The sequence below is a fragment of the Emydura macquarii genome, unplaced genomic scaffold (assembly GCF_026122565.2).
Source record: "Emydura macquarii macquarii isolate MOO-44397 ecotype Brisbane River unplaced genomic scaffold, CSIRO-AGI_Emac_v2 contig_18, whole genome shotgun sequence".
NCBI lineage: Eukaryota > Metazoa > Chordata > Testudines > Chelidae > Emydura > Emydura macquarii.
The window spans coordinates 9,389,617-9,958,640 of NW_027130155.1; the positions used below are offsets into that span (position 1 = coordinate 9,389,617).

General features: G+C 40.5%; 6 protein-coding genes and 1 long non-coding RNA gene across 15 annotated transcripts; 5 read left to right on the forward strand and 2 right to left on the reverse strand.

The window, feature by feature from the left end:
• Nucleotides 1-318: 318 nt before the first annotated feature.
• On the reverse strand, nt 319-77,561 carry PLS1 (plastin 1). 2 transcript variants are annotated; one of them, XM_067540681.1, is made up of 16 exons: nt 77,430-77,561; nt 40,025-40,131; nt 36,592-36,755; nt 33,377-33,506; nt 30,756-30,888; nt 29,653-29,734; nt 26,400-26,565; nt 24,977-25,119; nt 23,284-23,379; nt 19,996-20,191; nt 12,589-12,667; nt 10,950-11,064; nt 9,054-9,187; nt 7,225-7,348; nt 2,049-2,173; nt 319-1,528 (listed from the first exon to the last, which is right to left on the reverse strand). In XM_067540681.1, the coding sequence occupies exons 2-16, from the start codon at nt 40,092-40,094 to the stop codon at nt 1,390-1,392; spliced, it is 1,896 nt and encodes a 631-aa protein (XP_067396782.1). In that variant the 5' UTR covers nt 40,095-40,131; nt 77,430-77,561; the 3' UTR covers nt 319-1,389. The 2 variants fall into 2 exon arrangements, with proteins under 2 accessions (XP_067396782.1, XP_067396700.1); XM_067540599.1 differs by lacking the exon at nt 77,430-77,561 and adding an exon at nt 51,185-51,328.
• A 1,743-nt stretch (nt 77,562-79,304) lies between these two features.
• Nucleotides 79,305-156,632, forward strand: ATR (ATR serine/threonine kinase). Its single transcript, XM_067543403.1, has 47 exons — nt 79,305-79,363; nt 81,091-81,182; nt 82,670-82,813; nt 83,745-84,622; nt 85,847-86,037; nt 87,174-87,362; nt 87,595-87,824; nt 88,407-88,559; nt 89,539-89,737; nt 90,348-90,607; nt 91,644-91,834; nt 91,948-92,048; nt 92,948-93,119; nt 93,889-94,059; nt 95,147-95,341; nt 95,733-95,918; nt 96,526-96,618; nt 99,983-100,113; nt 100,300-100,443; nt 102,562-102,655; nt 103,880-104,005; nt 113,604-113,810; nt 115,261-115,374; nt 115,645-115,760; nt 117,040-117,160; nt 118,276-118,413; nt 121,508-121,715; nt 122,241-122,419; nt 123,367-123,531; nt 124,555-124,646; nt 125,250-125,341; nt 125,795-125,972; nt 127,343-127,519; nt 128,197-128,356; nt 128,906-129,085; nt 131,632-131,774; nt 132,330-132,427; nt 134,102-134,334; nt 142,138-142,272; nt 143,019-143,219; nt 143,590-143,733; nt 146,939-147,089; nt 148,474-148,630; nt 148,860-149,013; nt 150,224-150,375; nt 152,457-152,562; nt 155,316-156,632. The coding sequence occupies exons 1-47, from the start codon at nt 79,305-79,307 to the stop codon at nt 155,487-155,489; spliced, it is 7,974 nt and encodes a 2,657-aa protein (XP_067399504.1). The 3' UTR covers nt 155,490-156,632.
• A 4,155-nt stretch (nt 156,633-160,787) lies between these two features.
• Nucleotides 160,788-223,776, forward strand: XRN1 (5'-3' exoribonuclease 1). Of its 3 annotated transcripts, none has more exons than XM_067557404.1 (43): nt 160,788-160,961; nt 168,802-169,034; nt 171,342-171,439; nt 171,848-171,957; nt 172,045-172,155; nt 172,395-172,477; nt 174,713-174,800; nt 174,883-175,051; nt 176,150-176,217; nt 177,343-177,477; nt 182,411-182,480; nt 183,157-183,262; nt 183,833-183,922; nt 184,085-184,241; nt 184,673-184,792; nt 186,135-186,304; nt 188,586-188,706; nt 188,807-188,905; nt 190,020-190,123; nt 190,686-190,817; nt 196,826-196,988; nt 197,448-197,561; nt 198,248-198,346; nt 199,633-199,748; nt 201,838-201,984; nt 203,398-203,487; nt 204,174-204,309; nt 205,278-205,334; nt 206,082-206,214; nt 208,953-209,022; nt 211,693-211,912; nt 212,743-212,844; nt 214,746-214,838; nt 215,168-215,282; nt 215,856-215,917; nt 216,450-216,560; nt 216,829-216,957; nt 217,250-217,406; nt 217,731-217,903; nt 218,183-218,296; nt 218,387-218,498; nt 219,380-219,540; nt 219,990-223,776. In XM_067557404.1, exons 1-43 carry the CDS (start codon nt 160,887-160,889, stop codon nt 220,287-220,289), a joined length of 5,313 nt encoding a protein of 1,770 aa, XP_067413505.1. In that variant the 5' UTR covers nt 160,788-160,886; the 3' UTR covers nt 220,290-223,776. The 3 variants fall into 3 exon arrangements, with proteins under 3 accessions (XP_067413505.1, XP_067413567.1, XP_067413647.1); XM_067557466.1 differs by having other exon boundaries at nt 216,832-216,957; XM_067557546.1 differs by lacking the exon at nt 212,743-212,844.
• Nucleotides 223,777-230,130: 6,354 nt separating this feature from the next.
• Nucleotides 230,131-320,100, forward strand: GK5 (glycerol kinase 5). Its single transcript, XM_067540818.1, has 16 exons — nt 230,131-230,556; nt 236,628-236,721; nt 238,046-238,121; nt 249,790-249,883; nt 259,203-259,334; nt 265,100-265,175; nt 274,467-274,528; nt 274,607-274,680; nt 275,034-275,094; nt 276,497-276,623; nt 282,986-283,090; nt 293,039-293,133; nt 300,401-300,504; nt 309,628-309,687; nt 318,237-318,370; nt 319,650-320,100. The coding sequence occupies exons 1-16, from the start codon at nt 230,305-230,307 to the stop codon at nt 319,802-319,804; spliced, it is 1,701 nt and encodes a 566-aa protein (XP_067396919.1). The 5' UTR covers nt 230,131-230,304; the 3' UTR covers nt 319,805-320,100.
• Nucleotides 320,101-330,967: 10,867 nt separating this feature from the next.
• On the forward strand, nt 330,968-480,183 carry TFDP2 (transcription factor Dp-2). 6 transcript variants are annotated; one of them, XM_067540912.1, is made up of 13 exons: nt 330,968-331,071; nt 355,534-355,629; nt 371,891-371,957; nt 416,281-416,384; nt 444,381-444,502; nt 449,124-449,171; nt 460,409-460,571; nt 461,985-462,131; nt 462,990-463,058; nt 464,859-465,010; nt 467,690-467,856; nt 478,394-478,499; nt 479,521-480,183. In XM_067540912.1, the coding sequence occupies exons 2-13, from the start codon at nt 355,561-355,563 to the stop codon at nt 479,705-479,707; spliced, it is 1,401 nt and encodes a 466-aa protein (XP_067397013.1). In that variant the 5' UTR covers nt 330,968-331,071; nt 355,534-355,560; the 3' UTR covers nt 479,708-480,183. The 6 variants fall into 6 exon arrangements, with proteins under 6 accessions (XP_067397013.1, XP_067397081.1, XP_067397172.1 ...); XM_067540980.1 differs by having other exon boundaries at nt 461,988-462,131; XM_067541071.1 differs by lacking the exon at nt 449,124-449,171.
• Nucleotides 480,184-515,413: 35,230 nt separating this feature from the next.
• Nucleotides 515,414-563,482, reverse strand: ATP1B3 (ATPase Na+/K+ transporting subunit beta 3). The gene is made up of 7 exons (XM_067557681.1): nt 563,210-563,482; nt 545,945-546,073; nt 530,163-530,270; nt 527,145-527,335; nt 525,920-525,970; nt 520,814-520,900; nt 515,414-516,316 (listed from the first exon to the last, which is right to left on the reverse strand). The coding sequence occupies exons 1-7, from the start codon at nt 563,316-563,318 to the stop codon at nt 516,146-516,148; spliced, it is 846 nt and encodes a 281-aa protein (XP_067413782.1). The 5' UTR covers nt 563,319-563,482; the 3' UTR covers nt 515,414-516,145.
• LOC137159449 (uncharacterized) lies at nt 561,888-562,722 on the forward strand. The gene is made up of 2 exons (XR_010921636.1): nt 561,888-561,962; nt 562,301-562,722. It is a non-coding gene; the product is annotated as an uncharacterized lncRNA (long non-coding RNA).
• Nucleotides 563,483-569,024: the final 5,542 nt, after the last annotated feature.

A 569,024-nucleotide genomic window follows, 5' to 3' on the forward strand; every position in this document is an offset into this window, starting at 1 on the left:
AACTAATTGGAGGTGTCCTCTTTGTGTCAGTATGCTGTGTAAGATATTAGACTATTGATACTTAGTCTATTCCTGTTTGTTCACTGTTCTTATATCTTGTTTTAGTTGCTTTTTGTTTTCATGTTTTGTGGGACATCATGGTTGCTTCCCCCCCACCCCACAATTACTGGGTATTTAGTTGAGCATTCTGCCTTATTTGACTGCCTTTTTAAAATAATTTTATTAAATGTTAAAGTGCCAGCAAGTGTTTGGCTAAAATTTATAGCTACAGAGAAAGGAATATAAATGCTCATTTCCAAAATCATAATCAGATAACTATTAGCCTTTCACCATGCAGAAGATACTACAATGTGTTGCTTTTTGTATGTTTCCAGGAAGACTGTCTTGCAGTCAAAGCACCCTTTCTGTGACACAGAAGATCAGTGACAGAAAAATAGATATACATGTGTTCATTTAAAATAAAATTCCACAAGAAAATGCAGTACATATAAGGTGAGTCCCCCAAACTGGACTGGCCAGCTCTCTTTATTGCTTTCTAATATAACATTTTATAAAAGTTCAGATATTTATTCCAGCTGCAAAGATTAATATAAACACAGATCCTCTAGTAATGTCAGTGGTACACATTTGCCTTACTATTAGTGTTTCTTTCTTAAATCACGAGCCATAAAAACAGTTTATTCCTCACTTTGATTAATGTCTTTTTTACAAAACAGAACAAACTATCTAAATTGTATATCTTAAATATACAATTTAAGCATTTGCTCCCATATGAAAGGTTCAACAACATTATGAATAACGTCACTAAATTCTAGACAACATGGTGATCATAGGTCCAAACTAGCTCCCATAGAGTCAGTGGCAAGACTCTCATTGACTGCAGCACGAGTTGGATCACACCTTCAGAGAATAAGGCAATAATGCTGATCTTTGTTCAGTTTGGGGAAAATATAGCAGTGTTGGAATGGACTTCCACACAGCTATGACTATATGTAAATAACACCCACAAAAATCAAAATGTATTTTCACAGCAGGTCCTGAAATAACATATTTAAAATGCTGCTCATCCTATTCACACTATGAAAACAGTATTAACCTGGCTTGATTTACAAGATTTTTTTAAAAAGCAATACAAGAATATAACCTTAATTTTGTAATGAACATATGCTGATAGAAGTATTAGCTTATAAATATGAAATACGTAATATGAAATTGTTTGAATGAAACCTTTACTAGTATAAACAAGTTATTAAAATGTAATCAATACATATATATCCATTCTTGTGCATACAAATTTATCTCTGGTTTTATGTCCACTAAACTTCAGAATCCTGTAAACGGTGAGGCATTCATTGGGTTTAACATGGCAGAAACTTTTATTAAATGTCTTCATTTGTTTACTTTGTTCAGTCCTCTTCCCATCAAGCACGCAAACACTGTCATAACCATTTTTGGCTTCACCTCTACCAGATCATCTGGCAGTGCATAAATACGGGCACCAATCTTTCGAGCAACTGAAATGGCATATCTTGGAAAAACAAGAGAGAATATAATATTATTTTACTAGCATCTATTCCCGGTGTGTTGAGACATACCATAACTATTTACACATTTTAATAAAAAAGGTAAAATACACACATCCAATCAATATTTCAATGTTAGGGGGAATGAATATAATTTACTGGAGGAAAATAAGTATTAACAGTTGCACTGAGACATTTATTTTGCTTGAAGTACTAACATTTGTGCTGTGACATGTATTTTGCTTGAATCTACTGGAGCATTTATTTTTCTTTACAACTAGGGGCCATGTCAGACTTTTAACAGAACACCTTCAGTGGAGTGTTGCCAGTTTATAGCAGCAGTGAATATAGCCCGGTATTTTCAATATACTAGAAAAAATGTCTTTACATTTTATCATTTAAAATGTAATTTATCCATATTTAAAACACAAATATATGTGAATATAATTCTCTCTTTTGATGTATCAGTAATTCAGAGGCTTGATTTCTGTGCAAGAAAATATAAGATATTAGTTAAAGACTTACTTAGCATTATTCAATTTGTCTTGTTCAGAAAGTTCTTCTCTCTTCACCATTTCTGGACGAATTGCTTTTGGTGCAATGGCATCTATTAAATCTAGTACAGGTAAACTAGTGCTTATAGATTTGTCCTAAAAGAAAGAGTTAAAGAATTAATTAATATTAATGAATAGGTTTAGTTTAATTCTCCTAATAATCTTTTTACAATGCAAACTAAATAGCTATAGCACCCACAATATTTTTTTAAAGATCGCATCATACTTTATTCTTCTACTTTATGTTCTCTTTCTCTTTCTACTACTTAAAGGCCCAATCCTACTTTCCTTGTCTGTGGAAAACTTATGGTAAAGTCAGCGGGAATTTCCGAGAATCAGACTAGTAATCCATGTAGTCTCTCTTTCAGAACTGGTACTGCTAAACAAATATAAACAGTTTATTTCATTTAGTGAAGCCAGCACTATTTTTAACAGCAGTGACTCGTTTTTTAGATTGTAAGATCTTCAAGACAGCCACTGTCTTTATTTTTATGTACTGAGCACATTAACTAAACTAAATTAATAATATTATAAATGTGCCCCCTCCTCTTTTGTAGTTTATACATTTTTGAGGCTCAGTCCTTAGGAATAGCACTGGCCTCATTAGCATAGCATTCGGGAGAGAAGGCAGTGATACTGGCAGATCAGGTTCCAGCTCTTGCAAGGCTCTAGACGTCAGCCAAGCACTGACAAATTCATAGCTGAAAACCAGACCAACTCATAATATGTTAGTATTGTTCAAGATAGGTATTAGACTTATAAGAAAGTGTTTAGACTGAGATGCTATGGAATGTTTGTAAGTTGCTGCATGCATTAATGTCACTTGTAATGTCTGTATCTCATTCTATAAGGTGATATGTAAGTTTTGCTTTATAATTGTAAAAATGCTTGTTCTGAACCTGTGAACCCAGTCCACCGCCCATCAAGAAGGACTATCAAAACTAAATGGGCCATTGCGGAACATCATGATACAAAAACTTAGTTAATGGCCCTCTCACACCCACAAAGGTGCTAAGTGCAAGAAAGCTCTTCCCATCAGCTTGCATTCTGGAAGAAGAAAATAAAGATCACTGACATGAAAAATTTCATCTTTTTGCTGTTTGGACTTTCATAGGGCTGGAGCTATGAAACAGAAGCAGAGATCTTTTAGGGTTAGCCCTAAAAGACAGTTAGTGCTGACAGATTACTATAACTCTGTCGCCTTTTGGAACCGTAGACTATAACTCTGTGTATATATATTTTCCTGCTTTAACCTGTAAAAATCTCTCTCATTTCTTTTTCCTAGTTAATAATCCTTAGTTAGTTCACTACAGGATTGGCTACAAGCATTATCTTTGGGTGAGCTCTGAGGTACAAACTGACCTGGGGTAAGTGACTGGTCTCTTGGGACTGGAAGCAACCTGAATCTTTTGTGATCTTTGCTGTGGTGACTCTCAAACTGGGGGTCGGGATCCCTCAAGGGGTCATGACGTTATGATGGAGGGTCGCAAGCTGTCAGCCCCTGCATATGCTGGAGCTGGGTGGCTGGAAAGCAGCGCAGAAGTAAGGGTTCATTGCATGGGGGGATGTGGCTTGGCATGGGGAGAGGGGTTATCATAGCCTGAAATATTTTCAAAGGGGGTCCCAAAAGAAAAGTTTGAGAACCAAAGTCCAGCTTCCCTGGGTGGCAAGATAGACTGGAATGTCCACATGGACTCTCTGTGACTCCACTGTAAGAATTGTTATAGTTTTTCAGGAGTTCATATTTGTTACTGGGTTGGTGAAATCTAATTACAGACCATACCACCCATTTGAGGTTTCTGTCCTGCCTTTTTGACACATGAACCTGCATTATAAAGGCAAAGGTGACCTCAGGGCTGCTCTAATTTGTGCCTGGCTGACAGCAGCCCTAAAGACTATTCTGGAAGCTAGGAGTTGATAGAGCTTAATGGCACTCAAGCCATGCCCTCAAGTTTATGTCATCTGGTGATTCCCTACACAGGGAATATCCGCAGTTAACCAGGTGAGCTAGCTTTACAGCCCTGTGATGGGATGTTCACCTCACACCATCCCTGAAGGGGTCAAAAATGGCTCAGAAGGGGCTACACCTGGGTGAGCTGTGAGGTGAGGGATATCAATCCTATTTGAACCTGAAGTCCAGCCAGGCAGGAAGAAGCTGGGATTGTAAAAAGCCAGTGAGAGGACAGCAGAAGGAGGTAGGGAGGGTGTCAGCGATCACTCTCAGGGTTGAGAGAAAGGAGTAGGAGGAAGCCTAGGGAAAACTGCAGCAAGGGTGAGGCTGTGTGGATCTTAGCTGCTGATTGTAGGGTCCCTAGGTTGGAACTCAGTGTAGAGGGTGGGCCTGAGTTCCCCTAATAGCCACTGGGGAGTGGCATGGACAGGGCAATGGACTGTGAAAATCTGCCAGAGACAATTTGTTTAGAAAGACTTTGATATCCCACAAGTGGAGAACTGTACTGACTTGGCTGGACAGCCACACCATGAAGAGGAAGCGCTGCAACTCGTGGGTGGCATGAGAGAGGCTGCAGAATGAGAGATTGGGATAAAGGGCTGAGAAACCCCAAGGGGAGGTGAGCTAATCCCCAGATACACCACAAGGAGGTGCCACTGCAGCGAGTGGAGCAGACAGTGACAGGCCCCTTGGTGCTGCCACTGAGGTGGAAGAGCTGGTCCCTAATCTTTTCTTCAAAGGTGCAACTTTCAACTTTATATTTTTCTATGGCAATTATATAGTGGAATAATCAGGGTCAAACCTCACTGAGCACCTACCACACTCACCAAGCTCAACCTTTCCTGTGCAGTTATCAAGTCTTCTGCTTCCCTCTGGAAACAATCTTATGCTGTGATATGTCTTCCCACCTACAACTGTGCATTGCTATCCATTCATTAAATATTAGCGCCATGTGGAGGAGTTAAAGCTTGTCAACCAACTAACATCTGCAGCAATTTGCAATGGCCATGATCCCCCTCAGTCCCAGGGGATCATGCCACATCAAGGTATTGTTCCTCACCAGCTAGCAGTGCCCCATTACAATGTTACCATGCAGATGAGGAAGCAGCATAGCTGTTGTCTCTCTCTGTCTAGCCCCACCCAACATACACCTCAGGTGCAGTAATTTTCTTCCCTCCACTTGTATATTAAAAGAACATCATTCCCCATGTTACTGTTTTTCCTCTTGTCCTACTTCTCATAGTTCTCTCCTATTTTCAGGGTAATAAGCTATTTTTCCCTATGGATAAATAAATAACCAAACTTTGAAAGCAGTCCAAATACTGTTAAGGTATCTTTTAAAAAATCAGAAAGTTAACTCTATTGCTTGAATAACATTTCAGTGTACATGAGTGTTTTCATCCTTCCCCCCCTTCTCCTAATGGAACTATTTCCTACTGCTAGTTTATTGCCTACTCTATTTCTAGAATTCAGATGGTACTTTGAGAATTTTGTTTTTAAAATGTGCTTCCTCTTAATCTTAAAATAGCAGGTGCCTCTGCTGCTGTTGCTTCCTTCCAACTGCTACAGCAAATGAACAGCCTAGTGCAAGATGACGCAAGTGATCAATCAGCAGGAGGTGCCAAAGCGGTGAAGCAGTTGGCTCCATTCCCTAAGAGACTCATCATATAATCCTGTGATGGGCCTGCCCTCACCAACCAAATTAAACCTAAGGTTTCACGTTCACTCAAATTCCCATTGTGTCACAAGAATCAGTGCATTTAATCATAGCACTTTGTTAGTTTATTTGAGGAGATTGAGCTGGTGTGTGTTTCTCCAATTCATAGGTCAAAAAATCTCTTTAATTCTAATTCCTTGGGCTGTTGCCGATCCAATATGGTTCTATTTTAATGGTTTATAATGAATTTCAGTGACCTGTAACCCTCTCTATTCTACATATAGATGCTATTTGATTCTACTGGAAACCCAACACTGAAGAAAATTTTCAAATAATAAAAGTCTAATTATTTTTACTGCTGTATGTGTATATAGAACAAGTCAGTATTTTTTTTTAAGTGGAGGGAAAAAAGATATGTCAAGTAATGTCTCACTAGATCTAAAATGCTACACTGAAAAAACACTTTTCAATAATGTTTAATTTTTCTGACTTACCATGTCAGACCAATCAATTTTTAATAAGATTTTATTAAGATGAAGATAATGGGCCAGATTCTTTTCTCTCTTACACTTGATTTACACCAGTATTATTACTGATTTACACTGATTTAAATGAGAGGACACCAAACCCACACAGCAGGAAATGATGTCAAGGACTGGATAAATAATCTTCCCTAATGAAAGTTGAGTATTTTGTTGAGCAAAATCCTTTCATAATTGTGCTGCACAACACAGTGAGATCTCAAATATTAAGTAGCTTGGCTTTGCATCTCCAACTGTGGCCAGTATAGATGCCTAATTGTTTGAATGTGTGCACTGAGATTTCATGTTCATAGTGGAAATATACTGGTGTGCAAGTGTGGTTATCAATCTATCATTTAAAAAAAGAGAGATAAAGACACTCTTGAGATGTGTGATTTGGCAGATGTGTATTAGATGCAGAAGGATACATTTTTCTATCAGTTTTCACCTTTTCCATTGGCAGATATATTTCCCCTGTGTTTTTACAAAATACAAGCTGACATTGATCTGTTTTTTTAGGTCTGTTGAGCATTCATAGTGTTGTCAGCACAAAACGGTGACTACAGTTTGTTCTTAACTTGTGCTCCTTCTGCTGATTCTGCTACAGCACTGGAGAAAATATTTCAAAAGTGCTGAGAAATTATATCAAAACAGGATACATTTTCAAAATTGTCCTCTTTTTTGTACCCAAGCTCCATTTCCACATGCAAATCAAGGAAGCGTCTAGTTAGCCACACTGGCACATGGAAAATTATTGACAAATTAAAAGCCCCTTTGAAAACAATTGGGCTTTATAATCTTACCAGCGGTGACTATCATTTGATTTTGCTTTTCATTTCTATCAAGAGAGTTGTGAAGTTTTTGAAGATAGGTAGAATCCCAAAGACATTCTTTTATCAGATTATGCCAATTGAAGGTAGAGCTAATGTTGAACCTAACCTGTTTAACACTGTCCCTTTAAAAATCCCACATTTGATTAATTTACTTGTCTTCTGTCCTGATATAGATTCTTGATTACCTTGAAACTGGTAATTGAGGTTTTCTTATTTGCATTTGCAAGAGTTTGATTCACCCATTTAATAATAATTTCATCGTTTACTTTTTCCCCCTCTCCAAGGTCTGATAGTACATTCAGAGTATACCTGTAACAGAAAGAAGGCAGTGTTTGACTATAACAATGAAATACAGAACTATTCTCTGTTCCTAATATTATGCAGTAAAAACAATAAAATATTTCTTCTGGACAAGAGGAGTATATACAAAACAACCATTCACCTTTACATTTTAATTTTACACCGTAAGCTATTTTTGTAATCTATTTCTCTATTTTTAAAATATTTTGTTAGCTGTCACAAAAATATAATCATATTCCAGATGTCATACTATCCATCATCAGATTTTCTACATATATTTTATTTGCCATATCAATTTAATTTTGTGAAATTAAATGGTATATCAACTTGATATCTAATCACTTTAAAAAGTAGTTTCAAATACTACATTGCCCCTGAATTTCTCTGCCAATTTTTGTGGTTTTAGAATCAGATTTTTCTTTTAAAAAAAACAAAACAAATGATTGAAATTATTATACAAGAATATTGTAGAATTTCCTACTAGATCTACTAGGAGGACTTTGATTTCACAAACAGAGATTCAACCAGGGGATTGGGCTAGATGACCATCTGAGGTCCCTTCCAACCCTAATTTTCTATGATTCTATTATTTCAATCCTGCTTTGGTATCCACCAGAGTTAATCACTGCCCCCATAAAATAAGGGGTATTGGGAGTAAAGTGAAATAAATAAACTACTTTATGCCATCAAAGCAGTCCAAGGATGGATTTTGGTTTAGTTTTTTCTCTTTTGAGACTGAGACATTTTAAAATTCTTGTCATTATTTCTCAGTCCATAAACTAGTTCTTCAGTGATGATGCACTGTGAAAATTCTGAATTTCAAATATGTAATACCTAGACTTTTCCAGATTTCGATTATCATCGAATACATAAAATTGCAAAAAAATTGAAAAAATTCAGGGATGTCTCTTTAAGAAGAATAGGATCATCTTCAGGAAAGATATCCAAGAGAACTATTCTTTGATCCAATAGAGAATTTTCATTTTATTCCAACAGTTGGTTGACTGTTGTCTAGTCAGGATTTTTGCAGTTTCAATTCCATAATAAGGGACAAATCTTTGGGTGATATAAATTGCCATAACTCCATTAACTTCTATTTAAGTAAGTATAATTAAAGGACTGTTAGCAGTGTTGCTGCTTTATTTCTAGGTGTTGATGTTTTCAAAAAACCAGTACAGAAGTACTTTATGGGATAGGGGAAATTTTGGACCTGTCATCATTGATGATGGCTCCTAGCTTATAAAAGGCCAAGATTATTCTGTTGAATTGAAATAATTTAAAATGTTAAGAATATAAAAAAGCTCAATACTTTTGATTTCAAAATATTAATTTGAACTGAAATTATATAGATCCTGCTTTAATCCATTAAAATAATTTTATTTGTTGTTAGTGAAATAGGTCTTGACTTAATGGTATAAGTACAAAACACTAGGTTTCAATCTTAAACAGGGCGAGTGCTACTGTCCCTCTTTGAGTCTTCCAGTAGCATTAACTCACATAGAACACAGTAACAATGAGTATTTCACTGCATACTGTATGTTTCTATAATTTCTAGGCCCCAATTAGTTCAGTCTTCACTCCAGACTGGAGAATTTAGCCTTTAGATTATGAACAAAGTTTGCAGTGTGGATGCAAAAAACTGACTAGCTTGTAATGGTTTTGTATGAATACCATTATGTTCTGCATGCATATAACAACTGTAAAAACTCCTCACCTTCTCATCAGCTGCCACACCAATGCCAAGGTCAGAGTTGGATTGCCATCATTTAGGTCCTGTCCAGCAATACCAACCAGGGAGAATTTGGCCTTTGTCTTCCCGATTTCCACTGCATAATTACAATTCTCAATCTAAAAATGAAATGTTTAAATCTTATAGGCATGAAAAATATTAACATTACATATAGATGTAATAATATTTTGAGCTATCTTGTCCCAAAATTACCCACTGAGATTGGGGACCATGTAAGGTCTCCTAACTCTTTCAGAACTACTCAAGTCATTATACTGCTGCATCATTTTTTAAGATAAAAATACAAATATGTAAGATTACCACGACAATTTTATTCTCAGTTGAATGAATGAAAACATTATATTTGAATTCTGTGTCTGACAGAGCTGAGCACATGGAGTCAAATGACATTTTGTATAAGCTGTTGCATCTCCACTGAAGTCAATGAAGTTGCACTTGCATACATCAAGGCTGAATTTGGATTATAGAGAAAATAAAGAAAAGACAGATCCAGCCTTAGGAACTTGGAGAGGGGTTATGAAATCCACTGTGAAATGTAACATCTTAATTACAGATGCTGAGATTTTAAAATATACAACAAATGTTTCTGTTATAAATGAATCTAAGTGAATGCATCCTGTGCTGTCATCTAAAATAGCCAATATATGTGTAAAAAAGGAGTTTTTACTTCATCATACTCTAATCATGGTCCTTTCTGCCTTAAAAATTAAATAAATATGTATCCTAAACAATTAGAGTGAGTCTTTTTTTGTATTTAGCATACAAAATCTTTACAGGCTTGTTTAAATAACTGTTAATCAATCCACTTGGTCTCCATTTTTGGCTTTGCCATAATCATATAACTGACCAAAAGCCCTAGATTTTGCAAGGCCTGTACAAACTCAGACAGCCTGATGTAAAATTGCAGTGTGAGGAAGCATCCCACACTGTAAGATTAACCTGCTCATCAAATATCTAGGGCCTGATTTTTTGACTTTTCACAAGGATTCGAATGTGAACAAATGTAAGTTTCCAAAGTAACTCAGGTGTACCACATTGAGCAGTACTCATACAGCATAGACTAGCATTAATCAATTAAATGAAATTTCCCAGCTTCTCATGCTACCAAAGAGTTATGTGTGTGTGTGAGGGGGTGTATCTGCCCTTCCTGCCAGAGGGGGAACCCTCAAATTCCTCAGGGACCAGAAAGGTCCCTCCCTGTCATGCATGCTGCACACTCCCTGGCAGAAGGTGGAAGTTAAGAGCCCAGCAGAGGCCCCAGAATGGGGTGGGACAATAGAGGAGAGAGATTCACTCCTACAGCCTGCCAGAGGGGTGCAGCCCTGCCACGCCCAGGGAAGCATCAGGACTGCTCTGCACTGCTGTTTTGTTGAGCCCTGCCATGCCTAGAGAGGCTTCAGGGCCATCTTACTGCCCAGTGTTACTGTTTGTGGAGCTGTGGCATGCTAAGAGAGGCTTCAGGACTGCTCCTGGTCAGCCCAGGTGAGTTGCTGGGCCCCACTGCACCAGAGAAGTTCTTTAATAGTAGCATGATAAGCAGCCAGAGGCAATGCATGACACTTTGCGGTGTGCATGGGATGGGAGTTGCACTAACATCCCCCCTTTGGGGGAGCCCCAGGCACCGTCTGTCACTGTGTAAAAACCAAGGTGATACATATAGCAAAAATACTCCTCCTTCCTTGGGAAAATACCCCCCGGAGGCCTTTCAGCAGGATTGTCTCAGTAAAACTGGAACATATGGCCAACTTAACTAAGGACTAATAGTTCAGGGACACTAGGTCACACAATTCATGATGATACAATACAATGCTGTAGTAGGTGGCCATTATAACTGGAATGCACCACAGAATATTTACTGACTTTTTTCATGTTACCACCAAGTGCAGGATATGGAGGTTTGTTGACATGGTTCCAGTCTACTGGCACACGAATCATTTCAAACAGCTGGAAGATCACTAAAGCATCAGCAAGGTCACTAGATCAAAGCAGCAGAAAAATAATTGAGAGTGCTTGTTAAGTACATTAACAAGAATATGAGACCCCTGAAAATGAATGGATGAGTGTGTGTAAAAAAAGAAATTCCACTCACATAAATAAAAAACAAAACCCTGCACCAGTCTTTGAACAGGTTTCTCCACATTTATACCTTCCATTTTATCCCTCCCAAAACTTAAATTAGTCCCACAGTTTTGTTATTCTCACAGTTCTCACTGGAATAGGTAGAATCACTGATTGTCACTAGGTACTGAATTTATAGCTGGTGTAGGGAAGCAACCACTAATAATTAAGGTTGCCAAACAGTTTCCATTAAAATCCTTCATTTTGAGTTGTTCATAACTTTCTGAAACGTTTAAGGCTGAAATTCTCCATGCTTGGTTTCTGTCTATAGGTGAATTTAGATTAAGCAAAAACAGTGTATCAGTCTTTGAGTAAGAGAGTTAAGAAAGCTTTTATTTTCCCCATTATAAATAGCATTCCTACAGTTGGAAATTAGTTATTAGTTGTAGATATTGTCTATTTTAAAGCAATCTATAGACAACCTCACTTTATATGAGTTATAAAACAAAATGGGCCAATGAAACCTAGTAGCATGAATACATGGAATCAGACCTTTACGAACAACAGTTAAATATATACACGTCACTATTGTTCCCTATATTATACTCTATTTGCTTAGATATGAACTAACTGCCTGCGTAGCACAATTTAAAAAATGATGAGAAATGTCAGAAAAGTGGATTTAAGCTTTTTAATCCCTTATATATGTGAAGATTTCCTGAGTACAAAAGTTCCTATTTAAACTCATTTAATCTAGTAATAAAATAAATATATAAACATTCTCTGTAGTTAGGCTCTGTGATAAATAGCAGAGGTAGGAAATCCTCATCAGTGTTAAGTGTACCTTCCAAGACTTGGTTCTTTTTAGGTGAATGTGAAGGTTTAGCAAATCAGCTTGGATGCAACAAAATATGAAAAAGCACAAGCAGCTCTTAACTATCTGAAGGAAGTCAGCAAAGCCTTTTCTGAATAGCTTGCAGATATTACTGTGAAATGAATGGAGATTAGCCTTGTGAGCCTACCATGATCACACCACCTCCAACTCTACCCAGTCTACTATGCCAGTATCTACATTTTCCTGTTAGTTCAGAATGGATCATAATTGCCTATATCATTTACTGAAACAATGAATAATAATACTTTACACTTTCTAGTTTTGTTCATCCAAGAATCTCAACAGTCTTTTATAAACATTAAGTCTCACCAAAATCCCTTTGAGATAGTTTAAATATTATTATATTCTTTTTATTGGTGAATAAATGGAGATACACAAAGAGTTTGTATAAGGTAGGCTTTTTGTTTAAGACTTCCTGCTGCATCTACTACCAATACAGATCCACTGGTGGTAACCGTGATGGAATGTCTGAGGTGCTGGAAACAACCACCCTTTTAATCATCATGTCATAGCATTGCCACCCACCTCACAACAACTACTTTTTACCTGTACAAGTGGTTAATATATGGGTTTACACCCAGAGAATTCATCCAGTTACGGAATGTCCTCTCTTCCTTACTTTCTCCTATAGTAATAGATATAATCCATATTAATGACTTGGGAAGACATTTTAATAGGCCAGGTTCAATCATTTATACACATACACCAACAAAAGTTACTCTGAATAGTTCCTATGCTAAATTTTTTTCATTGAACATGTGTGTATCTTCTCTATATGAGTGATCTCTACTGGCCAAGGGATGGAGAAAGTCCTCACACACTCAGGATCTCTGGATTCTGGGCACAAGGCCAGAGACATCACAGGGAAGACTATAAGAATATATTTTTCTATAAAAATGTTTTTCCATACAATACAATACAATACAAGACACATTACTGGTTTGTATTTTAAACATTTAAGATTTGTATTGTGGAGCAGGTGCTGAGGAATAATTGTGTTAAACGGCATGTTTAAATCTGTTTTATACAGCATTTGTCTGTCAAAGGTATTTCTAGAACAACTATTGTCATGGTATCTTAAGCTCTTAAAAACAGTACAACTTCTCTCCTCTCTGCAGAGAACCCCAACATTTGCTGCTTCTACATACAGTATTTCCCCAGCAGGAGCTCAAAGCCCTGGGGACACAATACTTTCCCTTTAGAGACTTCCCTAGTGCAATAGACCTCACCTTTTCAGTTTTCATAGCTGCAGATTTAATAAGACAGCAGTGCATTGGTTAAGATGTCTTCAAAACCAACTGGGCTAAATGCTTTTTTAAGTTTTAAATGGCAACTTTGTTTCCGGACAACTCTGAATCCAGAAAATTCTGTGGAAAGACAAATCTGTGTTTTCCACAGAATTGAATTGTCCTTATTTTCCTTGATTACTAGTGCCTAAATAAACGCCCTTTTAGGCTGCTTTTCCACTCTGGCAGAGTGATTTTCCTATGACTGTGGAGCTACCCTTCCCGTGTTGACTCTTATTTACCAGTTTTCTTTCTCACTCAATCTTGTTTATTGACCCCACTTCCCGGCTTGTAGTACCTGGTATTACAATACCTTTCCTTGTGTACCTTTTCCTTAAACATCTGAGTTACAGATCACACTATTTGTGATATGACATTTGCTTTTCAATAAATAGCACATTTAAGAAATAACAATAAGAAACACAAACTGTAAATGTGTGCCTGGAAAATATTTATTATTCTACTTGGTTGATGATCCACAGTACACAAGTTACACTTTTCTTCACTCTCAAAGGTGCTTTATTTAAGAGAAATGAACTGTCCTGAAACAGTGGAAGAATGGGAGTTACAGAACTTGAATGCAGCAGTATCTAAATGAAGCTTTGATTTGCTTTTTTGTTTGTTTCTTAATAGTTAATGTTACTAAATTTGTTCAAACTTGGTTAAACAAGGGCAGAAGAATCTCATTAGCTATTGAAATTAGAGCTGGCTGGAGGACAATTTCATTTTGCAACAACTTCTGAGGTTTTGAAATTTGTTTTCATTCTGCTTTGGAACAAGGCCAACATCTTTCAATGTTTTTGCAAAATGTAATTGTTTAATCTGATGATGGTCATTTTTACACAGGTCAGGTTTTTTTACTCAGGTGTCTCTCTCCAGTTAGCAGTAACAAGAGAATCCTGGATATCAGAAACCTTTCCATCAAAATGTTGTAAAAAATGATACATCTCTGTGAAATGTTTCCACTTCGATGATGCAGCATATTTCAAAAAACAAACATTTAGTCAAAGAGCTCTACTTGTAATTAGTATTGGGATTAATTTCAGACACATTAGAAATTTACAAGACTTTCATTCTACTGCAGATTTTTAAAATGTTGGTGTCTTTCAATCCTGTAATTCAGTATTCCTGGTTTTACTTTCAAACTGATATTTACTAATAAAAACAAAGCCCCCCAAAAGCATTTACTGATAAATATGTGCTGAAAAAAACCCAAAATGAAAACTATTTTAGGACTAAACCCACTCCATGCATTTCTGTCATCATTTCTTGTCAACTTCATAGTTGAAGGAATAGGAGGGAGGCTAAACAAAGCTAAAAAGTTGCCAGATTAGGCCTAAACAATTTGATTGTACAACAGGATATCTATTTAAAACTTTCCAATATTTTTCTGTTAAAAATGCTCAAAACTAGAAAGACTATATATTAAGAGTATAAGAAGGGCCATATTAGGTCAGACCAATGCTTCATCTAGCCCAGTATCCTGTCTTCCACAGTGGTCAATGCCAGGTGTTTCAAAGGGAATGAACAGAACAGGCAATCATCAAATGTCATCCACTCCCAGCATTAGGCAGGTTGACATATACTAATTTAAGGACAATAGAAATGATATATGCTGAATTTAAATCTCTTTTTGGATTAGTGGAGATTTTAAGACCTATTGATCTCTTGGTTAGTTTGGCGTAACTAAAAATCAATCCGACTGAAATGTAGGACATTGGTACATTCCCAAGACAAAATCCAAATGCTTCCAGGAAAACGTACTAAGGAAAGCATAGATACTAAAGGTTCAGCAACTCCACTCACACTGAGAATCTTAAAGAGCATGCTGAACACTGCCAAAAGAATCCAAACTAGACAAACAGGAGCAATAGCATGCAAGTTGAAAAGTACAGTTCTGACTAGTAGGAATTCAGGAACTAAAAATAGCTTACTATATTTAATATGCCACTCTAAACAAGATCCTTTATGATAAATCACATAAGAATTCTCAAGTTTTCCAGATGGCTGAAAACTTATCAGCCGTTTTTCCATTTTCTTGTTCAGAAGATACCTTGTGAACAACTGTGGGGGCATATATTCTGTTTCATGGTGCAAAGGACAGCTAAATCATGGAAAACCCACAGAAATGGGGCAGAGGGCCATCCAGAGGAGAAAGATGGCTATGAGGTAGCTTCCCTCATATCACACAGCCACCTTTCTCTGCTCTGACACAACTGTACTAGGCAGCTGAGTGAGGAGTAGCCAAGAGGATTGTCACAGGTAGAGCTCTGCAAATCCGCAGATATCCGCTTTATATCCCCAGACCATCTGTCTGGAGATCATAGCCTTTGAGGCTGCTTCCCCACCTTTGAGATCCAGGAGTGGGGGCTGGCTGCCGATCTGCTGTTTGGCAGGGCCTTGCCAATCAGCTGTTCCGCAGCTGCCTGGAGGGGGAGCTGATCAGCAATGGCAGCTGCGGAGGGGGCTGGCCTCTAAACAGCTGATTGGGGGTTCCAGGGCTGCAGGTGCAATGCGGGTGTAGACGCCTTAGAAAAGACAGACTGCAGATGGTGGGTCAGATATAAACTGATTCTCGCGGATGTGGATCGACTTTTTTTTATCCACACAGGGTTCTAGTCACGGGTGTCCAAGGAATAGCTATTTAGCTTGGTATAGTTCTATCTCAGGACAGCAGAAATTTTGGTACAATTTGCATCATAAATTACTATTGTCCTGAGTAGAAGTAATTTCCCCTCTGTGGCTTTAACAGCCTATGGAAGAAGTATGAGCTGCCAGTTCTGTGTGACAGCACAGTAGAGACAAAAAACATACTGGGGGGAACATGGATGGGCCATGTTTCATTGGATAGGGCTTTTATTCCCATAGAACTCAGCCTTCTATGAGAAATGGAAGCCCTGCCTCCAGTTGTTTTACTTTTCTGATAGATTCCCCTCCCAGAGGGCACAATGCAAAAGAGCACTAGCCTAATAAAGGCCAAGCAACTATGGGAATTAGTGCTTTTCTTCTGTGCAGTTTTATAGGGGAAGGAAAGCATTTGGTTCTAAGAGAGAACCTTGAAAGGACCCATCCTTTCTGCCTATACATGCAAATCACCAGAGACATTGAGCGTTATCCAATACATGCAAAAGTTCCAGGGGGTAGCCGTGTTAGTCTGTATACAGCAAAAACAACGAGAGTTCTATAGCACTTTAAAGACTAACAAATTTAATTTCTGCAGGCATAAGCTTTCGTGGGCTTATGCCTGCAGAAATTAGATTTGTTAGTCTTTAAAGTGCTACAGGACTCTCGTTTTTAATACATGGAAAGGAAGACAGAATTAATGCTCAATCAGCTTTCATTAACTTAAACAAGAAAGGACAGGGATGACTACACTGTGGTCTTTTAGGGGGAAATGATCACTGGTAGGAAGGGGACAAATTAAAAGCAGTAAAATGAAATCTTTCCTGAAGGTGTATAGTTAAAACTTCAACCACTTTTCCAGCCATCTTTCCCTAGGCTTTAGATCCTGAATCTTGAAAGGGTCCCACTGTGTGGGTAATTTCACTGAAAGAGGCTAAATTACATTTGTATTGAGTTGAGGAAGTCTTGCCCCACGTTATGAATGCATTATGTTATATCTGTGCTTTTCATGATTGTGACGGCATATTAAAGCAAAGATAGAAGTGTAAGAAAAATGCAAAACCAACCAGGAGAAAAGGACAGAAGTGGTTATAGTAGAAAAATCAAAAAGATTTCAGGATAAATACATTTACGGAGTATAGAAAAGTACTAAATACAGTACCTACATTAGGAGGGGTCAAATCTGCATTTCATGAAGCAAAATAGGAAAGTGTTATAAATTATAAGTCCGATTATGACAGCTAGCAATGACAAAACTTTTAAAAAATGAGTGTTTTATCTTTTACATAACAACGCAGGGGAAAAAAACAATAGTGGTATGAATGCTGCTCATACTGCAGTATTCAAGGGAAAATGAAGAGCAGAACAAAATGCTACCAATAACGCCTTCTATCTAAAATACAATTGTTATTTTGATTATGCAAATTTATGTGACTGCATAGTTCTATTATGAGAAGTTCTATAACAGAGAAGAAGAGAATTTTATATTATTGCCATGATATAGATAAGTGTTATGACTCTCCCCACATCTAAAATGGATATTATAGTTGCCTGAGTTAAGGTTGCCTGACACTTTCAATTATAAGACCATGTATTCAGTTGCTGATAATTTTTCCAAATTTTAACTACTTAGGCTGAAATTTTTGATGCCAGATCTCTCTGGCTTGGTCTAAATATTTTTTAAAGTTTCAGCAAAATGTTTCAACTGTTTCTGAGAATGAGATTAGAAAAAAAATTGTTGTTTGTCCATGTTAAAAAAGTTGATACAAACCATTCCAGTGAAAAGCTCAAGCATCTCCATGCTTTGGTACAGAGACTTGAAGTTTCCTAGAGGTGTCACATTAGCATGAGGGATGTGCCTTTTGCTATTTTTATGAAAAGCCACCTGAATTTGGCCAAGTTTTAAGCCCCTGAAAACTGCAGCACATTAGAGATTTGTTAGCGTTTGGCAGCATTATTCTCTGAAGATTCTGACTGCACTGAGCATATTCCATCCCCACAAAGCTCCTACATGCCAATTGTACTGTGCATGTGCCTTCCACACAAGGAGACTCAGCATGCTGTGTCCCAAGTCGTCAAGGAAAGAGAAGGACTTTTCCTGCAAATGTTCCTCCTGAGTGTCAAGAACAGTTATGGTGTCAGATACCAAAACTGAGAAGAGGGAGACTGTATCTCTTATCCTATCAGTGCCCCACTGTTGGCCAGCAGGCAGCCTGGAGGAGGAGAAAGAAGCAACCTGACTTACTAGAATTCAGAGGGTGAGAAGGGGGGAGAGATGGACAGAGGCAGCCTGAGACACAGAGGGGCAAACTAAAAAATCCAGGTTGTGGGAGACAGAAGAAATGAGGGACAGAGACAGGTGAGACATGACGGGAGCAGAAAGGAATAGGGACTGGTTATGGGAAGACAGGAGCAGAGAGAGGGATAGAAGGGGCAGGCTGGAGGAGACACGGCATAAGGGTCTGTAACCATTAGAATGCACTTCTCTTCAACCAGGAATAGAACTCCATATTCTCAAGCCTCAGTGTTCCTTTGCTGTCAGCAAATAGTTTTGCTACTTTTGTATATAACAATATACTATATTAATATTAGAGATGGACCTGGATTAACACATCCCCAAACTCTGGGGAAGTATGGATACAAATTCAGCCCCAGATTTCTCAGTTGACACCTATTATTATAATGGACTAAATCAAAACTCCAGATCTTGACATCCTCACACTATGGATCTGGATCAGAACTCTTTGGCTTTGGGCCATTTAATATACACATATTTAACCTCAGCAATTAGGAAATTGCCTACTGCCTATAACAATATATAACTGAGATGTAGCAGAATGTGATTTTATATCTGTGGACTTCATATCATGTTATAGATTGTGGCAGGGATGGGGTGGAGGATGACACTATATGACCAATCTATAGGCAAAATTAATTACTGAGTTCTATTCACTGGTGATTTATATATACCTGAGATTCATAATCTTGTTCACATTTACATGTAATTCAAGTTAAATACATTTCTTAATCATGTGGCACTTTGGGCCTTATTTTGCTCTTGGGTATGAGCAGCCAGCTCCAATAGATGTTAATAGCAGTTCTTGGCCCTTTGTTTTTAAAAGTGCTGGAAAATTAAATGGAATTCTGTTTGTGATGTGAAAGGACACTAGGACAAAAAATTAAGAATATGACTGTCTTTACTCTACCCTTTTAAGAGAACAATGCAGTTCTGCTATATCTATTGCCCTGTTCCTAAAAGAATGTACAATGAAATGTTTGTATAAAAAATCGGGAGTGTGCAGTACAACACCTACTGGGTAAGCGCTTCTTGTCATGCAACCCAGGCATAAAACCATAGAGGAAGCCACATGCCCTCCTTCCCAACCAGAGTATAAACAACATGCTCATGGTAATCTGATAGGAAGGGAGAGGAGGTCTAAAGAGCTCATGGGGGAAAATTTTATGCTCAGCAAATGAAGTGTTTGAAGGTTATTCAGTGTGCAGGGTTTATCTACAATACAGAGCTTTCGCTGCTATAGCAGTATCAGCAACACCGTCTAGTGGAGAGGTAGTGTATGCCAACAAAAGGAGTTTGCTGGCATAGCTACACTACCTCCCCAAATGACATTAACAATGCTGACAAAAGCATTCTTCTGTCAGTATAGTTGCATCTGCACCAGTAGATTGTGCAACTACTGCTGGCATAGCTAAATTGGCTGCGGTGTGGGATTGTTTCCCAATCCCAATCGACTAAGCTATGCTAGCAACACTTGGTAGTGTAGACCAAGCCTCAATCAGCCTTTAGTCAAGGCCAGCCACAATGACGAAAACCCCACATTCTGATATCTGGAATGAGGGAGGTTTCTATAACAAGCTAATACTTGAAAAACTAACCGCAGTGTTATATATCAGTGTTTACATAGGCACGATCACATGGAGAGTCTATCAGACAATCCAGTAGGAAGACCTAACTTTTATGTTATACCCACTCTCTAAAGCTATTATTTCTATATGCTCACTGCTCGTATAGATTAAAAGAGCTTACCTTCTAGTAAATTGAGATCATACATGGAACTGTCAGGCTTGTGCAGGGCTGGGTATGTGTTAAAGAGATTGGCAACAAAAGCCAAATTAAGTTTAGGGTTGCCTGCAACTACATCAGCTGGAGTAACAAACTGTTTGCAGCCCAGTTTGTCTGCTTGCTGAAGCATATATTCAGCCCTCTTCAAGTCATTTTTCTCCTAGAAAAGGAAATAAAAACAAAAAAATTGTAATGAACTTTGGCTTTTCAGGTTCTTTTTTGTTTTTCTAGACTCACATCTTAATGGCGTCATAATTAAAGATTAGGCCCAGCATACAATGCATGGATGCAGACCTTGTTCAGAACCAAGGTATTAGTATGGACCTTTTTCATAAAGTGACAATCTGGCATCCTTTTTTTTTCTGGAACATAATCAAACACTGCTGAATCCTCTTAATTGCCATACAGTTAGTGAACATAATCTGACTATTGAAAAAGCATGTCAGTAGTGTAACTTGTATAAGGGGGATTTTTTGGTTTGTATTATTCATTTACCTAGAAGAATTAGGTCTACCCAACCCACATCATGTGCAGCATGTAGCTGTACATATATCCTCAATAGTTACTGCTCATCTTCTATTCAGATCATAGCCAAAAAAACACCTGTACTGTATCAATTAACAATTTACTCTAGAATTGGTTGTGTTAGATGCCACGGATATTGGATCTTACCCAGCAGAAAATATTCATGGCCATCTAGGCTGGGCAAGACTCTGGAAAGCCATGGCAGCCACCCAAAAATCAGAAAGAAAATCAGGTCTCTCCATCAGAGAGCTTTGGCACAGGAGTAGCTTGACGGAGAAGAGAGCTCCTATAAAAAGTGCTGCGTATTTTTATGTCACTCTGGAGGTGGTTTTTTTAATTCTTATTATTTTATTACTGGATCCATTCTTTTATAACAGAAATCTTATAAAAGTTGTTTTATAACTTAAATAGCTTAAACTTAGTATATACACAATTATAAATTGGTCTATGGAAGTTCCTTCCGATGTACTGATGAGATCTGCTACCAGTCACTCTCTTCAACTTTGTGGTATGGATCACATATTGTAGTTGAGGCTTTTCTAATCTTCCTCTTCTGGCTTATCAGTTGGTAGTGTTTGTTAAAGTGCTTCATCATCTCATGTTTAGGTCCAAAATTCTGTTTGTTTTACATTTAGATGTGTAACCTGTTTATTAGTTGTACTACCAAACTCTGTGTGATATTAAGCTTTTCTCCTTTTTCCGCCTGTTTTCCTTGGTTTAATATCTTAATTTTTAGTTCAATATTCACTATTGTTGAAAGGATTTCTCCCTTCCTTAATATTCAAAAAAGTTTCCAAACTATCAGGTTTGGTGGGAGGTGATGACTCTTTTCCAGCTAACTTAAAAAAGTTCCTCCAGATTTCTAAGTAGTTATCTTTTTTCCTTCTCCTTTGAGGAACTCTGACTTGATTAATTTATTTCTCCAGTATAGAATTTCCCACGTTTTTTTTTTATACGAGTCAGTAGTTCTAGAGGAGTCACTCCTCCTCAAAGCCACCTTGCTATTTTAATTCTAGCAGCAGCTAGGAGATGAATGTTGAATGCTTTATGGCTTTCCTAAGACGCAAAGTTTACTAAAAATACTAAGGAGTTATTTGACAGCTGACACCCTGTTATCCCCTTTACAGAGACTCCATCTGCTTTCCAAAATGTCTCATTTTTCATTATAATAAATAATGAGATCCCACTTTCCATATTCAGCAACTTAGAACTCTAGGCTTGCTTGTGATTTTCTAAGGGGAGTCACTATATCCCCAGTATTGGAGTAAGCGCCCTGTATTCAGCAATGGAGTTGGTCAAAATATAAGAGGGGAGGCATGGAAAACATTCAAAATGTTGATAGAAATATGAATGTTGAAACTTTTCAGCCGAAAACAGAACTCGTTTGGTTTTCAGCCAAAATATTTCAGGTTTTGGGTGTTTACTTTTTTTGACAAAAAATAAAAATTTACGAAGAAAACAGACATTTTCATGAAAAATTTAATTTAGCTAAAAACTCAACTTTCTGTCAAAAAATAGTTGCAATGGAAAATTTTCAACCAACCTTACTCAGCAGCCTCAAGAGGAGAAATGTTCTGACTCCCAGCTGGGCTAAGGTTCTGAACACTCCTGCCTCTTTGCTGTTGTGGTCTGAAGGTTCCCACACCCTCCCTCACTGCTAATGAATGGAAGGAAACTTTCCTACTTCTTAGTGCCATTTGGTTTGAAGAAGCAGCAGGAGGCTACAAACCTTCACTCTTTCCCAGGCTGAATTCCAGAACAGAGCTGAGCAGCCCAGTTAGAATTCTTCAGCTGGGGAAGAACATCCCATAGGATGCTATGATGACATCCATATTTGGGAGACCTGACTGCAGAACAGTTTTCCCTAAATCAGTTCCACCTTATAAGGTGGAAGGCACTGTGACAGATATTGCAATCCCAGGCAGTTTCTTGGGGACCATGTTGTATTAAGTTTATGAATGGTTTATGTATCACTGTGAGCCAGAAATTGTATGCGCCGAGGGGGGGGGGTGTTATCATAGCTCCTCCAGGAACTAGAAACAGTGGGGGTTGTGATACCGACATGCAAGATATTCCCAGGCCAATATATTACACCTGTGTCTGACCATCTTCTCAATATTTCACCAAAGGTAAAGTGTGATCTCTACCGAAAGCTAAAACTTAGCTGATTGTCATGCTTATTGTGAGATGTTTGTATGGGAAAGAATTTTAGGATATTGTGTTCCAAAACTTCTGGAAGTGAAATTTGTCACCTTTATACTTGCTTTTATTTGAAACTGTATCTCAAGCAAAGGTCAGGTACTGGCCTTTAGGCAGACTGGCTTTCTGGGGATATCACAGTGTAAGCCAGGGAGCTGTGCAGCCTTAAAAACCCCTGGTCAGAAAAGAGAGGAACAAGGGTCCCTGCTCAGACACAGGTGATGGCTGGAGTTCTGAGACATAACTGGGTACTAAGTGGACCACGAAGGGAGGGAAGAATAAAGGTACAGTTTCCCTGGAAATTGTGACAGGTACTTAACCATGGTTTAACTGTATCCTGAAAATGTACTAATCCTGCAGAATTAAAAGTTTTACCATAGTGCAGGAATCTGGTTACGATCCTGTCTATACTACAAAATGGAACTGTGTTCTAGGACAATGATAATGTAACCAAGTCCCTGGATATGCAGATGGGGTCTCTCTCTATTAAATAGATGTGGGTATCTTTTTGACCCTCCAAATACTTACATTAAATCCTGAAAGGTCAATGTTAATGGGAATTTCATCATCTTTGTCTCCTTTGGGTGCAATCTGATTCAGCAGGTGGTAGTAAGCTCTTGAATCCTAAAACAAACAATACAGTTTTAGAGTATAAGCAAATATTTATCCATCTGAATATAATATACTGCACTTAGGCGTGTATGCAAAGACCATAGAAGTCAATAAGAGTTACACTGATTTCAATGGATTTTGGGTCAGGCCCTTAATCAAGATCTGCTTAATCAAGAAGACCACTTCACTGGAACATTTCATATAGAACCAGTTTAGCCAAATAATAGAAAATAGGAATGACTATTGCTTAATCATGACAGAATAAATTCTTCTTATCGGGAATGTACTAGCTAGTTCTAAGAGTTACAAGATATTTAAGGCAGGTGTTAAATAGGAGTGAAATTCTAGCTCCAGTCTTTTGATACAAAAGTTCCTAAATGAAGTTTTCATGAAAATAAAAAAAAAAAAAAAAAAAAATGAAATGATGTGGATCTCATTTTCACTATTCAGTACAATATTTTAGTTCATTATAAGTCTTTTCAGACAGTTTGATTTTTTTTTTAAATGGCCCTTCTCTTAATAGGCCATTTAATTTGAACAATAGACTATGGACCAACATGCCCCAATTAAAGGGAGTCTATTATTTCTTTTATCATTCATTATATTTATTAGATGCAATGCTCCATACATGTTTTTGCCTTCCCTGCCCCTTTAAAAACTAAAGAGGCAGAGAGATAAACCTGTCCTTCTGATAAAAACAGCTAATATTAAAAATCTTGAATACTTGTCCTGTATATTAAAAGACATTTTGATTAGATTTGCACTTGTTAATTAAAAGAAACTAGTAAATTATTTTATTTGAAAATACTCTTCACTAGTATTTCATGAAGAATACAGAGATAGCTACAAAATAATGGTTATTCTGAAATTAGCTGAGGAAAGATGTCCATGGAGTTCCCTCACTTTTACCCACAGGGAACATTGTCCCTTCACTTTTAATTTTAATAGTGCTGTCTCCAACTGGACTTAATGCAGCACTGAGCACACTTTATATGCATGGCTGATACTAGAGAAAGGAAAATGATACATCTACCAGCTGCCACAGTGGAGCCAGTGAATTGAATCAGCAGAATGGCCTTAGTATTGCCTCCTTTGTTGCAAGATTGGTTAGGACCGTGATTGGGAGCGATTTTTCCTTGGATTGAGAGGCCAATGGTGTGTTTTCTTTAGGAGTGATCTCTTGACACCCTGAGCTGTGGAGGAGGAATGATCACCTATTGTTACAGATGAGCCAGGTGATGGCTGAAAACCACATTCTCCTCCCCACAAGACAAAAAAAGTAAGAGAGGCCTTGTAGGGAAGGTTGCGGGGAGGGGGAACTCATCCCAAATAGTTGTAATTACTATTTGGAATTTTTGGATTCCTGAGTAAGGGCTGCTGTTTGGGCTATGTAGAAAGGATCTGGTTTGGATTGCATAACTCTAGTTGATACACAGTATCAGCAATGCAACAGTATAATGTGTGGTCAAAGAATGTGCAATGCTAGGAGACATTTAGTGAAAATGTACTTATAAAAAGCAGATCATTAATTCTGGTCTCAATCTTTTGTTTTTAAAAATGTTGCATTTTGGCATGACTGTATTCACTTATTAGAGTGACAAGTATATACCTTAATGTCTTGACTGAAGTTGTTGATTGTCTGCCATCCTGCATTGGCCAGATGATAGTTCACCCAGCGTAGCAAGAGCTCTTCTGGGGAAAGTTTCAGTAGCTGCTCTAGTTCTTCCCCTTCATTTAGCAAAGCAATAAGAGCTAAAAGCAAATGTGAAAGAAAGCTGAATTATTGCTATTGTGGTCACAAAACATTTAATCCCAAATTGTGTACTTTATAACACCTGACACCAAAACAAGTAGAATCTTATGTGTACCTAGGAAACTTAATCAGTGCCAAAGGTTCCATCAAGGATAAGGTTAAAAGGAGATGTGCCTTAGCCATAAGTGCTGCACAGAAATTGATGAAATTATGTATTGATAAAAATATTACGTTCATCAAATGAAAATATCAAACCAATGTACTAACAGTATAACTCTATGGTCTGGAAACAGCTGTATTTAATTAAATAGATATCAAAAGGCTGGAGGCAATAGAGATAAGAGTGCTTTTAAAGGTGGTGGGTATAAAGTGGAATGATTTTAAGACAAAGGAAGAAGTTAGAAGTGTTATGTTAAATCATTGGAAAGTACTTGTATTCAGAGAGAAATCAGCATGGAACACAGAGAGATGCAAATCCATGAAAAGTATTTATTGAACTACACTACAACCAGCCAGGACTGGCTGAGCTATCCCCTAATAGTCTAACTCTATTGTTATGGCAACAAGCTAAGCGCTGTTGCTATGGCAAACGAGGCAATAAGGCAAGACACAAAATACAGTTTTCAGTTTCAGTTTGAACCGTCAGTGTAAACAGCCTGGCCCCCAAAACAGCAAAAATATTTTTTTTCTTACATTGACTTTTACTTTTTTTGCTGGTGCATCCTCCATTGCCACTTTTGTTATGTTAAATCCTTGGAAAGTACTTGTATTCAGAGAGAAATCAGCATGGAACACAGATAAATGCAAACCCATGAAAAGTCTTTATTGAACTACACTAAAACCAGCCAGGATGGGCTGAGCTATCCTCTAATAGTCTAACTGTATTGCTATGGCAACGAGCTAAGCTCTGTTGCTACAACAACCTAAGCAATAAGGCAAGACACAAAATACACAACAAGAAGGATAGTATGATGTGAATTCAGGATATGGGACTGGCTGCAGTCAAAAACTTTCTGATGGTAGGGCACTGGAGAAGACAAACAGATAACGGGATGCCAAAGAAAATAATGCAAACACAACAAAGGTCAGTCAGATCTGGGGCCAACCACCAAGCAGCTGGCAGGACTTCGTACACAGGGACATAACAGGGCTGGGCTTAAGGGAGGAACAAGCCATCGACAGGAATGAAAGGTGACGCTCTGCTGCTCCCCCTGTCTGTAAAGTTGCTTTGAGATGAAAGATAGAGAGAGAAAAAACCTGACATTACTTCCTGTCTTACCTTCATTTCTGGAGATCTCAATATCAGCAAAAAGACCAACTTTAATGATCTGCCACAAGAGACCTAATACCAAGTGTGGTCTTCCTTCCTTTAGATCTTGTGATCCAATGTTGACCACTGTACAGCCAATAGCTGATGCAGAATTCAGAGCAAGATTTAGGTTTTCCTAATTGAAACATCAACATTAACTAAATTAGCGAGTCAGTTTGTTGGTTTTAAAACAGCAGTCACTACTTTTGTTTCTTTTGTGAGTTTCTAAACTTACAAAACAATACATTAAAAGAATATTCAGATTAGGTTTTTTAATTCACTAGAATGCAATAGGAAAAAAAGCACCATTGCTCAAAATCTCAGGGACTGATCCTGAGTGGACCCTTATTCCTGTTTAAGAGTGTTACTGATTTCAGTGCCATTCCATGTCGGACTAAATGTTTATATATGCCATCTCCTAGCAGTATCCAGCCTTTAGAGTGTAACTGCATAGAGGCCATCAGAGGACTACAGCAATGCAACTAAACTAAACACTAGACACTAGAACTAAAACCAATTGTCATTGCAATAGCATATTTCAGGAAAACAAACATTTACTAGCCCTCATAAACCTGTCCTTTTACATTTTCCTGCACCACACCTTCTTTAGCCACATAGACAGCATAAGGACGTGTACCAGAATCTTCATTGACTCAGATTTCTTTAAATAGCAGGGATTATAACACACTTTTGGTGAAGGATTTAGAACCTAGTATATCCTAATCTTTCTTATTTCAACTTCACATTCATGATAGCGCAGTTAGAGGTTCATCTTTTTCTTTCAAAGGATTTTAGCTTTTTTTTCCATTAGGCTGACAACTCACAGATTTACCTGCCTACTGCAGACCTGTCTTCTTCTGTCCAAACTAAAATCTCAGCATGTCTCTGACATCTTTTAATTGACATTTAGCTGTCAGCTAAAGCTCAGCATGACTAAAACAGAGCTTTAATCTTTCCCACCCAGTCCTCCACGCTACCCACAAATCCTTGCTCAATCACTATGGACAACACTATTAACCTGTCTGTCACTAAGGCCATAACCTGGACATAACCTTCAACTCAGTACTCTCGTTGGGGTCTCACAACCAGGCTATATCTGAATCTTGAATATTCTTTCTGCATAATAGCTCTAGGATAGGGCCTTTCCCATCCATCAAAGCAGTTAAAACTCATCCAGGCTCCCATCATCTCATGTTTAGATTATTGCAACATCCTTTTTTCTGGCCTTGACAAATGCTATCTTGCCTCACTCATATCCATTCAGAATACTGCTGCAAAGATAATTCTAGCCCATCCTTTGCCCATCTCATCCCTCTTTGAATCCCTCCTCTGGTTTCCTTTCCCTACTGCATCAAACATAAGCTTCTTTTCTTCATTTTCAAGGTTCTTTTTGGCCAATCCCCACCTTCCTTATCTCTCATTCACTATGGAGCTGTTGATGCTCACCTCCATTTGGCCCATGATGCCAGTCTCCATCGCTCACTTATTACATTTTCAAACAAACACCTTCGTGCTTTCTCCCATGCTGCCCTTGCCCTGGTGAGGAACTCTGCATAAACATCCACCAAGCTACCTCATTATCCTCCTTCGAATTCCTCCTCAAAGCTATCCTCTGCCATGATGACTACCATAAACGTGACAATTGTTAGGCTGCTGCTACCGGTGCCTTGCATGCTGACCAATATTGTTTCCTTGTACTCCTCCATCTGTTTGCATCCCTCTGTTGTCTCTTGTCTTATATTTAGATTGTAAGCCGTTTGGGAGCAGTGACCATCTTTTTTCTATGTTTGTTCAGTGTCTGGCACAATGGGGTCCTAGTCCATAACTGTGGATATTAGGTGCTATGTTAGTACAAATAATAATAAATAATAAACCACGTCAGGATGCTTGTTGTTTATCCAGAACACTATGTAAGCAATGTTTTGTCTCTCTGTTTTTCTATGGTAGATACTTAGGCCCTATCATTGTAGTAACTGAGCATTCAGTATGTAATTCAGAAGTACAAAAAGGTGGTTTTGGATAAGTTAAAAACATGTTCTAGTGCTAACTCTACCCCCACTTTAGAAACTACTGAAAATGGGCTTCCATAATGAATCCATCTTGGAAAAAAGATAACCACCCAAGGAACAATTTACTTTGCTGATTATTTTCTATGGCTCATTTGCTCCAGTACTTTGCAATGCAGAGAAGAACAAAAGCACAGAAATCACAAGGGAACTGCAGTGGAGTCTGCACAAGGGAACTGCAGTGGGAAATGTAACTATGTGATAATACCTCCCCCCCTCCGTTAGCACACAGGCACCTGCACCATGTAAACTTGCAACTCTGTCAAAATTATATGTATGCTTATGTGGTGAATTGCTGCATGAACAAATGCAGATAGGCTCTGCATTCATGCCCCCCACTGTCACTGCAGCTTTTCAAAATCTGGGATGAGAGGGTCTATCAGGCCTTCTCTGCCCATGCTGGAGACATGAGCACCGTGATGCCCTCTCTTGAGGCTGGGCTACCAGCAAGTCCTCCAGAGGCCTGGAAAGGCCAGGAGGAGACACTGATCAATTAGGAGCCATCAGGCCAGTTAAGAAGGCTTGCCTTCAGCTGCTCAGGGGGAGTGCTGGGTAAGATTGGGTGAAGGAGGAGTTCCTCAGTGCTAGCCAGAGGGCCAGGGTCTTGTTTCCAACCACTGCAACTAAGTGCTTGCCTTTGGAATTTTGTTTGTTTGTTTGTTTAAAAGTGCAGACAGCCAAATTCTGAGCTTGTTCTTTCTATTTAATTGTTACGTGACTGACACCCAGTTTACGGCACAGGCCACCCTGCTTCTAGCAGGTGGCCCAACTTAGCACTTAAGGCAGGGAGGCCCAGCAATACTCTGCTTGGCTGTGCAGAGAGTGCTAAGAAGCAGTTTCACCTGTGACACCTGGAAAGGGGAAAGACCAGGAAAGTAGAGAAGATAGGTAGCAGCCAATGAAAATATGAAAGGCCTAGGAGTTGAAAGGAGAGATGTCAGCTCTGTGTATTTCATCAAGGATCAGAGTTTCCTATGGATCCCAGAAAACACAAGCCGATGCAAGCAATGTCCCTTTGCCCTCTGACACTTTGAAATCCACACATAGGACTTGATCTGCTCCCATTTCAGTCCACAGTAAAATTGCCATTAAACAAAGCTATAGGAATAGCCTCCTGTAATTTAATTAGTTTGTACTAGAAAAGGTGCCATACTTACAGAAACTGTGAAAGGAGTGAGCTTCTTCTTATTAATTGCCCTTTCATCAATTGTATCTGGCTGGGATAAGTTAATCATTTTGCTGGGGAAGAAAAAGTCAGAATGTATTCCATCTCTCTAAACAATGGTAATCAACTTTATTCCATCTCTCTAAACAAAGGTAGTTCAAGCAAAACAATAGCATCACTTTTTTGTGGTAAATCTAAAAATGTTGCTTGATATATTGAAAGCACCAAGGGGAATTTCCCCTCCCCTCCCCCTTCAAAAACAACTTTCAGTAAAACCAGAAACCATAGAAGCTATCTGGAAATAAGAAAGTGGAGTAGTCCGATTTTATACTTAGGAGTCCAGCTCTGATTGTACTGTTGACAAAGTTCTCAAGAAGATTCAGACAACTGCAGAATTGAATATACTTATGCTGATAGCCTCTCTAACATGAGAGTGTAACTCTTGCAACTAATATATTGTACTTCTGTAGTGCCTTTCATAGAAGGGTCTCAAAGCCCTTTTCTATTAATTAATAATGAATTAAGCCCTCAATATTCTGTGACATGGGCAAATATCAGTTCTACTAATTGGGAAAACTGCAGCAGAGAGAAATTGAAAGACACCCTGCAAATCTGCAGCAGAGTCAACAGTAGAACTCAGATCTTCTGACTGCCAGTCATGTGATTTAACCACTAGACAATGCTTTATGATATTAGAAACTGCAGATACTTCTAATTATTTCTGTTAATGAGCATGATGCATGGTACAATGATCCAATTTGTGAAAAGTCTGGTTATTCCTGGTAGGTGCATTGATCAAGATATATTCCATTGGTTTGAAGTAGAAAACTTTCCAGCCAATCAGATTTATAACAAAACACACACAGTTATACAAACACATCATTTTTAAATAGAAGGACTCTTTAAAAAGGTTAGACTTAAAAATATATAGACACTAAAGAAAGAGGATTTTCCTACAGCTTGGTAGAAGTATTGATTAAGGGTCAAATCCTTGTGTTATTGAAGTCAACAGCAAAACTTCCATTGATTTCAATGTGAGCAGGACTTGACCTTCAGAGAACAACTTTCATATTCTTTCCTTAGTTCTTGACTTACCAAAGGAGGATGCCATCTGCAAGTGACTTAAAAAGACTGGCATCTGATGGATCCATTGGGAGGATATTCTTACAGTCAGGGTCATCTTTAAGAGCCTTATTTACCCAGTTAACAAAAGCAACCTTTTCTTCCTCTGAAAAACAGAAAAATTAAAGACTGAGTATTCTAAGAACCAGGACACCATTAAAATAATCTATTATTATTATGGTGTATAAGTATTATTGAACTGTCCATAGAATATCACAGTACTAGTTGTCCAGCACAATAATTAATAAAAGTATTATTAAAACTGATTACAGGAGTTCAGCATCTTTGTGATTATGTTAAAGAGGAGGGAAATTAGTACATCTGAAATATGCCAAAGCTGAGGACAAAGGACCCTGCTTAAATATGAGAATAGACCAGTCTGGCCTCTACTCTGCCTTTCAGAGGCTGGAAGCCCTTTTAAGAATTTGGTCTGAATTACTGTGTAATGTTTAAATTTAGGAGACTTATGGCATGTTCTTGTTTAAAACACTTGAAAAGAGAGACCCTTTCTCTTCTTCTCAGATGTGTACAGAACTCATTAGTTGTGTCTAAGAATGCTTATCAAGACCACAAACAATCAAACTACAATATCTGTATCCTCACTGGGTTTTCAATTTCCATATAGTGGGTGCCTGCTCCTGAGAGCTGAGCAGGCTTTGTCTGAGACAGGTTATATCCCATGCTGTGGAGAAATATTTAAACAAAGCAGTTGATGCTATAAGAACAGTACATAGATAGTATAGAGTTATCACATACAGAACTCTCAGCCAATACAGACAAACTATCCATGTCTAATATATAGCATCTTAATTATGATTCTGAATATCACAGGGAATACAGATTCAAAATTGCCATTCATTTCTTATGTTATGTAACTCCCAAAAATAATCCGTTGCTTGAGGACTCAATCCTGGAAGGTGCTGACTGCTGAGCATTCTGGATGTGATCCAGCAAACCATTTAGGCAGATGCTTAACTTCTATGGTACCACTCACATGAATAAAGTTAAGCATGTGCTTAAGCACTTGGCTGGATCAGGGCCAGTGCACTCAGCACCTTGCAAAATTGAGCCCTAAATGGAAACCATCAATCTAGAATCTAGTGAATTTTTAGAAAAGAAAGCTAAAACTCCTTTCAGGTATTCTACCTCCTGCGTCCCTCTCCCATTTTTTGTGATTTTTTACAAACACATTTTCCTATTTTAAAAATTTTGTCTCTCTTTTGCATTTGCTGTGTGAGAGAACCACACAAACAACAGGGAAACAAAACAGTAAACCGAAACCATAGTTATATGCACAAAATAATAATTGTACACATCAAGTAAACAGGTGCACAATTAATGCCAAATGTTGGGTCTGCATGCACTTATACATGTATATATATAAAACAGAGATCTCTTGGAACACTGAATCCTAGGTATCTGGAAGCCTCTGGTTTACATTGCCAGGATAGCAATATCCTGAAGAACTGACACTTATCAGAACAAGAGTAGTGCATTCAATAGTTTTGTTTTTTCTGCATTACATTTTCATTCCATGATCTAAAATGACACCAAAAAACAAATAGGTGCTGATGGGGCCCTCCTATTCCCAGGTAGAAAAGTATAGGTGCCTTGCTATCTGGATAGCTCCAGGATGGCTTGTTTTCTTATATATTCATACAGTCCTACTTTGACAATATATGGTCAGTGAATTATGTGGCAACTGGTGATAAATGAAGGCAAAATGTTGATAAACAGAAGGATATTGACAAATTGCAGGGAGTCCAGAGAATCAAAACAGAAATGACCAGGATGATAATAGTGAAAGACTAAAAGAATTGAAAAAATTGAGTATGTACAAAAAACTACTAAGCAGAGGACAGGATAACAGTCTATAAATATCGAGAGAGTGTAATCATCAAGCAGAGAGAGGAATTCTTCACCATAGGTGAAGAAAATTATAACTAAAAATAATAAGATTAAATTAAGAAAGAAAATGTAGGCTGAATACTGGGGAAAGCTTCCCAAGTATTAAATGTATAGGCTGTTCAAAAATCTCCCCAAGGGAAGTGGTTTAGGTGCCATTGTTTGGTTCATTTAGAACTAGATTGAACAAAGCATTAGAATTTAATATACTATAGAGAACAACCCCACATTGGCAGAGAGGCAGATTAGGTGATCTGCTAGGCTTTCTCCCATGTGAACTTTTTTCAAATTCTGGTTCTGCACCATGGAAATGAAAATGTGGGTTCCCTTATATACATCTCAACAGGAGTGTAAAAGAAAAAAACAACAATTCACAGAATGGATTAACAAACCAACCACAAACCATTACTATAAAACATGCTACAGAATTAAAAATAGAAAGCTTTTTTTCTTTCTTGTAATCAGAGTTCTCTTTTCACTTTCTGCTCTGGCAAAGAAGCTTGACTTACCTCTGGGAGCAGCACAGAACTATGACAAGCAAACTGAACAATACAATCTCTACAAAACAGAGTCCTGGCTCCTGCACTGCAGAAGTTCACCTTTTACTGGTTTGTTTTTGAGAGCAAATTTTTTTCCAGTTATGGTTTTTCTTCTTTTTTTTTTTCTAGTGTCAAGGACAAGTGTTTTACCTGAATAAGAGTGCTGTGTCCCCTCACTGGAAATTGATGAAGTTCCTCCAATCGCTGTAATACCCGGTTTTTTGTTTATTGATTTTCGGAATGATTTGCTAACATCTTTACTTTTCAATTCATGAATAACCTGGAATAGGACATAAAAGAGAGGATTTTATCAGTGATCATAACCTTAGTGTAACTATTAAACTATCAACTCACCTAACTACTGAAATATTGGTAATTATTTTGACTCTTTTTTTGAAGAATACCATATTGATTTAGTAAAATACAAACCCTTCCAGGAGATTAAGATACTCTAAGACACTGTTATGGAAGTCTGCTGGCTTAGCGAATAGCTAAGGCTTTAGCCTTGCAAAGCCACATTATTTATCTCCAAATGCTAGATACACAGCCCACAAATCTTTTCACAGATACTTTTATGGTTTAAAAAAAACCCAACAGTTTAAATCAAACAAACGTATTTTGGGGAAAAGAGATTTTTAATATTTCCCTGCTCAGTTTGTCTTGCTTCGTACACTATGATGTTACATGTCACTTAGGGAGATACATGTTATTAGGGAGATAGTTGGTACATCTCTCCATGTACTAACAGTTGTAAAACACGAACACCAACATTAACGTTAAATTTATGACTAAACTTCCCACCAAAATAAGGAAACTGTCAGATAAAACTGATACTCTGTCCTGTATTTACCCCACTGTGCCTCAGTGTAGTAGGGATCTCAGACATGGTTATGAAGTTATGTGCTATGTGGGATACAATATCGACACAAAGTTTTGATGGTTCAGTTATGAACCTAAGTAAATTAGAATCTCCTGTAAAAATGCCAACAGTCCCTAGCAAATTGTAAGAAATTGCTTCTTTCATTCATATAAGCAGCTGCAATACTGTTGATTCAAAGCAAAAATTGCTTGTAAGAAAATAATCAGTCTGAAGCTGTTTGATTCTCTCAAATGAAGCACTTCAGCCACTGACCCATGTAAAAAATGATGCTCCCCCTGCAGATTAAATATAATTTTAAAAATGAACACTTCTAAATATGGCAGAGTGATTCAGTGCAATAGTACAGGCATCTTGCATCACAAACAGGATTCAAAGGCTGGAATTTATAACAATCTGATTTTGTTCAGAGAAAGGGCTGAATTGAAGGTGAGGGGCAGAGACTGCTTCCTTTGGGGAGGTAGAAAAGGGGACTCATCAGAACTAGCTCTGAGTTCTCACACCTTGCCCAAATTTAAGCCAGTACAGGGGAGAAAGAAAATTTGAAATATTATCTCATCTTATGAAAGATCCCAGCAGACTATATGTAGGGATACTTCATCCACCACTGAAACAGCCAACTCCAGGATGAAAAGCTGCATTGTTATGTGAACACATCAATCTCTATTACTGGAAGCAAAGAATATTTATCTAATTGAAACTACAGAGAGAATTTAGAATCAGAATGTGATTACCCATGTTGGAATTTGGCCAGGATACCAAGTTAATACCCCTACTCTTATGAATAGTACCACAGGATCTTAAATGACTTAGTGATCAGCAGGGCCGGATTTACACCTTACGCTCCCGTAGGCACAGCATCTTCAGCACCTCCCTGGCCTACACCTGACCTTTGTGTTTTCCCTGTAAGGAGGTTAACGGGGGCTGGGCCAGCTCCACGTGGAGTGGGGGGAAGGCAACTGGCTCGGCCTGCTCCTGATGGGGGGGAATATGCTCATCTTTGGGCTCCAGCCTGGCCAGGGGGCAGGACCTCAGGGGGAAGAGGAGGAAAAGAGCAGCGGGGCCCTGGAAGAGAAGAGGAGGAGCAGGGGACAGTGACAGAGTTCCAATACTTGTCAGGGCCACCCAAATTGTCTGGGGCCCCTGGGCACAGGCCCCATTCGCCCATGCAGTAATCTGCCACTGTTTAGGCCCCCTTAGAACACCAGCACTCCAAGTCACATGCCTACCATGCCTAACTGGAAATCCAGCCCTGGTGATCGGGACCTCAGTTTTACATATTTTCTGAAAGACAGCAACTCCAATAATATGGTACTTCTTTGTACTGTTCTGGAGCATTCCCTGGGGTATGGATTTTCTTATACTCCGTTCCCAAAACTGGAACCCAAAGACCACAATGAAAGCTAGAGAAAACACTTGGTCATGCAGTGTAAAAATTGTATGCTATTTAAAATGTTATTTATTTATATTGCAGTAGTGCTTAGGCATCTCAGTCATGATCAAGAAGACCCCACTGCACTGGGCACTGCAGAAACATCATACAGAAAGATAGTCCCTGCCCCAAAGATTTTATAATCTAAATATAAGACAAAAAATGACAGGTGGGTACTGGCAGACAGGGAGCACAAGAAAATAGACAATACTTGTGAGCATGATGTAGGCTGTGGTACCAGCATACCAGCTGCTTCTTTGTTGTTATTTGTTAAAATAGTTATTTGTTCCCTTACAAAAAGGGTAGATGGAGACAGCAATTTTCCAGCATTATGCTAAAAACAGTTATTGAATTGAGGAAAAAATAGATATAAATGATTTTAGTATCCTTAAAAAGCTTAATAATAATATTGCTGCATAATAGTCAATCAGCTATAATGCTATTATAACTATCTTCCCATTCAGACATCAGTGAAGGTTTATAATGACTAAATATGCCACCCTCAAAATATTCTCCAGTGATTTAATTTTGCTACCTTACCCCATCATCTTAGATATTCTGGGCACTTTGGAGAGTTCCATCTCTTATTAGGCAAGATAATTGATTCTTCAAAGTTTATACAATACTTTGAATATGTAATATGCTAGAGAAGAATGAACGCTGGGATTTTCAAAGGAGCCCAAGAGAGTGAAGCTCCCATTGAATTTCAGGCTACACACTGTAATTCTCAAATTTTCTAGTGTCCTTTCAATAGTTGTGGTCCTTCCAGAACACTGAATACCAATGAGCAAATACTGGAGGAATGGCTTTCCTATACCCTTGAATAAATATTATGAACTGGTCATTTCCTACCCACATCCCTGGAGCATAATTAAATTGCAAGTCTAGTGCATACACAGAACCTGTGTTTTCTGTAAGGCAAACCCACACCATGTCACACAATATGCTCTTTATAATACAGTTTCATAATTATCTCATACTGCATGTATAGCCTTCTGGTACCAAACCCTAATAATTCTAGGTTAAAGGGTAGCCTGAAAGGACTGTCTTACTTACCGATACAAATTCTTCAAAGTCGATTTTCCCATCTTTGTTGCTATCTGTTACTGCTATAATTTTTTCTACAATCTCTCGCACTTTGTAGCCAGGCAAGGGAAGGCTTGCTTCTTTAAAAAGATCTTGAAGCTCATAATCACTGACATACCCACTATTGTCAATATCTGTAAAACAAAAACATAGTTTTTATTATTATTTTATTGTTTTTTGCTATAACACAAGTACCAGGCAACAATCAAGGGGAAGGAACATTTTAGCAGAGTTGATGGTCTAAAATGATCAGAAAGTGAGACACTACATCACAATCTAGCAGTACAACTTTTCTTTCTGAGAATGCACTAGTACATGCCAGTAATCACAAAGGAATACACATGGGTTAGATCCCCAGCTGGTATAAATCACCATATGGTGAAATCAATAGAGCTATTCTGATTTACACCAACTGAAGATCTGGCCCATATAGTTAAGTTATTGTTTGTATTGTGGTAGCACCTAGAGGCCAGGGCCCCATTGTGTTATATACATCTTAGGCACCTTCTTAAATTTTTAAGGTAAAGGCACACCAAAGTCACAAGCTCTTGCTAATGGCAAAACTTTGGATTCTGGCCAGTTTAATTTATATCCTGAGAATATGCCAAAATCCTCTATTAGCTTCCAAATAAAGTGGATGGTCTGTTATTAATTCTCATCTTACTTACATGATGTTGTTTGCATACTGTAATAGTTTATGGCCTAAATTCAGACCTGATGCAAGCAGTTTGAAAGAAGTAGCAACTATTTGCACTAGGGCTGAGTTTGGAGCTCTGCATTTTGTCTCTTGCCCCAATATCTGTTGTTTATTTCTAATGATAGTGGTGAGACTGGCCTCTGAAGAATAAATCCAATCTGGCCCCTGTCGCTTATATTAAAGATGACCTTGTTTAACTTGTTACCTAGTTCTGTTGTGAGGGATCTGTATTGCTGCATCCTCTTGTCCTTCTGCTCCAGTGAATAATATTATGTGTTGGGAGTTCTTTTGAATATGCTATATCAAAGTACTGGAAGTTTTTCTATGCAATGAAGGGTCTGAAATGTTTTCTCTAGGCAATAGAGTATATTTTATCATTTAAACCGACCACATTGTTACATAAGCAAAATTTATACATTGCTAGTGGCAGCACTTTCCTGACATGCAGCAAATTGTTTTGCTGTTGGGCATTGTTCCCTCAATGCATTATTTATTCAAAATATCAATTAATAAATATGGCATGGTTTTAAGTTTCATAGGTCCAGGGTTCGTGCGCTAAACTCCATGGAAAGAATCTTAATCTTTTTAGTTTGCTAAGTGCTAGCTTAGCAATTTTATTATGTATCCTGTCAAAATGTCCTTGTAGAGTAAGCTGAATGCAGAGAGGGAACTCCTTTCTCCTGGATGAAGTGAAAGACTTCTTAGTAGAGGCTTTCTCTACAACAGCATGGTGAGGGAGCTCGGATAAATCAAGGGACATGATTACTGGGCCTGTCATTAAATGTATCCATTAGCCAAAACTGATACAAAACAAAAAAGACAACAAAAAATATAAATTATAAATTTAAAATTACCATCTGTAACATACAGCATAACATAACATAACATACACATGCAAAAACATTTGTAACTACCTTAATATTAAACTGTAAAATCAAATGAATCAATACTTTACAACTAATGGAGGGAACAACACTGACAAAGCAGGGAAGGAAAATCATGGGGAAAAGAAGTTGGGAAATTGTCAAAGGAGAGGAAGAAGGAGAAAGGGGTGGAAAGAAGGTCTGGACTGGCAACTTGGCTCTTGGGTGTTCCTTAGTCAACTGTTTCTAAAAATGGAGCCCTTCAAACTTGTGGGGTTCATTCCTGGCCCCTGGGTTTGGACATATTTGTTGTATTCTGTGGATTGATTTACTTTTCCACCTCTATAAAATCATTTGCTTTGTGATCATGGCTGTTCTCAGAAATCACGGAAGCTGAGCTGATGAGAGGCCCAAATTCATAGGTAAATATCCCAATATATAGTTCTCAACTGATGTTTGGTTGCTAAATCCCCAAATCATTTTCATGCTAGTGTCAACTTTTTTCCACTTTATTTTCTTTCTTTATTTTGGATTCTGGGCCTGGGTTAGCTTAAAGTTAGTAGGGAAGGATCTATCTATTATTGGCTCTAAAACAGTGGTTCTTAACCTTTCCAAACTACTGTACCCCTGAAGCCTGAGTCCCACCCCCACGGGGCTGAGGCATGTAACTTAGTTTCATGGCGACCCTGTGGCTCCAGGCAATTGCCTTTCTTGCCACCCCCAATACCAGCTCTGCACTTGCGACCCCTCTAAACCCCCAGGTTAAGAAACACTGCTCTAGAACCTTATTAAAGTTGTTTGCAATTATGTTGGGGATGTATATATCTCTTTGCAGCACAGCAACAATTCATGAAAAGTCTCAGGCTCATCCATATATATTAGACAGGATTGTTTCAAATCCATTTAAAGTGACTCTGTATAAGAGATACCTACCCTGAGTATCCAAACTGTGGAATAATATTGAATAGGAAGAACAGAAAACAAAGTGAAACAGACACACTTAAATGTTCACAAGGGGATATTGCAGTGCGGAGGTAAGGGTCAGCTAGTATAGAACAAAATGATGGCTACACTAGAGAACTTACAGCAGCGCAGCTGCACTGATGCAGCTGCTCTGCTGTAGCATTGCAAGTGCAGATTCACTAAGCCAACCAGAAAGAGCTATCTCGCCGACAAAGCGCTGTCCACCCCAGTGCTTAGGTCGGTGTAACATACATTGCTTGGATGGTGGCTTATATCAACCTAAGCTGTAATGTAGCCATAGGCTTAGGCTTTACCTGTAGAGACGCTGCTAAACATATGAAATTATACTGAGTTATTTATTAGCATGACTTATTCTCTGCAAAGACAAGATCAAGGATCACAAAGTTCAGCTTAGTTAGAAATGTAAATCAGATTTAACTAGGTGCAAGAGAAATAGTTATTAATTCACTAAAACCTGTAACCAAGTGAAAAAGGAAATTGTCAGGAAGGAAAAAGGAAATTGATTTTAGGCCTAATACTAATATACTAAAACCTAATACTAAAATAAAAGTTTTCAAGAGGCATCTTTAGATCAATCATAATAGAATTTTATTTGCATTTAAACATTCCCCATTGTGTTTAAAACCTTAACATTACAGCAAAGTGCTAGTGCTAAAAAAAAAAAAAATAGAGCATGAAAATTCTTTTATTTTCTTATCTTCTTAGGTGTAATTAGCAACACAAGTGAGGAAATGTGATTTTTTAAAAAATATGATGTTTAATGTTACATGACCTCTGTAAGATATCATTTTTAAATAAACTGTATAGCTTCATATTGTTCATGGCATGATGATTATTTTCTTACATCTAGAAAACATACCTATTTTATTGAATGCTTCTCTGAGTTCTTCCAGCTCTTCACGAGAGATAGTGGTTACGTTGTTTTCCATCTTCTGACAGACAGCAATTGTCTTCAATTCCTTATACCTAGCAATAATAATTGGATAATGTTATAATGAACCATCAATTACAAATAGGCATTTACTTAAGTCACGGAACCTTATAACTAGGCATAAAAGGTACTGTATCCTCAAAGTAATCTCTCAGGATTGCCCCACCTATAGTGCTCTGAATAGAACTTTTGAGAATATCAAACATTTAGCACTTTTCTCTGTTGTAACAATGACTAAGAATTTACAATAGCAACACCTATTTCCACACACCCTGCATTTTCATTCTGCATAGTACAAACATTTACCTATAATCTGCATGCTTTTCATTGAGCAACTTTTCATTATGAAATAGGCATCTCAAATTTCAGAAATCACAGGCTACAGATAATTCATTTCCAAGTGCAACAGATTATCAATGTATATCAATGATTGGCAGTATGGGCTCAATCCTGCAAGGTGCTGAGCACTCTGACCTTGCTCCAAAAAGCACTTAACTTCAATGAGATATCTCATATCCTTAAAGTTAAGCACATTCTTATGTGCTTTGTTGCAGTTAGGGCCAGCATGCTCAGCATTCACATGATCAAGCCCTATAAAATGGGTTATGATGGATAGACTGTGGGAAAACAAATCTTAATCCAGATAATCCCCCCATATCCATGCACATGGGGACCTTCTGCATTCAGCTTTTCCCTTCCTGCATGGAGGAAGGTGTGTGTTGGCCTCTTCCATAAGCACCATTCCTCTCCCGCTCCAGACCCCATTAAAGGAGCTTGGTGTGGTCTGGAGTTCACACTAAAGAAGGGGGGCGGATTGGGCAGTTGTGGGGCAGGCCCTTTGGAGATCCCCTGGACAGACAATTCAGTGTGGAACTGCATTTTTTTCCTTCTCCCCCCACAACATTCCAGGGGTAGCTGCCAACATGGGGAGTTCCTGGTAGCCTGACTCCAATCAAGCTGCCTACCAGGTACCATGGGGTTTGCCATAAATCTGGGCAGCTAAACAGGCCCTGGTGTCCTGAGGATACCTAGGGATTGGGGTGGGGCTCATAGCCAAATTCCATGGGAGACCAAACACCATTCTCACAGGGAAGTACCGATAAACTCCATGAGGGATCTTCACTGAAAATTCCTTCCATTGAGCCCTCTCCCTTGGATTTTAACATGAAAAGGGATAATTTAGACCCTTGTTATTATGGCTACATTTTCAAAGGGGCCTCATCCTCTTCTCTCAATATGCAAGCCTATATCTGTACCCACAATTGTGCATCATACAAGCTCTATTTGTGCACACAAATTCAGGCCATTGGACTATCCATCTTCTTGTTAGCTGTCCCTACAACCCCAGCACAAGACTCACAAGCGTCCCTACAGCTAAGTATTGAATCTTCATGTTTATTTAAAAAAAAGAGAGAAAATGACAGATTTGTATCTTGGTCAAGCTTGTCCAGTACATCAAGGCTGCAATGCACTAAGGGTCGAATCCAAGTTTTATTTAGGTCACTAGCAATCTTCCCATTAATTTCAGTGGGACCAGGATTTGCTCAGAATAGTCAAATTCAGAGTTGCTATAAGCAAGTGCATCTCCATTGCAGGTGCAGAAAAATAATAATTAATGTCTTAACCTGTACTCTTTACTCAGAACTGCAATGTGATTAGTCCAGTGGATAGGACACTGGAATGAGAGTCAGGAGACATGGGTTCTCTGTCCCGCTCTACCACTGAATTACTGTGTGTCCTTGGGCAAGTCAGTTCACAACTGGATGGCTCTATTTTCCCCTCCTAGTTATCTGTCTTATCTATTTAGGCTGTAAGCTCTTCAGGATAGCAACTGCCTGTTTACTGTGAGTCTGTACAGTGCTTAGCACAATGGGGGTTAGGTGTTACTGTAATATAAATAATAATGAAGACAAACCCCCTGGTATAAAGGAATCAGAATTTGGTTTATAGAAAACATTCTTATCAATCTAAAATCTTTGTTTTGGCAATAAACACCCCAACTAGATCCTGCTCACTTTACTTGAAGAGTATTTCCATTGCCTTCACTGGAGTAAGATGGGATTTGGCCCCATGTGGACAGTGATTTAAATCTCTTTCCTAGCTGTCACTAGATCTCAGTTAAGAACTAGATAAAAAAGATCCTAGCCATTTAAATGTTATTCTCCGCAACTGCATTTTGCAAAGGTCAATTGCAATGTATAAACTCACTCTCTCTCTTTCCAGCCTCCCCTGTCCCTCTCCCCCAACCCATATGCAGGCCTTTCAGAAGTGCAGAGGAAGAGTAGCCTAGTTAGCTGCCTGAAGTAATAAATATATAAAACTGGCATTAAACTGAACAGTGGAAAACTGCAAAATATAGATACATTTTAAAAAACTAACCTTCACATTCAAGTGCCAAGGGAAACTAAATAGCTAGTGAAGTGGCAAGAATGGTCTAGATAGTCCTTTCAAGAGCAGGATCAGAGGACCATCAAAGCCAAGATTAAATATTTAGCAAGCCAGATGAAGAGAACAGCAACATCTCTACATCACTAGATTAACGAGTAGTCAAATCTCAACAAAAATAATTTTCACATAATCACTATTGGCTTCATTCTGTGTCTTTTGTTCATAATTTGTGTTCTATTTCAGATTAATTGTATTCTCTGATTCCTGGTATGTAGGTTACAGGAGTAACTAAAAATAGAAACCAATGTCCTTGAATGAAATAGATAAATTAGATCAACAAGTTTTCTTTCAAGAAGCAACCTAAAATACAATATTATAGAATTACAGATAAGCATGCTGATCAGTGAAATGCCAAAATGATTTAACTAAATTTCTGGGGTGCAGAAATTGGCTGTTCTTAGCAATCAAAATACCATTTTTAAAATGTGCCAGATTTTCCTATTATAAACAGCTCCAGTAATGGCATCCATCTAACCAATTAATAACTTACGCCTGCCATAATATGCAGGTTCTTTAGCCCCCAAAATTAGCCTTAAAAAATTCACAAGGTTCTTTTACACTAATATTTGCACTTGCTCATTAATCAGGTTTGATTTCTTCACATATTTTATGTTTTGTTTCTTTCATTTTGAAGTCTTCAAGGCAGTTCTCTCTTTGGTGTGTTTAGCACAGATTTGTTATGAATAAAATATTAATGGAAATTCACTCTTGTGAGAACATCAGTTATGGCCTGACCCCAAAGCTCATTAAGTCCATGGAAGTCTTTCAGTTGACTTCAATTAGCTTGACGCAGACCCCTTAGTCAGTCTAGCCAGTTAAATATAGTGTGAGTTGGAGTCCCCTATGTGCATCCTTGAAATAGGTCTTACTTTTTACTTTATTTCTCTGTAAATAAAGAATCAAGAGAGATTTCTGAGAAGTTATGCTATTGGAAATAACCTCTGACTCTCTGTAACATAGAGCTGTTTAAACCTTTATTTTACCTGATCCAAAAGTTTTTAAGTATTTATTAGTCTAGTATCTCATATAAAAAAGATTCCAAGCAACTGATGGCCAAATCAGATGCCTTTTGTAGTACTTGAAGCCAGTAAAAATACTGGACTTAATTTCAAACATAGGTCCAGATCTGAACACCTCACACTCCTGGAAAGTTCAGATCCACGTCTGAACTCTGCAGCAGGTTCTTACCTATTATAGTCTAAGCCAAAATCTCAATCCCATTGTCGCAATTCTGGAGAAATTTGAATCCAGTTCTGAATTTTATCCATTTCCACTGGGGAACGCAATAGTCCCCTCAGAGCTGTTTGTGTGGAAGGAGGAGATGGATTTGGGAGCCCAGTCATAGCCAGTTCTAATATCAAAACTCCTGATCTAATAGGGCTTTCAAAACTAAGTCTGGAAACGTGCATGAGTGTTCTGTCATGAGATGAGTGCACTTTTCATTGATAGACAGCAGTCCATTTGATGGTTGTTGCTTTAGTGCTGTGGCTGCAAACTATTTAATCCTCTTCGATTGGCATAATGTACCTCCACAATCAAGCCCCTCCTAAAGACTCACTTCTCCTGCAAACCCCACAGTAATTAACAGTCACTTTGGGTTTGTCATGTCTCTGGATGGTACTGGGCCTGATTCATAGCTGTCCTGTGGCCATTTTGCACCAGTTAGACTGATTCAAAGGAGCTATAGGGGCGGAGTAAGCCCCCTAGGAATACCTCTAATATGAGGTGACCAAGGCCAGGCAAAGACATGCCTCTGCAGGAGCCTCCACCAAGATTCAGAGAGGAAAAGGGTGGGAAGAGGCATGGCCAGTGTGACTCTGCACCTCTGCTATGGACTATGTAGGATGTTGCAACTGGAGTACAAGTTAGAGCTGCTCTGCCTGTGTTCCTATAGCTTCTGCCAGGGGCTGCACGAGCTCCTGCAGCTCCAGAATAGTGGAGGCACATATTGCCTACTCTTTGTCCTTGCACCAGCTCTAGTGCCAGTACTGGGAAGCATGTGTCCTTCTGCCTTATCCTGGCCTTTATACTCAGTAGGTAATGGACCTGGCCAAAAGTTCTACTGCCTGTACCTTGTACCCAGAGTGCGACTTGAGTGCACAGGGAGAGGCCCCTCAGAGGTACTTCCAGGATCTGTCCCTATATATATGTTACTAGGTTGAGAGAGAGTGCTGGTGGTGCCTCTGTGTTGTTCCTTTGGAGTGTCCTTGGCTGAGTGACAGCTGAGGATACAGTCAGAAGGCCAAACAGCACCTCCTGTTCTCTTTTCCACCCACCATTGAATCTGTCAGAAAAAAATAGAGCAGTGAATTGGCAAGAGGGCCCAATAGATTCCCCTCTTCCTGCAGGCAATTGGCAATTTGCTTTTTCCAGCTCTGCCCTTGCCTGTGTTTCAAATTCATCTGCCTCCTTTTCAAGCAGCAGCTGCCTTTGAAACTATAATAGACATGACAAATGCTGCCTGCAGAGCCCATTTTCTTTTGTTACTGTTCTTTTTGTCTGCTGTTAAAGACACACCTCTCCTAGGCCAGGTGCAAATATCCAATCTTCCTCATTATAGCTCTGCATTCTCCTTACAATTCTTATTCCAAATCAGAGGCAGGCTAACATAATTCTCTAAATAACTGCTCTGCAGAAAAATAACAGCTTCTAAATTAAGTATTGAATATTTTGTTATTGATATTTACAAAAGGCACAGAGGGGCTTCTGTATCTCTATTTTGTCGCTTTTAGACAGAGACTGTTGCATGGTTTAATACAAAATTAATGTACTTTAACCTTTGGCATCTGTGTTTCAGTTTACTTAGTATTCTTTAAATGAATGTGCTGAGCACAGGTCAGTCTTCGTGAAATTACTTCTCCTGAGTCAGAAGAAAAAACGATCCCTGTTAAGCTCAGGTCTGATTCAACTAGAGATTTTATGCTTTCCTTAAAAAGATAGTTTCTCCTAGCCAACAGTGAGATCAGTACAAAACCAATATTTGGAGGGATTTTACACTGATTTTGAGTACAACTTGTGCTGTTGGGAGCGAGGCAAACTAAATGTTAGTATTTAATATATATATTAAAGCTCTAGGGCAGTGTTTCTCAATTGGTGTTCCGCGGAACCCGGAACATTGTTAGGGGTCCGTGAGAAAGTGACATCGTGCCGCCGAGAGCAGCTGTTCTCCGCGCTGCTGAAAAAGGGAAGATGTCCCGGATTTTTCGGCAGAGGGTATCAAGTCTGAGTGTAATTTCCCCACGGACCCTAAAGGGTTCCGCGGGGAAGTTTAATTGAGAAACGCTGCTCTAGGGTGAAATCCTGGCCCCATTTAAGTCAGAGAGTATTGCCATTATCTTCAGTGGAGCCAGGGTTTGACCCCTGATGAGGATCAGAACTAGGCATTGTCCTACAGGAAGACAAGGTCAATGCAACAAAACCTTACAATCTAATTGAAAGGTGACCTGCAAAAGAAAAAAAGAGGGAAGTTTGTACCCTGTTTCGCTTTTATGTAGTGTGCAAATAAGGATTTTTTGTTTCAAAGAATGTTGCATTTTACATGAAAAACTTAGTTCCTATGTAGCCTGGAAGACTCTATGGGTACGTTTACACTGCAAAAAAAACCAAAACCCTTCAGCAGCAAGTCTTTGAGTCTAAATCAACTGACTCAGGCTCATGCTATGGGGCTAAAAGTAGTAGTGTAGGTGTTCAGGCTCAAGACCTTCCCCACTCAACAGATTTTAAAGCCTGGGCCTGAACATCTAACTCTAGTGTTTTTAGCCCCACAGCCTGAGCCCAAGTCAGTTGACCCAGGCTCTGAGACTTGCCGTAGTGGATTTTTTTTTGCAGTGTAAACATACCTTCAATAACTGAAGAGCTAGTGAAACAGTGACACAAGCGCCAAGAAAGTAAAAGTTGAGCAATCAAGAGAAGAAAAGATTTTGTTTAATGTTTAAAACTCTGTTTTGATTTTGTTAATGTCTACTTAACTTCAATTAAGTCTGTGTGAAAGATTCAGCACCTGTGTTCCTTAATGTAAGGGGTCAGAGCTAACAGTGCAGGAGCAGTGGAACTGGGGGAGCTGTGGGGGTTAGTGCCCCCACAATGGAAATACTGTGGGAGCCAATTTCTGTTTCCACCTCCACGTATCATTCTTCAGTGAGTTATTTCATGCGCTCAGACCTGAGGGGGCTCCTCAGCTGCTGCGGGGGAGACAAGTGCAGGACCGAGAGAGGCTGGAGTGGCCGATACAGTGCCGGGGAGCAGGTAGGAAGTGGGGTGATTGGGCTGAGCCTCAGTAGCTCAACATGCTCCCCACACAGAGCACTCATCCCCTTCTCTCCCTTCTATTCCTGACACCCTAACTGTCCCATGCTCCCTATAGAGAGCCCTCACCCCAACTCTTTGCTCGCTAGGATTAATATGGTGCTTAGGATGTTCAGGTTTCTTTATGAACCTTTGCTCTCTCATTCAAAGCAAATTTCTGCTACCTCTGTAACAGTACACATCCCTGGGATCCTACAGGAGGCCCTACAGCACAACCAGAGAAGCCTGGACTTATTCCTGTACTTTCTATAATAAAAAAAAAAAGCAAAAAAAGCAAAAAAAAGAAAGAAAAACAAACAAAAATTTTTCAGGCCTTTTGTGTACATCATAAAAAAGCAAAAATGCCAAAACCTCCAACCACTTTGCAGAAGGATCCTGAGGTTACATTTGAAGGAGAAGAGGGTGGTGGCTTTACCCATTAATCTGCAGAGGGCATTTCACCATAATTCATGACGTGAGAGTAAACCTTACAAAATTCCTTTTAGCTGTTTAGTAGTGTTAAAAGAACAGACACCAGTTATTCTTTTTAGACAATGAGAATAGAACAGGAAATACTACTACATTGCAGCAGCTGGGGAAATGATAAACATAGTAAAAATGCATGGGAACTATGAGAAGAGTTAGGTAGTGGAACAAGTTACCAAGGAACTTATGGAATTCTTACTATTTTATACTGGAAAAGAGACAAGAGTGTGCTACCAGCAACTGCGTCACAGAGAGATAAGACAACAAGGCTCTTGCTCCAATGAGATTATAGACAAAGGTAGCTTGACTAGAACTATTCAAGGCTCGACATAATACTCAAGAGGAAAGAATGTTTTAAGTCAACTAAGTCAATTTTTTCACAATGCAGAACTAATTGCTGCAGAAGAGTCACTGGAAGGCCGTACCAACCAATAGGATTCTATAAATAGCAAAGTTCATTTTTAGCACTGTGAAATTTTCAGCTTCTTTGACACAAATGGAGGACAAAGGTCGCCAGCGAGTTTATGAACTTTGCTGATAACACTAAAATAGTTTCAGTTTTGAAAAATTATTGAAGACTGCAGAAATTCTAGATAGATTTAACACACTGGGGGAATTGGGCATCATAATGGCAGATATAATTTACATTGGAAATAATACACATAATAAAGGATTCCTTGAAATCTCATAACATATTTATAGACTAATGGGACCTCAGTACTGAGTCCGATGAAGAAAAAACATCAGAGTCCTTGAAGAATATGTCTGCCTAAAATGCAATTGCACTTAAAAGAACAAGTAAAATGCTTGGGTGCATTTAACAAGAGAGAAAACCATATACAAAATAAATATATAATACTATATTTTTAATGGCATCCCTACCTTTGGTGAAGTGTGTCAAAATCTGATCAATTAATTTTAAGACAGCTGAAATGATCAGTGAAAACTATTAGATATATGTTGAGATTTGTTTATGAGAGACTGCAAACATCAAGGGAGTTAAGTTTCTTGAAAGAAAAGGAGATGTAGAGGCACAATTAAGGCACATTATCCTCAATTATTAACATACAAGTACAAACTGACCAGCTCCTCTTTTTTTTCTGTCTCATAGTACAAGAATAAGATGATATTCAATGCAATTGAAAAACAGTAAAATAAAGGCTGATCAAATGTGATTCTTCAAGATATAAATTCATCAAACATGGAATTTTCCCATACCCTCCATGTACAGCATTATGAAAGTAGACAAATACATTATTCAGAGGTGGAGGGGAGTTGATGTGCTTCTCTTTCTTCCAAATCACTATGTATTGATTTCTGCTGGAGGCAGATGAGCCAGATTAATTAAAATGATTCTTGACAAATGTATTTTCTGTCAATAAACCTTATTTCTTTTGCTGTATGAGAATGACTATGGAATTCACACGCAAGAGTTATTCATTCTTTATTCAGCATAGCAATTCTGTGATGTATAATATGATCAACATTTTCCATTGTACTGGTATGTTACCTTTAAAAGTAAATATGGGTGGGTCTAGAATTTACCCTTTGTAAATTAGAGATCACAGTTTATGGACTGATTCTGATCTCACTTACATTGGTATAAACTGGAAGCAACTCCACCTTAGTTAATGGAATCATTCCAAGGTAAAATTAATGACTATTAGATCAGAATCAGGCCCAATTTCTACAAAAGAATATACAATCATTTTAAAAAGCTAGCTTTTCACTCAAACAAAACACTTCGTCTCCTTTGCCTGCTGAGTACATAGAACAGCTATGCAAATTCATCAGTAGTATCAGTATCACACAGTTTCGTTAGCATACATCATTCAAGAGGATCTCAGCATACATATGCTTTGTATTGTTGTATTCAGAATCAGTAAGAAAAAACTGCAATAGAAAGGCTGAGTACTGCAGCAGGGCCAACACTAAGATAACATTCTTTCAGAATTACTATTATAGTCAGAGCTGGTAGTGATGACTATAGTTAAGATTGTCTAAGCACTCTGCATTATAAGATCCTGTTTTCAAATGCTTGTAACTTTGTCATTTGGGCTAAAATATTCCATTCTGGGTGTCTGCCTTAGGCTGAATTTTTAAAGGTTTCTGCAAAAGTGGTTTAGCTGTCTCTGAGAATGGGCTTAGGGAAAAATACATTGTTTTTCCACAGTAAGAAAATTCATACAACTGTTTCAGTGAGAAGTTTTATGACTTCCATGCTTTGGAGGATGGCTGGAGAGTCACTCTGGAGTCAGAAGTGCCTACTACTATCCCCATGAAAGTCCATCCAAATTTAGCTGAGTCTCATCAGAGGATGTTAGAGAGTGGCAGCAAAAATTCTCCAAAGATTCCATCTGCACTGAGCATGTTCTATGCCATGATAGCAGCTGCTTGGGAAAGTTCTCCATGAAATTGCTCCTCCTAGCTGCCAGGAGCCACTGAGGTGCAGAACATTAGAATTGAGAGCAGAGAATCTGTGACGGAGGAGGAAAGTAAACTAGAGCTCTAACCACTGGACCATTCTTCCTTCCACCCACAACAATCCCTCACATGCTACAATGCACATAGAAGATCAGCAACATTCTGAAATGGTGGTTCTGTCTGTGAAAATGTGGGTAGAGTAGTAGGAAATAATGCTAGGTAGTTCACATGGGTCTCTCAAAAAATATATCTACAAAAAACACTATGCACCTTACTGCTGTGAAAGGAAGCGGTAACTTCTGTAGTTTATACACCTGGTTGGTGCATAATTCAGACATTTTAGCTACCGTAAGATCACACAGGTAATATGAATAATGTATATTGCCTCCAGGACAGCAAGGGAATCCAATGTGTGTCATTTCTACAATACCACAGTACATCCTGGCCTCCCTGTCTGATACAGTTTTTGGATAAAAGCAATATATACCATCATGCTACATGAGAAGCTTTTTGCTCAGATCAAGATATTTTATAGTCAGACTAGTGTGCTCTACAAAATGTGTCTTTTCCCTGGGTCCTTTTGCATTATACAGCACAATATACTCTAATTCTGTTAAGCAGACTTTACAATTCATTACAGGTTTTCTGCAAAAGGGGACAATATGACCCTTTGTCTGAAGCAACTTCTTCACAAAAGACATTTCTGTGAAGTTAAGCTGCTGTACTTTACATTTACTTAATGAAAACTTTCACACAGCAAAAGTGCTCTGAATTGTTTTGCATTTATATTTATACAAAATGCATATAAATTATTCTTGCAACAAAAACTTGAAATAGCTAAAAAGAAACACAGAAAAACGACGAGTTTCTTCTACAAGCTAAAACTATTATTGCCTCAAACAGTGTGTCACATCCTGCCATATTCTATAGGAACTTGGTGTGAATAAAGCTCCTGGATTTACACAAGTCTTTAAAAGCAATTTCAAAATATCTGAATCAGTAACCATTTACAGGCCTCTTTAAAACTTTGAAGTTGTGACATTATGAAGTTACTGATGTTGTAAATAATCTGAACATATCTGATATAATGATAATAAGATATAGGGACTGAAGCTGGTGCAGGAAGGCTAAGTCGGTGAGGTCTCTTGTGCCAGAGAGTTTTAGTTCCTATCCCGAAGTGCCACAGCAAATTAGCAGGTGGAAACTACTGTGGTAATTAACCAGTTCTCTGGCTGCGCCCCTTCCTGGTTCATGCTGGCCACTTCTTGAGCTATGATGGCTCTTTGCAGCACCTTCAACTCCCAGCACAAGACAGGTTCCAACAAATTTGTGCCCCTGCAACTTCCTTCCCTGCTGAACAAAAGCCAGTGTAGGTAATAGGAGGATTACAACCCAAACCATTATCTTGGCACTTTGTGCTATAAAAAGATAAATTAATTAGCATACCTGTATCAGTTGACAGCTAAACACCACCGAGAAATTAATGTCCAGATAGATGTTAAAATCAATCAAATCAATTGTGAATTTTGTATGGTAGGATTCCAAATAACTCTTCCCCAAAGTGAATGTTTGAAAAAAGGAGTCTGCTAAAGTTTCTGCCTACCCTTGATTTTATCATAGAAGACCTTTGCCTTGGTAAAAGTCCAGTCTATTCTGTGGGTGTGGTATTTAACCTGTCAGTAAAAATGCACAGAAAGAAAATGAAAGTGCAGATGCTGGCTTGGGGTGCTGTTTTTGTTGTTGATGACAAAATGGAAAATAGAATGTTTGAAGTAAATGTTTCAGGTATTCCATATGTGGATTCATTTTTTCACTAACCTCTTAGAATGTTCTGGACCTTTGTAGAATCTTGTGGAACCTTCCAGACTTTCTGAGAAGGACATTTTCCTTGAACCTCCTAGACTGTTAATGGGTTAACATTCTAAGGCTGTCAACTAGTGTAACACTATTTAATACTGGTCCACCCAATGTTGCTGCACAGTTCAATTTCTTGATGTTAGTAATTTCAATTATTCTTAAAATTAAAAAGTTTCTATAAGCTTAGAGGAAACATTTTTTTTAATTTGCTTATATGTAGCATGAATAAATACAGATTTACAGATCCTAGTGTGCAAATTTATCATCTTATATGACAGGAATAAATCATGTATGCAAATTGTGCACTAAAGTCATGGAATGGGCTACAAATGCAATAAAAAATAAGGTATTTAAAAGTTTAGCAAATAGAGGGGCACCGAAGACACTCCTCGCCTGGTGCAACATACAAAGCCCTTTATACATGTAGTGCAGAGAGGAGCTTTAATTACATACGGTGATTAGATTAGCTACCACAATAGAGTAGATTTTCACAGTATAGACAGACCCTTATTAAGTCTGCAGGCTGACAAATTGAAGCAGTAATCTTAAACAGGGTATATCTACACTGTGAAGTTGATTTATTTTAAATTGACTTTCACCCGCCGAAGTTTAGAAGTTGCAGAAGCGTGATCACACCACGCTCATTGCACTGAGGGATTGCATCCCCACTAGCTGTGCTTGGGTCGACGATCAAAGCAGTACACCGTGGATAGCTATCCCACAGTACAACTACCCACAGAGGCTTTTGGGAAGGTTGTTGTTCTCCCATGATGTAATGTACTCCTTCCCCCCCCCCCTTCTTGTTCCAATCCAAACAAACAGACGATTGCCTTTTCGCACCATTTTTTCAAACCCTTTATTCTCTGATGCATGCACGCTATTGCCTGAGAGGAATGGAGCCCACTCAGCTCTGCTATTGTAAGCATCACAAATACCTCACAACTTATTCTGCAGTATTTTCAGGAGCGAGACAGGAGCTGCAGCGCTGAAAATTATGATGTGACAGAGACCACCTTGCTACAAGCCATAGAACAAAACAATTCCCGTTTGCTGCAGGCTGTCAGGCACCATCTGCAGTCAGTGGAGTGCTGCTTCTGGTCCTGGGAAACAAGCAGTGACCGGTGGGATGGCATTGTTATGAAGGTGTGGGATGATGAGCAGTGGCTGCAGAACTTTTGAATGCGAAAGGCCACTTTCTTGGAACTTTGCAGAGAGCTCTCCCCAGCCCTGAAACACATGAATACCTGCTTGAGACTTGCTCTGACAGTGGAGAAGAGAGAGGCCATCCCTCTGTGGAAGCAGGCAATGCCAGACTGCTACCGGTCAGTTGTGAATCAGTTCGGAGTTGGTAATCCACTGCGAGGGCAGCTGTGATACAAGTGTGCCGGGACATTAATAGACTTCTGCTAAGAAGGGTAGTGACTTTGGGAAATGTGGAGGACATAGTGGGAAACTGTTCCACAATGGGGTTCCCAAACTGGGGGGAAGGGGGAGTACAATAGATGGCATACACATCCTTATCTTAGTCCTGGACCATATTGCCACAGAGTACATAAATCGAAAGGGATACTTCTCAATGTAACTTTCTCTCAGCCCCACACCCTACTCCCAAACACCTAGAGCTATGAGCTATATACAGAGTGGAAGGGAGCTGGGCCAGTGTATCACACCCAGCACTGAACTTTGAGATGAAGGAGAGGCTGGTGTGGTACTAGTACTGTCCCAGACAATTTCATACATATACAGAGTACTGAAACAACAGGACTCGGGTCCATAGCACTGGATGCCAAAATCTGAACTCTGAACTCTTCCAGGAAATCCAGACTGGCTGTCTCTCTAACTAAACCTAAAGCACCATGTCATGCTGTCTGGAACGGTTCGTGACCATGAGTGCCAACCTTAGGGCAGACTGTCAAAAAGCAGGCAGACACCTCAAGCTGGTGGTATGTTCTAGAATTAGATTTCATCAACACAGTAACAAATGAGAACTCCTGAAGCACTACAACAGTTATACCAGGGAGTCACAGATAGTCCCCTTGGGCATTCTATCTTGCCACCCACGCAAGCTGGACTTAGGCTATGTTCAGACTGACAGCGGCAAAATCGCTGCCGCCAGATCGATCTTTCTTGATCAATTGAGCGGTCAGTGAGACCTGCTCAATCGATCAGGAAGTCGACTGAGTAAGTCCACCCCCTCAAGTAGTATAGCGCTGAGCCGACGGGAACTCTGCATTGTTTGCGTAACTCCCGTCGACTGCGGCCAAATCGCACGGTAAGTGTGAACCAGTTCTTAGTGACAAATGGTCATTTACGCTAAAGATTACAAAATATTCGGATTGCTCCCAGTCCCAGCAAGAGATCAGTCACTGACCCCAGGTCAATTTATACCTCAGATCTCATATTAAAGACAACACTCATAGATAATCCTATAGTAAACTAACTAAGGATTTATTAACTAGGAACAAAATGAGAGAATTATTTATAGGTTAAAGTAAGCAACACATATACACAAATGATTTACAGCCTATGGTTCCAAAAGATGACAGAGATACAGTAATCTGTAGCAATGAATGTCTTTTAGGGCTAGGGATCTCTACTTTTGTTTCCTAGCTCCAGTCCCATGAGAGTGCAAACAGCTAAGAGATGAAGAATTTTCATGTTAGCGATCTTTACTTCCCTCTTCCAGAATTCAAGTTGATGGGACAAGTTTCCTCGCACATAGTATCTTCATGGATGTGAGAGGGCCATTAGCCCTGTTGTTGTATGGCTCACTCAGTTTTTATAGTCCTTCTTGAACCACTCTTCCTGCCTGGGTTCACAAGTTCAGAGCAGGCATTTTTATAGTTATAAAGCAAAACATACATATCACCTAATAGTATGGGAAACAGATATTATAAGTAAGATTAATGTATGCAGCAACTTACAAGTATTTTATAGAGTCTAAACACTAAACACATCTTTACAAGTCTAACATCTATCTTGAATAATTCTAACATACAGGTGAGCTGTTCTGGTTTCCATCTATGAATTTGTCAGTACTCAGTTGATGCCTGCAGCCTTGACAAGAGCTGGCAACTGGTCTACCGTGTCACACACTGCAGCAAGCTTTATTATGCAATAAGCATGTTAGACACAGAATGTTTGATGGGCACGCACACACACAAAAAAAAAACCTGATTAAAAACCAGAGTAGGAAATGGTCAGTGATGTAATCCATTTGGTTATTAGTTTCTGTTCTGAAACAGAAAATCTCTATTCAAAATCCAACTTCAATTTTCTCATGACATTATTGAGATTAAATTAAAATGCTAAAATGTTAAATTAAAACGCTAAAATGCTAAAATATTAAGAGTTTAGCTTGTACTAACAAACACAAGGATGTTTTAGAGTTAACATTGCCAACTGTGTCCTCAAGTCACCCTTTTATGCCTAGGGTGATCTTACATATCAAGTTTACTGCAATAGCAGGAATGAGTAAAAGATGGAATGGCAGCCTTAACCCTAAATATCCTTGCTTTTCTCAGTTTAAATTAGATTTATGCAGATATTCTCTCATCATCATGAAGGTAGAATTATATACGTAACTCCCACTAATGTTAATAGGAATTTCCAGCATAAATATCATAGCTATATATCAGGTAAAGAGACATATCCTGAAATCTGTACTTAGTCATTAACTTCACAGAGAATTTTGCCCAAGGATTCAGTAAAACTTGAATCAGGAACTCAAGATTTGACCCAATAACTTCACTCTGCTCTCATATAACACCTTTCAAAGATCTTTCAGCACTTTAAAGACATTAAGATTCAAACAACTTTATGAGGTAAGTGTAAATTATTATACGCATTTTACAGATGGGTATAGTAAACTATAAAATGCAGCTCAGCACGACATAGCAAGTTAGTGCCAGAACAGAAAATAGTACCTTGAAGCAGTAATGGCAACCTCAAGTGTTCAAAATTCATGATTCATCCCCTCCCCTGCCAATCATTAGATATGCTTAAAGAAACATGAGATTTTTAAAAATAATAAATGCTGGGTTCTACTTGCCTTCTGTTTTCTGAGACTTGACATTACACTCAGTCACATTATCAATCTTTTGTCCACTATCACACAGGCTGGAAACATATTTAGTTTTTTTATAAAAACAAACAGAGATTCATACATAACCCCACAACTCTTGGAGCTGTGGCTTTTAGAAAAACATCAAATATTGTGAGACTCATGATAAAATCATGAGAGTTGGCAACACTGCAAAAAGTCTTGACGTAACATCTGCTGTTCTATCCAATAGACCACACTTCATCTTTAAATATCCCATGTCTAAAAGTGATAAACCCCCTTCATCTTAGTCAGTTCAAACACTAACCTATATCAGTCAAATATTTTCTTCATCCCAACACACACACATATATAAGAAGAAGAGGAAAATAATCAGAAAGGGAATAAGAGAAATAAAAAATGAAATAATTAGTTAATACCTTCCCCAGCATAACCTAATAGTTTCCTGCTTCCCCAGTAAGTGCTTATCATAGTACATTTTACCATCAATGTTTGTTGCTGCTTTTAGTAAATTATATTTACACACCTTTAGTGCTGTATAGATAATCTTTTCAGATCCCCTTACTGAACTGTGAAATCCAGAAAACTGCAGTTTACTTAATGGTATAGTCATAGGGTATCTGGCTATAAAAGTTTTTCTGTAATAAAAACATCACTCATATTTCATTAATCCCTTCTGCCAGGCAACAATCCCTTTTCCCAACATTCCCAAGCCTCTATTTGCTCTAGATTCAGTGCTGTTTAAGAGGTAGAACTGGTTGTACCCAGTTGTTTTTCACTGAAGATTCTAGCCTTCCATACTAGTTATAACTTCAGAAATTGTTTGTCCTTTAAGACATGAACATTATGACCCATTTTTCCTCTCTTTGGGATATGACAATACTAATGTGGTTAGCACTAGACATCTTAAAATCCTATGAATAAAGCAATCAGTGAACAAAGTAGCTTGATAGGCAGTGGGTGGTCTAAGCTTGGTGTAGCTGTCATCAGTCTCCAGGAAACCATATATTTCTCTCCCAACATGCCTGATCTCTGCTAGTCTCTGAAGTAAGAGTCCTTAGGTCACTACAGTCACTAGAAATCCTGCTGACAACCATGGGGCTAGCCCTCACTAATGAACTTGTTTTAAGGTCACCCCAGAAGTTAATCATGTAATGATCTTTAAGTATAGTAATACAAAAGTACAAAGGTCTCTCTCCAGCAGTACATCTGACATATACATGTATGGAAATCTAATTCATTTCAGTTATTGTTAACACATAGTACCAAGTAAATTTATATTGTCAGGAAGCTTTTTCTTATTAATTATAAGATGGAAAATGGCCTTCTGTTATCCTGCTAATTCCTGTCCAGCTCTACATGGTTCAAAAGATTATTAGAAGATTAGACTGATCGGATACTACGTTATGAGCAAACCAGGATTTTTCTTCATGGAAAATTCATTGGGATTTTTTTCATTGTGGAAGTCCCTTCTTTTCCCTCACTTTAGCAATCTATAACTGAAAGTTAGTGGAAAAGGCAGTACTTTAAATCCGTATGTCCTCTGCAGATTTGACAGATATAGAAACGTTATCCATTATTCAGTTCATGGCCTTCAGAAGATACATATTTGTTAAATTTGGGTTGATAAATAGTGTTTGGTAATGAAGAAGAGGCAGAGAAGTTTTATTGCTCGAAGCTCCAGAAGCCAGTTTGTTTGGAAACATATGAAGTTCACTTACTGGTACTGTTTCACATAATCAAACAATAAATTTAGTCCTGGCAAAAGGTTACGAAATCGGTGTTGCCACATCTGATGATTTTATTGTGAATGTCATGATATTTGATATTTTTCTTCAAAGCCCCAGCTCCACATGATTAGCTGAGAATCGCAGCTTTAATTTTTTTAAACAGTAAGTTTTTAGCCCTCATGGTTGTGGAGAAATACTTTAAAATGTTGCCCATATTCACCCAAAAGGTCAGAAACCAGAAGACAAATAAAATGATTCCCAAATTGTTCATTTAAAAAAAATCTCATAATTTTTAAGCAAAATTTATATTTTTTTGACGCCTGACTTGTGTGTTTTTTGAATAGTTAGGGTTTGGAAATACTGCAGACTGGCATTCCTCACTATTTATCAACAGAGCAGATATAACAAAGGCAGCAGTAAGGGAAACCTCCTCCAGATGAGGCCAAAAGTTCCTGGCTGCTGCAAGGAGGAAGTCTATATTACTCAAAGGATAGCAGGAGGAATGGGGGGCATTGCAGATGTCTCTTGCCACTGGCAGATCCCTGACATCTTGGGTTACTGGATACTGAACTGTTTGCCACTTCTGCAGTGAGGCAAACAGTAAATATTAAGAGGAAACTGCATGAGTGAAAGCTCAGCGAATATCTATTTCCTTATGTGTGCAGCACATAGGTACTGTGATGGGGTATACAAACCCCACACTGGGCAACATAGGGTTAATGAGCTAATGTGGGAGAAAAAGTTCAGGTGGCAGACCAGAGAGAAGAACAGATCTCCAGTCCTTAGTTCCTGGAGCAAGGCCTGGCTAGAGGCAAAGGCTCCTTAGTCAATTACTGCCAGGTGACCCCTCCTGAAGGAAGTAAGGGAGGGAAGACCTGTTGTGATGTGACTATATTTTGACACTAGCCCGTAAACCAAGTTGGGGCCTACTGCTTTACGGGAGCGCTCTGAGGGAAATGGACTCTTACCTCACCTGTGGGATGTTTCATTTGTAGTTACTTCATTTGTGTTTACTGACAAATCCCAGACAGGGCAAACTCTTTGGGTCACCTGGAGGGCTGAGCCTCTTAAGACTGGACTGAGGTTCTGAAACACCAGGACACCGCAGAGCAGAACCCAGATGAGTGCTGGCCCCTGACTCGGGAGTGTTCTGGTGTAGGAACCCTGGTGACAGCACTTTACAGTGTGTTACACTAAGGGCTGGTCTACCCTAAAAAATTAGGCTGACCCAGGTATGTTGCCCAGTAGTGAGAAAAATCCACACCCCTGTGCAATGTAGTTAAGCTGACCAAAGTCCCTGTATAGACAGAATTTTTCCGTCAACCTAGCTACCATCTCTTATGGCACTCTCTTGTGGTAGCATGTACACTGAAACGCTACAGTGTCACAGCTGCAGCAGCTGTGCCACTGTAGCGTTTATGTATAGACATAGCCTAACTGACATATATTAATCTCACACAATTTTTAAAATTGATCTTTTTCACTGTTAATAACTATTCTTCGTAAGCTTACATTGGGAATCTGTTCTCTTTGTGATTTTATTTCTTCTTCACAATGTGCTAAATTAAAAACAAAACAAAACAAAACAAAACAAAAAAAACTCAGTCCCTATTTAAGTGCCAAGATAAATGCATCTTTGAAAATCCAGCCATCAGTGTCACAATGGAAGCTACTAGGCAGTTTGAAAATCTGGTTCCAGTTATGTGTGGTGAGTCCTTTTGAAAACCTGGTTCCACGGGTTTGCTATTTACAGGGGTGCCTATGCGGGTGGAATTGTTAATTTTTTTTTTAAATGAGCATTGAAGTATTTCTTCTAGAAAGGGTGAACACACAAAGAATTCCATAATTTTACAAACAGGACAAAGTATAATTTTGGCCCATCTAATTTTGACAGAGCCCTATTATTTCTCCATGGTATGTGAATGTGTATATGTGTATTATTCCTGTGCTAACCTGATATGGGAAGTACAGACTCTTTTAACAATGGCTGGAAGATTGACTGGTTTCACTGAAAAGTCTGCATATTTTACTGAAATCTTCTTTTTAAATCCTCATCATTGGATCACAGCAGAAAACATTCAATTCAAGGATACATTATAAAGGCCATGCAAAATCCTGAGGAAAACTTACCAGCCTCCGACTCACAAACTCATCCATCCTTACCGTCACAAGAAAAACATCTAATATTTTATTCACTTGTGGCAAATCAGTGAGTAGAATTTTGCATGGCTGCATCAGAGGGATAATTTTCTGTTTTCCAGCATTGAAAAAACACTTATCTCACAAAACTGTATTGATCAGGGTATACAAACTTAAAATGACTTACAATTTTTAAAGACATTATTTGATATTTAAAGGTTTCATCATCATTCTTCCTGCACCATCAGGTATATAAGGTCTACTAAAGGTTTACTCTAAATTAATGACTTAGAATTCCACAATATGAAGAAAGATATGCCTTAAACTTCACCTCACCAATTATAGAACACTGTACTTATTATAGCTCAAATCCTGTAAGCCTGCCACTCAGATTACCCTTACTTTACATTTTGACTTTTCGCTCAGCTAAATATAGATTCCGAGTATTCTGGATATCAACATAAATTTATAATATACTTGTTTAAAAATAGGCTTTTAAAATGCCTAACAGTGAAATATGTGACAGTTTGTGCAGATTCATAGTCTGAATATAATGGTACAGTATTCCCCAAGTTTGCAAGACATAATAGTAATAATTACAGCCTTTCCAAGTTGTGATGTCTTTTTGCTTTCTATTTAACTATTAGCATTTCTAACATTGCAATATAAATCAATCAATCAGGAGTGCCCCCAATTTAAAGTGGAATGTTTCAGCCAAGCACAACACATTTTCCATTACAGTTCTTACACATTTTGTAGCACTTGAGGGAGCAAAGTTCCACACATGAAACAAAGCTAAATTGTATAAGAAGAGTTCCTCTCACTCATAAAGCAATAAAATATGCTTGTCATTGTCATCCTGTTGACAATTCAGCTTCCCTACAGAGATAAGATGTAGTTCTCGGAGAGAGGACTTTGAGATACAAAATTTCTACTTTCAGTTTTATGTAAATACAATGAAATAGGTGTAAATTTTAGACTTTCCATTTATAACATTCTGCCCTTAGGGGCTGATCCTGCTCCCACTGAAGTCAATGGGATCACTGCCATTGACATAAATGAGTGTTGGATCAGGCTCTTACAGAGTCCTTTTCATCTGAGGAGATCAAAACACTTTACATAAATGAGCATTACTATTGCCAAAATGTACAGATGAGGAAACTGAGCCACAGAAGTTTAATGACATCCAAAATTACATAGCCAGTTAGTGGCAGAGCCATGAAATAATTAGATCCCCTAATTCCTAAATCTCTGCTCTTGAAATTAGAAAATTATTATATTTTTAGTTAGTTCATAAAACATATTTAAATTATATTAGTTTATTTTAAAATAAACCCCCTTAACAGGGAGGAGTCCATAGTTTTAAACTTCACTGCAATGTATGTGAACTACTTACAATGTTACTTCTATCTACTACAATACTAAAACTCATGCTTACCTTTTATATATTTTACTTCAAATCACTGTAGGCCAGATTTTGCCACACTTATTCTGTACCTTACTCTGGTGAATAGTCCCACTGAAAACAGGATCTGGCTGTAAAATTCTGGTGCAACATATGTTGACAAGGTAGTCACACAATGATGAACATTAATCCTATTAAGTGTAATACCTTGATCTTAATTCATTTGCTTCTTAAAAAGCAATGGCCATGTATACTGGGAATAAGTTATTTGGCACATCACCACCATAAATGTTTATTGGAGGAAATTCTATGATGCAACACAAAGCTGTGCATTTATTTTTAAGCCATTTTCACAGATATCATCTCAAAGCACAGAAACAGTGAGGCTGTCAAGTACAGTCTTATTAATAAGGAAATTGAGAGGGCTGATACAGTCATCCAGTGGCATCATGTTTGATTGCCACTTAGAGGACTGGCTATGCTGAATTTTGGTCTCAGTTACTCTCTTAGGCTGGCAGGTACTGGTACTTCTGCACTGGCACTATGTTGAGTCACAGAGATAGTAGCCTCTTGTGTTGCTCTCAAGTTGCCCCCACTGACCTCTATTCAGAGCAGCTTTGATGGATTTAGTAGAGAGCTGTGTCTAGCCCTCCCTGGCCAAATTGAGAGTTGGTGTGATCTGGGAGCTCTGAGAGTGAGAAAGGGAAAAAATAGGTGTTCCTAGAGGAAATATAAATAATGACCTCAGGAATCCTAAGCATAATTTGAGATAACTTTTTAAAAGTTCAGGTAAAAAGAAGCTGTTGCATTTCCATTTGTATATATGTTTTACAAGAGAGAACATCTTAATCTATCTACAGCACATGCAGGCAAAAGTTGAAGTTGGTTTTGATTTATATTTTTGTTTGGTGTTGTTTTTTTGTTTGTTTAGCTTTTTTGTTTTATTTTGGGTTTTTACTATAATAATATTGACATTATGGGAGGTCTGCACTTACAGGAAAAGTAATATGCAAAACAATTAACCATTGGCTGACTGAACCAACGGAGCACATTAGAGACAAATTTTAGTTTTCAATATGAGTTGCCTATATCATGCTTTAATGGCAAGTTTTAGCCTGTAGAAAATGTTAAAGCTAAATTTTAAACCTCTGACAAAATGGGATCTGTGATGGAAATCTGATCTCTACTAATGTACATCACTAAATTAGACTCAGAAAAGTGTTTAGTTTTAAATTGGACTTATATTTGAATTTAGAAATTGTACTTAAAGACAGTTGAAACTTGGCTGTAGCCAAATGCGGTTCTCATATAGTTTTTATTTTTTTATTAGAAACAAGGTGAGTTTTTTTTTATTTTAATTTTTTAAATTTTTATAGTGAGGATAATTAACCATTGGAACAACTTACTTAGGGATGTGGTGGATTTCTCTACCACCTGAAGTATTTAAATTAAGACTGGATATCTTTCTGAAAGATCTGCTGTAGCTCAGCTAGATATTAAATATTTTAAATATCTTTTTAACTATAAGGATAGTTAAGCTCTGGAATAGGCTTCTAAAGGAGGTTGTGGAATCCGCATCATTATAGATTTTAAAGAGCAAGTTAGACAAACACTTGTCAGGGATTATCTGGTGTACTTGGTCCTGCCTTAGCACAAACGGCTGGACTGGATGACCTCTCGAGGTACCATCCAGCCCTACATTTCTATGATTCTATGAGTATGCATTTTATGCAGGAACCACTTGGTAAAGTTCTATAGCCTCTGTTAGGCAGGAGGTCAGACAAGATCATCATAGTGGTCCTTTCTGACCTTAAAATCTATTAATTCTCTAAGTATCCTATGCTGAAGGGTGAACACATTTAACTCATGGGCCTTATCTACAGTAAACTAGTTTCCCGAAAATGTCTTGCCATTGCTACTACCAGTAGACAGGCACTGTTGGTGGCAACATTGGAAAGTTTTAGGGGAAAAAGTCCAGTGTGGCCACTGCCATGGAGTCTTTCCTCAACTCAAAGCAGACCAAACATACCCCAGATTAGTGCAAGGAGAGCAATAGAACTTTCTTCAATATCTGGATATACTTTTTAACTAGATGACCAACCATGTAATATAAATTTTGCTAACAATCTGTGCTAAATGTGAAAGAGGATGCGAGGAACATTTTTCTACTAATATTTAATAATATATTAACTTCAAGATCAAGAAATTTCAAGTCGCTCTGTACCCTTTTCATGATGGTTGTGTGATCAAGCATATTACAGTGTATCATAGAGGCTAAGTCTGCTTTCACCTACACAAGTGTAGACTCATTGATTTCAGAGGAGTCGTGTGATTGTAGTTCAGGGCAGAATTTAATTCTATGTAATCTGTTCTTAATTTGCTATCACTAATCCCTGGTCTTGTTTTATAACTATGAATATTAACCAGAAAATATGTCATTTGGAAGGTATGAGCACATTTAACAATAGAAATCTTATAGCATCACTGGAATAAAACAGGTGAATGAAATATTTTCCAGACTTTTCATTTCAGTTGAATCCTTTCACAATGATTAGTTTTGATGAGCCCCACATGTACAAAAGCAAAGTCTCCATTATGTGAGGGCGTAGCAGGAACTACACAGCAGTTTAGGTTTATGTCAGTCCAGTTGTACTTGGTTTTATCCAAGGTAGTTATAGAGCCATAGCATAGAATCTGGGTGGTAGATACTCTCTCAAACTGTTCAATAGTATTTACCTGCATTTAAGTGGCAGTGAAAAAGATGTAAAATTCTTTTGAAAATTCTGAGAAAAGGAAATCCCTTTTGATCTGGTCCTTACAACTGAACATACAGTTCTTAAAATAAGAGAGGAGCAAACACACAAGCTTCAAGAACTTGGTTGTATGCCACAATCTAGTAAATCTCTTAATTGTGTGTAACTTTAACCGCATAAGTAGTCCCACTGACTTTAAGGGAACTACTCATAGGCTTAAAACTAGCTATGCTGGACTAACTAACTTTGCTGGACTGGGGCCAGGGCCATAGAGAATAATTTTTGATCAGTACAGCCAAATTGTTATTACAGATGGTGATGATTAAAACTGAATTATCCTTTATTTCTTCTATCTACATATTTATTCAGTTAGAAAATAGTAATGCTAAATAAAGAACTGCAGGCAAAATATAACATCAAAGTCCAAATCCTGGTCTTACTGAGCTCAATAACAAAGCACCCATACATTTAAATGGGACCGTGTTTAGCCCCAAATATGCTGGTATTTTGGAATCTCAACTCCAGGTTCTGAAATCAGTTCTATGCTGGTAGAGACTATGAGCATGGTAGAAACTGCACAGTGAACCTCTTGAGGAAAGGAGGACCTCATATTACTCTCCTAACCTACTTTGCATACTGTCAGGAGTGGCACTGTGCAATGGTATGTGTACCTCACCCAGGTCCTGAATGGGTTAATGTGGGCCTGCTTGTCCACTTTGCTATCTGGCTGCACCTGGAGGGTAGGCCAAACTTAAATGAACATGAGTCCCAGATGGCGAAGGAGCTGGTGGGTTACTATAAACAGAGGAAGTTCAAAGCAGGGGCTAAACTAATGGGCTGTCAGAAGGCTGAAAAGGCTGGGGTAGGATGAAGGGAGATGGAAGATTTTTTCACCCCAAATGAAGTCACTCTGGAAATTGAAAAAGAGTTTATTAGAGAAGGAGAATGGATATAAAGTAGGGAGGGGGAAGAATACAGTGCAAGCCAAATCAGATTATGATGATATCAGGAAAAAAATAAAAAACCCAAAACTGAGGAGGGAAACAAATGAAAATGTTATAATTGCAAAATCCCTAATCAAAGAAATAAGATTAGGTTATGTTAACACTGTGAAAATAGCTGACTAGATAAAAAAGCATACCTGATCTAGTAATAACCAAGAGGTTGCAAGATGGGGATCTTTTAGTTAAATGTAAAAATAAAAAGCATGCTGATAAAATGCTAGGTAAAGTTAAAATAAGTTGCCAGATACCAAGGTATTTGACTGAAAGAAAGGGTAATACATGGAGTGCCATTAGAACTTACTAGTGATGAGATAACAAAAAGCATAGGAGAAGATAAAGTAAGCAACTAACTAGTAAACAAGGAGAAGAAAGCAAGCCATCAACAGCAGTGCTTATTACATTTAAGTGAGGAACTCCACCTGAGAAAGTAAATACTAAGGTTTCAGATCTTTAGAACCAAGCCAAATATCTCCCATCCCCTAGGTGTTATAAGTGCCAGTGGTATGGACATGTAGCAAATGTTTGTAAAGGAAAAATGATATGTGGTAAATGTGGGAAGACATTCCTATAAAAATTGCCCAGAAGGGGAGGAGGTCAAGTGTAGTAATTGTGGTGGCACTGACAGTCCAGCATAGAGAGGGTGTATTGCAGTAAGACAAGCTAAGGAGATACAAAAGGCAAAAATTGTTAACAACATATTTTATATGGAAGCTGTAAAGAGACTCTCAAAATATTAGGTAAAGAAGGAGAAGAAAATCAGCACAAGAAAAGGGGAAGAGCAGACATAGCTTTACTCTCTGATAAACACTGCAGAAGGAATAGGCAATGATATATAAGTAGTGAAAAAAAAAGGTTTATTTCATTTATGATGGAAGAAATAAATTGCACATCACAAATGGAAAAATCAGAAAAAAGGAAAATTATAGCAAGGGCAGTGGAAAACTACTTGTATGTTAACAACCTGTCAAAGGACTATATTAATGTGATTTTGAATGAGGTTAATTGTGATCCTCACACTAGTCATATTTCACCATCTTTTGTTGGAGTGCACACAGTTTGATATCACGTGGTCAAGAACTAAAAGAAAATATCCTGGAAATGAAAAGTAAAGCAGATGTCATATGTATCCAGGAAACACATGGTTAAAAAGCTTGCTTTTAAAATTCCAGGGTATATTTCCTTCAGGCAAGATCAAAAACTAGGAAGAGGAGGAAGCATTGTACTTTCATAAGAGAAAGATTAAACTACATAGCAATGGATAATGAAGAAGTAAGTCTTGAATAGAATGCAGTTGAGATCCCAGTGCAAAAAAGAAATCTTTCTTTAAGTATTTATAATATCTATAATCCGAGAAGGAAATCAGAAAGCTCAGAGTTACAAGAAATAGTGAAGAATGCTAAAAGACCATATATTATATGCAGTGATTTAAATAGTCATAATAAATTGGGGGTGGTAAGACAACAGATAACAGTGGTCCATGTTTAGAAAATTTCACTGATGAAAATAATTCAGTGGTTTTAAGTGATGGCACCCCAATTAGATTTAATGCAGCAGACAGTAATTTTTCTTGATGATACTATACTGAAGATGAAGATACTATGCTGAAGAAATGGTTTTGTATCCATAAGCTTGAGAAACCTATTGATATCAGCAAGAATATATCCCCAGGTAAAAATAATATATGCAAGATATTTCTTAAATAACTCTCTGAAAGCAGCTTGAGGATTTTCTTGGAATAGCATAATATTCTGAGATGAAAAAAAGTGATAGTAGTAGGATGAAAGCATGCAGCAGTAATTCCAAAATTAAAAAACAGGCAAACTATCCACAAAAGTGGATGCTTATAGATCTATTGCCATTGCATTTTAATTTAATAATTTAATTATGGATAGAAAGTTGCATGTCCAAACATGAATTTAAATTTATTTTATAAACTTAAAGGTAAAAAAGAGAAAAATTAAAATAAAAAATTAAGTCTACCAAATGAAAAGTGGAGTCAGTTTTTTCTAATTTACAGATGGTCCAAAAAAGAAAAAACAGAAAAAGTATAGCAATTGCATACCAAAATTTTGAATTAGTACATCTAAAAGAATATCTAATTTTATAGCTTTCATGACAGCCAAACTAGTAGCAATTATGCTAGCACTAAACTGGATCTGGGATGTGTACGCCGAGAAGTGGCGGTCATTTTAAAAAAAAATTCAATCTCAGTTCTTATGGTGATAAAAAGAGTGTCTCAATGTGAAATAGTAATTTAATTAATGAAATTATATTTCTAATAACAGAGTTTGTACAGTTGGGGATATGGATAGCATTAGCTGGGATCTCAGTGCATATTGGGATAACGGAATGAAATAGCAGACAAAGCAGGTAAAATTACTGTAAGAAATGGAAAGATTGACATAGAAATATAGGAATTCAGAAGCCTAATACAGAAAAATTTAAAAGAATATTGGAAAAAAAATTGGATTAATGAAAAATGAAGTTATTTTTTAATTGTGCTCTAAAGTTGAGGATAACAACATACTTCAGGGCCTATATAGGAGAAATGAAGGGATTTTGTTTAGAGTACTAATTTGCCATCAGGATTGAATTTAGGGGCAACAATTTTGAATGGACCAGGCAAGATTGAGGATATGATGTTCCCAGTAAATGAACAAAAGCAACACTTCTCAAAGTCACACTGCAAAAGAGTGCTCATGAATGGTGAGAAACTGAATTGGCATTGCCTAATTTGCTTGAAATCAATGACAAAATATTTGACAAGAATGCCAAATCATTGCTTGCACTTTCCAGGTACAATTAGTGTCACAATTTAGCTGATGCTCTGTAGCAACATGAAAAGTCAACCGGCCATTTTACGGTCTAATCCAAACGGATCAAGGTTGAGTCCAGGCTCAAGCTGAATAAATGCATAAATGCAGAAAACCAGTGCACTATTAATGTAGAAAGCCAGTACTGGAGGAATGTGCTCAAGCATCTGATCTCAATTACCCTCTTCCTTGCAAAGAATAATTTGGCTTTCTGGGGCTCATTGGATAAGCCCTTCACTGAACATAATGGTAATTTCCTAAATTGGTAGAGCTCATCCATGACGTTGTATTTCCCATGTCAAGTAGTTTGTGAAGAAGCTATGGACCATTACTGCAGCGAAACAATTCAAAACAAATTGACTGACCTTATGGCAAGGAAGGTACTTGATAACATATTGATGTGGCTCAGCAAAGCCAAATACTATGCCATAATAATGAACTGACATTAGAAAAGGTCATTTATAGTAAAATTTGTTTGTTGTATCCAAGTAAAGGAACACTATTTGTTTCTGGTCTGTGGATGACTCTGCTGGAAAAGGCCTAACAGAACTGTTTATGAATGTTTTGAATGAGAATAAAGCTTCAGGACTGCCGCATCCAAGGCTCCCACAACGGCGCAAACATGAGGGGAAGAAATAGTGGCCTCCAGGCAAGGATCCTTGCACTGAATCCAAAAGCTTTCTTCATGCCTTGTAGCTTCCATTCCCTCAACCTGGTTGTGTCAGATGCAGCGTCATCTTGTTTAGATTCGGTATCTCTCTTCAGAGTACTGCAAAGGGTATATGTTCTGTATTCAGCATCTATTATCAAGTGGAAGATCCTCACGGACAATATTTCAAATCTGACCATGAAGCTGCTAAAAGGCCATTGAGGTACCAAGTGACTGAGGACTACGATGCCCTGATGGAACTAGTTGCGTAAAGCCGAAGCCGGAATCTGACACAAGACACAAAGCCTGGCAAAAGAGATCACTGACTTCAAATTTCTGGTCTCAGTTGTGGTTTGGCATGATATCCTGTTCCAAGTAAATGTTGTAAGCAAGGCATTGCAAACTGATTCAGTGGAAATCATGATCACTACTACTTTAATGAGAAGCTGCCTTGATTTCGTTGTGGCCTACAGAGACAAAGGATTTGAAGATGCCATCACTGATTCACAATAAATGGCAGAAAACTTAGGAGTTGAGCCTGTCTTCAAAAAAACTCATATTCATTGGAAGAAGAGACAGTTTGGTTATGAGGGCAGAAATTAAGTGATGGGAAGCTTGAAAGAAAAATTCAAGAGGGAGTTTTTTTGCTTGCTCATTGGCACTGCTCAAGTGTCCATTGAAGAAAGATCTGGACAAATGAAGCACCACAAAAAGACCTGGGAGTTTTTCTATGACCTTAGAAAGCTGCTGGCAGACAAGAAATCACTCTTGAACAATTCTATGAACCTTCACTAGACGCTGACACACGGGGAATGTTCGGATGTCAGTGATAAAGACCTCTATGTCAAATTGGACAACATCTGTCACATTTTGCCACATGGGAAGCACTCTCTACTCTAAGCTCTCCAATTCATTCTTAATGAACAGCTGAAGGACACTTTTCCTAATGTGTCGATAGCTTTGAGCATTCTGCTCATGCTGCTGGTCACAATCGCAAGTGGTGAGTGCTGCTCTTTGAAACTCAGGCTCATTGAAATATACCTTCAATCAATGATGGCCAAAGAGAGATTGACATCGCTTGCTATCTTATCACTTGACAATGCCATTGGCCAGTCTTTGGATCTCTCTGATGCTGTGCTTCAGTTTGCCAGGGCAAAGGCAAGAAAAGTGACTTTTTAAATTAAAGGATTCTACAGCTGTCACCTACTAAAACACTATTTAAAACTGGACCCCCCCAATGTTGGTATACAGTTCAATTTCTTGATGTTAGTACATGTTAGTACATGTTAGTACATTATTCTTAAAATTAAAGTTTCTATAAGTTTAGAGGAAACAATTTTTTTATTTGCTAATATATGGCATGAATAAACACAGATTTACAGATCATAATGTGCAAATGTATCATCTTATTATATGTAGAGCCTTGCGCAGATACAAATATGTGGATCCGCATTGGCTCCGCATTTGCAGGAATAAACTTTCACCACACCCACAATCTGCAATCCGCCCTCTAAAAGATTTACCCGCATCTGCATATCAGCTGTTTTGGAGCCAACAGCCCTCCATCAGTTATTGAGCCCCTGCTACCCCAAACAGCTGATGACCCCCACCTGCCTAACAGCTAATCAGCTGTTGAGCCCTGACAGCTGCCTAACAGCTGATCAGCCCCTCTCCCACCTAACAGCTCCTGAGCCCTCCTAGCTGCCCCTCCCACCTTACAGATGATCAGTCCCACCCTCCCGCCTAACAGCTGATCAGATGTTCGTTGCACCCTTGGTTTGCAGCTGCTCCAGCCCTGCCCCAAAAGTCACAGAGGTCAGGACCATCGAACCACAATCCACAGGAAATAGTCTGTGGATATCCACATCTGTGAATATAAAGGGGCTCTAATTATATGACAGGGATAAATCACGGGTGAAAAACTTGCATCAAAGTCATGAAATGGGCTACAAATACAAAAAAAAAAAAGGTATTAAAAAGGTATTAACAAATGGAGGGGGGCGCTGAAGACACTTCTCTCCTGGGGCACCATTTGGTCTAGGGCCAGCCCTGTTAGTCATTATGGCATGAACAAACATTTCTTTTGAATAAATAGACACAAAGATGGACTGTGTGTACTCTGAAAGGTGGAAGAAACAATTGGTTACCTTTTATGAGTATGTAAAGACTTTGATGAAGAAAAGGGAAAGCTTTTTGAGGAATTCATATGTCTTAAGGTAACAAGGTTAGATTATGTTTCTAAGTAAAATTATCAGGGAAATAGGGTAGTATTAGAAAAGTGTTGTTACATTACCTGAAGGACACAGGGCAGAGTGAGAACATAAACCACTAAGTATTTAGGAATTATAGCTGGTAACATCTATAGACTTTATTCAGTCAAGTCTACTTCACCATTTAAAAAAAAAGAAAAAAAGAAAAGAAAGAAAGGGGCTGCAAACAGGGTGAGCTTCTGCAGTCATTTTCTGGGAAGAGAGAGTTGAGAGACCAAGAGGCTGAAGGAAGAGACCCAGAGGAGAAGAGGTGGGAAGTGGCCTCACTGGGAAGCAGCCTGAAAAGAAGACTGAGAAGGAGAAAGGAAAAAGACCAGATAGGCTTTTCCAGAGGTATGGTGGGAGCCTGATTCAGAGGGAATAGACCTGATGAGCTGGAGCCTGCCTGACCTCTTGAGTAAGGGGACAGAGGAGTGTGCCAGCCTCTGAATCATGAGGTTGATTGAGGCACAAGAGGACAGCCTAAAGCAGCAGATGCATACCTGCGACAAGGTGGTTGCCAGCTGAGTCCTCCCAGGCTGAAGAACTGGTTTTGTATACATTTTTAATGGACTCTAGCAATGGACTCCATGGTGCTGGAAGGGACAGGAATCTGTAAAGTGGCCTAGTGGAAGAGCCAGGACACACTTTTGGCCAGAGTTGCATGAAGGACAGTGGGGGAAACTGAGGCAAAAGTGTGCAGCAATGCCACACCCGGCCAGAAAAGGATGTGTTGGGACAGCAGCTTTGATACACACTGACAGGCTCTGGAAGAAATTGCATCAAGCCCTCCTATGTCATAGGGAGGCAGTTAGTGGCAGAGAGAGACCTTTGAAGGATGTGAAAATGAAACTTGAATAGGGCGGGGGATAGGGCAGAGGAATGATCAGGGTTCAAAGAGGAGTTTGAAGGTTCCAGCAAGAAAGCAAGTCTAAAAATGTGAACCTCTTAAGAAAATTAAAACATGTAGAATAACATCTGAAAACTGTTTTGGCAGGTGTAAAGGGGGAGATGGGACATTTGACAGTATAATGAGGATATCATGAGCTGTACACCAGGGAGGGGAGGGGCAAAATCAGTCAGTCAAATTATAATTATGGGGAAGAAATCTGCCAAGAGAACCCAGAAATAATTTTTCCTCACAAAGAAAAATCATACATTTTAAGTACAATTTAGAGTTGTAGATTAATTGTACTGGCCAGATTTGGATTGCAAAGAAGAAACTAAAGCAGAATTTGGCTAGCAATTTGTATCATTGTACTGAATAAGCATGGTTTTATTTAGAGCATTTATTAACCTTGAATGTACTGAGGCTTTTTTTTGTTAGATGTGTTTAGAAAAGGAAGACTTGTGCTTTTCGCTAGCAGTGGAGCAATCCATAAATTACCTTTACTACTACAAACAGTAACACATAAATTGTGACTCTTTTGAAAATAATTTACTATGTAGTTGCCTAGCTGAAGCGAGTTGTGACACATAGTACAGATCAAAGTCCCTACCAACTCTTTGAAATCGACTAATCAAAAACAACTCAGTCCTGCAGCTCATACTGTGACAAATCCTTTAAATTAGTATTCAAGCAAATATAATCTTCCTGATAATGTAAAGCCTGGTAAATGGGCTTTTATCTCATGTCAGAGGTGTTACCAAAGGGTGGCTCATAAATCCAGACTGAAATTTACCAATGACTACAACAGGAGAAATGGGTTAGCTAATTTTAAATGAATTAATAGGCTAACTTTGATACCTGAGCAGATTGCTTTGGCTAATACCTGTCACTGATAAGAGAACATGCACAAGAGAACACCAGAAGAAAGCTGATAATCACCTCCCCACCAAACACATATATATCTCTTTTGCTTTATAAATAATTTATCCCTGAAGCTTAGTGATGCTGTAAATGAATCTACAGCAATCTCACTGATGAGCTGTTACAATGCATCATCTTTATTCCTTTTAGAAACATCTAACTAAAATAATTCAGAGCTGGAAAAAAACAGGAACTCATCCAATATTCTATATTTAGTAATATGAAAAACAAACAGTATAAGATGGTAGCTTGTGCATGGGTGTCTACACCCATTCAAATTAAATGGAAAACATCAGAAAGGTCAGTATAATCTAATGAGTCAATGAACCAAAGCTGAAATCATGTAATTAGTAATTATATCACACACAATATATGGGAGACCAAAAGAGGAGTCCCCTTTACTAAATGTTTGATTCTGTTCCCCCCCCCCCCCCTTTTTTTTTTACATGAGTAACTCCAATAAAGTCCAAATGGTCTCTCAATAAAATTTGACATAATGGAAAGACTTGTAGTCATCATATAGACTTCAGAGGTGGTCTTTTACATTAATAACCAGAACAACTCTTTATTTATATATAACTCCATCTGACTAACATTAGGTTTTTTTAAAATATCCTTTTCCATACCATAATAAGTGATGAGCATTAGTCAGGTGTGTAAGCTTTGAGGTTGAAGTGGATTGGTGTTATGACATTCTATAGGAAATGGTTTACACACCTCCCCAAATCCTCTATGCCCAAATGTCCTGGTGTTGGCTTAATCAGATTTCTTTTTTTAGTACTGCATGTAGAATTTACTGCTTCCTAGTAGCTAGTAAGGATACAGGGGCTCCTTAGCTACTGTGATTATTCTATTTGATAGAATGAGATCCTATTATTTACAGGTATTATCAAGTGTCGTTTTGTTGATCAGTTTTAGACTGATTTAGTTTTTCTCCCATAAGTATTCCACATGTCCTTCTCAGTGCTATGAAAATATTCTCTTTAATTAGTCATTGGTATAAAAAAGCAGGCCCTGGATGGTATTAGCATGTGATATGGGTGCTAAAAATATAGATATGGGTGCAAACTTTTGTATGAATTTAAATCTATTCTGTCCACTCAAAGCCCATGTATATTTGGCTTTATGTTGGTGGAATTCAAAAGTTCTGGAAAGGTGAAATCCACCCTTCCAATTCAATTAATAATCAAAACAGGTATGATTTATTGATTTAAGGACATTTACTTTGTATATTTTGACATATGATAGTTTTTGAAGTGCTAACTTTTAAAATCTCAGTCTCTACTGTTATTTACTAATTTTCCAGACCCACCTCCATAATTTCCAGCAACTATGAAACACTGATCTTATCCTCAAAATTATATATATATATAAAAATAATAATTTAAATAGGCTTGTCAGAATTCAATTTTTATAGCACCCAAAAAAGTATTAGATGCTTTACAAATATGTAAAACCCATCCCAACCCCAAATAACTTACTAATCATGCAGACAGTTATACACATGCCTAACTTAACACTGTGAGTAAAATCATTTAAATAAGTGGGACTTCTTATCTAAGTTAAGCAAGAGCAAAAAAATTTGGATGATCAGGGCTTACACAGACAACATATAGATCTAAAACAAAAGAGACACAAGAAACATTATTTGTTTGTGATGTGTTATGTTTTCTTTCCTTGCTCTATTGTGACCATTAGCTTTTGTCATATACATTAGTTGAATTTCTACTCACTTGCTTTTTAGTGGCCAGTTAGTTTGCAGTCCATATCCAATGTTTTATTTTTTAATCTTTTCCTCTAATCAATGTTTATGTATCTGTTATTCTGTTTTCAGTAATCAAACTAATATTACAATAATTGGATTCACTTTAAGGATTGGCTTTTACTTTCATTTAAACTTGTGCCATTCCATTTGAGTTTTATGATGTACAGGAAACAGTACAATATACAAGGCACACAGCCAGCAGTGAGATTGGTGCCATGATCATGACCATATATGGAAATAAACCTTCAGGTAATCACACAGGCTATCAGGTGTACTTGTAGCACCCATGCAACTGGTAAATTATAATCAGAACCTTGGTCTCACATACAATTAGTATCTATGTCGGAAGATATGTATATAAACATTGGAAATTATGTGCTTAAGATCTTTTAATTAAAGGCAGGTCAATCAAAGATAGCAGGCCTTGAGACAAACTTCTCTAGATAGTAGGTGGGAGACACTTATTTCCTCATCTAACCATTCTGTGTCTTACAATAGAAATCTATTAACATATTAAATCATATGCTAATTAGGAGCTTTCAGGGACTTCAAAAGAAAACTAACAGGAAGAGGTCAACACAGAGGGTGGGGGAGAGCTTTGTTTTCAGGTGAAGATCAAAGGTCTAGTCTGGTATATCTGGAGTGCAGATGAACTTCCAGGTATCCTTCAATCTGTGAAGACAAGCTACCAGAGGGCTTGATATTATGAAAGTAAGGTCGCAGTCATCCTGCCTGAAAACGCTGGGAATAGGATTGAGGGTAAACTAGCCTGTAGGAGACAGGGGAAAGTCTTGTGAGTTAAGTTTAGCAAGCATGTTATGATTTTATTTTATATGTAATCATTTGTTTCCAATGTCCTTTCTTACTATCATTTGAATCTTTGTTCTTTGATAATAAACTTTGGATATGTCTACACCTAAAACACTATGCATGCTTCAGGGTAGACATTCAGTACAATGACGGAGGGAATTTTGCCATTTCTATAGTTAAGCCGCCTCCCCCAGATGCGGTAGTTAGCTCGACAGAAGAATTCAATGTTTATAGCACTGCCTCTAGTTGGATCACAGTGCCTTAGGCAGAAAGATGTGGACAAGGAGGTGTGAGATACTGGGACGAGGAATGGATGGGACAAGATAGGAAGGAGAGAAATGTGGAGAGACAAAATGGGGAAGAAAGAAGCTGGAGAAGAAAGGAACAACAGGGGAGTGGGAAAGGAAATGAGAAAGGCAGCAGAGAGAAATAGAAGAAGTGATCATTAGCACAAAAGAAATTACTGAGCCATTTATTGTCTGTCTGGTCTTTGCTAATGGATACTGAAACAGAGATGGTTCTGGGTTTTGTGGGGCCCTGTAAAATGTAAGACATGTGAAACCTCTAGAAGACTTCCATAGCCCACATAGCATATTGGGATTTGAGTACTGAGCAGGTCATGGTTTCTTGCCATTATGGGAATACTGGAGAGTTTTAGCAATAGGATAGGGCAGACTCAGGGAAATTTGGCAATAGGTTACAACATGTGGAAGGAGGTGGCAGAGAGAGCTTTGATAAATGGGAGAAACTTAGACTTCCACAATTAATTTTTCATATTTTGTCAGGGGACTTGGTTGTGGTGGACTGTTGGGTAAGGCTATTTCATATAAGAGGCATTTACAGAAAAAGCAAGAGTATCATCTATTAATATAATTGGCATATGATCATAGCTGGCCCTGTATTAAAATGAAATAATACGTAATCCTGAATTTATGACACAGTGAAATGTTATAGAAATGCCATAAATGCATTACTGTGATTTCACTGCTGGACTGGTAGAGAAAAATAGACTTGTTTAAGCCTTCCTCTTTAAGACTTGTAAGCTTGTAGGGAAAAATACTTGTTTAAGCACTTCTGTGTATTAGTGGTGCTCCATGTACCCTATGACCTAATAAATGTGTGCGAAAAGTCCTCTTTGGGCCTGTGATGGGAATTAAAAATGCTAATACTCTATCCACATGGAAGCTACAATCCCAAAATAGCTAGATGTTTGTCCTAAAAGTATCAGCAATTAAACAGTTAATGTTGACATTTAAACTGCCACTGAGTACGAAGTGTACACTAATAGTGAAATTCAAACTTTTTCTATTATTTCTGCTTAGCTATAGACTCAGGAAAACAGTGCAGCATCAGCTTATATTTGGAAGGTTATCTTCACAACCCTAAGGGCTGGAAAATTGTTTTTTAAATGAAAGTTTAAATTCTGCAGAAATGTATATGCATACCAGAAAATTGCAAATCTGATCTCTGGTTTAATCTGATCTCTTTTCATTCCAAAATTTGATGCCACATGGCAGGCACCAGGCAAAGCTTAGGACTCCTGGTTGCACCATGGGAATGACATTCAACAGAATTAATATATATGTTCATTTAGCAGCAAATTTTGCAATAAGTAATTTTAAAAATAAAGGGAAATACAATTGTGTATTTGAAAGTATCCTGAAATATCCCAATTCGTTCCTATCCTATAAAATAGAGCTTTGATCTTTGAAACGGTAGAACAAACAAATAGCAATTTAAATTTAGCTGTGTATATATACATATCATGGGGGGGAAGTGTGACCAGTTATGAATGAAAAGTGAACTCCCAACAACTTTTTGAAGAGCATTCATTTAAAATGATTCAGAAATTGGAACATAGGCACATTCATTTCATTTATTTGCCTGTTTAACATGCAACATTCAAGCTTGAGAACTGGGGAGCTGGTACCAGAAGCAGAACCCATAGAGAGGATTTTATTTCAGTGTACGCTTACATGCACTACCATAAACAATGAAAGCAAGAAGTTTATCGGATTAAAAACAAATACAATAAAGATAGTGCGTCCCAATTAGGAACGCAAAATCAAAACTACAATCCCCCCTTGCATAGTCTCCTGGCTATTCATATCTACATTTAGACTCACACAGAGAAAACTCCTTGTTTCCATAGCCTGCAGACTGACTATGTAGGGCAATATATGATTAATCAGAGCTCCGTATTCTCTGTCATATCCTATTAACTCTCTTAAAATATACCTTTAATTTGCTGTCTAGTGTGAGGAAGCAGGGCGTTAACGTGAGATCTGATCAATCTTGTACCTCATCATCAACTTGCTGCAAGTGCCGTTTGGGGATTTTATTCTATTTCATACTTTGTGTTGAAGTCCATTTGTTTAAAGGGAATAAAATGTTAATTTAAAAAATAACCTGAATGTTTTCAAATATTTCGGACTATATCCTTCCCAATGCGAGCAGCAGCTGGCCGGCTAAAATGAATTGTAAAGAGCGTAAAGTTGATCAGTGCCGGAGATACCCTGGGAACCAAATTAAATACATCTTGTCAGCGAAGCCAAGGAGACCCACCCCTCTCTCCCGCGAAAGGTGCCAGGAGGGCACATTTAACACAAGGGTTTGTCCAGAATGTTCCTCTCCCCACCTTTACCTGCTGCTGGTCCTGAGTCACCGCCTCCTCCTGCTCCGGCTCCAGCGTCTGTGCCAGCCGCGAATACTTGCTGCGAGCTAGGAGACAGACACCTGCTGCCGGGAGCAGCCGCACATCCGCTGGACAGGCAGCTGCCGAGGCCAATCCTATTGCGTCCCTGGAGATGGGGCTCGGTTCCGAGTGGCGAGCTCCCTCCAGAGGGCTGGGCAGGACTGAGTGGCACTGCCAAGGTATCGGTGTCCAGTGTCTTAATTGGATAGTCCTGTGGCAGAAGGATTAAATAGTCGTTGGGAGATGTGGGGTACCTAGAACCCCTGCCTTTGCTGAAAGATGGTGGGGTACCTAAAATCCCTGGCCCTGAGCAGAGAGATGGAGGGGAAAACCAGGGCCCCTACCTCTGCAGGGCGATGTGGGGGTACCTAGGACCCCTGCCCTTGCTGGGAAATTATGAGGTAACCAGGAGGCTGGCGTGCTTCTCAGCGCAGGGGCATCATAGGGCAACAGAATTCACGGCTTTAAAAGCTTCTTGAAAAAGAAATATTGCCATGGGATGATGCAGGGCAGAGGCCACACGCCCCCCATTCCGGGCAGTGAGCAGGAGTGGGACGGCAGCCTCCCGAGTAGGAGCCCCCGTTTTGCGTATCCCCGCCCCAGTGTAGTGCGGAATAGAGAAAGCATCTAACAAAAACTGGCGTGGTCCAGGCCCCTAACACCGTAGCGCCACATGCTGGTCAGTTGGAGCTGGTGAGCCTATGGCCCTGCGACCCCTTAGATCTGGCATCTAGGGCCCAGGCTGCTACCTTCTTAGCCGCGCCTAAAGCCAACCCTTGAGGTTAGGACATTTCCTCCGCCTTAAATCTCGGGGGGAGAGGGGGAGCTGCTCAGACTTGCGCTGAGCTGTGACTCTGCTGTTGACAGAATCATCCATGAGAGCTAATTTTAGACCCAAGTTTACCTCAGATCTCTTTCCTTACTACACAGGAATGGCCAACAAAACAAAACAAAACAAAACAAAACGAAGCAGCTCACAAAGCAGAAAAACGTTATTGATCATTACAAAATATAACTTCCACCTCATGATACGCTTCCCGCGTTCTTGTTTTTCTTGGGACCCTACTCCGGTTTTTCCCCGCCTTCTTTTTGTTTTACCCATGTGATCCCTGAACAGTTGAGAGGTGGCAGTGACAAACCTCTCGAGCGCTAATTAAAACCTGAGATTGAAACTGCTTGCCTTTTAAACCAGGTGAACAACTAAATAGTCCTTGTAAAGCTATTGTCTGGACTGAACGGCTTCACATTGCCATTGCTTTCAGGGTATTTGAGATCGAGGAGCCGGGGCGCTGGCATCTCCGCGGTCATAAAAGATACTAATATCTCTGCATACTTGCCAGGGTGCTGATTTGCCCAGTTGGGGTGAACACACTGCCTAGCCAGCATGTTCTTGCTGCATTTCCACTTTTAAAACCTGAAGGTAGGACACCTGCCCTCAGCGCCCTGCTGATCTGCAGTGAATTATCAGGGTAGGTTACTTATGTATTTATTACAAAGTGTTTCCTCTCCGGCCCTCCCCGTCTGTGCAATAATACGTTCATCACGGCTCAGTCTCTCTCGTTATATTTTATTGCTCTTGGCTTAGGCTAAGCTGCAGGCAAGGGGTATCAGAGCAAGAGACAGTACAGACCTGCCTCTAAGCAGGGAGGAAGGAGAACGCGTTTGCTCTACGGCCTACGATGAACGGAGGTGTTTTGAGTTCTGCCGGGCACCGTCCAGACCTGCCTCTTCCGCCCCGGGGTGAGGGAGGGAGCAGCGCAGCGCGCGGACTGGCGGCGGGCTAGCCGTGGAATTGTTTCCCGGGCGGGTTCCCGGCCAGCTGCAATGGCCGAGCAGGGGCTGGAGATGGCTTCTATGATCCCAGCCCTCAGGGAGCTGGGCAGGTAGGTTAGCAGCGGCCCCGCACTGACACCGCCTCTCCCCGCTCCCTTCAGAGCCAGGAGCCTCCGGCTGCGCCTCCTGCTGCTGGGGCTCGCGACGGGGTGGGCTTGGGTGGCATGTCCCCTTCGTGCACCGCCCGGCCCCTGGAGGCGTCCTGCCCGGCCAGCGTGTGTCTGGAGCTCCGACATATCCCTTGGAAACGAACTCATTGAGCAAACCTTGGGGGGGTTGTCAGCGCTGGTCCCCAGACGAGCGTTGTAGCCAAGCCATAGCGTGACTTCCTTATGTGCAGGGACGGCCGGGTCCCCAGGTTGTGATGATGATGATTTGCATGCCGTGCTATTAAAAGCACCTAGAAATAACATTTTAAATGTCATTTGAAACGAATATTGCAAAAAATCTCTCACCATGATTGTTGAACTCCTCTTTTGCCTCATCCACTTTCCGTCTATTTTTAAATATTTCCTTCTCTTCAGTATCTGAACCCCTGACTGTGTCTCTGCTGCTGTTTTAATATTGACTTTGTCTTTGCATTGTTCAACTCTGCAAAGCTTTTTGGAACACTTGTTTGTTTGTAGTTTATCTGTGATGCTCACTACTGCAATATCTTAGCACCTCAGACACGCTAATGATTTATCTTCACAACAGTGATATGCTGTAAGAAAGTATTATTAGCATCCTTATATAGATAGGAAAATTAAGATGCAGTGAGGTTAAATTGTTCAAGGTCACATAACAAGACTGAGGGAGAGCTAGGAATAGAAACAAGGTTTGCAACATCCCAGTGCAGTACCGTAACTGCAAGACAATCCTGCTTCTCTTATAACTTGTATGTAAGATGTTTATATGAAATGTTGTTTAATTCTGCCCCTGTAGAAGTCTCACCTATTGTATGGGTGCAAAAGGTGAAGTTAGGTCTTGTCAATATAGTGAGTTAGTGGGTGATAAGCCTGGGTATGAAACTACAGTGCACTAGCTTGCCAAACACCAACTTGCTTTGTGGACCCTGCTACTGTACAGTGAAAGTCCTGGGGTGCATCTTAATATACTGTGCATGTTAAATTGCACTGCAGGACTTGCTCTGTGGACTCTGCTATTGCACAGTGAAAGTTAGTGTTGGGCAAGCTATTGTGCTGTAGGTTCACACCCTAGCTTGTCACCCCCTAACTCACTGTAGTGTATAGACAAGCCCTTAGTCACCTGAACACTTGGCATCACTACTCCCCATCCTGGACACAGACAGCTGCTCAGTTGAATAAGGGCAGTAATTCCTGTTAGGAAACAGTAACTGTAACTTTTTTCTGCTTCATTACCTCTCTGCACATGAACAGAGAAGTCAACATTTAGTGTAAATCAGCCCATCCCCACCAGACTATAAATATCCTCATGAGCCAGAGGCAGATTGCAAATATATCAAAAATACTTTTGCAGCAGAAATTAAGTAGTTCTTCAATACTTTGTAAAATCTAGTTCTTTGAAAAGTATGATTTAGTTGGTTGGACTGGTAATCCAGCAGTCAGCAAAACAGAAAATAAAAACAACCTTTTCTCATTTTAAAGACTTCTAGAAGGGCCCAATGCCAAACCTGAAATTCAGTGTATAATATTGTATTGCTCATACATTTTAAATAACTGGTCTTTTTTACTTTAAGATAAAAAAGTATCCTGGTGATAAAAAAGTATCCTGGTGATAATATACATTTTATAACTAGTTTTATTTTTAATTTCAGTGCTGGTCCAGAGGAATATAATATTGTTGTGCAGAAGCCAAGACAAATTCTCTGTCAGTTCATTGACAGAATACTTACAGATGTAGATGTTGGTAAGTAAAGCAGGTTTTTAGTGGCATATCACTTTCTTTCAAATGCAGTAGAACCCTGCTAATCTGCATTTTGTACATTCTCATCAAAAACTTCATACCCTCTTCCCCTCACTTCAACACAGATTTAGTAGCAGAATGAGGTCTCATGTTATCTTTACTTCATTATTTTTATAAAATATATAACAAAGTACTTACTAGTATAATATAAAATAATATATTTAAACCTAAACAATAAATTATAATTGTCAGAATAAATAAACATATAGATATTATGATGCATTAAATGAAGGCTTGTGTATTGTAAAATGTACAAAACCTGCAAACCCTTACTTGCAGGATAAAGAATACTTGCATAAAAAGGCTTTGCAGGATTGAGTTCCTATTTTGATATTTGTAGTTTAGTTTTTAATTTTAGAATACTGTAAGTATTATTTTAATACTTGTTAATTCATAGTGGGGCTCCTAGTTGTTAGTCTGAATTAATAAAGCTCTGCTGTTTCTGGAATACATGCTCCCCTGTGTTTTGTATTTATATAACAACTTTTCTGCAGATATACAAATAAATCTTTAATAATAGATTGTTTCAGGGACATAATCTCACCCAGTAGTTTAGATATGGCTCTGGCATTTTGCTTAATGAACTGATGACGTAAATAACACTCTTGTATGTGACACACAATATGATATGTTCGTTATTTCTTGAGACCCATGAGGAGATTGAGATCTTATACTATATCTCACTATTCTTCTGTTGGTACTTCATTAAAAAATCTGCTTTGACAGGTGCTTCTATATATATGGGCATTGTCACACAAATCCTCTGATATCTTAATTGCTGTCTGATCCTGAGAATTTTGTACATTAACTTCTCTCCTGTCTTTTTCTATCAACCATGAGGATTTATAAAAATCTGATATGATGTAGTGATGGGTTAGAGTTTTTTGGTTGGTTGTGCAAGGTAACTGTGATAATCCAGGATTTCTTCATTATTTCATTAAATTTATTGGATTCAATAGGCTGTGGTGAGTGGGATGGGGGAGGTGAGAGAGAGGTGTCTTACATTTCTTCCAGTTTTAGAACAATTTTAATGTGTTTTCTGCTTCGGTTTTTCTAACTTTCATCAAGTTTGGATTGGGAAAAACAGCAAGTCTTACTTTCTGCCATTTTCCACTGGTTGTATATATAGGTGGTATTAAAAGAATTGCATGTTAATACATGTTGATAGCACCAATAGGAGTATTTAAGCCAAATATCTTTTGTATATTTGAATTCTTCATATATGTTGATGTGACATAAATTAGAATATAGTAACTACAGTTGAGAACCTATATTGTGAGCATGTAATAATGAAATATTTTCCTGATTTGTAGCCATACAAAGCCATATTGTGTTGCACTACATTAGTTCGCATAGTGGAAATGTTTCTTTCCTTGAAGTTTGAAGTAGTTAAGGTGCAGTAATAATGTGAACATTTATTTTCTTTTCAGTTGCTTTGGAACTTGTCAAGAAAAGTGATTCTCAACCAAGTTCTGTGATGCTCCTTGATTTTATTCAACACATCATGAAATCTTCTCCCCTTATGTTTGTAAATGTGAGTGAAAATCACCAGGAAACTGAGTGCAGTTGCATTGGTGAGTTTGCTGAAACACTTTTTTACTTAATGTAATCACTGAAAATAACCTATCAAATTTCAATATTATACCCAGTAGATTACACAAAAGTCTGCTTTCCTGTTCTTGCTCTCTTTCATGTGCTCGCTTTGCATGCTGTGAATTAAATGAGTATTTGATAACCTATTATAATTGTAGGATGCATTAGATTTCTGTACATGTGGATTGCACAATACATATCCAAGGTCAGAATTTGTCCCTCTTGTCCATCACTGTTGCTTCTTGATTAAGACACTGGCCACCTCCTATCTGGGAGGTATCCTGGAGATGCGATCATTTCTTGGGTTTTGACAAGTATACTTGAGGTAGTGTGCCAAAGAGACAGAGGGAGGGTCTGTAGCAATTGGGAGCATATATTGAGTTAGGTGTCCTGACCCAAAATCAGTTCCTCCAGTTGGGATTCCCTTCCTCCTCCTGAGTCGTTTTCAGCAAAAGGCCTATCCCTAGAAGAAGCAATATGGAGGCATTGTGCACCTACAACAGAGACTAAAGGATGGAAATTTCCTTACATGAAGTCAAGAATGGCTGTATGCTGAAGAGCAGACTAGTTGCTGAAAATTGGTGGGCAGTGAGGGTAATGAGGATAGCCACTTGCCTAAGAGGAAGCAAGGATTACTTAGAGCATCTATAATGAAGAAAGGAAACTGTGCTGGCATGGGCTGTTATTTATGAAGCATGTGGAATGAGATGGATGTTTGGGACAAGTGTTCTTGGTACCCTAGTACAATTTACAATGGCTAGTTATGCTCATCTCATCTTTGGTGGAGTGTTAGGGTTAAGTATAGTTGTTAATGAAACGTTGTTTATATAGTTGTCTCTAAATAGTAATTTTAGCATCTTTAGCATATGAATCACAACATTTCCTGTGTGTGGTTTTTCTTTTTCTTTTTAGAATTTAGTAATTGGATTATAACAAGGCTTCTCCGAATTGCTGCAACTCCAAATTGCCATGTGTTGCACAAGAACATCTGTGATGTCATCTGCTCTCTCCTGTTTCTTTTTAAAACAAAAAGTTGCACTGTTTTTGAGGTGCTGACAAAAGATTTACTGCAGCTTTTCCAAGATCTAATTTTCTTGCATGAAAGAAATATACAGAGGAACTTGTCAATTTGGCCAGTGGTAGTAAACAGATTTTTAAGCAACGCAAATGAAAATCTAGGTTATTTAAGCTCAGCTACATTGCAATTGATGGGCATGCATGATGTGGAATGCTTGGAAATTACATTAATGACCATTCTGATTGACATTGTTTCTGATGTGTTTTTTGCAAGAGAGGACCTTATTCTGTGGGGGATAGGCTGCTCACTGTTGGAATATGGTAGACCAAAAATTAAAGCTTTAGCCTTGAACCTTTTAATAAAATTAATCCAATTAGGAGGGCCACCAGAACAGCCTGCCAGCATTTTCTTCACAGTCTTTTTTGGAATCTTACAATCAATACTCGAAATGGATGTTGTAAAATTAGAACTCTTTGAAGAACCACTGTCACTCTTGGTGAGGACATTATTTCCTTTTGAAACAGATTCTTATGTAAATATTGAACCTGTTTATCTAAATATGCTGTTAGAGAAACTTCGAGCACTGTTTGAAGCTGATGTGCTTAGACGTCTTAAGTCTGAAAAGTTGAAAGCAGCTTTGTGTCACATACTTCAGTACTTTCTGAAGTTTGTTCCAGTTGGATATGAATCTGCTTTACAAGTAAGAAAGGCCCATATCGGCACCATCTGTGGAATTTTTGTTGATGTAGTTGGAAGTCAAGAAGAACAAGAGGTAGGTTAATCTGAAAAAATATTTGCTGTTTTTATCCTCCATCTGCGTAAGGAAGAATACCTAGAAAATAACTTTGAGAAATGCATTAAGGTAGATTATTTGGGTTACAGTTACATCATGCCCTTCTTTCTGTTTCTTTAATTATATTCTTCACATAATGTCTAAATTCAGATTCTGATTCTGCAGTAGGATGTGTGTGGCTGACCCGTAATGCCTGCATGGAACCACATGAAGCCAGTAGGACTCCATGCAAGTTCAGAGTCTTGCCCACATACATCATAATGTAGAATTGAGGCTCAAGATTGTACCTGCCCTGAAGAATGTACAGTGTATCTGTATTTATACTTCAAAGTGCCTAGCACATTTTTTGCATTCTATAAAAATCAATAGATGCTTTTAATGAATGCAGATTGGTCATCTGTAATTGTGTGTAAACGATTGAGAAATTAGATAATGTTTCTTCCAGCCAAGTTGCTGTTGATTTGTTTGTATGGTGGTGCGCGGGAATCTTATTGAACTCATTTAAAATTTCTGTTAAAAAATTTGGGAGAGGCTATTGATATGCATGTGGTTGCAAAGCAGGGTAGGATAACAATATATAGGAGCAGATAACAATTTCTTACAATGCTGGTAAAATTGCTTGACTAGATAAAGACTACCTCAATAGCTACTGTCAGCACTGTAGGTTAGCAAGCAGGAAACTCATGCTGGATTTTCAAGGTCTCTGTGTGAAGTTGGTTTCTAAACCTGAGCAGAGTACAAAAATAAGTGGCATAGAAGTAGCATGTGCTTCCCTGATATTTATTAGATTGATAAAATAAGGGAATAAAACAGACTGAATGGATAATCCTGACTAATGGCTAAATAATGTGAATGAAAGAGAACTAGCAATAGCAATCCTCTCAGAAAAAAACACAGAAAGCTGCATTGATATATGAAAGCTTTTGACATATAATTGAGAGCCCTGCAAACACTTATTCAAGTAAGTAGTTCCATGAGTTCAGTGGGATTGCTCCGATAACTAAATTTTTCATATGGATAAGTGTTTGTGGAAGCAGCTTCTTATACAGGAGTTGTAGCCACTTTCTGGAGCTGACATAAAGTTGTGAAAGGTTTTTTCCTTTGCTATGTAAGAAATAATAGCACCTACCCATCTCTCTTGACAAAACGAGAAACAATATACATACTACTACTTTTATGTGTGTGCACATTTGTCTATCATAGTATCTGGTGAGTCCACTTTATGCAGCATTAAAAACAGAAGGGCTGGCGATCATTCAGGAGCTTCAGTGTCGGAACCGGCTGAATATCTCTGATGCAGATGGATGGAGCAGCAGCAGTGATGAAATTCCAGAAAAAAGGCAACGACTAAGTCTATCAATAAAGCATCCAAAGAAATCACCTATACCAGCAGGGTATGATATTTATTCAATAGCTGTTTTCTATAGCAATTTGGTTAGATCTTGCCAGTTAACTAGATGGTGAAATTGTGGCATTCAAAGCAATTCTTCTTGGCATCTCACAATACAATAAATGAATTGAGTCAATTTTCTTCAATTTTATTTTTCAAATTACTACTATCCAAAGATCATTTTATGGACTCAGTCATTATTTGCCCAATTTAACTTAAAAAAAGATAACTTTTTTTGCTTAATATATCAAAACCAAGCAGCCTTTAACTTTTTGTATATCTATAAATTAAAATAGCAAAATTGAGAGAATATATATTTTAAAATTTCTGTCTGTTTTATAGTTTGTATGCAAATTTTGTGTATGCCACACACAACATAACACATAATCCACTCATGTTTACTCTGGAGTCTCAAATACCTCATGATAATATGTAATCCACATGTATTTCATTTTTATTTAAAAAAATGTTTGTGTGTGGATATTCATAATTTTTAAAACTCATACAGTTTTGTTCCTATCTAAAATTACGCATTGTTTGTATAATTGAATGACCATGTTTTAGATCCTGGTCTTGTAGTTAGTGAACAAAAGAGACCACCAAAAAAACCCATACCACCAAAGGAGCAACATTAAAGCACTCGTTATTTGACCCATGATAATACCTTTTTAAAAAGGTGATTTGTATCTTCTACAGCAGCGGTTCTCAACCGGTGGTACCCGAAAAGGGGCAAACGGTGGCAGGGTTTCGAGGGAGGGCATTGTTCCCTCCATATAACCCCGCCGCCGTCGAAAGCCCCCCCCCACCGCCGCCGCCGCCAAGTCCCGTTTCCCCCCCCTCCCTTTTTTTTTCCCGAGTGGTATTCGGGGAAAAAAAGGTTGAGAACCGCTGTTCTACAGCCTTTCATGTGAGGCAGACTGTTTTAAGAATAATCGACCGAAGCTTTATTCCTCATGAATGAATATCAATTTGTGCTTCTGAAATTAATTTTTTTCTCTCTAAAGATAAGAGTTAAGCAAAGTCATTTTTCTATGGCTACATTCCTATCTCCAAAACTGGCTAGTTCTAGCATTCTTTATAAGGAATTGTATTTTGCTGAACTAATACTTTAAAAAAATAAAATAATATGTCTAATTACAGGCTTAGTCCTGTGAACATGAAAATGAAGAGCATGCTGTGGAATGCAATAAACAAGAAAGCTGCCTCCTTAGTATTTCTCCTGGAGCAAGATGCTCTGATGGTGGATATTCTTCAGATTGTAGAAGGGATTGCAATAATATTACGACTGGCTACCCTGTGTACGGTTCATTGTTCTCAAAATTCTAGCAGGTAAAAGTACCAAGTTGACCATTTTCTATCAGTCTTGCAAATATGTTATTACTTTGTGAACTTGTGTAACATCTATAAGGAGCTTACCTACGTACATGTTGGTGTGTAACTCTGGGAAAGCTGCCTGAGTTTTGAATAGCTGCATTTTTATAGGTAGACTTTTGCTTGTAATTTAGGGAAAAAGTCATAACGTTACAAAAATCACATGGTATTTAAATCTTTTCCTTAACAGCATGGATCATAAAGTTGCTCAGATGTGTAGCTTAAGCAGTCATAAACATAATGCTGCTTGGTCTTCAGATTCTGAGGTGAATGTACAGCTCATCTGGATTTCTTCTGACTTTGTCGTGAGAATAGTGACAGTCTGCAGGAACCTTTTAGAGTCTGCTGCTCAGATTGCTAACCTGGAGCCAGTGATTGACAGAATAGTGAAAATCTTTGATGCTTTATTTTATATGCAAGGTGAGAATTTGTTGAAATTAAAAGCTCTTTGCTGAATTCTGATACTTTGTAAACTTAAAAGTGCAGATAGAGATTGGTTGGTATATTGTGATAGATGAATTTATTAAAGTCTGAAGTTTGTGCCCGAACTGAATGCTCCACTTTTCAATGTACACAGTAGGAATCCTGGTTGCATTAAAGGCAGTTTTCATCAACTAGGAGGTTGTGGGGAGATTTTTCTCTGTGGAATGCATCCTTCTTGAAAATTAGTAAAGTGTATTTCCTTTTTCATTTATATGTGGTTCTGTTGCTGTCTCTCTTCTTCTTCTTCAGACAGAACCAATGTGTGGACAGTAAATATGCTTAAGAAATGAACTTTGTAGTTTTTTCACATAACTTTAGAATGTTTTGCTCTAACACATCATTGCTTTGCTGTTTCATTTCTAAAAGGCTGAATTCTGATACGTGGGTGGATTGGTACTGTACTTCTCTATAGGAAAATATAGTATACTTTCTTACTTAGCTACGTAGTAGAATATAATATACATCCATTTTGTAAGCCATATAGACTAACAAATACGGTTTTATGTGGGTTTTCCCTAGTAAAAATTCAGCTTAATGATCAGATTCTTGAAAATATATGTGGAATGTTATCTCTGCCATGGATTTACAGCCATTCTGATGACTCTTCTTTCAAGCTGTCTCCTTTCAGTTCTGATCTTCTAGGTCTGAACCAACAGATTGCAAATAGTTTCTGTAAGTATGGATACCATATTAGAACTCTTCTATGGTTGCACATTTGTGTATTTAATATGCTGCATATACATCGCTGCCCATTTAATATAGGCTTCACAAATCCATTTGCTAGTAATAAACAGGAGGCTTACCTTGGTATGTGCCAGGCTTTATCTATCAACTTTTTATTCAACATAAGATTTCACTGAAAATTCTAGCCCACATGGTTGTATGGGTAATCTTCTGACTGTGAATTGATGTAATGTTTTATCCCTGAATATCCAGTCAGCCTGACACAACAGAGAACAGTGAACTGACCAACCAAATCCTCAGATCTCTATCTCTTTCCAGCCATATGTTGCACTTGAAAGGAGATATTTAAAGTGTCAGAAAGCTAGCTGGTTTCTTATGTTTCTAAGGATTCCCAAGTCTATCTCTCTCTTTAGTAGTAAGTGCGTTAGTTATCTCTTTAGATACCAATCCATCACCAAACAACTTCTGCAAGACTGTGTCGCCTACAAGTATGGAATTATTAGATAAACACCTCTAAACATGTATAAATGGTTTTTTAAAAAAAGTTGATGCAGCGGAAAGATTTGGGGAAGAAGTTTTTAGCAATATTAACTTTGCCACATTGTATACCTTTGTTATATGGCCTACATTATTTGTGCACTAAAATTGACCTTTAACAAGAACACAGAAATAGAAAATATTACATGAGAACAATGTGGCTAGGGAACACTGCATGGGAAAAAAATTAGCTTATTTAAATGAGAGAGCAAAAGTTATTACAAAAGAAATGATGTATATAAACCATAGCATATTAAGTCTGTATGCAAAATATAAGAGACATGAGTATGCCTTGTATTAATTGCCTTAAAGAAATTTTCACATTTCTACAGTGTATTTTCTTTCCCCCAGTTTGTCTTGTTGACAATGGGGTAGAAACAATAAAAAAAAAACCTCAAAGCCTTATGTTGAATTTTGTTTTCTCCATCAGCACCTCAGACTCAGTCGCACTGTGTATTCCTTCTATCTCTGTTCCCAAAAAACATATGTCTGGATTGGAGAAAATGTGTTTACCATTGGGCATTACAGAGTTCCCATGAAGTCATCCGAGCCAGTTGTGTTAAAGGATTCCCTGTCTTGCTGCACCAATTAAGTGTGAAATCCTACAGCATAATTCCCCAAACTCTCTTGTATGTATTATTACTGCTTTCACTTTTCTGATTACATAGTTGAAAAAGAAAACCAGACACAGAATGTTAGTGTTGGTGGATTATTATTTTATTATTTATTTATATAGCATCCAAAATATACTAAACAGAACATATAAAAGACACATTCTCTGGTCATAGATCTTAGTCTAGCTAAACAAAAACAAAGATGCGGGAAGAGGATTTATTGTGCAACGAAATGAGAGAGATGTTATGCTTGTGTCTCAGCTTTTTATATGTTTTTCCCCCGATTCTGTGTTCTTTCACCTTGCTCCTTCCAGTGCATCTGCCTTACCCTCCTTTTTACCCAATTTTGTATGCACAGCCTGCCTATTTCTCTGCTAATATGCCAGATTAAAGATACCTTCTTTCTCCATTTACATTCTACCCTGTCCACCCACTTCATAGATTTAGCCCAGTCTGAGGTGGTGACAAAAGAGAAACAAACACCTATTTTAGAGAGCAACTATTTATATAAACACTTTAACTTGTTAAATATGTGGAAATTATTATTGAATGTACTGCATGCATATAAAATGCAATGATTCATTAAGTGATATACTGAAGATTTTTTTTTCTTCTTTCATTACAGAGACCAAATCAAAGATGAATCTGAGTTAGTCAAGAAGGCTTGCGCCAGTATTGCTGGGAAATTAGCTTGCTGTCTTTCTGGGACATTTAATTTAAGTCCTCATTTAACAGAACCTGATATTGAGCTTGTAACTTATGATATTTTATGTAGCAGCTTCACTGTGATCCCTGCTTATGAAAATACATGTTCAGTGAAAGCCTCCATTTTCAAGCCATTTTTTAATCTTCTTGAAAGCAAAATACCTAGTTCAGTAAAGCTAGGTAAAGTGATTTTATTTTTTTTCTTAACCTTCACATTCTTGTGTAGCATACTAAAATTACTTGTACTGTCCTTTTTTGCCACCTGACTTCTCTGTCATATCCTTCTATCAACCTGCAACTTGTACAATAGGTGAGAAGAAGAGTGTTTGCTCATGGTCTGACCTGGGATACCTCACCGCCGAGTGCCCTTAACTTCTGTTGAAATCAATGGGGATTGAGGTTGCTTAGCATTTAGCACTAAGGGCCTCTCATTACTATTAACTTGTATCTTCTATTTAATACCATTCACTAATTCCACTTTTTTTTTTTTTTTGGTCTTTTTGGTCTCCCATCCCATTTTCCCGTCTTTATTTGTTTTCTTTTAAATACGTTATAAATTAATACTAGGCCTCCTTCCCAAATAGGTCAGGCACTTGACTTTTGAAATGGTTGATAAATCACACAAGCTCTCTGGAAGCAAGAACATCTTAGAGCAAAAGAAATTGTGCTCATTATATTTTCCATTGGCTCTATCTGGCAGAAGCAAAAAAAAAAAAAAGATGCATGACATATCATACCAACTTCTGTTCCTCAACCCACAAAACAGACATCTTAATATTTTTATTGACTAACATACAGTCAGTATTCACAAAATAGTTTATGGTGATGCACAGTATAGGAAAACTACAGTAGCCATTTGTATAATTCTGTACACCGTATTGGCTCAACAAATATCATTATAGATAAATAAACATGAACTTTCAAACGTGGTTAGCTTAGTATCAAGTGTTGTTTTTATATATTAATTCTAATTAAATCAAAGATCTACTTTAGTTACTCATTCTGTATCTTTCAATAGAAGTCTAACATTTGATATACATTTGAATTAAAAATAGCCATTTTGTTTAACACTTTATTAATAATAGCTTTATGAAATATAGAACAGTCTGTTTGATGTTTTGTATATTATTTCATGATTAATTATTCTGGTACATTTTCAAAGGCATAAAGTGCTTATCTTTGTTTTCCTTCTCCAACCCATTCCTCTCTCCCTTAGCATTCATAGAGAATATACCTCATCTTTGCAGACACCTGGACTTTAGAGATGATGAATCGGAGGTGAAGATTCTTCTTGGGGCTTTACTAAATTTAATGGAAGATCCAGACAAAGATGTAAGAGTGGCATTCAGTGACAATATCAAGAACATACTGGCATCCTTGGACTCCGAGGAAGGATTCATAAAAGAGGTGAAACCCATGTTTTCTTTTCTAATGCCAAAAATGCAAAACTGTTTTTGTTGTAACCATCTTGTTTAACTAATGTGTTGAATAGTTTGTCCATTTCAAATTTGTTTTTCCAGCTTTTTGTTTCAAGAATGAAAGAAGCCTATACAAATGCTAAAATATCAAGAAATAATGAGTTGAAGGATACATTAATTCTAACAACAGGGGATATTGGAAGGTACCTTTTGGTTGTATGCTACATTTTGAACATTCATAAGTATTTTCAGTTTATAGTTCCGGGAGACCTGTTGCACAAGTATGAATACAAGAATAAAATTCTTCAAAGTCCTCATCTTTGTAGATGGATCCACACAGGCAGACCCTTACGTCTATAGTGAGCCTTGGTGTATTTGTTGGGGTTCCATGTGGAAGGGGTTTCCTTCTAGGTCCAATTGTATAGAGTCAGGGCCCAAGTGATTTTTTTTCTTTAGAAAAAAGTAGCATTATAATTTGGTTTGGAAGGATTAGATTTTTATTGGTAAACATTGAATTCACTATAAACACACAAACTGACAAATACTTCCATCTGTGATTATTTAAATTTACAGATGGGCAAAGTTTAAAAAAAAGGAAAAAAAAAAGCTGCTTGAGAACTAGAGCTTGATTTAACAATATTTACTTGGTATGTTCTTAAGTGATGTTGAGTTTGTGTTTTAATGGTTATAAATCTTTAATTTTTTTTAATCTCATCGTCTACTATCATAAGTATTGTCTGGCATTCCTATAATTTCCCACAACTGTGAAATTTTAAATTGATAAAAACAGAAAAAAGGGTTAAAAATTAAGATAATTACTTTTAAAAAATTGAATTCTGCCAAGCCTAATTATAATTAATAAAGACAAATCCATTCAAAGAGTAAGTCTTTATATTACATGATTAAATACTATATATTCATATTTGTTGAATTCATCTACTCTTTACCAAGGCATCCATTTTGTGTACAATAGAAGGTTATATAAAAATATAGTAACAAATTGTGTTTATCCTGGTAACCTGCATACGTTAGAAGTAGTCTCACTAGTTTTGTAACTAGCATCTCATGCCAACTAATTTTTTTCTGCTTACTTTTTTGAAAGGGCAGCGAAAGGTGATTTGGTGCCATTTGCGCTCTTGCACTTGTTGCATTGTTTATTGTCCAAGTCAGCATCCGTGGCTGGAGCAGCATATACAGAAATTAGAGCGCTGGCTGCAGCCAAGTCTATAAAACTGCAAGCCCTTTTCAGTCAGTACAAGAAGCCTATCTGTCAGGTGAGGAAAAAGAGTATTACTTTAGGAAGCATGCATTATATTGCTAGGTTGCAAAGGAAAACATTGCTTCACAGATGTTTGTTTTCCCTATTCATTTTTAAAAGTGGTGTTGAAAGTAAAATTTACAAAAGCTTTTATGTAGACTACAAGCAGGAGGAATCCTATTTGACATCATAATTTTCTAAAATAAATGAAACCTTTCAGGGAAGATTGGGACTCTTCTTTGACTTTTGTTAGCATTTGTGACACCAGCAGTGTAATTTTGTTTGTCTCTTTATGCCCCAGCTCACTAAGTATTGAAATAGTAGAACCACATAATCTTTTGTATTATATGACACATTTCCTCATGGGGCCTACTCTTAAAATTGATAATGCATTTAACCATTGTTTCAGGCATAATGGGACAATGATTTTTTTCTTTGCATTTTATTTAAAAGGTTAAGTTCTCTTCAAAATTTACAGTTTTTTAATATTTATAGAAGGAAATTGTATAACATCAATTTCTAGCTGGATGACATGACACCATTAAGGTCTCCAAAGTAAAAATTTTAAACTACAACTTGAGTATCATCAACTGTAATGATTCATGGTTTTCAGTTTCGGTCATCCACAGTGTAGTTTAAGTAGAAGAAAAATGTAGACAAGAAGATAGAGATGCTATAACTTTTTTTTGCTTAGATTAAGTTCTTGGCTGTATATCTTTGTTTGGTATGGATTTTATGTCCTGGATGTGGGAAACTAATATTTAAAGTTATCTTTTAATGTTTAGTTTCTAGTGGAATCCCTGCACTCCAGCCAGATGGCAGTACTTTCTAATACTCCATGCCAGAGTAATGAGCTACAAAGACAAGAGGTTGCTCATCAGAGAGAGATGGCCCTGGACACATTATCTGAAATTTCCAATGTATTTGATTTCCCAGACCTCAACCGCTTTCTCTCTGTGAGTTGATAGTTCTTTTTTCTTCTGAATTTTGTATGCTTGGATTTTTAGAAAAATGTAGTCCACCATCCATCTTCCTGGAAATCTTGTAACTCTGGATTTGTTTCCTAGCCCCCTCCCCTCCTCTAATTGTTGGTAGTTATAAATTGGGATAATTTAGAATTGCTGCTGCTGGCTGCTCAAGCAGGGGAGGAGATGTTCAATGAAGGTGCTAGGGCACATTGAGCTGCAGTAGTGGTTCAGAATGTGAGGGAGATGTACTACCCAAGTATTAAACAAGAGTACTCATTTGCTCAAAGCACTTACTGGCTTCTGAGTGGACGAGGTGTTCAATCAAAAGTCTGTATTTTGAGGCAATATTTTGAGCCATTGTTGGGGATGTTTTTTCCCCCTCCTCTCTAAATAACCTTCTATTCTTTGTTTCAAATAGAAAATACCAAGAAGCTCTGGTTAGCTGACATCTTCATTTGTTGCCCTCCCTAATATAAACACTGCTTATTTTCTTTAAGGTTATAGGACTTGTCTACACAATCCTGCAGTTTGGACTACAGTAGTATGAATAGCAGTGCATACCAAAGTGCTGCGCTGTAACTCCCAATGTGGATTTTCAGGTGCGAACTATAAGTTCCTAGTTTGCATTAATTTTGTCCTCTTCGAAGAGGACTACTTTAATGTGAATTAGAAATATAGCCAAAGTTGTTCTGCACATGCTGAAACGTTTTTTGATCAGCATCTGGTTTGTTGGTAGTTGGGAAATGTGGAACAGTTGCACAGTGCAGCTAGATGAAGTGTTCTGGCTGTGTTTTTGTTTTCCTCCAGATTTCCTTTTGTTGAAAGGTTAACTGGACAAAATTATACATTCACTTGCCATTTGTATGGATTCATATCTCCTATTATTGCACCCCTATGGAATTACTGTTTTTCCATTATTATTTCCATGACTAAGATGTTTTCCTCTTTACTAACCTTGTTAATTCACTTTCAATAAGTTAACTCAAGATAATAGGTGTACAGGTATATTTTCATATTGGTATACAGAAAAAATCTGCATTTATTTTTGGTAAGTGTTGTACTTTTAATTTGGTAGCGAACCCTGCAAGTTCTACTGCCTGACCTTGCTGCCAAGGCCAGTCCTGCAGCATCTGCACTTATTCGAACCATAGCAAAACAGCTGAATGTAAACCGAAGAGAGATCCTAATCAACAACTTCAAATACATCTTCTCCCATTTGGTCTGTTCCTGTTCTAAGGATGAGCTGGAGCGAGCACTTCATTACCTCAAGGTAATATGGGCATTTGCCAGCCTTACATGTGCAGATTAGGAGCAATAATGGATGACAAGCTGGGGATGTTTTTTCCTCTTTAAACACAATATATTAAGAACACGAGAACCTGTTACACTAATTTTTCTTCTTAAATGTATTTTTTGTACATGGAGAATAGTTTTGTCAGCTTACAGGTAGTCTCTTTTTGCTTGCGAACAAATGTCCAGAGCTTGTGGCTAAATTTAGAGTTCTTCTTTGGAAGGTTTGAATTGTCTGTCATATGACTGTTTTCAAGTTTTGTCTTAAAACTGTTGGATTCAAAGGTTCTTTCCATAAGCCAATCTACCTTATTGTATGTTTTGAGTATAATAAAAGTTGTTTTTTCTTTGCCATTTGTATTGATTTATAGAATGAAACAGAAATAGAACTGGGAAGCTTGCTGAGACAGGACTACCAAGGATTACATAATGAATTATTGCTACGGATAGGAGAGCACTATCAGCAGGTCTTCAATGGTTTGTCAATATTGGCTTCCTTTGCATCAAATGATGATCTGTATCAGGGATCCAAAGACATAACATCACCTGAGTTAATGGTAAGGAGAATATATTACATCTGTTTTTTGATTCAACAATCTCCTATCCACTGTGAGGGAGAGAAAGAGAAATGTAATATATTTTGAGCACCCCTCAAACATTTATAATATATTTTGAGCACCCCTCAAACATTTATAATATATAAAAACGTGAAGAAATGTTAATATTCCATCACCCTACATTAAATAGAACTTCTGTAGTGAAGAGAAAACACAAATAGATGTAAAAAAGCACAACCTGTTGAAGAAATCTTCTATACAATGAAGTAATAGAATGGCATCTGTGTAGCCAGTGAAATTTCTAAGTGCCTTTCTCAACGTAAATTATATATCAGGGAATCTTTGTTTACTCTTTGGAATGTGTGCTAAGTCATCTCAATAGATTCCCTTTTTATTTTACCATAAAGATGTGCTTACAGTGAAATGTCTTTCTATTCATTTTATTCAGTCAGGAAAAATGCAAAACCTGACATGCTGCTAAAAAACTATTAATATGTTGTGAAACTTAATTAAACAAGGAGCTATTAATGGATAAATTGTTTAATAATTTAAACACTAAATATTTCAGAATGTCTTATTGGTAAAGGTTTATTTTTAATTTTTTTAGGCTGATTATCTACAACCTAAATTGCTAGGTATCTTGGCCTTCTTTAACATGCAGTTATTGAGCTCCAGTGTTGGCATTGAAGATAAGAAAATGGTGAGTGAATATCAGTTTGAACAGTAAAATAAGAACAAGTATGCAGTGTTTTCAGGCTACATGATGGGCAGCACAATAGGCTGCCTTTCAGGGATTAAGTTGGTGCTATGAAATCGGTATAAAGCTCGTGGCCCAGTCTGAAAATTCTGAGGCAATACCTTTTAGCCATGAGAAATGTGCCAGGTTCTGTTTTAAGCAGCCCTCTCTGACAGATGAGTGGTACTGACAATTTCTGCCTCGCCAAATCTAAAGGTCACCTTTGCAACTCTTTCCTGCCTTTGATACTTTAGAGTTCTTGTTGAGATACTCTCATCTTTACATTATATGGGTCTGTGCTTGCTTGATTTGCCTCTTAGGTGAACACTCCTTCCATCTTATCCATATTGGCTCCTCTTCTTCTCCCTTTCTGTTCTTAGAAGTCTGTCCTCCCATGATCTCTCATCCTGCTTCCAGGCTGATGATTCTCAAATCTTCCTCTGTAGCCAGATGTTTTCTCCTTAGTGTGGGCTCACATTTCTTCCTGTCTTTCTCATATCTCCTGGGTGTTCTGCCATTCTCTCAAATTTAACATGGCTAAAACATCTGCTGATCTTTCCCAGCTATCTGCTTTTCCTCTGCCTTCTTCACCATAACCATTGACAACTACACGATTTTTCTAGTCATTCAAGCTCAGTAACTTAATTCCACCCTGTTGTTTTTTCCAAATAGTCTCTTGTCAAATCTTATTCCTCTCCCTCTATGACATTTCTCAAATCTGCCCCCTCTTCTATCTCACTTTTGATTTATGATATGGTTCTCTTTTTTTTGCCTGGACTGCTGTAGCCACCACTTTATCTGGCCTTACTGACTCTTCCTTCTTTAGTCTGTCAAACATGTTGCAGCTAAAGTAACCTTGTTTTTGTTGTCACCCGTTCATCCCAGCCACCCTTCCCCCCATCCTATCCCCTGAATCCTTTTTTTCTCATCCAGTCTATTTGAACCTCAAGTTTAAACTTCTTGTTCTCATTTTCTGGGTGCTGCATAAATCTGCCTCTGCTTACATCTCTGCCTTTGCTTCTCCCTGTTCTTGTGTCCTATGTCTTGCCTCCGCTCCCCGGGATCTTTCCACTCACATCTTTTATGGCCTTTTTTGTCTGGAATAACCTGTTTGTGGCAAGCATTTTTCACTCTGTCTTTTTAAATCCATATTTTAAAATTTTCTTCTTTCATCTAATTTTCATGGTTGTCCTCTGAAGTCATTTGATATCCTCCCTTGCCCTAACTTATTCCCAGATGTCTTCTTTTATGCTTCATACATGTTTAACATTATTCATTTATTGTAATCCTCCGTTCCTTTTCCATTTGTAATCATTTCCTCTCTCTCTCTCTCTCTCTCTCTCTCTCCTTCCTACCTTGAAGTGCTTACATTCTAAAGTAATCATATTTTTTTATTTCTGTGAAGTGCCATGCATATCAAGGGCACTATGTAAGTATTAAACAGTTCTCCAGCATGAGGACTTCTAGAGAGGGAGGAGTGGAATTGGGGAGCCTGGAAGATTCTTTTCCTGCTTCTTAAAATGTGAAGGGAAAATTCATTATTTTCTGAGTAGAACATTTTTATACAAAGGCAATTTATTACACATGGTTACAGAAGTGTTTAATGGAAGGATCACATAGATCTTGTGAAATGTAAAAAGATAAATGTTGTGTTTTCTGTTTTACCGTTTAGAAGAATAACCGTATTCAAAGTTTGAAGTTTTAAAGGGAAAAAGTAAAATGAATATTTACTTAATGATTTATATTTCCATTCTTTTATAATAGAAATTTGCTAGTCCACTGATTATTGTACTCCCAGGACTACATGAAGATGACTGTAAATTCTCTAATGGTGAAAGCTCATGTTCATATTCTTATTGTTGCAAACTTTCTTCTTCTCTGAGAGAAGAATTCATTATGTTGCTTATATAGTGACATTATTACAAAATCATAATGGTCTTCCAGAAAACTTGATATATGAATATTTTCCTTTACTAAATTGCTGAGAATTCTACAAAGTACTAAACTGGAGGTTGGGAGGTTTTGAAACCTCAGTTGCAGCTTTGTTCTGGTGTCCTGTGATGTGTGTGGGTCTCCCTGGTTCCTCACAGTTGGGTTGCTTACAGAGTCCTGCTGCTGTTTGTGGCGCACAAGGGCTTCTCCAAATAGAACAAAACAAACAAAAACATTCTTTTCTCTCTCCTTCCCCTGAGACAGAGGTAATCACAGTAAAAGAGAGACAAAAGAGGTCAATCTCTTAAGCAGTAATTTTCGTCATCCTTTTGAGGTTTGGCTTATCTGCAGGTATAGCATCTTTAATCAGGGTTAGGGTCTGCCTCCATCCCCTCCTTTTGGATCATTCCATTTATACTGGTCCATGAAGTCTCAGGATTGGCAAGGTTTGTCACTCTTCCTCTTTATTGATCTGTCTCCTATAGCTAGCAGTCCCTGAGATACAGCAGTCTCTTCTCCCTAATCACCACCCCTTCCTGTGGCAGGCTTTCCCTTTTTTAAGCTTTCTCTCTCGAGGCAGAGCAAACCTTATAGGTGTGTCTGGTTGGTGCTGGCTAAGCCCAGTCGAGCTTGTTAGCCTCCTCATGCTAGAGTAAGGGTGTGCCCCCTCACAAGTCCTAAAACGGTATTGGGCAGAGTAACCTCCATATGTGTTATGTAGTCATTATAATCATAAGCTGCAAGGAGGGATGATAGAGTAAAGCTTCTCTTCACCAGTTACAGTGGTCAGCATTGGGAAGACTATGATCAAGGTGGTGGCAACCTCTATATTACTTTGAGCAGCAAAAAGATATTGAAGAAAAGGAAGTTCTGAGATGGAAATTTTCTGAAGTCTTGGAGATAAAACTGTTGTAGGAGTATGAGACAAGCAGTACTAGGATGAATGCAAGTCCTTAATAATTAGCTGAGTAACTAGAATAAGACTGGATTTCAAATTCAGATACAAATTTTCTCCATGATGGCTGCTCTTCCTTTACAATCTACTCACTGAAATACTATAATAGTCATGTGTCATTGAAATCTCTTCAGATCAAAGAGCTCTTTACTTAATAGCCTTGCTGTTGCAGTTGATCAAGACATTATTGTATACAAATACAATAGGAATTTGGACGTTGCTTTAATGGTTTCAGAGAAAATTGTTTTTAATTTTGACCATAAGGTTTTAAATTAACATTAATTAACTTGTTAACCATTTAACAAATAAACTGATGTGTATAAAACTTTCAGCTGCAAATCATGAATAAAAGTTAACATCTAATAGTTAATTTCTTATTTCACTGTACAACTAATTTATCAAATATGTACTTTTGTTCAAGCGAGCTTTCCTTATTTCCAGGCCTTAAACAGTTTGATGTCTTTAATGAAGCTTATGGGTTCCAAACATATCAGTTCAGTGAGAGTGAAGATGATGACTACACTGAGAACAGGCTTAAGATACAAGGATGACTTTCCAGAGTTATGCTGCAGGTGAATTGACAATATACCCAGACAGCAACTTACTTCAAATTCTGCGTGTGGGTGTTCTGGTGTATACCTATAGCTCATGAAACTGAAATTACTTTAAATACTTAGTGTTTCCATTTCATGATTCACTTAAAATGCCCATATGCAGAAAAGAATATTTATTTTTTGATGTTTTTCTTTTTCATTTAGATCATGGGACTGTTTTATTCGATGCCTGGATCATGCTTACCTTGGCTCCCTACTCAGTCATGTGATAGTAGCTTTGCTGCCCCTTATACATGTCCAGCCAAAGGAAACTGCAGCAATATTTTATTTTCTCATAGTTGAGAACAGGTATTGTGACTGGAAATATTTTGCATACGCATTAGTGGCCTAAGTATGATAGTGGAAGTGGTATCAATCCCTATATTAAAGTTATCTAATAACGGTAAGGGTTAGGGTTTTTTTTTTGTATTGGAAAAGGTTTTTTTCAAGAGTTCCAACACCTCCATAACTTGCAACAGGACTTTGAATTTTGGCAGGGGATGGTCCCGTGAGGTGTCTTTATATTGGCCAAGCATTATCAAATTTTCATGGAAGTCAAGTTCCAAACTGTTGAAAGAGTGCCATTTTCCTGCCTGTGTATTTTTTAAAACAGCTTGTTCCTGGCTTGCTGCCAAAATCCATTGATAATTCCATTAGCACTGTACACACTGCCCCATTGTCTTGCCTCTGTCATTTTGTCTCTGACATGCTATGACAATGATGGCCACCACTGTTGAGGCTTTCCCCTGTCAAACAGTCCTTGGACTAAGGAGAAGAGGTACAGGGCTGGGAACCAAAGGACAATGCGTTCTAGACTTGTTTGTTCTAGTGACTGGTGTTAATAATTCTGTGCACTTCGCAACCAAGTTAATGAGTATGGCTTCATACACCACTGAGAGGTCATAAAACTTGAAATAGAATCCAGGTCTCTAATGTGACAGACCCATGTCTTAGTAATTAGCCATACTGCATTTCATAAAAAATCTGCCAAAGCTAAGTCATGAACTTATGTTGCCTGTAAAATGTGGCAGTTCTTGCATATGCAATTTACCTATTCACTGGGTTACACATTCTCATTTAGTAGCTGGTCCACAGTGGACAGCAGCTGCCTCTTCCTTTTGCCAGATAAGGTAGTTAATCCGTTTGCTCAAGCGGCACAGTTGTGTGCTCCGGCTGCTGTATTCCCTTTGCACTGTCTAATCTGTATGCTGAATGAAACAGGGTTCCTGTGGGGAAAAAATGTGGTTGTGGAATTAAAGACTCTAGCATAATGGTCCTAATTAAGATTGTATGGTCCTTATTTCTGTCAATTCCTAACTTTTGAGTGCTTAACTTTGTAAGCTTAATAACATTCCTTAAACATAGTTTTTCTTTGCATGTAATTATTTATAATATACATTTTTAAAGTATTGCTATTGTAACTTACTGTTGTGGTCTTTGGAAGTGGCAGCAAAGAACCTTCCCCTGACAATGATCTGCCCCCTTGCCCATGTATTTTTAAAGGGCTCCAAAAGGCTCAGCATCTCCGCTGAATACAATTGCTGTGGTGGTGTGCAAAGCAAGTGTAGATGTTTCAGATATGTAGGCCCATTTAGGGCTTTGTAGACCGAGATAGGGATATTGAAAGTGACGCAATATAGGTTAAGCAATCACTGGAAAACATTGGTTTGATTCACTTTGGGAAGGATATGTTTTGTGTGTTTTCCCAGCAGGAGAAGCAATAAGTGGCTCCAAAACAAAGCAGGATTATTCTCATTCTTCTCCCAATTCTCAGAAGGAGGAGAGCTGCACTTTGGAGTGTGCTTACCCGCTTGAGTGGACAGATGCATGTTAGCTCTGTTTGAGCTAATGTGCTAAAAATAGCAGTGTAGCCCACGGGTAGCACAGGTGGCACCTCAGGCTAGCTGCCTGCGTACACATCTGCCTAGTTTTCTTGAATACGTAGTTAAGCAGCTAGCCTGAGCCACTGCCCATACGGCTGCTGTCTACACAGCTATTTTTAGCATACTAGCTTAAGCAGAGCTAGTGTGTCTGTCTACCTGACCTGGGAAGCACTATCCCAGCTGCAGTGTAGATGTACCTTGAGAGGGATTGAATAATGGATGGAGTTGCTAAAATGCTCCCAAGGTTGGAAAGAATTGTCTTTGAAGTGATCAGGTCGATTGTGGGAGGGAGGACGAACACTGTTGTTTCACTTAAAAGTCCAGTAGCAAGAGAAGTAAATATTTTTAATTAGGTTATCTAATTAAATGGAATCCTATTTCCAACCTATTGAATGCATTTTGTCCTATTTTTCACCAGATCTCTGTTCTTCTATTGCTATTCATTTTATTACTTTATTCTGATGGCCGTGTAAAATTTTCTGACCCAAATTTAATTTGTGGCATTTACTTTCTTCGTAATATATATATATTTTTAAATTATTAGGGATGCAGTACAAGATTTTCTTCATGAAATATATTTTCTGCCTGACCATCCTGAATTGAAAGAAATTCAAATAGTCCTTCAGAAGTATAGAAAGGTAAAAGGTGCTTTAAAAGAATTCATGACATAAACCTAGGTGTGGCAATACAGTATTGTATATTATGCTGATAATATATTATGGGTGAGATTTTCAAAGCAATTTAAGGGATTTAGCCAACACATCTTCCTTTAATTTTAATTTAATGGAAGATATGTTTCTAAATCCCCTAGATTGTTTTGAAAATCTCAACCATTGTTTCTCTTTGAAGAGAATGTATAGTCACAAAATGATAGGCTAAGATGGTAAAAATCTAGATATGTGCATTTGTAAATTTCTTAATTGAATTGAAGCATTCTCCTTTTGTCAGAGGAGGAGACTGGAAATAGATAGACTACTGAATTCAGTTCCTAGCTCTGCCACAGATTCACTGTATGATGTTAGGGAAACTGAAGCTAAGTTACTTGTCCAGCTTTACAAAGAAGATAATACTTATATGCCTCCACAGATAAAGAAAACTTGGTAATATGTACCACACAATAGAGTCAGATTCTCATTGACATATTACATTCCCAGGGTAGTATAAGAGTTAAGATTTCTATAATTAACTTTTGGCATCTCTGTAAATCAATGTGTTTTGTTGACTACTCTTTATAGTCTTACAATCACATCACTCTTTATCATCTTAGCTTTTAACAATAATATGCTGTCAGCAAAACTATCATAAACTGATCATTCTAATATATCATCTTGTAATGATGAATGTGAAGAAAACCATTGCTTTTTTGGAATACCCTTTTGCCCTTGGTCAAAAATAGCCCAAATTTGTTACTTGCAGGGCACGCTGCATGGCCTGTTTGTTTTGTCTGGCCTTTGAGAGGAGTTAGAAGATGTGGAGGAGTAGTAGCACATGTATGAAGAGTTGCTGTTTGGTAGGAGGAGTGAGCTGCTTAAAATAAATAGTATTTCATTTAGCAATGTTAATACTTGGCAGGATGCGCAGGCCCTGTGTATGGAAGCTCTTTAGTGTGCTAAATTGAAAAAAAATAAAACTCAAATCCTTCTGTCAATATGACAGCTTTTATGAGAACAAAATTAATTTAAATATGTTTTAGTGAGCAAACGTAGTGCACAAACAAAAACTTATAGGGTATGGATATGGGGTTAGGAGACTTCTACTTTAAAAGGTGGCTGGTGTGTATTTTCTTGTGTTTTTGAGGTGCATTTTAACCATGTTCTCAATGTGGTTAATCATTGTGCTATATGCTGTATATTTTTGTTCAGGAGTCTTCCAAAAGCACTGACTTGCAGACAACGCTTCAGTTATCCATGAAAGCTATTCAGCATGAGAATGTAGATGTTCGTATCCATGCACTGACCAGTCTGAAGGAAACCTTGTACAGAAATCAGGTATAAAAAGCTATTACGTTGAATTGCAATTAAAGTTGAACTATGATGCTGTCTGGACCAACAGTATCATTCTCCTTATCTTGGAGTGCTATTTTTCTCTTACAATAAGGAGCAAGGTAGATGAGATGGCCAGTTTACCAGTATAGATATCCTTTGACTTCAGAATGGGTAAAATGGTAGGTTCCCATCTTACTTTCTCTTTTTAACAGGGTTTTCAAACCCTACTTTGTTTATGGGATCCTTGCTAAATGAGAACTGAAAGAGCAGTTCAGAAGTAAACACATTTTCTTCCACCGGTGCTAGCCCAGCATTGCAGGAAATAAGTCAATCCAGAACTGAAGGGGTATTTTGTAATGGCACTGTTACTGGGTAAAAGTAATCTATCTTTTGTTCAATATTAAGGCACTTGTTGGTTTAGCAGGCTGCGTTAACAAATCCATTATCAACCAGCATTAATTGCAGACTCTCAAGTGTAGATTTTTTTTCTCCCACATAATAAAAAGCTTTCTTAAAACCTAATATGAAAGTGTCTGCTCCTGGGCTAATCATAGAAATGTAGTACTGGAAGGGACTTTGATAGGTCATCAAGTCCATCCCCTGCACTAATGCAAGATTAAGTATTAGCTAGACTATCCCTGACAGGTGTTTGTCTAGCATGGTCTTAAAAGCCTCCAGTGGCAGAGAATCCATAACCTTCCTAAGTAATTTGTTCCATTGCTTAGCTATCTTTACAGCTGGGAAATTTTTCTTAATGTGTAACATAAATCTCCCTTGCTGCAATTTTAAGCCCATTACTTCTTGTTCTGTCCTCAGTGGTTAAGGACAACACTTTTATCACCCTCCTCTTTATAACAACCTTTTATATACTTGAAAACTATTATGTCCCCATTCAGTCTTCTCTTCAGACTAAACAAACCCAATTTTCTTCTTCTAGTGATTGCACATGTGCATTCCACTTTAGCTGTGTACATGCCCTAAGCACTGAAATTTTTCCCTCAGTGGTACCCATCGGGGCTGCCATGCACTGATAGTGCCAGTATAAAGTGTTCTCAATCCCATTTCCTGCCCCTCCACCCCCCGGCCCTAGTGCCTTCTTACCGCCCGTGACAGTCGCTGAAACTGGTATCCTTGCTTTTGCAAGCTCTCTCAGTGGTAGTCGTCGTCTTCTTTCTCAACATAGTCAGTCAGTTTTAGCTAATTTTAGTGAAGTTCTGTAACTTCAGGTTTTAGCAGAGTTTTTGTCCATTCCCTGGTGACGAGGCATGCCTTGGTCACTGGGCTTTAAACTCTGCACTCCTGCAACAAGGCCATGCCTCTGTGCAACCCGCAGTCAAGGTGCTTGAAGTGCCTGGGAGAAGCTCATGTTTGGGACTGTTGCCAAATCTGCAAGGACTTTAAGCCTTGCACAAAGAAGGCTTGGGAGGCCAGGCTGAAATTCCTCTTCATGGCAGTGGCACTGAGACCTCCACTGGAGCCAGGCTGATCAGACTATGCACCAAGTGCCTCAGTAAGGAGTACTTGTTCTATCGTACTGGAGTCCCAGCACTGATCACTATCCCGAGTATCTAGAAAAAGGCATAAGAAACAGCCTGCTGAAAGGAGGCGATCCCTGGCACCAAAGACTGCCAGGCATGGTAATCAGAGTAGAGTGCAATCTCAGCCAAAGCACTTTTTTACCTCGGTACTGCAGAAGTTGACACCGTTGGCTCCAGCACCTATGCAGGCACCGTCAAATCCAGTACTGGAGGAGACGACTACATCTGTGACACTGTGCGGTATTGATACTATCTTGATACCGACCACACTGGAGATGTTTGCTTCTGCCAGAGACCTTCTCTCGCTGTCAGTATCGGTATCGCCGGCAGTACAGGAGTCAGTGGTGTTAGTGCCGACGGACAGGAGAGAACCTACTGGATCCTTTCATCGTTTGGTGCTGTGACCTTCGATACTATCAAAAGGGAAGCCGACTATGCTTGTCATGGTGCGGACATCTCTGCCATGGCACTGGTCTCCAGTACCGATGGGAGCAGCTCCACTGTGGTCACCGGACAGAGACTCATTGTCTTCCAAGTCGGAGATCAGGTCTTACTTTACCTGCTGCTAATGAGAGAGAAAAACAGGGCGCAACCCCAAAATCAAAAGACTCAAAGAAATTAGACTTGTTTGATAGGAAAGTTTATTCTACCGGCAGGTTACAGCTCAGAATTGCAAACCAGCAGACACTGCTGGGCAGGTACGATTTTAACATGTGGGACACCATGTGGAAATTCAAAGACTTGCTCCCACAAAAGACCAGGCTAGTGGACGAGGAAAAATCAATGATGAGGGCCTCTTTACAAACCGCTTTGGATGCAGCTGAGGTCCATGGCTTTGGCAGTTGCCATGCGCAGGAGTTCATGGCTACAGTCCATGGGACTCTTGCAGGAGGTCCAGCAGACACTTCAGGATCTGCCTTTCAAAGGAGATTTGCCTTTTTTTGGAACTGACTGTGCAAAGCTTTGTCATCTAAAAGACTTGAGAGTGACCCTTAAGTCCCTTGGATTGTACACCCCAGCTCCTTCAAGGAAGCATTACAGGCCTCAACAGCCAATCTGGTACTCTGCCCTGGCTACCCATCAGGATCTGCAGAGGAAGAGAAGCAGGGGTTTTAGGCATAGGCCACCACTCCTGTCTACTTCGATGTCAATGTGTGCCCCACCCAGACATCCAGTGGGTTCTAAGGAGGCGTTTTGGTGGGACACTTGAGGACATCATGCCAATTTCCCTGATGCCATCCCCTGTTTCTCCTTTATTTGCAAACTGCCTTTCCCTTTTCCTCAGGGCATGGTCCCGTACCACTATGGACTGTTGGATGTTGAGCACAGTGGAAATGGGATACACCTTCCAGTTTATTTCAACTCCTCCTTCCCACCCTCCCTCCCCAACCTTCCTCAAGGATCCCTCTCACAAAGAACTTCTGGTCTGGGAAGTTCAGGCTCTTCTTCCGGTGGGAGCTATGGAAGAGGTTCCATAGAATGTGAGAGGGAAGGGATTCTCCTCCTGTTATTTCCTATTCTTGAAAGCCAAGAGGTCTCAGACTGATTTTTAGACCTGTGTCAGCTCAACAACTATCTCAAGAAAATAAAGTTCCGCATGGTCACCTTGGCATCCATTATCTCCTTGCTGGATCCCGAAGACTGGTATGCCAGTCTCCATTTGAGATGCACTAGTTTCATGTATCAATATATCAAGGACACAGAAGATTCCTCAGATTCATAGTGAACCACTCACACTACCAATTCATAGTCCTCCCATTTGGTCTGTCTGCAGCTCTGCGGGTATTCACAATATGTATGGCACTAGTGGTGGCTTTCCTGAGGTGGGTAGGGATGCAAGTCTACCCTTATCTAGACGACTGGCTAGTCAATGGTCAGTCCAGGGCTAAAGTAGTGTCCAACGTTCGACTAATTCAATTGATGTTCAAGGCTCTAGGCCTTCTGATAAATGCAGAAAAGTCTACCCTCATTCTAGGGCAGAGGATAGAGTTATTTGGGGTGGTTCTAGGCTCTACCCATACCAGGGCCTGCTTCCCAGAGGTGCAATTCCAATCAGTCAGGTCGCTGATAACATGCCTCAAAGCTCATCCAGTCACAACTGGCCGAAATTATATGAGGCTCTTAGGTCGCATGGCCTCTTGCACATACATGGTACAACATGCAAGACTGCATCTCCAGCTCCTCCAGATGTGGCCAGCCTCAGTGTATTTGCTAAACTGCCATTATCTGGACACTGTACACATGGTACGTCCATGGGTTCTTGTCTTTCTAAATTGTTGGTTTGATCCACTCATGGTTTGTGCGGGTGTCCCCTTTATACTCCCTCAACTGTCAATGCCTCTAGTCTCAGATGCATCAGTGCTCGGGTGGAGAGTTCACCCGGGGCCCCTCAGAACTCAGGGCCTTTAGTCTCTGGCCAAACTTCCACTCCACATCAATGTCAGGGAAGTCAACGTGGTTTGCCTTGCCTAGCCTATCAGACCTTTCTTCCCCACATTACAGGCGGAAACATTTGTTCTCACTGACAACACTGCAGCCATATTTCACCTCTAGGCAAGGAGGAGCTCACTTTTCCCTCCTTTGTCAAGAAGCAATACAGCAATGTGAATTTTGCATAACCCACTCAATCAACCTCGAAGCCTCTTACCTTTCTGGGAACACAAAATGAGCTGACAGATCACCTCAGCAAGTCTTTTTCCGGTCACCGTGTGGGGTCCCTTTACCTGGATGTGGCAAGAGACATTTTCCAGCAGTGGGGGACATACTCAAATATTACACCTGAAACAGCAAGGGTTAGCAATTTTCTCTGTTAAGGTTCACCTTGCAACAATATCAGCTTTCCACCCTCATGTGGATAACTGGTCTGGTTTTTCAAATGACATGTCTGTCTGATTCCTCAAAGACCTACAGAGATTATACCCTTAAGTGAGAGAACTCATTCCACCCAAGGACCTGAACTTGTTCTTATCAAAGCTGACGGGACCTCAGTTTGAACCTCTGGCAACGTGCTCCTCTTTTTACCTCTCCTGGAAGGTGGTTTTCTTAGTGGCCATCACTTCTGCCAGAAGGATCTTGGAACTCTGTGTGCCCTTACATTGGTATCCATACGCCATCTTTAAAGATAAGGTGTATTTATGTCTTCACCCCAGTTTCCTCCCGAAAGTGGTTTAGCAATTTCATAGCAGTCAGACAGTCTACCTACCTGTCTTCTACCCGAAGCCTCATGCAAATTAGGAATGAACGATACCTTCACTCACTGGACATTAGACAAGCACTAGTTTTCTACATAGACAGAACTAAACTGTTCCGAAGGTCCACCCCTCGGTTCATAGCTGTAAGTGACAGGATGAAGGGTCTCCCATTCTCTTCACAGACAGTTTCGTCCTAGATCACCTCATGTATTCACACTTGTTAAGATGAGGCAGGTGTTTTGCCGCCAGCTAACCTGACCGCTCATTCCACAAGGCTGAAAGCATTCTTAGCAGTATTCCTAGTGCAGATCCCTATTAAGGACATTTGTAAAGCAGCAACCTGGTATCAGTGCACACATTCTCCTCCCTGTATGCCATCACTCAGCATTCCTGAGATGATGCCAAATTTGGTTGAGCTGTTCTGCAGTCGGTGGTCCATGAATTATGATTCCTCCTCTTATTCAACAGCTTGGGAGTCACCTAAAGTGGAATGCACATGTGCAATCACTCGAAGAAAAAACAGTTACTCATCTTTCATAATGATTATTCTTCGAGATGTATTGCACATGTCCATTCCAAGACCCGCCCTCCTGCCCCTCTACATCAGACTTTTCCGGAAAGAAGAAACAGCACTTTATACTGGTGCTATTGGCCCATGGCAGCAAAGGGTGCTCAAGCCTCCCCAGTGAGTACTATTGAGAAAAAATGTCTGGCGACTGTGCTTGGGGCATGCATGCACATAGAGTAGAATGGACATGTGTATCATATCTTGAAAAACAGCTGTTAAAGAAGGTTAGTGACCGGTTGTTTTTTGTTTTCTAGACCTTTAATTGTTTTTATTGTTTTCTTCTGATCTTTCACTAATCTGTCCACATCTTTCCCGAAGTGTGGTGCCCAGAACTGACCACATTACTCCAGCTGAGGACTTACCAGTGCTGAGAAGAGCATAATAGTTACTTCTTGAATCTTGCTTATGACCTTTTCAGTTTTTTTGCAACAGGATTACATTGTTGACTCATATTTAATTTGTGATCCACTATAACCCCAGATCCTTTTCTGGAGTACTCCTTCCTAGGGAGTTTCCCATTTTGTATTTGTGCAATTGATTATTCCTTCCTAAGTATAGTACTTTGCATTTGTCCATATTGAATTTTCCATTCTGTTTACGGCAGACCATTTCTCCATTTTGTCCAGATCATTTTGAATTCTAATAGTGTCCTCCAAAGCACTGGCATACCCTAATAGCTTGGTATTGTCCACAAACTTCAAGTGTACTCTCTGTGCCATTATCCAAACAAATTATGAAGATATTGAATAGAACTGGACCCAGGATGGATCCCTGCAGGACCCCATTCTGTATGCCCTTTCAGCTTGACTGTGGATAGGTACTCTGAGTGTGTTTTTCCAACTAGTTGTGCACCCACATAATGGTAGGTTTGTCTAGGTTATGTTTCCCTAGTTCGCTTATGAGAAGGTCATGTCAGACAGTATCAAAAGCCTTATTAATGTTAAGATGTATCATATATATCTGCTGCTTCTCCCCATCCACAAGCTTTGTTACCCTGTCAAAGAAGGATGTTAGGTTGGTTTGACATGATTTGACACCAGGACCAGGTGGTATTCACCCAATAGTTCTGAGGGAACTCAAAGGTGAAACTGCAGAACTACTAACAGTGGTATGTAACCATCATTTAAATCAGCTTCTGTACCAGGTGACTGGAGGATAGTTAATGTGGTGCCAATTTTTTAAAAAGATTCCAGAGGCAATCCTAGCAATTACAGGCCAACTTCAGTATCAGGCAAATTGGTTGAAAATATAGTAAAGAACAGAATTATCAGACACACAGATGAACCAATTTGTTGGGGAAGAGTCAAGATGGTTTTTGTAAAGGGAAATCATACCTCACCAATCACCTAGAATTGCTTGAGGGGGTCAACAGGCAAGTGGCAAGGACGATAGTGTACTTAGATTTTCAGAAAGCCTTTGACAAGGTCCCTCACCAAGGGCTCTTGAGCAAAGTACGCTGTCGTGAGATAAGACGGAAGGTCTTCTCCTGGTTCAATAGCTGGTTAAAAGATAGGAATAAATGGTGAGTTTCAGAATGGAGAGAGGTGAATAGTGGTGTCCCCCAGCAGTCTGTATTGGGGACCAATACTGGTCAACGTATTCATAAATGATCTGGAAAAAGGGGTAAACAGTGAGGTGGCAAAATTTGCAGATGATACATAATTACTCAATATAGTTAAGTCCAAAGCAGACTGCAAGTAGTTACAAAGGGATCTTACAAAACTGGGTGAATGGCAGATGAAATTCAGTGTTGATAAATGCAAAGTAATGCACATTGGCAAACGTAATCCCAACTATACATATAAAATGATTGGATCTAAACTAGCTATTACTACTCAAGAAAGAGATCTTGGAGTCATTGTGGATAGTTCTCTGAAAACATCCACTCAATGTGCAACGGCAGTCAAAAAAGCGAACAGAATGTGGGGAATCATTAGGAAAGATAATAAGAGAGAAAATATTATATTGCCTCTTTATAAATCCATGGTACACCCACATCTTGAATACTGCTTGCAGTTCTGGTCGCCCCATCTTAAAAAGATATATTGGAATTGGAAAAGGTACAGAAGAGGGCAGCAAAAATTATTAGGAGTATAGAAAAGCTTCCATATGAGGAGAAATTAATAAGATTAGGACTTTTCAACTTGGAAAAGAGACGACGAAGGGTAGGGATGTGATAGACATCTATAAAATGTTGACTGGTGTGGAGAAAGTAAATAAGGAAGTGTTATTTATTCCTTCACATAACACAAGAACTAGGGGTCACCAAGTGAAATTAACAGGCAGCAAGTTTAAAACGAACAAAAGGAAGTATTTCTTCACATAACACACAGTCAACCTGTGGAACTTCTTTCCAGAGGATGTTGTGAAGACCAAGACTATAAAAAAGAATTAGTAAGTTCATGGAGGATAAGTCCAATCAATGGCTATTAGCCAGGATTGGCAGGGATTGCTGTTTGCCAGAAGCTGAGAATGGATGATGGGATGGATCACTTGATTATTACCTGTTCTATTCATTCCCTCTGAAGCAGCTGGCATTGGCCACTGTCAGAAACAAGATTCTGAGCTAGATGGATTGTTGATCTTACTCAGTATGGCCGTTCTTATGATTTGTTCTTATCAAATCCATGTTGATCGTTACTTATCACTTTATTATCTTCTAGGTGCTTACAATTTGATTTTTTTTCATTATTTGCTCCATTTCTGAGTACCAAAGTCAAGCTTGACTGGTCTGTAATTCCCTGGGCTGTCCTCGTTTCCCTTTTTATAGATATTTGCCCTTTCCAGTCTTCTGGGATCTCCGTCCTCCACTAGTTCTCAAAGATAATCACTAATGGCTCAGCGATCTCTTCAGCCTGTTTCAGTACTCTAGGATGTATTTCATCAAGCCCTGCCAATTTAAAGACATTTAACTTGACTAATTGCTGGTCTATATAGGAAATTAGATAGACTCAGCTGTGTTGCTTAGGGGTGGGAAAAATCCACACCTCTGAGTAATGTAGCTAAGCCAACCTAAGTCCCGGTGTAGGCAGTGCTAAGGCAATGGAAGAATTCTTCCGTCAATCTAGCTACTGCCTCTGGGGAGGTGGATTTACTGCAGCGACAATAGAACCCCTCCCTTCTGTATAGCGGGTGTCTACACAGAAATGGTACTGTGGCCTAGCCAGAGCTGCGCCATTGTCTCCTGTCGGTGTAGGTAATCCACCTCCCTGGAAGGTGGTGACTAAGTCGATGGAGGAGTTCTTCCATCGACCTAGCACTGCCTACACAGGGATTTAGGCCAGCTTAAGTATGCTGCTCGGGGGTATGGATTTTTCAAGCTCCAAGTGATGTAGTTAAGCCAACCTAATTTTCTATTGCAGACTGCTGCCATAGCCTAAGCAATTCTTAACTTGTTCTTTCCCTGTTTTAGCCTCAGATCCCACCCGTTTCACATTGTGTTCACTCTATTAGTTGTGTGTTCACTGCAAACCTTTTTGGTGAAAACTGAAACAAAAAATGCATTTAACACTTCAGCCCTTTGCTACTTTTCCTAATTCAACCATATAGTTAAAAATGGTTGATGGATGAGAGAATTTATTCCCACATATACTCACTAATGCCGGAACTATTTACAGATGGGCATGAGTAAAATCAAGGCAGTTCCTCTAATTTATGAAGCCAGATAAGAAATTGTAAATTATCATGTATTATGACTTTTGTTGTGCTGATACATTAATAAATGGCTGTCAGATTCGCTCTCTTTTGTGGTGGATTATTGGGCTGTGTTATTTCTCATTAGGACAAATCCTTCCTGTAATTATGTGCTGTGGCGTGGTTAGCAAGTAATTTAACAAAAATAAATACATAATAATAGGATATAAAGTAATGTAGTGTGGAACAATATCTGTTTTGTTTAATGAATTGGAGCCAGGCTTTATTAAAAGGTATTGGGCCTTGTGCAATGTCCTAGTCCTCCCACTCCCCCCCATCAAGTTTTTGTTTCTACAGTACTGTAGAAGTGAGTAATTCTTTATAGATAATGAAAGACTTCAAGGAAGAGACAAACTGAGGGCCAGATCCTGTATCTCTTATTTACATGCGTACTGCCATTTACTTGTGATGTGAGTAAGCATTGCAGGGAGACAACTCAAGAATTGAGCCGTGAAATAAACAGGACAGGCAGGGGATGACAAACATAAGGGTTATGGGATGGTGAAGTATGGAGGAAAGATGATCTTTACCGTTTTCACATAATATAAACTTCACTATATCCACAATTTATAATTATTTGTTTTCTTTCTGTTCCTCTTTCAATTTCTTAGGAAAAATTGATAAAATATGCAACAGACAGTGAAACTGTGGAGCCAGTCATCTCTCAGTTGGTAACTGTGCTTTTAATTGGCTGTCAGGATGCAAACTCTCAAGCCCGACTGCTTTGTGGAGAATGTTTAGGTGAACTGGGAGCAATAGATCCAGGTAGACTGGACTTTTCAACAAGTGAAACCCAAGGAAAAAATTTTACGTTTGTGGTAAGGAACATTACATTGGAGTTTATATCATATGATACTGTGAACGTCTGAAACTGCAGTCAGAAGAGAAGTGTTATATTGATTAGGTAGTTGCTTGGGAAGTAAAATGTTGCAGAATGGCACAAATTGAAAGCATCAGGTTTTATAAAAAAGCTATTCATTAACTTGGGGTAAGAGTGTCTCCCAATACTAGTCCCTAGTGTTTCCACAAAATGCTCCATTTAAGACATTTTAAAATAGAGTTCTTGAGAGACTAAATCGGTTTATAATTCAATTAAAAACAAAACTTGGATACTTTTTCAGATCAGTAACATAACGCTGGAGTCTCATTGTATGTGTAAACATTTCTGAGTGTTAGAAAACTGTTATTCTTCACAGTAATGTCGACTCCAAAGGATGCAGTTATAAAGTATTATGCAGGGACATAGCGATGCAGCTCTGGGTAACCTTAATTGGAGTCATGAGGTTCAGTCCCTAGGCACCATTTTGTAAAATTTATGTCTAAATATGAGACCAGTGGAGAATGTGGATGAACATTAATAATGTGGTTTAATCTAAGTAGAATGACAAGGAGTGTATTTTTTAAAATATGAATGTCTTCAACTTATAAAGTATATAATTTGTGGGTGGAGAAATTTTCTGAAAGTTAAGCTCATAGCACTATCTAGAGCTAAACAGTGCAGGCAGCTGTTGTGCAAGTTACTTGTAGAGAAATATGATTTCAAATATGGCCAGCAGTAGTCTTTCTTTGTCAGTAACTCACTTCTATGAGTAGAGATTTTGATTTGTGCTATATTTTTTGGTGATTGTGTGATGACTGATGCCATTAGTGAGGAATTGTTCAAGCACTTCATTTAGCGCTCATCCCTAAAAGGTGCTGAAATCATCAGGTGTGGTAAGAGCTCAGTAGATGCTTTGTACCTTTCAGGGTTTGACCATGAATTGGGAATGAATATGCTGCTCATGGAAGTGAAGGATTTATAGTACTGGCTTGAGTTAGTCATGGTGTAGGCAACAGTCATCAATATTCTCTCAAAGTACCTCAGGACTGATCTGCCTGCTGTTCCAAACTTGGGGCTGTTTCCTAGAGAGTTGCAAGTCTGTCAGTATTGTGATAGTCTTGTGATGTGTACAGTTTGGGTTTAAGAAAATGCACCAACTAATTTTCAACCCATGTTCCCAGAAACTGAAAAACTTACTATCCCACTGTGTGCTGCATAAGGCTTTTTTCCCCCCTCCAGACTGGGATTTTCTAAAGTGTCTAAGGGAGTTAGGCCCCCAGTTCCCTTTGAAAGTCAATGTAAGTTGCAGGCCAGATATCATCGAACATCAGCCTCCTTTCTCATCTAAAGCCAACTTGAAATCGGGCTCCAAAGGTGATAGACTAAGGCTCTTACTTGAGCCAGTAACTGGCCTCTTGAATAAAGTTGACTTTTTGTTTATTACCAAGGCTGGAGTAGAAGATCCAAATTTTGCCTATGGATTATTAATGGAACTAACCAGAGCATTCATGGCTTATGCTGATAATGTTCGTGCTCAAGATTCTGCAGCATACGCCATTCAGGTAAGACAGCATGTTTGTTAGATCATCTGTTTTCATTATTGAATTATTTCTTTTTTGCACTGAAATGCAGAATCTGTACAACACAAACATTTTTAAGGAACATATTTATATATTTGACCTTTCTAATATTTCACTTAAGATATTGGTGAGCTTGATATGTGATTCAGGATACTGTAAAAAAATTTTTAACTCCTCAAATCATATATGGTCATTAGAATTCTGAGTAATTTGCAGTTTAAAAAGAGGGTATTTCTGTTAATACATTTTTAGGAATTACTATCCATCTATGACTGTAGAGAGACAAACACTGACTGTCCAGGCTCCAGGCTTTGGAGGAGGTTTCCTGAGCATGTTCAGGAAATACTGGAACCTCACCTAAATACACGGTATGTGTCATTTTAAACAAACCCAGTTTAGTTAAAAATTCTTTGGAGTACAGCTTTTAAAATAAATCTTCTTCCAGGTTAGTAATAATTTGGTTTTGTCTATGTGCATACCACACTTCTTAACTTCCCTGGAAGCAGTGTGCATAGATATAAAACTCAAATATAGCCCTGTTCTTTCTACATAATGCTGACTTGTCTTTAACTTGAAAATTTTAAACCTTTAGTGACTTGTCAATCACAAAGAAAAATATTCTGTGCATAGATAGCACATTCAGACCTGTCAGTTTGTCCCCGGTGCGAGATTTTAAACACTGCTATGAAATCATCCCTATCTCTGTTTGTCATTAAAGTACAGTTACGAACTCCAATAGGATTCAATCCTTTTTACACACTGTATGTGTATGCTAGACATTTTATGATCCGTACAAAAACATGGAAGATAACTTCAACTCTTTCTCCATCCCTCTTCCTGTTCTCTTTTAAAAACAAAAACTCAAACTGATTTTTAGTACAAGGGAAAAGTTCACAAAACACAATGTTGCAGATACAAAATCTATAAGTTTAAGCGTTTTTTCTTTACAGTTTAACCAATCAAAAGGTGCCTTTTTACATTTTGTTTTTGATGCTTCCCCCCAATATTGCATTCTATAAAAGATCCAATGTAATGGCAGTTTGTATCTGATTACGTGCATTTGATAACTCTTTCTGGTTTTCAGTTGCAAAAACTTCTTATAAGCAGAAAGATACAGAAGTCCTCTTAGTGGTAATGCTAGCATAGACAATGTGAAGAGAAAGGTATTCAGATGCACAAATTTTAATTGGTAATATCTTTCTTGTTATCACAGACACTATCAAATTAATTAGTTAATAATATTTACTCATAATGGTGATGGACTCATTCCTCTCCATCTTTGTTTTTCATGTATAATTTACTTTTTTAGTCAATCTGTATTAATTGGAAAATTTATCAGAGGCTGCATGACTGTCATACTAACTGTAAACAACAGATTAGGACACACTTGTGATTTCTTGCAGCACCTGTGTGCCAGGTTGTTGGTAGTTCTTGGGTTTTTTAGAAGTAGATCTACTGTAAAGATGTGTTGTGTGTGACTTCTACCAATTGTTCTGGGTTTGTTTGTTTTTTTTAATGTCTTGGGAATTCAGAAGATAAAACCTAATGGGACTGCCATCAGCATACTGCTGATTACTTGTGGACTGTGTCCTTTTTTCCACCTAGGAAAACAATACTGTTTACTAAATATGGATTTTAAAATTACAGATACAAGAGTTACCAGAAGGCTGTAAACTGGTCTAAAATGAAGAAGCCAATTTACTTAAGCAAATTAGGCAACAACTTTGCAGAATGGTCAGCAACCTGGGCAGGTTATCTTATAACAAAGGTAATTACAATGAGTGTGCAGTATATATTTGAATGAAAAGCTGACTGGTGTGTCAGTACACTAGTATATGTGTGGAGCATTTTTAATCTTCATCAAATCCTGTCTGTTAAAGAAAGGGGGGAAAAGGTATGGGCAAAAACCTCAGTTAGGCCCAGTCCGATGAGATACTTAGAGCACTCAAGATCTATTGTAATCAACAGAGACTGAGGATACTCAGCCCTTTGATGGATTGGCCTTTTTGAGTACAGGCTTGGTTTTAGCAAAAATTACAGCAGTTTTTGTGTCACCAAGATCCACGCATATAACTGTCCACAGTTTGTTTTTGTGGAGGCATATTAGCAACAATATAGTTAAGATTCTTTCAAGCTTTTGGCATTAACAGGATTTAATACCTCTCTTTAGATTTTAGAAAACTAAAAATGTAAAACACATTAGTAGTACCAGGAGCACTAACAGGTGTTTCTAAGGTAAGATATAAACCTCAAATCATCTTCTTGGAAATGTAGGCCTTTTTCATATCCCAATAGGTAAACAATCCTAGTCCATGGAAACCACTTGTGTTGCCCTCCTTCCTCCTCCCCCATGCCATCATACATAGGTGATGCATTCAAAATTTTATTTTTAAACAAAGCACACCAAAAAGGAGCCGCTCTAACTCACCAGCTACAGTGGCTTTTTCTGGTTTCTGACAGAAGTATGAATAGATTTACGTCTCCCTCCCCTTAGCATCTTTGTAGGAGGGAGTAAGGGGGATTCTGCTTGTGGCTGCTTGAGGAGCAGGGTGTAGAGCCCCACTCTCCAGGCATTCTAATAGTAGTGTGTCAATACTGAAAACTTTCAGCACAGTAGCAATGCTGATGTATCTCCCTCTCATATCCATAGCTCCCACATGCAATAGTTCCTCACTTGTGCAAGTGTCAGTCTGATGATCTGTCTATGGTTCATTGGACTGAAAGTATCAGGTGTCACCAAACTGGATGGAATCATTTATCTTCACTAGTAACCAGAAATTGTATTTTTATACTTTTTATAAAACTTTCAACAATTCTGCTAGCCACATTTTAGCTACAAAAAAAAAAAAAGACTCTTCCTGAAAAATATAAATTTTGTTACAGGTGCGACATGATCTTGCCAGCAAAGTCTTCAGCTGCTGCAGTATTATGATGAAGAATGACTTCAAAGTGACAATCTATCTTCTTCCACATATTCTTGTCTATGTTTTATTGGGATGCAATCAGGAAGACCAGCAGGAGGTGAGATGGTGTTTTTCTGTACATTCTTCATAAGAATTAAAATTGAAGGAGCACAGTGATATATTTGAAGGACTCAATATAAGGAAACAATATAGGCATTTAACACTTTTCCATTAATAATATAAACGTTCAGCCAGACTTTGAGTAAGTATTAAAAGTTACTGCTGACAGGTGAAGCACCAGCTCCACAGATAAACTATTTCCTCTGGGTAGTGTAGCAGTGCTTTGACCCCAGAAGCGGGGAGGCTATGCGTCCAAGTAGGGCTGCAGCAGCATCAGGAGCTAGAGTGTTAGGAGGAAATAGGCATGCCACACCAGGTCCAGGGAGTAAATTGGATTAGTGCCTCTTCAGGGTGTTCTGACCTGTAATTTTCCCTGCTGTGGCCATGACTTCCACTTCAGCAGAAGAGCTGGTTGGCCATAGGTCCCTCTGCAGAGCAGACTTCATTGTACCTTGTGCCATAACCCTGTGTGTGGACTTCTTGTTAGTAGGAACCCACAACTTGGGTTCCATTTGTGTAGGGAGGAGGTTGGGAGTTTTGTTTTTGTTTTCCAGAGAAACTCAAAAGTGAATCTGGCCCTTAACATTGCTCTAGAATATATTGAAGGGGGAGGGAACGCAAGCCAGAACATAGAAAGAACGGGTTAAAGAATATTTAGATAAGTTAGATGCATTTGTCAGTGGAGGCTGATGAAATTCACGCCAGGGTACTAAAGGAACTAGCTGAAGCAATCTTGGAACCATTAGCATTTATACTTGAGAACTCATGGAGGTCCCAGAGGACTGGAGAAGAGCAAACATAGTATCAATTTTTAAAAAGAGGAACAAAGAGGACCTGGGGAATTGTAGACCAGTCAGCCTAACTTTGATACCTGGAAAGATGCTGGAACAAATTACTAAACAATTGGTTTGTAAGTGTGTATGGGGTTATAAGGAATAGCCAGCATGGATTTGTCAAGAACAAATCATGCCAAACCAACCTAATTTCCTTCTTTGACAGGGTTACTGGCCTAATTGATGGGGGGGGAAGCAGTAGAAGTGATGTATCTTGATTTTAATAAGCCCTTTGACCCTGTCCCACATGACAGTCTCATAAGCAAACTAGGGAAATGTAATCTAGATTAAATTATTATTAGATTGGTGCAGAACTGGTTGAAAGACAATATTCAAAGAGTAATTATCAATGGTTTGTTGTCAAACTGGGAGGGCATATGTAGTGGGATCCTACAGGAGTCAATCCTGAGTCTGGTACTAGTCAGTATTTTCATAATGACATGGATAACAGAGAGGAAACTCAACGAGAGTCCTGTAGCACCTTAAAGATTAACAAATTTCTGCTGGCATAAGCTTTCGAGGGCTGCAACCCACTTTGTCAGATGCATGAAGTGGAAACCACAGATGGGGGTATATATATACAGCCAAGGGTAAGAAACATAACAATGGGGAGGGCAAGTGCTACCAAAGTCAATTCAGATAGTGTATATGAGGCCTATTCATAACCATTGATTAGAAGGTGATTAGAAGATTAGAGAAGAAACTATGCTTCTAAAGTTTGCAGATGACACCAAGCAGGAAGGGGTTGCGAGCACTTTGGAGGACAGGATTAGAATTCAAAACAACTGTGACGAATTGCTCTGAATTAAACAAGATGAAATTCAGTAAAGACAAGTGCATAGTACTACACTTAGGAAGGAAAAATCAAATACACAACTACAAAATGGAAAATAAATGTCTAAGTGGTAGTAATGCTAAAAAAGATCTGGGTATTAGAGGAATCACTAGTTGAATACGAGTCAACAGTGTGATACAGTTGTGAAAAAGGCTAATGTTCCATGGTGTATTTATAGGAGTGTTGTATGTAAGACATAGGAGGTAACTGTCCCGCTCTACTCTGCACTTGTGAGGCCTCTGCTGGAGCACTATCCAGTTCTGAGTGCTGCACTTTTTTTAGAAAAAGGTGATCAAATTGAAGAGAGGGTCAAGAGGAGAGGATCAAAAATCATAAATGGTTTAAAAAATCTGACCTATGAGGAAAAGTTAAGAAAACTGGACATGTTTAGTCTTGAGAAAAGAAGACTGAAAGGGCAGCTGATAACAGCCTTCAAATATGTTAGTATGTATTTATAAAGTGACTGTGACCAGTTGTTCTCCATGGCTACTGAAGGTAGGACAAGAAGTAGTCAGGTTAATCTGCAGCAAGGGAGATACTAGGAAAACTTTCTAACTATAAGAGTAGTTAATGTGGAATAGGCTTCCAAGGGAAGTTTGTGTAATCCCTTTCATTTGAGATTTTTCAGATTATGTTGCACAAACATCTATTAGGGATGGTCTAGTTTACCTGGTCCTGCCTCAATACAGGCGGCTGGACTTGATGACTTCTCAAGGCCCTTTCTAGCCCTACAATTCTGTGATTCTATGAAGGGAATTGCAAATTAATCAACCTTAACCTTGTTTTATAATCTTAGTGTTAGTTTAAGATGTCCTTACTAACATGTTCCATTATTGGGGAAATTTCCATTGTTTTCTCTGTCATAAACTGCCAAATTCTTTGTGTGTGTGTGTGTGAGACCCTAAGTGAGCGAGTGGAGCGGGGGAGGATATTTTCTCATACATACACACACACACTTCTACATCTTAATCAACAGATCTTTCAACATTTCATTAACCCCAATAAAAGCAAAAATTAAATTAAAACTAGCCATCCCATAATCCACTAACCAATACCCATCTTGTTAATCTTGTTAATCATTTTACTTGTGTCTGACTTGCATGGAAGCGCCATTTACTTACCTGTATTCTGAAGACAGCTGTACAATATTCTGCTCTTCATAATGCCTTATCATGAATTCCTGTGTCTTTTTCCACAGTACTTATTGGTACACTTTTGTTTTTATCTTGTCTTTTCTATCTGTCTTTAGACCCTTAGGACAGGGATTCTATACGGCACCAAAAACATTGCCAACACTTAAAAAACACTGTTAAAATATCTAATATTTGTAGTTTGACCTCTCTTTTATCTGTTGTATCTTAATATTTTGCAGACTTTATGATACTAAAAACTTTTGGATTTTTTTCATATTAACCTCTTTGTAGGTTTATGCAGAGATCATGGCTGTTCTCAAACATGATGATCTGTGTACTAGAAGACTCCAGGATAGTGCATCAGATCTGAGTCAACTAAGTACACAGACAGTGTTTTCCATGCTTGATCATCTAACACAGTGGGCTAGACATAAATTTCAGATGCTTATTGCTGAGAAAACTGTTAGTAAGTCAAGCAAAGACAGAGGGGATCTGAAAGGTTGGTGATGCTCTTTATATTTTATGTATACATATATATTTAAGGAATTTTTGTATTCTTAAAATAGGCATTTAGACATGTCACTTCAAATTAGGACCACATAAAAATGAAACATCACTGCCAAGATGGTTAGACATTGCTATGATTTCTTATGACCATACTACTGCAAACTAATGCTGTATCCCCTTGCCATCCTCAAGTGTTTTCTAACTGATATTTTGAGAAACCTATGGATTCATAATGTAAGAAACAGATGTTCTAAGACTTCTGTTTTTATCTTGAATTAGTTTTATAGGCGATTTCTAAAAATAAGGTTGATATATATATGTATATGGTGCCTTGAAAATCTTAAGAACATGCAGCTAAAATTGATTGTAAGAACTTGTATTGATAGAGAACCTTTATTCTTAATTAAATTATTAATTTATTAAATTGTGGTAATGGATAAACTGAACTTTAATCTTTAAAGATAATTTTGTAAATGAAACTTGGATTACAAACTTCTTAAATTGTTTTATTCCATAGCATCAAGTGAAGATTATGGAGAATATAAAAATGTGACACATTTTCTAGACCTCATACCTCAGGATACATTGGCTGTCGCTTCCTTTCGCTCTAAAGCATACACGAGGGCTGTAATGCACTTTGAATCATTCATCACAGAAAAGAAACAAGATATACAGGAACATCTTGGATTTTTGCAGGTTTTAATTCATTTTATAATTTTATTTAAAATTAAGTTGAAAACAGAGAGAGGTCATGTTTAGAGTTGTCAACATTTAAGGTTTTCCCTCCCTTTGTCTTTTCTCAAAGATTGCAAATGTGGTTAGGCTGTTGCTGTCTGAAGCAGCAATAGAGAGTTATCTTTCTTCAAGCAGCAAGGGCTGCTCCCCCTGCTCATCATGTCTGCTTATGTGATATTAGAAAACCAAGAAAATTAAATAAAAATCTACAATTATCTCTAAAATGGCCCCTTTCTTCCCCCAAAAGAGCAACTTTGTCTTTCAGTGAACTTGATCCTCTTGTTAAAATAAATAAAAGCTAGTCATGATTTACATGAATAAAATATTACAATTATGAAATATCTTTTTGTAAAATGAAGTAACTTATGCTAAAATAGAGGAAGAGTGCACACCATGTGTTTTACAAAGATGAAGAATTATTTTCAAGTGGCATAGTTAACTTAAATGTTAGCTGAGTTCCTGTTACAGTTCACTTCTTCTCATGGCTAAAATTGCCTAATGATATCCTAGGTTGAGAAATAATCTAGAATACTCTTACTGTGATGTGTACTTTATTTTGCCCTTTGTGCAAGTTGCTTCAAATAAATTTGATATGGTACCCATTTATTAACATGAGATTGTGGCTATTGGACTATATGAAAATTAAAGAATTACTGAAGTTCATGTGGAAGTTTGGCCAGCAAAACCTTCTAAGTAAGATATCTAAAGATTTTATTGTTCAGTTATGTGATGCCTTAGGGTCACAACTTATGACTAAGAACTCTGCTTTGGAGCATTTTCACATCACAGTTAAGCAACATGCTTGATTCTTAACACATCATACAAATGTCTTGTTGTTGGCGTTTACAGCTGAACCACCACATTTGATTTATGTTTTCAATTGTAATATTTTCCATGCTCGAAAAAAGAAATTGTATGCTGCTATGCATGAACCAGATGGAGTAGCTGGAGTGAGTGCGATTCGGAAAGCAGAGCCATCTCTGAAAGAACAAATCCTTGAACATGAAAGCATTGGCTTGCTGAGAGATGCCACAGCTTGTTATGACAGGGCTATTCAGCTGGAACCTGACCAGGTAAATGAAAGACACATTCTTATTTCATCGTCCAACAAAAAGATGAAAAAAATATAGTGATAGAGGCTTAGAATATATATGTAAAATATGAACATGTACACTGCTGCAGGGGTTGCATATGAGTTACTATTAACAGAACTTGGTAAACTGGGGTAAGTCATTCTCTAGCTTCCAAATACCTTTTAATTTAAAAGTGAAAATGAGACGCATGTGAGTTGGTGTATTGGTGCAACAGTGTCTCCTTTGGCCAAGTGGAGCATTGCACCAGAGTTTGCTGTATCTGGTGGGGCAGTCAGTTCCTCTTGCCTGAGTCCCACTGGGGCCTGGAGATTTTCTGCTTATTCTTGGCTGGGTCATCTGGTCCTGGTGCCCAGGGGGTCTGGAAACCCCCCTCAGTTCTCAAGTCTCTCAGAGATTGGTAGGGGAATGCAGGCCCATCCATTTCACTGGGACCCGGCTCAAAGTCCTTAAGCCAGATAGGCAGAATCAGGACTCAGCATCCTGCTTGCCCTGAGCAACTTTCTTTCTTGGGTTGCTGTCTCTGTAGGTTTTTCAGCCTGTGGCTGGCAGTACCTGCATTAACCTCTTGGTTGCTGGGCCAGCATGGGGTATATACAGCCTATATATACAGCCCATGACTGTGTGTGTATGTCAAATCATTGTTCACAACTTTCCCTAGCAGTTCTCAAACACATGCACTAAAAAACCTAACCCAAACCCTGTTTTACTTTGTTCTGAAACACCTTAGAAATTACTGATATCAGTGGAGATTCTTTTCCAGGGAGTTCTGTTCAAATTTAATTGTGTGTCTGTGTCGGTGTCTGTGTAAATTTGGTTATTCTTTTGAGTGGTGATAATTAAATTATTTAATTTTTTTTTTCTTTTCATGTCATATTCATAAGAAAAATGTAAAATAATAATGAAAAAAACCAAAATTGATGTACATGCACCCAGAAGCTACCAACATGGTATCTCTTGATTATAAGCGATATATATTTTGATCTATTCTATCTGCATTTCTAGATCATTCATTATCATGGTGTAGTGAAGTCCATGTTAGGTCTTGGTCAGTTATCTACCGTAATCACTCAGGTGAATGGAGTGCTTGCCAACAGGTAATAATTTAATACAACTCCTGTTTGAGTAATAAGAAGTTTAAGTACTGCAAGTGTATCTAGCAGTGTGGAGATAGGATTTTATGGATAAAATGAAAACATTAAAAGTTTTTCTTACTTCAGGATTTCAGCACTGCCAGAAATACTGCTGCTTCTTTTGTGTATAATGCTCAGTGCAGATAGCTATGTGCTGTAAATTATTCAAGAAAAAGAATCTTTTATTGTTAGCTTACTGTTGATTGCTACATATTTGTTCTTTCTTTTATAAATGTTTTTCCAGTATACAGTTTTCCTGTCCAGTAGTGAATTTTGACCAGAAAGTTCATCTTTTTTATTATAAAATATGTTCTTAGTAAAGTATATAAACTACTTGCAGACTCAGTCTTTGGGTTGTTAATTTCAAATTACTATAAATTGATCAAGTTTTTTGTTTTAACATAGCAAGTTAAAATACTTCTGCTTTTCAAGTAACAAAAGGGTTTTGCTTTTTTAAAGATAATTAGTTTATATAATGTAGAACGAATGCATTTTAAGCCAAGAAAATATGATAGCTACAGCACTGGCTGTTTTTGTACTGTGTTCTGATTGTGTGTACTTTTATAGGCCGGAGTGGACATCAGAATTGAATACGTATAGAGTGGAAGCAGCCTGGAAACTAACACAATGGGATTTATTGGAAAATTATTTGGCTGCAGGTAGTAAACTGGATGTCAGAATGAGAACATTTTTGTGCAGTTATATATGTTCAAATTTGGCCAGCTTTAACCAGGAGGCATTTGTTGCAAATTTCTTGGTCTGTGTTAGCTTTACAGATTTTGTAAATTTATCTGATTCTTTATGACTGGAATTTTCAAGGGAGCTTTAGGCTAAACGCCCTTAGGCTCCTCTGAAAATTCCACATATAGGATTTCTAAAAATATATATTTGGCATAAATGGCTTGAAATCTCTTTGAGATACTAAAAATTAAAGTTGTACTCCTTTTTAAATTGTCGTAAATTTTTTGAAATCTATTTGGACCAATTCTGATGAAAGTGTATTTGATCAAGAATCTCCATTAAACATTTATCCAAATGTTACATTGTTGACAGGCTATGCTGTACTGTCTGAGCGTCTAATGAAATGCAATTTTTGATTCTTTGTCCCCTAGATGTGAAGTCCAGTATTTGGAGTGTCAGACTGGGACAGTTGTTGTTATCAGCCAAAAATAAAAACACAGCAGCTTTTTATGAGACACTGAAAGTTGTTCGAGCAGAGCAGATCGTACCCCTCTCAGCAGCAAGCTTTGAAAGAGGGTCCTATCAGCGAGGATATGAACACATTATCAGGTATTTTGTGGCTATTTCATTGTTTTCAAGGACTAAAGAACTCACGTTAAAATGCATGTATCATTCATGTAATCAACAGTAAGAACTCTTTATTTTCAATGATAAAATGGTGCTGACCAACTGGTGTTTTGTTCTTTCTGACCCTTTCTGTATAACAATCACATATGCAATACCAATTAGAAACCTTTCCTGATCAGCTGAGATTTTTGTGTTATTTCTCCTCTGGAAATAGTCATAATTTTTCTTTTTAACTATTGCACTCTCATCAAAAAATCAGCAAGCAAATCATAAATGCATGTCAGAAAATGAACACCTGCCCTAAAAACACAATAGCTAAAACCTGAAATTTAGTCCAGTGTAATAACTCCACTAATTTCAGTGAGATTTTGTATTTACACAGCTGTAACTTGAGAGCAGAATTTGGCTCTCTATTTCTAGACTCAACACATGTAGAGAATATTTTCCTTTAAAGGCAGTCTAGTGTAGCTGAAATGAAGTTTGACTTAAAATGCTGTAAAGTGTCAATGCATAAAGAAAAAGGTTCAGTAATATCTTTTTATATCCTATACATCTTCATGGCAATGAAGACATGGCTTCATGCAAAATATACATTTTAACTTGCTTACCAATTCAGTTTTTAAAAAAAATTCTTGTTTTATGTACCAGATAGTTTTTATGCTTATATTGGAAGATGCAGTTCAAAAGAATTCTCTTTAGCCATTTCCAAATGCTCTTGATTATTCACAAGCCTTCATCTCGTCACTATTTTCATGTCAGCTATATACATTCCAAACTTAAACTACTAGTTAATGAGAAATGAGAACTGTTTAAGTTCTTAACTTTAGAATTTCAACAGTGACAATATACATTAACATCCTCAGTATTTCTGAAGCAATTGAGTAGTTTTCTATTAACATTACTTTTATTGAAAGAACAGTGCAATATGTAATACCACCATCAGCATGCTATTTACAAAAATGGTGAAAGATCTTTAATAAGAATTATTGCTAAAAGAAAATGGCTGTAATTGTTTTTAAAATATTGCACTCATTTGCAATGAGGTGAATTTGCCATTGAAGTCAGTGAGAGTTTCCTTTTGAAGAGGGAATGCAAGATTGAGCCCATACTTTTCAAACTGCAATGCTTCTGAGCTCAGTTTATCTATTGTTCAGAGAGGAGGTAGTGAGAAAACAATGACCAGTTCACTAACTTAGATATTCTGAATGTATTTTCTTTTAAGGAAGCATGGCATTTTGGATTATTCATGTGGTCAGCTTTGGGAATTAAATGACAAATGAAAAATATAAGGTACATGTATCTGAAAATGGCAAACAATTTCTAAAGCACATTCCTGTATCCTTTCACCATAGGTTACATATGCTGTGTGAACTGGAACATAGTATTATACCATTGTTTCAGCAACTGGATGGTGACCAGGGTAAAGATTCTCTGAACTGGCATGCTCGTATAGAAATGACACAGAACTCCTATAGAGCAAAAGAACCCATCTTAGCACTCAGAAGGGCTTTGCTTAGCCTCAATAAAAGGTGAAGCTATGATTTTTTCTTGTCTTTCCATGTTGTGTATCAGTCGTATACTAGCTTTTCTCTTATAGTAGTATTTTTGCACATATTAGCGAGTTATGGTTAAGAATCTACTAAAATGTACATTGTAAACAAAAACAGCTCTGTTTAAATTTCAGTTACATCCAAATACAAGACAAAAGTGGTATTTTCCAAGTCAGGGTATGTCTACACTGACAGTGGCAAATTTGCTGCCGTCAGATTGATCTATCTGGATCAATTGAGCGGAAGTGAAGACCCACTCAATTGATCCGGAAGTCGATCTATTAAAACCACCTCCAAAAAAAAGCATAGCGCTGTGTCAACGGGTACCCATTTCCCATTGGTGCAGCACAGTGGAGACTGCGTGCTAAATGGAAGTTACAAAGTCGACTGTCCTGTCGACTGCCACTGAATTTTGCTGACAGTATAGACCAGGCCTTAGAATGGATGAGATCATCAGAGAAAAAATAATTTCCAAACTTGGGGGATAAACAATAGAGAATAAAAGTATTACAAATATTTTTAAACAGAGTTTCTTTTTAATAAACAGTCTGTTAAACTATTTGTGTTTATATTTCAATACATTGTGATATGTATTTGACATTGTAATGGAAGCACTCATTAATGGAACTTTGTGTTTTGGAAAAACATCACCACAGACAGGATTACAGTGAACTAGTTGGAGAATGTTGGCTCCAGAGTGCCCGAGTTGCAAGAAAAGCTGGTCATCACCAAACTGCATACAATGCTCTTCTGAATGCTGGGGAATCCACACTATCTGAACTGTATATAGAAAGAGCAAAGTGGCTGTGGTCCAAGGTAAGCAGAAAAGAAATTATTCAAATTAAGATGCATTCTTACCTACAAAAGAGTAAAATTAAGTATCTAATTTAAACAAAAGTACAGTAAATGTGTAATGTTAATTTATTGTAAGAGTTACGAATTGACTTGAGTGGTAGTGGTTTTGAAAAATGCATTTACAGTAAACTTGGTAAATTGAATGACAGTTGCAGTTGAGGAGGAGGTCAAGCATGCAGTAAATTAAAGTTTCTAAACCTGGTTCCTGGGCAAAATGGAGAGGAAAATTGTTAGGAGCTCTAACTTTTGTTATTGAAACCAGAATGCATCAGTGGCTTAATGGATGGCAGTAGGTGGACATTTCAGTACAGAAGGCTAAAGGGATTGTTGGAGGCTCATTTGTGCATCATAAACGGAGGCTTTTACTTATTTGCCCCCAAGGCGTTACAGCTTTGTTTCTAAACTATGGCTTGTGAACATAACATTGTTTTTTCGTGGTTAAGAAAAAATAAAACAAGAAGAAACAAACAAAAGATATATGTTGAAGAATGTTTTCCCTCTTTCTCTAAGGGTGAGGTGCACCAGGCTCTCATTGTTCTTCAGAAGGGAGTTGAATTATGTTTTCCTGAGAACAAAGCCGCTTCTGACACCAAAGGTCAGCTAATCCATGGTCGGGCTATGTTGCTGGTTGGTAGATTTATGGAAGAAACTGCCAACTTTGAAAGCAATGCAGTTATGAAAAAATACAAGGTGAATACAACACAGTTTTTAGTAATTGTATATTAATACATCATTTATTATGTATATTAAAGTAGAGCCAAGAGACTTCTATGTTAATTTCTGTATGAACATGTAATAAAAAGACAGTCCTTGTCCTGTGGCGCTTACAGTCTAAGTTAATTTAGTTTAACCTCTTGATACATATGGTTTGTAACTCAACAAGACGGAAACCTGTGTCTGGTGTAACTCTGTTGAAGTCAATGGAGTTATTTGAGGAATAATTTTGTGGCTTTTTCTAATGAATTTAGGGGTAGGAATTTTTCACTGGTATGTCTTTGGGTCACTATAAAGCAAGGGTGACCAACCCGCGGATCGCAAGCCGCATGCGGCTCTTTGCTCATACAAATGCGGCTCTCGTGAGCCGAATGCAGCTCTGTGTTCTATGAAATGTGGCTCCGCGCATTGTATAGGGTGCCAAAAAGTTTTTACTTTCAAATGTGAAATTGACCAGCTGCAAGCTGCCCTCAATGGGAATTGAGGGTAAGAGAGGAGGGGAAACTGAAAAGTGAAATTGACAAACTGCCGCCAAAATTGAGGGATCAGCTTGAATTTTCGGTGGAGGGTAAGGTAAATGTGGCTCTGCGGTATCTATAGCTATTTTTGGACTCTTCGTCTCTGACTAGTTGGCCACCTCTGCTATAAAGGGACAACTTGGCAGATAGTGCTCTCACACTGTTGTGTAGAGAATAATGTCTATTGATACTCCTCAATCTTACTGTGGGAGTGACATGGAGGTGATGCTACTGCCCTCTGGAGTGCAGGAACAGAGTGCAGGGGCTCATAACATCATGTGGGGACACTGGTTCAGTATTGGCTTGGAAAGAAGTGTCACCTACTGAATCAGCAGTTTGTCAAACATTTTTCTAATGCTTGTCTAAATACAATATATCCCTGCCCCAGGTTTTACACTTGAGATTTTCCACGTTCATATTGCTGTCTTACTACAGAACTAACAATAATATTCTTGTAGCTAAGTCATTTAGAAAAGAAAGTATAGAGAAAATCGCAAAATCCAACTCATGCTGTTCCACACATGGAAAATAGTGGAAACCCATTGGGTTATGTTTTTGGAGTTGCTGAGCTATTTGATGCACCTCAACTTTGTTCCACTCCAAGTGGCAGGATGAGCACAGCTGAATCCTACCTTTAATATCACCTTATTCCCGCAATTGCTTTTTAAAAAAAATAAAAAGCATATCAGACTTCACTGTCAAAAGCTTTGTCGTTCAGATCACAAGTTGTATGAAGTGCTAAATTGACTATGAAGTTAGTGGAATCCAGCCCTGTATATTAAATGTATGGAATTAACAAAGGAAAATGTACTGACAAAGTCTGTGATAGTGAAATCTCTTAGCCCAGCATGTCCCAAATTGTCGATCCTGACCCCCTATTTGAGGGGTACAAGACATTGAAAAAAGGGGGGGGGGGGGAGAAGGAAATTCAAGAAAGCCAGAATATGTCCCAGTTGAAGCCCTGTAAGGCTAGCTGGACTCTGCTCCCCATTCTGCACATTGCAGCCTGGTGCATGGGGTCACAGTGCCACTCACTTAAAATTTAGCCTGGCTGCCTCCCATCAGGGGCTGGGCCAAACCTGAGAGGCGCTGAGACACGAACCTGTGTGCCAAAGGCAAGGCCACAATGCCCAGAGCAGGGAGCTGAGTCTAGCCAGCCCTATAGAGCTGGAGCCACAGCTGAGGGGTGATTGGGGGTGGGCTCATTCTGTAGCCCCTCACACCCAGGCCTTCCAACTGCTGAAGGCAGGATCCATTTTTTGTGCTTTTAATTTTCTAACCATCCCCCCACCTCTCAGACCCTTTAACAGAGGTGAGCCCAAAAGGGGTCATGCCAGGAAAAATTTGTGAAGTGATGGAAGCTCTTTTGCCTGCAATATATAGAATGCTAGAAAATGTACTGCTGGGAACAGTTCAGCATTGTCGGACAGAAATTGGATGACTTAATACACCCTTTTCCCTCTAACTTCTGTTACATAATTCCCTGCATTATTTGAAATATATTCCTTTTAGAAAGAAATAGAGAAGTAATGAATAATTCTGGTGTTTCACTAGTCAAAAATGGGAGAGGAGGGAGAAGTTACATTCTGTCTGAAGATGAAACTTTTGGTTATGTTAGTTTTAACTAAACTATAATTTTCTCTATTGGGAATATCCTCAAAGATCCTTTTGGACAGACCTTGTTTATTTAATATCCTGGGACCAACACAGCTACAACAACACTGCATACAAGGATCCTTTTCCACTGTCTTCTTGTCACCAAATCGGGGAGGTGGAACAAAACCAGACCCAAATAATCTAATACTTCGCTCCCTTGTACCTCCTGTAGTAAGTTACACCTGTGCAGAGTGGATGTAAAGCACTGCTGTTTGGATGTGGTACTGTTTTGTACCCACTTTGCATAGAAGTAAATAATAAAAGTTTTGTGTTAGGACAAAGAAAAAACCTGTTGTATTTTAAATCTTCTTCCCAAAAAGATAACTTTTTTTTTCATTTTTGTTGTAGGATGTTACTTTTTTCTTGCCAGAATGGGAAGATGGACACTTTTACCTTGCTAAATACTACGATAAACTGATGCCTATGGTAACTGACAACAAGATGGAAAAACAGGGAGATCTGATTAGATATATAGTTCATCACTTTGGAAGGTTAGATGATACAGTAATGCTTTGGTCTCTTAGAAAGATAATTATACTGATGACAGACTCAAACCAATTTATTTTGTACAAATTGTTTGTGAAAGCTACAATTCAAGTATTTCTGTTTGACTTCAAATTTTTTTACAATAATTCTTAAGAGCATGGAACTGTAGAAAATTTAGTTTATTCCAACTCTGTTAATTATATCTGTATTAATTTTGTTATTAAGGAGAAATTGTTAAATTCTTATGTTTTCATCTATTTAAAATGAGCTAGTGTTTGCTGTCTCAAGAATGAAATCAGACAAGACTAGCAGTTACTAAATTGATAATTATCTTTGTGGTTTTGATTGGAGCAAGTTTTTAAGTGATAGATGCAGATAATTCCTGTGGATGTCAGTTTGTGAGTATTAGATGTTACAGTAACAGACGTTACAAATGCCTTAAATAGATATATAAACATCAGATTAAATATGTACATCACTTTAAATCTCTAAGTTTGTTTGTTCTTAATATATAGTATAAAAACAGAATCTTAATTACAGGTATGAATATGTAATTACAGGTCCTTACAGTACGGAAACCAGTTCATCTATCAGTCAATGCCAAGAATGTTATCTCTGTGGCTTGACTTTGGAGCAAAAGCATATGAATGTGAAAAAGGTAGAACTTTTTCATTACTGTTTTTCTGCTATGTTACATTTTCATAAAAGGGATATAGAAAGAGTTGTGAAACTTGTATAAAATTCTTTTGTTTCGGTGTACATGCCATTTATTTTGAAATGCAGCCAAAATGACCCAATCCACTATATGGACTAAAACAAGAAAGTACCTGAGGTTATATGCACAAAGTGTATAACTGCTGAACTTTAAACTCTTTCCCCAAAATTTGCATAATTTAAAGAAAATAAAGTAATAGATTACCTGATGTTACCTAAAACTATTTTTTACATGCTGTTATAACCCCTCCCCCCAAAAATTGAATGAATAATGAATGGCAAAAATTTGTTACACGTGCAACATTAATTTCATATTAAGTTGCCAAAAGTCAGGAAACAGGGAAAAATAAATGTGTTGCATGTACCCTTTCACCAACATCAAGATGGTTCACTGTGACAATCATTTGCAGTAAAGTGTTGAGTTTTTTCACCTTTGCAACATTCAATAGCTGAAGGAGTTTTATTCAGAGTTAAAAGCAAACCAAATCTCTTCATTTGGGCAGTGTCCAAGCATACAAAGTTTCTGCCTGAAAGTCTTTCTTTGGAAATTTCTGAAAAAATTTAAATTGCAGGCACAGCAGGCATGGGGTGAGACACGAAGGGGGCTGCTCTGATATATGTCAGCTGACTATGGTCCCCCCAGTGGCTACCTGTCAGATTGCCAGAATGCTGTAATGTTCCAACTACACCTTCTCCCATTCCTGATATGCTCTCTCTGCTGGGTGCTGTAGTGCTTGGGTGATATAGGAGCTGGCATGCCAGCTCCACACTTTCTAAGGACTTTTTCCTCCTCCTCCCTTTGCCTCACTCTTCATATACACACCAGAATTCCTGCCTGGAGAGATCAGGTGGCTTCCAGTCTCCTGTGCACTATTATGGGGAAGTAATCTAGCTTTGTGCATTAGCATTAATAGTGGTTTTATGGCCTTAATTGTAGCATTTTTTACTACCAAGAAAACACTATAATAAAATCCACGTTGGCAATCCAACCTATTTAGCAAGTATGCTATAAGTCACTTCTTCTTGCTCATACCCCAATTTAATGTATGCCATGTAGAAAAGATAGTTGCACACAAGCTAGTTAATTTAGGCCTTGTTTATACTGGCCGCGGATTTCAGCAGCAGTCGACGGGAGATATGCAAAGTACTGTATGTAGCTTGCATATCTCCTGTCGACTTCCTAACGTCTCCTTACCGAAGTGTCTGCGCTTCTTCCTGGGGTGGATTTACAGAGTTAACTTCCGGGTTCGATTGAGCAAGTCTTCACTGCCTCTCAGTTGAACCCGCAAAATTGCCGCGGTGCCACTTGCAGTGTAGAATAGCCTTAGTCTGTTTTCAGATACAATAAATGGGGCTCAGAAAAGCAAATAACTTTTCAATTTAAAGACTTGCTTATCTGTGACAATGGGAGTTACCCAAGCAAAGCAAATGTAGAATTGTGCCCTGAGTTTGTGTAGAATGCTCAGAGAAACTTTAGGGTGAAGGATTTTAATTTAAAAAAAAAAAAAAAAAAAACCATTAACAAATGAGTGTAGTTCTGTAGGTTTGTAGCTTTTCTTAATGAACTTGTATTTCAGAGAAGCATGACTATAAACTTACACTATTGTGTTTTTTCCAGTTGGTCGTCCTGATCGTTTACAGATGAGAAATGATTTAGCTAAAATAAATAAGGTGATTACAGATCACACAAATCAATTGGCTCCTTATCAGTTTTTGACAGCATTCTCCCAATTAATCTCCCGAATCTGCCACTCTCATGAGGAAGTTTTTGTTGTTCTGATGGAGATTGTTGCCAAGGTGTTTCTAGCCTACCCTCAACAAGCAATGTGGATGGTGACAGCTGTATCCAAGGTAATTTGATAAGGATAGTTGTATTTTTATAAAAATTCATGCAAAATTCAAATTTCTCTCTTGTAGATAGATTATCTGTTTACTGTATGTTTAAACAAAGTATTTGAATGTGCAGCTACTGGAGGGTTGGGATAGGATACAGAGTGATCTAGACAAATTGGAGGATTGGGCCAAAAGAAATCTGATGAGGTTCAACAAGGACAAGTGCAGAGTCCTGCACTTAGGATGGAAGAATCCCATGTACTCAATGGCATACCAAGGGTCCCCGGGGGCCAAGCCTACATTTGCACTCCCCAGCCTCATGCCTCCCCCCTCGCACAGGGCAGAAGGAGTCCTGGCGCTGCCCCCTCGCCCTCCCAGCTACCCCTGGGTGAGGGAGGTTTGTACCTGCTGGGGGCAGAGGGGTGTGAGGCTTGGGGGAGCGCGAATGCACACTTGACTCTGCTGCCTCCTCCTCCCTGCACTAACCTGCTGCACGGCGCCCGCCTCTCCTGCTGCCCGCAGCTGGCTCAGATGGGGTGGTCACACCCCCTGGCCTGAGGAGAGGGGTTGGGCCGGCCCTTCACGATGCGAGAAGTGGAGGAGGCGCTGAAGGGCACTCCTCAGAGCCTTCTCTGTCCCCTGCCTGTCATGAAGGGCTGGCCTGGTGCTTACCCGCTGCTTCAGCCTCGCAGCCCAGCGTGGCACAGCCACGGCAGCCTCATCCCCCCGGTCTGGGGGGTGGAACGCCAAGCCAGCCCTTCGCCGGGGGAGGAGAGGAATGGGGCTGAGGGGCACCCCTCAGAGTCTCCTGTGTGTCCATCTCCCTCCCCCCCAGGGTACGCCACTGCATGCACTGCTATACAAACGGGACTGACTGGTTAGGCAGCAGTTCTGCAGAATAGGACCTGGAGGTTACAATGGACAAGAAGTTGGGTATCAGTCAACAATGTGCCCTTATTGCCAAGAAGGCTAACGGCATATTGGGCTGCATTAGTAGAATGCAGCAGATTGAGGGAAGCATTGCCAGCAGATCGAGGGAAGTGATTATTTTCTTCTATTTGGCATTGGTGGGGCCACATTTGGAGTATTTTGTCCAGTTTTGGGCCCCCCACTACAGGAAGGATGTGAACAAATTGGAGAGAGTCTAGCTGAGGTCAACAAAAATGATTAGGGGGCTGGAGCACATGACTTAGGAGGAGAGGCTGAGGGAACTAGGCTTGTTTAATCTGCAGAAGAGAAGAGTGAGGGGGGATTTAATAGCAGCCTTCAACTACGTATAGGGGTGTTCAAGGGAGGATGGAATTAGGCTGTTTTTTGAGTGCTTGCCCATGTTGATTCCACTCTAGGTGTATGCATGGTTGCTGGAATTTTTTTCTTTAGCAGCACCCATAGGGCCAGCTCCGGTGCCTTTTGTAGCCTGATGCTCATGTCACGGCATTGAGGGGCACAGGGCCAGCAGCACCTCATGTTTCTTCTTTCCTCCCGTGATGGTTGCTGGAACCCTGTCACTCGTGCTATCGCAAGTACTCTGTTATCCTTTAGCAGTTCAAGTTTTATGTTTTAAGTTCTAGTAGTGTGACTAGTTTGTAGTTAGTGTAGTGTCCTGCTTAGGAGTTTTCCCCATAGTGGGGCATGCCCCATTCCCCAGGGTTCAAGCCCTATGCCACTTGTTCTGAGCCCTTTCTGCTCATGACTCTCACAACAGCTGCCTGAAGTGTCTGGGGGAAGAGCACAGAAAGGACTTCAGACCCCAAACAAGAAAAGACAGGGAGATCCGGCTAAAAGCCCTGCTTATGGAGGTAGTGCTGAGACCGGCTTCTGAACCCTTCCGTGCCGATTTGGTGCTGAGTACAGCAGCCTCGGTGCAGAGCACTCTGCTGGCACCGAGCTCTTTGTGGCACCGTTCCTCTTCCCTGTCACCAAACAGAGTTCAGAAGAAGGAGCATGCGGAGAGGGGCCACTCCCCGGCACTGAAGAGACAAAAGAAGGGGGCACTGGGTGCAGGACCCTTGCTGGGTTAGCGGCTTGGGCCGAGACACCACAGTCGAGGGTCTCCATCTTTGGTACTGTCCCCCCTCAGGGAGCCACCCCTGACACTGTTGGGTGTAAGAAGGCCCCTCCAGTTAAACATCCCGTCAATGCTGGAGGCGTTTCAGGCTGCAAAGGACCTGAGGGCCCTACCATTGTGACCAACCCTAAGGCTCCCTCTAGCGCCGGATAGAGAGAGGGCCCCATTGTCAAAGGCGAAGCTGGCAGTGGTGCCCCCGAGACACTTGCATTGGTTGGCCTCCACCTTCACGATGCCAGGCACCGGGATCGTGATCGTGGTCTCCAGCATTGAGATGCTCTGCCCAATCCACATAATGCTCACGTTCTTCGCAGCACTGGTCCGCGATCCACCGGCACCAGTTCCTGACCCTGGCACTGATCAAGGGGCTCCTGGCACCACTCAACAGTGTCTCACTCCCCGGCATCAGCACCACTATGCCAATGGTTCAAGACATTGATCTCCATCCCCGCGACGTCACTCCCTGGTGCCGCAATGCAGCAGGGAGGCACCTACAGCTCCTCTGTGGTCCCCTTGGGAGTCCTACTCTTCGGATTCCGAAGTGAACTACTCCAGAGACAGCTGCCACCAGCAACAAGGGACTCAAGCAGCGGGGCCAACGCTCCCTCCCACGGGATGGCCACAAGGAACCCCTTGGGCATTCCCTATGGCACCAGGCCCCAGTCATTCTGCTCCTCGGGCAAGGTCTCCGGGGTACCAGCAGCACAGGAGGAGGTTCAGGAATCTGCATCGGGCCCTGGCACCAAGCCCCAACTGCTCGCCTTGGTCTAGACACAGGAGGAAGTAGTACCCCCTCTGCCAGTTCTGCCATCCTCCTCTTCATTTCCAGACGAGGCAGTGGCCAGTGCAGAGCCCTCAGCCCAGCTAGATGATTTTAGGGCTCATTAAGATCTCCTGAAGAGGGTTGCTTCCAGTTTGGGCCTGGAGGCTGAGGCGCTTAAGGACACCTCTGACACCCTCTTCAATGTTTTGGCAGCTGCGGCGCCAGCTCTGGTTGTTCTGCCAGTACATGAGGGGGTGTTCAAGGTGGTTAGGGCCCTGTGGCAGACACCATCTTCGCTGCCACCAACATCTAAAAGGGCTGAAAAGAAGTACTATGTCTCAGCTAAGGGGTTTGAGTACCTCCTTTACTCACCCGCCTCGGGACAGGCAGGGGCAGCCAGGTTCCAGTCCAAAAAATAAAGATTCAAGGAAGCTGGACTTGTTTGGCCATAAAATGTATTCCACAGCCAGCCTCCAGTTTTGAATTGCCAACCAGCAGGCTCTGCTGGGTAGATACAATTTCAACCTCTGGAATTTGCTATAGCAGTTCTCTGAGGTACTACCGCAGGAACACTCCCAAGGTTTTGCCATCATCTGGGAGGAGGGTAAGGTGGTAGCCAGAGCATTGCAAGCAGTACTGGACGCAACTGGTCCAGCAGCAAGATCTATGGCCTCAGCTGGGTCCATGCACTGCTGTTCCTGGCTACAATCATCTGGATTGTCCCAGGAAGTGCAGCAGTCCATTCAGGATCTACCCTTTGATGGCTCAGCACTTTTCTTGAACCAAACAGATGCCAGGCTGTATGGCTTAAAAGATTAGAGAGCCACTCTTCCTTCGTCGGGCCTTTACATAATACCGGCCTCGAGAAAGCAATTCCTCCCACTGCAGCAGCAGCAACAGCAGCCGAGGTTCCAAGCCCTCGCTCCTCTTCCTACAGGAGAAGAGACAGAGGCAAAGGTTTCAAACGCCAACACCCTACCTTATCCTCTGTTCTGTCCCAGCCAGGGACCTCATGACACCCCAGTGGCCAACGACAGCTGTTTTGAGGGTATACCCAAGGGCAACACTCCAGTCTCCGTATAGGATCCATTAAATTCTTTCCTGAATTGCCTTACCCCCTTCTTCCCAGCATGGGTCCGTATTACGTCAGACTGATATGTCCTCAAGATCATCTCAGAGGGCTATACACTTCAGTTTTCCTTGCCTCCTCCCCACCATCCCCCTTCCCTGTCCCTCTTCAGGGACCCCTCTCATGAGCAGCTTCTTGTCCAGGAGATGAAAACCCCTTCTCAGGGTTGGAGCCATGGAGGAAGTACCTCCAGACATGTGAGGGAAGGGTTTCTATTCTCGCTACTTCCTTATTCCCAAAGCAGAAGGAGGCCTCAGACCTATCCTGGATCTGCGGCGTCTCAATAAGTATCTCAAGAGACTGAAGTTCCATGTGGTCTCTCTAGCTTCTATCATTCCCTCTCTGGATCCTGGAGACTGGTATGCCGCCCTCAACCTAAAGGATGCATACTTCCATATCTCGATTTTTCCCAGCCACAGAAGATACCTCAGATTTGTGGTGGGCTGTAACCATTACCAGTTCACAGTGCTACCCTTCAGCCTCTCTTCCTCCCTGAGAATATTTACTAAATGCATGGTGGTGGTAGTCATTCACCTAAGGTGCCAAGGGGTGTAGATTTATCCCTACCTGGACAACTGGCTTATCAGAGGAAGGTCCCAGTCGCAGGTACGCTTCAACATAGGTCTCATAAGATATACCTGTCATCAGTTGGGAATGTTGATAAACGAGCAAAAGTCAATTCTCATGCCAGTTCAGCAGATTCAGTTCATAGGAGCATTTCTTGACTCCACTCAAGCCCCAGAGCTTTTTTACCGAAGTATTGTTTCCAGGCTGTGTCTAGCCTCATCAACAGCATTCGTGCCATCCCGCCCATGACAGCCCCCACTTGTTTGCAGCTGCTTGATCACATGGCAGCGTGCACTTACGTGCTGAGACATGCTCGTCTAAAGCTCAGACTGTTACAAACCTGGCTGGCCTTGGTGTACTCCCCAAGCAGGCGCAGCTTGGATTGAGTGGTTATGGTGCCCCAGCCCATTTTGGCCTACCTGAGCTGGTGGGACGACCTGTGCTCGATGATGCAGGGCATACCCTTCGAAAGCCTCATCCCCCTCAGTTACCCTGGAGTCCAATGCCTCAGACTTCAGATGGGGTGCTTACATCAACGGCAACCTCAGCATGCAGGGGATTTGGTTGGCAGCAGACCACCACCTCCATATAAATGTCAAAGAGCTCAAGGTGATACACCAAGCCTGCCAGGTATTCCTCCCCTACATGGAGGGATGAGTGGTACAGGGTTTTAAAGGACAATACCTCCGCAGTGTTTTACATCAACAAGTAGGGAGGGGCACACTTGTCGAACCTTTGTCAGGAGGCTATGCTTCTGTGGGATCTAGCCATTCAGAACAGCTTCCACATCATGGCATCACACCTACCAGGGGCCAGAAATGCCATTGCAGATTGGCTTAGCAGATCCTTCTTACCTCACCACAAGTGGTCGCTCCCTCCTCAGATGGCCAATATGATCTTCCAGAGGTGGGGAACTCCCCGCGTGGACCTCTTTGCTTCTAGGTGGAACAAGAAATGCAACCTATTCTGCTCGCTTCACGGGACCGACGAAGGAGTGCTGTCCGATGCTTTCCTCCTCTCATGGACAGGGTTGGTCATGTACACCTTCCCGCCAACACCTCTGATCCAGAGTCCTGCTGAAGATCAAGAGGGAAAAGGCAGGCATGATTTTGATAGCCCCTGCTTGGCCAAGACAACATGGGTTCAGCACGTTGCTTGAACTTTCAATTATGCCCCTGCTGGAACTGCCCCATTGGCCGGATCAATTGTCACAGAACAACGGCCAACTCCTCCACCTGACAAGATGGAAGCTGAGTGCAGTCAAGCAATCCTGCTCATCTCAGGTCCAGCAGGTTCTCATGGGCAGCATGAAACCCTCTACCAGAGTGTCTTACGCAGCTAAATGAAAGAGGTTCTCCGGCTGGGCAGCAGATCAGAATATCCCGCCCATGCAAGCCTCAATTCAGTCTGTTCTGGACTACTTATTATGCCTCAAGGAACAGGGCCTAGTGCTCTCATCAGTAAGGGTCCACCTTGCAGCCATTTCAGCTTTCACCTGTCAATTCAAAGAAAGACTGTGTTCGTCCACTATATGATGGCCAGATTTCTCAAAGGTCTGGAGAGACTTTATCCCCAGGTCCAGAACCCAGTACCTCCATGGGACCTAAACCTAGTTTTGTCAAAGCTGATGAGCCCTTGGCAACTTGCTTCTTATTGATCCTTTTGTGGAAAGTGGCTTTTCTGGTATCTATTACGTTGGGGTGTAGAGTCTCTGAGATAAGGGCGCTCAACACGGGTCCGCCATACATGATATTCTACAAGGACAAGGTGCAGCTGCAGCCTCATCTGGCATTCCTGCCCAAGATAGTATCCCAATTTCACAACAACCAGGATTTATTCCTGCCAGTTTTCTATCCTAAACCGCATAATTCCAGCGAGAAGTGTAGATGGCATACCCTAGATACCAGATGGGTGCTAGCCTTCTACATCAAGAGGATCAAACCTTTTCGCAAGACTGCATAATTCTTTGTTGCAGTAGCGGAAAGAATGAAAGGACTACCTGTCTCCTCTCAGAGGATCTCCTTGTGGATATCTTCCTGCATCATGCTCTGCTGTGAGCAGGCGAACTTACCTCCGCCAGAGATCATTATGGCCCACTACACCAGGGCTGAAGCCTTGTCAGTGGCATTCCTGGCACAGGTCCTGATATAGGACATTTGTAAAGCTGCTATCAGGGTCTCGGTCCATACCTTTACATTCCATTATGCTATCGTTCAGCAGGCACGGCATGACGCCAGCTTCGAAAGGGCAGTGCTTCAGACAGCACATCCGTGAACTCTGAGTCCGCCTTTAATGGTACTACTGGTAAGTCACCTAGAATGGAATCGACATGAGAAAGCATTCAATGAAGAAAAGACGTTACTAACCTTCTGTAACTGTTGTTTTTCGAGATGTGTTGCTCATGTCCATTCCACAACCCACCCTCAATCCCCCGTCGGAGTTGACAGCAAGAAGGAACTGAGGGGGCGCAGGGCCAGCAGCGCCTCATATACTACGACATGAGGGCGGGCTCCAGAGGGTGCCAGAGCTGGCCCTATGGATACTGCTAAGAAAATAATTCTGGCAACCATGCATGTAGGTGTGCACATACCTAGAATGGAATCAACATGAGCAACACATCTTGAAGAACAAGTTACAGAAGGTTAGTAACTGTCTTTTCTCAGTGATGGCAGATGACAGAACAAGGGGCAATGGTCTCAAGCTGCGGTGGGGGAGGTTTAGGTTGGATATTAGGAAACACTTTTTCACTAGGAAGGTGGTGAAGCACTGGAATGGGTTACCTAGGGAGGTGGTGGAATCTCCATCCTTAGAGATCTTTAAGGCTTGGCTTGATAAAGCCCTGGCTGGGATGATTTAATTGGGGCTGGTCCTGCTTTGAGCAGGGGGTTGGACTCGATGACCTCCCGCAGTCCCTTCCAACCCTAATCTATGATTTTATATAATATGATATTCTGCCCCGTTTTGCACACCACAAAGATTATGGTTTCATTGTGTTCTAAAGTTCAGAGACAGCTTGAAAAATGTAGAGTTTAAAAATCTCGAGGCCTTTTTCTGTCATTTTAAGCAGTTTTGTTTCTTTGACATTCTTACTACACGGTACGAAAATATGAAATCTTGAAAAGCTATGGAATTTTTGATGAAATTTAATACTGAATATCTTTGATTTTTGCTCATTTTTGTTAAACTAACTTCAGATATCCTGCAAAAGATACAATTTGTCAATCACTTCAGGATTCTGGAACAGAGATTAGGTATATAGGTTTGGTAAAATTGTAACTTTGTCCTCTTTTGCAGTCCTCTTACCCAATGCGTGTGAACAGATGCAAGGAAATCCTAAACAAAGCTATTCATATGAAGGCCTCTTTAGGAAAATTTATTGGAGATGCAACACGTCTGACAGATAAACTCCTAGAGCTATGCAACAAACCGGTACTTGTCCAAAAAACAAAAGAAACAATATGAAACATATGAAAACAACACCTGCAGATCAGACATAGTAACTAATGTTACATAAAATGTTTTTAAATGTGTTATGCAAACTATTTTTCTGTAGCTTGCTTCAACTAATTAAGTTAAATAATCTCTGAGTAATTCTGTTAAATTGGAGTATCTTGTAAAATGTTGTATTGACATCTGAAGCCTATTAGGAGGAAATAAATAATGTTTTGGAGATAAAACTGAAACACAGAAGTAAAATGATTGTTTTACATGTTTATCTAGGAGGAGTGCCTGTTGAATTTTTATAGAGACTTATTTTTAAATAAGCATCTTATTTATATTCAATATATTTTTGTACAATGAGCCATTTTAATGTTGCTTGTATGTTCCGTTATTTGACCGGTGATTTTTTTCCCTGAATAACTTTTTAAAAAGATTTTAGCTTAAAAGAGAAGGCTATCTGTGGTGTTACTGAACATGTTAGCTTGGATAAAATTCAGCAACTACATTTAAAGAAACTAAATGGGAGAAGAATTAAAATATAGTGACATAATAAAATTTAAGATACTCTATTCTAATGGATCATGTTTTAGCACAAATAGAAATCCTGAAACATATTTTTTTACTATTTATTGAAAAGTATTCCATAATTAGAAGAGAAAGACAGTGATATTATTATGAGGATTTATTCTGTATTTTAAGCAAAATGTTTCTTGATTGATTGTTGTTTATTTTAGGTTGATGGGAACAACTCAACATTAAGCATGAATATTCATTTCAAAACACTTAAAAAGCTAGTAGAAGAGCAGACATTTAGTGAGATCCTCATCCCTTTACAGTCTGTAATGATACCCACTCTTCCATCGATTCCTGGCACACATTCTAACCATGACCCTTTTCCTGGACGCTGGGCCTATATTGCGGGCTTTGATGATACGGTAAACCTCTGCTCTGCTCATGGTTTAGATGTGATTTTAATAAACTGCAACTAAGTTTACTTTTCTACTTAATTAGTTAGAAGTGAGGGGAATGATGGGAGGTTTCTTAATTATATTTACTGCTCAAATAAGAGTGCATGCTAATTAAAAGGAGCACTGAGGACCGGCTTGATGACTAGCTTTTGGCTCTACAACCTGAAAGAGGCACACTGTGCTAAGATCAAATTTTGGCTAGGGTCAAATGATTTGTAAACCAACTAAAGTAGAAAGTGCTAGCACAAATGTAGCTATTAAGATTCCCTATTAAGCTATTAAGTTTATTTTGAAGAATAAATGCAAGGTTTAATGATGACTTCCATTTTTCCTTTAGGTGGAAATCCTTGCATCTCTTCAAAAACCAAAAAAGATTACTTTAAAAGGTTCAGATGGAAAATCCTATATTATGATGTGTAAGCCAAAAGATGACCTGAGAAAAGATTGCCGACTCATGGAGTTTAACTCCTTGATTAATAAGGTTTGAAGATGATTTTGAAAATCTTCTCTATGCTTATTGATTAGAAAAATGATGAAGCAATCAACAAACAAAGTATCTGACTCCCTACATCCTTGAGAAATAAATTAGTGCCCAATCTTACAAAGTGTTCAGTGCGTTCAACTCCCACTGATTTCCCATGGGAACTGAGGATGCTTAGAGAATTGGGACTTCATTCAAGAAAAAAAAAGGCCAAGTAAAATTTGGAGGAGTTACTTGTTATCTTTTTGCCCCTACCTACTCTAACCGTGTCTACTGATAATTTTTTCCCCTAATCTTGTTTCACCTCCCTCTTACTGAGAATTTCTTTATTGCTAGGCGAGGCTGGGTAGATCAACAGTGATTATGGCAAAACATTAACAACTATGGACAGAGAATATTTTTATCCTAATCAGGTTGTCTTTTTCTCTAGTTCATCTAATGTTAATATACCATATTTTCAATAAGGTCAAAGAAAATGGTAGTAGCTCTGGAATAGTCACCTACTAAACAACCCAGACATGGCTATTTAAAGGGTTTATTCAGCCAGTGCTCTTCATTGTAAATTTTTTTTTAAGGGCAAGTGGGGAGGACATTTGATTTACTGCAAATGTGGAATTTCTGAATTTAAAATCTTGATTATGGTGGGGAAAATTTAGATGTGGACGTAAGTGGGCATACTGGGTCAGATCAATGGTCCATCTGGACCAGTGCCCTGTTTACTGACAGTGGCCAATGCAAGGTGCTTCAGAAGGAATGATTAGAAGAGGACAATTTTGCATGATCCATCCCCTATTGTCCAGGCCTAGCATATGGCAGTGAGAGGTTTAGGGACACCCAGAGCATGGGGTTGCATCCTTGACCATTTTAGCTAATGGCCATTGATGGACCTATCATCCATTAACTTATCTAATTCTCTTTTGAATCCATTTATACTTTGACCTTCACGACATCCCCTGCCAATGAGTTCCACATGTTGACCATGTGTTCTGTGAATAAGTACTATCTTTTGTTTGTTTTAAACCTGCTGCCTATTAATTTCATTGGGTGACCCCGAATTTTCTTGTGTTACATGAAGGGATAAATTCCTGATTCACTTTCTCTACACCATTCATGATTTTATAGATCTCTGTCATATCCCCCCTTAGTTATTTCTTTTCTAAACTGAACAGTCCCAGGGTTTTTAGTTTCCTTATATGGAAGCTGTCTGTACCCCCTCATCATTTTTGTTGTCCTTCTCTATACTGTTTTCAATTCTAATGGATCTTTTTTTGAGATGGGGTGACCAAAACTGCATGCAGTATTCAAGGTGTGGACACACTATGGATATATATAGTTATATTATGATATTTTCTCTTATTATCTATCCTTTTCCTAATTGTTCCTAACATTCTGTTAGCTTTTTTGACTACTGCTGCACATTGAACAGATATTTTCAGAGAACTATCCACAATAACTCCAAGATCTTTTTCTTGAGTGGTAACAGCTAATTTGGATCTCATCATTTTGGATGTATAGTGAGATTATGTTTCCCAATGTGCATTACTTTAAGTTTATCAGCATTGAATTTCATCTGCCATTTTGTCACCCAGATATGCATTTTTGTGAGATCCCTTTGTAACTTTTCACAGTCCGTTTTGGACTTAACAATCTTGAGTAATTTAGTATAGTCTGCAGATTTTGCCATCTCAGGGTCTGTCTACACTGCTGGCGACTTGGGGATCAATGCAGCGGGATCAATTGAGTGGCTTGTGGAGACGTGTTCAGTTGATCCTGGAAGTGCTATCTGGTCGATGCAATTAAACCACCTCGCCTAAAGAAGTAAGGCAGCGTCGACCAGAGGGCGTCTCCAGTTGATGCAGCACAGTGAAGACACTGCTGTACGGCAATGTAAGTAAGTCAATGGGAGATACGCAAGCTACTTTACGTAGCTAGCATATCTCCTGTTGACTGCCAGCAGCAGTATAGACCAGATCTTGGTGTTCACCCTGTTTTCCAGATCATTGTATGTTGAACAGCACTGGTCCCAGTACAGATCGCTGGGAAACCCTGCTATTTACCTCTCTACCTTTTCAAAAATGACCATTTTTTCCTACCCTTTATTTCCTATCTTATAACCTGTTATTGATCCATGAGAGGACTTTATTTGACTTTATGCTTTCTTTCACATATAGTGCCACTCCCCCACCAGCGTGACCTACTTTGTCATTCCTATATATTTTGAACCCTGGTGTAACCATGTCCCATTGATAATCCTCATTCCACCAAGTTTCTGCAATGCCTACTATATCAATATCGTCATTTAATGTCAGGCCCCCTAGTTCACCATCTTAGTATTTAGACTGCTAGCATTGTATATAGGCACTTGTACATTTTGTCAATATTCAGTTGTTTGCCTTCATGTGTTATATTTAAATGGGCTCTTCTATGTTTGACTGTTCCTCACTAACTCCTACCTGTGCTTTACCAACTTCTTTCCTATCATATTTACTTTCAATAAATTTACTTTAAATAAATAAAGTTCCTCTTTCAATAAATTTTTCCCTATGGGATGTGTCTTCCCAAACCATATGCTCCTCCATAACTGTCAGCTTTCCCCCACCCCTTAGTTTAAAAAATCCACTACAACTTTTTTAATTTTACATGCCAACAATCTGGTTCCATTTTGGCTGAGGTGGAGCCCAGCCTTCTTGTATAGGCTGTTCCTTTTGCAGTTTGTAGTAAATCTAAAATCCTTCTCCCTACAACACCGACTCATCCACATATTGAGACCCTGCAGTTCTGTTTGTCTTTCTGGTCCTGTGCATGGAACTGGAAGCATTGCAGAGAATGCTACCATGGCGGTCCTGGGCTTTAGTCTCTTACTAGCAGCCTAAATTTGGCCTCTGGGACCTCTCTCTTACCTTTCCTTATGTCACTGGTAACTACATGCTCTATGATCACCAGCTCCTCCCCAGCACTGCACGTAAGTCTGTCTAGCTGTCTTGTGAGATCTGCAATCTTAGTACCCAGCATGCAATTTCCCATGTCATCAGAAACCCAACTATCTATATTTCTAATGATCAAATCCCCCATTATTATTACTTTGCTCTTCCTAATAACTGGGGTTCCCTCCCCAGGAGGACAAAGAAGTTAAAGTTATGAATTTATTTTGATCTTGCATTTGTGGTGATATTTGGTAATCTTATTTATTTTGTTTTATAAATAGTGCTTAAGAAAGGATGCGGAATCACGTAGGCGAGAACTCCATATTCGAACCTATGCAGTTATTCCACTGAATGATGAATGTGGGATAATTGAATGGGTGAACAACACAGCTGGCTTAAGAAATATCCTGATCAAACTGTACAAGGAGAAGGGTAAATAAACTTGTACATAAAAATTCTTGTGAGGGCAACAGATGGGAGGAAAGAATAAGGAGTGGAGATAAAGTGGGGATACATAAATCTGTCCTATAGAAAATCTTTTAGATTTATAAATTTTAGGCAAAAATGAGCTCAGTGATGTATTATCTTATTAGTCTGTACAGTACATCTCAAACCTTGATTTATGCTGCTTTTGTTTGGATGGAATTGTAACTTTCAGTAAATGAGACAAAAAGCAAATGATCAGAACCAAACTTCTAGACAAAACTGAGCTGTAGAAGGTGTGATAACTTCATTCTGATGCCCAGCTTCTCTTCTCATTCGTAACAAATGGGTATCAGCTCTCATCTGTGGAATTTGAAGATGTTCCAATGTTGATGCCAGAGGCTCCAGGACTAATCCCTGTCCTTCAGCTCAAGCCACCAGACGGAATTTCCCATTTGTTATTAATGAGGAGAGACGCTTCTAGCAGAAAGAAAATTACCTGGTAAGACGTTTCTTTATTCTGTCCTGAGTGCTGGGAAGATGCAGCAAATTGTATTTAGCCGTGATCAGCACACTGTTGGCAAATTTTTTGTCGTACTCATAAAAGCAAGAATATCTAAACTTGCTATTAATATTTTTCAGGGCATCACACAGATAAACCTAATGTGGCTTTCTCTATGAGTGCTGAGAATTTAATCTTTTTTAATCCATTCTTATGTCACTGGTACTGCTATTGATGCTTGTCATTATTAAAAGGAATATATTACTGTACTAAGCAATAAAATAATGCTTGGCTAGTATTTTGTCATTAGCTTTAGGTACATTCTTATTTTTTTGCCTGTCACTTTCATGAGACTTAAGTTTTTAATCTTAATCATTTTTATCATTTATCAAATTAACTGCCACAATGACTTTCCAATGAAAGGTCAAAATTCTTTGACTGTTTTTTCAACAAAATTAACCTTACATTGAGCAATGTAATAAAACCATAGTTGACCATTGGAAAAACCTTTTTTGTACTTCATCTGGGTCAACCGTACAGCACTCAAAATTTTCCGAGCTGCAGATGACAATAGTGGCTTTGTCTTTCACATCTGTCAACTGGCATGACTGATGAATCATAGGGATTTAATAGTGGAAGGCAATTTGTTTATTTCATGTAACTTGTCTGAGCTGCAGCTTCAGCCAAGATTTGAATTTGTGATGTACTTGCACAGCTGCCATTTTTTCCTGAGTTGCCAACACTTTTTTAATATTAATTTCATTAAAACAGTAGACCTGTTCTAATTATGGCATTTTAGGCTGCACTTGATGAACTCTAAATAGTAGTTGGGGAGGAGGGACGACCATGTGTAAGATTTGGTTTGTTATGTCTGATGGAAATCTTTTACAGGAGTCTATATGACTGGAAAGGAGCTACGTCAACATATGCTTCCAAAGTCAGCACCTTTATCTGAAAAGCTGAAAATGTTCAAAGAAACTCTTCTGCCCCGACATCCTCCTATTTTTCATGAATGGTTTCTAAGAACATTCCCTGATCCTACTTTATGGTCAGTTGCTGTGATCATGGTAGTTCAATAACACTAGTTTATTTTTATGTATTTAAGCAAAATATAAATGAAGATAAAGCAGATAGAAAATGATATATGTACTAAGCAAAATAAGACTGGAGCTCTTCATATAGAGCACAAAACCTGTTTAAAAGTTCTGAATTGTCTAAAAAGTCATGTAAGGGCAAATCAATCCTAGGCTTTTACATTGGATTCTTACTTTCTGTAGGTACAGTAGCAGATCAGCGTATTGTCGTTCCACTGCAGTGATGTCAATGGTTGGTTACATACTGGGTCTTGGAGACCGCCATGGTGAAAATATTCTTTTTGATTCTTTGAGTGGTGAATGTGTGCATGTGGACTTCAACTGTTTATTCAATAAGGTGCAAAATGTTTTGCTGATCTTGTTTTTTATTTTTTAAACGTGTAAGCTCAAAATCCACAAATCTCGCCTGCTTTTTTAGTATTTCTTTTAGTTTGAGACTCAGAATATCTATCATGATATCCATATATCATTTTGTTTCCTATTCAGATGCTTCAGATTATATAAGCCTATATATCCAGTGGGGAAAAAAATCTTACATAAAGGCATTATTGTCCTGTATGCTTTGATAATTAAAGCAATCTTTTGCTTCAGGCACTGTCACGAGCTTTCTTTAGATATACTAAAATATCACCACACTTCAGAGTACTTCCTTGATGTTTACAAAACATTCTAATTCAGTTTTCTTGATTTTGTTTGTTTTTCTTTCTTTCTTTCGATAACTGCTGTTGTCGATAATGTAGTTTTGTACATCAATAACTCAACTCAGAACTTGCCGTGGAAGAAAGTGGCATTTTCTTTTTAACTGTAGTCAGAGTGAGCTTTGAGATTTTGGTATTTCTATTGCAATATCTAGTTGGTGTTCTGTTTAATTCATAAATATGTAGTACGGGTCCTGGTCAACTAGTTCCCTTGTTACATCTTTAATGCCAACCATTTGGCCTTGTTGGTCCTCTTCAACCTTGTTTTTAAAACAAACAAAATGTACCTATAAATTATGAAAATAATGCGCATTTTAGAACTATCATAACTTGGCTGAGGTAGTGGAACAAAGATAAATATTTAGAAAAAATTTAAATCTCGAAAGCTGTTGTATGATTTAAAACAAAAAACATTAAGATACTGGTAGTTATGTCCGGGCTAATGGCATAGCATAGAAGACAGGCACATGCAAATGTTTTGCCAATTTTCTCATGAATCTTTCACCAAACTCACTTCTAGTCTGTGTCACCTTTATTATTTTATATCCTTTATTTATCTTTAGTCCTTTGCTCCTGCCAAATTTTCCTAGATGGTGATATGGATGTGTGATATGTTCAGATGTCTGCTAGCAGCTAGGATATGAGACCTCCAGAAGTAATGCTGAGATAATCCACTTCAAATCTATGCCAGAGGCACCTGAATTTGATGTACTCTAATGATGGTAGTTATGCAGGATTAGTTAGTTGTTTGGTGTGCAGAGGACTGACATACAATTTGGAAAAGAAACTCTTTATAAAAATAATAAATCTGAAAATCCCTTCTGAAATGAACTCTTTATTAATTTGAAGGGGGAAACTTTTGAAGTTCCAGAAATTGTACCTTTTCGCCTCACTCATAATATGGTCAATGGAATGGGTCCCATGGGGACAGAAGGTCTCTTCCGAAGAGCTTGTGAAGTCACAATGAGGCTAATGCGTGATCAAAGAGAACCTCTAATGAGGTACAGTAATAAACAACATTTAAGAAGTTTTTATAATAAAATTGTCTAGTTTATGATATAAACTTTTGAAATGGTAACTGCTGGTCCCTGAGCCAATTCTTTGGGGGAGGGGAAAAATCCTCTTTCAGTAGCACAGATTGAGTCTGACATGCACTTTGTTTATAAAACAGTATAGCTACTCAACATATTCTAACTAGTAGTAAGAAAAAGTGCCAAAGTTTACTGTGGATAGAAGTTTTACTGTCATAATTAAACTTCCAGTTGTTCTCAAAATATAACTTTGTTTAGCTTTTATTTACCTCAGATTGTCTCTGTTTTAACCCTCTTTTGCATAGTTCTTTTGAGCTAAATCCTTAGCTGTACTGCTCTTCTTAGGTACTGGGGGAATCCTTGGCTGCCTATTTGAGAAACCTGTAAGTCACCTAGTTCAGTGCAAAGATGATTTGAGCAGAACAAAAGACCTAACCCATTATCTGCTGCTACTCTGGAGTATAAAGCTGAAATGTTCTTCGCAGCTTCCTGACCCTGAACCTGAGTCCAATTTTTTTAAATTTCTAAAATTTTGGCTTGAGCGTATAGTCTTGCTCCACTGACAGACATCCTGAAGTTGCTTCAACCCATATTTCAGTGTGGACTGTGCAGGGTTTAGTTATAGATTGCAAGTTCAAAATAAGAATAAAATACCTTCAAAACAGATACAGTAAGCCCATCTTGCACCATCACCCAATGGAACAGCAAAAACAAAGTTACCTTGTACCAGGTGGCTTTCTGAGGAGCAAACAAAACTGTACTGGAAACCTTGGATAATGGTAAATGGTTGTAGATGTTGGAGTGGCAACGTTTCTTAATGCAGGCTTGATTGTATTATTATTTTATATATTAAACAGTATGCATCTCTGTTGCAAGTAGCATAAATATTTGCCTGAATGCTGACTCCCACATTTTTTCAAACTGAAGTCCAGCATGGGGGATAAATTGAGATGATGGATTTGTTGATAGGTTTTCTTCAGTTCTGTTTAACAAGTGTTAATTTTGTTTGTGCTGGTATTGTTGCATATTAAAAGAATAATTTGATTTTTCTCTAGAAAACGCTATGTCAAAGAGTTTCATGTGTTTTTTACAGCTAGCAACATGTAGTAATCTTATTCAAAGAAGTTTTGGGGAGCTATGAAGGGTAGCATTTCTCATTAAATTGGCATTTTTTTATATTTAATATTCTCTTGAAGCCAAACTGTGGAGTCCTTTATCATACAAAATATCCATTAAAACAATGGTACTTTTGTTTGGTTAAGGGCGCCAGAATTTGATCCATTGTGAGCTGAAGCAGTGATGCGCTCACTGGTGATGACAGGCATAGAGTGTATTTATTCCTTTGTGCTTGTGTCCCATTGCTGAATCTGGAGAGGATTTGTGATTCAATTGGATGTTCTATAATCTGCTTTTACTTCCTGGAGTTGCCACACACTTGCTACATGTTTCACCAGACTGTTCATAACAAAATTGCTTACGCTGACAAGTTTGGCATTAACTAGAGAACAAACTTAAGATGCTTTATCCAGGGAAATGTGAAAGATAGCTAATGTTCTGAAGGCTGTTAATTATATTACTGCTCCACTAAATCTACCCAGAAGAATAATAAAAGCATTATTTTTACTGTCTTCTGAAAAGCTTGCTGCTCTGTATTTTAATTTTAATTGCAAAATCTGCTGTTGGAGGATACAAGATCAGATTCAAAATAATAGTTGTGGTGTTTTTGACTGCAGTCATGGATAAGGCTAACTTTTTATGAAATTACTAGCAGTGATACCGTGGAGAGAACAATAAAGAAAATAGCCTCTTTAAAATAAAAGGAGGGTCTTCATTAATGTTTTTCCTTCCTTTAGGAAATAAGGAATTACAAGTTATTAATTATGAATGTTAAGCAGTAATATTTTATTTTAGCAAACAGAAAAAATCATTTGCATTTTATAAATTAAAGTTAATAATCGAAAGATTCTATTTCATTTTTCATAGTCAAAAGAAGTTTGTAACTCATCCTTTTCCACACAGTGAACACTTTTTGTTTGTTTGTATGTTTTTAGTGTCTTGAAGACTTTTATCCACGATCCTCTTGTGGAGTGGAGTAAACCGGTGAAAGGTAATACAAAAGCACAGGTGAATGAAACGGGGGAAGTTGTCAATGAAAAGGTCAGTTGCAAGAAGTTTGATCTACTCTACTACATTTGATTGTTTTATATTTCACAGTATCATCCATTGTTCTAATTTATGCAAAGCTTTACTTTCCAGGGTTTTTTTCTTTTAAGCCTATTCCAGCTTTTTTTAAATTAATTAACTCTCTGCTGTTATTCGATCCTTAAAATATGAGACTGATATTTCAACAGAAAACTTCATGAGACCTCCTGTACTTTTTTAGCATCATTATCTAAAATTGTGTCTATACTGGTAAAATTAGGATCCATAATTGCAGCTCCACCTGTCATGGAAGCTGTAGTATAGAGAGGGCTCCTGTGTTTTTACCAACATGTTATCCTAAGCTACTAGATGACATGGTGATGATGCCACTTGAATCCTGTCTGTGCTATGGATTCCAATGTTTCTACCATCAGTGTCTGTTAACCCACTAGAGCACAATCCCCTCCAGAGTCTGGAATGGAACCTAAGATACTTGAATCTCTTGCTGTTTTAACAACTTAGGAAGTTATACATAAAAAACTACATTAAAAGAACATTAACACGGTGTGCCAACTCTGCAATAGTTACAATTGAGCAGCACTTTCTGTGCAAAGATCCATTCTTCTAAGTACTGTAAAATTCACATGCTTACATGGATTGTCTTGAAAATTTCTATGCTTCATGGGTATGGTGGCGAGAGTACATTATCTAACTTTGGATAATTTAAGTAAGGGATTCCAAGATACGATCCCCTTCACCCACCGCCAAAAAACTGCAACAAAAGCCCAGAATTTTACAAAATCATGTGTGTGTCTGTGTGTACACATTGCACACCTAGGACTCAAACTGTGGCTCAAATTGTCCCTCAACTGATCTTGGTCATTTGACATTTATCTCACCTAGTGCATGACATACACTGCCTCTTTGAGGTAGCAATATTGAAAACCTTATTAAAGGGAGAGGTTAGCTCTCTAGAAAAGTATGTGCTAAACAAGATTGAAATGTCCATAAGCAGCAAGGCTAGCGCAAGAAGATTTCCAGACATCCTATGGTCACAGTAGCTGCGAAGCCCAAAGGGACAATTTGTGGTAATTGAGCCTGAACTACACCCAGGTTGTGTGAGTTTAAACCACTAACCTTTGCAGAAATCTGTGAATTATCTGGAGGCATGTTGCTACTGTCAGCCTCTGTTAAAACTTTATATTTTTGGGAAATGTGTCCTGCTAATTTGTACAGCTAATTTGGAAAGGTCTCTAACTAATGTCTCAAATTACATATTTTCTACCTAAAATTATTGAAAAGAGACTACAAGGACAAGTAAAGATCAGTGACAATCAGTTTGGATTTGTGCCAGGCAAGTCAACACGGGATACTATCTGTGCATTAAGATTATGGAAGACTATAGAAAAAAGAGGAAAACCCTGCACATAGTATGTATTGATCTGGAGAAGGTTTATGCCACATTCCAAGAGAAGTCATCCGGTATAAGAATGAAACAGATACACTAAGACTATCAGACTCATCCAGGACATATACATGTGTGCTATTGCCACAGTTAGAAGGCCATGTGGAGAAACTGAACAGTTTCTAGTGAGAGTCAGAGTCCATCAAGGCATGGCACTAAGCCCCTTTGTGTTCATGTTGGTGCTTGATGCACTTATGGAAAACATCCAGAGACTGGCGCCCTGGTGTATGCTTTTTGTAGATAATGTAGTGCTTGTACAAGAGACCAAAGGGGAAGTAGAAGAAGATGGAGGTGCGTACTTGAAAGAAATAGCATGAAAATCAGCAGAAATAAAACAGATTGTATAGTCTGTAGATTCAATGATACCTTGCAGGAAGACAACAGGATGGTGAATAGGGGAGGGTCAGCCACCATCAAAGGTACAGAAGTTCAAATACCTAGGTTCAATAATTCAATGACAAACTTATAAGCAGAACAGGAAAGGCCTGAACTGAAAGGAGAGAAGTGAGCAGAGAAAAATAATATCTACAAGACGGTAATTAGGCCTTCACTTTTGTATGGCTCTGAATGCTGGGCATTGCAGAGAGGAGCAGATCTCAAATACAGTGGAAATGAAAATATTAAAATGGATCCTTGGAGTAGTACAATACACGAAATAAATGACGAATGATCTTATTAAGGAACGTATAGCTCCTTTCAGTGTAAATTGGGAGTATGTTCTCATTGGTTGGTGATACAACTGATGATACATTGTGGTGTCCCTTTCTTGAGTATGTTTTCATGGTTGAGTATTAGTTAAAATACTCTCTTTCGCTCAAATCCAGTCCATACTTGCAGACTCATTTTTGACATCAGATGAAACTCTTCTAATGTTGGTCAGATTGCATCAGTCAAAAAAAAAAAAAACCCAACCCCACCACCAATTTCAGCTAAAAATTGCTTTTCTGAACTTAAGATGTCAGAACATTTTCTGGAACATACTTTTTTGGGTACAGTTGACTCTTGGCCTCTTTGTTACTGAGGCACATATATATTGTGATAATGAAAGGATTTATATGGAATAAAACACATTTCATTGCTACCTGTTATCAATCTTTGGTAAGTTCTAGTTTGCCCAAGAAGCAATCAGTTCTTGAGAATAATTTACTTTATTCATTTTCTTTAAACTATTTTCAGAAAAAGATAGTACATGCTGTATGTAACTGGCCCAAAATTTTTTTGGAAAAACAGGAACTGTTTCTATTAAAGATGTGACAGACATATAGACATGTGAATTTTATGTTTTCTTTTTCCTTGTTTCTAGGCCAAAACTCATGTCCTTGATATAGAACAGCGGCTACAGGGCGTGATTAAGACAAGGAATCGAGTAAAAGGATTGCCCTTGTCTATTGAAGGGCATGTTCATTATCTTATTCAAGAAGCAAATGATGAGAACCTGCTCTGCCAGATGTACTTGGGTTGGGCTCCATATATGTGAAATATTGCCTTCACAGCTTAAGCTGCTGTAATATTTTTTTTACCAAAAAGTTGATGAATTCTTTCTTAGTCACAGTAATATTTTCTGCAAGTACTACTTTGTTGATTTTTCATTTTGTGCATAAGTTTACATAGCAACTTAATGCACAGTCTATGTATTATATACTGTATAGTTGTAGTACATATGCTGTGTATGTTGTGTATATATATATAAATGCACTCATTGCATTACGTGCGTTTGAAGATGCATATATTTATATAGACTCTGTTTTATGTATACAGAATACAATGCATGAATTACTAAATAGTATATACAGTCAGTTCCCTGATGTAGATGTGTTTCCTATATACTTTACATTCATCTACAATATGTATGAATATTTATGTATACTCCCATATCAGAGCATGATCTAAATTAGCTTTATAAACTGTTTTTTATTTTTATATATATATAAATTTAATTTTAGGGAAGGAGAGAAACATATTCTATTTCTAATTAATTTATTTTGTAGGAGACAAGAAGAGTTGATATTAAAAAAAAGATTGTATATAAAATGAATTTTATATTAACATGGTTGAAATAGGATTTTTAGCTGTAGCTATATCCAAGTACCTGTTTCAGAGGGGTTTTCCAAAACTAGAAACTTTTTTGCAAGATACTCCGTCTAACCCGATTTATCTGAAGTTTTGCTATTACTGATGGGAGGCTCCAAGCATCTTAAAATACTAGTGGCACCTGTTTGATCTATTTTCATTCCATTAAACCACCCAATAGCACATAATTATAGAATGTCACCAAGAGGCAGGTTTATAATGCACAAATTCCTCCAGCTGAAGAGAATAGCATTTTCTGATTTAGCATGCTGAAGTGACTGAGATCATTCATGCCCTTAATTTCCTTTTTACTTTTACTTTCCTGTTTTATATCCTTCCCCTATGACAGAAAACATCATCTTGTGCATTTAACCCCACCTTACTTTGAGAAAAGTCCTCAGCCCGCACGGAAACACTTCTTTTTTTTTTGGATAGGCTTCTACCAAGAACCCAAATAGAATAAAATCTGTTATAGTATGACTATTATTGTCTCTGAGCACCAACTGAAAATAACAGTCCATCTCTGCTGTTCCCATTCCCTCCTCTCCCCCACAAAAAACAACCCCACCTGGAATTACAAGGTGCATACATAACCTGAATGGAAAATAATCAAATGGCCTGTATTCTAATTCCCTGCTTTTTGCACCTGTATAATCTAACTTAAATTGTAAGCTCTTTCGGGCAGAGATCTAGTATTTGTCTATGGAGTGTCATGAACCTCTACGGTGCAGTAGGAGTCATACATTATAATGGAGAGAACCATTTTTTGGGATCTGTGCACAGAATAGCCACTCCACACACAGATCTCCATTTTTCTGTATGTAAAGGGATTGAGGGGCCTTAGTGTTACTGTCCCTTCACACCATAGAGATCTTTGTGCTGGTGGGGAGGGGCTAACTCATGCCCACCACCACAACCTGCCAAAATGTTAATGTATCCTGAAGCTGCTCTAATTTCCTTCCCCCAGCCTGCTATACTGTGAAATCCAATTAAAGGGAAAGTTAGAGAAGTGGTCAGAGGAATCTTTAGCACAGTGACTGAATTGCAGCTGCTGTATGCTGGAGCTACAGAGGGAGCACCCCCTCAGAGTCTTTCCTCAGGCACAGGGGACGCTGCTTTTAGCATATACAGTTCTGGATAGAACTAGTTTCCTCCACTGTTGGCAAATCTTTTTCCCATTCCTTTCATGTAGGTTTTCCCATGTGAAGCAATTTTCCAACCCCTGTTATTTCTCACTCAGGTCAAAGAGAGAATTTTTCTAGAGACAAAAGCAGGCAATGTGTTTTTGGATGTATTCTGTTTTTACTAATGGAGAAGCAAATGTCCAGGTGCTTCCTAAATCAGTAACAAAAGAAAGTATTAGCTTTGCGCCACTGGGCTAGAAAAATATTGTGGGAAATCTAGTATATAAGTTTTGAAAGTTTCTTCTGTTAAGAGGCAGATGTACATGTGTAATAGTCCTTTATGTATGTATGCTGCCAGATTGAAATGGTCATCCCCAATTAATTTGAATTTCAAACAGGTTGGAAAGCACCTTTTGAATTTAAATACTGTGCAGAACTGTAAATGTCATTTTGCCATTGTTCTCCTGGGAGCCTGGAGGATCATCTAAAATGAGAGAACATTAAAGATGATGCTGAAATGAATTAATGCTGTCCTATGAATACATAAGCTTGCCCAAACCTGCTTCTAGGAATATTCAGTACAATTTTTAAAATGCCATCACTTGGATCCTATGCTAGGTAATTTTTGTACTAAAATAAGGTGATGTATGATGCGTCAAATTGAAATGTAAATAACACTACTGAGCTAAAGCTAGCTTGGAGTTCTTATATTGTTTATTTATATATTCTGATTAAGACCTCTACATTTGAACTAGAAACATATGTAGCTTCTACCCAATCCCTAATGAGCTCTGATTTTTCTAAATGCTTATAGCCTCTTCATTCTTCCTTTTTTAGTTGCTGCTTCTGTTTCTTTTCTTTTTCCTTTTTAATTTTTAAAGGACTTTCTATGTTTTTTTCACACCTTTCCTTCTCCAATCTTTGCTTCTTGTACACTCAGCCACAAAACCCTGTGCACAGCTGCTGGTTTCTTTTCTGTTCAATGCCTCATCTCTCCCTTGTACCCTCATCCTTGGTATTTCCTCCTTTCACTTTTAATTCCTATTCTGTCCTCAAGGTGGCCAAAAGAGAACCCTTCTGGGTAGGTTGGTGAAAGGGTAGCCCCTCCCTCGTCAGGGGAAGGGAAAGCAGAGGTGACCAAAAACTTTAGACCTGGTCTACACTAGAGCGTTTTATTGACAAAAGGTGACGTTTGTCAACAAAACAATTCTAGTGTACACACTGCAACAACCCTTTTGTGACAAAACTGCCATGTTTTGTCAACAAAATAAAACCACCTTGACAAAAGGCGTAGGGCTTTTGTTGGCAGAGGTAGGGTGACAGTGTCAGTGTAGATACTCTGTCCCCTTAGAGTGGTGGAGGAGCTGTCATACTTATCAATTTCACTGCTCTCCTAGAGCAGTGAAATTGGCACAGGTGGGGAGGCTGGAGTCCAGTTTAGCAAGCCACTGGGCTCTGGCTATGGGTCACAGCCAGGGCAAGCTGTGGGGGGCTGCCCCCCTGGGACGCCAACAAGCCGTGGGCAGGCTCACAGCTGGTTGGCAGCTGCCTGAGGCTGGCCGGTATCCTGGGTGCCAACAGGGCTGCAGCCAACTGATTTCGCAGCCAGCCGGCTGCAGTCCCATTGGCATCCTGGCTGCATCCTGCTGACAGCATCCCCCACATCCCGGGGCAACAGCCGCCCACAGCTTCCCAAGTGCCAGCGGGGCTGCAGCTGCACACGCCTGGGCTCGTAGCTGGGCGGCTGCCGCTCCACTGGCAGCCCAGCTGGCAAGCCATGAGTGGCTGCCACCTGGCTGCAACCCCTGATGTGGGCGACGGCAACCCACGGGCAGCTGCAGCCAGCGGCCCCAATGTGGGTGACTACCTTCCAGCTGCAAGCTGGGACCAGGCTAGCGGGGGGCTGCAGCTGGCTCCTGCCTGGGAGCTGGTTAAGTCCCTGCGCCCCGGCTAGGATCTGTTTGGGGAGGCAGCCGGGAGCCTGTGGGCTCCCCCCCACATTGCCCTTAGGTCGATTTAAGTCATCCTGATGAGGATGCCCTCCACCAACCCAAGGATAGCCATGTGGACATCAGCCACCTGGTGGCTGAAAGTCAACATCTTATGTCAGCAAATTTCCGTAGTGTAGACAAAGCCGTAGTGTGCTGTAGTCACTGCAGTGCTGCACAGCAGTATGGCTCTGCAGGACATTGAGCCCCTAGCTGGTGCCTCCAGAGCAATGTAGGAGCTGCTGCACAGCACTCTGCACAACCGTGCGGGTGGGGGGGAGAAGGATCTTTTGCACAGAGGTAATGAGCATATCCTATGATAGGCAGAAACTGGAAAGAATCCCACTTCACCAAAATTAGTCCTAGAGGTTGGGACAGTGTCAGCAAATCAAAAGGTTCCCAGTAAACTTTGCTATAGTTACCAGCATGATGTCCTTCATGAGAAATAAATTCCAGTTGCCAGTTAAACTCATTTCCTCCTTTCTCCCATCCTATTTTCTTTTGGACAGTGTAAGTAACTCAGTGATTTAAGAAACAATGGGTGGGAGCCATTCAATTCTTTGCTCAGGGGTCAGATCTAGCAGTTAGATCTGCCTTGCAACATTCTGTTTCGTAGGCCTGATCTATAGCAGGGAGATTTTTGAAAAGCTGCTTGATTGCTAATGTTCTTTTTAGCATCATGTTTATTAGCTCTTCTCCTAACAGAGTTAGATACCATGGTGCTGAGCACAGTGACTGCAACCAGTGAGGTACCTGGAGCTGAGCTCCCAATGCTGGTTAGGACTTTGACCAGACTGGTAGGTCTTAAGCCAGGAAACAGTTTCACACGTTTTCATGGTACAGGCAAGCTCCTCTTAGCCAGGGTGCCAGCGAGGTTTGCTTTTGTACAGGCATTAGAGGGAAAGGTGAATGAATGGTACGTGGGTTGGTACATTTTCATAACCGTTCTCCGAGACTCTCAGATCCTGACCCCACTGCAGCGCTGGGTTCATGTCTTGCTATGGGCCGGTAAACAGCCTTATCCTCTGTTATGGACGCAAACTCGTTACTCACTGTGGGGTGCCTGCTGCTGGAAAGGCTTGCTGTCTGCCCAGCTGCTCGTGGACAGCTGTCCACGCTTCACACGCTGCCATTGCGATTCACTGACCCCAGCTCCCCAGCCCTGGCAGTTTTGGCAGAGAAGGCAGGGTCTCTCACTGCAGAGGTGGCCCTTTGGCCTGGCGCGCCACCTGGGGCGTGCTGCCCTAGTCTGGGGTGCAGGGCTGCACCCTCCGTCTCCCTACCCCGGATGGGGTAACCCCAGCAGCTCTGCACCATCCATTCCCAGCGCGGAGCTCGCCCCGGGAGGCAGCCAGCGCGACGCCCCTCACGCCCTGGCAGGCTGCACTGGCTCTTTTCTCTCGGACTGCGGGCCGGCGGCAGGGGGGAACGCCTGCCCTGCACGCTCCCGCCAGCAGGCATGCCCCAACGTGACGTCGCTGCTCGGCTCTGGAGGACGCTGCTGTCAGGTAGGACGCTCTGTCTCAGCCTCTCTATGGTGGAGTGGGGTCGCTCTGCGCCGCTCTCTGTGGTGGCTGGGCGGCCTGGCTGTCAGTAGGAGGACGCGCCGGAAGGAAGCCGGCTGTGGGGGAAGGGCTGTTTGGGTCTGGTCTGGACTGGCCGGGCCGGGCCGGGCCGGGATAGACGGTGGCCATGGGGGTCCCCAAGTTCTACCGATGGGTCTCGGAGCGGTATCCCTGCCTCAGCCAAGTGCTGAAGGAGCATCAGGTGAGGGGCGCCGAGGCGAGGGACGGTGGTGGCGGGCTGGGGGGGCGCGCACCCGCCTGGCCCCGGCCGCTCTCCGGGCAGGGGAGTATGTCCCCTCGCCTCGCTACAGCCAGCTCGTCCGGGCTCGTGCCCGGCTCCCCCGCCCTGCGGTGACCTGCCTCGCCCCTGTGAGGAGCCAGGCCGCTTCGGAGGGTTCCCCGCACGCAGGATACGACAGAGCTCGGGCGCGAGCTCTGGACCGTGCCCCCGCCTTGCGGAGGTGGCCTCGGAGACACGGCTCCGCAAACCCAGCTGCTGGGGCTGGTGGCAGCTCTGCCGTTACGGGGAGAGCCGTGCCTGCTGATCGCCTTCCCGCTTCTGTTCGTTGATTTCTTTTTCTTTCCCGGAACACGTCTAGGGCTGGACCAGCAGCTTCTTAGTGGGATCTTTTAAAACACCGCATCATAAACTTGTTAGCAAAAGCTTCTGGTTGCACCAGCAACCCCGTTAGGTACAGTTGGAAGGAGCCTTTCAAAAGACCGAATGTGGCTGTTTTGCTTGACGGTGTTGCTTGGATGTAGAGAACAACGTAAGGGTGGGATTTTCTAAAGTGCTTAGCCTTGATCCAACTCTACTTCTGTGTAAGTAATTGGGGGTGATCTAAAGATAAATAAAGTAGACGTCTAAATACTAAATGATTAGGAAATGGGAAAAATATATTGCTGTAGTCAGGTGTTGATATTTATCGGAATAACATAAATTATAATTAAAATAATATGTAGTTTAAAGGGACATAGGTTGAAAATCTAATAGTTGGGGGTAGAGAGAATTCTTTCAGTATCCAACATCTTAGTTTATTAGTATTGTCAAACAAAGATTTAATTTACTTCATAGTACTTACTTTGCAGGTAAGGGGTTTGAATCCTGAACATCAACTGATCAGTTTCACTTTTGTTTCTGTTGTGCACTTTCTGTGGTCACTTTTTACTTTCTTCTTAAGCACTAGAACAATGTTGCAAAGTTTTGGTTACAAATAGCAGGGTTACCTTTAAATCTAAACAAGTTTGTATGGTGTTTTTCTTTTCTTTATGGAAATCTTTGTATTAAACTGTTTTGAAATCTTTTAACTTTTTTCTACAATATGAAAATGTGCCTATGCTGCCTAATGGCAGTCTTTATAAAGTACTTCTAAATGCCTATTTTTGTACTGTACAAAAAATCTGTTTTTAGCTGAATACACCAGCATATGTGTGAATTTTGCTTTCTCATCCAGTTAGTTTCAATGAAGAATTAAATTTAGGCTGTGTGTATACTACTGAGACTATACCTGTATAGCTATGCTGGTATAGCCCCCTACCATAATGCAGTTGGTGCTGGCAGGAGTTTTTCTGCCAGTATAGGAACAATGCCTCTCCAAATGATGTTAGCTATGTTGACAGAAGCACTCTTCTGTTGAGATAGCTGCATCTACGCTGGGGTTTTGATGGCATAATTATATCAGTCAGGGGTGTGGTTTTTTCATACCCCGATTTAGGTAGCTATGCCAATAAAACTTTACAGTGTAGGGCAAACCTCAGAGTCTAATTGGGACTAAGGGTTGGTCTTCACTACAGAGTTAGGTTGATGTAAGGCAGTTTACATTGACCTAATTATGTCAATCTACACACTACAGCCTTAGTCCGACTGATGTAAGTGCCCTACTACACCAATATAATAACTCCACTTCCATGAGAGGCATAGTATAGGGCTCATGTTGGTGTAATAGTTAGGATGATGCAGTGTCTCTGTGGGGTTACTTTCATCAGGTGTTGGCTGTCATTGTTGTCAATTTCACAGCTCTATGCTGGCTCTAAAGCTGAGGCAGGTGGGAGGCTCCACCTAGAACTTGGCAATCCCCCAGGCTTCCGACTCCCCACTTCTGGAGCCTTGGTGCAGCCAGGCTCCTGGTAGGGAGCCGAGAGCCCCAGAGAGCAGCAAACTGAGAAGTGAGGAAGGGTATCCTGGCTCTCAGAGGGAGGGTCTGCATGTGAAACTGAGAGCCCAGGTTCTCATCCCCCCACACTGCCCCTCTTAAGTCAGTGGAAGCACTCCTGGTGAGGATGCACATGACAGACAGGAGGGTAATGTGGACATGAACCATCACAATAATTACTGCCGTGGCTGTAAATCAACCTAACATAGGTCGATTTAAGTTTGTAGTGTAGACATGCTCTAAACCTCACAAAGGGATCCATACAAAAGTGAATGTGACAGTAGTGGGGAAATGTAGGCTTTGCAACTCCATATAACCCTCTTGCCCTTTGATATGCAGGGCATCTTATTTTAAGGATTGTCTATGCATTTAAAATAATCCAGAATAAATTAGGGTGTGAATTTATAGTGGAGTTAACTATTCCTGATTAGCTACATGTGTGGATGCAGTTACAGAATAAAAGTGCTTTATTCCGAATCATGTTAAACTAATTGAGAATAAGGCATTCTGGAATAAGAGTATCCACGTACCGAGTTAATCAGGAATAGCTATTCTGGAATAATTTTCCAGCCAGACAAGCCTTAAGTAGCAAGAAAGAGAAAAGAATGGAAAAGAGAAAGGAAGACTTTCAAAGACAAAAGGACAATTAAACCATTATTTCTTGTCCTAGGTAAATGGACAGTAATATCCTAGTCTCTGAAATGACCAGTCCATTCTGGATGCTCAGAGGGGTTGAGAGCATAACACAGTTTTTATTAACAATGCCTTGTCCCATTCCCAGTCAAGTGTTTATTCATTTTGGCTTTATCTGCCCAGAGCTGCACCAATTTAACATAAGGTGTGTTTTTAAACTGTTTAGTTAAACCAGTGCAGAAGGCTTTGTGGACACTCTTATTTTGGTTTTAACCAGGTTTGTCTACATTTGACATTTTTTGCTGGTATAGCTATACTGGAAAACCAGTAGTGTAGACACAATTATACCAGCAAATAAGTGCTTCTCCTGATATAGTTTATTGCAGTTCAGTGAGCAAAATAAGCTATACTAGCTAATGCACCCTTTTTAAAATCAGTATAACTGTTTATGCTGGGCCTTTTGATAGCATGCCCACAAAACTTTTAAGTGTAGACCTGGCTATTTTAGTTTAGCTTAAGTCAACAATTAATAACAGGTTTAAATTAAACTGAATCTGGCTTCCACATGGAGAAGTATGTATACTTGAGGCCTTTGATTTCTATTGCATCATAATTGTTGACACTTAAGCCTCTCCCCATTTAATGTGGTTCTGACTGAACCAATTTCTAATATGGTTTAGCCAAATTGGATAGACAGAGCCAAACAAAGTTTAAAATTCAATATGGTTCTTAAAGTAGTTCCTTAACAGCCTAGTGTAAGTGAATCCTTTAATTAAAAATGATTTAAAATGCCTTTTTAAAATAAAGTTGCATCACCAACTGTGGGACAAACCTCTTAGAAAATTAATTTTTAAATGGATTTTGTAGCACATCTAGATATTTCACTAAACAAGAAATTTTGGTTTCAGAGCAGAATTTCCAAAAGAAGTTCCCTGCTGAATGCAGACAGATAGCAAGGAACAAGTACAACACACGTTCTCTGAAAGCTGCCAAGGATAGGGCTCACATTCAGCTATGCATGGGTTTAATGGTCACAGCATGTCCTCTTGAGTCATCCAGTTGCTGTGACAACAGATTACCTAAAAAGTCTCTGGCTGTTGACTCTGGCAGAGTCTTGCTATACATGCGCATTTCAATCTCTTTGGGTCAGCAGTTGAGCACAAGCCGACCTGTAGATCTAGACTCTTTTTTTTAGTATTGCTTCCCCAAAGGAACAGTGAGTGCTGCGCACTAGCTAAGATGAATGTCAAGTGACTAAATCAGTTTGGTGATTATTAGAGACTTTGGCTATGTCTACACTGCCATGCAGTTCAGACTCAGGGGGGTCTGAACAGGAGTGTGTGGCAAAGTGCTGCGCTGTAACTCCCCCATTTAGATGTTGTGAGCATGAAGTAAGAGGTTTCTAATTTGCACTAATGTAGACTTGTTTGAAGAGGACTGCGTGAACTAAGAAACTTTTAGGAACTATGAGATACAGCAAATTTCAAGACTATCCAAGTAAGCATGCAGTGGATTTTAGAGCATTTAGAGTGGTCCACTTTTAAGCAGAAAATGAAGTTATGCCTTCTTTGGGTCTGGACTTAGTGTTAAGTTGTTTCTGTGAAATGGTAGGATAAAAAGTGTGTTGTTAGAAAGGGCTTTTAATTTGATCAGCTAGTAGATGTTGAAAATATACACTGCCTTGTCTGTGCTGGACTTTAAGAACTAGTGTTACCTGAAACATGCTAACATCAAAACTTCAAATCCTAGTCTAGACAACACCTAAAAAGTGCTGTTAAAATGTGTTAGTTGACATATTCTTTGTGAAAGAGAAGCTCTGTCTGAACTGGATGAAAAATGTTTTTATAAACTAATGCTTGAACTTTGAATTGTTAGCACAGTGCCCTGTATTCTACACAGCCATTCTGGTTATTTAAAAGTGATGTTTGTACCAATTTTTTTTCAGTGTCAAAGATGTTGCTTTTAGCTCAGGTCTTGCTGAAAAGAAGCAGTCAGCGCTGTTTATTACTTTAGTTATTCATATTTATATCAGTGTGTAAAATTTTTCATCTGATATTTTTTATGAAGGCCTTAGCGTCCTCCTGGAATAGAAACTCAGCAGCAGCCACAGCTAGCAGAACCAGGTGAATAGGAAGGGACTAGCTGAGCCTACCTGCTTGCCCACCCCTTCCCTTGTGGAGCCATATTGTAAAGAACTATCACAGTATAAAGTTGGTTGTAGGAGTACAGTCCTTTATTACCTGGGGAGCCTTGTTGATCTCAGCAGTTCTAGACTCTGTGGGCTTTTTTGTGTGGTTAGGAGATTGATTCTTAGTGGAGTCATCTTTCATAGACTGATTTGATTATATAACTTTACCACCGATCTTAAAGCTCTGTACATGGAAAAAAGTAGGAATAAAGGAAAACTTTGAGTGTTTTATCCATCATAAAACCAAGAGATAATTCCAGGCTGTTCAAGGAAAGAAAATTAACTTTTAGCACCCCACAATTCCTTATATATCCAGAGAGACTATTTTCGTCTTCTAGAAAATGGCGGAGAGAGTGGTTTATGAAGTGTCGACCCTTAGTCTGTTTTCTGGAACCTGAAGGGGAGATGGCTTTGCACTCAGCAGAAACTGTCAAGCTGTAGAAGCCAAGAACTGGAGCAAGATGGAATGTTAATTTAGGGCTTTAGTAATCAATAATTTGGCTCCCTCTGTACTGAATTTGCTGAGGCTTCGTGCATTACCAAGTGAGGACAGGTTGACAGAGTTAGTCTTATTGTGAAAGTTGGGGCTGTATCAGCCTAACCATGGAGTAGAGTGGAGAATTACTTTTCGTGTCTTGCTTACAACACTCATGCTAACACATCCCAGAATTATGTTTGCTTTTTTTGCGACAGTGTGACACTGTTGACTCTATTTAGCTTGTGATCCACTATGGCCTCCCTTTCCATAGAACTCCTTTCTTGGCAGAGTCTAATTGAATCTTAAAATTTATTTTATCCTTTTTTTACCATATAGCAATAACATTTTTAGTGTTAATGTTATTATTTGATTTTGTTTTTATTGTGGCTGCTTCCTCTTGAACTCTCAAACTAAAAACATTCTGTAGGAAGCCAAACGATGTCATGTTAACTATACCATAGTTTTCCAGCTGCATGTCTTTTAAATAATTGGCAAGTGCTATCTGATGATTTTTTTTCATTCAGTTCATCGTTGCAAGGAGAACCTGTTCTGTTTATTTCTTGAAACTATTCACATCTTTGTCCTTAACACATTGTACAAATACATTTGCCTAAATTAATATTATAAAGTGTTCTTCCCAGTATTTATCTTTATTGCAAAAAGATGCATTATAATTTGTATGTTAACATTTAATTGCAAAAACTATTATGAAACTGAATTCAAGTTGGACATGTTTCACTATCTTATATTTGCTACAGTCCAGCAGCTTGCTAGTTCACTTGCTATACAGTGTGTATTTTTAGTAGAGAATGAGCAGGTGTTGCATGCAGAGAGAAACCATTAAACATGAAGGGCCTGATTCTCCTCTCTTTTCGTGCTTGTGTTAGCCAGGAGCAGGTCTGTTGTAGTTGAAGGAGTCATATTGGATAAAAGAGGAAAGAATCAGGCAAGAACAGAGAGAATATAGAAGGAATTACTATAGAAAACTAAAGAAGGTTTGGTGGTGTTTATCAGAGATGAGTGTTCAATTTTAGAGCTGAAAGCAAAGAACTTTTAACAAATGTAAAATACTAGGAACTATATGCAAAGAATTTAAATGTATGTGAAGGTGAAACCTACTTTTTCTTGGTGGTTCTTTTATATTCAGAAGAGTTCATAAGTGAGAATACTAGAATGATGTAAAATATTTGGCCAGCTACTCAAATACTGAAGAAACAAGCAACATAGCGTTTGTTTTGTTTGAAGGAAGGGAATGAGGGCACTAGTGGACAGAGCCTCGTTGTTTTGTCTTCTATTTGCTCTTGCAGAAAATGTGACAGAGGATAAAGGGCAGTTCCTATGTAAATAATGATTATTTATAAATTGCACCATAGCATGCATCTTTATATGTAGAAAATGCCACCTGCTTCCCTTTCATATGTTCTGCTTCATGTGAAAAGGGCATCCAAATCACCAAGGTTTTGGAGGTTTTTAGAGTACTGTCAGTGCAACACACCATCCTCTTGGGACTGGACAGCTGGTTCTGTGTGGCTGTGATGGGCTTTGGGCATGCTGTTTTACTCAGACCACAAAATTAGGTCCTTTATTGGATAAACTAAATGCCATTCCAGGAAGTGTACAAAAATAATTAATGAGCACCATGCATTAGCTGCCTTCTAATGCATTGCAAATCCAGCTCCAAACACAAGAAGACATTAGATACTGCTACTAAAGATTTATTTGCTCTAAATCCTGCCTCTACCTCTTCCTTTCTTCCATGATCCCCAGTAATGAAACAAAACTCTGCTTCTTCTAAATCTAGAATTCTGGATTATCAACACAAACCCAGCAACATTCCCCTAGAAATTATTTGGTCCACATGAGAGGATAGTTCAGCAACAACACAACAGGTCATCACAGGAAATGAGGAAACTGTCCTACTGAAACTGCCAGGGGACTTTTCTGAGTAGGAGTACTTACAGAACAAACAGTAGATATGGGTATATGTTTTCTTACAAACTAACCTTGTCTATATTGAGTGTTTTTTGGACAAAATTATGCGGGTATTGTTGCCCCTTGGCCCAAGCAGTTAGCCAATATTTGGAGCCATGCTGCATTATTTATACAAGTCAGGTATTTCTTTGGTGCATTTCTGTTTATTTACAAAGAATGTACACAAAGTCCCGTTTTCCTGAAAATAATAGGAACAAATGGCAGACAGTTTCCTTGCTCACAATTTTCAAGGCTGCCTTTTCCAGACAGCCCTGTGTCCCAAGGAACTCTGTCTCTGCTCCCACTCAAGGCCATGGTCTGTACATATCTTTCATTGTCTGCTGGTTTTCTGGTAGCTTTTTTCTTCTGACACACACAGCTGGGCCGAATCAGCTGGCCCCAACCTCTATGTTTACAATCAGTCCACAGGAAAACCCCTTATTTCACATGGTTCAGACCCTGCTGTGCTGTCTCCTGCTTTGGAGGGCAGCTTCTATTGTTTCAGTTATCACTGAACAAAGGGGACTTCTTCTAGGTCTGTGATTGATGGGCGCTGTTAACAATACTAATATAACTTGATATCTCGGTGATATGTGACTAAATGTGACTTTTTTTCTAGATTCCAGAATTTGACAATTTGTACCTGGATATGAACGGTATCATCCATCAGTGTTCACACCCTAATGATGATGATGTTCACTTCAGAATCTCAGATGATAAGATCTTTGCTGATATTTTTCACTATTTGGAAGTATTGTTTCGCATTATTAAACCAAGAAAGGTTTTCTTCATGGCAGTTGATGGAGTGGCTCCAAGAGCAAAAATGAACCAGCAGCGTGGGAGACGTTTTAGGTGAAAATATTTTAACATTGCCCTGTTTATAAATCCATAGAATAGCACATTTTTGAGATTTTTTTAATGTACAAATTGAAATAAGTATAAAATATATGCTTTTAAATGATGATAGTTTTGATTATACCATTGTTTGGTTTTAGTTAAATAATGATAATTGGGCAGTCATTAAATAGAATTGAAGATTTTTTGCCATACAGTTTTAAAAAAAATTGTACACCAGGGAGTACATTTCATCCCTTGCTTTTAAAGTGAACTTGAGGTTTGCATAGCGCTGCAGAGCCTAGTATAAATCATCTCCTCTTGGAACCAATGGCTTAGAACTTTGAGCTTGTAAAGTTTGTGCCTTGGTCATTCAAAGGAGCATGGACCCAAGAATGGTGATGTAGCACAGCATGTATCTTTAGGGAACAGCAGTTATAGACATGGCTTTTTTTTTTCCCATCTTTAGGACTTTTTCTCTAAATCTACATACTCCATTTTATCACTGCCAGGAAGCAATAATAGGTCTGCTTTTGGAATCTGTGAATGCCATCTCTAAAGAGGCCTTTGTGGTCACTGTATAGTGAAGTTTTTCTTGACGGCCAGTGTGGAGGAGGGAAAGAGGCTGAGGTTTGGGAACTAATAAAACTCTTGTCTCTAGTAATGTTGGCCACTAGGCTAGCTAAATAATGTAGTTTACATCTAGATCATATACAGTGGAGATAATTAAAATCTTGATGTTTACTGTTTACAGTAGCAGTTTTTGTGAATTTTGGGAACAGCAGCCATGTTGATAGGGTATATTGGAAGTTGGAGATGAGGCTTGCCATTTCCTCATGCAGCTTGTCCTGAACAACTAATGCTACAGTACTCCTTTTCCAGTGAGTGCTATGGAAAGTTCCATTCGCTGTAGGCTGGGTTTCTCTTGGTTTCACCTGCCTCCTCCACCTCGTTGTCACTAGCCAGGAAAGGGAAGGAAGCCAGAGGCTTGGAGATGTGAGAAGACCATTTTGGGGCCATTGGGAGGACAAGAAAACGAGTTGGCAAGATTGGCGTGGGGGAGGGGGAGGAGATTAGAGAGACTATTTGGGGATAAAAAAGTAAATGTGGAAAAAACAAATAAGAAAGCCAGAAGGTTTTTTTAAAAAAATTAAAAATCGATAGAACAATAGCAGGAAAAAATATGAAGGGAAATGAGTGGGATGGGGGAAAGCATCAAGATAAAAATGAAGAGATACAGGAGAAAATAATTAGAGGACAATGCCCTTTAATTCTGTGGGGAAAAGATTAGTTTAGTCAGTAATTTGACACTTGCCATTTATCTGCTGCCAGTTCAAAAAGCATTTTAAAAATGCTTGACTGAGAAGGGATTTGACATGCTTTTCATGGAACCCATCTTCTTTGGATGCTATCACTCTTATTGTCTTTTTGAAATGTTGACAGATATGAGGTCTTACTGGAGACAGGACTAGAAAACAGTTTTTTTCTTCATTCTACTGTGTTATTCACCCAAGATTGATTTTGAAGACCATTGTCTTCAAATTTTTACGTCCCTGTCTCCCATATTGTCCCACCAGCTGGTTCTCTTTTCCTCCCAGTGGTCTTTTCAGCCCTCTATATACTACTAGTATATGTTCCAGAGGGGTAGCTGTGTTAGACCCTCCGGGATTCGGCGGCAGTCGATGGGAGTTACGCAAGCTACGCAAAAAACTTGCGTAACTCCCATCGACTTCTGGGCTACTCTTCTACTCCTCTTCACTGCACTGCGCCGACAGGAACTGTGTTCCCGTCGATGCAGCATTATGCCACTTGTGAAGGTGGTCTTAGTAGGTCGATTTCTGGATTGACTGAGTGGGTCTCCACTGACTGCTCAGTCGATCCAGAGAAATCGATCTGACGGCGGCGACTTTGCTGCCGTCAGTGTAGCCGTAGCCTTAGTCTGTATACAGCAAAAACCATGAGAGTCCGGTAGCACCTTAAAGACTAACAAATTTCCGCGGGCATAAGCTTTCGTGGACTGCAACCTGATGCATCTGACGAAGTGGGTTGCAGCCCACGAAAGCTTATGCCCGCAGAAATTTGTTAGTCTTCAAGGTGCTACAGGACTGTCGTTGTTTTTACTAGTATATGTTGAGCATACATCTTATCCTCGGTGTAGGAAATTCAAAACAGCGTCTCTGTTTTCTAGGTGCACTAAAAATGAAATTAAAACACTGTTTAAGAGTTACATTTCCTTTTTTATTTACTTTAAGAAGTAACTCTAATTATTTTACTTTTTGAGGAAAAAATAGTGTATATAAAATGCTATAAACTGCATTTTTTTAGGTCAGCAAAAGAAGCAGAGGACAAAATAAAAAAGGCTGTAGACAAAGGAGAAGTTCTCCCTTCAGAAGCTAGATTTGACTCCAACTGTATTACACCAGGTAGGAAAATTTGCTGGTTATTTACAAGAAAAGTACTTTAATTAATTAGTTTGCTTCTCTGTCATCTGAAATTTTACTCTTCTCCATCTATTATATATATATTTGCTTTGAAATGAAAGCATGGGATTTTTAAAAGTGCCTGAGTGAGTGAGGCACACAAGTCAAATTGATTTTCAATAGGACTTGTTCTCCTAAGTCACTTAGATATTTTTGAAAATCCCACCCAAATTTAATATTTAAAACCTGAAAACTCTTCAAAAGTACTCCATCTTCCACACTTTGCAAAAATGAATTATTTTTTTCTGTCACTAGTCACTAATATCCCTCATAAATGTGTAAATGGAATTTTGATTAACTGTTAAAATGACAGTGTATCAGAAGATGTAACTTACAGATTTCTGTTACTAGGAACTGATTTCATGGCCAGGTTGCACGAACATCTGAAGTATTTTGTAAATATGAAGATTTCCACAGACAAATCCTGGCATGGCGTAACAATCTACTTATCAGGCCACGAGGTTATTGTGTTTACATTAATGATTTTTTAAAATAAATTAGTATTTTGCAGAATAGTGTTTACTGAATTGTTCTGTCTTTGCATTTAGACACCAGGTGAAGGAGAGCATAAAATTATGGAATTTATCAGATCAGAAAAAACAAAGCCTGATTATGATCCAAACACAAGACACTGTCTATATGGTTTAGATGCTGACTTGGTATGTGCAGTTATAATATATACTCATAATGACAAAAGGCTATTGTGTCTGTGACTTGGGCATCTATTCACTATTTTGTGGGAATATCTTACTATAAAACATTATTAAACAAAAAACTTACTTTACATTTATGGCAAACTAAAAATTCACAATGAGGAACCACAAAACATGGAAATATCCTGGCACTGGTCACTTCTTGAATAATAATTAAAACCCTTCTGAATCTCTTCTTTCCATAGATTATGCTTGGATTAACAAGTCATGAGTCACATTTCTCACTCTTAAGAGAAGAAGTCAGGTTTGGTGGCAAAAAATCCCAGAGGTAAACTGCTTCTAAAAATCTTATTCCATTTTATAGGAAGAAAGGAGGTCCAAAAGATGCTGGGCTGCTTAGAATATTTTCTTAAATGACTGTATATTTAATCAGTCAGGTAATTGTTGTATTTTAATTTGATCATGGATGACTATTATAAACACTGATACATTTCTTTAAAATAAATAGTAAGGGCCTGAATCAGCAAATAGAAAAAACGTCTGCAATTTGGTGCTTGTGGAACCTAATACCAATTGAACTATTAGAAAATCCTGGAAGCTATAGTGCACCATATTGTGCCTCTGGCTTCATGTCCTAGGGCAGGCAGCTCACACTATACTGATGCTATTTCCCACAATAGTATTCTTGTTGTTGTTGATTTGTTCATTTAAAAACCCAAAAAAACCCAAACATTAAGGACTTATCTGCAAGGGCAAATTGACCAGAATGGCAATTGAGGAATAAAGTATTCCAGAATAGCCCCCCTCTGGTTGTTCTTATTCCAGAGTATAAGAGAACCTTTTCCCAATTTCATTTAATCCACAGATTAAGATAAATCAGAAGAAGAGACCCTTCTTCTGGCATTAGAGTGTCCTCACTGGGAGCTATTTTGGAATAGTTTATTCCACAATAGCTATTCTGATCAATTTCCCCATGTAAACAGGTCCTAAGCCTGCTTCTTGGTGGCAGGGAAGGGATGGAAGGGGAGAGAGAGAACATTCTGTCTTTTATGTACAAGAAAGCTCTCAGATACTATGGTAATGAGAGCCATGTAAGTACCTAGATACATAGCTCTTGTGTTCTTGGCTAGAGCATATCAGCAAAATAAATTCCAGTGGAAAAGGACTGGACCAGGACTTATAGAGTTTAAGGCCAGAAGGGACCACCGATCATCTGGTCTGACCTCCTGTATATCACAGGCTCGAGCACGCACACACTAAACCCAGCAACCAAAATTAGACCAAAGTATTATAGCCCACAAGACACTAAACTGTTACATGCCACAGGCAGAGAATAGGAAGGATTGAAGTGCACCAAGGTCTTTACAATGTCACAGAATTGATTAAATGGGGTATACCCAGATGATCCCAGCAAGTGACCTGCACCCCAAGCTGCAGAGGAAGGAGAAAAACCCCTAGGGTCACTGCCAAGCTGATCTGGGGGAAAATTCCTTCCTGACCTCACATATCATGATCAGTTAGACCCTGGCATACAAGCAAGAATCAGCCAGATAAGCACCTGAGAGAGAATGCTTGATGCAACCTTAGAGTACTAGCCCACCCTGTCCAGCATCCCATTTCCTTTTGTGGTCATTTCTGATGCTACAGAGGAAGGAGACCAAAAAAATGCCCCAAACCAACTAGAATTAATTGAGGAGAAGGGAAAAAACCCAAAAACCTTCCTTCCTGATTGAAGCCCTTCTGCATTTATTCCCCTACCATGGAATTTAGGTGTTGCATAAGGCCTTATTCAGCAACCTTGCATAGGGTTGGATTTCACCCAAATAAACTTCAGAGGGAGGCTATTTTATACTGATAGCATACTGCCGAGCCAAAATCAGCAGTGTCTCTGCGCAGGCTTGTTCATGATGAGGGGTCTCCCTCGCAATGTTAATACTTACAAGTTATGTTGCCCTTCTTATATTCAGAGCATTTCACAGATATTCTCTAGTTAATCTTATCAACCCTGCAAAGTAGGTAAATAAGGATGGGAAAGTTGAGACACAAGTTATATTGACTTCCCCAAAATCATACACTGGGTCAATGTCACAGCCAGGATTAGAGCGCAGGAATTTGCAGTTACCATATCTGTGTTGAATCCACTAGACCACACTCAGTCTTGCAAGCCAAGCATCTCAGTTTTCTTAAAGCAGACTTTCAGTTTTAGGCTCCATTCTGCCAATATTTATGTACTTAATTTCGAAGTCACTGGCTGTACTCACATGCTTAAAATTTAGCAAGTATGTAGTTGTTCGCTGGACTGGAGTCTGATTCTCTGCTGCTGCTTAGAACACTTCCTGGGTTGCCAATAAGGCAAAATTATATTATTGAAACTGAATCTTTGTAAAATGCAATTAGTATTTATTTACTCATGAAAAAAAATACTCAGACATCATAATCTTCTGCAATAAGGCCAAATATATAGTAGCTGAGTACTTATTTTTGAATAACTATAGTGGACTATTATATACACACTTCAGAAATATTTATAAATAATTGACTTCATGTTTTGAACCATTTACAGAGCATGTGCCCCAGAAGAAACCACATTTCACTTACTGCACTTGTCATTAATGAGAGAATATATTGACTATGAATTTTCACCAGTAAAAGTAAGTATTAATGGAGCCATGGGCAAAAGATGTTAAAACTTTGTATACAAACTGGATCATAAAGATTTTCTTATATTTTTAGGACAAGATTTCCTTTAAATATGACATTGAAAAGATAATAGATGATTGGATCTTAATGGGGTTTCTTGTAGGCAATGACTTTATTCCTCATCTACCTCATTTGCATATTAATCATGATGCACTGCCACTCCTTTATAAAACATATATGGCTATCCTACCAGAACTTGGAGGTAAGTAGTTTTTAAAAAAATACTTAAACAGAAACATACTTATAGTTCTGTAAAAGGAATTAAGGGATAGGTTAAGCTTAAATGTTGCCTGTATACTCCTACTAGTATTATAGTGTTGTTTCATAGTACTTTGCTGAAGTGTGGTCCTAGTCAATTTCCTTTTGTATCTGGTTCCATGGGTAAAAACGCTTTTTCATAGCATTACTGGTTGTTGCTGTTGGTCAGGCAAGAATTTAAAAAGACAGATCCAGGAAAAGGATGGGAAGGGGCAAAGACCACAATAAGACATGACTGACTTCTCATATTGCTTTCTCACTGATAAATTTGTGAGCTACCAAAATCTGTTGTCACTCGCCCCAGAATGCTTATGTGATACATCAGTGTTATTACTGACATCTTATTATTTTCAAGATTAGTTACAATGGGAGAGCAATATTTACTTTTTCCAATATGGCTGCCACAAGTTATGAAGTCTATACATAAACTGCAGTTTTTGAGCCTATTTGTTGAATGGGTAGCATGGAGAAACCACAAGTAAATATGTAAACTTTAGATATAGAGTATTGTATCCTATCTGTACTGGGAAAATAAATGAAGTATAGTATAGCATCTTAAAAATATTAAGAAACTGCAGAGGGTTTAGTGGAATTTCATGCCTGTAGTGGATTGGTAGATGGAAAAAACTGGATGGAGTAATGGGTGAAGAGAAGGTGTTTCCATGGCCTGCATAAGATAACTAAAATATGAAAGACTCTAATTTCTGGGCGTCAGTGGGAGAATAATCGGGTGGGAATTTTGAGTTTCAATCTTACATGCAATATATTTATCAGTTTACAAACTATTATGAAGAGTTTTGGCATATACATTAACTTCAGTTGTTTGAAAGTAAGAACATTTAACTTTGTTGCTATTAGATTTGACTGACATCCTCAGCCTTGCATTTGACTGTATATGATGTGTCCAGGAAGCTTAGCAATTTTACTGGAGATTTTGTTGGGTGTCTAAAAAAAGGGTATTATTGTACATAGAACTTAAAGTGAATTTTAGAATATTTCAGTGTAAGACTTTTAATACATTGATTTTTTTCCCCCTCAATAGGCTACATTAATGAAAGTGGGCATCTGAACTTACCACGCTTTGAGAAATATCTTACAAAATTGTCAGATGTAAGTAACCATTTTTTGTACTGTGTATACATTATAGGGCTGCCCATGACTATAGCGTCTGAATGCCTTATAAAATACATAATCAAAATACAGTCTTCATAGTGAGTTCAAGCCTCCTATTTCATGGACTAAAGCTAAAGTGCATTCACACAAGGAGCTAATTCACTGCTCTGTAGAAGATTAAATCAATAGAAATCAGATGAGCATCAGATGAGAATCTGCCCCTAAATCTTTTATCGAATGACACTGGAAATGTACATAAGTTGAGAATATGTCCCTTAGCTTTATATAAAGTGTATTTTTTTACTTACTTTTTACTTATATTGCTTTATATAAATTATATATTTAATTAAATATGCCTTGAACTGCTCAGAAAACCACCACACTTTAGTTCTGATAAACCACAAAATGGAGCAAATCCTACAGATGAAGTCTCTGCTGACAGTTGTAATTTTGTCACATGATCCAACAAATTGCCATCTGAGCTGATTGTCATAATAGATTGTGGGGAGAGAGGCAGAAATTTAATTAATTGGCTTTAGATTATAACCATTACCTTATATTGAACCTGAAATTAAATGGGGAATCAGTTTAGAGTATGGAAGTGTTAGATGCTCACAAAGATGGGCAGCAGAAATCTGCACAGTTCGAAGCAATCCAGGTGGCTTTCAAGGGCCAGCCCCATTACAGTATATTGCAATAATGCATCCTAGAGATGACAAAAGGTATGGATTATTTCCATGTGGAAAAGGTGTTATCTGCACATGAATGTTTGATCCAAAAACAACTGATATTTTATAATGTACCTACACTTATTGTAGGATGGATAACATCATTTGAAAATTGTCTAATTTTCTTAAACTGTTTCAGGTTACAAGAAAAAGAAAAAGTAGGTTTTCAATTTACATTTTCTGCCTCTATGGTAAGAGGTGGTTTATGTTAGACTGCCTCAGGTCTTGGGCTAAACATTCATGTGCAGATAACACCTTATGTATCTAATACAACTCTTACAGATGACAGAAATGGCTTGCATTTTCTGTTTCATATGCTGCACTGTTCATTTAGCAATAGATTACATTGCCTTTAAAATAATAGTTTTAAATTTACTTTAATCCCTATACACAGTTCGATCGTGAACATTTCAGTGAAGTCTTTGTAGACCTAAAATGGTTTGAAAGCAAAGTAGGCAATAAATACCTCAATGAGGCAGCTGGTATTGCAGCAGAAGAAGCAAGAAACCATAAGCAAAAGAAACAGAAGGTTAGTATTTTAAATGTAGAGCTCTGAAAATGTAGAAATACTTCGCTATTTGTCAAATATGAGTATAAATACATTATATTTTAAATCTCAAAGTATTAAATTTTGTGGGTTTTTATATTTTTATTATTTCTGGCTTTTTAGAAATCAAAAATGATGGAAAAACTTAATATTTGTTGAGTGATGTGTGTCTTACACACATTTATACATTCATACGCACTTTCCATTACCATTTTCTCTCAAATTAAGCAGATACACAGATTTCTGTCTTTTATTGTTTAAAAAAGTATCTTTCCATCAGCTGCAATGGAACATAATTCAGAGGGAGAGGTCATACTGTGAAAGCTAGTCTTGGCAGCTCAGAAGATAGGTGTGTCAGGCAGATGTCTGATTTAGGTAAATAATTTGCTCCATCAGAGCTGATACCTTAGATTTTACATCAAGATGGTAACTCTGTGTAAAGTCACTAAAAAGTACTACCTTTTTTCTCTTGCACTAACCCTTTCCTCTATTTTTGTCTCTGTCTCCTTCCTCACAACTCCTGTTTTCCATTCTATCTACCTCTCCAATCTGCCTTCAGCAGCAGAAGTCAACCACTCCTATTTTTGCAGAGTGGTATTTTTCCAGTGATATTGACAGTAGTAGTAGCAGCAGCATCAGCAGCAGCAGCACAAAACTCAGCTGTGACCAACTCCATCAGTGTACTTAACTCTGCCGCTGCCTAGTACTGTTTCAGTTTTGTAAGAGTAAGGCCTGGTCTACCCTGGCAACTTAGGTCAACATAAAGTCACTTACGTTGATCTCCGAACACCTGCATCTCCACTGGCACTATTATTAAGTCGATTTAAGTCACGGCAAAAGTTGGCTTAATAAGACCAGCTCTGCAAGTGGCGTAGCGCCTAATTCGAATTTATTAATTTGATTTAGTGTCAGTGTAGACACAACTTCACTTAAATTGACTTTATTTGGCCTCTGGAGGTATCCCACAATGCCCCCTTGTGACCGCTCTGGACAGTCGCGCTGTGCTGTACTGTGTTCACGCTACCAGGAAATGTTCCCTCCCCTCAAGCCCCAGGAAGATTTGAATTTTCATTTCCTGTGCTGCCAGTGTGGAGCGAGTACTCCTCATGGCTACTGCAAAGTCCAAACGCACTCCAGCATGGAGTCGACCAGAGGTCTAAGAGCTCATCGGCCTGTTTGGCTCTGGACACTTATGGGAAGATATCCCAAGGCATGCTGGAGAAGGGACACAAGAGGGACGCACAGCAGTGCTGCGTGAAGATCAAGGAGCTGCATCAGTCATATCAGAAAGCCAGGGAAGCTAACAGCCATTCTGGCTCCTCGCCCAAAACATGGCGCTTCTACAGTGAGGTGCATGCAATTCTCGGTGGCGATCCCACCATGGTGCCGCCCCACAGCATCGATACCTCCGCTAGGTCACAGTCCATGAACGATGAGGAATCCGTGGACGAGGAAGAGGATGAGCTGAGGAGAGCAGGGTGCATGAGAGCAGGGTGTCCGTTCTCCCTGAAAATCAGGACATGTTCCTGACCCTAGAGCAGTCCAGCAGCACACAGGACAGCACTAATGATCCCAGGAAGGCACATTTGGTGAGTTTTTCTTCTTCTTAGCAGTTCTGTCCTTTTACATTGTGGGGGAAAGGGATTTCAGGCGTTTTGGTGACTGTACTGGGGAGTTATCAAGAGAACAGTTTATTTCTGTGATGAGATATGCTCCGATAACCATCAGTTGATATCTCACGGAAACTTTCATATAGGTAGCCTGTTATTCTTTGCAAAAGTTTTCTGGGGAGGGCTGTGTTGTTCCTCCCTCCACGGTAGGATACTTTGCTGCACTACGCTCCAATCAAGGGAGCCTGCATCATGGCGGAACACAGCTGGTACCCCACTGCATGCAGCAAATCTTCCCTTTCCTTGTGCGTGACCCTCAGGAGACTGATATCGCTCATGGTCACCTAGGGAAGATGTCACATGTTTAAAATACCAGAGCTATACAGCAGATGCCCTGTACTTTGTATTCCCCATTGTCGTGTCCTACCAAGTCACTTTGATTACTTTTATTTGGTTTAAGCAGAGATTATAACAGCTCCCCCACCCCACCCTCCTCAGTGTCTGCAGATCCCCTATGTAAGGGCACAGTGAGCAGACCCCTCTGGGATGTCAGGAATGGAATGAGGGTCTGTGTTTGCCCTGTGCACTGCATGGGAAGTATTGTCTACATTGTAGCAGTTGTATCATTTTCTTCACTCTGCTATCAATGGCTACCTTGTGAATTTTTTTTCATTCTGTAGACACCTCGGCCTTGGCCCCACTCTCAAGAAATGTTGCAGAAAGACTATTGCAGATTGAAAGAGGGAAAAAAAAACAAAAAACAAGAGATGATATGTTTAGTGAGCTCATGAACGCTTCAGCAGCTGCAGAGACCAAGCTCAGAACGTGGCGGCTGACCTTGTCCCAGAATATGGACATGGACAGGGAGAGTTGCAGAGAAATGCAGGCGCATGATTGCAGTACCACGCAGGAGATGCTGCGAATCATGTGGGACCAGGCAGACATGCTCCCCCATGTCTTGAATGTTCATAAATAAAAGTTTGCATCATTTCAATACGTTTCTTTATTAAATAATATCTTGTTCTGGAGGGATTTGGACGGTACATATATCGATTGGGGGGGATGTTCACCAAAGGCAAACAACATATAGGAAAAGAAATCAGTCCTGCATCTCATTGCAGAACCTGGTTTTCAAAGCTTCCGTAATGCAAAGTGCTCCACGGTTAGCTCTCAGCGTACTGCTGGCATCTGGCTGCTCATAATTGGCGGCCAGTCTTTCTGCCTCCATAGCCCAACCCTGGGGGAACCTTTCACCCTTCGCTTCGCACACATTATGAAGAACACAGCACGCAGATATCACCGAAAGGAGGTTCTTTTCACTCATGTCCAGCCTAGTGAGGAGACTCCTCCATCTACCCTTTAAACACCCAAAGGCACATTCTACAACCATTCTGCAAGTGCTTAATCTGTTATTAAAACGCTCCTTGTCACTGTCAAGGTGCCCGGTGTAGGGCTTCATTAGCCAAGGGAGCAAGGGGTAAGCAGGATCCTCCAGGATCACTATGGACATTTCCACACCCCCAATGTGAATTTTTTGGTCGGGGAAAAAGTGCCCACCTGCATACTAGAGAACAGCCCTGAATTACGAAATATGTACGTGTCATGCACCTTCCCAGACCACCCCACATAGATGTCGGTGAAATGACCCCTGTGATCCACAAGGCCCTGCAGGACCATGGAAAAGTTCCCCTTGTTGTTTATGTACTCTGTTGCTAGGTGGGCAGGCGCTAAGATAGGATGTGTGTCCCATCAATTGCCCCTCTGCAGTTTGGGAACCCCATTGTGGCAAACCCATCCAGTCACTACCCTTCGTAGCAGAAGTCTATTGATGGCCCTGCATACTTGAATCCCGGCAGTGCCTACTGTAGATTTACCAACTCCAAATTGATTCCCAACTGAGTGGTAACAATCGGGGGTTGCCAGCTTCCACAAAGCGATGGTGACTCTCTTCTCCACCGTCACAGCTTGTCTCAAGCGAGTATTCACGCACTTCAGGGATGGGGCCAGCTCCGAGCATAATTCAAGGAAAGTTGCCTTTCGTATACGAAAGCTTTGCAGCCACTGGTCATCATCCCACAGCTGCATAATGATGCGGTCCCACCAGTCTGTGCTTGTTTCCCTGGACCAGAACCGGCGCTTCCCAGACTGCAGGTGACAGGTTACAGCCTGCAACAATTGGGAATTGTTCTGCTCGATGGCTTGTAGCAGTGCAGCCTTGATGGCATCGCTGTTGCCTGTGCTTCGGGTTCTTGCTGTACTTCGAAAATACTCTATGATAAGCCATGATGTATTTGTGACGCTCACAATAATAGTGCAGAGTTGAGCCGGGTCCATGTCTCCGCTGCAATGGCAAGCACGCAGAATAAAAAAACAGCATGAAAACAGTTTTCCTTTTTGTTTGGGGGGAAGAAGGGAGGGGGAAGCAGCGTTGCATCATGGGACGATGACACTCATCGCAACAGCCACCACAGCTAGTTGCACTGTGGGATAGCAACCCACAGTACACTGCTTTGAAAGTCGAAATAAGCGTGGTGAGTGTGGACGCACGAGACCTGCGCAAACAGCGTAGTGTGTACACGTTACTGCGACTTCTAAAAATCGGCTGCTGAAAGTCAACTTTAAGTAAGTCGACTTCATTCGGCAGTGTAGACATACCCTAAGATATATGCTTTAATGTGACCAGCTGTTCTCTTGGATACTTTCTCATCTGTAGCTGCACAATAGTAGATAATCTTCTTGACTGATCCATAAAATGTCAATGGCAGCTGCTCAGAAGGCTAATTTCTCAGTTACTATGGAAAAGCGGCCCAGGTTAGGGACTGCTGATGTAATGAAGAAAAATGTAGCACGTGAATGAAGGTGATAATGAGCCAGTGCGGTCACATAAATTCCGTCTGCCCCACTTTCACTCTAGTCATTTGGACTCTATTAAAACCTACTGCGGAACATTAGATCACATAATGGCACTATTACATTAATCATTTGAAATGCATAAAATATTTAAATTCAGTTTACAGGCTTTTAAATCAGACATCTATATTAAATGACATTTAAAGGTTTTTCTCATAGTTTATTTTAAAAAAATAAGTGTGTGTGTGTCTATGTAAAGCATTTTTGCAAAAAAAAAATTATAGGGCAAAACGAATGCTACTCTTTTGGAGTTTGTTTTAAAAAGTAACAAATTAAATTTACTTCAGCATCTTGGTTTTAAGTTACACATTAAATGGCAATGTGTTATATTACCTACATATTGCTATGTATCTCTTATTTTGTTTATCTCAACTGTGAATTCATAATTTTAATAGGTTCAGGAAAACGCCATGTGTTTGGCTGCTCTAGATAAAACTGAGGATGGAGTCATGACTTCTTCTAAAAGTAAGTGCAAATTGTTATGCAATATACATACAGCAGAACCCTGCTGATCTGTATAAATATTTGGGAACCCAATTATGAATTGGTAAGGAAGTACAAACAAATACAGTTAAAAATAAACAGTAATATAATTATTTTTTCCTAGTAACCTATGTGGGTGAGGACAAAAGAAGAGATTTACTTTTTTGCTTGTATGTTTGTGTTTTAAAATGTGTTGAAAGCACCTACATAGGACATGTAATTTTTTCATTTATAAATTGAAATATACTGGTCAATTTATAAAAACAATGAATTTTTATTGATATTGGAAGTCACTCTCTTTGCCACATTTTGGTACATATTGTAAGTGTGCAGATTAGCAAATGTTTGCATTATTTTCTGATAGCATTTAGCCTCCTTTTCTGTTCTGCTCCTATAAGTTCTTTTTGGTCACAGAGTCCATAATGGCAAATTGTATAACCTCTGCAACCTTTGATCATTTGCAGACTCTTAATTCAGTAAGGTTTTGGACTAACTGATAAATATTTTATTGTTCATTCTCTTTCTGTACAGAAAGGAACATTTCTTCAACTGTGAATTCAGGAATAAAACTACAGTAACAATGTCAACACTGAATTGTCTGAAATCTTTTGGCTAAGAAATGATTGTTATTCCAAACTCTTTATTGGCTTCATTTCAGATGCATTGGAAGATGAACAAGAAGATGAAGATCTGTTTGAGACCGAGTTCAGGCAATACAAGAGAACATACTATATGACTAAGATGGGTGTGGAAGTAGTTTCAGAGTAAGTCTATACTGAGCTTGCTTTAAGTTTTTAAAATACAGAAGACAAGTCTCTTAGGGTATGTCTACATTGCAATTAAAATCCAAGCCCGGATGGGGCTTGTTGGCTCGGGCTAAATGGCTGTTTAATTGCCCAACCTTTGGAACCTTCCCACCTTGCAGGGTTCTAGAGCCCAGGCTCCAGCCCAAGCCCGGACGCCCACACCTCAATTAAACAGCCCTTTAGCCCAAGCCCCGAGCCTGAGTCAGCTGGCACAAGTGTCTACTTGCAGTGTAGACATACCATCAGTATCTGGTACCTAAGACTGCGTATCCAGCCCTCAGGGAGGGAGTTCTTGTTGTTATACTGTAGCCATGACACTTTTTTTTCATATCAGTCAGATGTATTAGTCAAGTAAGAAGTTTGCCATGATAAGCCCTTCTTTGGAAGATCCATTCATATGACACCAAGAGGGTCCAGAAGACCATGTAGTTGTTAATTACTCAAGAAGCTTTCCCTTGAATCATATATTAGTAAAAAGTAAATACAGAAGGAAAAAACTCAATGCATAACATTTCTTTCTTTTTTAAGTGACTTCCTGGCTGATCAGGCTGAATGTTATGTCCAGGCAATACAATGGATTTTGCACTATTACTACCATGGGGTTCAGTCATGGAGCTGGTAAGAGAATGAATGTCAGATGAGAAATCCTGATTTGTGTTGGGATCAAGTGAACTTTGAGTCATATATTAGCACCATTTAATGTATTTTTGTTTGCCTTTGTACTGTGTATGTTGCAGTACTGAAATGAACACAAATTACTCTTTTTTTTTTCTTCTATAGGTATTACCCTTATCATTATGCACCTTATCTATCAGACATTCGCAACATCAGTAAACTCAGAATCCAGTTTGAGTTAGGAAAACCTTTCATGCCATTTGAACAGCTTCTTGCAGTACTTCCAGCGGCTAGCAAAGATCTGCTACCTAAATGCTACCAGGTAGGCTTTATAATCTTAAGGTAGATTCATCTGATCTTTACCAGTTTTATCATACGACTATTCTTTTTTAAATAAAAAACTTTCTTCTCCTATCTTTTCTGTTCCTGTTGTCAAACTGAGCTTGACATTTGGATGTAAATGATAGGATTTTATAGCATAATATTTACTAGATCGTTCTAATACAATCTTCATATATACTATGTAGTTTCTGAATGAGGCAGTTAACTGGAATGAAGTGATAGTTTTACTTTGATTTAACATCACACTTCATCTAGCCTGAATCTTAAATTATCAAATTTTATCTTATTATCAAAATGATCAGAATTTATCTTAAATTATTTAATATTATCATCCTAAACTGAATCTTAAATTATCTATGAAAATGTAGCCAGACTGAATTCTCTTGTTGCATTGTTTTCTGATTTTTTTAGCATTTGATGACTAGCGAAGATTCTCCAATCATAGAATACTATCCACTTGACTTCAAAACAGACTTAAATGGAAAACAGCAAGAATGGGAAGCAGTAGTATTGATCCCATTTATTGATGAGGTGAGTACTTTCAGTTATATGAAAAAAATGTGTAACCAAACCCAGACACAAACCTCTTGCTTAAGTTACAGTTAAGATGTAAATAGATAAGTTTAAATTAGCATATGATTAGGACATGGAAAATGTAAACATGTTTTGCCTGGAAATTCAAAATTAAGCTTAAAGTTTAAAATATAATGTTCTGAATTCAGAAGACTTGTAGTTAAGGTTACACAAGCAACCTTGGCTTTGGCAGGAGTAGTAATTTAAACTTGCCAAATTGGCTTTCTCTGATTGTTGGTGCTGTAAGTAGGTGTATTAGTGTTGTTTTTTTCCCATAAAGACTTTATTTTTTCATAAATATACCAATGTACAAAAAAAGCAGGTTGGACAAAGTCTGTATTGAATTAAAATCACATGATATGAACAAACAGTGATGGGTGGAAGACTTTAAAGGGAAATATTTAAAATTTCAATTTGGCTCAAAGTATTCGTCATTATTTGTAAAGTGAAGAAAAAGAGATAAAATAATCAGGTTTGGTTTTTTTTCGTGCAAGGTAACAATTGATGACATATCAGTTTGTATGAAATGAAAATTGAGCATGTCAAAGAGTGACAGAAATTATCATAATAACAGATACCCAGAAAGGAAAATAAAAAGTAGAGAAAGAAGCAGAGTAAGGTCATGAAGGTTCAGGTTCTACACTGAGAACTGCACAGGTGGACTCGTGCCCAGGAGAGTTTGTGTGGTTCTCAGAGCATGATTAGGGGCCTTGATGAGTTTCTAAGATATGGGGAGCAAATGGCTGTTCACATGAGGACTATTATATGGAAGACCAAGGGGAATATAAGAATGATACATATGAGTATTTGCATCTGCAGTAGTCATACACAAGCTCTGTAAACTGTGTGTAGTCAGTACACACAGCATGTAACCTGGCAGTTGTCCTAATCTGTTCAGGTTTTGTTACATGTGTTAAATTTAAATTGGAGGAGGATGAAGTGCATTTTACATTCTGACAAATTTGTTTCCAGTTTTCATGACCTAAAGAGATTCCAAGTTAATCATTTTATTTTATTTTATTCTGGACTGGAGCAGGATAAAAAGTAGGAAGCACTTACCCACTGTTCATGTCGGCCAGCAAAGTGCAGATATCCACCTGCCTTGGAGATAAATTCCTGAAGTGAGAGGGTTGGGAAGATTGACTTGAATAGCAGATGCAGTGTTTAAGTAGAGTGGGATGCTTGAGTCAGGGACATTATACTTTTTTTCTTTGAAATATTTTTGATTGATAATCTTACTTTGGCCAGGAGTGTTAAAATATTTATTGTGAAATTTAACTATCGGGAATTTTTAATTTAGAAACGATTGCTAAAAGCTATGGAATCTTGCAACAAGTGCCTATTGGAAGAGGAGAAGCGAAGAAATACTCACAGTGAGTGCCTAATGAACTGGTATGACAAAAATACAGAGTTCAAATACCTGTCACCATGGCCAGAGAAGTTCCCTGCTATACAAAGATGCCACACCAGGTAATTCTGTAGTAATTATTGTGTAGTGGATCAATCAAAAAAAATCTTTGGATACCTATTTTTAGAATTATTCAGTGGCGTACCAAGAGAGAGGCCTGTGGGGGCATGATGGGCTGGCCCTTCATGACGCACAGCGGGGGCAGGGGGCCCAGGCCGCCCCATCTGAGCCAGCACCGGGCTGTGGGGCTGGAGTGGGAGAGGTGGGGGGCCACGTGGCAGGTAAGTGCGGGGGGGCGGAGCTTAGCTAGAGCTGGCGGGAGGGCAGGGTGGCCCAAATGTAGGCTTGGCCCCTGGGCGCCAGAGATCCACGGTACTCCACTGGTATATTTTGATATTTTTCCCAGCATTTTAGCCACAGCATCTAACTATTGATAAGGAAACTGTAAAAAGAGACCATTATTGTTCTGCCCACAATGAATAATAATAGTCACAGTTGCTAAAAGCCAAAGCAGCCATATTTTGCAAAGCCAATTTACCAGACACTAAACCACATGCCTTACATAGTTCCCTGAGAGTCACCAGACCTGCAGACCATTAAGGGAAGCAGATTCCCATGGTGGGATGCTCTAAGAACCTTGCTACCAATCTTATGAAGGTAAGACCCAGGTAAGGTAAGACTCAAGAGCATCCCAGAGAATCTCGTCTGTGTCAGTGAGGTACAGGGTGAAGACTCTGAGGAAAGTTATGTAAATACCTGAGTAGAGGTAGTTCCTGAGCAGGCCAGTTCTAGAGCAGTAGGGTGCTAAAGATGATCATTATCATTTTGAATTGTGCTCCAACAGTTTAGAGAGTTGAGCACAGATATTAAGTTATTTATTTGCCTCACTCAGGAAGCAGACAGCTTTATTTATGAACTGGAGTTTCCAGGTGATCTTCAAGGATAGCCCTAAGAAAAGTATTTTGCAATAGTCTAGCTTGAAAGTAGTGAAGGCAAGGGTGTATTATTTCAAGGTTCCAATTAGAGAGGATTGAAGATCTGTAGATGATGTGCCACCTTTACTAGCTTAGAATTTTGCAGTAACAATAATTCTAATAAGACTTTGAGTCTGTGAAATATTTGGTTAAAAGGCAAGTATTACACTCAGTAAAGGATGTATATGCTGTTTCCACCTATTCCTCCTATTGCTTCCTCGGGGCAGCAGACACCACTTCAGTTTTATCTGGACTAAGTCACGGCAAGCTGCCTTTCCATATCCCTAATTTGGTCATGCACGGAGAAAGTAATGAGCCAGTAACCTCTCTTGTTGATGAGCAGTCAACACAGCGGAGTATCATCAGTAACAGAGCTGAATCTCATCTCTCCTAGTGTCTTTACATACTCATTGAAAAGGTGGGATACCAAGGTGGGATTCAACAAGTGAAGGCCCATAGGGAGGACTTTTAGTTGCCCAATAATACTTTATGGGACCTCAGTGTGTGCGCATACCCATTGAAGGACTACTTCATTCACTGTTACAAGATCCTGCAGGCTTGTCATCTGTGCATCAAGGTTAATGAAATCAAAAGCTATTAATAGATCTAATAAAATCAGCATGAATTCCATACCCTTGTCTATTGTTAGAAGGAGATCATCCATGGATGATAGTCTTTTTTCCAATCATAGTCAAATACGATTCCAGGTTGATACAGTTCAAAGAAATTGCTCGAATTAACTCATCACCACTTCTTGATAACCTTTCAAAAAGTCAGAGACGATGGCAATTACTGAGGCCTAGTCTACACTTACCCGGAAATTCGGTGGCAGTTGACGGGAGTTATGCAAGCTATGCAGAGCAGCTTGCATAATTCCCGTCGACTTCGTAACTTCCCTTTAGCGTGCCATCTCCACTGCGCTACGCCTTTTAAGGGGGTGGTTTAGTTGAACTGACTTCCGGATCAATTGAGTCCGTCTTCACTTCTGCTCAGTTGATCCGGATAGATCGATCTGACAGCGGCAAATTTGCCACCATCATCTATGTACATACCCTGAGGTTGTTAATGTCCAAAAATGGTTTCTTGAGGATGGGCCTAATCACTGCTTGTTTAAGCATGACTGGCAGTTTGCCTTCCTCAACAAAGCTGTTAATAATCATTATAAAACATTGTCTTAACATCTCTTCACTGACTTTAATTATCCATGAAGAACATGAGATTATGTTTAAAGAGAGATTTTTTTTAAGTGTTTGAAACCAGTTTTCTCCATTCCACATGTTGAAAACTAACTTTTCCTTGACGATATGATATTCTTTGGTGAAGCTGTTTTAGTAAATACATCATTTTTATTAATATTTTCATTTTCTAGGTATAAAACAATATCTTTGGATGCCTGGCATGTAGAAATAATCCACAATAAAATAACTAAAGTTAACAAGAGCGCATTGTATTTTTGTGGGTTTCCTACTCTAAAACACATAGCACATAAGGTAAATGATTACTATATTTTGACATTTTTCCCAACTATTTCACAAATTATTAGGGAAAGATTTGACATAGGCTTCATGTGCTGTTTTTTTTCTCATCTAGTTCTATCTTAAAAAAAATGGGGTACAGGTATTCCAGCAAAGCAGCCATGGAGAGAACATGCTGTTAGAAATCATAGTTAACAAGGATTCAAAAGAGCAGGTAAGTATCTTTCTTTCTAACGATCATCTTAATTATACACTGTATTAGTTAAATTGGCCCAATTGAAGTTAAGATTAGGTTATTTTTATCACCTTCTGTATAGCATTATCATAGGAGAAAATCAAAAGAGAAAACGTGAAACCTGCTCTAGGGACCACCCCTCATAGACAGCCCCCTGTCTTAAATAACCAATTTAAATCATTCCCAAAATTTTTAGTATAATTTTGTTCAGTCTGTCAGGCAACCAGTAATGGTTGACTTTTACATGGAGCTTTGGATAAATATGATGCACTCTAATTCTTGCAAAACCACCTGTGAGGTAAATAAGTTTCCCTTGCATTTGTACAGAGGGAGAAATTGTGAGGCACACAGAGGCTGTTACATGCCCAAGGGCAGAGAGTAAATTACTGGAGAAGCTGGAATTAGAACTCCTGGAGTTCTTGTCTCCCAGTTTCAGGTTCAGACCTTTAGATCATATTGCCTTCTCATTTCTTCTAGCTCTTCAGATAGTCTGTTGACAGGTTTCTCTGTACATGGAAATTTGTTACCTATATCAGCTCAGAGAAAAAAGCTTTAATAAAAGGCATTGTAGTCAATAGTAAAAAAGGTCACGAGATTCAATGATAAATGCTGGAGGGGGGAATTAGGGTGATTAAATGTACTAGGTAGTGGGAATGTGTTGGAGGATTTGGATTTTGTTCCAATTTCAAAATATTGGCGGTTACTCTCACTAGTGCTAACTGCAAAGGTATCTGCACAGCTCCTGGAAGTGAGCCTCCTAGCCTGGATCACAGACTTGGGCTCATGGAGCTTGCATTACTGCACTAAAAATAGCTGTGTAGCTGTAGCGGCTCAGGCTCTGATGCCTGGGGGAGGAGGGTGGGCTTCAGTAGTATACAGTAAGTATCAGAATACAAAGCGAATGTGTTAAGTCTCTTAGGAGTTTTTATTGTGTATCACAAGATGATCTGCTACTACTTTCAAATTAGAGTTTTTTATTATTCCATTTATTAAAATGCTTTCAAATTTGTGTTAATTTCATGTTTAGACAAATATAGCGGTAATTTTATTTGTTTGATAGAATAACTGAATCAGAGTAACTTTTGTTTTTCAGACTGTAGAAAATGTAGCCAGTTTGGTGCTTGGAAAGTCCATCTTTGTTAACTGGCCACACCTTGAAGAAGCCAGAGTTGTTGCTGTGTCAGATGGAGAAACTAAGTGAGAACAATTGCATAGAAAGTTGCCTGCCTATGTTGTTCATTTACTTTCCTAAATGTTCCAAAGGCTACCCAGTACTCATGCAGCTTTTTAAACGCAGTGTTTCAGAGTGCACTTAGGTTAAATTACTTATTTAAAAGGAGACAGGGCATCTCAGGGTAGCAGCTAGACAAGGAAGCTCTGTTTAAAATGGTTCTGGGTGCTTGGGTAGCTTTGTGGAAGCACAAATCTCCATTGTTTCCCTCAAGATCTGTGGGGCAAACTCCATGCTTATTTTAATAGGAGTGTTTCTCATACAGAAACCTGGACAGAGCAATTTGAGGGAAAGTGCCAGGGAATCTCTTTGCAAAGTTTTCCTCTCTCTACACTCCTTGCAGGTTTTTCAGTAATGTGGGGCAATCTGGCCTGTTAAGTGAGTTGATGTGGAATGGAAACCAACCTATAAATCTTCCAGTGTTAGAAAAAAGCAAAATATATTTTCTAACTAAAGTAAGTTAATTAATAATTAGTGAAATGTAGATCTATCTGTTATGGTTAATTATACACTTATAATGTCTTCAAGGTTTTATTTGGAAGAGCCACATGGAACACAGAAGCTTTACCTGGGAAACACTGTGCCACCAACTAAAGTGGCATACGTTGGAGAGAAAGAACAGAACATCTGGTTGAAAGAAATTCAGGGGATTTCAGAACAGTAAGTAGCTAGAAAAGTAAACTTGTAATTTTGCTGTTTAAAGCTCAGCTACTTTTTGTTGTTTTATTATGGATTCAGTTAGAAGAGACTAGGACTGTTGCATATATGATAGAAAAAGATGCCACGCTAGTGAATGAGGGTGCTGGAACATAAAAATTTGGGGTGAAACATTAAATACAGTCACTTTGTGTTTACTTTTCCCATAATAGCATCTAGCCTTCTAAATAGAACTGTTTTTTATTAGCAGTTTTGACTAATAATTCTCCTGACCAATCTCCTTCATGATTTGTTTGAAGGAAGAGTTGACACACCCATTCCTCTTCCTGTAGTTGCAGCAACACTCAGAGATCCTTCCAGAGGTTCCACCACTCTGGCTTCATTCCATTTTCACTGCACTCTGGGGCTCCCCAGGGCTTTCAGAAATGCATGCATATATTGCATAGGAGGGAAGTTGATACAAGGAAAATCTGCATGCAGTGCAATTTGAATGGATCCACAGCAGCAGAAGCCCCTCCAGAAGTTACTGAATCCTGCTGCCTATTTACTGTAAATAGTGTAGAGGGAAGAGGTTCATGATCTCCACCCCCTCTAAGGATCTTTGGAGCACAGTAGGTGTCTCTAGAAGGACTGTTGGACAGGTCTTTTGATTTTATGGGGTTCAGATGCCCACATAGTAGGAAGATGGTTAATTGTATATTGATATGCAGGGTGGATCAATGCCTGACACTTTTGATATCATATCTTAAAATTTTCCTTTTTCTGGAGTCCAGTGTCTCCCACAATTCTTGATGTCTGGGCTGCTCTCCTCTCTGAAGCTCATGGAGTTGGAGCAGAATGGTCTGGCCACGCACCCTCAAGTCTTGCTTGCTTCCAGTTTCTTTGCTTCTTTGTGGATGGCAGTTTTTACAACTCCCACCTTCACATCTGCCCAAGGGTTTTTGGTCAAAATTTGGGGGAATGGTGAGCAGTCCTCCCAGCCCCTCCTCTGCCCTGAGCCAGTTTTTTTGCTAGATGTTGGAATCCCCTGGAGCCTCAGCTGCAGCGCATCCCTCCTGACTTACCTATGTCATTGAGAAATGGAAGAGCAGTCTAAAAAGCACTGAATAAAATTCAAAGGGTGCTCCATCTTTGAGACTGCCCCTCCAGATTCAGCAGGTGGTTTCTTGTGCCCAGTCTGCACCCAGCCTTCTGTCCCTAACTCTGTTAGGTTCCAGGGCTATGAGCAGGACAGTCATGTGGGATCCCCTACCCACCAAAGCAGCAGAGACTCGGATGTGGGAAAAATGGACCTGGAGTCTGTGGGCAGAGCTGGGAGAGGCTTCAAGGAAGAGGAGGACCCCAGTTAGCTGACTCAAGGAGTAAGTCCAGTGGGGCCCCTGAAGAACTGAGAGGGCAGACTTGAGGGGTCACAGATCCCTATCCCAAGTCATAAAGTGGGTCCTGAGCACTGTGGGAAAAGAAGCAGGGCTCAGAGCACCCCCTTCCCAGTTTTCCCAGAAGTCTCTGGAAGCATTTTCCTTCTCCCTTCCCTGGGGGATGGGATTCAGAAGGACTCAGAAAGAGATGTTGAAAGAGGACTTCAGGCCCTCATTGAGTCTAGCTGCAAAAGGCTTCACTAAAGCTGCGATGGAGCTCATATATGCTCTAAGCAAGCTAAAAATGCCTTTAAAAAAAAGAGAAGAGAGAAAAGAAAGTGAAAAAGATTAAGAAAAAGCTTAAAAGATATCGGCGGTATGAGTCCTCTGACTTACTCTTCCTCCTCACTCTCCTCCACAGAGGATGGTGAATTGTTGGGCTTTGATTCTGATCAGGACCAGGGAAAGACTCTGCAGAGGTTGTTCCCCTCCCCCTGAGAAAATTGAGTCCATGTGCAATAAGGTTGTTGTATTCACTATTCAGATTCAACCTGAGCAAAATAACAACAGTAAGCCTCTAAGGAAATTTTTCCCCTTGAAATCCTCTCCTGATGCTGTGATTCCCCTACACTCCTTCAAGGAAGTAATCAGGGATAAATGGGATAATCATGGGAGACACATGCAAGCACATTAACAGAAATGACCTTAGGTTCTATAGGATCCAGGAACCAGAAGTCTCAATTACTGAGATAGTAAAGGTTGACACTGCTGTAGCATCCTGGCTAACGATATGGTTATCCCCTCAGAGAAGGAGTTCTATCCTAAGAACGCCACAGATAGAAAAATGGAAGCCACTCTCAAAAAGGACTTTGAGGCCTCTTCAGTCTCCCTCAGGGTCTCCCTAGCAGATACTTGCTTTGCAAGGGCATTTCTCTCCTGGCTGGAAGATCTCAGAGGCCTCAGAATAGATCACCTTGACTTTGCTCTATTTTTAAGAAAATTTCCCTGGGAACAGCATTCATTGCTGGTGCCTCAATGGACATGATGAGATTCTCAGCCAAAGCCATGGCCTCCAGCCCCATGATCAGGTGCATTCTATAGTTTTGTTCCTGGAAGGTGGATAGCCACTTGAAACAGATGTTGTGCTCTGCTGAATTCATGGACATCCTGCTGTTTGGAGAGAAGCTAGATAAGGTAGTGGCAGACAGTGCCTCAAAATCTAAACAGTCCCTTCTGATGCTATACCATGCCTTTGAGAGAGTACAGACTGGCCTTCTGACAAATGTTTGTTTCAGCCCTCATCCTGGCTGAAATATCAGTGAAGAGACAGCAGAGGAGAGCTGTGGAACTATGGCTCTTGAGGAAAGCCCTGAGCTCTGCCACTCCCAAAACCTCTTTATGACAAAAACCGCATAGGTCCCAGAGCAGAAGCTTGGAGGCACGATTTCCCATTTTCTTCAACCATGGGACAAGTGGGTCAAGAAGATTGTGGATCAGGGATACTCCCTTGAGTTACAGGGTCCACCTCATCCATTTTTTATCCAGTACCACATCTTGAATGACCCCATAAAGCGAGGTCTAATCCAGAATGAGATATCTCATCCCCTGGATATGGTGGTAATAGAGAATATTCCCTCACAAGAAAGATTCTCAATGTTCTACTCCAATTTCATTATTGTTCAGAAACATACAAGGGGTATCTAAGCCATTCTACGTCTCAAAAGGCTCAACAAGTGGCTGAAGAAAATGAAGTTCTGGATGGATACCCTAATCTCTATAGTGTTATCCCTATTCCAGGGGTTTTTTTTGACTTCAGTGAATCTGGCGGATGCATACTTCCAAATCCCAATCAGATCGCACCATCACAGGTTCCTAAGGTTTATCTACAACAGGAAGCATTATCAATATTGGATGCTGCCATTCAGTTTATCCTCCCCACCCCCTGGTCTTTCCAGAGGAAGTTGGTGGTAATCATAGCCAGACAAAGGTCACAGGGGATCCACTTGTATCCCTTCCTAGATTACCTCTTAATCAGAGCTCCGTCTCCAGCAACAGCACACAGAGCTACATCCCTGATCTTGAATCTCTTGAAGGCACATGGCTTTATTCTCCACATCGAGAAAAACTCCTTGATTCCATCTACACAAATAAGTCACTTGGGAGTGGCTATAGACACCTTGATAGCAAGGATATGTCTATCTCTAGAGGTTTCAGAAGATTCAAGACCTCCTCACATTGTTCTGGAACTGTGTATTGTTTATAGGGATCATTCCATGGGCACAGTCACACATCAGGCACCTTCAAGGCTGCATCCTAAAGATATGAGACTACTCCCTAGAATGCATGAAAGATTAAATGATATATCCAGTGCTGGTGATCAACTTCTTAAAATGGTGGTCAGCCCAGGACAATGTCAGCAAGACCATGCCCATATGCCTTCCAGATCCCTGATACTCACAACCAACATCAGCCTGGTGGAGGACTTGGGGGCAAGCCTGAGGTCCCAAACAGCTGAATGTGTCTGGAACCTGGAGAAAGGACTCACAGCATAAACTTCCTAACTATAAGAACAGTCAAGCTGGTGATATGACGCTTCCAATCCAGCCTAGAGGAGAACTAGACTCTGATTCAGTCAATTAACACAACCATGGTTGCATATGTGGACAACCAAAGGGGAACAAGAAGCCCAGCGCCACATGCTGTAGCAATGGAAATCACGCAGTGGGTAGAACATTCTCTCCTCTCCCTCAAGGCAGTTCACATAAAGGGAGACCTAAACCAGCAGGTGTAATGTGAACAACTCTGAGTGGTGTCTGAATCAGGAAGTCTTCGTGTTAATCATCAAATCATTTGGCCTGTCCTCCACTGACCTATTCGCAAATCACATACACATAAAGAGACCAAAGTACTTTACCAGGAAAGTGGACATCAGATCCATGGGGACAGACAGATGGTCACATAGGTTTATCACACAGATGGTTACAAGGCCTCCTCTATGTGTTTCCACCCTTCCCACTACTAAGGAAGGTGATCCAGAAAATAAAACGAGAACAGGCAACAGTAATATTTGTAACCCCACATTGGCCGAGAAGGCCCGGTTTTTGGACCTGATGATGCTGAAATTGGGATCATCATTACAGATCCAAAAGAGATAGGACATCTCCTCACAAGTTCGTGTGCCTCAACCGGATCTGAATTGGCTGCAACTAACAGCCTGGCTATTGAAAGGGAAGTACTAGTATCATTGGGTCTTTCCTCTTAAGTTATCAGAACACTTCTTTCTTCTAGAAGAGTATTGAATGTATGCTCCTCTATCTGGACCAAGTTTTGCAGCTGGTGCCAGGAAAGCAAATCCAAGAAATCCAGGCATTTCGGCTATCTTGGATTTTCCCCAAGAAGGCTTTGACAAAGGTCTTCAACCCAGCACCGTTATGTGTTAGGTGTCTGCCCTTAGTAGTGTAATATTCGCAGAATCTGTGGGTTCTTAGGCAGAGAACCCCTAGATAGCCAGATTCTTTTAGGCAGTCCAGGTGAGTCTACCAGGCGAGTGTTGGAGCTGTCGGTGCACTATATGCAGGAACTTTACTCCATGTTTCATGAATACAAGGTGGTGTTCAGAACTCCGGAATCATTAATCCCAAAAGTGAACTCTTTTCCACGTTTCTCAGGAGTGGTTCTACCTTCATTCTGTCAAGGTCATAACATCCCACCAAAGGAGAGGTGGCACGCCTTAGATGTCAGAAGGGTTCTGAAAATTCACCTCAAACTTTCAGAGTCCAATGCTGCCTCCTTTATCAAGCACTAGAAGGTCAACTTCCTGTATTCTGCAGCAGTGTCCTTTGGCAGGAAGGTGTTATAGGTGGTGGCCCAGAAATGATTTTGTCCTTTGAATAAATAAAGATGGGGAGTGATACCATTTTTCTATTTCTGACCTTTTCTATAACCTCCGTACATCTGTTCACTGTTTGCTACTTCCAAGAAGTCAAGAATTGTGGGAGACACTGGACTACAAAACAGAAAATTTCTTATCAATAATTTCCTTTCCGCTAGCAGCGTCTCCCACAGTTCTACCCATTCTGGATGTCTCATGAGTTACATGTCAGTTATTAAGTGGTGGTATTACCACATGACAGTCTTCCTTGGTCTAAGGTATGAAGTTATTTTGTCATCTCTGGAATATTTGTTAATGATGTCATGCAAGTTTTGCAATTTGGGAATAACTCATCTGGAAGCAAGCAGGAGCTAAGGGGTTATGGCAAGATCATGTGGCTCCAAAACTCTGATTCACTTCTCTGAGCTGCAGAGAGAGGAGAGTAGCCCAGATGTCAAGAATTGTGGGAGACGCTACTCACAGAAAAGAAATTATTGGTAAGATATTTTGTGAACTCAGCCCCATATCCTGGGGTTGTTAATTCTATGTGTTCAGAGAGTACAGTGAAAGACTCACATAGGACCTAGAATAACACTTTAGCCTCAGAGGAGTTAAGCCTGTATGTAGTTCTTACTTATAAAACAGAACACAATTATTTAAATATTTGTAATCTTACAAATAATTTGTTTGGATTTAAATTCATTAAGGCCAACATAAAAGTATCTTCTTTTTTTGTGTTATTTAAAATATATGGAATTTACTGTTTTCCTTTTTATCTTCAGCTACCAGAGGAGAAAAGGAATAATTATAAATGAAACCTCAGTAGTTGTGTATGCCCAGTTACTCACTGGGCGTAGATATCAGCTAAATCAAAATGGTGACGTTTATTTGGAGAAGCAGTGGTCAAAACAAGTTCTTCCTTTTGTTTACCAAACTGTTGTCAAGGTAACTATCCCAAATACTCCTTATCTTTTCTTGTACAAAATTTTCCTTTCCATTAGGAAGGATTGGAATGCATACACTTAAAACAGACAAACAATAAAAAAGTGTTGAAAGCTAGATTGAAGGCTCTTGTCACAAAAGTTGTGACTTTACTGCATATTTTAGTTTGATTGCTATCATCTTTTATGGTGACATTTTGAATGAGATACAGTAATCATCTTGGACTAGATGTAGCCAAGTAGTTTTATGTAACTTCACTGACAGTGTTACTTTCAAGAACTGAGTTGATTTATTTTTAGGTAGTGAGATTAGCAGGGAAGTGAATAGTTTGTAGTTGATGTTACAGTGATTGTTTGATATTTGGTAATAAATAACTATTTAGCAGAACTGTTTAAAGAACATATTGGGATTGACAGATATTTCATTTTAACACCATAGATTTTATCTTCTTATTTCATGTAGGATATCAGTGCTTTTGACTCTCGTTTCTCCAACATCAAAACCTTGGATGATCTGTTTCCTCCCGGAAGTATAGTCTTTATGCTGGGAACTCCTTACTATGGCTGCACAGGAGAAGTTAGTTTCAAACATTTTTTTTTGCAAGATTTGTTTTCTTACAAGCCTATACATATCAAGGGCCAGATTATCTGGTGCTGTGTGGCAGAATCCAGTTCTAGAATCAGTCTAATCAGCCCAGGTTGGATTACTCTGGTGGCTTAGTCAACATAGCTCTTCTCCTGCTTCTCCCCTACCATGTTGCTAGCATAACGGAAAAGGGAGCATATCCAGAATGGCTCATCAACAACATGATCTTCAGCTATGATTTTGTTTCTGTGGGGCTGTTTGCAGTCAACTGGAGAGCTTTTCTAACTTAGTGCAATGGCACTGGCCCTGTAAAGAAGCTTCTCCAGGATCCGAGGAGGGCAGAGTTAAGTTTTAATGTGTTTTTGCCCATCTGTACAGAGTATAGTTCCCAAGTTCTGGTCCCAAGTCTGTTTTTAAATGACATCTTTTTCTAAATGAGGGAGGTAGTGTTTGTCTGCCATCTCTCCTAAGTATATATCAGTATGAAATTGATCTCTTAATCTGTTTTTTAATAGGTAAAGATCGTATGTTAACTTTTGCAGTGTATTTACACATGTAGCTTTCTCACAGAAAGTATAGGTCTAGATTTTTTTACCTCAGTTATTTCAGCAGAGATTTGAGTGAAGAGAATGAAGAGAAGTGAATGAAGTTTATGAACTTACTTTGTTTTCTACCAGGTGCAGGATTCCTGTGATGTCATCACAGAAGGTAGAATTCGTGTAGTTTTCAATGTTCCATGTGAACCCCAGCTTGATTCCTTAATTCAGAACCAGCACGTATGTACTTTTGTTTTCCAGTAAATATTTAAATACCGTGTCAGATATTTTTGTCAGTGGCGAATTTCCTTCATCAATACCAATTGCCTTCTGTGTAGCAATCCATATCCTTCTGTAAAAGACTGAAGTACTAAAACACTCTCATTCATGGAAACTGTCTTAGTATTAATATATTGTAACGTAAGGCTGAATATAAGTTTCAGTTCAGAGCATTGAAATGCACTCTGACCATGCAATTCTATACCCAGGTCCCAGGGTTTGCATCCTCTGTGGGATGATCTAGTGCTACTAGAATCTGGCTGCCAATTGTACTGTTCCATTATGCGTACCAGCATCTGGTAACCAGAAACAGTATTTCCTGGTGGTGAGAAACTAGGATCACCATAAAAAACCAAAAAATTAGAGTTCTGTGGCACTTTAAAGACTAACAACTTTAATTTCAGCAGGCATAAGCTTTCATGAGTCACTTCCTCAGATGCAGTAGGTAGAAATGATACAGCAAATGGGTAACATATAGGAGGCATCATATACATGTACATATAGGATCACCATGTGTTTAACTTTTTTACTCAAATTATTACATTGACTTGGCTTTTATTTCTGGTTGTCATTAGCACCTTAAACGGCAATAGTTAAAGCATTGGTCTGGAAATCAACTGTTTAGGAGATTTAGTCCTCATGGCAGTTAAGGTCTGCTGGGAGACTCTGGCAGTTAGTCCCTGAATTTAGACAGTCCATGACAAGGCAGCAGGGTTTTTTCAGTTGATGATCCTTTCCTTTGGAACTAGTTCCTATTAATGATCTGTGAGAGCCTAAACTGACAAGTTGCAGAGCAAGATGTGAGATGTTCTTGTTTGGTATAGCTCAAGTGTTGTTCAAACTCATTGAGCTCAGGGACTGTATTGTATTTTATTACTCAATATTTATAATAGTAGCACCCCACGGCCTCATTGCCTCATTCTGTTAGACACTGTACCAACACAGTCTCTGCCCCAAAGAACCTTGTAAGTTCCTTTGGGCCTGGTATGGGATGGGGAAAGGGGAAAAGTGGATCATTTGTCCTCTCTTCCCTGAATCCTCAGACCAATGAAAGGGCCCTACTGCAAGGTTCTGGGAGCTGGTTTCTTTTCCCCTTTTCCCAACCCTCAGTGCAGGAATAGCAGAGAAATATGTAGGGTGGGAAGTAATTTTTAAAAGGAAAAAAATTGGGCTTTTAAAAATAATTACAATACTTTATTTCCTCTGTAATATCCTAATAGTAATAGTAATATATATTTATTTTAAAGAAATACTCTGTGAAGTACAATCCTGGATACGTTTTAGCCAGTCGTCTTGGAGTGAGTGGATATCTTGTCTCCAGGTTTACTGGAAGCATATTTATTGGAAGAGGATCCAGGAGAAAGTATGTTTGACTGTAATAAATTTCTTTGTAATCAAAACATTCAATTATGCTTGTAAAATTGTAGATTATCTACTATGGTAGATTCCGCCTAATAGCAGTGCTGATATTAGCAACTTCCAGTTAATGGGAACATTTTGCCAGGAACCAGTCCCCTCCCATTAACATCAGTGTTAATGGGATTAGGATACTGGCAACGGCATGCTGCTTATTAGCAATAATTTTTTAAAGAAAGACCCCACCTGCAGGCAGGTTTGCTAGGCTACAGCCAAGGAAGGAAGTGCTGAGATGTGCTGAGCACCCCCTGCAGATAGGTTTATGAGGCTGCGTCCAGAAATGGAAGGACGGGGGCGTGCCTTCCTGACTGCAGCCCTGGAAACCTGCCTGTGGCTAGTGCTCATCCTGTCCCAGCGCTTCCTTCTGGGGCTGCAGCCAAGCACATCTGTCTGTACATGGGACTGCATATGAGGTAAGAAGTTGTGGACTAGGATGGGAGGCTGTGAGCTGGGCAATAGCAGGGAGAGGAGCTGTAGCCCTTTAACCTTGCTGCACTTGGCACCACACAGGAGATAAAAGGTGCGGGCTGGGAGGGGAGGCTGTAGGCAGTAGCGAGAAAGAGGGCTGCAGCCTGGATGTTGGAACCACCTGGTACCTCTCCTTGCACTCTCCAGGCTGTGCCCTCCGGGGAGATTACACACAGGGAAGAAAGCACTGGGACATGCTAAGCCTTCCACTTCTTAGCAACTGCTGGATAAGAGCAACTTTTGTGGTCAACCAAGGGGTTGCTAATGAATGGAAGCTACTGTATACAGAATTTACTATATTCATTTTTCTTACATTTCATCCTATTTGACAACTCAGTATCAATAAATTCTAATGCGATCTGTGATATAAAATTGTATTTATAGCATATTTAATATAAGCAACGTTTTAAAAAAGATGCACTCTGCAAGTAACAGGAGCTTATTTTGTTAATTTTCTGAATTGGAGCTTTGTTCTGGTCGCTTAAATGTTTTTAAAAGAAACTAAGAATTGCTTAGATTTGCTAAGTACCAAAAGAATGGGTTGTTTAATTGAAGTAATAGTCTAATTGACCATTAGTAGATATTGCATCAAATTAAAAATTGAAAAATGAAATAAAAAATCCCATCTGAATCATGCAGTACTCCCATACTTCATATATTCTTTGCATTTTCCTCTGGGAGATAGGAGCTAGCATCTTCAGTATGTGAAATCTGCTGCAGCATCCAGGAGGATAGGCGATTGAAACTCTGTCATTCTAGAGGATGTTGTTCTGAGTTTATGCCCCACAATACTGTCATGATGCCCCTCCTGCCCTCAATTAGAAAATGAGGCATAGGCTGGAAACTAGTACATTTGAGATTGCACTTTTAAAATGTTAAGAAAAATCAATTTAAAAAAAAAAACCCTCAATTGGGGCATTAGTATAAAAGATTTTTCTGTCAAGTGAGTTTGGGGTGAGAATTTTTCTTTAAATCCCTCATCTGTAAATATCTTTCATTGTAACAACCAACTTCGAAAGCAAGGATGCTCAGAGAAGACTGTATTCAAAGCCCTTTAACAGTTCTTAATTGGCTAGAAGGATTATTGTTGACCAATCCAAGACACCATAGCTACTTCAGGGCAGGCAAAGGGCCTCTAAAGTGTGTCCAGCTCTTGATAATGTTGAGGACACCAGAGTGGAACTAGGACTCTATTGGAGTCCCCTCTTGTAGTAGGGAGCACTAGCTCTATGCCACAGGGATGACAATTTAACTTTGTTTATTTGTGAATTTATTAAATAACGGTTAAAAACATGCAGTTGCATAAAACTTGTGAGAAAGATAATCCAAAAGTCACAATATGCTTTTCTAAAATTCAAAACACCCGTTTCCTGGTACAGCCAACAGTGATTATATCCCAACTCTTATATAGCACTTTTCATCAATAGATCTCAAAGTGCTTTACAAAGTAGGTCAGTATCATTAGCAGATAAAGATGTTATCAGAAACAACTTTCCTAAGACTTAAGACAGATATCAGTAGTTTTTCCTGTACAAAACTTAATAATTTTTTTCCAACTCTGTTTGCAGTCCACATGGAGACCACAAGGCAAATGTGGGCTTGAATCTGAAGTTCAATAAGAAAAATGAAGAGGTCCCTGGCTATACTAAGAAAGTTAGAAATGAATGGATGTATTCTTCTGCAGTAGAGCAACTTCTTGCTGAGTATTTAGAAAGGTAAGAGTTGAATGATAACTTCATATTTCTGAAATTATGGTACTGAAATTGTCAATGGGTTTTATTCATTGTGCAAAAGTTTATTATTGATTACTTTGGGGCTAGAGGTAGGATAACCCAAATTCTGGTTTAATGAAAAATAAGTGCATCAAATGAAGTATTTTGAAGTTTCTGGCTTTTAGACTTAAAACAGACTTTAATTTAGCATAAAATAGCAAAGGAACAAACTCAATAACATTATTAAGAATGTCATGGACAATTCTTATAGCTAAGATTAAAGAAATTGAAAGAAATGATATTTTCCTCATGTTTTCAGTGTATGATCTGTACCTAGCCATGGGTTTTTCTTTGCTGTGTAGACATACCTTGATTTTCTTAGATTTACAAATTACATTGGAACACTTTCTACATGAAGAGAAATGATGGCTATAATGTGGGATCTGTATTTCAAAATCAGTAAGATATTCTCTGTGTGAGAGGTGTCTAAATTATTTCATTTTGTTGCATAAAAGATTGATATAGACACATACCTCTCCAGTGTGCTGTAATTTGAAAACACATTTTGTACTATCTATATTACCTTCTGGAACAACTTTGAAATCAGTTTATATCCCACTATACTCTCCTCTGATTGATGAGAAATTAAAATTAAAAACTGAAATGAAGGAGACTGGTGTATGGAAGTGATCTTGTGCAGGAGACAAATGAATTCAACTTTAATTTCTTGACCAATGGTGTTGTCATTCACCATGTAGTACACACGATATTTCACTGGTTTATATTCACAGTGAAAGACCATTTAGTCATTGTCTAGCCCTTTTGTAACTACCAGAGGCTGACTACAATAATGTAAAAGTGACTGCATAAATGGAAGAAATAAGCAGCTTAGAAAGCAAAAATATTAAACTATCATGAGGGTCTTTGGTAACATCTCAATCCATCTGAGTTCCCTTCTAGTAACTTGTCATCATTAGACTCCTTCTGAAATAGTCTGTCCTTATAACTTAAGTTTACTTTATGGAGAGGGGGAGGGAGCATGTGGATATTCCAATTTCTTCTTTATTCCTCTCTCTGAAAGCTCCCAGGTACTAGAGATCCAGCCTTTTAATCAAAGAAGGCTGGTCACAGGCCCTTGTGGAGCCCACCAGTACTGCTTCTGAGGTTGCGTGATGAGGTTGTGACATTCCCTTTCTCTAAGTTCACCTATGTTACTTCTAATATGTTCTGAGTCCTGAGATCTTGGACAGAACTCTGATTTTCTGTCTGTTGTCAGCACATTATACTGCCTATTTAGCCAATAAAATTCTATACATTTATTAAAAGCTACTGCACCCTGAATTCCAGATCGTTTTGTGTCTGTTAAGCACTTGTTTTTGACTGCTGAATGTGAAATTATACCTTTTTTATTATTAGGGTCCCTGAACTGTTTAGTTATATAGCCAAAAACAGTCAAGAAGATATATTCTATGAAGATGATATTTGGCCTGGAGAGGACGAGAGTGGGTGAGCAATGTTTTTGCATTTTGATTAAGTAGTATTCTATATCAAGAGTTCCAGATATTGACCTCAGTAAATTAAAAAACGATTGAAGTCGCAAAGCAAAGAAGGGTACAATTATTTCAGTATTTTTGGAATCATCCAATCCAAATACTAGGCTAGAAATTTTGCTGCAATAAAAACATGCAGAAATTCTTCAAGCACTGAAATATCTGCAGTCAGGGAGACTGCCCAACTTGAAGATTGATAGACAGGAAAATAGTGGCAAGAGGGATTTGGCAGTTATCAGAATATTATATATGTCATTTCTAAAGCCAGCTATTTATCACACCTATACTTCATATTTGTACAGTTTAATTCTCCATGGTTTTTAATTCTTGCTTTTAAAATAATCATCATTGGGTGGTTTTAAGGATTTTTATTTGAAAAGCCAGATTTTCAGTCTGGAAGATAGAATTTCAAGAGTTTGCACTTTAGTTAATATGTTTGAAGGATCATTCTATGGTGGTGAATTTTTTTGTCCCTATACTAAACTCTCAGTACATATCGGTGCTTGTTATTACTACATCCAGTTATAAGGTGTGCCTACTACTGTAGTATCTGGTGACATTATAAATCCAGGAACTGGGTGTAGCCCACAATACTATGTAAATCCTCAACAATTATGATCGGTTTGGATTTTTTTTATATAGTGCTGAGAGAGTTCAAGAAATTGTTGCCTGGCTAAAGGCGCATCCTGTCAGCGCATTATCTCGTTCATCTTGTGACTTACAAATTCTCGATGCAGCTATTGTAGAGAAAATTGAAGAAGAAGTAGAGAAGTGCAAGGTACAAATTTTTATAGATTTGACTAGTGATGGACCAAAAAGTAGTTGTTTATATTATCCAAGTACTTCATTCAGATAACAGAAAATGCTTTTTAGTGGCATGGCAAATAATACAGAGACTATTGGAAGAACTTTAAGTTCCTAAATTGCATCATAAGTTGTCATAGCAACTCAGAAGAGGGTATCAGCAGTCTGTCTATTCTTTGTCTCTTCTTCCTTTAGCTGGTTAAGCAGCTTTAGGCCAGATCTGCTCTTAGCTCCCCTGCCTATGAATGATTTTGGGAAAAGAATTGGTGTCCAAAAAGGTCCTGGACTCCTCACAATCTTTTCCAAACACAAACCCAATCTTCCCTTTTTTCTCCCAAATAGTTTCCATTTGACCTGCAGAAAACTAGGAGGCAGTCTCCGTCAGCCTCAGAGGTCTCTTGCATCAGATTAATTCAAGTAAACGAGAAAATAAAACAAAAGCAGGCCAGGAGGTATTAAGTGTCAAATGGGCTATTAAAAAAATCCCCATGAGACAAGTGGTTGATATTCTTACAAGTTGTGTAGAAGGCTCCAGAGACAAAAGTGGTATTAACTTTGAATTTTTTTGAGGATTGGTTAAATAATGTAAGCTGTGTAGAAAGACTATCCTGACTTCCTAGATCCAGTTATTTTGAAATATTTTTTAAAATATACCATTTTGACATGGTTCGAAGTCTTGAGAGCTGTGTGTCCTCCTTTAAGAATATCAGAAGAATGCCTGCAGTACAATTTCATGAAGCATATATATTTTCCTCAGAAGTCCTACTGTATTCTAATCCCTGTTTTGCTTACTTATGTAACACATCCAAAAAAAATCCCATCTGTTTTCCCTTTACACTGATAGAGGGCATTTTTTAATCTAAGACATTGCAAAACAATGGCATAATTTTTCAGAATTTTTACTAGTAGTTTTTAAAATCCCTTTTTGTCCCTTTACTTTAGCAAAGAAAAAGTAACAAGAAGGTACGAGTGATGGTGAAACCCCATTTGCTATATCGAGTAAGTCATTTCAATCATGTTAGTTTTTATAATAAAATTAAAGTTATGTAAAATAAATATAACCTGGATAAACTTCATCAATCTTCAAACATTATTTTAGTGCATTTCACTTAGTTGGGACAGGATTAATTGCAATGTTTCCTAGGAAATCACTTTAAGTCACACATTGTTACTAAATAACAATGACTGCTGCGTAAATGGGACAAACATTCGATTATAGACTTTAATTTGGTTTACAAGCATGTCTTTTGCATTCTTCTGTCTGTTTGCTGATTCTACAATTTCATTCCCTCCATAGTTGTAATATATGCTTCATATGTAATAAGTGCTTCATAAATGCTGCCCTTTGCCTGTTTTGCTCTTTCATGGTACCTGTACACTCTGGGCTGCTTTACTGGGTATCTCACAGATGCTCCTGCTGCTGGCATAAAGCAAGCTGAAACATTACTTCTGATTGTGCCTTCCCTCAACTCCGTGGGCCCATTCAGCAGCATGAGTAGCACTGCAGCTTCCTAGTTAGCAATATTATTAATAAAAGGATGTTTTCTGTGAACTGTAATACCTCTACCTGGTTGTTGTGAGAGCAATTCAAATTGTTTTCTCTGTGGCCTGAAAACAATATATTTTAATTTGTAATCATTTCAATGTCTCTAAGTTTTAAAGCTGTGATTCATTTGTTATTAAAATCAGAATAACTTATATCTTTATATTTTACTAGAATTAACATAGTCTTTTGGTTACTGTCAGCCTTTAGAACAACAGAATGGGGCTGTTCCAGACAGAGATGCAGAGTATCGACTGTTTGATCGTGTTGTCAATGTGAGGGAGAACTTTTCTGTTCCAGTTGGTCTTCGAGGTACCATTATAGGACTTAAAGGAGGTAATATTTTCCTTATAGTAATGATCATATGTTAGCTATAAGTTTGGCATGAAAACAAACCTCTGTAAATTTTTACTCTTTTTCTTTTAATTGTGAACAGTATTAATAAAGAGTCAGATTGAAAATGCGGCACAATTCAGAAATAGAAATTTGGTTTGTAATGTACCATGCAGTCATTTCACTTACTGTGCCATCTGTGGCTTCTCAGGCCCAGTGTAACAGCAAGTGCAGAAGTCTTTTCTGCTCTATTGCTGCAAAATATGGAGAGATGAAGGTGAGGATTGGAAAATGACCATTGGATTCAGGGTATAAAGCCCCTGTCCCAACCCCCCCAAGAAAAGAGTTATGGGAACCCTAAAGCTTTTTGCAGTGGGAGGCGAGGAAGAAGTTCCTCTAGGATTATATTCAGATATGATAGTATTTGGATTCAGGATCTGAATATTATCTTCTTCCCCCATTAGAGAAGGATCAGTTGTGCAGTAACTTTCATGTGACCCAGAGGGTCAGTAGCATTGTTTGGTTTAGATGTCATATGCTGTCATTTGAGCATGATGTTGGAATGCTCTCAAGAAAATGAAAGAGAGATATTTTGTTTTTTGGTTTTCTTGGGAGGGACTTAGGATGGTGGTTTCTCCACTCTTCAGGAGCATGAGAAAGTGGACTCCAGTTACATTTGGTCCTCTACCAATGAAGCTGAAGAGATTATTGGGAATTGAGATGAATATTTTGTTGACTTTCTGCACGTCTAATAAAGTCTTGTAGAGGAAAAAAGATAAAATGAGGAAACAGATAAAATACATTTGGAAACAATTTTTTTTGCCCCAGTTACATAAAGTGGAGAATTTAGAAAGTGTTATTTGTGGATAATATAGCTTCATTAGGATTCGTAGTGCTTTATAAACTCTTAATGGCATGGATTGGTCTTCATGTGTGTTTTGTAATCTAAAGTAAGTACACAACTTTTCTGAATCTTTTCATTTCATTTTTGGCTGACTGGGTGGGAAGGATTAGAGAAAGTATAACAGGTTTCTCTAGCCTTTCCCAGATTGGCCCTGGTTATAACAAGTGGGGAAGAAGACTCACAGAATTTGCTTATACTCCAGAGTTTCTGACAAAGTGATAGAAAACTTCAATCAAAAAAATAATTTGAATTTCTAGAGAGGAGACTTTCTAGCAGTATGAGAATGTTCAGATGCATTTAAAAGTTCCCCAGTTAAGCAGCACATCCAGTTTAAAGCGCCTAGTAACATATCTAGGAGATTGTCTACACGAATTATTCCAGAATAAGGTACAATATGAATTTGATACAGATTAGCTATTCCAGAGTAGCTCCATATCGGAATACTCTAATTCTGGAATAAGCATGTATGCACAGATTCTGGCATAACTCCATTTGTAGACAAGCCCTAAGCTTAAAATGTGGTTTCATTTATCAACCACTTTGTGTTAAGTAGCTCTATCCTTGAATGTGAAACTCCGTAGTCATTGGGCTTCCTTAATAAAGGACAGGCAGTAAAGCCAAAGAGAAGGAACAAAGAGTAGAAAATAGAGGAAGGCATTCAGAAGGAAAAACAAAATTGGGCAGAGACACAGTAGTGGGACTCCGAATGTTTTTATCATACTTAGGATTCCACTAAATATTACTCACCTTAAAGTAGGTTATAGGTTCTCAACTTGTGGTTTCGATCTAGGCTTCTCTTCAATGACTCTCCTGCTGAGTCACTTGCAGCCATTCCTCTTCTGATGCCAGGATCCGTATAAGCCAGTGGTTTTCAACCTTTTTTTCAAGGCGGACCCCTAAAACATTTTGAATGGAGGAAATCCTAGACATGGTCTGAAGACCCCCAGAAGTCCACAAACCATAGGTTGCAAACTACTGCTATAAACCATTGGCACCTCTTTTGAGGCATCTGGATGAAAGGACCCACCTACTCAGGCAGTCACTATGTGAAAAAGTTTGAGAAACAGTGGGGTAGATTATTCCTCTAGTCTGGCATTTTAATAGTCACTCATTAAAACTGTATCTAACAGGATTTCAGATAGGCCAAATCTTTGTAATCAAAGCCTTAAAATATGCCCTTTTTCATCTGCAATGACTTTATATTATTAATAATTACAAAACAGTATATGTGTCCATTGCTATACGAGTGATATCTTCTGCTGAGAGCCAGTTTCAAAGCTGTTCGTCGCTGGTTGCCTGTATGTAAGGATCCACCCATTGTCTTTTCTTCCAGATGGTTTTATATGCACAAAGCTTCTGTGCCTTTGACCATGGGATGTACAGAAAACAAACTACATATTCTGTGTTTCAAAAAAAAAAAAAAAATTGAAGAACAAAAATAAAATAAAGTAGGCCTGATATATAGGGTTAGCCACTAAGAGGGAAAGAATGTGTTCTCTTTTTATTATTAAATACCCAAAAAGAAAGTACAGTTGTGTTCTGAAAAAATAACAGAGTATTAGGTACTGTTATCAAAATTATGATCCTAGATTACTGCTACTTATAGTTGCTTATAGTATATTTACAGTTGATGCGTATCCTAAAGAACAATCACAAGTGACCTTCTTTGAGGAGTTTCCAAATAACTTTAATGCAGTTTTGTATATGGAGTAGAGGAATATTTAAGATATCATTCTAATAATTTAGTTTTCTGTCTTCTTCATTACCACTATGTGCAATTAATGGTAGACAGGCATGTAGGCTACTTTCTTACTGTGCATGTCATTATTTTCTACAGCGAACAGAGAAATGGATGTACTCTTTGAAGTGTTGTTTGATGAAGAATTCCCTGGAGGCCTAACAATAAGGTTTGTGTTTTCTCATACTGATTTCATATCCTTGTGAGACTGAATTGCTGGCTCTCTCTCTCTCTCTCTCTGAGTGTGTGTGTGTGTGTGTGTGTGTGTGTGTGTGTGTGTGTGTGTGTGTGTGTGTGTGTGTGTGTGTGTGTGTGTGTGTGTGTGTGTGTGTGTGTGTGTGTGTGTGTGTGTGTTTAACTGCCTCATGAGAACTTTGACCAACTCCATTTAGAGACCATTTTGCTTCTGTAATGCATGTTTTCTGTATTTTTGACCCTCTTTTTTTTAATGACTGGAGACAGTTTCATGAAAACAAAATCTGTCTCTGAAGAAGTGCTCATTACTTCTGATACTTACATCGCCAAATGATGCTATTATATTTTCCAAAGCAACCAGCTGTCATGCCACGTGCAAAGGACTAGAGACCAACATTATGCAGATTTGCTTGCAAATAGAACGTTTTATAAAACATACTACGTATTTGCATATCTCTAATCACACTGTAAATTGATGAGATTTTGGTTTTATAATAGTGTCTTTCATGCTCAGGTTACAGTATCTGAAAAGTCCTTTACAAAATAGGAAGCGACTTTGATACTGGTAGTGGGCCGAGTGTAGGTGAATACAGCAATCATTATAAGCAGTACCCTATATATTCTGAAGCAACAGAATTCATTGTGTCACCCTACCACAAAACTGCTCTAATCAAAGCTTTCAGTTTTAAATGGAATGGGCCAAGATATTCAAAACTAAGAGGCTATAGTTATGCTCCTGTAACATGATCTTGCCTCATTCATTGTCAGACCCTGCTGCTGCCTGTGTCCCTTTTTCTGCGGCCAAACTAACCAATGCAAACAGAGCTTCTTGTTTATTCTCCCCTTCTGTAGATTGCTTTATTAATATAAAATAAGTGTGCAGTGGAGCACACTCCCAGTTGGAGACCCCCTTGCATCCATGCTTAATGTCGCCAGAATCCTCAGTTGAAGCACCTCATGCAGGCTCAGCCTGTGGCTCAGCCCTTCCGCCAAGTCTCACATAAAGTTCACCTTTTGGGATAACTGAAAGATCCAAATGAAAATCCAAATAATTCTTCTGCTCCCTTAGGCTAGTGAAGTTTTCTGCTTCCCTTATCTCAAGGCTCTCTCCCCCAGGCGACTGTTGTTCTCCCTCTGGGTCTCTTCCAGCTGTGGTAGGTCCTAACTCAACTTTCCTCCCACCCCACTCTGAAGCCTATTCTTCCCCCGTGGGTTTACTCCATAGGTGAGTCCTACCTCCTCTGCAGTCTCTCCCTAGATCTTATTCCCTTTCCTGGGCCTGCCACAGGGATCAGTTATGTCCCTGCACCCTTCCTCAGGCTGCCTACTCCCAAGCCCTTCCTCGAGAGAGAGAACTCACTACTCCCTCTCTCCTGGATCTTCAGTTGAGCTCTGCTTTATTTAAGTTGTCTTCTGCAGCTGGCGTCTGTCGCTCTAACTCCATTACACCCAGCTGATATCACTAATTGCGGCTATGTGGCTAGATCAGGGGCAAGGCTGAGGGGTCAGACTGAGCCCAGCTTGTCCTAATGGGCTAGCCAACCTGTGACCAAGTGTCAGTGAGTAGAAACTCCCAGCCTCCTCCTACAAGCACAACAGTCTAGTATGCCCTTCCTGAGCCCCTAATTCATTCTAAAATATTTTGCTTCTTCTGCAGGTAGCTCCAGACAGGCCTTTTGTTTATGGCTGGTAGGGACAGCTTCTTCCTCCCTGACTCTGGGTCCCCTGCAGCTCTCTTCTCTTTACTCTTGTATCAAGCATCGGGTCCCACTCTGCCAGGCCTCTCTGAGCAGGAGAGTTCTGCCAGGCCCACTCTAGACTCTGACTCTTTATGGAAAGATCTTCTCTAGGTCTTTCCTATCCTCTGATGGTCTCCTACTTTGAGGAAGCAGGCATCCTCTTCCAGGAGTCCTTGCTCCTGGGCTACTATCCTGTGATGTCTGGTCACCCAATCCAACCACCAGCACAAACCATCCCTTGGAAAGCAAAGTAGGTATAGATGGGACTGAGTCCAATTTCCCTTTAAGGGCCAGCTCATTCTGTTATGGATCTCAAATTCATATTAAATCAATATTCTTAAATCAATAATCAGATTTTCAAAAGCACTGAGTAACAAACAGTTTCCATTTTAGGACACTCTTTTTTAGAAAATTGTGTGATACGGAAGTTGCTAGAAACCAGGACTCTGGTATTTTGTTTTTGACTCTGCTGCTGGCTTGAAGTGTGAGCCTAGGCAAATCACTTAAACTCTTTGTGTGTCAATTTATCCTTCTTTAAAATGGTTATAACAATATTGACCTCAAAAGCATGCTGCAATGATTAACTGATTACTATTTGTAAAGTGCTTTGAACTCATTGCTTGAAAGGGGCTATGTAAGATCAAAGAGGTAGATTATGTATTATATTTAACCATACAATGTTCCATCCTGCCTTCCTCTGGTGACTAGCCAAGTTAATGTCATAGCCAAAGAACATTATTGCGATTTTAATATTAGGTATGGTCCTGTGTCCTGCAATCAGTCTTGAATCCAGAGCCTTCTGGCCCCGAGGCAAGAGTGCTATTAACCAAGACATGGAGGCAGTGGACAATCAACAACATAATTAGTTAAAATAGTTATTTATCTTCTTTTTCTCCTTTTTTTAGATGCTCGCCTGCCAGAGGTTATCGTCTGCCAACAAGTGCCTTAATTAACCTATCTCATGGTAGTCGGTCAGAAACAGGAAATCAGAAACTGACAGCCATAGTGAAACCACAACCAGCTGTGAATCATTACAACTCATACGATTCATCATCTGTATGCTCACAAAAAGTGCATCTAGGAGGCCTCAACCATTCTCCTCGTTCCCTTTTTGTTCCTACTCGAGTAAGATCTTTCTCTTTAGTTTATATACAATCCTTTTCCCATAGAAGTGGAGTTAGTACTGTGGTTGGATTTTCATGAGTATTGACAGAATTTTGTATTTTTCCTGGTTATATTTAGACAGAGTTTAGTACAGGGGTAGTCAATGGGAGGACCACAGGCCAAATCCAGACCACCAAACGCTTTTGAACAGACCCTGAAATATTTTTATTTTCTTATTGTTATTTTTTATTATTATTTTCTCTGGAATCTGGACCTTGACTATACCTTGACAAAAAATAATTGACTACCTCGGTTTAGTGACTCAGTAATACATGGAGCCTTTTACACTAATTCACTACGGTACTAATTCAGATCCATCCAGAATTCAAATGGTCCAAAACCTTTGTCCCTCTGACAGCTGTTGGGTGGCATTTGTGAAAGAAGTTGCTAGCTTCAGTCCAGTTACTCGTGGGCCAGTGTCTAAAGTAGCCTTTCTATTAGCAATCTTTGCAGAAAGACAACTATCTTCTTCCCATCCCCCATCCTTAGTGATTGTTCCTTTGGATCAGGGTTGTATCCCTGCTGAGAATAAATAGAAGACTTAATTTTCCTGTGCTATCTATTTAGCACTGGGATGAGAATTCAGTTCATTTTGGAAATATAACACACAAGAAAAATGGCATGAATAAGACTGAGTTGTCATAGGTGAGTTTGAGGGATGATTTCTTCTTTTTGTAAATATTTGGGAAGGATTCTGTCTCCTTGTAAATCTGCAGAAGAAAAATCATTCTACAAAATAACTGAGAAACAATGAAACACCTCTGATCTACTCTTTTAAATCAATGATTTAGCAACTGAATGGAAGGCAGCATTACAATCTCAGGGCTGATAATCAGGGCAACTCCATTTTACTACAGAAAGGATCATTTTTGGGAGGCAATCAGAAACACAAAGTAAGTGTTATGATTTGTTTTTTATTGGGTATTAAAACATCCATATTCAGTTTATGTGCAAAGGGATTTAAACTTTTTGAAAACATTGGAGCAGGTAACACTCAAAATCAAATGGAAAATTAATGGTGGTGGTTTAACAAAGTATACTAGCTAAAAGGAAGTTATACACCTATCCAGATCATCACAGTGTAAAAAGATGATGATTTCAAATGAATACACAGTAAGATTCAAGCTGTTGCTGTGAATATGGCTGCATTTCCAGCTTGCTAATCAGTTAGAGGCTAATATTTATAATGGCTCACTATCTACAATTGTGTCCTTTTGCCATGGTTTTACAAATTTTTAGCATGCCAGGCTATCCCTGTCAAATGTGTGTTTTGTAATCCAGATTCAAATTGAGGCAGCCATTAATAAAACTGTAAGGAGGTGAGTGTATTAACCCATTTCAGGGTGGATTGATTTAAAGCAAGGGGATTTAAATAATTATTTAAATCCCCAAGTGGAAAGCCTGGATTTAAATCATCAATTTTAATCGCTTTTCCATTTGTACTTCAGTTATTTTTTAAAGAAAGGTGCATTGTCATTATTTGATATAACCATTAAAATGTGTTGATTTACATTTTCACTAGATTGGTACATCTTTGTGCTGCACTACCTGTATTAATTTATTTAAGCATTATATAGCTTAATATTTTCAGATTCTTATTAATTGTACATTTTTAGTAAGAAAATGGTGAAAGATATTTTGCTTATTTACTAGATAACTAAGTTTTTGCTCATGATTTGTGTAAAACTGCATTAGGATGGTAACTGGAATTTAATTAAACACAAACAGCATATAAAATTTATTTTATTCAACAAAACCTTCAATGTTTCGGATATATAAACTTTTTCTTTTCAAAATAGGTTTCACTTTTCCAACTGAATGGTTTATTAAACAGAGGGATTTACTGTAGTCAGTAAATTAAACTGATTGTTTCAGGTCAGCATGGGAAAATTTTCAAATATCTCTAAATGAAAGTGATTGGAGTTTATGTTCCTACTCACCTAAGTGTCTTGAAAATGAGACTATCTCCTAAGTTACTTAGGCTGACCTATTGTACAATATGTATAAAGCTTGACCTCAAAAGTTAGAATTTTTTCCCTGATTCTTTATATAGAAAAGCAGCCTTTAACTCAATAGAGGCTCCTGGATTCAGCATATTTATTTTTATTTCAATGATTTAAGAGATTATAATAAGTTTAGGCCTTAACGTATTTTATATTTAATTCAGATTTCATTTTAAAAAGAAAAATATAGTATAATTTAAATAACAAAATAAAAAAAATCTGATTTAAATAAAAAACTTTTAAATTTCTTTCCCTCCAAAAAATCATTGATTTTTTATCCACCCTCTCATTCAGGCCATAAGATCCTCTTAAAAATTGTTTACATATATGAGCACCATTCCTACACAAACACATGCATAACTTTACACAAGTTAGTAGACCTGTTGGATGAAGGTTTTCAAGATCAAGGCCTTATCAATGAAACAGATACTGGCCTTGGAACATGCCTTTGGAAGAAAACTTGAAATGACATCTTAGTTTAATTGCATTTTGTTCCACTTTTTTCACGCTAGTAAAATTTAGAGGTTAGTGGTGAAGGGAAAACATCAAAATAAACTAATCTCATTACAATTTTAGGGAAACACTTAGGGAAAGTTATAGTATAAATATTTGTGGCCTAGTTTTCAGAAGTTACAAATACCTACAAATTCTTTTGAAGTCATTGGGAAGGGCAACTACTGAGCACCTTTGAAAATCAAACCTGAAGAATTTATTTGTATCTCTGTCAATACAAACGTTGTATTTATAGGGTTGTTGTTGGTTTTGGTTTTATTTTTTTAATCTTTTGTCAGGCTCCGAGTAAACAAGATGATGAATTTTGCAGCATTTGGCAATCACTGCAAGGATCTGGAAAATCTCAACACGTTCAACAAAATATGAATGAGGTTAGTATATAAAAGACGTTGTGAATAACATTTTCACAGACGTTCCTTCTGTTTAGAGAGAAAATACTGGTTTGTGGGTATGTGTCATGTATGGACACTTGGGTAAAAAATATAAAATATAGAGTTACTTCTTCATTTTTACTGAATTCATGACATGATTGAACATTTTTAGGATAATATTAGAAATTAGACTAGCTAGATTTTGTAATATGATAAATCTTTCTTTATTCAGAACTGTAGAAAAAGGTGATGAACTGGTATAAAGATTTTAAATGATTGTGTGCCTATCTTCTGGTTAAAATTAAATGTGTGATTATTTCAATTCCTAGGGTGCAATTCTACCTCAAGAAACAAAGCCAGGGACTGGCCACCAGTGCTACAAACCAGGCTTCAATGAGAGTCCCCTTAAAGACCAGCAAAGAAAACAGGAGCCATTTAAAAAGTGTAAGTACTATAATCAGAAATTTAGTTTTGAAAAGCTGGCTTGTGTTTCTGATTGTTTATAGAAATATCTGCTGAGTTTCTTTGCCCATTAACATTTTATAAACAGAGGGTTTTTCCAAACACTGTGCTGAATATATTCTGGTCAGATCCTGGTCCAACTGAGCCCAAATGAACCAGCCTTGGCTTTTTTTATGCATATTAGACCGCTCTACAGTTGACCCTGCAATCTTTAATCAAGCAATTGTCCCACATGATCAAATTTATAGATTTTTTTGCATGTGCAACCTTTTGAAGCAAATGTAAACATTTACTAGACACGAGTAAAGCTGCATAAGCATTGTCACATAAATGTTTGTTTCTTTTATTGTGTCAAGAAAAGTGCATAGGAACAATAAAGTCGGAGTTAATGGTGTTTGATACATAAACTCAAATTTAGTTCTGATTTAATCTAACGGGATGTATAATGGTTTCTGGAGTCAATTTGATTATTTTCATAGCTTTTAAAAGCAGTAGTAAAAAAAAACAAAAAACATTCCTCTGCTCAGCTTATACTGTGAACTAATTTATTTGTAGTTAAAGAAGATTCTAAAGTTCCAAGAAATGAAAGTCAGGCACACAAAATATCAAATAAACAGGTATATTTCCTCTTGTATTAAGTGCATGTTTCCAATAATTATTGAATTGCTTTTTTTATTACTATTTTATAGTTTGTCATTTTACAGATTTCCTCCAGTGAGCAACTCAGTGAATTCTGCTTCCAGCTATCAGAAGGTTCTTATCTTTGTGGCAGTTTTTATCCTTTAGAAATTTTATATAACATTGTATCCTTGTTCCTGGAGCCTTTACAGGCAGAAAATGAGAGAGGTGAGGCTTCTGACAGACATGATACATAGGTATAACATGTCATTCTAAGACTATTTGCAAGAATGTTGGAAGTTTTTTTTTAATCTCTTCCATTGTTTTCATTTTTCTGGCTTCAGATGTTTAAAGCTGACACTACAATTGCAAAGCATAGATTTTATAATGGACTTCCCTGTAGGGTGTATTCCATTCTCATACAAGAATAACTTGTGAAATACTATTTACAGATTATGTTTTCAGCTGAACTACATTTTCAATAGCTGTGAGGTGTTAGTGTGTAATAATCAGTATTGAAAATTCTTTCAGAATTTTGCAGGAGCAAATAAACATAATGTTAAGCTTTTGAAGAGGAATGAAAGTCCAAATGTGCCTGTAATTCAAAAGGCTTCAGTAGATGGTTCCTGTATAGCTGGGAAGGTAAGAGATGGCTCATTAAATGTGAGTATGCTTCTGACTAGTTTGGTCCCTTAATACTTAGATACTTTCAACCTGGAAGCCACTCTGTGCCCATTAACTTGAATAGCGTTCGAAATGTAGAGAGCCGTTAGGATCAGACATTGACAAAACTAAATAGCCTGAAGTAAATTTAATCCTTTTTTAAACCAATTATTTCTGGTCATGGCATTTATTATTTTAAATACAGTGCTTTACATGCATTTTATATGTTATCTCTTTACTTCCTTAGAAGGATACTGAACTTGAAAGCCTTCTAGCATCTTTGAAAATCTCCAAAGAAAATGAAGGGCAATCATCTTATCCCAAGGAAGAAAGAGTTACCAATGAAGAACATCTGTCTCCACAATCTTTTGCTATGGTTTGTATATAGTGGGAGCCACTGGGTAACAATTTAGCATTTGCTTTCTTAGCTTCTAATACTTCTGTTTACAAACAAATCTACATATTATTTTATTAAACACAGTGACATTTTAATTAACTTTTCTTAAAGCAAATTAACATGCATAATGATTAATAGTAAATTATTACTGTTCACGCAAATCAAAAGTTGCATTTTTTTGTATTACCATTGTGCAGGATTTTTTTTATTCACTCTAAATAGTGCTATCTAAACTTCATTGGATTGTTGAATATTTTCTCCTTTCCTAAAGAAAGGAACACAGATGCTCAAAGAAATTTTGAAGATTGATGGCTCTGACACAGAAACCAAGAATGAAATGAAGCCACTGTTTAATGAAGTTCCTGCTTCCTCTGGTAGGCAGGATTCTTATGGGCCTGTCTTGCAGCATAGACAAACAAAAAAAATGGGTATGTACAGACATCAGTTAATCCTCAGCAAAATAATTAAAGAACCTTTATGTTAATCTACCTCTACAATTAATAAAAGGATTGGTGTTGATACTTGTTTTCAGGATCAAATAGTAGAATTTTCCATATTTTCTATCCCCTTTTTATTATTCAGCACAGGAAATCCTTATGCTACCTAAGTAATCTCTTGAATATCTAGCATTAACATCAGACATTCTGAAAATACCAGGAATGTATTCAAATGTACTTGTTTCTGTGTTGATGTTTTAGAATTGTCTTTTTATTTTATATTTTTGCCTGACACTAATTTTTTCTTTTTTTTAGCTGCTTACATGAACAAACCTCATAGTGTTGGAGGCCCTCAGGTTTTGGAAACTGGAGGTCACCCTCTCCTTGGCCCACAGTCTGCATTATCTACCCCAGTATCTGAACTCTCTCGTATTTGTTCCCTTGTTGGAATGCCACAACCAGATTTCTCCTTCCTCAGAACACCACAGGTAAGGCTTGTTTTATAGGTAAAACTATGGACATGTGGAGTAAGCTGCTCCCATGTAAATCATGCCCTTTTCCTATGAGTTTGCACTAATAGCTAAAATCCCAGTATAGATAAGACTTTATTGCCTCTGGTTTGGTTTGGTTTGTTTCCAAAAAGAAGATACTAAACTTAAAACTATTGTATTAATTTATGTTAATCTGTCTCAATTTTTAGCTCTTCTGTTTACTTGTATATGGTGATGACAAAAAACTTTCATGAAAAAAATATTTTATTTTCATAGACCATGACAGTTTGTCAAGTAAAATTATCCAATGGCTTATTAGTACATGGACCTCAGTGTCACTCTGAAAACGAAGCCAAGGAGAGAGCTGCATTTTTTGCATTACAACGATTGGTGAGGACAGAATGCTGTATAAACCCCTTGTATCTTTGTGTTGTTTTATTGCAGTGAGCCTGTTATAATAAATTATTCTCTCTCAACTAGAGCTCTTTAGGAATGAACTTTACTTTGCCTCCACCATTGTTTCCAAATTATCAGTCTATGGGAGCTCCTGTACCACCTGGATCAATTCCTCCAGGCTTCACCCAACCCACGGGTAAGTATTTGACTAATACACTTTTGACTAATACAAGTTTGAAAACATGACTATAATTCTAATAGGATTTTGTGACGATTGGTGACTTCTAGAGAACACCATTTTAGGTCCTGTTATATGGAAATGTACCTCTGAGGCTTCTTGAAAATGGGAATTCGTGAATTTCCTCTCATGGACACACAAATGAATTGAATATAAAAAAATTCCACACCTCTGTTTGGTTGTTCTTCTCAAGACATCTGCCAAAGTGCTATCTGTTGTTTTTTCTTCTGAGTAGCAATGGGAAGCAGTCTAGAACTGTTGGTCCTGATCAGCAGGAGGGAAGACTCATCCACTTCTACGAACTGGCAGAAAGCTTTGTTTTTGTGGCTTCCCCTCCATACCATCTCAACATTTTTCTTGTATTATCTCCAATAGTTAGTAATTATCTGTGAATTGGCAAGTCAAGGCTCTCTTTGCCTTATTTTTTGGAACCAGCTCTCTTGATTATTTTCAGTGCCTCCCTGTGAGATTATGTAGGAATCCTGTCACCCTCTGCCGAGCAGTGACGTAATGTAACAACCCAAGAAAGCCTGTTGAAAATTCCCATGGCACTGTTAATGCTCTACTTTTTTTGTAGTGTGCAAAAAGGGTTGGGTCAGTGGTGACCAGCAATTAGGTAGCTAGCAGTAGTGCAGGATTTTAGGTCCCCAAGTAGGCACTGCTCCCCCACTTATCCCCAGTCTTTGCATTGTTGCATTCTGCCCTCCTCAGTTGTAAAACAGGGCTTTGGTGGTGACAGAAGCAAAGTGAAAAAATATCCTGGAAATACCCTGGGTTTGGAGAACTCCCCATCCTCCTATAAGGAAATAATAGAAACGAAAATAACTTTGTTTTCACAGCTAATATGATGCCTCCATCATCTCACATGTTTGGTCCAGTGCCATGGAGAGCTTCAGTGCCTATTCATGGCAAATCTTACTATCCTGGTTCATATCCAGGGAATATGCCTTTTGCAGGAGCTATACCAGTTGGCACTCACAACCAGTTTATTCCTCTACAGGTAAGCCTGACAGGAATTGTCTTGAGGTCATATTTTTGTAGAAGATGTTAAAAATAGTTATATACAAGCTGAAAGCCCATGCTGTCACACAGATGTAACTTGTAAAGTCAAGTGTATACATAAGTCAAAAGTGGCTAAGAACTTAAAAATTGGTCAGTATTAGACCCTGAATCCCAGTGGTGTTTCAACCTGGTGATATTCTGAATAAAGAGAGCTCTCAACCATGCTTCTAGCTGTTTCTGTCGCTTCACACTGACTCAACAGATATTCTAAGCTTCAGAGTGACAATCCTGTAATCTTATTACAGAGATATGATGACTGCAAAGGCCCCCCATGATATATTGTTTAGTTTTAGAAAATTATTAAATTGCTTTATGTGCATTTTATAGAGGTATATTTGTACTTTTGTGAGACTACATTCTGTTAAATAATATTTATTTGATTTGAAGGTAACTAAAAAAAGGGCTGCTAGCAAGAAAAATTTTGAGTTCAAAGAATTCCAGAATTCCGCTCAAGCTCTACCACTAAAGAATGAACAGCTAGTGTCCTCTGACACCACCAACCTCATTCAACAAGATATTTCTTCAACTCCTTTAAAATCTCCTCAAGCTACTCAGTCTACTGTTTCTTTTCAAGACAATGGAGCTACTGCAAGCGTTCCTCATAACAAATCAACACCAAACATTTCTAGTAAACGAAAGCCAAGAAAACTGGCTGTCAATTTTGGTGCACCAAAATCTTCAGAATAAATACTGGAGCTAAATTGATTTTATCTTTCCTCTTCCCCCAGTATTTTTTATATATATATATGATTTATGATTTTTAAGGATGTAGAGATACAGATATATATAGATATAGATATATATATCCTTAACAAATCATGAAGTGCTATTTAGAACAATCAACCATTTTAAGTATGATTTTATTTTTCCTTTTACCCCAGTGTTTATATATGTATCTCTTTTAAAAAATCATAAAGGATTATTAAAAAAACTGTAAGTATAATAAAGAGTGAAAGAAATTTCAGTTGCTAGACTTTTCCAGGCTGTTGATGAATAAATACAAAAAATGATGTTAAAATTTGATTAAAGATCTTGACTTAAACTGATAAAAGCCAGAAAATCCTGAATTAAGGTCACACATGATCCATTGGTGCCTAGGTCTCTGAACAGTGGCTTACATACTATACCGGGTGAGCAGCAATAATATTAGAGTGGGAATCCTAATTCAGAATTGCCTTGCTTTTGGGGTGGGATCTGGGGCAGTAATAAGTTAGGCATCGAACATTGTTTAACACAGTCTTTTGTATTTTATCTCCCTTTTTATGGTAATGTAATAAAATAGAAAGAGAAGGCTTTTATTTACATGTAAATTTCATATTTATTGGGTTTCCAGGTCCTTTTGATCTGAAGCAGTGGGAATAGAACTTAACTATGGTGGCACTGCCAGATTTGCTGTAACTACATTCATTTCTAGGTTTCATACCAAAGGGTAGCAGTTCTAAAACTTTCAGAAGTTAGACATCGTTACATATCTAGAATTATTATTACAGGATGAATTTTACATAATGGCAAAGTAAAAGGGTTTCTGACAGAGAACCAGAGTAAATTAATGGTAGGTAGACAACTGGCTTCTAGAATACAATGACTGCAAATTGACTTGCAAACAGAAGTTCTCACTTAAAATTATATTAATAGAGTTGCTAGTTATGATTTATTTTTTAAATCTGACTCTGCTTTACTAGTTAACTAATATAGACCTCCACTACAAATCCATATGTACATCTGCATAGATTTCAAAAGCCCTTAAAATCCTGAATTTTTCTAAATTATAAAATGAATTTAACACAAAGATATTTGTATATGTAGCATGTTAATCAAACTCTTGCTCACCCTTTGAGCCAATTTCACCATAGAGTGAATGTTGTAAACTGGCAAATTCTCTTTTCTAAATTATTATTTTTTGTTTATCTGACTTTTAATAGATATTTTAATTTCATGATAATATATGGTGACAGAAGACACACTAAATTGTCATCCTTGGGTTAGAGTTCCATGCTTATTTCCTAATAACATCCAGACAAACAAATCTTGATTTACCTTTTTGGAGGAAATTATGTGAAGTAGTAATATCATCTTCATTCTTTATGTATCTAGTCCATCTAAAAGAAAGAAAAAACTCGAGGCCCTGTACTACCTTATGATCCATGCATACAATTTTCATTCATCATCAATGAAAACTGTACAAATCTAAAACAAAACTTGGTCCGATATCTCATTTGGCGTCCTCTGCAGATGTTGGCTGGCTCTGCACCATCATTCCCCCAAAACTTTTTTTGTCTTCTCTCTGCTATCCTGCCTTTAAGGAGTCTTTGATAGCTACTGCTATTCCTATTCTTCCCCTAAAAAATGTGTTCTCTCAGAAATTTTATTTGGTCTTTTTTAGCCAGATATTTGTCTTTTAGGCCTCTGATACTCCAACCCTCTGTATGTAATCATAAAACTCTTCTGGTTAATCTGGATAGACTGTCTCATAGAGAGAACAGATTCTGTTTGTGAATCCAATGTATTTAAACTCTGATTCCAGAAATCATGTAATTTCAGGATTATTTGTATGTCATGCCCTCTTAGTCATTTGAAATCCCTGCAGATCTCCAGGCTAGAATAGCAAGCTGCAGGTCTTTACACTGATTTAACTTTTGTACAACTTTTGTTAAGGAGATAGTGAGTCTCTCAATAGCATCTAACTCCTACTTAGTCTCAGAGATTCATCGGTGTTCTGCTGTGCTGTGTGCTTTTCCTTAAATCTAATGTTTTCAATGTGAGTTCATTCTTCACAAAGTGAATTTTAAGGTATCTAATTATTAAATTGATTGAAACAATTTCTTGTTTAAATTAACTCATCTTTATAAGGTTCAAAGTCCTGTTTCTCAGAGGCAACATCTATGAAAATACATTAACTCTGTCTTTGTATTTTTTGAGCTTTGCCTTTTAAAAGGTCTTAAGGTACATTCCACCAAGGAAAAGTTGATCTTCACAAAGTATCCGTATCTCATCAACAACATTAGACATGATGCTGGCATGATACTGATACTAGCATAAATATTTTTAAAATGTTGCTTCTTCTAACCAGATTCCCTGACCCTGAGTTCTCAGTCTCCTGTACTATTATTAGATCTCCAGAGAAGGGGAATCTTTTAAGAAGCTCCCATTATGGTGAAAACTGGATTACGTTCTGCTAGCACACCTACTAACCTTCCTAAGAGATTCTAATCTCCATAAAACCTTGTTTCAGTGTTATCCCCAAGATTACATGGCTAATAGATGCTGGGTGCAGGCACTAGAGACTCTGCTGAAATACTGAATTACATAAAGCTTATAATGTCCTTTTGTATCTAGATAGCCAGATATGCAGATATGTAAAAAATGATTTGTGAAGGAAACTATCAAAATGCCAGTATAAATAAGCCATTTTTTTCTCATGAACTGGTTACTTCTTTCAAACCTGGAACTGGATTTTTCCCCAGTGCCATTGAAACTGCCATACCAAGTTTCTATACATAAATTAAATATTTGGATCTATGTTTGCAGTGTATGGTATTAGTCCTTATTGTCTATTTTATCTTTCTTTATGGGTTCAATAATGTCCACTACCTGGTGCCCAGTTGACTTATTTTAGCTTTCATATATTTTGTTATATGTGATGTGTACCTTGACCTATGCCATATCATCCATGATTTCAGCTCTTTTGTTTTATATTCTATTTCAACTCTGTAATTATGTTTAATTCATACAGGTGTAACGTTAAACATTCATTTTTCTCATAGATAATAAAATATTTTGTAAGTACTGGAATTTTTCATTAGATCTTATACAGAGCAGTATTTTATTAAAAATCCAAAAGGGAAGACTTTTATGTGTGCATTTTTGTAGTTTGATTTTTTTAAAATAACTTTTCATTGTTTATCTGCCAAGTGAAATGTTATAAATTTGCATATGAATGGATATGGAATGTATTTTTTGTCCTGTTTAGTGTTAAGTTGTGCATTTGCAGATTTCTAGCATGTAGTTGCATAAAGGACTTTGCAAAGATATTTTAAAGTATGAATATAAGATACACTGAAGGAAAAAAATCATTCATATGAGTTAAAGGCTATATAGAATTTTAATTCAACAGAATAATTTTATAAATCTGTTTGTTGTCTGCATCTGCTTGGATTAAATATTGAAACTAGAAGTATTATTTCTCTTAAGTGTTTTCTTTTTAAGTGCTTAATACCTGAAAACAACCTTGCCCTTAATCCAAAATTTCAAAATTGGATTAAATCTGTTAAAAACCCAATTGATCTAATCCCAAAAAGCAGCAAACTTTTTACTGGAGCTGTTTCATGTCCCATCACCAATCATTCAGGAGATGAAAAGCATGAATTTTCAATGATGATTGCCAGTCAGTTGCAAATAAAATGCTCTCAACTGGCTATTGAGGATCTGTTAAAGATGCTTGATCTTCTGCTGCTAGTTAAGAGCAACAGTCAGAAGATAACACTTGATTCTGTAGTCAGGGGTGCTGAAACATTTTTTATAGTGGAGGTGCTGAGCCATTGAACCAAACTATAAACCTGTATATAATGGAAACCAACTTCAGGTCAGGGGGTGCAGTAGCCCTCCCCTCACCCGCATCCCTAGTTCCAGCACCTATGTCTGTAGTGGGACAGCATAGTGCATGGACCTCCATGTGAGCTGCTGTAGCCCTGTAGAGCCTAGAAGTAAATGAAAGGCCATGGGGAGACCAACAGCCAAGAATGTAGAAGTTAAAGATTTTTTCCAAGGAATATATATGAATTCTTGACATGAAGACACCTGGAAAAGTAAATATCAGTGACATGACATTCTGGTCTGAAGTCATTTCCCCTACTTGGACCTGAGAGCTCTGTAGATGTTTTCCAATCAGAGCAATGTAGTAATATTTCCTTTATCTGTTATGCAAACCCTTGAACGAAGCAGAAAGACAGAACATACACTGAAGGTACAAACTGTGATGCATGCGAACTCCATAAAGAAAGAAATATAGTTTTTGTTCTTTGAATAGATAACCAGTTGCTACATAAAATGATCAGTTTCTCAAACCTCAACATTTAAAAAAATATTTTAAACCTCAAAAACCCTAAAAGGATATTGCATTATTGTCTCCAATTCTTATTTTTGGGGGAGGGGTAAGAGACTCCTCTCCTTCGGGTGCTTGTCCACATGTATTTCATCCTTGGTACGTATGTGATCCATGCATTCAAGTTTGGATTCTTTTAGCTAGCAGTGTCGGTTGGAGCTGTGCCTTTGTCCTTGTGTCCCCATCCAGAGGCATAAAGTGTGGGGTGGGCTAAATATCCTTAAGTTCCTTTTTGCTTCCTGTGAATGCAAGTAGATCAGGAGGGGGCAGCACATTGCCTCTGTAGTGATGAGTAGTCAGGCCAAATCTGCAACCCTAGGCAGTTGCCCAGAAATCTGCCTCCCCCTAGGCACCTGCCTAGTTCACCTATAGCTAAAGTAGCCCCAGTCCAGAAGTGACTTCTCAAGAACCACCAAGAATGAACAGTTGTAAAATAAGTACACTGTTAGCATGAAATAGTATTAAGTGTGCTTTAATTGGGATCATATCTCTCTGAGAGATGTGTTCTGTATTTTTTAAAGCAGAGACAATAAAAGACACTAAGGGGAGGTATAAGTAAGGGGAGAAGAGGCTGGAAGAGAATGGAGAAAACAGAGGGGAACCTTTAGGGGTTCTGTGTAAATCCTCCCCTTGTAACTCAAATGATCAGACTGTTATCTATCCCTAAGGGTGAGGATTGGCCATAAATGGAGAATGTACCTTCTCTGGATTATGAGAGAAGTAGTACGAGTGTTCATGGGGGAGAAAATGGGGGTTCAGGGTTCAGCAAAGCACAGTTGTTTGGGGACTGATTTATATGCTATGCTGGTATTTTATTTTTGGATTTAAAGTAAAGGGAATGCAGGAAGGGAGAGGGAACTGGGGAGGTGGAAGAAAATTATTACAAGAAATATAGAAGTTTACAGACAAAAACCAAGCCATATGAAGGCATACAAACATAAATGCAACATAATTAGAAACGAGAGACATTGGCCACACAAGGCTTCATGCCATCAAGCAGCTAAAGAATCAGAGTTTCAAGTTTTTCAGTAAGTGAAAGAGTTATCTATGGTTCTTCCTTTTAAGTAACATCTTTGAATATCAAAGGGCTAAATAATGTCACTAAAAGGAAAAAAAGCCCTGGTGAAACTTGAAAATAAAACCACAAAACAGTCTCAGATTATTTTACTTGGAGAAACTCATTTTCTCATTAGCATGAAAGGTAATTAGTTTCAGCAGACTTTCTTTTTGCTTCAGCAAAAGAAAAGAGTAGGCATAATATTTGCTTATTGAAGGGCACAATTGCTGGGTTATTAATAACAGAAGGTTTAGTGTATGCTCTCAATCAAAAGCAAAAAAAAAATTGCTAGGAATCCTTTAAAAAAACTGCAATGCTTTGGGGAAGGGGAAGCTGTACTTGGAGAAAACTTCAATTGCACACCAATTCTTCACAAGGGCCGATCTGATTTTTTAAAAAAGCAACAAAATGAGGATATATGGAAGCAGGTGCAGCATAAACTTCTCCGTAACAATAATTCAATCTCTTAGATTGCTGGAGAGAATTCACCCAGGGGAAAGAGATCACACATTTATTCACACCATCCTCATTTATATATTAGAATAGATTTGTTAGTCTCTAAATCTTTAATTAAGATGACAAGATCTGCAGAAATTGGCACCATTACATCCTCAGATTATGCACCATTGGAAATAATCTTTGATAGCTGGAATGGGTCCTAAAGATCACTTTTTTTTTTTTTTTTTTTTTTAAATGAACTGCTTGCTTTTCCAAGACAAAGATCAGGTTGCAGCAATTAAAGAGAACATTGTTCAGTACTTTCAAATAACTTCATAGATTCCAAGGCCAACAGGGACCACTGTGATCATCCCGTATGAGCTCCTGTATAACACAGGTCATAGAACTTCCCCAAAATAATTCCTAGGGTATATATTTTAGAAAAACATCCCTTCTTGATTTAAAAATTGTCAGTGATGGAGAATTACCATGACCCTTGGTAAATAATTCCAATGACTAATTACTCTCTCTCAAAAATTTACACCTCATTTCCAGTCTGAATATGTCTAGCTTCAACTTCCAGCTATTGGATCATGTTATACCTTTCTCTGATAAACGAGCCCATTATTTAATATTTGTTCTCCATGTAAATACTACCACACTGTAATCAAGTCACCCCTTAACCTTTTTGTTAAGCTAAATACATTGAGCTCCTGGAGGGTAGCACTGCAAGGCATGTCCTGTAATCATTCTCATGGCTCTTCTCTTAACTCTCTCCAATTTATCAACATCCTTCTTGAATTATGAGCACCAGAACTGGACACAATATTCCTGCAGCAGTTGCACTAGGGCCAAACACAGATGTAAAATAACCTGTCTACTCCTACTTGAGATTCCTGTTTGTTGATCACAGAATCACATTAGTTCTTTTGGCCACAGCATCCTGGGAACTCATATTAATGTGATTATCTGCCACAACCCCCATATCTTTTCCAGTCACTGCTTCGCATGATATGTCCCCCATCCTGTAAGTATGGCCTACATTCTTTGTTCCTACATGCATACATTTACATTTAGCAGTATTAAAATGCATATTGTTTTGTTTGCACCCAGTTTACTAAGCAAGCCAGTTTGCTTTGAATCACTGACCTGTCCTCTTTGTTATTTACCATTCCCCCAATTTTTGTGTCAACTGCAAAATGTATCCATGATTATTTTTGTTGTCTTCCAGGTCATTGCTACAAATGTTAAAAAGTGTACGGACAAGAACCCTATAGGACTCCACTGGAAACACATCTGCTGAATGATGATCCTCCATTTATGATTACATTTTGAGATTTATCAGTTAGCCAGTTTTTAATCCATTTAATGTGTGCCATGTTAATTTTAGATGGTTCTAATGTTTTAATCAAAATGTTGTGAAGCTACCAAGTCAAAGGCCTTTCAAAAGTCTAAGTATATTACATCAACACTATTACCTTTATCAACCAAACTCGTAATCGCTTCAAAAAAAGATATCAGGCTAATTTGACAATCTATTTTCCATGTTGATTTGCATTAATTACATTACCCTGCTTTAATTCTTTATTAGTTGGATATCTTATCATTCACCACATTGTGTTGCCTGGGATCAATGTCAAGCTGACAGGCCTATAATTACAAAGGTCATTCCTTTTACACTTTTAAAAATTGGCACAATAGCTTTCTTCCAGTCTTCTGGAACGTCCCCATTGCGCTAAGCCTTATGGAAAATCAACATTAATGGTGCAGCTCTTTTAAAACTCTTGGATGCAAGTTATCTGGAGCTGCTGATTTAAAAATGTTGAACTTTAGTATCTTGTTTAAAACCCTCCTGAAATACTAGTGGAATGGAAAGAGTGTTATCGCCATGTGCTTAGATTATATCATTAGGAGGTTTTTTTGTTGCCAATTACAGAACAGAAATATTTAGTGAACATGTCTGCCTTTTCTGCATAATTATTGCTAATTCTACCATTTCCATCTAGTCATGGACTAATATAATTGTCATATTCTTTTTGTTCCTAATTTAAAAACTCCTTCTTACTGTCCTTGACTTTGGTAGCCATAGATTTCTCCTTGTGTCCCTTGACTTCCCTTATAAATTTTCTACAATTCCTAACTTTTCTGATTAATATATTATGATCAACTTCCCTTCTTACATGTATTTATTTATTTAGCACAGCTGCCATCACTTCCTTTAAATGATGCAGACAATACAAAAAGATAGCATAATTTCTGAGTTTCTGGCCAAAGCTGGCAGGACTCAGACCTAAGTGTTTGCAGCACTATTGGGCCGGGGCACAGCACTGTCCAGATTTTTAAAGCACAGTAGGTATGGCAAAAACAACAAGAGTTCTGTGGCACTTTAAAAAGACTAACAAATTTAATATTTGCAGGCATAAGCTTTCGAGAGACTTCAGCTCTCTTCTTCAGATACAGTAATACAGAAAATAGGTAACACAGAGGCATCTTATAGATATCCAGGTGCACTGAGAACAATGGGGGATGTGGACTTCGGAGCTTAAGACCGAATGACGACCACTGAGTAGGAGGTGAGAATGGGTGAGCAAAGTAATTTACCTTCGGTAGTGTTATATATGCCATCATGTGCCAGCAATGCCCCTCTGCCACGTACATTGGCCAAACTGGACTATCACTACGCACAAGGATAAATGGACACAAATCAGACATAAAAAATAACATCCATAAACCAGTGGGAGAACACTTTAATTCCCCAGGGCATTCTGTCTCTGACCTGAAAGTTGCTGTACTTCTCCAAAAAAACCTCCAAAAACAGACTTCAATGAGAAACTGCTGAGTTAGAAATGATCTGCAAACTTGACACATTCAAACTGGGTTTAAACAGAGACTTGGAGTGGCTATCTCACTACCGAAGGTAAATTACTTTGCTCACCCATTCTCACCTCCTACTCAATGGTCGTCATTCGGTCTTAAGTACCGAACTCCACCTCCCCCCATTGTTCTCAATGCACCTGGATATCTATAAGATGCCTCTGTGTTACCTATTTTCTGCATTACTGCATCTGAAAAAGAGAGCTGAAGTCTCTCGAAAGCTTATGCCTGCAAATATTAAATTTGTTAGTCTTTTTAAAGTGCCACAGAACTCTTGTTGTTTTTGCTGTATACAGACTAACATGGCTACCCCCCTGGAACAGTAAGTATGGCTGATTGTATTCTGGAGTTTTGGGAATTGGGGACAAAAAATGGCAGATTTAAGGCACCAAATCTGGGTATTTGTGAGACCGTTGGGTGTAGTAGAAGCATCCACACATTCTCTTTTTGTGGAGTAAAATTTTCACAGGTGCCATCTCTGGGGCTTTGCAGCACTTTCGCCAGCCACCAGGCTGCATTACTGTGAGGATTTACTGCAGCAGGAGTTTGCGAGTTCCGCTCGTCCTTGGATTATGCATTAGAAATTTGGGGAGAGGGAAGAAAAATTGGCAGGGTGGGGGTTTTACAGCAGTGTTGCGCTGGGCTGGGGGAGGCTGTTACGTTATTTATGTATTAAAGCACCCGCAGTGGCTAACCTGGTGCACGGAACTGGGTTGGGCCCAGAGCGGGCAGGATGCAGCGCCAACTTACCTTAGTTTGCCTGTAACTAACAAAACAGGCAGTTCTACCTCCCCCTAGCTCTACTTTAACCCCGCCCTGCCTCGTCTGCCTTCCACTTCCGGCGCTGACCTTAGGGGCCACTTGTAGCCAACCGTTGCCACGTCGCGCAACAGATTTCAGCGGCAATCAAATCCACACACAGCAGACGAGCAACTAAGCAAGCCCAACATGGCGAATTTGAACAAACGTGTCCGGTTCAAAGGGGAAGGGGGCGGGGAGCCCTCAACAAACATGGCCGATTCCGCATTTCCTGTTCCGATTAGAAGCAGGCAGTCCGGAACCGGAAGTAGAAGGGAAGCGGGTAGTGACAAACCCCAAACAAGCGGCGCCGGCGCGGCTAAGCCCCAGCGAACCTAAAATCATCTGCTCGCGCGGGCGAGAACGAGAAGTGACTGGATGTGTCTGGCGGCGCGAGTGCGCGTATTATAAGCGGACTTGTAGGCCGGTCCGTGATGCGGAGACGCCTCCGGGGCCGGGCTGTAGTTCGCTCGCGGCGTGAACAGAGGCGGTTGAGTCAGCGGCTCAGCGCGAGCTCGCGCCCGCACCCAACCGCCAGTGGGGAGTGGGGGACGCTGCGCTGCCAGAAAGGGGTGGCGAGCGCCGACCTCGCTATGTACGTGATGGGGGTGGATGTGGGCAGCACGATGCTGCGCTGCCACGTCTACGACGAGGCGGCCGTAGTCAGAGGCTCCAGCAGTAAGAAGGTGAATGGAGGGAAGGGGGGAGGAAGCTGCTGCTGCGGGTACTGGATAGGGAAGGCGGAAGCTTAGCCCCACCCTTTGTCACACGCTGTGGGGGGGCCTCTCCCTCGCCCCCTTTTGGGCGCAGTGTAAACCACGCATTCCCCCCACCCCCGTCTGCTTCTCGGAGATGGGGCTTTGCTCCCGACCCTCCACTATCCCATCCGCGCGTGTGGGCACAGGGCCAGCCGCCGCAGCCCGTCCCTCCACACAGGCGCTGCCTCAGTCAGCCTCCCCCGAAAGGGGGGGGGGGGGGGTTCTCCTCGCCTTTCAGTGGAGGTGGCTCGTCCGTGCCTCGCACACATCTCATCTGCTCATTCCCACGGCTCACTTTACACGGCTCCCACTTTACATAACAAACCACATGCATATGAAACACAAACGTTGAGTAGTGTGTTATAAAGATAGAGCTTGCTGGGATTTGAGTCACTGGTTCCAGAGAGTTGATGTTTAAAGCCAGAGTCAAAGCAGCCTTTTTAAAATTAAACTTTTGAGCCCAACCAGAAAACTACTAGGCCATCCTTACCAAAATGTAATTTTGCTCCCTCTGCTTGTTAGCAAAAGTTACTTGTGCTCACTCAGTCACTTCCCCTATTCACTTTCTTTACTCAAGCCACTCTACTTATTTAACTACCCTGAATTCTGCTCCACAGACAAACCCACATCTGTGGATTGGTATAATTGGTTTCTAGTTCAATTTTTTTTTAAAGCTAGTGAGTGCTAGAATAAAGTTAAAATTCAAGTGAGGAAGGGAGAAACAAGGTGATTCTCAGAATTAACTATTTTTCACATGTTAGTTTAACTATCGGGGCTAGAAACAAGTGCTGTATGTTCACTGGAAAGCTGATCCATGGTCCAATTGGTTATCAAAATGTTTTTGGTATTGGTCGAAGATTGAGTATAGCAAGTCCTGGACTGCAAACTAGTATAATTTTCATCTCTTAAATACCTTCTGGATATTGTCACAACAAAATATGGGTAGAGAATGGCTGTAACCATGTTAGTTCTGGAGCAAGAGTGGACAAGGGTGATCCTACTATATCGTACCAGCAAATATACTGAAATAATTTTAATGATGAAAAGATTCTTTCTTGAGAAGATGGAAGAAAGGAGTATGCACTTGTTGTAGGGAGATAGATTAGGGGTTCAGCGCATTGGGTTGTGGTCTCAACTCTGCGGATTATTTTTTTTTTAAACTCAATTTAGGCAAGTTACCTAATACCTATCTCCCTCAGTGTAACTCTCTGCATTATGGGTATAATAATGCCTACATAGCAGTGGTGTTGCGCAGCTTAATTAATGTTGGGAAAGTGCTTTGACATCCTTTGATGGAAAAAGGTGATACATAACTGCAAAGTAGCATAATTAAATTATACTCTGAATTGGTGACTACTGTTTAATATTTTCTTCATAGAAATAGTGCAGATATTATATTGGGCCCAGGAGTGGCTCAAAGGTCAGTGTTAGACATACAAAATGCCTATTGTTTTCTTTGAACAGTCTTACACTTTGGTGTAAGCCTTTTCATATTTTTAGTTTATCCTACCAATAATATACCAATACTGATAGAATTAGTAGTGAGAAGAACTTCAAATGTGTTAAGTTCTAAAGAACCAGAAGAGGTAATGCTGTTTGTCCTTGATGAGAAAAATGTTAACTACCTTATTTAGACTAATATCTAAAGAAGTGATCCTTTGGAACCTAATAGTTAGTATTTCAATTTGTATAGACATTGGCTTTGCTATTTAATGTTCAGTTTAACTCTTTTTAAAGTTTTTTTTGCAGTTTTCTTTAATACAAAATTAATTAGTAACCACTAAAAAAAACCAACTTCTGTTAGAATTCTGCAGTCCAGATCAAGGTGGTGACTTGGTAGCTATTTTCTAATACAATTAAAACATCTGTGACCCATCATACATGAAGAAACAGTTAGGTGGTAATTCAGTTAAACAGTTTTCAGCATAAAAGCACTTTCATGTGTCTTGCAGTTGAAAAAAGTGTGCTAAAGTTTGTTTTTAATTTTGCATGATTATAATTCAGCAGCACTCTAGTGGATTGTCAGTTCCTGTTTTAAGGCCACATCTATGATACAAAAACAGCCTGGCTCTTTTTTTTTTCTTTTCTTTCCTTTTTTCTTTTTACAGCTGGATTCAGCAAACTCAGTGTAGAGGATGTACCAGTCATGATAGGTTGGTCACAACTATCTTCAAATGAGTTTTAAAAAATGTTTTAGACTACTCTTGATGGTACTAAATGAAGCAACTTTTTTTTAAAAAAACTTGTTTTAGTGTAGATGTGGCTGTCACAAGTTCTTAGTGGTTTTTTTTGGTATTCATACTCAATTGTGTACATGACAGAATTGCCACAGGGGTTGGTAAAATGGGCTGGTTTGACACAGCACTCAACATGGAATGCCGAGCTCAAAATGGTGTTTCTCATTTTGGCGCCCATTACAGGAAAAAATACTGTAGGGACATTTCTCACTTCTTGAACCATTTGTTCCTACTTAGTGTGGAGACTGTAGGAACCACTTTAGTATATGGCAGGTACCACACTTCTGAATTCAGTGATTGCAATCTGTATGTAGGAAACATAGAAGATGAGGGTTGGAAGGAATCTCAGGAGATCATCTAGTCCAACCCCCTGCTCAAAGCAGGACCAACCCCAACTAAATCATCCCAGCCAGGGCTTTGTCAAGCTGCACCTTAAAAACCCCTAAGGATGGAGATTCCACCACCATCCTCTACCAGGAAGCTCCGGGCAATCTTTTAAACCTATGCAAACCTTTAGAAAAGGTTCAAAATGCAAAACTGACATAAGACTCAAGGTGACATAAGACTCATAAGAATGTAGGGTTTGGTTTGTCACTTCTATTTATTTCATATGGCATGGTTTTATCCTCCTGCCAAACAGCCTAGTTTAAAAAAAAAAAAAACCCAATAAGCAACTTGTTCTTAAGCCATGAACAGGTGGATCAAAATCAATGATTTAAATAATTTTTTTTTAAATTGGATTTAATTTAAATCAGATTTTTTAATTTAAATACATTTTTCTTTACAATTCTATGTTTGAATTTTTAATTGACAACCTGTTAACACTTAAATTTAGTATAATCTCTTAAAATAATTTAAATTGAATAAAAAACCTTAAGTGCACATGTTTGGTACTGAAGTTTGAGAGGCAAACTACTGAACTGGTGGAAGTCACTGGCTAAGCACCAGGAACCAGAGCTTGCAGAAGTGCTAAACAAGCTTTTGACAGCAGGAGCAACTTTTGCAGTGTCATGGGGCGTACTACTGACTGCTTGGGCACACCACGCACTGCTTGTGTCACCTCCTGCTGGTTGCTCTGGGGATTAGTTTATTGAGTCAACACCATCTTCCGCAATTTGCACACTATCATTCCAACTTTCTGCCCAGCCTGCAGTCCCTATCCCCGTATCAGGATCCGCAGCGTCCTCTCTGTGAATCAGCCCTCTGTCTAGGTCACTCAAAGTCCCCCTTCTGGGATATAGTGCCTCAGCAGTCCTAGGTAGTCTTCTCATTCAGTGCCTCATTTCCATTCCTCCAGTGGCTAGTAGGGGAACCTGGACCTGCCCTCTTCTCTAGATTCCAGCCCAGGGACTCTCTGCTCAGCAGTCCAGGCTTTTTCTCTCTACTGTTGCTGCTCTTTCCCTGGGCTGCTTCCTATCACTTGTTCCCCTTCTCATTCTTGGTCTATCAGTTCCCAAAGCCTCCTTTCTCTTCCTAGGGAGTGACTGCATCCAAACCACTATGCAATCTCCAAATACGCCTCACCTTCTGCTGGGAGTGTCTACCCTTTTGAAGCAGCCCTCACTGCTTCTAATTTCCTGTCTTTATATGTCCTGCCCAGCTCATCCCTCCACAGGTGGGCTCACTCAGGGGATTCCTCTCAGCTGTGGCCTGTGGGTTAATTAGTCTCTTCCTTGGCCCTCATTAACTCTAGTGACAAGTGGAAGCAGGGGGACACCCCATCATAGGCAGATATCCAAACAGTTTTAAAATGTTCTTTGTGTACATTTTAAATGAATTCCAATTCTATCCAAATACTGCTTAACACAAATCACACTGAAAATATTAATCTTCATCTGGTAAACTAGAGGTTGCACACTTTGTAGTCTCATGCCAAGCTCATTGCATACATACACCAAGGCTTCTTGCATTCCTCCATTTCATCCCCCAAGTTCCCTGTGTACCAGTTTTTTATTGCCCTCTAATTCAGGGACTTTTTGCGTCTCCTCCCATCCCATTGCTTATTACAGAGGCTTTGTTTGTATCCACTTCTTCCATGCCAATAGCTGTGTGCCCATATGTCCCCCAATCCCATTTGCTCTCATACCCCCCCTTTTTCCTCTTCTGCCCCATTCTAGGGTCCTCCATTCTCCCTCCACTAGGGGTTCTGTATAATTCCCCTTTCCCTCCAGTCCCAGGGGATCTGTGTGCACCCCTTTCCACCCCATGCCAGGGGGTCATTCTAGGGTCCCTCATTCTGTCCCCCATGCCAGGGGCTCTATGTGTCCTCACTTCCCACTCACCCCACATCCCAGGCTTCCCCATGCTTCCCCCACCTTCCATTGCTCAGTGTGCCTCTTTACCCCCATCATCATTATTTCTCCTCTTTCATTCTGGAAGATAAGTCATTCAGGCAGGAGTGGCCCTAGGCAGTTTGCTGGCCAGAGCAGAAAATATCTTCAGTGACCCCATAATGGTCAAGGGGATGGGGAATAAAATGGTCCAGCATCCCCTGGAAGTTGGCACACAGGGCAACTGCCCTGCTCTCCCGCCCTCCCTACCTTCCCCTCTTTGGAACCAGCCTGCATTCATGATGTAAATTTGTTAAACTCTGTTGGGAGGATGGTCTGAGTTGGAGGTATTGTTATGCTGGAAGGTGTTAATTGGTGTTAACCAGTTCTTTGATATATACCATCACAGAGGTGTTTGGAACGGTTAGATGGCAAGATCCATGTGTCCATCATTTTTTATTTTCCTCAAAATCAATAGGGTGTTTTGCCCATTGAGGCCTGGAACATTCCCTGAAATGTTGCAATTAATTGGATATGGTGTTCAAAATTCACCATGTTACAGACAAACAAATGCCATCAAGTTGAGTATAAGGCCTTGCAAGTTTGGTCATTCGCCATTTTCTAACACAAGAAAGGTAAAAGAAAAATTTAGAATCTGAATAAATGTATGTTAAGTTATGTAATTTAAATAAATGTGTACTGATATAGTGTATCCTCCTGGTTAGCAAATTGAAGTACCAAATTATACCAACAAATAAAAGTAAACCTTTCTTTAAGAAAATAATTTAAAAATACAACTACCAAACAAGATTAAAATAACTTATTTTAATTAAAATTTCCTGCCTGTTGGCTGAAATCAGTCTAAAATGTGGAACTTTATTATTTGCAGGGGAAAAATAGAAGATCCAAGATAATATAATCTAGAACAAAATACAAAGCATGTTTTATCTACTTTTCCTAATTTTATATGGGAGTTGTGAAGTAGTAGCATCATTGTGATAAATAAAATAAATGAGCAAACGTTAAGAAATAAAAAATCTCTTTTAATATATTTGGCTTTTTTAAAACATAATATTAAACTTCCAGCAAATATAAATTTCTGATTAAAGACTATAACTAACATCTTTTCTATTCCTTTCTCCTTCTCAGTTTTCTGAGCAGAATTTCCTTTCTGCTGGAGTGCAACAAAAACTATAATTCTTTCTGTTGTGAAAACAATACATTTGGACAGGATTTTCTCCTGCCTAGCAAGAAAGCTAAGAGATCCTACTTGTTCCACTTCAGCAAGCAGGAAGGCTGGTTAAAGCTTTGGGGATGAGCCCTTCTGTATTATGGGCATGTAAAGGTGCGAGATCCATCTCTAGTATTCCTGTAGTACATCAGTGGAGTTACAGTAGGGATGTATATTGTGTCCCTATTGTGTGTACTGCAGGAGTCTTGACAATTATAGTATTGTTACTGTTCATAGTAATACTATGCTTCTTGGAAACAGGTAGAAACACTTCATCCTCATGTTGGCTGGTTTGAATTAGATCCTGAAGTTCTGTGGAATCAGTTCACGGATGTAATAAAAGAGGCAGTACAAGGTAATCGTTCGTGAAATCAAAGAATAATAGCTAATGTTAACTAAAACCATTTCATCCATTGGTAATTTTTGTACTTATGCAACATATCATCTCCTGAAAACATCTTAATGTTGCTGATTAGGAAACTACAAAAATACCGTAAGAACTATCTAAAGACCTAATCCTGTAAACACTTAAGCATCTAAATAACTTCATGCATGAACATTTACACATGAGCATGTGTTTACAGGATTGGGCCCTTTTAAAGTAATTTTTAATGAAGCTTTCATTAATAATTTATCAGAGAGAGACAAGTATCTCCAAATTAGTACTAATTTTGTTTGACACTATCAGTTTAAATGGGGTTTCTTAACATATCCTTTGGGTGAAATTCAGCCTTTGGACATCTGGCATGCAAGTCACATTGAAATCAACCAGAGCTCCATTGAAAGTATGTGAAGACAAAATTTAGTCCTTAAACATTTGTATATATTAGGACGTAATTTCTGGAACACTAATTTTGAACTTAAACTCTGTTATCATGCAAACAGCATCATAGCAAAACCAGTAATTCACTGAGCAGATCCCAAAGTCTACAATTAAATTTAATGTTTTTAAATGTAAAGGGACACTGTCAACTTAAAAATTATATGTAGTAAACAAAGACATTTCTTACATTACTAATACTGTAATTAAAATTCAGTTTGCATGTTGCTAATCATGCTTTCTGTTCACTTTCTATGTTTTAATTGTTTTTTCTCAGCATAAATAATGAAAATTGGTGAAGTCAGTTGCACATTCAGGTTATTAAAGTTACAGCATTTGGGTTTAAACTCTGCAAGGAAAAGTTTGTTTAAAACAGCTGTTTTCATAGGAATTTAGAAAAGAAAATTGTGGAGATATTTCTATTTATAGTAAGTTTTATAAAAGCATTCATTTACAAAATATAAATTTTAGACCATATTTAGTATGAGTTTGCTTTTAATTCTAGAACTATTTATTTAAAGAGTTCTGCCTTATTGAGTTTGAGTGATTATATGAAGTTCCTATCTGTAACTCAAAGATCACTAATTATTATTTTTTTCTTAATTTGTGAACTCCGTGGGGCAGAAGTTGCTTTTGTAAAATACAGGATTATGTGTCCATATATTTTGGAACAAATTAGTCTAGCTCTGTTGATCCGTGCTGAGTACTTGGTTATTTCAGCAATCATGTCACTTGTTTAGCTGTTCAATGAGTAAAAATCAGTATTTAAGAAATTTGTTGAATAATTTCCAAACTTTGTCATGTTGTAATTTTAGCATAAAGTGATTTCTCAACTTTTAAAATACATTTTTACTTTTAGCTGCAGGACTACAAATGAATCAAATTGCTGGTCTTGGCATCTCAACACAGAGAGCAACCTTCATTACATGGAATAAGTATGTACAATGTGTGTAGGTTAAAATGAACATGTTGCAAAAGTGAATTGATTTGCACTATAAATTTAAGCGCATTGCAAAACACACACAAAAAAAAACCCTGAAGAGCTTACAATCTAACTTTACATTGGCACAAAGAGTGAAGGTAAACTATAGTAGAAATGGAGGTCAGGAAAGGAAGTACAAAAGTTACAGCAATAAAATCACACAATTACTCAGGCTGTGGCTATACTAGAGAGCTTACAGTGGTGCAGTTGCATCCGTGCAGCTCTGCTACTGTAAGCTCTCCAGTGTAGTTGCTCTAAACTGATGGGAGAGAACTCTCCCATTGACTTAATTAATCCACCCCCAATGAGCAGTGGTAGCTATGTCAGCAGGAGAAGCTCTGTGCCGCTGTAAGCTCTCTAGTGTAAACATGGCCTAAGAGAACAGTGTATGTGAATGAACTATGGATGCATCAATTATGTCATGAAGAGACAAGTGTATGAGGTGTGAACTTCTTTCATTGTGGAAAACAGAACAGGAAAACTCCTTTGGTGAGGGGGTAACTCCTTAACAAAAAAACAAAACAAAAAACTATTGCTGCAAAATCCAGACATAGATATTGCCATGGGAGATATTCATGGTAAAAGTTTGGAAACTGAGTCATACGTCCACACAATTTAGATTTAATCAATTTTTACCTTTATTTATGCCATTTTAGACAGAATTATTGTCACTTATAGTGTCTAGACATACATTTATGCCAGACAAATAGCAACTAACAAGAGAGAATTAGTAAATAGGCCCAAGTTACCACATTCTTGGGGCACTGGGAGGCTCTTCCACTCCCCATGATAGTAGTCACCTTCACTGATCTCTTGGTCTGGTCCTTCAGTCCTGTTTTTCAGTTTCTATTCCATTGTTTCTCCAACTTGGGACCATGTTCACTTAAGTCTTTTATACAGTTCTGCATTACAGATGATTTAATCTTGATTCAATTAGCTTTTAGCACATTAACCTTTAGGATTTTAGGTAACCTGTAGGTTACTCATGCACAAGTTTCAGTTACTCAACTTCTGTATTTTTCCTGCTAGTTTTGCAGTTTTTGAGTGTGACATATCCAGGGTACAATCTAGACTCATGAGTAGCTGTGTCATCCCGCTCTCTAACCTGGGATGCTCTTTATAATGCTTTTTTACTGTAGCCTTCCATTTAGATTGCTCACAGCCTCCAGTATGCAAGTCACTCCCAGCTCTGTGTGTGTGTGTGTGTGCGCGTGCGTGTGCTGCAGCCAGTCAGCCACACCTTGGCTCTTACCATATTTAGTTATATTGCAGGGTGACTCCAAAATACCATCAGTTATAGATTTTCCCGCAGAAATGAATGGCCTGTACTGCCCAGCCCACTCCTGGACAATACAGATTATATAAAGTCCGTTAGTCCATTCATATAAATAATATTCACATAACTTGCCACCACAAATGGAGTTTCTCAGACACTTCCATTTAAATGCACTGGATTAAATAAAACAAGTTTATTAACTACAAAGAGAGATTTTAAGTGAGGCATAAAAGTGAGAAATGATTACAAGAAAAATAAAGATAAAACAAGTAGTGTCTAATTTAACAAACTCTTAAATTCAAAGCAAAGTTTTTCTCATATGTGATCCCAACAGTCTTACTGACCACATTTCTTAGATCAGGACCCCTTTGTGAGTTCAATGACTGTTTCCTTTGTCCCTTCTGGTGCAGTGAATAGATGGACAGAGAAGGAAAGTCACTCCCTGGTACAACATAGGGAAGGGAGAGATCCCCTACCATCAACTCTGGCTCTGGCCCTGTAGTGTCTGCTGAGTCCAGTACCTATAGGGTGATGTCATCAGCTGTTTCCATGCTGGCAGTATATCAGGCAGCAGCGGACCTCCTGCCTTTCTGTCCCAAGCTCTCCCTTGGCCCTCGATTTTGCCATGGCTGTGACATTTACAGTGCCACTGCCTGTACAGGCTGCTGAATCTCTGGGTCCATCAGCACTGAATCCTGACATTCCCATGCCACAGGCTGTAGAAGTGAGGCTGGTACTGGGCTCAGCACAAGGGACCTCTTTGGTATCAAGAAGCTCTTCAGCACCATTGCACTTCATGCAGCTAATGCTGCTGTGGAGATATTCCACCTTGGCGCTGTTGGCTAGTTGGCACGCTATTGACTTCGGTACCAGCCTTGTCTTTGTTGCAGGTGGTACCATTTCCATCGCTGGCACCGGTCCCTCCTTCATTTGGGATATGGATGAGTCGGACCGGTTGCTTGTATCCTCAGGGTTGGCTCCACCCTTATCCCTGAATCCTGAGACTCCTTGGTGTCCAGGTTGGTATCCTCCTCCTGCTCTCCATCACCCAATCAAGAGCTCTTTATGGAGCAACATGGGTACCAATATTGGCACTCATCTCGCAGTAGAAATGGTACTTACTGGCCACTAATGCCTTAACCCAATGTCCCGTGGCCTTCATGGAGTCAGCAAGGATGCTCCTCAGTCGCAGATGTTGCCCTCCTCCACTCACTGCAAGGCGAGATTGTTAGGCAGGTTGGTGGCTGAGGCCATTGACCCATTGCAAGCTAAAGCACCAGTTAACCTTCCTCTGGCAGAGTCTCCAGGATTGTCTCATCCACGTGTGCCACTTCAGAAGTGGGGGTCCAGCTTTTGAACAGTTAAGTGACTTCTAACCATCCTCGGATGATTCAGCATAGCCCAGCTCTTCCTCCCCTCCAGTGCCTGAGGACTACAAATCATACCAGGACCTTTTGTGGCCCATTGGCTGCTTCCCTGGGTATTCAGGTGGAATTCCTGCAGGAAGTTGCTGGATATGCTGCAGCCATCTGCCCCAGGAAGAGTGGCCCTTCCCATCAACAAAGTGCTTCTGGAGCTTGCAAAGGCTCTTTGGAGCATGGCGGCTTCGGTGTCACCTCCCACAAAGAGATTGGAGAAATGCTACTTTGTTACTGGTGTAGGGATTTGAGGGTTTTTACTCTCACTTAGCCCCTAATTCCCTGGTTGTAACTGCTGTTAACAGCAGGGCAGGTTTAAGTCCACTGCTAAGGACAAGGACTCCAAGAAGATGGATTTAAAAGAGTAGAAAAATCTGTATCTCCTCTTCCCTGCAAATGTAGATTGCCAACCCAGTGGGCATTGCTGTCCAAGAATGACTTTGTAAATTCATCAGCAATGTCTAAATTTGCAGACCAGGTGCCTCAAATCAGGAAGGAATTTCAGGAGTTTATCGCAGAGGGCTGCTTGGTGGCCAAGACATCCCTACAGTCCATGCTAGACATCACAGGTGCCTTGGTATTGACCATGATAAGAGTGTCCTGGCTGCAGAATTCGGGCATGGCTCCTGACGTGCAGCAGGCAATAGAGGACTTGCCCTTCAATGGTCAGTTGCTTTTTTCAGACAAAACAGACATAATTTAGCATTCCCTAAAGGATTCTAGGGCAATCCTATGTTCCTGGGGTGTATATACACTGGCAGTGCAGAGGCTCCATTACGGTGGACAATAGCAGCAGCAACAGTACCACCCACAATGCCCCCTTAGGCAGTCTTTCTTCCAGAAAGAGGCTTAGGTCCCTACATCCCAGAGACAGAGGCATTCAGTTCCTGGGTTTGACCAATCCATACCGCTGCGCCGCCGCCGCCACCCCCCTTCCCCTGCGCACGCACCCTCTAAGTGCCCATTTTGACTCAATCCAGAGCAGTAGTCCAGTCATGACTTCTATTACCTCGTCCCTTCCCCTAGATCAGGGACAAGCTAGCTTGTTTTCTTAATGTTTGGGATTCGATTTACTACCAACAGCTAGGTCCTAAGCACTGTCAGAGCAGGCTATACGATCCAGTTCCTCTTCACATCTTTTCCCCACCCTTCCTACCCATCCCTCTTCAGGGACCCCTCTCATGAGATACTGTTCCTCTTCTGGCTTTGGAAGCAGTGAAGGAGATTCCTGTGGAGCACTGGGGTCAAGGTTTTTATTCCCTATATATTTTGTTTCCCAGATCCAAAGGAGGGATAAGACCTATTCTCAATTTCCACAGTCTCAACAAACAAACGAATGATCACACTATCAACTGACCTTCCCATGTTCACTCAGAATGTCTGCTTTGCTGCTCTGGATCTTCATGATACTTATTTCCATGTGGCAATTCTCCCGAGCTACAGACAGTTTCTTCAGTTCATCATGGCAAACCACCATTTTCAGTACACGGTCCTTCCTTTTAGTCTGTCTTCTGCCCTCATGGGTTTTTACCAAATATATAGTCATGGTGATGGTATATCTCAGGGATATCTGGATGACGGACTACTAAGTGGTAGGTCCAGAGAAGAAGTCCTTTGTCATGTCACTGTTCTTACTTGACCACCTAGGTCTCATCCTAAACACTGGAAAATCAAAGTCAAAGTTGGTTCCCACTCAGAAAATTGAGTTCATTGGGGCCCTAATAGACTCTGTGTGTTCAAGAGTGTTTTTGCCGACTAACTGTTCCAGACAATTTGTTGCCTTTGTCTCAGTCTCAATCTTCTATGTCAGATCGCATGTGCCTGTGTCTCTTAGGCCATATGTCCGCATGCACACAGGTGGTTCAGTTTGCAAGGTTGCTCCTTCACTCTCTTCAAATGCAGCTTATGATGGTTTACTGTCTGATCCTTCAACTGTTGGACAGGTTGGTCTGCTTCCCTCTGTTAATCCTGGACTTCTTGCTTCTGGCCATTTACCTGGGCAAAATGAAATGCTTTGTGGCTTTGCCTCATCTCTTTGTGTCGTATGCAGACTGTATGAAAGGACAGGCAGTTTCCTCACAGATGATCTCTAAGTGGATAACTTCCTGCATCAAGATTGCATACAGAACAGGGTGCAAGCTCATTCTCTGAGGGTATGTCTACACTGCGGAGTGAAGTTGGTTTAATTTAAATCGACCTTCACCCGCTGAGCTGCAGAATTCGGAGGAGCGTGATCACACCATGCTCATTGCATCAGGGGGTTGCGTCCCTGCCATCAGTGCTTACATCGACAGTCAAAGCAGTGCATCATGGGTAGCTATCCCCAGTGCAACTACCCTCAGGGGTGTTTGGAAGGTTTTTGTCCTCCCGTGATGCAACTTCCTTCCCCCTCCCCCCTTTCTTGTCCCAGTCCAAACAAACAGACTATTGCCTTTGCGCACCATTTTTTCAAACCCTTCACTCTCTGCTGTGTGCATGCCATTGCCTGAGAGGAATTGAGCCTGCTCAGCTCTGCCCAATTATTGTGAGCATCACAAACACCTCATGACTTATTCTACAGTATTTTCAAGGGCGAGACAGGAGCCATGGCACTGAAAATTGGATGTTACTGAGGTCGCCTTGCTACAAGCCATAGAACAAAACAATTCCCATTTGCTGCAGGCTGTCATGCCCCCATCTGCAGTTGGTGGAGCACTGCTTCTGGTCCTGGGAAACTGGTGGGATGGCATTGTTATGAAGGTGTGGGATAATGAGCAGTGGCTGCAGAACCTTTATGCAAAAAGCCACTTTCTTGGAACTTTGTGGAGATCTCTCCCCAGCCCTGAAACGCATGAATACTTGTTTGAGACCAGTTCTGACAGTGGAGAAGAGAGTGGCCATTGCTTTGTGGAAGCTAGCAACTTCAGACTGCTACTGGTCAATTGGGAATCAATTCAGAGTTGGTAAATCCACCATGGGAGCAGCTGTGATACAAGTATGCTGGGTTACTAATAGACTTCTGCTAAGAAGGGCAGTGACTTTGGGAAACGTGGAGGACATAGTGGAAGGCTTTGCCACATTGTGGTTCCCTAACTGGGAGTGTGTGATAGATGGCAAGCACATCCCTATCTTAGCACCGGACCACCTTGCCAGATAGTACATAAATCGAAAGGGATACTTCTCAATGGTCTTGCAGACTCTTGTGGATCACAGGGGACGCTTTGCCAACATCAGTGTGGGGTGGTCTGGAAAGGTGCATGACATGCGCATCTTTAGGAACTCAGGTCTGTTAAAAAGATGCAGGTGGGCACTTTCTTCCTTGACCAAAAAATAAATATTAGCGATGTTGAAATGCCAGTAGTGATCCTGGGGGATCCTACCTACTCTTTGCTCCCCTGACTAATGAAGCCATTCACAGGGCACCTGGACAGTGTAAAGGAGCATTTCAATAATAGGCTCAGCAAGTGCAGAATGGTGGTGGAATATGCATTTGAACGTTTAAAGGCACACTGACGCAATTTGCTCACTAAGTTAGACCTCAGTGAAAGAAACATCCCAATAGTTATATCTGCCTGCTCTGTGCTCCATAATGTATGTGAGACATGGGGGAAGAAGTTTCTGTTGGATTGTGGAGGCAGATAGGTGGCTGCAAATTTTGAACATGCCACTGCACCGCTGAGCCAATCATGGAGTGCTATGCCTCAGGGAAGCATTGAAAAACTGCTTTTTCAACAAGACACAACAGTAATGTGTGTTGCTTTATCTGTGCCGTACTTTCACTTCATATCCCCTACCCATCCCCCACCGACACAGTTCCCTCCCCCTCCCTTTATTTCCTTCTTATCAGTGAATAAACAATAATGAATTGTAAAGCAGTACTTTTTTATTGGTGAGCCTTGACAGAGGGGTGCAAAGGAAGATAATTTAATGTTCCGCATGCATTGTCTGTGGCCTGAGAGGGGGTACAGAGCCCCGTTTGGCTGTGCACACAAGAAAGAATCACATATTCCCACTCCTTAAAGGGGCCGTCCCCTCTTTCTGCTCCCCTCAACCGGTGACGAGAGGAGCACATACTGCACCCTGCTCAACCTTTTTTAGAACACTTGGGGATGGGAGCTAGGAAAAAGGCATTAGCTCAGAGTTTTGCAGGGGCTACAGAGGGAATTTCTCCTGCTGCTGAGCTTCCTGATGCTCAACGAGACGCCTCAACATGACTGATCACACATTATACATAGCATCTCATCTTGTGTTGAATGCTCATACTCCTGTGCTGCCTTCATGTTGTCCATGTCAATCCTCAGTTCATCTGATAATGAAATCCTCCATGCTCTTAGCTCTGTCAGCAGCCATGGAGGCATTCATTATCTCATTGAACATGAATATGTAACAGTGTAAAAATAACTGCCCTGAACGTTCCCAAGAAAGGCTGGAACTGCGTACCATTGTCTGTCTATTGCAGGGGTCAGAGTGCCATTCCAGCCATGGTAAGTAAGGGGCTAGTGCATCTATTTTAGTGAAATCCCCAGTGCCCATGGTGCACAAGTCCATGCTTCCCAAAGCAGCATGGATGTTGGGGTCCCATTTTCCTCCCTGAATCAGGCTTTTAAGAGGTGGTAAAAAGGGTGTAGGGTGTGTAGGTTTAACTGACTATGGAGGAAGAAAATGGGAACCCATTTGCATATGCCCGAGGCCCATAGCAACAACATCCTGCTTAGGGACTTGCGGTGTGCTGAACCAAGAAACCACCCTGGCTGCGGAATAACACACTCTTCAAACAACTTTCTTGGGTGGGTAATGTAATGTCATCTTCCCTAGGGAACCATGAGTGATATCAGCCTGCTGAGGGTCACACAGGTGGAAGCAGAGGATTTGCTGCAAGCATCTGACTACAGGCCTGGCCCTTATGCTGCTATGCTGTGTTCTGCAATGATGCCTGCCCAATTAATAACAGAATGGCAGGGGAAAGTGTCCTGTCGTGGTGGAAGAAATAAGGCTGCCCTCCCAAAAAACTTTCTGCAAAGGAGTGCAGAGTACCTACATGAAAGCTTCCTGGAGATATGTTTGGAGGATTCTCAGAGCATCCCTGTGTACATAAATAATCTTTTCCAGGGTGAACCTAATGCTTAAGCACACCAACTACAAGGAAGCACAGACCCACCACCACATACACTACTTTCTTCCACTGGTACAGGATTCTGGACTGGGGGTATAACCAAAGAAATGCAATTTGCAGTACATACTCACCAGATGTGCCTTCCCTGGTATCAAATCAGTCACGGTTTCCTTCATCTGGCTGGGCTGCTCCTGTGTAGCAAACAGCTCCAGGCTTTCAGGGAGAAGGGATACCCCACTCACCTGGACCCTGTTCTCATCCTCCTCCTTGTCCACAGACTCGTCCTCATTCATCCTGGTCTCGGATTCCCCCAATGTATCCACACTGCGAGGTGGCACAGTGGTTGGATCTCCACCGAGAATCGCGTGCAGCTCCTTGTAAAAGAAGCATGTTTTTGGTCCCTAGTTTTCTGATATGCCTGCCTGAGCTCTTTGATCTTAATGTGGCACTGCTACGCATCCCTGTTGTGCCCCTTCTCCAACATGCCATGAGATATCGTCTCGTAGATATCCAAATTTCTTTTTCTGGCTTGGAGTTGAGTCAGAACAGACTCATCGCCCCACAGATCAATGAGATCCGAGACCTCAGGTTGGCTCCAGGCTAGAGTGCATTTGGGGCAGGCAGTCGCCATGATCAGTTGTGCTGGCAAGCTCTCTCCAAGCAGACCTAACAAGAAATGGGAATTCAAGATTTACCGGGGAGGAGCTATTTCCTGATTATGTGGCCACGATGCAGCAGAGTGCGTATGTCTAGAGCAGTCAAAACAGAGCATTATGGGATAACTCCCAGAGGCCAATGATGTCGATTTACGTTGCGGTCTGCCTACACTGACACTCATTTGACCCACACAATTTGACCTCAGTGCTACGCCACTTGGGGAGGTGATTTTATTAAGTCGAATTTTACCACGATTTAGGTCGGCGAAACTGACATGCCAGTGGAGACGCATACTTTATGTGGTCGATGGAAGCCACATTCCGTCAACCTATATTATCAGGGGAGACCAGGCCTGAGAGTGTATGCTACATCAGTAGCATTCTTAAGTGACATCTCAACATTGGGTATTTGCATTTGATCAAGGGAATTCTGAAATACAGCTTTTCCTAACCTTGTCAAAATGTTAACTTTTTCTTGTGCACAGTTATTAAACAAGGCTGAGATCATTGCATCAGATCTTTAGAGGCTTGAGAGTTTCCCTAACAGAGATCATACCACCCACTAGCTGTTTGAGGGAAATCAGATTACAACCTTATGTAGCCAAAGGGTTTGGTTCTCTCTCTTCTCTGTTGCAAGCAGTTTTTAAGGCTCACATGCCAAATATATTACACTGTGTAGATAGAGGGAGAAAGAGGCTAAGAGAGTTGAAAGGAGGCTGTAACTCATAGGTTCAGAAGAGCTCAAGTGGGAGTGTTGCGGCCAGAGAATCTGAGCAACACAGGCACTGTGAGTTTACAGTGTTAATGTATTGAAAGTATTAATTTTTTATTAGTACTGAAGCAAATTTATTTTGAAGTGACAAACATTTTATGCCACTTAAGAGAATAAAAAGCTACAGTTTTTAGCCACTGGTGCTACATGCTAAACTTGAAGTATATGAATAGTCCTTTTGAAGATAATAGAATTATTCATATGAGTAAAGTTATGTACCTGCTTAAGTGTTTGCAAAAATCAGGGTGTTAATATTCAGTATTCTGTTTTTTGCTTATAGCTGTCTTATAAACATCAAATAAGAGACCCTATCAGTAGATGCTTTAACAAAATCAGTATTCATTTAAAAAAAAAATCTAAAATTGCAATAGCAAAAGTTTTAAAATTAGTTTGGTAAACCCTTTATCTGATTTTAATCAATGAATTAAAAAAAATCAACGGATTTAAATTGACTTGATTTAAAGTGCTCCATGCTAGATGCAAATTGATTTTTTTCTTTAATTTTGACCAAAGAATTTGAGTCACGCAGATGCCCTTTTTTTGCTTTCTGGAATCCTGTATTTCTTAACAATATTGTCCTATTGTTTCCTTCTACTGCCCCATCTGTCCATCTGTATCTGTTGTCTCCTGTCTCATACTTAGGCCTGGTCTACACTAGGAAATTAGGTAAACTATGTCACTCAGGTGTGAAAAATTCACACTCCTGAGTGATGCAGTTAAACAGACCTAATCCCTGGTGTAGACAATCTAGCTACTGCTTCTCGAGGAGGTGTATTACCTATGCCAACAGGAGAGCCCCTCCCGTTGGTGTAGGTAGCATCTTCACTGAAGCTCTTCAGCAGCACAGCTACAGTGGTACAACTGCCCTGCTGCAGCATTTTAAATGTAGACAAGCCCTTAGATGGTAAGCTCTTTGGGGCAAGGACTGTCTCTCTCCTTTTTCTGTGTTTGCACAGCACTTAGCATTGGGGTTCTGGTCCATAAGTGTGGCTTATAGGCACTACAGTAATACAGATAATACATTGAACATGTTTTTTTAAATCTGATTCCACCTTTGGAATAAGGTGTAAATCCAGTACAGTCTTGTTTTTTCTTAGATCCATGAGGGAGAGTCACTTAATCAGCTTTTTTTTGTTCATTGATATGGGGTATCATTGTGATCAGCTGCTATGGCTCTTTATTTTCATCTAGAGCAGTTTGTTCCTCCTCTCTTTTTATTGTGTCTGGTCTGTCTTTCTCTTTACTCATGGTTCTCATTTTCGCACCCTTGGTACTCAGAGCTGACTGGCATTTGGCAGATTTATACATGTCATACCTCCAACATGGCTTTCAAGTGCAGTTAGTCTATATGATAGGCAGGAAGAAAAACTACAGAAATCATAGAATCATCTAAATGTAAGGGTGGAACGGGCCTCCTAGTCATCGAGTCCAGTCTCCTGTACTGAGGCAGGACCAAGTAAACCTAGACATCCCTGCCAAGTGTTTGTCCAGCCTGTTCTGAAAAACTTCCAATGATGGGGATTCCACTACCTCCTTTGGAAGCCTAGTCCAGATCGTAACTGTCTTTATAATTAGAAAGTTTTTCCTAATACCTAACCTAAATCACCCTTTCTTCAGATTAAGGCCTTTACTTCTTGTCCTACCTTCAGTGGACATGGAGAAGAATTGACCACAGTCCTCTTTATAATAGCACTTCACATACTTGAAGACTGTTGTCAGGCCCTCCTTTAGTCTTCTGGGCTTAAAACTCAAGATACCCAGTTTTTTTAACCTTTCCTCATAGGTCAAGTTTTTGTTGCTCTCCTCTTGACTCTCCAGTTTGTCCACATCTTTCCTAAAATGCGACACCCAGAATTGGACATAGTACTCCAGCTGAGAGCTCACCAGTGCAGAATAGAATGGGATAGCTATTTCTCATTTCTTGCATATGGCACTCCTGTTAATACACCCCAGAATATTAGCTTTTTTTCACAACTACATCACAGTGTTACTTTCATTCAGTTCAATATTCAAATCCCCAGACTCTCCAGTTTCTGCCTCAGAACATTCAGCATCAGCCATATCCTGCTGTGTTTGTACAGATACAATTTATAACAATTCAGATCAGTTTTATGGCTGCCTAACTTTTGATTTGTTTTTGCTTATGCTTTGAAAAAGTGTGTTTTGTTTATTTTTTTCCTTCTTCCAGAGCTACAGTTCTGGCAAAGAACTCCTCACTAGGGTGTCTAAGTGCCTGTTAATTTCTCAAACCTACCAGAAGTTTATGCAGTTGTTTTAGAAATTATTGCTTTTGGCCTATTGTCAAACATTTTCTTAAAACACTTCAATGTAGTTTTGTTTTTCAGCAATGTATTTCCTATAGCTTCTAATGGAAATGTTCAAATCCTATTTTCTTATCGGTTTTCAGGAAGACAGGAAAACCATTTCATAATTTCATAAGCTGGCAAGACCTAAGAGCTGCTGAACTTGTAAATTCCTGGAACAGGGGTCTCATATTGAAGGTAAGACTGCTCACTGAGTATGCAACTTAGCTACTGCAAGTCTGTTTTTGTTCTCATTTACGTGAGGACCCAAATTAGGTGTGTTAAATATTGTGAGTGCCCTAATACGTAATTTCAATAAATGACTTTACATGTCGTTTACAGTTTAAAATGAAAAATAATAAGGTTAGCATACAAAATAACAGGACACAAAAGCAAAGAAATTAAACACTGATACTGTAGTTCGTTACAGTAAGAGCTACCTATAAAGCTAGTAAATGTCTATAACTTTGAATCTTCTGTTTTGTTAATATGTCACATTTCTAACACATGCTTTTTTGGCTCTGAATTTAATTTGGTTTTGGTTGATACGGTTTTTGAGATTTTTTTACTTAGAATATTCATTCTTTGTTCCGATTATGTGTTGTAAATTTGGAGAATATGTGTTCTGACAAACAGAGGATTAGTCCCTGCTTTATGTGGGAAAAACTGAAGCCAAGCTTACCTGTAAAGCTACTACTGGCATCTTCATAATAAGACATTAAATTCCTGGCTTTGCCACAGATTTCCTTTGTGACACTGGGCAATTCATTTAATCTCTCTGTCTCAGTCTCTCTCTGTAAAATATGACTAAGGCCATGTCTACACTACAGAGTTAAGTTGACTTAAGTTATGTCAATAATCATAAGTCACTTTAATAACATTGGTTGAACACGTCTACATATCGCTCCTTTTGTGGGCTGAGCACATCCAAAGTCATTGCTCTTGTGTTGACAGAGAGAACGTTGCATCATGGGTAGCTATCCCACTGTGCAACTCGCCACCCTCTGCCAGTGTGAGCTCTGGGAATGGATCACAGTGCATTATGTGGACATGCTTGCCATCCAGTGATACAGTTCTTTCCGTCCCATCCTTCCATGGGCTTCCAACTTCATTTTGCACTGTGTTTCAACAGCCTCTGTAAACTGTGCACCTGCCATTTCTGCCTGACAGTATGGATCCTGCTGACCACTGCGGTGATAAGCATTATGAGTACAACACAGCTGATCCTGCAGTATTTCAGGAGATGTGAGACAGAGAGTGAATTGGTAATTCCAGCCTTGCTGTCTGTCATGGAAACCAATAATTCAGGATTGCTGCTGGCATTCATGCAACAGCTTACCACAGTGGAATGTCGGAACTGGGCTTGGGAAACAATCACTGAGTGGTGGGATCGCTTCATGATGCATGTATGAGATGATGAGCAGTGGCTGTAGAACTTTTGGATGTGCAAATCCACCTTCCTGGAACTGTGTGTAGCGCTTGCCCCAGCACTGCGGTGCAAGGACACCAGAATGAGAACCGCCCTCACTGTGGAAAAGCGAGTGGTGATTGCTGTATGGAAGCTGGCAATTCCAGACTGCTACCAATCAGTTGCGAATCAGTTTAGAGTTGGAAAGTCTAAAGTGGGGTTGCAATGATGTAAGTGTGCAGGCCATTAATTGCCTCCTACTGTGAAAGAATAAGACTCTCAGTAATATGCAGGAAATGATTGATGGCTTTCAGGCAATGGGATTCCTGAACTGCGGCAGGGCAATAGATGGAATGCATATTCCAAATCTGGCTCCCGACTATCTTGAGACAGAGTACATCAATGAAAAGGGCTACTTCTTGGTCTTGGAGGAGCTGGTGCATCACCAGAGCTGTTTCACTGACATTAATACGAGGTGGTCAGGGAAGGGATGCATGATACACACATCTTTCGGTTACTGAACTGTATAGAAAGCTTTCTTTCCAGACCAGACGATTCCAATGGGGGATGTGGAAATGCCCATCGTGATCCTTGGAGCTTTATCATCTGCTCCTGCTCCTGTGTTCCTTTCATCCAGCCTGTGTCTCTGTTTGATTATCTCCTCCACATTCTTATTTCGCTGTATGTTGCATCCGTTGATTGCAGCACTTCATGAAACATATCCGCCTTATCTGTTGGAGGCGCTCTGTGGAGGAGTGGGTCTTCAAGGTCACATCTGCAGAAGGCAAAGTAAAACAATGAATAGAGACAGTATTGTGAGTGTGCTCAGAGCCGTGAATCACAAAAGTTACACACACTTATTTCTCACTGTCCCTTGGCCAGCAAACAGGTCACCACGAGTCCCAAATATGATGAGTTTGTGACGAGGGGGATGGGGTGGGCAAGGTGGAATGGGCAAAAAGGGATAAAGGGTGGTTTGGGAAGGGGGTTACTATAACTGGCTAAGGAGCCTATTTCCACAGGCTAGGGCAATCTAACCTGTTATCTCACTCCTAAGGGTAACCCAGGATGCAAGGGTACATCTCCTGTATGCGTGTGAATTCAGACCAGCTCCGTATGCCTGCGTGCTGCTCTGGTCGTTGCAGAAATAATTGCCAGGTGGCGCAGCAAAGTTTCCTCCAGCGGGAGAAGAAACAAGGCAGCTCTCCCAAGGAAACTTGAGCAGAGGATTACAGAATACTTATAGGAAAGTTTCCTAGAGATTTCTATGGAGGATACCTGGGACATCCCCATGTACATTAATAAACTTTTCCGCTGTGGCCCCATTGCATAGATGGACAAGCTCTGTTCTTAATTTCCATCCCTTATCCCTCCTGTACTATATAACAAAGTACATGAGAGCTCAATTTCCTCTCACCGTGCAGTATCAAAATAAAATGAGCACTTTTACCAGAGTTTCCCTCTCCTACATCCTGCACGCTAAAGCTGGAGTGCTGGGACTGGCTTACACTCCTCTGAAGTGGAAAAGCAGTCCTAACTTGTTGCACCACCAGACGACTCTGCCATGTGATCCGTATCGTCCTCCAGTTCCACTTCACAGTCCACCACTTCCTCGTCTGGGTTGAGGTCTGCTGCCTGCTGCTTCCAGTCCTCATGTAGTATCCAGGGGGCTCTTGGCAGTGATGATGGGGTTGCCGCCAAAGATGGTGTGCAGCTCCTTATAGAAGTGGCAGGTTTTCAGCGCCGCACCAGAGCAACGGTTGGCCTCCCTTGGCTTCTTGTGAGCCTGCCTCAGCTCCTTGATTTTAGCATGACACTGCTGAGTGTCCCTCTCATGCCCCTTCTCGTGCATGCCACTTGCAATCAGCCTGTAGATTTTGAAATTCCTACGGCTGATGCAAAGCTGCAACTGCACAGCCTTCTCACCCCATATACTCAGCAGATCCAACAACGACCGTGTGCTCCACATGGGAGAGCATTTGGTGTGTAAAGTTGGCATAGTCAGCTGGGAAGATGCTGTCAACTCTGCACGCCAAGCAAACAGGAAGAATCCTGGGCCTTTAAATCGGTGGAGGGGTGTGTGCATACCTGTGTACTTTCAGTGCAGCAGAGTTCAAACTGCTGACCAGAGTGGTCATGATGGGCATTGTGGGACACCTCCTGAAGGTCAATTAGGGTGACCCAACCAAGTGCGGTGTTTATACTGATGCTGCATTTCTCTAACTATGGGCATATCTACACTACAAAGTTAAGTTGACTTAATTTAAGTTGACATCCAGCCACCGCAGTTAATAAATTGGTTGGGCATCTCCACACAATGTTCATTGTGTCGGTGGAGTGTGTCCTCACTAGCAGGACTTGTATCAATGCAGAGAGCAGTACTCCATGGGTAGTGCACCGTGCAGCTAGCCACATGGGGTTTTGGGAAGGGCTTGTAATGCCTCATGGGACCAAAACATTGTTGCAGGGTGAAATGGGAGCATGGTTTCAACTTCCACAGTGCAGTTTCTTCCCTCCCTACCCTGATATTAATGGCAAACAACCCATATCTTTGTGCCTTTTTTTGAAAGCCTGGCTTTGCTATGTGTACGCCATAGTCCGAGAAGCATGGAGCTCACTCAGCTGTGCACTCTTGTTGCGAGCATCACAAACACCTTGTGCCTTATCCTGCAGGATTTTCAGAGCCAAGACAGGACGTTGCATGGATCATTGCAATGTCCTTCAAGCACCCCTGCTGCAAGCCATAGAATAAAACAATTCCTGGTTGCTGCTGGCAGTCGCACAGCAGTTGTACATAGTAAAGCACTATTTCTGGTCCCAGGAAACAAGCATTGACTGGTGAGATTTCATTGGTATGTTATGGGATGATGAGTAGTGTCTGAAGAACTTTTGAATGTGGAAGGCCACTTTCTAGGAACTTTCTACAGAGCTTTTCCCAGCCCTGAAGCATAGCAATACTAAAATGAGATCTGCTCTGACAGTGGAGTGGAGTGGTGATCGCTCTATGGAAGGTTGCAGCACCAGACTGCTACCAGTCAGTGAGGAATCAATTTGGAGTTGGTAAATTCACTGTGGGAGCTGTTACGATTTAAGTGCGCCGGGCCTTCTGCTAAGAAGGGTAGTTATTCTGGACAATGTGCAGGACATAGTGGATGATTTTAGTATGATGGGGTTCCCTAACTGCGGTGGAGCGATAGATGGAACACAAATCCTTATCTTGGTGTGACCCGTCCGTGCCTAGGGTAGCCACCTGAAAATGCCAAGGTCAGGGCAGGCTGCAAAAGGAGAGCAGATTCTCCCAGCACTAGTGTGTGGCATTGAAGTCAGGCTTCCCAACCAGCCACAAACAGTGCTTCTGATTCCCCATACTGGTTATCAAGAAGCCAGTAGACAAATACACACAGCCCCCTTTATTGCATTTCAGTCTCTGGCTCCCAATCAGCCACTAGGTCTAGTAAAGAGACCAGTTATTTAAAATCTATGCTCTTTACCAAAAAGGTTCCCTCTGACCCCCAAGTGTCAGCCACAGTACCAGATCAATATAAGTTTGGATCTTACCCAAAATACCATGCTGCCAGCAAATTCTTTAGTAACTAAAACTAAAGGTTTATTATAAAAAGAAGGAACAAACTATAAGAGAAATGTTAAAGCATTAAAACAATCAGATACATACAAATGATTTGAAAGTCCATATATATCAGGTTTCTAGGAGAATTGTGGAGTTTGCGGGTTTATATAGTCCCTCTGGTGCACATCCAGTACCTGGATGGGTCTCAATCCTTTGTTTCACAGCTTCAGTTGCAGATGACTTGATCCAGAGGTAGATGGGTGGCTGAAGCTGAACAGGAGTGAAGACTAAATGGATTCTATGCCCCTGCCTTTTTATGTCCTCTGGCCCTTGCCATGTTGCTTGTGGAATTTCACAGGAACCAAAATGGAGTCCAGAGTCACATGAGCAAGTCCCGGAGACTCATTAGGTATATCCCTGGCTTCTTCCCCTGGGCCCCTTGCACCTGTGAATGTCTCAATGGGCCATTAAGCAGGCTTTTGTTCTGCAGCCATTCTGTCTGGGGTGTGACCCAGACAGCACAATTTGAAAGACAGATATATCAAACATATCCATAATTTCCATTACACATATAACACATGAACATAAACATCATCATCATACTTAGCACATTATAGCCTTTCTAACAGTACCTGACATAGCATATCTTACATGAATTACTATGATTTTGACATACTGATGTCAAACAATATACTAAATGCCTGGCCCCGCCCCCAGTCCAGCCAGCGTGATACTTAGCGCCTGAACACTTTGCTAAAGAGTACATAAACTGAAAGGGATACTTTTCAATGGTGTTACAAGCGCTGGCTCATCACAGGGGGCAATGTGGGATGGTCAGGAAAGGTGCATGATGCACACATCTTTAGGAACACAGGTCTGTTCAGAAAGCTGCAATCAAGGACTTACTTTCCAGATTGCAAAATAACCACTGATGAAGTTGAAATGCCAATAGTGATCCTGGGAGACCCAGCCTTTCTCTCATTCCCATGGCTCATGAAGCCATGCCCTGGCCACCTGGACAGCAGTAAGGAGCGGTTCAACAATAGGCTGATCAAGTGCAGAATGGTGATGGAATGTGGCTTTGGACGTTTAAAGAGTCATTGGTGCAGTTTGCTTACTAAGTTAGACCTCAGTGAGAACAGTATCTGTGTTGTGATCGTTGCCTGCTGTGCGCTCCATAATATCTGTAAGGTAAAGAGAGAAAAATTTCCTCAGGTGTGAGGTGTGGAGGTGCTAGTTTTGAGCAGCCAGCTACCAGGGCAATAAGAAGAACCCAGCAAGGAGCTCTGCATTTCTGGGAGGCTTTGAAAACCTGTTTCAGTAATGAGCCACAGTAATGTGCACTGTTTATCTGCATTATGCCTTTCCATACCATCCCCTCCAGTGCATCATTTTCCCTGCGCCTGCTCTTGTCCCCCCAAACTCCCATGCTAGGAATAAATAAAGAGTATTTCATTCATGAAACATTGACTTTTATTGCACAAACATAAAGGAACTGAAAGACCAAGAAAATAATTTAACTTTGGGAAAACAGTGTGATAAAATTGGGATGAGAGAAACCAAGTAATCTTGTCTGTGAAAACACAGAAGTCTTGTCCATCAAAAGTCTTCGAATAGCTTTTTTTTTTTTTTTTTTTTTAAGTACCCTGCCCCAGTGTTGAGTGGAAGGGATGCTGTACCTTCCCCCTCCCACTTCTTGGAATGTTTGGGGGAGAGGAATTGGGAATAGGGTGATATTTGCTGGCTGTTCTGTAGGGACTGCAGAAGGAGTCTAGCCTTAAGCTACTTTTTCTTGCAGCTCAACCAGATGCCTCAACATGTCGATTGGTCCTTCATAATCTGCAGCATCTCATCTTGTGTGGCACGCTCATACTCCTGGGATGCACTCCTGCTGACCATGTCCAGTTTTTCAGACAATGAAATCCTCCAAGCTCTTAGCTCCGTGTCAGTTGTCTCAAAGGCATTCATTATCTCATTGAACATGTCATCACGCATTCTCTTTTTCCTTCTTCTAATTAGCAAAAGCTTCTCCGCTGGTGTATAGGATGTGCTGAAGGCCAAACTTTCCAATGTGTAAGGCATGCAAAGCACAAGGCATCCATTGTCAATGCCCTGGGTCTAGTACAATGTTGCTATTTAAAAATCACTCCCCTTATTACACTGAAGTGCAAGCAAGAACATAATTAATATCCCTAGCTATTTAATGAACCGGTTTGCTGTTCCAGCCATGGTGAGTATGGCCCAGCATTATGGGTGATGCTTGGATGGTACTTGGAGACCAGGGACCAGCATTAAGTCTCCCAAAGTGAGGTCTCTGTCTGAGGCAGCCCCAGGGGGAGAGATTGCAGCCACAAGAGAACACAGGAATTCCCCCCTCCCTTCCCTTAACGTTTCTGGTGGTAGTTGCCATGAGTTCGCAGATTCTAAAGTCAATGCCGATACCTGCCAGCCAAACCACTGCTATGATAGAGAAACTGTGATTGGGGGACCTGGAAATCACCATTGGTGGGGAGTCACATGTTCTATTGTTTGTGGTACGAGCACTGGTAATGGAAACTTCCACTGTCTCCCCTAGGGCACCCTATGTGATATCAGTCTCCTAAAGGTAACAGAGGTGTCCAGGGAGCAGATGCTGTATGCGTCTGGGTACAGACCTGGTCCTTATGTTGCTGTTTTGAGTACCACTATGATACAGCAGAATTAATACTGGAATGGTGTGGGAAAGTGTCCTACCATGATGGAAGAAATAAGGCTTCCCTCTCCAGAAACCTTCTGGAAAGAATTGCAGAGTACCTCCATGAAAGTTTCCTGGAGATCTCCATGGAGGATTCCTGGACCATCCCTGTGCGCATAAACAGTCTCTTCCAGGGGACACCCTCTGCATAGCTGGAGTGGCCACTGAGAAGCAGATATGCTCTGCACCTAACTTTTTTTTCATATTAAACATAAAACAGAAGAGCATGTAAATCCCTACAGTTTGAATGGAATTGCATACTCATCAGAGATGCCTCCCCCGGCATCACACTCGGCCACAATACTTTCCTGCATTCAGCTGGACTGCTCTGGGGTGAAAAATAGCTTCTGGCTCTCAGGGAGAATGGATCTCCCATTCTCCTCTTCCTCATCCAAATGTCCTCCTCATTGTTGCCAGAGGTGGCCCAGGACTCAGACTACTGGGAACTATCCACGCTGCGTTTGAGGGTAGTCATGGGGTTGCTGCCGAGAATCACATACAGCTCATTGTAGAAGCAGAATGTTTGTAGTGCGGAACCAGAATGACTGTTCGTCTCCCTTGTCTTCTGGTATGCTTGCTGAAGTTCTTTGATTTTCATGCAGTACTGCTGAGTGTTCCTGGTGTAGCCCTTCTCCCCCATGTAATCTTTTTGTAGATGTCTACGTTTCTATGACTGCATAAGAGTTGTGCCTGCACAGACTCTTCTCCCCACAGACCGATAAGATCAACTATCTCCTGTGTACTCCACGTTGGAGTGCGTTTGGGACATTGAGTCACCATGATCAGCTGTGCTGCTGAGCTCGCCACACAGATCAAACAGGAAATGGGCATTCAAAAGTTCCTGGGGCTTTAACAAGGGAGGGGCTGTTTCCTCTGTATTTGGCTTCTGTGCAGCAGAATTGAAAATGATCTCCAGAGCGGACACAGTGGAGAATTGTGGGACACACCTGGAGGCCAATTCAGTTGACTTAGGCTTGGTCTACACTGCCACCAATGGTCGACGGTAGATACACAAGCTACATAAAGTAGCTACATAAAGTCTTCTGGTCGACGCAGCCTTTCTCCTTTCGGAGGGTGGATTAATGGCATCGACTAGAGAACACTTCCAGGATTGATTGAGTGGGTCTCCACGACCTGCTCAATTGATCCCGCTTCATCGATCCCCAAGGAGCCGGCAGTGTAGACATATCCTTACACAACACTGTGTCTACACTGCCTCTCTGTCGAACCATCAACATCAAATTAAGCACTGTGCCTCTCGTGTAGGTGGAGTAATTAAGTCGACGTAACAGGTGAGTTAGGTTGGCGGAAGGGACCTCGTAATGTAGATGCATACATTATTAGATTGACGTAAGGCGGCTTCCGTTGACCTAAGTTTGTAGCGTAGAGCAGGCCTGTGTTGCAAAAAGCTCTGTGCTGCTCATCAAGATGGCTTTATTTTGTCAGCGCAGCAGGGGATTTATGTCGGCAGGAGGATCATTTCAGTGTGTACACCTCCACTGTTTTGTTGATGAAAGCTGACTTTTGTTAACAAAACTGTGTAGTGTAGACAAGGCCTAAGACAGCTTTTCCCCTTGGGTGTTTTGAGGCTATATTCAAGTTTATGAAGTGCCCAGATAATACATAAATATCTTCTACAAAAATTTGCAGGACATCTGAATTCATTTTTGCCCAAGAGATACTTTATCAGTGCATGGTGGATTTGTGTGCATTGTCCTTTAATGTGGTTTGATGAAAGGATTAAAAAAGAAAAGACCAAATGTGTTCTGTCAATAACATTTAAATAACTTCTCTTCTTTTGGAACAGGTAATCCATGTTATCTCTAGAATGCTTCACTTTTTGACGCGGAACGATCGATATTTGACTGCTAGTTCATTGACTTTCACACCACAACATGTCTCTTTGAAGCTGTCCTGGGTTTTACAAAACATAACTGAGGTAAGAAAGTTGTAGGGGGGAAAAGTAATACACTTAGTATATAATAGCAAATAGTGACTTTCCTTGATTGTTACCTTGCTCGGTTTTTATGTTCTTTTTTTCCCCTCACTTGAGTAGTTCTACAAAGCATAATCATATTGTCAGTTTGGTATTTCTTGATTTATCAATCTTAATGTTATATGACATCATTTTATACTTGTTTACTTTTGTACTTTATTTTAAAGCAAATTGCGCTTTATTGTGTAACAATATGTATATTTTTATTTTATCTCTGACAGTGTTACATTTCCAGTCTGCCTTATGCCAACACTTACAGATTTCCAGAATTCAGTAATATAATGCTCAACAAACAAGGATCTTCATTTACTCAGTGTTTATTTAATTTTAAAGGCTTGCTTAATGCTGTGTAGTGTCAGTTCCAGATATGTAAAATTAAACATTTCTGTGCATTATACAATGCTAGCACCAAACCTTCTATAGAACAATGAACTCGTTGTCTCTCCTATTTTGTTTCTTGACCTGGCTTTTTCCTTTTGTTTCTCTTTACTTAATTTATCAGTGTGTTTACTTTCAGATTATTTCAGAGAAATGTTAGGTGTCCTTTTTTCTTTACAATGAGTAAGGAAGACTTGAAAAGTTTTTTTTGTTTTTTTTTAAATCTATTACTTTGTTTGTTTTATCATAGAGATATCAGGTATGTCGAGTATGGTCTTGCCTGGATTTGTTTGTGGACTTGTTGACTCTTTCAGATATGGATTTAAAAACTTTTTTTTAACCTAAAATTGAAGGAGATGGAGTTTGCTGAATCTTCAATACCTATTTTCTCCCAAGAATTCCTCAGTTATTAGTATTTAAAAAAGCAAAAAACCAAATGCCAAACAAACAACTGTAAAACCCAAAGCTCTAACTAAAAAAAATCACTTCCCTTTTCAATAAGATTTGCATTGGTCTGTCTCATCATTCTGCAAGTTATCCAGTTGTCCTTTGAGTCTTTCAGGAAAAATAGGATAGGCAAAACTTGAATTTCTAGGTTTAAAGAGGGAATAAGGAAACATTTATTCAGGCTTTCGTTATATAACACGAAGCAAAAATGGACTTTCTTTGACAAGGTCATCTTTTTAGATATTATTTTATTTTAACATTGTCATTTTTTAATCTGCAAAACACTTTTTTACAACTTCTTCATACTTCTCCTTAATTTCCCCACTCTTTAAAAACTCCAGATTTCCCTTACTAGGGCTCTTATGTGCCACTGCTAAAGAAGGCTGAACAATTAATCTCCCCTGGGCAGCCACAAAGCATACAACACAGTGTGCACACAGGAGCAAAAAGGCAGCAATTTAGGAGCAGGCCATGTCAGCGCTACAAAGTTGGGTCGATACAAGTTACTTCAGCATAAAGCTACTGCAGTTAGCATATCGCTTGTGTACATGCGTATTTGGCTTCTTGTGTCGGCACTGTGTGTACTCATCAGGAGTGTTTGTGTTGATGCACAGTGGGTGCACCATGGGTAGGTATCCTAGTGTGCAGCTTGCCACTGTCCAGCACTGTCTTTTGGGAAGTTTTGGCAATGCATGGTGGGGCAATGCATGCTCAGGGGTGACTAGGACCAAGGGGTCAACTTCCCAGTATGCAACTATCTTCAACCCATAATGTCATCTATATCCCATAATATTCGTGCCTTTTTAAAAAATACCACAAAACTTCATGGCCTTCCTCGCTGTCTGCCATTTCTGACAGAAGCATGGAGCCTGCACAGCTTTGCACAATTGTCATGAGCGTTGCAAGAACAGGATGCACTATCCTCTGATATTTGCAGAGCTGTAAGAAAAACCGAATCAGTGTGGAACATGACTGTTTCTTGGAGGACAGATTGCTGTGGCACATAGCGAGAACCAATTCAAGATTATTGGTGGTGCTTATGGATAAACTGCAGTTGGTGTAGCAACATTTCTGGGCCTGAGAAATGAGCACTCACTGATGGGATTGCATTGTAACGCAGGCTTGGGATGATAAACAGTGGCTGCAGAACTTTCGGGTGTGCAAAGTCACATTCATGGATCTGTATGCCCCGCTCGCCCCAGCTCTCCAGCACAAGTTAATGAAAATGAGAGCTGCACTGACAATGGCAATTGCACTGTGGAAAGTTGCAATGCTGGATTGATACCAGTCAATGGGAAATCATTTTGGAATTGGGAAATCTACGGTGGGGGCCATTGTCATGCAAGTGTGCAGGGCTATTATTTGTCTACTGCTACGCAGGACTCGGACCCTACACAATGTGTGGGACATAGTGAATGGATTACAGTAATGGGTCCCTGAAATACAGAGGAGCAATGGATGGCATGCATATCCCTATTTTGGCAGCAGACCACCTTGCCAGAGAGAACATCAACAGAAAGGGCTACTTTTCTATGGTTATACAAATGTTGGTGGATAACCAGGGATGCTTCACTGACATCAATGTTGGCTGGACAGGGAAAGTGCATGATGCTCACATCTTTAAGAACACAGGACTGTTTAGAAAACTATGAGCAGCGACTTTCTTTCCTTAATGGCGGATTGCCATTGAGAATATTAAAATGCCAGTAGGGACCCTGAGGGACCAAGCCTATCTTTTGCTGCCCTGGCTCATGAAGCTGTGTGCAGGCCACCTTGATAGCTCTAAGGAAAAAAATCAACTTTCAGGCTCAGCAGGTGCAGAATGACAGTTGAATACACTTTTGGTAGACTGAAGGGACGCTTGCGTTGATTACTCACAAGTTTGGTTCTCCATGATAAAAACATCTCAGTGGTTATACCTGCCTACCGTGTTCTGCATAATGTTTGTGAAACAAAAAGGAAATGTTGCTCCCAGGATGGAGGGCAAAGGTGGAGCAGCTTTCTGCTGAGTTTGAACAGCCAGTCACAAGGGTTTTTAGAAGAGCTCAGCATGGAGCTATATGGCTCATGGAGGCTTTGAAAGAGCACTTTAACAGTGAGCCACAATAATGCATTGTGGTGAACTGTGCTCTATCTGTCCCTGCAGTTTAGGAACCTGTTAGGAATTGTGTGTTACATGGTATACATCTGTGAGTATAATACTATCAGTGCACCTATTAATTTTGCGATACTTGTTGTACAATTATGATTATTACACTGTTTGTCACTGATCCTATGAGTTGTCACACTCTATAGTAACAAGTGAGTGGGTGCTTTCAGAACTGCTAGGTGCTAATAAAGATAAATTATTTTTCAAATAATAGAATTTTATTCAATAACAAAACCAGCACAACGAAAAATCTATTTTGGCAATTTATAAGCCATAATATATTATGTTGTTAATGTATTTGAAGAGAACTTAACACGGGACAAGAACATTCATGTCTATTTTACCTACACATATAACAGTTGTGGCTTTCACAAATCGGTGTATGTGAAGCTGTGGTTCTCCTTAATGTCCCCTCAGGTTGTAGTTGTAGGGAGGTGCTGTAATGGAGTTCTCCATGGACCGCAAAGGGAAGTGAGCCTGGGATTGTTGAACCTGTTTTTCCACAAGAGGCTGCAACATCTGTGTTTGCCGCCAGAGAAGGCCCATTATGTCCTGGTACATCTCCCTTTCCTTTTTCTCTTGGAGATTTTGGACCTTTTTCCTGTCTGCTCTTTCCTTCTCTAGGCTGTCTGCAATGTTCACCTTCCACGTGGTGATCATGGTTTGATGCAGCACTGTCTTGCAGGATCTCATTGAACATGCCATCCCAACTCCTCCTCTTTCTCCTCCTTATCTGGGTTAGGCGTTCTGTGAGTGTGGAGGGGGAATCACTCGAGGCTGGAACGGCAGCAGCTGCAGATAAAACATGAGGTAACATTGTCAGTTTAGTCATAACACAAACCAAAAGTTAAGATTCAGAATTCCCTTCCCTTAAGTTTTAAACAAGACGTGCTTATTATCTTCTGCTTCCAAGTGCTTATGCACGGTACCATTCTCAGCACTAGCCATTGTGAGTATGGCTTGCCTGGGGTGAGGAAAATGAAAAGGGAGTTGCTCAGTTGCATAAAACTATGAGTATAGGGCAATGGCACTGAATACTGGCACCATTTTCCACAAGCGGTGGTGATTTTAGCTGGTATCTCACTCCTGAGGGTGACAAAACCAGAGAGCACAGCTGCTGCTGGTGTCCTGAAGCTACCAGGGGCCCATATGCTGCCACCCAGTGTACTGCAATGGTGCCTGCTGCAGTTATAGCTGACTGGCATGGGAAAGCATCCTACTGTGAGGAAGAAATAAGGCTGCCATCCCTAGAAACCTACGGCAGAGGATTGCAGAGTACCTTTATGAAAATTTCATCGAGATCTCTCAGGAGGATTCAAAGGACATCCCTGTGTACATAAACAAATTGCACTGCATAACCTAACTCTATAGCGGAATGAAATGCAGATAACACTACCTCTCTTAGTTGTACTGCTACCTCTTCTAGTACAAGTAACTTAATGAAAAGTAGATAGCTATGTCCTATTAAGTTGGGGGCGCCATCCCTGTAAGGGGAAATACATTTGCACAATTACCTGAGAATTCTTCCCATCCATCGGACTTACCTGCGCTTGACTGCTGGAACTGATTGAACTGTGGCATCTCAAACAGGTCTTGGCTTGTAGCAATGCTGAAGTCCCACTACACCCTGACCCCAGGTTGCATGTACCACATCCTTCTCCTTTTCCTATACTACCACCTCTTCATCCTCACTGTTCAAGCCAGGGGCTTGTGAGTCTGGCTTCTTAGAGATATCCATGTTGGTCTGCAGGGTGGAAGAGGTGTCTCTGCCAAGTATGGCATGCAGCTCTTTGTAAAAGCAGCAGGTCTGCAGCTCTGAAGTGGATTGACTGTTGGCCTCCCTCTTCTGATATGCCTGATCCAGTTCCTTCGCTTTCACTCAGCGCTGCTGTTGGTCTGTCAAACTCCTCCTCCAGCACCCCCTGTGCAATTTACTTGTAAATGTTCACGTTTATACAGCTGGTCCTTAGCTGTTCTTGCACGGTCTATTCTCTCCACAGGTCCAGGAGATCCAGTATCTCTTGTCTACTCCAAGCCCGAGTGCATCTGGAGTATGCAGTTGGTGTGGCCAGTTGGCAAGTTGCACACAACAGTGGGAAGCTGTTAGGTGTGCTTGTCAAGCTGAAAAATCAGGAAAAGGCATTTAAAAAATTCTCAGGGCTTTAAGAAGCAAGGGGGCATTCTCGTCTCTGTGACCCCTGTGCAATGGAGTTCATAGTTATGACCAGAATGGGTGAGTGTCAGTCATTTTGGGATAGCTGCTGGAAGGCTGGTAGGGTCAACGTAAGTAAGGCAGTGTCTGCATTGACATTGTGTTAATCTCAGTACATCAACCATGACTCAGTGACACTCGGGGAATTCATCTTACTGTGTTGCTGTAACAGGGTATTTAAATTTGTCTCCCACTGATATAAGTTTAGACACATGCAAACTAGGTCAATACAAGGTGGCTTATGCCAACCCAACTTTATAGTGTAGACCAGGCAGCAGGGGTATATGGGTTGGTCTGCTGTGCTGCAGAGGAGAAATTGTACTGTGAAGTGCCTGTCAGTAGAACTTCCTGTGATTGATAGCAGTTTCTCACAAGAAATATTGTCAATTAGAAAATTGTTTTCTGGGGACATGCATATTATTGTCCCCCAATTAAATATTTGGAAAAAGGGAAGGGAGAGAGAGAATGTATCCCTTTCTTTACATCTACACTGAACACACTTTTTATGTTTTTTGATTTTAGGTACAACAAGCTGCCAAAGAAAATAACTGCTGCTTTGGAACAATTGACACGTGGCTGTTATATAAACTCACCAAAGGTGAGTTTGACAAGCACTGGTTAAACAAAACATTTCAAATCTGAGAAAAGATGTTGAATGCATCTCCCTAACATTTTTCCCTAGAGTCCAACTGCCACTTAGGTGTAATGGACTTGGGTCTACTCTTTAATAACTAAGGTTAAGATTCTGTCACAGGTATTTTTAGTAAAAGTCAGGGACAGGTTGTGGGCAATAAACAAAAATTCTTCTTCGAGTGTTTGCTCATGTCCCTTCCACTATAGGTGTGTGCACGCCTCCATGCATGGTTACCCAGAACTTCTTTCCCCTTAGCAGATCCTGTAGGGCCGGCTCCGGCACCCCCTGGAGCCCTGTGTCCATGCTGCAGTATTTGAGGTGCTGTCGGCCCTACACCCCCTCAGTTCCTTCTTTCCGCCCGTGACGGTTGCTGGAACTAGCTATGCTCACAGCAAGCAGACTTCCCCTTGTTGGACTTGTTTGTATTCTGAGTTTAATTTTAGTTAGTTAAGTAAGTTATTAAGTGTTGTTAAGTGTAGTCAGAGATAAGGCAGTCCCTGCTGGGACTTTGGGTGTCTGGGCTATGTCCCGGTTGCCGGGCTTCAAGCCATGTGCCTCGTGCAGGAAGGCCTTCCCGCTCAGTGACCCCACAGGCCTTAAGCGCCTGGGAGAAGCCCACAGAAAAGAGAAGTGTAAGATCTGCAGGGCTTTCAAACCGAGGACTCAAAAGGACCAAGAAATCCGGTTGAAAGCCCTGTCGATGGAGGCAGTGCTCCGCCCGGAGTCCGAGCCGACCCGCTCTGCCTTGGTACCAAGTGTGACTTCTGTGCAGAGCACACCATCGGCACCGCCCTCGACTCAGCACCATGCAACTTCATCGGTACCGAAGAAAAAGAAGCAGCACACGGAGCGCAGACATTCCCCTGTGCCGTCGGTACGGGCAGGGTCGAGTACGGAGATGCACCAGACTTAGCCTGTCGAGACTTCTCCGTTGCCTGCATCTCCAGTCAGGGAACCTTCTCCGAGTCCTGGGAGTGGGAGAGTGCCCCTGCCAACGCCATTGACACCGGAGGCTTTTCAAGTGGCAAGAGCCTTGTTGGCCTTGCCTTCACCACCTCCACCAAGGGAGAAGGAGCCGGTGTCACGGGGGAAACCCGCGTTGGGTCCTCCTGAATGGCGGAGGAGATCCCCGGTATGGGGAGGAAGATCTCCCACCAGATGGTCTCCGAGGGTAGAGCAGAGCTGCTCCCGTAGTAGTCGCTCCAGGTCGGGGTCGTTGAGTTGATCTGCACTGGCACGGGATGTGGTCTCCCTCTCGGTGCCGACGTGCAACCCAGGAGGTCTGCCAGGTGGCGCTCGGACAGCTCCCGTTCCAGCTCCCTGGCACCAAGGAGTTTGCCCGTACCTAGACAGCGCAGAACCCGGTCGTTGTCGGAGGACCCAGCACCGATGAGTTCACCCGCACTGAGGCGGCAGACCCGGCACTGCAGAGTTCTAGGTGCAGAACCCGGTCGCTGGAGTCTGGCTTGATACTGAAGAGTTCGGGATGGCACTGACCTTGGTCACCGAAGGCGTCCACAGAGCCGCAAGGCAAGCGGCAGCGGAAATCATCGGTACCGAGATGATGCTCTGGTACCTCTAGCTCTTCGGAGCGTGCTCTTGCTCATTGGCACCACTCGTGGCAATGGAGGGCAGTGCCCATTGTCCTCCAGGTCGGAGGCGTTGACAGGGTGGTCCCCGGCATGGAAGGATGCCTGGGACCGGGGATGAATATGGTACTGCCGGTCCAGGGCCTCTGACTCCAACAATGCCTCGGGGTCTCCCAGGGGGGACAGTTGTTGGGTGAGTCAATGCCCCTACAAAGTGTCAGAGCCTGTGGCGCAGTTAGCCCCAGGTTGGCCCCAGGGACAATGGCCTTATTGGGCCCCATGGGGTATCCAGGTGGGACCAGGGTCCCAATCCATTAAGTTGTCAGGGGTGCAGTCCGTGCCTGTAGCACAGGAGACAGCCCATCGGCACCACTCCTCAGACGAGGAGTCTGACCCCCAAGAGGGAACCTCAGTGGGTACAACCCTTCTCCAGGAGGCTGCACCTCTGCAGTCCTCCTCCTCCTCACCTAACAAGGCAGTCTCCCAGAACTAATCTGTTCCACTGGAGGATTTCAAGGCGCACCAGGAGCTGCTCAAGAGGGTGGCCTCCAACTTGGGGCTGGAGGTGGAGGAGCTAAAAGAGGCCACAGATAACCTCTTTAACGTGCTGGCGGCAGCTGCCCCAGTGCGAGTGGCCCGCCCAGTCCACGAAGGGGTCCTTAAAATTGTGAAGGCCCTGTGGCAAACCCCTTCCTCGGTCGCCCCGACGTCAAAGGCGGCCGAGAAGAAATATTACATCTTGGCTGAGGGGTTTGTGTATTTATTCACACACCCCGCCCCGGGAACCCTGGTGGTAGACGCGGCTAAACCTCGGGATAGGCAAGGCCAGCCAGGGTCAAATCCCAAGAACAAGGGCAATAAGAAGCTGGACTTGTTTGGGAGAAATATTTATTCCATGGCAAGCCTTCAGTTTAGGATTGCCAACCATCAGGCCCTCCTGGGCAGATATAATTTCAACCTTTGGGACTCCCTCAGGCAGTTCACTGAGGCCCTGCCCCAGGACCAGGCTGCAGACTTTAACACTATCATGGAGGAGGGAACCGCGGTAGCTAGAGTGGTGCTCCAGGCGTCCTGGGACACTGCTGACTTGGCGGGCAGAACCATAGTCTCTGCCATCTACATGTGAAGGTGCTCATGGCTGCCGCAGTCCTCGGGCCTGTGCCAGGAGGTGCAACAGTCTATCCAGGACCTCCCCCCGATGGTTCGGCCCTATTCTCAGACCAGACCAATGTGAAGTTGCACGGTCTGAAGAACTCCAAGGCCACGCTTTGCTCCCTGGGCCTTTACATGCCCCAGTTTTCTAGGCGTCAGTCACGGCCCCAGGCACAGAAGCAACCAAAGCCTCTGCCCAGGCCTTTCCAACCCTATAGGGATAGAAATCAGGGATTTAGAAGAAGAAATCAGCCCTCTAGCTCATCCTCCACTCCCCAGCAAGGGCCCCCCAGGAAATTGGGCAATCAAAGAAGACAATTTTGATGGTGCACCCGAGAGTGGCCCCCTGACTGCTCTCCTGGATCTGTCCTGCCCCTTCCTAAACAGGTTAAGGCCCTTCTATCCCGAATGGGCAAAAATCACTTCGGACCATTGGGTTCTTGGGATAGTCTCAGGGGGCTATGCCCTGCAGTTTACATCTACCCCTCCCCCCAACAACCCTACACCTCCATCCCTCTTCAGGGACCCCTCTCATGAGCAACACCTCTTACAGGAGGTGGACACCTTTCTCAGTCTGGGAGTAGTGGAAACGGTCCCTCAAGGCAGAAGGGAGAAAGGACTCTATTTGAGGTACTTCCTCATCCCCAAGGCGAAAGGGGGTCTGAGACCCATATTAGACCTGCATCGTCTAAACAAATATGTCAAACGACTCAGATTTCGCATGGTCTCCCTAGCTTCCATAATCCCTTCCCTGGATCCAGGAGACTGGTATACTGCCCTTGATCTCAACGACGCACACTTTCATGTGTCTATCCTTCCCAGCCACAGGCGATTTCTTTGTTTCATGGTGGCTGGCTCCCACTACCAGTTTACAGCCCTGCCCTTTGGCCTGTCTTCGGCTCCCAGGGTGTTTACAAAGTGCATGGCGGTAGTGGCCGCCCACCTGAGACGAAAAGGTGTGCAAATATTTCCTTACCTAAACGATTGGCTGATCAGAGGAAGGTCCAGGTCCCAAGTGCAGGACAGCGTGACCCTCACTTGCTCCATGTGCCACAGGCTGGGACACCTTATAAACAAACAGAAGTCCACATTAATCCCCGTGCAACGAATAGAGTTCGTTGGGGCTACCCTGGATGCTTCCCAGGTCAGAGCCTTCCTGCCTCAGCCACGTTTCGAGGTGATGGTCTCTATCGTCTCCCAGCTGCACCAACGCCCCAGGACAACAGCCAGGAGCTGCCTACAGCTGTTAGGCCACATGGTGGCCTGCACGTACGTAGTGAGATTAGTTCGCCTGAGGCTCAGATCACTTCAGACATAGTTGTCCTCGGTATATGTTCCGAGCAGACACCCATTGGACCAGGTGGTCACAGTTCCCTCGCCCGTCCTAGCCTCCCTAAACTGGTGGTGGACTCCCCGGGCAGTGATGAAGGGTGTTCTGTTCAGGGAACTGGTCCCATCGGTCACCCTAATCTCCGATGCTTCGGACGTAGGCTGGGGAGCCCACATAAGCGCCAACCTAGGCACTTGGGCTCTGGTTGGGGGAGGAGAGGTGCCTGCACATCAATGTGAAGGAGCTGAGGGCCATTTGCCTAGCGTGCAAGATGTTCCTTTGATTCCTGACAGGCAGAGTGATTCAGGTGCTGATGGACAACACCACAGCCATGTTTTACATAAACAGGCAGAGGGGAGCATGCTTCTCAGCCCTCTGCGAGGAAGCTATCTGTCTGTGGACCTTGCCGTGAGGCACGATTTTCAGCTGATGGCCTCTCACCTCCTGGGAGAACGACGAGGTGGATCGCCTTAGCAGGTCGTTTCTACCCCGCCATGACTGGTCGCTACACCCAGAGGTGGCAGCTATGATCTTCTGGAAGTGGGTCATTCCCCAACTGGACCTATTCACATCGGCTTGGAACACGAAGTGTCCGAGGTTCTGCTCGCTCTGGAGTTGCGAGACCAGGTCGATCTCTGACATGTTCCTCATGGACTGGATGGGGACCCTCATGTACGCGTTTCCGCCCATTCTGCTCCTGCCCAATGTCCTGCTGAAAATAAAGAGGAACAGAGCAGACGTTATTCTCATCACTAGAGCCTGGCTGAGACAGCACTGGTTTAGCATGCCGCAGGATCTTTCGATCGCCCCACCCGTGGAGCTCCCAAGGCGGCATGACCTTCTCTCCCAGGACCATGGTTGCAGGTTGCACCCGGACCTGGACTCCCTGCACCTCACAGCGTGGAGCTCTGTGGCTGACAGAGGGGGAGAGAGCCTGCTCAGTGCAGGTCCAGCAAGTCCTTCTCGGCAGCAGGAAGCCTTCTACACAGGTTGTGTATTGGGCTAAGTGGAGACGGTTTCCCTGTTGAGTGGAGTCCTGGGGTATTCTGCCCAGCCTCTCGCCTATACAGGTGATCCTGGAGTACCTGCTCCAGCTAAAGCTCCAGAGTCTGGCACTGGTCTCGTTGAAGGTTCACCTGGCGGCCATTTCGGCCTTCCATCAGCTGCTAGAGGGGCTCCCATCCCGTGTCAGTCAGGTTCCTCAAGGGGGTGGAGAGGCTTTATCCACAGTCCACGACCCGATGCCTCCCTGGGATCTCAACCTGATCCTCTTGAGACTCATGAGGCCCCCCTTTGAACCCATGGCTTCATGCCCTCTGCTCATGCTTTCATGGACGGTAGCCTTCCTGGTGGCCATTACCTCAGCTAGGAGGGTCTCTGAGATTAGGGCCTTGACCTCTGAGCCCTCTTATACAGTATTCTATAAGGACAAGGTTCAGTTGAGGCCGCATCCAGCCTTCCTGCCCAAGGTGGTTTCCCAATTTCATTGTAATCAAGATATTTTTCCCAAACCCCACGGTTTGGAGGAGGAGAGGAGATGGCATTTGCTGGACGTGAGACGAGCCCTGGCCTTCTACATCTAGCATACAAAGCCATTCCGGAGATTGATGCAGCGGTTGACCAGATGAAAGGCTCACCTGTCTCCACCCAGCGTATCTCCTCGTGGATTACATTATGCATCAAGTTCTGCTACGAGCAGGTGAGGGTACCGCTTCCGGGAATCATCACAGCATGCTCAACCAGAGCTCAAGCCTCATCTACAGCCTTCCTGGAGAGAGTGCCCCTGCAGGACATCTGCAAAACCGCCAGCTGGTCATTGATGCATACCTTCATGTCCCACTACGCCATCATCCAGCAGGTGAGAGAGGACGCGGGATTTGCCAGAGCGGTGCTGAGGACAGGTCACCGGTAACTCCAACCCACCTCCAAAGGTATTGCTTGTTAGTCACCTATAGTGGAATGGACATGAGCAAGCACTTGAAGAAGAAAACAAGGTTACTTACGACTAACTGATGTTCTTCGAGATGTGTTGCTCATGTCCGTTCCACAACCCACACCCCCTCCCCCCGTCCCTGCTGCCGGAGTTGGCAGAAAGAAGGGACTGAGGGGGCGTAGGGCCGGCAGCGCCTCATATACCACAGCATGTGTGCGGGTCTCCAGGCGCACCGGAGTGGGCTGTAGGGAATCTGTTAAGGGGAAAAGGTAACCGTGCACGGAGGCGTACACACACCTACAGTGGAATGGACATAAGCAACACATCTCGAAGAACATCAGTCACTGGTAAGTAACCTTGTCTTCATGGAAGCCCATAACTTGTCCCTGGGGAAGGGGGGAAAATAGAGCTGCCAGGGCTTGCAGCTGCTTCAGCCCCACTGCTCCTCCAGCCCCTGGGAGGCAAGGCAAACTATTTGCTGTGTTATACAAAACCCACACTATTTACTATCTGCTGTGGTGCGCAAAAACTCAGATGCCACAAGGTTACTCAGCACTCTGTTGGTCTCTGCTAATTGTAAAAAGCAGTCAGGCTGCTGAGGCTAGGCCTCAAACAGTGGTCAAGCAACTCACCAGTGGTAAGGCAACTTGGTCAAGCAACTCGGACCAAGCTAGGGCTCCAACACTGACCCAACCTGGGTTGCTGCTCTACCGGGCCGACCACCGGTCAGCTGTTGGGTAGTGGCCCCAGGGCTGACAGCTGCTCCAGCCCTGCCCCAGAAGTCTCAGAGGTTCCAGAAAGTTATGGAATCCACAACCTCCGTGAGCAAATCGTATCCATAATAATGACTTATGAATACTGAATGATGGCCTAGTTACTGGGATATTTGCTGTATGAATATATTGATTTAGCTCACTATGGAGCTGTCCCAAAAAACAGGCAGAAAAGAAAAGAAAAGAGTTGCTCAAGAGAGCCACCTCTCAGCAAACACTTTAGAGTTGTTAAGGGACAGTGCCAAAACTATTAGCTTTGTTGGCAGGAAAAGCCCCACAAATAGAAAGGAACAAAACTGTAACCAGGGTTTGAAATGGGATACCCTGTCAAGAAAAGCAGACAATAGTTGTTCAGGGAAACCAGTCTGAGACATTAGATCGAACAGGCAGTGTCTGAAGATATTAGGCTTGTCTAGGATGCCATCAGAGGATAGTAAGACTTAGATAAGATAGACATGCTTGTACACTTTTTCATTTTAAAATACTTTTTATCTGAAACCTTTCTTTGTACTGCTCATGTAAACAATACTTTTGTTTTAAGAAGGCTGTGTGACTGGTCACTGGTCGCTGATTCCCTAAGGGAAGAAGTGCAGGTGCCTGAGCTCCGTCAGATCTGCAGGGTAAAAATGGTGGAAACACAGGGCACTGTAGCTCAAGGGCCAGTCTAAGAATAAGATAATTGCAAAATTCCATCCCAGGTTAGGTGAGGGCGTGAGGCTTGAAACCTGAGGGCATCCAGAGAGACCACAAAAGGGAGGGAAGTGCAGCTAGCCTTTCATAACCCACTAACCTTGAACCCAAGTCCACAGAAGCAGCCATGCTTCAACTCTCCACTTGGCAGCCTGCTGACCCAGGACTCAAAGCCCAGCCCAATTTGAGGTCCCAGTTGGTGGAGTCCCAGAGCAGGCAATTGGTCTACTGGCCTTACTTAAGCCAACAATAGGAACAGGAAGGTGTCCAAACAACTGGGATCATCCATCCTGCTCTGGACTGTGTGCCTTGTGCTTCCTACTGCTCTCCTATCTTGACTTACAGCGTCCTGACTTGGCTTGGCTCCTGACCTCTGACTTTTGTGGTTCTGATCTCTGGTTTGTCTCCTGCCTCTGACCCAGCCTGATTCTGGTTAATGACCTGTGGTCCTGATCTCCAGTTTGTTTCCTGCTTCTGATGTTCTGGTATCCTGACCCAGCAGACTCTCAATTCCTGACTGTGGACTACAGCTGTGACCACTAGATCTAGTTGCCCGTGACCCAGTCTTAACATAGTCCTATAATCATGACATATGGTAATGGATGGAATATGTAGGATTGGGCATTTGACTGGTCCAAAAATACCTGGTCAATTGACTGGTTAATATTGTCAAATAATGTCAAAAACAGTCAAATATTTTAAAGCACTAATTTATTAGAAAAGTAACAAAAACGAGGAGCACTTTATGGTCTCTATTAAGCTAAGTCTTAGACTAAGTTACAAAAAATGAGTTAATTAACTCAGCTATTTTAATTCAGAAAAAGATGAAATACAATTAAATGACGTTCTAAATTATGAAAGAATAATTATTACTACTTTTTTAGCAATGTTAGGTTGACATTTAAATGTGAACATTACTCAAGACTGAACAGTAACAAAAGAAGATAAAAATGAAATTAAACAAATAAACACATAGTCATTAAACTTTTTTTTTTTTAAATGAATTTGTTTTATCGGCAGCAAGCCAACTCTCCAAGCAGATTTATGGTTGTGCATCTATTCTCTTTGTGTTGGGTAGGATGTTTAATGACTATGAATCCTCATCTTCCAATGCCTTCTGAGTTCATTTCTGTAGGTTTGTCTAGTCAGGTTAGGTTGGAAATGCTTTGGGGTAGGGACCATGGTTTTAACTGCCATGCACATTGATGGCCTGGCATAAAATTATATGTATATGCACATACATAAGATCTAGAAGATTTTGTTCTAGTTTGATCTAGAAGATTCCAGCCAATCAAGATGGTCAGCTTTCAGTTATATCATCTTTTTCCCAGTTGGTGGCATTAGCATGTATTAAAGTGAGTGATCAAGACATTTAGATAGGCTTGCTAACAGATGACCCCATGATGCAATCAAAAAGGTAAGCTACCACCTGTCTCAGGATATTTTTGCTGGAATATTTGACAATATTTGACTTTTGTCAAATAATAGGAAGTCAATTCACATTATCTGCCTGGTCAATTAACTGGCTTGCCAAGCCTAGGAATATGTCATTGCATTTCTGGGCAACTGCATGCAGATAAAATAAAGTCATTATCTGGACACTTCAGAAGAGAGAGATAGAATCCCTCTCTTTACAGTGTGGTGGAATTAAAATGTCTTTGGGCATGCTGGCTAGTGAATTTGGGCTGAATAGAGGCACTCAAGCTCTTTACAATACATATATTTACTTCAAATTACTCTCTCGGAATATTTAGGCATTTAAAACCTTATTTGTTCCTTTGTTCATAGGTTCTGTGTACGCTACAGATTATTCAAATGCCAGTTCAACAGGGATTTTTGAACCCTTTCAGGTACGAATCTTTTAAGATAACGTTGTAGATGGTTCTTTGAGATTTGGCTAACTCTTTTAATTCTTTGTGTTATTTCAGATGTGCTGGAGTTCTGTTTTGAGCAAATTATTTTCAATACCGACATCTATATATCCTCCAGTGGAGGACACGAAGTACGTATGCAGTCAGAATCTGAAACAAGAATGTAACATCTAATAGCTAAATTAATTATTGTTGGAAAAAGATAACAAAAATCTGCAGACATTTAAAAAGTAATATATTAAGTGAAGCAAAAAATAATTTAAATTGTAAATATGTGTAGTTGTACATTTTTGTCTGATTCATAGATCCAAATTGGTATTTTATCCCAGAAAAATGTTAAAATAATAGCTTCCATGATTTCCATGAAATATATATACTAGTAACATTGAATTATGTGTATGTTGAGGACTTATTTTAAATTTTAATTTTTAATGTCTCAAAATTGTTAATTCAGTGCAGTGACTTTTTTAACATTTATTTTAAGTCACAGCTTTGGTTCAGTTGATGCTGAAATATTTGGAGTGCCTATTCCAATAGTGGCCTTGGTGAGTGAAAATCTTTAATGTTTTTTTTTGTACCTGAGTGATTATTGAATTAGTGAACTTTTTTTGTAACTATACTCTTTTGTCTATGTCTGTCTTTATAATTATTAGTTTATTGTGGTTTGTGACCTGTGCTTTCTGAGATTTATAACTGTAGAATTGGTTGTGTAACTTCGCTTCAAAATCTTTGCTTTCAGTTAGAACAAAGAAAAAGTTTCTCACCTTTTTGGTAGTGAAGCAAGCCAAAAAGAGAGGGAAGATATCCTTGTGGTTAGGCATTGAACTAGGTTTTAAGAAATCAGGGTGGTATTCTAGGCCAGTTACTTAGGGCCTGATCCTGCAATGAGTTCTACCTAGCATGACTCCACATGAGTGCAAGGTCTGTGCTAATGGATCCCCTTGCAGCACTGGGACTTTAATTTATCTGTGCCTTAGTTTCTCATACGTAAAATAGGGATAATATTTCACTATCTCCATAGGATTGGTGAAATCTATTACTGTTTGAGAGAGAACAAACATTATGGAAAACCTATATGTAAATAAAATATGAGCTGAATGTAAAAATGACCTCCAACAAGTGCTCCATTGATCTCAATGGAATGTAAACTCTGAAGTCAGTTTAAATTATTTTCCTTCTAAAAATAATTTGCTTATCCATCATTGTTGGAGACAGTTGTGGATATAATTGGAGCATTGAGGTTGGCAACTGGAGGTTGTTGGGGTCAGAGAAATAGGAATTAAAGACCCCCAAAACTGCAGCTTTCTCCCCACCCACAAAAGGGAACACAAACCACCACCTCTACCTTCCGGGATTCTACAAATGGGGGACTGTATAAAATAAATTGAAGAGCACTAAGATTTTAATTAAATTTAATATTAAAATAACTGAGGAGATAATGTACTGTGTGTTGTTCATCTTCATATTTAATTCATTGTGAAAACTTCCATTTTTGAACATTTACTTGAAGCTGTTGCAGAGTTTTCAGCTTGCTAAAGAATTTAAGTCCAGTAGACTGCTTAGTAAATGGAGCATTGGTTTTGGTGGAATCATCTTTTATATAATTTCAATTTAAAAGAGAGAACAAAAGTCTGAGAGAGAAACAAATTGAGGCAGAAAGCAGTATTTCAAAAACTAGATGAGTGGTTGCGGTGGCATAAAATAATTGCAAGTTGTCTAGCGTAGTCTGAAATTCAGAGATTTCTCCACTTTATTAAAAACGTATAATTAAAAAGTTTTGTAACCAAGCCTAGCAACCCTTATTGGGCTGATCTTATTTTCCCAGTAGGGAAAGGGAGATGGGCATTCTAAAGTATGAAATATACATTTTGAGAGACGGGGAGAAATCTTGTGCTTCAGAATGTCATTGTCAGCAGTGTTACACGCTTTCTTATGTTTGCATTGTAGGTAGCTGACCAGCAGTCAGCCATGTTTGGAGAATGCTGCTTTCATGCAGGAGATGTTAAACTGACCATGGGAACAGGTACCTTTTGGGATGTTAACACTGGGAACCAACTTCATGTGTCTAGGGCAGGTAATCTTTGTCATTTAAAAATATTTTATGGTTTTTTACCTGTTCTTTAAAGGTGACTGCAAAAGGGATAAAAATAGATCATGTCCCCTTTTTGCTGCTTTTGGATGTATAAAGAAGGAATTAAAGTAATTTTCTTCTTCCAGTAGTGTTCCTATGGGTGTTCCACTCTAGGTGCACTTGGGCTCCTGTGTCTTCAATGGGAGATTGCTCATAGCAGTGTTCACTCAGCCCGCATATGCATGTAACCTCATGCCTCATGCTGTTGCTATATAGCACTGCACGGGCTAACTTTTCTCAGCTCCCCAGCTTGAAGTTGAGCCTTAGCTAGTTGTCTGAGTTGAGTTTTGCCTCAACTGTGTTCTCTTAGTTTTGTAGCTAATGTATTATAGTAGTTAGTTCTTAGTAATAGTTGTATTAGTTGATTTTTATTTAAATAAACGGACAAAAAGATTTATAAAGAGAGAGAGCAAGCGAACATGCTTTTTAGATATTTCCTTCCCCGTCGCCCTGGGTGGTTTTACCCTTTCCGAGAGTATGCCCGGTTCTTCCAGAGTCAAGCATTGCTTGTTGAGCTCAATAGACGAGACTTATTTTTACCACCATAGCCTTTCCTAAGAATGCTCCTATCATTGAAATATGTAAAGCTGCAACTTGGGCTTCTGTGTATACATTCATTGAACACCATACAGTAATTTGCAGTTCTGCTTCTGATACTGTGTTTAGCTCAGCTGTACTTTCTTTATATTGGACTAGACTCCAAAGCCCCCTCCTTAAAGGGGAGCTGCTTAGGAGTCACCTAGAGTGGACCACCCCCAGGGACACTATTTGAAGAAAAAGAAATAGTTACTCACCCTGTGCAGTAATTGTGGTTCTTCAAGATGTGTCCCCCTATGGGTGCTCCACTGCCCCCCTATGGGTGCTCCACTGCCCACCTTCCTTCCCTTCTGCTTCAGAGTTCCCTATCATGGGTCTTCATGGTAGAGAAGGAATTGAGGACATTTAGCCCCGCAGTACTATATAGCAACAACATGGGCCACGAGGCTGAGTAACATGCATACATAGTCTGAATGGACAATGCTATGAGATGTCTCCAAGTGAAGACACAGGAGGCGCAAGTGCACCTAGAGTGGAGCACCCATAAGGGGACACATCTCGAAAGACCACATTTACTTCACAGGGTGAGTAACTATTTATTCAATACAGAAGCTGTGAGGAGTTTTAGTTTAAAAAAATCAGATCTTGTCTACCATGAAAGACACTCTGGGCATCTGATGAGCTAGTAAATTTGATATCATTGATACTAAGGAAATGACATTTGAGCTAGGCTTTTCAAAGACATCTAACTTCCATTGAATTTTAGTTGAATTTCAATAGAAGTATCAAAGGGTGTTTACCTCACACATGCCATGAAAGGGTGAATATGGGCCTGAGAGGCCAGTTAACCTGCCTGCTTGCACCTGGAGAGTAGGCCAAGACTAATTAGAAATGAAGTCTCTCTTGGGAAGAACAGGACTTTTTTCTGTAAAAAACTGACTGAGCCTAGCTGGTGAAAAGAAACCTGGAGGAGAGGAGTTCCCTCTCTCTGAGAAGCAGCCTGAAGGATGACTGAGAAGGAAAAAAGGGAGAAGATCTGACAGGCTTCTCCAGAGATGAGCTGGAGGCCAAACTGGAGCTTCACTGAACAAGGGGCTAGCCCTTGGATACTGGAGTGGATTGAGGCACAGAAGGAAAATAACCTAAGCAGCAGAAACATGCATGCTACAAAGTGGCTGCCAACTGAGCTCCACCGAGCTGCAGGTTTGTTTTTTGTATGCATTACTTTAGGATTTTGGTAAAGGACTCTGTGGCCCCAGAAACGGCAGGACTCTGTAAAGTAGTCTGATCGGTAGGCTAGGACTCTGCTACAGCCAGCATGGGCCAAAGGACAGTGGGGGAAACTGAGGCCCAGCTACTGAAACATAACTGGCCACAAGGGGTTGTGTTAGGTCTGCAACTTGCCACAGTTGGTTTGCACCTAACTTTTTTGGGGTTCTTTGAAAATTCCAGATTAATCATGATGGGATGTTATTTAGAATCAAACTTTAAAGAAGAAAGCACAGGTTCTGACTGGCATAGAGGGGGACAGGAGAGGTAAAGTTGGTCTGTTTATGCAGTCACTTCTGCTTCCGATACTGCTTCCAATCTCCCAGGAAACAGTTCAAGTGGATGGAATGGAATATAGAGTGCAGATGTAGAAATAACTTTACAGGAATGTGCAGGAATAATCTACATGATTAATGGTTTATATATATTATAAAACAAGTATCTGAAGATAGAGTAAATACTTGAATGTGTGAGATCTTAAGATAATTTTTTGGAATCAGTTGGCTAAAGAAATCAGATCCTTCACCCTTCTGTATGAGAATGAATATTGCACCATACTGTTTTAAACTTGCTTCATGTATTAATCCTGTTGCATCAAAGGAAATATGCAGTGATTTGTTATACCACCTTAGAACAAAGGTCCCCAAATTTTTGAAACTTCCCTTCAACCTAACAAATGTTTTGCAGTCCCATTGCCGAACATCACTAACACTAACCACAGAGAGGTAAAGTTAACCATAACCCCAGTTCCTAAAAGCAAAATAATAAAGTCCAAAATTGTAACTACCTTCACATTTCAGTTATAGATGTGTCAATCTTGCTTCCAAAAGAAACTGAATTGGGGGAATACAGGTTTAAGATATTGTTGATCAATGATGATTGAGCATGCTTAATTTTTATTGTCACCACCAAAGAGAAACCTGATTAGCAGAGACAGAGATGAAAATGAGACTGCTGAAGTTTCTGAACTAATGCTTGTTGTGACGTTCCGTCTGCAATTGAGACTGGTATATTGCTGTGTCACCGCAATCCCCCACTCCTGAAGCGCGTCTCACTCTGCTTTGCTGTGTAAACCTCCACTCCTGGGCAGCTCACGCACAGCCACCAGCAAGCAAGTTGTCGTCCCATCCCCGCAACTCAGTAAGTGAGTGCCTCTAGTCGGCCGCTCATGGGATTATGCAATGGTATAACCCCCCGGCCAATATCCCCGGTCCCAAATGCAATCCTAGGAACAGCCATCTTACAGAGTTCAATGCTGCCCACTGGACTCTGCAAGCTCTGCAAGCTGTTCGTCAATTTATCAAAGAAATTGATATGCACCAGCTCTGTCACTTTAGATGAAGTCTCTACACCCACCCAAACCACACACACTGCTTTAGAGAAAACAAACAAATAAGTTTATTAAGTACAGAAAGATTTTAAGTGATTATAAACCAGAAGAAAGCAGGTCAGATTTAATCAAAAGTAAACAAAGGCAAATCGCATTCTAAACTAAGCTTAACAGTTTCAGAGGTCTTAGTCTTAGATGATTCTCACCACAGGCTGGTTGGTCGGCCTCCAACCATGCTCTCCCCTATGATCAATGTTTCAGTTGCTTGATGTTGTTCATAGTTGGCTTATGAGAGAGAGAGCGAGCGCAAAATGTTCCCCCTTATCAACATTTGCTGCCCTAGGGGCCTCAGCCCCTACCCCCTTTCAGTGTCAGGTGACCAACAATATTCCTGGGTGGTCTTCTCCACATCCTGAGTCAATGAGCATTGTCTTATCAGGTGCTTGGGTTTAGTCCATTGTTCCTGGAAGAGCTGGGTTGTTTTATGCATGCCTTAGTGAGGTGGGAACCACCTCTCTGCTTTTTGTGTTTGTCTGGATTTGCCTTAAAACATGTGAGACACATATTTAGGAATATTACATAGCAGAGCTTCATAATCATACATATGATATTGCAAGAAACATACTACTATAACAACAATGTTGAACATGTCATGAGTATTCCAAAAACACTTTCCATGACATACTTTACATTAAACAATACAGTTACACTATAAGGTTGAACATGAATTATACACAAATCACACCATAAGGGTGTACATGGGTGCAGTGTGTCATGTTTGTATATTCCTCCTTCAGTGAAAGTAAGTTACAGAGGCTTGTCATAGAAGAGGTGTCTCAGTTTAATTTGCAGTGCTGAGTCAACAGCATATTGGATGAATGGGTTGGTGATCCCTTTTGTGAGTCATCGAGAAAGTATTTCCTAAACTAGATCTGAAATTACTATCTCAGATGCTGATTTATCAGTTTCTGTTGGTCCTCAACCTGCTAGTCCCTTCCCTTGATGAAGTCTGAAACAAGAAATACTGACTCCTAAGTTTCTCCTTCGCTCTCAGAAAGACCAATTTCCAAATTTTTGATGAATGCTTCTGTCTTTTTATACTATACATGGGCAGAACATTCATAATCTGTCCCTAGAGAGGAATTGTTCAGCTCAATTAGGCATCCAGAAATGTCAGCAAAATAGGTTGTTTGCCATCTGCCATAAATTACTGAAGCCATCAGCAAGAGGAGATTGCCAATAATTCTGAACTCTTGCTCTTAATTTGAAAAATTGGGTTAGCGCTTTATTTCCTGAGAATTGTCAGACTTCATTGTGAAATAGTTACTGGTGAAAGAATCATGTCATCGGGGAGGAGTGAAAAAAGTAGAGAATTCACTGGATGGTCTTTGATGATGTTCACTACTTAACAGCTTCATGAAAGACCTGAAAACATTTTTCAGACATCTTCTTAGCAGCAGGAGCTTGGCTATATATGAAAAAGTGAAACCATTAGGTGCAGTGTTTTGGATCTGTGAGACCAGGATGCAGTTGTTATCTGTTGCTGGATTGTCTCCATTTGTGCAGATTATAATGTTATAAAAGTGATTGATTGTAATCATTCCCACTGCATGTGCACATCTTCGACTGTCCTTTGAGTTGTCTCAAATACTTCACCTGTTTTGTGTTCTGGCACAACTTTACAAAAGAGTGTCAGTAAAAGCTATGCAATACCAGAGACACCAAATGAGTTGCTTAACATGTGGCTTGACAAAGGCACTGTTTGCAGTTTGGTAACTGCTTGAAGACCTTTAACATTTAAAACAATATCACTTGAAAAGGAAAAATGAAATGCTTTGCAATGTTTCGTACCTTATACTCTGCACAGTTTGTACAGATATCAAATGAGAGGCATTTCTGTTGACATTACCAGTAATCAAGACTTCTTAACATTTTTTCAAAGCTTCAAGCTTTCTCTGAAAAAAATGCTCAGGTTTATCTTCATTGATGTATGTTTACGTTTCCAAAAGTCACAACAGCCTTGAAGGCTTCATACTTTCAGCAGGCAGCACTTTGATACATATTACACACTGTAGTTCCAAATGAGCTGAAGTAAAAACCAGGTCATATTTGCCCTGGTATTTCTGCATATTCTTTGTTCTTTCTAAGCTGTTGTTAGAACAACTGTGTCCTTTTTACAAAATGATCCATCTTTCCTGAATCACTCCTTAGCTAGAAATGAATTCTGACTGAACTTTATGCAATATGATCATGTTGTGTGCATCAGTACCTGCTGTTTGTTTACATACATGTTTGTATACATAATTAATATTTTAAAATGGGATTTGTATTGTTTTGTATAAGGCAAATCACATAGTCCAGTGCCACAGATGGCTTGCAAAGGAACTCTGACATAGAAATGTATATTGAAAAATGAATTTTCAGAAATACTTTTTGTGACTATTTGAGTACCTTCAGTGAATGAGACTGTTTTTTCTCAGTTGGGACTGCTGTTTTATGTTTCAGTATCTCTGTATATTTTCCACTTGGAGGCTCAAGCCTCTTGATTTTTATTAGGACTAAGAAAATTAATATCCCTTTAGAAATCATTGTGTTAAAGTAACTTCTGTAATTTAAGAAAAGCATGTGTACAAGTTAAATAGTTTTAACTGTGAATGTGTATATTTTAAATTGTAGAATTTAACAGTTTTTAAACTTTGTATTGTTTCTAATAAGGATCTTAAATCCTTTTTTTTTTTTTTTTTTTTTTAAATCCTGAACTGCTTCATGAAGCTCTCAAAATAAGTGTTTTTTGGTGATTATCTTTTATTCTTTTAGTTGCTTTCTTTTCTTTGTAATTAGATATAGTGACTCTAAATTGATTTTAGGTTGCATTGCATTTCTCCTTTATTAAAAATAAACTATTGTTCATGACTGGTTTACTTTTGTCATTAATTTTTTGTGGAATATTTTCTTCTAAGGCCCCACAAAATTTTCAAGTTGTAGTACTAAGTTTTCAAGCTGTAGTACTTAGTTGAATTTTGTAAAATAAGTGGCCAAAGTTGCCATTACAGTTTAAGGGTTTTCTGTTAGTTATTTTTTTTTAATCTCTCTGTAAACACTTAGTGGACTTGAGTTATTTTCTTTTCTTTTGTGTGCATGCATATGCATGTGTATGCAAAATTTTAAGGTCTGTATCCACTGGTTGGTTGGAAGATTGGGAAAGAGGTGGTTTACTTAGCTGAAGGCAACACATCAGATGCTGGCACTACCATAAAATGGGCTCAGGAGTTAGGTAAGTAGCTTTTTAATTGTATAATGCTATAATACAATTTGGCTTGTAAGATGCTTCTTTATAGGGTCATCTAGCTGGCTTTTCTTCATGGTATTAGGCGTTATTTGTTCTCTTTAATACATAAGTAGTCTAGTTTCTCCTGGGAAATTCCTACTTATGGCAATTCTACAATCTCTTTAAGTAGCCTGTTTGCTGGGATTGTGGTGGTTTTTTTTAAATTACAGTAATATCTAATCTAAATTGTCTGTGTTGGAATACAGGCCCATTAGTTCCAACTGCTTAATGAAAAGGATTGATTCCTGTTCTCTTTATAACATTCCTCTTACTTATTTGTATACTATTAGCCTGGGTCCATTTAGTCATCTTTTCTCTTGACTGAATATGCTCAATTCTCTTAATGTTTCCTTTAGAGGCCTTTATCTTCCAAAAACATTTTATCACTTTATTTTGTTCTCTCCTGAAAGCTCCAACCTGTCTATTTTAAATCTGGTGCCCAAAATTGATTTTAGTAATGCAAATGAGGCCTAAGCAGAGTTTAGTAGAAAGGTACCATTTTAGGGTCTGTTTAGACTAGAGTTTTTGGTTGAGTTGTAATTTGAGTTAATTGATTACTAATTAGTTGAGATGACTAACAGGATTGTAAATGTTAATCTAGATGCTTCACAAGTGTTTGTTCTAGGATAAAAGCATTTACTCTTGGTTCTGGCTCAACCAAGATTGGCTAAGCCCTAAGAATGAGTCAGTTGCTTAGGGTGTACCATGACATGTTTTTTTGAGAAACAACCAACAGTGCATACTTCTCCTAAAAATGTAATAACTAATTTAAGTACTGTGACCACATTTCAGAGAGAGAATTGAGACTGCTACTTTTACAAGAATAATTATAGCATGTAGTCTTTTGCTGCATGCCCCCTTAATCTTTTATGAGATTATTACATAGAATGGTTAAATGCCTCAAATGTAGTTACTCTGAATTGAAAGGATTTCAGTATAGAAGTATCAGTTGTAAGGGGCTAAGATCATGCATGTTTAATCTACGAGTTGGGTGCTGTATTCCTGGGTCATTGGGCCTTTTTTGAAGAACTACACCTTTTTAAGGGGTATGGGAAAAGCTAACAAACTATTTAAGCAGTTGAAAGAAACAACACTATACAAATAGCTTCTCATCAGTACCAGTGTCTCTGTGATTTCTTTCCCTCTGTTTCCACTTAGGTCTTGTCTACACTCGCAATTATGCCAGCAAAACTTTGTTGCTCAGGGGTGAGGAAAAAACTACACACATCTCCCTACCTGAGCAATATAAGTTTTGCCGGCATAAGCGCGAGCGTAGCTGCATTATGTCAGCGGGAGAGAGCTCTCCTGCCGACATAATAAAAATCTAAACAAGTGGCGGCTGCTATGTTGGCGGAGAACCTCTCCCTTCGACATAGTGCTATCCACACTCATTGTTATGCCGGCTCGAGGGTGGGACAAAGAGAGACAGAGACAAAGTTATTTTTTGAGTGCTTGCTCATGTCGATTCCAATTAGGTGTGTGCACGCCTCGTGCACAATTAGTGGAAGGTTTTTCCCCCAGTAATACCTGTAGGGTTGGCTCTGGAGCCCTCTGGAGTCATGCATCCATATCACTCCATATAAGGGCCTGCCGACCCTCCGCCTCCTCAGTTCCTTTTTAACCACCTGTGATGGTTGACCGGAATTCATTGTCTCTTGCTCCACAAGAGTCTTTTTCTCCATCTGCAGAGGATTCTGCCCTCGTGCTCAGAAGGAAAGGAGTCAGAGGTTGAAATTCCTGCTGATGGAGGCAGCCCTTCGACCATCTCCGAGCCTGTCGGAGCTGGTACCCAGTGTGTCAGTGTCTGTTAGAAGCACTCTGGGCTCTATCTGTGATCTAGTGCTGAGGAAGAACTCAAGTAAGTTTGGAAGGACTCAGGAAGTTTGCGGATGACACTAAGCTGGGGGGAGTGGTAGATACCCTGGAAGGTAGGGATAGGATACAGAAGGACCTAAACAAACTGGAGGATTGGTCCAAAAGAAATCTAATGAGGTTCAACAAAGAAAAGTGCAGAGTCCTCCACTTAGGAAGGAAGAATCCCATGCACAGCTATAGACTGGGGACCGACGAGCTAGGCAGCAGCTCTGCAGAAAAGGACCTGGGGGTAAAAGTGGATAAAAAGCTGGATATGAGTCAGCAGTGTGCCCTGGTTGTCAAGAAGGCTAATAGCATATTGGGCTGCATTAGGAGGGGCATTGCCAGCAGGTCACAGGAAGTGATTATTCCCCTCTATTCGGCATTGCTGAGGCCGCATTTAGAATATTGTGTCCAGTTTTGGGCCCCCCGCTACAAAAAGGATGTGGACAAGTTGGAGAGAGTACAGTGGAGGGCAACAAAAATGATTAGGGGGCTGGAGCACAGGACTTATGAGGAAAAGCTAAGGGAACTGGGCTTGTTTAGTCTGCAAAAGAGAAGAATGAGGGGGGATTTGATAGTGGCCTTTAACTACTTGAAAGGGGGTTCCAGGGAGTATGGGGCTAGGCTGTTCTCGGTGGTGGCAGATGACAGAACAAGGAGCAACGGTCTCAAGTTGCAGGGGGGGAGGTCTAGGTTGGATATTGGGAAAAAGTTTTTCACTAGGAGAGTGGTGAAGCACTGGAATGGGTTACCTAGGGAGGTGGTAGAATTTCCATCTTTAGAGGTTTTTAAGCTGAGGCTTGACAAAGCCCTGGCTGGGATTATATAGCTGAGGTTAGTCCTGCTTTGAGCAGGGGGTTGGACTAGATGACTTCCTGAGGTCCCTTCCAACTCTAATATTCTATGATTCTAAGTACTCAAGACCTTCGGCACCATAAGGAGTCGCTGGCACTGAGGACGAGTGCTTGGCATTGCTCCCATTCACTGGTCCCCAGGAAGAGACATAACAAGTCGGATAGAAACCGGTTGCCCACTCCAAAACCATCAGGGCATAAGGGAGATCCTGCAGTGCGACCCATGTCGAGCCACTTGAGCAGTACCCCTAGATCAGAGTCTCTGGCCCCAGAGTGGGGCATGTCAAGTCCGGCACCGATCACTCCCTCCTCCAAAGAGTTGGATGAGGAGGTGGAAGACATCCAGTCATCCTCCACTCTGGAGACATTTGAAGCAGCCAGGGAGCTCATCGAGAGCATAGTGCCGCAGTAACCGCAGCCCTGGGGACGACCACTGGAGTCAGTAGCACCCGTGCCAAGTAAGCTGGTACTGTCCAAGAAGAAACCTGCTTTGATGTCCTGACAACCATCGCCCCGGCACCGGTCACCAGCACTGAGGGCCACTGTGCTCCCCTGGTCTCTGGAAAGTGGGTCTGGATCAGAGTCTGAGGCCAAATCCTTTGCCTCGTACAGAATTTGGTGCCAGGACAGGAGTCGGCACCAAGGTCAAGAGATACCTCAGCCTTTTTTGATGCCGTGGCTCCCTCAGTGGCAAAACCCATCCGAATGGCCATTCTGGACTCCGTGGGCTTTCCACTAAGCACAGGGATCCCAATCTGGTTGGTTGTTGTCCCTAGCATCGGGGAGCAGGTTCCATCAGACTAGATCAGAGACCATCTCTCAACCTGACGCTGACACCAATACCGAGCAAGATCTCGAGCCCGGTCATCACACTGATTATGGAGCCACCCATGCCGGTACCAAATCTGACACTGCCAGCACTGTGGAGGAGACGGATCACTCGATAACGCGGGATCCCCTGGGTGCCAAGGGACAAGAGACTGGCCCACTGAGGGAGTCCTCATCTTCCTCGCCGAATGAGGCAGTGATGGGTGCCACTCAGGCATCGTCAGCTGAGGACAGCAGGACACACCAGGACCTTCTCTGCCACATAGCCCAGCACCTAGGGATCCAGGTCGAGGAAGTCTCTGACATATTGTCCCCATCGGGGCTGTCCAGAGTGGCCTTACTATTAATTAAGGCTATTGATAAAAATATGAAGTCAATATGGCAAACCGCATCCTCAATTCTCCCAACTGCAAAAAGGGTTGTAGTGGAAAAGAATCACACTGCTACATTTTAAAGTTGGATCGGGTGCAGCTTTAATTGTGACACACACAATCACATAACCATAGCTATGGGGAATACTATAGCCATAGGGAAAACCCAGGTGGCTATAGGGAAGTCAAGCAGCATGTCTGGATGCTGGGCAAATGTACTTCACCTGACTACCAGATACAAAAGACTTATATAGGGGTTGCTTAGATTCATTTACATGTTGATCGTATAGTGGAATTTGATTAACAATTTATACTTAACAGAAAAGACAATCACAATGCACAGTGGGGCACACCAGATGCCCTCACAGGAATGCCCAATGAGTCACTTGAGTATACAATGTAGTTTTCAGGGACCCTGGTTAACTCCCGAAGATGGGTGGTGACACAATACTTGTTCAAATGCTAATTTGTATGGAGTAAGTTTCTGTGGGGCCAGTAAGACAAAGGAGGGCAGGTGCCGGTACTTATCAAAACAGGTGAAGTCTGTTCAGACTTCAATTAAGGCTCATAACAGAGACTTGCCTCTTGGGTGTGGTTCAAAGACCTCTTGTGGGATTTTAACATCTTTATCCTAATTTCAGTTGAGGCATTCTGTTAATGGTTTAGCCTGGGGCTTCTATTTCAGTTTCAGGCTACAACTTCAGGTCAGGCCTTCTATGACCAGTTTCAGATCAGGCATTCTATTAATCAATTTTATGATTAATTCTTTGATTCCACAGGGTTGAGTGCAAATACTTCATCCCATCTAAGGGTTACGAGTGTCTGTATATCATCCCCCCTCTCCCCCCATCCCGAGGCTCCCTTGTCGTTCCAGCTGCAAATGAGAGGGAAAGGCAGGGGAGTCAAGGCCCTAGACCTAAAGCCAAGGAGGCCAAGAAAATGGACCTATTTGGCAGGAAGGTGTATTCCACCGGGGGCCTTCAACTCAAGGTGGCAAACCAACAGGCTGTCCTGAGCAGATACTCATATAACACGTGAGGGTCCATTCAAAAATCTGCAGAGTCTATCCCTGCTGACTACAAGAAAGAGTTTGCTGTAATTTTGCCCTCCTCCACGAGGGCTACAAACTCTCATTTGCAGCTGGAACGACAAGGGAGCCTGGGGATTGGGGTGTGTGTGTGTGTGTGTATGTGGTATACAGACACTCGTAACCCTTAGATGGGATGAAGTATTTGCACTCAACCCTTTTTGCAGTTGGGAGAATTGAGGATGCGGTTTGCCATATTGACTTCATATTTTTATCAATAGCCTTAATTAATAGTAAGGCCACCCTGAACAGCTTTGAATACTTCCAGAGTCTTTACAAAATGTGTGGTGGTAGTAGCCACTTTCCTCAGAAAATGGGGGATACAGGTCTTCCTCTATTTGGACAATTGGCTGATCAGAGGGAAATCCAGACAGCAGGTAGAATCGGACATAGAGTTCATAAAGCTAACATTTACCAGTCTGGGCCTCTTGGTCAACCCACAAAAGTCTGTCCTCACCCCCATGCAAAGGATAGAGTTCATAGGGGCAGTCTTGGATTCAAACAAGTCCAGAGCCTTCCTGCCAGAGGCTTGTTTTCGCAACATTCTCTCTATTATAGAGAAGTGGAATCTCCACCCTATGGTCACAATCAGAAGATGTTTAAGACTCTTGGGTCACCTGGCAGCCTATATGCAGGTGATTCAGTACACCAGGCTACATCTCAGACCCCTACAAACCTGGCTGGCTTCAGTCTACTGTCTCTCCTGGGATTCTATAGGAAAAGTGTATTGATCCCGTCACCGGTTTTAATTTCTCTCAGATAGTGGCTAGACTGGGGAGTAGTCTGTGCAGGGGTCCTCTTCTTGAACCCACAGGCCACCATGACACTGGTAACCAACACCTCAGACTCGGGCTAAGGGGTCTAGACCAGATGCGAATCCAGGGTCAGTGGTCACAAGGGCACTTGTCTGCTCATATCAACATGTGAAAGTTGAGAGCAGTACGGTTAGCATGTCAAGTCTTCAAAGATCACCTGAGGGGCAAAAGCATCGCAGTAAAAACAGACAACACGACAGCAATTGTTTTATATAAACAAATGGGGGGGTGCTTGCTCCTCTAGCCTGTGTCAAGAAGTCCTTGACCTCTGGCACTTCTGCATAACTCACAAGATCTATACAGAAGTGTCAGACCTCCCAGGATCCCAGAATGTGCTGGTGGACTTCCTCAGCAGGTCAATAGCTATCCATGAGTGATCTCTACACCCAGAAGTGGCGAATGACATCCCCCAAAGGTGGGGAATTCCCCAAATGAACCTGTTCGCAATGAGGTGCAACAGGAAATGCATGAAGTTTTGTTCTTTCCAAAGACACAGCCAGGGCTCGATAGCAGATGCCTTTCTCATTCCCTGGTCAGGTTGCCTGCTCTACGCTTTTCCGCCAATCCTGTTGATACACAAGGTCTTTCTGAAAGTGAAGAGACAAGTTGATGATAATCCTGATTGCCAGAGCGTAGCTGCGCCATCATTGGTTCACCACGTTGCTTGGGCTCGCTGTGGAGACTCCTCTCAGTCTTCTGTTGCTACTGGACCTAATTATGCAGGATCGAGGCCACCTTCGTCACCTGAACCTGCAGTCTCTTCATCTTACAGCTTGGAAGCTCCATGGCTGAACCAGAAGGAACTGCAATGCTTGGAGCAGGTTAGGGAAATCCTAATGGAAAGCAGAAAAATGTTCACAGGAGCTACCTATGGGACAAAGTGGAAGAGGTTCTCCCTCTGGTCCTGACAGAAAGGGGTGTTGGGATGGTGCTGAATCACTATGTAGTATTACAATGGACAAGTTTTTGGTGAGCCTGAGTGCTAGAGGATTCTGGGAGCAGGGCCTCTTAGCAATAGGCAATGAAAAATCACTGAAAAAAACAAACTTGCACTTGGCATCGATATGAGCCATGTATATTTGTCCAAGCCCTGTGTAATCAACTGTGCTGATGTGGAAGACGAATGGTCACAGTCAGCCAATGGCCAGTTTGCCTGGTGTGTACACGCAGAGGTGTGTAATGGTGAATCTGCAACTAGCTGAACTGGGTCAAATGACCCTATAGAACAATGTGATGTCAGGTGCCTGGGGGGAGTAGTTAATGGAAAGTGAATATCAGCCAATCCCTGTAGCCCCTTCCCAAATGATGAATTAATTATATTATGTAGATGATATGCTAACAAAGCATATTTTGCATATTTTGGGGATGTGACAACTTTGGGAAGAGGGTATAAGTATTAGGAAGATCACATGGTATTTAGCTTTTCTATGCATATATCTCTATATACACGCATGTATCCAAGAAAGCTGGTGATACTGTTGGACAGAAGAGAGACATGAGACCAGAGGGCCTCAGGGTAACCTAGACCCTGTTACGAGGGACCATAGACCAGAGAGCTTTGGGGTAGTCAAGACCACACTATGAGGAGCTCAGAAAATAGACTAAGTACCTGAGAGAACCTACAGAAGGAAGAGACAGTCTTCACCTAGGAGTGGTAGCTATTCCTCACTTTGCTTACTTATCAGGATACTGTGTGGGGCCAGCATAGTTACTGAGGGTTAATACTTGTGAAATTGAGGCTTACTAAGGAGAGGCATTGTATAGTCCTTTCTATGTGTCTGTGATACCTGTTTTCAATAAATAGCTCTGCATTGAAGAGATTGAATCCTAGTCTTCACTGGTACAGTTATTGGGTGCCCAGATCTGGGTACATGAATTGATCTTCATTGATTCTCGGCCCAACAGGGAGTTTCTCTGGAAGCTTTACCTATATTACTTATCCTGGACTATCTGTTACACCTTAAGCATCAAGGACTATCAGTGTCCTCTTTGAAGGTCCACTTGGCAGCAATCTCGGCCTTTCATCTGTGTGTAGAGGGCTGTTCAATTTTCTCAAATCACATAGTGAGCCGTTTTCTTAAGGGTTTTGACAGAATGTTCCCTCAAACCCGTCAGCCAGTTCCTCAATGGAACTTTAACTTGGTTCTGTCTGTACTGATGAGACCACCATTGGCAACATGCTCCATCTTGTAAGTGCCATGGAAGGTGGCCTTCCTGGTAGCCATTACATCGGCTAGGAGGGTGTCGGAGCTGAGGGCCTTGACATCAGAACCTCCGTACATGGTGTTTTTCAAGGATAAGGTTTATCTGTGGCCACACCCGGCATTCCTTCCAAAAGTGGTCTCAGAGTTCCACTTTAATTGGGACATTTTTCTCCCAGTCTTCTACCCCAAGCCACACGCTAGCGACCAGGAGCAGCATCTTCATTTGCTGGATGTTAGGAGTGCTTTGGCTTTCTATATCGAGAGAACAAGGCCCTTTAGGAAGACCCCCCAGCTTTTCATGACGATGGCAGACAGCATGAAAGGCCTTCTGGTCTCCTCCCAGATGATATCATCATGGATTATGTCATGTATTAGGACCTGTTATGAACTAGCAAAGGTGCCGGCCCCTGCTTTGACGGCCCACTCGACAAGAGCCCAAGCGACCTCGACAGCCTTCGTAGCCCGGGTCCAAATCCAGGACAGTTGCAGGGCAGCGATGTGGTCTTCCATTCACACTTTCGCAGCCCATTATGCCATTACCCAGCAGGCCAGAGAGGATGCTGCAGTGGGCAGAGTGGTCCTGCAGTCAGGTCTCCGCTGAACTCTGACCACGCCACCTATGGGGATGCTTGTGAGTCACCTAATTGGAATCGACATGAGCAAGCACTCAAAGAAGAAAAGATGGTTATTAACCTTCTGTAACTGTTGTTCCTTGAAATGTGTTGCTCATGTCCATTCCAAACCCGCCCACCTACCTATCTATTGGAATCTCCCAGCAAGAAGGAACTGAGGAGGAGGAGGGTTGGCAGGCTCTTATATGGAGTGATATGGACACGCAATGCCAGGGGGCTCCAGAGCCAACTCTACAGGTATTACTGGGGGTAAAACCTTCTGGCAGTTGTGCACAAGGCGCACAAATACCTAATTGAAATTGACATGAGCAACAGATCTCCAAGAACAACAGTTACAGAAGGTTAATAACCATAATTTTTGCCGGCATAACTGTGAGTGTAGACAAGGCCTTAACTTCCAAATAGCCTATGGATTAATACTGCACTACCATAGAAGAGCCTTCTGTTCAGTTCTTGATCATAGGGCCAGATCCTCAGGTCTTAGCCAAGCTGTGCTTGGTGTGGGACCTGAGATTCAGGGAGCAAGAAGAAGAGGGAAAGGGTTCTAAGCCACAATTCCACTCCATCTGTTTGGTCTCTTTTGTAACTTGAGGCAGCCCTAAGAACTGTAGAGACTATTATCCCAGCTGAGAATTACCAAGCACAGGGCACCCCAGCCATGTCCCTTCTTCCCAGGATTTCCTCTGTTCTGGGTAGTTGGGAATGGATGGTTTAAACCTGACAAGGCCACTCAGTAATTCCCTACCACCAATGGAATCCTCAGCTGTCCTGTTAGTCCCAAGCAACCAGAAAGAAGCCCTATCTGAGCAGCACAGTGTAGCCAGAACAAGATGCCAAGGATCTGGCCTGTAGTCTTGTTGGATCTTGGCTGGCAGTTTCAGCTTATGGGAGAAGATATGGTTTGTTTCTCAACATCACCTTCTCCAGCTTACTTACAGAGTAGCATTATTAGCTTCCACAAGTCTTATAAATATTTCCTTGACCAGAAGGAATTATCCTTGATACAAGATCTTGAGAGTGAAGGGCTGTATAGTGGCAGGGATATATAAGGATGGTTAGGGAGTTGGTTTCTTGATCTGGATAGTTCTCTTTCATGGTGCTGATGGAACTGAAATTCAGAACGTTTTTGATTTCCTAATATGTGCCAGGTGGAGTATTTCATTTAGGAGTCTTGACTGTAATAATTTGTGAAGAAAAGTCAAAGTAAATAATTTAGTCATATGACATCTTTTGTGTACCCTTACAGATCTTTTCAGCAATGTAGATGAGACATCAAAAATGGCACAAAGTGTGGTTGATTCTGAAGGAGTTTGTTTTGTTCCATCTTTCAGTGGCTTGCAGGTAAAAATGCCATCCTTAATAACGTGACAAAAATTATTTATTGTGTCCTGCTTGAACATTAATATCTGTCAATTTACTCATTATCATGGTATCTATTCTGTTCTATTCAGGTACTTGTTCCGTGCCCATCACTGTGGTATCTGAGGGCCTCTGTGGTATCTGAACATCTAAAAACATTAATGAATATATCCTCAAAAAAAACACGTGAGGTAGGGAAATATTCCCATTTTACAGATGGGGAACCAAGGTATAGACAGATTAAGTTATTTGCCTAAAGTCACAAGAGCTGAACCCAGATCTCCTGCATCTCAGTCCAGTGCCTTGACCACAAGCTCATTTTTCTAAAGGACTGAGCTGGACTCAAGGTATTGGTTTTATGCCATTTTTTTTCACACCCACGTTACAAGAGAGCACTTAACTACATGCTGAAGAACTTTCCTGAATCAGGATGCTTTCCTGAATCGGGGCCTTAAAGCATAACACGGATTTAATTTTTAACTGTAGATTTCTCAGTTTTCTTGTAGTTCTCCGTGTACACAACTCAATTTTGTTAAAATATACTAGAGGGTTGCTCACTTGGTGACTTTGTAGGCTGAGCTCATTGCATATACCAGGGGTTTTTTGCATTCTGCTGTTCTTCCCACAAGCTCCCTGTGCATCACCTTTTTTCTCTCCCTGTATTTTAGGGACTCCCTGCAACTCCCCCTTTCTTCATGCCAGGGGCTCTGTGTATTCCACCCCCATTCTTCCCCTATATGCGGGTTCCCCATCATAGATGGCATGTGCATCCCCACTTCGGAGAGGCTAGTTCCTCACCTCTTCTGTCCGAGGCCGTGCCCCCACTCTGCCCTCCTCCTTCTTGCCGGCCAGCCTGCCTGCCTGCCAGCTTCAGTTGGTGGAAGGGGACAAGTAGGTCTGGGGAAGGTAACCAGACCGTTCAAGCTAAATACAAGGTGGAACAGATTGTTAAGCAAAAGAGGTCACACCTGTAGGAAACCACTTAAGTTTAAGTGGGCAATTAACACCTCTGCAGTTCTGGGAAAAAGGAGAGTAGAAGGCAGCAGGGTGTATTACAAATTGTTGTAAATAACAATGACACCAGAGTGTCTGTTAAATCTGTGTTTTTTAGGCCTTGCCTATGCAACAAAGATAAGTCGACCTATGTTAGGTTGACTTACAGCCATTGCATTAATTTCTGCGGTGGCTGATGTCCACATTACCCTCCTTGGGTCAGTGATGTGTGTCCTCACCAGGAGCATTTCCACCGACCTAAGAGGGGCAGTGTGGGAAGCTGAGAGCCTGGTCTCATTCAAAGGCTGACTTTTTGTCAACAAAACTCTGTAATTTAGACCAGCCCTTAGTGTCCAGGAGAATTATGAATTTAAGTTCAGGCTTGTCTTTTGAAAATGTTGTCATTTGGAGGATGAGGACTGAAAAGTCAGTTATGGAGTGATCACCTTTTGTAAAGTGTTCACCCAGCTGTGATAGGGTGTCTTTGCCTTTTATTCTTTTTCTGTGTGAGGTCATTTGAAAGTGTAGTGATCACGTGGGTGAAACCAATCAGTTGTTGTTGGGGCATTTAATGTACTGGATGGGGTACACCACATGTTGTGATAGGCATGTATAGGACCCAGGGATCTAGAAAGGTAGGGTGTGGAAGGTATTGAGCATTGTAACAGGAGATATGTCGGTATGCTTTGCATCTGTTGTTCGGGCAGGGTCTGGGTTGAGTTGGTGTGTCCTGGTTAATGGGGAGCTTGCTTCTAATGATGAATTTGGTAAGGTTGGGGGCTTGTTTGATGGCCGGAAGAGGGATTTCAGAAAAAACTTTTTTCAAGATGTGGTCCCCATCAAGTATGGGTTGTAATTGTTTCATGATATACCATATGGGTTCCAGTGTTGAGTGGTAGGTAACTAGGGGTATGATTGTGGGGTAATAGGTGGGATTTTTTTTTCTATATAGAAACAGGGTGTTTCTGTATTCTCTCAGGGTATTTGTGTGGCCCATTCCATGATGCAGTCTACTTCTCTGGTGGAATGTCCTTTTTTGCTGAAGGCAGTTTTAAGTGTGATAAGGTGTGTATCCTGGGCTTTCTCCCTGGATCATATTCTGTGATATCTGAGTGTGTCTCTAGATAACAGATTTCTTGGTATGTCTGGGGTGGTTATTGAATCTGTGAAGGTAAGAGTGGTGATCTGTGGGTTTCTTGTATATAGTTGTCTGTAACATTCCATTGTTGCAGCTGATCATGGTCTCTGGGAAGTTGATGTTAGTGTGGGAATGTTCTAGAGAGAGTTTGGTGGATGCATGGTGGTTGTTGAAGTTAGGGTATCGTTAGTCTGGAAGGTGTCATGGCTACCATCAATTGGTTCTTTGCTCTATAGACCATTATAGAGGCGGTTGAAGCTGCTGGGTCTACAAACCAGATGCAAAAAGCTCTGTGTCTCCCATTTTCCCCTTGCGGTTTTCCAGTTTTCACCACAATCAATAGGACCATTGAAACTGAGAACGTTCTCTGAAATTTTGGAACTGATTGCATGTGGCATTCAAAAGTTTTCATGTTGCATCCAAGTAGAAATGCCATCAAATTGAGCATAGAACCTTGATTTGCTTGGCCAAAAATGTTTCCCCATGTCCCTCAACTATCTAGTTTTTATGTGTTTATTTTGAAGTTGCATGGTAGCTTGTGAAGGTTTTATCACTTTTCTATCTTAGATCCAAAAGTACAGTACATAGTTTTGACAGGGGTATATGAGTCTGCTACACTCAATTATTGCCACACTGTTTTTTTAAAAGCAGAATCTCAGCCCCATCTCCAAAGCACTAATGATAAAAGGAGGATAAAAGGAGGTGCTCTTTGATTCCATCAAAGAGTCCACAAAATTTTGATCAGTAGATTTATTTTGAGAGAGAGGCTGTTAGTTAATCTAAGATGCCTTTGTTTGGTGGCTTATTTGAGTTCCTTCCATTATAGATAAAATAGCATGGTTTCTGGCTAAGTTTCTGTATTTGTAAACAGAAATCTGGAAGAGGACAAAATTTGAATTTTTTGGCATATAATGCTCAAGTATTGGAGATGTTGGGAGTGCTTGATTCCACAGCATGCCACTTTTCTTCCTTGCTGGTAAAGACCAGCAGGCAGATACTGGTCCACTGCTGGTGAAGATTGTCAATGCCTACATTAGGGACATCCTGGTGCCATCTCTTGTTAATGAAGCTGTTATGATGCAAGTTTTGGTCAGAAAATCCACACTTGACACTGACAGTCGGCTACTATCACAGCTACAATTATTTGTTAAGGTTTTAGAGAAGGCTGAGATGAGATGGTTCTCAGGGGATCTAGATACTTTAAATCTCCTAGACCCTTGATCTAGGTACAGACTTGGGTTTCGGATGGAAATGACACTGGCAACATTGTTATATTTCCTTTTGGCAGTGGGTGAAGATCTGGTGTGTGTTGATATTGTTGGTTATAGTCAATACTGTTGATCACTGGGTGTTGATAGTTCAACTGTAGCAGAAGTGGATGATGCTGCTCTTGGGTGACTCCGTTCTTTGCTGGCTGAATAGTCGCAGAGAGTGTTGTGGGGCGGCAGCTTCTCTTCCTTAAGGGCCCTGTCATGTGGAGTTTCTTCCCATTCTGTTCAATGTATGTAGGGGCTTGCTAGAAAGGTTAGTGAGGAATTACAGGACAGTTGTGTTTTCAGTACTCTGATGACACCCCACTCTATATCTTTGTTCTTTCTCACCCAGTCAATGCAATTGTTCACCTGGCTCAGTGTTGTTGGGGCATAAATGAGAGCTAGTTGGCTGAAATTCAGCCCAACTAAGACTGGGGTGACACTAATAAGTTAGGCGTGGAACTAGAAGATATCACTTCCTCCTTCAGTTGTGCAAGTGGGTGTGTCTTTTGTGACTTGGACTCGCAATCTAGTGGTATTGAATGGCTCTTCAGTTGCTGTTGCCCCAGAATGCTTTTTCAATCTACGTTTGATTTGCTAGATTGCAGCTGTTTCTTTTCGATGCAGAATTTAGTACTATGATTCATGCCTTTGTCACACTAAGACTGGTTTAATTAAGTGTGTTCTGTGTGGAGCTTCACCTCAAATCCACCTGGAAACTTAAGTGTTGAAGCATATAGACACCCTCTGAAGGTGGTATTTATCGGAGCACGTGACACTAGAATTCTGTAATCTGCACTGGTTGCCTATTGGAGTGGAGTTTAATTTGCTGTTTCTGACCTATAAAGTCCTCAATAGCTTGGGACTTTTTACCTGGGATACTAACTCCCTCCCTAGGTCTATAGCTGCCTAGTTAGGAGAGGCACTTGAGTTAGATCTCCCTCAACTTAACACAAGTAACTGGTGCTGGAGTGTTCTGTATGTAGTCCCTCAGCTATAAAATCTATTTCCCTCTTGGTGTGGAATTGCATGGCTCTGCTGACGTTCAGAGCATGTTACACACTTATTTTACTCAGTCTTTTGAGGTGAGAAGGGCTTCATGGAGGTTGACGTTTGTGTGGTGATTTTTGTGGGAGTTGTGTTGAAGGTGGGGTTAGTTTTTAGTTTAGATTTGTTTTATACTTTTATAAATCAAAAGAAATTACAAGTCCTTGTTTAAGATGGCAAAAAAGGTAGTACAGAATGACCTGCATGCAGATGTAATTAGTGTGATCGGAGCTGACAACCTACTTTGAGCAAGTCTACACTTGAAATGCTCCATTTGGCTGTACCGCTGGAGCGCTTTAATGAATACGCTCTATGCTGATTGGTGTAATTAACCCATCTCCCTGAGAGGTGCTGTCTACATGGGCAGTTAGGTCAGTATAAATACGTCACTCAGGGGTGTGGATTGTTTACACCCCTGAGCGATGTAGTTATAACAATATAGGTCTGTAATGTAGACCAGACCTTTATATTTACCCACTTGCAAAGCTTAAAGGGACATTGTCAGATAGTTTAAGGCCTAAATGTTACATGTCTTTAAAACATTCATTAATGTTCTTTTGAGGAACCTTGTTTTCCTATTCTCTATAATAGTACCATATAAATATCTAAAATAATTTAGATAGGACCTTTCATCCCAATGTTTTACTAACTTCTTAAATCAACTTCTGTGAGAACTCTTTTCTTCTCACAACATTTTTTGCAATTTCCTGTTTTCCCCACAAAATTACCCCTACCCAAGGCCCTCTCATCTTGAGAGGACTAGAAATGGGAACTTCTTACCATTGAAAAAAGGGTCCCATAGGATCCACAACTCCCAGCACTAGAAGGGCTTGAGATATCAAACTTCAAAGTTGTGACATTTTTCACTGTAGAAATGCTAATATAGGCAATTTTTAGAGCCTTTTTTAGAGCTCTTCACAAGCCTTATACAGATGGACTCGTGACTTTACAGAAAGAAATGAATTACCTTAACGACTCTTAAATGTTTCTAAAATATCTATTCTGTAATGTGGCATATACAGAATACATGATGATACAGATTGATCATCAGTTAATTGGGATGACTGAGATACTTAATTGGGCATTGCTATTTTTGAGTAAAACAGCCATCACAAATTTATCCTAATAGGCTTTTTATATCACATCATACAATCATGCATTCTTTATGTAGTGTATGTGTGTGGGGGGAAAGAGGATGAAATACTGAAAAGGTTTAATGGTGTGAAGTAAGTACTTGAAGTAGAGTAAGCACTTCTGGAGCTTCAACCATGACATGTCTGGTGTACTGGTTAGCTCCAACTGTCTTCCAGTAACCTAAATTTGATTGCTTGGTTAGGTGTCATAGACATCAGGTAGCAGGGGTTGGGCCTGTTATGTTCATTTCCTAGATAGAGCCAAATGTTTCTCCGACAGTTCCTATTGTGATAATAAAGAGAAGGCTTCGCCTGTCTTAACTTGGATGACATTGCTGTGATGTGGTGCATTTCTCACCATGGGACAGAAGCATTTCTGCTGAAGTACAAATTTAAAATATATATATTTCCTTGGCTTATGCTCAGTGATTCATCTTACCTGCCTTTATTATACAGTTTGTGTAAGTCAGACATGTATATTATGTGTGATGTTATAAAAACGCAAATAAATTTTTTAAACAAAGTGAATGAAATCTCTAGTTCTCTAGACATTCACCTTTGGTATATATCATGAGTCCTTTACTTTGTAGTTATTAGCTTATATTTGACAATCTACAAACTTGCCAGCAAGGAATCTTTTAGTATTAGTATGCTTGGATTAAACCATTTGATAATGTGGGCAAGGTGGTTGAATATGAGAAAACTGAATATATTCTTTACTGACTAACTTAACTCATTTCTGAATTGAGTCTCACTGTGCAACATACTAGCCTTCATCTGGGCAAATGGGCTGTCACCTCATTTACATCCTAATAAGCACTAAGTATCAATTACTCTTACCGAAGTCTATGGGAATAGTTGGGAGTTCAGAACCTGTCAGAACTGGGCTGTAGTGCATTCCCAGTTTTCCCCACATATATCTACTTTTATATTTGTACTCATAAGTACATTTATAAATCTTTGGGTTTTTTGTGTTTTGCATTTTTTTGTAGCCACAGGGCTACTTCAGAATTCTGTATAGCAGATATTTAAGAACTGGAGAAAAAAAAAAAAACCTTAGTTTTTAAAAGTTTTTAAAAATGTAGTGTTGTTTTTAAATTAAAAAAATGTTTAACATTATCTTAATGCATTTAAAGGCAATTAGAGTGACATTCTATCACTCAAATGCACCAAAAGAGTGGAGCAGAGATGCATGCAAAAGCCAATCTGCCAGTTACCCTGTGAAAAGAAGTGACTTTTTTTGAGACAGCCAGAATTAGTCTGTCTGCATCATTATGCCATTGAAAAGTGTCTGAAAAATCAGTAAATTCTCCCCCTCAAAACAACTTGAATAATACTGTATCCTATCTTAGATAGTTGTATTTAATTTGATTTGTATTCTATGTATATTTTTAAAGGTAGTACCAATGAATGATTTTTAGTTACAGAATTCAGGGAAAAAACGCAAATGCAATAATTGGAAACCTTTTTGTTATTGAAAGAAACTGATTTGAAAACATTCTCTGAAATATAGACAGCTAAAATAACACTATCCATTGCTTATGTATTGTCTTAATTTTCTTCTTCTCACTATGCTTCCTGTAGTTGTCATGTGTAAGTTATATTTTTCTTACTATTTGAATCCCTTCTCAAAAGACTACAAATATAACTCAGTCATTCATTTTATTGTCAAACCTTTATTTTAGGTTCCTGTGAATGACCCTTATGCATGTGCCTCCTTTATGGGGCTGAAACCTTCCACTACCAGAAATCATCTTGTACGAGCTATATTGGAAGCTATCACTTTCAGGTATTGAGTGCAGTTTTTCTTAATGAATTATCTTTAGGATTTCTATTTCCTTCTCTTTCATCTAATTATTCTGTATTTTGGTCACTCACTGGTCTACACTGGTGGCTTAATTCGAATTAAAGTCCCTTAATTCGAATTAATTACTCCCGCGTCTACACTTGCGCATTATTATTTCGAATTAAGGAGCCTTTTAAATCGAATTAATAAAACATCCTCTGCAAGTGGATTAGCGCCTGAAGTGCATCAGTTAATTCGCATTAGTGTGAATGTGGACGCAATGGGATTTAATTCGAATTAATTGGCCTCCAGACTGTATCCCATGATGACCCGTTTCAGTACCCTCCCCCAAAGCAGCCCAGGAAGATTTAAATCTTCTTTTCCTGTGGTGAATGGGTTTAAAATCCAAGCTGTGATCACCCCCCCCCCCCCCACACACACACAAGCCCTTTGCAGTTTGTCTCTTTAAGGGTTTGAAAGATTTCACCCCCCCCCCCCCCCCGCGTGGTGAGTGCATTTTAACTGCCCAGCAAGCACTTTGCAGTTTGCACTTTGCAGTTTTTCCCTTTAAGATTTGTCCCTTTGAAAATTTAGCCCTTTAAAGTTTGTCCCTTTGAAAGATTTCACCACCCACCCTCCTCCTCGCATGGTGAATGCATTTTAAATGCCAGCAGTGAAAGGAAATTCTTTGCTACATTGTTTCAGTGGCCAATCATGGAAATTTATACTTTTTTAAGAGTTTATTCACAGTGCTACATGTGAATACATTATATCATGCTTTCCATCTGTGAAATGGAAACATTTGTATCACTGTATTAATATATACTAACTGACTCGGTTGTTATTTATCTTACATTCTACAGACACCTGTAGAATCAAAATCAAAGGCAAGCAATATACAGGAGTTGGTAGGGGGAGCATAAAAGGCAAACAGCATACAGGTGGGGGGGTTTGTTTGGTGAAGAGAAAAATCAAAGGCAAGCAATATACAGGGGGTGGTGAGTGGAGCATAAAAGGCAAACAGCATACAGTTCTAAAGTAGTCCAGGATAAGCTGCGATGTATTTGTCACAGTCAAAATGAGAGCAAAGTTCAGCTGGCTCCATGTGCCTGCAACAATGGCGATCGGGGGAGTAAAAAAAAAAAACAGCATGAAAATCCTTTTCCTGTTTGTTTGGGGGTGGGGGAAGAGGGCAGGGGAAGCAGCGCTGCATCCTGGGATGATGACACTTGTCATAACAGCCTCTATGATTAGTTGGACTGTGGGATAGCTTCCCACATTGCACTGCTTTATAATTCGAATTAAGGCTGGCCAGTGTGGACGCAAGAAACCAGCACAAACACTGTAGTGTGGACAGTCTGCAGCGCTTTCTATAAATCGCTTTCTGTAATTCGAATTAAGCTAATTCGAATTAGTGCTGCAGTGTAGATGTAGCCTCTGTGTGTAAAGTCAGATAACACTTGTTACATGAATGCATGGACTTCAGCAATTTATAAAATGTTAACTGTGATAATTTATTTTATTCATTGACACTGACAGGAAGTTTTGTATATTTATCACAGGTCACAGTTTTTGTTAACAATTGACCAATATAACAGTTCTCAAATTAAAATGGACTTGGCCACTGTGCATGTGCAAAACCTGGCTTCTACCTGAGGTTTGCCCTCAGGCTTCCTCACTATCTTTATGTGGAAAGTAAGCCTCTCTCCACCTATTTTAACTAGACATGAAGCTGGAAGCTCCTGAGTTAATTCTTAGGCCTTCTGTGTTTATATAATGTAATGATAGGCATTTTAAAAATACATGAGAGACAGAAGATATGTTAGCTGCTGAATTGGGGTATGTCTTTTGCATACATGGAAAGCTGAAAATCTCAACCAAAGAGCTGGCAAAAAAAAAAAAAAAAAAGCTTCAAATATATCTTTTCCTTTCAGATGTATGTGTTTCTCTATAAGTGTTAGGGTGAGTTGAACTTCTTCGAGTGATGGTCCTTATGTGTATTTCACACACGGGTACGCATTCGCACCGTGCGCCCAAGTCCGGAATTCCTTCAAAGCAGCATCCGTTCCCCTGCACATGCGCAGTAATGTTTTTTGTGCTTCAGACCAACGGTATAAGAGGCAGTGCTGGTTTACACCTCTCCAGTTCCTTCTTAATGTCACATGACCTGAGTTGGACTCGTATCCTCTTTAGCTATTGCAGAATCTGTAAAAATTTAATTGTAAATAGTTTATATCTTAGTTTAAAAATTCTAGTTAGTATATAGTTTAGTATAAAATAGAATACTTCCACCCCCCCCTTCCCAGTTGGGAGATCATCCTCCCTGGTTCCAGGACTATGTCCAGGATCCATGAACTGCATCTCCTGTCCTTGCTCCTTCTCCAACAGTGATGAGCATCACTGGTGCCTCTACTGTCTGGGTAAGGCACATATCTTAGTCAAGTGCAGTATCTGCAAATCTTTTCCATTTAAAGAGGCCCAAGAGCTCTGACTGAAAAAGTTTCTGGTGGAAGAGATCCCGCTCTGACTCAAGTCCAGGAGACCCTCCTGTACTAGCTGACTAGCAGTGCCCCTCCAAGAACAAGCCTTGGAGCAGAGCCTTTGACATCAAAGCCCAAGGACTCATCACTCAGGGCTCCCCATGAGAGTAAGAGACATTTGCATGGGCATAAGGACTGATCCCCACAGCAGACTGTCCAAAAGAAACACATTTCCTCCCCAAGCTGGTCCAGGTTGGGTGAGATGTCGTGTACAGAACTGGCTCCACCAAAGAGCCACAGGCTGGAGGGTAAGGTGCACCTGTGACTGCAGTACTGGGGCGCAAAGATAAATGCTCTCCAGTCCTGTCCATGAGTGCAAGTCTGGATTCATGGTTTGTACCGCCTTATCAATACAAAGACCATCAGGCCACATCAGATAAACCAGGCCCTTTGGGTATCAGTTGGAACGCCTCAGACTCTGGGCTATATGGAGACATTTGTAATACCAGAGGATATCTTCCTCCTCTACCTGCTGTCTCCACTTCTTTTGGGCCCTGCCATCCTAAGAGATGTCTTTACCCCAGAGAAGGAACTGTTCCCATTATCTCAGGAGAGATTCCATCTTCATCTATTGGACAGGAGCACCTCAGTACCGACCAGTGGAAATGTCCTCTAAATCAGAGGAGATAGCTGCACCAGTATCTTTGCAAAGAAGCAGGAGCCCTGACAGACAGCCTAGACATTATTAGCTCTCTGGTTATGACACCTTCCCCAGGGACACCTAGCTTTGATTTGTGTGGGAGCCATTGCAACCGATGAATCCTTCATTTTGGCCTTATTGGGCTCTTCAGATCCCTATAGCAGGCGCTGGGACACCTCTCACGAGTCATTCCACTCCTCCCTAATGGGCTGATGTTTGGATGGATGTCAGCGATAGAACACTCATACTCTGTCCCTGTTCAGGAAATCCTGACCCAAAGCAGGAGGGATTCTACTAGACTCTGCTACTAAGCTATATGGCAGTGATTTTGTGGCCTGGATGCATAACCATCAACATTCACTTCATATTGTGGTTGATATTTCAGTTATCCTAGACTATCTCCTCTTCTTAAAGACTGTAGGTTCAGCCCTCAGTTCACTATGAGTACACCTAGCAGCAATTAGTGCCTTGTTCACCTGGTGGAAGGATGTTCTATCTTTGAACCCGTGATCACAGGTTGATTTATGAAGGACTTGATCAGGATCTTCCCACCTGTCATTAACCTGTGCCTCAATAAGATCTTAGCCTTGTCCTTTTAACACTCACAGTCCACCCTTCGAACTGCTGGCAACATATGCCATGACCCACCTGTCCACGAAAGTGGCATTCTTTAGTCATCATTTTGGTGAAAAGGGTCACTGAGCTGGGAGCCACGATTGCAGACCCTCCTTGTGCAGTATTTCACAAGGAGACGGTTTCCCTTAGATTATACCCCAAATTCCTCACCAAGTTTTTGTCTGTGTTCCACATCAATTAATCAGTACATTACCTGTATTATTTCCAAAACCCCACACTTCTTCCGAGAAGAAGAGACTTCACTTCCTTTATGTCGGGCATGACCTGGCATTTTACCTGCGGAGAACCAAACCCTGTAGACAATCTGTGAGACTTTTTGTTGCCTTGGCAGAAAGATAGCAGGGATAAACCATATCCTCACAAAGGATTTCTAAATGTGTTTCAGGATGCATGTTAGAATTCTACAAAATATAAAGTTTCCCCCTCCAGGCATATCACAGCTCACTCCAAATGAGCAGAAACTTGCCTCCACAGCATCCATGTCGGCCGTTCCCCTGCAGGATATCTGCAGAGCGGAGACTTGAAATTCCATCCATATTTTTATGTCAGACTATGCTCTAACGCAATGGTTCCCAATCTTTTTGGCTCAAGGGCCACAGATACCATTTTTACAACCCTGAAGAGCTACCAGCAGTCCCTCCTCTCCCCCCCACCCCCCCCAACTGCAGCCAGACAAGAGTTCAGTGAGGAGGCTGCCTTCTTGCTGATCTCCTGTCCCTCTGGCTGCAGCAGGGAAACTACACACATCCTATAGCCCCAAGCACTTCATCTGGATTCTTAGGCAGTGGCTCCCTTCTGCAGCCATGGTGATGGGAGATCAGTACTCCCCTCCTCTGGCTCCAGCAGGAACCCCAGCGCCCATGGACCCAAGTGGTGTGTTTTGCCGTGCTCCCTGCTACATTGATCTCCTGTCCCCTTGGCTGCAGCAAGGAGCCTGCACTAGTCTTGCGGTCCTGTGGCAAAGTGCTCTGCCTGAGTCCCTAGGCAGCGGCTCTCTTCTGCAGCCAGCAGGAGGGAAGCGGTGGGCCACTTTGAAAGATCCTGCAGGCCACGGGTTGGGAACCACTACTATAACTCAAGCAGCGGAGATGGATGCAGTTGTAGAAACTGCAGTAATACAAATATTTCTGCTGCCAGTTTCCTCACACCCTCCTCAGGTCAGAATGTTGCTTGACAGTCACCCATGAGTGGAATACACCATAGGGACCATCTGTCGATGACTAAATGGAGATTCTTCTTCGAGTGATATCCCCATTGGTGCTCCATTGTAGGTGCGGCAACACCTTTGTATCTGAAGTCGGAGATCTTAAATACAGTGCCCACTGGACTGCACATGCACACCTCCCCCCCTCACCCTGTGTGGGGACATATATATATAGCATTATGCAGTACGACTGCCCTCAGTTCCTTCTCTACCGCCAGTGGTCTGGAATGGAACCCTTACCAGAACCCCTTTTTCCTCTCCTCAGAAAGTGCCATAGCATGCACTCTTTTTAGATAGATAGTTCTTAATTCTTCTCTCTCTCTTAGAATCATAGAAGATTAGGGTTGGAAGGGACCTCAGGAGGTCATCTAGTACAACCCCTTGCCCAAAGCAGGACCAAACCCAATTAAATCATCCCAGCCAGGGCTTTGTCAAGCCGGACTTTAAAAACCTCTAAGGGTGGAGTTTCCACCACCTCCCTAGGTAACCCATTCCAGTACTTCACTACTCTCCTAGTGTAAAGGTTTTTTCTACTATACAATCTAGACCTCCCCCATTGCAACTTGAGACCATTGCTCCTAATTCTGTTATCTACTGCCACTAAGAACAGTCTAGCTCCATCCTCCCTGGAACCCCCTTTCAGATAGTTAAAGACTGCTATCAAATTCCCCCTCATTCTTCTCTTCTGCAGACTAAACAAGCCTAGTTCCTTCAGCCTCTCCTCATAAGTCATGTGCTCCAGCCCCTTAATCAATTTTGTTGCCCTCCTCTGGACTTTCTCCAATTTGTCCACATCCTTTCTGTAGTGGGTGGCCCAAAACTGGACACAATACTCCAAATGTGGCCTCACCAGTTCCAAATAGAGGGGAATAATCACTTCCCTCAATCTGCTGGCAGTGTTCCTGCTAATGCAGCCCAATATACTGTTAGCCTTCTTGGCAATAAGGACACAGTGTTGACTCATATCCAGCTTCTTGTCCACTGTAACCCCCAGATCCTTTTCTGCAGAACTGCTGCCTAGCCTGTCAGTCCCCAGTCTGTAGCAGTGCGTGGGATTCTTCTGACTCTGCTCTTGTCCTTGTTGAATCTCATCAGATTTTTTTTTTTTTTTTTGGCCCAGTCCTCCAATTTGTCTAGGTCACTCTGTGTCCTTTACCTGTCCTCCAGCGTATCTACCATTCCCCCCAGCTGTGTCATCTGCAAACTTGCTGAGGGTGCAATCTACCCCATCCTCCAGATCATTAATGAAGATGTTGAACAAAACCAGCCACAGCACCGACTTGTTACTGGCTACCAACTAGTTATCAAGCCATTGATCGCTACCCATTGAGCCCGATAATCTAGCCAGCTTTCTATCCATTTTATAGTCCATTCATCCAACCAACCCATACTTCTTTAACTTACTGATAAGAATACTGTGGGAGACCATATCAAAAGCTTTGCTAAAATATATCACGTTCACCGCTTTCCCCACATCCACAGAGCCAGTCATTTCATCATAGAAGGCAATCAGGTTGGTTAAGCATGACTTGCCCTTGGTGAATCCATGCTGACTGTTCCTAATCACTTTCCTTTCTTTCAAGTGCTTCAAAATGCATCCACAACACTAGAAGCTGAGTTTTCTCCTAACCTTGATTGTACCAACCTCCTTTTCCCCTCCTGTTCCGAGTCCTACACAAGATACAGGAAGACCAGTCTCAGATTATAATAATTTCTCCAATATGGCCATAACAAACTTGGTACACTTACTTGCTTTGTATGATGCTCTGCCGGCCTATCAATCTTCCTCTGGCATTGTGGCTCCTTTCACAAGACATGGGATGTGTTCTTCACTTCAGTCTGCAAACGCACCACCTGAAAGCATGACATCTTCGTGATTCCGGGATCTGGAAATAGCCTGTTCTGAGTCAGTAAAACATATACTATTACATAGCAGATGCAACACCACCAGACACACCTATACACGTAAGTGGAATAGATTCTAACATTGGTGTGATCCTCGGCAGGTTGAAACAACTCACACTCCATTGCCACTCATATTGGACTACCTCCTTCAACTCAAACAGGACAGACTAGCCAATAGTTCTATAAGACTACACATGGCTGCTATTACTACATTCCACTACCATATTAATGGACAGTTTTGCCACACTCCATCACTAAGCGTTTTCTAAAAGTCATTCAAAATCTATACCCATACATACGAGTCCCTACCCCAACCTGGGATCCCAGTCTAGTCCTACATTCTTTGAGTAGACCCCCATTTGAACCAATGGCAACATGCTCACATCTACATCTTCCAATAAAAACTGCCTTTCTTGTTGCCATCACATCTGCTCAACAAGTGGGAGAAATCTCAGCCCTTATGACGTACTCACCATATACAGTATTTTATAAAGACAAAGTGACACTTTATCCACACCCAAAATTTCTACCAAAAGTTAAATCATTCTTTCACCTGAACTAACCCATACACCTCCCCTCCTTTTCCCCCAAACCACACAGTAGTCAACAGGACACAGCCCTTTACATGTTAGATGTGAGGCAAGCACTATCATTCTACTTGGATAGAACCAGACAGTTCAGAAAATCTCCACAACTGTTCATATCCACCACCAAAAGGTCTAGAGTCACTGCTGTATCGAAACAACGCCTCTCTAAATGGATTTCACAGTGTATATGCCTATCCTACAAACTCCATAATAGGCAACCATCTACCTTGATAAGGACACACTCTACACAAGCACTATCAACCTCTATTGCATTCCTTAATAATGTTCCATCATAGACATATGTAGGGCTGCCATATGGGCGTCCTCAGACATGTTTGCCCAATATTATGCCATTGTGCAGAATTCCTCTGCAGACACCATTCTTTGACGTACAGTCCTATCCTCAGCCATACAAGCCACTCAGAAGCCCCAACCTCCATCTAGGGACACTGTTTTGTACTCAATGTGGAGCACCTAAGAGGACTTCACTCGAAGAGTCTTGAGTTACAATAAGTGAGAAAATGTTATTCAGCTTATGCAGTAACTGAGGTTCTTCGATATGTATATCCCAATGGGTGCTCCACTACACGCCCTCCTCCCCTCTGCTTCGGAGCATAATGTATAGACCCTATGGCAGAGAAGGAACTGAGGGTGTTTGAACTGCACAGCACTATATATATGTTCCACATAAAGTGCAAGAGGGAGAGGTCTGCATGTGCGGTCCATCAGGCACTGCCATTGAAGATCTTTAACTCCAGACACAAAAGCACTGCTGCACCTACAGTAGAGCACCCATACATCTCGAAGAACCTCAGTTACTGCACAAGATGAGTAACCTTCTCTTACTTACTGTAACTAGAGATTGTTTGAGATGTGTGGTCTCTATCAGTATTCCACTACCCACCCTCCATCCATTCTGCTTCGGATCCGGTTGGATTGTGGTAAGAAGAGAAAGTGGAGAGATATTAACCAGCACTGCCTCTTTTATCCTTGGTTGGGAGCATGAGGAGAGTTATTGTGCATATGTTGGTCAATGGACATTGCTTTGAAGAAATTCCAGACTCAGGTGCATGGTGCATATGTGTACTGAAGTCTGGAATACAGAAAGAGACCGTGCATCTCAAAGAATCTCATTACAGTAAGTAATCTCCATTTTGTAGCCTTGACAGTCACCCTTTAAAGAGCAGCTGGTGCTGGGTTTTTTGTTTTTGTTTTTTGTTTTTTGTTTTTTTGAAGCTGTGGTTAGCATTTTTCTCTACCTCCAGTTTTTAAGATTGTATGTTGCATCAACCTGCTGTACCTTGTCTTAAATAAACTGTAAGCTCTTTGAAGCATGAACCATATCTCCTTAAACAGTGCCTAGCACAGTTGGTCCTGATTCTAATTGTGCCACATGAGTACTATCATAATGGTATGCAATAGAAACTAATCTCAGTATATTTTTTTAATCATTCAGCCCATGCTAGGAACTTGTCAACTATCACAAGCAATTTTGACAAAACTGCTATCACACATTGTCATGTAATCTACTTGTATACTGTATAGATATTGAAAACAGTTTTTAGAATGTACATTATGTATAAATACAACATTAATTTCTCTATTTTTTTAAAGAAACAAACAGCTATATGATACCATTGTGAAAGACTTGCGGATTCCACTTACAAATATTCGGTACGTTCATATTATTTTTAATATCACAAGTCATAAATTTTGTTTGGTGTTTGTGATGTGGGTTCTAAATCATCTGCATTGGTGAGTATGAGTTGGTGGTTGAATCATGTGTTGAACTATTACTCTCTGATTAACTTTAATAGAAGTCAGAACGAATTTATTTTTATTAGTTTTCTCTGCAATATTCAAGGGGTGCAGATAGTGATGCCTATAATTGGAGTTGCCTGACACTTTCCACCATAAGACCCTTTTTTCAGTTGCTTATAATTTTGCTCTACAGGACAGGACAGAGCTCTCTCATCGATTGTAATAAAACCACCTCCACGAGCAGCAGTAGCAGCTCTCCCACTGACATAGTGCTGTGCACATTGCCACTTATGCTGGCAAAACTTACGTCACTCAGGGAGTGTTTATTCACACACTTGAGTGACATAAGTTTTCCTGGCATACGTGGTAGTGTAGACATGGTTTAACACTTACTTGCAAAAAGTATATAAACTAAGCTATTGAACTAACAAATATGAGTCCAACACCACTGGGAAGAAGCCTTTCAGAGCAAGAAGGGTCATTCCAGCAATTGTCACAGATGGTAAAAAGGAATTGAGAGGGCATGGGGCTAGTGACACCCCTTATATCAGCACATATATGTGCAACTCCAGAGGGCGCTAGAGCTGACCTGACTGATACCACTGAGGGAAAATCTCCGGCAACAGTGCACACACCCAGCATGGAATGGACATGAGCAACCACTCGAAGAACTGGCTTCTATCCCTAGATCATCCATATGGTCACATGCAGAAGCTGTGCAGGGCTGGAGCTACTATGTGATGGTGGGCAAGTCACCTTAATGTTCTCGGTTGCCCAGTAACTGTGTTCCTCATTTTCTGGGTGTCCAGCATGAGACACATGAGGGCCAGATGAGTGCTTGCATCTTCAACTTAAGTCGACTGAAGTTTGCTTTAAACATATCATATGCTGTAAAAATGCTAAAATGGAAAATCAGAGACAAGGTATCAGAAGTTGGGCATTCAAACTTAACAAACTTGACAATTTTAGCCTCTCTGTGCATTGGGGTATATCTACACAGGGAAATTAACTGGAATTAGTATACCAGTATAATTATACCGCTATACAATTTTCTCTTGTGGGGACACTTATTCAGAATAACTGTGGCCTCCTTTCAGTTTAGTTTATGCTGCTTTGAAAAGTTAAACCAAAAATAGGCCAGTTATTCCACGTAAGTGTCCTCAAGAGTAGTTACAGCAGTATCATCATATTGGTATAGTAATGCCAATAATTTCCTGGTGCAGACAAGCCCTCACAATTTCCCATCTATAAAATGGCGATAATACCACCATCTGTTCTCACAGGGGTGCTGTCAAGATAAATTCAGACTTGTTTGTGAAGTACATCAGATATGGTGAGAGCATCACAGAATCACCCAAGAGGGATTTAATAATTTTGTATTCAGTGCAGGTTTGAATGGTGTGTGATAAATAAGGCCTGAGGCCATACACAGTAAGCAGGTAAAAATATTGAATAATTATCTCACTCAGTGAATGAGGCAGAGATCCTATGGAGCAAATAGTAATTTTGTGTTTATGTAATTAAAGACTATCATCATATATACACAAAATATGGGGTGAATTAAGTTTGTGCAGGCAACCTTAATTATGGCATGTGGTGAAGCAGAGAAACCACACACTAGTAAGGAAAGGGTTAAAGAGAGCCTTTGGGCCCAGCCAACTCCACCCCATTGCACCTGCAGCCAATGCCAGGCCTGGAGGGAAGAGAAAAAGAAGGAACCTGGCTCACTTTGGGGCTGACTGATGAAGAGGCAGGAGCTGGCTGCTTCCGTACCTGAGGGAAGGATCAGCCTGCCAACTGAGACAGCCACTAGGAACCAAACACCATTTTCCTGGCCAAAGAAGATGGAGAAAGAGACCTAGGAGCATCCAGCCTAAGAAGAACCTGGGTGATAGAAGCACAGACACCTTGTGGGGATTCCGACCTTGCCAAACTGACGGCTATTCTACCCAGAGGAACCTGGGACTGCAGCAGGATCCATAAGGGGGCACTACTACAGACAAGCCACCACAGGAACTTCGACTATAGGGGCCACGCGCTAAACTGAAGTGGTAACAGTAGAAAGTAGTCCAGGGCAGTGGAAGTAGACTCTCCACTAGGAAGTCCCTTATTCAGGGGTTGACTTACACAGGGCCCTGGACTGGGACATGGTGGAGTGGAAGGGCCCAAGTCCCCCAAGCTCCCTGTCTTAAAGACTGAGGCACTTCCACCACAGAAGTAAGGGGTAGGAAGTCAAGTACACTTAGCATACCAAGAGTTCCTTCCTCAGATCTCAGGCAAAGTGATGCATGTCCTGACAGATCATGTTTTACATCAACAAACAGGGAGGGGCTGGATCTTTGGCCCTCTGTCAGGAAGCAATCCATCTGTGGGACTTCTGCTCAAAGTGCTCCATTCGTCTTCAGACATCACATCTCCCGGAAGCCCAGAATGTGCTGGCAGATCACTTCAGCGGATCCTTCTCTCACCACAAGTGATCCCTTCACCCAGAGGTAACCTAATTCATCTTCCAAAGGTGGGGGCCTGAACAGGTGGACCTGTTCATTACCAGGCAGAACAGGAAGTGCCAACAGTTTTGTCCACTCCATAGATGCAGTCTGGGCTTCTTCTCCAACACTTTCCTGCTCTCGTGGACAGGCCAACTATTTTATGCCTTTCTATCGATTCCCTTCATTCACAAGATCTTCCTAAAGATCAAATGGGACAGGGCAAGAGTTATTCTGGTAGCCCTAGACTGGCTGCGCCAGCATTAGTTCAGCACACTCCTGGATATTTCGGTGACAACTCCACTCTTGCTCCCGCTCCATCTGGACCTGATTTCACAAGACCACAGCAGGCTGCTTCACCCGAGCCAAGCCTCTCTGCACCTAGCTGCATGGCTGAACCCTGAAGAACAGGCCTGCTCGGCACAGGTTCAGCAGATCTTGCTAGGCAGTAAGAAGACCTTCATCAGGGCTACCTACTTGGCTAAGTGGAAGCGTTTCTCTTGTTGGGCTTTTGAACATGCTCTCTCTCCATCTCAATCCTCCCTTCAGTCTATCTTGAACTATCTGCTCTACCTAAAGCAGCAGGGCCTGGTTCTCTTGTCTGTTAAAGTGTATTTGGCAGCTGTCTCAGCCTTCCACCCTCCAGTGGCAGATCAGTGTTCTCTCACAAGATGATGGTTTGGTTTCTCAAGGGCTTGGAAAGGTTCTATCCTCAGGTCTACGAAACAGTTCCTTTATGGGACCTAAACCTGGTTCTGTCAAAGTTCATGGGTCCCCCTTTTGAGCTTTTAGCATTGTGATCCCTGCTACTCCTCTCATGGAAGGTTGCCTTCTTGGTGGCGATCATCTGAGATCAAGGCGCTTACATCAGAACCACCCTACATGGTGTTCTTCAAGGACGAAGTCCAACTGCACACACAGCTAGCCTTTCTGCTAAAGGTGGTGTCATATTTCCATAACAACCAACTCATTTTCCTGCCAGTTTCTTCCTGAAACCTCACAAGAATTCTGAGGAATGACAGCTTCACACATTGGACGTTAGGTGTACCCCTGGCCTTTTATATTGAGAGGACTAAACCCTTTTGCAAGTCCACACAACTCTTTATAGCAAAAGCGGAAAGGATGAAAGAGCTCCCTGTGTCAGCCCAGAGGATTTCGTCCTGGATAACTGTCTGTATCCAAGCTTGCTATAAGCAGGCGAATGTCCTGCCTCTAGCCATCTTAACCGCTCACTCCATTAAGAGCTGAGGCGTCATCTGCAGCATTCCTCTCACAGGTCCCGAACCAGGATATCTGCAGAGCTGTGATCTGATCATCGGTGCATACCTTCACATCTTACTATGCCATTATTCAACAGGCCTGTGATGATGCCGGTTTCAAAAGAGCAGTGTTGCAGTCAGCATGTCCCTGAACTCCGAGCCACCCACCTGGAGTATACTACCTGAGAGTCACATTTCTCATGTCCATTCCATGCTAGTACTCGAAGAAGGAAAAACGGTTACTAACTTTTTGTAACTATTGTTCTTGAAGGTATGTTGCTCATGTACATTCCATGACCCACCCTCCTACCCCTCTGTTGGAGTTATCCAGCAAGAAGGAACTGAGAGGGCAGGGGCCAGTGGTGTGCCTTATATTGGCACATTAGCACATGGCTCCAGAGGGTTCTGGAGCCAACCTGACGGACACCATTGACGGAAAAATCTTTGGTAACAGTGCACACATCTAGCATGGAATGGACATGAGTATGGATAATATTTTGTCATGGTAAAATTAGGCAAAATTCATGGAACAGTCAGGGTAAAGATGAACAAAATCATGGTATGGTCACGGCAACAAAACGTGCAGTAATTTAACAATAAGGTATTACATTATAACATTTTACATGCAACAAACAACATTAATGCAATAGTTTTCACTTCCTTGACACGATTTTATCATTTTTCAAACAAAACTAATGAAAAATAATAGAACAAAAATAACTGGTTCTTTTTAGTAAAATCCCTTTTGCAAACTGTTGCAATTTTGGTATAACAAGTTATACAGAGACAGGTTGTTTTTTGTGGCCTCTGTTGTCCCAACCACATTTTTATAAAATGAGAATGGGTGTTCGATGTTGGCAAGTTTCAGAGCAGCTGTCTGCCCACAATGCAAGATCACAAATGTCATTTGTGACTTGATGAGCCATCCATGGTGTCTGAGAGCTCCCCACAGATGACAGTTTTGGCCCCACCCCTTCAGGGCCCGGGGCTTAAGCTGAAGAAGATAATATCCTGGAGGTCTCTGAAAGTCATGGAATCTGTGACTTCCATGACCACTGTGACGATCTTATGCTTAGACATGAGCAAGACATCTTGAAAAACAACAGTTACGAAAGGTTCTCCACTGCAGCATTCAACTGTCTTAACCAGGAGATCGTCCTTTCTCTTCCTGCAGCCAGCTGTCTCATTCATTACGCAACTTCTGCAGTGATGAGGCAGGAGTCCTACAGACCATAGCCTACTTCATTATATAATCATGATTCATTTATAAAGTACCATTTATTCTATTCACTAAATAAGACAGAAGTCTTATGGGAAAATAATAGTATGTGATCATGTTATTAAAGACTGTATGTGTTATAATGGCATACGCACAAGAGGAATAAGTTAAGATTGCACAGGCTGCCTTCACTCTGGCATTTTCTAACATTTTGAGTGCTAGACTTTGCAACCTTACCTTAAAGCAACTTTTAATGTTTTTTTTTATGTAATTTCCTATTTAAAAACAAAACTGAAAATACATAAAGTGGGAACCATGTTGAGCCCTAACTTGGGTATTCAGCGAGGTTTGGATCTTTTGAACCACAGCACAGACATCTGCAACTTGTGCTAATGGCACAACTTATAGCGCTAGTAGATCAGGCATCACAGGGGAATGAGTCACACACTTTGCCAGTGGCTTTCTCAGCTATTTGCTGACAGCAGAGGACTGTGAAGCCTCAGGACATAAGGGTTCAATTCAGAGTTCTGACGGGGGGTGTATGCTCTTGTGGTTACAGATCCTTCTTCTCTCCAACCCCTCAAAGCCTGTGTCTGTCCATCTCTTCTCCTATCTTTCCTGTCTTCCTCCTTTTCTGCTCCTCTTCTCTCCCCATCTGTACCAATGTACTCCCAGATTCTTCCATTGCTGCTCTTCACCAGCCCCCACCCTGGGTTTATGCCTCCTACCCCTTCTCTTGTCCCCGTGCCAGCTTCTGGCTCTCACTGCTTCTCCCCTCTTTCCAGCTACAGTCTCTCCTTCATTCTGCTTCCTCTCACCCTCTGGTTCCTGTAACTTCCTACTGTCATGCTGGCTGGATTCGGGGGGAGCAGTTATGATATTGTTTGACATCAGTATGTCAGAATCATAATAATTCATGTGAGATATGCCATGTCAGGTACTGTTAGAAAGCCTGTAATGTGCTAAGTAAGATAAGGATGTTTATGTTCATGAGTTATATGTGTAATGGAAGTTATAGATATGTTTGGTATATCAGTATTTCAAATTGTGCTGTCTGAGTGGCATCTCAGACAGGATGGCTGCAGAACAATAGCCTGCTTAATGGCCCATTGAGACATTCACAGGTGCAAGGGCCCTGGGGGAGAAGCCAGGGTTATACCTGATGAGTCACCAGGACTTGCCCATGTGACTCTGGACTCCATTTTGGTTCCTGTAAAATTCCACGAGCAGCATGGCAAGGGCCAGAGGATATGTAAGGCAAAAGCCTCGGAGCCATTTTGTCTTTCAGTCGTCAATCCTGTTCAGCTTTCAGCCACCCATCTACCTCTGGATCAAGTCATCTGCAACTGAAACTGTGAAACAAAGGACCGAGACCCATCCAGGTACTGGATGTGCACCAGAGGGACTATACAAGCCTGCAAACTCCCCAGTTCTTTTAGAAATCTGATGTATATGGACTTTCAAATCATTTTTATGTATCTGATTACTTTAATCCTTTAACATTTCTCTCATGGTTTGTTTCTTTCTTTTATAATAAACCTTTAATTTTAGTTACTAAAGGATTGGCTGGCAGTGTGGTATTTTGAGTAAGATCCAAACTTATATTGATCTGGTACTGTGGCTGACCCTTTGGGGTCAGAGGGAACCTTTTTAGTAAACAGCATAGAGTTTAAATAACTGGTCTGTTTACTGGACCTAGTGGCTGATTGGGAGCCAGAGACTGGAATGCAGTAAAGGGGGCTGTGTGTGTGTGTGTGTGTGTGTGTGTGTGTGTGTATATATATATATATTTTTTTTTTTTTTTTTGGCTTCTTGATAACTAGTGTGGGGAATCAGAAGCACTGGTTGTGGCTGGTTGGGAAGTCTGACTTCAGTGTCATCCACCAGTGCTGGGAGAATCTGCTCTCCTTTTACAGCCTGCCCTGACCTTGGCATTTTCCGGTGGCTGCCCTAGGCACGGAAGGGTCTCACCTACCTCCATGTTCTCCTCACCCCTCTGCATTCTAAGTTAGTTCACTTCCTCCTCTTTGCTGACTGGTTGCCAGTAGGGAGAACATTGAGGAACTGGAAAGAGTCTTCCTGCTCTCAGTTGTGATGTCTGGAGCTATGTTAGTCCGGAGCAGCAGTTATAGGGAAAGTGTTGCTCTGCCCTGTAACCTCTATATGGAGCATGCTCACACTCTTTGGGGATGATTTGTGCAAGGTCTGGTCACACATAAGGAGCTATGCAGAGCTAGAGCATACTCGGTGTAGGGAGTCTTCAGAGAATTTAGTAGGCAGAGTCTAAGTAATTTCAAATGAGCATGCGCAAGCTCCTGGGGTTTTTTCCTGTGGGGTTCATCATTTGGCCAAAGTTGGGTGATTTTTAACAGGAATAGCAATTAGGTACATCCCTGATACCAGGAAGCCCTCCCTGGTATCAGGGAGCTTTCCCTGCTAAATTTAAGTCCTGGCTCCAAAGCATGGAGGTGCTAGAACTTTAAAAATAATAATTTTACAAGCAAATCGCTAACATGGGCAAAACAACATATTTCCCTAATCTCATTCTAGGAAATGGCTGAAATGTTTCAGAAATATTCAACCTGAGACGCACACCTTGCATGGAAAATTGATACTGGAATGGTTAAATTTGGGCAAAGTTATAAGCAACTGAAAAAAGGGTCTTTTAATGGTAACTATTGGGCAACCTTACTATAAGAATCACTAATAGGATAAAACAATGACTAACAGGATAGTGGCTAAGTAACTGGCCAATATGTCAATCTAGTGGTACAGTTATTCATTGTGTGACAGTTTGAAGTATCAGTGTTTAACTAATTGTTTATAGTTTAGTTATTTGTTCCCTGATCTCCTGGAGGAAGGAATGCCTTGTAACTCTAGTAACTATCTTCAGCTGATACGGGAACAGTGTTCATAAATGCCCATTTTCCTTGCCTGGAAAGCCAGGTCTCAGATATGGAGACATTTAGGAAAAAGTAAAGAGAGAAAATGGAGAGATATCAGCCTACTTCTCATGCTCCCTACTGAAGGAAGCAACAGTGAATTAATAGGTTAGAGTGCCAACAAAAATTCATAATAACTAGAAAATGTACCTCTCTAGCTCACTGAACTTACTGAATTGTCTAAAGGGGATGTTTTTGAGTGTTCTGTATTCTGGCTATGGCATGTAAAAACCATGTTCTACCATAAGTCTTAACATTTGAATTAGGATTATAGTTATATTGTTTTAGAAGGCTGAAATCAAAGTTGTGTTAAAATTTTTAAAATAGAAATTGCTTTTTCAAATTATATTTTCAAACATCAAAGGCAGTAATTTTTTATCCTGACCTCTAAATTTGCACTTGTAACTCTGCCCAAACATAAAACGGAATATTTATGCACAAATGTAGTAGACAAGCTTCTATATCTGTGTGCAAACCCGGACGTTGTTTCTGAGCATTTGATGTTAAATATTTGTAAATAAAACTCAACGTTTTACCTTTTTTTGCTCCCACACAGAGCTGATGGAGGTGTCAGTAACAATAGTTTTATCATGCAGATGACTTCTGATTTAATTAATAAGAAGATAGACAGGCCTGAAAACACAGATATGTCTTGTCTTGGAGCTGCTTTTCTAGCAGGTCTTGCTTTAGGTATGTATATCCTCTGAAAACCTTTCCATCTAAATATTTGCTGACTAGTTTTTTCTCATAATACATACAGTTGAAGACTACGAATAGATCAGTGGAACTTGTACATAGCTTTGTCATTCTTTAATTTTCTGATAATAAATTGTCCCTAAACAATCAATCAACCATTTTCACAGTTTCACTGTCATTGTGAAAGCCTAATATCCTAAAATAATGTTTTACATCCATACCTCTGTGTGTTAAGGAACAGAGGGGACAGAGGATGGGGTAAAATATACAAAACCAGATTAATGGGCCAGTGCATCTAACACAAACTAATGATCCAGTCTTGCAAACACTTAACCAAGTGTGTAAGTTATGTATATGAGTAGTCCCAGTGATGTCAGTTTAAAAAGTTAAGTTTATACATGTAAGTTTGCAATCTAAATGTATAAAATAAGTTTAGAAAATCCTTTTATGTTCTTCAGATTTTGATAGTAATAAGCAAAAGGGATGATATAAAGTGAATTTGACTGTTGGCAGAAAATGATTCAACTCCAGTAAAGTAGAATCAGTCTATTATTTAATTAACCAGACTCCAACAAAAACCCAAATTTGTCAGTTAAGCAATGGTCTTTATTAATGGAAGCTCATAGGAATATATTTTGTTGATAGCTTTTTGTGTTATTAAATGGCTTTTAATATGTGTATAGTACAAAACATTAAAATATTTAAAAATCATACATTGAGACTTATTCAGCAGCTAAAACAGAGTTAGGAAACAGCCCTGAAGTAGACAAAGGGCCTTTCAGGATATAATTTATAGGTGTGAACTGTTTGTTAGCATATTTTGCATAGACTTGTTGTAGGCAATAATAGGTATGATTTGCCATTTATTCTTTCTTTTAAGTAAGAGTGTAGGAAAATGACCAGTGTTGTCCTTAGTTCTCCTGGTCCCACCTAATTGAGAAGGCATCTCTGGCTGAGGCCTATTGTCCGCAGGTCATTTTCCTAATCTTGACAGAATCTAAATGAACATCAGTATAATGAATCTGTTCTTTGGAAACCATCACAGTTAAGCAGATGTACTGTTTGTCAGGATTCCAATTAAGTGGATTCTAGTGGAATTGAGTTTCAGTATGTACAAATATTCACCCATTTTATAAAGAAAGATACTGGAATGAATAAGGAAAATTCTAATTATCTTCATTGTGCTTCTAAGTTTAATTATTGTTCAATTGTATAGATTTGTTTCCAACACAAAGTTTGTAGTCAAGCTTCCGAATTAACTTTATACTTATAGGGTTTTGGACTGACAAAGAACAACTAAAGAAACTGAGGCGAACTGAAATGGTTTTTGAGCCACAAAGGAACTCTGGAGAATACAAACTTGCCATGGATAATTGGATTAAAGCGGTACAACGTTCCTTGAATTGGTACAACCAGACATCACACTAATGGAAGACTTCACATTTTTGAAATGACCATCTATTAATGAAACTTTGGAATTTACAGAACAATAAAAACTATAACAAACACTTTTTTCCTATGGCATTTACACTAGGTTCAGTTGTATTTCAGCAGCCTCTGCTGCTGTAAGATTACTTACTACTGCACTTTGAGCCATCATATACTTCTTGCTATACCAATTGATCAGCTGCATCAGCCATATCCCTTTGATGATCTCTTTAGGGTACACAAGATACTTGAATGCCACTGCCATGTGTAGGGGATTGGGTGATCAATCGGCGGTGGGGGCTTATCCCCGTCATGGTGAGCAAGAGTAGAGAGATGTGGCAAAGGATGCTTCTGATTTGCCTTTGTCAGATGGAGATTTAATTACTATAATATGCTCTGCATTGGGATACACTTTGAGGTCACTTAGAAATTTAACCTCTGCAGGATATAGCTGCCTTTCTTATTGCCAGGGCATTTTCCATGAGGGATTCTCTACTTTGGAACTCATTTCCCCTCCCTTGGTTTGAAAGCATGGATTTCTTAACCTTCAGGGCAGGCTGCCAGGCAAATCTATTTCCATTGGTATTTCTGTGAAGAACAAGGTGATTACTTGTGGGATTTTATTACTTATGGTGGTCTTTATTTTATATGAGTACTTGATGTATGGGTATGTGTTCCTGACTATGGTCCATTATATTACATCTTAATTGATTAGACAGAATCTATATTTGTAACAAATTTTTTGTCCATAGTATGTGTTAGTTTGTGCAGTGCCTAGAGCTTAAGCACTATATTAAGTCTAAATACTGTGGATCATTACTACATGAAAATGCTTCATTCCATGATTTTTATAGCTAACAGTTCTTATCTGATATGCAGCTCAACAGGCCTTTGACTTTTATTACAAAATCAATCTTGCACTGTTAATTAATGCAAATATTAATTACAAGTAATTACAAGTACTGTATCCTGTTTTTTCAAAAAAGTCTATTAATATTTTCAGAGCCATCCTTATTAAATTATATTGTGCTAAAACAGAGCCAAACATACTTTATTTTTGCAGACATATTTTACTGTTACTATTTTAAAAACTGGAATAAAAAGTGTAAAGCATATAACATAGTAAGTTATTTATAGCAGCATCTAGCTATAAGTAAGAGTCTTCATTCATTTTCACTATAACCCCTTTTTGTCAGGAGTAGCTCAACTGCAAAATGTATTCGAAACTTAACACTCTTTAAAAAATTAAAACTTACTAGATCTTGATCTATGTGGACTACTTGCTTTTATCTTCTTTTAAGAATAGATTTTGGGGATTCAAATGAATAAAATGTACATTAAGATACTTTAAACAAAGATAATTAATATGACTGTGGTGTTGCAAAGATCTATTTTACTTTTGTCATAAATATGTATTCATAACAAATTGCTATGCCTGTATATTAATAATAATAATAATAATAATTAATAATAGGACTGTGGGTTTGGAGTTAACTTCAAGCAGTCCAAGTCCAGCTACTTTTCCAGTCTATTTCCTTCGGAGTTCATTTAATTCATTTGTTACTTCTATAACAAACCTTAGTAGAGCAGTGAAGACATTATAGAAGCTCATCTACATCAACCCTCCTCTTCTTTTCCTTTATGGTGCTTTTCCTGGTGAGGGTTGCAGCGGCAGCATAGAGAGTAGGGAGAACCAGATCTCCCTTTCTTCTGGAACAGGTTCCAGCTTCTCTGCTAGGGGTTCCCATGCCAGCTGGGAGATATAATTCCTCCAGTGTGTCCTGGCTCGGCCTTGGAGCCTCCTCCTAGTGAGACATGCCTGGTATAGTTCCAAAGGAAGCTTACCAAGGGGCATCGTTATCAGGTGCCCAAACCACCTCAGTCAACTCCTTTCAATCTGGAGGAATAGTGGCTCTACTCCAAGGCTCTCCCGAATAGCCGAGCCCCTACCCTATTTAGGAAAGTCCGCCCAGCTGCCCTGCAGAGAAACCTCATTTCTGCTGTTTGTACCCATAATCTCATCCTTTCGGTCATTATCCAAAGTTCATGACCATAGGTGAGGATAGGGACATAGATTGATCTGTAAACTGAGAGTTTTGTTTGAAAACTTAGCTCCCGCTTCACTACCATGGATCGGTAAAGCACCTGCATCACTGCGGCCACCACACTAATCTGCCGGTTAGTCTCTCACTCCTGCTTACCATCACTCATGAACAAGACCGCTTGATACTTAAACTCTTTCACTGAAGGCAGCAGCTCCCCCTTTGCCTGGAGGGAACACTCCCCTTTCTTCCGGAAAAGATTGATGACCTCTGATTTGGATGTGCTGAGTCTCATCCCAGCCGCTTCACAGCTTGGCAGCGAAGCGTTTGAGTGCACATCAGAGATCACAGTCTGAAGAAGCAAGAGGAGGCTTCCGCACCAGCTGGGACCCAGGGAAGTGAGCAGGCAACTGATGCCCATCTTCAAGCTGGGGTGCTGGAGGCTGTCCCTCGGCTCGGAGCCAGGGCACAGGTGGCTGCCACCCTGCTGCAAGCCCAGCTCGTGAGACTCAGGAGGCTGCCACCAGGCTCCCACCTAAGAGCTGGGACCCAGCAGGAAGTGGGCTGCTGCCACCCAGCTTTCCCAGAAGTCGACAGTTGCTGCCTGCCTCTCCTTCACTTAGTTTTTCCCCAGGTACCCCCTGCCTGTGTCTCGCGCACCCCTACCACAGGTTGAGAAACTATGTTCTACTACAAGAGCAGCCTGTATTGATACTGCTTCTTTCACAGGTTAAGCACTGTTTTCAGAAAAACAGGGTTAAGTTCATGAATGTTAAGAAACATTAGCAATGGCAAATATAAGTTTTAAAGTTGGAAGAAACTGGGCCCTGCAAGTATAAACAGGAAGTAGGTTCCACAGGAACTTAACAAAGCTGTCAACAGTCCTTTCAGATACATCAAATTTTAACTTTACTCATCAAATAGCCTGCCAATTCTGACATGAGGATTTTTAGCATCTGTGGTATTAAAAGCCCCCTTAGATGCAAAAAGCTGTGATGGCACACTCTCATTATACTGTGTTCACAAAGAGAAAGTTTCTTTAGACGTACACCTCAAATTTATCCCTAAAGTTGTTTTGAAATTTCACCTTCACCAATCCATTCATTTACCTGTATTGTCCCGAAACTGCACACATCTGCAGAAGACTGTAGACTCCACTCCCTAGATGTTCAATGCATCCTTTTAACTGCAGGGAACAAGTCCATTCAGAAAATCCCAAGACTGTTCGTCATGATACTGGATAGGGTCAGAGGTCATGTCATCTCTACCCAGAGAATTTTCTAATGGATACCAGCTGCATTCTACTCTGTCAGTTTGAGAACCACCCTCACCCCCACCCATGGGGATACGAGCATACTCCACAGGAACCCAAGCCACAACTCTAGCGTCTCTTCAGGATGTACCCCTCATGGACATCTGTAAAGTGGGCACATAGAGTTCCATCCACACATTTGCAAAGCATTACATCCTAGTACAGGAAACAACTTCTGATGCCTCCTTTGGGATGGCGGTTCTGTGCTAAACTGTACCATCCTCATCTTTGCACCCTCCTACTTTGGTACTGCTTGTCAATCACCCACAAAGGAATACAATAGGGACCATCACTTGAAAAAGAAGAGGAGGTTTCTTACCTGTAACTAGAGGTTCTTTGATATGTGTGGTCCCTATCTGTATTCATCTACCCACTCTCCATCCCCTCTGCATTGTATCTCATCTGATTTGCAGTGGAGAAGGAACTGAAGAGGCATTTGGTCTACCCTGCCCTTTATCACCTCAGACAGGAGAACAAAGTGAACAAGGACACATGCACAGACCAACATACACTACTTTCAAATGTTCCCCAACTCTGGGTGTATGGTGAGCATGTGTAACTCTCAGTAGAATACAGATAGGGACCACACATCCTGAAAAACCTCCAGTTACAGTTTTCCTCCTCTTATACCATGCTCATCACTGTACTATCTAAGCACCTTCTTTCCAGTAGTGCATTAAGAGACAAGACTAAAATCTGTCATGTGTTGTTTGTTCTCTCATCCTCTCCCAGGATGAGAAGTGTGTCAGCGGAGATTTGGTATGGTGTTTTTGTTTTGTTTTTTGTTTTGTTGGGTTTTCCTGTTTGTTGCTATGTGTGTGAGAGAAGGCAAAATCAAGAAATTAGCTTTATGCTGGGAGTGCAAATTGTAGCTGATTGCTTTCATAGGTCAAAAGGCCACATTTTTTCCTCTAGATCAGCTCTTGATAAAATTAATTGAGCCTTGCCCATGTTGTTAATTGTTCTTTAAAAAAAAAAATGGTTGGTTGATCTGTCATTTTTACCCCCAAATTATTATGCTTGTAATATATGGTATACATGGTTTACAGTTGCTTACTAATACATCTCAGATAATGCTAATTTTTTATTTTTACATTAAAGAATAGTAACTTGACATTAAAATAGCTTGCACTGATGAGAATTTGAGCAAAAATGTGACAATGTTGTGATACAGTTTCTGTAGCATCATGATGTTGACTTTCCTGATTTTGGCCATTTAAAATATTGGTAAAAATTTGCATTAACTTTGTCTCTTGCATTTTAATAACTCATGTTTACAACATCTCTTATCCAATATACAGGTTCTGTTGACAGCCCACCAGTAGGATGGGATACTAGTTATTAGGAAGACAGCAAGTTGCACAACTGTGGAAAAGAGAAACACTGATTGGCTAGAGCCACTAGTGTAAATCCTTCTCTTCTAATCCATACAAAGAAGATAGAATCCGTGCTTTCAAGGACCTCAATGTACGTATGTTGGAAGGATTAGGACCAAGGTGATGCAACGGATTTGAATGTGTGATTCCAGGTATCTGTTTCAAATTTACTACTTAGGCCATATCTACATTACAAGTTTTGTTGATGCAAGTTACTTCAGCATAAAGCCACTGTGCGCCATATATGACTTGTGTGCATGCATACTTGGCCACTTGTGTCGGTGGTGTGCGAACTCACCAGGAGTGCTTGTATCAATTTATGTATCTCATTGTGCAACTCACCACCATCCAGTGAACTGTCCTTTGGGAAATTTTGGCAATACATGATGGGCTTTGACAGTTTGCAACTGTCTCCATCCCATAATGACATCGATATCCCATAATTTTCATGCCGTTTTTCAAAATCCCAGAAATCCACACAGCCCACCTTCCTGACCGCCATCTTGGACACAAGCATGGAGCCTGCATAGCTATGCACTAGTGTCATGAGCACTGCAGGCTCTGGGCACACAATCCTGCAGTATTTGCAGAGCTGCAAGAAGAACTGAATCAGTGGTGAACATGACAGCTTCTTGGAGGACAGATTGCTGTGGGACTTAGTGAGAACCAATTCAAGGTTGCTGTGGGCATTCGCAGAGCAGCTGCAAGTGATGGAGCTCTGCTTCTGGGCCTGAGAAATGAGCACTGAATCATGAGATTGCATCGTAATGCAGGCTTGGGATGACTAACAGTGGCTGCAGAACTTTCAGCTCCACAAGGCCACATTCCCGGATCTGTGTGCCAAGCTCACCTCAGACCTCTAGTGCAGGGACACCAAAATGAGAGGTGTACTGACTGTTGAAAAGTGAATGGTGATCACATTGTGGAAGCTTGCAATGCCAGATTGCTACCGGTCAGTGAGAAAACAATTTGGAGTTGGGAAATCAACTGTAGGGGCTGCTGTCATGCAAGTGTACAGGGACATTAATCACCTCCAACTATGCAGGATTGTGACTCTCGGCAATGTGCAGGGCATAGTGGATGGATTGCCGCAGTGGGATTCCTGAACTATGGTGGAGTGATAGTTGGCACGCATATCCCTATTTTGGCACCAGGCCACCTTGCCAAAGACCACATGAGCAGAAAGGGGTATTTTTCTATGATTATTCACGTATTGGTGGATCACTGGGGATGCTTCACAAACATCAGTGTTTGGCTCATCAGGGAAGGTGCATGATGCTTGCATCTTTAAGAACACAGGACTTTTCTGAAATCTGAAAGTATGCACTTTCTTTCCTGACTGCAGATTACTGTTGTGAATGTTGAAATGCCAGTAGTGATCTCAGGTAACGCAGCCTACCTCTTGCCTGGTGTATGGCTTCATAAACCAGGAGAGCATCTTGATAGCACATAGGAACGATTCAGCTTCTGACTCAGCAAATGCAGAATGACAATTGAATGTGCTTTTGGTTGACTGAAGGGGCACTGGTGGTATTTACTCATAAGATTGGGTGACAGCAAGAAAAATATCTCAATGATTATAGCTGCCTGCTGTGTCCTGCATAATATATTTGAAGCAAAGGAGGAAAAGTTTCTGCCAGGGTGGAGGGCAAAATATTAAGAGAAACGTGGAGTGTCTGTCTGCTGAGTTTGAACAGCCAGATACAAGAGCTACTAGAAGAATTCAGCAAAGACCTACATTAATGTGTTTTGTTGTATTTTGCTCCTATGTAGCCCTGCTCTTTTGTTGTGTGTTAGGAATTAATGTGGTAATCGCTGTACATGTAGGAATATAACGTTGTCAATATATCTATTTATGTTGTTTGTGGTGTATCCTGTGACTTATATCACTACATAAATAAACTGCTCCATGTGCTCCCCCAACCTAATTCTAGAGGTAAATGAAAAGTAGATATAAACTCTACCTCTCTTGTACCACAACTTCTTCTAGCACAAGTAAATGAATGAAAAGTCAAAAGCAGTGTCCTGCTATTTTGGGGATGCCATCCCTGTAATGGAAAATTTATCTACACACTTACCTGAGGTTCCTTCCTCTGCATTGGGCTTGCCCTAACTTGACTGGTGCAACTGGCTGGACTGTGATGGAGTCAAAATCAGATCCTGGCTCACTGTGCAGCTGGATCCCCTGGTCGCCTGTCCTCCATCCTCCTCTTCCTTGCTGTGCCTATGACTCAGGTCATAGCGGTATCAATGGTGGTGTTCTCCACCAAGTATGGCATGCAACTTTTTGTAAAAGCAGCAGGTCTGCAGCTTGACACCAGATCAATTGTTGGCCTACCTGGCTTTTTGGAATGTCTGCCACAGCTTCTTGGCTTTCATGCAGCACTGCTTTTGGTCTCTGTCATATCCTTTCTCCTGCATTCCTGGAGCAATCTGCTCGTAGATGTCCATATTTCTATAGCTTGTTTGGAGCTGTGCCTGCACAGCCCCTTCTCTCCACAATCCTATATCCAATATATTATATATATAACAATATCATGCAATATTTCCAGTCTACTTCAGCAGGAGTGTGTCTGGAGTGTGTGGCTGGCATGGTCGGCTGAACAGTTGTGCTCAACCGCGGAGAGAGCTGCTAGGTATCCTTGCCAGGCCAGGCAATCAGGTAAAAGACATTTTAAAAATTCATGGAGCTTTAAAGGGTGGGGGGCTATCAGTCTACATTATCCCTGGGCAGTGGAGTTCACAATGGTAACCAGAGTGGTCAGTGTGGGCATTGTGGGATAGCTCTGGAGGATTGTTAAGGTCCACACAGGTAACGGAGTGTCTGCACTCACACTTCGTCGACCTTAGTACATCAGTCATGGCTCAACGCCGCTCAGGGAGGTGGTATTGCTATGTCGATGTAACGGGGCACTTACATTGGTGGGAGAAACATTTAAGTGTAGACACATGCACAACAAGGTCAATTCAAAGCAACTTATGTCAATATAATTTTGTAATGTAGACCAGACCTGAGTCTACTAAGGGATTGTTGCTTGCTTTCATGTGTGGAGGGGGGAGGAGGGTTATTAAGATGGTCCAGAATATATAGTAAAGGAAGAAACAAATTGTGTCTCTTGCTAAATTGGGTATGATGGTTGTCAGTAACTGAAAAATGTTTTGTAGTTTGTTTCCATCTTATATCAATTTTCCCCCCTATCACAGAAACCATGGTAGTAGCAATAGTATTTAAAGTGTCAATGGTAGTCATGACTCTAGACACTACACTCAGTAGTGAGATTGAACCCTACATCTTTGACACCAAAACTATAACTTTCTATCAGCTGAACAAAAAATGCCCAGTAGCTGTGTGTTAGGTCTTGTTGTACACACACAAGTTGTATTGCTTTAACTATACCAGTACTATACCAGTAAAAAGGAAAAACAGTACAACCCCCTGAGTGTGGATGCAGTGTAGCTTAGTCACATATGGGAAAGGGAATAACTTAATGCTGCAAGTCACCTTTTATTTTGGTCTAATTGCATTCACACTAGAGGGTGTACCAATACAGCTCCTTCAGTAAAAAAAAGAATAAACCCACACACCCCCAACCTGGTACTAAAACTGGGTGTACTGCAGACAGTGAAAGGCTCTTCTAATTGCTGGAGGGACAGCTGCCTCTGCTACTGACTGACAGATATTTCAATCCCATGCAGTATCTTTGGGAGCCATTGTATTAAATATATGAATGGTTTATGTATGAATGTGTTCTACTCCATGGGGGAAGGTTACCACAGCTCCTCCAGGAACTTAAAATAGTGGGGGATGATTACCCTGAGGATTGTAAACAACTCAAGAAAACCACTACTCCCTGAGAGTTTTCATATACTGTTTCAAACTAGGTTTTCCAGAGACTCAAACAAAGAAGGGGCTTTTGGTATGAAAAGTTGAGTTTGAAATGACGGAATCTTCCTTTTGATTAAGCAAAAGGATGGGGGGGGCCCTCTGTCCAAAGGGGGTCACAATCCTTGTAGAAGGATTGGAAAGATTTAGGCTTACTTGGGCCCCATAAGACTGATGGGTGACCTCTAGTAAGGTTTTAGTGTGCATAAGAGAACTTTTATTGTGGGTTGGTTTTTTTGTTTTCCCAGACTGGGTGTTTTATTTTAAGGAGGGGAAAAAAAAATGTATTCTGTTCAGACAGAGCTGTAGAGTCACTTGTAAAAACACTGTCACTGTCCTTAGACATAGCACAGTGTAAGGCAGGGGGCTGGGTAGACTTAAAATTTCTGTTCAGATGTTAGTAGGAAAAGGGTCCCTGCCCAGAGACAGATGATGGCCGGAGACAGGGTTGTTAACTAGGGTGGGGCAGCTGCCCAGGGCACAGAGCCAGCGGAACTGCAAAAATGGGGCAGCGGGTGTGTAGGATTGGGTCCAGCGACGTCAGCCCCCACAAGATCAGGCCCAATGGCATCAGCCAGATCACAGGGTGCTCAGTCAGTATTCAGCACCCCCTTGTCCCTACAAGATCACGGGCCTAGTGACCCCATCTGGAGCAGACTCACCCCAGCACTAGGACTGTGGCAGGCAGGCAAGGGTGCTGAGTGCGCTGCTTGGCTAGTACTGAGCATGCTAAGTAACATCTGCTGAAGCCACTGCTCCTGCTGGGAATTAAAATCTGCTGCTGTTCAGAGGTTAAAGGGGGCAAATTGGAGGGGAAAGCTAGATACAGTTTGTGCAGGGGGACGGAAACTGACTGGCCAGAGGGAGTCAAATAGTCGGAAGCAGAGGGGCCAAGGAGCAAAATCAGGAACAAGAGGTAGGAGCTGGGGGTGAGCCAAGTGGTACTGGCAGATGGTGGCAGAGGGCAAAACCCTGGCACAGGGAGGGTCAGAGGGGATAAAACTTATCACAGCTGGGGTGAGCCACATGCCATGTTTGCAAAAATACAGTGTGGGCAGAGGGGCTTTTTTTATATCCCGTCCCAGGACAGAACATTTCAGCACATGCTTCCTGGGGCTGTGCCCTTAAAGGCACAGGACACCCCAATGCCTAGGCATGGCAGCTTTTGTCTATCTGATATAATGTAGCAAGGTGCTAAAGGAGACTTGATTCAGTTAAATATATTACATACACCTTCAAAAACTGTCACACATTTTGAGTGTTTAAAAGACTCCCTCATCAATTTGTATGTCTGCATAAAGTCTTGCCTGCTGCTGTGATTCCCTGAATTGTATTCCGTTTCTTGTAATCCATGTTAAATATAGTTTTGATCATTCTAATTGTTTACTTTTTAAAATGTTAGGACTCATTAGCATTTTATCATTTATCTTTGTTAACATTGTGCAGATGAATGTCATTATGCTATTTAGTTTCTATTTTAAAAGCAAATAATCATTGCAAATATTTAGAAGTGAATAGTTGCTAGTAGTTTTAGCAATTACCTCTATTTCTAGTATAGCACTTCCTATGTTTTTACTGTGATTTTTAATTTGGAATTTTTAATTCTATTTTTTTTTTAAATAGCACAAATTTATTCTGGTGGATCATGTGACTTCCACTCTGACTGGTTTTCTGGCCTGGTGTCAAAACTACTTCATTTTCATTTGATCCACCCATGGGGATTATCTTTCTCAACTGTTGTTTTTTCTCTCAATCCATCCCTCAGTGCTTTTTCACATGCCACTGTAACAGGACAGCGAAAGAGACTCTCCATCCATGGCAGTAACTGCTACTGCTAGTAAAATCTCTCAGTAGAAGTTTTTGATATTACACCCTGACTCCTTGCAGGAGGTGATGGTTCTGAAACTGTAAGATGCAGCCTGCGAGGGCGGTTTGAAAACATCTGTGCTAAATCGAAGGCAGAAACCTGAGGGGCTAGGGGCCCCTGCGTACCGCCCATGCAGTGTCTGTAGGGGGTGCAAATATGCTTGCTTGCCCAAGGTGCTAAAAGGCCTAACTGGGCACTTGTGCAGTGGACCATTGCAAGAGCTTACAGGGAGCAGTTAAACTGAAACGGGGCTACTGGCCATACTGGATCTACAGTATCATGGAGTGAAGAGCTGGGGCGATACTCTTGATGTGCGACTAAACCGCGGGCTGCTGTAGGGCAACTTTCTACAGTCAAGAGTGCCTGGGGGAGGGTAAGCACCCAGTCCTGGCTGACTCAGCAGCACCCACCTCCCGCCCTCTCTGGAAGTGGGTAGCGCCATCCCGGCGCTGCAGCTCACAGGTCCCAACGGGACCAGTTCTGGCTCCGTGTGGTCCCACCCCGGACGGGGAACCCCAGCTCAGAGACTGTTAGCCGCAAGCCCAGAGCCGCGAGGCTCAGTCTGTGCCCCGCCTCCCGCTGTCTCTCGGATTGGTGGGTGGATTGTGTACACACAGGGCTGCGCCAATGGGCGGCTGGCGGCACCTAACCTCACGCGGAGGGGCGGCCAATGGGAGAACGCGGTTGTCAGACGCCGCCAAGCTTGTGCGGGGGAGAGGGACACACACGGACGCGGCTGTGGTGGAGCCAGCGAGCCGGAGAGTGGGCCGGGCGGGCTGGCGACACGGTGAGCGGGGGTAGCTAGAGGTGCTCAGCCCCTGTAGGTCCAGAGTCGTTGGTTCTCGATGTAGCGTCGCCGGCGGCGCCGACCCCCAGCGGCAGCGCAGGGCAGGCCTGGGGTTGCTTCTCTCTGTGGGGCTGGGCGGAGCGGCCGGCTGCCTGCAACAGCAGCAGCAGCAGCTGGCAAGGGAGGAGCTGTCGCCGGCTCCCCTCCTTGTCTCGGCTCTGCTGCTGGTCCTGGCCAGGCCCAGCCCGCTCCGCCCCCGAGGCCTGTGGATGCACGGGGTGGAAGGGAGCACCCAGCTGCTGCGTAGGGGGGCAGCCCCGCTCAGTCCCCGGCTGTGGCGTCCCCTCCCCCCAACCGCGCGCACTGCTAACGGCCGTTTTGCCCTCCCCGCGCTCCTCTCGCCTGGGCGCTAGGGGCCTGTCCCGCGCCCTGACGTGGGGCCGCTGTCATGGGGATTCATCTCCCCACCGAGAGCCCCGAAGACGGAGGCCGTGGTGTCTGACACCTGTGAGCCGCTGTCCCTTTTCCCCGCCTTCGCGAGGTGGCACGATGTGCTCGGCGTGCCTGGCATGCAGGCCTGTGTCTGGAGCTGGGTAGTGCCTTGTGACAGCCGCCCGCTCCGTCTCCCTAGGACTTCTCCGCCTGTGCTTGACACCCAGGAGGAGGTCAAAGCATAGCAGCGTCCGCGTGTGTGTTGTGATTGACATCTCCCTCCGCCCGGTCTCTTTCCTAGAATTCTAGTTCCCAGGTAGATTGGAGTTTCTGAGGTAGGGGTGAGAGAGGACTCAGTAAGTGTGCTCTGTTTGGTCATTCTAGGAGTGTGGATGTCTGGTGTTGAATTCACTTTATAGCAAGGCTGTGGTCTCGCTGGCAGTTTAGTTCCTATCAGTTTCCTTACAAAATCCCCCAAACCCATAACCGCTAACGTCTAATGTGCAGCACAAAGTTAAGATGTTTTGCATTATACATTCATGCAACACTTTAAAAATGTTCTGGGCTGCTTGCAGACTTGCAGCTGCTTTCTTTTTCTTATGGGGAGTGATAGTTAAAGGTAGGAAATGTGAAATACGGGCCTCTTTCTGCTCTCATCTGAGGTTAATAGGAAGGCCCATAATTCATCTTTTAAAGATATAAATGAGGTGGAGGTGAACATAGACTTCACATTTCAGAATGCAAACCTTAGTAATCTAGAAACAATGCTGAAAAACATAATGTAGAACCAGCTAACCACATACACAAAGTAAGGAAGAAAAAAAGTATCTCTTCATAACTTTATTGAAATCTTCAGTTGATATCTGTTTTACTTGTAGAAGGGGGAAGGAAATAATATAAAACAGCGTAAGAGAGAGCTTGCATGGTCTCTTGGTATGCTTATTTGCTCTATAAAATGGCAGAACCAAAGCCTGAATCCTGTCTGACAATTATTACAAAGATTAAGCCAATTTAATAGAAACACTTGTATAGAAATATAAAAAGGAGAGAGAAGTGTTGATTACTGGGCTAGTTAACAATGTTGGAATTAATTGTATTTTAAAGCACCTCAAATTTTTAATAGCAACTGGAGAATAACATAGTCTCTAAATGATGTCATATGTCATCTGTCTGTCTGAAAGAAATTCCACTATGATTCAATGGTTTATGAATTAGTTTGATGTATAGCTTGGTAGAAATGTGTTTGTCAGTATATACTGATGTGGTTAAAGTGAATTAAATCAAGTTAATCCTTTTTACATCAGATTATGATTGTTAATACACATGATCACATAGTAATATACTTATGTTTTATATTAAAAGCACATTAGTTTTATGGGAGAGGAGGTCATTGGTGGTTTATTAATAATGTTATGATGCAAATGAGAAATTTTTACAGTTCATATATTTTTGTATATTAAACAGAAGTGCTTGCAACTTTTAAACAAGATATTTCTTAATAGAATATTGTATATACAGTTCAATATCTTGAGGAAGTTGGTTAGAGCTGGGAAAGGAAGATAACTTAGATAACAGAAAAGAAAAGATGGCAGGAGAGACAGTTGCAAGAAAAAGGTACAGAATTCTCTCCTCCCAAGACAGTTTATCTTGTTAAACGGGAAGCACTATCTCTAGAAGAGACATAAGAGAAATGGGGGTTTTCAAACTTTTTTTGCTGGGACATCCTTTGAAAATATTTCAGGCTGTGATGAACACCCCCCCCCCCAAAAAAAAAAAAAAAAGTGATGACTCTCCTCATGTCATACCTCCCTTACTTCTGCACTGCTGCTGGGGTGGCACTGCCTTCAAAAACACCTGGCCAGCAGCTGCTGCTCTCTGGCCACCCAGCTTTGAAGGGCTGTGGCTGTGTGCCATGCAGACAGCTCATGGCACCCCCCACATAATAATCTTGTAACCCTTTGAGGGGTACCAACCCCACAGTTTGAGAACCCCGATAGGTCAAGTGATTTGGGCCTACCCTAAAGAGAGAGGGAAAAAATTCTTAAAAGTTACTCCTATTTTGCTATTAGTGGGCACTGTCTTGTATAGAAAAACTTCTGAGATAAATCTTGTATTTTTTCTGTAAAACACTTATTTTTCTCTTATGACTACTTCCTGTCTGTGCGGAAATCATTGTTGTGCTATAAAGAATGAAAAGGAGCAGTTTGACTCAAGTTAACCTTCTGTAGATACAGTTAAAAATAGCTACAGAAAATGGTATACCATTAATATATGTACTACTTGTCTGAGCCTTCTCCTCAACTGTTGTATCATTACTTGTTTGTTAAGGTGGGCAGTAATTCTTGCTACAATATCTAATAATTATACACACTGGATTCCTTTGATGATTTTGTATTACATATTTTTACAAAAAGGTGTAAAATGATGATTTTACACCTTTATGTAAAAATATGTAATACAAAATCATCTGGTTCAGTTCTTCCTGGTAGGAGTTTGCATATGAAATTAATTCTATCATCTCATTGTAGTCTTCAGTGGATACTTTTCCACTTTGCAATTCTGCCACAAAATGTATAATGATTTGGTGTAATTGTCTGCTCAGCAAAAGCCTGTTGCTAAAAGTCCTGCAAGTTCTGATCCAAGTGAGTTGGGAAAAAGTGCATAGTATAGTAAGACAAATTAACATCATTTTGCAGACATATCTCATGCTTTCCTATGCCACTTTGTATGTTGAAAATAGGTGTATGGGAGAATCATGTCCAGAACAGAATTTTTGTCCAGGTGCAGTTAAGAGCAGCCACAGAGTCAAATTGATAACATCTTTTCAGTTTCTTTCTGCTGCTTAGGCTCTGAGAGCCTGTTTACAGGAGCAGCAAAAGAACATGCATGACATCCTATGGTGGTGAGCTGCATAAGTGAATCTTACAGTGCAAGGCAAGTTTCTGGAGATATGCACCAAATTCAAGAAGAGAAAATAGTGATGTGATATAGCTGGGAAAAGGAAGCTGTTTAGCCATGCTGTGTTTTATTAAAATCTAAATTGTGTGTCATCTTGAAGCAGAATATGGCTCTTTAGCTGTACCACCTGTAGTTCACTAGGCAGGAGTTAACCCCAGTTGTTTCATTGATACAATACAATCTTAAAACAGTGTTCTTTGCTTTGTCTTTAATGCTCTGCAATTCTGTTCCTTTGATTATTATTTGCTTTTTATATGTGCTTCTAGCTTTTTTGTTGTACAGTGTACAGAAGAAAAACCTTTAATTTTATCCTCTATTGACTACGTAGGTGGGTTAACAGTGAGTCTTACAGAGATTATCAACTTTGCTCCCTCTGGTCTGGTGCCAGGAAATGATGTGTTCTTGGACTTAGGTCTCAGACATGGCAACACAAGGCTGGTGCAAAGCCAACAAGCCACCTAAATCCATCTTGCTTTCAAATACACTTATCCTGAAGTTTATGTAAGTAATTAAATGAAAAATAAACTGAAATACATTAGGGGTTAATGTAAAGAAATGAAATCAAAGTTGACAATTTATGTTGCTGTTCTTAAGGCCAGGAGTCTTAACAGCAAGCAATTTATGTTTTGCATTCCCCTGAAAAGGTGGTGAGTGTTATGGCATGGCAATTTTATAATGTTGAACTTCCTGGTTTGGTTCCTTTTTATTTAGGCTTGCAATATTGGTAACTGTTACGTGTTTTTTATAGCTATATCCATTAGTAAGAAGGGATAAAGGACTGAACTTCATCTCTGATAATGCACAGTACAGCTATTTTGTAAAAAGATAAAACAGTGAAAGATCATTTAATACTGCCTCATTCCATATTTTTTTCTGAAATAGCACTTTTTGGCCACTTGCAGTAGGTTGGTATTTAGTAAAACCATGTTCAGGCATTTCAAATTCAGGATTATATATGCCTTTCACTATTGCAAATATAAAACTTTTGCAAGAAGTACAATCTGAGAAAATGAAACTAAATGCTTATCTCAATTCATTTTACAAGATCAGTACATAAATATCTAATGACCTTTGTTTTTGGGCCAATGTCTACTGTTGTACAAAGCTTTCTAGTAGGGCATCTTTCAATTCTTGTGTAATAAGTAGCTATTTAAATGAAAAAAGGGATGGAACTAACTTTCACTTGGTCAAATAGAGAGTTAGCTTGGTAATAGGAAGCTCTCAGACTTTTAGGACACACTTCATAAAAGAAATGTTTACCATGACCAATTCTGAGTTTTAGAGCTTGCTGAAATCAGTTCTGAAATCTTTCCTAATTAACAGCCATTTAATAAAGAAAATGAATTCAAAAGTGTGTGTGCCTGTAATAAGAGTGACTGAAAGCAAGTATGCCAGCTGTCAATGGCCACCTGTTAGTATAGCAACTGAAATACCCCCAATTTGAACGTCAGGATTATGGCCAGTGTGTTCTGTGCAGAAACTAGCTATTTAATATAGATTGTCAGTTAACTACTGAATCTGACTTTCAGGGTAGGCTTCTGCTAGGTGGTGACATAGTTCTCTAGATTAGAACATCTTAGTTTTGCTACTACGCAAATGCTATACTAACTACCCAGGATTTAGTATTGAGTATCATAGTAGGGATTCAAACCAAGTTAGTAAAAGACTTATTTTTAGCAGCTATACAAAATTTGATGGGTTGTTCTTAAATACCAAGAATTGGAATTCTCTCTTTCTTGGATCCAACCCCTGTACACACTGAAATCACTTAGGCCTTGCCCATGAAACTACTTACAGATTTGTGTAGTCCTACTAGGAGCTGTTCAATCATTTTTGTATATACATGTTGTTTGTAAGAGTGGGGCCTTAAATAAGAGTTTGGGTAGCCTCCATTTACTAAAGTAATATCTATAAATTCTCATGTGTTATCTTAATCAGATTAATTTATAAAATAGTGATGAAATTTCCACCTTGATGCTTTAAAGCTCTGACCATATGAAATCATTTCTTTATATCCTTATTTTTCCATGAGAGTAATTGCTATACATGCCAGAAGAAACCTAACTGAACACTAATAGGTGGAGTTGTGGTCCTAACGATTGAGTAGGAGGGGAATCTGGCCCATACTATGTGGCGGGGGGAATGAACACGATGCTAGTAATTTGTTTTAGGATACCCTCTTCTGCTTGTGTGACATTAGTTTACAAAAGGAACCTCACATGGTCTCTCAAAGTTGTTTTAAGATCAGGTCATAGAAATTGGTGGACTTGAATGTAAGTTTTGTAGAACTGCCTTTGCATGTCACTTTTCTTTTCAGTGTTATGTCTTATCTCAGGTAGCAGGTGGCTCCTTAACTTGAACAATAGACTCCAACTTCAGACACTGAACCACCCCAGGCCTGGATATCATATGCAATTCACTAGCTATGTAACAGAGAGAGATACAGTACATCTCTCATGGTACTGCTCCAGTTACTACTTTATTTTATGGAAAAAACAGATATTTTTACTTGAGTCTCCATAAATCTCGACTGTGGGGCTCCTCTAGTTTACCATGTGATTCAAGTAGGACAGTCAATCTGTTTCTAGGAATTTTGAGTGTGCCCTCTTTTGCTGATCAGCACAGCTCTTTTAATTAATATTTTTACCTTTGCAGAACTCAGATCTTTTATCAAATCTTCTAGGTAGAAAATGCTGGCAGCACATCCTCCAAGGATGAAAGGGAATGGTGTCTCACTTGGTGTCCCAGGCTCTCCACAGTGACAGTCCAGCCTGCCCCTCCTTCATCTAGGGTCATTACCTGGGACATGCGAGTTGCGCACTTCCTAGCAGGCTCAGGGCAGAAGCATCCACTTCCATGGAATAAGGGGCTAGCTGCAGTGGAAGTGTGTGCACGCCTTCTTTCTCCAAGCTCTGTCAAGCCCTAGTTTGCACCTTTTACTTTGGGGTCTTTGAGCAGGCTGCTTCACGGGATGAATTCCTTCTCTTACTCCCTCAGCATAGTCCCTCCTCACATACATGGTTCAACAGTTCCAAAACACTAGTGTTTCAAATAGACTTTGCAAACCCCTCAATCTCTATCACAAGGTAATCTCTACACCAGAAAAAGGATTCGGGCCATCAGTAGACTGGCTCCCTTTTGGGAGATGGTTTGTTGGAGGCCTTTCTGCATACATAGTTTCAAATCTAACAGGGATCTTCCTCCACCCCATTCCCTTAGGATGTGCTCAGATTTTCCTCCTTGAAGTGTCTGGCTGAGCAGTTTTTCCTTCTACTTTCCCAGCGACTGTTCCAGTAGACCCCTCAGTTTCTCCTCACGATTCATCTAGTCAATGCAGATTTGGTGTAAATCAGCTTCTCTGAAAATATTCCGACAGGATTCTCTCTCATCCACTCCTCAAAATTCAGGGTTATTTTAGTGATCCTGTGCTTGTGTGCCTGTGTGTGTATATGCAAGCATCAAAACACAAAATTATTTTTGGTTTTAAAATCTTAAATATTTTATTTTTGTCCATTTTTTATCATCTTGGGAGCTTTGCCCCTCCCCCCATGCAGTCAAAGGAACTGACTGAAATACTTGGGGGGCGTGTGTGTATCTATCCTCTGCCGAAGGGCGAGGAAGTGCTAGGTTTGCACTCTATCCTACTGTTCTAGAGATGTGGTTAAAAATATCTAAACTGGGAGTTCACATTGTGAAGCTGAGATCCCAGATTGAGAATCGTCAGATGGTTTCAGAGAAGTGGAGGAGAAGTCCAGTGTGCTTAATCTGACCCTATAGTTCTGCCCCCACTCAGTATGCTAGGCGGCACACTGTTTTACTTCTTGTTGCCTGATTTCTCACATCCACACCTCAATCTTGTTTGCCAGAGGCTAAGCCTTTAAGACTGTTTCTGTATTTTTCTCTTTTTGGTGGCCATGCTACTTAATGTATTCAGCAGCCCCTAGTACTGAATATGGTATAAGATGAACAACAAGAAAAGGAATAGTGGAGTTATGGTCGTTAGTGGAATTACTGAGTGAAGAAAGCAGAGAAAGGTCCTAGTACTGTACCTGTAATTCCTTGTATCCAGCCATCAGCTGAAATGAATTCACACTGAAGTTTATTTTAAGTGACGTACGCTCATTTGTTCCATTTTGATTTTAAAATAGATAATGACCTCTGTAATAGTCAACTATGGTGGTTTTGTTTCTTGTTCTAATTGCATCCTATTTATTAAACACATCTTTTTAAATTTTTTATGATTTATTTAAGCAGCTTTATTAATGAAAGGTAACAAGCTGGACATCATACAGAAATATCTTACACACTTGGAACATTAAAATATTGAATAGAAAGAAAACAAAGTAAAATATCTGTAATATATGAACAAATGACAAATTCAAAGTCTGTCCAATAAAACCTATTATCAAATATGTGGGTAATAACTTAATTTGTTCTACCACATAAGAGAATCATAGAATAATTTTGAAATGATTGAATAGACATTCCAAAGTAAAAAGTCCCCACTTACATTATTAAGTTTGCTAGCAGATTAGAATTTGTTTCTGTAGTACCAAATCTTAATTTTTAAACTGTATAATTTGATTGCTGATTCTAATAACAATTGGATACTGAACTATATTTATAAAATTTGTAGAAACAAGATGGCAACACACTTATTCCTGTGGAAGAAAGGATTCTGCTGAACAGTTGAGCAATTAAGAACCTGGTCTGAAAACAGAGAGACAGTTTAGCAGCATATGTGCAACAGGTGATCTAATCCATATAGACACTGTGCATAAATTAGTGGCTTTAAAACTGGGCTTGAACTAATTAATCAAGGAACCTTTCTATTACCCCGTAGCTTTACGTGAAACCTACTCTTGTTCTACACTGGGCTGAACACTAACATTAATTCTAGGGATAGGTGTACATACAATTTATTCTATCTTTCAGAATGAGTACGAGCTGTATAGATCAATTTTCCCTATAAGTAGGAGCAGCTCAACAGTAACTTCAAAAAGGAAGAATGGCACATGGAGTGCTGTAAAATAACTTTCACATTGCAGTAAACATGAGCTATTAGCTGCCTCACATAGATTAAGAATCAATTTTTTCTGTGATAAAAATTTAAAAAATTCAATGTACCCACATGTTCATGTCCAAATATCATCTAATGAAATATAGTGAAAATGATGGCTTAAATTCTAAAAAAGTTATCCAGTAACTAGAGGGCCCAGTTGCATTATTTTGCCATCTTGTGAGATAATTAGTATAATACTGGCATAATCAGTAACAGCATTGTAGACTTTCTGTATTTGTGAGGTGATTTTGTGTAGGTGACAGGTGGCCTTTAGGAGGACAGGGGGATTCATCTGTTGGTGCTCATCTGTTTTGGAGGAAAGGTGTCTTCAAGTGCCAATCAGAAAATTTGAGACAGAAAGAAATTAAAACAAACTGATGAAGTTTGTTTAAAAATGGACATAGAAACAAATGAATACACTGAAATAGTCTGTTTTCCACTGTAGGAGGCTCTTTTTAGTTTCCACAGGAGTTTGTTTAAGACTTCCATGAAGCTTATTATGCTATTGTCTAAAAATGAGTCTTTAAAACAGTTAATTTTAAGGACAATCAATTTGTGGAGAAATAGCTATTGTTCTGCAGAAAAACACATTCTCTTACTTGTGCTGTCTGTTTCCAGTAAATGAATTGTATGTCAAAGCTTTAATATTAACGGAAGTTTGGAATAGGTTAGGTTTTTAAGCTGCAGAGAAGATCTGTTTAAGTTGTGGGGTTTTTATTTATTGCACTCGATAAATTAGAATTGGACCTAACTATCTTAACTAAATTAGTAATCAAACTGGATTTTTAATGTGTTCAGTGTTTGTGGTCATAACTGGACTTTGTGTTGTTGTCCTGGTATTCCTATTGCTTAGTGTATTGTTCAGCTGTCAGCTTAATTTACCACACTGTTCTCTTGTTAAGCATGTGTAAGCAAGAAGTAAACAAAATTGTGGTGGTTACTTTTTAAAAAGAAAAGCTTTATATTCTGGAGAAAGATCCTAAATCTATGAGGCACATTTTCTGTGCCATAGGACTTGGCCTCTAAGTCCATCTTTGTATAATTTCAGCAGAAACCAGTGAAAGAACAAAGTCAAGTTTTACATTTTGCTATCTACTTGGTGCAATCTGTCAAGTAGCAACTGGGAATAGGAAAGAATCTACATTTTGAGACCATCTGCCTTGGTTCTTTTGTCTGAAACTGACAAGAGGTCATGGCAGATGGTGAGGTCACAAAGTTTGACTTCTTGAGCTTGACAAAATGTGTTCATAAAGCTGGAAGAATACCAACTGTTTTTACTAGCAGAGAGGTTGGTGACAAGACTAGCAGAGTTTTTGGATAAAAACTCCTGAATCACTAAACTTGACCTAATTTAATCTTTGAGAAATTATCAGTGGTTCGTTTCACTAATAAAATTATCTCTGAGCAGACTAAATATGCTTGGTGATTGGTATATCAGATCAGAAAGCCTTTTGAATCTCACAGGAAGGAAGTTGCCCATCAAATACAGAAATATTTCACTTGAGGTGAAAGCATATCCACCCATCCCTCTTACAACGATCCAAGACTTTGTACTTGGAATGGAGGGGTGGGAGGCAGGGGAATTGTGGGGCTGAAGCAGGGATTGGGAAGAGAATGGGGCCTCCATCTCAAATTTTAATACACGATACAGGGATGCAGTACAGCCTCTCCATTACTGTTGTTATAGCCTCATGGCCACAGCCTTTCCATACTTCATGCAGGAATCATTTGGAGTCATTGTACCTACACAATCATAAATCCAATAGCACCACCTCCACAGTCCCCAATGATCTTCTCTGCACTGTCCGATGAGGTCTTTGCAGAGCCTCCACTTTGCAGTGTGCAGGGTGCATAAAGGTGCTCTGGCATGGCAATTTTGCTTGTGTGCATGCAGCCATCCTCTCCAGCCCCCCCCCCCCCCACCCCGCCCCCCCCACACAAAAAAAAACAAAACAAAACCATATAACTAATACAGGTTCATGGTGCAGAGGACTTTGGATAGATCCTTTGCACTTGGGTTGAAATTTATCCCTGATGAAGAAATTATCGAATTTTATATTGACTTTTGTATAGATGCCAAACATATATAGAAGTAAAATTGTATGAAAGATGTCTTCATTAGTTTAGTAGACCCACTTGTTTACCCATCATATTTAGTTTTGAAGAGAATTTGGTAATGTTTTGTCATGTTAGTTTCTAAATCCTCTCATAATTTGAGCCGTGATTTAAAATTTAATATGCCAGCAATCTGAATTGCTGATTGTAATGGACAATATCACTGATCAAAAAAAATTTTTGGTTTAAAAAATGTTATACTAAACAGATTATATTAAATGTTGTTTCTTCTGTTAAATCACCACAATGGCTGTTTTCCTTTTATTTACAAAATTAATTGTCTCTAATTTAGAGCACCAGTAGTTGTGGTGGGATTTTGGTAGGAAATCTAAATTGGAGTTAATGCTGATATTTAAATAACTCCAAATATCAAATCAAGTCCAATATTTTACTTACTTTAAAATGAAGCACTTAAACAAGAGATCTGTGTGTGTACATATTCCTTTACCTAAGTTAGAATTGAAACCTTATATTGTTTAAGCCAAGTAACTTTTAAAAATCTAGTTTTAGTTTTCATCATTTATGCTGATTGCCTAAATTGAAAGGAAAGCAATGAGTAATGAAAATAGACTAATATTTTTGTGTCTTTCAATTCCTGGATTTGATGCACTAGCACAGGCTGCAGTATTTGTGTTGCAAATACTTAAGGGAATGTTCATTTAAACTGTTGGAATTAATGTGTATTAAATGGCCAAAAAACTTCATTAATGCAGAGTTAAGGTTGTCTGGTGAAAGTTTGTCCTTTAAGAACATTGAGTTCAGCAAAACTCAAACTTCTAAAAACTGGAAAATATAAAGTTAAGATAAATGCCCATGCAACCTTAACTGTGCCCCCCAGGAGCTGGCAATAGCCACTGGGAATTATCTGCATTCACTGAGTTAGGTTTGAATGGTGGAGGAACATACCGGGACAGCTTAGAAAAGCTGTGATTATGATAAGAGGTGATCTGGAGACTAATTTGAGGAATGTCATAGAATTCTGATTATGATATGAGGAAATCTGGATCTGAGTTCCCGCCCCTCCACCTTTTGATGTGTATTATCAAAGCAAAGAAATGCACGTGTACATTGAGATTCCAGACTGCATCATTTCAATACCAAATTGTGTAGATAATGTTAGTTACCAAGGCACTGGGATCTTCTTTCCATGGGTATTGTAGGTAGTGAGATGGGATATGAGAGCAGTCTGTGGATTTAGTGATGGGTAGGGGAAAGTACAGTTTCAGGTGATATCCTGTGTGCAAGTGTCAAGGGGTTGTAAAATATTATTAAGTAGTTAAATTGTGTGAGTGTGGTATTCCGTTGAGGGAGTAGGCTCACTGTTTGAGCATAGAACAAGTGTAAATAATGCCTGGCCACTAAAATGAAAAGGCAGAGTCAGAGTATGTGTGGAATAGACATTCTGGGGAATTGCTGAAAGAGGACAGAGTTAAGGTTGTATGGACATTTACCCCAGTTCTGTATTTCCTGGTTTTCAGAAGCCTGAGTTTTTGCCGAACTGACATTCTGGAGGGCATGAGCTATCTCTGGGCAACCTTAACTCTTAACAAAGGTTTTTGCCATTTAATCTCCTAGATTTTTAAAGAGAAAGGTGTGTTGGTGAGAGTTAGTGGTCCATTTAGGCAATTGTAGTTCTCACCTAGGTTTTAGAAAAGACCTAGCTTTTATACAGTGCTTTTCATCATTAGATCTCAAAAAATTATATATCATTATCCCCATTTTACAGAACAGAAACTAAGGCAAAGAAAAGTGAAGTGACTTGCCCAAGATTACCTAGGCCAGTGGCAGAGCTAGGAATAGTCTCAGTCCAGGGGTGTTTGCAGTAGGCTGTACAGTTGCTGTGTGATTCCTAAATGCTCCCTGAACATTTTGTTATAGTAGAATGAGGTTAATGATTGTGCTTTTGAAATGTTTGCAATGTGCAATTGCTGACTGGGACAGTGAGAGAGATCTCGTCCATGGTCTTTGTCCCAAAACTTTGATATCTCTCTCCGTCCTTGACTTTACCACCTACCCCACAATTCCCTGTAACATGTAGTACCCCTCACCAAAATTTCCAGCTCCCCTTTTCATCCTGGTAAGCCATTAGTTGGCTCTGTAGAAGCCATTGACCTGAAAGAAGTTGTTTCTTGCTATCTCATGCCCTAAACTGCTGCATACACTTATCACAAGCAGCAGTTTACTGGAGAGCTGCATGCTGTCTTGGTTATGTAGCCTAAGCTGGGCCTCTCATTCCCAGTACCTACCCCCAGCTTGGATTGCTGCTTCTGTTTCAGCCAGGCTTCCTGGACTATGCCTAAGGTCCATCCAGTCTGCTTCTCCCTCACACATAATGGCCAGCCCCCACACAACACACAGGGTTGATGTGTATATTAGCTATTCATTTTCTGGATTACAGATGTTTAAATTTTTGTTACCTTCAGTCCCTTTCCTCCCCTTAAATCCTCCCCCAAGATCTCAGCTCATGTGGAGGAGCTTCAGATTCCCCAAGAACAGAAAGGTCCCCCAGATACCAGGAGACACAAGGGGCAGAACTCTGAACCCTGTGAGGGAGGGATAGGTCTCCCCTAGATCCCAGCACACACAGAATGGGATAAATCAGCTGACAGGCCCCCTATAAGCTCCTGACTTTCTCATCTGCCCTTCACCTTCTCCCATCACTTCTCCAATCCCTCTCCCATCTCCCTTATGTGAACCCCTTCTCCCTCCTCTACCAGTCATTCCCATTTATCTCTCTCTCCATAATACCCCAAACACTCCTTACTCAGAGATTCATAAATTCCATGGCCAGAAGGGTCCACTGTGATCATGTAGTCTGACCTCCTGTGTTACACAGATCATAAAACTTTCCCAAAATAATTCCTAGAGCATATATTTTAGAAAAACATCCAGTCTTGATTTTGAAATTGTCATTGATGGAGCCTGGGTAACTTGTTCCAATGATTAATTATTCTCACTGTTAAAAATGTACACTTTATTTCCAGTCTGAATTTGTCTAGCTTCAGATTCCAGCATTAGATCATGTTATACCTTTCTCTGCTAGATTGAAGAGCCCATTATTAAATACTTGTTCCCCATGTAGATACTTATAGATTGTAATCAAGTCACCATATAACCTTCTTTGTAAGGCAAATAGATTCAGCTCTTTGAGCCTTATAAGGCATGTTTTCTAATCCTTTAATCATTCTCGTGGCTCTTCTGAGTCCTTTCCAATTTATCAACATCCTTCTTGAATTGTCATCCTTTAAACAGGAAGGGGTTCGCAACCTTCGCTAAAGTGGAGCTGGAGTGCCATTTTCATAGGTATACAAAATTAGAGGGAGAATGGAGGAGAAGCATTCTGCGCCTCCATCAGTAGCATAGCATACTCAGATTGTAAAGTGGCCCATTCATCTCAATGAGATGTTCTCATCTGAAAGAGAATACCCCATGGAAACAAATGCAGCCTTAAACTATAGCTCCAAAATGTGTGAACTGCTTCACCTCAGTGGATCTGAATCACATAGTGCGGGAGGAGGGAGACACCCCCAGAAAGCCAACCTCCTTAATCTAGCTCACTTGGCAGTCAGTTTCACATAAATGGACAGGATCCCCCAGATCCTGGTGCACCCACAGTGGGGCAGGGAGTGGGGCTTCAGGCACCCCAAAAAGGCAAGCCTCCTCCAGAAACAGGCTAACATGGTGGGGCAGGAAAAAGCAGATCAGACTGTCATGGAGGAGCAGGGTATCTCGGAGCCTGGTATGCACAAGGAATAGGGAGATGGGCCTGAGAATCTGACTCTGATGGGAGGCAGGAAAGGAAGGGTTGCACCCCTGTAAATGAGCTGCGGTCCCATAGATTATGGCACACAGAAGGGGAATGTGGGCTGACAGGTGCCTCTGCTCCTTTTCTCTCCCTGCACTCAACCCCATATCCCTCTTCCCAATGTCCCATCCCTTCCTTCCCAGTCCCCCTAGTCACCAGCACCTCCCCATCACCTGATTCTCCAACTTCTTTTTCCCTATTCTCACTCACCCTTCCACCCAATCACCCTCTCTGCCCATCAAACATTTGCTTGTGTGTAGTTTTAAAAAAAAAAAAAAAAGTTTCAGTGCCTTCTGAATACTCATCTGTATTCAGATTAAATTTTCTAAAATAAATAAATGTTTAATAAATGAACAGTTTGACAGAGGCAGATTGGAGCATTTTGCCTGCTCTTTTTAACTTCAGATTTCTGCTGTAGGTTGGATTTGAAATTGGAGTGCATGGGGTGGTGCTTTGACCAATGACCATAACATACTCTGTTAGCTTTTCTCTCTGCACATGCTCAGTGTAATCAATTAGGTATGTAAGCATTAGTATGCATAGTTGGAAAAGCAAACTCTCAAATAACATTTAATTTGATATTCCCCAAAGGGCGCCATGCTCTCAGTTGGGGTGACCCTGGTATGATGATGATAACGCTAGTCTGACCTCTATCTGTGAGCAAAAAAACATGGCCAGAATGTGTCAACTTTAAGAAAAGCTGGGGGGAGGGGTGTTCCCTGCAGACTTGTGAACCATTGGCCTGAAAGGCCTCAAATTTGGGTCACTGACCGTATACCACAACTACAAGTGGTGCACCAAATTTCAAGGACAGCTGATTAACTGTATGGATTTTAGAGCACTTAGAACAGCTGAGCTTTATATAAAGTTATAAGGTCTGAACCTTATCTGTAGCAGAACTGTAGTACTACTAAAATCTGGAAAATGCTTCTGATGGTCTTAGATTTTTTTGTTACAAAAATTAGATTAGGGGGCCAGTTTTGACTGGATAGTGTTTAAGCTATAGCAGGAATAATGTTAATTAATCTACTTATATGGTTTCTTAAAATCATCCCAGCAGTAAAGTATGGTTTAGGTTGGACAGAATTACAACCAATCTAGAGTTTGATCCATCATCACTGGGGCTGCAGTCATAATAAATGTAGTCAAAAGTAGTGGGTTTAGGGCCAAAATTAATGTGTTAATTAATTAATGGGTTTAGGGCCAAAATTAATGGGCATATGGGAAATGGTGTGCAGAATCATGGATATGAAAATTCAAATATCTCTGCTTCCTTAAATGCAAAATATAAAATAAATCCCTTCCATCTAAAAATGCAAATAAAAGGCAAAGGAATCTTTTTATTGTTTTTTTAAATTTGGTTTTAACAATAATGAGATGAAATGAAGTGACACACTTTTTAAAATAGAACTAAAGTAGATGACAAGCATGTGGTGCACAGTACAGATATTTTTTTTAAAGTTCATTCTGGCACAAGATGCTGTATGTAGAAAGGTTTGATTTCTTGGTGGAGTGCTGGTCATCCTGAAGTATATTTTTGTATGCAGAAAACTATCTTTCTACATCAGTACTATACTGGCACTGTCAAGCACAAGACAGCAATCACAACAAGTGTTCAGAATCTCGTTTCAGGTTTCTCCAAAACTGGTAAACGTTGTTACTTTGCATTTTGTGGACAGTTTTGACGTAAGCACAGTATTCATGTTGTGCTACACTATTCTCTTAAAGTGTGTTAGCCTCAGACGCTTCTCTCTCAGGTATGATGAGATATTTTCCTTGATTTGAGTCATATACTAGAGAAGCATTGAAAAATGTTGCTGCAAGCTAACTAAATGCAGCAGTAGAGTTGCACTGCATGTATGTTTTAATTTTTTCAGCACTATTAAGGTATGCTGCTCTGCCCACTGCATGCTCATGTTTGCTGGCACTTCTCTTCACTCACATGCATGTACTTGATCGCCATGTGTGAACGTATCACAGGTTCTTCACATTTTGTCAAGGTATGCATTATAGGAGGTTCATACCTCTGCAAGACGTTCAGCTGTTTAAGGACTTCTAATAACTGGCTCAAATAGATGACATCTGCAACACGCAAACTGTTGGAGTGATCACTCTCTTCTTTGAAAAAGGAAATATAATCCTCTGTGTCATCGAAGTTGTAACACAATGTTAAACCCACTGTTCCAGCACATTATAACTGGAATGGGTGGAATACATGAACTATTTCCTTCATCTTCTGAGTCCGTACAGAAGCAAGCTTTACATGCAGGGCAAGCTGTAAATGCTTGTTTCACAATGACAACCACATAATTTCCTTTTTCATGGATTTTATGCCACACATCACCAACCAAGTTTAGGTGAGCAACACGTGTCACATGCACTTTCATGCTCTGCTCCCCAGCCTTTATCATATACATTGCGTTGTCTCACACAGCAGCAGTGATCTGGTCAAACAAAACTTCATATTTATCCAGTGTTTCCTATACTGTGTGGCTAATAGTCTTAAAGTTCAGAGTCCAATGCCCCATAATCCAACAGAAGTACACTTAATTTCAGTTCACATTTACATTGCAGTTTGCTGGAAACAGCCATTATGTTGATCTGTCTCTGTGACGATGCTGATTCCATCCCAAGTCTTTAGCTTTTCTTTATTTTCTTTTATGTAATTTTCAAATACTCCCAGCAAATGGAATTTTCTTAGGTGGTTCTTACTTGGTATGATTCCAACATTTTTCAGGTTTCATTCAGAGCATCTCTCTGTAGTGTCCAGCCCTGTTCTACTGGAGATTCACAGAATTCACAGATCTGCTGCTCCCAAAGAATAGTACACTCCAGCTTATCAATTTCACCTCAGTGGCACTGCTTTGCTTATCACACAGTACTTAGTTATATTCATAGTGAAGATAAGAATAAGTTTATTTAACAATGAATAGAGATTCAAGAAGAAGCTGGTAGAATTAATGAAAACAAAGGGTTATATATAAAATAACATTAATCCTATTACCTAAACTCAAATAACAAGATGCTCTTTTGTCTAATAAGATCCTGCTTACCTGAAGTCCTTCTCAAAAAGGTTTTTTCAACCAGCATGGCTGAGACCCTCCTTTCATAAGACCATGACTGCTGGCAGCTTGTCTCCCTAGATGAAGCCTGGGCATCTCTCTGCACCCCTAGCTATATTAGATGACCAGTGATCAGCTGTAAACATTCCCCTCCCACTGTTCACTCTTCCTGTTAAATTCTTGTCCTGAAGTCCCCATGGCCTCTTCGTTAGTATTCGACTCAGTATGTAAAGTTGTAAGAACCACAATGTTCAGATAGGGAGATAAGCGTGTCTCCCTTCTCCTGTCTGGTGGAACCTGTTTTAAGTCATGTTTCCTCTGAGTGACCTGCCTTTAACTTCAAGGCTTTAATAACGTGATTTCTAGTGTATATATCTCCTTATATATTATCCACATATACATTTTTGCAAGATGATGACCAGAGTGGACACAGGCTTTCAATGGAGACCTTACATGACACTTTTTGGGTGAACTAGTATGAAATACCAGACCCAGAAGATCCTTTTAACCCCTGTGCACGCTTATTCCCTTTGCCAGTTGGCATCAAGAGGTCCTTGGTTCACAACAAGCTCACACACATTTGTATATATTCTCCACTGCTGATATGGCACGTGCACAGACTGCACAGTCAAGGTCTTAGAGGAAGTGAAGCAACAGAGGTTTCCTGTGGGTTTTGGACTGGATTCACTGCCCAAGCCACGGGCTTGGTGACTGTAGAACGCTTTAAAGTATTGCATTTTGACTGCTCCATATAGACCCTGCTGGCAAACTAGGTACCCTTTAGTTCATGCCAGCAGAATCTACTCAGGGCAGTTAGACTACAGTGCCTTAGGGTTCTCTACAACTTACCCCTTCCAGTCACCAGTGTGGACTCCAGGACCGAGGCAGGTCCAGGAGTGCAGCGAAGAGGTGACGGGGGGCCCGGCCCTTTCATTTAACCATTGTGGAAAGGAGAGGCTGGGGGTTGGAGGGTGAGTGAGGGAAGCTACTGAGACTCAGCAGCTGGTATTCTGTACTGCTCTCCCACTTCTTGGTGGCTTTGTGTAAATTCTATTTGGACGGAAATTCAAATTCCTTTAAATGTATAAAACAGCATTTTAATTTTTTTATTAAATGAAATTACCTTAACACTATTAGATAATAAGAAAAAGATTATCAAAAAGTTTATCAAAACATGTTTTATATTTAAAACTAATTGATTGATTAAACAGAAGAAGTATGTGTAGATGATAAATTGAACTGATTTGTTTCTTGTCACCATCTCTTTCAAGTTAGAAGTAGTAGATCTCATTGTCTCACATCTCTAGTTTGTATTCATGGATTGGAAGAAGAAAACAAGTTTTCCTTCTTTTTTTGACTCCCAATCAGTGTCTCAACTTTGAACAAACTAGTCCTTGAACTGAACAATTTGAATAAGATGCAATGCAGAAAATATTCTCTTTGTACATGCAGAAGAGTCTACTGCTGCCAAAAGTTGCGTTAGCACTTCAGCAACTTCCGGTTCCAGGTGCTTATATTCACGAGTTTAGTGGTTTGACTTTCTTTAAAACTTGATAGCAAATACATAATCCTAAATATTTTATGTATATAATTTAGATTATTTGAATAGATTATAGTAAATTTTGGCCTTACCATAAATTATCCATTTCAGATTTAATTTTAAAGAGATTTATTTTTAAAATATCCAATTTAAATTAGCTTTTTATTTTTTAAATCAATTTTATTTATTGACCTTGCTGTCTGTCAGCAGTAATCTGTTATCAATTTGAATTTTTTCTTTGTAGTAACCTCCCATTTTAGAAATACTTTTTTATAAAGCTGCTTGAAATTTTCATATGTGACTTGAGGTAGTATTGCCTTTATGTGGGAGCTCAAAACTTATTTCAGGTAATATTCAGTATAGCATAGTTTATTCCATGATAGGAAGAATGCCTTATAGAGCCTCTTCATATTCCCCGCTCATGAGAACATGCTACTCAATGCAATCTGTATGGTAGAAGTTTCTCCAAGTGATACCTGGCAGTGGAGCACTTGCGTGCCCTCTCCTACCTCTTAATATTCAAATGTTCTGAGGGCAAGGCTATAAAAGGAGGCATGGTACTCTCTAGAGCCCCAGTTCCTTCCAACGACAACACCACATGGAAATTAACCTCTCTGGATCTGATGGACCTGGAGCTTTTTTCTTTGGTGCTTAGATAGATTTTTAAATATATTTGTTCTTCTAGTATAGTTTTACTGATGTGTTCTTCAATTAGGAGTTGTAGTTATTTTTAATACAGGGTAAGGCTTGGTTCCATACAGGATGACAGACCCAAAAATGAAAAGAGTGCATTTTAAGATGTGCTTCTCTGTCTGGCAGTTTTCCTGTATTGGACAATGATGTGAAGTAACTAGCATGTCTTGGCGAAGCATATCTCCATCCAGATGTGCTCTCTGCTCTAGCTTTATGCCTAGAGAGTGCAAGGAGAGACCAGTCAGACTTCAGACACTCCTTACTTCAGGAAGCCCCATTAAATAAACCTGTTGGATTTGAGAAGTTGGAGCATGAAGGAAAAAGACTTGTATCTGCTTCATCTTCAGCATCAGACAAGTTTAAGGTGCCTAAGACTACTGGAATTGATACCAGAATTACCTCTGTGTGCTCTGGCACATCTGGGGGTCAGGGCATTAGATCTTCTGCAAGGCTCCTAAAGTGCAAAGAGGCTGCAAGTAAACCCTCAAATCTGTCAGTTGTAGTTCTGAAGAAGAAAGCTGTTGCTAAGACAGCCACAGTTAGCACGGCCAGATCTCATACAGGTGATTCATTGGATCCATTGCACTTGGATCTGTTCTCCTCTGTTCCTAGACTAAAGTCAGGATTGATTTCACAAGGCAAACCTCACCTGGCAGCTGCAGTTGCAAATCCTAGGATTTTCATGGATTCAAAGATGTCTGCACCAGTCTCATGGCTGTAGACAATTATTTGCTTTAGCACCAATATCAGAACTGAGAAAGACGTGTCAAGGTTCACCACAGGGAAATGAGTCAGCCTCTGGATTCAAATGAGAACTCTTGTGAAGAGAGAGTGAGAGATGTTCTGGTAGTTATTTCTTGGACCTCTATTCCTCAGAAGAGATGCAGGTCATAGGACATTTTGCCTTTTTTCTCCAGGGTTGTTGTTGCCTCTTCCCAAGGATCCAAAGGCATCACTGAGCAAATCTTTTTGTCCCTTAAGACCTATTTATTCTAGAGTTCTGATGCTGTCTCCAAAAAATCTGTTTGCAGATCTGATCCCAGACCCATAAACAGAAGAGGATCAGGACAACCCAAAGAGCCTAGATTTCAACCTCTTAGGTCAGGATTTATTTAATCTCATGGACCTTTTGGACCGCCTCATCCTATAGGTATGTTCCAGACTGGGGTTCGGAGAGGAATGGCAGCATTAGGCTCCATAGCCATATTGGCCCCCCTGTAAGGAAGTTGTGGGATCTCCCCAGTATGGCTGATATAGAAATGTGCCTGTTTCCAAAACTCAGATCAAGATCTCTGGGATCCATTAGCTGGGATCCATTAGCTCTATCTGTTACTCCTACTGTAGTACCTGATATATTGTCAAAGGAAGATAAGGAGGTAGTTGAGCACATGGAACTGCAGCAGTCAGAGACTGAGATTCAGATAGATTCTTCCCTGAATGAAAATGTGGGCATAACTTCATCTTCAGAACATTTTCTCAGTTCCACAACCTTGATCATAGGCCTTTATTGTTAGTTACTCTGGGTCAGTGGAGGAACATGCTGTTTCTGATATTTTGGGAGCTCCCTCAAAAAATAGAGTATCTTTGCCTGCTTTGGATGGTCTTTTACAACTTACAAAAGCTATTTGGAGCTCTCTAGCTTCCTGTCAACCTATATCTGAAAAAGCTGATGAACTGTACCAGTTATGACCCAAGGGGTTCTTTTGCTTTCATACTCATCCCACTCCAAATTCTTTAGTGGTAGCAGCTGTGAGCAATAGGTACAGTGGAAGGCAAGCACATTCTACATGCACCCTACAACAGGGAGGGAAAGAAATCAGGTGCTTAAGGCAGGAAGATGTTTTCTTTGGCTGGTATTAGGATATCTAATTATCAGGCTGTTGTGTCCTATTACCAATTTCATTTATGGGATAAGATGACCACTTTTAATAAAAGTTTTACCTAATGACTAGTGTAAGTTGGGTAATATTGTTTTAGAGGGACAGAATGCTTTTAGAGCTGCTTTGATGCTTCAAATTCTGCTGCTAAAGCTTTATCATCTACTGTGACATTGAGAAGATAGGCTTGATTAAGATCTTCTGCTTTGACTACAGAGACAAGGTTAAAAGTTGAGGATCTTCGGCTTTGAGAGTGACTGTCTTCTCAGTAATAAAACTGATCTTCTGGAGAAGTTTTAAAAGACAAGATCTACTGCTCTTTCTCTTGGATTATATTTGTCTTCTTTGGGAAGTAAATCTACTTTTTCATTTAGATATCAGAGGCAATTCTATACTCCTCCATCGTTTCTGTATTATTTGTCACATAGACATCAACAGTCTGCTTCCACTCAGACCCAGCAGAAGAAAGTCATTTCAACCTTAAATGAAGTCAAAGTAATCTTCAACTACTGTATTATTGTTGAATTGGAGACCTCAAATTTGACATGATGATTGAGTATGGGCCAACCAGTGGGCATCAGTATTTCCTACATTTTTGTTTGAAGGCAGTCTGGCTCATTTTGCAAACGGTTAGAATCTGATAACATCCAACATATTGGTTCTTGAGATTGAGTACTCTTTTTCTACAATCAAATTTGAAACTTTACTCTCTACCCATCCCTATTCAGGGAATCCTCCCACAAGAGAGTTTTAATAATGGAGGTCCAGTCTCCATTCCTGTCTGGAGCCATAGAGGAGGTTCCCAGTGTGGAGTTTTTATTCAAGATACCTACTTGTACAAAAGAATAATGGGGGGTTTATGTCCAATGCCAGATCTAAGGTAAGTAAATTCTTTTAGCCAAAAGTTTTGGTTACAAATGTTAACATTAGTTTCCACTATATCTTTCCGTTCTGCCATAGATTGGTTTGCTCTTCTCTGTTTGAAAGATGCTTATTTCAATACAATAGAGTCCGTGCAACTACTTTTGATTTGTGTTGTGGCACAGACATTTTCAATTATAAGTCCTTTTCTTTTGGTCATTCTGTGGCTTCTAGGGTCTTTACAAAGTGACTTTAGACTCAGAAGATGAGGTGGATGTTTGTCTACCCCTATTCAGATGACTGTTTCTAAAGTTTGCTTCACATGAGGATCTGCCTAGTCATATTCAGTATGCAACCTCACATGTCTCAAAAACTGTTATTTTTGAATTCCAAAAAGTACAGGCTATGTCCTAGAAAAAATACTCTTTATAGGGACATTGCTGGACTCAATAGAGCCTTCCTGCCAGAAGACCGACTTATAAAATTTGTGGCACCCAAAGATAGTTCATCTTGTGCAATCTTTTTCTTGTGGCTTATGCACCTAATAGCAGCAATAATTTACCTTATGTGTTTTGCTGACCTCAGGATGAGGCCACAGCAAAGTTGTTTAGCTATGAATTACAGACTCAATTTGGGTTGTTTACATGTGATATGTATACCTGGAAATTGACTGACTTGATTGACAAAGGTCCAGTGTTTTGAGGGAAGTTCTCTTCTGTCCTCCAACATCTTAGGTTATGATAAATTTGGATACATCAAACAGTGGATGGAGGGCTTATTTGGATTCCTTTACAGTTCAGGGTCATTGGAGTCTTCAGGAAAGAAAATTACATATAAACATCTTAGCACTGAAGGTGATCCACCTAACTCTCAGGTCCTTCCTTCCACATAAAGGAAAAGGTAGTTCAGGTAGTGACAGATAATACAAATGCTATGTATAACTTTAAAAGGCAAGGAGATGCTCACTCATCTCAGCTGTGCACTGAGACTGTTAGTCTCAGATTGGTGCATCTTGCACAACATTTGTTCAATATCCCTACCTTTGTGGGGGAGGACAATGTATTAGTGGATCAACTGAACACTAAACACTACTTTCCAAACTATCCAATGAGTGTCAATATTCAGAGGCCACTCAAAGAAAAAATGAAGGTTGGTTACTTGTAACCAGAGTTCTCTGAGGTGGTCTTTGCATAGTCACACTCCCTGTCCCTTCCTTTCTTTTTCTTCCTTCCTCCCTCCTTCTCTCCCTCCCTCTTTCTGAGTCCCTATAGATAGTTTCTCTGAGATGACAGTGGGATGAACTGAGGCGTACAGAGCTCTGTCCCTCCTTTTATTGCCTCACTCTCAGAACGTTTTCAGATAGAGGCAGGAGGAGTAGAAGGGGGCATGTGAGTGCTTCAACATGCACTGCTTGGGGAAGATTTCACAATGTATGCTACGCTGGCTGGCACATTCCCATGTGTGTGACTATGCATAGTCAATCTCAAAGAATTCCGGTTATAAGTAAGTAACCTTCATTTCTTAAAGATCTGGAAGTAGTGAGGAAGAACTGGGTTTGTACTTTCTTGCTGCTGACTTAAAAAGCCCTGGGAAAAAAACCCAAAAATGTGTTTTGTGTGTGGGATTTTTTTTATTTTATTTTTTTAATGTGAAATCTGGAATTTCAAGTCTTTTCTCTGCTGTTTTTGCTGTAAGTCCTATGGTCGCCTACAGAACATATATCAGTTGTCAAGAGAATTCATTCAGTTCCAGTTTAGGGTTAGTGAGCACTGACAATAACCAATTCAGGGATTTACTAATAATGTAGCTTGCTGCTGTAGTAGTAGTTAGGTCCTTATGATGTACTTTGTACCTCTTTTCCATTAATAGTTATCTAAACCATGTTACATTCCCAGTGGCCTTTCAAAATGTGACTCAAGGTGATGCTTAGTCTGTCACTGAAAATTATCACCATCCAGGACACCTATTTACAGTCTGTGGGGCAATACATTAAATTAGTGATGTATTTCAGGAATCATTTTAATGATATAAGATGTTAAAATTTGTCTCTTTAACAGGATGTACATTTTGAAGATTATTTGAAGATGAAAAAGGATAACTTATGGTTTTACAGAATATATAAAGAAATATTGTCTGACATGACGGCGAAAAATGTAAGTATTACAAACTAAAAGGTCTACCAGTTATTCTGGCCTTTTGAATTTGACCAGAGATTAATTGTGATGCTAGAGTGAATTATAGTACATGTGGGTTGTGTGTATGAGAGCCGCCTATCGCCGCAATAAAAGCACTTCCCCAGCATTTTAAAAATATTTATCTTCTTTCATAGCCCATAGAAAAATTAGCTTGATTACTTTACAGGTTTTCTAAACACCACTGTTAACAGGTAGCACAAAAACTAAGTCTAAGAAATAAGTCTTGCATTTATTTCTGAAAAATGAAGTTCATGGTCATTTTTTCACTTTTTTGGGAGTGCGGTCTATATAAACTAGGTCCAACTCCTGTGAAAGTTCTATGTTCTGTAAACAAGTACCCTTCAACTGACTGATAGTTTAAATGTTTTACAGTAGTTGAACATAGCTGTCATGGGAGGTTGGGGTTATGGAACTCAAATCTTGCTGTTTTCTTACTTCGTCCAGCCTTTCCTTTTTGTTGTTATAGCTGAAAAGTTTCCTCCAGGCTTTCAGTCACACATGTTGACTACTGCAGCCTCCTTCCTCTGATATTCCTAACCACCCACATCTTCCTCTTCTGGTTCATTCAAAATGCAGTTGCCAAGCTTCTTTGCCCAGAGTTGTCAACATGTCACTCTTGTTTTGAATACCTCCACTGGTTCTTCATTTTCTGTTGCATCAGATGCAAGTTTCTTGTCCTCATCTTTAAAGTCTTTCATATAACTTTCACCTCCCTGTTTAATCTCATTTTATGTTGGCCTCCTGTCCATTTCCTCTTGTCTGCCAATGATGCCAGCCTTGAACATCCTTGTCTGCTTCGTTACTCATGAAACATCCTTTGTGAACTGATTTGACATGCACCTGGCATTGGCGACTGTTGAAAGACAGGATACTGAGCCTCATGGACCAGAGATCTGACCCAATATGGGTCTATTATTATTTGTAAGGCTACTACCCCCTCCTCCTTCAAATTCCTCTTGAGATCTGTGTCATGATACCTCCCCCTCCATAAGAGAAAATCAGACAGATAACTTATTCCTATTTAATTTTAAGTGAGCAAATATTTTCAAGTGACTTGGAACCATTACATTATTCCTATGTAACTGAGCTTTGATTGCCAGTTAACTCCAGCTACTTCAACATGGTTGTAAGTGCTACTCCACAAACATTAGCATATGGTAAACCTACAAACATTTGCACATTGGAACAGATTTAATGGAGTGCCTAGACTAGCATTTATGATTTTGTTGGTCATCTCAAGTTAACTGGTAATCAGTTAACTCAGGCTAAAATAGAATCACAAACTCCAGTCTAGACACATCCCAACAGTTAGTCTTGTTTCAAGTTAGTTTGTAAACTCTTTGGGGCAAAGACTCTCTCCCCCTGTTTGATTGTACAGCACAGTGGGATCTCTGAAAGGGGCATCTTCCACAATACAAAGAAGAAAGGTACAAACAATTTGTCCTTTGTAGGTCACATCTAACTGGCAGATCCCTGACCATGTGCTGTTTTATGAATTTGATAGTTACGATTGCATTAAGAGACCATGCTGAAGGAGGAAAAATTCTAGGAAATGCTTTCTGGAAGGTTCTAGTACCTAGTTACATTTTTAATACTGAGCATATAGCTGTTCTGAGACTTGAAGAAAAACCTAGAAATAAGACTATATTTTACACAAACTTGTATACCGCTATCACTCAAACTAATTTTTTGCAATTTGAAATGGAGCAGAAACTTCTGCCTTAGACTTTGCCTCAGACTTCAGCTCACAGCAAATGACTAAGAGTGAGCTATAATGGTAATAGTGACTGAGGAATCCCCATCCGTTGCACAGTATTGTAGGAAACCATCTGTAATAACTTTTCTGTCAATTTCAATGCTTTGTACTAATATAAAACGAACATCAAGTCGTGTCTGTTTAATGTAGAATCATTTAGTCCCAGAACCAATTATTATAACTTGTTGCTTCTGGAATTATTTTAGAATCTTTGTTTAAACAAAGAAGTACAGTATCATTTCTAAATAAAGTGTACTTAAGTGAATAAATACTAAACAAATAAAATCTTTACATACCAACCAAGCTTGATCGCGACAACTAAAAACAGTTGTCATTACATAAATATCTAAGGCTTTGTCTACCCTTAAAAGTTTTGTTGCTATAACTATGTCTGATAGGAGTGTTTCTTTTGGGCGGGGGGAGATCACAACCCTAACATACTTTGCTGGCAAAATTTCAAATGCAAGATGCAGTTATATTGCTTTTGCCATCATAATTGTATTTAATTTGGGGAGCTGGTATTAAGTTATACCAGCAAAAGAACTCTTTTACTGGTATAAACCACATCTCCATTGGTGGGTATGCTGGTATAGCTATTCCAAGGTCAGTATACAAGCAAACCTTTTCTGTTGTACACAAGGCCAGCCTAAGGTTCACTTTGAAGTGTCTCATTAATTTTGGTTATAGAAACAGTTTCAAGTTAGTCACTCTGGTAAAATTCCATTGTCAAGTACTGAGAGGGTGCAAGAAAATGCTTTCATACTACAGAAGTGTCAGCTGAATACATTTAATTCTTCATAAGGTGTTGAAGCCCAGATCTGAATTTACATTAACTATCTCCACAGCCTGGAGCATTTCTTTAGCTCATCAGGTACATTCTAACTCTCTGTATGTCTGGGATTCATAGAATTACTGAAAACTAGTTAAACTGTAATTTTTTAAAATTACTGTAACCTGCAAAGGGGAAAATAAGGTTTGTTTTGCTGCTTGATGATGTATGAAACATTTTTTCAGTAAATATACTTGTCCTTTAAACATTTCTAGTTCTTTGTTCCAAATTGCTCAATATAAAAATAATAGATTACCATTCACTGTCACAATATGCATTAACTTTCATTTTATTCATAAGGTTCAACATAAACGTACAGGATTTGTTGTGGAAATTATTAGCAAGAAACTTATCATGTCATAGTCTAGATTAATCATATATCTTAACAAGTAGAAAAACTTGAATGACTTAAAGTGCTTCAGACAGAAGTGTAAATTCTTGAAAAAGGTGAACAGAATATTTTCAAAATGTTTTAAAATTCTTGCTATGAAAGTAAAGTGTTTTCTCTTATTTTCAGTGTGAGAGTTCCTTTTGAAAGTAGGCTTGTTATCTTCACCAATTTATGTAGATTTTCTTGTCCATCTTTTCTGCTTCTTGGAGATACAGTCTTGTTCAACATAGTTGTATATCTTCCTGAGCTTGGGTGTGGCACAGACAAAACTGCAGTCTTTAACCACAAGGCTATGAAACGCTTGACTGAAGGGAAACTGTTTCTACTTTGTTCAGCTTTTAAATATATATCCAAAACCTGTAAGCACTTAATTTTTAGAGAAAATGTGTGGCATATCCCTACCCTGGATTGGGTTGTCACTGTTTTCTTTTCTGGGATTGTTCCATTTTTTGGTTACAATTTGGGTGTGCTGAAGAGAGTCATTCCCACAAGCCTCTCTTCTGTAGACATGGGTACCAAAATGGCTTGGATCATGTAAAAATGTCATAATGAAACAGAATATGCTTGTATTTTGATGCAGTATTATGATGTTGCACCAAACTGCCATCCTTTTTCACTTAATAACATGACCGTTTGTCTGAACAAACTCTGGGTCCTTTAGGCCTGCCACTTCTCTTAACCTGTAAGATTCAATTGGGTCTTCATTAGGCCCTGGTCTACATTTATCTGGCGATTCAGCGGCAGTCAACGGGAGTTATGCAAGCTACGCAGAGTAGCTTGCGTAACTCCCGTTGACTGTTGTGCTTCCCTTCTGCGAAGTGTCTTCACTGCACTGCGCCGACGGGAACTGCGTTGCCGTTGACTCAGCACTACGCCACTTGAGGGGGTGGTTTACTAGCTTTGACTTCTGGATCGATTGAGCGGGTCTTCACTGATCACTCAATTGATCCAGATAGGTCGAACTGACGGCGGTGACTTTGCCGCTGTCAGTATAGACATACCCTAGGTTGTTCTAAACCTTTGGCATATAGACTACATCCAAACAGAGTTATGTATGCAGAGATTATAAAGCTTGAGCTAAGGGAAGCATATCTGTTTCACTGGATGCTTTGTTTATTGGAGAAAAAAATGTTAATGTCACTGTTGTATTGAATATTTACACTTTTTATATTACTAAGCTTCTGCTATAACTTTAAATCTTTTCAGTACTTAAAATAGAGAACAAAAACCTGAGACACTCCATTTTACATTTTTCCGTATAGTTCTCATTTTCTTACCTTAATTTTGTTTAAACCATGTTGCTATCCTTCTCCCCATTGCAAGCACATTAGACTGTCTAAACATAATCCTTACAAGAGTGAGAATTAAATCTTTGAGCTTTAGCTCAGAAAAAAACTTCAGTGCAAATCTTAATAAAAATTATATATAGCTTTCAATGTTCTATCTAAGCACCATGATGAACCAACAGGAAAAAAACGTACAATTGCAAAGCTAGAGTTGAAAACGTAGAGCATCAACAAATCAAGAAGTTCTCACTAAAAGTGCCCAGGCTAAGCATAACGCTTGCCTCTCCTCACCAATACTACGCTTACTACTAGCTCTTATGTCTTGTACTTTTTATAGTGCTGTTCATCCCACTCTTCCCCTCACCTTCCAGCACCAGTCTCCTTACCCAGCCATTCCTAATTCCTCACTACCTCCATGCTTCTAGTTCCCAGGTGTCCTGTGGGAAACATAATTTTTATTTACATAATTGCATAACATCATAATGCATATACAAAAGGACCAAATGAAGGTTGCACAGACCACTTAATTCTGGCACTTCCTAACTTTTGAGTGCTACTATTTGCATCCTGTAAGTTCTTTTAATATAGTTTTTTGGGTGTATCATTTTTGTTGAAAAAAATCATTTAATCATGTGGACTCATATTGACTCCTCCAGATGGATCTTCATCAGGGTTGGGATCTTTAGCTCCACAGCATGGTCCCTTACCACTTAAGCTAATAGAGTAACTGGTAGCAGTAGAATATTCTTTTCCATGCAAACCACTAGAGAGAAATGGAGAGATACATTTTGCCAGTGACTTTCACAGCTATTTGCTAGACAGCAAAGGAATGTTGAGGAATAAGGAGTTACGTTCCTGGTTCTGTAGAGAGTGTATTCTAGCGGTTAAACTTTCTTCCTCTGTCCCCAAAGCTATTTCTTGTCTCTCTCCCTGCTGCTCACAAACTGGGAAAAATTGGTAGGGGAAGTAGCAGTGGGTGGTAACCTGGGCAGCAGTGACCATAAGATGGTAGAATTCAAGATCCTGACAAAAGGAAGAAAGGAGAACAGCAGGATATGGACTCTGGACTTCAGAAAAGCAGACTTTGACTCCTTCAGGGAGCTGATGGGCAGGATCCCCTGGGAGGCTAATATGAGGGGGAAAGGAGTCCAAGACAGATGGCTGTATTTTAAAGAAACCTTATTGATGGCACAGGAACAAATCATCCCGATGTTCAGAAAGAATAGCAAATACGGTAGGCAACCAGGTTGGCTTAACAAAGAAGTCTTCGGTGAGCTTAAACACAAAAAGGAAGCTTATAAGAAGTGGAAGCTGGTCAGATGACTAGGGAGGAGTATAAAAGTACTGCTTGAGCATGCAGGAGTAAAATCAGGAAGGCCAAAGCACAATTGGAATTGCAGCTAGTAAGGGACAGGAAGGGTAACAACAGTGGTTCTCAACCAGGGGTACCTGTACCCCTGGGGGTACGCAGAGGTCTTCCAGGGAGTACATCAACTCATCTAGATATTTGCAATAGGCTACATAGAAAGCATTAGTAAAGTCAGTACAAACTCAAATTTCATACAGACAGTGATTTGTTTATACTGCTCTATATACTATACACTGAAATGCAAGTGCAATATTTATATTCCAATTGATTTATTTTATAATCATACGGTAAAAATGAGAAAGGAAGCAATTTCTCAGTAACACTGTGTTGTGACACTTTTGTATTTTTATGGCTGATTTTGTAAGCAAGTAGTTTTTAAGTGAGGGGAACCTTGGGGGTACACAAGGCAAAGCAGACTCTTCAAAGGGGTACAGTAATCTGGAAAGGTTGAGAACCACTGGGTAACAAGAAGTGTTTCTACAGGTATGTTAGCAATAAGAAGGTCAGGGGAAGTGTGGGCCCCTTACAGAATAGGGGAGGTAATCAAGTGGCAGATGATGCGGAAAAAGCTGAAGTACTCAATGCTTTTTTTGCTTCTGTCGTCACAGACAAGGTCCGGTCCCAGACTACTGCACTGGGCAGCACAGAATGGGGGAGGAGGTGAGCAGTCCTCAGTGCTGAAAACAGGTTCAGCACTATTTAGAAAGGCAGGACATACACATGTCCATGAGGCCCAATGCAATGCATCCAAGGGTGCTGAGGGAGTTAGCTGATTTGATTACAGAGCCATTGGCCATTATCTTTGAAAATTTGTGGCGATTGGGGGAGGTCCAGGATCATTGGAAAAAGGTAAATATAGTGCCAATCTTCAAAAAAGGGAAGAAAGAACTGGGAAATTACAGATCATCAGCCTCACCTCAGTCCCCAGAAAAATCATGGATCAGGTCCTCAAGGAATCCATTTTGAGGCACTTGGAAGAGAGGAAGGTGATCAGGAACAGTCAGCATGGATTCACCAAGGGCAAGTCATGTCTGACCAACCTGATTGCCTTCTATGATGAGATGACTGGCTCTGTGGATGTGGGAAAAGCAATGGACGTGATATACTTTGACTTTAGCAAAGCTTTTGATATGGTCTCCCACAGCATTCTTATCAGCAAGTTAAAAAACTATGGGTTGGAGGAATGGACTGTAAGATGGATAGAAAGCTGGTTAGATCATCGTGCTCAACAGGTACTGATCAACGGCTCGATGTCTAGTTGGCAGCTGGTAATAAGCAGAGTGCCGCAGGGGTTGGTGTTGGGGCTGGTTTTGTTCAACATCTCCATTAATGATCTGGAGAATGAGGTGGATTGGATCCTCAGCAAGTTTGCAGATGACACTAAGCTAGGGGGAGTGGTAGATACCCTGGAAGGTAGGGATAGGATACAGAGTGATCTAGACAAATTGGAGGATTGGGCCAAAAAAAAATCTGATGAGATTCAACAAGGACAAATGCAGAGTCCTGCACTTTAGGATGAAAGAATCCCATGCACTGCTACAGACTGAGGGCGACTGGCTAGACAGCAGTTTTGCAGCAAAGGACCTTGGGGGCAGGGTTACAGTGGACAAGAAGCTGGATATGAGTCAACAGTGTGCCCTTATCGCCAAGAAGGCTAACAGCATATTGGGCTGCATTAGTAGGAGCATTGCCAGCAGATCGAGGGAAGTGATTATTCCCCTCTATTCAGAACTGGTGAGGCCACATTTGGAGTATTGTGTCCCGTTTGAGATGAATGAAGGGAGATTTGATAGCAGCCTTTAACTACCTGAAAGGGGTTCCAGGGAGGATGGGGCTAGGCTGTTCTCAGTGGTGGTAGATGACAGAACTAGGAGCAATGGTTTCAAGTTGCAAAGGGAGAAGTCTAGCTTGGATAGTCAGAAAAACTTTTTTACTAGGAAGGTGGTGAAACACTGGAATGGGTTACCTAAGGAGGTGTTGGAATCTCCACCCTTAGAGGTTTTTAAGGTGTGGCTTGTCAAAGCTCTAGCTGGGATAATTTAGTTGAGTTTGGTCCTGCTTTGAGCAGGGGTTGGACTAGATGACCTCCTGAGGTCCCTTCCAACGCTAATCCTCTATGATTCTATGATGACAGACAACATCCTGTGTATGTTTTATATCAATCGACAGGTCCCACTCCCTATGGACCGAACCAATGAAACTCTGGAATTGGTGCATCCATCACAGCATCACAGTATCAGTGTATCACTACTTGAAGAGAAGGTTACTCACCTTATGCAGTAACTGAGGCTCTTTGAGATGTGTGTCCCTGTGGGTGCTTCCCTATCCACCCTTCTCCCCTCTATTTCAGAGTTCAAGGACAGGACTCTATGGTAGAGAAGGAACGGGGGGGCGGTGTCAGGTCATACACACTCCAAAAAGGTGCCAATGGCACTGCAAGAGGGGAGATGTGCATGCGCAGCCTGGACAAATACTGCTGTAAAGATTGTTGATCAAGGACGCGCCTACAGCTAAAATGGAGCAGCCACAGGGGGACACGTCTCGAAGAACCTCAGTTACTGCAGAAGGTGAGTAAGCTTCTCTTCCTCCTAGTTCTGTGTCCTGTCCATTGGACAAGGATGTCTTGTACAGGAATTCACAGTAGGTTCTGGGACAATGTAGAGGGTGGGCAGAAATCATTCCCTTTTCAAACTTTGATCCTGTCTGCTCACAATGAGAAAATCATATGTACAAATACACCTCTTTCAGAGCTGTCAAACCACTTCCTACATATCTGTTTCTCTGTTAGCTACCCACATGGTTAAACACTTCCACTGTTCTTTCCAGCTGTACAAAGCCACAGAACACTCATCACCTCTAAGGGTCCAAAGCCCTTGGTCCTAGAATGAGACAGCTGGCAGAGGGTCAGGGCCTTTCCAGGCTAAGGGAATCTGGGGAGGTTGTGGAAGGAGGCTTTGACAATTCCCAGATGGGATATATAAAATAGAAATTGTTATTTGGACGGGGTGAGGAGGAAGGATTTTGTCATTAGGGTGGGAGAAGGTTTGACCACTGGTTGTGTTCATTATTCCTTTTAGCACTTTTTGTTAAATATCTTGAATTATACATCATTTGTGGATGTAAATATGAAGGAATTGCTTGCTAACTAAAAATACTAACTTTGCCGCTCAAAAGCACTTCAGTCATTTGTCCGCAATTTTTTTTTTTACCAAATTACTCAACTACCACAATCTGAACACAAAACAAAACACACCAACCCAAAAGATGCTGTTCAACAAATTGATCTTTCTTGGAAATGATTTGTATTTCATCCTTCTATATAGAGCCAAGAAAACATATGTTTACAAATAGATTTTTTTTTTTACCCTGTTGGCTTGATATTAGCAGCTGCAGCTGCATGAGTTATGATCACCTAATTGACTTACCGCTTTTTAAAAGTCACATCAGAAACATAAATATGGAATAGTCTCATTAGCTAGCAGTTGTTCCTTTTCTCCCACACCACTTCTAGCTTCCTTCTCCATGTTCTGTCATTTCTACCATTGTGCATGATATACTGGTATGAAAACTTGACACACACATGTGTGGTGGCTAGTTGCAACTTTATTTTAATCTACACTGGACAAGTGCCTATTAAGTTAGGTAATGTTTAAAGATTAAATCCTAGATGGGGCTCAGATTTTACCCCACAATTGTAACTGTAGTCTGCTGGCTGGGAGCTAGCTGAACTGATGTCCATCAGGTTATTTGGGGTCTCTTGGTTGGGGGCCTCCCTTTCCCCTCTCTCCTGTTAGTATTCTCACATAATCTACAGAAAGTGAAGATAATTCATATTCTCCCCTCTTTCCTTATACTGATACGTAACCACTAAATTATCCAAATAGCTAATCTGAGGCTCTTCCACTTCAAAGGCATTGCAGCTGGACTAATCTGCAAGCTCTAGCCAGCACTTCACTTGGCTGCTGTCCCCAAACTCAAGAATTCCTAGAACTGTAAATGGAGGCCCAGGTTATAAAAAAGTCTGAACTGATCTCTGATAAATGCAGAATGAGAGAACCTGGAGCAGCTGGATATAATGTTCTAGTGGCCCAGGACCTTGCCACAAGATCAAATAATCATTGCCTGGTTAATGTTCTTTCTAACTTTTGTTCTTAGCACTCTGTCAGAAATGGCAGGTAAGAATGTTGCACTGTGAAACATGGCTCTTGGGGACAGACATTTCATTTTCAATTCAGATGGTGGGGTCAGCTGTTAGTTTCCCCATGAAACTTCACCATGTTGATCTGGAACCTCAGCTGAGTTGCCCTGTTACTGTTCAGTTCCTCTTGACTTCCATGCTTGGAAAACATGTGGCCCATACTTATGGGATAGCCTACTTCTTGGATATACTTTCTGGAAAAAGCACAAATGTATTTTGACATGAACTTGTATTATGTTTGTCAGTATGCATTCTGGACAAATGGTTTTAAAGTGGTTTGAAACCCACTTCTTTGTGGCCTAGACATGTATCATTAGTCCCTGCCAATAATACTGACATAGCTGTCCCTCTTATACGTGAGTTGGTGCCAAATGCTTCTGAGGAATGGGGACTCTAGAAAAGTTAATGCTTTGAAGAATACCATTTTAAATTGATGATTCAAAGGATTGCCTTGGCGCATATAAATAAAATCCCTCCAGTTTTTTCAGGTGGAGGTGTAGAATTGGAAAATGATCTTTCTGATCTGTCTATGAGCCTGATTCAGTGTTCTGACCCAATACTCCATCTTTTTCATCTTTTTCTCAAACCCTTGTAAGGGTCAATATATATGCAGCTTTATAGCCTAGAGCAAGGTGGACAATGAAAATTCTACTTGCTCCTTTGACCATGGATCAATTACAGTGTAATTCTGTTTGGAACAGGTGAAACTTCTGAAAACTATCTTGATGTGCTTGCCATGGCTTTCATATTCCTCTCTTCATGAAACCTTGTGCATTTGATATCTTTATCTTCAGGCTCTTGTGCTTTTGAATTTAATTAACGTATTATATTTGACTTAAATTGTAAGCTGTTTTGGGTTGGACCTTGTCCATTATGGGCTTCTAAAGTTCTGTGTTCATGTTAGGAATATTATTTATAGAATCCTTAAGGGAATTTAGTTGAGCACAAGGCTAACTGAATGTTAAGGCATTCAAAAGTTTTTTAAAAAAAACCCAAAACTCTTCAAACCTGTCCTGTGCCCTTGCTCTTGTGGTACACCGAGTGCCACACAACTCTGAAATAGTGACAGGACTCTGCCTGCTGACACTGTGAAATGGCTTCTGATTTATTTCATTCTTTCCAAACAAATGCTTCTCTTGACCTAAGTGGGGTACATATGCCAAAATTACTTTTTTTTTTTTTTTTTTTTTTCCTCCCAAGAAAGTGAAAAGAGGTTCCAAAATAGAACTTAGACTGGAGATAGATTTTTGTTTTTTCCCCAACCATAATACCACTTACAGGGTGAATGTTTTAAGAAGCCCTAAATTACATTTTTTTTCAATGAACGTCTTTGTTAGGTTCAACCTCTGCAAATGCTGTACTTGAAGCGCAAGGAAATGGAAGCCATTCAGATAGTGTTGATTCAGTGTAGGTCTCTTTTACTTCCCTCCCACCTTGTTTGGCAGTCTGAATAGCTTCTGCGTTATAAGTATTAACTCTTGATAACAGATCCACAGTTCAGCAAGGTACAGACGTATAATTTGTTCCGTCAACTAGATGTTTTGGCAATAAGGCTGTTCTGGCTTGACCTGTATCAAATCCCATACAGTGGTAGAAGAAGAATAATTTTAAGCATCTTCTATATTCTTAAAAACCTGTCACAATTCTTTGGTTTTTGTGATTCTACTACTTTATAATGGGAACATGAAATATTTCAGTGGAAGTGTAATTCATTTGAGAAATAGGTGGGATATTTTTCTGTTAAGTTTAAACATACTTTTGATTCTCACAAACACGGTAAGAAAGGAGGAGGTATAGAGGAAAAACCATACACTCAATTAAGTCTTTTTATAACTTGTATCTTGGACATCCATCACTCTCTTTGTCTGAAGCTTTCAAAGCACTTTTTCAAGCCCATTAATAAGCATTACAACATCCCGATGAAATAACTCTTATCTTTTCTATATAGGATCTTACAAATATTTGAGCGCCTTCCAGTAGTGCATTACGTTATGAGACTATTACCTGCCACATGGTTTGTTCTTGCATATTAGTTGGAGAAGCGAGTGCAATGGTTTGTTGTGATAGGTTTTTAAAAATATGTTGGTATGTGTTTATGATCGAGAAAGGAGAGTCAAAGAAACGCGCCTGGCACTTGACACAATCCCAGTTATTCCAATTGGGTAAAATAATTTGTTGTGGTAAAGCCAGGAATACAATCAGAAAGTTCTTAACTGGCAATTCTCTTTCCTATATACCGAAAGATTATATAGAAGTATGTTTATTGCTTTTGTATGAAGTACCATGTAGTCAAACACTCCAAAACTTGAATAAATCATTAGCCCTCTTGTCCCAGTCTTTTTTTTCTATGGGAAGTCTCCATTACAAATAGATGCGATGATATGTCCTTCTCATGTCTCTTCCATAGCATTATGCTGTCTAACTTCTCACACATTTAAAACTCTAATTTCAAAGTAATGCTGAATTATTTTTTTGTTAAAATAGTCTCAAAAGTTTTATAACTTAAGTGGAAAATATAAAGTATTAATCTTTCAAGAATCTCTTTACTAGGTTAATACATTTTATTGTCCACAGTTTTGTTTCCCTCTAGTTATGTATCAAGTTCAGACTTAGCACCAGTTAATCTTTTTGTGAAGAAAGAACAGAGTAGGGAAGCAGAAAGGAAAAGAGGTAGAATACAGGGAGGAAAGATCATTATAAGAAAATAAAAGGTGATTTACAGCATGACATATGCAGAATATTTAAAACATGTCTTTAAAACAGATTTTCCTTACATCTTATCTGCAAAGTTGGGTCTCCTAAGAACTGTTTTAAAATATAAATAATTATTTTCTTGGCAGCCAAACTAACAGAAAGGAAGCTGCTCATCTCCTTGCAGAAAAAAGGCCTTGCAAAAGAGGCTATTTGCATGCACTTGTCTTCTACAGCAGTGTTTCTTAACCTTTTTGATACCAGGGACTGCTTCCTAAACAGTGTCAGGGAGATCTCAGGAATCAGACCATGGACCGGTTTTTGAGAAACACTATTCTCCAGAATGCATAGAGTGGTGTCTGCTATCTCAAGCAGGATATTATAAAAAGCAACAGAAGGAAAACAGCACCAGCAGCTAAATATTAAAATTGTGCTTTAGGAATATTTAAGGTGACCTACATAGGAGGAAAATGTTGATTCTGTCTTTTATTCTCATTTTTGCTGCTTTATGAAGTATAAAGACCAGAAATTTTTTTAAAAAATTAACATTAGACTACATTCAAGTAGTCTGGTCTGAAAGACCAGCTAGAACAGCGGTTCTCAACCTTTTTTTTTTTTTTACAGAGTACCACTCGGGTCAGGTACAGTCGGGTCAAGTACCGCTTTACCTGACTGTACCTGGCTCGAGTAGAACTCGGTAAAATTGCGGGGTTACGTGGAGGCATCGATGTCCTCCGCCAAAACCCTCCCGCTGTTTCCCAGTTTTCGGCGGCAGAGAGGATCGGACTTTCGGCGGCGGCGTGGTTTCTCTGCGGCAAAAAATGGTTTTCGCGGCAGGGGAGGTTTAATTCGGCGGCAGAGAATTTTTTGGGCAGCGGCGGGGGAAGACATTCGGCGGCGGCACGGTTTCTCGGTGGCGGAAGGGGAGGGAATCGGCGGCGGCGGGGTTTATCAGCGGCGGCAAGGGGGAGATTCGGTGGCGGCAGGGTTTATCAGCGGCGGCAAGGGGGGGGATTCGGCAGCGGCAGGGTTTAACGGCGGCGGCACGGGGGGGGGTTCGGAGGCGGCGGGGGTTTTCGGCAGCGGCAAGGGGGGGGGGATTCGGCGGCGGCAGGGTTTATTGGCGGCGGTGAGAGGGGGATTCGACGGCATGTTTTCCCTCGCGTACCACCGAGCCGTCTTCCGCGTACCACTGGTGGTACGCGTACCACCGGTTGAGAACCCCTGGTTTAGAGGGAACTTTAATTTTGGATCTTGTGCTGTATAAACCACGTTTCCTGTGAGATGTGCTAACTATTGCAAAGATTGTTACACAGTTTTAGAACAAATGTTTTGCTTCTGTTTTCTACTTTGCTGAGATGTATTGTGGGACTCTTTTATTTAACCTTGAAATTGAGGGAGATTCCTACTCCCAAGCCATTCTTTTTAGGTGACTAACCTGAGGAACTGTTATGGACTGAGGTGTCTGTAGAGGAGGTTTTGAAACAAACTGATACATTAAGCAGAAATAAGTCATCTGCCACCTCTGGGCCTTGCCGAGTCCCCGCTACTAGCTCCTGCCATCTGCAGGCGCCAACTGCTTCTGGTTCCTCTCTGCTGTTTGTCAGTCAAGGTTTCCCAGTTCCTCTAGTGATTTCAGCTTTTAGTGAATTTCAGCTTTCAGCTCATGGGAAAACCTTCTGCTGACACAGGAGCAATCTCCCTACTTTTAGCAGAATAAAAGATTCCAAGAGGAATATTTAATTCTACCCTTTAACAGTGGGAGGAGATAGTCAATCCATGCCTGAGGGTAGCCCTTTGCCAGGACTAGTGCAGTCTCAACAGAAGACTTCTCACCCCCTCCTTGCTGCCCTTACAATGCTGAAACGTCCATCCGCCACCCTTGTTGGGCTCTGTTAAGATGAGAGTGAATTTTTCATCAGAACAGGATAAACACAGGTCTGCTGCCATTTGTTCATACAATCGAAGGACAACATTTCATTACCCCTGCAGGTAACACAAAAGTGATTTGTAACACACTACCAGCCATATTGACCATTGCTCATCATGCTCAGCACCTAGTGTGCTTACGCAATATGCTGAGTACTTAATTGTACTCCTGCAAATACAAAGCCCATGCAAATAAAGTGCCCCCCCTTTCAGCTGCTGAGCAGTGGGAGTGCCACTCAGCTACTCAGTCCTTGCTTACATATTAAACTCTCCTCATACAAAAGCTGTTCCATACCCTTAATCATTTTTGTTGACCTTTTCTGTATCTTTTCCAATTCTAATATATCTTTTTTGAGATGGGGCAACCAGAGCTGCATGCATATTCAAGGTGTGAGCATTCCATGGATTTATATAGAGGCAATATGATATTTTCTGTCTTATCTATGCCTTTCCTAATTATTCCCAACATTCTGTTAGGTTTTTTTTTCAATGGAAGGAAGTAAATAGCAGTGTCCCCCATGAATCTGTACGGGGACCAGTGCTGTTCAACAATCAAAAATGATCTGGAAAAAGGGGTAAACAGTGAGGTGGCAAAATTTGTGTACGATACAAAATTACTCACGATAGTTAAGTCCAAAGCAGTGTGTGAAGATTTACAAAGGAATCTCACTAAACTGGATGACTGGGCAACAAAATGGCAGATGAAATTCATTGTTGATAAATGCAAAGTAATGCACATTGGAAAAATAATCCCACCCATACATAAAAATGATGGGATCTAAATTAGCGGTTACCACTCAAGAAAGATTGTGGATAGTTTTCTGAAAACATCTGCTCAATGTTCAGTGACAGTTAAAAAAAGCTAACAACGTTAGAAATCATTAGGAAAGGGATAAATAATAAGACAGAAATTATCATAATGCCACTATATAAATCCATGATATGCCCACACCTTGAATACTGCGTGCAGCTCTGGTCACCCCATCTCAAAAAAGATGTATTAGAATTGGAAAAGATATAGAAAAGGTCAACAAAAATGATTAGGGGTATGGCGCAGCTTCTTTATGAGGAGAGATTAAAAATTCAGGGACTTCTCATCTTAGAAAAGAGACAACTGAGAGGGGATGTGATAGCAGTCCACAAAATTGTAAATGGTGTGGAAAAAATGAATAAGAAAATGTTGTTTATTCCTTCGCATAACTAGAACCATGGGTCACCCAATAAAATGAATAGGCAGCATGTTTAGAACAAACTAAAGAAAGTACTACTTCACACAACGCACAGGCAACCTGTGGAACTCATTGCCAGGGTGTTTTGAAGGCCCTAACTATAATGGGGTTCAAAATAGAATTAGATAAATTCATGGAGGCTAGGTCCATCAATGGCTAATGGCCATGCTCTGGATGTCCATTGACTCTGATTCCCAGAAGCTTGATGTGGCAACAGGGAATGGATCACTCTATTTCCTGTTCTGTTAATTCCCGCTGAAGCACCTGGCATTGGTCACTGTCGGAAGACAGGATACTGGGCTAAATGAACCATTGGTCTGACCCAGTACGTCTGTTCTTAAGTTATGTAATTTACAGATTTCTTTTTAACATTGTGAATCTGAAGACTTTAAAATTAGCAGGTTAGTAATATAGGATGCGTATCAAAGTGATTCCTAAGCACTGAGTTGCAACATTTACTTTTTCAGGTTACTGTTGGTTGCATGGTAGAAAATCATTACAAACCTATCATATATTAAGACTTCTAAAATGTTTTGTTCAGATTGGTGTAACTTCCACAAATGGAGACCTGAAAGGATTTATAGATCAGAACCGGAGTCCATCAAAAGGTAAGAGGAGTTGAATTTGTCTGTCTGTTCAGAAAAGAAAGCTGTTGTAAGGCTGCCCTCTCCCCAGACTTTAGCAATTTAAAATCTTCCCCACAATTATTGGTACAACCACTAAATGTGGTTGATTTTAACTTTTTTAGACCCAGCTTGACATACTAAACCTTAAAGTTCTAGATATCTCTGTATCCGTTATATTGTAGACCAACAAAACAGTCACTCCAGTGTTAAGGCTTTAAGATGAACAGCCAAATCAGACTTATAATAAAAGCTATCCGAATATTAAATGTCACTTTTTAATGGGAGTGTGAGGGGGGATGTGTGAATATCCCATCTTCTTACCTCAACCCTATCTTAATGTTTCCGGAACTCTCCAGACTAAGGGAGAGATGGACTGGGCTTCTCCCAGGGTTACTCCATGCCACTCAGGGAGGATGAGTTTGTGGCTAAGGTACTAGACTGGGACTCAAAGGATCTTCAGTTCCCAGCTCTTCCACAGACTTTTTGTGTCTTTGGGCAAATCACTTAATTTCTGTGCCTCATAGCAATTATAATATTGGATCAGATCCATGTTTACAGCAGTGACCAGAACCAGATGTTTCAGAGTAATTCTGTTCTGTCATATTCTATGTAAGACTATGGCCTCATCACCGTAGTATATGATCACCATCTACTACTGTATTAAGAAGATGCAGATGTGAGAAAACCTGCCCCCATGAAGGTGTAGTCCTATTCCTTCATTTATAGATTGGCTTCAGCTGAGAAGTATGGGGTATTATATCTCCATCAAAATTTGACAAGCATCTCCAGAGATAATGGTATCCATATAAATGTCAAACCCTCTTTGATTCTTAAGATTTTGGTCTGAGCAACAACCTGTGGCAGTGAGCTCCTCACTCTAATTATGTATTCTGTGCTTCTCAGTTCTCCATCTATAAATTGGGGATCGTAATAGGTCTTTTGTCTTGGTTATTTAGATTTTAAACCCACAAGCAGGAACTGTCCTTCACTGTATTTGTATAGCATGTAGCACAATGGGAACCCAGGACTGGGGCTTCTACATGCTACTGTAATACAAATGGTAAATAGTAATTGTGACAGAAGTGGAGCTTGTCTGTAATTTATAAATATAATGTTGACCTGGTTACTGGGATTTTACTGTGTAAATATGTTGGTTTAGTTCAGTGGCCCCCAATTTTTTTACCTCATGCTCCCCTTTCCCTCTTTCTGCACCCCCTTCTACCCCTCAGTTGCGGTTAAGAGCCAGGGCTAGGAGCAGGGCCGTGGTGGGGACCAGGGCTGCAGCTGGGGGCTGAGTCTCGGCTGGTAGCAGGAGCGGAACCACAGCTGGTCTGCGGTTGGAGATGGAGGCTGGGGACTGGGCCGGGGCCATGACCCGGAACAGAGTCATGGTCAGGCTGGCAGCCGTGGCTGAGTGCAGAGCTGCAGCCGGGCCAGGGTCCAAGGTAAGGGCCACAGCTGGGGGTGGGTCCAGAAGTGGAGCCAGAGCCACAGCTGGAGCAGGGTTGGGTAGTGCTCCCTCCCTGCTGCCCCTCCTCCATTGGCACTGGCCTGGGCTCCACCACATCTCCCTTAACATTCTTCCAGGCCCCCTGGGGGCCCTGTCCCACAGTTTGGGGACCTCTGGTTTAGTTGAACTAAACCAGAAGAGAAGGAATAGTTCAAGATAAGATTCTCCTTGACAAACATTTGTGGTTTGTTATGGGCCATTGGCTCTGAGGTGTCTGTCTCAGTCTCCTGCTGGGCCCTAACTGGACTGATTCTGACAAATAGGGCAAAAGAATGAGAACTGACAAGAACCAAAGAAACTCTGGCTGGATTGTAAGTGTTTTTCTGTCAAGAGAGGAGGGAGTTGCTGGGTAGCTGTTCTGGAAAACCAGATTGAGAGACAGATCTCCCACTGGGCCATCTGCAAAATCTAGGCCTACCTAGATTGTCATAGGATGGTAAGCTTACATGTAGAAAACTTTAAAATCCTTTTTCTCTAAATGCTTTATTCCTACTGTTAAAATAAACATTTTTAAGAAGGCTGTTTGTTCACTGTATACACCCCCAGTCACGTATTCCTGGAAGGAAGAACCGCATGTATGAAACCTAGTTGAACTGGCTGGATAAGCTGATCCAAGTGAGAGAATCAAAAAATTCCATCCAGGAGTGTTTAAGGCCTAAGGCCTGATATCTGAGGGGGGTGCTCTCAAAAGGGAGAATGGTGCATTTGGCACTGTAACATTGTTGATGACAAACATGGAATATTGGCTAGAGGGAATTGCTTGACCTCTGGTGGCTGAATTCACAGCTTCTGCACTGCACCTAGCTCCTATTAATTTAGGGAATGAAGGATTAGTACTAGCATGGGCATTGAGGCCCAATATACTGCCATCATAATTTTATTCAAACTTTTAAGTGTGGAAATAAAATTCCTTGTGGGTTTAGTCTCCTGTTGATTCACATATCACTGGCATTAATATTGGTGGGAGATGTGTGTTCACTATATATTTTTGCATTATCAGATGTCAAAAACTTTCTTCTTTATCAGGGTTCTCTTCAAGACCTTGAGATTGATTTGGATTTTTGTTTTGGCTCTGTTTTGGAGTTTTACTTTCACTTTTTGTTTTAAAACTCAAAAAGCAGGATGTTTTGCTCAATGGTTATTAAAGAGGGTTTTTAATCAGAGTCTTTGTATTAATTAAAATTCAGGGAAATTTTTTTGTGATCATGCTTATTGCTGAAATAAGGAATTGATGAAAGAAACCTATTTGCATTGTTCCTTTCATCCTAAATGTTTTTTTTTCTCTCTCTCAATCTGCATCCCACTTAAACCGTTAGTACGCTCTCTCTTTTTGGAGGCTAGTGAAAATACAGAGGAAGAATGTCTGAATCCAGAGGCCAATGCCAAGAAGGAGTATATCACAATAAAAATATTGTATGGATTTTTAGATTAGTAACTTTTCTCCTCTTTTTCCCCCCATGTGTCTTTAATGTGTTTTTGAATATCTGTTTCACTAAAAGAACATCTTTATACATAGATGAACATAGATACAAAGAATATAGATTATAAATTTTCTAAACAATTATAAAATTCAACCAAGGTGGCTTTTTCCTAGCTAGACTGATCTCAATAACAACTGAATCAAACCCAGACCTAATCCCAGTGCGTTTACAAAACTGATTTGATAGAGAAGGGGAAGTTTTTTGTGGGACAAAAAGTTAGTATTTTTAAGTATAAGAACCAGGGGAGTAGCAGAGGGAGTTTGTAGGAGGGTGAAAGGATAAAATCAGCATAGTTAGGAAAGGCTGCATTGCCAGTGCCATCACTTTCCCTAGCTTCTCTACCTGCACTTGTTTTCAGAAAAAGAACCGACCATTGATTCTTCTATGCAGGTCCTGGTGTGGATTTGCAGAGACTGTAGCCTGCATTTCCCCCTCATAGAAAGTCAGGTGGGGCAGACCATCCAGTGTGAGAGGTGAAAACAGGTGGGAGAGTTACAGGAGGAGGTGGCTAGGCTAAGGAGCATCCATGTACACAAGGATTTCGTTGAAAACATGCACATGGAGATCTCCAGGGTTGAAGAAGCAATCCAGCTAAAGAGGACTGTAGTAGCACCACCAGGGGAGGAGGAAAACAACACCTGCACAGGGAGGGAGCTGACTTCTGGTTACTTCTGGTAGCAGGCAGTGCCTCAAGCTTGCTTGTACCCGTCACCTATAGAGAGAAACTGGCATACTACCCTAGCACTGAGGAATCTCCCCGAAAAGTGAGAAGGAGAAGCCATATACACCCACAGCTGGGAGGATTGCAGCTACCACTCCCAAGAAAAAACAGATAGGTGGTAGTGAGGGTCCTCCCTTTTAAGGGGCACCGATACATCTAGCTGCTGGCCTGAGCTGGTATTCCTGGATACATGCTACCTGCCAGGCGCCCATATCAGAGATGTTATGGAAGGATTGGTGAGGATCATCCTGCCTTCTATTACCCCATGCTGCTAATTGATCCTTCCGGTCAAAGTTGGGCTCAGGCAGAGAAAAACACATCCTGAAGGTAAATGCATGGCTGCATGGATGGTGTTGCCAGGCGGGTTTTGGCTTCCTTGACCAGGGGATGGTATTCTGAGAAGGACGACTGCTGAGCAGAGATGGGGTCTAACTATCAAGGTTGGGGAAGAGTATCTTCAGATACAGACTTGCTAACTTAGTGAGGTGGGCTTTAAACTAGGTTTGATGGGGGCAGGAGACAAAAGCCCACAGGTAAATCCAAAACATGGAGACCTGGGTGAAAGGTTGGAATCCAGGATGAACAGAGGCAATCACAGCAGGGATGAGTGAAAAGATGGAATATGGAGGAGAAATCTAATGAAATTTTAGATGTTTCTATAATAATGCAAGAAGTATGGGGAATAAACTGGAACATAATATAACATAATTGACTTCTTAAGACTTGGGATAATTTATGTGACTGGAATATTGGTATAAAAGGGTATAGCTTTGTCAGGAAGGACAAGTAGGGAAAACAAGGAGGAGATGTTGCCTTGTATATCAAAGATGTTTACGTTTGCACCGAGATTGTGAGAGATCAAGCAGATCTGTTGAAAGTCTCTGGGTAAGGATAAAAGGATTTAAAAAAAAAAAAAAAAAGCGATGTCATTCTAAGGGTCTACCACCGACCACCTAACCAAGAAGAAGAGGTGGATGAGGCTTCTTTTTTAAAAATAAATAATAAAGTCATCCAAAACACAGGACTTAGTGGTGATGACTCATGAGGAATTTCAACTAGCCAGACATCTGTTGGGGAAAAATAGTACAGCAGGGCACAGATTATCCAGCAAGTTCTTGGACTGCATTGGAGACCACTTTTTATTACAGAAAGTGGAGAAAGTGATTAGGAGAGAGGTTTGATTCTGACAAACAGCGAGAAACTGGTTGAGAATTTGAAGGTGGATAACAGCTTGGGTGAAAGTGACCATGAAATGATGCAATTCATGACTCTAAGGAATGGTAGGAAAGACAGCAGCAGAATAAAGATAATGGACTTCAAGAAGGAAGACTTTAGCGAATTCAGAGCATTGTTAGGTAAGATCACATGAGAAACAAGTATAAGGCAAAAATAAAACTTCAGGAAAGTTGGCAGTTTTTTAGAAACGTTATTGAGGGCACAAGAGCAAACTATCCAAAAGCATAGGAAAGATAGGAAGTATGGTAAGAAACCACCCAAGCTTAAGCGGGGGGTTCTTAATGACCTGAAACACAAAGTCATATAAAAATTGGAAACTAGGTCAAATTACAAAGGATGAATATAAAAAAACAGGCAAGCATATAGGGACAAAATTAGAAAAGCCAAGTTATAAAACAAGATTAAATTATATAGTGACATAAAAGGTAACAAGAAAACATTTTGCAAATACATGAGAAGCAAGAGGAAGGAAGACCAAGGACAGGGTATACCTATTACTCAATGAGGAGGAAAGAAAATAACAGAAAAAGCAGCAATGGACAAACTGTTAAAAGAACTTTTTTATTTCCCGTTTTCATCAGAAAAGTTTCAGTGATGTGATGACTAACATTTTGAATATCAATGTAAATGGGGTATGGTATGAGGTTAAAACAGGAAAAGAACAAGAATTACTTAGACACGTTAGATGTTTTCAAGACAGCAGGGCCTGATGAAATACATCCTAGAATACTTAAGGATCTCACTGAAGAGATCTCTGAGCCATTACCGATTATTTTTGAGAGCTCGTGGAGTACAGGAGAGATCCCAGAGCACTGGAAAAGGGAAAATATATCACTTGCCTATAAAAAGGGGAATAAGTGCAACCCAGGGAATTATAGGCCAGTCAGTTTAACAATGGTACACAGAAAGATAATGGAGCAAATAATGAGACTGTAAGCATCTAGAAGATGTTGAATAAGGTAATAAGTAACAGTCAACATAGATTTGGTGAGAACAAATCATGTCAAACCAACCTACTATCTTTCTTTGACAGGGTAACAAGCCTTATGGAGGGGGAGAGGGGAGCAGTAGGTGTGAGATATCTTTACTTTAGTAAGGCTTTTGATAGTGTCTCACATTACTGTCTCATAAAAAAATTAAAGGAATATAGCCTACATGAATATACTATAAGGTGAGTGCACAACTTTTTGGAAAAGCATATTCAGAGTAGTTATCAATGGTTCACAATCAATCTGGAAGGGGCTATCGAGTGGGGTCCCCCGGAGATATGTCCTGAGTCTGGTTCTATTCAATATCTTTCATAAATTATTTGGATGATGACATAGAGAGTACACTTATAAAATTTGTGGACAATACCAAGCTGGGAGGACTTGCGAGCACTTTGGAGGACAGGATTAGAGTTCAAAATGATCTTGACAAACTGTAGAAATGGTCTGAAAGAAATAGGATGAAATTCAATAAGGACAAATGCAAAGCACTACACTTAGGAAGGAATAATCAATTGCGCAAATACAAAATGGGAAATGACTGCCTAGGAAGGAGTACTGCAGAAAGGATCTGATGGTTATAGTGATCACAAATTAAATTATAGTCAATTAATACTGCTGAGAAAAAAAAAAAAGCAAATATTGTGGGATGTATTAGCAGGAGTGTTGTAAGCAAGACACAAGAAATAAATATTCCACTCTACTCAGCACTGGTTAGGCCTCACCTAGAATATTGTGTCCAGTGCTGGGCACCACACTTCAGGAAAGATGTGGACAAACTGGAGAAAGTCCAAAGGAGAGTATAAAAAATTATTAAAGGTCTAGAAAACATTACCTTCAAGGAAATCTTGGGGGAAAAAATAGGATTTGTTTAGTCTGGAGAAGAGAACACTGAAGGGGGAATGTGATAAGTCATCAAGTACATAAAAGATTGTTATGAAGAAGAGGGTGATAAATTGTTCTCCTTAATCACAGAGGATAGGCAGGACAAAAGGTAATGGGCTTAAATTGCAGCAAGGGAGATTTAGGTTAGACATTCGCAAAAACTTCCTGTCAGGATTAGGGTTAAGCACTGGAACAAATTACCTAGGGAGGTTGTTGAATCTGTCATTGGAGGCTTTTAAGAACAGGTTAGTCAAACAACTGACAGATGGTCTAGATCAGTGGTTCCCAATCTTTTTGGCTCGAGGGCCACAGATACCATGTTTACAACCCTGGAAGGCCACTAGTCTCTGTCAGCAGCCCCCCACCCCTACTGCAGCCAGACGGAAGGAGTTTAGCGAGGAGGCTGCCTCTTCGCTGATTTCCCATCCCCCTGGCTGCAGCAGAAACCGCACAAGTCCTGTAGCCCCGTGCAGTACACATGGGTCCCTAGGCAGTGGCTCCCTTCTGCCGCCAGGGGGACAGAAGATCAGTTCTCCCCTCCATCTGGCTCCAGCAGGGACCCCAGCACCTAGGGACCTAGGTGGAGTGCTTTGCAGTGCTCCCTGCTACAGCCAAAGGGAGGAAAGTGCTGATCTCCCATGGCTGCAGCAAGGAGCCTGCACCGGTCTTGTAGCCCTGCAGCAACACACTCTGCCTGGGTCCTTAGGCAGCAGTTCCCTGCTGCAGCCAGTGGGTGGGGAGCAGCGGGCCACTTTTAAAGACCTCATGGGCCACTTTTGGCCCCGGGGCCACAGGTTGGGAGCCACTGGTCTAGATAATACTTAGTCCTGCATCAGTGCAGGGGAGTGAACTAGATGACCTATCAAGGTCCTTCTAGTTCTACATTTCCATGACTAAAAATACACAACCCATTTGGATGTCCACTGTCCTCTTGTAGTTTCTGCCATTCGCAGCAACGTTTCTGTATATCAATTCATGAATACAGCTAAATGTGGATATATACATCTTGGAACAAAGAATGTACTTATAAGATGGGGGACTCTATCCTAGGAAGCAATGACTGAAAAAGATTTGGGGGTTGTGGCAAGTAATCAGCTGAACATGAGCTCCCACTGTGATGTTGTGACCAAAAGAGCTAATGCGATCCTGGGATGCATAAACAGGAATATCAACTAGCAGTAAACCGGTTATGTTCCTTTATATTTGGCACTGGTGCAAGTACTGCTGGAATACTGTATCCAGTTGAGGTGCCTACAATTCAAGAAGGACGTTGATAAATTGGAAAGGATTCAGAGAAGAGCCATGAGAATGATTAAAAGATTAGGAAATGTCCTTGTAGAGAGAGACTCAGAGCTCAATCTGTTTCTCTTAACAAAGAGAAGTTTAAGGGGATTACAGTCTAAAAGTACCTACAAAAAATTGATAACAGGCTCTTCAGTCTAGCACAGAAAGGTATAACATGACCCAATGGCTGGAATTTGAAACTAGACAAATTCAGACTGGAAATAAGGTGTAAATTTTTAACAGTGAGATTAATTAATCATTGGAATAATTTACCATAGGAATAATTTACCAAGCCTCATGGGGAGTCTCCATAACTGTCAATTTTTAGATCAAGATTGGATGTTTTTCTAAGTTATGTGCTCTAGGAATTATTTTGGAGGAAGATCTGTGCTACTATACCAGAGGTCAGGCTAGATGATCATAATGGTCCCTTCTGGCCTTAGAATCTATGAATTCCTCATCAACTCCTTGTATTTTCAAGCCTCATCTGATGACCACTCCAGTTACCTCTTCCTCAGTTTAACTTTGTGCCTTTTAATATAATTCTGGAAACCATTTTCAGATATAGTTGGTATGAAAGATGCTATCAAAATTTAAATTATTGCACTCAGGCAGCTCTCATCTAACAACTGTGCCAAAGATATGATGTGAAATCCTGGCCCTGTTTAAGTTAATAGCAAAACTTCCATCGATGGCTGAAATCCTGGCTTCAATGACATGATGCAGGATAAATGGTCCCATTGGAGCATGTTTTAGATTGATTGCTATTAGTGACGTGAACCCTTCATAGAGTATTATTTTTCAACCACCTTTAATCTAAGCCAAACCTTTTTACTGAGAAAAGTCCTCAGTAAAGTTTATGTTGCTTCATGTCTACTTTAATATACACAAAATAATCCTGCAGGACTCAAAACTTAATATTTTAGCCCTGATACAATTCCTAATTGAAGCACTTGCAAAATGACTGTAAATCAACATAATTCTATTAACTAAGGTTGTTCTTTATAAAAATACAAATATATCACTTTACGTAATCTGTAATGAGGGTTTTGCATTGAGTCAGTGACTTAGACTGCCACATTTTTATCTGCTCTGTCATGACTTCAGCTTTTCAGTGTTGAGTGTTAAGTCAGCCATAAGGAAAGAAATGCAAGTGATTTCTTGGGGCCAGCAGTCCTCAGGTAATTATTTAACTTGCCTATCCAATATCAATTTCTTGCTCCAACAGCAGGCCTGTAAGAAACTCATTGCCTGATTCTGATTTATATTTTTTCTCCTCTTCTTTTCTTCCACATCTTGTACCCTTTTTTTTATTTGAACAGCTAGTCAAAAAACAGGGTCTTGCAGGTTGTTCCAGTTAAGAGAAGAAATTTGTAATAGTGAGATATTTGTGATGCAGTTTTGATTATTTAAAAAGAATTTTGCAAAGTTCTGCATCTCTGAAAACCGAAGAAATCAAATATCAGGAAACCTCACACTTGGGTGTACACACCCTTGCCCAAAGGATGTGTATGCCCAAACCCTTCCACTCACTCAGTTCAACTCAGTTTAGCTCAGTTCTTGGGCAGGTTCACACACACCATTTGTCTTATCCTCGGTTATGTGAGCTGAAGGGTCTGTTCACACCCATCAGTGTCAGTGAAGCTTGTGATTCATACAGTCACCAGTACCTCTCAGCATGACAGTAATACTCTGCCCTCTGATATAGTGAAGGTAGTGAAATGTGGCACGCTGAGAAGCAAATCTGCAAGGAAGAGAGTACTGGCTTCTTTTAGGGAGTCATGCTGCCATTGGGCCTTCGAAACCAGGTTAGTTGTCCAAAGCTTCTCTACAGGTGTCCAAAAAGCTATGGTTTTATGGAACATAATCTTTTACCTATTTTGTGAAGAGCAAAAGCTTCCATTTCCAAGAGAATGATTTGGAGAAAACTGTCTCTGGAAATTTGGGAAGTTTCCTAGTTTCTCTGTAATTTTTCCCACATAAGGATAGAATGTATCCCTGCATGCATATATATGCATATATACACACATATATAATATATGCAGGGCTGCATAAAGAAACTTAAAACATATAATCACAGCAGCCTTTGAAATCCAAGCTATTGGAAATAACTGTAAAAGAGAATGCCTTTATTACTAAATCTGACTTATCTGTGGTATCTGTTACTATGGCAGCTTGGTGTATTTAATTAAAAAAATACATAGCAAAATCAAATCATGTTAAAAAGATGTTACACAAAGTAAATGCATCTTTCATCACACCCTGAAGATTCATAGACGGGCTCTGGCAGAGAGCCCAAGGGCACAAATCCCAAAGAATAAAGCCCTAAAAAATAAATATGGTCCTTTAACCAGCCTTGGGGAGTTCAAACTAATGTTCAGATCAAATAGTAAGTGCTTTCCAGCTAGTCTTAACTGTTATAACTAGTCATAGGATGAGAGCATATCTCTGATAACTGTGTTCCAGAATTCAGGGTTATAAAGATCATATAAGTTTAGTGGATTGCACTGGAAACCAGTGCAAAAATATGACCACGGGTGGTGGTTTTGGGGAATTGGGTTCCAAATGACAAAACTCAGGTGAACAAAACACAGAGCAACTAAGTCTTATCCACATTAAGGATTAAAACCGATTTTGCTAAAGCAGTTTTAGTGCCAATGTAGACTGAACCTACTGTGTTGTGTTTTATGCAGCCACACTTATTCTCTAATCCCTGGTTGTCTACACTACAAATGCTTGCTGGCATAGCTATACAGGTATAGCTATAGCAGAAGAGCCAAGTAATGGATATCCAACATAAGCCAACAGGATTTCTTTTGCGGGTATTGCTAAATTACCTCTGCTATACTACATTAGTTATGCTGACAGAAACATACTTTGTCGATATAGTTATGCCAGCAGTGTAGATGCAGTTATGTTGGATAGGGGATGTAACTTTCTTTTACACACTCCTAGCCAGCAAATTATGCCAGCAAAACTTTGTAGTGTAGACTGAGGACCTGTCTTATTTCACAAACTAATCTGGTTTAGGATTGGTCAGCACTTAGCTAAGTGACCTCTAAGGAAGTTAAAAGTATTGTTTCAGTCAGGACACTAAAGTGGTATGCTTTAGAAATACTTAAGCCTAGACTACATTAGAAAAGGTTTGCTGGTAAAGCTCTACTGGCGAAAGCCCTGGTGTAGACAGTTATGCAGACAAAAAAGCGCTTTTGCCAGTATATCTTATTTTGTTTGTGTGGTATATTTGAAAACTGCATTGGAGTTGTAGGCTGTCACTTTAATTTGTAAGGAATTTCCTGGTCCAGCTTAAAGGCTAGAGGGGTCTGCAGGGAAGTGTGTGATCAGAATCTGTTTTGCAGCCAGTTAATCTAGAGTAAAGTAGGGTGAGTTGGGCTCATTGATTTTGTAAAACACTTTATCCTCATAAAAGGTGCAATTAAAATGCAGAGTATTAATATTAGTTGAAACAACAATATGAAAATATTAACTGGGCGGAAAGTGACTTTGTATCACTTGTATCTTGAACCTATGAGCCCAAGAGAATTGCCAGATTTTGACTGTGGTGAGGCGCAAACTATGTGGCATATCACAGACAGTTGCCCCATTCACACTTACAAGGGTGGTATAGGGGGATCTGCCTAGCTATCCCAGACTTATTAGAATGGCTTTTGGGTCTCAAGATTCAATTATAATCTCAGTCTGTGGCTTTTTAAATGTCATATGAAGGAAGACCATAGCCTTAACATAAATGTAAGGATAAAACTAAACAAAAATACAGTGCCAACTATTCCTTTTTATTTCTATTTTATTTACTTTTCTAATGGATAGCTGAATAAAAGGCAATTTTATGCCTTAATGTTAGTAAGGTTTAAGTCATGTTAAACTTGAATACATTTTGTGTTAGGATTCTGCTTCCAAAATGATAGAACTATCCTTTCTACCACTTCACCTTTTCCAGTATATTATGCATTAATAAATGAGTGTAATTCACATGAGTATAAAGACTCCTTTTTTTTACCTGAAACATAAATAAAAATCACTGGTTTTTAACTTTCCTAGTTAGGTTTCACAGTTCACTCACAATGTCTAAGTACTTTTTCCACCTTTGGAATATTCAGTAAATGTTTAACCCACTTGAATGTCCATATTCAAGGACATATTCAATGTCCTATTCTTTAAGATGAACGTGTTCTTTACCTTCTCCTTTCTTGTTGAGAGGCAGGATTCTAATTACAGATTCTGGAGAATACAAAGGTGCTCCAAATTGGCATTCAGAATTACACTGTGAATGGGGCTTTGCCAGCTTCAGTACTACATATGTTAAAAGCTGTCCATCTGTTAAATAGTAGAGAAGCTTTGACTTTCAAACTTTCTTACTGCTTTCTCTCAAGGGTTTATATAACTTAATTGTCCCACACTGTAAAAATAGTCAGTTTAACGTTTGGATTCTACTTCCTGTTCATGAGTATGTATTGCTTTAGTTTCTACACATGCTTTTCCTTCACTCTTTAAAGGAAGTGTATTGGATAAAATAGAAGTGTTGTGCCTTCAGAGAGTGGGCTGGGAATGCTGCAGATAATTGTCTCATGTGCCATGTATCATTGATGGTTGGAACAAACTCATTTGCTTTCCTTTAAAAAAGAATAATTTGTTGTGTCTATTTGTACAATATGTATATTATGCACAAAAGAACATTAGTTTCAAAGTCAAGAACTCAGAAGTTAGGAAATGTCCAAACTAAGGTCTGTGCAACCTTCATTTACCCCAGCTTTATAATAGTCTTTAATTATATAAGCACATACTAATTTTTTTCTGTAGGACCCCTGCCTCATTCAGTGCACAGTGTGAATGGTGTTTGCTTAATAAACAGCTCTTCAATGTTTTTTTTCCCCTTGTTCAATGTTTGGTCCTAGGCTTTATTTAATGAACATGATTCAAAACTTGCTCTGAGTTTCATCATGAGCTTTTCTATAGTTCTCATCATTATAGTACCTTGGGTGTTTAACAAATATGAATTTTATCTTCACAAAACCCAGTGAGATGCCGGGGTGTTATTCCTATTTTACAGATGGGGAACCGGGACACAGAGAGATTAAAGTCAAATATATCCACTAATTCAGCCCTATATACTCATCCTCAAGTGTCTGCTTTGGTTAATGGTCATCAATCCCCTCGTTTTAGTTGGTCTCCAAGACAGGGCTGTACATTTTCCCCTTGTTGTTTACTTTGGAAATGGAGCTATTTACTATAAATGAGAAGTAGCCCCTTGGTAAAGGGCATCGAAAGAATTTCTGGATTAAAATACAAAATTGCTTTGTATGTTGCTGCTGTCTTGTTATATTTTCAGGATCCAGAAGCCTTGTTAAATATTATACAAAAATTGACTTTGTAATTTGGGCAAGTGTCAGGCTTCAAAATAAACTGATAAATCTGACATTTTAGGAGTCAATATTCCCGAAAAGGTCACAACAAATTATTGTCATTCACATAACTGTAAATGGGTAAAGGAATCTTTAAAATATTTAGGAATAAATATTGTGGAAAAATATAAAAATATTTTAAAGGTGAATTATTCTCCAATGTGGAATAAAATAATAAGACTTGGAGTAATGGAACAAATATGAAATTTCTTGGCCAGGTAGGTAGCCTTGGTAAAAACTAATGTGCTCCCAAAGTTATTTTTATTTCAGTGCATCACTGTTAGTGTCTTTAACATGGCATTAAAAATATGGCAGGATGTGCTATTAAAATCCTTATAGAAACATAAAAGACAAAGGGTGACTTCTAAAGTTCTGTATAAACTACAAAGTGAGGTGGATTAGCTTTCCTTAATTTAGCTTATTATTAGTATACATCACAATTAAAAGATGTGATCAGCTGGGTTAACAGTAAGCCATCCAAATACTGGGTAAAATGCAAGACTGGAGTCAGATATAGTTATTCATAGTAATTGTTAGATTAAAAAAAAGTTTAGGTCACCAGAAATAGTCACCCATTCATCCAGACCACCTTAGCAGCGTTGGACAAGTTTTCTAAATTCCTATCTCTGAGACCTCTTCCTTGGGTGTGTTCTTTAATCATTAGGAATTTATCTCTAGGAAATGTCAAAGTGACTACTTGTGGGTAATAGCTGAGATTACTCAATTTGGACGGCTGTTTCTAGGTCCTGATTTGAAATCAGACCAAGAGATATATAATAATGTAAATAATATAAAAATCCTATATTTTCAATATTTACATATCAAACATTTTATTATGAAATCTGCGTGTATGAGGCAGCTTTATCTAGACTTTTAATCACATAAGAGGATTTGACCCAGGAGCAAGCGTGTACAAAAGATTTTATTTGTAAGGTATATAAAATTTGGAATGAAAAAGATGTTAATAAGAAAACAACCCAGATGAAAAGACTGGAGACAAATAAATTGATCTGAATGAATATGGTAAAGGGGAAGGGATACACATCTTCAGTTTGTGTAGCTCAGAATGAACAGTTTTATAAATTACTATATAGATGGCATTTGGCTCCAGTTAAGATCCATCATATTTTTGCTACTAGGAAGGCTTTATTGGAGAGGTGCAGGGGGAGAAGAGCATATTTGCATATCCAGTCATGTTCAGGAATTAGATGGTTTTGGGAGGAAATAATTAAAAGATTAATCTTATGACAAAATGCCAGCTTCCTAGAGATCCCATGACCTATTTACTTAATGCCCAGTAAATGATTTACATTTTAAACAGACTGACAAATAATTTTGTATTATTTAGCAGCTAAATTTGTATTGCACATTATTTGAAACATGACCACCTCCTCTTATAAAAGCATGATATAGTAAAATATGGGCTGTCCTTGTAATAGAGAAGCTTTCACACCAATTATGTACACAAAAAAAGTGCCAGAAATTTGGCCCCCCTAAAGGAGGGAAGGCTCAGCATGCCAGAATCTTTTAGCCAGGTCTTTGAATATTAACATGTTCCTGAATAAGTAACGTATGATGTAATATTTCAATCTTTTATTGCAACTTCGCCTTAATAAAAAGTTTTTAAAAAAAAACAAAAACTTTTTAAAAAACCAAACTTTTTATCCATTGATTTTTGGGTACCCAATTTGTGTTGGGTATATTTATGGAATAGTTATTAAGTAATAGCTATTCCAGGTTATTTCCCCCTGTAGACTAGTCCTCAGTTTCTACCTCTCAGGCTGCTCATTCCAGACTCAGTTTCCTAATCTAGCCAGTCTGTCCATTTCCCTCCTGGCTCCTCATTCAGTCTCTCTCTCTTTCAGTCTCTCCTGCCCCCGCGTGCATTCTGGCCTCCAGTTGCCAATCCCCTGCATGAACACCTTCTCCATCCTCATTGGTTCCTAATCCAAGTTCTGTCCCACCTGCTTCTTATCCCAGTCTCTTTGCCCAACCATGCCATCTCTCCCACCACATCCCAGTTCCTCATCAGATCTGTATCCCTGCACTCCTTCACACCACTGATTCTCAGTCACAGTCTCCTTTCCCATTACACAGTTATCTCTCTCTCCTGCCATTTTCTAATCCCAGGTTCCTCCTAATTTTCCTCCCCATCTCCTTGTGTTATTCTGTCCCCACAGTCCTGGCAGGTCCAGCTCTTGTCCTCTTTGCATTTTAATTAGACAGCTTTATCCTTTATGGTCTCAGGGCAGGGGAGTCATTGAGAGCACAAGAGAGACAGGCTCCCTTTTCTGCGGTCACATGCCCCAGTCCTGGCCTGGCCTGCAGCAGCCCAGAGCTGCACTTGTAGGAAAGTTCTGTTTCTCAGCCTGGGCTGGAACAGTGTCCAAAGCAGATAGAATATTTTGGGAATTTAGCTACTAAAATCTAAAGTCTGTACTAAGTATGTGGAAAGTAAATTTTTTTAAAGGCTTATAACGTGGCCAAATTTGGGCAGATTTTTAAGAGAATAACAAAAAGCACATCCCTGACACAAAGGCCCCCCTTCTGCCAAACTTAAAAGTTTCTGCTCCAGAGGTTCTAGAGATTAAAAAATTCTGGCACTTTTTTTTTTAAATTGGCAAAACAATATATTTTCCTTAGCTTTGTTCTTGAAAAAGACTGAACTGTTTTAACTAAAGTTTTCCAATACAACCACCTCCACAACAATCCAACATAATAACTGCAAACATACATAGCCATTCATCGCAGCACATACCCTTTATTTACCACCTGCACAAATTGACCAAAATCCTCCAGCACAACCCTTCAGACACAAATCAATACAACCAGCACACATAATAACCCCACACACACATCCTCACCGCAGCACTCCTCTATCCTCCGTGCAAACAAATCAACACAAATCTACCACTACAGTCCACATGCTCACCCAAGTCATTAGTTTATGATTTCTTGGGGAGTGGGGCAGCCTGGGGAGCTGCCTGCTGGTGGAGTCAGACAGCCTGGAGAGTTCCTGGACATGAAATCTGCAACCTACTACCTTCACCATAAACTTGAGCAGCAAAGCTACAGATCATCACAAGTTTATTGATAAATTCACAGTTTTGCCACAAGCCTGTTTAAAAACAAACAAAAGGTTTGCTGTGTGCCCGGAAGATTATTAAGTCCAGGTTCTGGAAGACTAAAAGGAGTGTGAGTGAAGAGCCCATTTAACTTGGGGTGCTCCTGCTCAAGTACCTGTGTGAACAGTTGGGGTAATATTGCATGAGGAGAGAGGTAACCAGGACCTAAACCATTTAAGATTTGTAGGTTAAAACTCAGTAACTTGAAACTTAGCAGTGTGCTCTTATATGCTTCCTCTGTGATACACTATTCACCAAGTGAGCAGCTCCATTCTATACTAGCTTCACTGTTTAAGTGTTTCCAACATGTAGTGCTCCCCACAGTTGTCCAGTCTTGACATGACAAAGGCATGGATGATGATGATAAGGTCTGATGGAGGCAGAACTGGGTATCAAACAACCTGATAAATACACTGTAACCTTTGTCTCTAGTTCTCTCAATAGCCTCATACATACTGAACAGGAGTGATGACAATTCCTGTAGTATCCCATGTGAGAACTCTCTGGCCTGAAAAACAATTGCTCATAGCCTCCCATTGGGGCCTCCCAGATAATAATGAATGAAGCCACTCAAACTTTTTATGCACCTCTGCTAGAATGTAGTCAGCAGCTTTATAAGTTAGATCTAATAAATTGAGCAAATGGCTGGCACAGACGTCTTGCTGGGAGAACATCAACACAACCAATACTGTTTGTCCCAAACTCAGGTCTAAAACCTACTTGACTAGAATCTAGGAAATTTGAAGGCTTAAACTGATAGTTTGGCACAATGATCTTTTCCAGCAATGCGGTGTCCAGTTCAGATCAGTAATTGCCAAGATTGACGGCATCATAATATGACTTCTTAAGCAGGGGCTACACAGTATCATTAAGGACAAGAGACACCCTGCTTCCTCCATTGGGAATCTGGAATTTTAAGATGAAATTAGTCTGTTTCAGTCTGACACTTTTATGCCTAGTACCCTAGCAGTCTCTTCTCTCGCTTCGTCTTTCACAGGTCACCTGTTAACTACTATACTCTACAATATAGATAGTAAAATAAAAAAAATTTCCCCGTAGAAAGATTTTGAAATGAATAGTTTTTATTTTTATTTTTGAAAAAAAATTGAAGGTTCTTTTTTCTCCTCATTTCTGCAATCCCTGTTTGGGGTTCTTTTTTTCTCTCTCCCACTAACTTTTCAAAACATCTCTGATTTTGGAAAAGTTAGAGGGACATAGTATTTTAGTTTTCCTGTTATTAGTGCATGAACCCATCTCCTTTCTCTGTGTGTGCAACCTATTTTCCCACACACAAAGTGGTTTGCCCTATGTTTTAGGACAATGTCCTCATTCTTTTTTGTTTCCCCCTCTCTTGAGTTCCAGGATCACTTGTATTCCATCCTAGATGTTTCTCACTCTCAGTTGAAACTATAGTAGTTGCCACTGGTTCCACCTCCGTGTAGCTCTATGCTGTTCTGCCTCCACAAGTGTATATGACGATGGCAGATGCAGTGAATTCTGTACCCTCTCAGGCAGACTGTATAAGGATTATCCATAAATTTCGTTTTTGTTTAGGTCTGTAGCTTGAGCCAATGCATTGCCCATTCTGTCAAGTGCTAGTGAGAAATGCCTTGAGACATTCATTGCCACTTTTCCAAAGAGAAGTCTTCCCATCAATTGCTGGTATGATACTTAGACTTTCAGAAAGCGTTTGACAAGGTCCCACACCAAAGGCTCTTAAGCAAACTAAGCAATCATGGGATAAGAGGGAAGGTCCTTTCATGGAACAGTAACTGTTAAAAGGATAGGAATAAATTATCAATTTTCAGAATGGAAAGTGGTAAATAGTGGGGCCCCAAAGCCTCTGTACTGGGACCTGTGCTGTTCATTATATTCATAAATTATCTGGAATAGGGGATAAATACTGCAAATAGGGCAAACTGCAGACAGTACTAAATTACTCAAGAAAGTTAAGTTCAAAGCTGACTGTGAAGAATTACAAAGCGATTTTACAAAACTGAGTGACAGGGCAACAAAATGGCAGATAAAATTCAATGTTTATAAATGTAAAGTAATACACATTGAAAAAAATAATCCCAATTATACATACAAAATGATGGGGTTTAAATTAGCTGTTACTATTCAAGAAAAAGATCTTTGACTTGTCACTGAGAGTTCTCTGAAAAGATCTGCTAACAGAAATAGCTAATAGAATGTTAGGAACCATTAGGATAGGGATAAATAAGACAGAAAATATCATAATGTCATTATATAAATCCATGGTATGCCCACACCTTGAATACTGCATGCAGTTCTGGTCGCCCCGTCTCAAAAAAGATATATTATTATTAGAAAAGATACAGAAAAGGGTAACACAAATGAATAGGGGTATGGAACAGCTTTCAGATGAGGAGAGATTACAAAGACTGAGACTGTTCAGTGTAGAGAAGAAGACTAAGAAATGATAGAGGTCTGTAAAATCATGAATGGTATGGAGAAAGTGAATAGGGAAGCGTTATTTGAAGTTTACCCCTTCACATCACACACAAACCAGGGGTCACCCAGTGAAATTAATAGGCAGCAGGTTTAAAACAAACACAAGGAAGTACTTCATACAATGCACAGTCAACCTGTGGAACTCTTTGCCGGGGGATGTTGTGAAGGTTAAGACTATAACTTGGTTCAAAAACTTGGTATAACTTGGGTTAAAAAAAGAATTAGATAAATTCATGGAGGATAGGTCCATCAATGGTGATTAGCCTTGCAACCCCGTGCTTTTGGTAAACTTCTGACTGCGAGAAATTGGGGCTGGACAACAGGATGGATCACTTGATAATTGCCCTGTCCCCATTCTTATGTTCTTCTCCAAAATCCCCAAAGTGCTCCAAGATAACACTTTTTGTAACCTTGTAGTCTGTGGCAAAGTCCTCACCCAGAATTTGGAAGGCAGAATCCTTCTTGCACTGAGTTGCAATAACAATCTGCTTGAGAATGGCTACAGTCACCTCTGATTATTTTCCACTCTTGCATTTTGCTAAAGAAGGATTGGCACTTATAAGCAGCCCAGTTAGTGAGGGTGTGAAATGGTTGTTCATGCCTGTTTGGCTGCAAACCTCAGTTTGCTGCTCTTTTATGTATTGCAACAAAGCCTGTTAGGTTGTAGCCACAACTTCTTTTTGGCCTGCAGCCTGTGCTTGTTACTGTAAGGCTGTGGTCTATATTTGCTCTTGTTGCTGCAGTTGTTTTTCAGTCTGTTATTTCAGGACATTTTTCATTTTCACTCTTTGTGTCGAGGATGTGTGTAAAACCCATTTCTCATACCAAAAATATATAGGTTGAGACCCAAATCCTCAAAGGTGTTTAGGCTCTTAGTTTCCATTGAAATCAGTGAAAACACACACCTGAGTGACATAAGTTACACCAACAGAACCACCAGTGTGGACAGCGCTATGTTGGCGGGAGAACTTCTCCTGCTCATTGGGGATGGTTTAATTATGTTGATGGGAGAGCACTCTCCCATCATCAGAGTGGCTACACGAGAGATCTTACAGGAGTGCAGCTGCATCGCTACAGCTGTGCTGCTGTACGCTCTCTAGTGTAGACATGGCCAGAATTCTCCTTCGGAGTTCAAACACTTGTTATGGTGGATCAGCAGATTTCCCCCACCCTGTTACAATGAGGTTTTTTGTTTAATTTAAAATGAAGGCATGCTTATATTCTGCATTATTGATCATTTTTGGGTGGGGAAAGATTGATAAGGTGAGAGGGTTAATGAAGGGGTGGAAAGAAGCAAGGAAAGTGCGGAGAGCAAGAGAGGGTCATTGTTGGATGAAAGGAAAAATGGTAGTGTGAGAAGAAGGAACAAAGGAGATGAAAAGTTGAGATTTATGGTTGGCATGCCTGCATGGATCAGGGCAGGAAGTTAACGATAACAAGTATCAGTCAGTGAGGAAAACTCAGTGAAGAGAATCAAGATGACATCACAAGCTGATGGGTTTTCAGTTGACCAAAATGTCACTCAAGACCTTAAGAGATGGTGGAAGTACCTGGCTCTTTTCCCTATGCTTCTGGGTTGGGCTGGGTCTCCATGTAATTGTTTGTTTGATGTTTAGGTACCAAGGTGATAAGTGTGTTGAAAATACATAAATTAAATTAATTGCCTATTATAATGGAGCCTTTTTATTTCTAACTTTTATCATATACAGCTACACTGTATAAATACATTGTGCTAAAATGATCAGAAGAGTAAGACTTAAAGTTAGTATTTAAATGGATGTAATTAGCCTTCAAAGTTAGCTCCCTCTGAGATGAATAGGGGCAGTACAACCCTCATTTTACAGCAATTGTTTCAGACACACCATAGGATTCACATTGAAAAGGTTATCTTTGTGACCAGTAGAGTTGGAAAGTTATCTATTTTTAAAATGAAAGCTTAAATTCTGCAGAAACTGACCGGAACACTAGGGAAGAGGCAGAATGGCATTCTTGCTTACTCTGAATCTACAAAAAAGATGTTTAAAAAAGCCCTCCCTAGTTCTTAATATATTTTTCTCCTATCTATATGAGATGGAAATATAAGAAATGATTAGTTCCCAACAGAGACAGTTAAACAATTTTTTGGTGCAACCTGGACCCAAAAGAACATTCCAACTTTTACAATTTGCATATACAGGCTTCCCTATTTAGATGTTTATACTGTAGATTGTAATGCTATGACTGTTTAAACTGAATCAAAACAAATGTAAATAAATTATAAAATACATAGGCATGAGTACATCTATTTTAAAATCTTTAAAAGTAAGAAACTTGAGCTTTAAAAAGGTGTGGAGTATGGTTATGTGATGCTTATTCTGAAGATTATGGTATATCAGTTCTTTGTAAAAAAGTTTTATTGCAGTTAAAAAGTGTTTCATCTTTATCAATTATAGTGACTGTAGAACATCTATCTTGAGCATCTTTTTGATATTCTAGCAAAGTACTTGAAGTGGGTTTGTTCTGAGTTTGATTGCTCATGTCTGGCACCATCTCAAGTTTCCTCTGAATGGTAACAAAGACTGTAGAGTGTTGTTGGTACTGCTGTGAGAGGCATGCTTCCTTAGTCCAGGTAAGAGAGATCGTTTTGTTTGTCTGCTGTGTAAGTATTTTGCAGAAAGCATCTGGTATTTTGAAACAGCTGCTGTTTTACATTAATAAAGAATTCCTAACATGTTAAATGTAAGACATTCCTGAAAAGTTGCAAGCAGGAAAACTACAGTGTGTTGGGGGGAGGGGTAAAGAGTTAGCTTAGTTTGTCATTTGCATGTCTAAACAAATAGATTAAAATTTGGGAATTATTTTACCTTGTCTTTCCTTAGCTTAGTTGTAGGAAGTGGTGTTGGCTAATTAAAGCATTGAATGTGGAATATTGACTGTGGCCTCATGCTATTGAAATCAGGCAAAATGTTTATACCTATTTTAAATTGGTACAATGAACTTTGCCCTTTATGATTATACTTCATCAGTTATTTCTTTTTTTAAAATGTTGAAAAGGAGAAAATCTTATGCTTTATAGATCATTAGAAATATATATTAAAAGTAGGTTAAAATGTGTGTGTTTTATTACATGGTATTTCATTATAATAATTTTTATCTAGTACAATTCTCTTGAAGTATTTGTGCTTTGAAAATGTCAGCTGTATTCTAATGAAGCCAGGGTATTGTTTGCTCATAAAGGGGCCAGTGCATTCCATTGCTTTATGGTTTATTATGAGGCACAGTGTGAGAGTGTGGGTGGCACCATTTGGTGTCTGCTTCTTGGGGTAGTAAGTGCCATTATGTTAGTGGGGTTTTTTTTGGATTGGCGAGAAAATATAATAAATGAGATCCTGCCTAGATCTGAACAATGTAAGCAAAGACTTTACCATTGTATGTTCTCAAGAAATGGAGTAAGTACACTTGAGATAACCAGAATGTGCGTATATACTTAAGTAGCCTGAAGTATGAGCAGTACTCTGTGTTTTTTCCAATACATATGTTACCAAGAAGAACAGTACATAACTTTTTAAATTTAGAGATGTCTTTCTAATACTTTAGCTTTGTCAAATAAAAAAATTGTAATGTGATCAGAACTATGAAAAGAATAATAATTAAATCCATGGAAGTAATCAACAAGATTTGATTTTAAAAAATTCACAACAGACTTTGAGCTGGGAAACTCCTGATGAGGATTTGATTCAGAAAAAAAGAAACAGATGTCTCTCCTGTTACAATTGAGGTTGCTTCATTCAAAGCTCACAGTAGCTGGTAAGGGCAAGGAGGTAATAAATCTGACTTAACTAGCTCATGTCTAAAGAAAACTTGTGGGAATTAAATTATTTTATTTGATACTTTGCGTTTTTAATTGTGTGGTAATATTTTGGAAACTTTGATTTTCTTATCATTGGCTTTTTAAAATATCTGAGGTATGTATGATCTGGGAATGAGTGAATATCTGCAGAAGTGGGTTTTTACTTCAGTTAAATCAAGTACAGGGAACTGAGTTGGTAGAAATATTTTTATTTCAAATTCATCTTGTGCCCCAAATGGCTGAGTACTTGAGAAATTACACGTGTTAAAGCCAGGTAAAAATATCGAGGTTATCTGAAGTTGAGTAGAAAAGCTTAAAATGAATTTCACATGTAAAAGGTTGAGCTATTTTAGGGGTTAATTGTTCTGTTTACTTCCTAAATAAAGTATAGTGATTGACCTAAGGGGTCTATATGTAAGTAAGATCTATAGCAATTGAAGTATTTTGTCTATCAAGAGGGAGTCAGCTAGCTGATAGCTATCATTTAAAAGGGTGTGGAAGAGAGAGTGGTGGTTTTTAATCGGCTTCTTCAAATGTTTATGGAAGTGGCATGTTTGATTCTTAAATTAAAATATATAATATAGCATCAAAATTTGTAATAGTAATTTGAATGGAGTAAAGATCTGAGTTTGTATCCTTGACAATTAATGTAGTTTTTTCTCTTACTATGTTAGTTCTTTATTCCGTTACTTTATATAATTTTAAGATTTATTGCTAGTAAGATAAAGAGAAAACTTATACCCTGATTCTGCAACTGGATTTGTTTGGAAGGGCTCCTGCATTGTGCCCCATTGAAATATTGGGTCTTTGGATCAGACCTTTAATTTGTAATGTTTCACAATATTTTCATAATAACCTTATATTATTAAAAAAATTCTTATCCTTTTGCTGCACAGAAACCTTGTTAGTGAGATCCAGTTGCAGAATCAGGATCATATGGGTGTTAGGATCTGTTCCCAAAGATCCAGTTGCAGGATTGGCATGAAAGGCTTCAGTTCTTCAAGCTGTTCTACATGGGTGGGAGCCTGTGTTGAGCCTGAAGTTATTGAGGCTTGGTTCAGGCAAAGAGGTCTGCACATACATGAACTTGCAGGATTGGGGTTGCAGACTGTAAACTCTTCAGGGAAAGGGACTGTATATTCTGTTCATATGTGACTGTACTACACATAGCAAATTTTGGATGCTAGTGTAATATAAGGATGGCTGTATGAATGGATGATGGTGTTTGATCTTCCAGGACAATCATCCCCGAATGAGACAGACAGACATCCACTTTTTAAAAGCAAAATATTTACCATTTTCTATTCTGTCTTCCAACATACTGTCTAGACTAGTGTATGTCAATGAAGTTAAAAGATTTTTCTGTTTTGTTTTTTCTTCTCCCCATGTCTATTTCTAACTTTCAAATCCTGAAGATATGCTTTTGTTCCTCCGGGCTATACCTTTTTGTTTGTTTGTAGTGGGTTTTTTTTTTCCACCGCTAATACAGATACCAAAGGAAGCAATACACTTTAAAAGTAGACACACATCTTAATATTTAGCTCTGTAATAGTTTGCAATGTTGTAGCATGATTTCTATAGCTCTTTTAAAATATTTTAACGTCATAGAAACCAAAAGCATGAAGAAACATCACATACCCTTATTGCAAAATATCCTACTAGTACTAAATATCAAATATTTCACAACTTTTAGCTCTGCCAATTAAAAGCTCTCTGTAAGCTACTATTTTTACTCTTTAAAACGATTTAATTATTAATTCAGCCCAAACATGACCAGAAGTTTCCCAAGTTATAATTAATACTTGAATGTTTATTACTAGACTTTAAATGCTGTTAAATCTAAATCCAAGTTATCAACATTTTCCTAATATGTTTCTTTCCTGTTGAATGCAAGGGCTTGCTTTCTTATTGAAATGTATTCACTGTTGTGACCCCAATTGGGTGATGTACATTTCTTTTCAAATATAGTTTGCTTCAAACAGGCAAATTCTATATATTCTCAAATTGACATTGTTTCTGACTATTATTTCAGCTAAGTTTCAAACCTGACAGAATTTAAACAGAAAAATAATTGAAACATCTGTAGCTTTGTGTCTTATAAAAGACTGTAACATTATAGCAGTCAATGCTGTACATTAGTATGTAATATACAGACTAAGTATCTAAAATAATTGTTGTGGAATGATTGACTCATAAAAATTGGCTAAATTTTTGTTCTATAACAGAGCAACTTTGTAATTATTAATGAAGTTATAGGAGTAAAAACTTAAACCTAAATATAATGTAAATGAAATTTCTGTATATATGTGGGTAAAATGTATGTGGGTAAAAGGATGCGCATCCTTTCCCTCAAATGTCCTGTAAAGGCATAGATCTCAATTTATTTAATACTGCTTGTATTTTTCTAAATAAGAAATTATAGCATTGGTGATCCTGCATGATGCATAATAATAATGGTGACACATATTGACTGAAAAAATAATTTGTCTATGATACCTCTCTGCCAGAAGAACAATAGCCTTTTTTTATGCACTTATTCACTGACAGCTCCTTATTTTGAACTGGTACCAATGACTAACAGTACTCATCTTGTGCATTGTTTTTATATACAGCATGATTATAGACACAGGCTTGATTACTGGACACTTTTTTTAAAAAATGGAAAATAGTACCTGCAAACAAAATATTTGATAGTTTACTTTTTGAAACTATTAACAAGTCTCTTGGATTATTTCTGTAGCTCTAGCCTTCAGTTTCTAAAACAAGAATAATCTTTTAAAAAGATTACATGGGTGCTGATGGTGCACAGTGCAGTACACACAAAATGCAAACAATGGAAATATGTGCTGTGTGTTAGGCATACAGGAGTAATCTTATTGCTTTATTATTTGTATTACCATACAGCCTAGGAGCCCTTGTCATGGACCCAGACCCCAGTCTGCTGGGAGCTGTACAAGCAGAGCAAAAATATGGCTCCTGCCCCAAAGAGCTTACTAGCTAAGTATAATACAAGACACAACATATGGCTACAGAAGAAGGGAGTACAAGGAAACAATGAGATAATAATGATCAGCATGGTAGGCAGTGGTATCTGCACACCGAGCGGCCTAACCTTTGTCAAGTTTATTGTAGGCATTATAGCAAAGAAGAGTTTTAATAAGGGATTTGAAGAAGAATAATGAAGTAGCTTTACAGATGTTTATGAAGAGCTCCTCCCAGGCGTGCAGAGCAGCTTGGGAGAAAACACAAAGCCATACTGGCTATTTTGTATTAGCACCTAGGTATTATTTATGAAAAGTGCTTAGTAAAATAAACAAAGGAGATATTCTGGCCCAAGGACTTTACTACCCAGTACAGGCAGACAAAATAAATCAGACACCAGAGGTCTTATCCTGCTAATGATTATTATTAATAATCATGTTTACCATGGCAATGCTTAGTGACCAACTGAAAACAGGCCCTCATTATGCTACGTGGTGTACAAACACAGAATAGTAGATAGTCTCTGCCCTGAAGAACTTACAATCAATGATCCTTGTGTGAAAAACAGTATGTGTTGTGTCTGCACAAAACTTGAAAGGTGGATCTGGTAGGCTTAAGACATTTGGTTCTTGTCTTCATTACAAAAAAAAGTATGTTTTCAATTCAGTTTAGCTGACTTGAGGTAAAATCCTAGTGAAGACAAGGCAGTTTGTAGTTTTCATATGAGTTAGTAAGTTTGACCTATAGAAGCAGTTTTTCCTAATGGATAGAGCAGTGGGCTGGCGCTTAGAAGACCTGGGTTCTATTCCCAGTTCTGTGACTGGTCTGCTGTGTGACAAATGGGCAAGTCACTGCCATGCTCTGTGCCTTAGTTTTCCCATCTGTACAATGGGGATAATGATACCAAGCTCCTTTCTAAAGCTTTTTGAGCACTACAGATGAAAAGTACTACAGTAAAGCTAGAGTTATCTCAGTCTTTGTACTTTGATCCATCCATGCCAATCTGTTTCATCCATATGAGGGGATTACTGTCAGTAGGGGATAAATCTGCACTTTGTGTTCAACCATCTTTGCCTATGCCTGCATTATTGCTCGTGTTTGTTCTATGAAATGTGAATGTGCATAGTCTTGTTGTCATTTTCCATGATCCTCATATGAAGGACACTATTAATACTTAGCATTTATGTAGTGTTTTCCATGTTTAAAGGCTTTACAGACACTGTGTAAGTTGTTTACAGAACTGTGTTGAATATTCATTACTGAAGTCTGCCCTTTTCTGTTCAAAGGTGACCTGCGAAGAGAGACATGTCTGTGTCCTGTTTAGATTCTTAATTGTGTACAAATAAGGCCTGAAGGAACTTTAACTCTGCCTCTTTTTTTAAACAGAAATATCAAGTTTTGACTTTCCTATTTTTGCTGGAGTATGGTAATCTCCAGGCTTGATAATAGTAACTCATAACTAGGAATAAAGGCATGTTTAGTGAGAAAATTTCAACTGGTATAAAATACTACAGCCAGTCTGTTTCAAAACCCAGATCACTGTGAACCTGTCACCCCAGTGCTCTGCTCTCTGTGCTGCTCTCTAGTGAACAGACTTTAGTTCAAGATCAGTGTCCTGATTTTCAAAACCCTCCATGGGATTGGTCCTAGTTACCTGAGATATGATCTCCATCGTGACACTGACCTCCCATGGCAGCTCTGTTTCACTGGACCAGTAATACTGCTGGCCAGTACGGGGAGGCTCATGAATGCAGGACACAGAATTTTTGCAGAGCTGGAACTAGAATACGGAACTCACTCACACAAGAGATAAGAATGACAATGGACCTCACTGCTTTCTAAACAAAATTCAAAACTCATTTCCTCAACTTGGGGTGCATGTGCACCCATCCACACAAAGAAACAGACTCTATCAACTAATCCAGGTAATTAGCCTATAGGCTGGGAAGGAAGAGAGTTGTGTTGTTTCTATTTTAAAATATTTATGAGGTGATCCCACAGTACAGTGGTCAAGATCACTTGAGTATCTGGACTATGATATTATAAGGGAGTGAAAGTTGAGGGAAGAGAGAGAGGATATTTTAATCACTGTTTGAAACTTTGTTTTTGATTAATATCTGTTTAACTCAAACACCTGACACAAACTTAGAATTAATGCTCTTTTTGTGAAAGATTCTGAACTTCCATGCCTTCAGTGGAGGGTGAAATAGTACTCTAGCCTTCCATCAAAAACAGGAAACCAACATCTGATATTTCTAAGCTAAAAATTAAGTAAGATTCCTTCTTGCCTGCTTTAAAACCATTTCAGTCCATATTTATGGATCATAAAGAAGCAAAAAAGGCAGAAATAGTTATGCCAGAAGGGCAGGGGGAAAACATGCATCTTAAAGAGGTCACTTTTATAATTGTTTTCTGATGCAGTTCATTTATCATCAAAACTGGATTTGTGGAGAGACTGAGTATATAAAATAAAAAAAAATCTGCATCACTATGACAACGAACTCTCAGCTAAAAGGACACATATATGTACCATGACTGAATGGTGTTGTCTGTGTCAAATTTAGACTATAGACTTTTTGGGCAGGGTTTGTATCTTCTATATTTGTAAAACAAACACATTAAAGGTGCTGGTATTGATCTTGTGCAATCATCTAGATTGCTTTACAAAACAAGACACACTAAAAAATATTAAACTCAAATTCATTGTGAGCATTGCCAAATTTTGAAAAAATTATTTTGTGCAAGGTAGTTGGTTTAGTTGTTGGTGGATATAAGTGTTGTGCATTTGACCTTAAAACAGGAACGTTTGTTATATTATAAAATACAACATTTTACATTAACAATGTAATCTTAATATTACATTAATTCTCAAAAGTCAGGAAATGAAAGCATTAACTCAATCACCTTGTACATCCTGAATACTTTGTGGTAGACATTTAACCACAACATTAATATATTAATATAATATGAAAAGGACATGAGCTTAGAAAATACAACACATGGTACTTGGCTGAGTTCACATTGCTTTACCATTGGTGTGGTAAAACACAGGCCCAGTGCGAGTGGAACTATGGTACTGAGAGAAGCAGCATAGTTTCAGATATCTGAAAAAAGTAATAGAATGGCAACTTATCTGTAGATGACAGAATGCTGGGAGAAATCCGAGTACTGTAGATGTCTGGATTGAGTTTTTGGTAAAATAAATGTTCTAAAATCTAGCAGAAATATAAATATCTTTTTTACTATGTAAATATAGCAGTATAAAAAGTGGTGGTGTGGGTTGTTAAGGCCTTTATGAGATCAAAAGAAAAATGTATTCCTGAAACACAGCAACATGTTATTAATAGAGCAGGTTGGAAATTATCTGACAAAACTTAGTTTAATCAGAAAATGCTGATTCACTGGACTAACATGTTTGGTCAGATCTATTTCAAATTAAACTAAATTTTTGTTGAAACCTAGGCAGCTTTCCATTGGAAACATGCTGGTGTCCCAAGATGGATAGCCCCACAGCAGAGAGTCTTTCAGCCTGGAGAGCCCTCGCTGGAGTCACTGCCTGACTGGAATCACTCAGGCCTGCTAGGTTCAACCCACTCTGCAGCAGGCAGCCTCCCAGCCACTGGATCTGGAGCTCCTGAGCTGGCTAGGCTTCTCACTATATGGCTGGGGCCAAGCCACCCCAGGATCTTGCCTGGGGCTCTTGGAACTAGATAGGCTCCTCAGTCTGGTTCCTTCTGGAGCTGGGGCTTTCTTGGGGCTGTATTGGCACCTCACTCCTCAGCCTGGACCAAGCCAGCCCCAGAGCTGGGTATCCGAGACTTCTAGGCTCCCAGCTTTGCTGGGCTCCCTCCCTGCTGCAAAGCAGGAAACTTTAGAAGCCCAGAGAGTGCCAGTTCCAGCCAGGGCTCTAGCGTAGCCATGCCATGCTAGGGCTTCCATGCTCTCTGCTTGGAGCCTGAAAGCCCTGGGAGTCCCAGCTCTAGCCAGGGCTTGGCTCCCAGCTGCAGCTCTGAGGAAGCAGTGCCATATGAACTACACCTGGGTAACCAGTCCACATGGAAGTGCTGCTCTGGAGCCACGGACCCTGGGAGCCCCAGTAATGACTCAGTGAAAATAACATTCTTGTCATTCATTGAATAGTCAGTGACAACGTTTGTTTCCCATTTAGTATCAGAAACACCATGGTTTGCTGTTTCCAAAATTAAAAACTTCAATTCACTGAGCATTTTCTGTAAATTTTGGTCTTGTTTGATGCGGAACAAATCCAAATTCAGAAAACTGAAACTTCTCCTGAAAAGTTTCAGCCAGGTCCAGTTACTAACATTTTTTGTTGGTGGATTCAAGTCTAAGAAAGGTGATGTTAAAATATTCCATATGTGCATGAAGCGAAGTTTTTTAGTAAACTGAAGCTGAGTTTGTGAAAGCTTTACACTCCTCTCAATGGCATTTCTCTGTCTATACGTAACGTGATAATTTTTTAACACCGCATCTGACCAATCCCAAATTTTCAGAGAATGTTCTAGGCATCAGTGGCCAGAACCCTGTTGATTTGTGGAGAGGAAATGGGGGACACATGGAGCCCCCGCCATCTGTTGGAGCACAGCCACAGCTTCCAGAACCTCTGCAATTTTCTATATATCAAACAGCTGTTTGATGGCACCCATTAATGGATTTCAGCATAACAATACCCTAAGTAAGCTGTGTTTACCTGCCCAGTAGAGTTTAACATGTTGACACCCTGAATGACTTATCTCCCAGACAAAAAGAATAATAATGATGGAGCGGGGAAGTGGGTATGTACACAGCTTCTGGCATGGGGGTAGAATAGTGATCCCAGTATTGTGGAAGGAGGAAATGGGGCATATAGAACCCCTGGCAAGGGAGATTGGGGGACCCCAGACATGGTGGGAATGGGAGCGCACATAGAGTACCTCCCATGGGAGGAAGATTGAGGGACTGTTATGGTGTTGAGAAATACAGAGGCCCTGGCTCTGGTGGAGAATAGGAAACATTGGTATTAAGAAATGGGGGGTGCACAGAGCTTCTGGCAAAGGAGGAGAATAGAGAACACTGGCATGTGGAAGAGGGGAGAATGGGAGTGAGGGAGGAATGGGGTTCTTTCACAGATCTCATCATGCTTCTCCTGCTGGCTGCCCACCTGATTGCTGTGATGGAAATCCCACCTTCTGGGTCCCCCAGGTGTTTTAAACTTCCCTGGGTCTCAGCAGACTGCAGCACTGTTTCCTCCCTTGGTCTCTCTGACACATTTCATGAGTACCAACTCTGGCTACATCTTCACAGAAATGGAGCCCCTCAACCCAAATGTGTTAGGTTCCTAAAATTATTGCTGCCTCCAAGATATTCCAGTAGCTTAAAAGCATGCTCCAGGAATCCACCAAAAATGTGAGTCTTCTGGGTTATGTGGTAAGTGTAGCTTACAACACACACAGGTACTTTCCCCAGAGTCTAACACATTATTGTCCTTTTATAGCATGAGAAATACACAGATCCATACAGAATAACAAACTCTACACCGTTCCCCTGCCTCAGTTTCCTCACAACTTCAGAGCATTCTTTGGGCTAGGGTCAGGATCCTTTGGACGTACCTCTGCTGCAGAGCATGGATTGTATGTTGAAACATGGAGTCTTCTCCTCTCAGCAGCTCATCACCTCTCACTTGGGCTGTCCATGCCCTTTTTTCTTCTTGCCCCATCGTGACGTCTTTGTTTTATCTTTTGGTAACTTTCAACTCCTCCAAAAATACTCCTCAGACCAGAAGAGGAAGTTCCTTCTCCCAGCAAATTCCTTTTGCATGTCTATTGACCAGTCATTAAGAGATGAGTACTCCCCATTGTCCCTGGTTTGGGAGAGACATTGACACAGCATTGCTTAACCTATGATGGTTACATATGCAGAGGGGTATTTGTGATATAGCAGTTTTCATAGCAATAATTCACGGGTTCTGTCAGAATTCACAAGTTCTTCAGGTGGGTACGCATGCTCCCAGATCTGGAAATGCTTCAGAGCAGTGTCCATTGACCTGCACATGCACAGTAGCTCTCCTCATGCTCACAACCAATGATATAAGAGGCATTGTGGGCTGTCGCCTCTCCAATTCCTTCTTACCACTGCATAGTCAGAGTCAGAATTATGTCCTCTTTCACTTCATTGTATAATCTGTAAAGAAAGAAAAATATATATATAGTTTTATTTCTTAGTGTAGTAGTTAGTTAGTTTAAAGTTTATAGTATAGTTAATACAGAGCTTTTTCTTTTTCCTTTATTAGGGAACCCCTCCCCAGCTCCACTATGCCGATAGTCCTAGGATTCAGGAATTGCATCTCCTTCCCTCACTCCTCTATCACTGAGGAACATCAACACTGCCTGTAGTGCCTGGGTAAGGCACATATCTCTGTGAAGTGCAGTATCTATTACCCTTTCCCACCCTGAACTTGAGAAGCTTGAGAAAGCTATGAGGCCCCTCTCCAATACAGGCCAGGGAGATTCCCCACTTTCTCCCCATACATTGGCCTCAACTAAGCATCAGTGCACCTCCATGCATGTGCCTTGGAGTGGAGTTTCCAACGTCTAAGCCCAAGGACTCTTCTAGGGCTTCCCATGAGAGTAGAGAGCACTCTCATGGGTGTAAGGACAGATCCCCGTTGAGGACCATCCATAAGATATGTGCTTCTTCATGTTTGTCCAGGTCAGGTGAGATGTCTTGCACAGAGCCTAAGGAACCAGCCCCATTGAAGACCTCCCATACTGGAGGTCAAAGCATGTAAAAAGAAAGATCCACCATTCCAATCAGTCACCTCAGTACCAAAGCATAAGGATAGACATTCACCGGTTCCATCTACGAGCATTGCTCTAGACCTATTGTCAATACTGCCTCATTCATCTAAGGAACATCCCATTGATGCAGATGCACCAGGTCTTTCAGACTTGACTGCTGGAACCCATCAGACACCAGAGCATATGGAGATTTACATAACCACCTTAATCCACAGTCTCCACTTCTCTCTGTCTTGGACCTCCGGAATGATGTCCTTATTCCAGAGCAGGAGTCTATCCCACCTCTGAAAAGTTCCAGAGGGGTAGCCGTGTTAGTCTGTATACAGCAAAAACAACAGGAGTCCTGTAGCACTTTAAAGACTAACAAATTTCTACAGGCATAAATTCTGCAGGCTTTCGTGGGCTGCAACTTCATCTGACGAAGTGGGTTGCAGCCCACGAAATCTTATGCCTGCAGAAATTTGTTAGTCTTTAAAGTGCTATGGGACTCTCGTTTTTTTTATCCCACCTCTAACCATCTGGCAGGGGTGCCCAGGTACTGATGGCACTGCTGCTACTGATAAAGCAGTTCTCAGACTTGGTTGAAGCAGAAGAGATAGCCACACTTGAATCTCTGTGGAGACAGTCGAGTCCCAGCAAACAGTCAAGGAGTCATGTTTGCCATTCCTTTGGGTATGACCTTCTCCTCTCCCCAGGACCATTGGTACTGTTTCCTTTGGGTCGTCCCCCATTTCTGGCCTTATTAGAGTCCACATGCTCCTTATGGCAGGCATCTAGACCCTTCTTAAGAGTTGTGCTACTCCTCTCCCTCTCGCCAACTGGATCCATCAGTGCACGAGGAGGAAGAGGTGGAACTGGATCCACAGGTACGGACAGTTCCAATGGATGGCCCTTCATTATTCCTGGTCGAAACAGTCACTCCTTTGCAGTTTCTGCCAAATGACCATCAGCAGTATCAGGAGCTGCTACAAAGTGTTGCCAATGACCTTCAGATCGCACTAGAGGAAGTCAAGGACCTTCAACACTGGCACCTGGACATTGTGCAACCTCAGGGACCAAGTAAGGTGGCTCTTCTGATCAATGAGGCCATACTAAAACTGCCCAGAGCAGTATGACACAGTCCATCATCCTATGCCCCTACACAGAAAAGAGCCGAGAGGAGATATTTTATTCCTGCCAAAGGAGCTGAATTTTTATTCTCCCATTCTGCCAGCAATTCTCACTGATGGTACAGGCAGCTACAGAAAGGGCTCAATTGAACTATCAAAGGGCCATCATGGCAGATAAGGGCTCTAAGTGACTGGACCTCCTGGGAAGGAAGGTCTTCCCCGTAGGCCTGCTATTTCATGTTGCTAGCTACCAAGATCTGCTGGCGAAATATGATTTTAATAACTTTCAGGCTTGCGGACTTCATAGATAAGCTTCCTACAGAGAACAGGGCCTAATTTCAGTCTCTCTTATATGAGAGGAAGCTATTGGCAGAAGTAGTCTTCCGGGTTGCAGTGGATGCGGCAGACGCAGCTTCCAGACGTCTGGCCACTGGTTTAGACATGAGGAGGGATTTTTGGCTACAATTGTCAAGGTTTCCTAGGGAGGTCCAAAACATCATCCGGGACCTCCCTTTGATGAGTCGAATCTCTTTAATGAGAGGATGGATGAGTCTCTGCATTCAATAAAGGACTCGAGATCAAATGTGCATTCCCTGGGGATTTATACTCCAGCCCTGAGGGAAAATCACTAGAGACAGTTCTATAGACCAAAGCCACCCCCTCCTCATACACCTTATTGCCAGCCACTCAATCAAGCCCACAAATGCAAGAGGTTTCAGAGGTCTCTCTTCTTGGCCCCATCTACTGCGATAGCCTGTACTCACTGCCAGCCAAAGGCCATTTTGGACACCTTGGTCAAGATCTGCGTACCGCCACTGTTGCCACCCACCTCTTTCCCTGTCTTCTTTGAGGGCTATCTCACACTCTTCACTCACAACTGGAGGAAGATCACTATGGACAGTTGGGTTCTGGAGATTATCCATCGGAGATACTCCATAATGTTTTTCTCCTTTCCTCTTCATCAATCTCCTTCCTCGTCCTCCTTCAGGGACCACTCTCACAAGGTGATTTTCAACAGGAGACAGAATCTTTTTTATACTGAAAGGCAATCGAGCACATCCCTCCTCATTACCATAGGAAGGGGTTCTAATCTCCGTATTTCCTAATTCCCAAGAAAGACAGAGGGTGAAGACCCATCCTGGACCTTCGGCAACTCAACATCTTTATTCAAAAACTGAAATTCTGGATGATTGTGTTGGCATCAGTAATCACCTCCCTTTAAGGAAGGAATATGGTTGTGACTCTTGACCATGAAGGATGCATATTTCCATGTGTACATTCATGTGAAAATTCATGTGAAAATTCCTGTGTTTTACAGTAGGCCAAGATCACTTCCAGTTTTGAGTCCTCCCCTTTGGGCTAGCTATGGCACCCAAAGTATTTATGAAGGTTTTCTCTGTGGTAACAGCCCAGATGATATGCCAGCGCTATATAATATTTCCATACCTGGATAATTGGCTCCTGATAGGTCATTCTTGTCAGGCGGTGAGGTTGTCAACAAAACTTTTATCAACCTTAGGTGTTTGCATAAATGAAGAAAAGTCTGCAAAAGCGTTCCTCCCTGCAGACCGTTTTATACAATGAGCAACCTGATTTCACATTTTACCAGCAAATCGCAACCCACAGTGCACAGGTACCTTTCACTGTTAGGCCAGATAGCTGCATGCAACTACATAACACTGTTTGCCAGACTCCACTTGTGGTGCCTGCATGCTTGCCTCCACTTGATCTACTGACTGTCTAAGGACCACATTCCAGGGTGGCTGTTTCCACCAGAGTTATCACTCTCTCACATGGTGGCTGAACCCAGAAAAGGGCATGGTGGGCTTTCTTTTCAGCCTCCCACCCCCTGGGCCGCCATCATGATGAGCACCTCACTCCGTGAGAGAAGCATTGACCTGAACAACCACACTGTTCGGGTTTACTTAGGCCCCATGAGAAGCCAGTCTACACACTAACTTATTGGAAATGAGTGTGGTCCATCTTGTCTGCAAGGCTTTTCTTCCATTCATACGCTCACTCCATGTACAGATAATGTCAGATAATATCACCACTGTGGTCTATATAAACAAACAGGAAGGAACGAGATCTGATCCCCTCTGCCTGGAAGCCATCAGACTTTGGAACTGGTGTATCAGAAACCGCATCACGATACTGGCTATGTATCTTCTGGATATTCTTTGCAGACTAACTCCTTTGCAGACAAACTAAGCAGAAGTTTTATAATAAAACACGAGTGGGAGGTTCACAACACAGCGCTAAGTGAAATATTTATACAATAGGGTGTACTCCACTTTGGGACCTATTCGCATCCCAAACAAACAGAAAGCTCTCCCGATTATTGTTCCGGAGGAGCCATGGGCTGTGATTCCCACGGTGATGTTCTTCTGCTGTCCTGGACGAATGACCTCAGATATGTCTTTCCTCTCATTCCCCTACTTCCATAGATGTTAGGGAAAATATGACGTGACAGAGCCAACATCATTCTTCTGGCACCCTATTGGCACAGACAGTTCTGGTTCATGGAACTTCTAACAGTGTCTGCCCACCACCTAGTTAGGATCTGCCCACTTTTGGGTCTCCTAACCCAGGATGGGGGGAAAATCAAGCATCCCAATCTGGGCTCACTCCATCTCATGGCTGGGTGATTGTGTGGGTGTTGGAAATAGAACACTCATGTTTGGCCCCTGTTCAGGTGATCCTTAGCCAAAGGATTCTACTGTGACCTGCTATCTGGCCAATTGGAAATGCTTTCCAGCCTGGGCACAACTCCACCAATGTTCTCCAGATACCTTGAGCATCCCAGTTCTAGACTATCCCCTGTCCCTGAAGACTTCAGACCTTTCTATTATTTCATTCCGAGTACACTTAGCAGCATTTAATGCTTTCCTCCACCCTAATGGAGGGATGTTCCATCTTTATTCACCTGTATTTTTCCCAAAACCCTATGCTTCTGCTGAAGAGAAGAGACTTCACTCTCTTGATCTTTGATGTGGCCTGCCATTCTACTTACAAAGAACCAAATCCGTTAGGACATCACCATGATGTTTTGTTGCCATAGTAGAAAGATTGCGTGGGCAAGCCATATCATCCTGGAGGATTTTTAAGTGGGTTTCGGGATTCATCTGAGAGTGCTACAAAATAGCAAAAATTCCTTCCTTCCTCCTCCTCCCCCTCCCCCCTCCACCAAAGGTGTCACAGCTCACTTCACATGAGTACAAGCTGCCTCCATGGCATCCCTATCTGACATCTCACTGCAGGACATCTGCAGGGAGGCCACCTAGAGTTCTATCCATACGTTCATGCTATAGCTTATGCCTCGGCTGTGGATGCAGCAGTAAGATTAGTAGTATTGCAAGCATCTTTGCTACGGCCTTCCTCGCACCAGCCTGTAGCCTGAATACTGCTTATCAATCATCCACATGTGGAATGCACATAGGTACCATCATTATGGAGGTTATTTACTGTAACTAGAGATTCTTCGAGATGTGTGGTCCCTGTCAGTATTCCATTACCTGCTCTCTGTCCCCTCTGTTTCGGATCTGGTTGGATTTGCAGTAAGAAGGAGGGCTGGAGAGGCATTGGCCCACACTGCCTTTTACCCTCTGTCAGGAGCACAAGGAGAGCTACTGCACTTTTGTGGGCCAATAGATGCTGCTTTGAAGAAATTCCAGACTCAGGCTTATGGCGTGCACTCATACTCACGTGTGGAATATAGATAGGGACCACATATCCCAAAGAATCTCCAATTAAGTAACCTCCACTTGTACAGACGGATCCCCAAAATCATCACAGGGAACCACACTAGCCGAGGCAGGGGAAGTTGCAGGGAGTCCTTGAAATAAAAGGGAATGGGAGGGTGGCACACAGGGAACTTCTGGGGATGGAATGAAGGGATGCAAAGAGGCCTGATGTGTGTAATAAGCTTGACTTACACAAGCTACAAAGTGTGTGACCCCCTAATTCGGTAGGTATGTTACATGGCCATCAGCCCATGGAAGGCCTCAAACAGGTTTGCCCCCTATCAGCATGGTCTACGAAAAGCCTGTCTGTGCAACAACTATTTTTATTTGTAGCTAGCTACATTGGAGCTATCCACACTTGTAATTTAAGTCCAGGGCTTATTAGCAATGGCACATCTCTTGAACACTACATATCCAACTCAATTTTGATAAAACTTGCCCTCACCATGTTGTCCAAATACTTGGTATCTAAGTGATAGTTCCTTTCACTGATTATGAGGCTGTGATTTGATCATGAGGATCAGGTGCTGTTGGTTTAAGATCAGCAAATAACATAATACTTTTGCAACTACTCAGATACTTTTCATAGAAAAAACCTGTGTATAAATTATTTTTTAAAATATCAACTAACAAGTTGAGACTAGGTAAACACAACATTTATGAATATGCTTTGTTCTTTGAGTGGTTGCACATGTGTATTCTTTCAGGTGTGTGTGCACCCAGTGTACTGGAGCCAGAGAACTTTCAGTAGTAGTATCCAGTGGATTGGTGCACTCAGCCTGCACCTCCTCATGACTCCTCCCAAGGCTATATAAGGACAATGCTGCCCTGACTTCCCTCTCACCTCCCATGGCCTGAGTGTGGCTTATATTGTGATTTTTTGTCTTCACAGTCAGCAAGTTAGCTCTCTGCCTCTTTTTCTTGTTAATAGTTAGTACTCATTAGCTTGTTTTATTTGTTTAAGTTAGTTACTGATTGGTTTTGGTGTGAACCTCTGTTGGCATGTGCTCACTGTGCTTAAGCACTGCCCATCATGTGGGGTATCTGTTCCAAATAGTGACTCCCTCCCTCCCCCATACATTGTGTTTTGTACCTTGGTGAGGATGAGAGAGAGACATTAAAGAGAGATGCAGTTTCTGCTATTCTTTCAAGAAAAGGACACAGATTTCCAGAGATCTGCACCTTAAGCAGCATTTCAGGGAGCAGGCACTGAAACTAGCCTCAGTCCCAGGGCCTTTGACAGATCAATCAGCCTCTTGGTCTGCTAGGGAGGCTGCAGTGGCCTCTGACAGACCCTTGGACTTTTATTATTCTCCTCTGAAAAGGATAGGGTTGGTCTTTCTCTTCAGGGCCTCCTCAAAAGAAGACCCATAAAACAGACCGGAGTCACTACAGAGCAAAGAAGGAATCTTCCTCCTCTTTTGAAGAAGGACATGAATTCCTCGGGTAATCAGGGGAGAGCTGGGCTGTCAACCTGGGTCTCCTTGGTTCCACGACAGTAACATATCAGTACCATGCTGTTGACTCCAGTACTGTCTGTGGGATGGCCATTGAGTCCGGTACCAATGGACACTGTTCTGGCACCAGCTTTTTCAGTACCAGTAACCCCACAAACTTTTGAGGCAGCAAACGATTTGCTTTGCTGCTCCATCCCAGATTCTCCTGTAGTCTAGGAGTCCTTTGCAGAGGAGGATTGATGCATTCTCAGCACCTATGGCTTTGATACCAGGGTAATCCTCAAATTGGGCACCAAGTGCAACTTATTCTTTGGCACTGCCGATGTCATGTTTCTCAGTACCGAGTCTCGACACAATTCCTTCCATGTCCTGGGGCTCATTTGCAGTATCAGCTACCATGCTGGCATCTTCCCAATGGACCATAGACAAATCAATGTGTGTAGTGGCCTCTTCAGAATTGTTGTCCCCATTCCCTACTGACTATTGAGAGGTTTCCTTGAAGGTGTGGTCAGAATCCTTCTCCACTTTGCCATCCCCTCCTAGGTGTTCATCTAACAAGTCTAGACCACCTCCTGAAGGAGAGTATTGATATAGAGCAGTGTTTCTCAACGACCGGTCCCTGAGATCTCCCTGGCACAGTATAGGAAGCCTGAGATCTCCCTGACACAATATAGGAAGCTGGTCCCTGGTATCAAAAAGGTTGAGAAACACTGATATAAATAACAGAACCATGCATATAGTAATGATAGAGCCTCATGGCCTTGTTCCTATTGGCTGCCTATGCTCCACATGCTTCTGCAGTGGCTCTTTTGGAGCCCTTGGAGTGTCTCCCAGATCTTGATCGCTGGTACAGTCAAGGAGATCACTTGATTGTTTTCTAGGTGCCATCCAGAGCCACCTGTGTTACAGGCCCATGCAGATACTGCTTCCTTATGAGCAACCAGTCCTGCAGGATGAACCATTGCCACAGGAGCCAATTCTACCACAAGAGACCCACTAGTTCCAGATACTCTGTCATCCTGTACACCAGATGATTCGATGGCCCCAGATTCCTCCCCCTCCAGGTCTGGAGGATGTTAAATCATATCATGACCTACCAAGGAGGGTGGCTGCAGCATTGGACATTCAAGCTAAGCTTGTCAAAGAGAACACTCACAAGCTTTTGGATATTCTTGAGACGTCAGCTCCTGGGAGGGTTGCCATCCCTATTAATGAGGCTTGTTTGGAACCAGCAAAGGCTTTGTGGCCCTCGTTAGCCCCCTTAGCTCCTACCACCAAGTGTGCAGACAAGCAGTGGAATGTCCTGATGCAAGTTTTTGAGTGTTTTTATTTCTACCCTGCCACAAACACCCTCATGTTCACTGCCACCAGTGAGCAGTCATGACAAGGGACATTCAGATCAACTCCCAAGGGAAAGAGACTTGACTTGTTGGTAACCAAAATTTATTCCCACCTCCTCTCTCCATATGTGTATAGCTAACCAGGAGACATTGTTAGCAAAATATGGTTTTGTAAATTGGGTCAGTGTCCAGGGTTACAGATAAGATGCCTGAAGATGCAAAGGAAGAGTTGAGGGCTTTCCTTGCAGAAGGTCACTTAGTGGTCTAGATATTACTCCAGTTACTGCTAAATGTGGCATGTACTTCTTCTAAGGTAATGGCCTCTGCAATTATATGGAGAGCCTTGTGGTTACAGAACTCTGGTATAGTCTGTGACATCCAGCAAACCACAGAGGACCTCCCTTTTAATGATTAGTTTTTGTATTCTGACAAAACTGATGAGACTTCAAACTCATTTAAAGACTTCTGTATTACCCCCTGTTCACAGGGCATCTATACCCCAGTCCCCAAGAGATGTTGGAATAGGACCTTGCAACAACAGCAGCATTTTCAGCAGTATTACAGGCATCTTGAGGCAGCATGACTTTTTGAGAAGGAGGCACAAGTCACAGAAAGGAGGTCCTCCATACCCAACTCAAATCCACCAGCCCATCCTCAGGCATCTTTGGGGAAGCAGCACATTTGACTTCTCTCTCAAGGCCAGCTATACAATCACCAGTGATCATCCTGCTATTTCCCCACCATTTGGGAACAGATTGTTCCACTTCCCCAATGGTTGGGAACCAATGGTTGGGAAGAAGAATAGGTAAACTTCAGTCTGATGGCAGCGTCCCCTCTCCCCCCAGTTTTTAATTAAGTAGTTTTGGGATTTCATTTGAACCAGATAACGTATCTGCTTGTTTTTCCCCTAAAGTTACACTCAAATAAAAATGAAGAGCACCTTCATACTTTGGATGCAAGGCAATCACTGGCCTTCTCTCTGGACAGGACTAAGTCCTTTAGTTTATCTCCTCAGCTCTTTGTCTCTTTTGCGGACAAAATGAAAGGTTGGGTAGTTTCAGCACAAACAATTTCCAGATGGATTATTTGCTTCATCACCCTTCTGCTACAGAGACTGTTGGCCCATTCAATAAGGACTCAAACTACCTCAATGGTATTTTTTGGGATGTCCCATATTATTGGACATTTGTAGAACGTTGGTCCTTTGCGCCTCCCTCTGTTCATCATTGCACTATCACAACTTCTTCAGGATTTGATGCAAACCTTGGGAAAGCAATCCTACAGTCACTTTTTAAATAGACTCCAAGTTCCATCTCCTAACAGTACTGCTTGTGAGTCAACTGAGTGGAATACACTTGAGTGTGCAACCACTCGAAGAAAAAAATATTGCATCTTTGATACGTTGTTCACATGTGTATACCATTACCTGTCCTCTATCACCTCTGCCTTTGTGTCTTGAGACATATTTCATTTCAAAGGAACTGAGGATGTTCAGAGTGATGTCACCCTTACGTAGCCTCAGGAGGAGCAACAAGAGGTACAAGGTGCGTGTACCACCCCGTCAGGTATAGCTACAGAAAAATCTCTGATTCTGGCATGCTGGGTGTGCACACATCTTAGTGAAATACACATGTGAATCACATCTCGAATAGCAACAGTTAAAATGCAGATAAGTAACCATTTCCCCCACTCCTTTCCCATCGGTGTATGTTCTGGTTAAATTGTGTCGTTGAAAGTTTTCATGGAAGAAGTGTGGTTTAAATAAGATACAGAAAGTGAGTTCTGAGCATCAGGGTGTCATGGAAGAAGGAGCAAGGGCAAGTGACTAAAGGAATCAAAATAACCATTTGGAAGCGAGACTTGGGAACTGCTTAGGTAACAGGAGTTGGGAGTAGTGGGAAATGAGTATAGAGGTCTAGGCAGAGGAATGCACAGCCTTGCAGTTGAAGATGGAATGTTTGAACATGATGTGGAAGGACAGGGGAAGCCAGTGAAGAAATATGAGGAAGAGTGTGACTTAGAGCAAATTGCAAGTAAGATGGTTTTACAAGTATCATTTTGTATAGTCTAGGAGAGGATGAAATGAGATAGCAAAAGACCAGAATTGAAGACATTGATCTTTGCATGGATGGGGATTTTAATTTCAAAATGAAGAGGGAAGGGAACTTTTAGTGAAGCCTTATGGATGAAGGCTTTGGTATTAGCCTGGCTATGTATGGCAGAGGAGGAGATCAATCACATGACATTGAGGTTGTGATCCTGGGCAAAGGAGAAATTGATGATGTCTGTCAGTTTATGGAAAAAACCCAGAAGAGAGGGAAAATGAGATATTCAAAGTTCTGTTTTTGTTATGTTTAGTTTGAGATGGTGGCTACGTATCCAGGAGATGATGTGAAAAAGCCATTCAGAGATGCAAGACACAAACAACAGAAAAAGAAACAAAAAGGTTGGAGGTAGCAAGAGAAATTTGAGAGTTGTCATCTTAAAGATTGTAACTAAAACTGGGGGAAATGGATGAAATCACTTAATGCGAAAGTATAGAGAGAAAAGGATAATAAGGCATTTGGAGGAGAACAGAACCCTGAAGAACTCTGATGGAACAGGAAAAGGAGGAAGCAAAATGAATGATTCATGAGATAGGAATAGAACTAGGAGAGTGCAGAATTGTAAAAATCAAGGGAGTGGAGCAAGTGGAAAAGGATGGTAGTAGTCATCTGAGGTGAAAGTGGTTAATGCTTTGAGGAGGACAACTCTAGTAATGATGGCCTTAAGGTTGACTAGCAGGAAGTTATTAGTGACATGAGTTAAAGCAGTTTCATTGACATGAAGAGGTGGAAACTGGATTACAGGGTATTCAGAAGAGAGTTATAGCAGAGAAAGTCAAGGAAATTGGTGGACATCATCAAGGAGCTTAGAGCCAAAGGGAGATGGGCAGTAGAAGGATAAGTGGGTCAAAGGGATTTTAGGATAAGGTATGTTAGAGCATATTTAAAGGCCAAAGGAAAAGAATCAAGGTGGTGGAGAGAGAGATTTAAATCTGGTTTCATTAACCATGATAAAGTGAATATGTAAGGTCAGTAGTTTGCCTAGAATCACTATAAAGATTCAGATGTTGTTTGATGGGAACAGATAATTTCCCTCTGTATGCTCTTGCAAGGGGGGTGCGGGAAGCAGTTTTTAAATTTCTAGTATATGTACTTTGCCTGGACACTGGTGGACACATACAGGAACGTGGCCTAGTGATCTACTAAGGCCTGCATCACCATTCAGGATTAACCCTTCCTGTCAATATACCCATGGGCGTATTAGGGCAGTGGGGTGGCACAAATTGGACACATGGGGGTTTCAGTTTAAATCCTTCTGTGATCTGTCAGCTTGTCTATCAGAGAGCATGCATTGACATGCAAGCCTCCATGACAAGAGTACCAATTGTGCACTTTACATCACCACATTGGTGTCCAACTGACAACTATTTGGTGATGGTTTGCAGTGGGAACTACTACCCTTGCATTGTGAGCAGAGCCCTCATCCTGATAGGGTGAGACAACAACAGCATTAGTCCACTGTAAGTGTACACAAAAATCATCTATGTGGATCTATTTTTGTAGGCACATTCATGAGTTCAACTTTTTATATTAAAGCAGCCTGTGGGTTCCTCTGTTTTGGGGAGACAAGGATAGTATTTTAGGAAGTATATAAGTTAAAATGTAATTTTTAAGGTAGGTAAACTTTTGGGGCCTGGTGAGTTGACAGCATCTCTTTAAAAGACCTTGACCTTTTGTGAGGGTATGTTTACAAAGTACAAGAAAGAGAAGAAACTCACATATTTCAAAATTTGACATAAGAAAAAGTTCACCAAAACATTTACTCATCGCTTATTGTGTAAGGGAATAATTTAGAATTCTGTTTTTTTATCACTTCTCTTTAGGTAACATTTCAATAATTGCATTACCAGTTTCCAGCACCAATTCACCAGCTAAGATTTTGCCAAAAACCTTAGGACCAATAAACGTGAATGTTGGACCCCAAATGGTAAGTACTCTGGCTCTGGGTAACATTGCATTGTGTAACTTATATGGCTGACTTTCTGTTTAATTAACATAAAAAGTTTAAAGGTGAAGGTGCAAACTACCACTGCAGCTTTCTCTTCCAGTTATAAATGCTGGTGAAAACACGTAAGTGCTCCCCCCCTTGTATAAACAGGTAATGAAGTAGGAGCAGTGTTCGTGGCACTCTACCACACCATCACTCCCAGGAGAGATTCTGTATGGGCATACCTCAGCTTTCTAGAGTGAGTGGAGGCTGATTGTGCAGAAATATGCAGCTATACAAATTACATGACATTTATTCTTTAATCAAAATTGCATTGAAAAAAACATTTTTCCCCCACCAGAATGTTGCCACTACTGCTGAATATTTTTGTGTGTTACATTCCCTCCACACAAGAGGAGAGAATGTGCCTGGAATTCTGTTATGTGCCCAGAGTTTCAACTTGTTGTCATATCTGTAACAGTGCTAAAAATGATCTTATTACTGTCTGGACTAGCTAAACAGTGTACAGCACTGGTTCAGGAAGATCCATTTTGAGAACTAATTTCAGCAACAGATCAATTTCTTAATGGATAGGACAGTAGTAGTCTTGCATACATAAACTAGACATTGTAATAAACTATTGCTTGGAACACTTGATGATTTTGGCCCATATACAACAGCCATCCAAGATGTTTTACATGAATTTGTTGTAATGGTTTTTAGTTTGCAAAACTAACAGTCTCCAGTGAAAACCACAAGCACTATAGCTAGTCTTCCCAACTTCATTGTCCAGTGTACAGTGCCTTGCATTTGATATTACCTAAAAGCCCTAGCTCCTAAAGTAATGCAAGCATTTTGGAATTGGTATTTCAGGAGTTCCTGGAAAGACTGGTATAGTGAGCTTTGTAAGACGTGCACTATAATGATATGCTAGAATGGTTTTACCAAAAACTGAGTTACTATATGGGTGCAATAAATGATTGCAAAGAACGAGAGAGAGAGAGAGAGAACCACCAGGTTCATATAATCACTGCCCTCCAAACACACTCCCATTGTGCGCACATCATGGGGGTTTTTTTGTTTTTGTTTTTTGTAAAAATGGAACCTGTAATCCACCACTTTTGGTCTCTGGTTTAGTTCCATGAGTGATAGCAATAGTGAAAACCGTAGAGTAGACATAAATTCAGGCATTTTTACCACCCTGCCATCTCATTCATCTGAGCACATACGTTCTCTGCAGGGTTAAACAACACAGTGGTGAAAACTGAGCCTGCCTGAGTTCTGTCATGCTACAACTTTCACAAATGCTGAATTATGAATCCTGTTATTGCCAGTTCAAATGCAGCACTTGCCATAGGTAGGTGACTTTGAGCCCCTGCCTTAAAAATATGCGAGTGTGGGGTAAGAGGCTGGAAGTTACATCAGCCTCTAAGTGTAAATTCTAACAAATGTTTGGTGTAGGTTTACTTAGCAGGAGCAATCCATTTCTGCATAGTAGGGTAAACCGAACAATTAAGTATTCTTAAGAGATATTGTCAAGTTAAAAACCATACTTCTGTTTAAATTATTTTATCTTCTATTAGAAGGAGCACCTGAGATTACTGTAGCGGAAAGATATTGGATAGAAAATGATTGGTCATTATTCTGACAGTTTTAGACTTCACTGAGACTGTTCAGATAAACACATAAGTTAAGTTAAACACATAAGGCCTGATCCTACAAACTTACCTACTTTATGCATATGAGAGTTCTTTGTGTAGAGATAATTTAAATATAAATCTTTAATATAGGCAGCTCTTCTTTTTTTTTTTTTTTTTTTTTTTTTGAGTTTTTCCTCACAGTAACAGGATAGAGATCTATTTGCAGGGGGATTCCTTTGGAATACTCCCCATCTATTTTAGCCGATGCAAATTGCCCAGTGGTCCAGTTTTGGGTAGCAAGGTCATCTATGAATCTGTATTACCAGTTAACAGTCAAATATAACTCGTCAACCTATGAACACACTGTTACTAAAGTTTATATGACATCTCTCTTCACTGACCTCTTATTTTAGAAAAAAATAAAAAAGAGAGACTATTAGTTTGTCATCAATTACACTTGATCAGTAGGGGTTTTAATTTGACAGTAGGTTGGATCTTTGTCTATCTCTGCCTCTTCCTGCTTTTAGGAAGAAGAGCATGCACCCAATCATACAGAGCACACATTTATGACATCAGCAGTAAATTTAGTGGGCAGGGCCAGGACAAGCTGTTGGAAATAGAAGACTGGCTGCTGTTACTGCTTCCACAAAATCAGACTCAGGGCTTGTCTACATTTGAAACGCTACAGGGATTTTCCCAAAAAGTCTCTTTCTTATAGACCGACAAAGGGAATGGTGAGCATACCCTTATTTTTTTGTCAACTGGTTAGGCCTACTTTCTGATACACCAATTTTGATTGACTGGTTTCTGGTTCCACACTTTTCCTATTTACCAAGCATGGTCTTTGAGTTATATCAGTAAGCCTTTTTGTTTGGACTAACTCAGTCTTTCTATTCTTCTTTCATACCTTTTCCCAGCAACATTTGTTGCTATAGGTTATTGTCACATCTTGTGAACTTTCATGTATTTTTTACAGTTGAGCCTCACAATTAGAGGAAATTTATAGACCCAGTTATCACAAATACCCATGACTATGGTGTCCAAGCTCATTCCAGCACCTTAGCAACATGACTGTCATCTTCACATGTGTAATGTGTAGTTCTTTTCTCTCTTCCACCCCTCAGGGGAAAACTGAGTGTAGATTTTTTAAAACTTAATTGAAAAAATTAAAATATTCTATGTTTTTACTAGTAAAGGCCAGATTGAAGACGTGCACCTGGTGTTTTGAATGGAAGTTGGTGTTATTTGTGGTGCTTTTTAGATCCTATGGGAATTCATAGACTCATAGGGTTAGAAGGGACCGCAAGAGTCATCTAGTCATCCCAACATCCCACAATCTTAAACAGGCCCCTAAGAAAGCTATGTCTTTTGCATAAATGAGCTTTACTTTTGCAGTAGACAGCTCTGTTGTGTCCAAGAAGTGGAGTTGTTGACTATAGCTCATGTTCCAAAGCCCTAGGTGATCTCTGAAGGTATCTAGGTCCCAGAACATTAAATACCTTGAAGGCAAGGCCCAAGACCTTGAATTTGATGTAATATTCTATGCAGAGCCAGTGTAGTGAATGGAAGCTTGTGAAATGTGCTTGTGAAAGCCTATGTTGCTACAGAGACATGCTGCTGATATTGTATTAATTGCAGTTTCCTGAAGGCTAGTGGTTTCATGCCTCACTAGATTGCATTGCTATACTCCAGATGTGACATGACAAAGACGTGTATTACTGAAGCCAAGTCATTGTCCACCAGGATGGGATGCGGTGCCCTAGCCAACTGTATGTGATAGAAAGCATTGCTTGCAGTTGCTGTTATGTAAGAGCTTATGTGAGGAATCCAAAAGTGCTCTTAAACTATGGTCTGGCTTGACCAATTGTGGGTATATGTCTTCAAGCAAAGGACAAAGGACACTGTGCCATGGCTAAAAACTCCTCAGAGACTTTTCCTGTACCAACCAGCTACCTTACTTAGATTTAACTTCAATTACAGTTTTTCATCCATGAGGTGTTCTCAGCCAAAGAACTGGCCTACCTTGGTGTGACTGGTATGCTGGTGTATGTTGGGAATGATAGACAGAGCTCTGTGTCATTTGCCTATTTTTGACATTTGAGCTTATGATGTCTTGCCTGTTCTCCTAGTGGTTGCATGTTAAATAAGACAGAGGGAAACTGATCCTTTTGGGATTCCACACACGAGGGGGCCTGAGAGAGGAAGTTTTGTTTCCTATCATAACTTGCCTCCCTCCAAGAAGGACTCAAACTGTTTCAGTGAATTCCCTTGGATCCTTGCCTCCTCTGTCAAGCTGAACAGCACTATCTCATGATTCACTGTTCACAATACTGCAGTGGTCCAGGAGTGTGAGCATGGATGTCTGCGCCCCCGCCTCCTCCCTCCCCTCAGTGCCACTGATTTTTTTTTCTCCATATCTTGGCCTGAATATGTTGTCACTTTTGGCTCCTTTATACATGTAGAAGGAAGCATGCACTAACAACCAATTCCTTGTTACAAAAGAAGAAAATAAAAAAAATTAAAATATCTTTCATCAAATTCACAATCCTTAAGAGTTTTTTTTGTTTGTTTGTTTCATAAAAATTTTTCATAACAAACGAAATCTGAAGGGATTCAGGTTCCAACCCCCAATTCAAGCCACTTTGCAACTGTAGATATTGTAATATGATTTTCCATTTTTCAACATGAGAACTTTCTTTTTTTATTTGTGAGTTTGCTTACACTGGCTGTTAATTATCTGGTCAAATCTGCATTTGCTTAATTACTCTCACAGTCTAACGTTACTGTGCCTATGGTTGTAGGAGATTATATTTCAGAAAATTATTCTAATTGTGTGTGAGTACATTTATTTCTAAAGTACAAATCACAATAGGTGATTGCTTCAAGAAGTGAGCCCTTCCTTTGAATGGATATTGAGCAAAACAGCAAATCTTGTTTTTAATAGTCTTTCAAAAGTGTATTTAATAAGTTTAAAGATAAAGATTTTGCATACTATTGAATTAATACTTTGTACTTACATGGTGCTTTTCATTCATAATCTCAAAGCACTTTACAAACATTCATTAAACTTTTCAATACCTCTCTTATGTAGCTGGCATTAGATTCATTTTATAGACAATTTATATTTGCTTCAGATTCCTTTTGGACCTCTTTATACAGGGGAAATTGTCAAGAATTTCTTACCACTGCTAATGCTGGCTGAGTTTCATTATTGTTGGCAGCTGACAGCTTGTCTACACTAAGGATCCCTACATTGCTATTGCTATTTTCGTATTTATGAAAATGGCCAATTAAGTCTAAAGGAGGCTCTGGAGCTCACTTAGTTTTAACTTAGCAGCTGAAAACTACTGTATTTTTTTCTCCTCCGAATACTTCCTGTTTTCCAAATCTGTTTAGACTATTGTGTCCACTTTTCCCAATTTTTCTAATGTTATTACTTCTTTTTTTAAAAAATTCTAACAAAATTCTGCTACCACTTCATCTTTATATGTAGTTTCTGTTCTCTAATTATTGTTTTTACTTCTGAGATTTTTCTCAGCCTTTTTCATCAGAAAAATATGTTCTTTTTTAAAATAAGTGGGGTTACATGGTTTGTGAATCAGTGCAGAATTTTGCAGTTTCAATAGCTCTTTTCAATCATTTAAATCTTGAGTTTCTTAATTTTTGTTGTTCTTGGTTTATGTCCATCATTTTTGTAATAGAGACAAGGTTTGTGAGGTAATATCTTTTATTGGACCAACTTCTGTTGGTGAGAGAAACAAACTTTCGAGCTACACAGAGCTCTTCATCAGGTCTGGGAAAGGTACTCAGGGTGTCACAGCTAAATAGAAGATCAAACAGATAGTTTAGCATAAATAGTAAACATATGCTAAGGGACTACTGAAGGTGAAGTGGCCTGTTAACATCCTTGTAGTCATATGACAAAAAAGGAGAGTTAGTGGGTTACAGATTGTTTTAATAAGCCATAAATCCAGTGTCTTTATTAAGATCATGATTTCTGGTGTCTAGCAAAATTATGAACTTAAGCTCCCCGGCTCGTCTTTTGAAAGTGCTGTGCAAGTTTCCTTTGAAGATGAGGACTGATAGATCAGATATAGAATGATCACTTTGTGAAAAGTGTTCACCCACAGGTGATGTGGTGTTAGTCTCTTACCATTTTCCTGGTTGAGTTCATTCGAGAGCATAGTGATTGTTTTCAATCACTGTGACATTACTCAGGGTATAATCTGGACTGATGAACATCTGTTTCCCCTCAGTTCTCCAACCTAGGATGTCTCTTGCACTGCTTTGCTGTGAGAGTTACCACTTCTGGTCTGCTCACACAGAGCCTCCAGCACGTAAGTTACTCCCAGTTATGTTAGATGAGTGCTATAGCCAGCCACTCATGAATTACATTGTAGAGCAACACCAGCAAATTCCCAGTCCCAGATGGAAACGTACATTTTCTACTAACCAGATCTCTCCTGTACAGTACAAGCTCATATAAAATACGTCATTTTATTAATAGAAAATGATATGCACAAACCCTGTTATCCCAAATGGAATTTCCCAAACACTTCATTCCAAACACACTAGTTTATATAAAACAACAAAACAAGTCTTAGCTACAAAAGATAGATTTTAAGTGAATACAAGTAATGTGGCATAAAAGTCAGAATTGGTTACAAGAAACTAAAAGTAAAATGCAACTAAAGCCTAACTTAATAAGCTAAGTGAATTCAAAGCAAAGGTCTCTCTCACCACGTTCTTGCAGTCTTACTGGCTTATTCTTTCAGGGTATATCTACAGTGCCGGAGCTGCACAGATCGATGCAGCGGGATTGATTGAGCAGACAGTGGAGACCCACTCAATTGATCCCAGAAGTGTTCGCCAGCTGACGCAGTAAATCCACCCCCCCCAAAAAAGAGTAAGGCTGCGTCAACCGGAGGATGTCTCCGGTTGACACAGTGCAGTGGAGATGCCGCAGTAAGGGAGCGTTAGTAAGTTGACGGGAGATACACAAGCTACAGTACATCGATGGCAGCCGGCAGTATCGACCAGGCCTCAGTCAGGGTCCCTTCCCCAGTCCAGTGCAGCTTCCTTTGTTCCTCAAGTGCAGTCGATGCCATGGGTAGAAAGAAAAGGAGGAATAATTTGGGGCATCTCCTCTCTCCTCTTATAGTTCTTGTTCTTCTTTGAGAATCATCTCCAGCTGAAGCTCAGGAAACAGAAAGTCTTTGTGGATGTGAGCCCTCAACTGTTTCTTTGTGAAGAAGTAGATTTTCACCCACATTCTTTTTTCTGCCAAAAAATGACCATTTAGCCAGGTGATGGTCCGTTTGATTTTGCTGATACCTGGCTGAAGCATTGGTTAGCCTTTTGTGTCTGGGGAACTGGTTTGTGGCTGCTCCCCTCCAGACTTGGAACATGTCTAGTAATACCGTATAGAGGAATCCTATAAGTTTGCATGCAGTGTTGCTAAACATATTTTAACAAAACAATAATGACCAGCAAATTATGAGTTCTCAAATGATACCTCACAGGGCATATTTTGTACAAAATTTAGCATACTTCTGTAAAAGGGGGTGAACCTAATATTACTACAATATTATAGAATTTTGTTTGCTTTTTCCAAACTATTTTGCTGTACTAAAGTGTTTCACCAGCTTGGTTTCTTGCAATGTAGAGCAAATAGGGATGTGCCCCTTTTCTTCTGCCCGAATTACTTTATTTCCTTAGATTGAAATTTATAAACTACTTGTGACTTACTTTTACGCTCTCCTCCTCCATGACATAAAACAAGGTATTTGCTTGCCCCTATACCTATCAGCAAGTGTTGCAACCTTACTGCAGGTACCTTTTTCCAGATTATTTGTGTATAACATGGGTCTTACATGTAATATTTCAACATGTGGTATTGCTAGTTGACTTCACTCAAAAATAACCTTTGCCTTAGGCAAGCTTCTTACCCTTTCTTCAGTAACCTATCTACTGACATGGTAACTCAATTTTTTGTGTCATTTCATAAAACATAAATCCACAGTTAAATCTCTCTAGCTTTTTGTCACAATGAAAAATTCAAGCAAGCTTGAAGAGGAGGTTACGGTCTACCTTGTTAACTCTTCTGTATTTTTATGAGACTTTTTAAAAGCAAAATTTAATGTTAACCTTTGTGATTCTGCTCCCACACTTTTAATAAAAATATCCCCCCCCCCCCCTTTTTGGGGGGAGATGGGTGATCAGGGAGATATTTCTTCTGCAAACTGAAACATCTATTCCCTTGAGAGTAATTATCTTCTACCGTCTTCAGTAACATGCTTAGTCAAGCACAGCACAGAGCTAACTAAAATTAGCCAAAAAAGCAACAGTTTACACGTAAAGATATTGATGATAATAAAGAAAAACCTGTATGATGAAGCTATTTCTTTAAGCAGAATTTTCTTATAAACAGAACAGATGCAGAACTTAGTTTTAACTGAACGTATGCTAAGAAAAAAGTAAATACATCAGTTCACGTCATGGAGAAAAGCCATTAAAAGAACCTTTTAGCAGCAAATGGATACTGTTGAGATAAAATCATAAATTTAGCAAATGTTTCCCTATATGCTGTAGTAGTAACATCTTCCATAATTAAGAAAAAACAGAATATTCATATTTTGTTGTAATTTACATCATTATGGAACTTAGTATTAGTCTCAGCATGGACAGTGATGAGGGCCCTATAAATATCGGCATAGCAAAGCAACACTAATTTGTTTTACATCTCTGTCTGTCTTAAGGCAAAATTTCTTAAGGTGCCTCAGAGACTAAGGCACCTAACTCCCACTGAATTTCAGTGAGACTTACTCTCCAGAATGTCTAAGGGCTTGTCTACACTGGGCCTTATGCTGGCAAGACTTCTGTTCCTCAGGGGTGTGAATAAAACATCCTGTTGAGCAAAATAAAGTTTTGTTGGCTTAAGCGCTAGTGTAGACAGCGCTATTTCAGTGGGAGAGTTCTCTCACCAACATAGCTACTGCCGCTTGTTTAGGCTGTTTTATAATGTTGGTGGGAGAGAAAAACAATTTTGATGGAAAATTTTCCACCCGTCAGCATTCCCCTGGTCCCAACCCTTGCTGACTTACAACTGAGATCGGGCACACTGGAAGGTTTTCCGGAATGACTAACTTCACTGGGTCCAAAATTTCACTCCAGTGGGTCCATCATGATTAACCAGTAATGATCTGGTCTCCTGCCAACATAATGTAGCTACACTAGCACTGATGCTTGCAAAATTATGTTACTCAGCGGGGTGTTTTTTTTCAGACCTCTGATTGATAAAAGTTTTGCCAATATAAATGCCATTGTAGACAAGTCCTTAGTCACTTCTGAAAATGGGATTTAGGAACTTTTGCAAATTTTACCCACAATCTATAAGAGGCAAGAAATAAAATGTTGCAGAGTCTGGGTTACAAATACTTTAGGGATATAATTTATTTTATTTGGAGGTTGTTGGGGGTTTTGGGTCTGTTTTGGGGTTTTTGGGGGGGAGGAGGGAAAATCGGCAGGGATTGGTTCTTGGCCCTTTATTATTTAATATTTTTATCAAAGACCTGGAAGAAAAACAAAAAATCATTACTGATAAAATTTGTAGATTACACAGATATTGTGGGGAATGGTAAATAATGAAGAGCACACATCAGTGATAGAGAGCCATATAGATCGCTTGGTAAATTCGGTGCAAAAGAACAATAGGAGTTTAATACAACCCAAATAGAGTTTAGAGTAATTGAGTTTAAACCCAGAAGGGACCAGCAGATTATCTAGTCTGATCTCCTATATATCACAGGCCACCACCGACACACCAAACCCAACAAATGAAATTAGACCAAGTATTACAGCCCTTAGGAGACAAGGCATAGGACGAACCAAGATGCCCCACTGCCACGTGCAATGTCAGGGAGTTAAGTGAGAGATACCCAGGTGATCTGGCAAGTGACCTGCACCGAGACTGTTCAGAGGGGGCAAAAAACCCCAGGATCACTACCAATCTACTTACAGCAATCAGTTAGACCCTTAGCATGTGAGCAAGAACCAGCCAGCCAAGTACCCAAGAAAGAGAATGTTGAGTACTACCTGAGTGCACCGGCCCACCCTTCCTCCTATCTCCACATGTGGTCATTTCTGATGCTTCATAGAAAGGAGAGAGAAAAATACCCCAAACCACACCACCACCTACAATATGTTAGGGTGAGGTGGAAAAATCCCTTTCTGGATCCTGCAGGTGATTAGCTGAAGCCCTGAAGCATGAGATTTTAGGGACATGTAAAGATACACATCTGGGAACAAAAAATGTAGGGTATACTTACTAGATCAGGGACTCTATCCTGGGATGCAGTGACTCTGAAAAAGACCTGAAAAGTCATGGTGGATTATCAGCTAATGTAAATTCCAAATGCAGTGCTTTGATCAAAAGGTCTAATATAATCCTTGAATGTATAAACAGAGGAATATAGAATAGGATAGTAGGGAAGTCATATTACCTCTATGTTTGGCACTTGCAATCACTACTGGAATATTGTGGTTTATTCTAGTAGCCATAATTCAAGGAGGACATCGATAAATTGGAGAGGGTTCAGGAAAAAGCCATGAGTGTGATTAAAGGATTGGAAAACATGCTAAAATCTACAATCTACAAGTACCTACATGGAGAACAAAATTTTGATAATGGCTCTTCAGTCTAGCAGCCAAAGGTATAACGAGATCCTGTGGCTGAAAGTTAAAGCTGTACAAATTCAGATGGGAAATAAGGTAAACAGTGAGGGTGATTAACCATTGAAACAATTTACCAGGGACTGTGGTGGATTCTCCATCACTAGCAATTTTTAAGTCAAGACTGGATGTTTTTCTAAAAGATATGCTGCAGTTCAAACAGGAAGTATGTCAGGGAAGTCCTATGGCTTGTGTTATACATATATAATCAAAATAATCCCTTCTTGCTTTTAACTATGACAAGTTTTCTCCTGGCCTTTGAAACTTTTTTTTAAACAAAACCTGAACCAAATCTAATTGAGTGTCCCTTTTAAAATTAGTAATAAAAATGTTAGATCCTGAAGCAAAAGATGGAAACAAGCACAGAAAGGTGCAAGCTAGGTCAGCCACCATTAAGTGGCCCAGTTAAATCTTCTGGGCTCAACTAAACATGCTGAGGCAATACAGTCTGATGTGACAGTTATCATATCAGCTTGGAGCCTTGCCAGGAGGAGGACTTAGGTAAGCCTAAGGAGGAGAGGAAAGAAGAAGCTTGCTTTGGCCTCTTGCAGCAGATATCCATCTCTACTGTGACTTCTTGCTCTTTCTCTGCCCTCTCTACTCAGTTCTGAGAGAAGTGCCCCTTAATAGTATGGAGCATGCACAGATACCCACTGCCTATAACTTTCAGCTGGCTATAGACTTTCCTTGAGCGGTGCTTCTCCTGGAGCTGAAGAGAGATATGATGAAAGTCCTTTTGGAGAACCAAGCTGTCATAAAAGTAGAGAGTTGGATGACTCTTAACATACAGCAAGGGTTCTCAAACTTTTTTGCTGGGACCCCCCTTTGAAAATATTTGAGGCTGTGACGACCTCCCCCCCCCCCCCAAAAAAAAGTGATGACCTCCCACATGTCATGCCACCCTTATCAGCATGCATGGAGACTGACAGCTCGCGACTCCTCCCCCCTTCTCCCCTCCGCCATAATAACCTCCCGATTCCTTGAGGGGTCAGGACCCTCAGTGTGAGAACTGAATACAGCATCCAGAACCCAGACTGTTTGCTGGCTGCCTTAGGCAGAAAGCTTAGGCTAACGCCTGCTCGCTCTCTGCCCCGCTCAGTGCCCCAGATTGTAATTGATGTTTATCCTAGCCAGGAGGCTTGGGTTAAAAACTGCTCCCTGTCTGCTCCAGCCGAAAGGCTAAAGCTAAAGACTTCTTACTGGGCTCAGTCACCAACAGACGTTGGTCCAATAAAAGATATTACCTCATTCACCTTGTCTCTAGTGTCCTTGATTATGGCAGTTTGGAGCTTTGAGGGAGTACAATGTAATGTCAGGCTTAAAAACCTGACTAGATTCCATTTGTAATGGCAAGGTTAAACAGTCTGTTAATCAGTTTGGGGCCCAGCTATTTTTGTAGTGGTACTTTTTAAAATAATGCATTTTGTAACCTGTTTTATTGTCTGTTTACTCTAGAGGGCACTAGAGTAAAAGAAGTAAAGGCCATAATGACTAAGGGTAAGACTTTGTCACTGAAGTCAGGATTCAGCAACCTCCAAAGACCTCCATAAAATTGTCCTTTTCAGCTTCCACCCTGTGACTTGGGGCAGCGGGGCGGAAGCTGTCAGCTTCCAAGGGCTGTGGAGCTCTCAGGTGGTCCCGCAGCTCTTGGAGCAGCAGTTCTCAGTGGCTGCAGGGATCCCGAGCTCCAAGCTGCCAGGAGGGGCTCTGTTGCTATCAGCCCAGGCAGGTGACGGGGACCCCGCAGCTCAGAGCCTCCATAGCAGCAGCAATCCCATGGCTCCAACCCACTACCTGTCTGCTATCAGCTGGAGTGGGTGTCCGGGGCCTCCAGCTCTGAGCCACCACAAGTGGTGAGCTTAGCTGCTGTGGAGGGAGCCCGGTACTCCAATTTGGGACCCCACAGCTCCCTGCCAGTGCAGGTGGCAGGGGGAACCCGGAACTCCCAGATGCCACGGGCAGCAGAGGGAGCCCAGAGCTCTGAGATGGGAACCTGCAGCTCTCAGGCACCATGGGCAGGGAGGGGACCCCACAGCTCCCTGCCACAGGTGACAGGGGGAGCCTGGGCCCCCACGGGCGGTCGGGGGACCCCGTGGCTCCAAGACATCGGAGATGAGCCCGGAGCTTGGCCCATCCTGGCAGATCTTAGATGGGAGCCCCCGCAGCACCTGGGGGGCAGGTGACCCATACAGTGGAGCTCTGAGCCTCCAGAGCAAGGGTGCTGGAGTCCACCCTCCCTCTACTCCTCTTCTGCAGCATGCTTGGGCTCTCATCTCCATTAGCCCCGTTTTGTCATGGTTATTTTTAGTAAAAATCAGGGACAGGTGAATTTTCCATGAATTTTGTTTACTGCCTATGACTTGTCTGTGACTTTTATTAAAAATAACCATGACAAAATCTTAACTTTAATAATGACCATCCTTTGTAACATTCAAGTGTTTTCCATAAACTAAATATAATCTTCTAGTTTTCATAGTAATGCTATGATGACATTACAGCTAAATTAGTTTCTTATGCCTGCCTAGAAAAATTCAACACACTCTGCTCAGCCTAGCAATGTGAAATCTTAGAGTGGATGAAGCACAAGTCAATATGAGCAAACTGCAAAGCCTGTGAAAATAATATTTTAAATTATAATTGGTATGTGTGAGCCATAGATCAGTTGCGGCCAACTTGCTGAAAAGCTATATCATTTGTAGCACTGCAGGACACTGGACAAAACTTTAATATTTTTATATTTAAATAAAATTTTTAGCTTATAAACTGAATATGTTACACTGTTGTTCATCCAGTTCAGTATTGATTTAACTATTTTAAAAAACAACTAAATCAACTAAATAAGCATTGCTTAATTTCTATCATTAATGTTTTCTGATTCTTAAGTCAGTATTGAAGTAAATTGATAAAGGGTATACCATTTTTTAGTGTCCACCTACATTCAGATACAACCATCTTGGAAGATCTGTTCCCCAACACAGCTACAGCTACAACACTTCAATCAGTCTGGCTTGTGCTGTTTCTCCTATTTCCAAAAGCATCTCTTTTCAGACTGGCCACTATGAGTATTAGGAGTAGAAATGTGAATTGTATTTTTCAGTGTAACCAAACATGATTATAGGAAAGCATTGGCAATGTAGCTTAAGAAATTTTAAAAGGACACTGGGTAAGGGGAGGAAAATGGAAGGAGTATGTTCTAAATATTACTTTGTAAACCATCAGAATAAATATCCTAGGCCACATAAACAGAATAGTTAGCTGATGGATATATTTTCAGGTTGTAGTACATTAAACAGTAGAAGAGGAAAAACAGTACATCCTAAAACTTAATACATGTGATGTTCAAAACATAACTAAAATCTCATTCCTTAAGTATCACAAAGTTCAACAGCCAAACAAAATAAGCATCTTGAAAGAGCTTTTTCATGGGAAATTTATGATAGGAGTCTTGCTGGAATAAAATGAAATGTTGGAGTAAAATCAATCTGACACTGTTTTGCATCTTCCTTTGTTATAAAATGACAAACGATGATGAAATCCTACTGTGTATTAGCTGGTGAACTATTGCAGTATTTTGTCCCTACCAACATCTTGACATTTCAGTGCCTTGCATGCCTGAGCAGAGAATGGTAATTCTATGCTAACAAATGTTTATTAGAACTAAAAGCAAAAGCAAATAACTCAGAGAACGTTTGAGTGCACCTCTAGAAATAATTAGGATAACCAACTGGCTGCATTGCAAGCAAACAACTTGTAGATCTGATTTGGCACCAGTTTTACAATAAGTTAACAGTTCAACTTATTCACAGTCTCCTCCACTGCACTATTATATCTTTTTTTATGTCTTGAAGTTTAATCTGCTCACTATTATAAGTCACAGATGCTCTGAAAAATATTTTTCTAAAACTCATGGCTGAAATTGAATTGTTTTGAGCAGTGTTAAGAAGTAAAAATATCTGGGTGTGTTTTATAAATAAAGAATGGTTCCTCTTCAAGTGTGTCTGCATATTTCCACTTATGGGTGCTGTACCACCTTGTAGTGCTTTTTAAAACCTCTTGTAGCAGTGTCAGCTAGAGCGCTAACATGCCCTACTACCTCTCAGCATCATGATGCACTGAGGGCGAGGCTATACTGGGGGTCGACCTCCCTCAGTACCCTAGTTCCTTCCATCCACGTGCCTGGACAGATGTGAACTGCTCTGGTTTCTTTGGGGTCTCTTTTCTACTTAGAAATAGTTAGTTAGCGTTAGCTCATGTTCAGTACAGTTAGTTAATGAATTAGGATTTCTCCTGGCTTTGGGTTGTGGAGGAACTGAAAAACAGAAGAAGATGGGTTCAAGAAGTGAGCTTCCTGTCTGGCTGTCTTCCCAGCATCTGACAACCACATATAGTGCCTCAAGTGCCTGGGAGATGGATGCACCATTTGAGTGTTCTATTTGCTGAACTTTCACCCTCAGAATAGGGAGACTCACTTGCAGCTCCTCCTCCTAAAAAAAGAGTCATCTAGACCTGGTCAGGACTTGGATCCTAGGTGTAAGTGACTAGTCTTCGCCCCTGTGGCTACCAATGGCTCTAAACAACTGAAGGGTTCCAAGAAGCCACTACACCTGTCAGGGTCAGACTTGACTCCTTCAGCTCTCTCAGTCAAGCTTCTTAGGCTCCAGATGTTGTGCTCGGGTCCGACTGCTCTGGTTCTGGAAGAGAGGTTGAGAGATAGTTTAGCCCCCTCACCAGTGCCATGCCTTGTTCCTCCCAGCTATTCAACCCCAACAGACTGCAGGACCATGACCAGTTCTTTGAGTGCTGTCCCTGTGGATGCTCCACTTCAGGTGTCGGTGCATCCTGGCACAGTCGATTAGAGATTTCTGCAGCAGTGCCTGTGTGGGCCACGCATGTGCAATGCGTGTCTCACATCGCCATTGGTGTCTCGATCGCCATTCGTGGCCTGAACCTTCATTTCCTTTTCAACTGTCCTTGGCCAGAGACAGAGCCCTGCAGCTGTCCCTGACAGGAAAATAAAATGCAATTAAATTACAGTCAGAAATAGTTTACTTAGTTAGTAAGTAAAAGTTAGTAAGGATAAGTTAGCAATAGAGTAGATAAGTTATTAAGGATAAGTTAGTAATAGAGTAGACCATAAGTTTTAGTTAGTTAAAAAAGAAAAGAAAAAAATTCTTTCTTTCCTCTAAGTCCCCATCCCACCTTAAGTAGATAATTACTTCTACTTGGAGGACTATACAACAAACAAAATGCCTGGCTCCCCAGGATTCAAAAGATGTGCCTCATGCAGAGATGGAGTGCCTATCTCGGACAGCCACTCATTGTGCGTTTGATGCCTTGGGGAAGGACACATCTCCGCAAAGTGTATTCATTGCACTAATATGAAGGCGAGAGCCAGGTGTGAGAGGGACGTCCGACTGAAGTTTACCTTACTGGAGAAATCCTTTAAACCTGCATCTGAACCAGGTTCTGATATAAAAAGAGGCAAGGACAAGTCCCATTCCTCCACAACAACAAAGAAAAGGGCCTAGATCTCACAGCAGGGAGATACACCGAAAAGGAAGCTGTCTCCCACCAGATCTCTACCTCCCATGCCATCTGCCTCATGGGTGAGCACTTTTTGATGTTTCCAGCACTGTCTGCACCAATAAGACATTGGTGTGGACAAAAAGTCAACGGCTCCAAAATGCAGCCTTGACGCTACCATGGCATCACCAGTGCAAAATCTGTACCGAAGCTCAGCACAGCGCCAATGGCACCAACAATATCAGCACCCACACAGTCTGCACCAAGCAAAACAGCATAGAAGTCAAAAATACCGCACACCGACAAGAGTGCATCAAATTCAATGCCACAACAGCTGCAACAGCAATATGAAGTGGGAAATGGCACCATAACATCAACGCCACATTCACCGATATCTGGAACTGTCAGATCACCCACAGCACAGGGTGACCAATCACCAATTGCGATCCTGTTCACAAGCAACGATATACTCCAACGTTGGGGCAGGCCATCAATAGTGCCAGGAAGATGGGCTGTCAATGCCTGCAGTTCCTTTTGTCACAGCATCGAAGAAAAGGAGGTTTAGAGCCAAAATGGCCACTATTAGTAGCCAGGAAGATGGGTGTGTCCCTGTGGGGTGCTCCACTACCCCCTTCTCCTCTCTACTTTGGAGCTGTAGCTATAGCTCTATAGTAGAGAATCAACTGAGGGAGGTTAGGCTGCGAGCAGCAGTTAAGGCGCCAACGGTGGTGCAAGATATTTGCTGTGCATGTACACCCCAGACAGGCACTGCTGCAGAAATCCCCAATGGATGGCGCCGGGATGCACCAACACCTGAAGTGGAACACCCAACAGGACACATCTTGAAGAACCTCAGTTACTGCACATGGTGAGTAACCCTCTCTTCTGACTTCCACTTCCAGTGCCAGGAAGATGGGCTGTCAATGCCTGCAGTTCCTTTTGTCACAGCATCGAAGAAAAGGAGGTTTAGAGACAAAATGGCCACTATTAGTAGTGCTTGTTCCAATGCATCATACCTGTCAGATCCATCTGACTCTGACAAAACTGCTACAGTTCCAAAACAGAGATTGGTTCTGTCTTCAGTAACAAGGAATGTGGACCTGTGTCTAATGTCGTATTGTTGTTCATGGATCCTCGGTCGGTTCCGGTGTCAGTTCTGGAAACATCTGTCACAGGAACAGACCAGGTTCATCTTCCAGCTCTGGTGCTTCATCAGTTCTGGATAGGAAGAACCGGGTTTCAAAAAAGAGACATATTTCCCCTCTTCCAAGTTTGTCTTCCTTGCCCCTGCTAACAAGAGGCCAGAAGACACTGGGGGTCTTCCCCTGGACCACCCTTTCTTCCTCTGCCTTGGACACCTACAGGGTCTCCATAAAGAGCTGGAGTTCCATTCTTCCCTTTGGATCCACTGTTATCTTTGTTATATTCTGTATCAGATGTACAGTGATAACTATAGCAGGAAGAAGATGGAGGGAGAATACAGAGCCCATGGCTCGTTTTGTACCACCCTATGGCCCATCTCCTGCAGGCTCCAAATCCTACTTGCTGGGGTGACTGGCAATCCTGGGACCTGGGGACTTATTGTGGGCCACCGCAGGAGTTTTTTAATTATCCTCTGAGTGGATGTACAGATAATGTTTCCCCTGTTTAAGGATTCAGCAGTCCAGAGATCCTCTGATCTGACTCCTTTGGATCCGCTGACATTACAGATAGCAATATCTGAAACACTGCCCAAGGAAGAGGACGGTGAGGTAGCTCCTCTCTTTGATCAGGAGTATTTGGAAAAGTACTGTGAGCTCGATTAATCACTGGAAGAATCTGTGGGGGTGGCCTTCTGAGGACACTGTGCAGTTCCATATAATAGGTCATATCGTGTCCTCTTTTTAAATCTTCCTCCACTGTCTGCAGAAGAGACTTCCCACCTGATGTTTGATATACTTGGGGCTACTTCAAGGAGTAGAGTGTCCCTATCCATTTTGGATGGTTTCCTACAACCGGCTAAATCCGTGTGGACCGCGCCTGCTTCTTGTCATCCTGTTTCTAAGAAAGTGGACATGTATCAGATAGCTTTCGAGAAAAGTATTTCCTACTTTCACACCCATCCTGGCTCTAACTCACTCATGATGGCTTCTGCCAGTAAAAGGGCTATGACATTCTACCCCACCTGATAAAGAACAGGAAAACAATTGACTCATTAGAGAGCAAGGTGTTCCCTTCTTCATCCTTGTGATGGGATGTACTCCCCACACTTGCCTTACAAGAGCTGAACTGGGCCAAGTGGGCCCAATCAGCCAATTAGGCTACAATCTGGGAGAATTAAATCTGGGAGGAAAACCCTAATTTCTGGAAGGTCATCTATGCGGGAACAAGTGTGACTTATAAAAAGACAGGAAATTGGAAGCTGAGGGAGTTTCAGGGAGATAATCTGCAGTCACTCTCTGGGAGGAGGAAGATGAGTTGAGGGCTGTAGAGACAACTAGCCCACAGTTACTGTCTGAGAGGAAGGAGTAGAGCAGCTGGCAAACCCAGAGGAGTGGGAGGGACAGGAAGTAAGGAAGAGGCTCAGGGAAAAGCAGCAAGATGCCGGAGGGAACAACACCTTGGAACAACAAGATGCCGGAGGGAACAACAGAGCTGGAACCCAAAATGCAAGGCGGACCCAGGTTCCCCTTCTGGCCACTGAGGAAGTGGCACCTGGGCAGTAAATGGGAGAACTGCCTGAGACTGCTGGTGAGCAGGGACTTTGATATACATCCCCAGAAGGGGAAACCACACAGTGACCTAGCCGGAAGGCTGAGTCATAAAGCAGAGGCTGCAGTTCCTGGAGGGGGAAAGGGGCCTGCAGAGAGAGAAAGAGATGGAGTGCAACTGCAGGAAGGGGCTTGGCTGCTGCGTCAGACTGCTGGAAGTCAGAGTTTTTCTGTCAGAGGATTAGTCAATACTGTTATAAATCAAATATGTCCCAAAAGGTTTACAATTCTTCCTGGGTCTCATGGTGGCCACTACTTATATGACCCCATTTGCCCATCTAAGGATGAGACCTTTACAACACTGGATGTCTCAGGTCTATAGGCCAAGTCAGGACAGCCTTCTGTCATTGATCACCATGCCTCAGAATGTCATAGTCTCCCTAGACCAGTGGTCAGTCAGGATAAATGTGCTCAGGGCTGTACAGTTCAATCCTCCAGGTCCATCCTGGGCAGTGACTTCAGACACATTCACAGAGGGTTAGGGAGGACAACTGACTCATTTGACAATTTGAGGGCACTGGCCCCCTCAGGAGGGATTCCTGCATATCAGTGCACTGGAATTAAGAGATGTTTATCTGGCCCTCATCATTCCTTCCTCGCCTGCAAGGGAGTGTTGTGCAGGTGATGACAGACAATACATCAGTGATGTATTACATCAACAAGCAGGGGGAGTCCACTCTGCTGTCCTGTCCACAGAGATAGTAAATCTATGGGATTGGTATGTTTGTCATGACATTTTATCCTGTGTCCCTGCACCTAGCAGGGGAGAACAGCTTAGTCATGGACTGTCTTAGCAGAGACAGCTCCCAGATGCACAAATGATTTATACAGGATTAGTTGGTTCAGACTATATCACCAGATGGGGTCAGTCAAAAGTGGACCTGTTCACAATGAGGGTCAACAGAATGCGTTGCCTCTCTGTTGCAGAGCAGGCAGAGATAGACAGTCCCTGTCAGATGCCTTCCTTTAGCATTGTGGAACAGGCTTGATGTACATTTCTCTCCTTCCCAATGATTTAAAAGATGGTAAGGCAGATCTATCAGGACAGGGCAAAGATGATATTCATTGCCCTGACTTGGCCACATAAGCAGTGGTTTTTACCAGTTTCCTTCAACTGTCCAGCAGAGTCTTCACTTATCTTCCCCTGTCCCCAGCTCTCCAGTCCGAGGCAGGATCTTTCACATGGACCCACTGTCTCTTCACCTGATGGCATGGATGACTGGACTTTGACTCTGTCTGGTCTTGAGCAGTCCTATTCTTCATCAGTGCAGGATGTACTAATTAACTCATCAAAACAATCTACTAGCATCTGTTACCATCTAAAGTAGTCCAGATTTCAAACTTGGATGAAGGGACCATCTGACTGTCCTGAATCTGCTTCCATTTCTTCTGTTTTGAAATGCTTAATGTACTTAAAGCATGAGGAGGAGGGTGCTCATGCACAGACCAATGGAAACTACTAGCAAGAATCTTCCGCTCTCTGGCACATGGAGTAGAGTTAGTGGATGATAAGTAACCCTTCTATTTTAAATACTCTCCCAGAGTTCTTAATATAAGGATAAATGATTGATCTGACAATTTAGTGGTAATAACATTCACTGACGTGGTAATTCAGAGTTCTTCTAGTCCCATACTGGGATGTTGCAAACTATTTTCTCACCCTATAGGGAAGAGAGATCTCTTTGCTATCTATTGGCACCATCTACTGGACAGACAACGCAATGCTTTACAGAGAGAACAGAATCTAGCTTCTCTGAGAAACAAGGTCCGCATGAATGATGTAAAATCTTTAGGGGTGAGAGCAAGAGAATAAAAAAGGATATAGATTCAGTGTACTGTCTCTGTAGACATTTTGGTTCAATTAAGAGGTCTATTTAGCTTTAATCGATATAAAGCAAAGGTGCAGGAGGAGAATTCCCTCTGTGACAGAGTATGAGATTCCCTTAATCTCATGGTCCTCGATTTCCAGTTTTACAAAAGCAAATTAACATCTATGAAATCTAAAGAAATTAAGGATTTGTTTTTAAAATGCCTTGAAACAATTATCTTCTGGTTTATTTCTGTTTTTGAACATACCTTCATTAGAGTAGAGCAGCATCTCTTATAAAGATTCTGCATTTCTAAATTGGGAATCATATAGAGAAAGAATAGCATCTGGAATTTGGGAGGAAGGGAGGCAGTGTGGTGCATTGATTAAAGCACCAAAGTGAGTGTCAGGAAACCTAGGTTCCATTCCTAACTGCCATTAACTTGCTGTGTGACTGTGACAGTCAGACTGTGACTCATGAGGCAAGAAGGGGTTAAAAGAGCAGCTTTGGGCTCAGGCAGGCTCATTCTGCTGCATCTGCATGAGGTGCCAATCTTGGAGGAGGAGCCTTGAAAAGGGAGAAGCTCAGTTCAGAAGAGCCCAGTCTGGGGATGTGGACAAACATCTCATCCTCTCCCAGAGAGGAGTACAGCAAAGAGCTAAGCAACTTAGGTTACTTGCAAACACAGAGTTGTAGGACAGGTGGCTGGAGGACCCTGTTTGGACAGAGAGGCTGGTGCCAGTTTTTATTTATGTTAATTTAGTTTCCTTTTATTTTCTTGAGAACTAGGGGCTGGACCCCCAAGGCAGATCTCTGATGAGAAGGTGGACCAGTATAGGAATTATAGCCCAAGGAAAAAGTAAGGCCTGGTCTACACTGGTGGCTTAATTCGAATTAAAGTCCCTTAATTCAAATTAATTACTCCTGCGTTTACACTTGCGCATTGTTAATTCAAATTAAGGAGCCTTTAAAATCGAATTAATAAAACCACTTCTGCAAGTGGATTAGCGCCTGAAGCGCATCAGTTAATTTGCATTAGTGTGAGTGTGGACGCAATGGGACTTAATTTGAATTAATTGGCCTCCGGACTGTATCCCATGATGCTCCATTTCAGTACCCTCCCCCAAAGCAGCCCCAGGAAGATTTGAATCTTCATTTCCTGAGGTGAATGGGTTTAAAATCCAAGCTGCGATCACCCCCCCACACACACAACAAGCCCTTTGCAGTTTGTCTCTTTAAGGGTTTGAAAGATTTCACACACACCCCTCTCCCCGCATGGTGAATGCGTTTTAACTGCCCAGCAAGCCCTTTGCAGTTTGTCCCTTTAAGGGTTTGAAAGATTTCACCACCCACCCCCCTCCCCACGTGGTGAATGCCTTTTAAATGACAGCAGTTAGAGGAAATTCTTTGCCACATTGTTTCAGTGGCCAATCATGGAAATTGATACTTTTTAAGAGTTTATTCACAGTGCTATATGTGGATACATTATATCATGCTTTCCATCTGTGAAATGGAAACATTTGTATCACTGTATTAATATACTAACTGACTCCGTTGTTATTTATCTTACATTCTACAGACACCTGTAGAATCAAAATCAAAGGCAAGCAATATACAGGGGTTGGTAGGGGGAGTATAAAAGGCAAACTGCATACAGGTGGGGGGGTTGGTTTGGTGGAGGGAAAAATCAAAGGCAAGCAATATACGGAGGGTGGTAGGGGGAGTATAAAAGGCAAACAGCATACAGGTGGGGGGGGTTGGTTTGGTGGAGGGAAAAATCAAAGGCAAGCAATATAGAGGGGGTGATGGGGGGAGCATAAAAGGCAAACAGCATACAGTTCTAAAGTAATCCAGGATAAGCTGCGATTTATTTGTCACAGTCAAAATGAAAGCATAGTTCAGCTGGCTCCATGTGCCTGCAGCAATGGCGATCAGGGGAGTAAAAAAACAGCATGAAAATCCTTTTCCTGTTTGTTTGGGGGTGGGGGAAGAGGGTGGGGGAAGCAGCGCTGCATCCTGGGATGATGACACTTGTCACAACAGCCTCTGTGGTTAGTTGCACTGTGGGATAGCTTCCCACATTGCACTGCTTTGTCATTCGAATTAAGGCTGGCCAGTGCGGATGCAAGAAACCAGCACAAACACTGTAGCGTGGACAGTCTGTAGCGCTTTCTTTAAATCGCTTTCTGAAATTCGTATTAAGCTAATTCGAATTAATGCTGCAGTGTAGACATAGCCTAAGAGAACTGACCAGATAGACCTGAACCACTTACCACAAGGATCCCTGGGCTGGAACCCAGGTTAGAGGTAGGGACTGGGTTCCTCTGTATGCTCATTAGGAAGAGTAGCAGGAAGATTCCAGACACAAGGAGCCACAAAGACTTTGAGGCCTGGTCCAAGGCTCTCAGCCTACTGTGAAGTCCTGGGACTGTTGGTGAAAACCCTGGTTTACCCTAAAAAGGGTGAGATCAAAGGTGACCGAGTCAGAGGATTGAGTCACAATGCAAAAGGGGACCACTAGCAGACCTGTGAAGCAAGACTACAGAGAAGATGTGCAACACCATAGCCTAGTAGAGTAGTGCCTGTTGGAGCACTCACACACCCATCTTCTGTCTCCCCCATGTTTGCTAATGTTCTGAAGGCAAAACTATAAAAGGGAGTGTTGTGCTTTGGTTGCCTCAGTTCCTTCCTACCACATCCAGCTGATGATTCAGGAACTGTTCCGTGCTTTGGTGAGAGTCCTCTTTAATGCCTTTTTACTTAATTTATAAGATAGAGTTATATAGTTTAGATAAGCTTTAATTTTAAGTGTAAATAGTTTAGCTTAGGGTTTTAGATATAGTTAGACAAGATCATCATCTTCAGTTCCAGAATGGCAGATCCCGAAGATCAAGAAACTGGGATTTAAGTGCTGTGTCTTCTGCTGTTCGGTCTTCCCAGCATCTGACATGCATACAAGAGGTTTGCGGTGTCTTGGATGACACTCTCCATCAAGAGACTTAATATAGTCAATCTTCGCACCTAGGGCTTGCAAAGAAAAGCAGAACAGGTTGCAACAGATATTTCTTCAGGAAACATTGGAAGCCAAGCCAGACAGATCTGACCCTCTTGGAGGATCCAAGGAATTATACAGATCTTTTTCTACCTCCTAATTCATCTTGGTACAAGAGGCAACAAAGGTCTCTGCAAGTCCTGTATACTGTGCATCTGGACTCCAACACAGTGCCAGCTCCAAAGAAGGATCCAAAATCAGTGGATCCTATGCACAGAAGCAGACTTCTCAATGGTGTCAGTCTCTGTATCCAGAATCACTTGATGAGGCAAATGTTCATTATATCTGCATGCTTCAGGGAAAACTATGAAAATGAACATGGAAAAGAACTCTTACTACAAGAGCCAGAAAGCATTCCTTAAATATACCAGACCATATGTATCAGATCCAAGCCCACTGGATCTGAAGATTAGAAGGTCAGAACTGCATCATCATCAGGAGGATTCTCAGCCTTTGGGTTTAGGCATCAGTTCCAAACTCTCTCTACAACAGCCAGTTGCAGTGGTGGCTGACGTACATCATTTGGATCCACACCCTACCCCAAAGTTTGGTTCTAGCTCCTTCACAAAAAAGATGTTACTGAAAATAATCAGGTCCAGTGTAATATAAGATCAGTCCTCTGTCAGCAAAAAGAATGTCTGTGACTTACATTTGCAGCTCTCCAGTTCCTCCTCCACTTAAGATCTTTCAGGTTCTCTGAGCAAAGCACTCTGAGCTTTCTCAGTATTGCAGCCTGGAGCTCTATCACACTTAGCATCGGGATCAGAACCAAAAATGAATCTGCATTATGACTCTGATCAGGAACAAGTTCTGCAGCACAAAGAAAGACTGCTTGTAAGAAAATATTGTGATGAAGATCCTTATCAATTAAATTTTCATCACCTGGATCCAAATATGGAATTCTGGCCAGATTGCATGTTCCACCATAGATGAGATAGCTATATTGACTCTTACCAGGACATTTCTATAAATCACAATTTTATCCAAGGAAACTGTCTCCACTTGCCATGGGAGAGGCCTTTGAGCCTCTGGAGCTAAAGACACTGGATCAATGATCATTCTTGATATGCTGTTAGAGGAGGAGGAACTATGTTAATCAAATGTACTCATGAGATGGATACAGAGTTGGAGGGTCAAATATCCCCCAGTGATGATGTGCAGATTGCAGTATTTCGTTCCCTTCAGAGGATGTAGTTCGTATTCTGAACTAATGGATATAATGCTAAGACTCTGGGTGTGCCGTCAATAGCTGTGGAAGAGACTTCACACCCCGTGTTTGATATTTTGGGTGAATCCTCCAGAAGCAGAATAGGTTTACTTTTATTGGATGGACTGTCTCAACCAGCTAAATCAGCTCAACCAATGTCTGGGGAAGCTAATAACCCTGTTGGAGGAGCTGGTAAAGTTTTCTTGTGTTCCATATGCATCCTCCTGTGATTCGTGTGGTGATAGAGGCCACAGTTCAATGTTCTAAGGGAGGTATAATGCAATAAACTCCTTCTGATAAGGAGTGCAAGAGGATGAATGCATTAGGAAAAAAACTTTTCATATGCCACCTTTGGAATGAGAATCGTAAAATATCAGGAAGTCATGGCATGTTACTAGCATCACTTATGGGATCAGTTATCATTGTTCATTAGTAGTGTTCTGGATGAGTTCTACTCAAGGAGGAGTTCTACTCAAAGTACTTTCTAATGTCAGAAAAGGTTGGGATCTCCATCCAGTATTGGACCACTGGAAACTGAATTCTTTCATAAAGAGGTTCCACTTCCACATGCTGTCTCTACACTGTGTAATTTCTTCTTTTCCCAACAGGACTGGTTTGCAGATGTTGATTTAAAGGACGTATATTTTCACATCTCCATAAGACAATCTCACTGCAGATACCACCACCGTCATTCCAAAAGATAATTTTCAATACAAGTTCTGCCCCTTTGGTCTGTCTGTGGCCCTAAGGGTTGTTTTAAAAATGCCTGTCGGTGGTGGTTGTTGCCCACCTACCAGAGACGGAATTTTCATATTCCTTTATTTAGATGATTGCTTTATCTAAGTTCCATAAAAAAAGGATAATCCTTCTCCATAGTCATGTCCCAGATCTATGCATTCTTCAACAATTTAGGGCTCAGAATAAATTGGGGGAAATCATTACTAATACCAACTCAAAGGATTCTTTTTACAGGAGCCATTTTGGACTTAACAGTGGGGACAGGTGCTTAAAGAAAAAATCAGCTATAAACTCTATACATCAATTTCCAGAACAAACTCTTTCTTTCTTTGTGTAGTTAATGGGTCTCAAGACCTCAGTAATTCCCTATGCTCATATATGAGTGAGGCCTTTGCAATATAGGATTCCGAACAAAGTCAGGTTCAGCATCAGCAGTATGCATAGGATACTGATTATAGCAATAATGATATACTTGTCCCTAATATGGTGGATCCATTACAACAATGTAATGCAAGGACTCTGCTTTCATCCTCCCATGCCTTTGGCGATAATCACAGTAGATGGATCCAGTTTATGCTGGGAAGCTTATCTAAACATTTGCACAATTCAGGGTCATTGGAGTAAAGCAGAAAGGGAATTACACATCAACATCCTCAAGTTAAGAGCCATCTGCTGGGCCCTCAAGCTGTTTCTTCCATAGATATGCCACAGAGTGTGCAAGGAACCACAGGTACTACAATCTCTGAACCAGGAAGGGAACACTCACTCTTACCAGCTGTGCACAGGTGTATTCAACAAGACGTAGTCCCAGTAGCCATATTCCTAACAAGGTGGGAAATACAAAAGCTTAGCAGATCAAATGAGCAGAAATGCATCACAAATGGTTAAGTAGTTGTGAAAAATTCAGTAATACAATTTTTTTGACTTGTAGGGATACACTGACGTAGATCTCTTCACATCTGAATGCAACACAAAATAACAAGAAATGAAGTGGGATACAGCCCACAAAAGCTTATGCCTACAGAAATTAAATTTGTTAGTCTTTAAAGTGCTACAGGACTGTCGTTGTTTTTGCTGTATATAGACTAACATGACAACCCCTCTGGAACTTTTCACCATAGGACTAACAGTTTCAGTCATTCTGCTAATCTGGTTGGCTCTTATTCAGGCAATAAAAAGGCCTGCATAAAAATTTTTTATGTGAGTTGGGTTATGTATTCATGAGTCTTACAAGTTAGCATCACTCTCACTCCCTCCATTCCAATGGAGCCAATGCAGTGCTGTGGTTTTTAAAAGACACATCCAACTTATTGAAATGAATAAGGCAGTGACATGGAGTTCATCACACTTTTACAAAACATTGTTCTCTAGACTTGGCATCCAGATCTGATGCTAGATTTGGCAAGACTGTTCTTCGATCTTTTTCTGAGTAGGACTCTAGGTCCCACCAACCTTATGGGATTACTGCTTGATAAATTATCCAATGAGTGCGAATAAGCAAAGGCTACTCAAAGAAGAAAATGAAATAACTAGAGTTCTTCGGGATGGACTCTGAATATTCATGCTCCCTGATCACCTTCCCCTCTTTCCTGGAGTCCTATCTAATGGATCCCAGGGGAGTGATAGAAGGAACTGAAGTGGCCAGAGCATCACACCCACTCGTATAGTCTCATCTGCAGAACATTTGCAAACATGGAGGGGAGGGGTCCATGAATGCTCCAATAGGCACTGCTAGTTAAAGTCTAAGCTGTACCCAATTAGTATGTCCCGTAAGTGTGAATATGCAAAGTCTATCTGGAATAACTCCAGTTACAGATGACTAACCCTCATTTATATGTAGTTTAACTGCTGTTGTGCCCAAATGGTGTCATAGTACTGTTTAAAGAGCCACTGTAAATATAGCCACATTATGTCTGAATAATTGTGTTTTAAAACTTTGTCTATGCTACAGAACTGAGCTGTGCTGACAGTGTGGGTCAGCAACAGGTGCAGATTAACCAGGACTCAACTTGGTCTGTCCTTGTTTACACTTGAAGTTAAAATGTATGCAGCACTGATTCAGCTGCACCTATTGTCAGCAACAGGTCTCTTGTAATGTAGACAACATTTTAAACAGAATTCTAAGGTGTAGATTTAATAATTTTATGTATATGATTTCATCTACTCTCCTTCAGAATTTTCTTGATTTTTATATATATACTGCAACAATCGCCTTTAATTTGTGACACATGCATTGCAAGCATGTGTTCATGAGAAAAAATGCAGTTTCATACTCTTTACTCAAGAAAATCTCTCAATGATGTCATTGGCTTGAAGGAAATTGCCAAAAAACAATGGATTTAGACCACATATTCAGGCCTGGGATATAACTTATTAGAGGATAGTTTGAGGCCATATTTTGAAGTGATGTCTCTTCCGTGCATGCGACTAGAGTTTACATAATTCTAACATTGTTTTACTTTTGCTTAAGATCATGATTAGTGTTGATTTTTGTCCATTTACTTTTAAATTGTTTTACAGAACATAATTTTACTTCTAATTTTCATAGATCATAAGCACACCACAAAGACTGACCAATTCAGGGAGTGTTCTGATTGGGAGTCCATATACCCCAGCACCAGCAATGGTCACTCAGACACACATAACAGAAGCCACTGGCTGGGTTCCAGGGTAAGGATTTGTTTTGTTTAAATATGACTGCTGGATGGTGGGGCAAACCTGTTCTGATTTTTCTTTTGTATACTCTTGCATGTGTATCTTGGCTCAAGTATTCTAGTTCCTACACAGTTCAAAGGGTGTGTGCTGTTAAGCTTATTCTTTACTTTTAATGTCTGTAGTATGTAAGCATGTAACTACATGTACCAATGATTTCACTCTGGGTTCATCTCACTACCTAATTTGTATATGGGTTTGTGGTGATGCCTATTTTCCTGTAATAATGGAAAGGGTTGAACATACTTGCACAATTAAAACAAGTCCTTACTCCTCAAAAATCCATACAAATTTATGGTATCCTTACTGTAAAGCATATTGGCGTTTGCCAACAGTAGAAGGGTGTGTCAAGCATGCTTTAAGAGGCATTTTTAAAAACAGGACATAAAACTAGTGATAAACTCTATCTGTAGTCAAATGCTATATTTTCATATTACTGATTTACACTGTGTCAATCTATTGTCTTCCCAGAGGTCGCTGAATGATGGTGATTTGAGTTTTGAGCTTTAAAATCTTTCAGGATCCTTTTTTTAAAAAAAAATTATTTCAGCATTCCTGCACCTTTAGATATCCTACACAGATTTAATGCAATGCTTTTGAAATAACTTTTAATTTTCAAGCAAGGCTTTTAGGGCAAGTATAACCGATAGCCCAACATCAACATATCCTTCCCTGCAAATGCTACTACTCATTTAAAAATAGGCTTACTTACCTTTTGAATGCTGAAAAGTGCTCAGATACCACGTAAATGACAGGACCATGCTACATCAACCATTAATATTATTACTCTCACAGTAATATTTCGCACTTGATTCAGGATTCTCACATCAATTTTCAGACACAAAGTAAGTAATCCTCAGTTTTCTAACCAATGATGTATAGTCAGTAATATCTTCCCAGTTTTATAAACGGGGAACTAGAAGCACAAAAAGTTTAAGCGACTTGTCAAAGAGTGCCCAATAAGTCTTTGGAAGTAATGGGAACAGAATTTTTGTACCTATCCTGACTCCTTGTCCTATGCTTTAACAGTTGTTAAATAATTGTTGAATAAGGGTAGGTCAGTAGGTCGGCCCTCTTATGTTTTTTGTCTTTTTCTCTTAGCGTGTGTGCTATTGTGATATTTGGATTATACGATAGTAGGTATTTAGAGTGCTGTGACTTGCAAAATTGTCTTTGTCTAAATGATTACTCCTAATCTGTTGGTGTTCTAATCAAGATTCTAAAGTTCTGTGTCTGGATTCCACTCTAGGTGTGCACATGCCTCATGCATGCAAGATCAGATTCTTTTGAATAATAGTGTCTGTCAGGGCCATACATGTACCCTGTGCCACCTCGTGCTCCTACACAAGGGCTTAAAGATAGCGTGGTCCTGACCCTCCCTCAGTTCCCTCTTATCACTCATAGCAGTGAGAAGGAATCTAGCACCTGGCCAACACACCACACTTAGAGACTTTAAAACCATTTATATCATCAAATTTGTAAAGAAATCTTCATCTTCACACAGAGAGAGAAGAAAAGTTACCTGAGACCCTTCCATGCACCAGGGTGAGTCACTTCATGCTAACCACCACACCTAGTGGCAGAATCCAAATTTTAAGGGTTTAAACCCTGCCCATCCTGTGAGTGGCTGATCCCTTTCAAAGATGGACACAATCAATGCTGCTTCTTTCTAGGGAAATGCCATATCCCAGACAGGTGCTGTGTGTGCAAGTCCTTTTCATCTAGGATCTGTAAATCCAGGGACACCCAGCACAAGCTACATCTGCAAGAGAAATCCATGAAGGTTGCTTTGGACCCAGAAATGAAGATCACTACTAGTGCAAGGCCAGATGAGCCAGCATCAACCAGAGCTCCCTTGAGCACATATCATACCACCAGGATCAAGCACTGGAGAGAAGGCAAAGAGAGCATCAGCAGAACTGGCACCAGTGACTTCAACACAGATTACTTAAACATCAGTGAAGTCTTCAGTATAGAAAGCCTTGATACTGACAGTCTCGTCATAAACTGCTCTGGCACCTGCACTTGTAGCTCTGACACAGGCATTCCAGGCAGTTAAGTTGGCACCCATGCCTGTATTTAAAGACAATGCTCACTTATAGAGCCACATGGAACCTAAATATAACACCAAATGTGAAGGGAGGTCTCAGCAGGAGGATACAAAACATCACTCCTTGAAAATAGAGCATCTGAGTCTTCAACCAGACCAGGAACAGCACAGACCCAGCAAGGGCCTAAAGTAAACCCTGGCGTCCTGGACAACTCTAGATTATCTCCAGAGAGATCCCTAGTAGATGACCAATATTGGAAGCAGCCTCAGAATAATATCCTCCGCCACACCATCATTTGCCGAGCAGATATACTCTTCTTCACCATCATCACTGATCCCCCAAAGTGATTTCCAAAATCAAGAGACAGAGCTGTGATCATTCTCATAGCTCCATACTGGTCGAGGTAGGTTTGGTCGACAAACCTGCTTCTGCTGTCCATTCAGCTACTGATTCAGCTCCCAGACTTCTTGGACCTACACAGTCAGATCCTTTGTTCTGATCCTAAGTCACTGCACCTGACAGGCTTGGAAATTGGCTGGATAAAGACAGGGACTGCTCTAGAAAAGTCCAGAAAATCCTGCTACAGATCAGGAAGATGTCCACCAGATGGACTTGTTTGTCAAAATGGAACAGGTTCTTAATTTGAGTGGCCCAACTTGGCCTGTACCATATGGAGGTTTCAGTACTGCAGATCCTCAACTAGTTAGTTGATGCATTTACAACACTCCAGTCTTTCATTCAGCTCTATTAAAGTCCACTTTGCAGCAATCTCTATTTGCCATCCACCTGTACAGTCTTATTCAGTTTTCTCTCATTTGATAATATCCATGTCTCTCAGGACCTGGTCAGAGAACCTGTCTGCAACCTTAGTATTATCCTCTCAAGACTCATGGAGCTTCCCTTTGAGTCCCTTTCAGAATGCTGTTTGTCATCTCACTTTGAAGACTGTCTTCCTAGTTGCAATCACTTCAGTCAAGAGAGAGTGCAAACTCCAAGGTGCTTGTGGCTGATCCTCCCTCCCTGATGTTTAGTTGGGTAAGCGTTTTAGCATCACCTTATCCCTAAATATATCACTCAGGTGCTCTTGGAATTACATCTGAATCAATCAACCTGTCTGTCTTCTTCCCAAAACCCCATTCTTGCCTGGAGGGAAGAAGTTACACACACTGAACGTTTCCAGAGCCTGCTTTGCTACGTTGACAGAACCAAATAGTTCAGGCTGTCTTCCTGTTTATTTCTGGCTGTAGCTGGCCACTCCAAAGACCAGGCCATCTCATCATAAAGGATATTTGGGTGGAGAACATGCTGTATCTCACTGTGTTACCAGTTGGCTGGTGTGCCTCCCACTAAACATCAAAACTCACTCCACCAAGGCTCAAGCAGCATCCTCTGCCTGCTTTAGGAATGTGCCATTTTTCAAGATCTGCAAGGCAACAATGTAGAGTAACCCACTGAATCTTGACAAGCATTATACATTGGACTTAGCTGCCAGAGCAGATGCCAAATTTGGGGGAGCAGTGCTCCAATCCCTAACTGATGTAGCTGCTGCACATCTCACCATCCAGAGGGGATACCACTTGCCAGTCATTTACAGTGTGGGATCCACACTTGACTCATACTCAAAGAAGAGAGAATGGTTATTTACCCTCCAGTAACTTGTTCTTCAAGCTATTGTGGTCCATGTGGGTCCCACAAACCACCCTCCATCCTTGCTTTCAGAGTCCTCCACTACCACAGGGTTCAAAATGCGAGAGAACTGAGGGAGGGTCAGAACCACCCCACCCTTTATGCCCAATCACAAGAAGGCAAATGGTGCATGCACAAACCCACTGAACTATACTGTTAAATAAATCCATTTGTGCATGCATGTACAGCTATAGTAGAATCCACACTGACTGAACTACAGTTAGTGTAAGGTAAGTATCTGTTCTTTCTTATATAACAAAGATGTAAGTTGGATAATATGTGAATACAATATTCATCATGAAATCTTAATAATACTTGTCTAGCTCTTTTCATCTGTAGATCTCAAAGTGCTTTATAAAGGGAATCATTATAATCTCCTTTTTAAGATGGGAAAAACCAAGGCATAGAATTTAAGGGTTGGCTTTTCAAAGGAGCCTAAGGGACTTAACTCAAATCCATTGAATTTCAATGAGATTTAGTTGTCTAGCTCTCTTTGGCATTACTAATAATGCCAGCTTAAGTGACTTGCCTGAGATCATGCAGCAAATCAGTGGCAGACCTTGGAATAGAACCCATGTTTCCTCACTCCCACTATCCTCTGCACCATGCTGCCTCAAAAATCTTAACCATTTCTCACTTAAATTCTGTCAGGTGATATTTGCATTATTTTTTCTCTCACTATGGTTTGCATAGTACATTTAACTGTGTTTAAAGATTAATGTTTTTTTTTAAATGCCCAAGCACAAGACTGCTAATATTCTTATATACAAAATGTATAAATTTTCTTGGTCCCTTTATCAGAGAGATCTTAAAATTTTTTGTAAATGTTTCCTTCTCCCTAGGGACAGAAAACGGGCTCGGGAATTTATAGAATCAGATTTTTCAGAAAGGTGAGAACTGCGGAATGTGTGCCACATGTATATTTATAACCGGATTTACTCTGTTCCAACTTGAAAGGGAGAGATGTCCTGTTCCCATTTTCAGTGGTAGCTAAACTACTTTAGTTAGAAAAGTAGTCATCATAAATACAAAAAAGAGAGCCATTAAAAATAAATGAAACACTTTCCCAGAAGCAGGATGGTTCTGGTTTTCTATGTAACAAAAACAGGTATTAAATTACGTTTCTTCATCAAGTAGTGTCCGTATGGGTGCTCCACTCTAGGTATATTCACGTCCTGCATCTCAGATCGGAGATTTTAGGTAGCAGTGTCCATTCTGCCTGCATATGCCAGCTCTCAGTCTTGTGCTCTGCCTCAGTGCTATATAACTATATAGGCGAGCTTCCTCTCAACTGCTTTTGGGCTGAGACAGAGCCTTAGCAGAGTCCAATTTCAGAGTTCTTTATATTTTGCTCATGTTTCGCTGTTAATAGTGTAGTTCATGTACTTTCCATTAGTTAGTTTTAATACTTCTTTTCTTTCAAAAATTTTTCTCTTCTTTATTTTATTATTAGAATAGCTAACTCCCTGTCCTTAATTAGTTTTTCTTTGACTCTTCCCTCTCAGGAAAGGTTATGCCCAGCTCCCCCATGCTTAAATATTTTATCTCATCTCAAGAAGCCATTCCAGTCAGTGATGAACATTCCTGCTGCATTCACTGCCTCGAGAGTCAGACATGCCTCAAAAGTGCACTTTTTACCTGAAACTAAAATCAATGGCTAGGAAAAAACGTGAACTAAAATTGAGACTCCTTAGGATGGAAATTTCACTCAGACCAGCCTCCAACCCTGGTCCTGGCACTCCTCCCCAGTACAGTGGTCCCCGACGAGGCCAATTCCATCATTGTCCTCAGCTCAACACTCTCTGGTGACTTCAAAGAGGAAATATTTGAACACCTCTCAAAAAAGTAGGCCACAAGTCCCCTGAGTAGAGAATCGACCATGAAAAAGAGATCCCTGACAAGCTCAACCACCTCAGTACAACAGGGTACCCACAAGGCTGCAGGCTTCTCAGGTACCAGTACCACCAGTATGCCTAAAGACCCTAAAGGGCACAAGCTCGGGAAAATTGGTATCATCGCGGAAAGGAGTGATAAAGAGCGATCTAGCTCCTCTAAAGTGGCACCAATGGAGTTCTCGCAAGTATTTTGACCCTGCAGAAGACTAGAATGACACCTACTGGCCATTCATCAGAGCACAGAAGACCCATGGTACCATCAGCTCCATCTATATCAGCCACTGCCACTCAGCTTGCCTCCAGTACTGCCGGAATTTTGTTTCTGTGCAGACTTACTAGTCTTGGAGATACCTAACTCGCCTCTGCTCAGCACTGACACGCTCTCAGTACCGGTCACATCTCGGTACCCTGACCTACATGCAGTACCAGCATCCATGACTGCTCTGACTCTGTCAAGCGAGGAGGAGGACTTATATTCAGTGTCTGTGGAAGGCTCTCCATCACAATATCAAGAAGCCAGCCACCCAGAAATCGCTACAACCCCAGTTTACTGCCATGGGAGGACATTCCATCAAGCTGGCAAGGACACCTTTGGGTGCTCCCATCCATGCCCTTTGCACAACCTCAGTAGCCCTTAGACACCAATTTTCAAAGTCATCAAGTGTCACCCAAAGGGATAGAGGAAGACAATATCCTTCAGAGTCTCTATCCTGACCCCTTGGTCCTCACAAGGAGACAGTTGAGGAGCAGGAATTGAGACTAGACAAGAAAGTTACTCCTGTGACCAACATCTTTTCCTCCTCTCCTGATGAAGATGTTATGCCTTCCCCACCAACACTGGTAGACTACTTCAAACAATTTCAAGATTTCATTAAGAGAGTAGTGGATTCACTACAAATTCCGCTTGAAGAAATGAAGAAGTCACAACATAAGCTGCTGAACATCCTACATACTACTTCATCAGCTTGCATTGCACTCCCTGTCAATGAGACCTTGCTCAACCCAGCAAAAACTATCTGGCAGATACCAGCCACAATACCTTCCATATGCAAGACAGCAGACAAAAATATTGTTTCCTCTGGGGATGTGTACTTTTTATTTTCTCACTCATCCCTGAATTCCCATGTCATTGATGCTGTAAATGAACGTGGCAGACAACACCACACTAAATCAGCACCCTACGACAGTGACGGGAAACGACTGGATTTATTTGGAAGGAAATCATGTTCATCAGCAACTCTACAATTTAGAATCACTAATTACCAAGCCCATATGACAAAATACAATCATATCAACTGCTCTAAGTTAAACGCCTTCATCGAACATCTCCCATCTAATCAAACAGAACATTTTTAGGTGGTCATTGCTGAGGATCAGCTCCTTGCAAGGACGTTGTTGCAGGCCTGTCTGGATGCTGCTGATACAGCTGCTCACTCCATCTCAACAGCATTGGTCATGCGGAGAGCTTTATGGCTTCACTTTTCCGGCTTTCCAAAGGAGGTACAATCCACTGTGGAAGATCTGCCATTCGAAGGATCCAAGTTATTTGCAGAAAAAACTGATGGTTCTTCTTCAAGTGCTTGCTCATGTCCATTCCGTGTTAGGTGTGTGTGTACCGTGTGCAGAGTTGCTGGAAATTTCTCCCCTAGTGGTATCCATAGGGCCGGCTCTAGCGCCCTCTGGAGTCATGCATGTATGTGCCAGTATAAGGGGTACCACCGGCACCCTGATCCTTCAGTTCCTTTTTACTGCCCATAATAGTTGCTGGAATGTTTTCTCTTGCTCTGGCAAGGCTTCTATCCTTAGTGGTTTAGTAATTCATTCATGTTCAATTGCTTTAATGTGTATAGTTACTGTAAATAATAGAGTATATAGGAGTGTTCCTCTGTCAAGGGACTCCTTGCCCAGGGGCCAGGCATGCCCAGGTTCCCTGTTTTCAAACCCTTTGCCTCCTGTGGTAAGCACATGCCTATGAGCGATCTACATGCTGACTGTCTCAAGTGCCGAGGAGAGTACCATGGAAGAGATAAGTGCCAGGATTGTCAGGGCTTCAAACCCCCCATGAGAAAAGAACAGGACATTAGACTGAAAGCTATCTTGATGGAAGCTTGCCCTCAGGCCCATTTCAGAGCCTAGCTGCTCCAATGCCGCACCAGATACATTGATACACTAATGCCGCACCAGATATATCAGCATTGGTATGAAGTGTGCCCCTGGTACTGGGCACTTGTCGGCACCACTCATCTCTGCTGGTGCCGAGGAAGAAACAAAAAGCAGCGCACTGACAGAGGGCGCTTGCCAGCACAAGTAAAGGACAAGCAGGCAGAGGGAGCGAAACCCTTGTGAGGCCATTCCGCTTCATTGGGACCAGTGTCGGCACCGTCGAGTCTATCCAAGACCCACTGCCCACCCTGGCTAATGCCAACGGTCTGGCTGTCCTGTCCATGCCTGAAGTCTTTCGGGCAGCTAGGGACATGTTGTCCCTGCTGGTCCCTCCCCCCTTCCATCAGGACACAGAGTGCAGATGTTCCCTGCAGGCAGGAATGAGCAGGAGGCTACTGGCACCTTTCTGGCACTAGGACCCAGAGCACTATCCAGGAGTAAGCCACAGATGATGTCAGTGTGTTGGGGAGTGGGGCACTATCGGTCCCCGTCATGGTGCCAATCCTCAGCACAGTGCCAATCCCCAGTGCAGCACCAGTCCCTGGCATGACTCAGAACCAGTCCCAGCCTCGTTATCAATCTCCAGTCTAATCAGTGATCCCCAAATAGCTACCACTCCCCGACGTGGCACCACTCCCCACACCTCTGGCACCCAGTAGAGGCGAAAGTGGGCACCACTCCACCATGGTCATAAGGGGAAGGCTCCACCTTGGAGGAGGAACCCAATGTGCCAAAGGGACATTGGGGGCTCTCTGCGTACCCCGCTACAGGCTATGGCACCAGTCCTGCAGCAGGCAGTTAGCCAGCTAACCAGTTGGCCATGCAGTGGTTGTACTGGAATCTCTGGGGGTTTCCCCCTGTTCAAGGTCCACCCTCGCATCACTCGGTCTCAGTGGCATCGGACAGGCAGGCACTGTGCCCGCCCATTCGGCACTGGACCCTAACTCCAGTACCGACCCTGGTACCAAGGTCCAGGAATTGCCCGCAGAGGACATAGAGGAGGAAGAGGAAGAAGCCTCTCTGCCAGTACAAGCTTCTCATCATCCTCCCCAGATGTGGCTCTATTGAGATGGGTCCCTTCAAACTTGAGCCTGGTGGTGAAAGAACTCAGGAAGACATTGCAAACCTTTATTGACATATTGTTTGTTGCAGCCCCTGCCAAGGTTGCCCTACTGATCAGTAAGGCAGTAATGGGCCTTGTCAAGGTCCTTTTGGCAGATTCCCTCTTCCCTACATCCAAACGGGAGAGAAGAATACTATGTCTCTGCAAAGAACTTTGACTGTTTGTTCTCCCACCCTCTCCCAGGGTTCCTGGTAGTGGCAACGGCAAATTCATAGAGACAGGCAGGGACAAGCTAGTGCCACCCATGAGCGTTAAGGAAATGAAGAAAATAGACCTTTTCGGTAAAAAGGTTTATTCAACGGGGAGCTTGAAGCTTTGTATTGCCAACCAGCAGATGCTGTTGGGGCAAAACGATTTTAATCTTTGGGATTCCCTTAATAAGTTCAAAGACTCCTTGCCCCAGGTGTCTAAACAGGATTTTGTGGCCCTCCTGGTCGAGGGTAAGGTTGTCATCAGGACCTCTTTGCAGACGGCTCTGGATGCTGCAGGTTCAGCGGCTCAGACAAAGGCCTCTGCAATCACTATAAGATGCTGCTCCTGGCTCCAGTCCTCTGGTCTGCCCCATGAGGTCCAGCAGTACATTCAGGACCTCTCAGTTGAGGGCTTAGCCTTATTTTCGGTGCAGTCTGACACCAGGCTCCACGGGCTAAAGGATTTGAGGGCTACTTTGCTCTCCGTGGAATTGTATGCACCTTTCTCTTCCAGGAAGCACTTCTGACCACAGCAACCCCGCTCGGTTTTCAGGGCCTCAGAGACATGAGCCCTATAAGAGGAAAGACTGGTTACAAGCGGTGTCACCCGTTCCCTCCACCCCCCCAGTCAGGGTCTCAAAGATGCTCAGGCAGGCCCAGGCGGTCCTTTTCAGGTTGCATCCAGGGGCACTGTGCCAGTCTCTGCCATAACTATCTCCAGCTCAGTTTCCCCTTTATTTTTGGACCATCTGTCGCTTTTCAGCTGTGTATGGGCTACTGTAACATTGAACAGTTGTGTCCTCAGCATGGTGACGGTTGGGTATGCCCTCCAGTTCTTGTCCACCTCTCCCTCCCACCCCCATATCCGTCCCTCATTCAGGAGGTACAATCCCTCCTAAGCATGGGGTCCGTGGAGGAGGTTCCTCCACACTTGAGGGGAAGAGGGTTTTACTTCCTAATCCCAACGGCAAAAGGGGGCTCTAACCCATTCTGGACCTGTGCTACCTCAACAAATATCTCAAGAAGTTGAGGTCCCACATGGTCTCCCGAGCCTCTATCATTCCCTTCCTGGATCCAGGGGACTGGTATGCTGCCCTCAACCTAAAGGACGCATATTTTAATATTTCCATTTTCCCCAGACACAGGAGGTTCCTCCAGTGGTAGGCCGTCGCCACTTATAATTCACCACCCAACCCTTTTTGGGGTCGCTGACAGGCCAGGTTTTCACAAAGTGCATGGTACTTGTGGCAGCCTTTCTCAGACATTGAGAAATACAGGTCTACTCCTACCTTGACGACTAGTTTATCAAAGGTCATTCACAGAGTCTGATGCAGCATCGGCATGGTCTGCGCCCCCTTCCAAGAGCTGAGTCTGCTGATAAACGAACAGATAAGTCGCTCTGGTGGAGGGCTTTCTACTGCCTAGTAAGACCTTCCGTACCTGTTCTGAGCAGGCATGCTCTTCGGGGTTTAACCACACAGAAACCATGCTGTTACATGAAGGGAGGCGAAGTTCGGTTGAAGCAACCTGCGAAATCAGATCCTAGCCAAGACAGACATGGTTTCCATACTTACTCAAATGGTAGTTTGCCTGCCAAACTCTCTCCAACTCTTTCCTCACTTCCTCTCTCAGGATGTGGGACAGATCCACTACCCCAATCTGCAGGTTCTCCACCTCAAGGCATGGCTCACTGATGTTCCAAAGTTTAGAAATGAACTGCTCTGAGGATGTAAAGGAGGTGATGCTACGTAACAGGAAACTAACTACTCATCACACATATTATTCAAAGCAGGAAGAGATTCCAACTCTGGTGTGACTCAAGACACGTTATCTCTACATCCTCTCCACTACCACTTGTGCTCAACTACATCCTAGAACTAAAAAAGTCAGAATTAACTCTAAGCTCCATAAAGGGATATCTCACAGCCATCACCGCCTTCTATCAGAAGGCAGATGGTTTATCCTACAGCAAAGAAGTTTCTCAAAAGGGTATGGATAACCTCTTCCCACAAATCAGACATCCTACACCAGCCTGGGACCTCAACCTTGTCCTCAAGTGCCTTACAAGGTCTCCCTTTGAACCTATGGTCACTTGCTCTACTACACCTCTCTATGAAGACTGCATTCCTAGTGGCCATCATGTCTGCTAGGATAGTGGGAGAGACAGGGCACTAATGGCATACTCACCCCGCCCCCCCCTTTACAATCTTTTTCTAAAACAAGGTTACAATCAAACCACACCCTAAATTCCTGCCAAAAATACCAGCTTATCAGCTTATCCACTTCCCAGGCTTCTTTCCCAAACCACATCAGGGCAAAAGGGAGGCAATATTACATCAATGTCAAGAGAACATTAGCCTTCTATTTGGGTAGGAATAAACCTTTCAGAAAATCTCCCAGACTATTCCTCTCCATTGCAGACAGATCTAAGGGATCCCCATTCTCTAAACAAAGACTCTCTAAATAGATATTGGATTACCTATTGCTATCACACTCATGACCTTCAACCTCCTTCTGGAGTTAGAACTCATTCCACAAGATCTCGTTCTACTTCCATAGCCTTCCTCAAGAACATTCTGATCACAGAAATATGCAGAGCAGTTAATTGGATATCTGCTCGTATATTTGCTGAACATTATGCAGTCACTCAGTATCCGATGCCATATTTGTCTCTACTGTATTATCTTTAATATTAGATTTGACTCCAAAGCCCATCCCCTCCATTAGGAGTACTCCTGTAGAGTCATCTAGAGTAGAGCACCCATAGTACACTGCTCAAAGAAGAAGAAAGGGTTACTCACTTTTGGCAATAACTGTGGTTCTTTGAGATGTGTCTTCTTGTGTGTGCTCCATTACCTGCCCTCCTCCCCTCTGCTTCAGAATTCTTATCAATGAGCTTTGTGATAGAGAAGGAACTGATGGCAGTTCACCTGCACAGCGCTATATAGCACGGAGGCACAGCATGACTTGGGGAGAGCAGACATGCAGGCCGAACGTGCTACCTAAAATCTCCATTCTGAGGCGCACACACCTAGAATGGAGCACCCATAGGGACACACATCTCAAAGAACCAGAGTTACTGCATAAGGTGAATAACTCTTCACTTTGCTTCCAAAACATCTCTTGCATTTATTTCTTTGAGTACCAAGGCTTGTCCAGTTTCTTTAACTGGATAAAATTAAATATTTCTGCTTACTGCTATTCTTTCCCTTCTGTATCTCCCCCTTTTCCAGTGTAGTTTTGTACACTTTTCCTTTTAAATATATGCAAAGTATATGCATGAGGTCTCCAGAACAATTTTTTTGAAAAGTTTAAATTTTTCTGTGGCTTGCTAGCATTGACAGTATAGGGGGCCAAATTCTGCCTTCCAATGCATTTCCACAGTTCCCTTCAAAATGAATGGGAGAATTTTGGTCTTATGTCTGTTAGTTTTGTAAACGGATCAATCACCTGGAATATATTGGCAAACTGAGCAAGTTGTGAAACTGTGGCATAAAAACTTTTAAAACAATATAAAGACCTAAAGTATTAATCTGGCCTTGAATATTTATCTGTTGAAATAGGATTCCAGATCTTTATTATGTCCAGAAATGCTCAGTAGAACACTAGCACAGATTGCTATTCCAGAATGTAACTAATTCATTAGATTGAAAGCATCCTTGCTTCCAAGTTTCCATATTAATGTCACTGTCAAGGAAAAAGGATAATACCTTTATAGCCTAGCTTTTCCTAGCCTACATCAGCTATGTAAATGTTTTTCTTTTCTCAGACTGGGAATGTCCATAAATATATCAAGTCAATAGTTAATAAAAGGTGTAACTGAGGATTTTAACAAGTGAGGGAGCGGCATTCATAATTCACAGGTGTAAGGGTCAATACATTCTGCATCATTTTCTTGTGTGATACAAATTAATGCTGCAGTGAAGATCATGTCCCCTTTCTAGAATTAATTGCTAATTGTATTAATTTCCAATTATCATCCAATTTGTTAGCCTAATTGAGAACCTTAGAAAAGTGAGAACAAGTTAGTGTATGTCTCTTTGATCCTCCCAGGGTTTATTCTGACATTATACTTCTTACTAGCTGCATATGTTGTGGAGCCATTAGTAGTTAATAAAATCTGCACTTACATTTTTGGTGTCGTTTATGATAATTTGGCTATTTGTGAGATGCTAGTACGGCCTTCTTCCCAGACTCATGGCACAAGATCTTGATTCCCCCTAGTTTCAATGTTATATAAAACACACTTCTATAAGGCCAATAGAAAATGTTTCCACAATTAAAATAAATCCAGTGAAAACACTTTTTAAAAAACAAACACTCCCCAAACAGAAGAGTTCCAGAGGGGTAGCTGTGTTAGTCTGTATACAGCAAAAACAACAAGAGTTCTGTAGCACTTTAAAGACTAACAAATTTAGTTTCAGCAGGCATAAGCTTTCATGGGCTTCAGCCCACTTCCTCAGATGCAGTTGGTAGAAATAATACAGCAAATATTGGCAACATATATAGGAGGCAACATATACATATCCAAAGGCATAGACAACAATGGGGTAGGTGGATGAAAGCCGGGTACTTGAGGCCTAATGACAACCATTGAGTAGGAGGTGAGAATGGGTGATCAGAGCAAATTACTTCTTGTAATGAGAGAGCCATTCCAAATTCCTGTTTAAACCCAGTTTGAATGTGTCAAGTTTGCAGATAATTTCTAACTTAGCAGTTTCTCTTTCAAGTCTGTTTTTGAAATTTTTTTGTAGAAGTATAGCAACTTTCAGGTCAGAGACAGTGTCCTGGGAGGTTGAAGTGTTCTCCGACTGGTTTATGGATGTTGTTATTTTTTATGTCTGATTTGTGTCCATTTATCCTTTTGCGAAGTGATGCTCTAGTGACAGCATCACTGGTCCTAACCACATCAATTACACCATAAGGGGCTCATTCACCTGCACATCCACTAATGTTATATATACCATCATGTGCCAGCAATGCCCCTCTGCCATGTACATTGACCAAACTGGACTATCACTTCGCAAAAGGATATGCAAGGTAAGAAAAATTGCTCCTGGTGCAATCCATCACAAACAAGATAGCAACTAGAAACTGGCCCATAGTATAAAACGAAAAACCAATTTACTCTGTTAAACAACAACAATCTTTTTCCCATTTAAGAAATTCATAATATGTCATTGGGAATTTTCTTTGAGTAAAGGAGTGCAGGGTCAAACCCAATAATTGCATTATATCACAGGTCTGAGGATCACAGTGCTCCTTGGAGCTCTAAAAATTGGATTGTTTTAAACACTGATTTCCATTTAGTCCTATAAAGAAATGCCCTTCCTCAGACAGCGAGCATGTTTGATCAAAAGAAAAAGAATCTATTGTACCACTTGAAAACTTTAATTATTTCTTTACTTAGATAATGCTTTCAATAAATACAAGGCATAAAGTTTCCTTTACAGTTAGACCAGTAAAAGCTAGGTCTGCTAGTAAAATCTTCTTGCTAATGACTAATCTTTTACTGATACTAATTTAGATGGAATTTGTAGAGATTATTTTGCAATAGAGAGAGTTTCCTTTATGGTTGCTACTCCTTTTGTTATCAGGAAGTGATTAAAAAATTCATATCATAACTCTTTCCTAATATATCCATGTATTTTGAAATCATACTTCTATGGGACCAATCAGGTGTATCTGGCATACTGCTCATTGGGCCTAAACCAACATTCACTGAAGTAAATGAAAAATCTTCTAACTTATTTGGATGTTAGTGGGCCCATAACTTGCTGATTCTTGGTGCCATTTTACTGCCTGCCTTCATTTACTTGTTTAACTACTCTGGACAAGGAGTCTGGAACTAATTTTTGTTGATAGCTGAATGCTTTAGTCTGACACTTAGCAACTGTGGGGCTCGGCCTACACAGTGGCCCTATGCCAGGGGTGGCAAAACCGCAGCTCACCAGCCACATGTGGCTCTTGTACAGTTAAAGTGCAGCTCGCAGAGCCCCCTACGCCCCTCTCTCCATTCTCTGCCTACCAGATGGGTGGGGAGCTTGGGGCTTCTATCCTGTGGTGGGGTGTTGGGACTAGAGGCTTCTGCACAACGTGGAGAGGAGTCTCAAGGCTTCTGCCCCATGCGAGGCGCCTGCCAGGGCTCAGGGCTTCAGCTGCAGCAAGGTTGAAGCTCCAGCATGCATAGCCCATGGAGCTGAAGCCTCAAGGCCCAGAAGGTGTGCCTCGGCTCTCAAACTTCTGCAGATTGTTTTATGTGGCTCAGAGGGTCAGTAAGTTTGGCCACACCTACCCGTTTCACAGCTTCTGGTTGGCTTATATGATGCTTATTGTCCTTAAATCCCCCTGTCCTTCCCATATGAGACTCATGCCCCTACTTTATAGTTCAAGTAGATAGGTATTTTTTTAAGTCTTGCATGATCTGACATGAGAACTGTGGGATTGGGCCTGAAAAGGTTAATACATGTTACTCAGTTCGTACTTGGGCCTGATTCCTAGTTTCTTGTACATCCAGAATTCTCATTAATTTCAGTGCTAGTTTTGGGTGCGAAGGACCTGGAATCCTTAAAGGATATCACATCACTCTTTACATCATCACTTATCTTTTTCCTGTTCAAAAATATGAGATACTTTATGTCTGAAGCCAGCCATCTCACTGTGCAAAGCTTGTTAACAAGCTTAACATTTTGCTGCCTAATCAGAAGAACTTACAAAAAGTCATTATCTCAAAATGACTTATTTTCCTCCCATAGTAAAAGAAGCAAAAAAGGAGATAAAAATGGAAAGGGTCTGAGGCATTTTTCAATGAAAGTATGTGAAAAAGTCCAGCGTAAAGGAACAACGTCCTACAACGAAGTAGCTGATGAACTGGTATCAGAATTCACAAATTCTAATAGCCACTTGGCAACAGATTCAGTAAGTAGATATGATGTTAATTTTTTATTTTACAGCTAAACAACTACTGTCCTATCCTGCCATAGTTCTCTTGGAATTCTACTCCTGTTTCTGCCTTGACTTGTCATGTTCCACTGTCTCTTTAAAACATATGTGTCTCAAGTCTATAGATCTAGACCTAGACCATTCCCAAAAACATCAACATGCAATATATAAAACAGGTTCCATTTTAACCATAGAATTAATATCACTGAATACCCTTTAAAATACAACAAAGTACAGAGACAACAGGCTGCCTTAAAATTGGCTTTTAAGATATTTTACTCACACTGTGCCCCACATAACTGAAAGTTTGAGGTGCTTTGGTCTCACTGAAACGGAGGACACTTGTCTCAATTTCACAATTTGTAATAACTAAGCCAATCATAGTCTTAATTATGTGCACACAAAACTGCACAAGTTATTAATTAGATCGGTCATTTTTGTATGGAAACACAATTAGAAAAATCAATTTCTGTAGAAATAATTTTGCTATAAGATATAATCATATTTTGATGGATTGAAGTTGTTAGTAATATATAGGAGTTTAAGAATTCAGGCAGTAAATTAATTGCCAGGATAAAACATAATTTGGGATTATTTCATTTTCTGTTTAACTTGGGTCATGTAAACAGAGAATAATAATTAGTTTGGCAAGGCCAGAGAAGGTCCTTTGTGAGAGTTTGAAATATTGATTTCAGCCTATACATATGAAGAGGAGATAAAAGCAACCTAGGCGAAACAAAAATATTGTGCATTCTCTTAACTCAACAGTTTGAAAATCCAAATGGTAAAAAACTTTTCTCTCCATAAACGCACTATGATACGTATTTAAAAACTGGTTTCATTACAACAGATTTGTTAAAGGCAGTTCTTTGTTTTAAAATGTGTATAGCTGTAATTGTAAGAATACACATCCAGCTACTAGTTTGGAATCTTTTACAATGCTAATACATTCACCTTTTGTATCAAAAGTACTCTATTTTATGCACCTATGACTCTTCAAGAACGGTCTGCTTCTGTTTTAAGTGATTTATTTTTTTTTAAATGATGTACTTAATGATAAGAGCTGAAGCATGAAAGGGGGACAAGATTAAGCCTAACAATATTTTTTAATATGCAAAATCAAGAAGTAGATCGTTTATATTCTGTTGTATTATGTTTTGCCTCACTGTTTTCTCATGATCTTTCATTCAAACCCCTTAGTGTTTTATTCAAAGCAATAACATAAAATAAAGCATATGTTTTAGTGCCATATTGAATTCTGCTGCCATTTACTTTTATTCATATGTTGACTTCATGTCACTTGCAAACCTATAAAGGGAAATTTGAAGTGTCATCTTTTAGCTTTTGCAGTGGTCCTGGCCTACTTAATACTGCAGGGACTTTTTTTAGCAGGCTTATGATCAGAAGAATATTAGGCGGAGAGTTTATGATGCCCTCAATGTACTTATGGCAATGAACATCATTTCAAAAGAGAAAAAGGAAATTAAATGGATTGGCCTGCCTACAAACTCAGCTCAAGAATGTCAAAACCTAGAGGTAAGTGAATAGGGGATGGGAAATCCCCTCTGTAATAAATGACATTCTGTGGCAATGGAGAAGTTTCACTTCGGAAAGGGGATGTGTATTTATATTTGCATAGTGTTTAAAAATGTGAACTTTAAAAAAAATCTGATTGCTTTGTATTGCTACTTATTATGAAAATAAAACCAACATTTGATATTTAAATCCTCACTGAAATGTTTCTGTGTATATTGTAAGTGTAACTGCAGTATACTTCATACCAAACTAAAAATCCTGTTTGTCTGACACAAATAAATATCAATGAAGTCAGGTAGTGTAAAAGAGCATTCACCCCTAGAGCACTTCCAAGCAGTAGGTGCAGTATTGCAATCCTTTTCCCATTCCTGGCACCCACTATAGGACATCTGTTTGCCTTTGCCAGTCTTCTCTGGCTCAGTCTTCCGGCTATGTCACACAGTCAAAAATGAACCCTTTCCAGGGTAGCAAAGAGTCCAACAAATAAGCAGTGTATCTGCCCTCACCAGGGTCTTCAGTTCTGGCTCTGGGCCCTTTAAATTCAGCCCATCACTTGGGCTTCCAAACAAGCTCTGTCCCCTTCTTTGGTCTTAGGTTAGGCTTGTCCTCCCTTTCTCAGAGTTTATGCCACTTTGCCGGTGGGGGAACCAGGGCTGGGAAGGATTTTCAGTTTATGTACCATTCCCTGTAACCCACCTGCCTCAAAAAATAAAATTTATAATGTGAATTTATATGTGTGTATCAGAATTTCGGTTGTTTTATTGCAAAAATCTATTTTGTTTTAGACAGAAAACGAGACCAGGCAATTTATGTATTTACAAAATTATATCTTAATGTGTCTAAATTTATGTTCTAAAGATAGAGAAACAGAGACGGCTAGAACGAATAAAACAGAAGAGAGCCCAGCTGCAAGAACTACTATTGCAGGTAAATTTAATTTTTATATGAACAGCCACCAGGATACAAATCTAACAATTTTAACAAAAAACTGTTATGGTTCAGGGTATGTGTTCTCCACTTTATAAATGTTTTTAGATTAATTTAGTGCTCATGGAAGTGATATTGCAATGTACCTTTCAACGTACTTCAATCCTGACCTAAAATAGTTCTGCCATCCTAGCGTGGGGCCTCTCAGATAGATCTAGCCTCCTGGTGCACATTTGTCATTGTCTATTGTAGACCAGATGAATATCTTCTACCCCCGTCATTATTACATTTTGCAAACATTCCAGTCATGCTGTTTTGCCACCGACTCCAGTGGGAACAGGAGCAGGACTACAGTCCCCACACTTCACCCCTCTGACAAGTTACCATTGAAAAAATGCAATTTTCAACACACACTTGCATGGGTTCAGTTGTACATTCCATAGCTCAGAATCTGTTGTTGCTGGGGAACTGAAACTTTAGAATCCTTACTGTAAAAGACTCATGAATCCATGCCTGGCATTTATTTCACATTCTGAGGTAGTCACCTAGAAAAGCTTTTTGAAACCTGCTGATTTAGCCTGGAATGAAGAAATGTTGTAATTTCAAATGTATTTCTTTTTGCAAAGAGGACATTTCATTTTTTAAAAAGCCTATACTCTAGTTATAGTGTTTGGCTATATGCCTGGGTTTTTAATACTTTTACATAATGGTGCATTTGTATAAAATCATGAGTTAAAATCATAGGGTAATAGGAAATGAACTTTTTTTTTATGCAAAATATGCAATCAGATATGTGATGAAATTCTAAGCATTTGGACGCTTCTGCTTTTCTCAGTGACAAAAATAATTTTTCTAAATAGTGGGACCTAATTCTGACCTTGCTAACGGTGGTGTACATCTTGAGCAACTTCAATGAAGGCACACTGGTAAAAGTGGTAGGAAAATCAGGCCCACAAGCTCCTTGCGTTTATGTATCTATTTTATGATAGCTCTTCAATATTTCATTCTAATTTTTAACTACTTTCAGCATTCAAATAATTTTAGCAGTTTTTTCTATTTTATATGCTTGTGCTCCTATTGCTGGAATCAGTAGTGCTAAACATAGACTACAGAAGATTCAGATATCTCAGATTATTGCCAGTCACTGCAAGTCTTGACTATATAGCAAAAGAAGAGCTGTGGAGAGAAGGAAACTTGTAAGCATTTGTGAAAGTGGGTAATTTCAAAGTTAAAGATTTGCTAAGACTGGATGTTGTAGAGTGAACAGATGAGCGAGAAAAAGGGAGGATGGATAAGAGAGTAAAGAAGAGAAGAAGGGAGCAGGCAGTGGGAGGTGTTATGTGATCCGCTTTAAGTATAACTGTTCTCTTTACATTTTCTGATCTTTTAAACTGATGTAATTATGCACTCCTGTCTAGTAGATAAGGCCTTTGGCATGCCTTTTAAGCCCCAGTTCTGAATGCGTGGAGATGCTCTGTTCTCATGGGTGTTGTACTTAGTCTTGTGCATGTCTCCCAGAGCTCCAGAGATTGCAAGGGGAGCATGTGTGCTGTGCCACCCTTGAAAGGGTGCAGAATGCACTCCTTTCTGTTCCTGGCCAGCACCAAGGAGAGTTTGCTGGCCAGCACAGAGAGTTGAGGCTGTGGCCACCCCATCTTTGGAGAGATGCCAGACAGGTATTGGAGGTCCAGGTGCTTTGCTAATGAAAGAGCTGTAAAATCCCAGATCATAGAAGTATCCACATTTACATTTGAATGACACTCAGTGATCATTTTTCTTTTTTTCTTCTTCTTTCTACAGCAAATAGCATTTAAAAGTTTGGTACAGAGAAATCAGCAAAATGAACAACAGAATCAAGGTCCTCCAGCTTTGAACTCTACAATACAGCTCCCTTTCCTAATAGTCAACACTAGCAAAAGAACTGTTATAGACTGCAGCATATCAAGTGATAAGTGAGTGTGATGTGGGAACCACATACCGGAGTATTCGATCCTTGTAATCAGTATGAGATTTTTCTTTGAGCCGAAACAGTCTTTGCCCTTCATACTGATATGAATTACATGTTTACATTTTCCTTTCATCTTCCTGGTGTTTGATACCTCTTTCAGTATACTTGACCACCACCATGGTTGTGTGAAATGTATGACGCATGCCTTACAACTTTTAGTCAAGAGTTATACCAGCTTGTTCAAAATCATGAGGTAGAAGTAAGTGCCAGAGGCAACTGGGAAAACTCTGAAATAGATGATTGGTTCATTTTAGTGACACCAGGCTCACTGTTCTTTGTACTCTGTAAGATAGAGGAGAATGAAAGTACGCAACAGTTAGAAATATTTCACTTGCATTAGTTTCTTGGGTTATGGTTTATTGCATTATGGATTTAGTTGCAAGCTTTTCTATGCTGCTAACCTGTGAATCTTGTACTTCTACATGAGGAGTCTATATAACATGCTCCTGGATTTTGCTATTTGTTCTCAACTCTCTTGTGAATTCTCTCAACTGGTAAAAGAATACAATCTTGATGTATCATTGTTCACTATATCATAACTAGTCTTATCAGTGGTAAATAGATCTTTTTCTTTCTCTTGGTATTGTTATGGGTTTCATTCTACAGTACATTGATTCTGCTTTACAGTGGAACTGCCTTATGCTGAACTTGAACACACTGAAACTTTATAGTGAAGTAGTATAACAGTCCCTAATTGCTTCAGTTTCAACATCCAAATTACTGTAGCCAGAATGGTACATATAACTTTCCTGTTCATACCCAACACAGCTGATTCTAGATACTGTACAGCAAACATTGTTTTGTTAAACATTTCTAAGTTAAACTTTGAAATTACTATACAACTTAGCATTTTTGGTGTGATTTTGAGGGGGGGGCTTGTCTTCACAAAAAAGTTGTACCTCTTCAACTAAACTGATATAATTAAAGCAGTGCAACCAATCTACTGTGGACGCACTTATATCAGTCAGTACAAAGGTGCCTTTTATTGATACTGGGTTATTGCCTTTCCCATATGGTTAAAATTAAACTATAGCAGTATAACTGTGTCCACATTAGAGGTTGTACTACTACAATTATATAAATTTAAAAAAATATATCCCTGACAGTTTATACTGACATAGAATCATAGAAGATTAGGGTTGGAAGGGACCTCAGGAGGGTTATCTAGTCCAACCCCCTGCTCAAAGCAGGACTAGCCCCAACTAAATTATCCCAGTTAGGGCTTTGTCAAGCCACACCTCGGAGATATTGTTTCAGGCTCTTCGCAGACTTGCATCTCTGCATCAGTTTCACTTCCGTTCTTGTTTTTCATGTTTTCTCTTTTTTTAAATGCGAGTCTGGAGAACATATAGTAGCTTCAGATATTTGCCATATTAGCCCAGTCTCCATTTACATCAGTTCTAGTAGAGTTATAAATGTATTTAATTTTTGCTGGTTTGGGGCCTCGGATTGCAAAAGCACTGAAGAAATAGATTCTTGTTTATGCTTGACAGGTGTTTTGTAATTATCATTTCAGGCACTAATTAAACAAAAAACTGTCTTCTAGGAATCTGGACTTTAAATGGATTTCATAGAAAGAACGTGGACTTTTTTAAGTCAGAAATTCATCAGTCCCTAGTTAAACTTCTCTTTCGGTTGGGTGCAGAAGAAGAGACAAGTTGCTTAAAATAAGTTTTAAACAGTTGATTATTCCATAAATTTTCACAGAGTGGTGGTATTAAATGTCCCTTGTTTGTTAGAAAGAATAGATCACCTCTGGCCTAGTCTCAGTATTGCAAGCAGGATAGAGTATGGGCTGAGCTGATAACATAACAGTTCTGGGACAGAGGGCTAGTCTACACGACAAAGGTTTTGCCGGTGATAGCTATATCGGCAATGCTTGCTGGTGGAGAGTCCACCCCTGAACAGGATAAACAATACTGGCAAAAGGACTCTTCTGACGGTATAAATTGCATCTACATGGGATTTTGCAGTATAGCTATGGTGGTTAAGGGTGATTCCCACCCATCCCTTATGACATAACTATTATGGCAAAACTTGGTATAGCTGGGCAATTAGTTTTTTAACATCTAGGACCTGTAAGCAAACAGCTTTAGAAAATTGTTATTTAATTGATAAACTAGCCAAAAGGTGGATTTACATTGAAGTAAATAGGCCAGTACACAGTGGGGATGTTGTTGATTAGAACAGAAAGTTGAAGGAAAAAGCAGCAAAAATAAAAATGAAATTTTTGGTGACAAGGTTGTAGAAGACCTTCAGAAATATTGGATTTAGTACAAGTAAAGGTTCTTGCTGGATCAGGAATTTTTTCCTCATCTTTTAATCTGTTTAATGAAGGAGAAAAGTTTATGGACTCTTATTGCCTGCCATGGAAAAAGTTGTTTTAATTGGAAAAGATGATCATTTTTACCCTGCAGAGATGCCAGTCTCAAAAATACAGGAGAAAAGCTCTTGCTATACCTACCCATAGTATTCAGAAAAAAGCATCTTTAACCTCTGAAGAAATCCTAAAATATCATCATTGTATCTGGGCACTTACTTCCTCAATGCATAGCACAGGAAAATATAATCAAGCCTATGGTTCCTTCCAGAACCAACTCACTTTGACATTTCTCCTGTACAGATTTGAATACCTCTTTAATTTTGATAACACGTTTGAGATTCATGATGACATTGAGGTGCTGAAGCGAATGGGAATGTCCTTTGGCCTAGAAGCAGGCAAATGCTCAGCTGAGGATCTAAGAACTGCTAAATCATTGGTGCCAAAAGCTTTAGAAGGCTATGTCACAGGTAAGTTAAATGAAGCTTTTAAATATTATCCTTGATTAAATTCAAAGCCATAATTTACTGAAGCATTTCTAATGATGTCAAACTACATAAGCATGAGGCATAAGACAGTTTGAAGCAGTTTTATGAAAGCCAGCGGGATACCACAAATAATGGTGGTTTTAAAATTAATCTTTGATAGGTCCATGTAGACTTAATTTAAAATCTTTTAGAATAGAAATTTGTGAATGGGCAGCAGTGCAAAGGAATAATTACATTAATAGTGTCTGGTGACAGCATAACCCCTGAGACTCAATAATATAGCCAGAGCACCTGAAAATGACAGTATTTTCCTTGCATTATTGCTACTCCTTTGCAGGATCAAAAGAATCCTGGATAACAAAAAACAGGAAAGACTTATAAAAAGGAGTCCATTTCTCTTCGATTCTCTTCTTCTCTCCCTCCCTCCCCCCAAAATATGTGGAGCCACCCTAGCAGAGGACTGATTAGACTAATATCACCTATGATCATTTTACTATCATATTAATGTTTACATTGTGCTTTCAGGTTATTGAAGAGATTCTCCTTATAAATCCCTCTCATTTTGCGTGGACCACATACTCATTTGTATTGTACAGCATATAGCAAAACGAGACCCAGATTTTAATTGTCCCCATGTGTGCTACTGAATTATAAACATTATATAAGAATGAAAGACTGTGTGGTCTAGAGGAAGTAGAATATGTGTGTCAGGAGACATGGATTCTGTTTTCAGCTCTGTCACTGATTTTGGGCAAGTCATTTTCACCTCTCTATGCCATATTTTATTCATCTGTAAAATGGTGATGGATACCTAGCATATAGTGTTTTGAGAACTATTGATGAAAAGCGCAAAGTGTCATTAACTAAATTAAACTTCCTAGAAAACAGAAAATGTTGCAACCTTTCTTTTTAAAAAGTAAAACTTGCTCTTAAAATTAGGAGCATTGATCTCTTTTACTAGAATTGCAGTGTGCCAGTCAGATAGCTGGAAGTCTCCTTGAATAAGGTTTTGGATATTTTTAAAATACATGGTATAGATTCTTGAAATGATTACTGTCTGTATTTTCCTATCATTGCCAGTATAATTGTAAACTTAATGCTTTCTCCTGTACAGTCAGTCTTTTCTCTTTGTTCTTCAGTGATATTGGAGTTCAGTGTTTGTGATATTACTTCTCAATATTATGAAAGTCTTTTTGGATGTTAGCTCTAGGATAGGCCACATCCTATATATGAAGAGGATTTTCTCTTCTCGTCCCACCCTCTTCTCCTACAGATTCTGCATGGATTAATGGCTTCTTGGTCTTTCTAGGTGGACTCCCAGTTATAAACAGCACAGCACAGCACAGCACAGCACAGCACAGCACAGCACAGCACACCTACTCCTCCTGCTTGTGCCCTGACTGTTTGGGGTGGGGAGCTTTTATGAAGCAGACAATGGTATTTAGTCAGTCCGCAGGGAACAGAGCCCTGAGCATTCTCAGGCATTGCAGCATTGTACGTTACTTACATGTTTCTGGTCCTTAGTTGTTGATAATCTAGGTGGACTCCCAGTTATAAACTTAGACAAACTTAAATTGATAATCTAAACTTAAATTGTTCTAAAGTTCTCTTAAATTTTCTGATTCACTTTAGAAGATCTTCCATTTATGAAATAAGTTGATGAAAGGAAATGTTACCCAGTAAATCACTAAAAAGAAATGTCAACACTTAATTTTCAGAAAAATTGGAATATTGCCATTAGCCTGGCTCCTGTGTTGTTAATCTGATTCTCGCTTCACCTAATGGCTGTAGTATTGATTTGCTTTGTTTATTATTTTAAAAAATCTTGGGTCCCTTTCCTGTACTCAAGAATGGAAGAATAATTTTTAATATTTTGCTCCCTACGTGTGGCAGCTCTGTAGAAGGTAATGGTGTTTCTGCTGCAAATGAGACAGAAGAATTTATTTCTTGAAAACAAAGCAATTTTATGTTCTCCTTAGGGGGATAATGCAGTTGGAAGCTGTCTAGTCACTTAGATGATAGTTTATAATATATACATTGGTATAAATTTTTATACTCTTAAAGAAGCAAAATTATTGTTGTTGGCATAATTTCTGTAGTAATACACTAGTATTCCACATAGGCTTCTGGCTGTTAATCATAAATCCTGCATTGACTTGCCTTTATTCAAAGTACTCTGAACCAGTACTGTACTCCTCAGATGTGGGTTGCTTTAAGTACATTTTTCAAATAGTGTTATTTTGGTTATGAGAAAATATGGCCAAAAGTTTTGGTTTTTTAATCTACTATTGTATACCAGAGTGCATGCATTAAATTCAAAGGTTTCTTTTATAGTTTGCTCCTAATATAATTATGCAGTGTGAGGTTATAGCGAGATCAGTATAAATTATGTAGTTACTGCAATCAGATGTCTGTACTAACAAATAGGAGTAGCTGTTTTAAATATGTTTTGCAAAGGTATCAGAAAGAGGGCATATGCCTGATTACATGGTTATCAGCAAAGTATAACTTCCCTTTTTAATCTTGGCATGCTTTATTTCTTATACTACAAGAGCAGTGAATTTAAGGTTAAGTTTGTATCCACATTTTATGGCTTATTTCCATGAAATTTGCCATGCTGCTTTAAAATGTATAGATTTCAATTAACTACTGTTGAAGAATAGCAAATCTATGTCTTGTATTTATTTAATGGTTAAGTTTGTTGCAGACAGTAAAGGTTAGAGCTTTCCCACACTGGCCTATCCCATGAACTAGACTATGATGGACGAGAAATCTCTTTAGTGGATGTCAGAAGAAAAGAATTATCTGAATCAGCTCATTGCTAGGCACACTTACTATACAGAACGATGAGAGCCTCAGACTATGTCTACAGGATAAATTTCTGCTGGCATGGTTGTATCCTTCCTGAAGATGCAGCTATACCAGCAAAACTTGTTTCTTTCATTGGGATAGTTTTACTGTATTGCTAGTCCTATGCCATTAAAGCACTCGTAGTGCATATCTGGCCTCAGAGACTGAGCTAAGACTGTGGTACTATTTCAGATAAACTGATACCAAAGATAAGTTTATTGTATTGTTGTGTTTGCTAAATGAACATGCATAAAACGGTTAGAGAAGCAAAGCTGGGATCTCATAGTCTGGAGTTAGATAGATAGACTAGGTGAAAAATCAAATAAGTGACCAAATGTCAAATAAAATAAACAACTTTTCTTAAAGAATATGTTACCTCCTAGCTGTATTAAATGCCCAAAATAACTTTAACCAATATAAACAGTTCTAAAATGTAAAACATATGAAAGAAACTTTTAATGTATTAACTTTAAAGTTTTCTTTGTACAGAAGGTTTACATTTTATCCATTCCCTCAAAAAGTCCTCCACCCCTCCCAAATGTACACACTCTTGGTTTTTAATTTTCTCTAGATCTCATTGTGCGGAAATTAATCATGTTAGTTATTTTAAATAAAAACTTGTGTGTACTTTACCTAACTTTGTGTGATTCTGGTCAGAAAATTAACCTAAATTACCATATTGGGTATTGTACATATCTATCTCTCTATGTGTCTTGAACCATAAATGCTGAGTTTAACAAAAACAAAAAACAATTTTTTTGGGGGGAGGGAGGAGGAGGAGTGGTCGGGGAGGGGCTTGAGGGAAGGGGAAGCGGCGGATTACTACCACTGGCACTGAGAAGCCGATGCAGCTTCTGAACAAGCACATGCGTTGTGTAGTGTGGAGTCGTAGCAGCATTGTATTTAAGATTGAGATTAATTTATTTAACTGCTCTAAAATCCACATGCCTACTTAGAATGTCTTGGAAATTGTTGTGTCTGATGGGATCCAGCGTAGGGTTAGTGGCCCAATATAAAATTTCCCAAGATACTGTCCATCCCACCCACTGTTACCAAAAAAAAAAATTATGTGACATTAAAATGTTATAGTTTAACTTTTGCACACAGCTGGGGCTCTGATCCTCCCCAAACTGACACCACCTATTCAAGATGGATCTCCAGCACCTACTGCTCCTTTAGCAAAGCAGTATTTTAAAAGCTATTCAGGGTAAACATTGGATCTGCACTGTGGCTTGAGCCAGAGAAAGTAATTTGAGCAGGTGCAGCAGGACTGGGGCTCTACTGCAGTCAGTGTTTGCAGACATGCTCACAATAAAGTGCATAGTTTAAGGTGATGTGCTGTGGCCTCTGAACCCAAGTACTGTAAGTTTAAGTCCTGCAGTTGTCAGCTTCCTGAGACTGAGGCCTGGCCTACATTTTAAATTATATTGACCTAGCTACGGCGCTCAGGGCTGTGAAAAATTTTGTGGCCTAGATAGGCTGACCTAACCCCCGGTATAGATTCAGCTAGGTCAGCAGACTTCCACTGACCTAGATACTGCTTCTCAAAGAGGTGGATTAACTACGTTGACAAAAAACCCCTTCCATCAATGTAGGAAGCATCTACACCATGGCACAACTGCTATGCCACTCTAGTGTAGATATACCTAGTGTGAAAGAGCAACTACTTCTCTGCCTGCACTATGCAAGGGCTCCTTCTGAAAGCTTAGGCCTGAAAGAAAAGTTTCTGGTTTAAAGAGCCAAGATTTCAGAATTTCTAGAACCCAAATGCATACGTCAATTTTACTTTTAAGTATTGTCAAGGAAAATAACTTTAGATAGAGGAAAGATGAAAGATTCTAGTAAGCAACAGTATTTGCATAAGATAAATAATGTTACCTGCTTCTCACCCCTTTCCTGAACAATGGAACTGAATATATAATCAAAGAAAAGCAAGTAGCTGTGACTTTGATGGATGTCAGAATGTTCAGATGGGTTGCTGAGCTTCAGGAAATGCACCCCTAATAAGAGCTGTACTAAAGACCGGCATAAGGTTGACATTGACTGATGCAGTGCCAGGATGCCATTGCCGATCAACATGGTAACTGATAAAAACAATGAGAGTCCTGTAGCACCTTAAAGACTAACAAATTTCTGTGGGCATAAGCTTTCGTGGGCTGCAATCCACTTCGTCAGATGCATGAAGTAGAAACCACAGATAGGAGGTATATATATATATACATCCAAGGGTGAGAAACGTAACAATGGGGAGGGCAAGTGCTAACGAAGTCAATTCAGTTAGGGTAGATGAAGCCTATTCACAACCATTGATTAGAAGGTGAGAATGTGTGAACAGTGACACTTCTTGTAATGAGATAACCATTCCAAGTCCCTATTCAGACCCAGTCTGATTGTATCAAGTTTGCATATAAATTCGTCTCTTTTTGAAGTTTTTTTGTAAAAGTATGGCAACTTTCAAGTCAGCTACAGAGTATCCTGGGAGATTGAAGTGCTCTCCTACTGGTTTATGGATGTTACCATTTTTTATGTCTTGATTTGTGCTCATTTATTCTTTTGGGTAGTGACAGTTCGGTTTGGCCAATGTACATGGCAGAAGGGCATTGCTGGCACATGATGGTATATATTACATTAGTAGATGTGCAGGTGAATGAACTCCTGATGGCGTGGCTGATGTGGTTAGGACCTGTAATGGTGTCACTAGAGTCGATGTGCAGGCAGAGTTGGCAGTGGGGTTTGTTTCAGGGATAGGTTCCTGGGTTAGTGTTCTTAGTGTATGGTGTATGGTTGCTGATGAGTATTTGCTTCAGGTTGGGGGGCTGTCTGTAAGCAAGGATAGGCTTGCCTCTCATGGCTTGAGTGAGTGAGGGATCATCTTCTAGGATAGGTTGTAGATCCTTAATGATGTGCTGGAGAGATTTTTGCTGGGGGCTGTAGGTGATGGCTAGTGGTGTTCTATTGTTTTCTTTGTTGGGTCTGTCCTGTGGTAGACTTCTGGGTACCCGTCTGGCTCTGTCAATTTGTTTCTTCTCCGCCCCAGGTGGGTACTGTAGTTTTAAGAATGTTTTATGGAGGTCCTGTAGGTGTTTGTCTCTGTCTGAGGGATCGGAGCAAATCCAGTTGTATCTTAGGGCTTGGCTGTAGACAATGGATCATGTAATGTGTCCGGGGTAGAAGCTGGAGGCATGAAGGTATGCATTGTGGTCAGTTGGTTTTTGGTATAGGATGGTATTAACATGACCATCCTTTATATGTATTGTAGTGTCCAGAAAGTGGATTTCTTGTGTGGACTGGTCTAGGCTGAGGTTGATGGTGGGGAGGAAATTATTGAAATCCCAGTGGAATTCTTTGAGGGACTCTTTCCCGTGGGTCCAGATGATGAAAATGTCATCAATGTAGCATAGGTAAAGAAGAGGTGCTTGGGGACGAGTTTCGAGGAAGCAATGTTCTAGGTCAGCCATAAAAATGTTGGCATACTGTGGGGCCATGCGGGTGCCCATAGCTGTGCCACTGACTTGAAGGTATAGATTGTCTCCAAATCTGAAGTAGTTGTGGGTCAGGACAAAGTCACAAAGTTCAGCTACCAGGTGTGCCATATCACCATCAGGGAAAATGTTCCTGATGGCTTGTAGTCTATCTTTTTGTGGAATGTTGGTGTAGAGAGCGTCTACATCCATAGTGGCTAGGATGGTGTTTTCTGGGAGATCACCGATGGATTGTGATTTTCTTTGGAAGTCAGTGGTATCACGAAGATAGCTAGGAGTGCTGGTGGCATAGGGCCTGAGGAGAGAGTCAACATAGCCTGACAATCCTGCTGTGAGAGTGCCAGTACCTGATATGATGGAGTGTCCAGGATTCCCGGGTTTGTGGATCTTGGGTAGCAGATAGAATAACCCTGATCGGGGCTCAGTGTGTGTGTCCGTGTAGATTTGTTCCTGTGTTTCTTTAGGGAGCTTCTTAAGTAGATGTAGTTTCTTTTGGTATTCCTCAGTGGGATCAGAGGGTAGTGGCTTTTAGAATGTGGTGTTGGAGAGTTGTCTGGCAGCCTCCCGTTCGTAATCTGACCTATTCATGATGACTACAGCACCTCCTTTGTCAGACTCTTTGATTATAATGTCAGAGTTGTTATTGAGGCTGTGGATGGCATTTCATTCTGCACAGCTGAGGTTATGGGGCAAGCGATGTTGCTTGTCTACAATCTCAGCTTGTGCACATCAGCAGAAACACTCTATGTAAAAGTCTAGTCTGATGTTTCAACCATCAGGAGGAGTCCATGCAGAATTCTTCTTCTTGTAGCATTGGTAGGAAGGTATCTGTGGGTTAGTGTGTTGTTCAGTGGTGTGGTGGAAATATTCCTTGAGTCGGAGATGGCGAAAGTAGGATTCCAGGTCACCGCAGAACTGTATCATGTGTGTGGGAGTGGTGGGGCAGAAAGAGAGTCCCTGAGACAAGACAGACTCTTCTGCTGGGTTAAGTGTATAGCTGGATAGAATTACAATATTGTTGGAGGAGTCAAGGGTATCACAGTCATGGTCCCTTGTGGCATGTAAGAGCTAACTGATGTTTATCATGAAAAAGAAAACAAATTTCAATTTCCTACAATAATTCATCCAATCTACACAAACCAAGGGTTCAGACCTACCAAATTCTCTTCTCAAAAGTGCTGAAGTTTCTCTGGGGGGAGTTTGAAGGAAAACATTAGACACTGAAAATATATAGCCTGGTCTACACCAGAAGCGTAGCCAGAACTGATTTTTTGGCAGGGCGTGTGGTTGACATGGGTGGTGGGCCCAAGCCTTGTGTCAAAAGTGAAACAGAGGTTGATAAAAACAAGGGATGAATTGCTTAAAATCTAATTGGGTAGGCCTGCTTTTGCCCACCTGTAGTTACGCCACTGGTCTACACTACAGAATTAGGTTTATGTAAGGCAGCTAATATTGACCTAACTTTGTAAGTGTCTACAATAAAATGCAGCTCCCACGATCGATGTAACTTACCCACTACACTGACTTAATAACTCTACCTCCATGAGAGGCATAGTGCTTAAGTCGATGTAGTTAGGTCAGTGCAGTGTCAATGCAGACACAATGTTTCTTAAGTCGATTGTTGCTGCCTTTCGAAAGCCATCCTACAATGTCCCACAGTGCCAGTTAAATTGGTGCAAGCGCTCCTGGTGAAGATGTGCACTGCTGACACAAGGAACATGTCAAAAGCGGTTGAATTACTGCAGTGGCTGTAAGTTGACGTAACTTAAGTCAACTTAATTTTGTAATGTAGAGTTGTCATATGGCCCTTTTTGAAACAGTAATAGCAAACCACAAAAGATATTTTCCCTCCACAAATTGCTATAGAAAATCCAATCAATGAAAAAACTATAATAAACATTTTAAAACGATACTCTAATCCAAAATATCAAATTTGTATAGGCCTTCTTTACCCATTAAAATTGAAATCCTTGTGCAACCTTAATTATGGGAGCACTACTATCCTTACATAATGCTGTGTCACATTAGAATTAGTAGAGTAAATTTGGGTCATTTGATCAAGGGTTCCTCAAATACAGAGGTGTCCTCTCCCCCCCCCCCACCCCACCCCACCCCCCCAAAAAAAAAGGCAATAATTTTAATAATCCAAGTGCTCTAAAATCTAGCATAGCAAGATTGACTTGAAAAGTGGGCTGGGGTGGACTTTGGGAGGGAGAGATAAGGGTAACTCTCATTTAAATGAATGGGTCAGTTCTCACCTCTCAGAGCAATTGTGTCAGACTGTATTCATTTCCATTGAGTGTTCAGATACATCTCATTGAGATGAATGTGCCACTTTACACCCCTGGAATCCTCTTAGGATGCAGAGAGGGTTGTGCAGAATCCTTTTCCCTTATTCAGGGGTTCTCAAACTGGGGGTCAGAACCCCTCAAGGGCTCACGAGATTATTATGGAGGGATCGCGAGATTATTGGGGGGGGTCATGAGCTGTCAGCCCCCACACATGCTGTGCCTGTCAGTCTGTACATGGCTGATAGCCAGAGCCCTTCAGATATGGATGGCTAGAGAGCAGTGCCACCCCCAGCAGCAGTGCAGAAGTAAGAGTACAGTGGCGTAGGGGTGTGGGTGGCATTGCATAGGAGAGGTCGTCACTTTTTGGGGGGGGCGGTCATCGCAGCCTGAAATATTTTCAAAGGGGGTCCCAGAAAAAAAAGTTTGAGAACCCCTGCCCTACATTAAGGCCTGGTCTACACTAGTAAATTAGACTGATATAACTACATCACTCAGCAGTGTGAAAAATCCACACCCCTGAGTGACACAGTTAAACCTACCTAACCCCTGGTGTAGACAGCGCTAGGTCGATGGGAGAATTCTCCATTCGATTTTGCTACTGCCTCCCAGGGATGTGGGTTACTATGCCAATGGCAGAACCTCTCCCATCTGCATAGCTAGTATATACAGCAGTGCAGTATTTTAAGTGTTTTTAGACAAAGCCCAAGGGATTGTTTATACAAGGAGTTGTTCCAGAATAGCTATTCCTCATTAACTCCCTGTGTGATTTTATTCTAGGATAGGATTGTTTTATTCTGAATTAGCTGAATCTGTTTTTGATTAGCACTCTATCGTTCCAGATGATGTGCAGTACATGGGTACAGCAAGAGAAACTGTAAAACCATGTGCTCACTAAGGCAAAAGTTGTGTTTAGGGCAGGCTTAGTGACCATCAGCTTGAGTTGCCAGATATTTCCACTCCTTAACTCTTCTAAGAATTCCCTCTGGAACATCACTTTTCTGTCTGTTTTACAGGGTGCTCTCATGTTCACTACCAGTCTGCTACAAATCTCTACATCAAGAATAAACTACTATGCTCTTCTATTTGCACAGTGCACAAAATGCAGCACAGAAATGAGGGGTCTTTCATCTCTGTGGGTACAGATGAAACTCTGTGGCAACCTGCCAAAAATAATTCCTATACCAGTCAATATAGCCGTCCGTAGCATAATGAAGTGTAGTTGGAATGCATGTAGACAAATGAGAGAATACAGTTCTGTACAACATACTATATTTACTTTGTTCCTCATCTGTGCTTCTAGGGCAGCCCTGTCTGAAACATATTTACAGTATATCGACACTGGCTCTTGCCAATTCCAGGTGACAGAGTTAAGGTTGCATGATGTGCGAACCATAGCTCCTGGTTTTCAGAGGTTCAAGTATAATTGCAGTCAGCATTCTGAAAGTATATGAGGCACTGCCAGTCAACCTCTGCGTTAACAAAGTTTTGGGGCAATAAATGCTGTTCCATGTTCTGGATCTTGTATAATCGTCAGCACAATAAACTAAATGCTGACATCTATAGTTAGTGAGGTATGGAGCAAAGACAAAACAGACAAAACAGCTATTTCCCCCAAATTAGTGCTGGTAGTTGGAACCTATTTGACACTATATGACACTTTCAACAGAGCAGATATAATCTGAAAGCCATTGGTGGAAAATAAATACTGAACCTTTTCAGAGTAACACTTTTGATTATGATGAGTATACTAGCAATGTTATGGTTAACGATGCAAAAACAATACATGGTTTTTAAATTAAAATCTAGACATCCAAAAGCAAGTTAAATACAGATTCTAACATTGCAAAGAAAGAAAATGTTGTTGTAACTGTAATGTGTAACTGTGTTTTCTTTTAGATATGTCTACAGGACTTTCATGGGTGAACCAGGGGTTACTTCTAAATTCAGCTCAAGCAGTTTCAACTTTAGAAGCAGCTGGAGGTACCTCTATTTCTAAATCAAGGTAACTAGAAAATAATTTTTCTATTTCAAACAGTGAAAGATAGTTTGCCATGGTACTCTTACTGATGAAGTGCAAAAATCACCTTGATGCACCACTTACCCTCTCAAAATAGGGTATTATGTTGGCCCTCTGCACAGGGATTTCACTGCAACTAAATATAAAGGACACTATTTCCTGGTCTACATTGAAAGGTTAGGTCGATCCAGCTACATCACTCAGGAATGTGAAAAATCCACACCTCTGAGTGTATGTACACACTGATGGCGGCAAATTTACCACCGTCAGATCGATCTACCCCGATCAATTGAGCGGCAGTGTAGACTTGGAAAAGTGGTGTGTCTTCACCTTTTAGAAAGATAGATCTGAGTTTGTTCATAATTCAGAACTCTTTGTCAATAGTTCAGATTTATTTTATACATGATTCATGGGTGAGGATTAGGATGAGACTTTTTTTATTTCCACTCAAATTGGAGCTTTGAGGATTTAGTTGAAATTTGTGCTGTCTCTACATGTTATTTCCATGATGGTGCTGGCAAAAGTTATAAATTCCATGCTGCCTAATCTTCACTTTAATTTTTAAATCTCTTGGTTGTGAATTGGCTTTAAAATACAAATTGATCACTAGACCTAAATGTTTGTCAGGGTATTTGGATAGAAATCCTATTTTTTCTGGCCCCCAGAGTTCCTAACTCAAGTTCTTGCTCATGGCATTTGGTATGTTCACCTCTCAATGCACACACACTACAACATAAAGAAGGCAATGACAGAATCATTTCCTTAACTCTTGGCTTCATGAGCTTCCATAGCTGGGACAAGAGAAATTGGCATACCCCTATAATCCTTGAGTTTTCTTTGTTTTCCTACACTTCTGACACTGTTCATAAATACTAGATTCATTTTAAATTAAAATTTTTCAGGTAGTTCCTTGCTAGTCGCTTCTTTTTAAATAAAAACAAAAAGCTCTCAAACATAATGAGAAATTCTCTCAAGTTATAGGATGATTTTTCTATTGTTTTAATAGTGGAAATCCAGGGTTGTGTCTGGATGCTGAAGTGGCCTTAGCAACTGGACAATACCTTGCCCCTGGCAGTCAACAATCCAGCAGTGCAACATCACGCTATTCGGAGTCACGAGGAGAAACCCCATGCTCATTCAATGATGAGGATGAAGATGATGATGATGATGATGATTCCTCTTCCCCAGAATGAAGATGATAGAAAATAGAATATACAAGATGCTGCTTTCATGTGTTTTTAGTGTGAGCTTCTGGTCTTGATGATGTAACCTTAGTTTCTTGCCTTTGTTTGCACTGTGTTCAGTGAGACTAAATGGAAACTTACACTCAAAAAGCACCCAAAGTTTTAAGAGACAGATTGAAAACTTTTATAACTGAACACAGTGTGATATACTGCCACAGAGCAAACAAAGTGTTTCAACTACAACCAAGGAAAAAAGCAAAGATTGGCAGACTAAATGCTAAGTACGCAAGTTTTTTTCCACATCTAGGGACGTTGCTTCTCCAGTCTCTCCCTTCCCCCACATTTATCCCACTCAGAATGGAGATGACCATAGTGTCAATCAACAGATGCTGATTTTTACATTGTCTTTAGGGTGTGCTACCTTTTTTAAAAAAGCTAAAATAGATTGTTTTAAATATCTTATGTATTAAAACCATTATGCGGAAGGGGTTATTAGAACGTTTGCTTTGTTCTGTTCAACTTGCTGTATAGAAGAGTCAAAGTAATATAAAGTGCAAATGGCAAAATTAATCTTGAACTAGATGAAGTCCATTTTAGAGACAGTAAAAAATGACATTAGTATATTTCTATTGAAGGGTTCGTATTTTTCATTACTTTATTCCATTGATATTCTAGGCCTAATTTATTATAAATAACTGATTATTGTTAGCCATTACTAAATAGTCAGGATAAAAATGGTGGTGTACTCTACACCAATGCTGATTTTTTTTTTAAAGAAAAAAGTTAGTGAAGAAAATAGTGTTAATAAATTGGGAGTTTAAAAATAAATTTTCCTTTGAATGTTTACTCAAACCTTAACCTATTCTAGAAAATCAAATGGAATATAATACCAAAAGGGTTTCTCTCTATAGTGAGGACTTCATACACTTTCAGACAGTGTTTTCATTTTCAAAGGACACAGTCACATAAAAATAATATTTTAGGAACTAATAACTTTTTAATTTCTTATATTAAGGTTCTTGTGAAAATCTAGTTTTTCACTATTTATGCAGTTTGACTTTTTGCATTTCACTCAGCTAGGATCATGACAACAGACTAATCAAATAAACTTTTTTGTGTCTAGTTAATTCCACTTCCCAACTGTTCTGCACTAACTGACACCATGATGGCACTGCAGGGAAACATTTAACTCCAAGCAACTGTTTTCACTGGGGTGGGGGGTGTTGTTTTTGGGGGGGGGGGGGTTTAAAAGAAAAATGGTTTTTATACTCTGTCAAATTAGCAAAATAATTCTCACACTTCAGAAATAGGCATTATAGTATTAATAATTTTGCTTTAATATCACCCAAACAATTTTCACAATCATGTTAACCCAAAATGTTAGTAAATTGAGCCTATTTAGTGAATAAATTGCAACTCTATTTACTGAAGGTCACATTAATTGAAAATATTTATTTGGAGCTTTGGAACAGGTAAATAAATGTCTAAAATACTGGTTTATATATTTGGCTCTATTGTGACCAAACATGGTTAAATATATTGAGTCACAGTGCAGTCATTGCATTTAGTGGAATATAACGACAAATCATACCAAGTACAATGGTTAAATATAGGAAAAAAACCAATGTTTAAAAATGTCTTTAAAGGGCTGACTCAGGCTCCCAAAATCTGAATTGAGTCCAAATTCTACATTCAGCATCACAACTTGGTGCCTAGAACGTCTCTGAACAGAGAATTTTTAAACATACCACATTTTTAATATCAAGGCAGAACAGGTTGACCTTAAGTATTTTGATATGTAAGTTTAAACTAGTCTCAGTGTTAGCTCTTTTCAATATGCTAAACCTAATTAAGAGTGAATAATGAAATGATAAATTGGAATGATTCCTTTTTTTTTTTTTTATAGTCCATGTAAACATTTTAGGTATTTTGAAATACCAATATTAGCTGTTACAGGTGGTCTGTTATTTAGTTAGGAGTTTTATAAATTGCCTGAATCCCTCTTGAAGAGTTGTTGCAGTCTGCCAAGTTTACACACATTTGGAGGAGAGGTGGTTAGCAAAATTACAAGGAAAATTTTCCTCGATGCTTATCATGCTACCTACCAATCTGGACAAGACTGGTGGGATATCCTATGAACACAGAGACAGTTGGACAGGTGAAATAGGTAATATCCTCTATCTTGACTCCTGTTAATAATCTATTCTCAGACAGTTGCCAGTGTAACTGCATTTGAACTGGAAGTGGCAGTAATATCTGATGGGGGCAGGTTTTTTCAGTAGTGTCTCTTAGCTTGGAGACAATTCCTTTGGAAAGTGATTTCTCTATTTATGAAACTACTTTTTTTTTTATGTCAGTGTATTGTCCAGAATCCACCCTATCTTACCATCCACCAGGCATCGTAGCAGACCTTGGAAAACAAGGAAGCCAATAAGCACCACTCTGAACACTAGCCAAAGAGGAGCACTTTTAATGACAAAAAGTCAACAAAAAATGTTTTCTCCCAGGAGTGTGGCATGCTTGCTCCCACTGAAGTCCAAAACTCCTATTAATAGCACACTGCACTACTACTTACTTTTTGGCAAGCACCATGGCATAGCATCACCAGCCTCTCTGCTGTTTTTAAATACTAAAAATATGTAGCTTTATTAGCTGGTCAGCTTCACAATTTGATCCCCCACCCCCTGAAAACAGTTAAGTCATGCAAAGGCCAAAACATATTAAACCAGTTTTGGGACTTCAACAGGAAGTTGCTTGAGTTCCTATGTTCCAAGTTCCAGTCCAGAAGCAGTTGTGCTCTTATGGTTACACTAAAATCTGGGAATGGTCCCTGACCAAGTGGGGAGTCACTGTGTGAGCTCAAGCAACTCACTTGATCTCCTTTATGTCTTATGAGGCCTACTGTAAAATTGGGTAAATGTAGAACTGCACCAAAAAACGATGGTGTATCTGAATTATAAGAAAGGGATATCAAATTGCTGAGCACTCACAACTTTCAATGACTGAATAGAAGCCATGAGTGTTCAGGTCCCCTAAAAAGCTCTTTTTAACTCTGGGTGGCACCAGAAGCCATTACCATAGTAATATGATCATTAACCAACTTCACTGATGCTCTCATCTTGTTTAGTTGCCATATTTTTCTGAAATCTTGTGTGATACAGCTAATCTGTCAATTGTTATGAAAGTTTCAGCAGATATATCTGGTGATCGGTAGCAATTAAACTTTAAGCATAAAGAGAATTCTGATATAAAAATTTGAAAAGTGACCTGGTGGTTGAGAGTGCTTTTTTGTTGTTTTGTTTTTTGTACTGCTGTTCTGAATGATTTAAATATTTATTTATTGGGCATGATTTTCTAAAATTATTTGAGGAAGTACATAAAGTAATTAGCTCTGTGTGTGTATACATTTTAAATCTATTGCAGTAAACATCTTTACATATTTAATGTCTTATTTTAGGGGTTTGGGGCTTTTTTAAACTTAGGAACAGAGTTAATAAAACCTGCTAGTTTGTACCACATAAACATCCCCAAAATGTGTGTGTTTCCAGGAGGGGGATGGCAGGCGTTTCTATTGTATGGAATTTAGCTCTAATATTAACTATAGCGTAATCATGAATAGCCAGATTCAGTAGTTCCATGTTTTTCATTTCTACAAGCCAAATGTTGATCCCACTAAAGTCAATGGCAAAATTCATCTGCTTTAAAGTCTCATCGTTATGAGAAAGTTATGCCAGTTTAACTAAAGATATGATTTTAAACTCACTTAATGAAACCAAAATAGAAATATCCACAGAGGAGTTTGCACTGGTTTAAGAGCGGCTTATTCCGATATAGGTTATAGAGATTCCTAATAGACAAACTAAACTGCAACAAGGCTGCTTTGAAGCACACAGAAGTTTGCTTCAGTTTAACTAAATCAGTTTAAAATCAGACCTTTAGTTAAACTGGCACAACTTTCTTGTATAGAGAAGTTGTTTGCCGTGTTGGTCCTTGATATTAGAGAGCCAAGGTGGGCAAGGTAATATCTTTTATTGGACCAACTTCTTTTAGGTGAAGAAGAGATCGCTGTAGCTTGAAAACTTGTCTCTCTCACCAACAGGTTGGTCCAATGAAAGATATTTCCTCACCCACTTTGCAACATGGTCTAATAGAGCCAAAGTTTGATCTTAAACAAGTCAGCCATAAAAAGCTGTCTTAGGGTGGAATCTATCATTTAAGGACTTAGTTGTCAAGTGATCCTTTCTCCCCCCTTCTCCCGCTCCACACCAGGTTCTTAAACAAAAACACCTATAAAATTTATTTATGTTACAATCTTAAAATTTAGACAATGGTCATTTGGATAATTAACAGGCACTTTAAAACTGAAAATATCCAGATGCATTTTAAAAATACTTTTAAAAAATAATGTACTCTTTCTAAATCAGGGTAGTTTGGCTTTGAGACTAATTAAAAGTAAAGTAAGTAATTGCAAGGTGCATTTAACAGTGTAAACAAACCAAAACAAAAATGGGCTTTCAATTGTACCTTGTTATTGCAGATGTCTCTTAATTGAATGATCCTATATACTCTAAATGCTGGACTATCCAGATACAGGAGACAGGGCAAGGACTAGGTTGAGCTTATTTAACTTTGTCACTCTTTGGGACCACAAATTACAAAAATTATCACAATCTAAAAATGTCACTATCTTTCTAGTTACTGTAAGTACTGACTGTACTTTAGTCAGAATGAAACTTGAGGGGCAGTTAATGCTCCTGCAGTTGTCCCATGCCTGGGTTGTGATGAAGCCAAACGCCTGTTGCCTTTATTTATTAAGAGAAGAGAGCCCCTCACTAGGTGAAGCAACACCAATCATTAAAAATAACTTTAAAACAATAGTTTTAGAACAAATTCCTTTATCTGCAGTTATAGCAGAATTTTAAAATTTAAATTACTCTTTAGTAATTATATTTAGTCTTATTATCCATGCTGAGTGCAATGCAGAAGTTAATCCCCATCATGTTCTGGCTTTCATGCACTAAAATAGCTGCAATGGCTAGACTGCAAATGCTTCCAGGGAATGTTCAAGTCCAAATTAAAAAAGCGTGTTCACTAGAATTTAAAAACAAATTAATGAGAACATTTCCATTGATCTTGGTTTTTTAAAATCTAAATTTGGTGCCTAAATCAAAATTTAATAGAATGTAGATTTGATTGGTTAAAGCTGGTTTTTCTCCCATGTGAGTAACATTTTGAAAGGCCATGAAAAGCAAGAAAATGCAGCATTAAATATTAAACCCCGCATTGACAGTCTTTCCATGCACCAAATATCATATAGAACAGGGGTTCTCAAACTGGAGGTTGTGACCTGGTTACATGGAGGTCATGAACTGTCAGCCCCAGCCAATGGCAGGGCTGACAGTCCGGCCTCCTGGGAGGGTAGGGTCGCACTCAGTGGCTTGCTGTGTGGACGGGGTCACCAATACAAAGAGTTTGAGAACCACTGATATAGAAGATACACTGATATCAAGGGCATAATATAGAATATTTGCCTGAAATCTGAATTTTTTGTTTGGGTTTTTAAATCTTTGATGTAACTTTAAGGGTTAATAATAGCTTGTGGAGGGAGGGGTTTTCAGATAATATGCTGATTAGAGACATTTCCCCCACAAAAGCACCTTCTATTCTGAGTGAAAACAAGTTCTGGGCACTTCCCTTGTCTCTGATGCCATGGCACATTAATCTTATACAGAACACTTCAAATAGGCTCGTAAGTCAGTCAATTTCTATGTATATTTTATAACACTTATATCAGCCAAATTTTTACTGTGAAAGCTAGTACTGCTCCCAGGAGCTGCTCATTAAAAAACCTTTAAAAGCTGAGATTTCAAGGCTCAACCTGTCCCTTCAGGGACCTGAGTGCAATAATTATCCCATGAGCAAGACTCCAAGCTGAATATTTTTATTTGGGTCTCCTGTATGACATTGTGAGGTATGACTACAGAACAAGGCAGGACACATTTTATAGAGCCAGTACATATATATATAGGCACTTCTGAACAGTGGGATCTAGCAATAGATTATTGCTCTCTTGAAGCATATAATGATACAGGGCAAAAGTCTTATGTATCAATCTATATTATGGAGCATGAATGAGTATGATAACAATTGTAATTTTCTAAAAGTAATAATTGAAGTATTTATCCACAATATGGACTAAATTCTGCATGGAGTTAACTTTGTAAAACCCTTTTTGTTTTTGAATTGCTGAAACCATTTAAAAGCCCATTAATTGTTTTAACCACTTTTCTACCTATTTAAGTTAACAGAAAAGTAGTCTCAGTCACGGGCTTGGATGTTTTATGCCAAATCACACCAAACAAAGAAATATTTTGAACTCCTGAAAAATGGAAGCACTGAGCGTTAGCAATAATGGCTCTAACTGGTGCTACTGTGAATTCTATGGGATTTAATTATTTCTAGTATTTCTGCTATAGAATGAGTGGAAATTGCTGATCTTTGCTTTATGGTGATCAATTGAGGGGTTTGATTCATTCTGTTCTCTTAGTGAATCCAGTAACCTTATGGGCTTTTCCCTGAAGAATTTATTGGCATAAAATATCTTACTGTTTTCTACCAAAGTGTTTGTGCATTAAATTAAAAGCATTGTTACATCCCTTTCCTATCTGCTAAACCCTTATTACTAAGGCCTGGTCTACATCTAAAACTTAGGTCAATCTCGTTACATCATTCAAAGGCTGTGAAAAATTTCTCACCCTGTGCGACAGAGATAGTTAGGTCGACCTAATCTCCACTGTAGATGCAGGTAGGTAGATGGCAGAATTGTTCCATCAACCTAGCTACCACCTCTCAAAGGGGTGGATTTACTACAGCGATGGAAAAAACCCATCTGTCCCTGTAGGAAATGTCTACGCTACAGTGGCATAGCTGTGCTGTACCACTGTAATACTTGTGGTATAGACATAGCCTAAACACTTTCCCATAGTAAATTGCCATCTAACACATTACAGGCTTTCTGGGCAACTTACCACAAACCATTTGATGCAGATTTTTAATATTCCATGAGTTTCTTTTTTGCCAGGTCTTTTAATTATAACCGTGTTGTTTTGTTTTGGCAAAGGCTGCTATTAAGCTATCTTGGTTTGTTTTTTCTAGTCAAGCAATGTTAATTTTTACTATCACATTGTATGTTACTATTAGTAGAGTAAAAGGAATGTGATAATATCATATATGCTTTAAACACTGACTGACAGAAATACAAAGAAAAATGCATACATAAAGTTTTACTTTCCTAATGGGAACATTGGTATTAGCATACAGTTTATTGGAGCTAATAGAAATTATTACTTTGCAGTCTTTCACATTTTGTAAATAAATACCTGCTATTTTTTTATGGAAATTTTATAGAAAAAGCTATTTCTGTATACTCAACCAATCCCATGTTTACTGAAAATGCTGCAAAAGGGGAATTGTACTCCATAAAATGGGGGAAAGGGGTATCATTCTCCACAAAATGGGGGGAAGAGGGAAATAAACAAATCTGATTGAAATGAAAAGCATGCACACATTGGAGAAAAACAGCATCCAGCTGTTTATAACTTGACAAGTAAAGCTGAACTGTAGAAGAACAGAATAAAAGAATTTAAAGACACTGAGGTTGGTCTTGTTTTTAAGCAAAACATTGTTGCAGAGGAAAGCTGCTCAAATTTAATGTTCGTAGCATGTGTTCTCCATTTCATAAAAGTCATCTTACAGTGTAAACTCCAGGGAAAAAAGGGTCAAGTTAATCTGATGTTTTGAAAATAAATACTTAAAATACACTAATAGTCTTCAGCTCAGAGGAACCTAAGGTGACAATATGCAGTGAATGAGGCTGGATTTGTAGAATCTCTTTACATTGTGTCAATTTCATTTATAAAGTACATTAGGTAAGGCTATTTTCTTACATAACTCATAAAAAAATCACTTCACTTAGACCTAGAAGAAAAGTCCCCCAGGATCAGCTAATTATTTCCTGCTAATATATGATTGTACCCTGTTGTAAATTTATTGTGGTTTTGTTCAGTCTAGATTTAAATGTCAAGAGACAGGGCTTCCTATTCAACAGTCATATACATCTTCCTGTCATGAAGATTTTCCTGATATTCATCCTAATCTCCTTCTATTAATTAATTACATCTCACTACTCCAGATTCTGCCTATGGTCCAGGCTAAATATTTCCTCTATCATTGTCTACACCTTTCAAATATCTGCAGACAATTACCATATCCATACAACCCACTTTGCACTCACACTTAGTTGATGAGTACCTAAGTAATACATTTTTTTAAATTTGGTCTAAGAAATGAATTTCCCTTCCCATGTGATTATTTGTGTTGGTTTTCTCTGAAGTCCTTCCCTTTTTTCTGGTATTGAAGTGTCCAGGACTAAATGTGACTTCTCAGAGGCAGTTTCACCAGACTTCTTGTCTTCACTTACTTGAACTACCCATGGTTCAGTTGTTTTCTCTCTTAAGTCTAGTAGTTGTTAAGTGTTAAACATAAAAAAACCTGCAGGATTGGGAGTTCATCCCTGTGAAACAAATGCAAACTGTAGCATAGACTACAACCAGGAAAGATTCTCTTGTAATTTACCATGTTTTAAAGGCAGCTTGTACTTGGAGCGACACCCTCATGGATGGACTTAGCAGCATCCTTAGCACCCAAAGACTATGTAATATGGCTCCTCTGGGCCACAGCTGTGTTTAAGTGAAAAAAGGCTATGCTCAAGGTCTTTAGATTCATAAAACCTCTGTGGTTTTGAGTCAGACATAATTCTAATGATTAAAGATGACTTACGACAAAATTATTCACATCTGTGCATTAAACTAATCTCCAGCAACCCTTCCCTTCCGCCTCCTTAGCTATTCCAAGAACAGGTAAATTGCTACCTGAGGGCTTCAGGAAGGTTCTGTCGTTTCACTTATAAGCTCACAGCTAAAATTTGTTGTGTCTCTGTAACTCTCCTACCAATACTTTTCCTCTCCTTATTCTGAGTAAAAAGGGTGCAGTTCTCAATTTAAAACAATTTTATTTCCCTGTTTTGATTTTTCACCTTCCCTCTCTGAAACCAGCAGAAAGATTAAGGAAATGATTAAACATAACTTTTCGCTCCCCCGCCTCCTCTCAAAAGATTGGAACAAACAAGTTATGAAATAAGAGTCCAAATGCTTTTGGCCTCAACCTAGTTTTCCCATAAGGCAGCATGACGCAAATTCATGCTGCTCTGAACTGTTCCTTGTACAGATCTGTTATGTCTGTTATAAAGCAATGTTAGCTGTAGTCCAGCACCAAGAATCTTTATGTACATATCACTGGTAAATAGAAGCATTCAAATAACAACTGCCTAGGCTTTTTCTTGGATCAGGGTTAAAGATGACTTTTAAAGTCATATTTTACTGAATTTCACACATTTCATTTAGAAGCAGAAATAAACACCAAATGTGTGGGAGCAGCAGAAAGAGCACAACAATGTAGATTTTAGTATTCATTAAACTTTGTTTCAATCCCACATATAGGATAGGGGGACAGGTTTGAACAATCACTTCATTGTGCAAGTCCGGTATTACAAGCAACAACTTTCATTAAAAGCTGGGGTGTATGTTCAGCCACCTACAGTGCAAGTGTGATTTCTGTAGGTTGAGCACCTATTTGCTTGTTCCTCCTTTACATTATTTAAAGGGCTCCAACCACTTACTACCACTGAGATTAGCTGGCCTATGCCACAACTATTGTCCAAAGGTAACCTAGGATAATCTGTACCAGCTGTTATTTTCAGCCACTCACTCATTAACATTATTTATTGTTGAAGCATATCAATGCCTTATACCCCATACCATTAGTTAAGAAAAACAGTTTAATTTTAACCCAATATTTTGATATAGTATGTTGATCATTGAAAGAAAAAAGCCATTAAGATCAAGTTACATTATCTAGCCAAAAACTAGGTCTACTTCATAGTGAAACAACATGATTTGATATAACATATGCATTGCTTCTCTTTTAGCTTGTCGCTAACTTAATACAACAGCATTTGTACGATGCTTTAAGGCACTTTAAGCTAGCTTCATCCTTACAGTTCGTCACTGGCTTTTGTTTTTTTGTTTTTTTTAATGCCAGGTTACTGAAATTATTCCTTTAATAATGGTTTTGATTCAACTTTTGCTGTATCCTGGATCTTACCCTAAACATTTGTGCCACTAATAGCAAGAGCTGATGGTGCTATCATCATGGCATCACTTTTCCCAGAGTGTGTGTGTGTGCAAAACACTCATTTGGAGTCCCAACAGACTACTGGAAGTAAATGAACCAAGTTATCCATGGTGACATACAGCCAATGATACTTATTGCATGTCCAGTGTATATGAAAATCAGAATGCCCCATTAAAAAATTGGATCGTTCCTTAAACAAAAAAAAATCATTATAGTTATGTTGGCATAATGTTCGATTCCTAGAAATTGTATTTAAGTAACAACCATCAAGGTGCCAGGTGTTGTGGAAAGTAATGACAAGCCAGCGGATGTGATGGCACAAAGAGAGACCACAGAATAGCCCCCACAGACATGGTGCAAGCCCCATTACTTTGGTGCATTTAGAACTAGAATGTACAGTGTACTAGAAAATAGAGAACAACCATGCACCTTTTCAGGTATAATAAATTATTAGTTTTCCTGACAATTATGTTTAATATGATTTATAATGATGGATTATCTGGTATCTAATATTATAAAATCATGTTATTTAAATTATAGCCTCCTCTGATAATATCAGGAGTAGACTTAACCAAATTCCTTAAGATCTGACCGCTGCTGTGGGCATAAGAGCTGGGAATGCAATTTATGCCATTTAGATGTCTAAGTACCTGATTGAAGTACATACTATTGATACTGCCTGCCACATATCAGGTAGTGATTTGTCTAAATAAACCGTCAGTGCTGAAGTGGAGCAGAGGTTGAAAATCACACCCTTAATGCATTAATTATAACAGCTGAATGACATTCATTTAAGAAACAATATTAATTGCAAATCTTCCATGAAATATAAATAATTTAAATTACCAGTTCAGTAAGTGCTAAAGAGTAGTTTGAACAGTAAAAGACAGAGTGGGAATTGTGTGCTGACAAGGGAAACTTTGAAGATTTTTTTTCTCTCCAACCGCACTTAATATTTGATGGCTCCTAAACAGCTTCCATGCAGCCTGCAGAGCAAAACATGGACAGCACCATGATTAAATGCCACATTGTAGGCAATGAGCAAAGGCTGTCGTTGCCCCATGACCCTTCCAAAACACATGAAATGGCCCCAAGTCTTCCACCTAATGTTAATAACACTTTCTGAAATGTTACCAAGTGGCTTTGTCCAATCTAGAGAGCTGCTTAAACTATTTCCAATAGGAAGGGGGATTTTTGCTGAAAACCATTCTGAACAATAGTTCCATTTCTTAAAGCCAACCCAAACTGGTGCTCTTAGAACACTAACTGTTGGGGAACTGTAGTAAGAAACAATTATGACAGTTTGACAATCATGTAATAACATTTGTGAAGGGACAAAAGCTATGTCTACACTGAAGGTTGTTTCGGTCTCCCACCGTTACTCTGTTGGAGCTGGCACCATGGTAGAGGCACTAGTGTAAAACGAGTGTAGGTGTTTTAATCAACCTGTCTTCTAGACCTACTTTGAGTAGGGTATAAATGGCAAAAAACCTTAGTTAACATGGTGTTATGGTTGCCCAGCAATAGGTCATGACCTTCCACAACATCAAGTTTTGGGGAAAAAAACGTGGGAAATACAGAGTTAAGGTAGGAGTTAGTGGTCATTTAGACAGGTGTAACTCTCACATAGATTTGCAGTTGATATGTTATTGTAACAATCAAAAGACTTAGTTTATATATAGTGCTTTTTGACAGCAGATCTTAAAAATCTTTACATCATTATCCCCATTTTGCAGACGGGAAACTAAGGCACAGAGCGGTGAAATGATTTGCCCACCATTACTCAACAGTCCAGTGGTCTTGCCACACGGCCACACAGTTGTCTCCCCCTTTTGGTACATTTTATTATAGTGGAATGGGGCTAATGATCATGCTTTGAAATGTTTGACATATGTAGTTGCTAACCAGACCAGTGAACACAATCTCAGTCATGTTCTATGTCCCAGAACTTTGATAATTGTATTCCATGGTGGTTACAGTAACTTCACGTGTGAGAGAGAAGACGGGGGGTCTCTCGCGCCTTCTCTGCCCCCTGAACCACCTTTCCCTGTAACATGTAGCACCCCACACCAACATTTCCAGCTTTCCCTCTCCGTCCCATCCAATTACGCCTGTAGTTGGCAGAAGATGTAAGAAGTTGCTCCTTGCTGTTTTGTGTCTTATGCTGCTGCATACACATATCACAGGCAGCAGCTTACTAGAGGGCCACGCGCTACCTTGGTTACATAGTCCAACCAGCACACTGAGGTAGGCCCCTCACTCTCAATACCCACCTCCAGCTGGGACTCCTGTCCCTACGTCAGCCACGCCCAGTCTACCCCTCCTCCAAAATGGGTCCCTCCCCATACACACTCTGGCCAACCCTCACCGTACCCAAGAGGAGGGGTGATATATAACCCTTAACTATTCATTTTCTGGTTTTCAAATATTTTAACTGTGTTACCTTCAGTTCTCCCCTGCCACCCTAGATAGCAGCTCACATGGAGGGGGCCTTAGACAATCCAAGAGCAGCAGGATCCCCCAATCCCAAAACACACAGCAGGGAGGAAGAGGGGCTCAGAACCATGCAGAGGGGTAGGACTCCTCCAGATCCCAGCACACACAGAAGGAGAGAATTCAGGGCTGACAACCACTCCATTCCTAAACCTCCAACTTCCTCTGCTATCCCTCACATTTTCCAAATCCTCCTGTTCTCTCCCCTTCTACTGACCCTAATCCCTAGGCCCTCCCTCCTTACCTGAGCACTTCTAACCCCTCTTGTCACCCCTACCACCAATTCCCATTTAGTCTTCTCCCCATAGTATCCCATCCCTCACAGCAGATCCAAACTTCCTGCTTCCCCTATTACCCATCTACTCTTGCATCCCTAATCATCCCTTCCCAGCCAGTGAGTATTTGCATTTCTTTTCAAAAACAGTTTAAGCACCTCCTGAATATTCTGCTATTCTCAAGATTACATTTCTCCAAAAGAAAGAAACAATGAAAAGGGGGTCAGAGTCATCCATCTGCCATCCCGACCAAGAAACTTGAAAAGTATGCTGCTTGCCTGGACCTATAATTCAGAATGTGACAGAGAGTCTGCCACAACTCATCAAGCCCTCGGACCCCTACCCCTTCCTATTCCTCTACGTGGGCACCCATGACACTGCCAAGAATGACCTTGAGTGGATCACTGCAGACTATGTGGCGCTGAGAAGAAGGATAAAGGAGTTTGAAGATCAAGTGGTGTTCTCATCCATGCTCCCTGTTGAAGGAAAAGGCCCAGGTAGGGACCATCGAATTGCAGAAGTAAATGCATGGTTATACAGGTGGTGTCAGAGATAGGGCTTTGGATTCTTCGACCATGGGATGTTGTTCTAGGAAGAAGGAATGCTAGGAAGAGACAGGAAGCGCTAACAAAGAGAGGGGAGAGCAGCAGGCTTGCTAATCTAGTGAGGAAGGCTTTCAACTAAGTTTGCCAGGCGACAGGGACCTAAGCCCCGAGGTAAGTGGAAAGTGGGACACCAGGAGGAAGCACAAGGGAGGAGAGTGCAACAGGGGAGGCCTCTGAGTCCTACTGAGAAAACAGGGCAATCATCTAGTGCCTGTACGTGAACAGAAGAAGCCTGGGAAACAAGCAGGAAGAATTAGACGTCCTGGCATAGTCAAGGAGCTATGATGGAACTGGAATAACTGAGACTCGGTGGGTTAACTCACATGACTGGAGCACTGACATGGATAGGTATAAACTAGGATATAAACTGTTCAGGGAGGACAGGCAGGGGAGACAAGGTGGAGAAGTTGCACTGTATGTAACAGAGCAATATGACTGCTCAGAGCTCCAGCATGAAACTGGAGAAAAGTCTGTTGAAAGTTTCTGTGTTAAGTTTAGAGGCAACAGCAACAAGAGTGATGTCATGGTGGGTGTCTGTTATAGACCACCAGACCAAGAGGATGAGGTAGACAAGGCTTTCTTCAGACAACTGATGAAAGTTTCCAGATTACAGGACCTGGTTCTCCTGGGGGATTTCAAGCACCCTGACATCTGCTAGGAGAACAATACAGCAGTGCACTGACAATCCAGGAAGTTTTTGGAGAGTGTTGCAGACAACTTCCTGGTGAAGTGCTGGAGTAACCTACTAGGGGCCGTGCTACTCTTGACCCGCTGCTCACAAACAGGCAAGAATTGGTAGGGGAAGTAGAAGTGGGTGGTAACCTGGGCAACAGTGACCATGACATGGTTGAGTTCAGGATCCTGACAAAAGGAAGAAAGGAGAGCAGCAGGATGTGGACCATGGAATTCAGAACAGCAGACTTTGACTCCCTCAGCAAGCTGCTGGGCAGAGTCCTCTAGGAGGCTAATATGAAGGTTAAAGAAGTCCAAGAGAATTGGCTGTATTTTAAAGAAAACTTATTGAGGGCACAGGAACAAACCATCCTGATGTGCAGAAAGAATAGCAAATATGGCAGATGACCAGCTTGGCTTAACAAAGAAATCTTCAGTGAGCTTAAACACAAAAAGGAAGCTTATAAGAAGTGGAAGATTGGATGACTACGGAGAAGTATAAAAATACTGCTCGAGCAGGCAGGAGTGAAATCAGGAAGGCCAAAGCACAATTGGAGTTGCAGCTAGCAAGGGATGTGAAGGGGAACAAGAAGGGTTTCTACAGGTATGTTAATAACAAGAAGGTAGTCAGGGAAACTGTGGGCCCCTTACAGAATGGGGGAGGCTGCCTAGTGACAGATGACGTGGCAAAAGCTGAAGTACTCAGTCTTTATTTTGCCTGTGTCTTCACAGACAAGGTCAGCTCCCAGACTACTGCCCTGGGCAGCACAGTATGGGGAGAAGGTGAGCAGCCCTCAGTGGTGAAAGAACAGGTTCAGGACTGTTTAGAAAAGTTGAACAAGCACAAGTCCATGGGGCCAGATGCAATGCATCCAAGGGTGCTGAGGGAGCTGGCTGATGTGATTGCAGAGCCATTGGCCATTATCTTTGAAAACTTGTTGCAATTGGGGGAGGTCCCGGATGATTGGAAAAAGTCAAATATAGTGCCCACTTCAAGAAAGGGAGTGCAGTAGGTTGTTAGCAGCTTTGAATGCTGCCTGCCTGGTTGCAGCTAGCCATCTCAGATGGTGAGATGGAACACCAGCCAGAATGGGCAGTTCATAAGATGGTGTGGGGTGTAGGCATACACTGATAATGCAAAGAGCAGCATGGAGATATGTATCCAGCTTAGGTGTATGTGTACACCTGCCCAAGTATTCTGCTGGAGCATACACAAGTGCCAAAGCAGAAGACTGCAGGGTTGTGAAATCCACACTCAAGTCATACCTGCACAGCCTATGCAGCAGGTTGAGCCAGGCTACCACTTTTGTTACCACTCCATTGATATGATGGCAGAAAAAAAGGGTTCTGTCCAGCTTTACCCCTAGGTAAGTTGGGGTGTTCGAGAATGGCAGGGACAATCCATTGAATCAGATAATGAGTTCTTTGTTTGCCTTCCTGTTGTTCTGGTGGAAGGCTGAGCAAGTTGTTTTTTTAAATGTTAAGGCAGAGCCGTCACTGATGATGATAGGTATGCATTGCTTGGATGTCCATTTCTAAGATCTGTTGCATGTCCTTAAAGGACTTGCTGGAGTAGAGAATGACCATGTCATCAGTATATGCGAGTTTCAAGCTTGAGATGGATGGAAGGTCAACAGTATAGAGCAGCGGTTCTCACCCGGTGGTACGCGTACCACCGGTGGTAGTTACGGGGAGGCTGGGTTGTACGCGAGCCGTACCGCGCCGCCGAATCCGCCGCCGGAAGTGCCCTCCTGCCCGCCCACGCGAAACCTTGCCACCGAAAATGGGCAAACGGCGGAAGGGTTTCGGCGGCGGGTATTGTGCCTTCTATGTACGCCGCCGCAAGTCTCTCCCCGCCACCGCGAAACCCCGCCACAAATCCCTCCCGCCGTGAAACCCCGCCGCAAGTCCCCTCCCTTTTTTTCCCGAGTGGTACTCGGGAAAAAAAGGTTGAGAACCGCTGGTATAGAGGTTGAAGAGCACAGGGGCCAAGACTGACCCTTGTGGGACACCGTTTTTGAGGAGCCTTGTCCGACCAGACTGTCCATTTACTATGACACAGAAACAATGCGTGGTGATGATTTCTTGTATTACATGTGTCATATGACAGTCTTGGAGACAATTATATAACTTGAGGATAAGGCCACTAAGCCAGACAGTATCGTAGACTGAGGAGAGGTCAATAAACATGGCACCACACTTTTGGCTGGACTCAAAGGTTGCTCCAATATAGCCTGTGGCTGCAAGGCTCTGATCTTCTGTACTCCTGTTCTTCCTAAAGTTGGCCTGCTCTTTAGGTAAAACCTGTTCAATCTGTGGCTCAATCCTGTTTAATATTAAGCATTCCATAAGTTTAAATGGAACTGACAGGAGGGAAATGGGATGGTAGCTCTTTGGATCATTGTTTGGTTTATGTGGGTTCAGAACGGCAACAATATAATGGCTCTTTTCCACAAATGGGGAAATTTTGCTCTGGCTAAGCAATGTGACATTAAGTCCCTCAGCCAGTCTAAGAGTACAGAACCTGCATGGATAAGCTGTTTGGGGTGTATGTTGTCAGAGCTGGTGCCTCATCATGTGCGAAGTGTACCAGACTCTGCGGTCCCTTCTGATCATAGAGATGAAGTCTGGATGGGCTGCATATGATGTTTGCACCTTCTTTTGCCTGATAGTGCCAAAGTTGGTGCCATGCTTCCTGTCGGATCTGTAATGGTGGTCAGTGCCGAGATTGGTACCATATCAGAAGTCAGTGCTGCAAGCAGTGCATCACTAGCAATCGGTGCCACTGGTGGCACCTTATCGGTCATCGGTGCCGCAGCTGGCATTTTTTCTATTGCCATTGCCATGATCGGTCTCGGTGCAGGTGTGGGTGTGGTCATTTCTCTCGGCACTGTACTTTCCTTCGGTGACACTGAATCTAGCGGTGCCGAAGTTGCCATTGACCATTGGTCAGGCAGTTTCTGCACCATATTTTTATGCAGTGCTGTGCTGGAGGAGGACAATTTTTGTAAGTCGCTCGACTCCTCACCCGGACATTTCAGGTCCTTAGGTGGCACTGATCATGTTGTACCTGAGGATCCTTTTGCCTTTTTGGTACTACGTTTGGAGTACAGCCTCTTAAGCGAACACTTTCTTTTTGTCATAGTAATATGAGTAGGAGATGAGGCTCTTTTCTTTGGTGTGTGTGCTGAGTCAGGCTTGTCCGGTCTCAGGTCAGATGAGAGTCTGAGGGATCTTTCCATCAAAATTAGCTTCAACTTCAGATCTCTGTCCCTCCTGGCTCGTGCCTTGAGATTTTTTACGGTGTGTACACTTTTGTGGTACATGGGTTTCACCCAAGCATCATACACAGAGTGCGTATCCGTCCAACACTGGCATAGCATCTCTACAAAAGGTACATCTCTTGAACCCCGGGGCCCCTGGCATATCTTAAGCCTGTGAGCTCCACTATTTGGAGAAAAATACTTTTTTTTTAAACAGGTAAGTAACTTAACTACGACTAAACTAATAACTAACTCCAAAACTGCTAAATACGAGTAAAAGTTTGACTGCTGGTAATGTTCCATCTTGGATCATGGACGGTTGAGAAGGAATTGAGGGGGTCAGGTTGCACGCATGCTAGAAGATGCATCAACGGCGCTGCAAGATGGGAGCTGCGCATGTGTGACCCAGGCAAATCCTGCTGAGAAGATCTCCAATCAAGGGCGCAGGACACAACGACACCTAAAGAGGAACAGTCACACGGACATCACTCGAAGAAGAACTAGGCTTGTTTAGTTTGCAGAAGAGAAGAGTGAGGGGAGATTTGATAGAGGCCTTCAACTACCTAAAGGAGAGTTTCAGGGAAGATGGAGCTAGGCTGTTCTCAGTGATGGCAGATGACAGAACTAAGAGCAATGATCTCAAGTTGCAATGGTGGACGTCTAGGTTGGAAATTAGGAAAAACTTTTACACTAGGAAGTTGGTGAAGCACTGGAATGGATTACCTAAGGAGGTGGTGGTATCTCCATCCTTAGAGGTCTTTAAGGTCCAGCTTGATAAGCTCTGGCTGGGATGGTTTAATTGGGGTTGGTCCTGCTTTGAGCAGGGTGTTGGAATAGATGACCTCCTGAGGTGCCTTCCAACCCTAATATTCTATGATTCTAAAGCTTGTCAGGGGCAGATTTTTCCCAAATGTTTACAAGTCAGTCAGTCTTAGATTTCTGCCCATGGTGGGTTTCAAACTAATCAAAGTTGCTAGAATCTGTGAACTTAAAAGAAATGCTGTTTTGTTTTGTTTTTTTCCCTGGTGGCTGACCTTGGGAATCCCTTGCTCAAGTAACTACATTTGACTACCCTACACTTCCATCCACAAGGCATATTCAATTTCAAGACAAGCTGTGTAAAGCACACAGATTTAATTTTTAGGGCACTTGAAAGAGTCATCCTTTAAACAGAAAGTGTTTCCCAACCGTAGGTAGAGCCAAATTGGCACATTCTTATAATACTGCATGAAATTAAAGGGTGAGTGGAAGGGAAGGGCTCTACATATCCAACAGCAACACAGGGAAGTGTGAAGTGTCCTATTTATCTCAATGAGATGGTCTCAGCTGAAAAACAATACGCAGTGGAGAGTAATACAGCCTGAAACAATAGCTCTGAAATGTGCGAACCCCTCCATTTATTTCAGTGGGTGTGCCCATCCCTCCTCTCAGAGCTGGAGAATTTCTGTGACAAGTATACTTGGTCTTAGCTTCTCATCCCAATGTTAGTTGTCTCTTCTTGGTGCATTCTAGGAGCTGGACTCAGACCTCCTTAAAGGGATAAGGCACCTCAGGTCATATATTACATGATGGGGGAATAGGGACAGGGGGTCAGATGCTGCCATAAAGGCAAACCTTCTCCAGAACCTGGCTCTGATGAATGGAAGAAAGGAAGCAGCATGTGTTCAGACCTCATAGATAGGCAGGGCACCCCAGATCCTGGCATACACATGGAGGAGCAGGGAGTGAGGCTCCAACACCTCCAGAAAGGGAAGCACCCCTCCAGAAGCTGGCTCAATGAGGAGAGTCAGGGCAGATGGGCAGGGGCCTTCCAGATTCTGGCACACATACAAAGATAGGGAGAAGAGCTCATAACTCCCAAGTACCAACGCATGGAAGGGGAAGGTGTGGGGCTGACAGGTGCCCACACCCTTATCTCCCTCTGTCCTCCTGCCACTCCCCCTCATATTAAATTTGAGAGTACTAGTTAGAAGAGTTGTCCTTTTGAAAGACAACTCAACCTGCTGGCACTCCCCTATAATGTTAAACCCTGCAAGAATTCAATACTGAAATGACATCAACAGGCAAAGGAGTGACAGTTGCTGTTTTTTTACAGAATAGAATGGAAAATGGTGTCATGAAGTGGAGACAGTGTATTTGTACCACTGCTCTCTAGTCTACTGACTCAGAACTGCTCAGCTGGTAGCTTTTGGAGCAAAAGGATCTCTCTGTCTGCTGTCACCTTTAAGTTTGAATGGCTAGGGCATGCAGCAAAGTATGATGCACAGAGGCTAGATAAATTAATTGCTATCATAATAGTGTTAAAACATTGTTGCTAAAATAATACATACCACTACCCACTTTAGTCAATACCACATCCTGTCAAAATGAATGTACAATGCCACAGGAAGAGACAAGTTACAACATTTATTCACTGTAACAGCCGATGGCATAAGCAAGATAACTATGATTACTGCGAAGTAGCTACAGTAAGGGTGTGTACTTCCTGGCACATTTATGAGTAAAAGAATGTTTCAAGTTTGTACTTAAATCATAACAATAGGGGGGAAATGCCCCAACCTGCAGGTACAGTTTTGGCCTCAGGCTTTCCAGAGAGAGTGAATCAAGCTAGCCCCATTATTGAGCATTCAGAATACTAGTTCCAGAAAGCAACTTTTATGATCACCAATGTCTTAGCAGGAGGCCTAGATTGGCCTGGCGTAGCAATAAGGTTAATGTGTATTCTGCTGTCCCCCAACAAGGCCTCATTGCGAGCCCACCTCACCTCCAGCTCACACCGTCAGTTCTCCATTTACACACAGTGAAAGCTCCATGTAGACTCAGCAAGACAACGACACTTCTAGAGCACTGACAAAAGGAAAACCATAAGCAATGAGGCAAAGGAGCAGGGGGTGCAACTACAGCACAGAAGAAAGGGTTATGCATACAGGGATATGCATGGGGTAAACACTATTTTCGATCACTAGTCTCTACACTTAACAGTAATATATGCCAGGTTTTATTCTGAAAGGTGGTGAGAGGATGATGGTTCCCCACCCCCCTCCCGCCACTAGTTACTGAAGTCCTACATTATTTAACCATTACTTGCCATATTTTCCCACACTGACAATCACTCAAGTTTTAACTATTTTCATAGAATCATAGAATCATAGAATATTAGAGCTGGAAGGGACCTCAGGAGGTCATCTATTCCAACACCCTGCTCAAAGCAGGGCCAACCCCAATTAAACCATCCCAGCCAGAGCTTATCAAGCTGGACCTTAAAGACCTCTAAGGATGGAGATACCACCACCTCCCTAGGTAACCCATTCCAGTGCTTCACCACCCTCCTAGTAAAAAACTTTTTCCTAATGTCCAACCTAGACCTCCCGCCCTGCAACTTGAGACCGTTGCTCCTTGTTCTGTCATCTGCCACCACCAAGAACAGCCTAGCCCCATCCTCCCTGGAAGCCCCTTTCAGGTAGTTAAAGGCCGCTATCAAATCCCCCCTCACTCTTCTCTTTTGCAGACTAAACAAGCCCAGTTCCCTCAGCCTCTCCTCATAAGTCCTGTGCTCCAGCCCCCTAATCATTTTGGTTGCCCTCCGCTGCACTCTCTCTAACTTGTCCACATCCTTTTTGTAGTGGGGGGGCCCAAAACTGGACACAATATTCTAAATGCGGCCTCACCAATGCCGAATAGAGGGGAATAATCACTTCCCGTGACCTGCTGGCAATGCCCCTCCTAATGCAGCCCAATATGCCATTAGCCTTCTTGACAACCAGGGCACACTGCTGACTCATATCCAGCTTTTTATCCACCGTTACCCCCAGGTCCTTTTCTGCAGAGCTGCTGCCCAGCTCGTCGGTCCCCAGTCTATAGCTGTGCATGGGATTCTTCCTTCCTAAGTGGAGGACTCTGCACTTGTTCTTGTTGAACCTCATTAGATTTCTGTTGGCCTCCAGTTTGTTTAGGTCACTCTGTATCCTATCCCTACCTTCCAGGGTATCTACCACTCCCCCCAGCTTAGTGTCATCTGCAAACTTGCTGAGGGTACAATCTACCCCATCCTCCAGATCATTAATAAAGATGTTGAACAAAACTGGCCCCAGGACAGACCCCTGGGGAACTCCGCTTGTGACCGGTTGCCAGCTAGACATGGAGCCATTGATCACTACTCGTTGAGCCCTATGCTCTAGCCAGTTCTCTGTCCATTTTATAGTCCATTCATCCAACCCATACTTCTTTAACTTGCTGATAAGAATACTGTGTGAGACAGTATCAAAAGCTTTGCTAAAGTCAAGGTATATCACATCCACCGCCTTCCCTACATCCACAGAGCCAGTCACCTCATGTTTTCCTCAAGTCTGGAGCATATAAGCCTGAGCATTACCGAAGTCATCCAAAACTAGACTGCTGGGTACAGGTTTTGAGTCACATACAATGGCATGTGAACAGCACTTTGACAAGAGTATACTTGCTTAGTGAAATCAGATATAGGATTTGGGTGTGAAGACTGCATTTAACCCCTTTGCTTACAGGAATTATTATTTGCAGCTGGACGAATGTACTGTCAGCAACAAAGGGAAACTGGAGAAAAAGGGGAGGTTTTGGGCTTTTATTGTTTATTCAACAACCTCAAATCCAAGCTCAAAAGGCACTGTGCAAACGTGAATTAAGCTTCAAAATACCCCACTGAGATAGGTCAAACCAACAGTGAAAGGCAGCCATTAAGCAGCAGCTGTTTAAAAGAACAGGAAGTTAAGCATCCAATTGAAACTGCAGGTGGACTTTTTAGTTAGGCGGCGTGTACTGAGGGAATTTGGCCAGCACACTGCTGCGCTACGGCCCCCGCCCAACGCACACACAGGCCTTGCAGAAGTGCCTCAACAAGCTAGGACTGCTTCCTCCCGTGGACCGGCAGAATAATAGGCTCTGTAATGGCAGAGAGGGCAGTGTCATCTGCACTGCTTCCTATAGTGTTCCCTCAGATGATGATTTCCCAGCTTTTTTTGTAACTGCAAACCTCTTTCAAGGCATTAACTATTCGGGGATGCTACGCCCCCCCCCCCCCCCCAATTCCCCTTCCCCCAACTACACAGTTTCCCCATAACCCCTGGCTCTCGCCTCCTTTCCCTGAGAGACACCCTCCCCCCCCTTCCCAAAAGTCATCCCTCACCCGACTCCTTCCTTTCCCCGTCTCGCTCCTTCACAGTCCCAGCCTCCGGGGCCCTCGGAAACTGTACTTGCACTCAAATGGCTCCACTCAACCGCACCGCTGTTGTCGTCCCCCCGCCCGCCTCGCCCAGGCCACACTGCCTCCCTCTGCCTGCCCCCCACAGGCACCCTTGGCTCTGCCACCAGACCCCCCAGCCCCTCACTCCCCTGCCTGAGGGCCCCTTGCCACGAGCTGCCGTGGCCTGTACCTGCCCGGCCCTGGCGGAAGCCAGGGCCCGAAGATGCCGCCCAGCCGGTGGGCAGGCGCCCTACAGCCGGCGAGGGCAGCGAGCAAGAGCCCAGCTGGCTGCAGCGGAGCCTCCCTGCAGCGACCGCACCAGCAAGAGACTGGCGCTGAGCCTCCAGCCTGGCCCCTTGAGCTCTGCCTCGGTGCTCGCTCAACAGACAGTGGGCCCCCCCCTGGCCGGGCCCCTCCTCAGCGGGATGCTGCTGCCTCACTGCCGCCCAAAGGGTTGGGAGGGGAGCGGTCATAGCCAGGAGTAAGTCTGAGGTGGGGAGTGAAAAGAATCCCCACACACTTGTGTCTCCCATTCAGAAGCACACAGGCTTATTTTATTGGGTGGGCGAAGGAGTCTCTTGGGGCACGTCTCCACTGCACAGTTAGCTCACGGTGTAAATAGGGTGTCATGCTAACTTTCCTCTCATAAAGGGCATGTCTACACTGCAGCCGGAGGTATACATTCCAATTGGTGGCGATATACCTGGGCTAGGTATGATTGAGCTAGTGAGCTAAAAATAGCAGTGTAGACAGTAGCACAAGGGGAAGGCATTGCTTGCTAGGCCACCCCCAACTACCATCCTGTCCAAGATCATAGGTACCTACTCGAGGAGGGAGGTGCTAGCCCTTTTTAGCACCTGAGCTCAGTCAGAGCTAGCACAGGTATGTCTCCTCCAGCGCCAACACAGACATACCTGTACCTTTAAACTCTAGGTAGCGGGCCACGGGCCAAAGCTCCAGTGCTGCTGATGCTTGAGTTAGTAAGACTGTGGGGACACAGCTATGCTGTGCTGCTAGTGAAATCACTCTGCTGCTGATACAAACACTGTGCAGCTCACGTGTTGTTTTTGCAGGGTGACTGCTCCCAGGCTAATGCGAGAGTTGACTCTAGCCTAGCTAACTTCCGCTAATATTGCAGTGAAGATAAGCCCTTAGAAGAGTCTCTGACGCAACCCTACCCCATGCAAATGAAGGCTAGATGTGGTTTCCAGCATTTACCAAGGCAGTAGGGGCCATCCACTAGTAGTATGAGGAGCCTCTTACCAAGGGCTGTGTGTTTTGGCAGCTCAGCCTACAGAAAGGGACTCCGCTGGACCCTAAGCTGGGATTCTTCCACATAACAGCACATTGTAAGGCCTTTCAGCCACAATGCCTGTCTAACCCTCGCTCCTGCATAGAAAGCTCAGAAGGTGTAATGGTATGTATTATTCTCCAGCAGCTCCCTGATCTGTGTGTGACTGGTTCGCTTTAACGTGCTTGAAAATCTATGTGTTGTGAACCATAAAAAAATAATCAAGCTGAGGCAATGTGCCAAGGGCACAAACAGTAGATGATAACATCTTCCCACTTTCTCGCTCATGTGCTTCACCTAACCCCCAGCCCACCCCACATCAATATCCACTAGATTGGTGTTGCAGTGGAGCAAAGCTCTAGTGCCACTTAATTTCATATCTGCCTGCAATAATGAACTCAGGTTACAGAGCGCCTTGTGAAAATGAAAAGTTATTTGACGCATTTGTTTTCCAGTAAATTGTTTATCTTAATATTAAACAACTTTATATTATCAGGAAAGTTTGGATCTTTTTTCTTTCCTAAGGAGTGTCAATCCTGTTATTGCAATGACTGACTAATTTAACTGTATTGAACTATTAATGCATTTCGACAATGAAGTTTGGCTAAAATGTTCCACATTAAACCAGTGAACCAAAATAGTAGCTAAAACAACCTCCTTCCCCACTGTAATTATTTGTGCATTAGCCTTTATGTGAAACCATCCAGGGATTATAGTATTTTTGGAAGAGAATATGGGATATACACTACAAGAGAACTAGGTACTGAAGCAGAGCAAATACCCTATGGTTTGTTTTGTTCTCCTCTCATGTCTTTGTCCATGTTCATTACTGGGTACTCGTACTGTGCCAGTAAACCACTGGTGCTTTGGAAAACAACTTTTACAGTGTCAGGCTGGGCTGCTGTAAGCAAAATCTCTTGCACAGCATGCTCAACAACTAGAATAATTATTAGAGGGGAGGGCTAGATAGCGTGGCCCTCACAGCTGGGGCAGAAAAACACAACTTCTTGATGCTTGGTACTTAAACATCTGGTTCTTTGATGGATATGCAGGGCAATGGGACACCCATGAGCACATTAACAGAGCGAGTATGACTAGAGATTTTTATCAGCATCTACTTTAGAACTTGTCTATGCAGACAGTTAACGCATGGTGAACTGGACTATAAATCTACAGTGCGCTAGCCTTTCATGCACTAACTGGCTGGGTGGTTCCTTCCACCATGCACTAAAAGTTCTGTAGTGCACTTTGATTTTCTCTGCTTTGAAATGGAAGTAGATCAAAGCATATTACAGAACTTTTAGTGCAGAGTAGTAGTGTCCACATGGCTAGTTAGTGCATGGCAGGCCAGTGCACTTCCAGATAAGCTCTAAGGATGATGGTTATTTTTGCTAGACTGATTTATACTGTAAATTTTAATAATGAATCTGTCTAGCATTAATTCCTTTTGCCTATGACCATCACTGTAAATCAAAGAAAGGATGGAAGAAATGTAAAACTGCTACAAAAAGAGATGAGACATTGCTCATAAACTGAGGAAGGATGGAGTCAGAAACTCTAAAGCAAAGTGCTCCATCTGGGAATCCAAGTGGAATCTTGTAATTAAAGCTCAGTGTTCTATGCCGCACATTAGACCTACAAGAAGCAGCAAGAGACTGCTGTTATGCATATCTGAGGCTCATACTAAGCTCTCTGGGGGTCTCATGACTGCCCCCCATCCCCATTCTAGTCAGTATATGTAATTTATTTTGATATTTAATTTTACATGGCCTCCACATTGTAACGTGCTATACATTTTTGAACCAACGAGTAACTCATTAGATTCAAAATAAAGAATACCTTTTCTGCAATCCAAAATAAAAAAGATAAAGTTAAAGAGGCTGTTTCTAAGTTCTCTTCAGATAGCAACATGGAACCTCTGACTAGCCAGGGAAGAGGATTCTAGCTCTGTGGCTAAAGGGGGCAGAGAGAACATAAATTGAGCATATATTTTATGAGCCCAAAAAGGGACCATATCCTAGAGAGATTTCAAAGAGTTCTTGGTATGTTGTAGCTATGATTGCGTTTCTGTTTCTCAAAGGGCATCTGCCAGTTGCCCTCCTGAATTACTATATAGAGTTAGCCTAGGGGGATTTCAAGCAATGACATGTTATGTAATTTTTGACTTGGTTTACAATGCTGGGTTTCTACACTCCGTGTCTCTCTCTCTCTGTGTGAGATGAATGCACTATAGCAGCTCTCTAGTTAAGGTTGAGTTTTCTACTGGAAGTGAGAAGTAAACTCTTTAAAGAAGACAGTTCTGTGAAATACTAAAGCATGGCCTATTACAAGAAGCACCAGCTTTAATGTTTAAGGTACTTTTCACACTCTTTTGAGGAGGGATGTTTAATATTTCCAGCTTGAGGGAACAATATATTATTTCATATAAGGCTCTCCTCTGTTCCCTTTGCCATGCTTGTGCAATGCACAGACAGCAGAAACCACCCACACTTCTCATGCACTTCTCAGGCCCAATGAGGGCAGTGAGTTCCCTGGCCTTCCTCTAGCAGTCCTTGTCCTGGGGACTTCTTAGGGATAGTTTGGGGCACACTCTGCTCTGGCTAGCCTCAGCTGGTGTATGAACCCTTGGAGACCATTGCCAAGTGGCACAAGCTAGAGCTACCCCCAGGCTACTCTAATTTGCATCCAGGCTGAGATGGAGAATCAGAGTTGTAACTGGTTGTCGGTTCTCATCTTCTTTTTTTTCCCTTCTCTTGCATTTCCTGAGCTGGGGGCGGGCACGTCTTTGCTGGGCTCTCCTGTAGGCTCAGAAAGAGCCAGATGAGCTCCTATCCTGTATTACCTTTGTCTGCTAGAGCTGTTTTCCTCTCACAGGTGGCCCACAGGGGAACTGCTAAGTAATTGCAGCAAGGAAGAGACAGAAGCTACTCAAAGTACTCCCTGCTCACTTCAGAGCTCATCCAGGGGCTGCTGGGGAAGTAGTAAGGCAGATGGGGAGCACCCTTTACCTCTTCCCCATAGTGACACAGAGGAATCAAACACTTCTGTTAAAAGTTGCAGGGCACAAAGCAGGGCACAAAAAAAGTTGCAGGGCACAATTCGTAATTAAATACACAATTTCTTCTTAAGACAGTTGTTTGAGGGCCACCATCTTTAGCCTTGAAGGTGGCAAGTGGGCCCTTCAACTTAGCTTAGACACCACGGCTGGAGAGCCTTCATTTCAAAGCTCAAGATTTATAAATCACTTCGGCCTGGAGCGTTCCCAATTATTCTAATATGCTTTTCAGGACATATGTAACAGCAAACTTCAAATTTCCCATAAGTTTTCAGCCTACACAATAATCAAAATAGTACTGGGCTTCTTCATAATTTACTTTTACTTTTCACCAGAGGATGAAGCAGCCTTCTGCACTGATCTACTTCTGCTCTGACACTGCCTCCTGCTGTTTCTCTGTCCTAGGTTTCAGGCATCCAGCTCTTAGCCATCCCTCATCCTGGCTCCCTCTAAGTACACTCTTACCTCCACATCTGTGCTGCCTCAGCTGTCAAAACCTTCCACAGGGAAAAGGACTACTCCCTGCCCTTGGCTCCTGTGACTGACAGGTGCTAGCACATGGTGGAAGGAAGCCAGGACAGGGAGGAGCCTTCCTTCTTAGGCAAGTTTTGCTGAAGAGCTAGCACTTCTTCCACAAAAAAGGCTTCTTCCTTGACAAACTCTGTGATCGGTTAGATGGGAGCCCTGCTCAAGAGGCTGGGCCTCTGTCTGCTTTAACTTAGCATACCTTAGGGCAGTGGTTCCCAACCTTTTTGGCTCTAGGTCCATAGATATTTTTATAAGCCTGAAGGGCCACCAGTCTCGACCAGCAGCCCTCCTGCTCCCCAGTGCAGCCAGACAGGAGGAGTTCAATGAGGAGGCTGCCTCCTCGCTGATCTCCTGTCCTCCTGGCTGCAGCAGGCAAACCGCACATGTCCTGTAGACCTGTGCATTCCACCTGAGTCCCTGGGCAATGACTCTCTTCTGCATCCATGGGGATGGGAGATCAGTGCTCCCCTCCCTCTGGTCCAGCAAGGACCCCAGCACCTATAGACCCAGGCGGAGCACTTTGCAATGCTTTCTGCTAGAGCCAGGGGAGGGGAGTGCTGATCTATCTCCTTGGCTGTAGCAAGGAGCCTGCATCAGTCTCGTAGCCCCATGGCAATGTACTCTGCCTGGGTCCTTAGGCAGCAGCTCCCTTCTCCAGCCAGCGGGAGGAGAGTGGTGGGCCACTTTGAAAGACCCTGCAGGCTGGGAACCACTGCCAATGGGGAAGGTAAGGAAGATGAGGGGAGAAGGAAGATAACCACTAAGTGCCTAGCCCCCACTGCTTACCTAGAACCCACGCTGCTGCCCAGTCTAGAAGTGACAACAATATCATCATTCTTCTGTATTGACATGAAGCCTGGTTACAGAAATCCAGGATGTTGACAGTATCGGGTTGAAGCAACCCTTGGCAAGCATCTGAAGTAGCTCACTCAAGAATGAGAGCTTACATAGCAAACAGTAACTAGGTTTCATTGAGCGGTGGTTAATGAAGTACTGGTTTGATTATGGTAGATTTCTCTTCTCCAAAAGAATTGCTGACAATCTCAGACAGTACATAGCACAGCCAGAAAGGACATAAATCAGAGTTGCAAACATAGGCTAAGTTTTCCTTCGGTGCTGTGAGGCCCTCCTTCTGCGTAAAGGGACCACATGCAGAGAGGGAAAGTATCATGGTACCAGTCTTATGAGCACTGTACTATTCTTGGTGTAGGGAGAGGATGCAAAGTTATTTTCTCTAAGAAAAAGTGATTCTTTTGACGCATTCTGAAGTTGAGTGGTGGCATTCTAAGTTAACAAGGCAATTCACAATCAACAATAGTACTATGAAGTTTGATTTAGCACCTGCTATCGTGGTGGTGAAATCAGATTTCCCTCCCCCTCCCCCCCCAAACGGAATAACCACCCTAAGAATTCCCTGTAGTGGGCTGTCTACATCTGCTTAAATTTTCCCCACAGTGAAATTTTCTGTCTTCATACTTTAGTCCCACATCACAAGTCATTACGCAAGACCTTCATGGTTGCAGAGATGGTGGAGAAAGAATACACACTTTGGTGTCAGTGTGTCCATGGCTGTGGTTAACTAATGCTCATAATGACTTGTATTCCATGGAATTTGACTGAGTCCACAAGCCTCTAGAAATAAACCATTATGGTTACTGATTCTTACACGAAGTTAGGAGAAAATTCTAATCTCAGGTCAGCCTAGAAACAGTGCTCACTTTAAAAATTTTATAAACTGGAGAAAAGCCAAAAAAGTCAACGGGGCTGCAGTTTTCTCAGGGAGAGGATAGAGAGCATTTTAGAGAGTATTAGTGGGAGAATGGCACTCCTAGGAAATATGAGGACTCATTTTTACTGGATTTTGAGGCATTAGTGTAGCTGCACTGGTAAACCCCTAGTATAGACAATTTACGCAAATGCAGCATGATTTGTATGGTGTGGCTTACTCCATTTTTAAGTCCAGGTACACCACCTGTAAACAGCTCAGGGTTTCCACCTGCCCCAGTGGCTAAAAATCCTATTCCCACAAGAATATGTGACAGAAAATTTGTAGGGAATGTGGTATTAATAATTTTTAATATTAAAAGTGTTGGCTAATATATTTTCTTCTATCCTATTTTCAATCAGGAGTTTGCAATGGAATGGCAGCAGCTGAGTCAGGATCAACAACCACAGGAGGTTTGTGAAAGACCTTATTGGGTACAGTAAATACTAGAGGAGTTATCACTGCAGGAGTCCCTGCAACCAGAAAAACAGAAATGGCATTTATGAGTCACAGAACAAAGTTGGGCAGTTGGAGAGCACAAAGTACTTTTATTTCAGACAATTTACCGCATCATATTCAATTATTTCATCTCATTCGCATCACCTAGTATTTACACCTCCATACACTACCATACATGGTCTAAAATATGGAATTTGACTTTCTGGCAACATGTTTCAACAGTACAAAATCTAATATTTCCTTTAGATGAGTATGAAACAGAAATAAGGGACTGCTTCAGAGCTACACCTGATGTTCACTATTCAGTGTTATATACAGTACATATACCATTATACACAACTCTAAACTTTCTCTGTAATACTTACAAACAAAAGCTCAAATAGGGTATTAAGGCGGTAAGAACAAGGTTATCTATTTCTTGCTGTCTAACAATTACTCGTCTAAGCCTACAAAATGCAGAACAGCACTTGAGAGACGCTCAGCACGCTCAACTTCTAGTGCTTCAGTGAGAGTTATGGGCATTGAAAAAAATCATTCCAGGCCAGGTCTTTAATAGTGGAAACTGGGTAAGCTGAGTTATTCCAGAGGAGTTTTCCACAGATTCCATTCTTGGTGTACATGCACCCCCAAGGGCATGAGATCAGATTATTTTTGAAAAGCGGTATCTGTTGTGGCCATGCCTCCTGGCCACCACAGCCAAGGACATAAGGAGTAAGGCAGCTGCAACTGTCCTTCAGTTCCTTTACCATCAAGAATCACAGATGATAGAGCTCCCCAATTGGCAGGAAAGGAGGCCATTATGGCATGGAATCTACATGGACAACACATCTTGAATAACCACACTAACTGTAGGGTAAGTAACCACTCTCTCTTCGAGGTGAGAAAGGCCTTTCCAAAGTTTTGATACCAAAAGGGCAACGGACTGGGAAGCCTGAGGTCACTGGTTCAAATAGTTTGACTTCGCACTGGAGGGGACTTGTGGAAATGGTTGCCAGGTGCACTCTAATAGAACTGACAGAGAGCAGATATTTTGGACTATTTGGGATCAAAGTAGACAATGGCAAAAGCTATCACTGGGTTCCCCTACAGAGAATTTTCCACTCTGCAGTTAAATGAGCCAGGTAGAAGGCTTCCTACTTTGCAGGAGGATCTCTGTAACCTCAGACAAGCAGTCTCTCTCCACAGGGGTTATCCACCCAGCATCCAGAACATCAGATGGAGCAAGGCCTAGAAGCAGTATTTGGCCCTGATTTGGGAAAGCATGTTGGGAAGAAGAAACGGGGTTATCAGCTGGTCAACAGAGACACTCATGAGTTCAGAGAACCAGAACTGTCTAGCTCACGTTGAGGCTAGCAGGATAAGGCAGCCTGAATCTTGTTTAAGTTTCCTGAGAACTCGGGGATCATGGGGATTGGTGGGAAGGTATAAAAAGAGCCCCAGGGACCATGGGAGAAGAAACAGCCAGTGAGCGTGGGCTCACACCCTCTCTGAAGCAGATACACATTTGTTCTCATACGTAGTGAATAGGTTCAGGGACAGTAATCCCCATCTCAGAAAGATGGGATCAAGAATGGAATCACTGAGGGACCATTTATGGTTCTTCAGGAAGTCCTGCTGAGGTGATCTGCCAGGATATTCTGACTACTGGGCAAGTAAGAGCCATTAGGGTAGTGTTATAAGGTATGCACCATTCTCAAATATACATAGTCTTTTCACAGAGCAGGGATGATCTCACTCCTTCCTTTCTGTTAATGAAGGGCATCATGCTGGTGTTGTCCATTAGCACGTGAACAGTGAAGCCCTAAGGAAGAATTAGGACAGCCTTGCACACTAACTGTATGGCCTCGAGTTCTGGTATGTTTATGTGCTGCAAGGCTCCTTTGGTGACCATCATCCTTGAATCTTGAGGTGATTGAGATGTACTTCTCATTCCAAGGTAGAGTCATCCATGACCAGTATATTGGTGGGACAAGAAACAGGAAACAGAACTCACACTTAGAGCTGATCTGTCCACCAGCTTAAAGAGGAGAGGACTTCAACAGAGACAGTGACCAGATGGTCCCTGCTGTCTCTCTTGGGTAGATTGAGTTCAACCAGCCTTTCAGTGGCCAGCCAGAGTTGAAGTCTAGTAAGCTGTGTAACACGGGAGCACCTGCCAAGGGCACATGAGCTTGAGTCATGTCTTCACTAGTCTTCTCAGGCATTTGCAGAGTTGATTGAGGAGGTCCTCCATGTAAGCATTGTTGAGGCAGGTAAGCTCTTGCAGATTTGGAATCCAACAGAAAGCCAGTAAAACTACAGACTGAATCAGGGTCAGAACAGATAGCCCCTGTTGACCTTGAGGCCCAAGGAAGCCAAAAGATTGTGTGAATCGACCCAGTAACTTGCTGTGGGGAATCATTCCCAAACCAGCCAATCATCCTGTCAGAGGTATGCTTGCATTCGCATCCTGCACAGCTACTATAGCTAGGACCTTGGTGAAAATCCAGGGGCCACTGAGAGACTGAAAAGCAGTACCTTGTACTGGTAATGAGAGGCAATAGAAATGGGATATATCACTCAAAAGTGGGTGGAATGGAGCCAGGAGTATGCCAGATCACCTTGCTAGTCTGCCTGGTGGTGTTGTGTAGAGAACATCCAATAATATGTGCTGTTTCTCCTGTATAACCTCAGGAGGAATGAAAAGGGTTTCTAGGGTCCTCTTCAAGAAGTCCTGGAAGGTTTTGAAGTTGAACTCATCTTGAGAGACCAAAGAGAATGAATGAACATTCTCACTGAAGGAGATCTTGAATGAGCAACAATGACAACGGGTCTTTCTGGAGTAGGAATTCATACCCTATCATAGTCAAACTGGGATGGTTGGCAAATAGAAAGATACCACAATAGACACGCCCTGAAATTTTCTGGAGTTTTATGTTCTCCAGTATACTCTTCTCTGTACTCCCTGTTGAACTCTCACTGGGCCACCCATGGCAGAGACTGGCAGCAGGAGGGAAGGGAACCCTCAGTGCATTCTGGTGATGACTGGGGGTGACTCTTCTTCAGACCAGGGCAGGAGACCTGTCCAGGGTATGGACCTGCACAGCACCAAATGGAGCGGAGCTGAGGTAGATAGTTGCTTCAACATAATATCAAGCGCCCCAGGAGAGGAGACTCCAATACCAGACTGGCAGATAGGTTGGCTGGTACCAGGAAGGGCTTTGGTGCCAAGGTCTCTGATGCTAAAACATCTGGTACCAGAGCAAGGGTTGGCACTGAGGAGGTACTACTTAATACTGGAGGCAAGATGGTAGTCACCAAGAGTCTCTATGCCAACATCGGTGCCAGAGAGCAGTGCCAGTGGGGTCCCAGATGCAGTGTGGTCTTTATGAAACACAGAAACCATTGTTGCCAGCTTATTCTTTGGTGCCACCGCACCAGGCAGAGACTCCAAACTTTGGGTATCAGTGGAAGAGGCCCACGGAGAAGTTCTAGGTCACTTACTCAGGGTCAGAATGATCTGTGCCTGGACTCTTGACTGGAGTGGTGCTCCTTTCATCCTCTCCAAAGAGGCTGATAGTTTCTGAATATAGTCTGTGGGAGGGGAAAGCAGAACTGCAACTAAGCAGTGCTGAGTAGGAGTATGGTAGATCTTTTCTGGGCTTCTTGGGGATGGGAGGCAGGATTTACATAGATCTCTCAGGTAAGCATAACTTCAACCTCACCTCTATTCTTCAGGGTCCTCTTGGAAAATGAGTGGCATATAAATGCTCTGTTATGTGTCTCTCCCCCAAACAGATGAAACATCTAGACTGCCCATCATTAATGGACTTCGCTGAGTCACATGATGGGCAGGCCTTGAAGCTGGGAGACTTAGGATATGCAATGATAAGGGAATTGCCCTTTTGTATCAGGAGGTGGATATGAATACAGATACCCCCTTCTAAAAATCTCTTTAAAAATAGCCAGACAAAAAGAAAAACTACACTAAAATTAAGAAAACTATAACAAAGTTCACTAAATGAAACTAGAAAACTATCTATGTCACATGAGGACACAAACTGATGCTGAAATGGATATAAAATGATATTAATAAATTAAGAATTTTCATAATGGGCAGCTTTCCAGAAAGGGAATCCTCCTGGTAATACTACTGTCAAAAAGGTACTAGTTTATAGGGTAGATTAATATGAGTATATGCTGATTTAGAGATGGTCAATTCACTGACTTGGCACCTGATTTAGTACTACTATTGACATGTTTTAACAAGTGTCTGGCATTAGTGAACTGAAATAATTGTTTTGTTAGCTATTTTGTTGACAATAGCTAACATGATCTACTGGGGACAGGGTAGAATTTTTCCACTAACTTGTTCCTACTATTCATTGAAAGGTTACTAAAATAATTTAGTAAGGAATGTGATTTAACTCTAAACAATAAAAGGCTTGTGGGAGTCATACAACCTTATAGAAACAAAAAACCATGCTGGATAAAAATATTGCATGCAGTGGTTTACTGAAATCAGAATCAGTTTAATTTTTCAGACAGGTGGATTAACAATGTAAACTAATTAAAAAAATTCCAAAAACGCTCAAACTTCTGTACACCCAGATTTGTAGGCTAAATGAACATCTCATTTTAGAATCAGTAGCAAACTTCAAATATTTATTTAATTTTTCCAATTATTTAAATTAGTTTGAGCCACATCAAGAAGCAAAGTATCTGAAACAAACTAGTAATTGGGTCAAAATTTCCTCCATGCAGCCTGGGAACTAACAGGGGGACCACTGAGTACACAGAAGAGAGATTTCTCTCATTTACAGTACCTACCAGCACAGCTGTTACCACCAACTAGGAGAAGCAACTGGAGGGAAAATCCTACTCAGTCCCTGCATGGTCAAGGCTGGAATATGCTCAATATGAATGAAATCTTCAGAGAATTTTGCTGCCAAATTCTAAAAAGCCTCCACTGAGCATGTGACTACAATTTTCAGTGGCTTATAACTCAACCAAAACAGGGTGCATTTTCAGGGTGATAGCAAAATGCATCCCTCCAGCTTCTGGAAGAAACCAGAGGACACTGCTCCAAAGCATCAAGAAGCTTCTCGGTGAAATGTTTATAAAAATTATTTCTCTGAACTTGGTCTCAGAAGATGCTGACCCATTTTTACTAAAACTTATAAAAAAAAAAGAAGGAATTAAGTCTGAAGCAGACACCAAGGTATGAGAAATTTCAACTGAAATTATTAAAGTCTGGCAAAGTCAAAAACAGATAATGGAAATCTCTCCTCGTTCAGATCACATTTTTTTCATCATAAAAAACTGAAAGTGAGACTGGGGAGTACACGTGCAAACAATTAGGAAAGAGTGGCACTGATCCTGTAACAGCAAGATTGGAGGAACTGCAATAGTGAGAGATCTAAATGGCTGCAATTCAATTTGCTGTAAAGCACAACTTCAGAGAAAACCTGGACTAACTGCAAACTGAAAAGTGGTTTTTAAGGTAAAAAGATGGGCAAAGCAAATTTCACTCAAGTGATGGATGAAGCACACTTGCGTGCGCACACAAAAAAAATCAATACAAAAGCTGAATGAAAGTAAAAAGAAGTATCAGATATGGCAGAAACGATGTGAAGGAAAAAAGTATAAAAATGAAAGGAATGTTTAATCAAGACAATCCTCATTTTGCTTTTAGTTTTAAACAGGAGTTCCTTCATTTTAGGAATTTTGATTTTATTGGAAAACAAAAGGCTACTCACAGAACAGTGAGGCCATTTCTTTCAAGCAGCTTTGTAGTACAATTGTTACCAGGGCTCAAAACCATTAACATTGCAAAGAAATTGTTTCATATGATATTTCTCAACTAAAGTTTTTAAATGACATTATATAGGTTTTATTTGTGCTCCACATACTGCAAGCAATTAACGATACAATGAGATCCAATTCCTCAACTAAAACACCAAATATTACATGTTTACACAATACCTGCACAGTGACAACCATAAAAACAGACTAATTCAGCACTTAAATAATTTCAAAAATCCATACCAACACTTTTAAAATCCACTTTATTTAGTTCCCCCAACCCAGTACAGGACTTAAGGCGTCTCCACACACAAAATTCTTGCAGAGTTGTTTTTTGATTTTTTTCAATTACCATGTTGGTCAGGTACCATTTATTCTTATAATTTGATCCCTAAAACTGTGTCAGCATTGAGATATAACAGTTAAACCAGTGTTAAATCAATACAGTATATTTACATAGCACAGCACATTATGCTTGAGACACTCACTTGGGGATAAAACCACATTTTAGAACAGACAAAGACTACCATTATTAGGTGTTTGGAATCAACTATTTACAGGTCCCTAATATCATGTAATTATGGTCTGTACACTGGTCCAGGGCAGACAGAAGGTTGACAGACAGTTATTTTGAAGGATTTTAAACATGATTTGGAAGCACACTATTATGCTACCCTGAACACCACGTGCTACATTATCCAAGGTGGTCTTATATCCTAGAATGGCACGTCCAGCTGATATAAAATAAAAAGCAGACAACACAACGTTTACTTTGTGGAGATTGACTCATGCTATTCAAACATCTGAACTTTGAAGGAAACTCGTCCAAGAAACTTGTCACGGTCATCTGCATTTCTTAAATTGGAAGATCCCATGATTTTGCAATCAACTGTTACTTCTTTTTTGGTACTGTTGGAGTTAATTGCTAGTTGAACAGCCACTAGTGGCTGTAGATAGTCAGCCTAGTAAACAGAAAGAGGGGGAAATTATTTCAGATACCACAGTCAATTTTTTTGAATAAAAACAATTAAGATTCATTTAGTGTACTGGACTAGAAAAATGCTACCAAAACCCCCCCAATTCTACAGAGCCCCATCTAAGGGAACATCTCCACCACAAATGAAGGTGTGATTGTAGTGCAGGTAGGCACACTCATGCTAGTTTAATCCAGCTAGCGTGGCTAACAGCAGTGAAGATAGGGCAGAATGGTCCTACGGCACAGTCTAGCCATCCCAGTGCAAGCCTGTCACGGACTCTGGGTACATACTCTTGTTCCTAGCTGATGCTGGGTCTGTGCCACTGCGTCTTCACTGCTATTTTCAGCCATGCTAGCTCAATTAAAGCTAGTGCAGGTAAGCCTACCCATGCTACAATTACAACTTAATCTGAGATTAGATGTACTCTAACTCAGTTAAGACTATCTGTGTAGGAGTCAGAGAATCAGGCTTAAATTCTGCATAGCATTTTCTCAACTGGAAAATTCAGCATAAATTAACAGTATAGACAGGATTTTCCAAGGATCCAAGAAAGTTTCTGTCCAACTTCCATCAAAAGTCAATGGGATTTAGGTGCCTAACGCTCCAGTTCTTTTGAAAATTCAAGCCTATTAACCTTTTGCTTTTTATAAGTTTATGACAAAATCTGCCATAATTTATGCTCTTTTCCATTCACTTAACTTGCACTGAACTTCCATTTTCATACAGATACCTCTTCAGTTCAAACAGAACCTTGTTGTTTAATTTTTTTCCTTACCTTTCTGCTTCCATCTTTGTTCATGTACATGCATACATTCCATGATTTTTCTATGGTATACTTTAGTATCCATGCCTTAAACTAAGGATTTCTGAATTTCCTAAATTTTAACTGAAGTGACTTAACTAACTTCCACGGATTTTGTTTTGCAATCACCTTTTTTAAAGTTTAGTATCTGTGTGATAGTTTCTGGTGGGATTCCTCCACCGAGGATGTTAACCTTAATTATATGGTGGTCTTTATTATTCAGTGGAGCAACTATAGTTCTTGAACTAATTCCTGTTGTCAAAGTTAAAACATAGGAAAGAAAGTTGTATTAAAAACGTGTTCAATTAAATTCTAGTTGCAGAGACCAATTTAAGCAAGGCGTTACTTTTTAAGGACCCTTTTACATTTGTTACATATGGCATTTCAAGACCTTGTAAAACAACAAAATATAAATTTACTAACAGCTACTAAACCTTTCCTTCACAAGTATGCTGTAATCTGAGATTTCATGTATTTATAGATTTAGGCCATTATTTTCAAAAGTGGCTAGTGATTCTGAGTGGTTTTTTATTCCACTTTTAGTTGCTCAACTTTAGACTTAAAAACAGACCATTAAAGAGGGCCGGTGTATAGCACTTTTTCAGAAATACACATTCCTGGAAGCTTGATAAGTAGAGTAAGAAGTGGTAGGTTGGAAGAAAAGTTCATCAATTTGAGCACCAAATTCTGAACCTAAATTTAGGGAATAGTGCTGTGTAAAGGTACAAAACTTCAGGGTAGCAGCTCTGAAGAGATCTGCTACAGGGAAGTCTAAGACAAGCTGTGGGAGCTCATACTGGCTCTAATGAAGTGAATCCTGAGACCTTTGGGAAATGACAAGCCCTAGATCAAAACACTTCTCGATACAAAATGTTATTCCCTTAACGGATAAAGCCTGACTCCTAGATTTTTCCTGTAAAACGATAATCTAGTGGACCCCTTAATAGATTTTGTTCTGTTAAGAAAGTATTTGTTTTCAGTAGCACCTCCCATCTCCCATGTCTTCTTTACATCTTAGCTATGTAGTTTAGCTTTCTCCTGGTAATGTGGCTGAGAGAAGAAAACTGGCAAACTAACAGATTTGTAAAAATATCCAAATACTTGTAATAGAAGATGCCAGAATGGAAGAAGGGGCCATCCAAAGATACTAGCTAGTACAGATCAGTCCTTCATGGACAGGCAGAGTAGATGTGCCAGGCTTTTGTGGCTCCAGTATTACAACCTGAGTTTTTCTTGGACACAGATCAGTTTCAAATCTAAAACTGCAGCTGTATGAGCTAACAATCCCTCAAAATTCTTGAAATCTTCAGTGAGGAGGCAACAGTTAAGATGATTACAAAGTGCTCAGGAGAGCAGAAAGTCTAGTCCCTTCATGGGCTCAAAGACAGGCTACTCTTCAAAACTAATCAAAACCTTCCAAAAAGCGGGCAGATGTGACAGTCCTTTCTTATGCCCTAGAATCAAACAGGATGACCTCTGGTCTTCTCAGAGGATCTTTTGCTCAGTGTTGGTATCAAAGGTTGACCCACCACACTTACTGGGCAGTGTAGATTATGAAGCCATGAGATTCTGTTGCACAGGGGGAGGGAGATGCAAAGAGGTGGCCATTCTGGGCTCCCAGTCAGTATATATAAGTACTTATATGGCTCTCCTCGTCATAGTATCACAGCACCCAAAAAATGAATTTATCCTCAACATTCTTGTGCAGTCAATTAAGTATTATACCTATTTTACAGATAGGAAATTGAGGCACAGAGTCACACAGAAAACCTGGGTCACAACTGAGAAGTGAACCCAGATCTGTGATCGAGTCCTGTCCAGTCCCTTCTTAACCACAAGACAACTCTTCCTAAATCTAAATTATAAGCCTTGTCAGAATGGAAAGAAGATGCTGGGTCATCCTCACAGAAAACGAATTTACTCACCTTGTGCAGTAATGTTTTTTGAGATGTAGCCCCCTATGGGTGTTCCACTGTAGGTGCGCTTGTGTACCTGCGCTGATGATTGGAGAATTGTGGTAGCAGTGTCCGTTCGGCCTGCACATGTGCTGTCCCACCTTTGTGGTCTGGCTCAATGTTTACTAGCATTGCATGGGCAACCCCCTTCACTTCCTTCTCTACCACAGAAAACTCCAAAGTAGAGGAGGGGGGGGTGGTTGAGCACCTATAGGGATACACATCTCAAAGAACCACCATCGCTGCACAAGGGGAGTAACTTCCTCTTCTTCTTCAACTAGTATCCCTATGGGTGCTCCACTGTAGGCAACTCCTGGGCACCATCCCCAATGGGAGGCTTGGGCTTCGGAGCAGAGTCTGTTATGGATGACAATACTGCAGAGCTGAATCTAGCGTCAGAAGCAGAATCCCAGTGATAGCATAGTGTTCTGTGAAAGTATGTGCAGATGCTCAAGCAGCTGTTCTGTGTACTACATTGCGAACATAATAGCAGCGTTTGATGCAGTTTGAGACTTACTTCGAGAATTTCTGGGCCGATATTGCTAAGCCTTTAGACCTATCAGCAATGGAAACAAAAAGCCTAGATTTCCTAAAAGCCTCCATTCTGCCCAGGTAGAAGGCCAAGGCTCTCCTAATATCTAGTGTGTGTAGAATGGCTTCCCTATTATCATGATGAGACTTGAGATAAAAGGTCGGGAGGTGAATGAGTTGGTTCACATGAAAGGTCGAAGTCACTTTGGGGATGAACTTCAGGTGTGGCCTGAGTGTAACCTCAGTTGGGAAAAAATACTGTTAAATGGGGATGCGCCATAAGAGCTGCTATCTCTTGTATCCTCCTTGCTGAGGTGATGGCGACCAGAAGCGCTGTCTTCATTGACAGGTGTGTAAGTGAACAAGTGGCTATAGGTTCAAAGGGCAGTCTGGTGATACATTAATATAAAACACTAATATAAATTCAAGTCCAATGATGGGGTAAGATGTCTGGCTTGGGGAAAGAGGTTCGCTATGCCTTCGACGAACTCTTTGTGGTTGAGTGTGAGAAAACTGAGTACCCCCCTGAGTTGTTATGGCTGCCAAGTGTACACTGGATACAGTCAGGATATAGTCCTGACTTCTTGAAAGAAAGTCAGTAGATAGTCTAAGACTACTGGGACAGTAGGATGGAAAGCATGGAAGACATGAAGAAAGTGTGAAACAAAAGCAATGGGGAAAAAATTTGTGATTAACCAATTATTGGAAAAATAACAATGTAACAGCCTAGACTTCTGACAAGGGCAAAAAACTGTTAGTTGCCATGGTTATTAACCAAGTTTTACTATATGGTGTGTGTACTAATCAGGTCAATGACTGGTTTCTAACTACTAAAATCAGTACTGTAGACAGGCCTATCTGATCTAGGCATCTATTTTCATTTGAGAGGGGGAAACTAGTAAAATGTAAGTCAATGAACATATTACTTACAGTAGAACTGACTTTTTACAGCAAAACTACTGAAATCATGTTAGTGTGAACTCAGCCTTATTTTCTTCAGTAAGAAGACAGTAAACCCAATCTATTTTCTTGTGTATTGGCAGATCTTATTAAGTACTCAAATACCTGCGTAAGTAATATTCCATGTGTATTTTGTTGTAAATTTCAAGTCTGAACGATGCAGTAACCATCATAAAAATCCTAAAAATGCCCCCCAAAATTTACAAAACACGACTACCATTAAAACATACTTACATGTAAATTTTTCCCATAGTATGGAAAATACATTAAATCAATCATTCCCTCAGCAGGAAAGTAAGTTATCTGAACTGTGTCTTCTTCCTGTGGTTGAAGATAACAATTACAAGTTAATTCCTATTTTAACAAAAATTAAGATCTAAAAGAAAATTACAATGTTCTAATGATGAAGTGTAAGAACCTTACAAAAATATTTGAGCATTGCAGTACTAAAATAATTTCCATAACAGAATGCACTTTTTTTCCCAAACTACAAGACTCATGAACAAACTTGCACTTGTTAAACATTTAATATATTAATAGTCTTCCAATAGTCATCTATGGTTGAGATAGCCAATTTTATTTCACAATACACATTTTAGCTTATACACACTTGCAACCATCCTTTTTATCTAGATAAGATTAATAATATTTATTAAAGTAGAAATGAAGTCAGAACAGCCCTAAGTTTTATTTCTCCTTCCCCCCACCATCATTCAAAAAACCAAACACACACCTCATCAATGAAAACTTCAAATTTATACTCCTCTCGCTACAACAAAAGTATTTAAGAAAAAGATTAGACAGAGCAGCTGAATTTCCAAATATCCACAGGCAAGTTAGTAAATATTTATTGTGAAAAAGAAATAGCAAATCCATATTTAAGGTTGCAGCTAGATTTCTGTTTAAAGCCCATTTTTCAAACCTCTATAAAATCCACGCTTAGGGCCTGTTTGAAAAATCAGCACACCAGTTCATGGCTCTGGATTGAGTTTCTGGTGAAGAGTGAGGTCATTTGACCAACGGGTTCCTGGGATAAAGGCTACCCCAAAAAACAAAAACAAAACCCATGTATTTAAGAGGTCAACCTTCTTACAACATGTTTGTGTGTGCGGATAGTGACAAACATGAAATGCATATGGATGCTGCCTCATCACTGTACTACCCCCTGTTGGGATCTCATGTCTCAACACCAAGAACAAACTCCATTACCACTGCATGGCAAACCAGGATGTAAAAATCTACAGCACACTAGTTTGCTGCATGGACCCTGCTACCACAGGCTAAAGTTCCATAGTCCATTTTGACATAAAAAATGCACTCAGCCTTACCTTATATTAATTACATTAATTATATTTATCTAGCCTGTTTTAAAATCCTCCAATCCTCCCTAGATTGCATCTGACGAAGTGGGTTGCAGCCCACAAAAGCCTATGCATGCAGAAATTTGTTAGTCTTTAAGGTGCTACAGGACTCATTGTTTTTGAGGCATACAGACTAACACGGCTACCCCTCTGGAACCTCCCTAGGTAATTTGTTCCAATTTGTTCTTAACTATTCTAACTGAAAGTTTTTCCTAATGTCCAACCTAAACTTCTCTTGTTGCAATTTAAGACCATTGCTTCTTGTCTTATCCTCAGCGGTTAACGAGACCAATATTTCACCATCCCCCTTGTAACAACTTTTTATGTACTTGAAAACTGTTATGTCCCCTCCCCCCCCAGTATTCTCCTCTCCAGATTAAACAAACCCAATTTTTTTTCAATCTTTTCTCATAGGTCATGTTTTCTAGACTTTTAATCATAGTTGTTGTTCTCCTCTTGACCTCCAATTTGTCCACATCTTTCCTGAAATGTGCTGCCCAGAATTGGACACAATACTCCAGCTGAGGCCTCATCAGCATGGAGTAGAAGAATTACTTCTCATCTCTTGCTTACAACGCTCCTGCTAATACATCCCAGAATGATGTTTAGGGTTTTTTTTGGCAACAGTGTTACACTGTTGATTCATATTTAGTTTGTGATGCACTATAACTCCTAAATTCTTTTCTGCAATACTCCTTCCTAGGCAGTCATTTCCCATTTTGTCTGTGTGCAGCTGACTGGTCCTTTCTAAGTGGAGTACTTTGCATCTGTCCTTATTGAATTTCATTCTATTTATTTCAGACCATTTTTCCAGTTTGTCCAGATCATTTTGAATTTTAATCCTGTCCTCCAAAGCACTTGTAACTCCTCCCAACTTGGTATCGTCCGCAAACCTTATAAGTGTACTCTATATGCCATTACCCAACTCATTAAGATATTGAGCTGGACCCAGGACTGATCATTGCAGGATCCCACTCAATATGCCCTTCCAGCTTGACTGTGAACAGTCAACTGATAACTACTCTTTGTGAACTACTCTACTAAGTCAACTGATAACTACTCTTTGTGAACTACTCTACTAAGTCAACTGATAACTACTCTTTGTGAACAGTTTTCCAACCAATCATGCACCCTCCTTTTAATAGCTCCATCTAGGCTGTATATCCCTAATTTGATTCTTTTCATGTTTCTTTACTTCTCCCTGTTGCACTCTCCACTCCCACCCACACTCCACTAATTTAGTTGGCACACCATAATCACCAACTTCCAGTATGCATTGGTCTATAGACATCAGTATTATCACTGGATGAGGCAGTCTGCCTACAGAAAACTGCTACTAGTGAGAAAGTAGTAAAAAGCAGCACAACTAGGTGCTGAAAAAATACAACCAACAAAATACAACAGCTAAGAAGCAACTGCAGTAGAGTTTAGTATACAAAACATGGAATTTAACATAAAAGTTTTAAATCTAGTTATACTGTATTTAATATACGCTTAATCTCATCAACACATTAATTGGTAATGATACCAATCAGATTTACTGCAAATATCACATAAATGAGTATAGATAACAGAGGGTTGTGTTTTGATAAGCAAGGACCCACAAGCCACACTTTGTTACAGAGTTACCTGCAGATAAAGTTAACTGAAGAACTTCATTAGATTTTACTAAAAATGTCAGTAAAATGTAACTGAGTGTTCTAAATCATAGTTTCTCAACCTGTGGTATGTAAGGGGTATGGCGAAACACAGGCAGGGGGTACACAGCGAAAAACCCAGTGAAGGGAGGCGAGCAGCAGCTGCCAACTTCTGGGGAAGCCAGGTGGCAGCCGCCTGGTCCTAGCTCCTAGCTGGGAGGCAGGCGGCCCACACAGTGTGATTTGCCCCAGGCTCGCTCCCCCCTGGGGACGGCCATGGGGAGCACTGCTATTCACTCTGGTGGGCCACTAGTGCCTGCTCATACCTCACAAGTTCCTGCCTGTGTGAGGAGAACACCACATGACCCTGCCATCATGCCATAGTGATTGGCTGGCATTGACCTTTGCTCCTATATGAAGGAAGGGGAGGAGGAAGGAGGGGAGAAACAGTAGGGGGTGTTGTGATCTGCCACAGCCACACAGCACTGAAGAACTCAGAACTCTCCTGCTTTACGAGAAATACAGCAGTAAAGGGGGAAAAGATTGTATTTCTCAAGAGTGGAAAATTGAGTGTTGGAGTACTTATTAAAATTTTCAGAAGTTAGGGGGTACTTGCTACTTAAAAGGTTGAGAAACACTGTTCTAAATAATGGTCAGTTACTTAAGTAGTTATATACTTTCTCATGCACATGCTGTTTCCAGAAGAACCCAGAACTGATTGTTAAGAAGTTAGATTTAATGTAACATTTGAGGACTCTTACTCTGGAGGAGATCATGCCTGTTCAGATCCATGCATGAAGGGGGCCCTCCACATACACGTCTCCCCTACTTGATGTGACAGTGAAGGTCTCCACAGTCTCACAGCACTGTGCCTGCCTCTTCTGGACCCAGTGGAGGGCTGTCAGTGTAGTCCAAAATGGGAAGTTAAGAATGGACAGGAGCTGTACTGGGAGTACTGGGGTAGGCATGCACATTAGCCGCCCATTGGCCTCACAGAAAAAAACCCTCAAAAGTTAGTACAGCTCCAGCCTATAGAAATTTTTTAAAATTATCTCTGTGCTCTTGTGTATGGAAGGCTATTGAGAGAGAGAGCAGCAGCAGGTGTACAGGGCCCGTCCACAAATGGCCCTGGATTTCCAGGAATTCTCCAGGTTTGACAGTGGCAATGAAGAGGAATCGCCAAAAGGATATCTTCAGAGCTTAGTAGAAAGTTCCTTGATTAATTTTGCCGCAGGAGAGGAAAATGCAGACTTTTGTTTGTTCAATGTGACCCACAGGGTGGAGAATGCACAAGTGGCTTTTCTGACACAGATGCCCCTTTTCTACGTGCATTAATGATAAAAGCAGTGTAGCAAACACACTCTCAGTAAGGATCAAACTGAAGGGATAGCAGTGAGTGAAGAGGGGCAGAAAGTTAAATGGAAACAAGAGAAAATGGAAGAATGCAGGAAAAGACAGAGCAAGAAGGAAGCAGGAGAAAGACATTCAGAAGAAAACATCCAGTTTCAGAATGGTAGGCTTTGGTTAGGACAGGCTTCTGTTCTCAATGCTTCTCTGGCCTTTAACTGTATTTAATTTTCCCTTCTCTCTCAACCTCCTTTGGAAGCTACATGTGACCCTTCAGTACACATCTGTCAGACTTTCCGGCCCTTGAATTAGCAAGCCCTACTATGTACTGCAAAGATTTAATATTTCCTAATACACTGTATTTGCAATCTACAATAAGTGCTCACATAAAGAAAAGTACACTCTCCAACTATTTTTTGTAATGATTCTTTTTAAAAGTGAAGTATGGAATACATGAATAATCCATTTTTCCTTTTTAGAACTCCAAATTGTTTCCATACTTGTCTCTTACCCATCATTATATAAATTGTCTAAGGTGCATTTGCAGCATGGAGAGAAAAACAAAAATATTGGTTATGAAATGGGAAAATAAAATACAACTTGTACTGAAGTAAAAAACAAATAAATATTTTAATATGAACAAGGTCACAACATGTATATTTTTTGTCTTCAGCTTTGTCAGGCCTATCTGATTTTCAGATAAATCTTAATGATATGAAACATGGAAGAACAAAAGAACTATTTTTAAACTGACATAAGAAAAAAAAAAAAAAAGATACCTTTATGAAAAAGGTATTAAACATACTGAAAGACTAACCTGCATGAACACAAAACAGAATTAACTAAGAAAGAAATCAAAATGAAAATTTAAAAATAATGGTAGTTTGAAAGAAAAAAAATGAAGTTAATCTTTGCTTCTAGCACTTAAGCCTGCTTTTCTGTCCGTTTTAACATAAAGGAAAACGTTAAATACTTATCTTGTATTCAATACTCACCTTAGGTGTACATTGTATATGTGGTTTTCCTTCAGGCTTCAATCCAATTATCTGAAGTAAAGAAAGGGAAAAACAGCCATTTTTCTGTAGGAGTTATACAAAGTTGATTTTCTTAAATAGATTAATGAATGGGAGACATTTAGTGTGCAATACACTTTGACTAGGACTTTAAAAATAGCATTACGGGTTTCCCTGGGTATCATGCTGTGATTGCGTTATTAAATATGTTCAGTTTACAAGCATCGAGTCTCCAGTTTTCAGGTCTATTGCTGTAGTGTGGGCTTCAAAAGGGCATCAAAACTGGGTTCTTTCCAACTCAGCCATTGTTACCAACAAAAGGTTCTCTGAGGGTAGCTCAGACCTTCAGTTTCACGTGTGTAGTCTCATTTCCTGGAAGGGGCTTGCACATGTGTAATTAATAAGACCTTAGTAAAAAAAACTCTGTTGATGCACAAGATGGAATGGAATCCACTGTTCACTCTTTAGTTATGTTGCTTCTGACAAGCAAAAACAGGAATGAAAATAGCAAAAACCCCACAAACAAGCAAATATGACTAAATACAGGGACCAAACCCAGTGGGTAAGAAGATGCCATTTTTAGAGTCCGATGGACTAGAACCATACTAAGACCTAACGTGCTGATGAACTACTCCTCAAAATGGTTTCACTAGCCACAGCCAGTAGCGGGTCACTATTCCAAATTAAGCATGTAAAATTAATGGCTGAATCTAGGTGGTATGTCCAGGAAACATATAATGTGCAGTCAGCTAATGAAGAGTAAAATATTTTAATCAACCCTCTCAATAACATTTTCAACACAAGTTTTCAGAAGTTAAAGCAAGCACCATTACATTCTGGTTCACTCTTGCATTCTAAAAAAGTAAATAAACTGTACTTTACACTGAGCTTTTGTGAAAACCCGCTGGGGCAATGGGCACAGTATTTCTTCTACAAGGTATGAGTAGTGCCCTTGTATTAAAAACTGAGCTTCCAAGTGTTTTGATCCTTCTTAAGTATTAGGGATTTAAACAACTTTCCCCCTTATCCACCACTAAAGAAAAAACGTTATTTCAGTAAGTTACATTGTTTCATACAGAGAGAAATTGAAAGGAAAAGCTGGGACAAATAATTGAGCCATTCTGTAGAAGAAAATTTTTATATAGTTTTAGTTGGGAAGCTAAGATTTAAACTTAAGAAAACCAGAAAGAGAAGTCTATGCACTTACTCTATTCATTTTCACAAGCACACATGGAGTTCCTTTAGCATAGCCAAAAGTGTCATCTTCCACTCCAGAACATGATCCAAGCTTAGTGCGATTAAACTGACATGCCTGTTTAACAGCACCATCTTCATTCTGCTCAAACAGTTTTCCTGTGGTACAAGCTATGTTTTTGGATTGTTTTGAATCATCATATGCTATAAAATAAAAAAAAATTCTAAATCTACTGGTGTAACATACACATGCAACCAATAAGCGCATATTCCCATAGTAACAAACTATTCAAGGACCCTTATCCCTACATAAATTTGTAACATTTCAGCTTGAAAATAAAATTAGTTATTTTCCCATTATACCTTTTCCTACTATGCAAGACAGCAAAAAATATTTGAAGGCATTTTTGTCACCAATTTTTGCAGGTGCTAAAAGTTTTATATTCATTAAATTGTACTGAGATGCCATATTAGTCCCCCCAGTTCTCGTCTCACATATCTATGGCTCTAGACTGCCAAGCCTTTCCATTTCTCTCGAAATGAGGAAACAGGTGTAAACTGAACACATAAAATGGAAGGATGATCCAGTCTGGGGAACAGACTTACAAAATTTCAAGATTACTTTACTAGAGGAGAAGAGTAATTAGAAGACATAATATTCTTCCTAGTGGTTGACATTACTGCTATCAAAAACTTCAGCTGTACCGCCCTTAAGGAGGGCAGCAGGCACAGCTCCTGGCAAAGACTAGACATGTCAATTAAGGCAGAAATTCACCTATAGATACAATCAAGTTTACCTGATCTGCTGAACTGTTGGAAACAAGACCTCTTCCCCCAAAGCCCTACGCCACTACTCCCTTTCTCAATCATTGTGGACATTATCCTACCCGTCACACCCATAACTCAGGTATCATCTTTGACTCACACTTTTCTTTAGGTCCTCAAATCTTACCAATTCTTTCTGCATGACACGCAAGATATGACCTTTCCTATCCATCTACAAAGTTAAAACTCATCACACGGACTTTAAAATCAACCTCCATACTGTCACTATACTACCTCAGGGGGACTGCACCACTATCATTGAAGCAAATGCCGTCAGTAAAAAACAGGTTTATTGTACAAAACATCCACTAGCTGGACCCAACAGGTGGAAGCCCAGAAAGCCCCTTGCTTCTGAAAATTTCTTACCATAAAATACTGCCGTGTAAGGCTACAAAAAAATCCAAAATACCTGGAAATGTATATGATCTTGGAAAACCTGATTCCTTCAGAACAAACTCCCACAGGCACTAATTTTAAATGAGAACACTAGCATACTCTAAATCAAGTGACAGCTGGAGTGGCAAAGAATGGTGATAATCTGATGGGGAAACTGGGACTGAGAACTAGTAGGGCAGTGAGGAATGTGGACTGGAATTGGCTGGGTAAGAATAATGGGACTGGGACAAAGAGCCAGAGGTTGGGAACACAGACACTTGGAACAAAAACAGGTTGGCAGGGACCCCTGCCTGATTCAATACACAGGCTGGATCTGCTTTGGGGATGAAACAGGGTTGTGTAGTGAAGGAGACTTATGTGTATTTGATACCTATTTCATTTATTGCAGTTGGGTAGTGAATCTGGCAGGGGACTGCAGAAAGGGAAAGATGGTCTCGTGGTAAATGGAGTTGAATGCTCCCCTGGAGAACTGGATCCTATCCTTGCCTCTGCCACAGAGTTCTTATGTGATGCTATACAAGTGACAAACCAAATTTTTCAAAGGTGGTCACTCATTGTATTCCTCATTTTCTGGGTATCCAACTTGAGATGCTGGGGTCTGATTTGTGGAAGTTCTGAGCACTCATCTCTTCAACTGAGATCAGTGGAAGCTGCGCTTGAATACATGAAGTGCCATATAAAGCTAAGTACGCTGAAAAATTAGGTTCTTGGTCTCTCAGATTGGACTAGTAGATACCTTTAACTTTAATCTCTCTGCACCTCCATTTCCCATCTTTAAAACTGCGATAATACCCCCTCAACTACAGGAGTCATGTGAAAATAAATTAATGAATGTTTGTGAACTTATATTATAGCAGTGAGCTCCTGGAGAAACCTTGAGGAAAATAAATAATTCAGTCTTCAGAACAGGGTTTGAATAGCATGCAGTGAATAAAGGCATGGGCTACACATTGAAAAAACGGAGAAAACACTATATTGAATAGCCTTTTTAACTGAGTACTATCCATTCTGTGCATTGAATAAGGCGTTCTATGGAAAAATAGCATGTGATCATGTAATTAAAGACTGTATCATGCTACAGATGCATAAAGGGACCAGATTAAGGGTGTACAAAAACAACTTTAATTCTGGCACCTCCTGACTTTTGAGTGCTTGACTTGGAAACCTTAATATCTTTTATCTTTGTTTTTGTACATAACATATAAAACAGAAACCAACACGTTACACAAGTAACGTTGCCATTCATCCACCTTGTCTGATATAATCTTTTCCCACATATTAACTTCAATTGTAATTTTTGTCATGTTTTATAAACCTGTAAAATACCATGCACCATTATGACATTATATACAAAGTAAATAATACTATTTTATTATTTGCATGCAAGTTTGTTTCTTTAACTAATTTAATGTCACTTATAATAATGCTTGTGGCAGAAGGACCTTATTCCTTCCTCAGCTGTGCAAGCACACTAACTTCAGTGAAGGTTGCACAGCTGTAAATCATGGTAGACTTTGACCCAAACATTTAACTCTGGATCTTGTTGTATTTATGTAAGGACGGAAAAGCAGAATATATAAATTTTATTGATCTGTAGAAGTCTCTGTTCAGAATGGCTATAGTTAAAAGTATGTTAGCAAATCTAGCTAACGCTGTAAGAAATTAGTATATGATTTAAAGAATAAATGTTAAATTCTACAGAAGACATCCTTCTAAAGGAAATTAACTGAATATAATGATAGGTATAGCCTGTCTAAACACTGTAATTAAGTTTAATTAAACTACTCAATGTAAAAAAAATTGTACTTACACTCTAGAAATTGTTTAAGGGTAGAAACATATTCTTTATATGACTGGGAGTCAGACTTGTTAAAATAAAATTCCAGTGCAGTGACTGGCTTTGGTGAAATCATAAGTCCTTTTAAAGAGAAACAAAAAGTAAAATTCAGACATTAAACAATTCTTTTCAGCCCCACCCTCATTTTTCAGACATTTTTTAAATTGTAAACAGATTATCGAGTATGGAATTTCAGCATTATTCTTATACTGTACAACCATATTTTGATGGTAGATTTTTTTTAATCAATTGCCAACACCAAAATCTAAATTACAATCTAAATAAAGTTAGGAATTAAGTGCAAGCTACAATAATTAGAATTCACTATCATCAAAACCCAAAAGATTGAGAATAGCAAAATTAGCTATTTAATCAACTGTAGTTTTAAAGTATTTTACTGATTACAGTTTTATTTTGCCCTTTCCATATTCAACAAAATTCTACCAAGGTTTCTTTGTTTAAAATTACATTTTAATTTTTAGACAAGTGCTGAGTAAGACAGCCCAGTGGACAGCTTCCATACCTTCAGTTTACTTACCAGGTATGTGCATGAAGTGTGAGTATTTTTATATACTCTTAAGCTATGTCTACACTACAAAGTTAAGTCGACTTAACTTGCAGACACCGTTGTAATTAAATGGCTATTGCATGTCCACACTATGCTCCTTGTGTCAGCAGAGCACATCCACAGTAGCAGCTTTTGCATCAACACAAAGAGCAGTGCACCATGGGTAGCTAGCCCACTGTGCAATTGGCCACAGCGTGTTTTGAGAAGGATTGCAATGCCTCATTGGGGGGCAGGTTCGGCGTCACATGACACAGGTTTCTCAATCCCATCATTCCATGGACATCTTATTAGGTTTCCAGCTGTTTTTTAACTGCTCTGGTAACCTGCAAGCCAGCCATCTGTGTCAGAAAGCATGGATCCTGCACTCCTCCTCAGTATTGTGCTATGCATTATAAACACAAGGCTATAAGAGGAGCTCAACAGGGGAAGGGGATATGCGGGGGACTATTCACCACCACCTTGATCCCAGCCCCCTCCTTGTGTGCGGCTCCGCACCAGAGACAACTATTTGTCTTCCTTGCCTTCTGCTATGTCTTTGAGTTTATATGGCACTGCTGCATGTCCTTACCATAGCCCTTCCCCTCCATGCCCAGAGCAAGTTCCTGCAACTGGACTAGAGCTGTGCCTGCACAGCCTCCTCTCCACATAGACCCATGAGATCTACCATTTCCCTTGGACTCCAGGCAGGCGCATCTTTGCTGTGGGAAGCCGGCATGCTCATCTAGGCAGTTGCTATGTGAGCTCTCCACACCGAGCAAACAGGAAGTGCAAGTTCAAAACTTCCCAGGGATTTAAAAGGGGAGGAATGTTCACCTATGTACCTACAGATCACTGGAGTTCAAAACGGTGAACAGAGCAGTTGCGGGTGGGCACTGTTGGATACCTCCTGGAGGCCACTTAGGGTGACATAAACTAAGCAGTGTTTACACTGACACTGTGTGGCTCTGACTATGTGCCCTAAGCATCTAATGAGGTGGATTTATTATGTCAGGGTAGCAGGCAAGTTAAAGTGGCAGGTATTGCAGTATGTACACCTCCATAGTTAGGTCGACAAACTGTGTAGTTTAGATTTGGCCTTAGCTTCATTATAACTGTGTTATTTAATGGAGATACTTCATATTTCCAGTGATCTCCTGTACATACTTTTGAAACCTACTAATTTTAAATAAGTGGTTTATAAAGCCAAACATGCATTTAAAATAGCTTACATACTGATTTTAATTTCAGGGTAACCCACAGAGAACAAAAAAAGGAACTGCACCTTTTTTTTAAAAAAAAAAACAACTTTTTTTTAAAAATCATTTACACAGGTGGCTTGAAAGGTCCCCTTATCAAAACCACGCTGATTGTTCCTTTCTCCTTTCCCCCCACACCAGATGTTCAGTTTATGTCTACCTTTGAAGACTATAGGCAGCAGCAAAACTAGAACAACATGGCAAGCACTGAAGAAACAAATAACTTAATCTACTTAGGATACAATTTTTATTTGAATAGTTTAAAATGATTGTTTTAGTTAACCAATATAACTAGAAAAGAAAAACGTTGCAGAAAAAGTCTTTTTTTTTTGTTAAGGATCTAATATCTACCCACTCCACATCTTCAATTAAGAGCTGAGAAAGACCACCACACATCTTTTCATAAACCTGGGAGGACTAAACTTAACATTCCTGAGGCCAGGTCTACACTTACCTGAAAATTTGGCGGCAGTCGACAGGAGTTACACAAGCTACAAAGAGTAGCTTGCGTAACTCCCATTGACTTCTTAATTTCTGTTGTGCACGGCGACTTCACTGCATTTCCCGTCGACACAGCACTACACCACTTGAGGGGGTGGTTTTAGTGTGTTGACTTCCAGATTGATTGAGCGGGTCTTCACTGACCGCTCAATCAATCCAGAAAAGCCAATCTGACGGCAGCGAATTTGCCGCTGTCAGTGTGTACATAGCCTGATATTTCTAAGTTGAAAAACAAAAGATTTTTATCATTCCCAAAAAAAAGTGGGAGTGGGGTAGGGGACCACCTTTCAGGCCATCTTTATACATCATAAAAAGGAAAAGGAAGTCACAAAATCAGTATTTCCCTCTCTGTAGGTCACTTAATACAACATATTTTAATCATGATAAGCTTATCAGAAAGCATATGGAAAGTACAACTACACAGACCAAACCTATCCGTGATCCACTGTAAGCCCCATGTGAAGGCACAGAAAATGGTGTAGTTTCATTTATTTTTAAATAGGGAAATGGTTTAGACAAAATAAAAATTTTCAGAGGAGGAATGATTTCCAGAAACTAACATTTTATATATTCCTTAAAAAAAAAAAAAAAAAACAAAAAAAACCCACACTTCTTGATTCAGTCACCTTGTCTGTGGGGTTCACAAAACCACAGGTTCTCCCTCTCACCCAGCAGCAATTAATTAGTTAACTATTTCCCAGAGCAGGCCTTCTCTATATGTCAGTATGATAGTTTAGAATATGAAACTACAAACCATATTATATTTGATGAATGCTATTTTGACTGTAAACTGCACTGTACCTTCACTGTTGCCTTTTAATCTCCATACTGAACTGGGATTCCATGAAGTGTCAGCAGAGGGCTAACAATGGAGAGCAATCAAGAGTCATTAACCTGGAGGTCATTCCATTCAAATGGACACTCCCCTAGGACAATGAGCTAGCTGCAGCCTAGAAGAACCAGTTATCCCAAGTGAGCTGTAACTAAGCAATAAGTCACCAGACAGGAACTTGAAACCATTGGGGAGAGTCACCTGACAGAGGGCACTGGAACTTTATACAAAGGAGGATCTCAGCCATTTTAAGAAACCAGTACAAGAGGCAAGGCTGGGCAGGAAAAAGGAGAGGAGGGTGCTGGGACCCTGGATTGACCAAAAGGGCTCTTACAGTGGCAATGACACTGGAGGAAAGATTGTGTGTACAGGTTTTGGTTATTGTCCCATAGATCTGTGCATCTCTTATGCTTTGCCTGTGGTTGTGTGATGGGCTGGTAAATTCCTTTATAAAATCTATGTTATTTGCTTTAACTGTCACATAGTCTCCAAAAGGTGAGACAATCCAGAAGGTCCACTGCTTCAGTGGACCTCTGGGAACATGTAACTGAAGCTGGAGAGGCGTGGAGAGAACTAGCATTGGTTTCAGAATTTAGGTCATTGGACTGCAGAGTCCCATATATCTCAGGAAGGGCTGCTATATCTGCACCCCAAGTGTGTGCTAGGAAACACAGAGCCTGAGAAAGTGACTGGATTCTGTCAAGACCCAGCCAGTTTAAGAACATGTGGGATCCAAGATTTGGAACTATTACAACAGCCTGATAAACATCCACAAGGGGAACTAATTGATATTTTTAACAGCCAGATTTAATAACCTGATAAGCATCACTTACAAATGGAAAATATGCCCATTTCTATAGTCATGAACTGCCCTGATGCCAAATTCAGATGGATACCTTAAACTTATTTGTATTTGGTGAATACTATTACACCCTCACTGAGCAATATAAATCAAATGTTAATTATAGAAATCAGACTATTTGATTTTTGTAACTAAATTTAAAATAAGAATAAAAACCTTTGACCTATGCCATCCAGATTTTTATAAATTTAAGATTTACAGCCAAGACTATGACATGTTATACTGCAAGTAAAAACATTAGAGTTATGGTGAAAATGACAGAAATATCCAAGCACAAAGAGATAAACATTAAACAAGAACATGCAATAATACTGTAATCTTCAAATATGTATACATTATTCAATGCTTAATTTATAGAAGATACACATTAAAAATATTGTAAGAAGTAATCAAAGTACCACGGTTATTCTACCTTAAGTTTTGGTAAACACACGTTAGAGTTGAGTTACAATCTCAAAGGAGACATTCATTTTTAAGTGAATAAGCAAACAAATGCCCCAAATTGCAAAAGGCATGGAATATAACTGCTTTTAAATTTACCTTCCTTTGCACCTCCCCCAAGCAAAGTCTATGATACTAGAATTGTCACAGCCAGTGTAGAACTCCATCAGAGCATGGAGCTGACTATATTGTAAAGGGCAGAGAAGGCGGTCAGGTAAGTTGTTTTTTTTTTTTTTTGTACTATATGGTGAAGTTTCAGGATTTTTTTTTTTTTTTAAACTTATGTATTTTATACACTGGAACATTCTATGGTTTTAAACCTTAGAGAACCCTGTTGAGGAACAACTGAATACCAAGGCCCTGAAACTGAATAAAGTGCCTTAAAATGCAACAGGCAAAATTACTGACAGGACAATGGTGATGTTTTATTCATGGACTGTATTGTGTTGGCAGACTTAAATAAGAGGACGTTAATCAGCATAATAAAATATACAAAATGTAATGCAAAAAAGGAAAAAAAGAACAAGGTGACAGACACGATGACATGAAAGTACTGTGGATAGCAAAAGCCATGTAAATTGAAATTTAGGCATGCATATTGCACAGGTTACGTCCAATCAACATTAAGCATTGAGTTGTAAGAAAGCTAATTAATACAGAATGTGGGAAGGTATAAGAAACCAAGTGAACAGGGCTCAAATCAGAGAATACTGGACCAGAAACTGAGATTACCATCATGAAGTGAGGAAAAGCTTCCCAGTATTCCAGAACTCAGTAATTTGGGCCCCTATCTGTTTTGTGTTATGTTTATTATCTGTCAAATATATGATCAGAAACTGTAAGTGACAACAATTGTCTAAAAATTCATAAATTAAAGCAAAAATTGATTAAACCTAAAAAGTTGGTGAACTTGTTTCCAATCTTGCAGCACCTCACTCCAATTAATAAGAGGGTGATACTTACTAGAGATAGTCCATCCCTCTCCCCTCAATTTTGGGATGTTCAAATACATATCTGTATTTTGTGGCATTATATGGGCCCATGTCTAGAATCCAAACATCACCCACATACTGGCTCAATGTTCCGGATAAAATTGTGATTTTAAAACTATTCCCATTTAAGTCAGTGGGAGAGTTAGGACAATGCTGAGCACTTTTGAAAATCTCACCCTCAATCCTTCATAGAGAGTTATTAAGATTATTTATGCAAGAGCGAACTCATCTCAAAGAGACAATTTTTTTCAAAAAGATATTTACCATAAGTTATTTGGTCTCTAAGCATATTTGATTCCCTGCAATATTTGAGGTAAGTATCAAATATTCAGGTGGTCAAAAGAAATACATATACTCTTTGAAAACAGTGCCTAGAAGTCATAATGGCTCTCTCTAGAACAGTGAAAGTATATGGTACTTGGCCATCCTCCTGGGAAAAAGCAGGGTTACTTACCAGTAACTGTTGTTCTTCGAGATGTGTTGCTCATATCCATTCCTGTATAGGTGTGTGCACGCTCAGTGCACAGATTCCCAGAACTTTTTTCCCTTAGCTAGCTCCGTAGGGCCGGCTCAGGCGCTCCCTAGAGTACCGCGCTCATGCCACGGTACATAGGGCGCTGCCGGCCCTGCAGCCCCTCAATCCCTTCTTTCTGCCGACTCCGACAGTGGGGACGGAGGGTGGGTTTGGAATGGATATGAGCAACACATCTCGAAGAACAACAGTTACTGGTAAGTAACCCTGTTTTCTCTCTTCGAGTGATTGCTCATATCCATTCCAGGAAAGGTGATTAAATAGCCATACCTTGGAGGTGGGTAGGAGTCAGCGTTGAGCTACTCTTGCCAGTACTGCTCTGCCGAATCCTGCGTCCTCTCTCGCCTGCTGCACGATGGCGTAGTGGGACGTGAAGGTGTGGACCGACGACCAGGTTGCTGCTCTGCAGATATCCTGCAGGGGCACTCCTCCCAGGAAGGCCACAGATGAGGCCTGGGGCCCTGGTTGAGTGCGCTGTCACAGCTCCTGGAAGCGGCACCTTTGCCCGCTCATAGCAGGTTTTAATACAGGCGGTGATCCAGGTGGAGATGCGCTGGGTGGAGACAGGTGAGCCCTTCATCCGGTCCGCCACTGCCACGAACAGCTGCGTTGACTTCCGGAACAGCCTGGTCCGCTCGATGTAGAAGGCCAGGGCTCGTCTGACATCCAGCGAGTGCCATCTCCGCTCCTCATCCGAACCGTGTGGTTTGGGAAAAAACACGGGGAGGAAGATATTCTGGTTATAGTGGAACTGAGACACCACCTTAGGGAGGAAGGCTGGGTAGGGCCTCAGTTGGACCTTATCTTTATAGAAGACGGTGTATGGGGGCTCCGAGGTTAAAGCTCTGAGCTCAGAGACTCTCCTAGCCGATGTAATGGCCACGAGGAAGGGCTGTATGGGCGAGCCGGACGGTGGGACACCCCGGGACTCCGCCCAACAAGTAAAACACTTCCACTTGGCCCGGTACACAACCTGAGTGGAAGGTTTTCTGCTGCCCAGCAGAATCTGTTGGACCTGCGCCGAGCAGGCTCTCTCTCCCTCCGTCAGCCATAGAGTCTCCAAGCCATCAGGTGGAGGGAGTCCAGGTCCAGGTGCAACAGGTGACCCTGGTCCTGTGAGCAGGTCGAGCAGCATACTGTACCAGTGCTGCCGTGGCCAGGCTGGCGCAATCAGTATCATATCCGCTCTGTCCCTCTTGATTTTCAAGAGGACCTTGGGCAGGAGCGGCGTGGGGGGAAACGCATACATGAGGGTCCCCGTCCAGTCTAGAAGGAACACATCGGATAGGGAACCCGGCTCGCGACCTCGGAGTGAGCAGAACTTTGGGCACTTCCTGTTCCAGGATGATGCAACAAGTCCAGTTGGGGAACCCCCCACTTCTGGAAGATGGAAGACACCACCTCCAGGTGCAGTGAGCAGTTGTGTCGGGGTAAGAACGACCTGCTGAGGCGGTCCGCCTCGTCGTTCCTGACCCCCGGGAGGTGAGAGGCTGATATGTGAAAATCGTGTCTCACGGCCAAATCCCAAAGTTCGATAGCCTCCTGGCAAAGAGCCGAGGAGCGCGCTCCCCCCTGCCTGTTTGTGTAAAACATGGCCGCTGTGTTGTCCGTGAGGACCTGAACCATCCTGCCCCTCAGGAATTTGATGAAGACCTTGCAGGTCAAGCGGACTGTCATGAGCTCCTTGACGTTTATATGGAGAGCTCTTTCGTGTGGTGACCATAGCCCCCGGGTGCTCAGGTCCTTGCTGATGTGAGCCCCCCAACCCTCGTCTAAGGCGTCCGTTATCAGAGTCACTGAGGGGGCCAAGTCCCGGAAGGGGACTCCCTGAATAACCTCCCCGGGGTCCCTCCACCAGACCAGGGAGGACAATACCTGGGCAGGAACTGTGACCACCTTGTTGAGCCTGTGTCTGGCCGGTGCATAGACTGAGGCCAGCCACCTTTGGAGGGGCCTGAGCTTGAGGCGAGCCAGCCTCACCACCTAAGTACATGCCGCCATATGTCCCAACAGCTGGAGGCAATGCCTGCTGTCGTCGTGGGGGACCTGTTCAGATCTGTGATTATGGCGGAGATGGCCTCAAACCGAGCCTGCGGGAGGAAGGCTCTGGCCTGTGTGGCATCCAAGATAGCCCCTATGAACTCTATGCGCTGCACCGGAGTGAGAGTAGACTTCTGCTCGTTGATGAGCAGCCCCAGTCTGGTGCATCTGGCACAGGTAAGAGCCAGGCCGTTCCTCACATGGGCCCTGGACTTGCCCTAGATCAGCCAGTCGTCCAGGTAGGGGAATATCTGGACCCCCTTTCGGCACAGGCTGCTACTACTGCTATGCATTTCGTAAACACCCTTGGCGCGGACGAAAGGCCAAAGTGTAGGGCCGAAAACTGGTAGTGGCACCCACCTACCATAAACCTTAAGAATTTTCTGTGACCTGGAAGGATAGTGACGTGAAAATACGCATCCTTCAGGTCGAGGGCAGCATACCAATCCCCTGGATCTAGGGTAGGAATGATGGAGGCCAGGGAGACCATATGAAACCTTGTGCGCCTGAGAAACTTGTTCAGATGGCGGAGGTCCAAAATCGGCCTCCGGCCCCCCTTGGCCTTGGGAATCAGGAAGTACCTGGAGTATAGTCCCCTTCCCTGTTCCTGTGGAGGAACCTCCTCCACAGCCCCGAGCATAAGGAGGGAGTTGATCTCCTGCATGAGGAGTTGGTCATGAGAGGGGTCCCTGAAGAGGGACTGGGTAGGGGGAAGGTTGGGGGGAAGGCTGTAAACTGCAAAGCGTAGCCCCGGAGGACTATGCCAAGGACCCACTGGTCCGTAGTAAACAGCCTCCCATTCGGCGTAGAATGGCCGAAGTCTGTGGGAGAATAACTTGGGGTGATCCGGGGGGGAGAAGAGATGCCACCCTCGTGCACCCCGTCAAAACTTCTTATGGGGTGCACCACCCTTGTTTGGGCCTTGCTGGGACCCCGCAGGGGGCCCCTGCCGATCCTGGCGGTTGGGCGCCCGGTAACGCCCCCGACTCCTCCTTGCTGAGCGGGTCTGGGTGGCAGCCTTAGTGGGGGCTGCGGCTGCCTTTGGGGCTGAGGGCGGCCCTGGTGCCTCAAGGCCTGAGGGGTGTATAGCCCTAGGGACCTCAGGGTGGCTCGTGAGTCCTTCAGGGCGTGGAGTTTTTCGTCCGTCCTCTCAGAAAAGAGGCCGGCATGGTCGAATGGGAGGTCCTGAATCGACTGCTGGACCTCCTGAGACAGGCTAGACGCTTGCAGCCAGGAGCAGCGGCGCATGACGATGGCCGAAGCTATCGCCCTGCTGGCAGCATCCGCTGCGTCACTGGCTGATTGAAGCGCCGCCTTGGCCACCGCCACTCCCTCCTGCGACACCGTGGCGAAGTCAGTGGCCTGGTCCGGGGGCAACCCCGAGAAGAACCTCTTCAAGGAAGACCAGAGGTTCAAACTGTACCTGCCAAGGAGGGCCTAATGGTTAGCGACCCTCAGCTGTAGGGTCGCTGTGGAATACATTTTACTCCCGAAGAGGTCCAGCTTTTTGCTGTCCTTGTCTTTCAGGGTATTGCCTTGGCCCCCCCTGGCGATCCCGCTGGTTTACTGCATCCACCACTAGGGAACGCGGGGCAGGATGTGTATACAGGAACTCGAACCCCTCCTTGGGAACATAGTACTTGCGCTCCGCACCTTTCGAGGTGGGGGCTACCAAGGAGGGGGTCTGCCAGAGGGTCTTAGCAATCTTCATTACCCTCTCATGAACGGGGAGGGCCAACCTAGATGGGCCTGCCGTGTCCGTGACCCCAAAGAGGGGGTCCTCCTCCTCCGAGAGCTCCTTAATCTCCAGGCCCAGACTGTCTGCCACTCTCCTCAGGAGGTCTTGGTGGGCCCAGAAGTCAAAGAGGGAGGCCTTGTGGTCCCTGGCCGGCGCCTCATCAGGGGAGGAGGAGAAGGAGGTTTGAGGAAGAACCCCTGTAGAGGGACCTTCCTCTGGGTCAGACCCTTCCTCCAAAGGGTTATCCTCCTGTGCCCCAACACGAGGGGGCACTGGTTGGACCACCGAGGACTGAACAGAGGCGGTCCCTTGACCCAGCTGAGCACCCCAAGGCCCCCAATATGGCCATTGCCAGGGGCCTTGAGGCCATGCAGGAGCCGACGTGGGAACCTGCCGGGTCATCTCCAAGCATCCCCCCTTTGACCGAGAGCCACTTGAACGCTGCTTATGGGCCCTGGGAGGGGAGCGGCTCTGGGACGATGAAGACCTCCGGTGCTGGCACCTGCGTTGTCTATGAGGGGAAGAGCTGCTGGAGGAGCTGTAGCTGGAACGGCCCCTCTGTCGAGAAGACCTGCGGCAATGCTTCCCAGATCTTGAACGGGAGCGGTGTCACCTACGCCGTCGCGAAGCTGATTGGGAGCGCGACGAGTCCCTCGGTGCCGAGGCGGCCAGTAGTGCTGCGATGCATGGTGCCGAGGTAGGAAGCTCTGGGGATCGGTACCAAGAGTACCGGAGCCCACGCTAAGGTCCTCACTTGAGGCAGAACTATAGCACCTTCGCCCCAAGCGTTTGCCCTGGACCGCCCTCGATGCCGGGGAGCTCAACGACCCGGAGTCGGAGCTAGGAGAGGAGCCTGCACTCTCTACCCTCCTTGACCGTCTGGGGGGAGACCTCGACTCCTGTCTCTTCCACCCACCGGGGCCACCCAACGCAGGTTTACCCCGAGACACCGGTCCCGGAGCCCTCGGCCAAGGAGGGGACAGAGGCATAGGCAGACCCATGAGGGCACGTGCCGCAGCAAAAGCCTCCTGTGTCGATGGCCCTTGCAGAGGCGCTCCCCCATCCCCAGGAGTTGGGGGAGGCTCTCCGCGAGGAGATGCTGGTGCTGGAGTACTCTCCACAGCTGGGGCATCTCCTGCTGCAACCCCTGCTTTCCCGGTAGCAGGGGAGAGTCCATGGGAGTGGCCTCCCACCACTGCTTCTACTTTGGCACCACAAGCGGTGCCGGTAGGGCGCTCCGCACCGACGAGACACTTGGTGCCGCAGGTGAACGCGAAGGCTCAGAGTCCGGCCAGAGCACAGACTCCATCAGGATCGCCTTCAGCCTTGCGTCCCTTTCCTTCTGGGTCTTTGGCTTGAAGGACCTGCAGATCCTGCACTTCTCCTTTCTGTGTTGCTCCCCGAGGCATCAGAGGCAACGGTCGTGAGGGTCACTCACTGGAAAGGACTTCGCACACATGGTGCAGGCTTTAAAGCCCATAGAGCCAGGCATGGCTCAAGTCTAGCCCCTAAGGGCACTAACTACTTTAATAAACTAGAACTCAAACAATAACAGCTAACACTAAGGGATGCTACTTACGTTTGCATGCAAGAGGCAGACGTTCCGGTAACCGTCAAAGGCGGAAAGAAGGAACTGAGGGGCCACAGGGCCGGCAGCGCCCTATGTACCACGGCATGAGCGCGGTACTCCAGGGGGCGTCTGAGCCAGCCCTACAGAGCTAGCTAAGGGAAAAAAGTTCCAGGAATCTGTGCACGGGGCGCACACACACCTATACTGGAATGGATATGAGCAATCACTCGAAGAGAGAACAAAAGTTATTACTCAGAATGTAACAAAATATTTGTATTCCATTTAAGAATCTACCTTCCTTAAATCTGAGGTTGGGTAAAATGTACAGCCTTGTACCACTCTATATAATTATATGGAAACCCATTCCAAAATAATTTCATAGGCTCAACATTAAGATCAGCAACAAAGCCATCTAAGACAGTACAGAGAATGAGATGCACAATTCCCTATATGCCTAAAATATAACCATTTATTGTCCCCTTCTGTTTTTTTGCAGAGAAGTACAGACAATCACAGAGGATCACTTGCCACTACCTAGTTAATTTAGAAACCCAGTGGACAACTTTAAGTCAGAACTTTGCCCTTTCCTTTTTCAAAGGCACACAAAGAATATATTTTGCCTCAAAACAAGATCTAGGGATGAAATAGGGGTTCCTAAGCTATGATCAAATTAGAGCTGACAGATATAGTTCCAAATTAAATTTTATTACTTTCTTCCAAAACACAAAACCCACCAAACTACACAAAAAAGATACACAAAATAATATCCCCAGCTGAGATCTAGCACCCAAGACCAAAAGACTTATTAACATTTGATTTAATTATGTCATCAGGCAATAATTCTCTGATGATCTTGTCAGAAGGTTTCAAAAGATGCTGGAGACAAATTTCCATTAAAACGAAGAAATAAATAAAAGGCTTCAGCCCTTTCCATAGTAGAAATTGAACTCAACATGCAGCCTGATTGCTGGGAATGGCTTGCCAAGGTAAGACTGGTTCCATTGTAAAGGTTTGGGAGATCCAGAGGGAAGGGAGGAAAATGCCACCATGCCCTCCCTAAACACCTATTCTGGCTCATTCCTTGCCAGGTGGTGGGGAAAAGGACAATTGTACCAGGGGCAGAACCTCAGGGGCCCCCCCAAAATGTTTGTGTAAATAAAATGAAAAGAGAGAGAGTAGGGCCTCAGAGAATATAACATACCGGGGCTCCAAATTTTTTGATGGGCCTGGTCCTCGCTCCCTTATAAGGCTTGTGGGAAGAAGCCCTACTCATGCAGATCTTAGGAGATCTGTACAGTTGAGGGAGCATTCCCTCCATCTTTCTATGGACTACTTGAGATCTGCAGAAGGAAAGAACCCACAGTGAGCCTTAAGTTCTTCTCTGCTCTCTCACAGGCTTAGCAAGCTTATTGATGGCCTACACTCAATCTAGATCTTGGGAGGGAACTATGGACCCAAATTCCATTTTGGATCATTGGGCATAGGGGAGAGGTCTGAGACTAAAAAAAAAATAAATAAACAAACTGTTGGGTTATGGAAGTTAGCTGTCAAAAATGGGGTGAATAAGGCTAACAGATCACAGCAGACAAAGCTATTTTGGATAACCAGTGGTTCAGGAACCAGCTGGCTCTTTTGGAACTGAAGGGAAAACTGTCTAGGCTAACGATGGTTGGGGGTTCTGATGAACTTCCTGCAGTTCATAGGAATCTAGGAGTCTAAGTTTAATAGGAGAGACTGCAGGAGAAAACATCAACTCCAACAAGGGGCCCAGGAAGCAGCTGGAGGCAGTAATATAGCGAGAAAGGGGTTCTTCATGCCCCACGGCTCCCTCAAAGGTGCTTGGAGCATAAAGAGAGGTAAGGAGTTTCTTCTCCCAAGTTCCTCCCATTTTGCTAACCCAAAGCCTTTGATAGCCACAAAGGAGGTCTGCAGCAACAGAACTCACCTCCACGAGATGGTGGATGGGTACTGTAGTTAGCAGGAATCTTTGTGGCCAGCAGACCAAAGCAGCATTTCCCCCCAAAACCTTCTAAGGTCTGCTGGATTGACCACACCCTACGGTGTGCAGGAATTGAAGTCTTCAACAGACTTTAGGACCATTTTAAAAGAAAGTAAGGATAAAAATGTTAAGGTCAAGTTCTAACTGCAGGCATATATTAGTAGTATGACTGCAAATTACCTTTCAACAACATTAGAAACTCAGGAAAAACAAAGTTAAGGTTGAACTTCCAAAGTCACCGAACTACCTTAACTTTATCTCTCAGAACAGTGTTCTTAGAAAAGCCTGGAACTCATGCTAATTTATCCACCCATAATAGTGACCACCAAAATTATAGTGCTTTATAATCATGGTGCCATTTTATGGTCGTCTTTAGTCACACAGTTCACACAATTTTACCAATTCATGATTAGACAAACTGCATATGGAAACAATAAATCATTCCTGCTTTTGATTAAAAGCTTGATCTTTCAAAGCGCTGAAGGGACCTGGCTCTTCATAGGATAGACTCTAAAATTCTGTTGGCAGCTAATTCTCTGCCACTATCATTCTCAGTGACATTAGATGCTGCTATTATGCCCCATATATAAACCTCATATATGCAAATCATGCTGTTATGGAGTACTTACTTGAGAAGAGCAGAAGTCAACAAAGGGACAAGCTTTGCTACTGGAGATTTGTATACATGAAAAATTCTACAACTAATGTTCTGCGGTTAAGTGTTTTTAATACTCTATATTCAAAAAGAGAAAATGGTAGGCTGGCATCTCTATAAGGGCAGAGAAAGTAGTTCAGATACCTTGTTTAAGAAGTGCAACCTTGATTTTTCAATATTTGAGTTTTAAATGTTTGGGGAGTTTGTTTGGTTTTTTTAAAAGAATGTTTTTAAAAGGTAAGATGCATGCAAGTCACTGGTATGTGCCTACAACCTTAACTTCATTTTAATGAAGATTTGTCTGGCTATAGGTACAATGTGATCTAAAGCAAAGCAAACGGGAACTTTGTGCTTAATCCCAAATTCTTTAAGGAACCATTGAACAAACATGACATTGATAAATGCAAAGTAATTCACATAGGAGCATATAATTTTAACTATTCATATTTTACTGAGTTCTTAATTCAGCCGAGCTCATAAAAAACATCACTGAGCATCACTGCAGACAACACAATGAAGACCTCTGCTCAGTGTGCAACAGTGGTTATGCATCTTAAAAAAAAAGTTAAGACTGGAGAATAAAATGATATTATTCTATTCTATAAAATGGAATGATGTGCCCTCATTTGGAAAACTATTTCTGGCCATCTATTCTCAAACAGGAGATAGTAGAAAGACGGGATTCAGAGATGGGGGCCAAGAATGAAAAATTTTAGGCATGAAAAAAATTCATATGAAGAGATTTTAAAAATTGAAATTGTTTACCTTAGAACGGAGACAATTAGAAGGAATATGACTATACAAATAATGAATGGTATAAAGAAGGTAAATCAGGAACTTCTAATCACTCTGTCTCATAATACAAGATCAAATGGATATTCAATTAAATTGAAAGAAGGCAAATCCAAAACTTTTATAATTTAGTATTACAATTCTGAATTTATTACCCATATATGTGGCTAATCTTTTTTAATCCTGCTACCACAAGAGATCATTGAGGCTAGTTGTATGGAAGAGTATTTCCTTTTATCAGTTTTGTAAGAGCCCTCATTTTTTAGGGTTTAAGACAATCTCTATTTGGGGTGACAATGAAATTTCCCCAGGAAGCAGCAGTCTTTCTTGCACTTCCTCTGAAGTATCTAGTACTAGCCATTGGTAGCATCAAGATACTTGATGGACCACTGGTCTGATACAGTATGCCTATTCCTATGTTGCTATTATAGATACCAAATTCAATTAAAAAAAGGTATTTTAAAATATGCAAAATCTTCATCTCAATATGCTCTATATCATATCCAATTTATATCTTGAGCCATCAATCTCTAAAGGGGACCTTTTACTGCAAACAGGAAATATTCCAAAATACTTCCACAATTAGATTCATTTTCCCAGTCATCTTCTTTCCTCTGCTCTATCAGCTGTACGCTTTAGCGGCAAAATATCAAAACCTAGTTTACTCTGCAGTGAAGCAATAATGCCATGTTTATGACTTCATATTGCATTGTTGTGGATTGAAAACAGCATTTTAAATATATGGCAAAGTCCAGGAAGAACTAGAAAGGAGTGAATTTAGAGATATCAATTAGTAAATGTGGCCAAAAAGCTTATCAATTGATTTGTGCTGCAAACCTATAATGCCCAAATGATTAACCCATTATAAGAGTCCTTCTTTAGTCTAATTAAAACTACAATACATTTGGGATATGTACTTTATCCTAAAAGGAAGTTATTAGATGCATTTTATCTTGTTCAATTTAAAATCTTGACATAAAAACTAAAAAAGTAGTTACCTGGACTAGAAATCCGGTCACGATATTTGGGAATATCTCTGCTCAGAGTTTGAAGCATAACCCACATCGTGAATGTAAAGAGTGCTGCTAGGAAACCATAGAATACCAGATAGAACAGCAAGATTAGACCTGTAAAATTAAATACCTCAAATTAGCAAAACATTTTAAGATGAAACATGTTTCTAATTTTTTACTAAACACTCTGGATTGTAGGTCAATAGGAGATGGATCAGGTCCTTAGACCCGCCACTCAAACACACAAACACACAGAGACACACTAAATCAGATCTTCCTTGTGTTTCAACAGTGTGTATACATGGGGGGGGAGTGTGTGTGTGTATGTATGCACACACCCCTATATCTAAAGTTCAACTTTTAAAAGAAAGGTCATACCATTTTTTTTTTTAAAAGAAGAACTTGACCAGGATACTCCTTCCCCAGCTTCTGGGGATAATTTTTGCTCTGTTGCAACTGCTTTTTCTGGGAGCCAAGCATCTGATTGTATCCTAGTGTAACAGAGATCTCTATTACAATGTTATACATAAATAATCAATCACCATGGTCAACAGTCAATTAAAAAATAGGTTATAAGCCAAGTGACTGTACCTTAGATTTTTGCCAAGTTTATAGAGGCCTAGATCAAAACAAGATATTATAATGGGAACATAAATTACAATTAACTGTAGAATTTTTCATCCACTGATTGGTGACTATATTGTGCTTCTATTGATGCAGACCATGAGGCACACGTGTGACAGTAAGTTAGGTTTGTGATGTAGATAAGTAGGCTCCAGAATATATCTCACACACACTTTGGTACCCCTTACAGTCATTTCTCAAGCTATCCAGGATAGTGCGTTTAGATTGAGCATATGACAGAATTCCTTTAGCAATTTTATTAACAGATTAGTTTGGTTTTTTTTTAAAAAGCACTAAGTAAATCTAGTTTTTCATTCAATTAAATAGAGTGAATAGACTCAGAACCTGAATACATAACAAAGGGAAATTCTTTATGAAAATGTAATTAGCTGTAAACAGCACTATAGTAACAGTAAGGCATCCACACAACCTTGCCTCTACCCTAAATACATATATATTCAAATGTCACCTATGCACAAGATTTCAGTGAGTATCAAGTATATGGATGTTTGAGTCTTATTCTGTTATTGAGGTGTGTGTGTGTGTGTGTGTGTGTGTGTGTGTGTGTGTGTGTGTGTGTGTGTGTGTGTGTGTGTGTGTGTGTGTGTGTGTGTGTGTGTGTGTGTGTGTGTGTGTGTAGGATCTGATGCTGAGTGCTGAATTTCTAAATAAGAGGATCTAATATTAAAATTAATTCCTAAACTTATAGATATAACTTGTAATTTTTTCACAAAATTCATTTTGTACTTAAAGAGTACAAGCTGTAATTTTAGGGAGGTTATAGTATAATTTTCATACAAAAATCAAGAGGATGAATGACTGCTTTAAGTACAAAACTAGTTAACCTTCACTATGGAGTTCTTTCCAAAGCCCCTATAATATTAACCAGAAAAATATACAGACTACATAAGACAACAAGTTTTGGAGGATACAATGAGAAGATATTTCAAGAGCATTAGCATTACCAACAGTGGAAGAAGGGGATGAGCCAACAGTATGGTGCAAGTTTAGCGCAGAAGTTATTTTAAAACAAAAATCGATTGGGGGGTGGAGTTAACTTTATTTATTTTTAAACCTCCCAGTAAATAATTGAAGAATAGAGCTTAAAGTATACAGAAGTTAGCTTTGAGAACAAGTGAGAATTCTCAGACCATGACCATCACAGATGTAAAAGCTTTCCCTGGACTATATATATTTATGCATTTATCTTATTGCTTATGCAGGACATTAAAAGCATTTAAACCATTTTGTTAGAATACAAGAACTGGCGAACAGGGGCAGCTAATGAGGGCTTTGCGAGGGAGTTCTCCAGGTGAAGGAGAAGCAATTACATAACCTTTGGGGCGAGTTTGTTGTCTGTAGTGTGTTTTGTTTGTGATGTGCTTGCTGCTTGACTGAAGTATATTGCGTGGTCTGTTTGGGGGACCGTATGCAGATCCTAGCCACCTGCTAGGCAAGGCTGAGAACTTCTTAATGAGGCTTTGATCCCCAAGCCATTTAGCACCCATAAACCCTTAACCAGGGAGCGGGGCTATTCAGGGAGAACCAAGGTTTAAGAAGTCCACTCCTAAGCAATCAGAGGAGCTAACAGGGGAGTTTTGCGACTTGAAAGAGTTTAGATGGGAATTGGGGGAGAGATACACTTTATTAACATTCTGTAAACTGAAGTCAATAACCTCCACCCCCAGTTAAAAAAACACAACAGTAATAAAAGAGCTGCAGGAGTAAAAAAAAAGAATGCAGGCAGAAGTCCAGCAGAGAGGGGGCTATCCAGTTTATTGCATTGAATGCAACATGTAGGATTACTTGCCCTATGGGTCCTATGGGCAGCTGACATATGTGTGCATTCGGTACAAGGAGCTCCTGGCCCTCAAAGACCGCATACAGGCTTTGGAGACCAGGGTGGCTCTACTGAAGGAACTAAGGGAGACAGAGAGGTACATAAATGAGACTTTCGAGGACACAGTAGAATGGTCCCATCCCGATATGATAGCTTCTGTACTATTGTGGAGGATGAGGGTCTCAGGGAAGGAGAACATTAAACTAGAGAGGAGGGAAACAATTCTTTGGGACTCTCTTTCCAGAAGGTGCCATGGCATCCTTTTGCTCAGAGGATACCTCTCCAGGGGAAGGAACTCCAGTTATTGGGAAAAGATAGGCAACAGTAACGGGAGACTCAATCATTAGAAACAGATACCTGGGTTTGTGAACCCAAGAGAATCGTATGGTGACTAGACAGACTTATGTGTAGTGCTGGGGAGAAGGTGGTGGTCATGGTACATGTAGGTACCAGTGACATAGGGAAGGATAGAAGAGAGGTCCTGGGGGCCAAATTTAGGCTGCTAGGTAGGAGTCTGAAGTCCGCCGCAAATCCCTCCCGCCGCCGCCAAGCAAACCCGCCACAAGTCCCCTCCCTTTTTTTTCCCCGAGTGATACTCGGGTCGGGTACAGTCGGGTCAAGTGGTACTTCACCTGAGTGTACCTGGCCCGAGTGGTACTCGGGAAAAAAAGGTTGAGAACCGCTGAGATATGACATTCTGTAGTAGTACTATTAACGCACACTTTTGCTGTGTAGTAGGAGGTAGAAGGCAAGTCAATTTGAGAGTAACAGATACAATTACTCATGTATATGTGATCCCTATCAAAAATGGCTTTGATTCAGCTATAAGTTTCTGGAACTTGTAACTAAAGCTATTATAGTAATCCATTTACAAGAGCATTTTCTGCGCATACAAAATAAAATTGTCAAGTTGGATAGATTTTCTTTTAATACATTAAGCTCAGGTGTCTCAATTAAGCCCACAGAAAAAGTAATTTAGAATTAATGGTGAATAATTGCCCTGAACTCACTTAGATGTGAATAAATATTGCAAAAACCTTTGAAGAGTGTGTAATTGTGTGCTGTAATGCTTACATATATGACCTTAGAAAGTCCACAAGACAACTACTAGCATACAACCAATATAACAGTTGGGAAGTCTGAGATTTAAGATAAAGCATTACGATGCACACAATGATCCCAGCTCTTATGGAGGGTATGGCACAATGGAGAACATAAGCTGACTTCACACCAGGAGTCTGTCCCAGGAAGCCCCCATATTTTACATTCTTACATGGTAGCTAATTAACTAATTTGGAATTCCCTCTCTCCTAGTTGCAGGGAAGAGAGCAGCACCATTCTTATTTCTCCTCCACTTGTATTTTGTGGTTTGTTTGGCTTTTCATTTTTGAATACCCATCCCCTTCAAGTCTTTCCTTACTATGTCTTGCCTGTACAGTTGCCCACAGAAGCAAGTGCAAATGATATTCTTGTACATTTAAATTTCCCTTTTCCTGATATAACTGTAGTAAAACTTACCAAAAGGTCAATTTTTTTTTAATAGTTTAGCAAAAGTAAGAATCAGTTCCCAACATTTTGGAAATACAGTTTTAGCAGATGACTAAGCAGTCCTATGCAAATATTTTACAACATCATGGCTGGCTTTATCAAATGATTACGCTAAACTTGTGACTTACTATCCACCTTAGAAGTCATACTTCAAATTCAAATCTCAGGCAGCAAAAGTCAGAAGTCTCATGGTCAAAGTGTTTGTTGGAAATAGTCATGCAAATAAATGGCATTTAACAATAAGGGTAAAACATTTCTCTTACTTAAAGATTTAGCGCCAGATTCTTTGCTGCACCAAGTTTATGCTTCCTCATACAAGCTGCTCTAACATCCACCAGATGGTAATAGTTGCCAAGGGACTGTCCACCAGCTGAGCATCTCCATAGCACTTGCCACACTTCATCACACCATCCCCACATACATCTTGTATTGGGGCTATGAAGAGGGTAACATTAGGAGACAACTATACCAATTCTATGCCCACAGGGGACTCTCCTCTGCTTTTCTGGATTGGGGAGGGGGGAAATAAGAAGCAGATGCTACCCACTCTGTATCACAAGAGAATGTGGCCACTAGAACAGGAATGGCATGTTTGTTTTTTAAACTGAGTAAAAATACATTGAAAATTTTGTAATTTCTGCCTGTTTCACTCTAATTGCCTGCCAGACACACACACACTCAACCCATTTCCTCCCAAAATACTTAGGAAAAATACAAATGGGCTCTGAATCTTCTCTTCTTTGTCCCACCCAAAACTCTGAATAATGAGCAAAGACAATTCTAGATTGTGTATGATAATTTAAAATTAAGGTTTACTGGTAACTCTACAGAGATTCCCAAAATGTCACCTACAAAGAGCTTTCCTTAGTTCCTTCAGAATAGAAGCATATCTTTTAGCTCTTTTGATAGAGCTTCTTTATAGTAGCATACTATTACCCACAAATTTCCTGCACCCTCTCAGAAATATACAAAATTTCCTTTAGTACAACACTGACACATTCCATTTAACAAACACAGACTTTTGTTAACAGCATAAACCAAAATGGTTGATTTGATTTATTTCCTTGTGCTAATTTTAATCTAGTCAATGTAAATAACAATGCACAGCTCAGAAAATGATTAACTTCTGTTGCTGAAAAAGCAGAGGAAGTTGACACTATATGAATCCTATAGAGAATTTTTTTTTACGTTACACAGTAGATGTAAAGCTACAAGGACATTTTAGAATTGTGAGAAACTGTCAGTTTTGTCCTGCACTACTACACATTTTTAAAATTCACAACAAGAACTAGTTTACAATTTAACCATGAAGCTGTATCACCAATATTAGAATCTCTCGAACTTGATGTCAAATTGACACATTTCAAGATAACTGCAGCTGGCTATCTGGTGTTTAATATCCAACAGCATGTGAGCCTACCATTTGAAATAAATTCAACTCCTTATATGTACTAATAGGGATATGTCAGCAAGAACATGTTACACAAGATATCCAAGGGAAGGATATTTCCATGACAAGGTATGGACCCCAGCAGGAAATTTAAAAGTGCAAATTTCAAATTCAATTTAAGTAGCAAAAAGCATTGTTTTAAACTTTTGAGCAACATAACAGTTTCTTGCTAAAAAGCCACTGCTTTATTTTCTCAAATTGACTAAAAATCAGACTTCCTTCTATCTAACTTCTCTATCCCACAAACCTTCAAGGTTCCATGCTGTGGAAAGCCTAAACTCTGCTCTATCTTAAAACAACCTTCATCAAGAGAGTTTGAAATGGCTTGCTGCTAAGCAAAAGAAACCCCCCAATCAGGGGAGTGTATGTTCCCTCCCACTGTTTGCCCTAAAGTAAGAGTGAAAGCTTCAAAATCTGATCCCAAATAGCATTGCTCAACATTAGCTCACACCATTTTTTTAATCACTGAATTATTCTAAGTGTCTCATCTACAAGAGATATTGGATGCTGATAAAACTGGTTAATATGATAAAGTGAATATAGAAAACACCAATGAGGGTTACTTACACAAAGTACATTTCCCAATTCCCTGAACAGGCCATACATACTTTTGTCCAGCCAAATATCAGCTTTTTCCTTACAACCCATAAAAACAAAAACTTGTGCCACTCAAGGAAATAAATCTGCTTGAAATTCATAACAGGATACATTTCAACTAGTGTTAAGATTTTCTATGCATAAAAAAGAAACCTTATTCTATAACAATGTAGAGACAATGTACAACATTTAGACAAAACATTGTTTTGCCTCACAAATCTATTTGTCAATCATCGTTATTACAGGGCATCTAAATGACCTACCATCCTTTCTCCAAACAAAGGAAGCCACCACATGACTGAACAACACAATTGGAACTTGAACACAATGGAAAGAAAAAAACAGCATATCTTAAATTTATCATCTAAAACAAATTCTGATAAATTACCTATGCATTGAACCAAGAGAAAGATTCAGTGTACAGGGTATCTTTACCCTTTGATTCAAAATAATTATCTACTAAATCTATATTTGTACCCAATTACACCTCAATCATGCAAATTCTGTGTCTTGACTTCAGTCATATCAACAGTAGTCTCTTCAATCACTGGAAATGACTAGATTGTTGAATCAGCCTCAGACTATACATTCTTCAATAAAGCTGTACTCATTAAATTAGGCTGTTCAGTTCATCTAAGCATCTTGGAATATATTCAATAAAGTTATGTACAATGAAAATTCACCTATTTAAGCGGGTCATTTATGCAATTTAAGCATATTGTGCCTACATATATTCCTTATTTATTTTCAAGTGGAAAATATTTTCGCTTACTCCTAAATTGCTATGTACTATCTCACTAGCATAAAAAGTAAGTGTCTAAATACTCTGGGATCCTCTAAAATTAAACAGATTATATAAAATGCAAGAAACTATTCTGAGCATTACTGTGCCCAACAACTAAAACGAGGAAGCAGCTCAATTAAGCTACTTTGTCAGCCCTAACATACCTGTTTGCGAAGTTCGTATAATAGTTTACAGTAAGAATACAGAACTCAAGCTTCAAAAAATGACTATTTTAAAAACAGAATGAGGTGTTCTTTAAAATAGCATTTACAACATAACAGCAAAAAAATTAGTTTCACTTTACAGCCTCTGACATCATACAATAAATTTTGGTATGCAGGGAGTTTTGTAGCATCATCATCCAGACTAGTCACTTAAAGGAAAACTGGAATACAAAGAGAAATATGGCCAGTAATTTTTTCAAAGGCAGATTAGGGACCATATCAATAATCTGGTCAAAGTAGACTTTTATTGCACCCCCATTTCAGAAATATGCTTATCTAATTATTGGTTCTATTATTTTTGTCAAGCCTGAATATTGAACTCATGGAGGAAAATACATGCAGGGGACTGGACCAGAAGACCTTTCAAGGTCCCTTCCAGTCCTACACTTCTATGATTCTATGTAACATCACACAAATCACAGACAAGAATTACAATCTAAGAAGATATTGAAAATTGAGTCCTGCAGCACAGGTTTAAAATGACCATTTAATTTTGAAGACAACTGCAGAAAGGAAAGAAATTTCATACTGTAATTTTATTTCTTCAGACAATCTCCAAGTCCTGATCACATAGAGGGCTAGTGGTAAATTGTCAAACAAATAGATTTCCTGATTTCTTTGGGAATGCAAGATTGCATGAAAATCAGCAGGACTCCTATAGGAGTAAATAAAACAAACCTGTTCTATATTCTTTTGACTGCAACTCTAAAGTATGCAACTTCCAATTTTGATCTCAAACAAGTGAAGCAGGTCTACAATATTTCCCTCTTCGATGTTACATCCCTAAAATCTTCCCTATTGAGATAGCTCCTTTTGTAGCAAATATGGGTGAACCAATAAAAAGAAAAAAAAAAGTTAGGCTTGTTTTAAAAATTGTTAAAAACTTCAGCTGAAGTTTTTAATCACCACCAAGTATGATTTTTTTTAAGTATGCTGAAGAACTCAGTCAGTTCACATGAAATACATAGCATTAATTCAACACAGCTTCATCACAGTAGGATTTGTATCTACTCTACTGTGCCACAGTCTACTTTAATCACTGTTTAAATAAACCTGTACAGAGAGAAACCTTATTTCCTGAACTACAGAAAAAGCAACTTGTATTAGCCAAATCTTAATGATTTCAGCTTAATGAGTAGGAGAACTTAAAATTTTAATCTGGAGAGACAAGACTAGGGAGCCTCAGAATGGGAGACAATGGTAAGGTAAAAGGAGACTAATGCATGGAAGGGGATTTGAGCAACAGTAAAATGAGCTCAAATGAGTGGAATAAACACGCAATGAGCTGGAGATGTGATGGACAGATTTTTAGATAAAAATGGAAGAGAGTTTGGGCATTGAAACAAATTTATGGACAGTGGAATAAAATAAAAAGGTCTAAGTCACACCTAGTTTCTAAATTTTAAATGAAAATGCTCTATTTATTCAGAGGAGTCTTACGGCAGACAAAAGGAAGATCAACATTTCAACAAGTTTAATGTCAAGGTGGCTGCCAACAACTTTTATCTATTCAGCAAGATTGTTTTTGTTTTGACAACAAACATTCAGTTTTAGAACTGTTTAACCCAAACAATGAAATTGATTGTTCAATATGAATGATTAATAAATATGCAGGTTTTGGCAGCATTCATCTCTTTAGTAGAAATTCCACAAGAGCACAGATATTAAAGTTAATTGTATTCTATCTGCCCAGATTTTCCCCAGTTGCAGAAATAGTTGCATTCCTGCTAAAAATAAAAATAATCCTAGAATGTTGCCAATGCAGAATAGCTACTGCACATCAGTGACAGGGAAGGGAGATATAAAAACACTTTATATAATGCCTTTTACTATGAAGGCTCACAAAAGTTATTTGATTCAGCTATGCTGATTTTCTTATGCATTACGCTAAAAAGAGATGCTTTTATTTGCTTCTTCATAATGTCTAAAAACCTGAAAAGATTATCTCGCAGACCTTTTCCACCTCAAGAAGCTTTGGTTTTTTAGACTAGAAATTCAGGATTTGTTAAAATCCAGCCACTTAATCCCAAAGCTCTTGGTGGGTATGTGGGAATAGAACTAGATGGACTTTCTTGAAGTTTATAAAAATAAACAAAATCTTTTAGGTCATTCTTAAGGTAGAAAATTTTTGTAATACTTGAATATAAAACTAACATCTTGACTATAGTGGCTTGTTTAGCTTAATTCTAACAAACCTAATTTAAATATTTTTATGGATAACTTATCCAGTGTATCAAACACACCTATTTTTACCACAGCATAATTATTTTTAAAAAAATCTAAGAGTAAATTGTCTAGGCTACATCATTTTATTGCTAAAACAGATGTAACTTCCTATAAACTGGTTATTTATATCTTTTATTAAGAGGGAACTTACACATGCTCAGAAATGCTGACAAGGGTTTTTAATTTAGACAAAAAAAAAAGCTTCCTATGTTTTCATAAAAACAAGCTCTGCAAGAATACACTGAGTGCATTTGATTAGTGGATACTTTTGATTTGGTGAAATCTGAATTTTAAAAAATGTTGCTGAATATCCATTTGAATCTCTTTCTAATCTATAAGCCTGTTTACACAACATCTGTAAGCATTCTTACAGATTTTCATTCTGCCTTCCCTTCTATTAGATTACAAACCTTCAGTGTTGTCACTACTTTGCCAATACAATTTGAGGTCAGATCCAGCCAGATCTTAAATTAAAGTGACAGGATGTAGCTGTCCTTGAATGGCATGATGCTTCCATGTAAACTGAGGTACTGAAATAATGGTGGAGATTCAGCAGGTGGTACTTTGAACACTGTAATATACCACTAAGATACACTGTGCAACTGGAGGTGCTGTCATTACAGCACGTAAAAAAAGAAGCCCATACCACTTGAATAAATTCGGTCTACCCAGAATTTCCACTCTTATTTTTATAGGATATGGCATTCTTTGCTTCCTGTACCAAACTATTATTTGATAAAGGCTTGTCTATACTTGAAAGTTAATTCAGACTAAGGGAGAGTGTGAATTCAAAGCATAATATATGTTCCTGATCACCTCAATGTACAGACATACCCGTATTGTTATGAACTGACAGTGGACTCCGTACCATAACAGACACAAGAAATGTATGTTCCCTTCCTCCAGGCACCCACAATTTAACCAAACACCACAAAATACAACGGGGAAGATTGTATGATGAATAAGAGATCCAATATTGCCATGTGCTGCTAGACAGTAACTGCATTTCACTGCAGATGTGACTGTTTTTAAGGTGGATTGGAAAAATGGTCATCTTAAAATCTAGTCCATTAAAAAAATTACCTGGAAGTAGCTCCATGTACTATGCCTGCCAAAATGTCCTCTTGCCATTTTGGCTGCTTTACAATCACCTTCACTTTTTCAAAATATTTTTTTTCTCCCTTGCTGCAGTGTGAAAATCCCATTCAAAGCAGAAAAACTTACTGACTATCTAGGCAAAATAGTAAAACTGACTATACATGAAGGGCTGTCAAATGCACAAATTAGTTGATAGATTTTTTTCCCCAGCTACTGTAATCTTAGGTATCACTTGTAAAAGTATTAGGTAGACGTTTCTGACCAGGTGCAATTTTTAAGTTGACTTCATCCCTTTAAAAAAAATTCTGCGTGGAGTCAGCATATCAGTTTGAGGTTTTAAAAAGTGCTTTAGGATTTTTTTAGATAAGCAGTGTAATATACGCAATGTTCCAATCACCAGCCTTATTTTTAAACTTCTTCACCCCTCCACTTTCTATTGCAGTCCCATGAAACTCTTACTCAGTGCAATATTCAATTGAAATCACACATGTACCATTACATACCACTGCAGCCTGCATAAGGTGTAAGGTAAATCCCATTATTTTTAATGCAGTTTTGTATGCTATACAAATCACAAAATTAAAACTTTACAGAACTAACGCCCTGGCAATTAATGGGAGTTGCCTTTCACCTTTTGGTCAAGGTTCAGTGATATGCAACTGTGAGTGTGTAATCACCACCAAGATGTATGCTGGTGGATTAAATTAAAATAAAAGGAAGCTGGTTACTCTTGTGAGACAGTACTTCATGGACCTGCAATAGAAGAGGGGGAAAAAGTTAAATACTAGCATGCAGTATGTTCAGCCTCTTCAAAGAAACAGCCATTGAAATATTGCACTGAAGCAGAGAGTATTAAAATGATTCATTCATCAATGGGCCCCTGTGTGATGGAGCTGCCCCACCTAATTCTTTATACAGTAAAACCTCAGATTTATGAACACTTTGGGAATGGAGGTTGTTCGTAACTCTGAAATATTCATAACGCTGAACAAAATGTTATTGCGGTTCTTTCAAAAGTTTACACCTGAACATTGACTTAATATAGCTTTGAAACATTACTATGCGGAAGAAAAATGTTCCTTTCCCTTATTTTTTTAGTAGTTTGTTTAACACAGTATTGTACTGTATTTGCTTTTTTTTCCCCCTCTGCTGTTGCCTAGTTGCTTACTTCTGGTTCCAAAGGAGGAGAGTGGTTGACTGGTCAGTTCGTAACTCTAGCGTTCATAACTCTGAGGTTCTACTATATATCCAGTACTCATTAAGTTAGTATGATATGTACCAAATAATTAGTTTTCCTAATTTTTTAACATTTTGAAATTGATAGGTAACTTTATTTTGTGCATATTTTACCACAACTGGTTAGTTTATGACAGTGGACAGTTCCAGCCGTAAGACTAGCAGTTTTGACAGAGAACTCACACTTCATAAAGTGATTAAAGTATTATATGTGAATTTTAAAAATTTAAACATTTCCTATTTGATTAACTTAGAAAGTTACACTAATTTTCAGAGCTATAGGTAGCTAATCCATTTTCCCATATGTCTTAAATATTATAAAGAAGAAAAAGCAACTCTATCACAATTTTATAATCTTTATATTAATATATATTGCAATGAATACAATACTTTATAATCAGAGCTGACTGCATTCCTGTAATATGGCATCTTCCACAAACAAACCAGAAAGGAACATGAATCAACCACATTTCCAAAGTCATGACAGTGTGAAGTAAGAGCATTCAAGGGGAGGAGTAAATCCTGATTATACATAATGATTTTATTCACTGCACTTCTAGACAGCAGTACTTGCAACCATGCTATATTCATGGATAATCCACTATTACTGAATGTGCTAGATCAGGGAAGTACATAGACTATACTTTTTTATAAAAAAAACTCAGCATGCGTGCTATACAACAAAAAAAAAACAAATAGCATGCTATACAATGAATAAAGATTTAGTGGGGCTCCTTAAGCCAGTACACATAGTATGCTTATCCAGACTAACTGAATAACTAGGGTAAATGATTATATCCCCATGGCATTCAGAAGGTGAAAAGTGCAAATAAAATGAGTGGTAAACATGCTAGACAATATGAGCCATCAACTCAAGTTCCATCTGTAGTTTGGATGCAGGGGACAATACAGCTTACTTTAACTTCTGTAAACCCAGAACAATCAAAAAGGAGTTAGTGAAAGTGTTTGAATTAACCATATTAGGGTTACAGATCTTTACCTGCTTCAGGCACTGAAAATAACTATTGTAATATTCCAAGATAATCACCTTAACTTTGCCTTTTATCTTATATTAAGTTTTCTGTATATACTTTTTTCCTGTTTTTCACAGGAAACGCTAACGAATCTTAATTTGTATTTATATTTTTATACTTCATTTGCTACTTTAGAGCTGCTGCTTTATTAAACGAGTGCATCAACTTTAAAACCACTCCAAATGGGCCAAAATGCATGCAGCAGCTGATCGCCTGAACAATATCTTCTGCCTGAGAGCTAGTCTACAATTAAAACTTACAATGGCACACCTGTATTGGTACAGCTGTGCCACCATAAGAGTGCTTGTGTAACCGCATTACGTTGACAGGAGAGAGCTCTCCCACTGACATAATAAAACCAACTAAACAAGTGGCAGTAGTTATATTGGCAGGAGACCATCTTCTGCCAACATAGCAACATCCACCCAGGTGCTTTGCCTATAATGGCAAAACTTATGGAAGGTATTTTGCTAGTTTTAAGCCAGTTGCTGGGAAAGCTATGTCCTTTGACTTTTAGCTTGAAATTAACCTAGTTATCTATGGTAAGCCAGTGTAGTGAATGATGCACAATGGTGCTGTGACTTAGGCCTTGTCTGCACTAGCACTTATCCCAGCAAAACTTTTGTTGCTCAGGGGTGTGAAAAAGCTAGGAAAATCCCTTCCATACCGTATGAGAATGCTCTCAGGGCAAGTCTATGCTAGAATCACTATATTGGCGCAGCTGCACCAACTATGCTGTGCCACTGTAGTGTGTCTGGTGAAGATGCTGTATGCTGACAGGAAAGCGCTCTCCCATCAGCATAAGTGCTCCACCTCCATGAGAGGCGAAAGCTATGTCGGCAGGAGAACCATCTCCCATCGACACAGCACCAGTGTGGACAGCACTTAGGTCACTGTAACTTGCATCGCTCAGTGGAGGTGTCCTTTTCACACCTTTGAGTGACGTAAGTTAGATCTACTTAAGCAGTAGTGTCAACCTACCCTCAGAACTCCCCACCTTCAAAAAGAAATATAGCATAGTCTTTCAACAATGAGACAAGAAAGAAAAAGGAGGACTCACATACACAAAGTTAAGAAAAAGTCTTCAGTACTCTGCTAAGGAGGAAGTAGAAAAACAGACCATTTGCTGAACATTCCACAACACACACATGCAGCCAATCACGTATTAATCAGCAGCAGCCTGCCTTTTCGGCCAAAAATTTCAGAAATCAACGTCTACGATCAATACTTTGAGACAGATTCTCCACCCTGTTCTGCAGTTAAGGATGGCAGGAATGACAAGCATTTTCCCTTCCAATTGTTCCCCTGCCATGAAGAGTCTCCTATAGGCATAGATCTAGCATAACCAGTTCTTATTCATCTCCCTCTTCACAGCTCCTGGTGCAGGAGACATGTCAGAGGTTATGGCTACACTAGAGAGCTTACAGCAGTGCACTAATGAAGCTTTAAGCTCTCTAGTGTAGCTGCTGTAAACCGACAGGAGAAAGCACTCCCATCAACTTAATTAATCCACCCTCAATGAGCAGTGGTAGCGTTGTCCACATCAGCACTTAGGTCACTGTTAACTTATGTCACTCAGGGGTGTGGTTTATTCACACCCCTGAGCGACATAAATTATACCGACGTAAGTGGTAATGTAGACATAGCCAGAGGGATCAAGGAGAGCAGGGTGAACATGTTGCACCCTGGCTCCTTGCAGCGGGAATGTTCCTCAGGGAAGATGCCATCTTGATGCAAGTTAGAGCAGTCTCAAAGCTTCTCTATCTTGGGCTGGGGCAGAGAATCAAGGAGCTGTAACTAACTCTTGGTTTCTCTTGTAGCACTCTCCTGAACTGTCGCTGATGGCTGGTTGGCTCGGGACGGGGAGCCATCTTTTACTATACATTCCCCTACCCTCGGACTGAACCAACTAAACTATCCTGCTCTCAATGAAGAGCCCACAGACCAGGAAATAAGGCAGCAAGAAAGGGACAGTAGCTGCTCAGACTGCTCCCAGGGCAGGTGGTAAACAGCAGCCTCTCTCACCTCTTCCCCATAGTGACAGAGCTGTTTAAAAGTTGCAAGGCAAACATTTTCAATTTGCAATCAAATACAAATATTTCTTCTTAACTGTTACACTCAAAAGTCATACATGAATGGATGAAGATAAATGTTCTTTAAATTTTGAATCTTCAATTTAAGTAGCCAGACATAACAGGTTCAATATATTAGGCATGAAATGTTTGAACACCCCCAAACCATACAAAATTATTTGTGCCACTGCAGAGTTAAATAACTATTCCTTAATCTCAATGCTAAGGAACATTTGACCTCTTTACCACACACCTATTACCTGAACCCGTTAAAGAACAAATTAAGTAAACAACATTACAGAAAGTCATTAAAAACCTTTATATAAATGTATTTACTGAATTTATTCTTGAAATGAGAAAGAATCTTTACTGAGTGAGCTGGCTATAAAATAGAATAATCACAACTCCAGATTAACGGAGTTATGGTATTAAAAAATATTTTATAGATAGCATGCAGTGGCACAGAAAGAGTCCAAGGTAGTAATATTACAAAGGTGCTCTCTAGTAGATTAAGTTATCAGCTTGGAAGGATTAGATTTGTGTCAGTAAACACTGATTTTACCATACACGTACAAGCTGCCAAAAAAATATTTCCATTGACAGAAGTTTACAGATAAGCAGCATTTTCTTATGTTGCTTAAGAACTTTAAAGATTGATTTAATGATATTTACTTTATATATTTTGACATGCAAAGTTAATAATTTGTGTCTTAATGGTTATAAAGGTTTAACTTTTTAAATGTCTACTGTCATTAATTATCTGACCTCCCTCTGCCCACTGTCTGACACAAAACCATAGTTTCCTGCAACTGCGAAAATTTAAATAGATAAAAATGCTTAAAAATAAACATATATAATATCTATCAACATTGTAAAACAAAAAAACTATAAAAAAAATCAAATTCTGCCAAGCCTAATCATAGATAATCAAACATCTTTGTTTTTCCTTAAAATATGCTGAATATTTCTAAAATGCTTACAGCTTTTAATGCTATCTGTTTCAGTATACAAATGTGCTTCTGTGATCACTTTACCACACACCCATTCATTCAACCCACACCCTTTAAGAAAACCTCCTGATAGGGTGCCTGAACAGAGAACTCACAAGACAACAGCAGAGTGGAAATTTCCTCTCTTCCTCCTCCTCCTCTATTTGAGTGGCAGAGTAGCTAGCAAGGTCTTATTTCCATCTGAATGGAATGGAGGAGAGCTCATGTCACATCAGAGCTAGGGCTTTCTCCCTACAGACAAGCAACCTTGGCACCACAAAGTGAGATTACTCCATGTGTATTCTGCATTAGGTTCTGTATTTCAGTGTTACTACTCATGGAGTTTGCACCAGGCTGTACTTGTGTCCTGCACCCTTCAACACAATGCTGAAATTCTTGTTAATTTTATAAGCACAGCTATATAAATATCTCAACTGTATCAACATTTTGGGAGCAAACTGGGTGCTTTTTGAAGCCAGAAAATATACATTTCCCTTGAGGATTGGAGTAATTTATTAATTCTTAGCATGTATGCACCACTTTAATATGAATTTTTTTTCACTGATTGTAGTTTAAATATTTGGGAAAATAACATGCTTTCATTTCCCTCCTGTTCTAGCTCCCAGAGGAGGCAGTGGGAATATTATCTGGAAAGAAGGACAGTCTTCCAAATGATCATGTGGAGAAGCTACTATTATCAACTACATCTGGAAACAAAGATACCTGAAAGTTCAACCTAGGGCCAACCTTAGACTAGAGTAATGCAAGTTAGAAATCCACCCCCTCCTGCTTTTGGAGGCTCTGGACAAATTAACAACTCACAGGCCAGACCTCTCCCCCACCTTCAGCAGCAGCACCCCAGAGGAAACTTCATTCACCACTGACAGATTAGAGCTCCCTAAACTGTCATGCCAATAAGGAACCCATGACATGCGAGTGGGCTGCAGTAAAACAACAGAGGAGATAGAGAGGAGGGAGACAGACGGCCATAGTCTCTCACTCTGCTCCTGGCATCAGGAGGAGTTTGCAGCAGTAACACGCTACTGTTACACCAGCCTTCTTCCTCCCCCACCCCACCCTATGCAGCTGACATGGAGGAGGAGCCTGGTGGCCTCACTGCAGCATTTACGTGAGGAAGACGGGGACTGAATCAGCTGGGGACACACTGAGATGCTTCCCTCAGCCCTCTCCCGTAGCGGACTAATTACCAACCCGCCCTGAGCAACACAAACAGGAGAGGCGGGACATGGGCCGCGGAACCAGCACGCGGGCTCCGAGCGCCCCCGCCTCGCCCCTCCCCGGCGCGCTGTCAGGTTCGGGCTATTTTTAGATCAGAACGCAGCGAACTTAACGGCTGCCAGAGAGCAGCCGCCTCGTGGTTCCCCCGAGCTCGGGGCCGGCAGACACCCTGCCCCCACCCAACGGCTCCTTCAGCTCTTACCTGGACCCCGAACCGGCCACCGCTACCGGCCGCCCCTTAACTCCATCCGACCCCGGCTCCTGGCCTGGCCCCCCGGCAGTCCCTTACCCCAGCTCTTGGCCGTGCGCCCCAGCAGCTCGCCGCTGCGCGGGTTGTACACGAACCGCCGCCACTCGGCCATGGTCTGGCTGAAGGGCTTCTTTTCCTCCTTGGACATGGCGGCGTGGCGAGGGCTCTCTGCGTTCGGGCAGCGGAAACTCCCAGCTGAACTGCGGCAGCGCTTGCTCCGAGCCGCCAAGTAACTGTCCTCGGGCGCCCGGCGGGAGGGAGAGAGAGAGAGAGAGAGAGAGAGAGTCCGGGCTGCTCACACGCAGCCGAGTTGCTCCCCTCACTCCGCCTCCCGCTGCCGGGGCTGGGCTGGGCCCGACTACGTCAGTATACCCCACAGCCAATCCTCGCTCGCGTTGCCTCAAAGCCGAAGCCGTCTCTGCTGCCCCCTGGCGGCCAGAAGGAGCATGGAGGCTGGGCTGAGCAGCTGGTGCGTACCAGCAGCGGCACGCGTGCACCCCAAAAATCGACACGCTGCCTGGCCCATGAGTCGCCTACATCTCCCGTGGTTCAGTGGTGCTGGTCTGACGGCACCCAGCGGGGAGCCCACACGAGCTGCCTTACTTCACCCTGCCCATTGCCAAGCGCGTGCACCACACACCCCTCATTGCTCCGGTGAGATCCAAGCACATGGCTGGAAGGGGAAGGGAAACAGAAGTTGACCTGGCATCAGATTTTCAAACTGTGGCATTTGAATCCGTGTTAGAGGAACTGTGCCCAGGCAGTTCCCCTAAGTCACCATGAGAGCTGCCCACAGGGGTGCTGGAACAACGTGTATAGTAGGAGTGCCAGAGCCATTGAACCAAACTCTAAACCCTGTGTATAATGGAAACCACTGCAAGCCAGGGGGTGGGGGAGCACGACTAGTTTCAGCACCTATGGCTGCCTGGTGTCAGCACCTCTGAAAATAAAGATTCTACAGACCAAATTGTGCCCCCAGATACACCTGTGCTACTTCATTAATGTACTAATGAGCAAACCCACTGAAGGCTAATGGAGTTGCACAGCTGTAGTATAGGGCCCAGTTTGGTCTGCAAAACCTCTTATTGGTTCAGATGTGGCAAATGGGAAAAAAACGCCTGACTGTCAGAGCCCAGGGTGAGTGGGGTTCAACAATTGGGGGTGCAAGTGGGGGTAGGAGGGAAGTATTTTACTTATAATTAATTGTGCTAGTTTGAGAGGGAAATCACTGACAGACTAGCAGTGGTTCTCAAATGTATTTGATTGCGCTCCCCCCTTCTTTGTGTCTTTAGTAGTTTATGCCCCACTTGCCACACAAGTACTTATACCAGTTAAAAAAAAATCAACATGCAACTCTCACTAAATATTAAAAACAGTAAGGCATTGATTCAAACAGAGCCAACGATCCATTGTAATAAAAGCAAAAGCAAAACAGTGATTATGGTCGATGCCTAAAATTAAATGTGCACACCATGTCCTAGCAAATGGATTATTAACCTACAGAAGGCAACAACTTTGTATAAGCTTAAAAGAAATCCATCAAAATACACAGCTCCATCTAGAATCAAATACATATGATACATCAGGAGGAATCAGCGTTGCTAGTTATGCTGTGGATAAAATGTGCACAGTAAGGTTTTTTTCCCCCAGTATAAACATCTCATCCCGCTCCCTCCTCGAATACATTCCATGTCCCCCCAGGGGGAACCTGCCTCTGTACTATGAGAACCACGGTGCCATTTTAACAAAATCACTTTTCAGATAGAACTGCACTTCAAACGTCTGCACAGCATTGTGTTCACTAATGTTGATTTATCATTAGTGATAAAGGAATGAAGCATAGTTTGATATTGATACTATCTCTGATATAGTCCTTTTCATTTGTAAATCTCAAAGTACCCCATAATCTTTAATGTATACTCACCTCTCTGTGTGACCTCTCTGTGTGTCCTTACATGTTGGCCAAGATTTTCAAACATGTATGCATGAAATTGGGGACTGTATATCCCTATTTAGGCACCTAGATGGCCAGATTACAGGCAGTGATGTTCAACACTAACATTTTCTCACCACATTTCAGTTATTGAAAATATTAAGAACTTATTCCATCTTTTCTTCCTTCCTAGTTCTGCAATCAATGAATGTGACATCATTGATTTCAGCTCAGTGGATCAACTAGCCAAAGCTTCTATGGTGCTAGAGTTGAGGGTGGGGGCACAATGATGGCTGAAACTATTACATCTCAGGGGAGTTTCCCTTCACACATGCACATAGTGGGCCACACTTATACACAGCCTGTGTACTTGGATTGTGCAGTTTCCAAGATTTGACCCAGTCAATGGTTAAATATTTGGAAAAACAAAAATGTAGTGGACACAGGGAGATTCTGCTGCCACTCTTAATCTAGAGGGAGGAGTCCTTCCCTTCACAGATCACAGAGAAACCCCCTATGCCCCTTTGGCACAGAGGAAGGTTCACGGTAATAATATCAGAGAAGAATAACTCCTGCTGGCTGTGCAGTCATGGCAGAGGACTAGAGGCAGGCAGACCTAAAACAGGGTGGTATGGTCCATAAACAGGGAATGATTGAGCACAGGAGGCAAGGAGCTCATGTTCTTATTGCTGCTAATGCTATATAGAAGTGTTCTTAAGTCCATTATAAGCTCCAAAAACCTGTACAAACAGATCAAGAGGAAATAATAAATATCTGTCGTAATCTTGACAACAAAATGCAAGTATCCCCATTTGCCCTTCAAGCAATTATTAATTGGTTGAGATGGATCTTGGAGAGTGGTGTTTTTATTGTTAATAATTAAGTAGCACTTATTGCCATTTCAGCTAAATCAGTTCCCTGAGTGAATTCCAAGTAAGGTAACTATGATATACTTCCATTAAGTAGAGTATAATGTATTTGAAAACACCATTTGTTATGGTTTCCAGTTTCAAACCTTTATATCATAAGAAGGTAACTCATTCGCTAACCTTAAAATTTAAGTTACAGAATAACACTGTGTAGATATCAGTCTAACTCACCTTTTCATTGTACACTTTCTAGACATCTAAATAAGCCCTTGAAATTATTTACAGAGATTCCTTGGTTATTCTGTAAATTAAAAGTAAGTGATGAATTGCTGATAATGTATAATGAATAGTCAGTAATTCCTAGTAGTAATTACTGTTCAGACCTGGATCTGAACTTCACCAGCGGCCTCATTTCTATAATGGAAAGAATCAAAACTCCAATTAAAAACCTTGCCTCTGAACTTTGGGAAACAATATCTTGATCCATTAATTGCAACTTAAGTTCATTTCTATTTCCTGCATGGCATTTATCTAGAACTGCAAATACTTCCAAATAGATCATATATATCAGGTTTGCTGGGACGATCTCTTAATAAAACTTTGGAGAGGAGATTTATTGCATTATAAGTAAAATATGTATAGAAAATATACAATTCCATTTCTATTGCAGTTCTTTAAAAAAATGCAATATATTTATACTGTGTTCCTGATGAGGAAGGTTTTAAATCTTGAAATTAGTTTACCATATTTCTTCAGCCAGAAGAATACCAGTCTCTTTCTGTATTCCATACACTTTTAATACTTCTTATATTATAGAAATAAGAGGATTTTTAGGTACTAAAGTGATAAGTGTCTAAGAAAAAAATAATTTAGTTAGATTTTAAATTAGCCTGAACCCAGGAGATAAACCCCAACAACAAATGTATTTTGATTATTCAAATATCATCAACCTTGTATAACAGAGAAACTTTCTTTAAGATTAGATGACAATTTGGAATCACTGAAAAAAGTCAGTCCCTTAACTGAGAACTAGTAGTAGCATTCAGTATATTCTGATATCTAAAAAAACGTAAGAGAAAAAGCCTCTACATGGTTTTCCTGGTTTGCTTTAGATTAGGGACTATTTGCAAACTTCTTCTTTTTTTCCTCCTTAAACAAGCTCAATAACATTTCCTCTCTACTATTGTTAGCTTTTTCATTGTTCATTTAAAATAATAGCCTTTATAGGATGATTGCTATTTTTTCCTTTACAGGAAGATCATGGGAACAGAAGACAATTAATGGTCATTCATTCAAACACAATTAATGCATTTGCTGCCATTCCCAACAATAATGGACATTTAAAGTCTCATAAATCCTGTTTTAAAATTATTTACGAGTCATAGAATTAGGACTATGACTCATCAGATTGTCCCATGGTAGGGGTCATTTCAGAATAATGGTTTATAATATGGATAGGCTGCCATTTCATGTATCCCACAAAGAATAATTGCCAGACTGGGACTATTTGACAGTCTCTGGTGTAACAGCAGAAACTGTCTCCAGGACTGCACATTTTTTATAATATGCAGTGTAGCTGTCGCCATGATAGTCCCAGGATACTAGAGAGACAAGGTGGGTGAGGGAATATCTTTTCTTGGACCAACGTCTGTTGGTGAGAGAGCCAAGCTATTGAGCCACACAGAGCTCTTCTTCAGCTCTGGAGAAATGAACTCCCAGCATCAGAGCAAAATGCAAGGTGGAACTGATTGCTTAGTGTCAGTAGTTAGCACATATTGTAAAGGACAATTTAAGGTAGAGTGACTCAATAACACCTCTGCAGTCACAGGACAAAAAGAGGGGGTTAATGGGTTACAGATTGTTGTAATAAGCCATAAATCCAGTGTCTCTGTTCAGTGCATGATTTTTAGTGTCTAGTCAAGTAATGAATATCTGACTTATCAGTCCGCATCCTCAAAGGAAACTTGCACAACACATTCAAAAGATGACCCTGGGATTTTAAATTCATTACTTTGCTAGATATTGGAGTAGCCATAAATAATAACATGTGAAAGCCTGGCCTCAGTTAAGTCAATGGCAAAATTCCCACTGACTTTAATGGGGGCCAAGATGTCACCCAATATCTCCACCTCTTCATACCTCATTGAAACCGATTTGTAAAGAAATTACCTAATTCTGATCAAATATCTGATGACCACTTGATTTTTAATCAAGGTTCTGTTTAGAGATGGTCCTGCAAGTGACAGTACAACCACTGAGGCTCTGTTAGTTATGGAGGAGATGATATGAAAAGATTGCCTACAATGGCACATGGCCCATCTGCAACCACTAGTAGAACATATCTCCAACTGCTGTAGATATGGGACACTTGAGGGGAGGGCTTTGAGTTATTACAGAGAATTCTTTCCCAGGTGTCTGGCTGGGGGGTCTTGCCCACACGCTCAGGGTCTAACTGATCACCGTATTTGAGGTCAGGAAGGAATTTTCCCCCAGGTCAGATTGGTAGAGACCCTGGGGTTTTTTTTTTATGGTTTTTGTCTTTCTGCCTTCCTGCCAGCAATCAGCTGCTGGTTTGAACTAGAGTAAAGGGTAAATTCTCTGTAACTTGAAGTCTTTAAATCAAGATTTGAGGACTTGAGTAACTCAGCCAGAAGTTACAGGCCTACCACAGGGTGAGGTGAACTACTTTAGATAGTTAAGTCAAGTCCAAAGCAGACTGTGAAGAGTTACAAAGGGATCTCACAAAACTGGGTGATTGGGCAACAAAATGGCAGCTGAAATTCAATATTACTAAATGCAAAGTAATGCACATTAGAAAACATAATCCCAACTATCCATAGATAAAGATGGGGTCTAAATTAGCTGTTACCACTCAAGAAAGAGATCTAGGAGTCATTGTCAATAATTCTACGAAAACATCTACTCAGTGGGCAGTGGCAGTCAAAAAAGCTAACAGAATGTTAGGAATCATTAGGAAAGGGATAGATAATAAGACAGAAAATATCATATTGCCTCTTTATAAATCCATGATATGCCCAAAAGTTGAATACTT

Excerpts from the sequence above, each read along its gene's own strand:
- PLS1 (XM_067540681.1), bottom strand. The coding sequence starts at position 40,094 with ATGGAAAACAACGTAACCACTATCTCTCGTGAAGAGCTGGAAGAACTC. Across the intron at positions 26,566-29,652 it reads TCACTCCTTTCACAGTTTCT|GAAAACCTAAATCTTGCTCT; the intron begins GTAAGTATGGCA and ends TGTTTCAATTAG. Across the intron at positions 25,120-26,399 it reads TGAGATCTCCAGAAATGAAG|CTCTTATTGCTTTGCTAAAT; the intron begins GTAAGACAGGAA and ends ATTTGCTTTTAG.
- ATR (XM_067543403.1), top strand. The coding sequence starts at position 79,305 with ATGGCCGAGCAGGGGCTGGAGATGGCTTCTATGATCCCAGCCCTCAGG. Across the intron at positions 84,623-85,846 it reads GAAGTCAAGAAGAACAAGAG|TATCTGGTGAGTCCACTTTA; the intron begins GTAGGTTAATCT and ends TGTCTATCATAG. Across the intron at positions 143,734-146,938 it reads TTAACTCCTTGATTAATAAG|TGCTTAAGAAAGGATGCGGA; the intron begins GTTTGAAGATGA and ends TTTTATAAATAG.
- XRN1 (XM_067557404.1), top strand. The coding sequence starts at position 160,887 with ATGGGGGTCCCCAAGTTCTACCGATGGGTCTCGGAGCGGTATCCCTGC. Across the intron at positions 190,818-196,825 it reads ATTCAGGGGATTTCAGAACA|CTACCAGAGGAGAAAAGGAA; the intron begins GTAAGTAGCTAG and ends TTTTATCTTCAG. Across the intron at positions 196,989-197,447 it reads TTTACCAAACTGTTGTCAAG|GATATCAGTGCTTTTGACTC; the intron begins GTAACTATCCCA and ends TATTTCATGTAG.
- GK5 (XM_067540818.1), top strand. The coding sequence starts at position 230,305 with ATGCGGAGACGCCTCCGGGGCCGGGCTGTAGTTCGCTCGCGGCGTGAA. Across the intron at positions 236,722-238,045 it reads AATAAAAGAGGCAGTACAAG|CTGCAGGACTACAAATGAAT; the intron begins GTAATCGTTCGT and ends TTTTACTTTTAG. Across the intron at positions 274,529-274,606 it reads GGATTTTTGAACCCTTTCAG|ATGTGCTGGAGTTCTGTTTT; the intron begins GTACGAATCTTT and ends GTGTTATTTCAG.
- TFDP2 (XM_067540912.1), top strand. The coding sequence starts at position 355,561 with ATGAAAAAGGATAACTTATGGTTTTACAGAATATATAAAGAAATATTG. Across the intron at positions 371,958-416,280 it reads GAACCGGAGTCCATCAAAAG|GTAACATTTCAATAATTGCA; the intron begins GTAAGAGGAGTT and ends ACTTCTCTTTAG. Across the intron at positions 463,059-464,858 it reads TGCAAGAACTACTATTGCAG|CAAATAGCATTTAAAAGTTT; the intron begins GTAAATTTAATT and ends TTCTTTCTACAG.
- ATP1B3 (XM_067557681.1), bottom strand. The coding sequence starts at position 563,318 with ATGTCCAAGGAGGAAAAGAAGCCCTTCAGCCAGACCATGGCCGAGTGG. Across the intron at positions 527,336-530,162 it reads CCTTAAACAATTTCTAGAGT|CATATGATGATTCAAAACAA; the intron begins GTAAGTACAATT and ends TTTATTTTATAG. Across the intron at positions 516,317-520,813 it reads ACTATGGGAAAAATTTACAT|GCTGACTATCTACAGCCACT; the intron begins GTAAGTATGTTT and ends TCTGTTTACTAG.